The 576,716-nt window shown below is 36.3% G+C and overlaps 2 protein-coding genes and 2 pseudogenes across 4 annotated transcripts; 1 reads left to right on the top strand and 3 right to left on the bottom strand.

Moving 5' to 3' along the window:
• Positions 1 to 34,523: 34,523 nt before the first annotated feature.
• On the bottom strand, positions 34,524 to 258,512 carry LOC150007800 (uncharacterized). Its single transcript, XM_090280661.1, has 4 exons — positions 258,459 to 258,512; positions 185,358 to 185,660; positions 74,846 to 74,948; positions 34,524 to 34,923 (listed from the first exon to the last, which is right to left on the bottom strand). Exons 2-3 carry the CDS (start codon positions 185,628 to 185,630, stop codon positions 74,889 to 74,891), a joined length of 333 nt encoding a protein of 110 aa, XP_090136787.1. The 5' UTR covers positions 185,631 to 185,660; positions 258,459 to 258,512; the 3' UTR covers positions 34,524 to 34,923; positions 74,846 to 74,888.
• Positions 258,513 to 331,235: 72,723 nt separating this feature from the next.
• On the top strand, positions 331,236 to 556,905 carry EYA4 (EYA transcriptional coactivator and phosphatase 4). Of its 3 annotated transcripts, XM_090279868.1 has the most exons (19): positions 331,236 to 331,329; positions 434,927 to 434,976; positions 494,564 to 494,688; positions 496,068 to 496,136; positions 504,159 to 504,251; positions 508,611 to 508,677; positions 509,777 to 509,919; positions 510,064 to 510,207; positions 511,880 to 511,959; positions 514,727 to 514,910; positions 521,916 to 522,052; positions 523,442 to 523,525; positions 536,424 to 536,513; positions 541,947 to 542,005; positions 542,113 to 542,273; positions 544,574 to 544,688; positions 548,647 to 548,768; positions 550,773 to 550,873; positions 554,223 to 556,905. In XM_090279868.1, the coding sequence occupies exons 1-19, from the start codon at positions 331,297 to 331,299 to the stop codon at positions 554,301 to 554,303; spliced, it is 1,938 nt and encodes a 645-aa protein (XP_090135994.1). In that variant the 5' UTR covers positions 331,236 to 331,296; the 3' UTR covers positions 554,304 to 556,905. The 3 variants fall into 3 exon arrangements, with proteins under 3 accessions (XP_090135994.1, XP_090135992.1, XP_090135993.1); XM_090279866.1 differs by lacking the exon at positions 496,068 to 496,136; XM_090279867.1 differs by lacking the exon at positions 496,068 to 496,136 and having other exon boundaries at positions 514,727 to 514,892.
• Positions 476,098 to 476,302, bottom strand: LOC150007802 (guanine nucleotide-binding protein G(I)/G(S)/G(O) subunit gamma-5 pseudogene; annotated as a pseudogene).
• LOC150007803 (10 kDa heat shock protein, mitochondrial pseudogene) lies at positions 540,027 to 540,366 on the bottom strand (annotated as a pseudogene).
• Positions 556,906 to 576,716: the final 19,811 nt, after the last annotated feature.

A 576,716-nucleotide genomic window follows, 5' to 3' on the forward strand; every position in this document is an offset into this window, starting at 1 on the left:
TTCCTCTCCTGGGTGTGAGAGAACAGCTAGGATTCTCCTTTTCTGAGTCACCTACAGTGGGAGGGAGAGGAAAAGTCTCCACTTTCAAACAATATAAGGGATTTTTCTCTTCAACCTGGTTACACCTTCGAATCCCTAAGAATGGTCCAGAGAATGCCATGTAGTGATTGACTCTCACTAGTCACTATTCAGCCTAGGAGCTGGGCATAGATTCGTCTCCCGTTTTGTTTTTGGAAGTATTGAAATACTATTTGTTTGATTCCAATTGTGGGTCTGCTGCATGGGCAACAACAGACCCTCCATATCACCCTGCCCAGGCTCTGTAGCTTCAGCGTCATCACAAGATGTCAATTCAACACGGGAGGAGACAGATACCGTGTCACTCCCGAGTCGGACTGCACAGCCATTCTCGGCGGTGCAGATAGACTCTTGAGAAGCTACACCATCGTCTCTCGAGACGGACGGCTGCCAACGACGACGACGACGACGATTCCAATTGTGGAAAACATTTTTATGTACTACAATATAAATTTTATTCTTACTGGAGATAATGAAGTTAGTGCCTGGAAGTTTGTAACTTTGCAGTGTAGGATCGGGAACATGGAACAAAGAATGAATGCAATAGGTCTATGTGATATACAAAATTGATTTTGGAGACCATTTGGAATCATAATCTCCTTTAAAAGCACTGCTTATATGGAAAAATGCATTCTAAATTTTAAACAAATCGACTTTCAATTAAGTAGGCTATGTTTATTGCCAACATTTAGAACAGAGTCTGACATGGAATAGGTGATTGATAAATAAATATATGTTAAAAACATGTGTGACTTAGGAAATAAAAATGATTTGTAAGTTGAAAATGCCTGTCTGCAAGTCAACCCCTCATCCAAGAAACTTTCAGTGGTAGATATGACATAGATTAGAAAATATTAGTGATCAATAGAAAAAAGTATATAATAATATGCTAAATCAAATTTTGCCAAGAACTCCAAATACAAAGTGTAGCAATTAAGATTTAAAGGCGACTAGGGGAAAAGACAACAATTATTGTCAGAGTGTGTGTTTTTAGAGAGTTCAATGAAAATTGGATCTTAAAAAAATAAAAGGAACAACAATAGGCAATAGTCTTTAAAAAATATAACTTAATAAACTGTAAAATTTAGAATTCTCACTATAGTGCTAAGTTATTTAGGTTCCATAGATACAGGTGTATGTTAAAACTGTTAATAATCATTTCTTAACTCAAACTGGTATTCTTAATATGTGGTTAAAATTTTTTTTGGCCATATAATTGCGACATGTGTTAGAATTTCATTAGCTATAACTTTAAGAAAAATATTTTTCAGTTTGAATATTTTACATAGCCAAAGACAATGTCCGAGATGCAACTTTAATTCTTCAGAGACATGCAGGACCTGGTCATATTGAAGTGGGCCATTACATCTGAGTGATAAAGTGAGGAACCTAGGAAGCCTCTCTTGCCTCAGAATTTCTTTCCTATGCTTATATATCCTAGGTGCCAGGTGAAATCACACCACCAGATACTCATTCCTTTGAGACAGTGTGCTCTCTTAAAAATCTAGCCATTCACTTCTTCATATAAAAAGCAGCTCTAATTCATTCTTCCTTTTCTAAAATTAAAACTTTTCACTGAGAGAATTTATTACATGTAATGACTTATTGACATCTGCCATGAACTAGATGTTATGTAAATGTCTGGGTTACTAAGATTAATGATAAACAGTCTCCTTTTTAGAGGTCCTGAATGTGGTTGAAAGACAAGCTTAAACTCTGTGATTTGATGGTAAGTGTTCCAGGGATGACAACCCTGATTCACATGTTAGGTGGGAAGGAGTGAATATTTTGTAAGGACATGGAACTCCAGCACAGGGCAGACAGCAAAAAGAGGACTCTGAGTTTTGGTGAGATGAAATTTCTCAGATAGGAATAGGAATAGGGAAAGATATGGCAAGACAAAGTAAAGATAGCACAGGTCATATTTTAATTATTTAAAAATAATTTTTACAAATAAAACCTTTTGTAAAATAATCTCTTAAATTGAGATATTCATGTTACATTTGTTTTAAATTTAGAATCAAGATTGTAGTCAATTAATAATCCTTGACAACAGAATGTGTAAGACAAATGTTACAAGATACTTTGAATATTGTGGTGATGTCACTCTTGTTCTCCTTCGTCTCCCAAATACATAACAGATGAAGGTAAAGTGACAGCCATGTACACAAATGATGGTAATAATTGTAGGATTTGAAGTTACTCATGACTGACAAAAACGTCACAACATTCTTTGCTTATTTCCAAATACTCCTCCTCATGTCGGCAGCAATTTCCTGTGCAAAATCGCAGAAAATTTCTCTCAAGACTCAGTCTCACAGTCATCATCCAGACATTATTTCTGTATTATTTTCAATATTAACTTTGGCTATAGTCCTGATGGTAGGATTCATGAATTTATACTTTGATTGGTCAACAGACCCAGTTCACAGAACCAACTTCAATCTTAGATTACACCGATGTGCTTGCTGATCTGTAAGAAACCACTCTTCATGTCTGAAGCCTGAGCTGTTGGACTTCGGTGTCAAAGCAGTCAGAAGGTTCCCAGTTCTCATATTAAGTATGGATTACACTATCCTGGGGCTGCATGTTTTTGCAATCTTGCAATTTATTAATGTTTGGGGCAGATAACTTTTTTGTGTGGGAGAGAGAGCTTCCATTAGCAATGGAAGCATCTGGACCTAGTAGATGAGAGAAACATCACCCCACACACCCAATTTGTGACAATCAAAAATATCTCTAGACATTGCCAAATAACCTTTGAGGGACAGAATCCCCCCCCCCCGCACAGATTAAACCCAATGGTTCTCATGACAATATCATGTCATCTGTAAAATAATGACAGTTTTACTTCTTCCTTCCCAATGTGGATGCTCTTTATGCCTTCTTGTCTAATGTCGTGGCTTGGACTTCCAGTAGTATGTTGAATAAGAATGGTGAAAGTAGACATCTCTGCCTTGTTCTTGGTCTTAAGGGAAATGCTTTTAGTTTTTTCCCATTAAATATGATGCTAGGTGTGGGTTTGTCACATATGGCCTTTATTATGTTAAGATATGTTCCCTTTATTCCCACTTTGCTAAAAGTTTTTATCATAAATGGCTGCTGGATTTTGTTAAATGCTTTTTCTACACCTATTGATATGATCATATGATGTTTCTCATTCATTTTCTTTGTGGTGTATTATGTTAATTAATTTGCAGATATTGTGCCAACCTTGCATCCCAGGAATAAATCCCAGTTGGTCATGGTGTGTGATTTTCTCAATGTATTGCTGGATTTGATTTGCTAATATTTTGTTGAGGATTTTACACCTACGTTCATCAGGAATATTGGCCTATGATTTTTTTTTCTTTGTAGTGTCTCTATCTGGTTTTGAAATTAGAATAATATTGGTCTCATATTGGGAGTCTTCCCAACTTTTGAATTTTTTGGAATAGTTTGAGAAGAATAGGTGTCAGTTCTTTGAATGTTTGGTAAAGTTCATCTGTGAAGGCATCTGGACCAGGACTTTTGTTTTTTGGAAGTTTTTGATTATTGCTTTGGTTTTATTAGTTGTAATTGGTCTTTTCAGGTTTTGTTTCTTCTTGATTCAGTTTTGGCAGGTTGTATGTTTCTAGAAATGTATTCATTTCTTCCAGATTGTCCAATTTGTTGGCATACAGTTTGTAATATTTTAAAATAATCCTTTGTATTTCTGTGGTGGCAATTGTTACTTCTCTTTCATTTCTGATTTTATTTATTATTTCTCTTTTTTGCTTGATAAATCTGGTTAAAGATTTGTTAGTCTTATTCATAATTTCAAAGAACCAGACCTTGGTGTCATTAATCTCTTGTATTGTATTTTAACTCTGTTTTGTTTATTTCTGCTCTGTCCTTTATTATTTTCTTTCTTCTACTCACTTTGAGCTTTGTTTGTTATTCTTTTTCTAGTTCCTTTAAGTTTAAGATTAGATTGTTTATTTGAGACTTTTCTTGTTTCCTGAGGTGGACCTGTAATGCTATAAATTTCCTTCTTAAGACTGCTATTGCTGTGTCCCACAGATTTTTGATTGTTTTGTTCTCATTTACCTTTGTCTCAAGGTATCTTTTGATTTCTTCCTTGAACTCACTATTAACCCATTCATTTTTTGGTTATGTGTTATTTAGCCTCCATGTGTTTTTGTGTTTTTCAATTTTTTCCTAGTTGCATACCATTACTGTCAGAGAAGGTGCTTGTTATGATTTCTGTCCTCTTCAATTTATTGAGACTTCTTTTTTGGTCTAATGTGGTTCATCCTAAGAAATGTTTTGTGTGAACTTGAAAAGAATGCATATGCTGCCACTTTGGGGGACAATATTCTGAAGGTACCGATTAAATCCATCTGATCTAGTATGTCATTTAAGGCTGCTGTTTCTTTGTTGATTTTTTGTCTGGAAGATCTATTGATTGATGTCAACAAGGTGTCAAAATTTGCTACTATGACTATATTACTGTTATCTCTTCCTTTATATCCATCAAGATTTGCTTTATATATTTAGGTGTTCCTATGTTGGGTGCATAAATATTTGCAAAAGTTATATCTTCTTGTTGGATTAGTCTATCATTATATAGTGTCTTTCTTTGTCTTTACTATAGCTTTTGTTTTAAAGTCTATTTTGGCAGATATAAGTATTGTTACCTCACCTTTTTTCTCCTCTATTTGCATAAAATATCTTTTTCCATCCTTTTACTTTTAGTCTATGTGCACCTTTTGTTCTGAGGCGGGTCTCTTGTAGACAGCATATATATATATATATATATATGGGTCTTGTTTTCTTATCCATTCAGCTACCCTATGTCTTTTGATTGGAACATTTAAGTCATTTATATTTAAAGTGATTATTGATAGGTGCATATTTATTGCCATTTTATTATTTTAACTGTGTTCCTTTTTTATTCTTTTTCTTCTTGAAGAAGACCATTTAACATTTTTTATAATACTAGCTTGGTGGTAATGAACTCCTTTATCTTTTTCTTGTCTAGGAAGCTCTATTTCTCCTTTGATTTTAAATGATAGCTTTCTGGGTAAAATAGTCTTTATTGTAGGTCCTTGCTTTTCATCACTTTTAATATTTTATGCCAGTCCCTTCTGGCCTTAAATATTTCTGTTAAAAGATCAGCTGACAGTTTTATGGGAGCTCCCTTGTGAGTAATTGTCTTTGTCTTGCTGCTTTTAACACTCTCTTTTTATCTTTAACTTTTGTCATTTTAATTATGATGTACCTTTTTGTGGGCCTCTTTGGTTTCATCTTGTTTGGGACTCCCTGTGCTTCTTGGACTTGTGTTTTTTTTTTTCTTCACCAGGTTAGAAAGGTTTTCAATCATTATTTCTTCAACTAGGTTCTCAATTCCTTGCTCTCTTTCTCCTCCTTCTGGTATCCCTATAATATGGTTGTTATTACACTTCATGTTGTTCCAAATGTCCCTTAAACTATCTTCATTTTTAAATTCTTTTTTTTAATTGATCTTCTGATTGGGTGTTTTCTGCTACCTTATCTTCCAAATCACTGATTCAGTCTTCTGCTTCATCTAATCTAATGTTTATTCCTTACATTGTATTCTTCATTTCAGATATTGTATTCTTCATTTATGACTGTTCCTTTTTTATGGTTTCTGTGTCCTTTTTTATGCTTGCTATCTCTTTGTTGGAGTTCTCACTAAATTCCTTGAGCATACTTATAACCATTGTTTTGAACTCTGTGTCTGGTAGCTTGCTTGCCTCCATTTTATTTAGTGCCCTTCTCCCTGGTATTTCTCCTGTTCTTTCATTTGGGGCATGTTTCTTTTGTCTCCTTATTTTGACCACTTCTCTGTATTTATTTCTGTATATTAGGTAGATCTGCTATGTCTCCCAGTCTTAGCTGGGTGACTTTATGTAGCTGGTGTCCTGAAGGACCCAGTGTAGTGCAGTTTCCTTGATCATATGACCTGGGTGTTCCAGAAATATCTTTTGTGGGGGTTATATGAGCCTTCCTGTTGTAGCTGAGTCTTGATTGCTGTTGGCTTGTCCATGCATTGAGTCAATCTTCAGGCAGGCTGACTATGAGTATTGACCCAACCACAGTATATGAGCTGCTCAGTGGGGGATGACCACACAAAGTGAAATTTGCCTCAATAGTGTCTGATGCCTGATGAGATCTCCCTTTGGATGTGTCACTTGTGGAGCTGATTGGATCTTGCTATGATATTGTCTGAAGCTTGCTGCTAGGTGTATTAATTCTGGGGCCTCTTGAGAGGGACTCCGATTCAGTCAATGTCTAATACTACCTGTGACTGGCCCTAGGCAATCTTCTTGGAGCTACAAAGTGATTCAGTTTGTGGCTGCCTCTGCTGCACCTGAGTGTGCATGGGAGAGGCCCCAATGTGAGCATCATGGCTGAATTTCAACAGCACCAAGCCCAGGGGCAGAACACCAAAGGTCCAAGTCACCCTGAGATCCACCTCCACTTGCTTCCAACTGCCTCTGTCAGCTGGCTGCTTGTTAGATTTAGTAACTTAAAGAGTTTCTGTTAGTATGCGTGTTATATAAGGTAGGCTCTCAGTGAGTTACCAGGTAAGAGTGAGTGGTGTTCACCAGATTGATACAGATTCAAACTTGGTGCCAGTGCTGGGTTTGAGGCCACTCAGCAAAAGTTTCTGGGTACACCAAAGCTAGCTCCCACCTGATGAGTGCTTACAGACCTTTTTTGGTGGAGCAAGGTCTCAGGGATCTGTCAGGGTGAGGCCAGCAGAGTTTATCAGGCCCAAACAGATCAAGATTTGGCTGTGTGAAGAGAGGGCTCTGCACCTGAACCAGCTGGGCATCCAAGGTGTTAATGGCCCTTCTGTCCTGGAGCCACACAAGTCTGTCCCAGATTCTTCCCTAACTTCCTGGAGAATCTGAGCTCAGCAGGGTGGGGCTGCCAGGGTTTGGGAGGGTGGAACTAATGGATCTCCTATGATGTGATGACACTGTTAGGCTTGTGGGAAGGCAGGAGGAATGGCCCCTATCCTAGAGCCACACAACTCAGTCTCTCATATCACCTGAATCTACCTAGACCTGTACACCTGAGTTGTGGCAGCTGATTCCACAGGGTGTGAGATCTGCAGGGTGAGACCACAGGGAGTCCCAAGGGTGGGGTTATTGCATTTTCCTAGGTTGATGCCATATGGAGGCAAGAGCTTGACCCAAGAAAAATGGTATCTGTACTATGGGAGGCGAACTCAGCACAGGAACTCTGGAAGCTGTCTTTTCTATTCTCTTCCCTGAGCCACATAACCCAGTCTGTCCTTACAGGATTCTATTTCACTTCAAGCCACCCTCCTTCTGCTGGATCCCAAGATGAGTGGCTGCAAACAAGATTTTGTGCATTGACCCTTCAAGAGGACACCTGGGTTTTTTAGCAGACCCCAGTTTCTTTCTGGGGGACAGAATTCCTGCTGGTTTTTATGGGCAGATATTATGTGGGCTCCTTTTCCTGGTTGTGGTGTTCTGGGCCCCATGCTCTTCAGAGGGGATATTTGCAGCTGAGATATGCCTCTGGGTTTTCAGCCACCATACATTTGTGCGAGCCAGCCTTTTCATGTCTTTACTCTTCCTACCACTCTTGATTTAGCTTCTCCTGTAAACCATTGGTTATAAGATTTCTGTTCAACTAGTCTTTGGTAATTGGTTATTCAGGTTGATTGCTCTATATTTTAGTTGTAATTCCAGTTTGTTCTTGGGAGGAGGTGAACATAACTTTCACCTACTCCCCTGCCATTTTGGGTCTTCTCATATTTTATTTTCAAATAACATTCTTACACAGAAATCTTTGTGCGCATCTCTGATTATTTTCTTATTTTCTTAGGCTAAGGGAAGGAAGGGAAATTGCTGGTTAAAGAAGATGAACATTTGTAAGGATTTTAGTAGAAATGGCAAAGTTGTTCATGATAATTGTCACACTCATAGACTCCCTCCAGGGTGGATCAAGGTGTTATTTCTTCTCACACTCATCAATGTTGGAGAGTGACATTAGGTGTAAAAAGAACTTTGGAAAATGTCGTAGAGTAAAATACTATCTTTTTCAGTTTCTTTTCCTAGCTTGCTAGTAAAATTATTGTTTTTCATGTTATTTTAAGTTCTCTGACCCTTATTTTCAAAGTCAACACTAAGTTGGTGTATGAACCCTGATTTTCCTACTTAAGTTGAATGCTGAACATGGGTGGGACCAGAGATCCAAATCAATAATCCAAGAATGAGCCCCAAGTAATTTCTAGTAAAAAAAAATACACTAAAAAATATTACGGAAAAATGTATGTAAGGATGATTTCAAGTAGATTTGAAAAGTCAGAGAAGCAATGGTATATGTCACTTACTTATCCATCAATTAATTCAAAAACTAAGTAGCTAGAAAGAGCCAGACATTGTGTAGATGTTGAGGATACAGTGTTGTTGCACAAGGTAAACATTCTTCCTGTCTGCACAGAGCTTGCAGCCTAATGGCTAAAGACAGGCAATTACACAAGCCACTGCCATTTAATTTGTGGTGTCCTGATAGCATAAAGTCACAGCCAGGTGATTTCATGGCAGGAGTTCCAAACAACATCAGGCACTCTGTTCCAAACATTCCTGTGACGGAACATGTCATTGAGCAAGTGGCAATTTTAAGATATGAATCCATATTTTCTTGATGCTCCAAGTCTGTGCAAAATATTTATATAATTAATATAAGAGGGCAGTATATTACAAATGCAGAAAGAGAACATATCTATAAAACAATATCACCTTCTATTTCAGGTCTATATATGTGACTCTAGAAAGAAGTAGAATGTGTTGAGTGTATCTTAGCTCTTAGCTAATATTGCTTTGTTAATATTTCTCTGTGATGGTTCTATGATTATTATTACTTCCTCGACAATTATCTGTATACTACCCTGAAAAGCTGAATTCTTTAGCGAAAATTATAATTACCATATATTTATGTGTACAAATATATTTATTTTTTCTTCATGTTAGTTACTGAAACAGAAATAAGTTTTTAGAAACAGAAATGGCTGTTTGGGTTTGTAAAACAAGTTAAAGCTGACAATAAAGCATGTGCTTTAAATTTCCTTGGTTTGCGGCACTGTTTACTCTGGCTGCAATGCTGTGCTTAAGTCAAGCTTTCTTGCTCTCCCCCATAAACTGCTGCATGGTAGACTGATGTCGGCCAACCCTGAAGGAAATAGCTGAAAACAGCACATTTATTTTCAATCTAATACTGACCAGTCATGCTTCCAAGTTCCTCATTAGACCGTGTGAAAAATCTTTCAAAGTTTGGGAGAACATCTTGAGTCAAAAAAATTTAAATATTTTATGTAGAGACTGTCATTTTAAGTGTGACGTTGCAAAGGAAGCTGTTGTTTATCTAGCTCAAGATCTTAACATCTTCACTAACTTATTATAACTGTATCTTAAAACAATAGTTTACCAGATGATAAAAAGTACATTTTTTACTGAGTTTGTCACATTTTGCATTTTAGTTGATGATGTGGACTTGTATTTAAAAAATTCTTACCCAAGTATATGTTCACTGATTTTAGAAAGAGAAGAGGGGAGAGAGAAATATCGATGTAAGAGAAACATCAATCTGTTGCCTCGACAGAGGATCAAGCCCACAATCTAGGTATGTGCCTTGACCAGGGATTGAACCTGCAATCTTTTGGCGTATGAGATGATGCTCCAACCATCTGAGTCACATGACCAGGGCTTTATTTGTCTTGATGTTTGATTTTTAGCTAAGCAGAAAAGGCATGTCTTATATGTATGTATTTGTTACCTTTATTTGATGTGTGGATGTATGAGATAGCTCCTCAGTTAAATCAGAACTTAGACAAAAAGGATCTTCGAAAACTCAGATAATTTCTTGAACAAAATGAAGGTTTAATAGTTATTCAAAGTGTTAGATAACTTTTTTTAATTTAAAAAAGTATGTCTTTTATTTGAATACTGAAAGCTTTCTGTTTATTACATAGAGTGTGTTGAGAATTTTTTAAAGGAAATAGTAATGGCAGCAATACAATTAAAATGGAAAATTATAATTTCTAATATAATACAAATGACAGCTGTTTTAGCATTCTGTGAAGTCCACTGAGGTCATTTTATTATTTGTTAAGCTGTAATTTATGTCAGATGAATATTTAGAATTATGTATTTGGAATATTTTTAAAGTATATTTTATTGATTATGTTGTTACAGTAGTTCTAATATTTTTTCCCCCTTTGCTCCCCTCTGCCCAGTACCCTCCTTCTCTCCAGCAATCCCACCCCCCCTTAGTTCACATCCATGGGTCATGCATATAAGTTCTATGGCTTCACCTTTTCCTATATTATTCTTAACTTCCCCCTGTCTATTTTGTACCAACCAATTATGCTTCTTAATCCCTGCACCATATCCCCATTTCTCCCCCTCCCCGCTCCCAGCTGATAACCCTCCAAATGATCCCCATACCTATGATTCTGTTCCTATTCTGGTTTGCTTAGTTGGATTTTGTTTTTATTTTTTAGATCCAGTTGTTGATAGTTGTGAGTTTGTTGTCACTTTAGTGTTCATAGTTTTAATCTTCTTTTTCTTAACTAAGTCCTTTTGAAATTTCATATAATAATGGCTTGGTGATGATGAACTCCTTTAGCTTCACCTTGTCTGGGAAGCACTTCATCTGCCCTTCCATTCCAAATTATAGCTTTGCTGGATAGAGTAATCCTGGTTGCAGGTTGCCTTTCATCACATTGAATACTGCTTGCCAGTCCCTTCCTGCCTGCAAAGTGTCCTCTGAGAAATCATCTGATAGTCCTATAGGCACCCCCCTGTAGGCAACACTCCGTCTCTCTCTTGCTTCTGCCAGGACTCTGTCTTTATCTTTTACCTTTGGCATCTCAGTCATGATGCATCCTAGTGTGGTCCCCTCTGGGTCCAGCTCACCCAGGACCCTCCGTGCTTCCCGGACCTGTATGTCCATCTCTTTCACAAAATTTGGGAAGTTTTCCTCATTTTTTTCAATTCTCGCTTCCTCATTCTGCACTGGTTGACTGTTTTTCTTCCTTGTGTTCCAAATAATTGATTTGAACCCTGGTTTCCTTCCCTTCACCATTGGTTTTGTGTGGATTTTCCTTCGTTTCACTTAGCATAGCCTTCACTTCTTCTCTTATGCATTTGCTGTACTCAATCATACCTGTCAAGCCTGTGAGCATCTTTATCACCAGTGTTTTGAATTCTGCATCTGTTAGGTTGTCTATCTCCTCATTTACTAGGTTGGCTATCTCCTTGTCACTTAGTTCTCCCACTGGAACCTTGATCCATTCCCCATTTTGGGCCATACTTCTCTGTCTCCTCATTCTGACAGGCTCCTATGTTTGTTTGCCTCTGCATCACAGGAAGAGCTGTCGCTCCTGTTATGTTGTAAGGGGCGGAGCCTTAGGGATTTGTCAGTAAAGGGCGACCTGTTTCACCACGTTGTGGTGCTCTATGTTGGGGAGGGGTCTGAGAGGGAACAATGCCACCTGCCCAGCACTCTCCCCTTTTCCAGGCACTTCTCCCACTTCCATATGGGACTGGTGCTCCTCTAGCTTTACCCTGGCTGTCGTTCCCAGAGTGGGTGGGTCTGCAGACAGTCTAGGACTGTGGAGGCCCTTTAAACAAGCAGACTCTGCTGAGAGGCTGGCAGTTTCTGTCTTCACCTCAACCCTCACTGTTCTGCACAGTCAGAAGCAATGAGGCTTGATTTTCCCTGGTGCTGGGACTGTGAGCTGCAAGGTCCGGTGAGGAGCTTGGATTGCTCCCCAGGAGTCCCTCCTGACTTTTTAAAACATGTAACTGCACCCTCCGTTGGCCTGCTGCTGCCGCCACTGCTGCCACCACCACACTGCATCCTCTCCACCCCAGCTCCACCCCTCCTACCTGTCTGGATGAGTATTTCTTCTTTATATCTTTGTTTGCTGGACTTCCATGCAGTTTGATTTTCTGAAACTTGTGGTTGTTTCTAGTTTTGAGATAGTTGTATTCCTTCTTAGTTGTGGAGGGAGATGCAGCGTGTCTATTAGATAAATTTATGAGGAGGATTTCTGCATGTTACTATGGAAGAATGATTTTTTTTTGCTTATATTTTCTAGACACTGTTCTGTTCTTTAGCACCACTCTAGCTGGTGCTTCTACTCCCTTCCAGCCAGAGCCTCCTAAAACCAAGCATTTTCATTAATGTATTTGTTTATTCATTTACTGTTTGTCCAACAAATGTTTGTTTTTGTTTCTTGTGTTGTATTAGGGCTAGATAAGAACTAAAAAAAGTCCACAATATTTACAACTGTGTGATGCATTGTGACTTACAGAAATATTCACTTGCATTATGTCATTTGATTTTTCCCATCCCTATGAGGTAGAAAAAAGAGATATTGTTTGTATTTTATAAATTAAATAGCTGATTTTTGTGTTTTTGAGTAAAATTTTGTCTGTCTACTGAATATTAATCTAGCATCATGAGTTGAAATTTTTTCTCTATGGTACCTACAAATGTTGACCTAGACAATAGCAGTGGCAGTGGAGTGGTGGGGAGAGAAGCATGATAGGTTGAGAAGACAGGGATGTGATTAAGTAGAAACAATGACATTCTGGGACTTCTTTTGAGGAAGTGGGGGCATAGGGTGACAAGTAAGGGAGGACATGAGGTCCAGGGAGATATTTTTCATGCTGATTCGAATTAGCCAGCAACAAGGAGAGTATTAATGATGCAAGATAGAGAAGTTAAGAAAAAAGTCTCTGAAGAAGTTAGAAGTTAAAAACGATGATAAAAATTTCTTAGAAGAGAGGAGAAAGAGTTGATTCAGCTTAACAGAGGGAAGACAAAAAGCATAGACATGGATAAGTAGGTTGGTAGATTTGGTGGAGGAAAATGAGATGATTCTCTCCTAATTGGTCCTAATTTCTCAGTGAAATAAGTGAATAGTTAATTAAGAGGGAGAAGTTGATACATGGTGTTTGAGTTTGAAGGAAATAAAAGGTATAAGACAGTTATTATATATTGCATTTTATATTTTTTTCATTTTTAATGTAATAATTTTCCTTTAATTTCCTATATGAAAATGAAAAGCACTAACCAGTAGAAATTTACATAATTTTAAAAGTCTTCACTATTGTCATTATTATTTATTCTCCTTACATATGTCCATAAGAATTTTTTTAAACTTAATGTAAGATCATGTAGATGACTTTGAACATTCTACCTTATGGAACAAATATACATTATGCCACATGCAAAGCAATGCTTAATATATCAAATTTCATTGATGATAATGTTATTTGCTAGTTTTGAGGGTTAAAATATTTGCTGAATTAGTGGGGGTTATGTTTGTTGCTAAACTCTACAATAATGTTTTACAAAGTTGAGTGTTAGTTCTCATAAAATTTCAATAAAATATTTATATTTCTAAAAACTTTATCAAGGGATGGATATTGTTTGAACCAATTTTCCATAGCATTTGTACAGTTCTTATAAGAGCTTTTGTTCCACAGTATCTTTTCAAAGCTATTTTCTGTGTACATGGCATAGTACTTGACAAAGATCTTTCTGAAATAGAAGGCAGATTTCTTTCCTCTGGTAAAGGTTGGGCAGATATTTTAGCATCTTCTTACAAGACTAGGGTTTTCCTAAGCTTGGAATTCCACAGTTGTGATACAGACCCATTATATGTGCAGCTTCCACCTAGACCCAATTATATCACTCACATGGGACTTGAGGAGCAATAGAAACTACCACAAATACAAAACTCATGCTGCCTGCTGTGCTGTGAGTAATAAGGTCTATTGTCTTTGATCCAGCAGTCTCTTGTCTTCAGAGAGGATTCATAAAACTGTGTCCAGTTAAGCTGTTAACTTAAAAGTAAACATCTCAGACTTTTCCTTGTTCCTGACATTCCAAAAGACTGAATTAGCACAGCCAATTAATATTCTTTAAGAATGCAAAGCACTCTTCATTCATTCTTTAGCATTCTACTTTTGCCACTAATCTTGTCCTTTCTTTTCTTTTATTTCTTTTATTATTTTTAATTTACAAGATTGAATTCAAACATCTAATTATCTCATTCAATATTTAGGACACATAATATGTTTTAAAGTCTTTTAGTATTAATGTTTAAATGTTTGACTTTTAAAAATGACAACTTTTCCTAAATTTTTTTTGTTTTGTTTTTTTAAAGAATAGTTATTTCAGAAGCATTTTCTTCTGGGTGGGAATAGTAATTGCTTTTGAGTCACAGAAAGCAATAAATTAAGTTTTAAACTTTGAAGATCACATTCCAACCAAACTATTTTCCAAGAAACAGAAGCCCATGTACCTCCCTAAATATTAAGCGAATGACAGCAATAATTGGTAAGGGACTGCTTTGAACTGATGATAGAGGCCAGTTCACTGTGGCTTGCCAAATTTAGACTTGGTAAAATGAAACCTAGTAGGTACAGGCAGAGTAGACACCAGGGTCAGTCAACAGGGAGGCCAAGGAAGGCCCAGCTGGCTTCTTTCAAAGAATACAACCAAAGAGAGGGTCTTGGAAGTCATCAAAGTATGAGAGACACAGGCAGCATAAAATGCTCTGGAGATGGCAAGGGAAAATTACATCCTGTGCTTTTAGGACGGCAGGATGTGGGTTGACAGAATCAAGCATGAAACTTACTCAAAATGAGTCAGGGGACAAGGCTGGTGATCAAAGGCATGAAATAAATAAAGATCCCAATGCAGCTCAGACCCATGATGGATACTGCACAGTGAAACCCAATTGAATTGTTTTCCAACTGGTGAAGAAAAGTCATGAAACAAATTACAGCATTTTTAATTCTGGAAAACTAGGTGGGTTTTAGTTGGGCCCCCTGAATTGCCCTGATTAAAACTTCACTAAGTATAACTATTTAAATATGTAAACATTATCTATGTTAATGAGTTTAATGTAAATATAAGGGATTAAAGTTATAATCCATTAAAACATTGTGAAGTGTACTATGCAGTAGTCATTGTATTATATTTTTTCTAAATGCATTAAAGTACCATAACTTTTTTTGTAAAAATGATAAGCTTCATAAGTATTATCTTTTTTAGAAGAGATAAAATGTTGTCAAATAAAGTCATTCTTTTGGGCTACTTCTACCTGTGTATAAAAGCACTTGGCCTTTGAGATATATTTTGGGTAATGCTAGATGCTTAGTTTCTTAAGAAAGAAATTAGAGTAGTTCATTAGTGTTTAGCTGGTTTTCCTTAATGCCAGATGAAATGAGTGACCAAGAGAATCTTTTATTTTAAAGTTTTTATTTATTTTTAGAGAGAGGGGAAGGGAGGGAGTAAGAGTGGGTGAGAAACATCAATGAGAGAGAATCATTGATCAGTTGCCTCACCTACACCCAACCGGGGACCAAACCCACAACCCAGGCACGTGCCCTGTCAGGGAATCAAACTGGTGACCTTTTGCTTTGTAGGACAACGCCCAACCAACTGAGCCACACTGATCAAGGCCCAAAATAATCTTGATTAAACTTTTCATCCTCATGTTTATAGGATGTTGCCTATCCCACTAAACTAGGCTACCCCCATACCCTCAAAAGAAAGGGCAACCAAGTAAATGGGTGAGTTTGAAGGTACAAAGTTGTATGAAAAAAAAAAAAAAGAAAAAGTTGTATGAAGCTTGCTTCATATGCCATTTATTTAATGAATATATAATGCAAGACAGGTGCTTATCTATCTGTCCTTATGGAGCTTATATTCTGACAAGGGGAGACTGACAACCAACAAGTCAAATAATATGTTAGGTAGTGATAAATGCCGTGGAGGAAAATAGAGCAGGAGAAGAGGAATAAAGAATGCTGAGAGTCAGATGGGGCTGTGTCAGTCAGAGATTTTGAAAACACGTATCTTATTCTGATGTTTCCTTGTGCAAACCCTTTAAAGCCACCTCCTTACCTTCAGCACCAAGGTCAGACTTCCCAGCCTCAAGACCCCACTCTACATGATTCGACTCTTGACAGAAGCTCCATTCTCAGCTCCATTCACTGCGCTTCCTGACACGCTCTTCATTTGGCAATATCTAGTTCCAAAAGTTCCCAGTGAGGCCATGCTATCTTGTGCTTCCATGTGTTTACTTGTGTATGCACCTGGAAATACCTGTCCCTTGCTTTCTAATGCTGTCTACCTAGTAAGCTTCCTCTTACCCTTTAAGACCCAAATCTAGTGTCATATCTTCTTAGACTGCTTTCTGATCCATCTTGTCAATTTCAAGCCTCTCTTCCTTTCAGGACCGTGTGAATGGCTGCCCCAGTTATGGAAACTGCTCATAATTCCACAACACTGTACTCCGTGCTACCCTCTGTTCTAGCAGCTTTCACATTGTGTTATATACAGAGGTTTGGAACTACATGGGCAAAAATAAATAATGTCCTCACTCACTTCTAATCAGTTCTTCTCACTGCAATGTGAATTACTTGAAGATAGGTTTTTATGTTTGCATTTATGCTCTCTGTGATCATTATGATCATTATGATCACAGTCCCTGACATATGGTATGCATCTCACAAATGTTTGTTTAATCAATAAATTTCATATGTCAACATTCTAATCAAGCTTTAGATTTTAACTAAATTAGTGACAAAGATCCATTTAGTACTTTTCTACACACTAGTATTAAGATACAGCAGCATGAATATATACACCTCAATTTATTTATTTTTCTATTTGCTATTGTAGATTCCATGTCATATTCTTAAGCCTTAATAATACCTAATGTTCATTGAACTCATGTATGTGTCAAGTACTATTTTAAGCATTTTACATATAACAACTTATTTATTCCTCACGACAACCCTAGAGATGGGTATTATCAATTTCCCCACCTTGCATGGACATAGACTACTTGAATAGTTTGTCCAAGGTCAGTCACATAACTGGGTTTCAAATCCAGGTAGTTAAACTCTAATTCTTGTGTTTTAAGCCACAATACTATATTGTCTAATTTTTATTAAGCTTCAGAATGTTAACTTATTTATTCCTTAAGAGAAGGAAAAAGAAGCAGCTGAGAAATACTGGCAGAGAATCTGAACTACTAAAAATTTTAAGGGTTGTTTGGTATGGTGTGGAGGGTGCAAAGCGTCTTAGGAATCATGCCAAAGCTTTGAACTTAAGCCTCTAGGTACAGTAAATTAGACACATGATATTCTTGTCATCTGCTGTCTTCAATAATAATTCATTTAATCCAGTGAAGGATGGTAAATGCTTTGGAATAAATACAACATGCTGTGGTTTCCATGGGGTGAGGTAAAAAGATATAAAACGAAAACCAACTCCATAGCCTGCAAGTAGTTTTTCCACTATATATTATAAGTCTTGTTGGAATAATAACAACAAACATTTGAAGAGTATGCTCACATGCACTCTTTCATTTGATCCCTTCCACAGCTCCGGAAGGTAAGCAGTGCATGTATGAGCCACATCTTACAAATGCAAAGACTTGAAATGTAAGAAGTTTGACTGAAGCGTGTGAATTACATCATTACTCCCTTTTCTACTCATCTTCCTTTTTATAATTACATCAGACATGAGAACTTAATTGCAATTGATGCTATTTAATATAAAATGATATCAAATTTAGTACAGTTTTTTTTTATTAATGCTAACATAATGATTTGAAACCATCCCTCAAGTAATAACAATTCATATACAGGCCATCTCTACATGGCTTCTCTGCTCTTTGAGGGGTTGGGGTGGGGAATTTTACTGTTGATCTTACCCACCAATGTTCTAGCTCTTCTATGCCCATCCTTGGATGCTCCACTTCCCACATTTCTATCTGAGGAGAGCTGAGAAAAATTGAGAGTGGTGGTTCCCAGGTATCTAAAGCTTTTAATGGTATTTTAGTGCTAGTGACCCATGGTTCTCTAGAGAAAGCAAAAGATTTTGTATATTTTACCACAACCCTCTGAAGTATGTGTGGTAGATATGAATGTTCCTGGTTTGTAGATGAAGAATTGACATGTTTTTTTAGTTTTCTCATTGACCTCTCTATGTATGCTTCCGCTGTGAAACATGAGAAAAGGTTTCTCTTTGCAAACATTCTCCTTTTCACCTTTCCCTATCTAAATAAACAACACCATCATCTACCAGTTGCTTGAGTAACCAGCTTAGGTTTCCTGATTTCTCTCTTTCTTTTCCCCACATCAAGTCCATTGGCAAGTCCTGATGGCTTTATTAAAAAATCATAAACAGAATATGTTGATTTATTTGCAGTATAGATATTTTGTCTATTTAATATAGACTAACATTCCCAGAACCTAAAACAGTATGTATATATGTTATAGGTGCTCATTAAGTATTTATAAAATGACTGTTTCCATCCCTATACAAGCAATGATATTAAAATATTAAAAACTATGCATGGCAGGGGCTTAGGCAGTCCTCAGGAATACTGGTGTCCTGTAAGTTCCCAGCTATGCCAGTCTTAACCCCTCAGTTACTGCATTATGAGGCAGGTTTGTGGCCCTAAGGGAAAGAATGAGATGGCTGGGACAGGAAGGTGGATAGTGGTTCAGTATTTTGACAACTGAACATTATATTATGATTTTATCTGTGTGTAATAGCCAATTAGCAGCTACTACGTATCAAAGTTACTATGGTTGCTCCCAGAGTTTCTTTTTTAAAAATTTTAATCTTTATTGTATTTCTTTTTCCATTACCAGTAAGTCCCCTTACATCTCCCACCCCCCAGCAATCACCACACTGTTATCCATGTCCATGAGTCCTTTCTCTTTTTTTGCTCAATCCCTCCACCTTCTAACTTCAACCCCACCCTGAGCTTTCATCTGCTCTCAGACTATTTGTCTGACTCTGTTTTGCTTGTTATATCAGTTTGTTCATTAGATTCCACATATGAGTGAAATCATATGGTATTTGTCTTTCTGACTGGCTTATTTCATGTAGAATGATGTTCTCCATGTCCATCCAAACTGTTGCAAAGGGTAAAATTTTCTTCTTTTTTACAGCTGAGTAGAATTTCATTGTGTCAATGTCCCATAGTTGTTTATCCACCCATCTATTGAGGACACTTGGGCTGCTTTCATATCTTGGTGACTGTAAATAACATTGCAATGAACATAGGGTTCCTTATGTTCTTTTGAATTAGTGTTTCGGGTTTCTTCTGTTATATTCCCAGAAGTGGGACTGTTGGGTCAAAAGGCAGATCCCTTTTTAATTTTTTGAGCTATCTCCACATTTCTTTGCACAGTAGCTGCACCAGTCTGCATTCCCACCAATAATGCAAGCACTTGTTGTTTGTTGATTTATTGATGACAGCCATTCTGACAGGTGTGAGATGGTAACTTATTGTGGTTTGAATTTTCATTTCTCTGAATATTAGTGATATTGAGCAACTTTTCATATGTCTATTGGCCACCTGTATGTCCTCTTTGAAAAAGTGTCAATTGAGGTCCTTTGCCCATGTTTAATTGAGTTTTTTGTTTCCTTGCTGTTGAGTTTGTAAATAGTTTATAAATTTTGGATATTAATGCCTTATCAGATGTATCAGCAAATATGTTCTCCCATTCTGTGGATTGTCTTTTTATTTTGTTGATGATTTCTATTGCTGTGCAAAAACTTATTAGTTTATTGTAGTCCCATTTGTTTATTTTTCTTTTGTTTTCCTTGCTTGGGGAGATATATCCTATAAAATATTTCTTGAGAAATGTCCAAGATTTTGATGCCTGTTTTCTTCTAGAAGTTTTATGGTTTCTGTTCTAACATTTAAGTCTTTGATCTATTTGAATTTATTCTTGTGTGTGGCATAAGAAGGTGGTCTAGTTTCATTTTTCTGCACACATCTGTCCAATTTTCCCAACACCATTCATTCAATAGACTGTCTTTATCCCATTGTATGTGCTTGCTTCCTCTGTTGAATACTAATTGACTATAAAAGTGTGGGTTTATTTCTGGGCTCCCTATTTTGTTCTATTGATCTGTGTGTCTGTTTTTATGGCAGTACCATGTCGTTTTGATTACTATGGCCTTGAAGTATAGTTTCATATTAGGTAGCATGATTCCTCCAACTTTGTTCTTCTTCCTCAGGATCGCTGTTGCTATGAAGGGCCTTCTGTGGTTCTGTATGCATTTTTGAAATATTTGTTCAAGTTCTGTAAAATATGTCATTGGAATTGCATTGAATCTATACATGGCTTTGGGTAGCATGGGGATTTCAATGTTAACTCTTCCTATTCATGAACACTGCATGTACTTCTACTTATTTGTATCTTCTATTTCTTATAATTTCCCATGTACAGATCTTTTACATCCTTGGTTAGGTTTATTCCTAGACATTTTATTTTTGAAGAAATTGTGAATGAGATTGTTTTCTTAATTTCCCTTTCTGTTAGTTCATTATTGGTATATATAAATGCAAATAATATCTGGATATTAATTTAGTACCTGCTACTTTGTTCAATTCATTTATCAGTTGTAGCAGTTTCTTGGTGGAATCTTTGGGGTTCTCTATGTACATTATCTTGTCATCTTCAAATGAAGACATTTTTTACTTCTTCTTTTCCATTTTGGATGCCTTTTATTTCTATTTTTTGCCTGGTTTCTGTGGCTAGAACTTCCAGTACTATATTGAATAAGAAAGGTAAAAACAGATATCCCTGTCTTGTTCTTGATCTTAAGGAGAACACTTTTAGTTTTTGCCCAGTGAGTATGAAGCTGGCAGTGGGTTTATGGCCTTTATTATGTTTAGGTGTGCTCCCTCTATTCCCACTTTGCTGAGAGTTTTAATCATAAATGGGCGTTAAATTTTATAAAAAACTTTCTCTGCATCTATTGATATGATCATGTGGTTTTTAGACTTCATTTTGTTTATGTGGTGAATCATGTTTATTGATTTGAGAATGTTGTACCAGCCTTGTATTCCCAGAATAAATCCCACTTGATCATGGTGTATGATATTTTTGATGTATTGCTGTATTTGGCTTGCTATTATTTTGTTGAGGATTTTAGCATCTGTGTTAATCAGGGGTATTGACCTATAATTTTCATTCTTTGTAATGTCTTTATCTGGTTTTGGAATTAGGGTGTTAGCCTTATAAAATGAGTTTGGAAACCTTCCCTTCTCTTGAATTTTATAAATTAGTTTGAGCAGGAGAGGTGTTAGTTCTTCTCGAAATGTTTGGGAAAATTTACCTGTGAAGCCATTTGGTCCATGGCATTTGTTTGTTGGGAGTTTTCTGATTACTGCTTCAATTTTATTAGATGTGATCTGTCTATTCAGATTCTCTGATTCTTTGTGACTTATTTTTGGAAGATTGTGTGTTTCTGGGAATTTATCCATTCCATCAAGGTTGTCTGGTTTGTTGGCCTGTAATTGTTCAAAATATTGTCTTAAAATCCTTTGTATTTCTCTAGTGTCAATTGTTATTTCTCCTCCTTCAGTTCTGATTTTATTTATTTGGGTCCTTTCTCTTTTTTTCTTGATGAGTCTGGTTAATGGTTTGCCAATCTTGTTTTTCTTTTCAAAGAACTATTTCTTGAATTCATTAATTTTTTTGTATTATGTTTTTAGACTCTATTCATTTATTTCTACTCTAATCTTTATTATTTCCTTCCTTGTACTCACTTTGGGCTTTGTTGTTCTCTTTCAAGTTCCTTTAAGTGTGAAGTTAGTTTAATTGAGCTTTTTCTTGTTTTTTAAGGTAGGCCTGTAATGCTATGAATTTCCCTCTTAGGATTGCTTTCCCAGTGTGCCACAGATTTTGGATAGTTGTGTCCTCATTTTCTTTTGTTTCAAGGTATCTTTTGATTTCTTCTTCCTGATCTTGTTGTTGACCCATTCATTGTTTAATAACATATTATTTAGCTTCCATGTCTTTGTGTGTTTTTCAATGTTCTTCTTGTGATTGATTTCTAGTTTGATAGTGTTGTGGTCAGAGACGATACTTAAGATTATTTCAATCTTCTTAAATTTATTGAGACTTGTGCACTGTCCTAACACGTGCTCTGTCTTAGAAAACATTCCATGTGCACTTGAAAAGTATACATATTCTGTGGCTTTGGGGTGAAAAGCTCTGAAGATATCAATTAAAGCCATTTGATCTCGCATGTCATTTAAGGCCTCTGTCTTCTTATTGATTTTCTTTCTGGAAGATCTATCCATTGACGTCAATGGGGTGTTAAAACCTCCAATCATGACTATATCTGTTGATCTCTCCCGTTACGTCCATCAGATTTGCTTTACACATTTAGGTGCTTCTATGTTGAGTGCTTAAATGTTTACTGGGGTTATATCCTCTTGTTGGATTGTTCCCTTTATCATTATGTAGTGTCCTTCTTTGTCTCTTACTATTGCCTTAGTTATAAAGTATATTTTGTCAGATATAAGTATTGCTATCCCAGCTTTTTTTCCTTTTCCATTTGCATGAAATATCTTTTTTCTACCATTTCCTTTTAGTCTGTGTGTACCTTCTGATCAGAGATGGGTCTCTTGGAGGCAGCATCTTTTGGATGGAGCATTTAAGCCATTTACATTTAAGATAATTATTGATAGATATGTATGTAGTTCCATTTTATTGCTAGACTGTTTTCCTCTGTTTTATTTTTCTTTATTTTTTTCTTCTTCTTAAAGCAAACTCTTTAACATTTGTTACTGGACTGCTTTGGTGTTAAAAACTCATTTAGATTCTTTTCCTCTGGGAAACTCCTTATTTCTCCAATTTTAAAGGATAGCCTTGCTGCATAAAATAGCCTTGGTTGTAGATCTTTGCTTTTCACCACCTTGAATATTTGACACCACTCCCTTCTGGTCTGAAATGTTTCTGTTGAGTAATCAGTGCTAGTCTTCTTGGTGCTCGCTTGTAAGTAACTACTTGTTTTTCTCTTGTGGCTTTTAGAATTCTCTCCTTGTCTTTAAGTCTTGTCATTTTAATCATGATGTGTCTTGATGTAGGCCTCTTTGGGTCTACAGATAGTGTCTTAAAGGGCCAACACACAAAATTTTGTATGCAGCCACTTACTCTGCTCTGGCAAAGGGAAGTCAGAGTGGACTAGAAATGCTTGACAAGACTCAGAGGCTGGTGGGTCTAGAGGAAGAACTGAAGGAACAGCTGGGACTCTCTGAGCTTCCTGGACTTGTGTGACCTTTTCTCTTCACCATATTAGGGAAGTTTTTGGTCATTATTTCTTCAAATAGGTTCTCAATTCCTTGCTCACTCTCTTCTCTTTTTGGTAGTCCCATGATTCAGATGTTGGCATACTTCATATTGTCCAAAATGTTTCTTAAGCTCTTCTCAGTTTTTTAATTTTTATTTTTAAATTCTTTCTTCTTTTTGATGCTCTGCTTGGGTGTTTTTCTCTATTGTGTCTTCCAAAAACACTAATTCTATCATTTGCTTCATCTAACATACTGTTTATTCCCTTCAGTGTGTTATTTATTTCATGTAGTGCATTCTTTATTTCTGACTGCTTCTTTTGTATGGTTTCTATGTCATCTTTCATGCTGATGAGTATCCTTATAATCATTACTCTAAACTCCTTATCTGATAAATTACTTGCCTCTATCTCATCTAGTTCTTCTGAAGAATTCACTTGTTCTTTCATTTGAGGTCTGTTTCTTTGTCTTCCCATTTTGGCTGTTTCTTTGTGTTTTCTGCTTTAGTTGTTAAACTAATCAAGCTGTAATCAGCAGCTGGGATAAGAACTATAGCAGGTGGCAGAGTAATTCCTGGGGGCTGGGATATTGCTTCCCCTCAGGCTGATCCATTTGGAGAGGGGTGCCCTGCCTGAGAAAGATGGCTTCTGCAGTATGGGGAATGATTCAGCACGGGGATCCTGGCAGCCGTTCTTTCAGTTCTTTCTCCAGAACCACCAGCCTCTGAGTCTCCTCGAGTATCTCTAGTCCACTCTGACTTCCCTTTGCCAGAGCCCAGGGTAAGTGGCTGCATACAAAATTTTGTATGTTGGCCCTTTACGATGCTCTCTGAGTCTCCAGCTATCTCTCCTGGCAGATAGAAACCCTACTGCTTTTCACAGCTGGGTGTTTTATAGGTTTCTTTCTAGCTCTGGTGCTGTAAGCTGGGGAGCCCAGCTTGGGGGTAAGGCCCCACATTTCTCAAGGGGAGCATCCTGGCTGCTGAAATATCCCTTTGGAACTTCAGCTGCTGCTGAAGTCCTCTCGTGTCTCCTTTGCACTCCCTGCTAGTCACATTGTGGTAAAGTGGTTTTTTCCATCTGTCTGTGGTTATAAGACTTCTCTACAGTTACTATTCTATTGGTTATTCTGGGTGATTTTTCTACAATTTAGTTGTAATTTCAGATTGGTCCTGGGAGGAGGTTAGTATAGCTTCTACTTACTCTTCTGTCACCTTGGATCCTCCCAAGTCCCTCTCTGCTCCCATGGTTTCTTAGTTCCCACTCTGCACCTAATTTCTAGAGTGATGTTTTAATATAATGGTTAAATCATTTTATTTCTTTGTCTGAAATTTTCTCATTACCCTTAAAATAAAACCCACACATTTTCAGCTGGACAAGTCTTTGTTTTGATTCCTTGACTGAAGCAATATCTCTGGAGTAGCCATTTCTCCCCAAATCCTCAATGGTTGACTTCTTATTGTGGGGGAGAATTGAGCTGAAATCCAGCTCCTTCAAGGGGAACTTTACTGACCCCAACCCTCAACATTAAGAAACTTTACCAGTCATTCTTTATCTCATTACCCTATTTTAATTCTTTGCATGAAATTACTTGCTAAATATTGTTTGTATTTTTATTCTTTGTCTCACTCTCCCCACTTAAATTAAACAAAGCCTGGAACTTTACCTTTCAGTATACCCAGCACAACCTAGAACATTATTGGGCACATAGTAGGCTTTTAATAAATGTTTATCTTTTGATTGAGTGAAAGAACCAAATACGCATCATGGGCCAGACTGTTCATAACTCTTCGCTTTGTTAGCACTATTTTTCAAGTGATAGGAGATATTTAATTTCTATCAATATACTTATGAACTGAATGTCACAACAGAGGAAATGTTGGAGATGATCCCATTGATAATTCACTAAAATTGGAGGATTAAATAAAAAGATTATGAATATATTAGAGAAGACAGTAACACTTCTCTTATTGTAGAGGTAATTATTTTTACCTGAACCACGCAGCTTGCGGAATGCTTCTGAAAATGTATCCTTACTCCAAAAGGAATAAGTTGAGTACATATCTTATTTTGTAGAAAATATTTGGCAGCCAATATAATCAATTTGCAGCAATAATAAATAAATTTACTCACTTAAATATTAACCAATCATTCTGAATATTCCCTAGATTACAAAAAATATATCGAGGCACAAAGATTAGGAATATAAATTGCTTTATTAAAGTAAAGCAGAAAAGAAAAAATTTGATAAATTTTAATTCTATATTACTCTTTTTCTTTCATAAGTGCTAAGTAGTATCAGACAAGAGTGCATTATTGCTTCCTAATCCAGCAGCCCCATGATTTGCAGACTGTTTATTTACTACATTAAAAATAAGGTAGACAAGCAGAAAGCCCTGTGAATCTTGAATTCTTATATGAATGTAAAAATATTCCTACTCTGTTAGACTTGATTTGTCCTCAATTCTTCAGAAATAATCAGTTTGAGAGGGTCCAGGGAGAGGCTTTCCTGTTGTGGATTTTCTTTGTTTCCGTAAGCTGTATCAGGACTTAGGTTAGAAGTGAAACGTGACATTCTGACAGTGAACCCAGCAGACAGATTCTTGGCAGCATTCTCAGCTACACTTGAACTTCTGCTAAGCATGTGATGAAAGAGTGTTTTCAACTGTACCAGCTGTGGAGAGGTTAATAAAACAAAAGAAGAGAAACAAAAGCGCTCAGAGCAGAAAGCTTATGGCTTTGCTGATTTTCTGGTTACAAACAATATGTCAGAGAGCTGTAACAGCCATATTGTTTCTCCCTTAAAATCATATTAAACAAGTTGAACTTCTGAAATAAAAAGTTTCAGGATAATAAATAAGTCACACATCAAACGCAAAAGTTACATATTTTGGTTTAGAAAAATGAAAGTTCTTAGTTTGCCATAGAGAACCGGAAATCAAGCAAATTGTATTTATTTTATTGGCAACCTTGATAGTTCCTTTGTAAAGTGAAAACCACACAGGCTTTCTGATTCCCAAGATATGCAGAAGTCTAGGTGGTCTTGCCATTGTGGGCTGGGAGTAACAATTTGTGTTTTCTGTCCCTCTTCCTGGGTCCCACTGGTCTAGGAAAGGACCAAGGAGTGGAGAGCCTTGCCCAGCCTGTGGCTTAGGAGGGGATTTCTCAATCCTGTCTTGTGCAGAGAAGGTGAGTTGCTTACCATGAAACAGAACCACTTAAACTGGGAGGGAGAATTAAGTAACAGCCCTGGAGAACAACTGCATAGGCCTTTCCTTAAAAGTTAGTATACAGAGTGCAGGAGAGGAGGGCCATTCGGCAACTTTTCCATCTTCTCCACCAGCCCTCTACCTCCCCAGGTGTAAGGTCCAATGCTCAACATACAAAAGTCATCTGGGCTATATCATACTTTTCCATAAGCTGAAAGAGAATAAGATAAGGAGTACAATCACCTCACACAGCCTTCCATCAGGAGGAGAGAAATAAAACCAGCATTGTACTGTCAACTTTACTATTCACTATTAAATTAGACACCTATTATATAAGTGTTTGGGGGAGCGGTTATGAATATAATTTACATGTGCCATCAGAGGAATATGGTGTTTATGTTCGTTGAGTTGAATTGGGACAGAAACAAGTTACGGATACCTAAAATTTGCAATGATTGAGAGAAACTTTAAAACATATTTCTCACCCTAATTTATCTACTATCTATCTTCACCATTTCATTCATCAGTGATTTAGGAAATTCAGAGATTCAGAAATTTATGGAGACAAAATTGACTGTTTTTGAGACCACATCTCAAGAGTTGCAGGACTCCCTACAAGTCCTAACTCTGGACTCCTTCCCCTTTTCCTCCTGACACTCAAGACTCCAGCTGCTCAAGCTCATCCATCCTCTCTGTCTTAGAGTCATTTCTTCAACTGTGCAGTTGCATAGGGAGCCTTCTCAATGACCTTTGGTCTTATTCTCTTGAGCACTGAAGCACCATAGTAGTATAACACAGGAAGCAAATACACCTGTGCTCTGCACCAGAGACAATCAGCTGTACCGACATCTGGATTTATTAGCTTGGTAAATTATGGAATGATTAATTACAGTGGTGAGAAATCTGTCCTTTGAAACTCTATTTGCTGCAGGAGAATGAATGTCATTTGTTTTACAAAAATGTGATCTGCAGAGAGCTCTGTTTGAGAGTACTCTAAGTCACAAACTGAGGTAGACCTCAGGTAAACTGTTAGAAGAGGTAAAGAAAGCAGCGGGGCAAAAGTGGGGAAGGTGTTGAGTTGGTTGAAAGAATATATGAGAAGCTAAGTTTTCTCTCAATTGTACACAATATAAGCCTAATATTGTCAAATACAGCTCTGCATATCACAGTAATGGCAATTTTCACTTCTCTTTTTCTACTCTGCAGCTAGCTTACGAAGAAGGAAGTAACACATAGTATTTTTCCACTCCCCCCATCTTTCCCTTGAGAACTCAATAATCTGAGCAACATGACCTTTACCTGTGTATCACTTATGAGAAATCACTGGCATTTAAGAAAAAGAAAACAAAAACAGAAACCAAGTTTCAGAGTGAGACATCTTCAAATATCACATTTAAAACATCATTCTTAGCATCAAAGCAAAACTGCATTGTTATCATGAGTAATATTTTTCTGGACCTCAGTTTTTATCTCTGAAATAAGACTAAACATGCTTGACTAAATACAAAGAAGAGAATTCAAGATACCTAGCAGAAAATATGCAGGTAAATTTAAGGTTCTGCATTCTTCCAATATAAGAAATATAGTAGCACTTCCTGAGTTTTATAACAGAGGTGAACATAAATTAATTCCTATAATATGTCTTAAAAACACATGTAATAAACTGGTAAAATTATCTTTGAGGAGATATTTGACTTCTAATTCAGAGACAACTTCATTTTTGCATTTTCTTTAGAATTTTGGAACGTGTGAATATGCTCAGTGGGCAATAAGCAAACAGAAACCTCAAATCTTCATCTTGGTTTGGAAGAAGCAGAAATAACATAAGTATTGGCCACTGAGACTCTGTGGCTTTCCCAGGAGACAAGATGTGCTGGGCGTGGAGCCTTAGATTGTGGAGGAACAGATTACAGGGCTTGGAACAAAATATTATTCTACATGGCCTGACAAGGCATGTTATCAGATACTTAGTACTGGCTGCCTACCTGGGCAGTGCACCAGAAAGGAGAAGAGTGTGGGACAGAGGAAATAATTATTTGGAGGCTGTTATTCAACACTTAAGAGCCTTGTGAGGGAGCTATGGTACCAAGTCTCTTTTACTGCAGTCTGTATTAAAAGGTTCGTTTCTTCTGCTTTTAGGAATGCTAGTTGATTCAAATAATTATTTTAAAGTTAAAAAATAAAAACAAAGGGAGTAATAGGAATAAAGGAATTAGATTTAGCAAAAAGAAATTGTTGTTTACTATTCTTTTTACTAACAGTCCCTGGGAGAGACCCACTCAGAGCCGAATCAGTGAGAGGCACAAGAGGGACTCCACCGACCAGCCATGGCTCCCTTTCCAAAAGGTCTTTCTCCCTTGGAAATCGAGGGAAACATTGAAGTCTTAGAGAGATGACTAGCTGCTGGCAGGTCACTTCTGGCTTGGAGCTAAACAAAATAAACAAACTAAGGACCCACTGTATCTTTTGAGAGCTTTGCTTCGATAACCAAACACTTGAAAAGGTTTTGCCAGATAGATTCACCAGTTTTCTCTCCCACAAAAGTTTGCTATCCTGTTTACTTTCTTCTTATTTTTGTTTATTCTAAAACTGTTTATAAGTGTAAGTACTTCTGTGTATGGATCATATCACATACTGTATATGCATGCCCAGGGGGTCATGAAAGATGCTCCCTGAAGCACCTGCTGTTTAAAATCACAAAACAAATACAACATTGTAGAATGTAACAAATAACTTTCTAAAAACTGCATCTGGAAGCATGCTTCTTTATTCTGGGCTGTCTGCTTCTTTCTCCTTTATTTCCAGTGGTGAATTTTCAAGAGACTTTTATGTTTTCTTAATCAGGTACTGCAAAACCAAAGACTGGCAAAACCAATTTTAATGTATGAAAAGTTTTCTGTGAAATTCTATAGAATTGCTTTTAAAAACTATTTATTATATCAGAGCCAAATATAAATATTTATATATTTGTCAGATTTGTTCTTTTCTAAGAAGACTTAAAAGAAGATCCAGTCTTATTAAAACGGTATAGTTGTTTTTTTCTGGAGAATTTTTTTATTGAATGACAAATATAATTGGTAAATGTTACCCTTTAAAATTTTCACAAAGTTTTTGGTATAAATTATCTGGTATCAGTGATCTGCTTTTAGCACTTACCCCAAAGCTTGGTTTTTACCTCCTTCTCCTTTAATCATTGTGAGAGCTTGGCAACATCATCATCACCACAGATCACTCATTGGGACCCCATTAGGTACCAGCACTTTGTTGTAATTGTCATAACAACCATGCAGAATTTATAGGTGAGGCTCAGAAAGTTAAATAATGCTCCAAGGACCCAAGGGTAGTGTATAATGTCTCTAGAATTTGAACTCAAGTTAGTTTTTTTCAAAATTTCTCACTGTCCCTAATTCTGAGATATGTAAAACCATCAAAATCTAAAACACTGGCTGAGCATGTTAAAAGTAATTTATAAGCATTACATATCCAGTGGGGCAAATCCTTAAAGTGTGTTGTGTTTGTTCCAGAACCTCTGAGGATCTGGGGCTCCACCACACCATAAACTCAGTTGGTATTTGTTCTGTTGTCAAAGCACTTAATTCTCTGCCAGAGAATAGTTCAAACATGTTGAAAGAATCAAGCTTCCTGAATTGAGCAATGCATATTTGGTTTAAAACTGATATAACAATCGGAAATTCTACTTATCCACTGAATCATGTTGATTACACACCAGAGTCTTGTTCTTTAACCACACTCATCCTTTTCTCTTTTTTTTTCATCTACAGCATTCTCACAGCCTATGAAGCAAACATCAAAACAGATATTAAAAAGGATGATAGACTTAGGTAACTTGATAAAAATTATACAGGAGAAATCAATTTCTATGTAAGTAGAATCCAAGTTCTTGATAATGAAGTCCTGCTATTTGATATTTTCAGAGAATAGAAAATAGAAAAAAATAACAATATAAATAGAGATAAAGCCTAAAAATTGAAAGCAGTTATGGAGATAACATGAAAGACAAACAGCAATGTTTAGAAAAAATCAGATAACAGTGATCCAAAAGAGACAACCCTCAGGACAGAGAAACTTAAAAAGATAAATGCTGATGTAAAATAATCAGGGCACAGGGTTACCATTCAAAGTAAATTTTCCAAATTGCACATCCTGTTTAAAATGTGTGTTTTGGAGTTTTACATGAGCTCGCTGAAGTGGTAAAACACATTGGAACTGGAACCAGAGGCCCCGGTGTGGGATCTGGCTCAGCCATTTGTTATTTAGGTTTCCTTGGGCAAGTTACTTAGAGCTCTGTTTTCTGACGTATAGATCAAAAAGATTCTGTTAAATGCCTTCCAGTGTGAAAGAACTCAATCTAGCAATAAGAACAATTTAGAATGGCACCTTATTATATGCCAAGATGACATTTTATTAACAGTCACTGACACGGTAGCATGGTAGGATCCAATAGTCTTGAGAATCTGTTCTTTTAAATAGAAGCTTTACTCTGTCACTGTAACAGCCATATTTTGCTAACATTCTGCCAACATCTCCTTAGATGTTATTGTATACAGGGTGTATTTGGTCGTTTTACTGATTAGAAACTGACTAGGCAAATAAAAGGTTGATATTTTAAGGTCTATTGTTGTTCTTTTGAGGTCTAGATTAAATCAGTGTACAACTGATCACTACTGTAATTTGGTTTCTCTGTAAAATATACTTTAGTTTTTTGCTTAAATTCTCCCTATAATTGCCAAAGCAGTAAACCCTGTCATTTCAAATACACAATAATGCAAAAAGTAAAGTGTGGTAGTTAGAATAAATTTTAAGATGGTCTAATGAAATGCATGTTAGAAAAAAAGTAAAGGTGAGTTTGACATTGTAATGTTTATGTAAGTTTTCAGATAACAATGATAATATTTTCTTCTAGCAATAAATTAAATATTTTTCATTTCTTTTTGTGCTTTTTTAATGCAAATAATCATCTCTGCCAAAACCCTTGAGGAATATGAAAACAAGTCCTCTCTCTCCCTCCCTGACTCTTCTTCCCACCCCAGCCCACCACACAAGCATTTCTCATGTAGAGTATGATGACCGTAAGCACTATAGAAAGGAAGATGTTAAATATGAACCCATTATGGAGTTTGAGAAACTGTTTTGAGGGAAGGAGGCATAGACGGAAAGCAGTATTACTTTGAGCAGAACTGTCCTTTCTCTCCTCGTGCTGTAACTTTTAGTTATGAGACTTTGAGAAAATTATTTAAACCATATGAAGTGTAATAACCTATTCTGTAATGTTAGTATGGCTGGTTTGGCTCAGTGGATTGAGCGTCGGCCTGCGAGCTAAGTGTCGCTGGTTCGATCTTCCAGTCAGGGCACATCAGAGAAGGAAAACTCTGACTCCAAAAAACCTCCGCTGCCTTGCAGCATACCTCTTCAGGGGAAAGGCTAAGGGAGTAAACCCCGACAGAAAATCCGGAGCCGGAGTCCCTAAGGCGGTTCGACGTTGTAGTCAACACCGGCAACTCCTGCGGCGCACCTGAAGCCAAGCTGTATTGACTCCGTCTTTCCCTTGGGCCCTTCAGCTGCGAAGAGAGGGGGGGTCTGCTGCATGGGCAACAGCAGACCCTCCATATCACCCTGCCCAGGCTCTGTAGCTTCAGCTTCACTGGAGAGGACACTCCAGCGTCATCGCAAGATGTCGATTCAACACGGGAGGAGACAGATACCGTGTCACTCCCAAGTCGGACTGCACAACCATTCTCGGCGGTGCAGATAGACTCTTAAGAAGCTACACCATCGTCTCTCGAGACGGACGGCTGCCGACGACGACGAATGTTAGTATAAAAATAGTATTCATGTTATAGTATTGTTGTCAGTAAAAAATGAGAGGATCCAGTTTTGTGCTCTGTAAGCTCTAAAAAATGTAACCTGTTTATTCTATTTTCCAGAGGTGCATAGGTAGATTTTTTAATCAAATGAAAATAAGGGACTATTCAAGTGAATAAAAGTTTTAAAAAAGTAAATGTGAAACATTTATACAGATTATAAAAGAGATATTTAAATCTAGAATAACATGCATAGAATATAGGAATTAGTAAAAATCAGGTCATGAACAGATTCTCTTATCTTCATAAAGAAAAATGTAAATAATTAATTTTTTAGAAAATATTTTTAGATATGTAGAATTATGAATATGAGTCAAAAAGATTAACTTATCAATGAGGCTGAAACAGATTTAGAGCAGAAGTAAAGCTAACAAAGGTTGGTACCACTGTTTCCTCAAACAGGTTTATAAAAGCAAATGACCCCATAGTGCAATGATATCAACTGAAAACTTTTTTTGGTGGGGTCAGATGTTTTAACTTGGAAGAATTTTTTCTTAATTGGTTTTCTTAGCCATCATTGTATAGGTAGATATTAAAATTATCTAGTGTCAGCTAACATTAAAATAATCGATAACCAAAGTCATAAAAAAAAATAACCAAAAAACAATAGTAGCTCTAGCTGGGTGGCTCTGTTGGCTGGAGTGTCATCCTGTACACCAAAAGATTGTGGGTTTGATCCCCAGTCATGTCAGGGCACATATCTAGGTTTTGGTTTAATCCCTGGTCCAGTGCTTATGGGAGACAACTAACTGATTGATGTTTCACTTTTTTCATGCTCTCACATTCTCTCTCTCTCTCCCCATCCCCCGTTCCTCTCTCTCTAAAATCCGTAAACATATCCTTGGGTAAAGATTAAAAAAAATTAGTAAGTGAACACAGAAACCAATGTAGTAGAAGGGACCCATGTACTTTATCTCCCAGGTGGCCCAGAAGGCGGTCATCATGGAGGGGAAAGACTTGGGTCAACAAAGACTCTGGTTCTCCATTCAGTCCTGTTTACAGGATGTCTTAGTAACTACAGGACTCCAGATGGGTGAACAAGTTTCATGGGCTTCTAGTCACAGGGGGAAGCCCAGCCAGTCTGAAACTATAGAGGTGCACAGAGAACAGGTACATGGCTTATTTCAGGAGATTCCACCATGGCACTGATAATATGGAACCATGAAATAATAAAGAGCCCTTTCTACCCTATCTCTCAGCTCTGGGGCTCCTAAAAAATATCATGTTCCTGTGTTTTTACTAATCATTAACATTATTGTGTCATACCCAAAGGTGTGCATGCATGTCTATGTATGTTTCTCATAAGCTGACTAAGAAGTCACTTTCATGAATTTAAATGTTGCATAATTAGAATTTTTTTCATATAAAATTATTTTTCAGATGAAAAATATGAATGAGTAGAAAATCAGACAGTCTCATAGAAATCAGGTTTTTGAGTGCCTTCAAACAGCAGAAAAATATAAGAAATTGTTAGAGATGTAAAATTTACATCTGTTTTTGGATATATAAATATCTTCTATGCTCTCAAGTTGCTTCTAGGGTCCTGACTAAATTAATTTCACTATATAATTTGAGATTTTTTTAGAGGTTTAAAGTTTATAAATATAAAATCTATTTCTTCTATATTACAAATTCTATTTTCTAGAACATGAACTTTATCTTTGTCTTTCTCCACATATATAGGCAATTAGAGAATACAGACAAGAAGAGACTGTACATGACCTTATAAACCCTTAGTTATTTGGACTTATTTAATACATATCAGAAGCATACATTATAAAAATGATGTATGTACTTTGTATATAAATATAAAATAAAAGTAGATATACTGAAGGAACAAATAATAAAAAGAGTTAAAGCAGTTATCAGATTTCAGGATTATTTTGTTGTTGCTTTGATAATATTTTTAATATTTTTCAAACTATATAGTATTAAACTTTGTGATATTGCACTGAAGGGAATTTGCTTCAAATAAATGCTTAAGATACAAATGCTTAAAGAAGCAGCAAACATCCTATAATTTGTTGTCATGTCACAATAAAAATACTCAGTTATTTACCTAAAGCATAAGTGAGTAATTCTTATTAACACTCATTTTGGATTTCCATTTTACTGACACAGATACTATAGAACACTGTTTATTGAAATAAAATGCAGAAGCTTTTAACTTACACTCTGAATTCTTCACTAGTTCTTGCTTGTATTTATTATAATAGTGGTGATGGCAAAGCAGGAACAAATGGCGACACATCTTGGAGGGAACTCTGAGGACGAGAAGTAGAAAAGACTCCTGACTGCCACTCAGGAACTGGGCCACCGGGAGAGCAGTGTGGTTTTCTCAAGGGTAAAGAAGTTGGGTGCGTCTTTATTTCCGTCTTCCGGTTGCTCTCCTTCCTTTATAGGAATTCTGTTTTTCCGTGTTCTGTTTTTATTTTAAACAATTCTTTATAAGTTATGGTTAAGAGAGAGGGAATTGGTTCCTGCCAGAGGAAGGATAATAATGGCTAATACCTTCTGAGTGCTGGCTGTCAGGTACTTCATGGAATTCTTCATCTGCTAAGGCACTTGTTCTTTTCTCTGCTGCTCATTGCCTTGGATAAAAAACAAATGCAAACGCCACAAAATTAGGAGAGGAGAATTCAGCTAAAGAAATGAGTGGGGAAATAAAAATAATTTGCTGAAAGTATTTTATAAACTAGAAAGATTGGTAGGAACAAAGCAGTTGAAATTCAACAGTATAAACGAAAAGAAAAGTCTTACATTTAGATTCAAACAATCAGTTTCTGTGTGGAGAATAGTGAAAAACTGATTTGGTAGTAAATGTAAAAAATATTTTAGGTTTTAGTGCAAGTGTCATCTAAGAACATGGATCTGCTGCTGAACGCTTAACTCAATCATTTACTCCATTAATTGCAACAGAGCATCCAATCAAGGACATTACTAGTCTAACCTCATTCACTGTGGGTCAAATAGAAAGTGCACTATTAAGTCCTAGGCACCACTTTTTAAGAGAGAAGTTGACAGCAAATTGTAACATGTTCAAAGAGAGGATGCTGAATGGCCTGGGAACCATATCATATAAGGAATAACTGGGGGAATGTGTTAAAATAATGGGTTGTGTTAAAAATTTCAAAGGTTGTTCTATGAAAGAGGATGTAGATTTTTCAGCATAGAAATAGGACTAAAGACAAATGACAGTGGTCACAAAATGCTAAATTTGGACTCACAGGAGCAAATAGTTTTCTAAATATTAAAATGATCATGAACAGGCTGACTTAATGGTGAGTGGCCAGTCACTGGGATTTCTGGGCAGGGTCTGTGTGTCCACCCATCAAGTGGTAGGAAAAAGAAGCCAGAGCTGCAAAGTCCTTGTTAGTCTGAGGTAGAATCTATGACAGTACTTTTGTTTATTTCGTATAGAAAGCATGGTCAGGGCTTCAGACAAAATTTTCTCCTTCCTAACTAAGGCCCTTCTTCATTTCTATGATAACCTGCTCAGGATATTTTTATGCCCTCACTCCCTACAACTGAGGCTTCCCCCAACAGACAGACAGACAGACAGACACACACACACACACACACACACACACGCTCCTACTCTGTTCTTATAGTTTACAACTTTCTTCCTTTTGCCATCTCTTAAGTTTTTTAAAAAAGGGACAAGTTCAGTAGATGAGTAACAGTAGAATACATTTAAATCATACTACCAGCAACTGCTGCAGAAATGTTTTCCCCAAGTTTATTCCTGACTCTAACTGCAATAGTTCATGACCCAGTTTGGCATACATCAGCCAAGCTGCTGCCTTGTACCATGTGTGGGAAAAGGTATACTGGGGACAGAGCAAGAGGCAAACATTAATGGTGTTTGTTCTGTAATGAAAATCATGAAAGTGTTGCGTTAAATTACCAAAAAATAAAGTTGCAGATATGTTTGTATTTTGGGGGGGATTATAGAGTAGAAACAGTAGGAAAAGAAAAGACTAAAATGTACTATTGTCAGCATCCATCTTTATACAGGTTTTTAAAGCGTTTTTGTGAGTGTATTAATGACTGTTGTATTGTTCAGTGTGGCTCCTTCATTCATAATGAGTGGGAAGACCAGGTCATAGATTTGTAAACTGAGATATGGACACCGTGGAGATGAGACTTTCTTCTCTTTGATTCCTCCCTCTCTTTTCCTCATCCTTCTTTCTCTCTTCTTTATCCTCTTTTTCTTCTAACAGAGGAGCACAATTCTTTTAGCGCCCCCTCCCCCCAGGCCCAGCCTTCAGTCTAGAGATTAAGAATGTATTTTTGGTTTAGGTCTGGCATTTTAGCTTCTTTCTGTGCATCGCTCTGTACTGACTCCACAACTTTGTAATGTCTTTTTTTTTTTCTTTCTTTTTGTAAAGCAGGACGGCATAAGCTATAGCGAAGTGATTAATAAAATTTCAAAAAGTCAATTCAGCAGGTATTGAATCATGAATGCAGAAAGTTTTCTCTGTTGTTATGTGGTTCTGGCCAGGCTGTCCTGGCCGGGTGGCTCAGCCTGGCTTGTCCTGGGTGGCTTGGGGCCCTTTAACTCAGGGAAGGCCATTAACCGGCTAGTGAAGCAGCAGTGCATTGTTCTGTTATTTTCAAACCACAACAGCCTCTGTGGATTCCAAGAGCCATAAAGACATAGTTCTGATGCTGCCTGACAGCGGCATAATTCATGAACTCTATAATTTAAAGGGATTTCAATGTAATTGTAAAACTAATAAAAATGAATTGCTTTGGGGGAACATTGGTACCTTTTTTTTAACCAATTGATTCTACTAATTTAAAAGTACCATCATCCTGGTAGCTCTCTGTGTGTGTGTGTGTGAAGATAGGTAAGTTCCAATCTGATGCCAGCACTTCCAAGTAAACTCATAACATTGCTGACAGACCCAAGAGAAAAAGAAAAGAAAAGAAAGAAAGAAAGTCCCAGAACAGTTTATGGCCTATAGCCAATAACAAAGTGTTTCTCCCTGTACCTTTTTATCATTGCTCCCCCCAACCCCCAAATGTTGATTATGCCCAAGTTTAAAAAAAAAAAAAAGTTTTGGTAACTTTCTAGAAGGTTTAGATTTCAGTCTGGATTTTTTTTTAAAGCCTCAAATGAAAGGCTCTCTTTAATCAGATAATTGACCAGTCAGTAATTTTAGCCCACCTGTGACACACCAGTTGGCAGGTACAGAGGTACACAGCTCTGAGCCTTCGCCTCCGTCCCCCTTTCCTGCCTCCTGGGACTGTCACTGAACTTCCCTGTCTTACTGATGGTCCCCAGAGATGGTTCCCAAACATTTTGGAGATCAGAAAAGGAGAGTGAGCTGTCAGAGTGACTGTGCAGAAGGCACAAAAGGGGTCCCTCCCTCCATCGCCCACCTGGGGAAAATGGTAGGGCCCCATGAAACAGCTGTCTTATATCCAGGGCACCCACTTTTCAAACTGATCCCTGGTTTCCTGAAATCCTGGCTCTGAAGTTGTTTGGGAGGCTTTGGTGGGGCTTTAAATACAAACACATTAACTCCTCTATTTTAACTCCCCCAACATGAGTAATGGCAGTTCAAAAATGCCCTCTATAATGTCACGTCACAAAAGGCTTGGGAAATTATCCCTTACCTCCATTGTCTGCCTGTTTTCTTTTATTCCTCCTCTACTCATCACGTTCCCTGGCAGCTATGAATGAAATGTAACATGCTAAATGACTGACATCCATTAAAGCTCCTCGACAAACCTTGGACTGAGTTTTGAAAGGCCCTTGGAAGAAAAAGGATTGTGTGCTCTTTGAATCTTGGTCTGCTGAACGGCTGCCAGGCGAGGGCTGCTCCATTCAAAGGCTGAGTGAATAAATGAGAATAACATCCTTGGGGACCTGCAGGATCGGTTTACTCTGAAAATGCTCAGCTTCACAAAGGGTCAGAGTCACAAGGTAAATGAAAATGGCTAGGAGGGGACTTTGATGGCTGAAACACGGTAACAGTAGAGGACTTGAAAGAAAATTTTATTTAAAAAAATAAAAAAGAGGAAAAAAAGAAGCAGGGTGGGGGAACCTCAGAACTGCAAAGTCAATTGATAAGAACAAAACATTTCGACAGTGACAGCCATAAAGATTTGTTTGTAAATGATTCACAGGAAGTATACAAATATTGTATATGTGCTTATGAAAATGAACAAACTCTACATCTATACACATCTGTAAACATCATGTAGTAATTTTATTTTACACATGAATAAAACCTGGGTCAAGCCTGTTAGCTCATTTTCTTGGTGGGCCATAACCTAAGTACCCTAATTTTCATCTTAGTTGCAAGCGATAAAACCTAGTGAGCCATCAAACATGTTTTTTTTTTTTTTTCTTTCTGGATCAATTTTTTTCTTTTGTTTCCACATACTATTTTTCAATTAGAATTATTTCTAGTTGACCACTTAACGGGGGTACATTAGAAGCAATTTCTAGACAAGGAAGTCAGAAGAACCATGGGAATTCTTGATACATTTCCAGAGAGACCCTGCTTGGTTCCAATCACAGGGTTACTCCCAAGTAGACCCTCTTGCTCCTTCTCACTTTTTCAGACCATTTTTAGACAGTAAACTGTGGTCATTTAAAGAAACTACAGAATTAGTTCCATTAGATTGTGTCCAGTGAAGATGTAAATGAAGTTTTGGTCCTTTCTTTTATTGACAGGGCAGTAGCAGAAGTGGATGAAGACTTGTGGCAAAGAACTGTCCTGCCCCACCTCCCAAAAAAGATATATCCACCCAGAATCTGAGAATGTGAACTTATTTAGAAGAAGGAACTTTGAAGATGTAATTAAGAAATTTGAGATGAGGTCATCACAGATTAGGGTGTGCCCTAGATCCCATGACAAGTGTCCTTAGAAGAGAAGAGAGGGGAGAAGGAAATGTGAAGACACAGGCTGAGGTTGGAGTCACGTTCTTACAAGACAAGAGCTGCCAGGAGCCACGTGCAGCTAGGGGGAAGGTGTAGAATGTTGTGTCTTGCGGAGGCTCGGAAGGAACCACCCACTGCACCTTGATTTTGGATCACTGGCCTCCAAAACTGTGAGAAAATAAAGTTCTGTTTTTTTAAGCTACCAGGTTTGTGGTAATCCGTTATGACAGCTCCAGGGAACTAATACAGATGACAATGGCTGTGTGCTGTGGCCATCATGAAGTCATCCAGGTTGGGCTTGCTGTTCTCCAGTAGGAGGGAAATCCATTGCTCCTGGGCAGCCCACTGAATGATGGGATCCCATTCACCATGTTGGTGCCCTCTGCCAAAGGCCTCCCTGGCTATCACTTTCCTAGGAGAATGCTTCCTGGTTTCAATAACAAAGCATGCTTATCACTTCAGTACACCATTGTTTAGTCAACAGTCCCCCAACCTTTTTGGAACCAGGCACTGGTTTTGTGGAAGACAATTTTTCCACGGACTGGGGTGAGGTGGGGAGTGGGAGATGGTGTCAGAATGATTCAAACACATTACATTCAAACTCACCCGTTGCTGTATGGCCCAGGTCCTAACAAGCCACAGACCGGTACTGGTCCATGGCCTGTGGGTTGGGGACCCCTGGTTTAGATGATGTTTGTAAAGGGGAAAAATATTGTTCGTCTAAACTCATCACCGTATGGGAAAAGACCTGTGTTATATTCCCACTGCAATGGGTATATCAGTATCATGTGTAAAGGCTGCTGGTGTTCAGGAGGGCATGTTACTCCACACAAAGCAACTGTGTGTTAGCAGCAAAGTTAATTGTCCAGGAACCAGCAATTAATGTTTTCTGCATTTTGTAGTCTAACTTACTCGTTTTTTACTTAATATATAGAGATCATCATGTGTTAACAAGATGGTCGGTGTTTTGGGTTATTATGAGGCACATTTGAATTTTTCCAATTAAAATAATGAGAGATTAAGCAAAAAACAAAACAACTCAGTATGGTGGTTACCAGAGAGAAAGGGGAGTTGGGGGAGGAAGGAGAGAGTACAGGGGGATAAGGGGTGATGGAAGGAGACTTGACTTGGGGTGGTGAACACAACACAATATACAGATGATGCATTCTGGAATTTTGTACCTGAAACCTATAAAATTTTACTAACCGATGTCACCACAATAAATTCAATGAAAAGGAAAAAATAAAGTAAAATAATGGAAAATTGACTTTCAATGATTGTTTTCTTTCAGAATGTCTGAGTCTCAAAAATGGACAATGCATACTGGGCAGGAGAGATCTGCACTTCCTTCTATTTGTATATGTACATATTTTAAAGGAGCATAATTGTGACCTTGGAGGAAATCTTTTGGTGAAAGATGTGACTTACTATATTTACTTAATTATCTGAATTAGAAACTTTACGGAGTGGCCAACTTAATGTAGATTTAGGATCCTTCAGTGTTTTCAAATCTTGGTAGATTGTTCTTCAGTTTTCATTCATGGTACTGGCTAAAACAGACTTTTGAATAAAGATAATTTATTTAAAAGAGACTGTTTTTAGGACAAACTGTTAAAAGAACACATTCATTAAGCTTGAGTTGTGGGGAATCAGGTTGATAGCACAAAATGCTTTATGTTTAACTACTATAAAATTTTAAGGAATGCAACATTTGAGGAAGAGTTTCAAGTATGTCTAATTATCAAACAAATGTTTTAGGTGTCAGTGGTCTAAAAAAAGTTAATCTGTCTTCCTGCTTCAATAATTTCCAAGGAGCAATATACTGGAAATGTGGCTGAAAGTATGAATTTATAAAGCAGGAGTCATAGCCAACAACTCATATGTAAATATATCCATTTGATTGTTTAAAACATATATGTGGACGAAATCCTAGTTAAAAAAGAAAAAACATAAATTATCTAGTGTGAATGTATCACAATTATGTATTCCAAAAATCTTATCTTAAAAAATATACCAAATAAGACTGACACATGGAATTCATTACATTCTAGCTAATGGTTTCAATCAAGTTTATAACAGAGCTGAGTAGGCAGCAAACATTTCTGGACCTGTGTTTCCAAACACAGAGAACGCAGAGACACAGGCATTCACACACAGAGGAAATCAGTGCCCAGACTACTGAAGGCTAATGCCTCTGCCACCCACACTTTTTTGCTTCAGGGATAATTTTATTTTTTTTAGATTTAGGCTTTCTGAAAGGCCAAGACAAAGGATCGGTAGGATAAATTATATTGAATATTTTAAAGCTTAATACCATGAGAAGTTCATAGTAGACTTGGATGTAATGGAAGGAAAATGTTTTCTTTCTTCCTTTCTTTCTATTTTTATTTTTTTGTGGCAGTGTATGATAACATTTTCAAAACTTAGTTGTTTGCACATGGAGAAAATAAGAAAGAACAATTTATTGACACGGGGAGTACACATTTGTGTTTACTCTTTCTTTTTTTCTTGCATTCAAATGTGATTTAAAGTTGACATTTATCCAGATAATCTTTAAATTCTAATTTTTATTTGGAGTATTTTGTTAGTTCTTCATATTCTATTTAATAATTTTGTTGAACTATCCTTTTGTTTCCTTTGGGGTGTAGGGATTAGTGAAAAAGAAAACTCTCTGTGGGTATTTTATTTCATTTATTAATTTATTTTCCCAAGAATGCTCTGAAAATAATCAGAGTTTGAAACTTGTTTTAAGCTACGAGTTCTCTTGAAGTGTAATGGGGGGAATTCTTTGCTTGTGTGTGCAGTTCTGACCTTTGGGGGGCAGCCAAGTGCAGCAAAGTTAAATGAGTGGGCACGCACAGCCCTGTTTTCACGCTACTGAGTAACCCTAGTTCAGAAAAATGCAATAAAAGCCAAAGTAAGCACTTCTTCACTATCTGTCACTGTGTGGAAGAGAGCTGAGGCAGCCATATTTAATCAACACTGAAGTCTCCCCATGGGTGATGTTCGTGCCCTTCTGTAATATTTTATTCTAAGCCATTTCCCAGACAGCATTATTGATTCCTGTCATTATTCTCCTGCAAGCTCCAGGAGCTTGTGCAATGTGATACCTCCTGCTGCAGTTCTCCTCGTGAACATAACCTCGAAACCGAAAAGTAAGGTGACTGACCGCCTGCAACACTCAGACGTACCCAGATGGCATATTATGCCGTGTATCGTAGGCATTGGAACTCTTACAACCAGACATCAACTGGTTACAATGCACTTGCAAAAATAGAAAATTACCAAAAAAAGAAAGGAAAGCGAAAAAGGAGTTTGGCATTTGTTTCTTACTTCTGCTTTTTTACTTCTTCACTAGTATACTTGTGTGTTCATAGTGAACAGATATTGTACTTTAGGTATTTTGTGTAGGTGGCTTGGATGAGAACCTCCCCTCCCCTGGTAGACTCATTAACAACAATCATGCACTTGATTTTTATCTTGACTAGAGTTCTGAAATTCTTTCTTTTCCCTTCTCTCAGATGTAAGGAAGAACAGTAAACATTTTCTTTCCTCTTAATGACAGGTATTGAGTTGCAACAGGAGTCCTGTTGTTGAATGGGTAAGTGAGGCAATGAAGGAAGGATTGAAAGATGAAGGAAGGAAAGAAGGAAAGATGGAGGGAAAGAAGGAAGGAGGGAAAGAAGGAAGCAAAGAAGACCCAGTAATTTTCATTATTCATCAGAGGTCTTCTTACTTTCAGGAAATGGCCCCTTTATCCATCTTCTCAAAGCCATTTCAAATGAGTCCATTAGCATACTTAGAAGTGTGCACACTTCTATTCACCTTTGGATATAGTATCCTAAAAAGTAACAAATGTTCTCCACATTATACCTCATCTATACCCTTACACACATATCCTTGGGTAACGGAACCCAGATACTTGCAAATTTAGCACCAGGTTTTTACTTTGTCTTGGGCCCAGTGCAGTAATGGAAGCTGAAGTGCCTGGTCCTTTCCTCTAATGTTTTTCTAATTATTATATAAAAGACAAACCCTGTAGTACTAACTAAAACCTACATTGGTAGTTGTGTGCACTACAGAAATCTGTCTAGTTCAGTTTAAGTTTACCATTGGCATTTATCATTGTCCAATAATCATTATCAATCCAGAATGCTGCTTGCCATCTTTTAAGAGATAAAGTTATTATGTTAATAATTTGCCTGAATACTGTAATAAAGAATAAATCAAGATAAGAATAAACACAATGCTACCAATTATTGAACATCTTCTGTGCTTTCAGTACCGTATCAGGCAATTGACATCAATATCCAATTCTCACAAAACTGTAAAAAGCAGGAATTATACTAAATTCAAATTAAAGATTAGAGAGATTACTACTGTTTTATTTATAACACTCAGGTCATTTCAAAGGAAGTAACTGTTTTCTAAAGAATAATTATATAGTCCTGGCTGGTGTAACTCCGTGGATTGAGCACCTGCCTGTGAACCAAAGGGCCGCAGGTTTGATTCCCAGTCAGGGCACGTGCCTGGGTTGTGGGCCAGGTTCTCAGTCGGGGGCGTGCAAGAGGCAACCACACATTGATGTCTCCCTCTCTCCCTTCCTTTTCCCCTCTCTCTCTAAAGAATAATTATATAATGAAGCGAGAATAATTCTAAGAAAAAATTAACGCAAGATACTTGCCTTATTATATATCATTAAAAAGGCATAATCATTACAAGAAAACTATTGGCACAGGAATGAGCAGCTTGATATGAAAAGAAAATTCAGTAATAAGCCCAAGTACAGCTCATAACTAATTTTACTGAAATTTTTTATAAATGATAAATGCCTGGCTATGTGTTCTGTATATGTTTTCTCTCTTAATGTTCACATGATCCTATGAGGCATTATTATGTCCAAATTTTAGAAAAAGAAACTGAGCTCAGACAGATAGATTTAATAACTTGTCTGAAGTTACCCAGTTAGTCATTGTGAACATCCTCCTAATTCTAGCATGAAACTGCTTTACCAATAAATATATCATGGAATTCAGTACATGAGAAAAGTAGCTTTTTAAATCAGTCAGCAGAAAAACAATATGCTATTCAATAAGTGGTGCTGGGGTAACTATAAATTGAGGAAAAATTAAATTGAATATTAAGTTTAATCATACCAATATAAATTCTAGATTGATCAGATATATAAATATAAACATCTTAAAAGAAAATTAGGATGAATATTTTTATATTCTTGGGAAGTCCATTTTAAGTATAACAGAAAAACTAGGAATCATAAAGAGAAGGTTAATAACTTTGAGAAGTGCTTTAAACTTTTACTACAAAGATATATTAAACAATTTAAAAGGTAAGCAACATACTAGGAAAATATTCACAACATATATGTTAGACAAAGTACTAAATATCTTGATATATAAAGAACTCTTTAAATCAATAAGAAACTAATTATAATCAGTACTTCAGTAGAGAGGTGAGCAAAGTATATGAATAAGTAGTTTACAAAAAGAGAAAAAGACATGGCCAAAAATATCAGTAATAATCAAAGAAAAGCAAACTAAAACAAATAATGCAACATTTTTTAACTATATGATTGGAAAAGATCAACGTTTTGTGTTAACAAGTAGTTTGGGAAAAATGGGTTTATATATTATTATTACTGAGTCAAAAATGAAAAAAAGTCAATATTTGTTCTAAGAATGCCAAAAATCTCAAGTTAAAAATAGTTATACAATTAAATAAAAACATAATACAAGATATTTAAAATGTTCAAGTAGATTTATTGCTGCATTACTTATTATAGAGTGAAATTGGAAACAATATAAATGTCTATCATGAAAGTATTTCTGTTAGGCTTTGTAGTATGTGGACACAATAGAATTTTATAAACCATTAAAAGTAATGGAGATGTGTTAATGATGATATTTAAGTTAAAGTATGCAAATAAAAAACCAGCCACAAGAAATCACATGTGAATACTAATATATGTCTAAAGAGAAATCTAATGAATAGTCAATATAACATTATTAGAATTACAGTATATTTTTAAAAAGTCTTTATTGTATTTAATTATTATTATTATTTTTTTATGATGTCCTATGTTTACTATCAGGAAAACAGCAAAGCTACTTCCCTTTTGAGATAAGTCAGAAAGATATGCATGTTCCTGCTTGGCAACTACTGTCTTCTCCTTTTTTTTAATGCTAATATATTCTGCTCTGCCATTATTTTGGTTTGCAAACAGCTTTGGCTAGCCATGATCCGTGCTTTCATGTTGCCATTTCTGCATATACCTAACTGGACTTACTGATCTCTGGGTATGTTTTACTTAAAATCACAGAGAAAAGGAATCTGATTGACACAGCCAGCTTTCTTTCTTTTTTTCCTCCAATCTAGAAATATAGATCATGTCAAATGTTATTGGTAGGCTTGTGACTCAGTTATCCTTGAGTCAGATGCTCACTCAATACAATTATTGGGTCTGATTAGGGTATTTCATGATACCAAGGCCACCCATGCCAGTCTCTCAAGAAGCAGTTCTAAGCAAAGCTATTTCCTTTACAATGACATTCCAGTGGGCAGGCAGGAATTACCCACTAGGCAAGGAAAACTATCATGTAGTGACTATCCTATTTACTTCCTATGACTAGTTAACAATTTAAAGAGCCGATGGGGACAAACATATCAGAAAATTTTCCATGTAACCTTGGAAATCCAAAAATAAGAGGCAACAAAACCATATTCAGGAAGTCAACTGATTTTGCTCAGAATTGAAAAGTTTGGCATTTAAATAATGACATGTCATTATCAAATTTGACCTCCTGGTGCCAAATACCCAGATCACTGAGCACTCTGGTGTACGCTTTTAGGAGCTATTCTAAATTCTTCGTACTATGTATAACATGATATTTTTTTGCTTTAAGAAATGTAATATATCTTTACATAATTAAAAATAAAAAAAGGTAGAAAATTGGCATTTAAGATTGCAATTGAAATAGTTTAGTGTACATTTCTTTAATAAAAGTTTATAGCAATATTAATTTGTCCATGTTGTCCCAACTTAAACTTTGAATTTCTTATAAATTCTACATGTCAATGATTTACACTGACCAGTTACTATGATTTACTGTTTCTAAATATCTTATTACAAATCACAGATCTTACTGATTCATAAACTGAGATAAGAAATTTAGGTAATGACTTTGTCCAAATTCAAATATTTATTTATTTACTTGAACAAAGCAAAAGCAAATCTTGTATAATTATCCAGGGGGTTAATTTGCCTGGCCAATGTCAATAATACTATAAAAATTCCCTGAGCAAATAGAATAAATGTTGATATTACCTTACAAGGCCAGTGTTTTAGCCCCACACTGAGGATTAGATCCCATGATATTGCTCCTTTCCAATTATATTTATGAAAGGCTTTAATGCACTTAAACATAATACTCTTGTTTTATCGTTTCGTTATTTCAAAACCATGATTAAAATTCCCAATGTGTCTTGGAGTATGCTGGCACCAGAGATAAAGATTAAAAGATACAACCCCCTAATTTGAAGGCATTTGAAGTTTAGTAGAGGAGACAGACAAGTAAATAGATTACAGCATGCACTTTTCTAGAAAAGTGTTCAAGATGTTATGGGAGGCCTGGATATCATTCCCTTTTTATTCCTGTTGGGAGTCATCCATCTACTAATATTCTCATGAACATTCAAGTGTTTCAATATCCTGGTTTTGAGCGTCTTCTCAGGATAGGGCCATAACACATTTCTGGAGTTAATACATAGTCTACACATACACATATGAACCCTTAGGCATAATTTCTAAAGATATGAAACATGACTTTAAATTCTTGCCAAACAATACTTCTGTAGTGTTTCTTGTTCGATGAGAACTGTTGTATTGAGTTCTGACAGCAATAAAGGTGTTTCATCAATCCATCTCATGAAGTAGTGGTACCCATCTAATGCAAGCAACCAAACACTTTATAAAGTTTAATATTCTCATTTCATTTCCAAACACTCACTAAATACATGAAATATACTTTTTAACACGCACATTGTTGATTTTCTATAGAGTAAAATGAATGTGCCTTATTCAAGTAATTTGTATTCAATCTCCTACACTCATCTTGTTTAAAATTCCTTCTTTTTCCTACTTTCTAATATCAACTTACAAGTCATTTTGCAGTTCCCTGGGTGTCTTGTTTTGTAGATAAAAATCACGTAATACAAAAAGGAAAAAAAAAAAAGGAAGAAGTGAGTTGATATATGAGCTAAACATTTCCTTGATGGGCAATGAAAAAGACCTAAGGAATTCTCTTGATGATCCGTTTCATTTCCTAGTTATACAACTTAGAAAAAGATAACCTTCCAAAGAATCCATTGAGAAAGTGCTCTTCTAACCTAATTGTGGGATTTCAATTTCAATTAAAATAGGACTTTTCTCCACACAGTCTGAAATTGAGAATAAGACTGAAATCTTTCTTTCTCAGCCAGGCTGTGAGCCAGCAGACTCAGAGTGAAGGATAGAAAAATGGGTCAAATAAAAACCCCGAATCTTCAGAAAATGTGTCACTACACTTTAAGACAAATATCAATGTGAGAAACAAAAAAGATACTATGTCTTCTAGCTATATAAAACACAATTTAAAGCCACTTGCTTTAGTTCAGCTAATAAAAATAAAGTTAAGCTATATAAGTAAATAGGAAAAAAAATAGGTTTCTTTCAGAGAACAAAATGTTAAAAAATATGTGAGTTATTAGAGAATTAAAGGTGAAACAATTACTTGTGCAGTAGTAAAAAAACATAGAAAACTGCCAAATAAAGATGCCAAATGTGTAGAAAATAGAATGAAAATTAAAATATGTTCTTGGTAAAACATAATATAATGTAGAAATCAAAATGCAAGATAAAAAAGTAGAATACTAAACAGAATCAAGGGTAAACTTTTGAGAAAGATAGTTAGCAAGCAATTGCCTAAGTTAAAAGACAAATGAATAATATGTTACATTTTGCTTAAGATTTTCATGACTTACCTTGAAAAAAATATTATGAGTTTGTCTAGAAAAGGACTAGCATTATGTTTTGATCCCTTGTATGACATTTGATGGGGAAAAGCTAAATGGTGAATATTAATATCGATGTTTTGAATTGGATAGTAGTTAAAATGCTCCTGATTTGAGTGCAGTCTCTTTTCTTCTCTTTCTTATTCCTCCTGCCTGCTCTTATTCCTTCTATTATTTTGATGAGAGAATGGAGAATAGATGTGCATATTTTCAATTGTGTCCTATGTCTGGCCCTATTTCAGTTCAAAGCCTGGGACAATACCTACTTACCCACCTGGAGGCTGGATTCTGAACTAAAATAGTCTCTTTGCTGAAGTTTCCTTTAAGAGAATTAGAGTAGTTAGCTGTCACCTTTGAGGTTAATTATTTGTTAAGTATGCTGATTGAAGACCAACTAAGATAGAATAAAGATATCTTTGACCTACATGTTCCTCTTAAACATTTTCCATTGAATTGAGAGAAAATGCAGTAATAAATAAAATAGATAAAGACATTTTCTCTTAAGGAATTTTTAAAAGTTTGCTAAACCCTTGAGAGGACCCCTAGCTTGTTTTTCTCAGACCCATGGCTGCCTCTTCCAGTGCTCTACTCCTGATCTTGATACCTGCAGGCTACATTTCCCAGGCTCCAAGGTCTTCCAGCCTCTAGCTGCTCTTGACTAATGGGAGGCTCTGGTGATTGGTGGGTGGGAGAAGAGTGAAGCCAGGGTATTTCTTAGCCTATCTCTCTGCCTCTGGTGGCATCTTCAGCAATGACTGCTTCTCTTCCATGGCTCCAGTCTCACCTGCTTTGCTTGCCATTATTTCAGCTCCTTCTGAGTTTTCTTGAACCCTGCCTTACACAGAACATCTTTTCAAATCCTCATGCACTGTTGTGGAAATGCAGATTGGTGCAGCCACTCTGGAAAACAGTATGAAGGCTCTTCAAAAAATTGAAAATGAAACTGCTATATGACCCAGCTCTTCTACTCCAAGGTATATATCTAAAGAAAGTCCAAACACTAGTTTGAAAGAATATATGCACCCTTATGTTCATTGCTGCATTATTTACAATAGCCCAGATATGGAAGCAGCCCAAATGTCCATCAGTGGATGAGTGGATAAAAAATGGTGGTTGGTACACATATATACAATGGAATATTACTTGGTCATAAAAATAAGAGTGAAATCTTACCATCTGCAACAACATGATGAACCAAGAGGGTATTATGCTATGTGAAATAAGTCAGTCAGAGAAAGACAAATACCATGTAATTTCACTTATATGTGGAATCTAAAGAACAAAATAAGTGAACAAAATAGAAACAGACTCATAGAAAAGATCGTTGGTAGCCAGATGTGAGGGGGTTTGGGGGAGTGGATGGAAAAGGTGAAGGAATTAAGAAGTACTAATTGGTAGTTACAAAACAGTCAAGGGGATGTAAAGTACAGCATAAAAAATAAAGCCAATAATATTTTAATAATTATATATAGTGCCAGGTGTATATTGGAAGTATCAGGGGAATGCTTTGTAACGTATATGGTCCACCACTATGCTGTATACCTGAAACTAATACAAAATAATGTTTAATGTAAACTGTCATGGAAAAATAAAATAAAATAAATAGCCCTTTCTCACGTTCTCTAACCATTCTAATGGTGACAATAACTTCCTTTTTGTTGCTAATCTCTGGGTTTCCACACTATCACTAGTTTGGTTTCTCAGGTTCTCTATCATTTGTGGTGTAACAATTTTTCTGCATTAAAGTCACTTGAAGTAATTTCTTTCTTCCTGGTAAGAAATTCCTGATCTACCTTATATTTGTAAGTCATTACTTAGTGAATTTTCCAAAGATTGCATATATTTTTGGGGGGGAGGGGCTGGGTTATATCAACAATATTGGCTGAATGTTAGAAAAGTTAAAAAGTAAATCAATGTTAGTTTTATTCTACATGATATCAAATAGTCAGTTTAATAGAATTCTTTTTTTTCATAATTGAGTACTTTTTTTTGGATTGTATTTGTTCATAATTGCTGTCTCCCCTATAGTTACTTACTTCAAGTCTACTCAAAACACAGAATTTGGAATTGAATGCATACCTGGCTGTCAACAGCTTCCTGAGGACATTTTAGCCTCAACCATACCATTGGACGTATCACATCAAAATTGGGTTGTTTTGGCTGTGTGAAAAAAATTGAAATGGTCCAATTTACTGTGAACTTGGTTAAGAAAATAAAGTAGAGAAGAAGAGAGGAGAAGAAAGAAAGAAAAAGGAAAAAAAAAGTCTCAAACACATAGGTTTTGTGAAGGCTGGCTCTTCACAAATTGATACTTGGCAAATCATTTAACTGCTCTGAGCCTCAATTTAATCTTAAGGATGTGCATGAGTTCAGATGCAGTGAATTCGTCGTCGTCGTCGGCAGCCGTCCGTCTCGAGAGACGATGGTGTAGCTTCTTAAGAGCCTATCTGCACCGCCGAGAATGGTTGTGCAGTCCGACTCGGGAGTGAATTAATAAAACAGTAAACTCATCCAGTTTTTTTGTTATCACAAAAGACAAAAGTCCCTCTGTGGAGCTGCTCCAAATTGTCCAGGTTTGGTAATGCAGGACTTTGTAGCATCCCTAAGGCTAAGTTGTTTTCATTGTTTTTTTTTTTTTTTTTTTTTTTTTGCTGTCCTGGATGCCTCTGGGGTCAGAAAGTTCAAGGCAGCTGCTAAATTCAGACTCAGAGGCAGAAGGTAAGGGGTGTGGGCTGACAAGCTCCCAGATTGGGTGGCTGCTGCTGAACTGAGGACCACAGCAAGAGTGAAAAAGTATTTAATGACAGTTTACGTATTGGTGGTGGTAGACTCGCAATGTGCTGGAGCTAACTTTTACTGGCTTGTGAGAGCCAACTGTTAAGTCTTCAGGAATACTGGGAGCAGGTTGGTCAGCACAGTCACTATTAAGAATTAAATTATGTAAATGCAATCAAATTGTAAACAAAGGTAATAAATACTCATAGCTCATAACTCACTAATTACTTTACTGTTTTTCTCAATTACTGATGCTCTTGACTTTTTTATGTCTAGTGTGGGAATACTCCATAATGACGTGCTACCACTCATCTCTTTCCATCTCTGCATTCAGTGATGTCATTTTTAAAGCTTGAAATTGACCATGGTGGGAATATTTACACCGTGGAAACTGGAAAAAACTACAAATCAGGACTTTTCCCTTGGCGAGATTATTGTTGTTGTTGAAACATTTACCAGAATACCACTCTGGTAAACCTATATTGCATTTACACTTCATGCTTTAGTGATTGAAAAAAATCTGGTTGTCATTCTGAACATAAAACTAGCTTACAGGGAGCCATCCTTGCTTAATTTTACAGAGTGGGTGGGAGTGTGAGGGAGGGTCTTTTAGTTTCAGTTTGTGAATTACATATCTGTGTTCTTATTTTGAGGTGGGTTAGGCTTGGTGCTCACTTGGTTCCTGCTAGTTATTCGTAAGAGGGAGGAGAATATAAGAAGAGTGAAGCTAGATGTGTCCAGTCTACTCTCACACATAAGTGGCTACATATACGAAATGTCAGCTTGCTCTATTGTTTGGTCTTGAGCATCCCTTCATTACAGTCATTTGTTCTGCATGGTCTGGGCACAGTTTCATATTTTGTTTTTGACAGCTGAGAGCTATTATTGGGCCCCACAACATCTGTTTCAACAACAGTGGGTCCTGGTCAGAAGAAGTAATTACAAAAGAAGTAAAAAACAAAATGTCATAACTTATGTTGTGCATGTACAGTAAACAAGGTTACCGGTAAAAGAAAGAAAACCCTTTCATATGGTTGGAGTTATTTACAAAACTATGACAAGTGATGAAAGGCCTGAGCCGTATTTTGAGTTTGAGTCTGCAAGAGAGGATGCTAACTAGCCAACTTTCCTGATGTGGGATGCTTTGCCAAGATTGTGCTAATTGGCAAGATGATTCTCCAGCATGATCAACTGTATGAATAACAAAATATAATCGGTCCCAAAACATTCACTCAGTCCTGCTGGTTCATTCTTCCATCAAATTTTCACTCATCAAGATATATAAGTACAAAGTGCTGGTGATTTCCTGGAAGGCTAAATAGTTTTTCCTAAACTAGCAGAGGCAAGAGCAGTGATATTTACATTGGGTTGATGAAATGCAAGCAATAGACAAAACAGAGAGATGTGGGACCAGGAGCCTGTAAAAATTATATCACTTTTTATTTTAGTTTGCTGCCTAAGTAAGAGATAATGGAGTAAAACTGAAAATCTCTTTTTCCTTCCTTCATATCTATAGAGACATGATTTCTACTTTTTTTTTTCTTTAAATTATGAACCAAACCTCAAAGATGATTGAAAATGCTTTGTGTGTGCATAGTTTTGAGAAGCACAACTGTTTTCCTCTTAGGACTGAGCATTTAGAAGCAAATCAATGACTAATGCTAAATCTACAGTTTTTAAAAACAAATCAATACATGTCCTTTCTATAAACATTTTCTTTCCTAGAGGGGCTATGGCAGGGTTGGGTCATGAAGGCCACTGTGTTCAGTTTTATTTTTAAGCCCCACAGAACAGCTGCAGGAATGCTGGGACCCCTAGGGAATACAACCCACCTGGTTTCGTTCTTTTTTTCCCCACTCAGATGAAATTTTTAGGGTTTTTTTTTTTTTTTTAGTTTCTGAAAAGGCAACTATCCATTTCCATGGTGGACTACTTCTACCCAAGATAGTTTTAAAACTGGTTATGTCTTAACTTAGTGGTTGCCTCTCATACTCATTTTGTGTTTAATGATGTTAAACAGCATTACTCCAATGCAGTGGTGCATACAAGCTAGGGGTGTATACTAGATCTAAACTCCATCGGTTGGAATCCCAGTTCTGCCACTTACTAGCTGTGACGTTGGCTAAAATACAAATTTGTTTGTTGTTTTTAAACAATGTTTATATGGAACTTGCTATATGTCAGGCAATAATAAATATGAATTTATTTAATATTTATTACCTGAGGGGAATACTTTTATTATTCTCCACTTTTCAGGTGGGGCTACTGAGATACATAAAGCTAGTGGGGTACTTTGATTAAGAGTGTGGACTCTGGAGTGGCACTGCTTGAATTTGTATTCCAGATTTGCTATTTTCTAGCTGTGTGACCTCAGGCAACAAAACAACCTATCTTACCTACCTTTTTATCACCTTTCTATGACAGAGAGATTAAACAAAATACAAACAGAATAGGAATCACATATCAGAATAAATAGCCGACTATTAATAGAATAAATTTTGTTCTTTAAGAAAACCATTATATTTTCCTTGCTTTTCTGATTTTGTAATATACTGGTAAACATTTGACATGGTCTTGTTCCAGTCTAGATGTATTTGGGAACCAGAATCTCACTAATATACCTTTAAAATATCATTGTTATTTTAATTAATACTACAGTAGGCAGAGAGATAGTCATTGCATTTTAATGACTTTTGGCTCAGTATATTAAAAACAGGAAGAAAAGAATGGCAATATCCTTCAGACAAAGAAACTTAAACACCCACTTCCTCTTATTTGGAGAGTAGTAATACATGCTACATAACTTGCATAATATATATGGAAAATTATAAATTTAGTCATTCCTGAAAGCACATAGTTATACCACAAATTTTATCTCCCTTAATTTCTGGACTCCGTAGAACACGTCGGTGAGCAAACAGTGTATCTGGGATTTGCGGTAGTTCTGCTCTGTCCGTGTGTGCCAATCTGTAATGATCCATGGCTATGCACACTGCACGGTAACACCGCAGCTGTCAGCCAACCAGAAAGCCCCTGAGACTTCTGGACATTTGAAAACACTGCCATGAGATGAGGCTCTGCCTGGCTCTTATCCTCTCTTCCTGGAAAATATGGCCAGTTTATGACTGTCCTATCCCAAGGCAGCAGAAATGTGGTAATCTAGTCTTTTCCTAATAGACTTTCCATAATGTTTTCCACCCAGAATTACTAAGTGCTCTTGACTTGCATCAAACAGAGGTAAGACTGCCCTCTTTTCCTTCTGTTATCTTTCACAATTGGAGAACATGTCAAGATAAGGTGGAGAAGGAAAGCTTTGGTTTTTCTCATAGGAACTGACTGGGATGCAGAAAATATGTCCTGGGAAAGCTCTTTTACCACTGGAACTGTTTTTATAGATGTTGCATGTTAAGTAAGTGACATTTTTGTCTCATTTGAAAATTTTGAAAAACAGCAGATTTGTTTTTTGTTTTTACTCCCCCATGTTTTAGTTTTAGTTTTCTTTTTAGTTCACCTTTAAAAAAAATTTCTTGGATTGTACATTTATTCAGAGCCCCTTTTAACATATACATTAGAAGGAAGTGAGTGGGTTGCTCTTAATTTCCCACTGTGGACATTTGACTGACATTAAAGAAAATTTCATTTGTGCCTTAAGATTAATGGAAACGTCAGTGCTTTAAAAATCTATTTTATTTCTAAGATATTTGCCTGCCAAAACTGAATGTGATTTAGTGTAGGTAACTTAATGTTATGTGGAGAAGGCCTAGGGGTAAATGGTTTATTGGACTCACACTTTTGTTGTCTTGTATGTTGAGGAAATGGGTTGGCAAACAGTGTGATCAGTAACCATGCTACGCTTCCCTCATGAAGTGGTATAGGGCGCAATTCATATTTTCATTTCTCATGTTGAGGGTAGAATTTTGAGAGCCTAAGAATATAACCACTCTTCTTAGACTATGTAGTTGACCCTTGAACAACATTGGTTTCAATTGCATGGGTCCACGCATATATGCTTTTTAAAAATAAATACCGTAAAGGTATTCTTTCTTGCTTATGATTTTCATAACATTTTTCTAGCTTATTTTATTGTAAGAATACATTAGTTAATACAGTTAACATACACAAATTCATGTTGACTGTTTATGTTATCTGTAAGGCTTCCGGTCAACAGTAGCTTTGTTAGTAGTTAAATTTGGGAGGAGTTCAAAGTTATACATGGATTTTTGAGTGGGGAAAGGGTTGGTGTCTCCCACCTTGTTCAAGAGTCGATTGTAGTTTTGAACTATTCCCACTTTTGAGTAACACTTTTGTTTCATTTTTTTTATACTAACTCAATGAAATCAAGCAGAAGGAAGAAAAAGACAAAAACTTTTCTTCTAATACAATTTTTTTTCAGTTGATAGCTTTACTATGGTAGACTTCTGTAGCATCTTTAGTAAACCTTTGCTCAAAGAGTGACTTGTTCTTACTTTGAGACTCTTTTACAACCAGTTCAGCTGCACCTCTCAGCTAGAAGTAGGTGATAGCCTGGACCTGTTCCTTAAAGAACTTGCTTATATTGAACCAAAATCTCTCTCCTTGAAGCTTTGACCTTTGGATTCCACAGAGAAAGTCTAATCCCGTTCTTACATAACAAAACTTATTTGAAAGCAGTAATGACATCCTACTGAAGTCCACTCTTAAGGTTAAGAGTCACCAATTCTTTTACATTTCTTCAGAAAGTATAATTTTGAGCACTGTCTCTATTCCTAATGCAGTCCTCTATCCTCTGAATTTAGTCTTTTTAACAACCTGGCTCCCAGAAGTGATTATGACTCCCAGAAATGTCTGCTCAGGGTAGAACAGTGACATGTCTCCCTCACGGGAGAACTCAAATTTTGTGAATGGGACATGAACTTCTTTTGGGGAGTGTTGAACTTACCAGCCACTTAAACCAATTAAATCATTTAGATATTTTTATGTATATATATATATATATATATATATAAAATTCTCTGCCTCTTGACATGCTATGTAGCAAATGAAAATTTGCTACCTTCATCCTTTCATCTTTCAATAAAAAATGTGGAAAATGACAGAATAGAGCCTTGTAAAATGTCTCTGGACCCCCCCCCCCATGATGTTATTGATTAGCATTGATTTTCACCTGATTAATAATCCATGTAACTGTAGAATACGCAGGCCAGTCCATCCATTTTGTTCATAAGAATATTTCCTTTGTCTGTGGGTTATTTCCCTAAGTAAAAAAGAACTCTAACAGGCGTGATTTCTTTCTCCTCTAAACACATCTGTTTTCTAACCATTTCTCCTCATTGTACTTAAATGCTCATCACTTCTCAGCTATTCCCACTAGCTGGACAGCAAAATCTTTTGCTTGTCCTCTTATCACATGTCACCAGGGCCTAGAACTCATTTAGAGAGACTAGGTGGTATTTCTGTCATGTTCAACTTCAATTCTTTTTCAACTAGTTCTATTCTTTCTTTTAGATCCAAGATCACTGTTGTTTTCAGAAAAAAATGCCCAAACACTAAACAAGTAGCCAAGTGACTGTGTTCTAAGCATAGTTCAGTCATGAACCCACTGTGTGACCTAGGACACATACTTGGCCTCCCTGTGCCTCAATTTTCTTCCCCATAAAATGCAGCAATTGGGCAAGATTACTCCACCTCATTAATCCTACAAACTTTAAAAATTAAGCTTGAAGAGGACCTCTTGGTTCTGGACCTTCCTTTAGGATCCTGGGCTATACTTGTTCCTGAACTTAAGGTTTCTAAAATTCTGTACATTTTACTTCTATTATTCTTAGTAGGCAAAAATTTTAATCAAGGATAAAATTGGAAAACGAGAAATCATTTTGATGAAATAATTTGAATGAAACACAAGGTGGTAAATTAATGCAAGTTCATATTTCCTTCTCAGAAATTTTTGGCACCAGGAATGTTTTAAATTAAGAATTACATGACCATCCTGAGGAAGTTTTGAAACCAAACATTTCTGCACCAGAATAAACATTCATAGAGAGCGAGATAAATAAAGACTAATAGGATATTAGACTAATATGAATATGCATATAAAGTGGGATAAGAGTATAATTAGTTAAGAGAAGGCTTACTATCCATACTTATGAAAAAGCTTCCTCTTTTCAGATTTTTCTTTTGGATTTAAGAATCATAAATAAGAGATTATGAGCCTATGCATTAGGAAATGATTGAGGCATAGATAGTGGAGATCAAACCTAGACTTATTTTACTCATTTTTATTTTTACCAGAAGAAAAGATGGAAAACTGAGTGTGATAAGTATTCACTTGATTTTATGAAATTCATTCTAAGTCTTCAAATGAATAAGACATAGATAGTATCCACTGACTACTTCTCCAAGTAGAATTGATTATTGTCTCATTTGTGTTCCCACTGTATGCTAAACAACTGTTTTCATTCAATGGATAGTTATTGAACTTGTACTAGATGCCAGAGCAGCATAAACCACTCTACCTCGCCTTTATTGACCTCACGAAGGCGTTTGATCTGGTCAGTCGAAGCGGACTCTTCAGCTTGCTACGGAAGATTGGCTGTCCACCACATCTGCTTGCTGTGGTCATGTCCTTTCACGACAACATGCACAGCACGGTGTCCTACAACGGCGCAACCTCTGAGGCCTTCCCAGTCAGCAGCGGAGTAAAGCAGGGCTGCGTCCTCGCGCCTACGCTGTTCGGAATCTTCTTCTCCATGCTCCTCCAATACGCCTTTAAGGACTGCAGCGAGGGTGTCTTCATTCACACCAGATCCGATGGCAAGCTCTACAACCTGGCCCATCTACGAGCCAAGACCAAAGTCAAAGAGGTGCTCATCCGTGAGATGCTCTTCGCCGACGACGCAGCTTTGACATCACACTCCGAAGAGGGACTCCAGCAGCTAGTCACTTGCCTTTCCCACGCATGCAAGGAGTTCGGACTAGCCATCAGCCTGACGAAGACGAATGTTATGGCTCAAGGCACGGGGACTCCCCCATGCATCACCATCGACGGATACACCCTGGAGGTTGTCAACGACTTCACTTACCTCGGGTCCACCATCTCGAGCTCTCTGTCAGTCGACTTGGAGGTCAACCGGAGAATCGCCAGGGCAGCCACAGTTATGGCCAGACTGAACCGGCGAGCGTGGAACAATTCCAGCCTCACTGAGAAAACCAGACTGCGCATCTACCAAGCCTGCGTACTCAGCACTCTCCTCTGTGGCAGCGAGACGTGGACCACCTACGCAAGGCACGAAAGGAAACTCAACAGCTTCCACATGAGGTGCCTGCGACGCGTCCTGCATGTCGCCTGGCAGGATAAGGTCCCCAACACCGAGGTGCTGAAGCGAGCCAATATGAGCAGTTTGCATGCAGTTCTTAGCGAGAGACGCCTCAGGTGGCTCGGCCATGTCAAAAGAATGGATGCAGGCCGTATCCCCAAAGACCTCCTCTACGGCGAGCTAGCAGAAGGCAAGAGGATGACAGGGCGCCCAAAACTGCGGTTCAAAGACATCTGCAAAAAGGACATGACACAATGCTCCATCAATCTCAACACATGGGAAGTTCAAGCAGACGACCGCCTAGCCTGGAGGCTCGCGGTCAGGCAAGGTACGTCACGCGCGGAGGCTGCGCGCAATGAGGAGGCGGTCCAGAAAAGATCGAGGCGGAAGCAGCGTCAGCAGCAGCAACAACAGCCATCTGCCTTCACCTGTACCAAGTGCGGCAGGGATTGTCACTCCCGAATCGGACTGTACAGCCATTCTCGGCGGTGCAGATAGACTCTCAAGAAGCTACGCCATCGTCTCTCGAGACGGACGGCTGCCGACGACGACTAGATGCCACATCCTGAAATAGGTAGATTGGAATGTAAGAATGAACGTCACTTGCTTAGCACTGACCTTATTAAACTCACCACTAAAGAAAGGAAGAGGGACATTATGCAAGTGTTTGCAAATTAATCTAGTCACGTGGTTCAAGGAAGAACTCTCTGAGAACGTGCATTTAGATGGAAACCTGAAGGATGGCAGACTGCCAGTCAAATGAGGAGGGTAGAAGAGAGGCAATGCTCCAGGAAGTGGGCATTATGTGATGAGACCTATGAAAGGGAGGAACACATTCAGTGAGTCCAAAGAGCCTAGTAAGGGTGGAGTACAGAGAAAAAGAGAAACAGAGTAGCTGGAGAGGTAGGTTAGGAGGGAGACAGTAGAGTACCATGTAAGCCATTCTCATTTGGACCTGTTGGTTACCGTGTCAGTCTTCTCTACTGAGTTGTTCTTTGTGTAATTAACCATATTCTATTCTTTGTATTCAAGAGCACATGCCAGTGTCTGGCATGTAGTAAATAAATGGTTATCAAAGGAAGAAACAAAAGAAGGAAGAAAGGAAAAATAAAAAGGAAAGAAAGAAAGGAATGAGAGACAAGAGTGAATTTAAGAATGGATGACTAGACTTCCAGCCAAGATGAAGGCATAAACAGATATGCTGTGTCTCCCTCCATAACTAAGAAGGAATAAACTACCTAAAAACTAGAAACAACCAGAAGTTCCAGTAAACCAAACTACATGGAAGTCCAGAAAACAAAGATATAAAGAAGAAATACTCATCAGAAATACTCATACAGGTAGGAGGGGCAGAGTCAGGGCAGAGAGGACTCAGTGTGGTGGTGGCAGCAGTGGCAACAGCAGCAGGCTGGCAGACAGCTCAGTTACACATTTTAAAAAGTCAGGAGGGATACCTGGGGAGTGTTCCCAGCCCCTCACCAAACCATGCAGCTCGCTGTCCCAGCACCAGAGAAAATCAAGCCTCATTGCTTTTGACTCTGCAAACCAGTGGAAGTTGGGGCAGAGGCAGAAATTGCTGGTCTTTCAGCAGAGTCCACTTGTTTAAAGGGCCCCCACAAACCTAGAACATCCGCAGACCCACCCACTGTGGGAACCACGGCCAGGGCAACAGCTAGAACGGTGCCAGTCCAGTGAGGAAGTGGGAGAAGTGCCTGGAAAAGGGGCGAGTGCTGGGCAAGTGGCATTGTTCCTTCTCAGACCCCTCCCCTGCATACAGCGCCACAACGTGATGAAACAGCCTGTTACTGATGAATATCTAAGACTCCGCCCCTTACAACGTAGTAGGAGTGACAGCTCTCCCTGGGACATGGAAGCAAACAAACACAGGAGACTTCCGGCCAAGATGGAGGCCTAGACTGACATGCTCCATTTCCCTCCACAACTAAGAACGAGTACAACTACCACAAAACCAGAAATAACCAGAAGTTCCAGAAAGTAAATGGAAGTCCAACATATGAAGTTATAAAGTGGTGCTCGTCTGGACAGGTAGGAGGGGCAAAGCCGGGGAGAAGAGGTCAAGCTGTGCTGTCCGCAGCAGCAGCAGTGATGGAGGCAGGACGGGTAAGCACAGACACCCATATTTAGGGGGAGGTGAGAAGCGCCTGGGGAGCACCCTTGGCTGCAGACCAGACCCGTCAGCTTGCAGTTCCAAAGCTGGGGAAGGCAGACCTCCATTGCCTTGGACTGTGAGGCCTGGAGAGGGTGGGGACAGAGGAGGAGGCTTGTGGTCTAGCAGCAGAGATCGAACGGCAGGAAACCATCTTGGACCGCACCCCCGACCCCGCAGAAAACGCCACAGCGTGGAGAGACGGGTCACCCAGCTGTCATGAGTGCATGGGGCTCTGTCCCCTTTAGCGTAGGAGGTATGACAGTCCTTCCCAGGAAGCAAAGGTAAACACAAAATGGTCAGGATGGCACAGATCATGATAGAGATCCCGGTGATGCAGCTGACCAGACAGCAAATATCTAATGTAATGAAGCAGCAGATAGGAAAGCTTTCTGAGGCTCAGTTCAGAGCTTTGCTTATAAAAATGCTCACAGACCTAACACAGATCTTAAACAAGATAGGGAAGGAATGAAGGCTAGTCCTGCTGAAATGAACAAAAACACATACGAAACTAGTGATGAGGACAAGAAAATCAGGGATCAAATCAATAAATTGGAACATAGGGAAGGAACAAACAGTCAACCAGTGCAGAAAGAGGAAATGAGAAGTGAGGAAAATGAGGAGAGGCTCAGAAACTTATCGGACAACTATAAGCGGGCCAACATCCAAATCATAGGGCTGCCAGAAGGTGAAGAAGAAGAATTAGAAATTGAAAAATTATGTGAAAAGACAATGAAGCAGAACTTCCCTAGCTTGGGGAAGGAAATAGACCTACAGGTCGAGGAAGCACTGAGAGTTCCAAAAAAACTGGGCCCAGGGAGAACCACACCAAGACACATTATAATCAAAATGTCAAAAATTAAGGCTAAAGAGAGAATCTTAAAAGCAGCAAGAGAGAAGAAGAGAATTACATACAAAGGGGTCCCAATGAGACTATCAGCTGATTTCTCCAAAGAAACTCTGCAGGCAAGAAGGGACTGGAAAGAAATATTCAAAGTAATGAAAAGCAAAAACCTACAACCATGATTACTCTATCCAGTGAAGCTGTCATGCAGAATAGAAGGGCAGAGAAAGTGCTTCCAGGCAAAAGTAAAACTCAAGGAGTTCATCAGATCCAAACCACTGTTATATGAAATGTTAAAGGGACTTATTTAGGAGAAGGAGGATCAAAATTATGAACATTAAAATAAAAACTGTATCACAACAACCAACAACAGAAGCTAGGGAATTGAAACAAAGGCAGACTAAGTAGGCAACGAGAGTGGAAAAAGAATTATAGGTATGGGGAACATTTTGAGGGGGAGGTCAGCGGGGAGGTGGAAGGGGGGAAATGGAGGGAGATGGTACAGGAATTAAGAAGCATAGTAGGAGAGAGTGGAGTAGATAGGAAGATGTTGAGAAGATCTATATGCACAACCAATGGGCATGGACTAAGGGGTGGGACAACTGAAGAGAGCGGGGATCACTGGGTGGAGGGGAACAAAGGGAAAAGAAATTGGGACAACTGTAATAGCATAAACAATAAAGAATATTAAAAAAAAGAATGGATGACTAAATGTAAACATTGAGGAGAACTTGAGTATGAAGCATAGTGCTATTTTTTTTTAAAGCAGGGAGGTGATTTCACAACTAAGCATTCAGAATGTGGGTTTTTAAATAAACCCTTAACATACTCTATAACTTTCAGCAAGTAGTTTTGCTCTCATGACCTGTTTCCTCTTCTGCAAAAATAAGATAGCTAGGTGTCATCTCTAGCTTTGAAATTCAATAATTCTATAAAAAGAGCTTTCAGATGAGTGTAGGGCTGACTTCTATCATTAAGGACACAATTGGTTGTAAATTGCAGTGTTTTCCTTGTGGATGCCACATCATGAGGAAAGGGTCATGGGAAGAGAAAGATATGTGCCCTCATACATACTCTAAACTTTCTGATTCATCTTTGATTGAATATTCATCCTACTTCTAACAATATAGTTTGAAGGAGCTATTTTTCTTCAAATTTATATTCAGTAACGCCCTCAACATTTCTCAAATTACTAGTGTGTGTTAAGACAAGAACAAAACAAGAATGTTAAAAATACATTGTGTCTCTATGCCATTGCCACAAAAACTGAACAGCCAACTTGCCAGGGAAGGCTTTCTTTTCAAGGGAGATAATTTGCATGTGGGGCTCCATTCAAGTACTTTGAAAGTGTGTCCAAGGAAACATAGCAGTTGAAATGATTATCAGAAACTGGCTCTATTTTATTCTAAATCACATTTGTTTCCAAGACATTTGGTAAGCTAGAGAAGAATCAAGAAAGAGTATTTGAGTCTCACTCTTAGTCCTCAAACATATAGAAAACTTTTGATTATTGTCTGGTTTGGTCTATGGTTACTTGATCTATTTCCCTGTTTTATTCCTCCAATGTTTGCAGGTAAAATGTATATTATTAGACTTAGAACTTTGAAGATCTTTTGTGGGTGTCTATGAGTAAGACAATTTTAGTAATTAGTAGAAATTGCGGTTGGCAGTTTGGAGAACAGGCTTGGGAGTCTATGAAACCAGGGGCCTAGATTATCATATTTTCAAATTAAGTTTTCATAAGGAAGATGCAAGAGAACAGATATATATAGGGGCAGACAAATATCAATATCTTAGTGTTTACAACATAGTGAAATAATGAGCTGCTGAGGCAAGAATGGAGAGGTTAAAGGCCAATGCCATCTGTAAGGTCTTGACTCATGCTACATGACCTTGGAGAGTTCATTTGATATCTCTGGGCCTCGTCTTTTCTGTCATGAATGAGTCAGACCACAAGAAGTGCAGGAATTTCAGTTCTAAAATTCTAAAGTCTTATTTTCTGCAAACTTAGGAAGACAAATTGCTTTATATACAAAAATGTTACAATTACATATTTTGCTTCTGAGCTAAAATATCCTAGAGATGCAAATTTACTCTTATAAAAATGTTTATACCTTTTATTTAAAGAAATAAAAACTGCCAATTTCAGTCAAAAGAAATATAATGGCTTATAAATTGTAATTAAGCCTGAAACATCGCTGGACACAAAACTGACACAACTGAAACTGTCCTACTTTAGGCACATCGTGAGAAGGCAGAGTTCTTTGGAAAAGACAATGATGATGGGAAAAATAGAAGGAGCAGGAAAAGAGGAGGGCCAACTATGACTTGGATAAACTCCATAAAAGCAGCTGTAGACAGGAGTCTGCAGAGCTGAGCAAAGCTGTTGAGGACAGGACATGGTGGACATCACTCATTCATAGTGGTGCCAGGAGTCAGAGTCAACTCAGCAGCACATAACACACATACAAATTCTTACTTGTCTTACTTCTCACTTTGAGAGATGCTTTGTTTGCTTTCCCCAATGAGTGTGCTTTAAATCCCAGAGATCAAATGTGAAGAATCACTCTAAATGAAAACATAGTTGACTGTTTACCTTCACACACACACACACACTCACAGACTATATATATATATATATTTACATTAAAAAAATTTTCACTATGATTATGCTGCTTTATGGTTTAAGGCATAAGGTTTTTTTTTTTTTCAGGTACTAGCATGCATGAAATGCTATTAGTTTATGGGAAATTGATATAATCTGGAGTTTCTAGGAAACTTACTCTAGGAAGTCAACATTACCTACAGTAAATGTCTGTCTATATTAACACTTTACCTGAAACACATTGCCCAAATCTGCTAGACTTAAGAATAGAAGCTTCTACATATTATGAAATGATTTGTGGCCATGAGTGATCTTTTTGATTTTGTTTTCTTGCTTGTTTCTACCCTTTTTTACTGGTATGATCTGCTGCTTAGTATTGTCTTACTCCATAGAGGGTGTCTAGATTCCTCTTCTGTAAAATGAGGAGAAAATGGGGCCCTGCCTACAAAAGACAGAGGCTATAACAAAAACACTTTAGAAGTATTCTTAGCTCTCAGAGGAAGGCAAATAAGTACATACATATATAACTTGTGCTTTAAAAAAATTGTCCCCACTGATGACCCAAAGGATTTGATGTGGTTTACAATGTAATACATAGTGAAATAAATTTTTAAAAAATCATTAGTTAAAAAGTAAGAAGAACCAATCTACAAAGTGTAAGAGAGCAAGAGCTGGCTTTTATTTTTTTAAGGAACTGCAGATCCTCAATCACTGAATTATTACCCTAGGAAATTTGCTTCATTGTCTGACAAGGCTGTTCGGTGGAATTGCTTTGGGATGTTAAAGTCTCTGCCTTGGAGGCTGCTGAGCTGGAGGAGCAGTAACTATCAGCAGTTACCATCTGACAGTTATTCTGTGGCTTAAGGAAAATGGCTTGTGGTCACAGTCCTGTCTCTGCTGGACAGGTATCCACATCATAAGAAACCACCACTAAATTTGGCACTGAGACAACTCTCATTGGCAGCAAAGAGAGAAGGCCTGAATCAGCACTCAGACTTGAGAGTCCCGACCATCTAACCTGGTCACTCCAGGTCAGGGCTCAGAGAGGCGTGTTTGCAGGGTAAGATGGGAACATGGAACAGGTTGTTGCCTGACAGCAACAGTCTATGGACAAAATGATCATTTTGATTTCCAGGATTTCCCACCTGGAACATTTTTATGTACTTAATTTCGTGAAGAAAGGGAACTCCCTTTTTATATTGAGTATGATCTTTTACCAGGCAATGAAAAGATATAAGATACTGCAGCCACTAATTATTACATAACAGTGTATCTAAGCACTCAAGGTTGTTTGAAGCACAGTCCTTGTGCTGAGAGAGCCCACATTTTTTACAGAAAGGTAAAGTAATGGTGAGGCAAAGCAAAGAAACCCATGCCAAAAGGTCATTCAGCAGTGAAAGCATGCCTTTCAGGGAGCTGGCAGGTTCATGGGCAGTTTACTGCTGACCACCTCAAGGGCAACAGTGACCCTATGCTGGTTCTATCCAGAGAATGGCATTCTTAAGGCCTTATTTTCCTTAAACTTGATGGTATCTACTGCAGAGAAGTATAAATGGCTTATTCTTCCAGTAGAAGTTCACTTTGTTTCTTTCCCTTCTGCATATCTGGTTATTTTTATTCAGCACACAGTAAAATACATCTCTGAATGGAGAGGGCACACTAATGGATCAAAGGTGTTCTGAGGGCATTGCCACCAATATGTCAACAGTGGAATTTACCTGGCCCACGGGACCCAACAGTCATTAAACAAGGTAGCAGTCTGGGGCCCAATGAGCTCTACAGTATTATAGTTAACCTTGACCTTGGTAGGGTGGGTGCACCTCCCACTGGTCAATAAATGAGGAAAATTTAATGGCAGCATTTGAGGTGAACCAATGTTTTATTCCTTTGCCAGGGCTGAAAATGTGGCTGGCCATAAGGAGCAGAGGGTGATATTTAGGAGTGTGGAGAGGCAGGCAAAATGCTCGTAAAAAGCTTGGAAAAATGCTTATAAACGTGGTTGAAAAGAGACAGGGCATTGGAAACAAAAGCAGATTTTCCAAACCAAGTCTCTGAGATGCAATTATATCTATATTTTTTTCCTAGAGACAAGCTCTGGTGGAACGGTGTGGTACAACTGCTAACAGCCTTTGCCAGAAGGAGTCAAGTAAACACGGCAGAGAAATGTTTTGTCCTTTAGGGAATATTGACTTTTCTCTTTCCTGTGACTGGTGTTTTCTTTTTTTTTTTCTTAAACCCTACCTGGGAACAGTTATAGTTGTTATAATCATATCGAACTAAATGCAAGGGAAATGAATTAGCTTCAAATGTACTTAGCGTTATCACATGGTGTTGTGGATGTAGTCAACAGAACTCAGAAAAATTAATTTTGTGAAGTTTTCCCTTTTATTTGACATTATATTTTCTTAATTTCTTCGGATAGTCATAATTTTTGGCATTTGAATTTAAAATGTTGTACCTGCTTTTTACACCAAATTGAACACAATTCTTAACTAAGTTTCAACACCGTTTCAAAGTGAAAGGAACTGAGTATAATTGTAAACAAAAGGAGTAGGATTGATGTGGTTAGGGCAAATATAATCTAATTGCTATCTTAAATGTAAATTATCAGGATTAAGGAACAATTTGATTTCTAATGACTCACAATACTTAAAATATATTTATCTGTTATTCCATAAGAAAAATCATTTTCTTAACTTTTTCACCTCAAATGACTTTTTACTTACAGAGTATTCTCTGTAAATGATTTTAAATTGAAGGAAGGGTATGGGAAAGGCTCAGTAAACTTCTAATGTTTTCTTATCACCGCTGTATATATTTAGGAAACAGCAGGGTATACATTATCTAATATTTTGGTAATTTAAATTATCCATGTGCAAAAGAAACACATAGCTTCTACCAAATGCACAAGTACTTCCCATTTTATTAGTCTACTTGCCCACAAGTGAAAGTAGAACTCCTTGACATTTTGTAAATCCTTCAACTTGAAGCAGGAGTTTATAGTGTTTATGCCAATAAAGCATCTGATTAATGACGCTTATTTTAAAAATCAGAATGCTCACTCAAGCCTCTAAAGAGCAGTGTGTTAAAAGCTAAAATGATACAACCAAGTGCGTTTGGTTAATTTCTCCCTTGGTCAACAGCCCTATTATGGGCTGGACCTCACAGGTTCCCACAGTTAACATTCTTTTCTTCAAGGGCTGTGTGGTAGCAGCTGTAGACACCACCAGGGGGTGCCAAAGGACAGCACCTGTCTGCATAATAGGCTACAGGGCACTACAAAAAGAGTAGAAGAGTAACCCAAAGCAAGAAAATTAATACCTGCTTCCACCTTGGGTCATGGTGGAGCATCTTCTTATGTTAATGGACTGTGTAAAGAGGCTTCAATCACCAGAGACAGAAAGGATGATTTCAACCATTTAGCAAGCTTCCTTATTTTATACACAAGTTTTAGGAGACCTAGAGAGATCAAAGGACCTGTCCAAAGCCCCCACTGGCGGCTTGTAACAGAGCCTGGACCAGAACTGAGGTCTCCAGATTTGTCCTTCAGAGCTTCTTCAGCTCCACCATGCTATCTCCTCCCAGTGCACATGCTGAAAGGGAGGGTCACACGTTGCTTTTGGCCCCATTGTCCTTTTCGACACTTGGGTGGTTGGAAAACCATCTCCTTCCCTGCACCTCCAGGTTTTAATGACTAGATATTGACAATTTTCCCTGCTTGTTCCCTCCTTATAGATTCTTAGGGAAGAGAACAGAATTCACTCTGAGGACTCCGTGTTCTATATATGGAAACCACACACTCCTATTGGAGTGTGTTCTAATTCTTCTTTCACTTTTTATCTCTACTTTTCCAGGGAGCACCAGCTGCAGGAGCTTTCTTATTTCTATAGTCAGAATGCTGCTGGCTTCTTGTCAAAACTAACAAAATCCCTCATGCCAAAAAATACATCAGGAACTAATATTTTAAAATATATTAAAATGTATGTGTTATACTGCATGCTAAAAACCCATTTTCAACTGATACAGATCCAAAGTCTTCAAGTAAAACCTACATTCCGGCTTTGTGATAGAGCCTCTGCTTTCTCCAGAAACAACCAACTTCCGGCTCATGTTAAATATCTGGGTGAAAAGCATAACATAAATTAGAATTAGAATCACAACTGAAACCTTTTAGAGGGCCTATCAATTCTAACATGCCTGGTCCATAGCGGCGGCTTCCGTGTGTCCACTTCCTCCTACTTGACAGCTGCTTTGTTATGGCCAGTGCCTGGACTAACGAGGTTCCAGCTGTCAGGGTTGATCAACAGACCCAAATATGACCGAGGAATTAGGTAGCTGGTTTCAGTAAGTTTGCACAAATGTACAGATTGGGTGGGCAATATTTGCACGGGTGACTCAAAACAAACTTTCAGGAGCTGAGCCAAGTCTGATCTCACCAGTGCTCAGTGCTCAGCTCCACTCTGGGGAGATAAGACACAAATTACAGAAACAGGAGATGAAATGCAAAAGCAGTCAGAACTCTGAACTATCCATGAAAAGTCCACTCATAGCCAGCATATTTCCCTCTTAAGCAACTATCTAATTTAATTTCCAGTACTTGAGTCTGGTCATTCCTCAGAAAAGTGCTCAAACTGTCCTGATGATTCAGCTTGGGATTTGCGTGTCTTTTACCCTTTGCCATGGGACTTTATGTAAGAGTCCCCCTCCCTCTGATCTGTGCACTTCTGACAGCATCCAGAGTGAGTGCCACGGCGGCTGCACATCCATTTTGTTATGAAAACATCATTCTATTAATATAAATACAGACTGCATTTGCCAGGGCTAACTAGAACAGGTGCAAAGTCTTTAGATGCTTGCTTGTCCTGAGAAATGAAAAGAGCGGACAAACAGTTTTCTGTGGGGTGCTGTTGGTGTCAATGTAACATTCATCTGTGTTGCATTCCTTGATGGTCATGGAAGGTGGCCCAGGAAACTCAATATGACTAGCTTGTAGGGTCGAGAGGGAGGAACAAGGAAGAGAACGATGGTGATGACACGGTCTCTAGGCTTCTGTTTATGCAAATACTCTCCTCTTGATCTGGGGCTCACATGAGTTATGTCCAGAGTGCATTCTGTCAGATCTCCTGCTGGGAGTTAGGGGATGCTGCCAGCATAAATATTCTGCTGATTCTGGCTTTAGAAAACAGCTTAAAGATTTCTGATGTTTCTGTTCTTTTCTTTTATTTATTTTTTAAAACCTTATCCTTGTGAGTACCACTGTGTTGCTGGTAGTTTCAAATTCACTTTGTAGTTTTCCAGGCAAAAGAAACTCATTGATGAAAGGCATATCTGGGTTCTTGTCCTTATCCTCAGAGCTATCTCAAGATTTCACTTTGTCTTACGGAGTGAAAACAGTAAATGCATGTGCTCTTTGTACAATAGTTTTAATAAATAAGCAAAAAGTACTCTGTGATAGTTGTGGACCTTTATGCTTTAGGGGAGCCCATCCTCAGAAATGAGATCCGAAGGGCAGGAGTGTGTCACACACCCAAACACACATACTCATGCATTCATATTTAGTAGTTTGGGATGAGTTATTGCCAGTTCTATAATGATGGCCTCTCCCACTGTGACAATCAGAATTCTAAGATGGTCCCTAGGACTCCCATCTCCTGGGGCACACACCCTGTATAATCTTCACTCACTGAGTGTGGGTAAAACTTGTGAACGTGATGGGATGTTCTTCCCGAGATTACCTGGTGTCATATGGCAGAGCTGAAGGTATTTTGAGATGTCATTTTTAAGGTCCTTAATCAGTTGACTTCGAGCTAATTAAAAGGGAAATTTTTCTGAGATTAGGTCTGACCTAATTACGTGAGACCTTTCAAAGAGGGACTAGGGCCCTCCCTGAGGTCAGAGAGAATTTTCCTGCTGGCTTTGAAGAAGTCCACTGCCATATTGTACTAGGGCCCATGAAAGGACACATGACAAAAACTGCAGGAACCTCTAGGTGTTGGGATAGTCTCTGAGCTGACATCCATAAAAAAAAGTAGGGACCATGGTCCTACAGCAGCAAGAAACTGAATTTAGTCACAACCATGTGAGCCTAGAAGAAGACCTGAGTCCTAGATGGGATCACAAGTCTGGCTGAAACCTTGATGTCAATCTGGTGAGACCTTGAGCAGGGAACCAGGTTAAGCTGTGAAATGATAAATGGGTATCACTTATGCCACTAAGTTTGCAGTAAATTTTTCCTCACCAATAGAAAACTAATATACTATGTTCAGTACAATTTGTATGTAGGCTTTGAACATCAACAGGACTAACATTCTCAAGAAAGGGAAAAGTGTACCCATACTGTGCATACCACAAATTACCTGTTATAAAGAACATCAAATTATAAATGGTGGCAGTGGTTGTTACAGTGTTCTTGTCAAACATCTCATTTTCTTCTCTGCCTTAGTTACTCTTTCATTTCTCAAAAGGGATAGGAGTGTGTTTGAATTCTGATTTAAGGCTTCAAAACACAACGTCATAATCAAGGTACATTGTATTTTTGTTATGGGATTAAATAATTATTCATGAGGTTTCCTAGGTTTTTCTCTGTGCTGCCTTCTAAAGAAGAGTCTGGCTTGTCACAAGAGTAATCTTTGGGCTTTATAATGAAGAATCAGAAGAAAAGGGAATGGAAAGGATGGCAGGGGGCACAAATGCAGGGCTGGGTATTTTGTTTGGGGAAACTTGTTATGGCAGGGACCTCCCTGATGATGAAAGGAGGGACCTTGTAGTGCTAAGTGCATTGTTTGGCATCTAGTGGATATTAATAAATATTTTAAAAAATAAACTACATTAAACAAAGATGGAGATGCCAGGCAAAGTGGAATATTAAAGAGGCATTCTCTGTACTACAACTCCCCACTATGATATTAAAAATAGAAATGAATGATTAAGGTTTTTTTGAAATGACTTTTGTGAATTGGACTCTGTTCTTTCAACCATGATAGCACTCATAAAGTCTAAGCCACAGGAGTCAAAAATTTGTAAACATGAAGTGGTCACAAATCTTGAGTGCTTATGACAATCCTGACACTGGGTCCTACAGCAATCATGATGTAGGAGACACAGGTTCTGCCTTAAGGTTTCTGATACTGTGGGAGGTCATCCCGGGAGATCCACCTTCCACTCCTGTTCGTGAGGTCAGCAAGAGAAGGGCCAAATCAGAAACACCCAATCGGCTTCCATAGAGGCTCCTCCTGCCAGGCCATGGGTTGCAAGGTACAGTAGGCCCACAGCTTATTCACTCCCAACTTTAGTACTGAGCAGAAGTGAAACGTAAGAACCATTCCACTTTCTTTTTACTACAGTGAATTATTGATGTCCTCATCCTTGATTTCATCTCACAATCTACAAATCCAATTTAATTACTATTATTCTGAATCATGTACAGAAATGTAATGCTTTAAGGAAAAAGGGTAAGACATGGTTTATATCTAAAGTGGTTATTTGAATAAAGTACCAAAATGTAATTCTTTGATAGTGATATATGAAAATAAAATAAAATAAAATGTTAGCAAACTACAGCTTGTGGGCCAAACCCAGCCATCCCTTTTTTTTTGTAAATAAAGTTTTGTTGAAATGCAGCCATGTTCATTGCGTAACATAGTGCTGATGGCTGTCTTCATGCTACAGTGGCAGAGGTGGGTAGTTGAGACAGGTGCTCTGGTAAAGCTGAAAGTATTGCTCCATATCCCTTTATAGCAAATGTGTGCTAACCCCTATTTTGGAAATATTTCCCTTATTTATTGTTACGGGAAGAAAACTCTCTGTGTCAGGAGAGTTTGGTCATTTAGGAAGATTTAGGAAAAGAAAATGTATATATGAATCAATTTGGAAAATGTCTAACTCTAAAAACAGTAATTAACAGTAACTGTGCTGCTATTATCAAGCTAAGTCTTTGTAGGTGTTACCTTATTCAGTCCTCTAATGGCTCTATAGGTTTTATTCCTATTTTACAGGTGAAAAAACTGAAGCTTAGTTGAGACAAGAAAATGGCAAAAGACTGCCCCTCGTTGCATGTGGTATTCAAGCCTATGAATCCATGTCTGTCTGGATCCAGAGCCTGGGGTCTAAATATTACATTAAAATAATGTACCAAGATGATACATACTGGCACCTCCTACACAAGGCAACCAAGAGAGAAGGAAATAATTCACTCACTGAACATGAACTCAAGAATACAACAATTCTTCAGTATGTTTTACCTGAAACCTTTTATTTTTATATCTTGTTTCTGAGGAACAAGAGCCATTCATTAATCCAACAAATATTTACTGAGTATTTATTTACTCAGGCTAGGGACCCCACAGCCATGGAAGACCACTCTTTCTTCCAGATGGAGAGATGTTTTATTCACATAAAGCTTTGTTTTTACCCTCAGAATAAGGAGGAGATGATGCCTGCCAAACTGATACATTTTGTAGTCAAGGATTTCTGGTTACAGTGAGAGGTACCTTTCTGAGGCTACTTTAGTAAGATTCATGTGCCAATGAGTCTTCAGCTTAACCAAGGTTGTCAGTTAGACATCCTCAGTAAGTGCTAGTAGAATAGGATAGACTTGCCTTTAAATAAAGTCAGACTGTCATTACTAAGGTTTGGAGAAAGTCTCTGGAGGCCATGAAAATTGGGGATTAGGGAATATCAATTATAGTTATCAACCGCGGAATGATGTTGCCTCCTAGGAAATAGTTGAAAATGTCTGTAGACATTGTCACAACCCCAGGGGAAAGTGCCACTGTTGTCTAGTGAGCGGAGGCAAGAACTGCCATTCAATATCCTACAATGTACAGGACAGCTCACAACAAAGAGTTATCCTACCTAAAATATCAACAGCTCAAAGGTTAAGAAATTCTGGCATAGAAGCTTTACTAGCTTTTGAGGGTAAGAGAGCACTGATCCAGTATAGATAGTCGAATTAAGTAGAAGGAGAAAACAGGTCCTATTGTGTCAAGAATAAGCTTATAAAACAGATAAATATAGCTCATATCTTGTATGTTTATAACTACTACTGACTATTGGTGGGCATAGAATGAATTTTTAGGTCCACCTAAATTTTTTAACAGCCTGAAATTTGCCATTAGAATTTATACTAGTTTGTTAGGGCTGCCTTAACAAAGCACTGCAAACTGGGTGGCTTAAACAACAGACATTCATTGTCTCTCTGTTCTAGACTCTAAAAGCCCAAGATCAGGGTGTCAGTGGGTTGGTTCTTTCTAAGGGTCACATGGGAGAATCTGTTTCATGTCTCTCTCCTGGCTCCTGGTGGTTTGCTGGCAACCCTTGGCTTCTGCAGCATCAGCCTGATCTCTGCTTTTACCTTCACATGGTGTTTTCCCTGTGCCTCTGTGCCTAATTTCCCCTTTATATGAAGACACCAATCATGCTGGATCAGAGTTCACGTTAATGACCTCCTTTTAACTCAATTACCTCTTGATGAGACTCTATCTCCAAATAAAGTCACATTCTCAGGCACTGGGTGCTAGGACTTCAACATTTATTGGGTGGTGGGGGGTATGGTACACAGTTCAACTTGTACAGGACCATGGGCCAATACTATTTTAGAAATGGCCTGTACAGTGGTTATGAATTTCCACAGTTTACTGAGCGTCCAATTTCTTTTTAAGAATCTAGAAAGGCAGGTGTTTCAAAGAGACTCAGTGGGAAAGATTTAAGTGAACTTTCATTGTAAAATGATAAAATTGATATAAAAAGGATTTAGCTTTCAGTTCATTCATGGCCTCGTTCTCTGCCACAATAAGTGATCTTTAAACTCCCTGTAAGCATTTAGCAATGTCTAGTACCTAAGCAATAAAGAGGATAAGTTTGCTTGCAGAAAAGCTGCATCTGTCTTGAAACTGAATATGAGCAACTTAATTTGTGCTTGAAGGGAGACCGTGTTGGGCTGACTTGCTTACGTTATTGCCTGTTCGTGTTTCTAAATGGTCCCCCCCGTCGTCAGTGGTCACCTTTGGCGGTCAGTGGGATGCTTAAACAAAAGAGCCCAATGTGCTCGCTGCAATTCTGCCACCCTCAAGTGACCAGCCAAAATTACCTGTGACCTTTCCCAGGAGTGTGAGCAGAAAATCCTTTTCAAAAGAGGGAGCGATAAAGAAATTTGGACTTCACTCTTTCATGGGTTTGCTCATAGGAATGTTTATTGGCGAGACACTAAGAATAAACCCAGTTATTGAAGAGGGAGCTGGGAAGTTGACAGGCATGGCTAAACCCAGCAGAGAAATTTGATGAGGAAATTAGATGCTGTGTAGATGGTGTGTAGTGATTAGTCTTCTGAAAGCCAGGATTATTATATAAGTAAGTGGGGGGAAGGGTAGCTTATTGTGTCCAACAGACTCCATTTATACAGGTATTCTTCCAGCTGATTTGAACCATAATGCTGCATTTGTTTATAAGTTTCTAACAAACCCTTTTCCTTTAATGAGATGAAACACCAAAGTAGCAGCTTTTTTTCCTTTAAAACTAGATCTCAGCAAAAGGAATTAGGGTTAATAGAAATGTGCAGTTAAAACCTCTTCCTGAGGTTTCCTTAATTAAGGCAAATAATATACACTTTATATATTCATGAGTATTTGGGTTTGAGCACACCTATAGCAATAAAGAATCCTAACCCTATAATCACATAACACAAGAAAAGAAAGTCACCAAAAACTCTCCATAAATGAGCTTTTAAAAATCTTATTCAGTGACTTCTATCATATTTGGTCAAAATAGTCCTACTTTGTAACCTCCAATCTTACATAATCCTTCATTCTTTGATTTTCTGACTTAGCTTTCAGTCAGTTAATCAAATGAAATAATATGTAATGAGCTTACCTAGCACAGTATCTGGCCCACAGTAAGTGCTCAGTAAAGTTGATTATCCTCTCCTCATTTTAATTCCCATCTTCGCCCTGGAGAGCACTTCCATAGTCCTGTGCTGAAAGCAAAGATGCAGTGTGTTGGCAAGAAACTGTAAAAACACGAAACTCAGCTGTCCGCACAGTGTGACTGCTGGTGCACCCTCCACCTCTTCACATGTACCCAGACAAGTTGCAGATTAAATGGCTTGTTTAAGCTGTAGTAAACAAATTTTATATGTAAATTTCTTTGACAGCCAGTATGACCCTTTTGTGGGAAAAATTCAACCTTATCAAGCTAAAAATTCATTTGACTTCAAGTGTGGTCCATGTTTCAGCTTGTATTGACCAATTTTTCTGTCTGATTTGCAAGGTGGAGGGGAAACACATTTTTTTTCTGCCTAATGTCAAGCATGAAACTAGCAAAACTACATCTTGGGGTAGCTCCTAAAACCTAAAACCGTTTCATCCTCGATTTTTTAAAACTCATGCACTTTATCTGGCCTATAGTCATTGCTTTAAATGAATTTTTTGCAGGTTGTTGTTTAATATTATATTTACCATGTCACTCAAAAAAGAAGAAATACAGATTAGTAATGAATTAATTTTCTGGTACTTAATTAACTAATAAGGACAATCAATCCTTGTCATAAACAAGACATGCAACAGAGACTTCTCCAAGTCTCTCTGTGTTGAAATTGAGTAGGATTGACTAAAACCTTCAATGGGTGAAAGATGTCATCAATTTCATAAGTAGATTTTCCTTCTCTTTCTTAAATACAACCCAATATTTTGTATGTACAGTGAGGAAGGGGACACACACACACAAAATCAGAAGGGATTGTTTAGTAATGCTGATGTGTTATATAAATTAAGTTAATGTATTTAATGTAAAGTGTACTTGATATATGCACTCTGCTTGAAATGAAGTAGCAGTCAAATTGTATATATTGCAAAGAACTTTTAAATTCTTCACATGTCTTTACTCACCTATTCCTTGCAACAATCTAATGGGCATCCTATTTAACAAATCAGGAAATTGAGGCCCAGAGCGCTTAAGTAATTTTTTCAAGATCACACAGCTAGTAAGTGGAGAGCTCAGATACAAACCCAGGCATTTTGATTTCAGTTCTCATGCCCTTAAACACCATATTACCTCTTAATGGAAAAGAGGTGGGGGGAGAGACAGAGAGAGAGAGAGAGATTCATGATGGATGAAAGTTCTCAGAAGAGCAATTTCAAACCAAGTATCTAAGCTTTCACTTTAAGAAACTAGAAATGAAAGAGTAAATATACCCAAGAATAAGAAAATAATTAAAAATAAAGATTAGAAATCAATGAACTTGGAAACAAAAAAAACAACAGAGAAAAATCAACAAATCAGATTTGACATGAAACTAGACAAAACAAAGTTTGGGTCTATTTATGCATTGTACTCAAATCATTTTATTTTTTGATTAATAAATTGGAAAACTCATTTAAGATCTCAATGTAATATTAGCTTATTACTAAACCATTAATCATATCTAGTCACTGTATTTATAAACTATGTAGAAGTTTATATTATAAGCTTGAGAGTGTTTCTTGTGTAGCCCATCAATTTTATATTTAAATAAAAATCATGTGCTTTGAATATATATAAACATCTTGTGCAGTCCCATTCTTCATTTTATGGTGGTTTCACATATTGCTGAATTAATTGTTTTAGGCATAAAAATCATCAGTTTTTTCTGAAGTGAACATCCTGCCTCATAAAAGGTGCAGAAGAAGAGCAGTGCCATTAAATTAGTCACGAACACTTGCTTTGTTTTTCTTGCAAACTCTGCCAAACCAAAAGTGTTTCAAGGGTTTATTTTACCTTTAAATGGAAGGACCAATTCCTTGGAGGGAAATTCTATTTTGCACATTACAGTTTAAAATTATGTTTATTTTATTTTATTTTTGCAGCAGAGATATTGTGACCAAACAGTTTTCTCTTTACAGTTACTATTTGCCAAGAGAGCCTTGAAAATATTGCTCATTTTTCTTTGTGAAGACTCTGTTATTCCAACTACGTTTTCTCTCTCAATTTTTTTTTGCCAGCTGTGCAAATTTTTATAAAACAGCTTCAATATGAATCTTTTATGACTGTTCTTCAGTTGTCTGAGTTATACTAAGCACGAAAGGCATAAGAGATATCCACTTTGGATACTGGCGCAGAGAGGGAGCAGTATGCAAGCCACACAAAAGAAACTCGATCCCCTAACAGCTAATTAAAAAAGCATTACTTTCCACCAGGGCTGACCTCCAGCCATATAAAGGATAAAGATGGCTGTCTGTCAATCATGTTTACCTAACAAATTCTGGCACGGGATCATGATGAATGGACAGATCTAAAAAGGGACGATATTGCTCAGAACTCCTTGGTACTCTTAATACCACCTTTAAAGAGGCAGAAGACCTCATCAGTAATTTGAAACCCCTGCCTCAGTGCTAGGGATACTGGAGGGCTGCATTTGCCCAGGACTGCAGATACTCCAGACAAGAAGGCAGGAAGGACATATTTTCACATCCGCAAGGATTTTGATGTAAGCGCATTTAAGATATCATAATGAGTTCATGTACTCTAATGTTTTTATTCAGACATTTTAAAACCTATTTCATTACCTGAGGGTAAACCAAAGACATAACAGTAGTCTGTTTTTGTTCGTCCTTGGAGTCATCCCAAAATCAACTGGCAGGAAGACATCCTTGAAGTCATTTAGTCCATCTGCCTGTTTCCAGGCAGGCCGGCAATATGCTTCTCTCCCTCAGTCACAAAAATACTAGAAGAAGCTGAGTCCATAAACTGTGCTGCTATGCTATTGTCATGACTATAGGTCTTCACAGCCAAGAAATTTCTCCTGAGTTTAATCTAAATTCTACCATTTAAAAATCAGCATTTTGTTAAAAAAAAAAAAAAAAAAAAAAAAAAAGGAAAACAAGTCTTTACTATCAGCTATAAAATATCTCCTCACAACATTCCACAATGGGGACTACTTGGTAAAGGTATGGTTTTGGTCATCTTTGCAGGCTTTCTGATGTATATTTTTAAACTCAGTCCTTATTACCTACGGCCTGTTCTTGTCTTTCTTGCCAAGTTTACTTTATCTGCTTTAATACTGATTTTGGACCACAACAAGGAAAATGTTGATTTTTTTGTTATTAATTAATAGTAACAATGAAAATAACAATATTACTACTGATAAAGCACAGTGCCTGGAGAAAAGAAAATATAAATTGACTGGCTATTTGAATGTTTTTTTCCTAAGTTTTTTGAGCTTCAGATGCTCCATCCTGAAATAGCTCAACAGCAAAGAATAATCTGACCACGTGTGTTGTTAGGACATCTTCACGATTACCTCTTTGAGTTCTAGGTATGATTTCTGGGTTTATTCTAATTAATTTGCTAACTCAGTCTGAGACTGTGTGGTTTATCATACGTATTTGTGTTATTAAAAAAATTTTTTTCCTTGAATCAGATGAAAATGTGGAAGTATCTTACTTTGAATTTATTACAATTAAATGTTATTTATTGTATTAAAATAAATCTATAATTTTTTGACCATGTTTCTTCTGTAATACGTGCATATTTGTTCTCCACATTTCCTTGGTTGCACATATATATTTTGTAATACAGTTATCATTTTTTTCTAATTATTTAATGTAAGTTATTCTAGTCTTTTCAAAGGTAGGAGGTAGCAGAGAGTTGTTGACTCTGGGTCAATAATTCCTTGGGGAAAGTTATCGTACCCCTCGGTGCCTCAGTTTATCTCAAGTAAAGCCAGGCATAATAATAGCACTTTCTCATATGATTGTTATGAAGATTACAAGGATTAGTGCTTAGACAATTTCTAATACATCACAAGCTCTGTATATGTAGCTTTTAATCAAGAGCTAACCATCCATTTAATGTTCTAACAATATCATTCAAAAGTCCAAGCAATCAATAAAAGTATATAGAATTCTTTGAAGATAATCTTAGTTGCATTTGCCCCTTCTGGCTGATATTTTACATTAAGCGGTTTTCCTTGGTCAAGCATGCTTTCAGGTGTTTGATTCTTCATCATTTATAAAACTATATTATCTCAAGTATGTCAATGCATTTATAGGACATGCCTAGATAATTGCTTTGCAGAGTCAACTTGTACTTATTTCATTCTTCCAATATGTTAGATTTGAGTTCTATGAAAAACATTATCAAGGTTAATTTGGTTTATTGGTCTCACTCATCACATTAAAATTTTACTTAATTGAATGATTTTGATCCTCATAAATAGATTTTGGGTGGTGAGTTTTAATGTATTTCCAGCCTTTTAACTATAATTTTAATGGTCATGATCTGTTTCATGTCCATTCTCCTTCAGCTGGAGATATATCAGTGCCAATCTTTCATCTTTTTTTTTTCAGTTGTTATTAAGATATTAAGTTGTAATTATCTAATTATTCTAGTTGGTGAGATTATACCTTTTAAAGTTTTGCATGTCCACAATCCATTATTTTAGTGTGCAAGAAAATGAAATGAAGAAATGAAGGACTTCTACTTAGTGATATAAATTCAATGTTATCTTGGGACTGTGTGTGTTTGACATTTTCTTGCCGTTCCTAAGAAAGGAAAGAGACTTCAGATAATTTATGACATATTAATGATGCCTAGTTGAAATACATCTGTAACTTGTAATGTTTAATAGTGGTGGGAAAATTTAATTTGCCCTCTCTTTTACCTATGTTATAAACAAGGGAAATATTTGAGTTTAGAGAAAGTGAAACACTAAGCAGGGAATATTATGTGGCTCCTTCTTTTTATTTGCTTTCCATGAGCTTTATCCTAAGATTCTTCTAAATGTCTGTCTTTATAATGGTTTTTGGCACTATAATTTTTGGGTGACCTAATAAAGAATGCAACACAAGGAATAAGTATAAAAGCTTTGGGCCCTGTGGACAAATATCTGCAATCAATCATAAAATTTACAACAGATACTAAAAGGGGAAGTGATTTTACAGAGAAAGGCTCTAGAATGGCATAATGTCATCATAGGAAAAGATTCTAAATGACTTTTAATTCCAGTTGTACTCTAGAGATGCAGCTGATATTTCATAAATCATCTACATTAACATATTATGTTAAAGGGTTATAAAAATTGAGGCATCAATGCATGTAATTTAAAGTGCTTGGCTTCAAAATGAAGTCATTCTCTTAAGACTGAAAAGAAACATTGCTGTCTCCTTCACAAAACTTTGTGATACAAATGTTTAATCTCAGAATTACCATAGCAGAAGAAATTGTGAAGTGTTCTATTAGTAAATTGTACACTTAAAAATCCAATGAATTGCTTCCCATACCACATCACTCCTGCATGATATGATCATCCTACATCATTCTGAAGGGACTGGAGAAAGAGCCAACCAAGTGTCCAGGTTGAACTTTGAAGGTGGGATATACAGTATGGTGAAAAGTGAGCTGGATATCAGACAACCCATTAATTGGCCATATTGTCATCTGCAATGTTTTATATAGAAAATGTTCAGTGAATATTTCAGTTGAGGCATCAAAACAATCAATGTCAGAATTCAAAGAGAGCTGTAAGATCATAAAGCAGCATTTTCCTCTTTAGTTCTTTGGAAAATTATAAACATATACAGAAGTAGACAGAATTGCATAATGAACCCCTAGTATTGAACACTTGGCTTCAACATATGGCCAGTCTTGTCCTTGTCTTATCTCTTTCATTTGTTCCTCCATTAGTGCATTATTTTAAAATGAATTCCTGATATATCACTTCATCTATAAACATCTTAGTATGTATCATCAACAGATAAGGATTCTGTGATATTTAACATAGCCACAATACTACTCTCCCTCTGAAAAATCTGTATTTTCTTATTATCATCAAATATCCAGCCAGTGTTTACATTTGCCTGATTGCCTTATAACTTTTTTTATTTATATAACATGTTTGAATTAAAATCCACACAAGGTCCATAAATCATATTTGGTTGATGAGTCTCTTCAATCTCTTGATTTATAGGATTTTTTTCGTTGTCCTTATTTTCCCCATGTAAGTATTTGTTGAAAAAACCCAGATATTTGTTCTCTCATAGTTTTCCTCATTCTGGATTTCATTGATTGCATTCCTGTTTAATACACTCCTTTGTTCTCCTCATAAACTGACAATAAGTTTTAAAGGTTTGAATAACACCACATTTTGAAAGAAGATGGCCAAAAAACTAATTCTCTTTACTTTTCACTGTCAAAGACTGTAGAAAGTAAGAGTTAGCAACGGGAGCAGATGTTTGAAAAAGGAGTTGTTTCGCTATGAGTCCCTTTTCATCTTAAATCAAGAGAAATGAGCTTTAATGAGACCACTCTGAGAGCTTGATGTAAGACCCTTGCATTTAGTCTGTGTTTGGATCCTGCCTAAGAAATCAAAAAGGTCAGAAAAGGATGGACTATTTATTTTGATGTGGGGCCAAGGAGAACTGGTTGTATTGAGATCTGTGTCCCTGAAGTTTGTCAGACTAGGGGATATATGAGGCCAACTTGTGGACCTTAAGTGTGAAAGAGTGGCATGGGATTAGTGTCAATTCTAACAAGAATGCTGCCAGAGAGAAGGCAGTAGATACAGAGAGGAAGAACAAGGAATAAAGAGACTGGCCATAATACAGATAGATTTCCCTTGGATAACAGAAGTTGAAGGAGAGATCTGAAAACATTGATGTGCTGTGGTTTTTTAGAGATAGTTCTCCCAAGGACTGATGAAAGCCTCTGGCAGTGGGAGTCAGATCTGGCTTCCTGTCTCTTTCACTGTTCAGTTGAAAGGAGCACCTTGATTGGAGAGGCAGAGTTGATGCCTTGTGATTAAAGCACATGGTAAGAAAGTAAAAAGTTACAAGAAATGGGCTCAATTATTGCCTAACTGATTTCAATACAATCCAAAGTCATGATATCTGAACTTAATGTTTATCCTTTGGTTTACTTGACCCTAATTCTAGAATATAAATTTTACTAGGGATAAGAACTCATGCTTATATCCAGTAGCTATTATAAGAGTGCCTGGAGCGAATAGTTGCTCAAGAAATATTTGTTAACTAACTTATTACTACTTTTGCATATCTGTTTTTCTTTTCTTATTGTTGTTCTATTACAACTGTCCCCCATTTTTCCCCATTGCTCACCCCTGCCCCTTTCCCACTGTCAATCCCACCCTGTTGTCCACGTCCATGGGTCATTTACACTAGTTCCTTGACTAGATCTTTCCTTTTCTTTCCCCCCTTTTCCTCCACCCCCTCCCCTCTGGTCACTGTCATTCTGTTCCTTGTTTCCAAACAAACAAGCAAAATACTTTAGTACATATTTATGTCTGATTTAAATCTTAAATATTGGAAGCACTTCACCAGTGCTTTGCAATATTTATTTAAATGACTACCAGATCTGTGTTTTTTCAATCTTTGGTAGGAAAGATTATCCATGTTTCTTAAGTCATTTTTTTTTCTTTTATTTGATCTTTTCTACTCTAAGACATAGATCTTATAATTTCAGAAATCAAAAGAAAAAAATCAAAAGAATTGAAAAAAAATAAAACATCTCAGAGAGATAAGTGTCTTATTCAAAGGTGTAGAAAATTCAGTAGAATATACATTTTCCATTAAATGAGCTATTTGTTGCTTCTTCCATTTGTATTAAATTTGCTCTGTTAATTAGATTGTAAGCTTGTTGTTGATGCACTGATTTATACTTCTATCTAAATTTCCACTGCATGTAGCCTCATGTTGGGTACATACGTCATTTTCAAAAACACATTCTTTTTGAGTTGTTGAAATATCAGAATGACATAAAAACAATATCAAGCAAAATACATTTAAAAATGTGCTATTACTTGAGTCCCTCTTTCCAAAATTTAAGTAGTATAATAATAATTATTATTTTAATGGAAATAATATTTTATATTCAGAACTGTCTTTATGTGAGTATGTAAAGAGAAGTTATTTGAGGAAACATTTGCCTACAGTTTTGTTTGCTCTTTGAACCATGGTTTGCTCATTTGAAAAAACAAGGGAAACTCAAGAACAACTAATTTTGAAAAATATTAAAAAGTCTAAATAATTCTCTTCACAAAGGACAAATTTAATATAATGGAAAAAGCATCAGTCCCAGAATTGTTTTGTAGACCTAGTCAATCATGAAGTATAGTAGTAGTAGGCAGCCGTCCATCTCGAGAGACGATGGTGTAGCTTCTTAAGAGTCTATCTGCACCGCCGAGAATGGCTGTGCAGTCCGACTCGGGAGTGACACGGTATCTGTCTCCTCCCGTGTTAAATCGACATCTTGCGATGACGCTGGAGTGTCCTCTCCAGTGGAGCTGAAGCTACAGAGCCTGAGCAGGGTGATATGGAGGGTCTGCTGTTGCCCATGCAGCAGACCCCCCCTCTCTTCGCAGCTGAAGGATCCAAGGGAAAGACGGAGTCAATACAGCTTGGCTTCAGGTGCGCCGCAGGAGTTGCCGGTGTTGACTACAACGTCAAACCGCCTTAGGGACTCCGGCTCCGGATTTTCTGTCGGGGTTTACTCCCTTAGCCTTTCCCCTGAAGAGGTATGCCGCAAGGCAGCGGAGGTTTTTTGGAATCAGAGTTTTCCTTCTCTGACAATCATGAAGTAGGTGTGTGATATTAGTCTTAATACAATTTTATGTGCTTTTATTTCCTCATTTTTACTATTTGTTTGCAGAGTTCAATGTGTAAAGTAAGATAATAAAAGTAAAAGCACTTTTGAAGTGCTACAAGTATATGGATACAGATGGTTCTGTTGACAATGTGGACTTCTCTGTGCTTAACAGCAGAAAAGAAAATGTCGTGCTTTGACAACTATTCACTATCTAGGATCATAAATATTAGGAAAGGGGGCATTAAAGGTCCTTCTCTACACTCAAGGGTCTTCTATACAGATTTCCTAAAATTAAAATTTATCCCACTGGTGGTACCTGCAGTGACTTTAAGTGGTACACATGTGAACGTTTTTAAGGTATGGGCTTAGTTTAAAGTATTTTAGGAAAGAGTAAAATAAGACTGACACCCCAAAGCAAAGCTCATAGACCATCAGGGACCTCTTATAACCATTGACCTCCTGTAAGTTTTTCCAATAGAAGTGAGTTTCTCCTCTGAGAATATTACTTAAAACACAATCTTACTAACTTATGATCACCCCATTAGTGGGGTGAACTTCTACTGCATTCCAGAATCCCAATGACAGTCTGGTTGGGATGGAAAATTAGCTGAGGTTAAAAAGGGATAATGGAGGAAGGGAGCTGAGAAATTGCCTTGCCTGAAAGGACTGGATCTTCAAAGTGAGAAGCAAACACTTAAACGTACAGAGTATGAAAAAATATTAATGAACTTAGCTAACTTAATGCATTGGGCCCATCAAAGAAATGGGCAACATACATATGATGTCAGTCTAGCAAACCTAGGAGTGAACAACCCATTTATAGTGCACCCTTACACACTTGATCTGATTTGTCCTCTTGGCTTAATCCACTCCAGCCTTACTGTTTCTTTGGTGTTCCCTGAACATGCCGAGCATGCTCCCAACTCAGGGCCTTTGCACTGGCTGTTCTCAGGATCACTATTAGCCTAAAGATTGCCTTTGCATGGATAGGAAAAGGTGCCCCCTTCTCTAGGCACACTCCTGCATGGCTGCCCCGAGCACCTTTGCTTTACCTGGTACACTCTTCTCAGATCTATGCAATGCTGTTCTTGCTGCTTCGTCAGGTCTTTGTATCTACTATCATTTGAGTGATGATTTCCCTTATTTTTAACTTGTACTTTTTTCTAGTGTTCAGCACACATTCCTTCTATTCTTGGCTTTATTTTTCCCCATAGCATATATCACCTTCTCATATGTTATGTATTTTTACTTATTTATTGTATTGGTCTTTTCACACTAAAATGTAATCCTTCCATGAGGGCAGATGTGTGTGTGTGTGTGTGTGTGTGTGGGTATGTGTGCGCATGGTCTGTTTCGATCATTGCTATATTCCCAGAAAAGTGCCTGAAACATGGTAAGTGCTCAAATATTTTTTAAATTGTCATTTAAATATTCTTTATCTGTATGCTTTTGTTTAAAGATCATTTCTCTTCCTCTCAGCTTTCTGTTATCTTAAAATTGAGGTTAATCCATAACTGCAGTTTGTATATGGAGTCTACTCTTTCTAGAAACTTTCTCTAGGCTTTATTTTTTATTTGCTTCTGCTTCTTATAGCCCGAATCCCTTCATATCTCATAGCTCTAATTACTGAAACAGGACATTCTAAATTAATTTTTACTGCAGCACTTTTAAATTTAAAAATTTCTTTCATACCATGCCACTGGCAGCTTATAACTTCCTTTGGATTTCGCACTTAGACCCCTCAGCTATGGCTCAGGATTCAGATGATGATTACCCAGGGATCTGTCTTCTCTCTCTTGAGTGAGGCAGACACCTAATATATCCAGGTGTTGAAATTATTCATTTAGTTTTGTTAAATGGAAATGTGATTTTAGTTGCATAGCAAAAGTTTTCAAAATGTGTTTATCTGCATTATTCTTTCTCAACCCACTTCTAGTTAATTCTCTTTCTTTGTAAATTGTCCTCTATCTCATGTAATGGTTAGCCACCTTGGCTAGAGACCCCAGTCCTATAAATGACCACCATCCCTCATCAATTCTATTTCTAAAAGATCTCTATGCTTCCTTAGTTAGATTTCTCTAGACCTAACTTCTCACTTTAATAATATAATATACCCTATACCAGAATATTTTTAAAAAATATTAATGCAACCAGGTTATTCTTCTCTCAAAAGCTCTTCATGAGCCTAGCTAGTTCAGAAAGACAAGAAAAAGAAATGAAAAGTTAAAATATTTGAAAGAAGGGAAAAGTAGATTACATGATTTTGCAAAAAGAATCTAGAAGTATCTGCAAATAATCTAATAAATTGAATAAATTTAACAAAGTTACTAGATACAAGGTAAATATCTAAAAATTGTTTTAATCTACTAGCAACAGACAATGGGAAAAATTACAAAATAAAACAATAAACCTCTACACTAAAATTTATAAGACATTAGTGGATGTTAAACAAATGCTTATTAAATTAACACCAAATAGTTCTGTATAGAAAATATTTTCCAGTCACTTAAGGAGATGTTATATATACTTCAACCAAAGTAGAAACAAAAAAAGTGTTGTCATTTTACTTAGAAATATAATGTGCTTTGCTCATTCTCAGCAAAGTAGATTCTTATACTCTTAGCAGGATTGCAAATAATTTAAAATATATCTTAGTGACAGTTCACATGCTAATTGTTTAAACATTTGTCTTCATGACTATTAAATGCATAGAGAAATAGAACTAAGGGCTGGGAACATTGCTATATGAGTACATGTGTTGTGAAAAAAACAAGTATCAAATTCAAAGTTATTTATATTTCTGGTAGCATGCTTGCTTTTTCAATAACTGTGATTTGAATACCTGAATGACTGCAGGTCTGTCACATAATTTTGTAAAATGATAAAGTTGTTAAGTTTAAATACAATTTTTAAAAGATCTGTGAAGCAACTTCTATTTGTTTGCACTTTCCTTGAATGGGGCCTTGTCAAGCACTTGGTTAAGTTCAGCATTGCTGAAAGTTTGCCCTTAATTGTGACTGCCCTCTACAAATGTGGGAGAGAAGCAAGTCTCAACACATGATTCTCAGGGTTCATTTGGGGTTTTGATGGCAGCGTGCAAAACATAGATATTTCTTGTTGTTTGTTGAACATCTTAATTGATATTAATGAATATTAAGTCATTGGTACATATATTTATTTTGAAGAAACTAGGTTAAAATGACTAATTTCCAATTGCAGAGTCATGAACACAAATTATGTATGATTCATGGAAGTAGGCATGACTTCATATCCAGGACATGGTAACGCTTTATTTGTGTGCATTTAAGAAAGACAGGGGCAGAAGTTCATTTGCTGCACCTGTTATAAAAAGTTGTGAAAGCAAGTAATAGTCTGGAATGGTCTGCACATCATGCCCAGTGGCACTTCAAGAATGAATGCATATGCCAGCCAGATGCTGGCAACCCTGTTTCTTCAGTCTTACCATGACTCACATGCAGTTAGTACAGAGCATGAAGACACTAAGGGAAAGGACTCAAAACTTCCACGGGGATCAGAGTTACAAAAGGAAGCTGTCAAGGTGGAGGTTTTATAATAAATAATACCTTTGTGTTTGTTGATTGAAGAATATTTACAAAAGGCATCCATTATTCTCATTAGTTACGCTCCTGAATTTGACTCAGGAGTTATCTGCGTGCCACACATATTGTTTAAAAAGCATTGGCATTTTCTGAGAAATTCAACGCCTACAGTTTTAAACAGATCCTCAGTCCCTAGTGTTTTGGAACTTTCATCTGCTCTTCCAGATAAGAAAGGAAACATAGGGCAGACTAGCACTGATTGCCCAGTGAGATCCACTTGGTCAGTGCACACTTATGGAAGCATAGAGGTTACAGGTTATATGCCATTCCCAGGATGCAGTAGATATTGGCTTCTAACTCAAATCTACACACTTCTTTGATATGGTTTTTAAAGAACCTAAATAAAGATCTTATTTCCCTATAGATCATGTTTAGAAAATACAGAAGATTTCAGTAGTTTCATTGTATTCAGTTTAGATAAGTAGCCAAAAAATTCAGAAGCCAAATCCAAAATTATTCTTAGTTTTACTTGCTAAAAGAACAGATTAAATATCGCATAAGAACAGGCTTTCTTGAAAGATTTCTGGTTCAGGGCTTCCTGACTTTTTGGCATGAAGCAAAGACACCACAATACGACAAGTCTTGGTTGACTCAGATTGGCATATGAGCTGTACCTAGAAGTCTAAACTAGAAATATTATTTGTGTCTTGTATCTGAATAACTCGTAAGGATTTATTTTTGTCTATCTCTATAGAAACATCAGATTTAAATGACATTTTTCTTCCCAATAATTTTAGTTTAATAGTAACAACAAATACTTAATGGCTTAAATATAATTTTACTTGAAGTTTGTCAAAATGCCATTTTACAAGAAACAATTCTTTGTCCTTAAGTAGAATACATACCCTTTAACCGCTTGATCATTACATTTCTTTTCATGCTTCTGTGTGGTATAATTTTTGCACTTTAAATAGTACACTATTAAGACATGTGGGGGATATTTTTGGCTCTATCATACCTATGAGTGTTTGGTTTTTAAACATATTATGGTTTCTTGAAAGGTCTGGTATTGCAAAAACAAATTTAGAATAAAATTACTCTCTTAACCATATCCCTGAAACGGTTTGATTTCTAGCTGTGGATAAATCCTAGTTCCTTTAGAGGTTACCTCTCCCCCTTAGAGCAGCTATCCCCAGTAATTAGACTTCCAGTACTCTCGTGCTGACAGTTCCTGCACTGATTTACAGGGTTTGGAATTAAGAATTTTTTTCTTAAAGAATGATTCTAAGTGGTTCCTAAGGCCTCCAAGTGCTACAAAAATTGTGTATTTTAAAGTTGATGTTTGTAAATTTTAATTCCTACTGGGTATTTATGTTTCTTTTTTATATTTTAAATCAATTATATTCTAATTACTTGCCTTAAAATTTTCTTCTAAATGAAATAAACCAGCCTGAAAAGGCTATATATCACATGATTTCAACTATATGACATTCTGACAAAGGAAATACTTTAGAGACAGTAGAATTGATCACTGGCTGACAAAAGTTTAAGGGTAGGGAATGGGATGAATAGGTGATACAAAGGGAATTTTTAGGGCAGTAAAACTATTGTGTACGAGACTGTAATGGTAGATATGTGACATTATGCATTTGACAAAACCCATTACACTTCACAGCACAAAGTGTGAACCTTAATGTATACAAATTTAAAACAATATTTAGGAAGTTGGTGGATCTCAGGAGGGAATGCAGACTGCATCAAGGGAATATGTCTATATTACAAATGCGTGAAACAGCCTCACAGAAGGGCATGGGGGCAAACGATGTTGAAATAAATAATTTCGGAAATGAGTAGAGTATGTAAGACTGGAGATAAAAGGAACTGTACATAAGCACTGTACTCCAGTCACTCTATTCAAAGTTGCTTCCCAGGGGAGCACAGGTAAACAATTCTGATACCAATACATATACTGGAATTGAAAACTTAAGTAAATGTGTGGCAGATGGTCAAATTCGAATTTCTCCCTGTTGGAGTGGAATCTACAGATACACCGGGGAAGGAGGCTGGTGTGATCCATGTGGTTATAGCTTAAAATTTGACACAATCAGTATGAACTCATATCTAGCTTTATATAGATACAGGTGGCAATGCCTAGAAATAGTTCTAGATATTTGTGTTTTACAGGGGTTAGCACATATACACACATTTCTTTGCTTTGTTAGCTAAGAGGGCTTAGAAGCAACATCACAGTTTCAAACAGCATCATAATACCCAGGTGTTGGTTTCTAACATCACTCTCTAATGAAAGGAGCTAGGGATCCTTGGGAAAATGGCTGACTGTAGGACTGGGGAAGAAAACAGACCAGGTAAGCCTGGAGCATCTCGTAGGGCCTAACAGTAAGGAACTACTCAAAAACAAAACAAGATGAAACACACTGAGGGAGGCATGTCAAAGAAGTACAGGAACCAAATGTAAGAGCTTCCAGTGGCAAAAGTGGAACAATTTGAGTAATAAAAAAATATTAAGTGGTACCGGTTATAACTCAAGGTAGGCAAATAGATATCCACGAGTCTATACCTATATAAATAATCAGCTAAATTAATAAATGTGGGAGAAGAAAAAATCTTCTGTGTAGGAAAATCCCAAATAGTTTATGTAGCTACTTTACCCTTGAGGAGGGAAGCACAAGCTTCAGGCTTCAAGTGCGGTCTGTGCATAGTGACTGCCTTCCAGAGACTACAGTGTGAATGAGAGGATGGCTGGGGAGAATAACTTTATAGGGGAGAAACCTGACAAATGCTGCATCAGCCAGGTGATGAAAAGTCAAAATCAACAAGTTAAAAATATCTTTGATAATGTCTACTTTTGACATGATGAGATGAAAATTACACTTAACCTTTGTGATCTTCCTGCCCCAAATCCAAAACCCCAATCTTATCAGGAGAAAATATCAAATTCCAATAGAAAAGCATCCTACAAACACCTAGCCAGTACTCCCTCAAGACTGTCAAGGTCGTCAAGAACAAAGTGAGTCGGAGAAACTGTCACAGCCAAGGAGACATGGTAATTTAAGGTAATATGACATTCTGGATAGGACCTAAGTGGGACCTTGAAATAGAAAAAGGACATAAAACTAAAAGAATCTGAATAAACTGCATACTTTATTTAAAATAACATATCAATATTAGTTTATTAATGGGAGCAAATATGCCATACTAGTGAGTGTAAGGAGTAACTGGGTATACTGTCATGGGAACTGTGTGCCATCTTACAATTTTTCTGTAAATCTAAAAGAATTCTAAAAAAAAAATAAAGTGTATTTAAAGGAAATTACACAAATACACATGACTGTATTAAAAACACATTAAAGCAATGAAAAATTATGAAATGAATAAAATGAAAGCTCCTTAACCTCTATTTCATTTTAATCACAAAGGATAAGAATATTAACATTTGGATTAATATCTAATTTTCTAAAAATGTTCTAGGCATATATAAGTGTGTGTGTTACTTTTCTTACAGAAATGGGATCATATCAGGGCATATTTTGTAATTTGCTGTTTTATTTGGCACCATAACATAAATATTATTCTATGAGGTATATGGACACCTACTTCACTCTTAACAACAACATGTTATTATATAAGATTGATGTCTTCTTTAAATATATTATTTCTAATTTTTGCCTGATAGAACTAATGATGTAGTGTACACCTTAAGACTATATCCTTACCTAAATCTGACACATCAACCTGTTATTTTTAAAAAAAGTTTAAATAATTTTGAAATTCTCTCATTTCTTTGCACTAATTTTAGAATTTTAGGTCTTGATAGGGACACAATAGAAACAGTTTACTATACTATTATTTTCTGTTATATATTACTTTTTTTTTTTAATCTAAGGGTTGTTTTTATTTTAAAATGAATTTTTATGGTTTGTTATGGCCTATTTACTTAATGATAGACATGATTAAGCCAATTATTTGAAAAGTAGTTTTGCACTTATTCTTTGCCTATTAAAGTTGGATTGTTTTTATTAGTAGTCACAAAAGAGGATAATAACTATAACAACAGCAATTGCAATTAATCAAGGATGAAAATACGTTACACTTATAGAAATTACTACCAAACTATTTCATTTAAAACTAATTTATACAGTAAAGATGGTGATTACAAGAAGTTACAAAATTTTCCAAGACCTGAATCTCACAGTGATAGAATACACAAATGATGTAGGTTTTTTTTCTCTCTTTTTTGTGTCTGTCAACATTTTTAAAAAATTTCCAAAAGTTTGTGAAAATAGAGTAGGTGGCCCAAGATTGTCACTTCTGCCCCTTCTTTTTTTTTTAAGTATATTTTATTAATTATGTTGTTACAGTAACCCCAATTATTTCCCCTTTGCTCCCCTCTGCCCAGTACCCCCCTTCCCTCCAGCAATCTCAATACCCCTTAGTTCATGTTCATGGGTCGTGCATATAAGTTCTTTGGCTTCACCCTTTCCTATATTGTTCTTAACTTCCTCCTGTCTATTTTGTACCAACCAACTATGCTTAATCTTGCACCAATTCCCCATGTACTCCCCTTCCTCCTCCCAGCTAATAACCCTCCAAATGATCCCCATACCTATGATCCTATTACTATTCTGGTTTCCTTAGTTGAATTTTGGGTTTTTTTTTTTTTTTTTTAGATTCAGTTGTTGATAGTTGTTAATTTGTTGTCATTTTAGTGTTCATAATTTTGATATTTTTTTCTTAATTAAGTCCTTTTGACATTTCATATAATAATAACTTGGTGATGATGAACTCCTTTAACTTTACCTTGTCTGAAAAGACTTTATCTGCCCTTCCATTCTAAATGATAGCTTTGCTGTATAGACTAATTTTGGTTGTAAGTCTTTGCTTTTCATCACCATGAATACTTCTTGCCAGTCCCTTCTTGCCTGCAAAGTTTCTTTTGAGGCCTCAGCTGTGAGTCTTATTGGCATCTCTTTGTAGGTAACTCTCTGTTTTTTCCTTGCTGCTTTTAAGATTCTCTCTTTATCATGAACCTTTGGAATTTTAATTATGCTGTGTCTTATTGTGTGGTCCTTTTTGGTTCTAGCTTGCTTGGGACTCTCTGTACTTGTATGTCTATTTCCTTCACGAAATTTGGGGAGTTTTTCTTCATTATTTTCTCACATAAGTTTTCAATTTTTTGTTCTTCCACTCCTCCTTCTGGCACCCCTATGGTTTGGATGTTGGCACGTTCAAAGTTGTCCCAGAGGTTGCTAAGCCTCTCCTCATTTTTTTTTTTCAATTCTTGTTTCCTCATTCTATACTGGTTGATTGTTGATTTCTTTCTTATGTTCCAAATCACCCGGTTTCCTTCTCTTCACCATTGGTTTTGTGTGGACTTTCCTTTGTTTCAGTTAGCATAGGCTTCACTTCTTCCCTTATGCATTTGCCATACTTAAGCATATCTGTCAAGCCTGTGAGATCTTTATCACCAGTGTTTTGAACTCTATATCTGTTAAGTTGGCTATCTCCTTGTTTGTTAGGTTGGCTATCTCCTCGTCGCTTAGTTCTCCCACTGGAACCTTGACCCATTCCCCCTTTTGGCCCATACTTCTCTGTCTCCTCATTTTGACAGGTTCCTGTTATTTTTTGCCTCTGTGTCTTAGGTAAAGTTGTCGCTCCTATTACATTGTAAGGGGCGAAGCCTTAGGTATTCATCAGTAATGGGTGACCTGTTTCACCATGTTGTGGCACTGTGTGTGGGGGAGGTGTCTGAGAGGGAACAATACCACTTGCTCAGCACTCGCCCCTTTTCCAGGCACTTCTGCTTCTGTATGGGGCTGGTGCCTCTCTAGCTGTTGCCTTGGCTGTCGTTCCCGGAGTGGGTGGGTCTGTGGATGTTCTAGGACTGTGGGGGCCCTTTAAACAAGCAGAATCTGCCTAGAGACTGGCAGTTTCTTCCTCTGCCCCAACCTCCACTGGTTTGCACAGGCAGAAGCAATGAGGCTTTATTTTCCCCAGAGCTGAAACCGTGAGCTGCGGCGCAGTCTGGTTTAGTGCTGGGAGCGCTCCCCAGGTGTCCCTCCTGACTTTTTAAAATGTGTGACTGCACTTTCCTCTGGCCTGCTGATGCCACCACCACACCGCATCCTCTCTGTCCCGGCTGCACCCCTCCTACCTGTCTGGAAGAGTATTTCTTCTTTATATCTTTGTTTGTTGGACTTCCATGCAGCATGATTTTCTGGTTGTCTCTAGTTTTGAGGTAGCCGTATTCCTTCTTAGTTATGGAGAGAGATGCAGCATGTCTGTCTAGGCCTCCATCTTGGCCATAAGTCTATGTTATATATTACTTTTAATATTTATGTTAGCATGTTTATCCATCTGGAAAGTGTTCTTTTTCTCCTAAATGGAGAATTTTTTTAATAACATTATTTATTGAATAGTTCATTTCCCCCTGGTATATGAAGTGTCACCTTTTTAATATACTGAACTCTTATATAAGTATGAGGTTGACTATTGTCTTCACTGTATTGTATTACTTATCTATTTCTGTAGCATCCGTTTTAATTAATGTAAACTTATAGTATGTTTTGAAAGCTGGTAAGTTGATATCCTCTTATTAATCCTCCTTTTGTAAAATTTCTTACTTATTATTGCACGAGTCTTAATTTTTGTTGTTAAATTTTGCCTGAAAGGTTTTTAAAGTTGTTTGCTTCATTTTCTAATTTTCATGGCTGACATTCTGAACAAGATCTTACTGTAAACCTTTTTTTTTTTCAAATTGACTATTTCTATGAAACATTTAACTGACTATCTTACTGAATGCTATTTTATTCTAGTTTTTCTGCTGTTACTCTTAGATTTTCTACTTGGAAAATGATACTCAATTCAAATAAAGACAACAATTAACTCTACTCACAGAGTTAATCTCATGGCAATAAGTTTATCCATGAGAAAGAAGGGTGCTACACCAACATATTTCATTTACATATTTCTTTGGAAGTTGTTATTTTTATCCATGAATTGATTTATCTTAGTAAAACATGTTACATTAAAATAATAATGTTAATTTATGTTTGTAATTATGATTTTTTCTGAAAGTGGCACAAAACCACTTACTGGGCCAGTGGGTGACTGTTTTACATAGAAACTACATTCTGTTCAAGTCTAAATATTTACAAATGTTGGGCCAGAATTATGTAAATTATTTTATGCTTGTATCAGTCTGTCCTGAGACAAGAATCTCATTGATATAGGAAAGCCTAGTTAAATTAAACTGTTAGATTACATTGATTAGAGTATAAGCACATTGACTAATAAGATCTTATTTAATCTTCATGATGACCTTTTTTTAGTTTGATATAATGATTCTCTACTCTCTATAATTTCCAAGCAATCAAGTTAAGATGGAGAGGAAATCAAATATCTTTTGGTACACATAGAACTTTAATTCATATGAATCTGGAATTTTTTTTTTTTTTTGCTCTGAATAAAGATAATAAATCTTCACTTGGTTAAGTCTTTAAAGCAAGGAATCTACTTATATTTTAAAAGCCAAATGTCTTTGGCCCTTTCTCTGCCAACCATGAGAAATAAGATTTTCAGTAGGGGGCTGGTGGGAGATGGTAGCATAAGAACCTGAGATAGAGAGAGAGAGAGAATTGAAGGCAGGGCAAAACAGAAAGAGTTGAACAGGAATGAATAAGAAGAGGTTTATGAGAAATGGGGATTCAAGAGCTGTTCAAGAGAGGAAAAGCCTTGGTGAAACACGATAAGTTGGTCTCAATAAACAAGTATAGATGGGTGAAAAAATATGTATAGGTGATTTGGTAATGGTGGGTAACATTAATTCAGAGAAATTATGGGTTAAATTGTAATGTAACATGTATCAAATTTACTGCTAAATGATGCTGAAAGTCAGATACAGCTATAGGTTGTGAAACTCTATTGCTGCTCATATTAATCAAGTCACATATAGAATTTCACATGCTTCCCCTCCAAATGATACTGTAATATTTCAAACAGAAACATTGCCTTGTATGTACCAACACTAATCCTCTGACATCCCTCAATTACCCTAAACCATTTTTGTTGATTTTGTTTATTTAATAAGAGATTCTTGGTGTCATTATTTATATTAAAATGCAATGTTCTATTATCTGAAGACAGATGCTACTGACATTATTTGATACATATTCAAATGTATCTGTGTATATGCATATTGAATAAACATGGTTGCTCTAATCATTTTCTATCAACTGCCTTACTGTTCTTAAAGTATTTTGGTTTTAACAGTGAGGCCAGGATGGGTGTCAAGATTTGCCTCGAAACTTTATCCAGAAAGGTTTTCTCCTGAGAACTGAGAATAAACATACAAGAAAAAGAGATTTTATAGTGAAAAACACTTGACTAGACATCATTATCAAGTATGAGTGGGTTCCAGAACAGCAGTGCCAGGACAGAAACTGACACATACTTTCCAAGTCCTTGGACAAGCATTCATCAAATGTCACTGGGTGCAAGAAACTGCCTTATATACTCTAAAACCATGCGATTCTACCCAGTTAGGAAATTATAAATTAATTTCTATCTAGTCTCCTGGGTTTGTGCCTGTCTATGTGTTTATCTCTGTGTGTCTCTCCAGGTGAAACTTGACTTATAGATAATAGTGTCACATGAGAGTTCTTTTTAGCATGTGGGAACATATATCAAAATTAGTGGTTAAGAGCAAGGAAATAATATACAAGCATGATTTGATATTTTCAGGTACTTCTTTGTTAAGGGTAGTCAAGGGGACTCAGATGTGGAAGGACAATACCAGAACAAAAACTGCTCCTCTCAGAGGCTGCCCAGCCCAACAGAGTGAAGATAGTGGCCTCTCTGACATCAACCTATCCAGCAAAGTCAGCATCCAAGTGTCTTACCTGGAAGGTGAGTTAGAGGCCATCAACCTCAGCATTACTGTCAGTAGTTATGGGACCTTAGCTATGAAAAGGGGCTCAGGGCAGAACTCTTTTCCATAGGATGGATGCTGGCCAGAGCTGGTCAGATTAGCAAACAAGAGGTTTAGGCACAAGAAACAGCCAAAACTGAGAACCAGGACAAAACACTGGACCACACTAGTGACATGATGTTGAGTCTTTAAAAATGGCTTCTTTTTGATGTTCGAAGCCAGAACTGGCCTTAGAGATTTGATGTTGCCCAAGCATGAAGGATGAGATTCAGCTGAGTAAAGGAGAGGAATAGTCAGATCCAGGCAGAGCAAAGTTTAAATTGAAGGTCATTTGTTGTTTATTTGTTTGTTTTACATAGCGATATGCAATGGGTGGTGAATGTCACTTACAGATATGTAATTCAATTATACATTCAATTTATAGGAATGCGTTCTATGAGGTTTGGCAATAAAATTTTTCCTATCTTTATAAAACAAATTGGAGAGATTTCTATTTTACTCTGTGTCTGGGATAGCTTAACAATAATGGAATAATTTTAAAAGATGGCCTTTTTATTTTAATGGCAGGTTACCTTTTAAAATATTTTGTGTTTATTGCATTTATTTCTCAATTCTTGGCAATTTGAAGTACTTTACAGAATTCGCTTTCTTACATAGGAGGCATAGACTGGAATGTTGGAGACTGGAAAAACAACATTAAAGACTCAACAGAAAAGAGTGATGAAGTCAAGGCCAGAAGAGCCTCTTGAGGGCTGTTCTATAAATACTTTGGGGCCTTTCAAAGAGACATTTCTTCAAGGGCCATATTTCTGTCTTTTATTTTGATTTTGACCTAAGCTCTCTTTATCTAAATTACATGATAAATATAATTTATTTATATTTATGTAAATAATATGATGTTTTCTGAGTAACTAAATATTTTTAATCCTAGAAAAGCAAGGCTTTGGTAACCACAATGACCTTAGCAATAGTGCAGTTTAGAGCCACTAAAAGAAGGTGCAAGTTTCTGCAGTTTTTAAGTGATTTGTGAGTCATGTCTCCTTCTTATAAGGGGATGACTTTGGCCAACTACATACATGTAAAAACAGGAAATGACAATAAGTTGTTTTTACAAACTTCTAACAATGTTTTTTTTCTGTTTCTTACACATACACACATACATACACAGAAAGTTTCTGATGTTCAGGAATAAAAGCAATACATATGTATATTAACACAATGTTATTTATTTTTAATACAACAATTTAATACAGGAAAAATTCTTCACTGCCTATTGTGTGTTATATTTATTATTGTTCATTTAAAAATGCTTTTTATATAGGCTCCTAGATTGAACATAAAAAATATGGTTAGTGTCTCCTCTGCTTCAATATAGGTAGGAAAGTTTAACTCTAAAATTATTTTAAAAGAGAGGCTGAATTTATTAAACTAAATTTCACAACAGAGACTGTATTTCACTTTAAGTTTAATTTTTATTGATAAAAATTTAAAGCACACTTTAATTAAACAAAATGAGAATATTCTAAATTTAAGTAATGAGCCCGTGTAGAAAATAAAGACGCTTTAACATGTCTTCTATGTTTCTAACTTGTTTGTTACCCATAATATGAGATTTCCTATGTGGGGAAAGGCATAAAGCTATGGTCTTTGGGGAATGGGCTCAAGCTGGATCTGCCCTGCCGACTCAGGCACACAATGAAACACAATAAATGTTTTCTTTTTTGTGTGCTTTAAGGCAGTTTCAATTTAGAAAGGAGTTGTATATATTGCTTACTTTGTCTTTATATTACTCATATTGCCAAATTTGGGTTATTTCCTTGAGGAAGCCAGAAAAATGAAATATACAATTTAATTGCATTTTCTAAACAAGGTATATAAACTGATTTTTGTATGTTATATGTATTCTTTACATGAGAAACAAAAGGCTGAAGCCACTTAACAATATAGCTATGCCTATTTCAATTCCTTGACTACAAATTCCACAATTTAGGAATTGCACATATTTCTAAGCATAGATATTTTATTAATAATATTCTCAAACACACTATGTTTAACCCATCAAAATGTATTTTTAAGTGGCCACAACTTCCTTTGGATTTGGACAATGTTTAGCATGTGGACATGGCTGGATCTGTTATTCAGATAAACTATGTGCTAAAGTGTGATTTATGGTTAGGAGCGAGGCTTAAACTCAGTTTGGATTCCACCAAAAAAAATATACAACAAAAAGGTATACTCTATATAATTATGTATATAACATAGTTAAAAAATACTTATGAAAAACAATTAAACAAACATAATTGAAAGACAGTTATGCTATTCTTCAGCAGAATGGAAACTGCTAGTTATTTTCTCAGCAACCATTGTCCCATTTCTCATTCCTAAAAATGCCTGGTTTTCCTGTATCTGTCTACCTCTGTTCTGAGAAGTTCAGAAGCTTAAAAGAAAGCTTGCAAGTCCTGGCTTCTGTGGATCAATGGATTGAGCCTCGACCTGAGAACCAAGTGTCGCTGGTTCGATTCCCAGGGAGGGTACATTACTAGGTTGCACGTCAGGTCCCCAGTGCGGGACGCGTGAGAGGCAACCACACAGTGATGTTTCTCTCCCTCTTTCTCCTTTCCCCTCTCTCTAAAAATAAATAAGTAAACAAACAAATAAATAAATTATTTAAAAAAAAAAAGAAATCTTGCATCTACTGTAAGGCATTGCCATTATTCTTCCCACAGAAACTGGTTTAGAAACTCAGGACTAATCCAATAAAGCTACAGCAATTATTTCACATGTGACATGTGACTCAATTTGGTCTCAAGAGACATAAAGAAAGATTGCTGAGGTCTCCTGAGAAAGAAATCTTTTCTCTCCCAGATATGTTGTGGTGTAAAAACATGAGGCCTAAAACTGCTATCTAGCCATTTAGCGGCCAATTTGTAGTTGTAGTCGCACACCTGGCACAGCTAAAGGCATAGCAGAAAAATGCAGTTGCTGGATGAAGCCAATTCTATCACTTGCTCCCCTTCTGTACATCATTATGGAAATTTTTTCCATGATGGTTTAAGTTAGTTTGCATTTTCTCATCAAAAACATGTGGGTGTAAGGGAATGGGTGAAGTGAGAGGATTAAGAAGTACAAATAGGTAGTTACCTAATAGCCATGGGGGTGTAAAGTATAGTATAGAAAATGATGTAACCAAAGAACTTATACACATGACCCATGGACATGAACAATGATGTTGGGATTGCCAGAAGGAATGGGGATTGCTGGGTGGAGGGGGCTAAAGGGGAAAAATTGGGACAACTGTAATAGCATAATCAATAAAATATAATTTTAAAATATCTTAAATTGATACACTTACAAATGCAGAAACCACACATTTCAGATTTTCAGCATAGTTCTATTCCTAAGAAATTTAATTATTTTAGGGAAAGCAATTCACTAAGTGTTAAAATAAATAGGATTTACTTTAAACATTTTAAGTATTAACAGATTTACAAATTATAAAAGTAATTTGTAAGGCCATTATGCTGATTGGGGTTTGAAAAGTATGGCTTCCAATTTTGGAGCTAATTTTATTGGTATGGTATTCTCAGATTTTGGCAAGATACTAGAAGTGCATCATCAGAAAATTATTAAACATTTTCTATCTGTTAATGGTTTATGGTATCCTTGCTTTAGTCAATCATGAAACACCTACTTATATATCTTACTGTCTCAACATTCTTCCATTCAGAGTTTCATAACAATAGCTACTCTTAACAGTGGTGTAGCTTTTTGTAACTCACATTTAGCTATAAACCTTTTCATTCAATCGACATTCAATTTTTTTTTCTTTTTTTTTAGTAGGGTACCAGGTCTGTGCCAGCAAGATGCTGGCTGTTGATATTTGCCGTGTTGCAATTACAGCCCTTGACTTCTAAAGGTCTATTGCCTTGAAGCTTAGCCAGAAAAGGAAATGAGTGATTAATTCAAAGTGATAAGAATGCTGTGGGGCTAAGTATCGACTTATGAAAATTCCTGGTGGCTGGCAGATAATCCATACTTGGGTATTTAGAGGAGACTCACAAAACATACGTGATGTCTAAGCTGAGGCTGAAGCACCAAGAATGGAATAGTCATTGTAACCATGTAAGGTTCTCAGAGGGGAAAGGCGTAGAAGCGGGGTTTGGGTGGAGAAAGAGTGCACAGGCACAGTCAAAGAAGGGAACATGGCTCATCCTGGGTGACTATGAGTAATTCAAGATGCTGGAGCATAGAGCGTCTTCACATCCTAAGATGCCTGATTCTGAAGGATCTTGGAAGTCTGCTTATGAATTTGAACTTTATTCTGAGAAAAGTGGGAAACTTCAGAAGGAAGAAACTTTTTAAACAATCACTTGAAAGGGATGTAGATTAGAGGCAGGGAGACAATAAGAAAACATTTGCAGTAATCTGAACAAGAAATGAGTTATTTCAGGAAGAACAATTAACAGGATTTAGTGATTGAGTATTGCGGAAGGTTGAGGTGTTAATTAAAACATCACTTAATATATTAAATAATTGGCAGAGACTTACTTTCATAGAATTTCTTTTGACTTGAACAGAAGTCTTATTCATAAAGTCATCAAGACATCTATACTCTGGGAAAGGGAGCATACATAGAACTGCCTCACCAATATAATAAACAAGCTCCAACTTCAGACGAACTGAGAAAACAGCTTTGTGTTTGAGCAAAGTGGACTGAGCAGAAGACATGCATGGAATTGTAGGATTCTCCTCCCCAGAGGTTTCCAATGATCAATGACCACAATTTCATTAGTGCTCTTGAGCTCCCAGGACAGGAATGACACTTGGCACAAACTCACGATGGATTAGTAGCTGTGTATGTTGTTTTGGACTTCAGAATAGTAGTGAGGTCATCATTGTTGGGAAATTTTAAAGTACTAGAAAATGGGGAAACATGCATTTCAACTTATAATTAAAGGCATTTGAATTAAGGTTGTTGGGGGTACTTGTAATTTGAGGAAACTGTGAAGAGAAGAGGAGAAACTAAAGACAGAAGGTATTAATTCAAAAACAGTTTGCTTGAATGAACTAAAAATCAACAAAAGAAAAGGGAGAGGTCAATACATTCTTACACTGAATTTCAGTTATTTTTGTATGACAATGTACCCTTTGTAGTAGTCTGTTTTTGCTTCAGTTTTTCCCTTTATTTTGCATTCTCTAAGAATAAAAAGAAATGGAAATCTATAGCCTTCATCATGAAAACTTTTCTGATCACAACATATTTCTACTCAACCTCTTAATGAACTGTTAAAAACGAAGACAAAACAACAAGCATGTGAACTTCTGTTACATCCACACAGTATAAAACCCTTTTTATTTCAAAATGAAATATGCTTCACTTCATATGTTACTTCCTCCTATTCAGAGTGTGAAAAGAAAAATAACAAAAAGTAATCTCTATAAAAATCTGACTCTCAAGCTAAAATTTTCGTATTTATTTTAGATGTTTAAAAAAATTTTATTGTGAATATAAACACACATACAGAAACATTGTACTAAAATTTAAGTTCAATGATTCATTACATAGTGAACATCTTGTGATCATAATCTAAGAAGAAATAAAAAACTGCCTGGACCCAGAAGCACTCTATGTGGATGCATCACTATTTCTTACTTCTTCCACAAATTTCCACTACTATTATTTTTATGGTAATCCCATTCATGTGTATTTTTATAGTTTTACCACAAGCATATGTATTCCTTAACACTATAGTTTACAGCCAGATTTTTTGAAATTTATACAAATGGAAAACTGTAGTGTTCATTCTTTTCATCTGGGATCTTTCATTCCACATTATGTTTGCAAGATTCATCCAAGTATTGTTTGCCACTGTATATTAATACAGTTCATAAGAATTGAATGGTTATGCTAATATATACTTATCTATTCTAATTTTGATGGACGTTTGGATTGTTTCCAGTCTAGAGAAAGGAAGAATGCTGCTATAACATTTTTGTGCATGTCTTCGGAATCAAACACACAGGCTTTCAGTCTGTGGGATGATGCTCTGACCAACTGAACCATACCAGCCAGGGCATGACTCATTGTTTTAAATGAACATTATCATTGTTCTATAATATACAGTCAATACTTATTCAGATTTACCCACTTATTTCCCCTTTATATAGCTCTCTATCATTTGACTTAAGTTCATTTTCTTCTGCCTACATTCCAAACTTCCATCTGAACTTATTATTTTTTTAATAGTCAAAATGATGACTATATTTTAGTACAGGTCCTCTGGAGGAAACTTCTCTCAATTTCTGTTTTTCTGAAAAAATATTTACTTCTTTTTATTCTTGAAGTATATTTTTGTTGGGTATAAAATTCTGGGATAGCAGTTATTATTCTCATTCCCATAAATATATTATTCCACTCTCTTGTTTTTATTTTTTGTCTATTGAAAATATGACTCTATCCAATAGTTGCTCTTTTGTAGAGAATCTGTCTTACTTTGCTTACTTTTTTTTCAGGGTCAGTGGGTGAATGGGTTTATTGAATTTGCTATGATACACCTATGTATAAATTTATTTTATCGTGATTAGGTTTGGTAAGAATTCTAAAATCTGCAGTTTAATATTTTTCATCAGTTTTCTAAAGTTCTCAACAATCACCTCTTCAAATATTTCTTTTGCCTACATTTGCTCTTTCCTCTATGTATGATGTTTCAAAAACTTATATATTATAACTCTTGATGTTTTCTTTAATTCTTGTATTTACTTCTATATTCTTATTATGTCTTTAATTATATTTTATAATGTTATTTTCTAGCCAATAGTAATGAAATTTTCTTTGTATATTGGGCTTGTATCTAGCTACTTTGCTACAGTTCTTAAATTTTCCAATATTTTGTCTATATATTGTTTTCTAAGAAGACAATCATGTCATATGTAAATAATATAAATATTTCTTTCTTTCAGATACTTAGGACATTGAGCTTGGCCACATGACTTGTTTTACCTATTGAGATAATATTAAAGAGGATTCGAATGGAGGCTTAAAATATGGGGTACAATTTGGCTGGTCTTTTGAACTCCTATCTTTAGCCATGATAATACCATGCCTTAAATGATAATTGGTCCAAAAAAAAAAAAAAAAAAAAAAAAAAGAAAAGAAAGAAAGAAAGAAAGACACAAGCTAAAGATCTGGATTCAACCCATGGCTTAGAGAGAGCATAGCCAGACCCAGACCATATAGGCCAAACCTCAGTAAAGTGAGAAATAAATATTTATTATGGAATGTCACTGAGATTATATGGTTTTTTGGCAATAGCAGACTGATACAATGATAAACCCTTAGTCATAGGAGTGCTCCCATTTCAATAAATGTCTCCAACCAACCTTACAATCTACTCCCCTTTACATTCTACCCTTTATAGTCCTTTAACTGTAAAAACAACTCTCATACATACTCTCTTGGTTTCTGCCTTTATATTTTTGCCAGGTTTAGTACTTTTTTCTTTTTTTCTTTTTTTTTTTTTTTGCTATGTAAGCTATTTTCTCTCAAAGTGGGGGTTTTAAGAAAAAAAAAAATACTGCCATTAGAAGCTGGCTAGGTTAACAGAGCCAGACTTTTGAGAGCTATAACACAAGTGGACAGGCATAGTCATTCACATGGTAAGAAATTAAGATGAACAGCTATTGAGTTTCAGAAACTATTCTAGGTGCTTTCATCTACATTTCCTTATTTAGTCTTGCCAATGTTTTATTGTTCTAGCATTTTTCAGAGCTAGAGTAAGTCATGACTCAGCTCTGACCTCAGTGCCTATGTTCTCTCTACTAAACCCACAGTGATGGAAGCGTAGTCCAAGGACTAAACACCATCAGCACCATGTAACGGCTGTTAGGGATGCAGTGTTAGCAGGCCCAACCCAGACCTTCTGAATCAGAATCTTCGTTTTACCAAGCTCTCTAGGTGAGTCCCATGCACATTAAACTTTGAGAGGCAATGCACCATTTTATAATCTTCTCATCACATGTGTCTTGGGAGGACTAGAGACATTTAACAATTAGCCTAAGAATATTGCTCTTAAAAGAAGCTTATTAAATAGCACTAGCTTAAATCGTCCAGTAGCCTTAAAAAAGATGCAAATTGGGCCTCAGTTTATGGAAATTCTGGCTAATTTTGTGACTACCTATTTCCCTCATCCATACTAGTAAACCTTAAGTTATTTGAATAAGTTATTGTGAAAGATTTTTTATCAAGGAGCCCCTGCAGGCTAAACATAGTTTTAGGCCAGACTAAACAATAAGACATGTTTTATATCCTTAAATAACTTTCAATATAAGTGGGTAAAAGAGATGATACTAAAAGAAAAGAACATAGAATAAAAAATAATGAAAGAGCACATAAACAAAGATCTATAACTGAAGTAAGCATATTACAGAGATACATGTTTTATGGCAGCTGCTGGAGTTTTCAGTGACCAGAGATACATGAGTTTATATCATAAGGCTTCCTACAAAGGTGATTAAAATCACCATTTTAAGGGAAATCTGTGGTTCATAAGCCAGTAAGTACTGAGGCATTTCATGAAGTGGAAATGGCAAAAATGTTTATTTAGAGATGGGGCCAAGAAAATCATGATTTATATATAGAAGTATAGATATTTGTCTAGAGACAAATAAGTGAGGTAAGACTTAGTTAAGGGTCCATGTTTGATTAAACATAGTAAAAAAAGGTAAGGAATAGCAGAGAAGGAAGGGAAGAGGAGAAGAATGCTGTATGCACATGTGTTCATCTGGTTTCTCCAGAGGAATAAAACCAGCAAGTGAGAGAGAGAGAGAGAGAAATAGAGGGATATATATATATGAAATAATTGGCTCAAGCAATTTTGGGGTTGGCAAGTCCAAAAATCTGTAAGGCAAGGTAACAGACTGGAAATATGGGAATTCTGGCAAAAGTTGATGTCCTAGTCTTGAGCATGAAAGCAGTGGGGGCAGAATTAATTCCTCTTGTAAACACCTCAGTCTTTTCTTAATGTTTTGAACTGATTGAGTGAAGTTTGCTCACATTATGGAGGGTAAGTGCTTTAAATATTAAACATATATAATGTCCGGACTGCTGTTTGACAAAAACAAATGGGCGCCATAACTTAGTCAAGTTGACACGTAAAATTAACCATCACAGCATATGTAGAGGCACTAAAATTGTTTAAAGTGTCCCCTCAGGGCTGGTGGAATAGAGTGATTATAGCCAATGCTGCTGCCAACATCTGCAGGGTAGGGCATGGTCAGTGAGGTTGCATCAATTATTATTACATTTAGGAAATATATTTTAACTGCATTTTGACTATTAGGTTGATATAAATAAATATTCAGTATCAATATCACAAAAGTTGACAAAATATTCTCCATGTTACTCAGCAAAATTAAAGTTGTTATTTAGTTCTGGATACCAAGATTTAATCAAGGTAGAGTTCATCCAGAATAGAATGTCCAGAATAATTTTCTCTTGAGTTAAGAAGCTTTAGGAGGATTCAATAGTTGATTGTTAAGATAACACAAAAAAAGTTAAAGTTACTCTATATTGCTCCAGAGCACTGATTAAGACACATGAGTTAGAAGTACATAAGGTAGGCAGAACTTCTGAGCAAACAGAACTTCACACAACCAAGCCAACTATCTTGAAAATCATTCCTGAAAGCATTGAGCTTAATCTGGCTTACACTTTTGCAGCGGTAGTATAAAGGATTTTCCTGGGTAGGATTTTGGGTTGTCTATTCTGCTTCTAAGATGCTGTGATTCAAAGGCAGTGTTTTTGCTTAGTCATTCTGCTGCTGGTTCCTCAGCTAAATAAATATTTGGAAATGAACTATGTAAAAAAGAACCAGAAAACTTTGGGACATTTAGCTGCTTTTTTGATTTCTGTGTTGCTTTTATCTCAGCAGTTAAGAAAGTGAGTAGAGCGGAGGACCTATGGGTAATTTTCATTTTCTTTATGTTTTTCTGTATTTTCCTAATTTTCTACAATGAATGTGCATTAATGTTATTTTTAACAAAGCAAAGGGAGTGGGTACAAGGCTACAGTCTACTTTATGTTGACCACAAATGAGCCTGTGTATGGAAGCCTTTCCGGCCCTTAGAATAGTGCAGGGGTCTATGAGACAGCAGCTGGGAGGCAAGAGGAGCCAGAACTTTGCGTAACCTCTTATTTTTTTAAAAAAGTCTCATCGTGGTTTTGACCAGTATTTTTTAGCATACAGCTATTCCAGGCCCCCTATTTTCTAGCAGATTCATAACACTAAAATTAACATGTGATTTTGCTTTCTTTTCTAAGTTGGAAATGTCCAAAACTCAATGTCCCAGAAAGTGTCAAGGAGTAAAACCCAGACAGTGGGAGAGACTTTGACAATGCTCCCTTTTTTGTTATATGATAGATCAAGGAACTAGGAAGGGCTGAGCTCCTGCAGTTTTGGCAAAATGTGGTTGGGACATGGAGTGAAGCTGAGTGGAAACCGAGGGGAAAGAGATCTTCCACTTGTGGGTGTTCATTTCAGGTTGGAGAGACTACCAGCCAGATATGGAAGCACACTGGCAAGAAGGCAGCTGGCTAAACTCTTAGATCAGGGCCTTTGTGTCTCACTCTTCTGCAGCGTGGCTCTGCAAACTCTTCCCCTAAGCGAGGGCAACACAAGTCACTATTAGCCACTGTTTTCCTTTTGAAAAAGACCTTGTCTTTGAAAGAGACCTGTTGCAGTTAATGAACTCAGTAACCTTGAATACTAATATTTGGTAGAGTTTTTAGCTACCTAAAGTCCTAAGGAAGACTTCCAGCAACAGACTGCCTCAGAACTTGAGAGAACTATTGACAACTAGAACCTTAAAACTCTTCTTAGAAAAAGGCTTTACTTCTATAAAAGTTCCCCAATTGCTCAACTAAAAGTTGGCTGTGACTTTTCAAGCTCCTGCTTCAGCATCAAATAAAACTAAATAACATGATACTTGGCCAGTCATCTCAACCTTGTTCTTTTGATTCACCAGAAAGAAAAAAGCCAAGCTAAAGGTTTTATTTATTCCTTATGTAGTATATTAAGAACATATTCAAATTTTGAAAAATAAATTCAAAAATTTTCTTATGATGCTCATAAGGTATTAAAAGGAAAAATCAGATTAGAAAGGTTCATAGAGTCGCCAAGATCAGTTTCAATACGTTCTCTGGCATAAGGATGGACTGATGGCTTTCATGCTGAGATTGGCATTTCTATGCCAATCAGAGGATAAGCTTTAATGGCAGGTGGAGGTATAGCAGCGTAATGAAATAATTGAAGCTCTCTCTTTGTCTTATTTCTAATGTAGCTTGAAGCTAGAATCTTTGTCAGGTTATTATTGCTCTTGTTGCCTAGTTGAAAGCATTCTTAAGTGGTATGCTACTATAAATGAGCAAAATGCTATGTATTGTATAAGAATAGTCTTTTTTGGTCTGTTTTTATTATTCTTTAAATTTTTTTCTTGTTTATTCTATTACAGTTGTCCAAATTTTTCCCTCTTTGCCCTCCTCCATCCTGCTCCATCCCCTACTCCCCTTTGTCCATGTCCATAGGCCATTCATACATGTTCTTTGACTAGTCCCTTCCCCTTCTTTCCACCATTCCCCTCCCCACTTTCCTCTGTCAGCTGTCAGTCTGTTCCCTGTTTCCATGTCTCTGGTTCTGTTTTGCCCATTAGTTTATTTTGTTCATTAGAGTCTTCTTATAAGTGCTATCACTTCGTATTTGTCTTTCAGTGGCTGGCTTATTTCACATAGCATAACACTCTCCAGTTCCACCCATGCTGTCGCAGGGTAGAAATTCCTTCTTCTTTCTTTCTGCTGCATAGTATTCCATTGTGTAGATGAACCACAGTTTTCGAATTCATTCATTTACTGATAGAAACTTAGGCTGTTTCTAACACTTGGATTGTAAATAGTGCTGATATAAACATTGAGGTGCATAAGTTCTTTTGAATTGTTGTTTCAGTATTCTTAGGGTATAGTCCCAGCAGTGGGATCACTGGGATCAAAAGGCAGTTCGATTTTTAATTTTTTGAGAAAATTCCATATTGTTTTCCACAGTGGCTGCACCAGTCTGCATTCCCACCAACAGTGCACTAGGGTTTTCCTTTCTCCACATCCTCACCAGCGTTTGTTGTTTGTTGATTTGTTAACGATAGCCATCATGACAGGTATAAGGTGATATCTCATTGGATTTTAATTTACACCTCTCTGATGGATAGTGATGTTGAGCATTTTTTCCTACGCCTATGGGCCATGTATAAGAATAGTCTTTAGTGTTACTTTAAGCAACTTAAATGTTCCTCAATAGAATGCTAGTTGTCATTTATCATCCATTCTTACAATGATCAACAATGCGGCTCTGGAAAAGATTGACAGAGGTCTACACATAGTGGGATGGAACAGTCACCAAGACACCATAAGTGGAGAAAGCAAGGGGCAGAATAACATATACATATTTCAATCTCTCAAATTAAAGATGACAAATGTTGATGAAAAGATAAAAAATTAAAAATGCACTGCTCAAAACTTAAAGACTAAATAAATTATAATTAAAATTCAAGCAATTAACATTTAAATTTTTTGTGGAAATTTGTAGCATTTATACTTCTAAAATTGCTAAAGCTTAAAATTGCACCAAGACTTTTGGGACAAGGCAGAGAATACTTTGCTATATTCAGAAACAAAAAGATAGATATATAGATAGCTAGATAGATATATACACACATAAATACAGAAATTCTCACATATCTATTGGCTTATATATGTGTATGAGATTCCTAATATATAGTGACAATTTAAACTGGTTGTCTGGTTGTCCCAAGGGACAGCCAGGAGTACAGGTAGGGAAGATTGTGGGACTGAGGTAAAGGGGATGGGTAAACTTTGCACCCCATTCTATTGTTTGAATTTTTTTACTTTGCATTTAAAATACCATAGGACTACTAGGATTTTTTAAAAAGAACAATATGGAAACAATAATAAAGTTCTCTGCAAAGAAATAATATGAGTGGAAATTTCTTGTCTAGAACAGATGTCATTTAATATAGTTTCACACTTCACCAGCAGGTAGAAAATGCAAAATACTGCTTGTGAGATGGACATATGAATGAGCTATACTGAATGTCCCTCAGCTAAAAAAGTCTGCCTTGGTAGGAGGAATTTACTGTCCTGGCAAGGAGAAAGAGGCAAGCAAATAGTTTCCTATTCCTGGAAATAAAATCTAGTTATCATCTCAAATGGGTATATCGTCGTCGGCAGCCGTCCGTCTCGAGAGACGATGGCGTAGCTTCTTGAGAGTCTATCTGCACCGCCGAGAATGGCTGTGCAGTCCGATTCGGGAGTGACAATCCCTGCCACACTTGTTACAGGTGAAGGCAGATGGCTGTTGTTGCTGCTGCTGACGCTGCTTCCGCCTTGATCTTTTCTGGACCGCCTCCTCGTTGCGCGCAGCCTCCGCGCGTGACGTACCTTGCCTGACCGCGAGCCTCCAGGCTAGGCGGTCGTCTGCTTGAACTTCCCATGTGTTGAGATTGATGGAGCATTGTGTCATGTCCTTTTTGCAGATGTCTTTGAACCGCAGTTTTGGGCGCCCTGTCATCCTCTTGCCTTCTGCTAGCTCGCCGTAGAGGAGGTCTTTGGGGATACGGCCTGCATCCATTCTTTTGACATGGCCGAGCCACCTGAGGCGTCTCTCGCTAAGAACTGCATGCAAACTGCACATATTGGCTCGCTTCAGCACCTCGGTGTTGGGGACCTTATCCTGCCAGGCGACATGCAGGACGCGTCGCAGGCACCTCATGTGGAAGCTGTTGAGTTTCCTTTCGTGCCTTGCGTAGGTGGTCCACGTCTCGCTGCCATAGAGGAGAGTGCTGAGTACGCAGGCTTGGTAGATGTGCAGTCTGGTTTTCTCAGTGAGGCTGGAATTGTTCCACGCTCGCCGGTTCAGTCTGGCCATAACTGTGGCTGCCCTGGCGATTCTCCGGTTGACCTCCAAGTCGACTGACAGAGAGCTCGAGATGGTGGACCCGAGGTAAGTGAAGTCGTTGACAACCTCCAGGGTGTATCCGTCGATGGTGATGCATGGGGGAGTCCCTGTGCCTTGAGCCATAACATTCGTCTTCGTCAGGCTGATGGCTAGTCCGAACTCCTTGCATGCGTGGGAAAGGCAAGTGACTAGCTGTTGGAGTCCCTCTTCGGAGTGTGATGTCAAAGCTGCGTCGTCGGCGAAGAGCATCTCACGGATGAGCACCTCTTTGACTTTGGTCTTGGCTCGTAGACGGGCCAGGTTGTAGAGCTTGCCATCGGATCTGGTGTGAATGAAGACACCCTCGCTGCAGTCCTTAAAGGGATTCCTGTATATTTCTATATTTGCTACTTCTTTATTCTCTGTTTTCTCCCCTAGTCAAAAGCAACAAACCACGTGAAAGAGATCATGTCCTTGTTGACAATATGAAAAAAAAAAAATGCTCAGAGGATCTTATTTACTCTGTAGCAAGTTTTGGGTGAAGGTGGTGATGTGGAGAACATGCAAGGAGATAATGTGGATTGAGCTGGGGAAAGGAGAGCAAGTTAGGGTCCTGTGGCTTGTTAAGGAGGAAAATTCAGCCCTGGGATAGGGAAGTGCTCCTTGGGTTTAATCGTCTCTTGTTTGCCCTTTATTCATGAGGCCTGGGTGATAAATCTTCACATTTTAGACTTGTCAGGCTTCTGCTCTTTGGCCTCCTTTTGTGGGTAAGAATTACCACAACTTCAGTTGCTTTCTGCGGTGATCTCTCTCTGCTCAATACCCCTGCTCCAGTCAAGTTCTTCCTCCACGTGAAGCATTATAGACTAACCAGAGGGCCCCCAGAGCTCTCTGGACCACACTTGGGACAAACTCTGGCTCAAATGATGCATGACTAGGAAATAAAATACAGTATATCAAATAGTTGTCCCCACTTATCATATCCAAATTGTGACAGTTGCAAGGAAAAAATACAGAAAACTCAGTAACAATATACTTGCCTTCAATATTACATCATCTTTCAGTAAAGGCAGCCACATTTTTGTGATGTATGGGATGTATCTTAGTTAAGTGAGCTGTTTGCCCTTGGGTTTTGAGCTGTGGTATGTATGCCATGACTAAAAAATGAAAGTATAATAGGCATTTCACTGTACCAAAAACTGTGTGACACTTTTCTCATATTTTGTGGGGGCAATTTTTGTACAATTTTCTTCTCTGTTGGTTAAGAGAAAAGGCATAAAATCATTTAGTACAATTACTATAGGCTGTTTTGTAAACAATAGTCTTATTTTTAGAGAGAGTGAATCAACATTTTTGTTCTATAACATCAGATTTTGGTTAAAACATGAGTGGAATTATTTGTTAAATTGGTCATTTTTTCATCAACAACAGAACTTAAACATTAAATATTCTAATGAAACATATAAGAATTCCACACTGTAATACACAAATGCACAGATTAATTTCCAAGAATGTAGTTTATTTCTGCTGATACATGTGTGTTTATTTACAGGAAAAGGCATATATGGATTTTTGAGTTCATAGTGGAAAAGATTACTTTTATTTGGCTGGTAGGTAAGCCATATAAAGATCTGAGATCTTGTTAATAGGCTGTTGTGGACTGAATTCCACCCCCCCCCCCCCCCGCCCACATCTCAGTATACAAGCTGTAACCCCCGATGTGACTATACTTAGAGATAGAGCCTGTATGAAAGGTGGTAATTAGGGTTAATTGAGGTCATAAGGGTTGGTCCTGATATAATAGGATTAGTATCCTTATACAATAAGCACCAGAGACCTCACTCTTTCTTTACCTCTTCACCTGTGAACAGAGGGATGGCCATGTGAACACACAGCTGTTTACAAGCTAAAGAGAGAGCTCTCACCAGAAATGGACCCTCTGGACATTAATCTGCAACTTCTAGCTTCCAGAATTGTGAGAAAATACATTTCTGCTGTTTAAGCCACCAAGTCTGTGGTCTTTTGTTACAACATACCAAGCAGAGCAACACATAGGCCAAATAAGTATTCTGCGAATAACAAAATCTTTTACAGAATTTAACTTTAGGGGCACCTGAAAATCTGTGCATTTTAAACTTTTGACAACATGGAATATTATAATCATTTATTTTTATATTAAAATTTTCCTTCTTAAAAGTTCAATGTGTTTAAATATAGTCTCTTCTAGATACTCTTCACTCAAGAACTAGTAAATTCACTACATATTTCATCACATCTCTTAGCTTTTTATTAGGAAAGACAGATTATGGGAGAATTGTAACTGAGGCTTTAAAAGGTCAGAGGTGAATGTAGTGTGCAATATTTTTAGTAATGCTTTGGCTATATCTCCATCAAGTAGCAAAACTAAAGAGGCTGCACATCATTTCCTCCACCTTTAAGGATTTAATATAGGGAGGTGGGACACTGAGAGCTCAGAGAGCAGCTGCAACCATTCCCAACTCTTGACTGCATGATTTATTTCTCTGAGCTTTAATAATACTCTTCAATCTTAGTGCAATTGTTTATTTTATTTGTTAGCTATTTTTTCTTTGTCCCAATTCCTTAAGTGTAACTTGATGCATCTATCTCTATCTTCATCTCAACTTCTACCTCTCCCCCTACATCTGTACCTACCTTGACCTCTCTACTTGTGTGACACAGGAGGCTGTTCCTTAAATACATGCCCTGGGAGATTCTGGTGCCTAGCTTTGAAGCACACCACAGCCCCTCTCCTGCCCCATGCTGCACTAAATCTGTTTTCTACTTGATCAAGAGGAAATTGAAATCCTAATAAAATGCAGGTTGGTGACTTGCCACCTATTCCCAAAAGTTTAATAAAAGAGAGAGAAATTGAAGGAATGGCAAACCTTGTTTGATATCGTCTCAGAATATTCTTTTACAGCTGAGCAGCTTGCAGTTGGGACAGTTGTTTGACTCTAAAACCCCTTATAAGTCTTAAACATAAAGTCTATTTTCCAGTCTAGGTTTATGCCTGTACCTTGCTGATCTGCAAATGCACCAATATCTCTAGTTGTGTTGGATGCAGTGAAGATCTGGAATCCTTCTCTCCTCTTTGAGGGAAGGGGAGGACGCCTCATGCACTGGCTGTGACCAATCAAGTTTTGCTTGATGCCAAAAAATTAAACACAGTAAGGCCAGACCTTGTCAGCAACGAGTTGATTGCTTTAAATAAGGGAGATTTCCTGAATGTTTAAATTGAAACTTCGACTTTGATTAAAGCAAAGAGAAGTACCAGGATGGCTTCCTAACTCTTTAGTTCCTAAAATTCCTGTGAGGTCTGGAGATGACAAATTCAATTCTGATGTGCTGTGTTTTACACTCTGCAGGCTGTAGTAAAAGGGAAAACTAATCAAGCTTGGGTTTCCCATGGGCTGAGCTTTAAGATGTTTTCCTATTTAAAGCCATGGAAATATGTTAAAACCCACATAGGCAAGATGAAGTTTACACAAGGCAAAGTCTATGTGACCATGTTTTTGCACAGTGTGCATATTTTGACTTTTCATTACTTTTGGTTTGCTTTATTTTTTTATTCTACTTAAAATTATAGTCATACTATATTTTTTATTATAAAGATGAAACAATGGTTTAACTACATATATAAAATATGTATACTATATATTAACAAACAGTTTTGTTGTCAAGTTGAACACATTAGCTTGAATTTAAAATGTGTAGTGAAAACAAAAAATAGAAAACTGATGAATGGCCAGCATATAAATAGATAGCTGTATATCCAGGCATGGCAAGATAAAAATTTAAGAATTTATTTTTAGAGCCAGTGCTATTATTATGTAATTAAAATATTAATTACTATGTAAAAATCATCAAATGAGAAGAAATGAGAAAGGGGAACCAGTGGGTCCATATGCCATTTAAACAGGCTACATATTTTATATACAAATGAGAGATTTAATGTTACATAAACCATTATTTGTAAACAAATTATAATTAAAGGTAGCACTTTCCATTAGAAAATGAAGGAAGGGACTTCCATTTATGTCTCTGCTCCATTTCAACCTGGTCATTAGGCCCGTTTCTCGTTAAGTCTTATGTCTATTAAATTATAGACAGAGCCAAAATCTTACAATGAAGTTAAAATGTTTTATGTGTATGTATTTATATACACTCTATTTATTTATCTAACCATACATCCTCAATCATCTCTCTATCTATTTACCTACTTCTCTGTCATTTTGGGAGGGTGGTTGTTTTTAAAATATTAGAAGCAGAATGACTATCCACATTGAAATTTCATGTCACAGGAGAATGGAAATTTCTCAATAAATATACACAGAAGTTATTAATCTTTGACTATTTTCTCAAATAACAAACAAGTAAGCACAATTTAAAAATAATGTCTTTTCAATCTTTGCAATTGACAAAACTTAATTTTATGTTTCAGCAAGGTGTATACTACTCCACTTTTGGAGATATGTTAACTCTCTCAAATGATATAATCTCAACAATTTACCCCTGTTTCCTGAGAGGGTGTAGCTAACATATATGTCCTCTAATAACACTTGTGGCTATGTCTATGTTAGGTGACAAAATAGACATATTAAACAACAAACAACAGCTTACTGATTTAAATAATCCATTTTGGTGTTCTTCCTTTTTGTGTGTTATCTTTGGAAGAGGAGAGATGAGATGGAGTTAAAATTGAGTTCATTAGATGCTTAATGGAAGTGACAGGATCAGGCAGTTGTTGACCTCTGGATAGACAAAGCTGATTAGATGAAAACTTGACCAGGGTTACTTTTCCACAGTTAGACCCTTTGAAAAATCAAAGCTTCTTTCCTCTGTGTAAAAATTCACTAATCTTTTAAAATTTACCGTGTTTTCCCTAGGAATTTACAGATTTTAAGAAACTTTGGGGTTGATTTATTCTCATTTCCAGATTTTATAGAGGAGTAAATTGAGACCCAAGACCTTGAAGCACATTTTGGTCTTTCCGCTGGTCAGTGCAAGCCTGGGACAGTCCCTGAAACACGTTCTCAGCTTTCTGCACTATGATCTGTCACTGTCCACTGTCTCCCTTTCAATGATTGCTTAGTAGTTGTCATTAAAACCAGGAAGGGCAAGATAAAATGGTGCCTTAAAACATGAAATTCATGATGGGAAAATTAAAAAATGTTTTGGAAGGAATTCTATTTTTCAAAAAAAAAAAAGCCTTTATTAACAGTTTACATAAGGGGTAAATGAACAGTTAATACAGGGTTGCCTGTATAATCATTTTCCATTTTTATTAAAAGTATAAGAGTTTTTAAACAAATGAAAATAAAAGTTCAGTAATAGAAAAATATCATTTTGACAAACCTATCCACTATAGTTAAGTATAAACTTGGCTCTTGTGGTCTTTGAGGAATTCATACTTGTGTTAGAAGGGAAGTTAAGGACATATTTATGTGAATACCAAATTAGCTGTTTGAGAAACAAATAAACTCTATCTTTTCAAAATGAGAATGTTTGAACACACGATTATAGATCTGGTTGGTTTTGATCTTTGGAAGTCCGTGGTGAATTGCATTGCACGTTGTCCTCCTGCCAAAGTACACTAGGAACTGTTGTTATTGCTGATGAGAAGTTTGACTTTACCACAATAATATAAATGTTAGTTTAAAGTTCCTTATTTTCTTTATGAACATGTTCATTTGGATTGATAGAAATGACTGCATTTCACTGCAGAACTGGCTGGTGGAACTTTGGGGTTTTGTGCAGTGGCAAATATTATCTGATATTGAAAATACTTTTATAATAAAATCATATTAGATTATTAGGTAATTGGTAGGGAAATACTGTTTAACATTAAAATTATTTAATTATTTATCAAGTTTAACTGAAGTTTCTTCTCAGATCAGTATAGTACAAGACTTAAATTGGATTACTTTATCTCATCTCAAAAAGTGGGTTTTTGACTCTTTTTCACTATGTGAAGCTTATTTAAACGATGTAAAATTTCTTACTATCAATTATTTCTTTGACCCAGAATGTCAACACTAATACTCTTATTGTATAATAGTTTTTGGTAGTATCCCTTGCTGTGTTAAGAATTCTGTAGCTCTATGCTGCCTAATAATAACCATTACCCATATATGATTAGTGAAAATTTGAAATGGGCCAGTCCAAATTGATATGCGCTATAAGTGAAAAATCCACACAGGATTTCAAAGGCTTAATAGAAAAAAGAACATAAAATAGCCCATTAATTTTTTAATGTTGATTACATTTTGAAATAATAATTTTTTGAAATAATTTATTAAATAAAATAAATGTTAAACTAATCTGTTTCTTTTTATTTTTTATAATGTGACAATTAGAAAATTTAAAAGTACATGTGTAGTGCACATGGTATGTCTATTGTATAATAGCACCTAGAGAATTACATGTTATTTGCATTATATTTTTATTAGATAGTGCTGCTGCATATAGTCATTCCCAAACATAGAATCTTTGTCACTTTTCCCTTACCATAGTCTCAGAAAAATAAAGTTAGAAATTATTCATCTAAACTCCATCATTAGGCATGCACAGTTATCACATAGAAGTCAGTGACGACTCTCCATGCTTGAAAGTTGAATCTCCTCAGCAAGTTCTGTTAATAACAGGAGAATCATTGTGTTAATTTAGAAGTTGTGTAGTTAGTCTTACCTTACATTTAAAAAAAAATCAATCCATGAGAATTTATTTTTGGTTAAATTAGATAAATTTTCCTTTCTATTTTTCCAAGAATAGAACTGGTATAAGAGACTAGTAAAGGTCAAGATAAATTCTTCTGTCCTTATGAAAATTAGAATAATAATTGCCATACTTGAAATGGCTGAAAAAGGTCACTGTAGGGGTTATTTAGCTGAAGTTTTGATGCTCTATAGATAGTCCTTTCTTTTTTCACAAGGTAGAGAAGCAGAATCACTATGTGTATGCCAATGTATTATTAGTGGAAAACAAACAAATCAAGATAAACCTAGAACTAGATAAAAAGAGCATCCCTTCCCCATTTTGGTCACCCATTAAACTTGTTTATCCTGAAAAATTAAAGCAACTATAAAATTGAACATGAATGAGATGCAGGTTCTTATGGGATCATGGACAGTGTCTTGTTCATTTTTCTCTCTCCAGTACACTTAGCACCATACCAAGTATGCACTAGGAGTTTAGGAAATTTTTGTTGAACAGAACTGAATCATTCAGAAATATAAATTATCTTAATGAGAAATATGGTTTAGGGAGATTACTTATAATAAAACAAAGAAAAAGCTCTAAGAGAGAATAGGCAGCAAAATGTGAACTTATTCTTGAAGTGTCTCTTTTAACTTTTATGGATATAATGTCTTTAATTCAACTAACTTTAGTTTGGGAGGAAGAAGGAAGTTTCTGTGCTTTTTGAAGCTTGTATTGCTGTTTAACCAGAATGCAAGAGCCAGTGTCAGTCAATAGCACATGCAAAATTTATCAAGTGTATTACTTGACATAGAGGTTCCTCTGTCATTACTAACTAAGTTGAGTCTGCCAGAGAAATTTTTTATGGAAGTGTGTGCTGCCAAAAAAGAAGTGTCTCTTGATTGATTGCCACAGCTGACCTAAACGCACAAGGATCGCTGTGTAATAACCCCTTTATCGTATATTAACCACAAAACCCAAGTCCAAATAGCAGTAAGGGTCTTGTTCAAACCCACAAAACCTCGGAAAGCCAGAGAGTGGGAGGATTTTCATCCTTTTTGCAGCCCACAGACATCCGTTGCACAGCCTCCGCATGAGGCTGGGTGTCTGATTTGCAAGCCCTGAGAACAGATACAATGAAAAACCTTTTGAATTGAAGGTTGACCCATAATCCCAATATTTCCTTCTTTTCCTTTGACTTATCCTATTTTTAAAAATATTTTATTTTAAAAACGAGAGGTATTATAATATTTTAAGCCATAAAACTGAATATACCTATAGATTACTGAGAATGTAAGCCAGACCAACAATATTTCATGAAAGTGGTTTATATCATTTCATTTCCTCTTTTATTTTGGTAAATGCCAGTTTGAAAAGGGGTAGAGGAGTGAGGGAAAATTTCCATGCTTTTGAAGCACATGAGAGTCTATATGATTGACTGTAATGGCTACGCAAACCTATTTGGTCTGCCATGATTATTCTAATTTCCTTTGTGGTCTAAAGTACAAGCTGCATTGGAAGTACCTAAGAAGTATGAAGAAGGTTCAAATCAGCAAGACCTCTATTTTCTGCCTCTGTGAATTTGACTACTCTTGGTACTTCATGTGGGTGGAAAGATACAGTGTTTGCCTTCTTTTATTTGGCACGGTATTCTCTAGGTTCATCCATGTTGTAGCATGGGTCAGAATTTCTTTTGTAGGGCTGCATGGTGTTCATTGTATGTATGTAGCACATTTTGTTTATTTATTCTCCTGTTGGACACTTGTGTCCCTTCCACCTTTTGGCTGTTGTGAATAGTGCTGCTATGAATGCAGGTGTACAAATATACTTTTATATTAACGTATAATTTACATAAAATACATTGCGCAAATTCTAAGTGAACTGTTTGATGAGTTTTGACAAATATAGTGATCAGTGTAACTGCCACTCTAATCAAAATATAGAACATTTTTATTACCTTAGAAAGTTCCCTTGTGCCATCTTTCAATGTCTCCTCCTCAAATCCATTGTTCTGATTTTTATCATGGTAGGTTAGTTTTGCCAATTCTACAACTTAATATAAACAGGACTATACAGTTTGTACTCTTTTGTACCTGGCATCTTTTGCTCAATAAAATGTTTTTGAGATTAAGCTTCATTGTAATTCATTCTTCTTTATTGTTCAGTGTTATGTCATTGTATGGATATATAGTTGATTGTGTTGGGTTTGAATTGTGTGGGTTCATTTATATGCAGACTTAAAAAAATACTCATAGCACATTTAATTAATTTCCCTTTCTTTTGATTTTATTAATAACATTCTCTTTTCTCTAGCTTACTTTATTGTAAGAATCCAGTATATAACACATATAACATGCAAAATATGTGCTAATTGATTGTTAATGTTATTGGTAAGGCTTACAGTCAACAGTAGGGTATTAGTAGTTAAGTTTTGGAGGAGTCAAAAGTTACACAGGTTTTATGAGAAGAAAACATAGAGTGAATTCAAAAGCCAAAAACTAACCATAAAATAAAGCTATTAGTTATTAAGTACAAAATTATCAAAATATGAGTACAGGTATATAACAAATTCTTGTCCAAATTGAACAAAATAATCACTAATATTAACAGTTCTCAATTACTTTTACTTATGTCCCTCAAACCTTGAACTACCCTCAAGAATGAGAAACATTTCAAAGCAGTGTATTTTCTTGAATTAGTTGACTAAGAAACAACATACAGTGCAAATTTAACAGCTATTGAGTAAAATTCAGTTTTATTATTTTCAAAAAAAAGTTATACATGGTTTTGACTGTGGGGGGGTATTGATACCCCTACTCCCTTTGTTGTTCAAGGGCCAACTGTATACAATTTATTTATTCATTCTCATTTGAGTTACCTCCGGTTTGGGACCATCATAAATAAAACTGCTATGAACATTCTTTAAAAACAAATCAGTAGAACCTCAGATTTGGTTCTCATGTGTTTAGGAGAGAAGAGGCTGATAACTGGATCCTCTGTCAGTATGAGCATTAATAGATTTAATATATTAATATATTTTATACTTTATATAATAAATATCATACATTATAACTTATAATTTATTTACTATTTTACTATATACAATTGTTAATTAATATACTTATATAATATAAAATTATAATGTATAATATTTATATTATATGCACATATATATATCTGGTGACTAATTTGACTTCTGTGTCTGTTATACTTAGTAATTAAGTGTAAGGATGGCCTATTAGTGCTGGTCTTATAATTGTCAGGTAGAGAGCTAGATATATATTTGTGTTAGGGCAGATGAATAAATTATAGAAGCCTCCAAAGACTATTTTTCCCTTGCCTGCATGCTACTTAGTATTTTTTGTTGTTATTGTTGTTGTTTGTAGTTTTTGTCACTTGGTAGGAAAATGATTCTTTTGGAGGTAAGACAAGGTCAGTAGCTCTCATTGAGAAAGGGCCATCACAGTGTGGGGTAATTTCAACAGTATTAGAAAAGGCTCCTCAGTATGGCTGAATTCTTTTCTTACTTGTTGACAAGTGATGGAAATTTTTCCACTACTGCTTCTTTCTAGGACTAAAGACATCTCTTTCTTTTGGTTAACAAATAATGTCTTCACTTCCCTTGTGGGGGGGACATGTGTAGAAACCTCCTTTGTTATTTATATGTTAAGGCTTAATGCTGAGAGAGAAGGTCTTCATAGTGTGGAAGTGAAAGAAAGAGAAAAGTCACAGCCTGGGAAGGCAGGAGAAAGATAAAGTCATGAAGGGGAGATTGGCTCTGATTTTGTGACGCTAAATAAGGTTGATCCTAAGAAGAGGTATCTACGAAGATCTCTTCATAAGCAGGGTGCTGGGGTTAACTACAACCAGGAGACTTGATCCCTAAAGGATACAAAGTGAATAAATTTTTCTTGGAATGGCATCACGTTTTAAAACAAACACAAAGAGATACAAGTTCCAGCCTGAAAGACAAAGGAATTGAGAGGAGAGGAGATAAAAGGAGAAGAGAAGAAAGGGAAAGGAGGAGGGAAAAGGAGAAGGAGAGAGAGAAAGAGACCATCACAACCTGGATCAAACTTGAGAGAAGCAAAATTAGGTTAGTTGATGAAAATATACAGAGAATTTTAAATACATGCACTTCGTTTATGTGCTCAGATATCTTCGGGAGTAAAGCCTACATTTTGGCCTTACTCAATTTTTATTTCAAATGGATAATGAAGTGTTTATAACCATGTATATTTGGCATCACAGCTTTAGTGTGTCACTAAGTGTCACTAAGATGGCACTAAGTGGTGCTTACGCTCTCAAATACCACCAAACACTCTGTTATTATCTTTCATCCCCTCTAGCCATGGAGCCAACATTTTGACATATTTACATACTAAATAAAACTTTTTTAGAAAGTAATAATTAGTACATCCATTTTAGAAGGTTAACTAAAGATATTTATAGCTATTTGTTAGAGCTAGTCCATTAAAAGAAAGGTCTGCAAGATATTAAGATATTTCTTATATTTAAAGTACTCCAGGTAGAGTGCTTGTTGATTTATGTAATTATGTAGCAGTTTGTTGATTATCTTGTAGAGTTTCTTTTCTCCTATTGGCTATCTCCGTTTTTCTCCTTGTCATCAGTGGACTGCAAATGGCCAGTTATGTGGCCCTTGTTTCTGCTGACTTGCTCCTTTGTTGTGGCCACTTATTCCCAGTGAGTTGCATGGCTTGACAACACCTGGCCCCTGGTCAGGGGTCAGGCAAATAGCTTCATACCTGGTTGTTGTAGTTCAATGAAATCCTATTCTTAATTTGCCATCTGATATACAATTCTCAACCTCAATAACTGCTTAAGTATACTCAGTCGGCTTTAACAAGAAGCTGGCCATGTGATCTCAAAATCTTTCTTGAAGTTCAACTAGATCATGGGAAAAAAGCAAAAAACACTCTACAATCTATTCCATTAGAGGTTAAAAGAAAGAACACTGAGTTTTGTTTGGCAAGTAATCTCTTGGTAGGAATTGCTTCATTGCCAATTTTTCTCTGAACAATCAAGCATTTTATTTCCAGTGATTGATTCAGATGACCTATTGGGAACAAATGCTAATTAGATGAGCTATAATTACCAGTTAGTTTCCCACCCATTATATTTCTAAAAATAGACCTTCCACGGTCTTGCCTAGTAATATTATAAACAATAAGATTTCAAAGATTGTCTTCTTACAGTACTTAGTGTCTATATTCGAACTTGGGCACTTAATTATACTATTTTCTATTACTTTTATTAGTTTATGCTTGTAAGCCTTGTTTTCCCAGTTATGATTACAAATCAATGCAGGCAGGGGCCCATATTTTATTTCTTTTTCTTTTCTTAATATTCACAGAAAATCAACATAAGTGCTAAGGGTAGAAATAAGCTCTAGATACATACTTGTTCAATGGAATTGAATGGCTCCTCTAGTTTTTATACCTGGAACTGCTCTCCATGAACAGGTTTTACTGTGGTATGGACGACTTTGTCGTCATTTTGAAATGTTTGTTCTCCTACTCATTTATCAAGATCAACTTACAAATCACCTCCTCTGGGGAGCTTTCTCTGACCTTTCGTCGTCGGCAGCCGTCCATCTCGAGAGACGATGGTGTAGCTTCTCAAGAGTCTATCTGCACCGCTGAGAATGGCTGTGCAGTTCGACTCGGGAGTGACATGGTATCTGTCTCCTCCCGTGTTGAATCGACATCTTGTGATGACGCTGAAGCTACAGAGCCTGGGCAGGGTAATATGGAGGGTCTGCTGTTGCCCATGCAGCAGACCCCCCCTCTCTTCGCAGCTGAAGGGTCCAAGGGAAAGACGGAGTCAATACAGCTTGGCTTCAGGTGCGCCGCAGGAGTTGCCGGTGTTGACTACAACGTCAAACCGCCTTAGGGACTCCGGCTCTGGATTTTCTGTCGGGGTTTACTCCCTTAGCCTTTCCCCTGAAGAGGTATGCCGCAAGGCAGCGGAGGTTTTTTGGAGTCAGAGTTTTCCTTCTCTGATGTACCCTGACTGGAAGATCGAACCAGCGACACTTAGCTCGCAGGCTGACGCTCAATCCACTGAGCTAAACCAGCCAGGGCCTTTCTCTGACCACCCTCCAGATAATTAGCTATTCCCTTCTCTGTGTCCCACTGTGCTTTGTGTGCGCTTTGATTATTGTGTATTCTACCTCTTCTGTAAACTCCCTATTGTTTATTTAAGCATTTGTTCTTCCTTTTGGAATGTGAAGAGGGTCTTTATTATTAGTCTTTCAATTGGCTTGGCATATTATAAGCTGAATATGTTCAATTGGTGAATAAATGTGATTCATGAGGGCTATCCCATCCCTAATAAATTGTGGGTTATGCTTATTGATCTACTTTTAGTGAGAACTGCAGTAGACTTTAAAGGAAATTCCATATGTCTTTTGATAACTGAAAGTCTGTGCTGAACTTCTTGGTCTTTATTTTACATTGTGCCTTGGCACTTGTCTCTGTCTACATGTACTTCTTTTTTCTAATCTCCCCATGAAACTTGAGTTTCTCAAATTTCCCCTGCCTTTGCCTTCCAGCTCCTGCTTTCTTCACTTGCTCTTTGGGTTTAAACATTCTCTTTATATATTTTTATACTTGATATGTTTGAGAGAATATTTATTTCAAATTCCACTTTACTTTTTGTGCTACCTAGGAGAAGTAGGAGAGACCACTCAAGAGGAGAAGACAATTTAAAATTCTGGAAGTTGTATGAGCATCTTAGCTTTCTAGTCTGTTTGGAACAGAAGTGCTCTGTTGTGAACAAAGAAAATGATGAATCAAAACAGAACTTAGAAACAAAAGAAGCAGGGGTCGTAGTCCATGTATCAAAAAGTACCTCCTCCTCCAAAACTGTTCTCAGTAGTCTCCTTTTATAGCTAGTTCATGGAGGTCAATTGATATATAATTAAATTTTCCAAAAATACCTTCATATAAGACCTCTCAGGAAGACAACATAATAAGATTTAGTCCCAAAGCAGTGCCTGCAATCCTGAGAAATCATGCAGAGTTTGGGATTTCCCACAAGCTGCCTTTCTCAAAGTAGGTGAATACCTATGTACCAAGAGCTAAAGCCATACCTGTGAAAAGGACAGTGTTTGTATCTCCATGTGCTGTAAGCTGCTGTATCCTTCATTAATGGCACGAGGTAGAAACTTACATTATTCTTAATAGGTTTAAAACAAGAATGACAGGAAAAACTTAAAGCATCTCCATGTTGGCAGAAGGAAGAAATAATAATGCATAATCTAGACTTGTAACTCCCCAGGCATGGTTCCATTGTTGTGTTTGAGGCTCTCTGTATTTATTTGGCTTCTTTAATTTTTTTTAAAGCTTTCCATAGGCACTGTCTCTTGAGATCCCATTTTTTAGATATTTCTTTTTATTTTCTTACATATGTGCTACCTCTTGGGGCAAGATACTTTCTTCTTAAGTCTAAAAAGCCTTCCCACCTGCTCCTGGGCACACCAAAATACTGCGTATGATTTAATATTTTTGTCCAGCCTAATGTAGGCTTAAATTTCCCTTCCAGGTTAAGCGTATGTACCTTGGGCCCCTCCTGTTGGCTTTGGCAGAACTAGACAGAGTGTAGCATCAGCTCCCACCATACTTGTGAGTGGAGTTTGCCAACCAGTAGTGGTTTTTCTCTGTGCATCTTGCTGGGCAGGAAGCCTGAATGACGCTGTCACAGAAGGCATGCCTGGAGGAGCAGTGCTGAAGCAGCAGCAGACCCAAGGGCTCATTCTGTTCCAAAGGCTACCATCTCGTTTTTAAAAGTGTGCATTGAAAAATACTTCCACATGCAATCACAGTTTCCCAGTGACTCTGAATGCCACTCCACTCCCACAAAAATGTGATAGAGGAGAAAATCCAGTGTCTTTTTGAAGTAAAAGAGACTGATCTAGGTTAAACATACATTATGTTTTCCATTTCCTTAATGATCTGCAAGGCACCTGTAAGTATGGTGAAGACAAGGACTTCCAAGAAGAGGAAAAATGTGGTCAATGGCTACCAAGCTTAAAACTGGAAAATAAGAGAAATTGCAGAGCCCTGTATGGCTGCATGTGGGATGTTTATTTCTAGAGGATGTAGGGAGAAAGGAGGCAAGAGGTAAAAACAGAGGCCAGGTCATGAGAGGGTCATGTGCCTCTCTCAACAGTTTGGACCTCGCACTGTGTAGGTAATGAGGAGCCTTTGAACAATTACAAATGGAAGGAGGCATGTCATAGTGGAAAGATTGGGAACTTTGTGGGAACAGATGGACTGACACTCAGATATTCTACTTATTGGCTGTGTGAACTTAAACAAAAAAGATGTTCCCATCTCCTGTGTCTTTATCTGAAAAATTAGTATAAGGATAGTGGTGAAAATCAAATAAATGTATACATATAAAGCACCTTGCCCAGAACATAGCATCAAAAAATAAGCTAGGTAAATTGTTTGTCTAAAACAAATGCACACAAATGGTGCTTATTCTCTTTTAATTAGAAATTTGATTGGTTTAGTTAAGGGAAGCGCATGGTTGGCTAATTTGTCAAACATGAGTCAGAAAAATGATAATCAAGAATAATTAATATACTTACCCTCCTACATATCTGAAAGGACCAGAGAAAGATCAATGTGTATATCAAGGAAAAGATCCTAAAACTTACATTGGAAAACAGAACAACACATTTTAAAATTCTCTTTTGTTTCGCCTAATTTTCTGGAGATTCCAAATAAAATGGTCTAAGTAGGCTGGCCAGCCAGCTCATTTGTTTCACAGACCTCAGCATCTAACACTTTACCATTTCTCACCTTCTGGCCTTAGAGCTGGCACTTGAAAATGACCTGGACGCAGAGGTGTGATGATCAATCCTACCTACCTACCTATAGCAGGTGTAGAAATTCCTGTGCTATGAAGACTTATTTGTTTACCATGTTATGTTTTTAGTCAAAACCTTTGAAAATAAATTAATCAGCCTTGTACTGAAAATAGAGATGCTCAAAAGTACTATTCAAATAAATTGATAAAGTGGAAAAACACAGCTTGGGACTTTGAGGAGCTGATTTTCAGCTAGCTTGACCTCTGTCGCGATATTACTATGTGAGCTTGCATTGATTAAGTTACCTCTGACTCTCAGTTTCCTGATCTGTAAAATGGTGGAGTTGATCCAGGTTGTTAAAATCCCTTTATGGTCTAACTGTGAATTATCGTGGATTTTAATTCATATTTCTAAGCTCAATATAGCATCATCGCCCTGACCCCAAGGCCTGTCTCTCTTCCCAGCATCTGTTCAATCACAAAATCCTGTTCAGCATTTCTGTTAAAAATCTGAGCTTTGGAATCAGAAAAACTTTGATGTAAATCCTGGCACAGTCATGCATTAACATGGGGAAGTTCTTTATTTTTCTTTACACTTCAATTTCCTCTTCTGCAATGTGGGGCAACAATAGCATTTATATCATGGGATTGTGGTGTGGATTGGATGAGATAATGCATATAAAGTGCTTAGCACAATGTTAGTGTTTAATAAATTATAGTTACAGTAAAAATCTCTCTCCAAATAGCTCTTGAATTTATGTACAATAGCGTAACAAAATTCACTGGACTTTCATTTGGGAGAAGAGTCTCTCCTGCGTGAACAATACTATGACTCTTCTGCCAATAAAAATAAATAAATAAATAAATAAAAGTTTAAATTCCATAACTGATCTGCTAACACTCTAGTTACCACAAAAAAAGGAAAGAAAGAAAGAAAAAAAAGTGAGCAGCGCACAGCTATTTCAGAAGTCAGGGAGCAGAGAGAGTTAGCATAACCCCCAGGAGAACAGTGGGCTTTTAAGCCCCTTTTCAATTTCAGGCCAATGGTAGCAACAGGGTCCAGGAGTGGGGAAGGGCAAGGGGGCCCACCGGAGGCTGATGGCGGCATCACATTACAGGGCCGGAGGGACTGGAGAAAGGGAACATTTGGCTCTCATTACAGAACAAAGGGACAGGGTGCTAGAAAACAGAGCGAATCTGGGTCAGAGGTACCTGACTCTCCCACAGGTGCTGTAGTCAATTTGCACATCTCCACTCTGGAGAGAACCTCCCCAAGCTGTCTCCCTACCGTCTGCATTTGCCAACAATAACATTTTACCAAGAACACAGCTTGTCAAAACCAGCATTTTAGGTAGAGCAATGGCGTGATGAAAATAGTGTTTTCTCAGGGGCAAAGCTCATTGCTCTTGAGAAGTTAGAGCTGTTAGCGTGTGATTGTCATGAAATCTCCTTCAAACATTCGCAATATTTAGATAACATTGCTCTTTACAAAGCTTTTTCTCTAATAGCTTACTGTCTCTTCGAGAGAACTGATGAGGAGGAGAGAAGACAGAAAATCTCTGATTCTTATGAAAAATAGGTATTGGTCATAAGTCAAGATCTAAACTTTACATTTTCCTTAGTTTTAGCAGCGTTGCTCAAAATTTGAGTGAGAGAACACTACTTTTTTCCTCTCAATTTTTTCTTTCTAATCAGTTACTCATTGTTTCCCTCTTTTCCAATCTGCCTTCTGATGAAAGATTATTTTTAAAATATGAATTCTTTGTCAAGTAATTGGTGAAAGTTCTTGCTTATTTCTCTCTTTCCATCTGTCTTCTCCTCCCTTCTCTTCCGAAATCATCTCCAGGCCTTAGAAGGGAGAGGGATCATCTTGGATGTCCAGTGCCTGCAAGTCCGCCAGCTGACCACCTGAACCTTGTAACTGTATTTTAAGTCATTAACAATGAAGCCCCAGAAATGTTGTCATAGGGTACGTTTCATCTGAAACAATATAAAGTGTACAATGAGAGGAAAGCAGGCCTCAGGTAATTGTAGGGGTCTTGTTATGTAGTGGTTGTGATGAAAATAGGCTTAGTGACTTTAACAGCTGGCAATTTATTAGCAAACCTGGTTCTACTAAAAAAAAAATGGAAAATCAGAATTGATGTGGAATGTTAATCCCAAATCGTTTCTATTAGCAAGACTTCTGTATTATGTTAACTTTTACTATCATGGGGAGCAGACGGACATCTTTGGACCAGAGGGCTGGGCCAATGAACATCCTTTGTCATTCACAACTCTGGAGGGATCCAAGCCTTGTCTGCCTGTGTCATTCAGCCTAGACAACAAATAATTTTCCTTTATGGGATTTGGCAAAACCAAGGGGAGAGTCTTTAGTCTTTGCTAGTGTCACTTTTGAGAATCCTCTCTTAAGATTTAATTTTGGAGTTGTCATTTTTGGTCTACATTTGTGGTAACTCCTTCTCTAGGCACATCATCCTGAAAAGTTACTTTCCCTTTGGCTGAGCTTTTATACACAGTAATTGAAAACAACAGAGTTTCTGCTGCCAACTGGAGACACCAGAGCGATCACTCTCTCTTTCTACTTTAGATTTAACAATGTGGCAGTGGATGAGATGGGAGACATGCTCTAAGTATTCAAAATGAAAAACACCAGAACACAACCGTTATTTTATGAAAGAGGCTGGAAAATGGTTAGTAAAGAAATCACAGATGTGTTTCACAGATGAGGGGGAAGTGAGGGGAGTACCACATTCTGCAAATAGCATGATAAGCACAATCTACTCCTAATTTTGCTCAACATATTACTTTTGGGGTTTTCTATTCTTGGTTTGGGCGTTTATTTTCACTTTCAAAAATATCTATGGGGAGGGGGGAATGTGTCTGTGTATGTATTTTCACCTTCTAGGAAAACATAACAATATTTTAGAGAATATTGATCATAGTTATTTATTTATTTACCTGTAGCCACACTAAATAAAGAAAGCTTGATGAAACATGGAGATAACTACCTTCCCAATTAGAAATTACATTTCTGAATTATTGTGCAGGAAAAGAAACTAAAAATCATGAGAACATTTTAAATTATAAATCACTCAAAATGGACTTTCAGTTTCGTAAAAAGAAAATCTACAATTACAAATTTTTCACTTTTGTCTTAATTTTGATTCTACAGATGATAGAAGTTTTTTGAGCATAGAGATTACATCTTGTTTTACAGGGCCATGCACACAGCAGGCATTGAATGAATGCATGCACAATGAAGTAAAATATTAAAGGAGCATGCAATTTTATAGATAATAATATTTATCCATTCTTTCCTCTGTCTAGGTAAATTTTTAAAAGAATCTTTATTTACACTTTATTTTTTTGACTAAGCTTTTACATGTATTTTAGCAACTGTGTTTCAGATAGTTTATATGTCTAAGTGACACAATTGTTTATTGCAGTGAAATAGAGATATACTATTATTTAAATCTCTTAAATGGTTGCAGCTGATCATCATCCACAAGTGATATTGAAGGAGAATTGTTCTGTCCTCTGACAGTTCCAACAATCCTGGAAGAGAGAGGAGCACACCACAACAACAAGAGCAGTATATATCTGGACTTTTGTTCGCCTTTTGCATGGAGTTTAAACATATATTTCAAGGCAGTACTAAGCTTCTGTAAGAATGTTTATTTAGGCTCATCTGTTGTGAGCATCCCCTTTTGTGGGACTTAATTTTAAAAGTCTAGATATTCTAATTCTTCATCTATTACAGACATTCAGTTTAGAATGTTAGATTAATTGGCATAAGCCTACTATCATTGAGCGTGCATTGGAAACATGTAGATCTAAGTCTTCTAAAAGGAATAATTTGCTTTGATTTTTAATTTACAAGTGCATATATAATGTTTTCTTTATGCTAGGCACTATTGTAAGCACTTTAAAACTATCAATGCATTTAATCCTCATAACATTATGAAGTAGTTACTTGTACTATCATACCAATTTTATAAATGAGAAAACCAGGGTGTGCACAAGCTGAGTAATTGCCTACAGCCAAGCCGGCAGTAGGTAGAGGACTAGGCTTTGATTCCATGCATTCTGACACGAGGACCTTTACCCTACTCTATAACAACACTGTCCAGTAGAAATATAATGTTGGCCATATATGTAATTTTAATTTCCTTGTAGTCACACTAACAAAGTCAAGAATATAATTTAACCCAAATACTATTTGACATGATGCAAAAGCTAAAGTGACACGTAGTACTTACCAAAACAATACAAAAGTGGACAAAAGTAGGTTTACCATTTTAATACCAATAAGTAATAAACAATAATACAAAAATAAATTCTGTGTTTTGTGTACTCACAACTACAAACCTACTTTTGCCCACCGTTGCATATGTGTGTTTAACTGAAATGTTTTACACTGCTTCCATTTAAAAATTTTTAATTAAGTAAAATAAAAAACTTAGCTCCTCATTAGCAGTAGCCAAATTTCAAGTGGTTAATAGCCACCTGCAGCTTGTAGCTACCAGATTGGACAGCCCAGCTATGAAAAGTTAACTTTTCATAGGCATATATTCCTTGTAGATAACACCAGAGAATAAAATTAAGGAGAATCAGGTGCATGAAATTTTGCTGCCCTTATTACTACAGGCACATGACCATGGCAGAAGGAAAATTAAACATTGACTCTAAACTTCTGATTTACCAGTGGGCTGAATACCATTGTTTTTCATGAGAATATCCTCTGATGGGGCTTTCTGATGGATTTACATTCTCAATGGGGTCATTTCTACCAGTGCCCAGACTATGATTTCTCAAGGGGGCATCCATGTGCCTTACCCAGAGCCATTTTCTGCTCAAGAAAGAACCATCAACACCACCAACCACAGGTGAAGAGAGGGAGAAGAGATGAGGTGCCTCACCTTCATCAGACTTGTACTGATGTTTCCACCATTCACACTAAAACAAAAAATTTAAAATCTTATTATGGTTTTTTAAATTTTCTTTTTAAACATAGACATAACCAATAGCACAAAATATATTTGGAAGTTGGGAATGTTGAGTAGGCTGAGAGAAGATGGAAGAAAAAAATTTTATTGTCTCTTGATTACTAAGAATTAAGAAAAAAACCAAGAGAAGATATATTCTACATTAGGTATGATAAATCTACATGCCTTTTATATTTATGCTATGGGCCTAATATATATTTAATTTTTAATGAAGATAAACTTCCCACTCAGATCATTTACTATTAACAAAGGAAAGTTTTTATTATGACATAAAAAATATTTTTAAATTGTTAGCGTTATTTTTTTATGTATTTGTTTATTTACTTATTTATTTTTAGAGAGAGGGGAAAGGAGAAAGAGAGGGAGAGAAACATCACTGTGTGGTTGCCTCTCACCCGTGCCCCCAACTGGGGACCTGACGTGCAACCTAGTCATGTGCCCTGACTGGGAATTAAACCAGCGACACTTGGCTCACAGGCTGACGCTCAATCCACTGAGCCACAGCAGCCAGGGTTGAAAAATATTTTTTAATAAACTGATGTCAATATGAACTAATTATATTATTCTTTTTATTTATTCATTTTAAACTTTTAAAAAATTGTTGTTCTATTATAGTATCACAGTTGTCCCAATTTTTCTCCCATTGCTCTCCACTGCCCCTCCTCCCTGCTCTCACAGACAGTCCCCACCCTGTTGTCCACGTCCATGGGTCATTTACACTAGTTCCTTGACTAGACTCTTCCCCTTCTCTCCCCACTTTTCCCTCTACACCCTCCCTTCTGGTCACTGTCAGTCTGTTATTCTTTTAGTTTTTTATTTCTGTTACTGAGCCAAAGTATATTTAAATAGTGTTTTTCACTTTTTCAATATTTCATTAAGTGGGAGAGCCTGTGGGATGTAATAGAAATAGAAAGAGTTCTGAGGTCAGAAGACCTAGGTTTCAATACAGGAGAGCTGAATATCAATTCAGGTTCTGCCACTTAAAAGTAGTTTCTCTCTAAACTTGAATACTTTACTTAATCTTTGTGAGTTTCCAGTTTCCGTCCTGTAGATTGGAGACAGTAATGCATACTTCTTCAGGCTACTAAAGAGAATGAGAAAATGTGTAAAATGCTCAGCATATTGCTTGACACATATTAGGAAGCTAATAAATATTAATTCCTTTTCCACAGTTATACGTACTTTCTTTTATATGAATGGATCTTAATTCTCTAATGCCTCAAAAAAATTTTTTAGCGAAACATACTATTAAAATTGGTTTACATTTTCAATGCTTACAATCTCTAAACATACTTATGTCTTTTTTTCCTTTAAAGGTTTCTAAATTATGCCTAAGTTAATTATTTTAGTGATCAAATTGATTCAAATGGCAAATAATTCAGTCTAAATTCTGGAAGACAGAAAGTGAACAAAAGAAGGAGAGAAAGAATAAATATTGAATAACAGAGTAATTATACTAGTGGTTAATATACTAGTGGTAATTATTTTAGTTATAATTGAATATTAAAGTATTTACTTTGGGATTAAAACCTTTTGAGTCTTTTTCCCTTGTACCCTGTCAGTACTAACTGGAGACCCACTGAAATAATATCATAATATCCATAGGCTATTTAAAGGCTGCCATTTCATTTCCAGATTTCACTCCTTCTGACATCTCTTGCACTGTTCACTTGGCACCCTTGGCTGCACTTCAGCAGGTAATTTGTATACCACAGAAGCATTTAAGAAACCCAGAGTTAAACCGCGGGTGAGAGTCATCAGTAACTCTGATAGTTCCCGAGTTCTTCACTATGTGTCACAGCATGGGTCAGAGGGTGCATCTTTTAAGAGAAAAAGAACATTCTTTACTGTGATTTCTACTTTGACAATGATTCTACAGCGAAATTCATTTGTCCAATGATTTTATCAATAGATTTTATTTCTAGATGTTGATAGTTATTCTTTTTTTAAAATCAGAAGGTCAGGATTTAAATTATGTTTGATCAAAGCTAACTTTTTTAAAATGCAAGAATCATCTTTCCTTGAGAAGGAGCCCATAAGAGGAAAATTTAGATAAATGTATTGAATGCACAGATTGCAATGACCCTCTTTAGTTTAATAGATAAAAGAGCATTGTGGGTTTTTTTTTTTTTTTTTTTTTCTTTGCAGTGTTGGAATATGTGCTTTGCTCATGGAAACCAGCTGTCATGCCACTTCCCAGCACTCGGAGGAAACAGAAACTTGCTTCTTCTCTACTATTAATGCATGAGGCTTTGCCTAAGGCAAAGATTAGAGTGACTATGGAGGTGCAGTTGGTTTTATGTATTTTGGGAAAGAGTCAAGGAAACATCTTTCTCTGTACTTCTTTTCTCCAAATTGGGCATTGCCTGAAATTGACACATTCAGCAGCTCTGTGTGATGAGGCATGTGTAGGGCACTGTGACCCTCTAAGGCAAATACCTTCACTGCTGGCAAACCCTTAGAATTTGCAAGCTCAGCCAGCACCTTTGACCCGACCACGCAGCTGACTGCACAGTTGGCAGTTGGTAGCTTCCATTTATTCTAGGTCAGCTCCTGAGGCATCAACATAAAATGAAATAAAGATTTGGAAAGTAACTCCAGAAATAAAAATGAATATCCAATAGTGTGCTTCAGTCTGCTCAAGCTGAGAACTATTTATTAAGCTAGTTGCAGTAGGCAAGTCAAAGAGAAGATCAACAGCTCAGGAGAAAGAGATGGGTGGGTGATCAGCCACATTATTTGAAGATCCAAGTGGGGAACATAATGCTTTAAAATAGTAAACCAGCTGATTGCTTAAGCTATGGTTGGGAATGCTACATATCTAAGTGAGCAGAGATTGTCATCTTCACATCCTTAGTAACGAGCACTGTGACAGTCAGTGAATATTTGGGCAATTAAGGAATGAAGACTGTGACTGCAGGCTGAAATTAGTGGCAGAGTGCTCATTAATCTTGTAGTTGTGACAGGCTGTGTGACTCTAATGTGACCTAATTAACTTTGAAAATATAGTCACTGGTATTTTATGAATAAAGTAAAACTATTGATTATAAAGTACATACATGCAAAAATGTGCATTGTCACCAACTAATTAGACTAGGAGAAAATTTATTTAAATAAACAATACAAATGCATTTAAGGGCTGTGTTCATGTACATTTCATTTTTTTCTTGCATATATATCTAAAGGATGAAATTTTCAAGTCATATTTTCTACAAGGAATGGGATGAGGAGGAAGGAGCTAATATTTTTCCTCCGTTCTTATTGTATGCTAGAGTTGAGCTTTGGCTTTACAAAATTTTCACTTCATTTCAGATCGACCATATCAAGGGAAAAATCAATTCTATTTTATAGGTGAGAATGCTGAGGTGCAGAGAATATATAACTTGTCCAATTTTACACAGTGAGGAAGTGATGGAGCCAACAAATATCAGTTGCAGGTATCTTTGATGCTCAAGTCTGTGAGTTTTTCTCTTTACCTAAAATTTAAAATGTCAGCACCTGTAAAGCATTTGGAGAAGACACTATATAAAACACATTCTTCAAGGATTTCACAATAAAATAAATATAAAAATTATTTACTTTTATATATAACAAAAAGATAAGTTAGTAAAATATAATGGATTAAATAGATCCATCCCAGGAGATACAATATAAATGCTAATTTGGAATAAGCTTAATAAGAAAAATACAAAAACATATGAAAACAAAGCTACAAAGCTTTACTGAAAAGGAAAAGATAAAACAATAAGTGAAGAGATATATCTTGTTCTAAGATGGGACTTTTCAATATTGTAAAGTTGTCACTTCTTCCACATATTAATGTATTCACTTAATGAAATTCTGATCCAATGTCCACAAGTTTTTAGAAACTTGACCATTAATTCTAAAATTTATCTGGAAAAATAACTGGAAGAAGACATCTTTAAAAGAAGAATAATGAAGTCCACTTACATTTTCAGATATTAAAATATTGTATAAATCATATTATGTAGGACAGTGTCATACTATTAATAGAATTTACAGTAGATCCCTGGAAACAGAGATTAAATAGATAATAAATACATAAATAAATAGATATGTATAAAAAGAGAAAAAGGTAAAGGAGGAATAAAGGTGGTAAAAGGAGACTTGACTTGAGGTGGTGAACACACAATATGATATACAGATGATGTATTATAGAATTGTACACCTGAAGCCTATATGATTTTATTAACCAATGTTACCCCAATAAATTCAATTAAAATGAATATGATAAAGATGGAATTTCAAATCAGTGAGAAAATAATGGCTTATTCAAGTAACAGTAATAAGCTAATTGACTGAAAATGCAAAAATGAGTTAGCTATTCTATTAGAAAATTTTATTCATGTAGTTTTTGGGTTAAATACAATAGCTTATAGATTACTGTCTAACTATTTTTGGACTGAAGGGCACAGGCTGAAAATATAAAATAAAATACAGACAGACTTGAGTGAAAACATCATAAATAAAATCTATAAAAACGTACAACCTATAAAAAATAAGTGCAACATATTACAGAAAGATTGTTAACTAAGCTTCATATTTACAAATATTTCATTTTAAATAAAAAGAATGAACATTGCCCCAGAGAAAGTGACATGGACAGGCAAGTCACAAGAACTATAAGACCAACAAACTTATAAATTAATTTTTTAATTCTCTAGTAATTGAAGACATGCTAATTTAAAAAAGACATGATTTCTTGCCAATCACATTCATATGATGGGGGCTGTCTTTCTTGTATTTCCTAGTTTGTTCTAGAACTCACCTCCCTGCTGCTGCTGGCCTAGGCCAGGCAGGGCAGCGCTTCCTCTCACCCAGGATTTTCTAGGAACAATTTTCTCCCTCCAGCAGAGACACTGAGAACCTCCAGATACCAGATACTGCTTCAATCTTCTTAGATGTAAGGGAGATGCAGCTTGTTTCCCTTTGGTAATACCTCCTGTTGGAGGAATACCAGCACCATCTTTTTTACTCACCAGGAGCTTACTAACTTTTATTGAGACAGCTTTTCATGGATCTTCAGCTCTCTGTTAGACTAAGGTATGATTTTAATAAAAACCTGTCCTGAGAGACAAATCCTGGCATCAGACACCATATGGCACTCAGAATATGGAATAGCAACTCCTTTTCAACAGCTAAGTCTTTCTTAGCTGTTAATCTCACTTTTCTGGAATTTTATCTCTGACTTCTTGAAATAAACTGAGATGAATCCCAAAGGCTACAGCTTGTATAATTTGCTCTCACAGTTAAGTTAACAACCCTCCCTTTTTTGTATCAAGACCCATAAAGTTGACTTTTTTATTCTGTTTTAAAAGTTCCCTCGTGAATTGATATTACTTCTATAATTTTATAATGTATATTAAGTGTAAATATGTGTATTGAAAATATAAGTTTTATTTATGAATTCATAGTCGAGGATGTTGAGTCCTTAGCCAAGACCATCTCCTTGAGCCAAAGATCAAGGTCTACAATTTACTTTATCCCAGGAAGGATATACAACATTTACAAGTATTTTAAATTTAATTAGAGAAAACTGAAATTTAGTACTTAGTTCATTTTAAATACCTCTAGTTTTGTTAGATCATCCTAAATGTTTGCACTTAAATTGTAACTAAGGCTGTTGAGCACAAATTCTCAGCTTGACCCTGGCATCAAATAAATTCCCTTGAGGATTTCTTTCAAAATAAAAGAGAATATTTTCCATACCCACTACCATTATGCTTCCCACAAAACACATAAAGGATATTTTAAAAAATGTTTCTAATTTTCAGAATGTCTCCTAAAAGTTGGTTTGGAGAGGAAAAGAGCTAAAGCTGTATATTTTTTAAAGGTGTTTCTGGGTAACTACTAATTTGTTCTAAGCTTACATTTCATATATTGAAACCCTATCATGACAAACTTCTTTATGTACACTATAATATTTATACTTTAAAATATTTCTTATGTTAGTTAGTATTTATTAACCTGTATAATCTGATTCTAAAATTTTCTAAGAGCAAAGATTATGGACCTCTTTTTTTGTTTGTTTTTAAAACATCCTTCCTGGTGATCAGCTCTGCATTTGGTATTAGAAGTTATAAATAAATCAACCAACACATATTGACTTCTGCTTATTGTATAATATTCAATAATAAATGAAAGTAATTTAAGAGAAAAACAAGTTTAGTGCATTGTACTTGCCCCTTAATCTTCCTGGGGAAATAATACATGCACACACATAAAAAATTATAAGGCAACACTTGAGGTCAAACAAGTGACACAGCTGATAATGACTTAAATCAATATGTATTCATTGTGAGCAACAAAAATAATGATGACGCCTGCCACACATTAGGCTCTTAAAATTGTTTGAATGAACATTTTTAAAAATTATTTATCGAATAAGCACCTGCTCCATGTCCCTTAACCTCTTAATAGTCCTACAAGAAAGCATCATTAGCATCACTTTTGATATTGACAATCTGGGAGGCACAGCTGATATGTTTTCTAAGTAGTAGAATAGAGAGTTTTAAAGATGATTTTTTTAACAAGGTTATTTTATCTAATTTAATTTTAATTTAATTTTATTTATCTTTTTAGAGAGAGGGGAAAGGAGAAAGAGAGGGAGAAAAACATCAATGTGCAGTTGCCTCTCACACGCCCCCAACTGGGGACCTGACGTGCAACCTAGTCATGTGCCCTGACTGGGAATCTAACCAGAGACACTTGGTTCACAGGCCAGTGCTCAATCCACTGAGCCACAGCAGTCAGGTAGAATAGAGAGTTTTATATTCACATCTGTATGACTCCAAGATCTCTTCCCCTTCCTCACTACCCTGCTTCTTGCAGAGAGAACACTTTCACTATGGCCACTTTGAAAAGGTCGATCTTTCATTGTAGACATGTTCACTCAATGAGTTATTGCAATAAATACTATGAACCACTCACTATGTGCCACACACTGAGAAGACTTGGACAATGTCCTCATTTAGTTTAATGTCTATTCACAAACTAGCATTAAAAATACCACAAAATTAATATAAAATTAAAATCCTAACAGTACCAGAAAGGAGATATACATGGTGTTAGAGAGCTTATAATAGACATACTCAATCTAGTCAGGATGTCAGGATCCTAAAATCTGAAAGCCAAGTGGGTTTAAACTTTGCAAATTGGAAAAATAAAGACTATTCAAGATCCAAAGAATCAAGAAGGAAAAATGATGACTGAGAAGAACTAATCATGGCTAGTAAGGCTTAATCTGAGAGGGAAAAGGAATCAGAGTGTAAGATGAAGCTGAGAAAGCAGATAGACAAATGACCATTCAGGGTATCTTAAACCACAATGAGCATTCTATCTTTATTCTGAGAGCAATTGCAACCCAATGAGGAGTTTTAATTGGGAAGTAGTTAGGGTGGGGGAAATTGGAGAGAACATCTGAAAAGAATGTGGAGTTGGATTGGAGGGAGCCAAAGCAAATTTGGGTAGACTAGATAAAAAGCTTTTGTAGGCCAGCCAAGAGATGGTGGTAGCTTAGACTATAGAGTGGTAATAAAGATACAGAAAGAGGAGTAAATTTTGAGCTTATTTAGGAGATAAATTCACATAATTTGGTGATAGGTCAGGTGTGGCAAGGAGATTGTTGAAGGAAAGGTAGATTTCAAAGATGAATTCAGCTTTTTGGTTTACATAACTTACTAAGTAGTAATGCTATTCACTGTGATAGGAAACAAAATTTAGATGAGAAAACCATAGTATTGGTATTGATATATTGAATATGCAGTACATTTGAGACTTGTTGGTGAACATGTGAAATCAGCTGTTGGATATATATACCTATAACTCAAGGAAAGGTCTCAGCTAGAAAGATAAATTTGTGGGTCATCTGAGTTTAGGTGATGATTGAAGTTGTGAGTATAAACGAGATTACCTATGGAGAGATTAGAAAGAAAAGAGAAAAGGACCAATGACTGAGCTCTAAGTAGAAATAACATTTATTTGCCATGTTGAAGGAGATGTACATCTTAAGGAGACAGGGAAGAGACAAGAAGTAGGAGAGTAATATATCTGGAAACCAAGCAAAATTAAATTACAAAAAAGGAGTGGCCCAATAATATTGAATGCTTTTTCAAAGTCATCTGAAATACTTCATACTGAACCAGAGAAGAAAGGAAAAGAATTTCTGAGAGAGAGAGAGAGAGAGAGAGAGAGAGAGAGAGAGAGAGAACCTAACTTGTTTTTGAATAATTGTTACCCAAGGAGACCTTAATAAGAGCTAGTGTATCTATTTTTTCCACCACTAGTTTTAATTTTATCATCACTGGTTTGTCATACAGAGGTAGCTCTTATATTAGTAATTCAATGGCTAATATATTTATCCAAGTATCACTTATGCTACCTAAAATAACTTATTGTTAATTACATTTGCAGAAATGACTTAAAAACCTACTGTTGTTATTTATCAAACACACTGACATTTCAAGATGAGAACTTTCAGGCACAGGAAGCTTAAAAAAATTTTTTTTATTTTCAGTTACAATTGACATTCAATATTATATTAGTTTCAGGTATAAGTATAATGCTTAGACATTCATGTAACTTACAAAGTAATCCCATCAATAAGTCTTACACCCACCTGACACCATATATACTTATTAAAATATAATTGACTATATTTCCTAAACTGTACTTTACATTCCCATGAGTATTTTGTAACTACCAATCTGTACTTCTTAATCCCTTCACCTTCATCACTCAGTCCCTCAACTCACCTCCCATCTGGCAGTCATCAATATGTTTTCTCTATCTATGAGTTTGCTTCTGTCTTGCTTGTTCATTTATTTTAGATTACACATAGAAGTGAAATCATATGATGTTTGTCTTTCCCTGTCCAATCTATTTAACTTAACTTTCTAGGTCCATCTATATTGTCACAAATAGCAAGGCATCATTCAGGCAAAGAAAATTTTTATAAGACTTAAAAATTTGATTCAGTTGGAAAGTCAGTTTATATTCTCAAAGTATTTAAGAACTCTTTACAAACTTGGTTTTAACAAAACACATATCTTTGACCCATTAAAACTGGCATAAATGTTTTATAGTTTAAGAAAAACTTTAAATATATGCATACATCTGGAATTAAACTGATCTGAGCAAGAGAATGACTAGATCATGAAAATCTCATAGAGAGATGGTCTAGAAAGGGGAGAACCTGGAAAGTGAGATACTAGATTAGAGGCTATTGCAATAATCTGCATAGGAAGTATTTCCTGTTCCAGGCATCTAGAATGGGAGAGGGGAAAATGATAATTTCTGGAAATAGGTAGAAAAATTGAAATGATGCTATGGCTGAGTCAATAGAGAAGCATAGATATGAGGTTCAGCTACTATTTATTTAACGCTGTTTCACCTGTAGAGCTTCCTCAATTTTGTAGAAGAGGAAACACAGAGAAATGGAATAATCTGCCCCCAAACACTTAAGTGGTTTACCTGGAATTTCTACTTAAAATTTCTGACTTCAAATGAAGGCTTTTTTTAAAATATAGAGCCATAATAAATATCCAGCAAAAGAGCTAAAATAAATAATAAAAAACTTTACGAAATTACAACACCCTAAATACATTTGATTGAGAACTCTATTTTAGATGGAAAAGTAGCTTCCTCTAGTGGTGCCCTTCCTAGAGAGGACTAGCCTTTAATAGCAAATGAAGAGAGTGAAGAAGGTCCATCCCCTGCCTCTGCTGTGGTCCTGGGTGACCACACTGACTCTCAGCTGAGTCAGTATAGGTCACTGTGTTCACACTTGCTCACTCATGGTTTCTCCAGTGAACTACCACACTGACCAAATGGGTTAGTGACTACAGATCAAATCATGCCTAAGGCCTCAAAGTTTTTTGCCAAAGGAGTACAGGAGGAGAAAAATAAAAATAGTTTCTCATTTGCTCTTTTTTTTTAAGCTGAGGAAAAAAGGTCGTCAAGGAGAAGGATGGACATCTTGCAGAGAAATAGAAAATGAGGCCTTTAAAGACATTGTTTATATATCCCAAAGAAGTTAGCTCTGAATTCAGCCAGGATCACAGAAGGCTTGGGTATATTTTATATTTTCTTTTCCAAAGTGTAAAAAATACTTAAAAGTGCATATATAGACTGAACATAGATTTATTGCCAATGACTTTTGTAAGGCGGGTGGACTCAGGCTGCTAATGTAAGTTTATGAGTACAGCTGGTCCATTTAACGGCAGGTTTATAGGCACACCTCAAGAACTGCCCCATGTCTGTGTAAGGTATGATATCAAACAAACTCTTTTGGACATATGGGCCCATCTATGGGCACGTACTATAAACCAACCCATAACTACTGCAGCTGTGATCATAAACCTTTTTAGAAAACAACTAGAAAACTCTGACTTAGAAATGTTTGCTGTGTTTCAAAATGGGAAAGTGGAACATACAAAGTGAGTGCCAGTGCAATGGCTTGGGTGAAAATACCACAGGCTCAGGTTAAACCAACAAAACTGATTTCACTCTCACTCTGCATTGTTTTCATAAATCTCAGCTGAAGGATCAATGGCAATTAATATTCTGCTTTTAAAATTCTAAGTGCCTGAGACCACTGGTATTCCACTAAACACCCGGTGTTCCTCAAATAAGTCACCAGGATGTTGGTACTTACCTATAATGTTGATATAGTGTTTTATTACACAGGCATACCTTGAAAGATTTGTCTCCCATGTAATGAAGATCCATTTCCAAGCTGAGACCTTTCATCTATTAAGAGGGCATTTTGCCTTTCCTTTGACATTTTGAAATATTTATTTTCAAAACCACTTTATGGAAAGGACCACCAGTGGACTAGCTAAGTGCATTATAAAATCTTATAGAAATACTATAATAGTATTTTTTTACTAAATATTGGCACACGGCTACAAGACTTTCTCTGTCCTGAGACCTGTCCCTGGACCACATGAGGTAGTAAGAAAGTAAAGATTGCATTTAATTTATAGTAAATATAGCTGCCAACTAAATCTCCTTGAAGGCTAAAACCACCTTATCCATTTTTGTACTTCCACGGCGACTAAAGTTAGGACTTGCAGAGTAGGTATTGTTGGTTGGTCAGCAGGGTACACAGTGAATTCAAATTAATAGCGGGCACAAGCAGAGGGTTGTTTTACTTGTGCAATACCAACAAAATGTCACACTCCTTTCCCTTCTGAATTATGTTGACTAGTACTAGTAGGTGGTGTTGATATTTTTTTCTATTCCCTATAAAAGAATATTCTAAAAAATGTTTATAAAGCCACTTTGACTTTATCTACTATTATTTGAGGAAAAGAAATACTAGCAGGAAATAGTTTATGTATGTGCTCATATGTATATGTGTCTGTCTCTGTGTTTATATGTGTGTGTAGTCTTATTCTAAGACTGACTTGGTTTCTATTTCTTTCTGACAAGTTAGTAAATCTATTCACTTTACTTCAGCACATTTTGAGTTACATTGAAAACATTTGTGGTTAGTAATATCACTTTAGTTAAAGGAATCTGTCATTGACTTTACAGTGTACTGGAGTTAGTAGTGGAAATCATTCCTTTTTAAAAGGAGGAACATTTCTTACATTAGACCCAAACTCTTTATACTTACCTCTCTACTTGGTTTCCTTCATAGACTTGCTAAATAGCTAATAAAAAGACTTTTAACTTTTTAATCATCATATATTTAGACAGTTTGTAGAATATTTCTGAAAGCTGATTTCTTATCCTTGTCATAAAAACGACATTACTAGCTCTTGAACACAATAAATAGGTAAAGCTAATTTTCCCATTTTCTTTAGATGACATTTTTTTATTTTTTGTATTTTGGCCTTCTTGAACCTGGGTGAGTAAAATTCATGGAGTACATTGATATGTATTATTTGGCAGTAAATAAATTTCTCAGTGAGAAATACCTAATTTCAAGATGACTTTCAAAAGCACTTGAAGAAAATGTAGATAACTGTTTACTTATGTATTTTGAAAGGAATACCTACTTTAAAATATTCAGAGTCCAAGCAGTCACCATATTAAAAACTGTATCTAGTAAAATCAACCATTAGAGTAAGATTTTAAAAATATAACTTATAGAGATTTACACATTTCAAATTACTTTGACAGATTTTATCTCATTGGTATTTACAATAGTCCCTTGAGATTGGCAGTTTAGGTACTGTTTTCTTATTTTATAAAGAAACTAAGGCTCAACAGGATTTCGTTGTTTCCCATATGTTTCACCTCTAGTTAGAGATTTACTTTGAACTTGAACACACACCTGAGATTCCATGATAAGGCTATAATTAAAACTCACATGTTATATAAGAGGGTCAAAGAAGCCTAATTCTACTAATACTTTTGATGGTAATGCTAAAAAGAGAGAGTGCCAGGTGGAACAGAACACAGGACAGGTACATTTATTGTAAGAGGGCAATTACAAATTTTTGCCATTTATAGTACTGGCTTGGGAGGGCAGAGTGAAGTCACCCACTGGGCAGCTGAAGGGAGGGTCTGACTGAGCACATGCGTGACTGGGTATGGGATGTCAGGATAAAAGGGATCAAAATACAAACATTTCCATTTGACTGGAATCAATCCTGTGCAGGTATCTAAATGAACTAGAGGCAACCATGAAGAATAGCACTAATGTATCTTTTATTTTTTTAGTTTCTTATAAGTTGTAGATACCACATTAGAAAAAACTATTTTTCTCAGCCACCACATCTGTTCAAGTACAACTGGGCATTCCAAAAATCTTGTTTAACATTCCAGATATTCACCATTAGAAAATAGGTCAGCAAATGATCTCATGAAATATTATAGAATTATCTGAGAGCCTAATCCATCTTTAATTTTAATTTTTTAATAGTTTAGTGATAATAATATTAATTTATTTAATATTACAAGTTCATAATTTAATCTTAGCTAAATTAGTTGAAATAAAATAATACAAATTGGTTCTTCTCCATTTGATAATACCTTGAGAAAATAATGTTAAATAGTCTCATATATATTTTTCCTACTCAATAATAAGGATTTTAAACTAAATTCTTGGAAACAGGGAGCCATGAAAAATCTTTTACTCAACCTACTTTTCTCTGTTTTTTCCTTGCCTGCCTTCTATTACATTCATCAAGTTTTCTTTATTCCTTTTTTCTTTTGTTCGAATTCCAAGTATTTCTTTCTTTCTTTTTTCTATTGCAGTTGTCCCATTTTTTCCCTCATTGCTCACTCTTGCTCCACCCACCCTATCTCCTTTCCGACAGTCAAACCCCACCCTGTTGTCCACGTCCATGGGTCATTTACACCAGTTCCTTGACTAGGCCCTTCCTCTTCTTTCCCCCCTGCTCCCCTGCCCTCCTCCCCTCTGGTCACCGTCAGTCTGTTCCTTGTTTCCAAACAAACAAGCAAAATACTTTAATATATCTTTATGTCTGATTTAAATCTTAGATATTGGAACCACTTCACTAGTGCTTTGCAATATTTATTTAAATGACTACCAGATCTGTGTTTTTTTCAATCTTTGGTAGGAAAGAATATCCATGTTTCTTACGTGATTTTTTCTTTTTATTTTATCTACTCTCTAAGACATAGATCTTATAATTTCAGAAATTGAAAAGAAAAAAAATCAAGCTTCTTGTTTTACAAATGAAACATCTCAGAGAGATGTGTCATATCCAAAGGTGTAGAAAATTCAGTAGAATATAGTTTTTCCGTTAAATGAGCTATTTGCTGTTTCTTCACTGTCATTCTGTTCCTTGTTTACATGCCTCTGGTTTTATTTTGCTTGTTTGTTTTGTTCATTCATTTCGTGTATTAGGTAAGATTACATGGTATTTTTCTTTCGCTGTCTGGCTTATTTCACTAAGCATATTCCTTTTTTTCTTTATTATAGTTTGGAACTCCTATAGTTTATTTCTACTTTATTGAAGATAAACCTTAAAATTTAACATGCACAGTGTTCTTAGTACAATCTGAGGTTCTTAGAAATTTTCACTTCTCTCCTTGCCAATAAAGAATCATTGAAACACCTTTACTCAAGTGTGTCTCCTACAGTAAGAGTAACAGTATTTTATTTATACCTCATTTTTATACTTCAAAATTAATCATTTAAAAAATATACAGCCAAATATTATTTCCTTCTTAAAATACATTTTAACGAGTTTTATATAGTGACATTCTTTTAAATGATAATCTGCCTTAGTGTTTCTACATGCCTCTTTAACAGCAGTTTATTCTGTTTTTGGTTGTAGTTATTTTCACTCAGTACCATGAACTTGTTGTCTTCATTTTCTTTTGACTTTACTGTTGCTCCAGGAATCCACTGTTAAACTAATTATAATAACTTTGTAGGTGATGAATTTTTTCCTTTGTGTGCATGTGTGTGTTGGCTGTTGTCATGTTTTTTCTTACTTTTTTACTTGTATTTTTTCCATTACCATTTATCCCCCTTAAACTACCCCACCCCTGCGATCACCACTCTGTTGTCCATGTTCTTGAGTTCTTTTTGCTCATTCCCTTTACCTCCTAACCACACCTAAGCTATCCATCTGGTCTCTGCCTATGAGTCTCTCTCTATTTTGCTTGTAATTTCAGTTTGTTCATTAGATTCCACATACGAGTAAAATCATATGGTGTTTGTCTTTCTCTGACTGGCTTATTTTACTTCGCATAACGTTCTCCAGGTCCGTCCAAGCTGTCCAAAGGGTAAAATTTTCTTACTTTTTATGGCTGAGTAGTCTATTTTATAAATGTTACATAGTTGTTTTATCTATTCATTTACTGATGGACACTTGGCTGCTTCCATAACTTGGCTATTGTAAATAACACTGCAACGAACATAAGGATGCTTATGTTCTTTCAAATTAATCTTTAGGGTTTCTTCTGATATATTCCAAAAAGTAGAATCACTGGGTCATAAGGCAGTTCCATTTTAAATTTTTTGATGTATCTCCATACTGTTCTCCCCAGTGACTGCACCAATCTGCATTCCTATCAGCAGTGCAAAAGGGTTTCCCTCTCTCCACATCCTAAACAGCACCTTTTTGTTGATAGCCACTCTGAGCAATGAGAGGTGATATCTCATTGGCTTTAATTTGCATTTCTCTGATGATTAGTGACATTGAGTATCTTTTCATATGTCTATGGGCCCTCTGTACATCCTCTTTGGAACAGTGCCTATTCAGGTCCTTTGCCAATTTTTTAATTGGGGTGTCTGTTTTTTGTTTTTGTTTTTAGGTGCTAAATTTTTTAAGTGCTTTATAAATTGTAGCTATTAAACTTTTACTGGATGTAACAGCAAATATGTTTTCCCATTCAGTGGGATGTATTTTTATTTTGTTGATGGCTTCCTTTGCTAGGCAAAAACTTTTTAGTTTGATGTAGTCCCATTTGTTTATTTTTTCTTTTGTTTCCCCTGCCTGAGGAGATATATCAGAAAAAATATTCCTATGAGCAATGTCCAAGATTTTACTGCCTATTTTTTTCTAGGAATTTTGTAGTTTCAGGTCTAACATTTAAGTCTTTAACCCACTTTGAATTGATTCTTGTGTGTGGTGTAAGAAGGTGGTCTAATTTCATTTTTCTACACATATCCATCCAATTTTCCCAATACCATTTATTGAATAAACAATCTTTAACCAATTGTATGTTCTTACTTCCTCTGTCAAATATTAATTGATTATAAAGGTGTGAGTTTATTTCTGAGTTTTCTTTCTGTTCCATTGATTTGTGTGTCTGTTTTCATGACAGTACCTTGCTGTTTGATTACTATAGCCTTGTAGTATAGTTTCATATTAGGTAGCATAATTCCTCCAACTTTGTTCTTTCTCAGGATCTCTGCTGCTATGTAGGGCCCTTTGTAGTTTCATATACATTTTTAAAATATTTGTTATAGTTCTGTGAAATATGTCATCGGAATCTTGATGGGAATTGCATTGAATTGATAGAGTGCTTTGGGTAGTATGAGCATTTTAATGATGTTAATTCTTCCTATTCATGAATACAGTATGTGTTTTCACTTATTTGTGTCTTTTTCAATTTCTTTCTGCAGTGTCTGATAATTTTCCTCTTTTTTTTCTTTTTCTTTTTAAGTATATTTTATTGATTATGTTGTTACAGTAGTTTCAATTCTTTTCCCCTTTTGCTCCCCACTGCCCAGTACTCCCCTTCCCTCCAGCAATCACACCCCCTTTAGTTGATGTCCATGGGTCATGCATATAAGTTATTTGGCTTCACCCTTTCCTATATTATTCTTAACTTCCTCCTGTCTATTTTGTACCAGCCAATTATATTTCTTAATTCCTGCACCATATCTCCATTTCTCCCTCTTCCCCCTCCCAGCTGATAACCCTCCAAATGATCCCCATACCTATGATTCTGTTCCTATTCAGGTTTGCTTAGTTGGATTTTGTTATTTTTTAGATTCAGTTGCTGATAGTTGTGAGTTTGTTGTCATTTTAATGTTCATAGTTTTGATCTTCTTTTCTTAAGTAAGTCACTTTGAAATTTCATATAATAACTTGGTGATGATGAACTCCTTTAGCTTTACCTTGTCTGGGAAGCACTTCATCTGCCCTTCCATTCCAAATGATAGCTTTGCTGGATAGAGTAATCCTGGTTGCAGGTTGCCTTTCATCACATTGAATACTGCTTGCCAGTCCCTTCCTGCCTGCAAAGTGTCCTCTGAGAAATCAGCTGACAGTCCTATAGATACCCTCCTGTAGGCAACACTCTGCCTCTCTCTTGCTGGCCCCAGGACTCTCTCTTTATCTTTCACCTTTGGCATCTCAATCCTGATACATCCTGGGGTGGTTCCCTCTGGGTCCAGCTCACCTGGGACCCTCTGTGCTTCCCAGACCTGTATGTCCATCTCCTTCTCAAAATTTGCGAAGTTTTTCTCATTTTTTCCAATTCTTGCTTCCTTATTCTGCACTGGTTGACTTTTTTTCCTTCCTTATGTTCCAAATCATTGATTTGAACCCCAGTTTCCTTCCCTTCACCATTGGTTTTGTGTGGATTTTTCTTTGTTTTGCTTAGTATAGCCTTCACTTCTTCCCTTATGCGTTTGTCTTACTAAAGCATATCTACTAAGCCCGTGAGCATCTTTATCACCAGTGTTTTGAATTCTGCTTCTGTTAGGTTGTCTATTTCCTCATTTGTGAGTTTGGATATCTTCTCATTGCTTAGTTCTCCCATTGGAACCTTGATCCATTTCCTCTTTTGGGCCATACTTCTCTGTCTCCTCATTCTGACAAGCTCCTGTGTTTGTTTGCCTCCACATCACAGGTAGAAATGTCGCTCCTGTCTGGATAAGTATTTCTTCTTTATATCTTTGTTGGCTGGACTTCCATGAAGTTTGATTTTCTGGAACTTCTGGTTGTTTCTAGTTTTGAAGTAGTTGTATTCCTTCTCAGTTGTGGAGGGAGATGCAGCATGCCTATTTACACCTCCACCTTGGCCAGAAGTCCCTCTTTTTTTTTCTTAAAGATATTTTCTTTATCTGTGATGTTCTATAAATTTGCTATTCTTTGTTTAGCTACATAATTATTCTTACTTATTATGCTTGGAGCTCACACTTCTTCAATTTGAAAATTCAAATCTTTATAAATTTAAGAATGTTATCTTTCAATATTATCTTTCTCCTATTCTCTCTTTCTTCTTTATCTATGAATTTACGATTATGTTGTAACTTCTCATTCTGTGTTACATGCTTCCTGATCTCATTCAATTTTCCAATTCTTAATCCTTATGTCTGCTATCTTTGGGTCAATTTCTCATTTCTCTCTCTTTAAAAGTAATATAATGTGTAGTTTATAAAATTTAATTTATTGGTGTCTATTATTTGATTCTTTTTCAAGTCTGCCAACTTTTCTTTCACTATGCTTTTTGGTTCTTATAGTTTAAATTTTCTTTTTATGTTTTTAATCATTTAAAAAAATACTTAATTTATATGCTCTGTCAGCTTACCTCTTCTTTTATTAGTGTCTAAGTCTGCTGTTTACTATGCTTTACAAATCTTGCTCAAGGGGAATTATATCTCTGTATATTTTATAATCTTGAATTCTATATCTTACACTATAGCTCATGAGCTAAATACTTTGGCATTCAGTTATCTTTTTTTTTTAATTTTTTATTTTGGTTTTTCAATTACAGTTGTCCCCTTTTCCCCTAATTTCTCTCCCCCACCCAACCCACCCCCTCTCCCACAATCATATCCCTCCTCGTTGTCCATGTCCATGAGTCTTTTATACGGGTTCTTTGACTAATCCCTTCCCTTACTTATCCCCCTTCTCTCCCTCTCCCCTCCCCCCTATTGACTGCTATTCTGCTCTTTGTTCTATTTAGTTCCTTTGTTTGTGTTGTTCTCAGTTATCTTTTTATTCCCTTAGGAAAACATCTGTGTGTGTGTGTGTGTGTGTGCATTTCAGCTATGTATTTAAAGAAAAGGTTTTATTTTACCTTCAATTTCTAGGTGCTGGAGTCAGGAGTGTTTACAGGCTGTTTTTATACTTTGTTACACATGGATAAGAGGCATAAGTTTGCTTCTGGTAAGACCTTTAGCAAAATGTATAAAACTAGAAAGAATTGAATGTCATGTTCTTGTATAATTTTCTGTTTGGTCCTTGACTACTGGATTCTAGAGATTATTATAGTCATTATTAAATCTCTATGACAAAAAAAAAATAGAAGAATTACCTCTAACATAAGAATTTTCTCACAATTTAATAAAGCTTAGTCTTCCTCATAAAAGAAATAAACTAATATAGGTATTCAGTGTAATTGAAAAAGTTGTCTCAATACAAAAGTTTCAATGCCATCCATATGTTTGTTCATTGTATTAATATAAATATTCCATTGGGTTTCACTTAAAATGCTGAACTAGGTCAACTTTCATATTACTACTAAATGCTTATCCAGATTTAGTTTTGTTTTGTTTCCTTTCTCATATAAACCATAATCATTCTAAATCACTTGAGTTATTTCTTTAGAAGAATAAAACATGTAAGATTCATTGTTCCTTTTAATTTTCTCTTTCATGATTTATCAATTTTCCCTTCCTCTGTGGTATATTTGAAATAAGACTATGAAACTACAAAGTTGACCCAGATATGGGAAATTTAATTATTTCCTGCGTCTTTACATAAAAAAAAATTATTTCAAAGGGAAAAAGTTTAGAAGGTTTTCTATAGTAGAACGATTAATTTAATATACTCCTGGGTAGCAGTATTACTCATGCCAAGAAATTATGAAAATTTTATAATCTATGGTCTTTGCTCTGGTGGCCCTTCATTAAATAGCAACATAAGGTTGAAATCACTTGAAACTTATGGTCTATGAATCATTGTAAGAGTGTGTATAGTATGAAAACATGTAGTAGGTATATATATGTGAATGCACATATATGAATAGCTACTAATAATACGATTATTTAAACTATCAGTGTAAATAACAGAAATGTTCATGAAACAAATACTCATATAATTTAGATTTGTATATGAAGTGATTTTATACATAAATGGCTATGTAGAGGAAAATTATTTATTTTTGTATATACTAATAAACCTAAGTATTCCAACTTCATTTGTACTTTAAATACAAAATAAACTTGGTGAAAATTAAATTTTAGAGGGCTATTATTACTGCATTTGTCTTACTTTTTTTAAAATTTAAATTGAGTATTTCTATCAATTTTGTTAAGCTCTTAGAGGGCTATTTTGATTTAAAAATAAATGAACAGCAACAACAACAAAACAAGTAGAGATTTAACTTTCTATTGCTGCCAAACAAGGAACAAAAATTGATAGCCTTTTGATTTTTAAAACAAGCAACTGAGTGACAGAATACATTTTTCAGGTCTCAAGAGTCTGGCATTAAAGACTAGGAAACAGTCCATTCTCTTAGCCTTAGACTTGATAAGGATTTCTAGGATTGGGAAGAGTAGAGATATCTAACCAGTAGAATGTAGTTGGAGTGATGTTTCCCACGTCCAGGTCTGGTGCATAAAAACATTCTACTTGATCCTCCATTCTCTTGCTTCTCTGTTCTGCTGGCCAGATGAAAAATGATCAACCAAGGATCCATGAAATGGAAAAATGCACAATACTTGCAGAACTACACAGAGAGTTTCCCACTTACCAAGGTACACTTGCAGACTTACATGTCAGCAATAGTTCAATGCATTTAAACCACTGAGATTTGAGTTTGTTATATTGGCTAAAATTACGTAACAAAAAGAGGTTAAAATAAATATCCCAAACATATACATATATATTAAACCGAGGAAGTTATTTGAAAGATAGCAATTTATAAGTTGCATATAAAAATAATTTATTTTAATGACTTTTTAGCTCTTGTTAATAGCTAAGATAAAACATATACATTAAACATCTTAGCTTTGAAGAATAGCTTCTTAGAAAAAAATTTTAAGGTAGAAAATCTGAACAAGTTAACCTAGGAAATAGCAGATGCTCAATAACTACTCATTGAATAAGTTTTCCAGTAACTGGATCTGATACTGTTATGGGTTATCAGTCAGGGAATGACTCTGTACATTGTATTAGTTATCTACTGCTGTATTACAAATTATCCCCAAACTAAGCAGTTTAAAACAACCAACATTTATTATTTCAACAGTTTCTGAGCTTTGCTCATGGTTCTGACTCAGGTGGCTTTTTCATGAGCTTGCAGTCAACATGTGGCCTTAGTTCACAGCCATCTAAATGTTCAACTGGGACTGGAGGATCTACTGTCAAGTTTCATGGTGGCCGACAGCTTTTAATTCCTCAACATGTGAATCTCTGTCTCTGCACAGGGCTGCCTTAGTGTCTAAGTGTCCTCATGATATGGCAGCTAGATTCCCTTACAGCAAGTAATAAGAGAGAGAGGCAGATACTGAGAAGGAAGCCTCAGTCTTTCATACCCTAATAACAGAAATGACATATTTTCTTTCCTACCATATTATCTTGGCCATATAGACCAGCCCTGATTCAAGGATAATAATATGACAAGGGGACAGAGATCATTGGGGGCTCTTTTGAAGACTGAGTAAAATGTACATGTTGTAACTTCTATGACATTTATGGATGTAGATTAATTATTGTTAGTGTTATAAAACTATTGAGATGAAAAGAAATGTTTATTATTTTATTAAAAAGAAATACATGCTCACTTTTCAACAAAGTTTTTGAGTAACATAGTTGTGTATAAAAACTGTGGAATTCTCCCTGCGATGCCCTGCTTTATTATACCTGCCCTCATCTATTTTATTTTCTTTCATTTAGTGGTATATTACCCTAAAGGAGTCTTGAACTGAGAGAACATCTCAGAGAAAGATCTTTTTTGAGAGCACTTAAAACTCAATTCTAGGTTACTTGTAATCCTAGAATTTAAGCTCTGATGCTCTTCCAGATCACTTAACACAGGGTTTACAAATGGTAAGGATTCAGTCAATATTTGTTGATTTGAAATGAATTTAATTCACAGCAAAACATGTATGTTCAGTATAGAAAAAACATTGGCCTTTTTAATAAGATTTAAAACATAAAACTGGTTTTCAATAAATCCATTAAATAATTGAAAATAAAGAAATCCAGACCCTAAGATATAGCGCATGGCCCTATTTAAGTGATGCTAAATTAGCTGAAACATAGGTACTGTAGCTCCCTAAGGACTTTCAAAGAGTTTTGGCTTGAATACAAGGCTCACAAATACTATCAGCTGGGGACCTAGGGCATGTTTTCGGAAGGGTTGCCTGGTTCTTTATTATTGTAAAACTTTGTTTACCCAAAAGCTTCAAATGTATATTACCCTACTTTATTCACTTTTCTAGCATCTCATAACAGAGCAACCTACCAAGAATTTAGTGTTAATTAACACAATTCAAATAACCTCTTAAACAGCCGTCTAAATATTAATAAACCGTATTTTTACCTTAACCAAACACAGTCTATGATATCGCATTTTATATATGGAACATCTTTCTGGTAAAAACTTGAACTGAACTGTGCCATTTATGTCTAGTTGTTGGTGTAACTGTAACTAATAAGTGCACACACTGCAAAAATGTTTTTCTTAGCAACAGACATTTGTAAGCTTTTATTCTATAATAGAGACAAATCTATTGATTTATTTTAATATTTACCCTGAAGAAACAAATGTAAAACAAAGGCACTTTTACATATATTCTGGTTTTCAGAGACATTTGACAGAAGAGTAATTTGTTGTTTTGAACTGGATCTCTTGTTTCCTGAAAATCTTTCATACCATTCAGATAAAGGTGCACATAGCATGGATTCACCAGGTAATCAAATCCAGCATGGAATACTTTGGTAGAACATTTGCTGAGAAATAGTCTTAGCAGTTTAAAATTTTTTCTTATGTCACAGAGTTTCTTTTACTTTTATTTTGTGTCACAAAGTGATTCTTATTGGTATGTAATTTATGTTTTTTTAAAATTAACATTATTATTCTTTCATACAAAGCTTGGCCATTTTTCTCATCTTGCTTCCCAATGCAACCCTGATTTTTTCCCTAGATATTTGGCAATGCTGCACTTAGGGCATAGGGGTCCCTTGTCCAGTTCAGGGGATAAATATGACCACTCAAAGCCAATTCTTGCAATTCATTCTCCATTGTCAGAGAATACTTACAGGTGAACATGTGATCCATTTCTGGAGAAAGGGATACAAGGGTAAATATGTCACAGAGTTTCCAAGTTTCCTCCCTGATAAGAAGAGAAATGTGCAAGAAATAACTTCCTTTTTATCCTTGCTTTTGGATGTTATACTAAGAAGTTATGATTGAAGCTGCTGCAGCCAACTTATGATGATGAGAGGAAACGGAACTCTCCCCCAGCACTCTCATTTTGTTAAGCTGCTGAATTAACCAACCATGAAACCATCTACTTCTTGACTTCTTGTTTTTTGAAATGTACAAAAACCTTTATTTGCCTATTTCATTATGTACATCCCAAAACATCTGTATGTATTATTTAAGAGACTAGTATTTATGCAGGTGATTTATTAATTTATACCCTTACTGGTGGTATTTTGTGTCCATAAATGTTAGTAATGGCAACTGTAAATAATGCTTGATATTATCTTAAAACTTTTCTGTGTTTATATTTTTATAAAATAGGCTATATCATCTCCATATTATTGAGGACAAAAGAGAGGCTTACAGAGTAGTTACATCAGGTTACACAGCTGGTAAATACAGGGAGATTGGATTCTCCCTGTAAATATTTAACATCAAAGACTGTGCTCTAGGCTACTGTGCTATACTGCTTCTCTAGGGGCCATGACACTGCACTGTAGCATCTCACCATTCCAAGTCTTTATGTTGTTAACTCATTTCTCTTAGTCAGAACTTTTAATGTCTTCCTAAATTTTATTTACCAGTGTTAAGAAAAATTCAAACATACAGCAAAGTTGAAATAATTTTATATGAACTGCTATATACCCACCATCTATGTTCTAGTATTAATATACTTGCTTGATCACATATGTTTTATCACCACTAAAAGTTTTTTTTTTTGCTTTCTTAAAGTTTTTGTAGTTTTTTGATTACTAAATTGTGCATTTCATTAACAATGGATTTGACTGTCCTTTGAACACTAATTTAGTTTTCTGTGATCTGGGTGTTTCAAGTAGTTACTTGAGTAAGTGATAACTTTCCTTTAATATCATTTTGTTGCATGTAACTCTTGTTTAATACTATTTTGTTGCGTGATAAAATATCAGAATTGTGCACTACTAGAATTATCACTAATAAATCAAAATATCATTATGATAACAGTTCAGCTCTGAATCTATTTGGTTTAGTATAAAGAGGTGGTATGTGATGTTGTTCTACTTGACTAGGATTGTCTTTCCTTTCCGATTGTATTTACACGTGGTAAATAATGGTGCCATTAAGTAATCATTGAAATAGACACGTGGCTTATTTATTCTTATACTGATATTGACATATTTCTGATTCAGAGTGCTCCTGCATGTCTTTTATTAGTTTAAAAGCCTGCAGAGGTTGCTCTCTTTATTCACCAGTGAGAAGGCTGTCTGCCTGTTTCTGTGTGAGACTGCATGGGTGCTTGTGAGTGAAGCCACAGTCCTCTGTTTGAGATTCCCCTGTGCCCTCTGACATGTGTTTCTGTTTCAGAACCTCTGGCCAGACTCACTTAGGCCAACAGAATAATTCAGCAAAGTTCTTTAATTCAGTTCTAATAGTCCAACTGGGAAATATAAAAGAAACCAGGTTTGTAGTGTAGGTCTCTAGCCTTTCCTTTCGGTATTTCCATAACTTCTAATTCTTCAGCTACTTATAGCTTAAAGCCTTGGGTAAGCAAGTAGTGATATTTTAAAAACTTATTTTTAACTCCCACTATCTTCATATAGGCAAAAGTGATGGGGTTCTTTGGGAAGGAGAATTAAATACATATTTCATATTTAAAAAATAGACATATATTACAACTATTGATGCACAAAATGTTATTATATGGCTTTTTAAAATTTTAGTATTTGCTATCTTTTCTCCTAAGAAAAACCAAAGCCATTTGTTTTGTGGTTCCTTTATTTGATATTAGTGCATTTCTTCGTGTAATTTCTGTCCACATAATAGAAATATTTTACTGTCATTTTCTTTCCTTAGAATACATTTGTTGGCCAATTTCTTGGTTATTACTCATTTTTCAATGTTTTCAAATGAATACTTGTATTTGTTCAAATCTTCCTTTCTGCAAGACACAGCATGGGAAACAGATGAAATGGTCACAGATCTTGTCTTCAGGCAGCTTTTACCTAATAATGTGCATAACTTTTTTTATTGTGCATCTTTTATTTTATCTAATTTGATATAGAATTAGTAAAATATACTTGGTAGTAGTATATTTTTTCTACAGTTGTTTTTTTTCCCTATCCTCTCCCCACCCCTATAACTACGTAAGCTTTATTTCCTCTCAACTATTTGATCCATGTGTGGAAATGGGATTTATATATTTTGTGCTACTTTAAATACCAAACATTTAATTAATACTTTTAAAAAATGAGACATAATTTACAATAAGTCCTGCAAACATAAAGTGGAACAAGACATTTGGGTAAAGAATGTTCTTAAGGGAATGTCACCAAGGTCCTTCCCAGTCTTTCTGAGCAGTAGGTTGTGAGATGATTGCACATTTTCAAGGCCGAATAAAAATGCTAACATTGCTAAGAAGTGAAATAAGTAAATTATTATGAATGTCCACAACATCATTCAAGTTGCCTTGACTCCAAGGAAGTGAATCTCCCTTGGAGCATGGGAAGCACATACTTGTAGCTGGTCAGAAACAGGTGTGACTACCACCTCCTCTGCTTTCTTGGGTCACTTCTTGGGGCATCTGCACTTACCCTGGAGAAATTCATCTTCTTCTGTTGTATCCAGGGATGATTCTTTCTCCTCTTTCAGATGTCTGTTCAAATGTCTCTCCTTTAATCAGATCTCTTCCGTCTACAGTAGTCCTTGCTCCGCCTCTCAGCCCCCTACCCACCCCCAACAGTTGCCATCTCACAGACAAATAGCATGAGGGAGAGGAGCAGAGTGACCTAAGAGTAACGGGAAGGGGAATCACTAGGCTTATTATTTGTCATCTGTCTCTGCCACTGGAATGTGACCTCCATGAAAGAAGAGGCCTTTATTTTTTTCATTCAGTGCAGTATCCACCTACAACAGTGCCTGGCACATAAAAATCGTGCTATTATTACTGTTGTTATTTTTAACTTCATGCTCAGGGATACACCCTGCTCTCCTACTTTACAAAACAGTACAGTACACGGGCTTCTCATATTTTATCACAGCGTGGACTCAAAGCCATGTGGTAATATATACTGCCTTCGGGTTTAGACAATTGTGTTGTAAGGTTTAGTCGATTATTTCACTGGGATGAGGCCAATGAGCATAATAGTGCTGGCAGGTATTTATTAGTATTACAGCCTGATTTCCTTTTGCTGTTCGGGATTGCCAGCTTCTAAACAGGGAGACACCTGAGCCTTTTGTGTGCCACATGACAGTCTTGTGTTTTTTTTTTTTTTTGCAGGTGTTAAAACAAAACAGGGATAAGCAGATTTTGTAATCTTCTGTGCTCTGAGCCAAGCAGAGCTGCACAACTTGTTTTTTATGGCACAGTTCATAGTGGCTGGCCAGGAATAAGGAACATCACTAAGGACACAGCACATTCCCATTTATTTAATTAGACCTGTGGCAAAAGTCTGTTTAAAGTGAGGGGTGGCCCTGACCAGGTAGCTCAGTTGGTTAAAGTGTCAGCCCAATATGCCAAGGTTGTGGGTTCAATCTTCAGTCAGGGCACATACTAGAAGCAACCAATGACTGCATAAATAAGTGGAACAACAAGTCAATGTTTCTCTCTCTCTCTAAAATCAACCAACAACAAAAAAATAAAATAAAATAAAGTGAGCGGTGGAGTGATGGATAATAATATTTTGAATTCTTCTAGATCTTCAACTTTACAACAGTGGCAACAGAGCCAGTTCAGGATTTATAATAATGATACTCTGCGATAGTCCACATAATTTGTTAATGGAACCAAATTACAGGTATAAAAACCCTAGAGCCAAACAATCCTTTAGTGGTTTCATTTGTAATGTTAGCTTAAAAATTTATCTTTTAGACTACTCCCTTTATAAGTTAATACTTTCCAATTGGCAGAAAATTCACATTTATGTATTTGCTTTAGTTTCATTGCCTTATTTCTTTTAGATTGAGAGACACACTACTATACATAGTTGGTTTTTTAAATTATTTTTTTAATTCTCACCCAAAGATATGCTTATTGATTTGAGAGAGAGAGAGAGAGAGAGAGAGAGAGAGAGAGAGAGAGAGAGAGAGAGAGGGAGAGAGAGAGAGAGTCAGATGCTTCCCATTGCACATGGACCAGGGATCAAACCTGCAACTTAGGTATGTGTGTGCCCTGACTGGGTACTGAAACTGCAACAAGTAAGCCATTGAGCCAGGAAACAAAGTTAGTTTTTAAATGTTAAAAATAACTTCTAAAAATTATCTTTATAATTTTGTAGCACTTCTTACAAAACTTGAAAGCTTTATGCAGCATTTGACATCATATACGATCAGAAATACTGATTTATAGAACCCTCATTGTCTTTTACATATTATTTCAGGTGCTGTTTCTTATATGTATATATACAAAATATATAAAATGCATGAGAAATATATGTTAAATATGTATTAATTATGTGTATGTGAATACATACAATTATATTTTTACCATAATCTGGTACAATACATTGCAAATGAGTAAACTGAATCTCAGAGAAGTATAATAATTCTCTCAGAGTCACACAGCTAATAAATTGCAGCATCAAAAAACAAACATTTTGTCTGACTCTTAGATACTTGCTATTTTCACCATTCCATGTATAAGATTAAAACCCTCAAAATTCTCTTAAACAGAGCACTTAAATAGAGTTGCTAAGACAAATGACAGCAAGTCAAATTTATGTAATAATGTGAAGTTCAAAATGGAATGCTGAGTAGTGTTTAAGGGAATGTTGTATAAAACCAAAGTGAGACTTTTCAATGAGTACAGACAGACAAGGCCAAGACAACTTGGTGCCTAATGATGAGGGTTGTATTACTGGCAATTTTGTAAAATTTTCTTTGGAGCTGCATCAAATTACAATTTGAGAACAAAGTCCAAGCTTTGATCTATTTTCTTGAATCTAGAAAATTCCGGATGCACAAAAGGAAGCTCTGGGCTGGAGACCTCACAGAGGAGACCCTACAAGGGGAAGAATCCACTGCCCCCGTCCCCATTTCCCATCAGTATCCCAGCGTTCTGGGAGCACAGGACCTGGGATAGAACAAATCAACTAATTTTAGTAATAGCAATGTGGAGTTTATTCATTTCCCTGCTGTTAGTCTCTTGGGCGACCATTCTTTTTCTCCCTTATTCTTACAAGTTAAAACAAACCCACTTCAGTCCCTCAGAGTCTCTTCATCTTAATCTCACTATTATTCTAACCATACCCCAACATTGCTGCCACCAAAGCATGCACACACATACACACACAGTTAGAACAAAATTACTTTCTTTCTACTTTTTATAATTATTTATCATAGTAGAACTCTGTATTTTATTTTTTTTAACCAAAAAGCAAATTTATTCTCTTAATTAATATTAATTAATGTTACGGTATGTGAATGCATAGATTGCTTGTTTGCAAGGAGAGAATTTTGATAGTAAAGAAATAAAACTGGTCATTCAATTTCAGTGGAAGGGGGAGTGAATGACGCCTTCAGACATTTCTTCTGAAGTTATTCATTTATGCCTGGCCAGTTTCAGCTATGATAACTTTGTTTGATATATGCTCCATACACAAATAATTTCCAAATCCAGAAAACAATCTTTGGGAAGTTATGACTACAGTTGAAACAATGCCAATTCTAAAGTTTTGTAAATTGGGCTCTAAGTGTGAAATCCTTCCAGCTGTTAAATGCATCTCATGTCAAATTATATTCACAGTTTTTTAGAATATTTTCTTCTGTTTAAAGATTACTAAAAAATATATATCTACCTAGAAGCTAAAATATAAACATTCTTTTAAATTCTTAAAGATTATGAGAAAAGCATATATACCAATTATATATATATAGGTCATAGTTTGGTATGGTTTTATGAAATCTTTTTCTGTATGGCTTTTAAAATTTTCAGAATAGTTCTTCGAAAACAGAATGAACTATAACTTATAACCTGCTGACTTCATTATTTTAGAAGTTCCAAGTAATTGCACCTAAGGAAGTGAATTACACTCTTTCTTCAAAGGCTGTGACTTTCAGAGCCTGACACTTTTCCTTGCTGATACAGCTGTGCAGAGCTGATGAGTCATTGGAAGGAGGCAATGCTCTCTCACCCTCCTTTTCAGCTTCAGGTAATTTATTCTGAAGAGAGCCTGGTCACATGCTCTAACCTATAGAATGTAAATGATTCACAGTCCACATACTCAAAGTCTTTTTACTCTTGAAGAATGTAAACTTTAATCTGTATTAGTAAGAAATACAAACTTTATTCTTCATTGATTTCCTGTAGAATATTTGATTTTTGATAATTACTTTCTATTCATTCAGACTTCCATAGTTAGTGGAATACCCCAAGATAAAGTATCCCCCTAGAAGTATGATATGTAATTTTTTTCCCCCTTTACCAAACACAAGGGAGGGAAAGCATAGTGAATGGAATTTCGCCAGTCTTCTGCCTTTTGGATGTCTTCCTGGCTTGTTTTGAAGGAATCTGTCAAGATTACAGAATTTAAGACATGCAAGTCTTTAAAATCATTAACCAATTACTTCTATCTTGTCCTTATTTTCATCCAGTTTACAACTGTTGTGAATTCTGAAAGTCAGTAAAGGGAAGCTCACTGAATGGAGTCACGAGACTGGAAGGGGGTGCTCTCAGGCCCTACCACTCATATTCAACTGCCCCAAACAGGAAGAGGTTGCATCCTGCATCCCCAATAGAAAGATGTTCTCTCTTTATTACCCCAGCAAGAGAAAGGAAGATTTTTTCTTTGCCTGGCAATGGGTCAGCCAATGGGAAACTGTCACAACTCAGCCAATAAAAAAACCACTACACTTTGAACTCCTAGTTTCTTCCAAAGTACTCTTTGCTTGCAACACCTCCCAGCTGCCCCCTTTCCTTTATGAAAGAACAATTCCTCTCTTTTATATTTCAGACTTGCCTATGGTTTTGCCATAGTTTGCAAGTCCCGAATTGCATTTTTTTTCTTGTTCCCAAATAAATCTATTGTTGCTGGTAAAATAACTGACTGATTTTTTAGTTCAACAGAATATGTAAAATACTAACAAAGAAGTAATATGAAAAAATATGACAGCTATTATATCTTCTACTGATACGTCAAATCTTGATTTATTTCTTTTTATACTTTACATCTCAGTTCTGTGATATCTGTGAAATTGTCTTTTTGCCTCTTGTATCACCTTAATGGCCATTAGGAAATAGTGCCAATGGGGACAAGTGAAGTTCCAAGACTAGATTTTGCTCCTTTATGGAACATAGAGTGTATTGGCTATAAAAGTTAAATGTGCTCCTGTGCTCCTACTTCTTATTCATAATTATAAACAAAAATAATCATCCGTGGTCTTATCATCATTAATATTTTAGCATTTCACTATTATCTTTTTGATGCATTTTTAAAGACATATTGTTACATTTAACATTTAAGGGAAACAGCTTTATAAATATGGAGATACAAAATAACACAATAAAATATTGGTATTATGTGTAAGGGTAGGTTTTGAGTTCTGCCATTTATCTTGTCAGCACATATAGTTCAGACTGGGCATTATCAAATGCTCTTTCATTCACGCACTTAGACAATTCAGTTTACACTATAACCATGGGGGTTTTCAAATTATAAAAATAGATTTATAATGAGCATTGATTAACAAAACTATGTGGAGGTCTCCATTAAAGTTGTCGCCTTATTTGTATTTATTTTGACATCAGATCATCAGCTTCTTTACAAATACAGAAAAGCAAAATTATAGCAGATTGTCAAAACTAGATTAATTTACATGTGCTAATAACACATTTTTCATTTATTTATCATTCACTCATTTAACAAATATTGTCTGAAAGCTTACCCTGTGCCAGGGACTATGCTAAAAGCTTAAAATAAATAGGGAATAAATTCCTCCATTTTTGTCCTTGGGGAACTTCCCTGCTAGTGAATTCTTTATTTCTATTCCCCAAGCTACTTTAAATAATAGAAATTTTTATTAGCTTTTCAGTAACTCTGAGTCCAAGAGTCACAAAGCACAAAAGATCTAATCCAAATGGCACTGTTTGAACCAATGTTGTATAGTAAGCTAACAATTCTGCCTGGATAGCTGCCAACTTTTATTTTACTTTAAAAGTTATCAATTAAAAATCTATTTTAGGAAGACAATTTCACATCATTGTGGGCATCAAAGACAGAGATTGGAATATTGAGCTTTAAATAATAACAGTGAGGTGTTTCAGAAACTAAAAACTGAAAAATCCACTAAGTTAGTACATTCACTGTTTGGTCTTATGAGTGTTTGGAAGGTCCTGATCTCTGATATGTCCACTGGGAACAAAGAGACCACAGGGGCTACAGAACTCTGCTCTCAACTGAAAAGTGATTTGTAGATGAGGGTTCTATTGGAGACCCCATATAATGAATTTCCTCCTCAAGTGTGATTTTTCTTCCTAGGCATGCCAAAAAGTGGATAAACACAAACCAGATCCAATGGGATGACTATTCCCTTGTAATTTACCTTCTGTGGTCAGCTGAATGAGCTCCAAAGATGCCCGCACCATAATGCTTGGAACCTGTGAGTACGTGATGTTAAATAGCAAACAGGATTTTCCAATGCAAGTAAGGGGAGAGGTCATCCTAGATTATCCATGTGGGGCCAACTTAATCACACAAGATCTTAAAAGCAGAGAACTTTCTCCAACTAGACAGGGCAGATGAAGCAGAAGGGGAGGTCAAAGAAATGTGAAGGGTAAATAAACTCCCTCAGTTGCTGGCTGTGAAGGTGAAGGAGGTCATAAACAAAGAAATATGGGCAGCCTCTGTAAACTGAGACTGACCCAAAACAGCCAGCAAGAAAATGAGGACTTCAACTTCATAGCTGCAGGCAACTAAATTCTGACAACAAACTGAGTAAGTTTGGAGGAGGTTTCCACAGAATCTACAGGTAAGAGCCAGTCTGGCACACCTTGATTTTGACCTTATGAAACCCAGAGCAGAAAGTCAAGGTGATAAGTTTGAGTTTTAAGCCATTAACTTTGTGGTAATTTGTTATAGGAGCAGTAGAAAATGAGTACACCTTCCAATGCAATTTAATCAGTCAACACTAGGTCTCAGTCATGTTTTTGTTAGCAATAAATATATATATTATGATATCCTGGGGGTTTTTGTGTTAACATTTACATTTTGTTAGTAAGTTGTCTTTCTGATAATTTGGCATTTAGGTATTCTCCTGTATTTCCTAAATGCTTCATTTTACATTTTTTATTTATTGAATTAAGCCTTTACCCAATATGGAAATAACGAGTGCTGAAAGATGTTGCTGAGTGTTTGTTCTGTGCCAGACTCCTCCCATCTATAGCATGCAGGATTGTTTATAATGGTGAGAGCTGCTTGGGGCTATCCATGGTGTCACAAAAGTCCTGGCCTATAGGGGCCCAAATGCGCTGTCTGAAAAGTTTGTACACAAAGAGGCTGGGTGGGGAGTCGACAGTTACTGAGCAGCCCTAGTACCTCAGGTTGGATTCCATCTTCCTCACCTAGAGCTTCAGTAAGTGGATGACTGGTGTAGTTTAAACCAGAAAACCTAGTCATCAAGAAAGTTGAGTTGACTAACAACTCAGAGCAAGTGAGGCAAACCAGAAAAGAATGTTATTTTTATCTATCTTCCTTCTGACAGTAAACCCAAGAACGGCAAGTATGCCATTTCATCTGTATGATTTTACCATAAACTCTAAACCATCTTTTGAAAGATGGCTAAACGCAGTGTCAAGGCCATACTTTGTGCTTAACTCCCAACTTTCTGCTCATTTGAGAGCCATATGATTCTAGAAATCTGACTTTAAAACAATTACCTTGGCTTCCAGGGAATAATTACTTTAATGATCTTTTAAATATTTTCCCCATAAGATTTGACCTTGCTGTAAATTCTTTACTGCCTCTTTACATGGTGATAGGGGATTAGGCAGACCCTGTTCTTGAGTCTTTACTAAGCTAAAGTAAAGTGGCCAATAGATGGCCTAAAAATTATGGGGAAATATTTAAGGGGGAAATGAAAATTTAATATTTTCAGAACCTACAAAAACAACCAAAGTGAATGGTAAAAAACAAATGTATTATATCAAGTTAACAGTAGAGGGAACCAGAAAACATCAATTTTTGCATTAGGACTTAGATTGGGGAGCTGTTGTCATTTAGTAATTACATATATTTTAAAATAATTTTTATATGTATAAGTTGGAAACCACATTAACAAATTCATAAATTAAAAGAAATAGTGAAACTATATGAATTTCTGAGCAAACATTGCTTGTGTTACTCTTAGAAATAATTTTTTTCTGTACTACAAAATCATGATTTGTATTGACCAGAGTTCTATCTGGAAGGGAAGGAAAGGGAAAGGAAGAAAAGAAAGAAAGGAAGGAAGGAAAGAAAGAAAGAAAGGCAAAGTAAGTACATGAACTGATACATCACAGAAAGGGAAACTCAGTGACTAATAAGATTTTACATCCATCAATTAGATGAACTAGAAAGTTATATAATACTCAATTTTGGTAAGAATATAGGGAAGTAGAAACTCTCATGCATTGCTGTTTGGAACGTAAGCTAGCCAGTCCAGAGAGCAAACTGACAGCACTCAGTAAAACCAATATATTCCCTGTGACCCATCAATACCACTCTTGTGTATTTCTCTAACACATGTTTATATGCAGGCATATATGAAGATATTTGTCACAGTATTGTGGCTGAGAAAAAAGGAGTTGGGATCTACCTGAAGGTCCAAAAACTACGGAAATAGATAAGTGGTAGATATAGCTGTAGCAATGTTCAGCAGTAATAAGAAACAATAGATTAATAGTACCAATGTGACTATATCTTAAAATCATAGACTCGAGATAATAAAATTAGAAATAGATTGAGAACTATTATGTAATACCATTTATATAACATAAGGCCACACGCATGCAATAGCTCAATAATACTGTATTTTATGAGAATCTTTACATAGTCAAAGACATATATCAAATCATTAAAGAAGGTGCCAGGGAGGGAAATAGCATTGGGGAAATGGGACAAAGAGCAAAAAAACAAAACAAGAGGGAAACTTGCACAGAGCAATGACAATGGCTGCCATGTACTAGGGCATGAGAGTAACTGAATTACCAGCATGTGGCATCCAAAGAAGAGTTGGGGGTAAGACAAATAGGAACAGATTTTCAATAAGCAGGTTTTATTACAATTATATCACTCTCAGCCCATTGCCGTGTCTTCTGTCTTCATGTTTCCAATCACCGTAGTGTGCAAACTCTAGGAATTCATCAGGACTAAAACTCTGTTAAACTAGAGAGCCCTGGATTCGTGTCCCTTTTCCACAACCAGTTATGACAAATTTAGCAGCTAAACAGTACACATTTATTATTACACAGTTTTCATGAGTTAGGAGACTGGCCATAGGCTTAGTTGGATCTCACCAGGCTAAAATCAAGGTGTCGCTCATGGCTATAATTTTGTCTGTGGCTCAGGATTCTCTTCCAAAATCACTGGTTGGTTGTTGGCAGAATTCAGTTCCTTGTGGCATAGGACTGAAGCCCTCAGCTCCTAGGGGCCACCTGCCATTTCTTATCATGTGATCCTCTGCACATAATGACAGTTTACTCTTTCAAGGCCAACACAAACTTGTCTGCTGCTGTTTATGTCTCTTTTAAAGGGCTCACCTAATAACTCAGGCCCATTTTGATTGACTCAAAGACAGATAATTAAGGACCTTAATTCACCTGCAAAATCCTTTCACCTTTGCATCATAACGTTACCTAATCACATGGATTATATCCCTTTAAATCGTCATTCATATATGTGACAAATACTAATGGCATATCTACTCTGTGCCAGGATCCACAAAATACTTGAGGATAAGGAAGATAAAAGATTAATAAAATATAATACACTACCATAAGGAGCTCTCATTCCAGTGGTGAAGAGAGATATATGCCCATTTAATTAAAATAAAATAAAATAAAATAAAAATAAGGTGGAAAACAGTGTTAGAATTTGGATTCTGGTGTGTAGTTACTTAAGTTTAAATCCCAGAGCCATTTTTGAGTAACTGTATGACTTTGAAAAAGGGCATATATTTGTTATGGAAAGAAGAAAGGAAAAGAAGGGAGAGGGAAAGAAGAGAGGAGGAAATGGGAAAAAGAGGTTTTGTGAAGATGAGATGAGTTAATAGTTGTAAAATGTTTACAACAGTCCCAGACACATCTCAGTTCTGATAACAGATTTAACTATAAGATTGATGGGAGCACAGAACAGACAAGGGTAATATTTTATAAATTAAAGAAATGAGACTCAGCAAGTTAAGTGTCTTTTTTGTATTCGTACAATTAGTGAGTTATAGAATCAGGAACAGCAAGGAGATAACCATGATCTCAGTGACTGAAGGCATTGTACTCAGTGAACAATGGCCCAAGTTGTAATAGGGTTGAGAAGTTTGAGGGTAGAACCATGTTACTTCTTTGTTATGTTTGTACAATGTCCTCTGCAGAACTCCTTTGCCATGTGACTTTTTACCTTTAAGTATTAGAATATACTTAATGACTCGTCGTCGTCGGCAGCCATCCGTCTCAAGAGACGATGGTGTAGCTTCTTAAGAGTCTATCTGCACCGCCGAGAATGGCTGTGCAGTCCAACTCGGGAGTGACACGGTATCTGTCTCCTCCCGTGTTGAATCGACATCTTGTGATGACGCTGGAGTGTCCTCTCCAGTGAAGCTGAAGCTACAGAGCCTGGGCAGGGTGATATGGAGGATCTGCTGTTGCCCATGCAGCAGACCCCCCCTCTCTTCGCAGCTGAAGGGTCCAAGGGAAAGACGGAGTCAATACAGCTTGGCTTCAGGTGCGCCGCAGGAGTTGCCGGTGTTGACTACAACGTCAAACCGCCTTAGGGACTCCGGCTCCGGATTTTCTGTCGGGGTTTACTCCCTTAGCCTTTCCCCTGAAGAGGTATGCCGCAAGGCAGCGGAGGTTTTTTGGAGTCAGAGTTTTCCTTCTCTGATGTGCCCTGACTGGAAGATCGAACCAGCGACACTTAGCTCGCAGGCCGACGCTCAATCCACTGAGCCAAACCAGCCAGGGGAACTTAATGACTATGACAATAATAATAATGATAATTATTATAATTTGTCAAACAAAACAATTTGCAAAAATATGACCTTATTTAATTCTTAAAATAACTAATAAATGACTTTCATTATGAGCTCTCAAATTCTTTTCAAGGGAAATAGTTGGATAATAATCTTATCAGCTCAATATGTATTTTTATGTAAACAAAAATAAAGAGAAAATTCAGAATGTAAAAAAAAAGCAATACATATTTTTAAATGTTCTCTGTGTGCTACCCTATATAAATTTTGTTATATTGCATAAAAGACTTGCTACACAAAACTGAAAACAATGCTAAATAGTTTTCCATTTGTCATTATTCAGTGTTTAATAATGAGCAACTACCATGTACCAGGTCATATAACTACAAAATGAGTTGAACAACTTTGTCACATCTCCGGGCAAGGAAAAATTCCAGCTATTCACCAAGCTGGGGCATCTGCTGCAGTCATGACAAGCTTCTAGAGAGATTGCTGGCTGCTTTGAGCAACAGAACAGCCTGCAACTGCTTAACACTGCTCACCTGTGCCTGTCATGGCCTGCACTAAAATGAAAAGTTATTATGTGGCATTTTCTGGGATTAGTTTGAGCATCTGTTTATCCTGAACAGTAACTAAAGAGAATTGCTACAAGATAATGAAGTTTAATCAGCTTAATAAAATCAGCAGTGCAATTCAATTCTGCCCAGCAGGCAAACTTTTAAATTCACATCCAAATTAATAATAGAAATGTACACTTAAAAGATACTTTGATCCAAAGGATTCCAAAGGCTTTGCAAATTTAGGCGGTTGATGTTCAAGAACGGAGTTTACACACAGCTGTCTGAAGTAGCAGAATCATGTGGCCATGCTTTCCATTAAAAAGCAGAGTTAGGCTCCTAATAATTCCATTGTATCATGGGCAAAATAGGATTTGGGGAAATAAAGTCAGGAATTTATAATCAATTTTATATTCTTGAAATAAAACAATGGTGATAGTCATTAGCCAAATGAAGACATCATCAATAAAGTAGAACATATTAAAATTCTATTAACAATTGCTTTGTTATGCTAATTTACATGTATTATATTTTACCTACCATAAACCTTCATTCTAAATGAAATACATATAAAGTTGTATCATTAGTTGTATTATTTTAGTATATATACTTGTATATGTGTAATTTTTCTTTGTCGGATGTTCCACTCAAATATCTAGTTAAGGTGTTCATGTTATTTATCGCACAAACTGAGACACTGGGAAATAAAATGGGGGACTTTCAGCAATTACACTAGAGTACACAATGCTTTAAAAATAATTTCATCTAGTTTTTCAGAATGTGCATTTTTACCTGAATACTTTCTATTGTCTAAATATGTTATGTAAAGTTTGCTATTTTTAATAATGACTTAAAAGCCTTTACAACAAAAAAAATAGAGTGTGAGTATATTTTAAATGCCACCTTTTAAAATGCTTTAATCAATTACAATTCTCCCTCCAATCTACCTTGGGCCCCAAACTGTAGAAAACCTTCCAATCAAAGCACAGAGTAGGATTATAGAATTCCATAACTCACTTCCTCCAAGAAATAATTTAATTGCACTGGATTCATTTTCACTTTGACAATCTTGACTTGATCCTGTATCACTCATAGAAGATTTCAACAGAATTCATGTATTACATATACAGTGTGAGCTTTATGATGTTCTTAATTTATTAAAATTACAAATATACACATATGGTAATGTCAGAATCCCTGCTGATAGCAATTACCTCTAAGATGCTCTAAAATTTTTAATCTACATTTGAAGGAGACGTTAGTGATATTATACACCACTTTTTTTCAAAATTAACAATTCTCAATATAGAGTATTTGATAGGCAGACATAGAGATTATATGTTATAATCACAAAGCATGAGGCAATAATTTATTAGATTGAAAGCTGAATTATTATACTATTCCAAAAGTAGAGGGAAATGTTATTATTTAATATAATTTTAATCCTACTTGATAAAGAATTCTGTTTTTCTGAAATATTCCAGTATTCATTTCCATGAAGCATTTCCTAGTATTTATTTATTCCTCTGTTAGGGGCTGGAAAGCAATTTTTTCTAAGTGAGAAGGAAGTTAGTTATAAGAAATCCATACTTTGAGAATAGTACTATTTAAAACACCCCTATTATCATCAGATACCAAAATTTTCCTGATTTCCACGTTCTGTGCTTTGTTCATATATTTCCATAACATTTAATGAAAAAAGAAAGAAATGGAAAACTCAGAGCCTGGAGTCCAATCCTTTATAAATAATCAAAACAACAATCAAATATTTATGCTAGCACTTCAGCAGAATGGCCAGAGCAGAAGTTCATAGAAAAAAAATCTATTAATTTAAGAACTGTAGTTGTTCCATACAATCATAAGTAAAAATAATAACCATAAACTTTAGGGAAAAGAATTACTCAAGATCTTTTTGAAAAAAATAGTGTTTTATAATCAAATTTAAAGATTAAAAAAACTCTTTTTTCTCTTTGTGATGGATGGTTATATATAGTTGTGTGTGACTGGTGAAAGACGTCTAGAGGGATTGCTCAAGGTTACAGGAAAACTCTAAGGAATTCTTGCAGCAACATCCTGAAATAAGAGCTCTCACATAATAGATTCACTGTGGTTTTCTTTGAGAGGCAAAGGTTGAGGAACACACAACCGTTAAGTATCCAGGATGAGGAGGAGAGTTGACTTATGCATCTGAATGCTTTTAGCTGTAGTTTACCCCTCTGTTTAAAGAAGAGAGTTATGTGATTAGCTTCATTTGATCATTTTCCTTTTCCCGTTAGTAATCTTCCTCCTGTATTATAAGATATACAATGTTTCTTCTTCCTTGACTCTTCAATGAAAGCTAAGATGAATTTTCCAGGCACACTATGTTATGGATGCAAAGTCAAAAATTTACATAAGTGATCTGAATCTACAGCATGTACCACTAGGGGTTGAAAGCAAGACAAAAAATCTTTTTCATTGCTAAGATTATGCATGCTGTAAGAAAGTGAATGTTCAGTTATACAGGGGTGGGCAATGGAGAGACTGGCATTTTGGCCTTGGACCCAGAAATCAGGCATATACCTAAAATTTCTTTTGTCATCTTGACCTAATCATCCTTCTCTTTTAAACTCTTTATGATGATTTTTAATTTTAATAAAAATAGTTATTTTCCTATGTTGATAGATAAGCACCTGAATGTTGTAAAGATGACAATATTTCTTAAATTAGGTTTGTAGAGGTAGTATTAATAATAATAGAAAATCTTGTAAAATTTTCTTGAAATCATAAGCATCAGGAAAATAAAAATGAAAGAAATTTTTGAGAAAGAAGAATGCTGGGGGATTTTCTCCGCTACTTATTAACAACATAGAATAATGTCAGGGTAAAGTGGCCTAGGCTTGAAAATCAAAAGGCAGATCAAAGAAGTAAAAGAGGAAATCTAGAAACACATCTTAGTAATTGTAATAAGCATGATCTATATGGCAAAGTTAACATCACAAATAAAAAATAAGCAAAAAATCATTTGAAAATCTAACAAACCAAGGAAAATTATTTAATGAAACTAAAATTTTAAAATCTAATATATTGCACAGAAAGAAATTTAATCAATGGTCCTGTGACAGTGGATTAAATGAACTAGATTTTTAATATTAAAACCAAGTAAGTTTCATATATATTAAAAATTAATGTCAAAAATAAATCTATGAAAAAGAAATTATTTAAATAGCAATCTGAGCCCAGATTTCAGAAAAAGGAGATGTAATCACCAAGGGAGAAAAACACCAGTATATTCGAAAGCATAGAATAGAACCAGAGACATGTAAACAAAGAACAGATTGACAGTGACTAGAGGAGAGGGAGGAGAGGGAAAAAGAGGGGAAAGAAGGGAAAGGATCTAGTCAAGGAACTAATATAAATGACCATGGACATGGACAACTAAATGGGGATGGACTGCAGAAGAGGGGGACTGTGGGGGGTACAGGGGAGAGCAAAAGGGGAAAAATGGAACGACTGTAACAGAAAAACAATAAACAATAAGTTAAAAAATAAAGACAAAAAAAAAATAAAACTGCAATATATCAAACCTATCAAAAGTAAGATTAAGTGATTGGAAATAAACTTGGAAAAGTATTTTCAGAAAAAATAATAAAGATTATGTTATTAAATAATATGTTTGCTCATAGGAAAATGGCCTGAGTACTTGTAAATAGAGTGTACTGACAAAGAATATATATGTGATGAATAAATATAATCAAACATGTTTGCTCTCACTAACATAAGAATATATCAACTTAAAATAAGATAGCATCTTGGCACTCAGATTAGTGGAGTGGAGTCAAGGGAAGGAAAGGCATAATGGAATTTCACACAGGCCCTACCCCAGACACTAGTCCATCCCCTACTAGAATGATAGAAGGATTGGAAGCCACTTTGGAAAACAAAGAGGCAGTTTATTACAAAACTAAACATACTCTTACCATATTATTCAGTAATTTCAATTTTTGGTGTTTATGAAAACTTATGCTCACACAAAAACCTGCACACATGTTTCTAGCAGTTTTATTCATAATTGCCCAAATCTTGGAAGCAACCAAGAAGTCCTTGAGTAAGTGAATGGCTAAACTGTAGTAATCCAGACAATGGAATGTGATTCAGAACAAAAAAGAAATGTGCTATGAAACCATGAAAAAAAGGTGAAAGAAAATTAAATGCATATTACTATGTTAAAGAAGCTAATTTGAAAGCCTACATTCTGTATGATTCCAACTATATGACATTCTAAAAGAGGCAAAATTATGGGGATAGTAAAAAGATCAGAGGTTAAGTTAAGGATGAGGGAGAACAAATAGATGGAACATCAAGCAATTTTTAGGGCAGTAAATCTACTCTGAATGATACTATCCTGGTGGCTAGAAGTCATAATACATTTGTCCAAATCAATAGAATGTACAAAACCAAGAGTGAACTCCAATATAAAGTATGGACTCTGGGTGATTATAATGTGTTAATGGAGGTTCATCTATTATAACAAATGTACCACTCTGGTGGGGGATGTTGATGCCTGCATAGGGGCAGGGCATACACGAAAAAATCTTTGTACCTCCCGCTCACTTTTGTTGTGAATCTAAAACTATTCTTCAAAAATTTTTATATTTTAAAAAGTAGGAGAAACAGTCTTATTTCAAAATGGAAGTAAAAAGATTAGATTTATTACTGATAAAATTAAAATATGTAATATAAGCTATAAAAATTACATCTAGCCATTGATCACTTTGTTTTTTTTTACCTAAAAGGCCTGCAGTTATGTAAGTATGCTATTTTTTATTTTGTTTTCCCATTATTGAAATAATACATAATTTTATAGACAAAGAGAAAATACAAAATAATAAAGGGAAATAACATCACGTATTAGTGGATATTTTGTTTTACTGATCTTACTTTAAAGAGAGTTAACTAAAATTCACAATTTGTGTTATACCTCTATCTTTTCATTATAAAAATTTTGTATTATTAGTCGCTTAACAGTGCATTTTTGCCAGAGTTCAAAAAAGGTTCACTACTTTATATGGTTTTACATCTTGTGATATGATCTGTAATGTTGAGCCTGTGATACTGCTGCAGTCTCGTGTTTCATTGGAATTTTTCATTTTCACTTTCATGCCATAAACTGCAATATTTACATATATCACAGCTGTTAAAATGACAGTAGTGGAATACACTTAGGGGATAGTTACTAGGGCAAATGAACACACACACACACACACACACACATACACACACACACGATTTCATTTAAGTTACTTATTTATTATAAAGTTGAGCTTTTTCCTCCTTGTGTAAAAAGGGCATATGTGTTGATACTAATGTAATAAAGTTACCCAATTCACTCCCTCTAGTCATGCATTTCTTTATTCATATGAACATTTAGTGAAAAGTTTATGGATAACCTACTACGTGCCAGGCACTGAGCCAAACAAAGCACAGTCAGGGAGAAGCACACATCATGAGAAAAATAACATTGCCATATGGCAAGAACTGCTGAAAGGGGGTATAATCAAAATACCCTGGAATCACCCAGGGGAATGGGAGAAGGTGACCTTTGAGCTGGGTGTGAGAGGATGAATGAGCATTTGCCAGACAGAGGGAATAGCATTTACACCTGCATGGAGCTAAGAAAAGAGGAAGAATAATTGAGGCAGGAAATAAAACTTGAAAAGGAGGCTTGGATCAGTTTGTGATGAGTCTCGTGTGCCAAGCTAAGGAATTTGGACCACATATTTCAGGTTATGGGGAGTCAACTGAGGTTTCTTTGCATCAAAGACTGTCATGATCAGTTTGGACTGGAAAGAACAGTCTGCAGCCGCCTAAGGACAAATTAGATTAGGAAGAAACTGGTGGGAGGAGCACCAGTGACAGGCCATGTTAATGTAAAAGATGAGGACCAAAACTAGGACAGTGTCAAAGGATGGAGAGCAGTAAGGATATTTTCTTTTAGCAAAAATAATAGTATTGAATGATTAGTTAAAGGGAGAACTGAGTGAGGAGGAAAGAAGGTAGGCAATACATTTTTTAAAAAACCATTGGGTGTGAAAATCAGAAAACCAGGAAGGAATTTGTAGAGGGGTATAGTCCAACAAATTTTTTTAAGTGTTAATGAGATTTGAGCAGAAAGATAAAGTGGGAAGTACTGGGGAAGGCAGAGTAATACTTTTCTTTTTTAATAATTTTTTATCCTCCCCCAAGGACATTTTTTCATTGCTTTTAGAGAGAGAGGAAGAGAGAGAAAGAAACATCCATGTGAGAAAGAAGCATTGATTGGTTGCTTCCTGCATTTTCCTGGACCAGGGATCATAGGCACCTGAACCAGAGATCATGGGTCAGGGGTCAAACCTGCAACTTAGCTACAAGTTTGTGCCCAGACCAGGAATCAAACCCACAACCTTTAGGTTATGGGACAAGGCTCCAACCAACTGAGTCACACTGGCCAGGGCAAGAATAATAAACTTTTCTAAACTGAGACTAATGTGTTTGAAATATTTAATGTTTTCATTGTTCCTATGTGGGAGGAGAAAAAAGCTGACAAACAGATATTCTGGAAGAAAGGGTGAGGGAAATCTAAAGATGATCAGAAGGGAGGTGCCTGACCCAAGGAGATTAAGAACTCTGGCTCCTCTAACCTTTCAGATAAGTAGGAGGATTTCTAGGTGAGCATAAAACTCAACCTGAAGTAGACGAATGGGTTTACGTACCTGGACTTTGCAATGGAATGATACTCAACATTCCCGAAGGAGACAGGTGCACTTTCCAATAGTGTCATTACTTCAAAATGACATGCAGACCACACATGGAACCACTGAGCTCAGAATAAAGTCCGGTTATAGCCCTGCCTTTGCCATTTTCTATAAATTTGATTTCCAAAAATCACCTCAATCTCATCATGTATCAAATGATATTGCTAACATGCTCCCTGCCTACTCCATTCAGTTTTGTGAGGGATAAATGATAATGCTACGAAAAGGGCATTAAATACAAGGCATTTATGTGGTTATTGTCATTATTATTGCTCTGTTCACTCAGCTAAAACCAAAGACCCAAAAATACCTGAGAGAACGTACTATCATTAGATGTCTAATTTGATTTATGACTCAAGAAAATCTTCAAATTGTATAATGATTTTCACCAATCCCAAGTCATACATTGAGAATCATGATAAAAATCAGGAACATGAGATTTTAAGCATAATTCTTTTTCACTACCCTGTAGTTCTTTGCCACTAGTACCAAGTTGCAAAGTAGGAGATTTCAGGGAAGCATTTGGCAGATCATGTCATCTGTTCTGCTTTTTGGACAGTGAAAGAGAAAGAGAGAAAAAAGAGGGACCTCACATTCATATCCAACTGCCTCCCCAACAATTTTCTTAGCACAGCTTTGGAGGCCCCATTTGACCTAAAACTCCTTTCACTTTCTCAGCTCTGTGGCCTTCAGGCCAAGCTCATACCTGCCTCAATACAGCTTATATCTTTCCTAACCACAGCATATGAAAGAATAAAACATGCCCAATCTCTAATTTCCTCGCCCTGCTTTACAAAGATCAGCAAATGTACAATATACTCATTTTTTTCTTATCTGCCTCCCTCATACAAAGGAAGCTCCACAACAAAAAGACTTTTTGCCATTGTAACCCCTGTGTTTGGTACCTGGAGGGTATCCAATAAGTAATTGTTGATTAAGTGAATGAATGCTTCTGTAAAATGGATACACCCATTTCTCATGTCTTGTATTTTTAGAAGAATTTTAAAAATTAAAAATATGAAGTAGTATGAGGGCTATTGCTCAGAATTCAAAGAAAGAAATAAAGAATGCAAAACTCAGGCAATGAATGGGCTGTGAGTTAAGAAAGCACGAGGGGCAGGGCACAATTAGGTAAGGGCTTACCACAGGAGGTAAAATTCTATTTGGACGAGCAACTTATCTTCAGTGATCTAGGAATTGTCCACTTTTAGAACCCGAAATCCTTCATCCCATGCAACCCTCAATCTTTGGCAAACTGGAGTAATCGGTCACCTTGGCTTTTAGAGTCAGATGCCCACATGAATTTTAATTCCCCATTCACAGTTATTATAACAGGACTTGGGGCAAGACATACTCTCTTTGGTTTTAGTTTCTCATTTGTAATTAAAGCTGGAAATATCTGAATCAAAGGTTTGTAGGGATTTCTTAGAAAGGACTATATATATAAAAACACAACACATTGCCTGGTGCATAATGAGTGCTGGATAAATAGTAAATGGTATTATTAAGATCCCTGGTTTATAATTGGCATTCAATAAATGTCATTTTAAAGATGAGGGAAAATGCTAATCCTGAGTGCTGTGTGTGTGTGTGACTTGGATGATGACTTTTCATAATAGAATTATATTATCTCAAAAGGTAAAATAAAGAATCCTTCAATTTTAATATTAAATCTGGTGCTCTGTTTATAGAGCTTTATCACAATGTCTTCCTCTAGAAAAAAAAAGCAGTTTTGTATTCATTGTCTTCATTATTATCAAGAAACTATGTAGTGCAGGGGAAAAAATAAAAAGTCTGAAATATTATACATTTTAAAACATTAGTTAAATATTATTTTTATCTGTAAGTACATTTAAAGTCCTTCAAATAAAGCTGGAAATACCATAGTATAGGAAAGTGTAATTTTCTCATCAACAAAAACAAATGTTCCAACTAGTTTTGTGAAATAAAAGCCTTTCAAATAGTCACTTGGAGTTGATTTTTTAAAAAAGTCCTCCTGTCTGTTTCTGTTAATGCCCACATGAATTTTACTAGTTGCAACTGAAATCACAAAAACCAGGGCTTGATGCTTTGCTGGCATGTGGCCAGAATAATGAAATTAATAACATATGCTGAAGAACCCATTTGTAACAATTTTTCCATTTAAAAAAATGAGGCAGCTCAAAGCTACTGACAGGGCTTTCTCCCCTACACCCACCCTTATGTTTTCTTTTGCCTTCAATATGTCTGAATGTTGAAGCCGAAGGGTCTTAGTTACTTTCACAATTCATGGGCCTTCGACATTTAAGCAATGCTGTGACTGTTTGACAGTTTATTTTTGTTGTTGTTTTTCTAAGTTTTTTGTTGGGTCAGAGGTGAGTTTTTCAAGTCTCTGCCAACCAGAGACACCCTCTAATCTGGAGGCAAACCCAATGCTAGTAGGGACACTTATTGAGACACAGTCTTTGTTATATGGGCCGGCCTCACCTGTCAGCAGCCTGCCACAAAACTCTTCTGCAGGTGATTCTCAGATCTCAGAGCCCATGACCAAATGTAAACATGACTCATTTCAAGAAGACCCTCTGAAGCCCTGTCTTAGAACCTCTTCAGCCTCACTTGATACACATCGCTGGCACGCCTAGTAATTTGGAGGGAAGAAATAAGCAGACTAACAGCAGCAGAAAGCAATAGCTGAGAGCTAAGCAGGAGTTAGAGACACACTAAAAGCACACATAGGAAAAATAGGAAAAATACAGTGCTTTCTGTCCTTACTAGAAGAACCTTTTTCCAGCTCAGCAGCTGGGAGGGCATCATAGGATTTCAGGGAGTATGGGCTCTGAATTATTGGTGTCGGTGTTCATGTAGATAAACCTGAGTCATAAGAAAATGTCAAGTTCAATATTTGTCATTGAAATGTGGGTAAGACAGTCATGCATTCTTCACCGTTGTCAAAATAAAGATATATGTATATTTTTATCATTAAGCAACACATGTAAATATGTTCGTGTGATTGTATATACATAGAACATATCTCTAGGCAGTGTGCAAGAGAGTAAAAAGAGGACCTCTACTCCATATAATTCTGCTTTGCTAAGGTTTTCAAAATAAACATGATTACTTTCAAAATAAAAATATTTAAATCTGCTCAAAGAAGTCTAAAGCATTGGTGCATTTTTACCCCTGACTTTATAGGTCAGCCTATATGCTAGCAAGATCTTAAGGGATGGGGTCAATATTCATTTTTCCCACACACATACATTGAACATTTGTTCTGTGCTGTGTTCCTGTATGATATCTCTGTCCCTTGTGCTGGGAAGATAATATGTATCAGATCTAGTTCTGTCTCTCAAGGAGCTAGTCATTGAGAAGAAAGCTAAGAGGATAGGAAAAGTGTGATGCATGAAGTGGGGGGAAGTGAAGAATAAAGCCTTAGAGCATGTGGCCTTGAAGATCAGTCAGGACAGATACAGTCAAGGGGCTGCTGGGAGGCCAGTGGAAGCAGGGCCGCATCGGGAAATGATGAGACAGAGGGCAAACGGGCTTTGCCAAAGGGGAGATGGGGCGACATTTGAAAACACACTGCAGTGATGTTAAAATGTTACAGAGGTCAGAGTCACCTGCACAGTGGCCCCTTGTTTGGGGCTTAGTTTGTTCCATTTAAGGTGCATGATAAACACAGATCACACACACACACACACACACACACACCCCTTCCACTGTGTACCTGTGGATTTACCCATACCCAGCTACTATTCTTCTTTGTGGCCAAACTCCCTCTGCTACTATTAGATACTAGGGCCCCTAAAGGCAGCACCACACCAGTACAGAAGGAGATACAGTTAACAAATATATATTTTTAAATATTTATTGTATTTTTTACATTACCTTTTAGTCCCCTTATACTCCTCTCACCGCAGCAATCACCGCACTGTTGTCCATGTTTTTTTCCTGTTTGCTCAATCCCTCCACCACCTAACCTCCCTACCCTACCGGCTGTCACCTGCTTTTCATCTATGAGTCTGTTTCTGTTCTGCTTGTTAGTCCAGTTTGTTCATTAGATTCTACATATGAGTGAAATCATATGGTATTTGTCTTTCTCTGACTGGCTTATCTCATTTAGCATAATGTTCTCCAGGTCCATCCATACTGTTTCCAAGGGTAAAATTTTCTTCTTTTTTACGGCTGAGCAGTATTACATTGTGTAAATGTCCCATAGTTGTTTTATTTATTCATTATTGATGGACACCTGGGTTGCTTCCATATCTTGGTGATGGTAAACAGCACTGCAATGAACATAGGGGTGCTTATGTTCTTTTGAATTAGTGTTTTGGGTTCCTTTGAAAATATTCTTGGAAGGGGGATTGCTGGGTCAAAAGGCAGATCAATTTTTTTTATTTTTTGAGGTATCCCCGTACTGCTTTCCATAGTGGCTGCACCAGTCTGCATTCCCACCAACAGTGCACTAGGGTTCCCTTTTCTCCACATCCTCACCAGCGCTTGTTGTTTGTTGATTTATTGAGGGTAGCCATTCTGACCGGTGTGAGATGTTATCTCACTGAGGTTTTAACTTGCATTTCTCTGATGATTGGTGACATTGAACCCCTGGCTGGTTTGGCTCAGTGGATTGAGCGTCGGCCTGCGAGCTAAGTGTCGCTGGTTCGATCTTCCAGTCAGGGCACATCAGAGAAGGAAAACTCTGACACCAAAAAACCTCCGCTGCCTTGCGGCATACCTCTTCAGGGGAAAGGCTAAGGGAGTAAACCCCGACAGAAAATCCGGAGCCGGAGTCCCTAAGGCGGTTTGATGTTGTAGTCAACACCGGCAACTCCTGCGGCGCACCTGAACCCAAGCTGTATCGACTCCGTCTTTCCCTTGGACCCTTCAGCTGCGAAGAGAGGGGGGGTCTGCTGCATGGGCAACAGCAGACCCTCCGTATTACCCTGCCCAGGCTCTGTAGCTTCAGCTTCACTGGAGAGGACACTCCAGCGTCATCGCAAGATGTCGATTCAACACGGGAGGAGACAGATACCGTGTCACTCCCGAGTTGGACTGCACAGCCATTCTCGGAGGTGCAGATAGACTCTTAAGAAGCTACACCATCGTCTCTCGAGACGAACGGCTGCCGACGACGACGACGGTGACATTGAACATCTTTTCATATGTCTATTGACCACCTGTGTGTCCTCCTTGGAGAAGTATCTATTCAGGTCATTTGCCCATTTTTTAATCAGTTGTTTGTCTTTTGATGTTGAGTTTTGTAAGTACTTTATAAGTTTTGCATATTAATATTTTATCAGATGTATTGGCAAATATGTTCTCCCATTTGTGGGTTGTCTTTTAGTTTGTTGATAATTTCTTTTGCTGTGCAAAACCTTTTAGTTTGATGTAGTCCCATTCGTTTATTTTTTCTTTTGTTTCCCTTGCCTGGGGAGATATATCCAATAAAATATTGCTATGAGCAATGTCTGAGATTTTGCTGCTTATGTTTTGTTCTAGAATTTTATGGTTTCAGATCTAACATTTAAGTCTTTGATCCATTTTTGAATTTATTCTTGTGTGTGGGGTAAGAATGTGGTCTAGTTCTATTTTGCTGCATGTATCTGCCCAATTTTCCTAAAACCATTGGTTAAATAAACTATCTTTATCCCATTGTATGTGCTTGCTTCCTCTGTCAAATATTAATAGACTATAAAGGTGTGGGTTTATTTCTGGGCTCTCTATTCTGTTCTATTGATAAATATGTCTGTTTTTGCCAGTACCTTGCTGTTTTGATTACTATGGAGTTATGGCACAGTTTGATATTAAGTACCATGATTCCTACAACTTTGTCCTTCTCTTTCAGAATCCCTGTTGCTATGCACAACCTTTTGCGGTTCCATATAAATTTTTCAGATATGTGTTCTAATTCTGTGAAATATCTCATTGGAATCTTGATAGGAGTTGTATTGAATCTATAGATTGCTTTGGGTAGTATGGACATCTAATGATGTTAATTCTTCCTACCCATGAACACAGTATGTGCTTCCACTTGTATCTTCTTCAGTTTCTTTCTTCAGTGTCTTATAATTTTTTGAGTGCAGCTATTTTGCATCCTTGGTTAAGTTTATTCCTAGGTATTTTGTTTTTTGAATCAATTGTGAATGAGATTGTTTTTCTTCATTTCCCTTTCTGTTAGTTCATTATTTATTGGCATGAAAATGCAACTTTATTTCTGGATATAAATTTTATGCCCCACTACTTTACTGAATTAATTTATAAGTTCTAGTAGTTTATTGGAATTCTAGTAGTCTTTGGGGTTCTCTATGTACAGAATCATGTCATCTGCAAATAAAGACATTTTCACTACTTCCTTTACAATTTTGATGTCTTTTATTTCTTCTTACTTGATTGCTGTGGCTAGGACTTCTAGTATTATGTTGACTAAAAGAGGTGAAAACAGAGATTTTTGTCTTTTTGCCCAACTTAAGGGGAATGCTTGTAGTTTTTGTCATTTCAGTATGGTACTGGCAGTGGGTTTGTCATGTATAGCCTTAATTATATTTAGGAATGTTCCCTCTATTCCTACTTTGCTGAGAGTTTTGATCATAAATAGGTGCTGGATTTTATCAAAAGCTTTTTCTGCATCTATTGATATAATCATGTGGTTTCTATCCTTCATTTTGTTTATGCAGTGAATCACATTTCTTGATTTGCAAATGTTGTACCTATCATGCATTCCCAGAATAAATCCCACTTCATCATGGTGTATGATCTTTTTGATGAATTGCTGTATTTGGTTTACTAATATTTTGTTGAGGATTTTAGTATTTATGTTCATCAGAGATATTGGCCTACAATTTTCTTTCTTTGTAGTGTCTTTATCTAATTTTGGAGTCAGAATAATGCTGGCCTCATATAATGAGTTGGAGCCTTACCTCCTCTTGAATTTTATGAAATAATGAGAAGCAGAGGTGTTAGTTCTTCTCAGAATGTTTGTTAAAATTCCCTGTGAAGCCATCTGGTCCAGGGTTTTTGTTTGTTGGGTTTTTGATTACTGCTTCAATTTAACTAGGTATAACCTATTTATTCAGGTGATCTGATTCTTCCTGATTTATTTTTGGAAGATTGAATGTTTTTAGGAATTTATCCTTTTCATCCAAGTTATCCACTTTGTTGGCATACAGTTGTTCACAATATTTTCTTACAACATTTTGTATTTCTTTGATGTCAGTTATTTTGCCTCTTTCATTTCTGATTTTATTTATTTGTGCCTTTTCTCTTTTTTTCTTGATGAGTCTGATTAAGGTTTGTCAATCTTAATTATCTTTTCAAAGAATCAGGTCTTGGATTAATTGATCTTTTGCATTTTTTTATACTCTATTTTGTTTATTTCTTTCTTCCTCCTTTTGTTTATTATTTTCTTCCTTCTTCTCACTTTGGGCTTTGTTTTTTGTTCTTTTACAAGTTTCTTACATGTTTTCAAGTTCTTCGCATGTTTTTCAGTTTTCTTCTTGTGATTGATTTCTAGTTTCATAGTGCTGTCATCAGAGAAGATGCTTGATATGATTTCAGTCTTAAATTTACTGAGACTTGTTTTGTTTTCTAATGTCATTCTAAAAAATATTCCATGTGCACCTGAAAAGTATGTATATATTCAGCTGTTCTGGGGTGAATTGCTCTGATGATATCAGTTAAATCCATTTGGTCTAAAATGTCATTTAAGGCTGTTGTCTCCTTGTTGATTTTTTGCCTACCAGATCTATCCAATGAAGTGAATGGGGTGTTAAATTCCCTGACTATGACTGTATTACTGTCAATCTCTCCCTTTATGTCCAACAAGGTTTGCTTTATACATTTAGGTGCTCCTATGTTGGTTGAGTAAATATTTCTAGGGTTATATCCTCTTGTTGGATTGTTCCCCTTATCATTATGTAGTGGCATTCTTTGTCTCTTACTATAGCTTTTGTTTTACATTCTATTTTGTTGGATATAAGTACTGCTACCTTAGCTTTTTTAAAAAAGATTTTATTTATTTACTTTCAGAGAGAAGGGAAGGGAGAGGAATGGGAGAAAAACAGCAGTGTGTAAGAGATACATTGATCAACTTCCTCTCACATGCTTCCAACCAGGGACCTAGCCCACAACCCAGGCACATGCACTGACCAGGAATCAATCCCGTGACCTTTTGGTTCATAGGCTGGCATTCAATCTACTGAGCCACACCAGCCAGGGCCCCAGCACTTTTTTCTTTACCATTTGCATGAAATATCTTTTTCCATCCATTTACTTTTAGTCTGTGTGTATCTTTCAATCTTAAATGGGTCTCTTGGAAGCAGCATATATATGGGTCTTGTTTTCTAGTCCATTCAGCTACCCTGTGTCTTTTGGTTAAAGCATTTAAGTCGTTTACATTTGAGCTGATTATTGATAGATATGTATGTAGTGCCATTTTACTGTTAGACTATTTTGCTCTTTTTTCTTTCTTTCTTTCTCTTCTTCTTCTTCTTCTTCTTCTTAAAGCAAGCTCTTTAACATTTATTTCAATACTGGTTTGGTGTTAACAAACTTGTTTAGCTTTTTCTTATCTGAAAAGCTCCTTATTTCTCCTTCAATTTTAAATGATAGTCGTGATGGGTAAAGTAGCCTTGGTTGTAGGTCCTTGCTTTTCATTACCTTGAATTTTTCATGTCAGTCCTTCTGGCCTGAAATGTTTCCATTGAGTAATCTGATGCCAGTCTAATTGGTGCTCCCTTGTAGGTAACTATGTGCTTTTCTCTTGTGGGTTTTAGGATTCTTTCCTTCTCTTTAAGCCTTGTCATTTTAATTATGATGTGTCTCAGTGTAAGCCTCTTTGGGTCCAACTTGTTTGGGACTCTCTGAGGTTCCTGGACTTGGCATATTTTTCCTTCATCAGATTAGGGAAGTTTATGGTCATTATTTCTTCAAATAGGTTCTCCATCTCTTGCTTGCTCTCTTCTCCTTCTGGTAGTCCCATGATATGGATGTTATTCTTCATGTTGTCCAAAATGTTTCTTAAGCTCTCCTCAGTTTTAATTTTTTTTCTTTTTGCTGCTCTTCTTGGATTTTTTTTTCTACTTTGTCTTCCAAATCACTGATGCAATTCTCTGCTTCATCTAACCTACTCTGTACTTCTTCCAGCGTATTATTTATTTCAGATATTGCATTCTTTATTTCTGACCAGTCCTTTTTTATGGTTTCTATGACTTTTTATAATCTGGAGTATCCTTATAATCATTACTCTAAACTCCCTATCTGATAAATTGCTTGCCTCCATTTCACCTATTTCTTCTTCTGGAGAAGTCTCTTGTTCTTTTATTTGGGGTCTGTTTCATTGTCTTCCCATTTTTGCTGCTTCTTTGTATTTTCCACTTAGTTGTTAAACTAATCAGTCAATAAACTAATCAAGCTATAAGCAGCTTGGCTTAAGATCCCCTCAGGCTGATGCCATTCAGACAGAAGTGTTCTGCTTAAAAAAAGATGGCTTCTGCAGTTTGGGGAATGGCTCAACACAGGGATTCTGGAGGCTTTTTCTTCAGTTCTCTCCCCGGAGCCACCAACCCCAGACTCTCCTCAAGTATCTCTAGTCCACTCTGCCCTCCCTGTGCTTAACCTCAGAGTCAGTGGCTGCAAACGAAATTTGTGCATTGGCCCTTTTAGAGGTTCTCTGAGTCTCCAGCTGTCTCTCCCTAGCTGACAGAAACCTTTCTCTTTTTCATAGCTGGTTGTTATCTGTGTTACTTCCTGGTTCTGGTACTGTAGCATGAGGAGCCCAGCTTGGGGTTTAGACCCCACACTTCTCAGGGGAACCCCAGTCACTGACATAACCCTCTGGATCTTCAACTGACACCAGTGGGAGCCCAGCTAGCCCTCTCACGTCTCTGCACGTCCTACCAGTCATGTTGTGCTGAAGTGGTTTCTTCTCTCTTTCTATGGTTATAAGGCTTCTCTCCAGCTGCTGTTTAGTTTTTTATTCAAGATGCTTTCTCTACAATTTAGTTGTAATTCGAGATTGGTCCTGGGAAAAGGTTATGTTGCTTCTATTTACTCCTCTACCACCTTGGATCTCAACAAATGTTCTTTTAGTAAATAATTTTTAGACAGTATTGGTGACTTGTATATGGTCTACTTTGTAGCTCTGCCAAGTATCTGACATATAGGACACTGAGTATCAGTATCCTCATCATGACCTATTCTTTCTTCCTCTTTTAAATTCAGGGATAAACAATGATAATATTCTAACAGAGATCCTTCCCAATCAAAGAAGAAAGTTATACATGGCTTAAGGGGCTTATGTATGTGCCAATCACTCTATCTGAAAAATAAGGATGAAAACAAACTGATGTCAAAGGCATTCCATTTTCTTAAAGGTTGACTGGGGCATTAGTATAGTAAGAATGATAAGCCTGAGATAATAAAGCAATATGGGAACAAGACAAGCACTTTTGCAAATTAGAATAAATACAGAAACAGTAAAGATGAGAAAAAAGCCCCAATTATTTTATTATGAATTCTCTTTAAAGCGAAAGCAGTTAAAGTACAATCAACATAGGAGGAAGGGGTATTGAAAAATCAAGATGGCTTTGTTGCCAAAAGCATAAAAGGCTAAGATATTTTTCAATGTTTTATACTCAGTACTAACAAATACAAGATTATGTACTGGACACAGTTTATGGAACCCTGTAAATGTGAAATCATGGAATCCGTGCAATAATGCTGTACCATAGTGACACTGTGATTATTGTATGCAGATGAAACAGATGGACCAAGAAATGAAAACACTGAAAGTTTAAGTATCTTTTTCAAGACAACCAGCTAGTAAGTGGCAGAGTAGGTTTGAACCCAGCATCCATGTTTCTCATCTCTATTTTATATTAAACTATTTTTGCCTGCAGCCATAACATCACTACAGTCTGGAAGGCTAGTACATTTTTTCTCATTCAAAGACATGTGAGATGATGATCTCAACTCTATACGAGTGCTAATCTCCTCTAGTGATCACCCAATTATTAAATTAGCCTCAGTTAATTGCATTTATCTTCATGTCTCTTTTCCTTCGATCATAAAGCAAACATTGTTGACTGTCTAGTCTCTCCATAGATACATGTTTGACTCCATGGGAAAAAACAGTTGTGGAATATAGTTACTGGCTTCATTTGGCTGGTCAGTGGGAAAAGGAAGAAGAATCACCTGCGAGACATTCTTAAGGGTCACACTGGAGGGGTGTAACTGGTTGATGCTCCCATTCCATTGGCTACCTCTCAGGTGAAAGTCCACACCTTACAGGAAAGTGGTGCCCAAGAAGAGCCTGGAAATGTCTGCCACTGCCCAAAGTCAGTAAGAAACTATCCTGGCTTTTATTTTTGGTACCACTCTTAGATCAGTGAGACTTTAGAGGGAAAAATAAAAACTGCTCTAGGATGGTCAAGTGGGAAGGAATTTACTACTGGGGAGGAGAGACTTACAAAACCATCAGAAGAGCAGATCACCCCAAGGTCAAGGAAGCTGAAGGATGGGATTCTCAAGGAGTCACTGCTGACGATTTCAGCCCATAGCTCTCGAGTACTGGTTTCCAGTAATGCTAGCAGAATCATCACATTGTCTTCTGGCCTCTGCTGAAGTCCACATGTCTTCTTGCCACTACAGGAGTGTTGGCCCTTCGTCTCTTCCACTAAGCTAATCTCACACAGGGGCCTCTGATTCTCAGACTTTAAGCTGGAACCTGGTGGCAAAGACATCTGGAAAATGTGGTTTTCAGTCTTCAGCTCCTGCAATAGGAAAGAGCAAAGACAAGTTTGAAGATGGTTTCAAGATGGCAACAGACAACCAGACTTCGGGGGAGGGGCATTTTTCTTTTCTTTGTACAAATTTTATGTTGGCAGTTATAAGGAAGAGAAAACTCTCTGTATTAGGATCCTATGTTTTACAGCTTTATTCAGTCCTTCATTCATAGCTGTTAAACTCACTTTTATGTTTGGAACCAGTCTTTAAAGTATAATATTAGAAAAATTAACGTCACATTTGTGTTTCATAAATTGTGCTAGTTTGAGAGTTTAGAATATTTTTTCCTAAGAGGTTCTGATGAGACAAATAAATATAAGTCATTAGATTAGGCACAGATGCCATTTATCTAGAATTAAATTGATGGATGGTAACCAATCAAATAAATCAATCAATAGTAATCTGTAATCCTTACCATTACCAGCAACAGTGGCCTCAATGTTGTTTCTAATTTTAGCTTTAGCCTCCCAGGGAAATGTTAGTGATATCATAAACTCAACGTTATTTGGGATTTTGGGGGGTGGTGGGGTGGGGTCTACAACAGACCTTGCTCAGCACAATGAGAGGTTTTTTTACTTTGCCTGAATTCTCTGATTTTTATTGTTTAAAACCATAGTTTCCATTCAGTTTTTATAGTTCTTGGGGAGTTTGTTGCTTTATTACTTACTGTGGTGAAGTAATACCACAGCTCAGGCGTTTACTCTATAGAGAGGATTGCAGTGAAGCAAGTTCAATGGCAGATCACTAGGTGTAAATATGACAATCAAGAGTCTAAGGAAATTCATAGATGCAAGCCTCAGCTTATGCCTGCATAGAGAAATGTTGTGCAAAGCCACTGGTGCAAATGTCACTTTCTGCTTCATGATTGGTGCCAAACGGATCTGCAAGGTCGAATCAAGTTTGATAGCTCTAGGCAGCAGTGTGAGCAAACTCTGAGCATTCCCCCCTCAACTATGTCTTCCCTGGGCCAGAAAGCAGAATATAAGCATTTTGATTTATTATGCATGATGAGTGCATATTTACTAATATTTACTAAAAAGAGCAATAATAATAATAATGAATACACATAGTGTTCCTCATCAGGCACTGGGGAGGAACTGTTATTATTTACATTTTATGGGTACACTCATTTGTGAGGCAAATCAATTAGTAACTCGCCCAAAGTCACAGGCAGTACTCTGGTTTCAAAGTCCGCGTTCTTACCCAATGTGGTGATACATGGCACACAACTGTGATTATTCTGATTGCCTCCGTGCACATAAAACATCTGCCTCTGTATCCAGGAATAGCGTACTCACTGAAGAAGTTTTTATAGCAAGAGATGAAACTAGGCGCCCTATCTATTTTCACAACCCTGAAATACAGGAGTAAGTCTAGTCCTTCCCTCGAGTAAGTTTCATCTTTGTTGGAAATGATTGGTTTCCTGTTACAATTACAGTGCAAGTGGGGAGAGGAAAGATGAGAGAATGGTCTTTAATGATACTTTTCTCGGGAACACATCATGAATTAGAACATAAGTAAGAAAAATTACCTTAAAGGATTGAGGTAGTTCTAGGCTATCAATCTATAATTTTATTATAAATGAATCTCTCTATCTATGTATCTATTTACCTACTTTTATATCTATGTATAATTTTAATGCAAATCTGTATCTATCTAATGTATCAATTGGAAAGCACTATTTGTAGTAGCAAAAGATTGGAATTATCATGAATGTCTATTCACAGTGTACTGGTTAAATAAATGAAAGCATATCCTTATAATAAAATGTGCAGTTTAAAAATTAAGAAATCCTTTATATATTACTGGAAAGATATTTAAAATATATTGTTAAGGTATAAAACAAGGTTTAGAAAAATGGATATATTACCATTTATAAAAAAAGGGTACAACAAAAGTTATAACTATTGACTTGCACAGAAATAGATATTTTCTGGAAATATTAACAAGAAAATAACAGTAGGTAAGGTGACAGGAACTAAGAAGATAAGGAATAAGATGGGAGAAAGGCTCTTCACTATATGTCATTATAACTTTTTAAACATTTGAACCATGAAAGTATGTTCTCTATATGAAAATCTAATGAAACTTAAAAGAAGCATTGATTGCATACCTTGGTATAGACTATTTCAGCTAGATATGGTGGGTGGGGAAGATAGAAAAGACAAGATTCTCAATACCCTTATTGGGGCAAACAAAACATAGACCACTCAACACTTAAAAACACAATGTATCAAGAAATACAAATTAGGACAAGACAAACTGCTGCCTCGAGGGCATGCAGAGTCATGGCATGCATGAATGTGCAGAGTATAATCAGATATGTCCTTCTGAGGAAATTGAATTTCGGGTTTTGTTTTGAGAGAACAGAGAGATGGTGTCAACCAGTGTGGCCTTGTATATGCAGCATTATGGTAACTTGGTAACTACACACAAAACTAAAGTTTTTTAAATCATTGAATAAGATTGAGGGGCTGGTGCCTTAAGAGGGTGGAACATTGGTAGCTTCAGTCTCTCATCATAACAGGGTCACATGCATCTCATTTATGTAGATTAGCTTGGTCTTGGTTTAATAGATATTTGCTGAACAAATTCATGTATCACTTTTTTATATTATATTTATCTTCTACCCTTTTAACTAACTGGAGTCCATTGTCACTGTTAGATTCTCTTACTTGTTCCAGGTACATATTTATACCATTTATAAAAGGTAATAATTTTACTCCTTTATTTCTCATTTTTATGTCTCAATAGTTTTTATTTCTGTATTTTAATTGCATTGGCTGGTACTCCAATAAAATTTTTAACAATGGTAGTGATACTGGTTATTTTTTTTTTTTGTTCCTACTTTAGAAAGAATCATGTAGCTGGCTATTGAAATAAGATATATTTTATTATGTTAAGTAGTCATTTTATTACATGATAATTAAGTACTTAAGTGTGTTTTAAAATAAGAATGGATATTGAATTGTGTTAAATGCCTATTCAGCATCTATGGTAATGATAATTTTTTTTCTTTTAGACCTATGAATACAATGAATTATAATAATAGATTTACAATATTGAACTAACCTTCATTTCCAGAGTTATCTGCACTAGATTATAACATTCTATTTTTTAAAGTGTTGCTATATTCTTTTTGCCAATATTTTATTCAAAAGTTTTATATTGATATTCATAAATGAGAGGTCCATATAGTTTTCTGTGAGGGGCTGTGGCAGAGAGATTTCAAGGTGGCTTTGTAGTGTTTATTCCCTTGAAAAAAATAAACTTCCCTTGAGTGTGGATGGAATCCATAACCTGCTTCTAAAGGAATACGAAAAAGGTGATAGGATAAAACTCCCATATTTACCTTACATTATATAAATCTCCATTTGGCTAGCTTTCTCTAGAGTCTTTCAGTTCATTGGTGGCTTTGAAAAATTAAACTGCCATGAAATCTACAGCCACAAAGAAATGAATTCTGCTAACAACCTAAGTGAGCTCAGAAACAGATTTTTCTCTAATCAGGCAGCCACTTGGACTCCTGACCCATGGAAAATATGAGATCATAAATGTGTGTTGTTTTAGGCTGCAACTTTGTGGTAACTTATTATATAGCACAGAAACTAATACAGGGGCAATCCTTATTAGCCTTTGGAATCGAGGTATCTTATGTTGTCTGGAAAAGGTTTGGAGGCTTTTTGTTTGTTTACTTGTACTCTGAAACTGAATAAATAATGTCACTTTGCAAAAGTTTGGTAGAAACCCTCTGTTAACTATTTTCATTTGGTGCTTTTTAGAAAGGAAGTTCTTTGAAAGTTTTCTCTATTTCTTCTAGGTCATTAATTTTTTCTATTTCTTCTGGAGTCAGTTTTGGTAAACTACATTTTTCAATAAAAAATGTTTTTTATCCAGGTTTTTTCTTAATTGGTACAGAGTTGACAAAACACTCATATAATTCTATTAATTTCCTTTATTCCGAACTTAAAAAATATTAAGTCAGTAAGTGTCTTAATCTATTTTTTCTAACAAAAACAGTTTTGGATTTATTTGTTGCTTTATTTATTTATTCATTGGTTTATGGATTTTTCAATGAGTTCCATCTTTATTAATTCATTTTTAATATTTACTTTTATTCCTATTCTTACATTTTAGATATATGCATATTTCATTTGTTTTTGTTTTTATTTTATTTTTTGGTTTTTCAATTCATTTGTTTTTAATATTTGCTGTTTATTGATAAAATATGACTACAATTTTTCTCTGAATACTGTGTTAGCTATATATCACAAGTTCTAATATAAAGTGTTTGGATTATCATTTTTATACATTTTATAATTTGAGATTAAATTTTCTCTTTGGGCAAGAAGTTAGAACTTTCTAACTTCTAAGAAGTAGAGCATTTTGTTGCTTTGTTAATTTCTAGTCTCATTGCATTGTGATGAAAGGATATCTTCTGTATTAATTTTACTCTTTGTAATATACTGAGATTTTCCATCTTGCCCAGTATGATTTGGTATCTATGAAAAGTTTATGGACACTTGTAAATAAAATATATTCTCTGATTTCATGGCTCAGTACTTTATATGTATCACTTGACTTCTTTAAAAAAAAATTGAATCTATTGTGGTGACAGTGGTAAATAAAATTATATAGGTTTCAGGAGTAAAATTCTATAATATATATCATCTGTGTGTTTACTACCCTAAGTCATCTCCTTCTATCACCATTTATTCCCTCTACCCTCTTCTACCTCCCCCCACACTTGACTTCTGATATTAAATATTGTTGTAAAGACGTATGAGGGAAGACTGATTGTTTTCTCCTGTATAAGTGATATATTTCCCAGCTTCTCAAAGAATTTTTTTAGTTTTTAAGTCTAGTAACAGCACTAAAATTTTTTAAGCATTACATATCTGTAACGTGACCTGCCCTTTCTATTTAGACTCAAGTGCTTTTTATTTTTGAATTTTTTCTTGAACTGCATCTTTAAATATTTTATCTAATCTATTTTCCCTCTTTAACAGATCCCAGTTATGCATATGGTGTGTCTCCATTTCCCGTTTTCTATTACCAATGTTTTCTATCTAATGTTTAAACTATTTATCTCAGTTGTATTTTGTTTATTTTTGTCATTTCTCTCATCTGTATCTATTATTGTATTTCCCCAGAGTTTATTCACTTTTGAGTTTCTTCTGATTCCTTCCTCATTTTTTGATACATTTATTTTTGAGGCTTTTATTTTTTCTACTTTCTTATTGAGTTATGCTAGTTTACTGACTCCAAGAGTCTCTCCATCTTCCCCTAAGTTCTTGCTCTTTTGTTTTGTGGTTTTTATTTTCAGAGGCAATTGTACTTTTTACTTTAGAAAAATTTGCATAGCAAAGTATTTGTTCAAATTTACTTCGTTTCATGGCAACTTTTTTTAACCCAGTAAATAAATTTTGTAAATAAATTTTACCACTTGTTCCCTCACTTATTCTTATGTCTTCTCTGCATACATATGTGTTCATTTCTTCTTATTGTTTATTATTGTATGACTTGAGTATCTGTGGACTTATTAGAATAAGTTTTCTATAAGTAGGAATAGGACAAGGTAGTGTTCTAGAGTAGCTGATTTTTGTTTTTGTTTTTGTTTTCTTGGTACAGAACCTGTCTGTCCTCAGCTACCACAAACCTAGGCAGCTTCAGGCAAATATAGCTTTCTGTATAATTTTTCTCTTTTAAAAAAGTTTCCCTTTCTCTGAGTTAATCATTTTTTGATTAGGGGTGAGGGATGGTGTCTTCTGCTCACTCTTATTTCTACACCTCCTTTTGAAGATGTAGACAAACATATTGACTCTCAGGTGTAACTCTCCCTTTTACAAAGGCTATTTTGATTATACCTTTGGAAATAGCCACCACCATGTTCTTTTTCTCCACACTACTCCACTTCCTTCTACACAGTTTCTGCATGACCTCTACTACTTTTGGCAACCTTTAGAAACTTTTTGACTCCAGGTATTAAAAATAGAATTTATACTTCTGTGTTTAATTTTGCTTATCTTCCTTTTAATAGTACCCAAGAATAAAAGAGGAGCATTCTGAGTATAAACTGGTATGCCCATATCAGAAGACAATAAATGCTCCTTGAGCAACTCTGATCAGCAACCCCTAGTAAAGTTATATCCCTTCTCCAGGGTAACTATATATTTAGTGCATTGTGGCAAACATCTGGTTTTATTTTTTTATTTTTTCTGTTCTGCTTCCTCTCCCTCATACTGTGATTATGATGGGGCCATCAATTTCATTACCATACTTCCTGAATACAAGGGTAGGCACATGATTTTATCCCTTAAGGCAAAGTACTTAGCCCAGATTAGGCGCTTGACCCAAGCTGCATCAATCAGATCTCTATGGGGAGATTATTACAGAGTGAGGGGATATGATTTTACTTCTTTCCAGATTTCAAGCTATACAAATCCTGTAAGCTTGGTGCTCCTTATGGTTATCTTTCCCTTCATATAGGAAAAGGCTTGCCTGAGAGTGTAGAATGAAGGGAGAAGGTACAATTCTTGATGTCACCTGTGTGCCTGTATCCAATCATGCCTGAAACCAGTCTGGGATGGTTATGTGACCCAATAAACTCTCTCTTTTGCTTGAATTAATTTGAATTGGGGATTTTGTTTCTTGAAACCCATATCGTCATGACTGATTCTAGAATTTTTAAGTTTTCTGGGTTAATTATTGACTCAGAGATTTTCTTTTTCCAAAAATATTCAAAATATTTATCCATTATTTTGACCCATGAATGTGATATCTAAGAGATTTTAGTGTTTAATTAAATTATATTTTAATAAGTATACAACTTTATTTTTAAATTTATCTTCTCTCATTGCATCATAGAAAGTCATTTATGCAATGGAATACTATGCAGTAGAAAGATAGAAGGGATTCCTACCTTTCATGACAAGGTGGATGGAAATGAAGAGTTCAATGCTTAATGAAATAAGCCAAGTGGTAAAAGATAAATACCATATGATCTCACCTAATACAGGAATCTAAACAAAACAAACAAATGAGCAAAATAGAACCAGAGGCATGGAAACAAGAAACAGACTGACAGTGACCAGAGGGGAAGGGGAGAAGGGGGAAAAGAAGGGGGGGGGGGTCTAGTCAAGGAACATATATAAATGTTCCATGGACCTGGACAACAGGGTGGGGATTGACCGTGGGAGAGGGGCAGATAGATGAAAAAGGGGACAACTATAATAGAAAAACAGTTAAAGAAAAGAAAAAAATCATCTTAGATTTCTACGTATTAATTATAACTCTTTAAGGGAAACTTTACTATGTTAAGACTACAAATATTTATGAGATTTTCTTAAGAATGTCAGATAACCTGCCATTATCCTGATAATCAGACATTCTGATATTCAAATAATAAGATATTCTGAATTCCTTTAATGTGTTCCCTCAAATGTAGCTCTGGTTTTCAAAATGTGCACCCAATAGTTTGTTATTAATTAAAATATACCTAGGTGACATCATTACTTTCAGAAAGAACAACATTGTACAGCCTTGAATTCCTAAGAGGTAAACTTGCCTTTGGTATATGTGTAATGCCAGACCAGTGGTTATTTTCCTGTGATGCGAGAGCCAAATGGAAATACTTGCAATTATCTGTGCCATAAAGGCCTCTGCAATTACAGATGCTGAAGGTCATTCCACCTCCAATGTCTACTGGGTGGGAAGTGTGGTTTTTTGGAGTCTAAGAATGAAAAGAAACTTGTGTAAAAGCAGTCAGTGTTTTTTACTGAAAAGCAAGACTTACAATTTATACAACTGGCTTTTGGTCATTAAGTAAAGACTTTTCTGTGGCCAATGCAAACAAAGTTATACTTCAAAATCAGATAGGTCTTAGATCAATATGTTCCAATAAGGAATTCCACCAGTAAAGAACTGTCCTTTTATTTAAAAATGATTCCCCGATAAGCACACTGCCTTTTGCATAATTTCTACATACTTTAATAAAAAATTATGTGTGAAATAAAACAGAATTTGCTCAATAAATTAATATAAAAATTATTTGGTATTGACTATATGCCTAAATTCTCTACTATATTAGACAAAAATCCTTAGATAAAAAATATTTAAAAGCATTTAATAATATAGTATGCATATATATAAAGGTGATTTTTAATCTTTAGAAACTTACATGCTAAAATAAATTATTGTGGAAACAGATAACTTATATGTTATTCATGAAGAAATCCTATTTTTCACAAATATAAGTAAAAATTAATAATTACAAATTTACACTACACTTTACCTAAAACAAAAGACTGGGACCTTGTGGCGATGCTAAATTCTGTGAAGTTCAGCTCTCCCAAGGGTTTATCAAATGAGTCATTGTCCTGTGCCCTACAGCTTAATGGGCCAGAGCTGCAGGGCCTGGGCTATGTCTCAGAAGGAACTCATTTAGGGGAAAAGGTGGTCCCCCAAGACAGCAATAAGGGGAGCCCAAGGTTCCCAGCCATAATGTTTGTCTGAATCTACTCTCTTTCTCACCCTCATGATAAATAGTTATACATGTCCCTCCCATTACTCCGGGCACACCTATTGTGACTAGTTTTCCTCTCCCAAGCTGTCCACAGTGTTGCTTTTAACCTGATTTGAACCAAAAAGCACATTGGAGCAGAGGAGCATAGGCCAAAAATGGGAGCTCTAGTGTGACACAAGGTTTGTCTTGTGTAACACTTTTTAATAATGATATGCATAACTCTAGATCTGGAAGGAGGAATTATAAGAAGAGCAAATGTTTGCCCAACTTCACACAGCTAGTAAGTAGTTGACTAGGAATTCAAACCCAGGTAGTTTGGCTTCAGAGTCCAGGCTTTGTACCACTACATGCTACTTTCTCTAATATGGTGTTTGATTCTCATATGTTTTAAGGGTTTTTGAGGAGAAAACAAAATGAAGCAACAATTGAAGGAGACAAAGGAAGGCTGGCCCCTAAAAATAAATAAAACAAGCTACCAAGGAGTTACTAAGAAGGAGCTGGAAAGAAATCAACTAAAAAGTCTTTTCTCTCTCTCTCTCTCTCTCTCTCTCTCTCTCTCTCTCTCTCTCTTTCTCTCTCTCTCTCTCTCTCTCTCTCCTGAATGCATTAACACAGAGACAGACTCAGAGGAAGCAGATGGGTCAGAGAAGATGCAAAATATCAAAACATTACCTTTTGCACCCTTAATTGAGTGTGAATTTCAAATATAAATGATTCTAAGTTCATCAAAACAAACTGGGAAATTGATTTTCAGGAACCACACTGTGCAATATATTACCAAACAGGTCAAATTCATGGCTACTCAAAGCTTTGGTTTGAACCCAGTACAAAATAGCTTTCATGGTAAATTGAAAAACATTTTACAGCATCATGCAAAGTGTTTAACTAACAAATACCTAACCAGATTCATATAATTTAGGGAAAGAGAGTTTTAACATAGAAATAAAAAGTGTACTAAACATAACCTGCTTTATATAATATAAACTTCTAATTTTTAACAAAAACTTTTCAAAAGTATTTTATTGATTGTGTTGTTACAGTAGTTCCCATTTTTCCCCTTTGCTACCCTCCACCCAGTACCCCCTTCCCTCCAGCAATCCCACCCCGCTTAGTTCATATCCATGGTTCGTGCATATAAGTTCTTTGGCTTCACCCTTTCCTATATTATTCTTCAATTCCCCGTCTATTTTGTACCAACCAATTATACTTCTTAATCCCTGCACCATTTCCCCATTTCTCCCTCTCCCCCTCCCAGTTGATAACCCTCCAAATGATCCCCATACCTATGATTCTGTTCCTATTCTTGTTTACTTAGTTGGATTTTGTTTTTATTTTTTAGATTGAGTTGTTGATAGTTGTGAGTTTGTTGTCACTTTAGTGTTCATAGTTTTGATCTTTTTCTTAAGTAAGTCCCTTTGACATTTTATATAATAATGGCTTGGTGATGACGAACTCCTTTAGCTTCACCTTGTCTGGAAAGCACTTCATCTGCCCCTCCATTCCAAATGATAGCCTTGATGGATAGAGTAATCCTGGTTGCAGGTTGCTTTTCATCACATTGAATACTGCTTGCCAGTCCCTTCCTGCCTGCAAAGTATCCTCAGAGAAAGAAGCCGATAGTCCTACAGGCACCCCCCTGTAGGCAACTCTCCGCCTCTCTCTTTCTGCCCCCAGGACTCTCTCTTTATCTTTAACCTTTGGCATCTCAATCATGATGCATCCTGCTGTGGTCCCTTCTGGGTCCAGCTCATCCAGAACCCTCCATACTTCCCAGAACTGTATGTCCATCTCCTTCGCAAAATTTGGGAAGTTTGTCTCATTTTTTTCAATTCTCGCTTCCTCATTCTGCACTGGTTGGCTGTTTCTTTCTTCCTTATGTTCCAAATCACTGACTTGAACCCTGGCTTCTTTCCCTTCATCATTGTTTTTTTTTTGTGGATTTTCCTTTGTTTCACTTAGCATAGCCTTCACTTCTTCTCTTATGCATTTTCCATACTAAAGCATATCTGTCAAGCCTGTGAGCATCTTTATCACCAGTTTTGAATTCTGCATCTGTTAGGTTGTCTATCTCCTCATATGTTAGGATGGCTATTACCTTGTCACTTAGTTCTCCCATTGGAACCTTGGTCTTTCCCCTGTTTTCGGCCATACTTCTCTGTCTCCTCATTCTGAGGGGCTCCTGTGTTTGTTTGCCTCTGCATTCCAGGTAGAGCTGTCGCTCCTGTTATGTTGTAAGGGGCAGAGCCTTAAGGATTCGTCAGTACAGGACGACCTGTTCCACCATGTTGTGGCGCTGTCTGTGGGGGAGTGTCTGAGAGGGAACAATGCCACCTGTCCAGCACTTGCGCCTTTTTCAGGCACCTCTCCCACTTCTGCACCGGACTGGCGCCCCTCTAGCTGCTGCCCTGGCTGTTGTTTCCAGAGTGGGTGGGTCTGCGGACGTTCTAGGACTGTGGGGGCCCATAAAATAAGTGGACTCTGCTGAGACCGGCAGTTTCTGCTTCCACCTCAACCCCCACTGCTCTGCACAGTCAGAAGCAATGAGGCTTGATTTTCTCTGGTGCTGGGACCGTGAGCTTCGAGGTTCAGTGATGAACTGGGAGTGCTCCCCAGGTGTCCCTCCTGACTTTTTAAAATGTATGATTGCACTTTCTGCTGGCCTGCTGCTGCTGCTGCCACCACACTGCATCCTCTCCACCCTGGCTCTGCCTTTCCTACCTGTCTGGATGAGTATTTCTTCTTTATATCTTTGTTTGCTGGACTTCCAAGCAGTTTGATTTTCTGGAACTTCTGGTTGTTTCTAGTTTTGAGGTAGTTGTATTTCTTCTTAGTTGTGGAGGGAGACACAGTGTGTCTGTCCTTTAACAAAAAGCTTTTAAAAAATGTTTTGCACTGTTCTGTGGTTTATTTGTATTTTAATCATCAGTATGTCATTGGTCATTTGAACACTTAAAGGATTAAGTGCAAGCAAGATAAAAATTATATCATTGCCTTAAATGTATTTTTAGATAGAGTTTTTCCTTTGTTCTGGCTAAAAAAAAAAATCTTTTGATGTCATTAATAGTATTTCAGGCACTTTTGGCAAGTCTAAATGTTGGGAATGATAAATGGAGTATTGTGAGGAGATGATATTAATATTGTGGTAGGCATGAAATGTAGGAATGTCTGAATCCTCCACCAGACCAATAACCCCTCTGTGGGAGGTCATCAGGAGACATGCTGGACAAGACAATGACTAGCAAAAGAAAGAATTAGTGTTTTTTATTACTAGCTTGCCTAACAGTCTAATGCAAAACATGAGTGAGTTAGAAAGGGTAATACACAGGAGTCCTTTTCTTCTTCTCACAGGTAGGCCTAAGTTGCTTAAAACCAAAGCAGACCATATGTGAGCTTTGTCTATGTCAACCATAAAGTCCAAATGCAAGACTCAGATCTTATCACGGCTATGCAAGAAGAGATTAATCCAAGGCATAGCCATCAAAATCAGAAGAAAAGGGAAAATGGGTAACCAAGAAAGAAATTCTTGGACAAGGGTAACAAGCCTGGGCTCAATCATCTGGTACAAGAATACACATTTCCAAGAGAATGGAATGAGATGACCAGAGCTGCTCTGAGCAGCCTGGATTTCTTATCGGTCTGGTTGAATAAATGAAATGGATGGCTGCTCAGAGCTATGAAGAAAATAAAACAGGCTAAGGTGACAGGAAGGGACAGGGTGGCAGTGGATATTTTAGATATTGAAAACATTTAAATACATGTAACATTTAAGTAGATACCTATCTCATATGAAGGAATAAGTCGAGCAAAGATATAGAGAAGAGTGTCCCAGGAAGTGGGACTACTGAGCCCTTAATATGGAAGCACACAGTAGTGTTTCAGGAAAAGCAAGGAGTCCTGTGGGGCTGGGTGGACTGAGGGATGAACCTGGGCAGGAAGGCAGCGACCAGCTTTCGTAGGGTCTTGTAGGTCATGCCAAAGAGCTTGGATTTTATTCTTACAATGATGGGAGGTTACCAGCAGACTTTTAAGCAGAGTGTGATAGGAACTTACTTGTTTTCAAAAGATAGCTCTGATTGTTCTGCTGAGAACAGATTCCAGGAGGGCAAGAAGACAATTTGGGCAACAACTAAGGAGGAAAGTTCCTGGATTTGTTTAAAAGATGATGGGGGTGTGGACTAACAGTCCAGCATTCAACTAGAGATGGGACTGTCTCCCTTGAGAGACAAATTTAGCTAAGTGTGAGAGATGTCTCTCAAACTTAATTTGGAAACTGTTTCCCTAGTCGTTGGCTACTAAGTAGCTTCAGAGAACCAATGACACAGTCAATTTAGTCCCCAAAAAGCCTTTTATGAATGCCTGTTTAAATGTTATCTCTAGAAGCTTCTGATAAGGGTCAATATAGGATATGATAGTCCCCCAAGTGTAATATTGTACAGTATCTCCAACTGTTACCTTTCATTCTATTTCCCATCCTGGTTTATGCTCTGTTCTAATGTTACCTGAATTCACCAGAAAGGGTTAAACAATAAGTACTAGATTACAACAGAGCCCAAGCAACGCAATGCCAATATCAAATGTCTGACATTTTCTGCTATCCTATAAAATTTAACAATATAACTCCCTCATTATCAAACTCTCACAAAGTCCTGACAATGATTCAGTGCCCCCTTTTCTCACAAATAAATTTCATTCCTTCCAAATGATTTTTCCTTCCCTTGATCCCACTGAGAAATGAAGGTCTATAGTACTAAAATCTTCACACCAAGGCCATCTTCCTGTCTGCTCTTATTCTGTCACTGGAGCCTGTACAGCAACTTCAGCCAATTCCAACTCTGTCATATTTTTCACTTTTTCAAAATTCCCATAAGAATATTGTTAATCTTATATCCATTAAATACTAAATACTAAATAATTCAAATGTCAATTCCATTCTGCAATAGGAAACTTTTTCCAGAATAAGAGCCTAAGATCTACAGATATACTACAAAACCTCTTGTCAAACTCAGAATAAAAGAGGCCTGGTTGATGTGGCTCTGTGGGTAGAGTGCCAGCCTGAGACCCTAAAGGTCACAGGTTCAAGTAACAGTCAGGGCACATGCCTGGTTTGCAGGCCCGGTCCCCAGTGGAGGTGTGTGAGAGGAAACCAATCGATGTATCTCTCACACATCAATGTTTCTCCCCCTTTCTTTAAAGAAAAAACAAATAAACAAACAAACAAAAAACTTGTAATAAAAGAACTCTAAACCATGGACCTAGGATCCCAAGTGATCTTGTCCCTATCTAACTTTCCAAACTCATATTCTATCACAACCTCTCCTTTGATGTGTCCAGGAACACATAGGATGGACCACTTTTCCCAGTCTGCCAAGGCCTTTCTTAAATCAGCATTGAAAGTCCTGTGTCCTAGGAACCCCTAAGTTCTGGACAAACTGGATGGATGAGCACCCTACCACAGGCTTACTTTCTTTCTCTCACACCTGCAGGTTGGTTTTCTCTACACGGAACTTTTTTCTCTCGGATGCTTCTTTGGCTCACTCTTTCTCATCATTCAGTTTTCCATTCAAATAAACTTTTTTTCAGAAAACTGCCTTTAGCCACCTGTATTATTAATACTAACATTTATTTTCTGGTATTATCTTTTATTTTTCCATTTAATTATTTATTGCATATCTCTTCCTCTAGCATGTACACTCGAAGAAGTACTTTATCTTCTCCTCTGATATATCCCAGCCTCGACAAACAGTGCCCAACACATGTCAGGCTCTTCAAAACTGTTTGTTGAGTGAATTATTTTTCTATTTTGTTCTAGTCTTCATGTCCTAAACCATAGGGATCATAATCATCAGTACCAACAAAAACAGAAATTTTATTCACTCAACAATTTAAAATTTCAGAACTAGTAAAATTTTATGAACTTTGGCATGCTAGTAAGTGGGGAAAGTCACTAAATTCTATCAGTCCTTAGAGAAAGACTTAACCAAGTGCACAAACTATCTAACAATATCTAACAAAGAAATTGCTTCTTTCATGTTCTTTTGGAACTGTTATTAATCACCTGTCCCGTTGTAACATGAATCAGTTCTTCAAACTGGGGATATTTCTGTCCATAAAGTTTGCCTGTAGTCCTACACTGGGAAAGTCTTGTCACATCTTTGAACTTTTATTCTAATCATAACTACTACTAGATGCGTAGAACATGTTCTGGAAGCTTCTTCAAATTCCAGGTTCTTTGTTGTTATTTCTAATTCCACGATCTTCCAAAAACAGAATTGGTCCTTGACCCACAGCTTTGTTCAGCTCAAATGACCACACCAGGCCTTTTAGAACCCTTCCCTTCTTCCCTCCAATGTTCCTACATAGATTCTTAGACTCTTGAACTATTACTAGAAAGCCCTATGCAGCATAGCAGCGGCAGATGATTGTCCAGCCCCCAAACAATATTATGCATGAGAAGGTGGGATACAGAGATGTCTTCTTTTACCTTAAATTTCATTCTTCTGTTGCTAGGTACAAGACTCAATAACTTAAAAGTCCCTCCGAGCAGTGAACAATTGAGTTCATCTTAAAAACTAATTCAAATAAACCTTACCCAAACCAGCCTCTCTTTAACTCTATGAATGGTTAGGGGGGTGAAGAGGTGGGAAAATAGGGTGGCTACATTACTACACCTCCAGAGGGTTCTCTAATGACTCCACCAGGAAGGTTGATGGACCCCTGTTGATAAGTAGATTGAGACAGCCAGCTTTAAAACAAGCACCAGGAACCTAGCTACAGAATGTTTACTGGGTTGCCTCTTGGAGGTGATTCAGTGCACAGGCATCTCCAGGAGGCCCGCCAGGAGAGCCCTGCCTAGGAGTGGCACTTCCCCGCCTCCCACATTTGGCCTGCCTTCCTGCCGCTGAGTGTGCGACCAAGCAGGGGACACAGCAGGTCTACCAGAGGTGCTATCAAAACCATCAGTGAGGATGACCAAAGGCTAACAGCAGAGAAGAACACGATTTAATTTCAAATTCTTTCAAAGACGTGTTCTTCCCTAAAAAGCATGTTCCTCATTGGAGGAGAATTGTGATACTGGTTTGCCTGCTCCCAGAAAAATGCTGAGGCCCATCCCTGTGCGGGGCGCAGCCTTGCAGAGACCAGGGAGTCCGTTGTGTAGGAGGAGGGGGCCATCCACCTGGCAAACCGCTGGAATTTCAAAGGTAGAGCACAGCCCCCCTCCCTGGGTTCCCTCTCAACAGACCTCAATCCTCCTCAACCTCGGGGACTTTGGTCTGTGCTGTAAGAAATGAAACATATTTCCCAATGTGTTTTCTTTCTTTTTTAATAAAAATATCAAAGGCATACTTATCAGTGGCTGAGGAGGGAAAGCTGCGGCAAAGGCTATTTTTTAACTGGAACATGCCCCGTGCTGTGACACTCTCATCCCGGGGCGGCAGAAGATTGATGGCTGGACATGTGGACGGAACTGCCACTGATTGAAATCAGACAACTGCAAACTGTGAGGGAAGCCGGGGAAACCATTTTAACCGCAGCCATCCAGTCTTAGCACATTTGGACAGGGCTTTTCCTCGGCCCGCCGTCTGCAGCTCGGAGCTCAGAGGGGCCTGGCAGCGTGAGGTCAAGGTGGAAGGAGGGTCTGTGACAGCATTAAGACGATACACCCGTCTATGTCTCTATCTCACCTGCACCTTTTTAACAAGCCCACGGCGGAACAATTACCCATCCCAGGGCTCAGGATTGCATATGAAAGACAAGCAGTCCACTGTCAGAAGCAGAGAAGAGAGATAAAAATGATAAACCCCACTGCTCCCCTGGCCTAAATCCCTGACGTTCCCGCCCTTTAATTTTGTGCAGGATTCTTTTATTTGCTTTTCAATGGGCAGAGGCTAAGAGGAAGGAAGTCATGGGAAATTGTCAGTGCATTACTTAGTACCCATCACCAGGATCGCAGCCAGAGCTCAGGGTTGTTAACAATAGTGCAGCTATGCACTTGAACTGAGACATTTTTATTTCATTAGGGGTGTCGCTTTACAGCCATTAGCTAAGCAGATTGGCCAGGACGAAAGGCCTTTTTTTTGTTTCTTATCACCAAATCTCTCTTCCATTATTCAGGTCTTTAAAAAAAGAGAAAAAGGGAGGGAGAGCTGCTTTAAACACATTCTGTTTTGTGACTTGTTTCCATCCTCAGCCTGGAACAGTCGAAAACAGGTTTTATTAGAAATCATTATTTAAATTCCTGCCCAGGAGCATATCGATCTCCCATGTTTAATGGTTCCCAGATCACGGAAAGTAGCAGAGAAGGTCTCCAATGGGCCGACATAATGTCAGTGACAATTCATTTTTTTGCCAGTTAGGATGCTGGTTTAATATCCTGAAAAAGGCACTTAACACCACCCCTTCATAACATCTGTCAGGGCCCATCCAGTGGCTTGTTTCTCACACTGTGGGCTCCCAGGCAGTTTGGGGCCTTTCTCAGAAACAAACTTCTTTCTCTCAGAGGTCGCAGAATTCCTCAGACATTCAACTACCCCCAGCCCCGGGGCTGAACACTCGCAGACCAGCTGTTACAACTTTCCAGGGCACTCCTAAATTTTCTAAATGTGTGCCATATAAAAATAAAATTTAGGACAGTGAGTGTTCGGGAGCTTTGTACGTCAGGATATAACTCACTCTGTGTCTGCGGCCTATTATTCCCACATTCTTCTCCAGCCCCCACAGTTTCATCTGCATCCTCAGAACTGTTCAGCAGGAATCTCAAGACTTTAAATTTGAGTCGAGGGGTCATTTTTTTCCTCTTACCTTTTTAAAAAGTTGCATTTTTATTTGGAAAAAGAATGTTTAAATACAAAAATGTCAAAAGGAAATTATACTGTGCACTGGGATTTTGTTATTGTTAAAATTTCATTTCATTTGCTGTTATTTGTTCACTCGCACTATTACATGTACGTTTACACATTATCACACATACTCTCTCACACTCTCACACATATACACATGGACACACTCATATAGTTGTTGTTGTTTTTAAATGATTTGAAAGTAAGTTGCAGACACCCTGACATTCTATCTCTTAAGTACATCAGTGAACATTTCCTAGGAACCATATAACAGCAATACCCTTGTCACACCTAAAAAATAATGATATGTTCATGATATAATCTACTACTCATTCTATATCACGTACCTCCAATTGTCGTTTTATAGCTATTTCTCTCTAATCCAAGATCCAGTCAAGATTCACACAGTATATCTGGTTGTTTTTGTTTTGGTTTGGTTTGATTCCTATGTCTTTTTAAAGAATTCAGGTTGGTTGTCTTTTAGACTCCAGAGTGTCCCGTCATACCTTCAGTAAACTTTGTGACTGAAGTATATCATACAGAAGGGTAGACAAGTCTTAAGTAAATTGTCCCAATACTTTTTAGAAAATGGACACACCTATGTTACTTGTACCCAGATCAAATTATGCCACATTGCTTGGACTCATAGGCCTCACTCAAGCTTCATTCCAGTCATTGTCATCAGCAAAAAGTAACCACTATTCTGACTTTTTCACTGTAGGTTAATTTTCCTCCTCTTCATCCCTCAAACTACCTCCAGTTAGTGCTGCAGATGGCACAGGGTGTCTACTGCAGTTGGAGTCCTGATGAGATCTCTTTTAAGTACTGTACCCATTATACCAACATTGGTTTCTCATTTATTTCCAGAGCCCTGATATAAACCAGTCTTTAAAAATAATTATGCAAATGATTTTTAATCTGCACTAACAAGTGAAATAAAATTAAAAATTTAAGAGATTTTTTTTCTTCTTTCATGCTGCAATTCTGTCGTGCTGTTCTTTGTAAAAATTTTAAGAACCCGTAATATTGTTCATTCTAATATTATTTGTCACTTGGATAATAGCTTATAAAAATATTATGTTGGTTGCATTGAATTCTTTGAAAGTTTAGCAGTTTTTAAAAAGAAAAATGAGAATAAAGCCTTAAGAAACTTAGACCTTCGGATGCCTTCTAAATGCTCCTCACCTTTAGGGACTTAGACTGCAAAACCAAAGAATATCACTGAATGGAATATATCATTATGTTCTAACTAAAAAGTTATTACTTAGAGCAATTGAAAACAGGTTCTTCATGAATAAGCAATGAAAAGAACACTTCATCTGTCCATGGCCTTCCTTTAAAACCATGGCTTCTCTTTAATGATTTATTTTTGCCAAGAAGTAAAGAATTACATATGTTTCTTAAAAGCTATATTCTACAATCATTATAGTTGTTGAATCTCTCCACTCATAATATTTTGGTAGTTATGAAGGGATTTTTATACTAAAATTTTAAGTTTCAGGATATAAGTGATGATTTTTTTAACATCTATTTTATATTTATACTACATGTGTAATCAACTTCCATCTGACTGAATTTGACCACAGAGGGATAGTATAGTTGCCTGTTTATTGCAGTTCTTTAATTCTCTGACAAATTTTATCAGTGTCTTTTTTACTAAATACAATATCATTTTCGAAGCTTTCTTGTAACACAAAGAGAAAAAGTTCAGGGTTGGCTCAGACTGACTCAGTCTTTGTTCAAATGCCAAAAATTGCAGTATTTATAAACTGGATCAGAGTCATCATTGTGAAGGAAATAATGATGACAGAATTCGCATAAAATTGGAGCAGATATTAGAATTTGATGTTGTATTCTTACAGAAAGAATCCTGAAGTCTTTGTGGCAATAGGAGGTTAGAAAAGAAGGTTTGTAATCTCATTTAAGTTATGGCATCTACCACATTAGGGACTTTATCCCATTTCCCAGTACTACAAACTGTCAAATAATCATCACATTCTCAACATTATCCATCACAAATTTATTTGACATTTGTAGAAATCCCAATGTGGCTGTACTGAGATTACTCAATTCCTCTCTTTTAAGTCATCATTCTCTTTTCTCTCCATAATCTGTTAACTGGTTTCTCTAAATGGGTAGGATGGAATTATTAACCTTCCATACAAAAGCTTTGAAGTACAATTTTCAGTTTTAACTTTGGTTAGGTAATAACACAAAAATTAAACCTATTTTTAGCATTGTAGTGTAATTAATTTTCCATTATATAAGCAAAAAAGAGAAATAAAGTACGACATAATAAAAACTATTCAACTGTTCCAACCTAGAAGTCAAATGCTACTGATAGGCAGCTGATATTTCTGCAGCTCAAATAATAGTCACATGTTGCAATATATTTAAAACACTTGCAGAAAACAATAATCTATAGTTTTAAGTACACAATAAAGCAGTAAGATCTCTATAGTGATTTAATATTTAAAGGTCCTCTTTTCAGTCATTTAATGATAAATATCTTGTATTTTTAAAGATATAAAAATTTTGTTAAAAACTATTGCTATAATAGTTATTATAGTCAAACTATTTCCTTAAAATATTATGTTCATTACTGTTATTGTGGATAATCTGCTGTAAAATGGTGCTGCTCAATGAAACAATGAGAAAAAGAAAATGACAAAATAGAAACACACAAGACAGAGGCAAACAAACACAGGAGCCTGTCAAGATGAGGAGACAGAGAAGAATGGCCCAAAAGAGGAAATTTATCACGGTTCCAGTGGGTAAACTAAGTGATGAGAAGGTAGCCAACCTAACAAACAAGGAGATAGCCAACCTAACAGACTCAGAGTTCAAAACACTGGTGATAAAGATGCTTACAGGCTTGACAGATATGCTTAAGTATGGTAAACGCATAAGGGAAGAAGTGAAGGCTATGCTAAATAAAACAAAGAAAAATCCACACAAAACCAATGGTGAAGGGAAGGAAACCAAGGTTCAAATCAATGATTTGGAATATAGGGAAGAAAAAGCAGTCAACCGGTACAGAATGAGGAAACAAGAATTGAAAAAAATGAGGAGAGGCTTAGGAACCTCTGGGATACCTTTAAACGTACCAACATCCAAACTGTAGGGGTGCCAGAAGGAGAAGAGGAAGAACAAGAAATTGAAAACTTATGTGAGAAAATAATGAAGGAAAACTCCCTGAATTTGGTGAAGGAAATAGATGCACAAGCCCAGGAAGCACAGAGTCCCAAACAAGCTAGACCCAAAGAGAACCACACCAAGACACATCATTAAAATGCCAAAGGTTCAAGATAAAGAGAGAATCTTAAAAGCAGCAAGAGAAAAGCAGAGAGTTGCCTACAAAAGGGTGCCTAGAAGACTCACAGCTGATTTCTCAAAAGAAACTTTGCAGGCAAGAAGGGACTGGCAAGAAATATTCAAGGTGATGAAAAGCAAAGACTTACAACCAAGGTTACCCTAGCCAGAAAAGATATCATTTAGAATGAAAAGGCAGTTAAAGTGCTTCCCAGACAAGGTAAAGCTAAAGGAGTTCATCATCATCAAGCTATTATTATATGAAATGTCAAAGGGACTTACTTAAGAAAAAGAAGATCAAAATTATGAACATTAAAATGACAACAAATTCATAACTATCAACAACTGAATCTAAAAAATAAAAACAAAACCAACTAAGTAAACCAGAATAGGAACAAAATCATAGGTATGGGGATCATTTGGAGGGTTACTAGCTGGGAAGGGAAGGGGCAGAAAACAGAGTAATGGTTCAGGGATTAAGAAGGATAATTGGCTGGTACAAAATAGACAGGGGGAAGTTAAGAATAATATAGGAAAGAGTGAAGCCAAACAACTTATATGCACAACCAAAGGACATGAACTGAGGTGGGTGGGATTGCTTGAGGGAAGTGGGATATTGGGCAGAGGGGAGCAAAGGGAAAAAATGGGGGCTACTGTAGCAACATAACCTATAAAATATACTTTAAAAAGCATGCAAAATATAGTCTTTCCAATATAAAATTGTTAGTAATAATAGGTAATTGTCATCTCTATAGAAAAGATATTGTTATTTTTAGTGGAAAGTGATCTTAGAAAATGTTCATTAACATTTGATTTTACAATAAGAGGCATTAAAATGATAAAATTTGCCCAATTTTACAGAGGTAAAAAAATGAAGTATTTAAATATCTATTCATTTAGCTAATATTTCCTGATTGTGTACGATGTAATACAGACTGCACTTGGTCTCTGGACTCCTAATTCATTTATTTTTCTTCTGTTATAGAAGAATACTTTGGTTGCAAATATATAAATTTCCACTTAGACTGGCCTAAAAAATAGAGGATATTTGTTTGTTCATTGACTAAAGCAATTCTAGATGAAGCATGGCTGTTTTATCTTCTTATCTCATATATGTCCACTTCCTACTTTGGCTGGCTCCCATAATTCCAAGGCTAAGTGATTTTTCACCTACACTTGGGGAAAGTAAGGGAGTGATAAAGAAAGACAAAGTAATTGGGTTATATGCCTATTCCTGGCTCTACTGGGTGGCCGTAAAGGCTAAAAAGATGATCTGGAAAGAGATATTTATATTTAATGAGTTTAAAATATAACTAACTTAAAAATATAGTTTTGAGTGAGATTATATTGATATTTTTCTTACTGCTGTCTGTTGATGCTGCTTTTCTTGTTGTTGTTGTAATTGTGGTAAGAACATTTAATATGAACTCTTATAACAAATTTTAAGTGTACAAAACAGCATTATTGATTATAGGTACAATGCTTTATAGGACATCTCTAGAATTTATTCATCTTGTAACTAAAACTTTATTCCTGTTGAACAACTCCCTATTCCCCCCTCCCTCCAGCCCCTGGCAACCATTTTACTCTCTTTCTCTATGAGTTTAACTATTTTAGATACCTCATTCAATGGAATTATGTAACATTTGTCTTTCTTTCACTGGCTTACTTCACTTGGCGTAATAATGTCCTCTAGGGTCATCTATGTTGTTGCTCCTTTTGTAAGGTTGATATATTCCACATTTTCTTCATCCATCCATCCATCAATGGACACTTGGGTTATTTCCATATCTTGTCTATCATGAATACTGCTGAAATGAATACGAGACTGAACATATCTCTTTGAGATCCTGATGTCAATTCCCTCGGATATATACCCAAAAATGTAATTTTTGGATCATACAGTAGTTCAATTTTTAACTGTTTGACAAATAACTCAAAAAAATATGGGCACAATACTTGGAGAGGAATTTCTCCAAAGAAGACATACAAATGGCCAATAGATATATAAAAAGATGCTGAACATCACTAATCATTAGTATAGTGCAAATTAAAACCACAATGAGGTTATTACCTCAGACCTGTTAGGATGGCTACTATAAAATAATAAGTGCTGGAGAGCATGTGGAGAAGTTGGAATTTTGTATACAGTTGGTGAACATGTAAAATGGTACAGCCATTATGGAAAATGGTATGGAGGTTTCTAATAATAATAATAATAATAAAGTTGTATTTTATGTGTCTCCTTAATCCCTCTACTTCTAATACTCATCACTGAATGGTAAAACAGAAGCAATAGTTGAGGCTGAAAGATATGTGTGGGGTTTGGGTGGAAGAAGGCAGAAAGTTAAGAGGGAGAAGTAGGAGGAGGAGAAGAGGGAGAGAAGTGGGGGAGAAATAAAAGAAAAGAAAAATTATCTGGGCAAACCAGGAGAAAGAAAGCAGTTTAAAGTAAATTTAGAATTTATGATTGTTAAATTTATGGTTCATCAACAGTTGTGAAGCTTCCATAGATATAATCAAGGATATACTTTCACTAAAATTAAAGAATTATTATTTTTCTGACTTATATTGGTTTTAAATCTATGCATAAAAGAACAGAACAAAAAACATATGTAGACATTACTCTAGTATGCTAAGATATGCTTGGAAACCAAACTTCAATATACATCTTATTCAGATCGTCGGCAGTCGTCCGTCTCGAGAGAGGATGGTGTAGCTTCTTAAGAGTCTATCTGCACCGCCGAGAATGGCTGTGCAGTCCGACTCGGGAGTGACACGGTATCTGTCTCCTCCCGTGTTAAATCGACATCTTGCGATGACGCTGGAGTGTCCTCTCCAGTGAAGCTGAAGCTACAGAGCCTGGGCAGGGTGATATGGAGGGTCTGCTGTTGCCCATGCAGCAGACCCCCCTCTCTTCGCAGCTGAAGGGTCCAAGGGAAAGACGGAGTCAATACAGCTTGGCTTCAGGTGCGCCGCAGGAGTTGCCGGTGTTGACTACAACGTCAAACCGCCTTAGGGACTCCGGCTCCGGATTTTCTGTCGGGGTTTACTCCCTTAGCCTTTCCCCTGAAGAGGTATGCCGCAAGGCAGCGGAGGTTTTTTGGAGTCAGAGTTTTCCTTCTCTGATGTGCCCTGACTGGAAGATTGAACCAACGACACTTAGCTCGCAGGCCGACGCTCAATCCACTGAGCCAAACCAGCCAGGGACATTATTCAGATACTTACCAGAAAAAGATACATTTTAATGTCATCCTCTTTTTCCCATTAAGATAAAAATTTCCTTGGAAAAACAAACATCTGATCCAATCAAGCACAAAATTAGTGGTAGGAAATATTTCAAATTAAATTATTTCTCAGTCTAAGATTCTCCAGTTTACTAGAAAATTTTGCTTTCTGTGTAAGAGAGACACAAGGCAATAAAGCAAGAAAATGGAAAGAAGAAAAGGTTTTATATAGAAGGGAGAAAGTGGGGAGTTGCCATGGAACATTTTGAAATCATTTTCGCCTAAAGGCATTCCCAAAATTTGACATATTATCCGAAGTTCCTTGCCATGACCCCTGTAATAATTAGGGTCACAGAAATTAAGTGCATCATGGACTTGTCTGTTGTTTTTTCAATGCTATCATTTGAATATATCTATTTTTTCTAAAAGTAATTTGAGGAAGTATAAAAATTCACCTAGTTTCCAAATTTTTTAAAGCAGCATGGTGTAATCAGAGTTTTTTCTTCACTACCTTTAATTTTTTTTAAACTTCTTTGCTATTTGACTTCTTACCCCAAATGTTAATTGAAACTATTCTCTGAAAAACCACTAGTGGGCTTCTAATTACCAAATTTCAAGGGCTTTTTTTTTATTTCCATCATTTTCAACTTCTCTGTACTTGGTGGTATTCAAACATGACCACACACCAAGTGATTTAAATGTGAAGCTAACACTGAAAATTAATATTAGGGCTAGTCATAATGCTAACCAACTGAATTCTCCCAAAGCTCTTTCTTACCTAGGTTACCCTTTAGTTCTTTTGCTATAATTCTGAACATTTTCATGCTTGTTGCTCCTCCTACTTTCTTAAGTGATGATTGCATCTTTCACCTCATCCATGCTCAAAGTTTGAAAAATCCCTGTCCAAAGTCAACATCTCCTGCTTCAGCTCCTTTCCAGAACTCCAACTTGCATTTCCTATAAACAGTTAGAACTAGTCATCTGAATATTCTAATAACCCCTCAAATTAAAGCCCATCTTCACTCACCAGACCTATCTCTCTCCCCTTGTCAAACAGCTCATCTTCTCAGTTTTTCTTTTAAAAATAATTTAAATAACATTAATAATAACAATACAATTTAATAATTTTTAAAGAAAATGTATGTTAAAGCCCTGCAAGAGCCAAATGAAATTAAAACATGACTTCTCCAAATGTCAACTATGGAGGTACTGCGTATTCTCCAAAGGTCTATTTCAAACACTTCTTTGTTAGATATTTTCAGATTCTTATTGGAATAGTTTTCTCCCTTTAGAAATCTAAACGGCATTTCCTAACTCTTCCATTATAGAAATTAAATTATGCTGTATACTATAGTAGCTTCTTAATTTGTTTGGTTGCTTCATTCATTGATAGTTCAAGAGCAGTGGTTCTAAAATGTTAGAATGCATAAAAAACTGATGGGAAGAAGGTTAGACTATATATTTCTAGGCCAAACCATCCAAAATTCTTATTCAATATCCTGGATGGTGCCCAAATTATTACATACACATAAGGCAGCTCTTTTATAGAATCACACTTTGAGAAATATTCTCTCAGACCAAAAATCTGTGACTCTCTCATTCCCCTCTATATCTCTAGCAGCACCCTACATATAACAGATGCTCAATGAATTACTGGGTCACATTGATGCTTAATTAATGAGTCACCTCTCCTTACTCTAATGAACTTTGAGGGTTTATCCCCTACTGGTAGGTTATAATTCCTCAAGACCTCTTCAAAGCTCTTGGTGAAACTCTGAGAAACTACCAGAAAGATAATGTTTTTTCTAGTCCCTTCCTTCCATGTGTCACTCCCTAAAGCTATTCCCATAGAAGCATGTACTTCCAGATCTGTCCAATCTTATCCATGAAATAAGTTAAGGATTTCTCACAGTGAGAAACACTTAACTTAACATGCCAAGCTCTCTGAATTAATCACACTGTCCACAGTTTGGAATAGTTCCACTGGTCTGGATTTCATAGTTATTTAAAGCTGAGCTATGAATTGCACAGCTATGGAAAAGGAACTCACAGACTCTCTGAGGCACAATCAATTGGATTAGGATTCTCTTCTGAAGCTGGTTTTGTAATATTGTCCCTTCTAAATTTTTCCAGCCACCAGTCATTTAGCCTTTCAAGTTAAATTAAAGAGAAGGTGCATTGCTCACCATGATTCAATAAGTGCAAATAATTATAATACAATTAACAGCAAACTTAAATGTAAGAACCATGTTTCTGTGCCAAGTCCAACGTTAAAAATTATAGACTTATCTTGCTTTCAGATTCCTTAGAGAGCAACAAAATTGTTTTCTTTGATTTACACTCTAATGCTAAATGCAATGCTCCGTTGTTCTTTATATCACCATGGCTTAGTGTGAGAATGTTTTCATTAAGGTAGAAAGCAATAAAAAAGGAAATTTGAAAAAGTTTAGCCTGATTGTATTACTACCCCTTTATCCTCCAACAGCCTTTTTAATTAAGAAAGAGCAACCATTATACAAAATCAAAGCGGAAAATCCAGGAAGCAGGAAATATTTTTAAAGCATTGTGTTGTTTTAAGATTACCTAAAGAAAATATGACAAAATGAATTAAAATTTAATTATACTATTATTGCAAGAGTAAAAAGGTAGTTTTAAGTCAGTTGTACTTTCTTATTAACAGTTTTATAGATTTTTTTTCTATTTAACACTAGCAATGTTTATAATTAAATAGCTTTGTTTTAACTTCAGTAGTGTGAGACCTATGATACTTGAGATGTATGAACATCAAGATCTTACTAGGCTCAGAGAGAGATATAAATCTAGATGATGGAGTATGTGGAATAATTTATTGATGGAAAGTATGATGTAAACCTGTTTCTTCTTCTGAGAGATGCTTGGATGGTTTCTGGAGTAATTTTTACCTTCAGGACATATTTAGAATAGTAACCATAGTTGGCTATTGTATGCCATTATTTTTTATGTGAGCAATATATGTTTTTACCTTATTGGTCTGAGGTCATATATTTATTTAACAAAAATTTATTGAACTCTGCTACCTGCTTGTTGGAAAGTCAAATAAAACAGATTCTCTGGCCTCTGCAGCTCACAATCTAATGGAAAAAGTGATTTAAAAATAAACAAATAATTTCGGTCCATTAAGAGTGCAATCTTAGCAATTTGACAGGGTGCTATGGTATTACAAAGAGACAGGGCTTAATTCCTTAATGAACTGGACTTGAGTCAAAATTTGGCAAAAGTGATTTAAACTGTTTCCAAGCAGGTGTCTGTCTAACCTGTTAGAGAGGTAGGGACTTTAAACTAAGAAAAAACAGTATTTGACCAAAGAAGGGGTTCAAAAATTTATGGTTTCTTGGGAGAACTCTAAGTTGTTCAACATGGTAGGAACAAAAGATATGTGTGGAGGAGTTCAGAAGGCCACATCATCAAAAACAGTATAGGTCAGGGAGTTGGCTTCTTCCTGAGGTTACAGAGGCTCCAAAGAATTTAACCAGGAAAGTGACATAGTCCCAAGTGTTCCGTTTTTTTTTAACTTTATTGAGATTTGATTGACATACATTAAACTATTTTTTACATGGAATTATATATATATATATATATATATATATATATATATATATATATCCATATCTCCAATCAAGGTAGTGAACATATCCATCACTATGAAAACTTTCCTTGGGCCCTTTGGTGATGTTCTCTCTCTCCCACAACCAAACCCAAGAAACCATGGAAACACTGCTCTTCTTTCTGTCATTATGTATTAACATTTTCTAGAACTTACATGAGAGAAATCAAATAGTATGGGCTCACTTTGTCTGGCTTTTGTCACTCAACACAATTATTTTGAGATTTGACAATGTTGCATGTATCCATGTCGTCGTCGTCGGCAGCCGTTCGTCTCGAGAGACGATGGTGTAGCTTCTTAAGAGTCCATCTGCACAGCCGAGAATGGCTGTGCAGTCCGACTCGGGAGTGACACGGTATCTGTCTCCTCCCGTGTTGAATCGACATCTTGCGATGACGCTGAAGCTACAGAGCCTGGGCAGGGTAATATGGAGGGTCTGCTGTTGCCCATGCAGCAGACCCCCCCCATCTTCGCAGCTGAAGGGTCCAAGGGAAAGACGGAGTCGATACAGCTTGGGTTCAGGTGCGCCGCAGGAGTTGCCGGTGTTGATCACAACATCAAACCGCCTTAGGGACTCCGGCTCCGGATTTTCTGTCGGGGTTTACTCCCTTAGCCTTTCCCCTGAAGAGGTATGCCGCAAGGCAGCGGAGGTTTTTTGGAGTCAGAGTTTTCCTTCTCTGATGTACCCTGACTGGAAGATCGAACCAGCGACACTTAGCTCGCAGGCCGACGCTCAATCCACTGAGCTAAACCAGCCAGGGCGTGTATCCATGTATTACTCCCTTTTATTGCTGAGTAGTATTCCTTTATATGGACATACCACAACTTGTTAACCTATTTGCCTTTGATAAACATGTTGGTTGTTTCCAGTTTCTGACCCTTACAAATAAAGCTGGTGTGGATATTCATGCATAAGCCTTCATATGGACATATGCTTTTATTGCCTTAGATAAATACTTAGAAGTTTCATGAATGGATCATATGATAGGTCTAGTTTAACTTTTTAAAAGATTGCTGAAAAGTTTTCAAAGTGATTTCACCATTTTACATTTGCATCAAATGGTATGAGAGTTCCAGTACATTCAGATCCTCTCTAACAGTCGGTGTGGTCAGACTTGTAAATATTAATAGGTGTGTAGTGTTATTTATTGTGGTTAAGTATGCATTTTCATAAGGACTACTGATATTGAGCAACTTTTTGTGTGCTTATTTGCTATCTGTATGTATTCTCTGATGAAGTGTCTACTCAAATCTTCTGTTCATTTTTGTTTTGGGTTTTTAAGTTTCCTTATATTATTACCTTTTAAGAGTTTGTTACATATCCTGGATACAGATTCTTAACAGATATGTTATGTGCAAATATTTTCTCCAGTGATGTGGTTTGTTTTGTGAAGAGTAGATGTTTTTAATTTTCATAAAGTCTAATTTATTAAGTTATTATTTTATGAATCATGCTTTTGGTGTCATTTCTTAAAAAACCTTTGCCTAACTCAAAGTCACAAAAATTTTCTTCTACTTTTTTCCCTAGAAGTTTATAACTTTAGGTTTCACATTTTCTGTATGACCCATTTTGAACTAATTTTTGTATGTTGTGCTGAGTGTGAATAGAGGTCCCTTCCTTCCTTTCTCCCTTCCTTCCTTCTTTTCTCTCTCTTTTTTTTCTTTCCTTCCTTCCTTCCTTCCTTCCTTCCTTCATTCCTCCCTTCCTTCCTTCCTTCCTTTTTCTTTGGCATATAGATGGCCAGTTGATTCAGTACTATTTGTTGAAATTATTTTTACTTCTCTACTGAATTGCTTTTGTACTTTTATAAAAAATCAATATCCAACCTAACAGATACCTATAGAACACTCAACATCATGATACACATTTTTTTTCTCAAATGTACATGGAACATTCTTCATGATAGACCATACATTAGGCCAGAAAACATGTCCCAATACATTCATAGAGATTTAAACCATATAAAGTATCTTCTCTGATCACAATAAAATAAAATTAAACATGAATAAGAGAAATTTATCAAGAAATTTACAAACAAGTGAAAATTAAAGAACCAATGGGTCAAATAAGAAAGCACAATGGAAATTAGAAAAATGCTTTGAGATAAATGTAAACAAGAACACAATATACCAAAACTTAAGTAATGCAGTAAAAGCAGTGATCAGAGGGAAATTGATAGCTGTAAATGCCTACATTAAAGAATGAAAAAGATTTCAAACCAACATCTAACTTTACACCTTATAGAATGAGAAAAGGAAGAGCAAACTATACCAAAAATAAGCAAAATGAAGAAAATAATTCTCCACAAATTGTTGAAAAAGAAAGCAAAAAAAGCAGCCTGTTCTTTGACCCTCAGCATACTGTATATATTATGCACGGAAAATAATGGCATTGTCATAAGGAACTTCTATTATAGCTTCAAAATAATAAAAGATGTATAGTTTTAGGTACATAATAAAGTTGACATTTGTATGTCATTTATTATGAAAGAGACTATGACTTTGGAGAACACAGATTTAGCATAACATGACCTCAGAATTCTATACCTGTTGTTTCCATAGGACAGATGTTCACTCTGAGGCTACAGCTTATTACATAATGTACCAATGGGAAAAATATTCATTTCAACAGTACGTGGTCAATGTTATTTGCCATAAAATTCTGTCAGAGCAACACATCCTTGAAATATTCCTTATTTGTGCATTAAATGATAGACTGAAAATTTTTAGGGGAAATTTTAAGTTTGGATTGAAGTAAATTTTTAAAAAATTATGCACAGAAATCAGTTGACTTTCACCCTCATGAATTTAAGAAAGCATGATCTTATGTGAAGTACTTTTAATTAACATAAAAATAAAAAATTCTCCACATATGTGGAATATGGGGAATATTGAATAAAACTCAGTTTTATATGTATAGAGAATGCTTTGTTACCATTTGGTTTCTGGAATGAAAGATACAACTTTCTGTCCTGGCTGACATACTGAAGAAGTGAAATGAATATTCTATGTGAGACTGCCAAGAAAACTGCTGTGAGTTATTGTCATGTGCTATATAAGCTGTGGATAAATTTGAAACCTACAAAGACATGAAAAAAAGGGGTTGAGTTACATAGCAAGTAAACAAAAATCACTTCTTTTAATTTTTCCGTGTACAGTCTCATTCATATAGCAGACAATGCCTGCTTATAAGCACAGCAGACTATTACCTCTGCCCTCCACACCACATTCAAAACACAAACCAATCTGAGCTTCAATGTGGTAAATCATGTCATAATGCTAGCCTGAGGTCACGTACCCACAGAACATCTAATATGAACAACACAAAAGAACCTAGGATCAGATATAACCAGAGGGTTAGAACATTTCATTTCTAGTCTGAAGGAAAATGGTCTCAATTGTAAAGAATTGGTCTTTAAGGCCATCAGGCACTCTAGACTTAGGTACAGTTTCCATACCATCAAAAACTTCTTCCCCCTTATATGGATAATCATTTTTCTCCATGAGTCGAGAAGTAATTTTATAGTGTGTGAATTCATAAATAAACAAACAAAAGAAATCAAAACACAAAATCACCCATTGTAGAAATTCAAAAAACTCAGGAAGATACGAAGTTAGTTAGAACTGGAGTAGGAATACCATGCACTTTAGCTATTATTGCACCCATTCTTTTATTCAATATCTAATTGTTAAACACTGCTAGTATGTGAAATAAAAAAACAGTTGTTCAAATATTTCCCATGTGAACAGAGAGGTTGAGATTTCTGGTCTTGTCTGCATGAAGTATCTAAGTCTAAGTATAAAATGACTGAACTGGTGGTTGGCTTTGGAGCATTCAAAACCACAGTGCTATCAGAAGCATCACTTCTTAAGAGGGGATGGGCATTACAGGCAAAAAGTCAAGACTTAACAGAGATAGGTTTGCAGCAACACTGTGCAGGCAGGACCACAAACAGGAGACAGAATCAAAAGAGATGATTTTCAGGAATAATCATGGAGACAGGAGGAAAGGCTTTTTTTTTTTTTTTTTTTAAAAAAAAGAATCATCACATGCAATAATGCTATTAAGACACTAGAAGTTCCTGTTTTCCCCAATTCTTTTATTTTTTTTACTCTAATTCTTATTTTATGGAAACCATAAACTTCTTAAATAAAATAAAAATATTTTAATAAATATTAAATAAAAATATGATATCTTTTGGTCCTGGCCAGTGTGGCTCAGTTAGTTGGAGCATCATTCTGTAACCCAAAGGTTGAGGTTTGATTCCCAGTCAAGGCACATACCTAGATTGCAGGTTTGATCCCCATCCAGTTGGACACAGGCACATACAACACCTGGTCTGGATACATATAATCCTCAGGTTCCACTGCTGATCCCTCATCATGTTGCATAGGGAGGCAACCAATTGATGCTTCTGACTCTTATCAATGCTACTCTCTCTACCTTCCTCTCTCTCTCTCTCTCTCTCTCTCTCTCTCTCTCTCTCTCTCTGTCTGTCTCAAAAAGGAAATGGAAAAAAAGTAGTATCTCTTGGAAGTGGGCTTATATATTTAATTTTGTATCCCAGCTACTCATCCAAGTATTTTATAAGCAGTAAGGGCTTGGTAGTTCTTTGGTGACTTCCAACTTAGATTTGTTATGAAAATATTGTAGCAGTCCAATATAAAATCATGACTACCTGTTACTATGTATAAGGAATTGCTGAAGGGTCCCTGGGTTTTAGCTAGCTCTTTCTCATGAACACTGCACTGTTGAGACTTGATTAGGCAATTAGTGCACCGATTGGCTTTTCTGATACCAGCACTTTCTGGAGCACATATTTCAATGCTCTGCTGAACCCACTGGACACATATTTCTGCTTGCATGATATGGAAATATGCATTTGAAAAGAAAGCTGCCTGCTTAAAATTTTGTGATATGAAAAGTGTACTTTAAATAATCCTGCAACAGCCACCATAAGCTTTTCTGCCTAGGGAGACAAAGCTAACAATAAATCATCTTATTGCATATTGTTGGCCACATTGGTTTTCCTAAGAGCACCATATTTCTGTTCAGGATTCCCAGTCTTATTTCTCTTTGATATATATTCTATGTTATTACACATGAAGCTGAAATGTTTAGATCCTCTAGAAAATATAACCAAGTAACTGCAATAGATTTCTATTACATTAAAAGTACTTTAGACCCCTTAGTTATATTCTTAACACAACTCATTTCCCTTTTCCAGACACACTTCCCCTTACATATCCACAATCACACGCTAGAAAATATATTCAAAATATGAATAACAAACTAATGATAGGAGCGTGTCCTAACTTGTGGTGGATGCATGTGCATTCAAGTTAGAACGACAGTAGACACATACTATAGAAGAGTTTAAAATTGTGACATTTAAGCAATTAAATTGTTTACCTGTGTTTGAGTTTAAATCTCTCTTAAAGAAAATCACTCTACTTTTTCTCTTCCATTCTTTATTTCTCATCTTTCCCTCCCAAAACAAAAGACTCAACCCTGGCAGAATAGCTAAATTGGATTAGTTATTATTTTGTTTTGTTTTGATTTTCTGGCTATGTACCAGAGCTGATTACAGATATACAAATGCAAATGCAAAACCAACTCAAGAAAATTATTTTCAATTAGAGTTAATCTATAAATAAATCTAATAAGCCTATGTACTTATAGATTTTCTGAGTTACTCAAGCTCAGATAGAAGATCACTAAATCAACATAAATCTAAAACCTAAGCCTATGTATTCTCCAAAGATATAAGAACACTAATTACCATAGAAAATTCATCAGTGGCAAGCCATACTTGACTTTAGAATATTTTTCTTTTGCTCCTATGTTCCATGAAGGAAGTGTTTGCTTAAGTAATAACAATAGTTCACACTTACATGGTATTTTACACATTTGATAGCCCATATAAAAACAAAATCTGCATCTATAAACTGTCTTTTTATACTGGAATATACATAGCAGAGAAAGCACATGAAGGTGTGTCATGCCCGTCTAATGCCACGGAGTTGAACAAAAGGTATAATAAACTATGTCAAGACTTCATTGCTTTTCAGAATGTTAAAATGCAACATGTTTCATCCAGAATCAGACATTTTCAGAAAGGCTAGCCTATGACATGGCTTTAATGGAAAAGCTCACCTTTTTCTATGTATGAAAATTTTATTCATTGTCTGCTTCAGATATTTTAGTATTATAAAATTATTGTTACAGGTTTCAGAAGTCCACCTCCTAAGTGGCACTTGAATTAATTAATAAGAATACGGGGAAAGTTGATGAACCCCACAACTTGAAGGGTAAATATTTATGGATTTAGGATGTGTCCTGTGATGTGATATAGATGTGTCATCTAGATGGCTTTTAGACTAGAAATAAAAGCATATCGGGATGTCTTTCAAGAGTAACAAAGGTAGGTAGCAGTTAGATATGGTCAGAGAGAGAAAACAGTCATAGAGGAAAGTGTGCATTGGGATGACAGTGCCCAGGCTGGATCCAGACAGGATCTAGAGTGAAAAATGCAGATATTGCCTCCTCTTCTTGATATTAGCATGAATATGTATCTGGTTCATACCTATTAACTCATAGCATCTACAGCTGATAAACTGTAAATAAAATCTTTGAAGAATGGTTTTTATGCTTTGCTTTTCAGAACCTTACATTCTTTGTAATTGCTTCAGCAACCATTGAAGAGCAAAAGAAAGGCTGAACTGAAGGAACTTTGAATCCCCACCTCCATTTTAATCAGAAACTTTGTCTTCATATATATTGAGATGTATAATAACATTTTATTTGAAGGAGGGTCTCTACTGCTAAGAAAAGTTTATAAATATGTATTAGAATTACCTAACAGTGAACTGCTTTTATAAAAGCTTTCAATGGACATGACAATTGCTTTAGGAAAAAAAAAAAATCTTGTTTTAAAGCCTAAGGATTTGCTCTGGCAAGAATCAAATTATTTCTTGAAAATAATCTATGCCAGATTCTAATGGTCAGTTGATCTCACCTGTTTTGTTCTATTCAACAAGAGACCATTTTACTACTTAGGAAGAGACATATCTTTGAAAAACTAAGACAAATGCTCTACTGGATCCCAAGAGCAGTACACGGGCTTGTGCACTGGCTGTAGTCACAGTATTGGCTGGAAAGTGGTCAAGGAATGAGGTGGCACCACAGGCAACGACAGAGGACCAGGATACCCATGCAGATGCTGTGTGCATCCAGGCTGCTCAAATACATCTTAACTGCAGTGGCCTTTTCTACAATGGGCGAATCACAGGGGCAGGAAAACTAAGCTTCCTTTCTCTGTGTGATCTGGTACCATCGTCTTAACTGAAACTTCCAAAGCATCTTGGAGAGAACTTTATTATACTTTCATCTATTGAATCTAAAAGATTAGCTCAAAATATTACATTCTGGAGAAATGACCTCCAGCAACCAGTTATGTGAGTGTTTCTGTCCCTTTTCCAGTTTTTCTGAGGTTTGGTGAGAAATACTAAATAGGAAAAAAAAATGGCTGATGTATTTTGAGGCAAACTTTTGCTTCACCAAAAGCTAAAACTATTAACTTTTGAACAAAGACCAAGTTGGACAAGAGCCTGTTTAATTTTGGAAATTTTTGTGGGAAGGTCTGGAAATAAAAAATGACAAGTGAATGAGTTGGAAATTACTACAATAATTACACAACTTTGAACTTAGCATCATAAATTGTAGATACTTGTTAGAATGCATACTAAAGTTTCAACAAAGCAATACTAATGGGCATAATAAATCTTAAACTGGAGCACTCAAGTATTTAAAACAAGCACTAGACCAACCAAAGAAAACATTTTAAATGAGCAGTGCTAAATGAATCAAGTCCTTTTCAGGTAGCACAGGTCTCCTGGATCTCATGGTCTGGAGCATACCAGATGTTTTTTGCATATGTTAAAATCTTATTTGTGAGCATTAGTAATGGGGCAAAAAAAGTAATAATGAGATAGGGCATTAAGGATGTAATAGAAGTTCTGGAACTCTTCCTGCCAGTGATAGAAGGTAGAAAATTATTAGGATGTTCTCAATGGCACAGTACATAGAGAAAAGAAAGGAATCACAGGACACAGACTCTTTATTACAAGTCATCTCTACAACAGTTGTCATTTCTTTTTTCTAAAACTTATTGTAGAAATGAATCTAAAAGTTTTCAAATATATAATGGCAAGATCACAAAGTATTTAAAAGTAATAAAATAAATCTATAGTATCTAGGTTATATATAAGTGCTTGAGCCAACAAATAAGAGTCAAACACATGACAAATATAGTGTCTTCACTCATTCCTTTGGAAAGATACTTTCTTTGGGGGCGCCTTTGTATCCATCACTAGCAAGAAGGGATATAGAGCAAGTGTTTTGAAACTATGAAAGTGGAAAAATAAAAACTAGAGTCTGCATAAGTTGTCACCATCATTTTAATAAATACAAATAAAGAATAATTAATTGCTTTGTTTGCATTTCCCATTTTCCTTCTTCACCAATACAATGGAATGTCTATTTTAAAACATTTAAACCAATTTCAGCTGTTCCCCCTATTTATGTTATGTATTTGTAATGACGAAATACATAGTTGGCAAACTTAGATGTTCTCTTTGAGGTGGGTGGGGGTAATATGCATGGGTGAAATTCATGATGCTGAAAATTTTAGAATAAAAAAGAGAAATGCCTTTGCTAGCTCAATCTCTCTGCTAACAGTAGCCGAGCCTCAGGGGGAGAGAATGCATTTCTGTGATTCTTTTTTCTATTAACCTTTAGGCTGATTTAAATGTGGATTTTTCTTTTTTACTAGGCAGGGTACAATGAGCCTGATTTCCCCTTTTCTTTTGGAGGATCTTGGCTCTTCCCACTGCTGATGAATCTCTGCAAAATAGCCCTGCAGAATAGCAAAACTCCCAGAACTTCCCGCATCGGGTCTTATTTTAAAATGCCAAAAACGGAGAACAAATAGTCTATTTGTACTTTATATTTTCCCCCTGCTGTGGTAAAAGTCTCGGGGACCAGACCTAAAATTCTAATTATTTATATTTCTACACACCAGAAATTGTGAAGTGCATCTTAATGACATGACAGTGATTGGAATTCATCAATGTTCTCCCTCTGTCTTTTGAGTATTTTATTTTTAAGAGACTGTTTTTAGAGAAGTTTTAGGCTCATAACAAAACTGAGAGAAAGGTACAGAGATTTCACGCATACCTCCTACTCCCACACATGCATAGCCTCCCCTAATTTCAACAACTCCCCCATTACCAACATTTGTTACAATCAATGAACTTATATTGACACACCATAATCACCCAAAGTCTGTAGTTTACTCTCAGTGCTGTACATTATATGGGTTTGGACAAATGCATAATGATATGGATTCATACAGAGTATTCACTCCCCCTCTTTCTTGCTCCTCTTGGGCCTTTTTTATCTCCAGCTCAACCTATATATGTCATGAATTCTTGAATGTTAGAACCCTTAATAAATACATGTTGAATTATTAAATGAGTCGCTAAAAGACCATAACAACATGCAGGTAAACTCAAGAAAAACCAATTAGGATAAAACCTTTTGGTTCTGACCCCCTTTGGACAAATGGATCTAAACACTTTCTGAAACACATGAACTAGTAAGGGTCTTTTCGCTTCAGTATGAAACGTTGGGAGAAAATAAGTGATTACAAAGCACTTCCATGTGATAGCACCTCTGGCTATAGTCAATTTGTCAGAAATAAGGTAGGATGTGCTCAAGAAGTATTTCTTGTGATTAATGACTTGTTTTTCAAAATATTTTATTGTATTTATTTTTAGAAAGAGGGGAAAAGAAGGAAAGAGAGAGGGAGAGAAACATTGATCAGTTGCCTCTTGCTCGCCTCTAACTGGGGGCCTGGCTTGCAACCCAGTCATGTGCCCTGAACAGAAATTTAACCAGCAACTTTTTGGTTTGCAGGCCAGTGCCCAGTCCACTGAACCACGCCAGCCAGGGCGTGACTAAGGATTTGTCATTTACAGAAAATGAGCAAGGGTTTCTAATAAACAGTTTGTTTACACATGCTACTGATTTTAGTTCTAACCCTTTACTACTGGAGAGATGAATTCTCAGGAGAATATCAAAGAAGTCACTGGTGCCCTGTGGGCACCAGGTAACTACAGAAGTTAAAAGAATTCTTTTAAACAGTCTTTTATGTTCATTATTGGAGTGCAAGGGAGAGGCCTGTGAAGATGCTAGTGGAACATAGGCAAATCAGTTGTCCACTGAAGTTGTACTGTTATCTGTAAAGTTCTTACCATGTGTCATGTATAAAAATACAAATCATTTTGTTAGGGAATAACATGTAAGTGACTTTGTTGTCCCATATTAAGTCAAACTAGCCACTGAATTTAATGATGCTATGATTTTTAAAAAGTGAAAGCTATTATGTAATGATATTCATCTTCTTTTCCTAAGAGAATATGCATGAACAGCAACAAATATTACTTTTGAAAGATATCTTATTAAAGAGATAAATGAAAAATTGACTCATAGTTAAAACTTACAGTTTTCACATGAATGTCACATTTCACACTTATTAATGTACTAAGTTAAAAGGAAAAAAAAAAAACTGATTTAAGGCCTAGTGTCCTAAACTTTTGTTATAGGAAGATCTTATTTTTTATGTCAAAAATTCCATAAATTTCCACATAATATAATCTATGAAACTCTTAGTACCCCTTGATTGGGAATGTCGTTGGCAGCCGTCCGTCTCGAGAGACGATGGTGTAGCCTCTTAAGAGTCTATCTGCACCGCCGAGAATGGCTGTGCAGTCCAACTCGGGAGTGACACGGTATCTGTCTCCTCCCGTGTTGAATCGACATCTTGTGATGACGCTGGAGTGTCCTCTCCAGTGAAGCTGAAGCTACAGAGCCTGGGCAGGGTAATATGGAGGGTCTGCTGTTGCCCATGCAGCAGACCCCCCCTCTCTTCGCAGCTGAAGGGTCCAAGGGAAAGACGGAGTCAATACAGCTTGGCTTCAGGTGCGCCGCAGGAGTTGCCGGTGTTGACTACAGCGTCAAACCGCCTTAGGGACTCCGGCTCCGGATTTTCTGTCGGGGTTTACTCCCTTAGCCTTTCCCCTGAAGAGGTATGCCGCAAGGCAGCGGAGGTTTTTTGGAGTCAGAGTTTTCCTTCTCTGATGTGCCCTGACTGGAAGATCGAACCAGCGACACTTAGCTCGCAGGCCGACGCTCAATCCACTGAGCCAAACCAGCCAGGGGTGATTGGGAATGTACATAAGGGGCAAGATATAAATGTATTCAGTAGTGTTTTCAATTGTTAATATCTTGTTAATCACAACAGAAATTCATTATATGTGAAACAGAAATAGCTTAAATGTGAGAAATAGATTGTTCATTCATTCAATAGTCAATTTCATTGGAAAATGCATTTGTGGACTCTCCTTGTAATAATTCGCTGGATGATCAGATTTTGTGGCCACAGCTAGGGATTTACTAATCTAGAGAATAAACCAGCTTATGCAAGAAAGATTTTATTGGTGTTTCAGGAGGCCATTAGGCAGCCTCCTGAGGGAGAAACAGGAAATGCTCTTTCCGAATAAGCCTCTGTGCAGATACAGAGCATTCTGCAGAATGGGAGCAATGAGGGGATGACGTTCTGTGAGGACATCTGAAAGCATCAGTCATGGACTTTTCACTTCATCCATATAAAGCCACATAAACCTCTGTCATTTAAATCAATCCAAAAATGTTGGGGTTCAGTTCATAGTTTGGATAACTTGATTGGAAACATTCTTCACAATAATAATTTTTAAAGGACTGACACACCAGGATTTTGGGGTGATTCTAACCTATTTGTGAAAGTAATTAAATTTTACCTCATAAGCTCTATAACAAAATAAATGTTGAAAGGGCAAATTTATAACCAGTGACACTTTTTTTCATAGATTTAGAACATATATTATCCAAGAATGATGATACACAAAGGTAATTTTATTGATATTCAAAAAATGCATTAAAGAAAATTATTAAAATGTAGAATCTCACTGAGACATTTTAGAAATGTCAGATATTCAAAAGCTGAAAACATGCCCCCTATCACATTAGTGACCAAAAATCTTTAGCTTGAAAAAATCTTTAGAATAAGTGGTATATATTTATATGAGTTTCTAGGAATAGGAAAAGATATAGAATAGAGTTTTAAAAATTCAGAATGCCATTTATGAAAATAAGTAAAATGTAGGCTTGCAAAAAATAAATACAACAAGTCTAAAAACCACAGTTGCATTAGTTCAATTATCATTAAGGTAGAAACTTTTACTAAGCTATTAGCCTGAGAAAGTGAAAAGTAAACAGAATTACAAAATATAATATTGCCAATTAATCTTCTTTTGCAATGACCATGATCTTCAATCATAGCAAACTACCTTATTTGGGAAATTGTTCTGACAAAGGCATCTAGCATTTATATAAAGTCTCTAAGATTTTAGAGAGCATATTAAACACAATTTTATAGCTAGCTATATTAAGAAGTTAACTAAGTTAATATAATTCTTCATGTATTTATAATAGGTATATATCACTATATATTATATAGTAGATTCACATGATACTTTACATTTGATATATAGTAAACCTTCAAGTGTATGTTATAGCTACATTTACTTAGTTTTAGTTATAAGTAATCTTTAGTTATTCTACAAAATCTGTTTTTTAATTTTCATGTTTTTTCCATTTTTAAGTAACTTGTGTTTATTTTATGTACATTCTAGAATAATACATTATTCTTGACAATGGTGAAAAGATTCTTGTTTTACAGGTACGATTTTAAAACACAAGTAAGAAGAAATTAAGTTATAAGACATTTTATAAATAGTGTGTTTAATATTAATTTATTGAGACTTTCACTAGCTAACTCAACAAATACTTATTAAATTTCTACCATAGTCTAGTAAAAGCACTAGACAACTCAATATAGAGCAATGTACAGTAAGGTAAGTTCTGACACATGCATGCAGCCTGCACCAGACTAAAATGGGCTTTTTTCATATTGACAAATTTTCCACAGGTGCTCAGAGTTCTAGAAGTATGTTGAAAATGTTCACATCTATGAATGTGATCCAAAATGCTTTTAAAACAAAAAAGTGAATTGCTGCTGGGCCAGAGTGAGAGTGGTGGAGGGAAGTCTTCCTAACAACATAAAGAATACTTGCTAGCCACAATTTTCTTTGGAGTAACAACACTCAAGGCTTCTGGAAAGGGGATCAAAATCTCCAAGTCATTCTTGTTAATACAATATGGGTAAATTAAGAATATGTGAGCAGAGGAATGGACACACAAGGATGGTCTTCTTAGTCCTTAAAACACCAGGGAGTCACTATGGAGCTGCTCAAGGCTTTGGAATGTTGTAAGAACAGAATCATTAATAAGTCTACCGTAGTGGAATTTGTCCCTCTCCATAAATGGGTGAGCGGGAGTGTTGACTACTACTGGAGGATTGTAGTATAAGCTATATTCCCAGGAGAATTGAATTGGGAAGTAATCCCCTATGACCTCCACAAAATGGGACTTCTTTTGTTTTGATTTACCAAGGGTGGCAGAGCACTGCTGCTGTCTCTTTCCGTCCATCACTGCGTCCTTAGGGACACTGGTCCTGCTTGGTGCCCACATTTTGCCCCTAAGTCTTCAATCCGCCCTAATATGCTAGAGCACCAATTTCTACAGTTTTGTCTTTTTCCTTTTTTTCAGTCTTGGGAGAATGGTGGGTGCCAATATGCTAATAAGGTTAAAGGAAAACAAAAAAATTGAACATGGGGAAAGAGAAAGGCGCTAAGCCAGTCAGAGAAAGGCAAGCACCAGAGCACGTCACTCATATGTGGAATCTAATGAACAAACACTTAACTAACAAGCAAAACAGAGACAGACTCATAGAGAGCAGGCCATGAATCTTGTCAGAGACACACTCAGAAGACTGGTCTGAACCATTTTTTAAGAAATAACTTATCAATGTGATATATATAATTATTAGAATTATACTTCTATTCCTGCCTTGGATCTTTTGTTTGTTTTTTGTTTGTTTGTTTGTTTGTTTTAGTCAATTTTGGTAGTCCAAGTTAAAATGATGATGTTTATAGATTGAGCTTATAAGAAGTTTTGAATCCAAAAATCTAATTTATAAAAGGTCACTCCCGTTTAAATGAATCCATTTATTCAGCAAATATTTGAAGAGAATCAAGCGCCAGGTATTCATGATATATCACTGCACAGCAGACTAAAGTCCATGGCTTCTCAGATTTCATTCTAGTGAGGAGAGACAGACAACAAAAAATAGTAAATAAGAAAATTATGTGCGGGGGTTTAGCAAAGCCGAGTTTGAAGCTGAACTTTAAACATTTGTTGAAAACCATATCTCCTCACTGTTCATATTTCTCCTATATCCTGAGGCCTGAAACTGGATTTGTAAAAGAAAGTTAGTTACTGGAGCTATAAAAGAAAAGAATTGAGGTAGTATTGATGTAACTGACAATAAAGTTGAGAAAGAATTGTTAAAGGGGGTTAACCAAGACTAATCTTATAAAGTTCACAAATACTTGTGAATGGATAGCTGCATCAGAATCCTTGGGGGTGAAAGGGGCTTTTCAGTAAGTTCCTGGGTCCTATCATCAGAGATTTTATGCAGTCAGGTATGGAAACGCTGGTATAGCCTATTATGGACACAGTGGGTTGAAGATGGCACTGGCCATGCTTAGAACATCACTCTTAACTCATCTGAGTGGGACAGAAAATATGGAGCTTCTCTGAAAGATGCCAAGTTCTACAATACAATGTCACAAGTGAGTGACTTTTCAATTAGGTCGAATACTTCATAGGAAAGATTTGGTCTTAGGGAAGTTTTATAGTAGCATTGTAAGTGTAATGTAAAATGAATCAACAGCACTGGTACTGCTGTTCATATAATTGTTCATGCTTTATAGTGTTCTCCCTAAAAGAAATCTGGTTTTTACTTCTTTATAAATCAGTCTCTATTACAGAAGTGCGAAAGTTACAAACATGTAAGACGCATGCTGTTGTTTTATTATAAGCAAATAAATGCTAAGAAACAATGATTGAGTGGAGTTTCATATTTGAAAATTTAGTAGCTATCTTATTTTTGGAGGTAGAAGCTTCATTTAATATTGCCAGCTAAAGAAGAATTAAAAAGAGAAAGGAAGAGGAGTTAGGCCACAGTACTGTTAATGGGACATGGAATATTTGATTTGAACCCAGAGAATTACCTTAAAAAATGTGTTTTTATTCATGCATTGGATTGAATTATATTATGAACATCCTTAATTGGAAGCATTATCAGACTTCAGAGAGTTTCATTTTGAGAAAGACCTGTCTTAGGCAAAATTGTTAAACCATTAAAAAATGGCTCCTAGCTGAAATTCAATTCAGAAAATTGGTCAATGCATTTATAGGTGGATAGATTCCCACCTCTTTGCCCTATTTCTGGTGTGACTCCTTATTCTATAGCTCTGATCTCCAGACAGTCACTGGTCTTGACGGGAAATGAAATAAAAGATGTACACTCACTGGGTTTCCTTATTCCCAGTTAACATTGTCTTTCCTGTGGCAAAAAAGGCTGCATGCCCACCTGTAAAGCTTTGCTTCCTAAACTGTCTGCCATGAGTTCTGTTAGCCAAAGGGTTTCTGGGAAGACAAATCACAGAAGACATATGAGAAGTTCATGGGTCCTGGAAATGGTCTGAGAAACTTTCTGGGAGTCCCCAAAGTGGTCAGAGAGCTTATATCATGGAAAAAGCACCACATGCCTGGATTTTAGCCCACACATGGGCTGATGCAAGTGAAGAGAAATATTTCGAGGCTTCTTGTTGCAAGGCTGAGGAGGTTAGGATGAAAGTATGTGCAGCTGTATAAAAGAACAAGGCCATCTCCCAAAGGAATTAAAAGTCAGTGTGGTGTAATGGGATAAGTACGGAGTTTGCAGGCCTTCCACTATGTTACTGCTGCTGACTATCCCCACCATGCCTCTTCTATCAAATCATTGTAACTCTTTTATAGCATTGATATAATGTATATGGAAGGGGGTCAACACAATGTGTTACACATGTACTCCTTTTCTTTTAAGATTTTTAACACGTGTCAATAATTATAGGTAGGATGGTTGTGACAAGTATTGCTTATTGCATTTTTGAGATAGAAGGACAATTTAAATGGCTCTTATTTAAATTATACTATCTGTCAGGGGTAATTTGAAATGGCACAAAAATTCTAAGGGGACATGGTTTTTCAATCTATAGTTTAAACACTTAGTAGTTACCTCTTGATATTGCCTTTCTCTGAAAAACAGTGTCTTTTTCAGGAAGACCAGCTGCTTTTAGTCACACTGTGTAAAACGAAATCTAAGTATCTTGCAAAGGCTATTGCCTTTCACCATTATCACTGAATCCTTTATTCCTATGCGGATGAAGCCAAGAAGAATCAATGAAGCGCCACCAGGCAAGGATCCAAAGATTCACCACCCATGTTGGCTAACCTACAGACTTTATTCTCTCTTGGCATGAATGGCCTAGATCTATAACAAATAAACTTGCATGATCTAACTCTTTCAGATGTTTAGAATTACTCTCAGGTTTAAGCTAAATACAAAGTCATGGCTCTATATTAGTTTTAAAAATTCACCCTAGACAAACTATTGCAAAAAAATTGCAACTCTGGGGAGTTATAGGGTAAGGGTTGCCAGTCAAAATACAGGATGCTAAAATAAAAATAAACAAATAATGTTTTTAATATTAGTATGTCCCAAATATTTCATACTAAAAATATATTTGTTGTTTATCTGGAATTCAAATTTAACTGGGTTTGCAGTATTTTTATTTGGTAGATCTGGCAACCCCAAATAGGAAGAAACAGAGTCTGTATGTATTTTTCTTTCAGCTGAAACAAAACTAAAATCTGGCTTAATTTCTGTGTTTGGAAATGAGCAAACTATTCTGAGCTGAGGCTGCTTATGATGTATCATCATACTTCGTCCCAACTTTAAGTGTGTGGACAGCTTTCCATCAGATTCTAAACTGATATCGATACCATCTGATGTCTTGTATAAGGCCCTCGTTAGTCATCAGGTATGAATGACTTCCAGCTCCAACTTGTCTAGAATAAAATCAGTTACTGTCCTCCGAGTTGAAAGAATGCATTTTCCTTTATTATTACCCAATCTCTTGAAGCATCCAGTCCCCACTTCCTACTCTTTATAACAGTGAGCATACAGTACTTTTTGTTCTAACAGGTGTGTAATGATGTATCTGATTAATTATCACAAGGCATTTTGCCTTTCAAGACATTAACAGAATACCAGTGTAAGGACACTTGGTCCTACTTCAACCTATACTAAGAGTTTTTGAACCCTTAAACAGAGGTTTTTTGCCACATGTGTTTGTGTATTGGAGATTCTAGGTATCAGGCATACTCTCCCTTGTTGGTTGTCTTTATTAACAACAAAACTGGCTTAGTTGACTGCCTGAGAGTCCCTGTTTAAGCTTGACTATCAGCTTTCCATCTATTTGATTAAACAAAATAGTTGTACTTATACTTCACTGCGTTTAAGTGAAAAATCAATTACTTCATGATATCATTCCTGTAGCTTTAAAAAAAGCCTTAACAGAATTTCCAAGTAATAGTGGTAGAAACATTTCATTATGACAATGCAGTTTTCACAGCTGATGTGTAGACTTTCAGTAAAATAAATACCTTTAGAAACACAAAATCAACATATGAATAAAATAGCATATAAATGGGATAATCCAAACACCTGTCTCCGGAGGCAGGATGCAATGCCTGATGCCTGATGACGGACTTTATATTAATAATCAGACAAATCCACAGTGTGGTTCATCATCATTAGAATGATGTAGTGACTTCTTCCAAATCTCCTATAGTGCATGCACAATTAAATTTGCACAATTTTATTTGATCCTTTGTAAAGAATAGGGAAATTTATTCATCCATTAATACTTTTATGAAAAATGGCAAGTATAAATTCTTTAGAATTATAAATAGTCATAAAGTAGGATGGACTCCACTTTACAAAATGTCAGATATGTTATTATTGAAAGCACAGGTTTCCTCTGCTAGGGAGAAGTAGAAGGCTCCGTGAAAACTTTTGTAAGCCAAGATGGCGTAACACAACGAAGAGTATTTCCAACCATCTAAAAGTTCACGTTTTGCTGCTTAGCTTTTATGAAAGACCTGCCGTGGTATCTGTTCCAGCTAAACAAAAGAATTCCAAAGATCTTCACTTTTATGAAAAAAGCCATTTCCTTCCTAATGTAGAGATAGAATGCAAACTTTTTGAAAGCGGGGGGTACCTGTATTTACTTAGCCATCCTCCCACATCTCAATCAGTTACTACCAATATCGCATTTGCTTTTGGATAGAATGTATTGCTACTCATTGTGAAACCAAGCAAATGCTCAGAAACTTTTGACAAAAAATATATTAATTATAAAATTTCTACACAGGAAAATTACATATCAACCATGTGTGCATTAACATCTGCCACCTTTTTGATGTAGGATATTACCAACATTTTGAAGTCCATGTGCAGTCCCGGAAGATTTTGTTGTTCATCTCCTGAATTTTAAATGTATCACTCTGTGTTCCTTTATGGCTTTGCCACATATGTATACAACCCCACACACAAATGTTTCCTAAAAATAATTATTTGTCTCATCTTTCTTTTAGTAGAATTTAGGTGGGTTTCAGTTTTTATAACTATGAGCAATGTTGCTAAGAATTTTGTGTACACAATTTCTGTGTACATGTCTAGGACTAAAAATACTCCCAGAGTATTCATCTTTTAAATCTGTTAGAAAATGTCCAACTATTTCCAAAGTTGGTACATTTATTTACCTACCAGAAGTTTATGAGCACTGTCATTGCTTCACTAACCCTTGACATTGTCAGATACTTCAAAATAATTGCCATTATGGTGGGTGTGAATTTATCTCAATTCGATTTCTTGAGTACTAATGAGTGAGTATCTCTTCTTATTTATCAATATTCTAAGTTTCTTTTCCTATGAAATGTTGACTCAAATCCTTTCCCTTTTTTCTTCTTGGTTATTTGTCTTTTAAAAAATCAACTTGTAGTAATTCTTTATATAGTTTGGATACTGTTCCCTTGGCAAATAAAGATATTGCAAATATTTTCTACCAGTTTGTGCCTTGTCTGTTCACTTCTAAATGATGTCTTTTAATAATAAAATTCTTAGTTTTAATATTGTTGAATCTATAAATCTTTTCCTTTTTAGTTTGGGCCTTATGTGTCTGATTTAAGAAATTCTTCCCTGTGTCAAGTTTACAAAGATATTTACTAATATTGTCTCCTAAGAATCTTAAAAGCTTTGCTTTTCACATATGTTCATAATCCATCTGAAACGTGTTTTTATTTATGGCATAAGTTAAGGATTTTATTTAGTTTTTATTAATATATGAATAACCAGCTGCACTTGTTCCATTTGTTGGATCCTTTCCCCAGTGATCTATGGTTCATCTCAGTCATATATAAAGCTACCGTGTATGCATGAGTCCATTGAGGTCTCTGCTGTGTGCCATTTGGCATTTGTTTATTCTTGCATCATATCAAATTTATTAAATTACAGTTACTTTATTATAAGTCATAATAGCTGTTCATTCTTCTGGAGTACAATCTTGACTGTACTTGCTGCCTTTTGCTCTTTCATATATATTTTGAAAGTAAGCTTGGGATTTTAATTGGAATTAAATATCTTGATTATTTGGAGAGAATTGATAGCTTCCAAATATTAAGTCTTCCTACTCATAAATATGGTATGTTTCTCTTTCAACCTTTTCTTTAATATCTCATATTAAAGCATGCCCTGGCTGGTTTAGCTCAGTGGATTGAGCGTCGGCCTGCGAGCTAAGTGTCGCTGGTTCGATCTTCCAGTCAGGGCACATCAGAGAAGGAAAACTCTGATTCCAAAAAACCTCCGCTGCCTTGCGGCATACCTCTTCAGGGGAAAGGCTAAGGGAGTAAACCCCGACAGAAAATCCGGAGCCGGAGTCCCTAAGGCGGTTTGACGTTGTAGTCAACACTGGCAACTCCTGCGGCGCACCTGAACCCAAGCTGTATCGACTCCGTCTTTCCCTTGGACCCTTCAGCTGCGAAGAGAGGGGGGGTCTGCTGCATGGGCAACAGCAGACCCTCCATATCACCCTGCCCAGGCTCTGTAGCTTCATCGCAAGATGTCGATTCAACACGGGAGGAGACAGATACCGTGTCACTCCCGAGTCGGACTGCACAGCCATTCTCGGCGGTGCAGATAGACTCTTAAGAAGCTACACCATCGTCTCTCGAGACGGACGGCTGCCGACCGACCGACCGACCATATTAAAGCTTATAATTTTCTCCATAATGGTCTTATATATCATTTGTTAGATTTATTCTTAAATACATTATTTGTTATTGTAAGTAATACTTCTTTAAAAAATGCATTCTGGCCCTCACCGGTGTGACTCAGATGATTGGATGTTTTTCCAAAAAGAAAAAGTTGCAGGTTTGATTTCCAGTCAGGGGACTTACCTGGGTTGCTGGTTCAGTCCCCAGTCGGGGCTTGTGCAAGAGGCAACCAATGGATGTCTCTCTCCCTCCTCTCTCTCTCTCTCTCTCTCTCTTTCTCTCTCTCTCTGATGTTCTCTCCCTCTCTTTCTCCCTCCCTTACATCTCTCTAAAAATAAATAAATAAAATCTTTTAAAAATGCATTCTGTATTTTCTTCCTGGTATATGGAAATGAAATCAAATTTGATTATTGATCTTATATCAGCAAAAGGACTAAGTTATTGCTTCTGCATAACTGTGTAAATTATGTAGGAATTTCAAGGTAGATGATCATATTATATGAGAGTAATGACAGTTTAGTATTTACTTTCTAATCTTCAGCATCTCACTTATGTTTCCCACATTATTATATTGGTGAGGTCTTACAATTCAATGTTGAATAAAACTGATCATAGCAGCCATTCTTGTTTTGTTTCTTTAGAGAATGTTTAGCACTTTACCATTACAAATGTCTACTGCAGGATGTTTTTAGATGTTATATTTACTAATTTGAGAAAGGTTGCCATGAGATTTTAGTTTGTTTTATCTTTTTCTTTAAAGTATAAATAAATATTGAATTTTATTTAATATTGCTTCTAATGTGAGAAAAGCTTGTTTTTCTTTTAATCTATTGAGGTGGTAAATTACATTAAATAATTTCCTAACATATTAATACTGCTTTCCTGAGGTAAATCCAATTGGTCATAATATAGAATCCTTTTATACAGTGCTAACTTCATATGCTAATATTTTGTTTTTAGTTTTCCATCTATGTTAATAAGTGAGAATATCCTATAGTTTTGTCATACTTCCTTTTCTGATTATTTTGTAACATGGTAATTCCTTACGAAACAAGTTAGGGAGTAGTCTTTCATTTGTTTGGTTTTTGGAGAGTGATTGGAAATAAGAATTCTCTTTTCCTTGAGTATTTTATAGAACTCATGATTAAAAGCACCTAGTTCTATAGTTTTTGTGAAAAGATTTTAAATGACTAATTAGTTTTCTAATATAATAGGATTCTTCACATCTTTTTGTAGTCAGTTTTAGTTATTTATCTTATCCTAGAAATTTCAATTCATTTAAGTGTTCAAACTTATTTGCATAATAATATCACTTTGTAGTCAGTGCTGCAGTTAAATCCTTTTTTATTTACTAACTTTGCTCATTTGTTCTTCTCTAGTTTATTTATTAATGTATTTATGTGTGCATGTATGCATATATGTATCTTCAGTCTCATAGTTTAAATCTACTCTCTACATCTAGTTTATTAATATTTACTCAAGAAATTTTAAAATTAATATTTATTTTAATAAAGTCTATATTTAATCCATTTATTTACTTCTCTGAAGCAATTCTAAAAATTTAGAATGTACTGTAAAAACACTTTTCTCCAGTTTATGTCATTCTTACACATTGTTTTAGTTCTGCTTTGTTGATTTCATAGATTAGACAATTATCAGTATATATGATCAAAATCTATAATAATTACCCCCACATTTCTTATAATTTTCTATGCTCATCATTCCTATTTACACATCAGACTTTTGGGAACATTTTGTTCTTCATGGAGTCTGTTCTTCAGATAATCCTTTAGAGATGGTCATTTGGTAGTAAACTTTCTCAGTTTCAGTATAAAATATTTTTATAGACCCTTTCATATAATTCTAGATTTTCAGGTAATATTTTCTCAGGTCTATAAAAATATATCATGCTTTCTTCTAGATACTTTTCTTCTTATTGCAAAATCAGTCTAGTTTTCATTCCTTTATAAATATCTTTGTCATCAGTTCTTTTTGTCTTGAAGTTTTATTTTACTACAGTTTGTCAAGTGTGGATACCTTTTCGTATCTTGTCTGAACTTCAGTGAGTTGTCTCACTCTGAATTTTTTCATCTATTATGGAAAGTTCTTGGACATTACCTCTTCACATACTGCCTTTCCCACATTTTTCTACTCTCTTATTCTAGAATGCCAAATAGTTATATGTTTCACTTTCTTATTCCACCTTAAATGTCTCTTAACCTAATTTTAATACTTTTGATCTCTGTATCTCTCTGTTCTACAAACTGGGTAATTTCTTCTATGTCATCTGATCTACTACATCTTTCTTCAGTTGTGTCAAATCTTTTATTTAGTCTATCCATTGAGTTCTCATGATAATTATTTTATATATTTTTATTTATAGAGGTTCTTAGTGGTTTTTCCCCAAAAATATTCCTGAAAATTTGCAATAGTTTTGTTATTCCTTTGTCATATACTTTCTGCCATGTTTTTTTCAAATGCATTAAGCGTATATATTTTATGATAAGTAAATCTGTAGTCTTTTCTAATTTTTGAATTGAGACCTCATATTTGAAACACTTTATAAGGGTTTTTTATGGCCCTGATTTAACATGTATTCCCCTACAGAAGATAAATGTTGCTTCTGCCAGGTGGCCAGATGCACTAGCAAACCAGGATCAATTTAAACTAAATCTTCATCTTGGGGTTTTAGACCACACAGATAGCATGAATTCTGGTCCAGAACCTGAGTAATGCCTTGCTTGTGGTTACAAATTCTCAGGGAAGGCATTTTTTTTTTTCTCCTTCCATCCACAGCCAAATTTTTTAGCTTTTCCATTTGGTGTGGTGTTTTTTCTAGTTTATTCTCTATTAAAGATGCTGCCTTTTGAAGGTTCTGGCATCAAAAGACATTTATAATTAAACATCCTCTCTTGGTTAGTCTATAAGCTTTATTACCTATAGTCCACTCACTTGGTCCATTTGGACCACCATGGCCTGGCAGATGTCTCTCTGGGCATCTGTCCAATTAAATGCTGTAACAGATTTCTGGGTTTATACTTGCTTGTTCTTTTTGGGCTCCATACGCCCCCTTTATTTCTGCCCCCTTGTTTTTGCCTGAATAGTTAAGCATTTAAAAAGATGATTTCAAATGAATTTTAAATAGCATTTTTAATATTTTTGTACAAGGAGGGTTTTTTTTTAAAGAATATATAATATGCATATTGTAATAAATGAAAGTTCAGAAATTATCTAGACAAATAATTTATAAGATTCGATTTCTTCTTAAAAACATTTAAGGGTATTTTTATATTATAATTTCAAGAAATAAGAAAATGGTTGCTAAGTTAGGTTTCACTTGTGCTATGTTACTTAAATCATTAATTTGAAGGTTCATTCGTCCCATGTCCAAAATTAATTTTAATGTAAATGTTTTTGCTTATGTTCCACTACAAATTTGATTTTTCAGACATACATTCAGAACTCAAAATGAAATATATTACATCTTCTGAGTCCCATGTAATTAACTATGTTATAAAAATATACCATCTTATAATAAAAACCAACTTATTTTATCACCTGCTTATGAGAATTTTTATCTTGCAGTCTCAACTTTTGTCTATGTGGGTGGTGGGCAATTTGGTGGAAGGACGGTGATGTTGGGAGTGATGGCAGCAATTAAGGCCGACAGCATTCAAATTACTCAAAGGACATCATTCCCAAACTTTTGCTTAGGAATGAAACATTTACTCTTTTTTTTGGGGGGGGGGAGGATAAAATTTATTATTTCCATTGAGACTCTAACTTGGTTAATTCTCTTTCAAAGGACTTTCCAAACTCAAACTATGCATGTATTACAATTGTATACCCCGACTCTATATAGTGAATCAGAATTGACTGTGCTGCCTAAGCAATAAATAAATACAGTATTTAGCCAAAAGTATATATGTGCTGAATGACAATGAAAATATCAATTTTGACTGGTATAATTACTAATATTTTCACCAAAAAGAAAAATTGAGAAATACATTTTATAATATTTTGTGACTTATTTTAAAAACAAGTTTACCATTTTGCACAATTGCACACATCTTATCATTTAAGAAGGGAGTCATGTAAAAATATATAAAGACCATACTAATGTATGTGTACTAGTTAACTTACAGAAACTATATATCACAAAAAGTGAGTAATAGTTCATTTAAGGACCATGAATGTCTCCATATCATCCAGAATTTCAAAGCCTTATATTTATGAAAAACCTATTTTTAGATTACAAAGGAACAAAGGATTTGGGGCCAAAAACATAACAGAACACACTGTCAGAGTAAAAATAGCAGAGAGATGGAGCATATAACTGGAATTTCACTTCTAAAGCAGTAATTTCCTGTGTGATCTATAAAGGCCCCTTAGCTTCTTGGGTCTCCTCAACTGGAGCAAGCTGGAGAAAGATCTTAGGGTTTCCCCCATCCCATCCCACCTGGAATTACATAACCTGCTGGACATCCTGCTACAGTGCAGAGAAAATCGGACTCCAAGACAAAGACTCTGGGTTCCAATTCCAACTCTGCTGTAAATTTATTTTGTGAGAGCAAATGTTATCAGGTCAAAGATTATTTTTATTATCCCTTAAACTTTTGAAATTGTATCTCGATTATGAATATTTGGAAGTATATTTCAGGGTACACTCTGCATTATTGTGAATCAATAGGGGGAGCTCTCACATTGCTTTTTTTTTTTTTTTTAATGTGTCCCATAAATAACACACTTTACATGACCTTAATTACAAAGATTGGATTGAATTATTTCAGTACAATCAGGCATTTATAAGACAGAGGAATCTCATTATCCACTCCAACAATATTAAGGTAGCCCATTTACTGTGCCCCTTTAACTTTGAGAGCTTTTTAATCAGCCATCAAAGCACACGTATGTTAGTCTGTTTAAACCATTTCAGAAGTTGTTTTGTTTTCTGTTTGTCTTCTGGACTTCAGCTCCAAATGAAGTTAAAATCTACCTTTGATTTGTATTCAAACCAATAAGAGCTAAAAGCAGCAGGAAGGGTTTATAGAGATTAAAAAGCAGGAAACCATTTCGCTAGGTCTGCGCTTCCGTAGGTTGAACTTGCTATGCACACAACCTGACATGTGTACTTAAGTTATTATTATTCAATTATATATTTCAGGGTTTGGATTCCTTGTTCTTTATTGTTTTTTTCCTCAATGTGTCATATGTAATTTACTGCCCTAACTCACAAAATATAAAAGCATTTCATCATTGAATCTTTAGGAGGTTTGCTTTCTTTAATTCAAACAGATCTCTTTTATGTTAATTAGAATATGAAACATGGGTTGTGAACTGTTAGCTTTCAAATGAAACCCATACATTAATGTTCAGGTAAAATGAAAATGATACAACACAATTTTAATAGATATTTCTCCAATAAAGTTGTGGTTTATTTTTAGGATGGAATTTTATTGCTTCCTGTGATTTATGCCTACTTTATCTAAAGGTTCATGGTGGCCAACAAATAACGGCTCATATTTTTTGGACATTTTTCCCAGAAAACATAACTACATTTTAAAATATGGAAAAGTAATTTATAAGCGAAATGAAAAAAGCTTACATGGAAGATTACATAAAATACATCTGTCTTTTCAAGGCATTGAGATATATAAACAACTCGTTAAAACCTTAAAATGCCAAGAGGAAAGACAAAGATTCTTTTATTGCAATGAACTTTTGAAAATGTCTTTTCTTTTTACTTTAAAGACTAAAATTTTACCTTACATATTAGTAAAGGTCTTGATTAAAATATGTGTGTACACATATCTTTAAATAATATCACTTCAAGATCTTTCTTCAAAGGACTCAGTGATAGAGCAAAAACACAGGAAAAATAAATAAGTTTGGCAGCCAAGAATTTTTTTTCAGTGAAAGTACAGCCTTTTGTTTTTGACTGCAAAGTTTTTTTCTTTTTATGTCAAATGAAATTTTAAGATCACCTATGAGTTTGGAACTGAATCCTTGACTGCCAAATCTGATTCCAATCCTTAAAATCTGTTTTTGTAATAGTGCCAGCAATGCACTAACTTTAAATAAGTAGCCAGACATATTGGCAAAAATATCCGTGGTTAATCAAATAAAACTATGTAGCAGTTTGGGAACAATCAATCAACTTTCAGAATCTTTTAAGTATGAAGCTGCTGTGAAGACATCATGACTTGCAGTGAAATAATGCAATCAAACTGCATAAGCAGCTGCTTTGGAATTCACCTTCCCCTTTGTTTTTAAGTTTTCATAGACCTGCCTCTTAACTATGAATTTTATAAGCTTTTGAAAGGAAAAAGCTGGCAGGCCTACCACTTCAACTAACAAAGAGAGAAGAGCTGGTAATACAGCTGGAAGCTGAACACACTTCCAGAACTGCTGACTTGAACTTATCTCATTAACTCTTATTGTATGGATGGCACTTGAAATGCCTCATGATGACTGACATTGATTCACTGAAAAGGAGCACATGTATGTGAAGAGACAAACACTTTTTATTTGGTTATGGTTATTTTCAAATAGAAGATAGCATTACCTAAAAACAAATTTTGATACCCTAACAATAACATGTTTTATTCTTCACAAACTACATTTCTGTTATGTGAAAAATTATTACTATTTTTTAATACATGCCAATATCAGTCCCATAAGGACTCCACTTACTTAAAAAAAAAGTAAATTTTGTTTTAAATCAGAAATCAAAATTGCATTTTACAAATAAATTATTTGTGAAACAATTCTAGGCCCTGTAGTTAAATTAGAATGTTGTATTTTTATTTTGCTATTTATTCTTTTTTGTGATCATAAGTGTAATCAATTGGAATTTTAAGACCTGAAATGCTAATGCACAATTTGTGTCTGTGAAACCAAAATATAGGACCTGACCAAATTTAAAACTCAATTTTCAAACTCTTGACAATATTACTTCTCTCTTTTCAATGTCTGAAGTTAACTTTGCTTAATCTTAATAGTGGCTATTAACATTAGTTCCTAACACATTATGTTTCTTTATAAGGTTTCTTTGCCAGGGAGGGGTGGGTGTTTTTCATTTTACCAAACAGCTGGAGTATGTTTTGTCAAATATCCCTAGATTTCATCCTAGATTAAAAAGCCAGAGGATTATTTCTTTTTCTTTTCTTTTTTTTTTTTTAATATATTTTTTTATTTTGGTTTTTCAATTACAGTTGTCCCCTTTTCCCCCAATTTCTCTCCCCCACCCAACCCACCCCCTCTCCCGCAATCATATCCCTCCCCGTTGTCCATGTCCATGAGTCTTTCATACAGGCTCTTTAATTAAACCCTTCCCTTACTTATCCCCCTTCTCTCCCTCTCCCCTCCCCCCTGAAGTGGGAATGAATATATATTTGGAAAATACATGAGTTGCAGAGGTCAAGTTAGTTTTTGAACAATGTTCATAAAAGCATTGCAATGGATGGAGTGCTGAATTCAGAGCTGGAGAAAGAAAACTTTTGGTGAAATTGCTGATATATATTGAGTACTATTATGTTCTCTTTATTAAAAGTATCATCCTTATAGAAGTCAAAGAGTAGTTTATCATAAATAAACCCAAGACAAAACAACAAAAAGACTAAATCCCTGGCTCACCCGACCCTGTTCCCCATCCTTACCTCCACCCTTGGTTGCCCTAACTCTCTCTTAATCTCTAAGGCCCAGGAGAGAAGGCTTCTCTGCGGAGATCTTAATTTCCCCCTCTCTCCCCTGAACCCTGCCATGCCTTCCACAGCCTGCGTAGGTCAGTGAACTCTTCTAATTCCCTTACCAATACCTTTGTCATTGCACTTGGGAGTTTTGTGGTTGTGTTTAATGTGTTTCTCTTTGTTTTCAACTAAATTAAAATCTTAGAGGTAGAATTGCCTTATCATTTTTACAGCCCTAGTGTTTCATAAAATGTTTGCTTAAGAGTCAAGGCCTGAAAGAATGCACATTTTAAACTACACTTCCCACCTACAGGCCCAAGTACTTAAAAGGGTGGACTTTAAAGCAGTTATGGCATGTCTGACTAGTAAAAAGCTGACCATATGAAGAGATAGGAGGGCCAATGAAGAAATGACAATTCGGTTATTCTAGGATTGCACACTGGAGGTTTGGGCAGGAACTCAGTTGAGGCATGCACAAGCCAGTTCTGCGACAAGCCAGCTCTCAGCCCTGTCAGGTTCTATTTGTTTGCTTGCTTGTTTGTTTGTTTGTTTGTTTTGCTATGAGGGACTTAAGACTTTTCAACTATTTGAGTAATTCATACTTTTAAATGTAAAATATTTTAGCCTTTAAATTATAACTCAATACTTTTAAAAAACATTCTGTGAGCCCAGAAATTATGTGAACAAGTTATAGGTGTCACATGGGCCATCCATGTGATCTCTGAGTGGCAAGAAGTTGCCATGAACATCTTCCTTGAATTAAAACAGTGAATAAAGTAAAAAACTTCCCTACCAAACTGGAAAATATATTTATATGCATGCTTTTATCTACACTTTAAATATTATATTCAAATTTATATATTATGTATTATACATAATACTTTATATTTATACTTTTATTTAAGTGAATACACATGTTTGTATTTGTGTTTATATTTTTATGGCCCTATTTGGCAGGTTGGGGCTCAGAATGAAGAAACTTAAGGTCAAGGTAAACCTGGATGGCAACAAGAAGAGCACAGTTGTAAAAATGCCGACCTTATTACTTGGGTTTGAATCCAAGTTTTCAGGCAGCTTGTTTTTTTGACCTTTAATACCACCTCTGAATCTCTGATAAACACAGAACTAAGCTGAGAAGAAAAGGTATTTACAGCACCACCTTTGGATAACTTTAAAGCTGCTCAAGTATTTTTGCAGTGACTGGAGGGGATGGAATGCTGGGAAAATAACAGCACTGGAAACAAAGCTGACTGGTTTTATCTCAACTTTTTATATTCAACTGAAGCACACTTCACCTGTGAATAGTGATTATTAAGTTTCTTTCAAGGGAATGGGGCCTGTAAGTCATGAATACTGCAGGTGTGAACCCCTACAAACCTTTTCTCTGAGTGAAAAAACGTTAATCATTATTCATGGGTGAGATAGTCCATTTATCCCAAAACAGAGAAGGAATTCCTTTTTTTATCTTCTTAAAACATGAGACCTTTAATTTTGTAAGCTTCACAACAATAAAAGATTCTTTCATAGAATTATGTTTATTAGAATTGTTCTTATCTCATACTTGTATTTTTTTATAATACTTGAATATGTAGTTCCTAAAATGTCTGTACAAATATGAGGTTAAAATTAGCAATTAATGACTTATTCAATTAAATGTTCAAAAATATTGGTTATTCTAGAGCAATATTTATATTTATGAATAGAAAATAAATCCTGTCACAATGAAATTCAAGAGAGTGGTTGTACTAGATTCTGTTTGTACCAAATGTTGCTTGAAACAAGTGAGTCATTGGCTAGAGTTTAGACATCTTTTGATTGTGTAGAGATTTTAATTTGACATGAAAATCAATTGACAGTACACATTCCTGAATATATTACTTGACAAGCTTTTAACATTCTTATTTAATTCCTCACTTCATACATTTTACCTCCTTTCTAGCCATTTTTAAAGTATTGAAGATAACTTGAAATATACTTATATATATATACTCCTTTACATAGGTACGGCTAGTCTTTTGTTTTTGTTTTTAAGCAACAAAGCGCACGTAATATAAATCTTACAGTTCATGTGGGCATCAGATTGATGCTGAAGACAAATCAAGTACATTAATGGTTTAAAATCATTTTTCATTTGCTTTTAGCGTGTTTTATCATGTCAGATTAAAAAAAAAAAAAAAAAACTTTACTGCCTAACCAGATTGTGTTCAGAATATATGCTGAGTAACCAAAGAGATTAGTTGATTAATTCTTCCCTACTGAGGTAAAGGTTTTATGTGTATGTGACATAACAGAAAAATTCAGTCATGTTGAACAGCCAATAGTTGTGTAAAAGTATAAAATATGTTGGAAGAGAAACATAAATGTTAAATCAACAAATATAGTAACTAAATGGCTGTCTTATTCAAATTTAATCAGATTATCAAATTATATTGCGAACCAAAACTTAACTTGAAGACCAAAACCATGTTCACTTCTCACTAATGTTTTACTCTTAAAAAGAGACCACACTCCTACATTTGGTCAGAGAGAAGAAAATGAGGTTACAGTCTGTGTTTCTCCTGAAAAAGTTAGACAGTATTTGTTCTGCAGTTCAAATCTATAGAGATTTTATCTTGGGAACTAGCCTGAACAAGTAGAAAGCTCATCTAGATTTGTTTTTCCTTGTTATTTATTTTTTACTTTATTTGTGAAATTTTCCCAAATATTAGCCAATACACAATAGTAAGAAGATTATAAGTTATTTTGGGGTGAGGATAAGAAATTTAACCTCCCAATTTCAGAAAAACATTCATTTCTCTATTATTGGAAAGACCTGACCCTCAGCCTATTCTACCATGTGCTGGGGTGAGACATTCATTTACTCTCATGGGGGGAAATTGCCTCCCACATTTTATCAGTCATCTGGGTAAACAATTATAAGGTAGTCCTTATGGCCTTGCCTATGGACAACTGACAAATAATAACCCATCAGCCAGTCATTCCACAGTGTATTTCTGTTTGCTAAGAAAATTTATCTATTAAAATTTATAGAGGATTGAACCATCTTCTCCAAAGGCAAAGATAAATTAAACTCTGCAGATCTACATATTCATCAGCTGTGTCATAAATATAACAGCTTCAAAAGCAATCTTAGCTGACCCTCTGACTTTTCATATCCAAGTGGCTTCTTGTTGCCCTTACTGGATTGTGATGGTGTCTTCCCTAGCTATGTGGTGCAGCTTCTTCAATCCATCCTTGGTGACATGATTATTGCCTCTCTCTTGCTTGCTCTCCTTGGTGGTGTGAATTGAGTCTATGTTTTTAGACCCTTTCTATTAGATTGTCTCAGTCTTGGCCTGTGAAAAGACCGCTGTTCAATTCAGAGCTGTCAGAGCCCCCCACAAGGGTAGCTGAGGTACACTTTTCCACTCAATGAGAAACCTACTTCCCATTAAAAAGCAAATTCTAGAAGGGAAGACGTATTTCATTGTTAAATGTTTCTACGCTTTATTGAATCCCAACACAAATGAACTGTATTGTTGAATTTAAACACTTGGGTCTGTCTTTCTCCAGAACCACACCAGGAACGGTGCCGGACGCCTTCCCCAACAACTTTCTCAGAGTGAAGCAGAAATTGCTCTCAAATGCTAGTTATAAACGTGTAATCTGAACTCCAGCCACTCCACAGGGCTGCAGAAGAATTTACGATGTGCTAAATATTTCCTTTGTTCTTCCCAGTGGTAGCCTGCTGTAGCAATTAGGAAGCCACTGGCTCCACATGGAAACTGCTAGGATTTTCTAAAGAATTGTTGATAACTGTTCAACAGGCTCAATGGACAGAATTTTCTTATTGTGCCGAATTCTGATTTTTTAATTTCCTTTCAAGGTTGGAGTTTTTGAAATTTTTGCTAAAGTTTTCTTCCTTCTTTCCTGGTGCCTTTCCATTGCCCCTTCACAAGGAGGGAGGAGAGGTCAGGATGATGGCTGTAAACCAATGAAGCCCAGGTTCTCAGACTCCTAACACTGCAATCCTTTTTAAAGCCGTATAAAGGTCCTTTGTGTTGCTATCAAAAACACCTCTGACCTCCTCTTTCTCATTTTCATAGAAAGTGACAGCTCAGTCCCATCCTTCATAAAAGGGCCAAAAGATCTGCCAATACCGTACTTCTTCAGAAACCAGACACTATTAATCATCAGCAGGAGGCAGTATGGCTTCAATTAGCTATATAGTATACAATAAATTCTCAGTTATTCTGTGTGTGTGTGAGAGAGAGAGAGAGAGAGAGAAAGAGAGAGGAAGGGAGAAGGGCTTACTCAGTGCTGGGCACCCTTATAAAGGCTTTACATGTATCAATTCTGTGAGGATGGTACTATCATTTCCATTTCAGAACTGAAAAAAATAGAGAAGTTTAATATCTTGCTCAAAATCATGTAATTACTTAGTGGCTGTGCTAGAAAGAGTTTCAATATAAAGGACTCTGGTTGAGAGAGCAAATGTTTTTGAGAAGCATTTTGGTGAAGCGGTTAAGGACTAGATTGCAGCATCTGCCACTCAGTTTCTATGTACTCTTAGGCACATTGCTGAGCCTCTCTGTGCCTCGGATTCATCATCTTTAAAGTGAGACAATAGTACACAACTCATCAGGTTTTTGTGAAGATTAAATAAGTTAGTACATATTACACACTTAGAACACTGCCATGTATACAGCAAGCACACTGTAGTTGTTACTTTTTGTAATGCATACTAATTTTTCACAAATAAGCCTTAAGGAATAAGGGGAAATTAGCTATATCCTTACCTCTGGGCTGGTTGCAAGAGATCCAACCTGATGTGTGTTATAGTTTCATGGAGAAAAAGTAATGTACACAAATTATTAAAAATTATAATACATGTGATAACACACGGATGTTATTTTTTTTTTTTTAAAGGCAGGGTCATGACAGCAGAATTGTGAACTCCACCATTCTGAAGCCAAGTAGCATATTAAGGGAAAACTTTGTAAAATGTGCTAGACATTATCCTATGCATTATGAATGTGATTGAAACACATGAATAGATAAGCATTAAAGAATAGGAATTATTTATAAGTGAGGTAGTAAAATCCCAGGTGTGTCAACGACATAGGCCAACAAAGGCAAAGAGGGGAAAAGGTGTGGTGGGTCTAGGGAGCTGCTTGGTTACAGTGTGTATGTGCATTTGGATATACGGCAAAGTGGGGAGGACATGGCTGGAGACCCTCAGAGGTTGATTCACGCACAACTGCCAGATTATCCTTCCAAAAGGACAATTCTGATCAAGACCCTCCCCTACTACAAAGCTGCCAACATTTTTCTACTATGAAGGGTGGAATTGTGTTTCTCTAAAATTCATATGTTGAACTCCTATCCCACAATACCTCAGAATGTGACCTTCTCTGGAAATAGGACCATTGTTGATTATAATTGGCGAGTTAATCCTAGCATGAGGTCATACTGTATTAGGAAGGACCTCTAATCTAATATGACTGGGTCCTTACAAAAGGGGAAAATTTGAACACATAGACAAACACACCCAGGGAGTGCACTGTATGAATATGAAGGAAAAGACTGGTAATGCATTTACAAGCTAAGGAAAGTCAAGATTGTCAGCAAACCATAGAAGCATGGAGAGATGTATGGAATAGGCTCCCCCCTACAGTCTTCAAAAGACTTTGGATTTCCAGTCTCTAGAACTGTGAGGCGACATGTGTCTGTTATTTAAGCCACCCAGATTATGGCACTTTGGAATGGCAGTGCTAACAAGTCAATAAACCCATAAGTACAGCATAAAGACTGCATTTATAAATTAAATTTTTCCCCCTGAATTTCTTAAAATAATTGGTAATAGACAATGGGACTTACAGGAAGGTAATGGGATTGCACCTATACCAGCTCCCTTTCTGACATTCTGAACTGATATGCCTCATCCTCTTACTACATCCACTTACTACTCTTAAAAAATGTTCCTCATGTTCTTGCATTCTTGCCTTTATCCTTCATAATTTCTTACACTAGACTATATTTTCTATGACTCATATTGTGACTCAGATTTCTACTCATTCTCAAATATCCAGTGGAAGTGTCCCCTCCTCCACAAAGCATTTCTCTGAGCCTCGCTCTTAAATTTTATTTTTCTTTATGGTGCTTTAAATATTCATATATTCTGCCTTGTACCAGACAAATAGTAAACCTTCTAACTGCCTTCTTCCACTGAGAAGAATGTAAAATCTCTAGAGCAGGGGTAGTAGTTAATGTAGCACTCATTTTTTATGTAAATTATTATATCTGACATATGGTAAGTGATCATTTGCATATTAATTGCCCTTTAAACTATATTCAACATAATTTGTAATCAATAGACAGTTTTTCATCATTGTAATTGAACTCCAATTACACATATGTTATTCCACTTGTCGTTGTTCTTTATTCATTTACACTTTGTTCCTTTAATTTTATATCAAGTGTTTCAATATTCTTATATATTAATTCTATCATCTCTAATTGCTGGGTCTGTTTCTATTGGTTGACTTTTGTCCTCATTATGGGTTGTATTATGTTGCTTCTTTGTTTGCTTGGTAAATTTTGGTAGGATGCCAGACATTGTGAATTCTATGATTTTTGGCACTAGGTAGTTGTTTTGGGGGGTTTGGAGTTTTGGGGTTTTTTTTTTTTTTTTGCATTTTTGTATTTTTGTTCTAGAATGCAGATAAACTTCTTGGAATCAATTTAGGATTTGTTTTTAAGCTTTGTTAGGGTGCGTGCAGAACAGGCTTCCATCTAGGGCTAATTTATCTTCACTACTGATGCAATGTCTTCTAAGGATTCTATGCCCTATGTATGAGATACTTGAATTTTTGCTGAGAACACAACCTATTCCTAGTCCTGTATGAGTTTTGAGGAGGTTTTTCCAGATATTTCTCACTGTGGTTCTTTCCCTGAATTCAAGTATTTTCTTTTCAGATATCCATATCATTCAGCCAGAGTTTGTTTGTTTGTTAATTGTTGTTCTATGACAGTTGTCCAGCCAGAGTTTTAAAGGAGCTCCTCTGTAGATCTCTGGAGTTCTCTTTCTGTGCAGATCCATTTTCCCTGATTCTACCACTAAAATCCCAACTCTGTCTCTTCGACTCAACAACATCACTAAGCTCTGTTTGGGCTTATTCTTCCTACACTGTGGCATGGCACCTCTCTGTTAGCAGGTACCTGGAGCTCACTTTATTTGTTACCCTTTTCTCAGGAATCACTGACCTGTGCTACCTGCTGTCTAGTGCTTGAGAAGCCACAGTTTTAGAGACTTATTCCTATTTTCTAGCAGTTTAAGGTAGGAGGATATGTTTAATCTTGGCTACTCTACAAAAGCCTGTAAAGTACTCATGCTATTGTACTTGTGATATTGATTAGAAAGTGCTGTAAAAAGTATAGTGACTGTTTTAAATAAATTTGCTCTTGTTAGTAAGTATCTGACATTATTTACTGCCCTTGAATATTTCACTTTATGTGCGTGTATGTGTGTGTGTATGTGTGTTTTCCTCATGGAAAGATCATTTAAAACTAAGTTTGGGTGAAAGATCTACAAGAACTGGATAACTTCAGAGCTTTGGAGTTATGCAAATCTATGTTCTATTCCTGATTTTGCCACGTCAAATGACATCATAACTTAAGTCTACTGACTTAAGTCCTTTGAGCCTCCCTTCTTTGATTGTAAACCAGAAGCTAACATAATAATACCATTCCCTCATGGTTTTTGTGGGGATTATATGTCCACAATTCTCTGCACCTTTTTAAATGAAGCTTTATTCTGAGATCCATGCAACAGGATGGAGCAAGAATTACATGTGAAGTTTTTAGTAGAGTCTACCCAAAACAGGCACCCAAGAAGTATCCTTTCATGTTCTCTTCCCCTCCAAACAACAGAAAACTTATTGTAATGGGAAGGCAAGAGAAATGAAGGTCTAATCTCTGCTCTACTAAAATTTGGGGCATTTTCCCAGGCACTTCTTTGTTCAAATGAATAGGCAGATAAGCCTGGTTCAACTATTTTACCATTACGTCTTCAATGTGAGAGTTGAAAGTGTAATGATGAATTAGTTCATTTTTCATTTTGATACACTTTCTTCACATTTTTTTTATCTTCAAGGAATCTAGCATATGATTTTGCTTATACATAAATCAATATTTCTCATATGTTTTATTCTGTGTTTCACTGTTTCCTCTTGTTCTTGTACCCTCCACTGGGATCCTCCAAAGGTTAATTTATTATCCTTGTACACTGTGCTAATAACTCCCAAATATTCATTTTAGTTCTGCCTTTGAACTTTCCACTAACATCATGTAATTGTTCTTTATCCCAGTGTTACTTTCGATGCATCATTGCTCTGACCAATAACTACACTATCATTCCAGTCACCAAGACTCATGTATCTTTCTCTAATGGTCTCTAATTTATAGTCTCACATTACGAAGTCCTGCTAATTATTCTGCAATCATAGGAAATACTTTCTCTCAAGAAGTAGTTTGTGGTATTTTATGAGCAGGAAATATTCATCCTGAACAAGGTTGTTGACGATCCAATTAGATGTAAAAATTGTTATGCATTTATATCAGTTACAATGTATCTTACTATAAGTAAAACTATTCAAGCTTACACAACAACAACAAAAAAGAATTAGTTTACCTAAGGAAAAAAGAAACAGAGATAGTGAAGACTTGTGGATGGTAGCATCAGCAGATTCTTTCAATAGCTCTTTTTCTCTAATGACAGTGTTGGTTTCATCCAAAGGTAGATCTCCTCATGTCAAAAAATTGAGGCCATGTTTTTTCTTCCTTCTCATCTGATAAGAAAGGGAAACTGGTTACCCGTATCTTCATTAGCCTTCAGCAAACATTCACTTTTATCTCATTATCCAGAATTTTGTAATAAGCGCCTTTCCTCAAGCAAGCATTAGCAAGAGATAATAGGGTTAACCTCTAGCCAGGTTGGCCTACCCCTTGAAAGAAAGAAAATTTCTCTCACTGTATTGCTGCTACTCAGTGACGGAAAGGTAGAAATGACGCTGGAGGTTCACCTCAATGTTTACTGTCTATCTTATAGGGTAAGACCTTGTTTTGTCTGTTTTCTTCACTGCCAAATTCCTTGTGCCTAAAAGAGTTACAGGCATGTATAGCTATTAAAAAATAATTATCAAGTAAACATTAACTATTGTCACTGCATGAATTCATATTTCTTGGAAATATAGTGCTGCTCATTTCAGATCTCATAAATGATTGTTGGATGGATGGCCTATCAAAGTAATTTAATTGTGTGCTTCTAACCCTTGTAATGATTAAGGCTCACTTTCTTCTCTATGGGTACCTTCTCTTTTCCCATCACAGACTAAGATGAACTCTTCACTTGATCAGGGTTCATGAATCTTCAACATTTGGCTTTTGTGAATTTCCAAAAGTTGGAATCATTTTATCCTCAAAACAGACCATCTCCCTGAAGGCTTCCAAGATCAAGCATTTCCAGCTCTGGACACTGAACCCCAGCAAAACCTCAGCATTCTGGCACATTTCCTTTATCTTTTGGAATATTTATAGGTATGTTTCAGCTTGCCTTGTTTGCTCAGTAATAAGCCCTGGAGAACTATGTCTATTCTGGGTAATATATACCCTATGCAAGATACACAGTACAGTAAGAATGATAAGATATTTTTGAATGGCATAGAGATGATTGAGATAAAAGATCATATTATTAATATTATAAATAAGGCAAATGTTGCCTTTAACATCAAATACATGGTATATTTAACAGACATGAATAACTCACTTAACATCCATATTCTTATGTCTTATTTCCAAAGATTCTGATATAAGGTAGTCCTGAAAAATATGCATTTTAATCAAATGTTTCAAATGAGAATTAGGTAAGATTTGACTGAATGGATATTATTCAAACCAACCTCTTTCCTTATATTAACACAAAAATAATAAGGTAAGGCTTAACATCCAACACTAGATAAACTAGTAAATAAATATTGCTGATCCCATGAGTAAGAGCTAACTACAACTACTAGAAACTTAAACATATATTTAAGGAAGGGTCAAGGATGGACAGGCAAGAGGAGAGTCAGGGAGAGGGTACCAGATAGGAAGACTGAGTTCTGATTGTGAAACGCTTTGACTGCTATGCTATGGGGTCGGGATTCTTCTGAAACCAGTGGGGAGTCTTGGAAGGTTTCTGAACAGAGAATAACACAATATAATATGTGTTGTAGAAGGCTGACTTTGTCTGTGTGTGATGGATTGACCAGCAAAGGGAAACTGGAAGCAAAGGAGAATCACATGTGATCAAAACCACAAATGGTTTCTTCGGGCCACAGGGACAGGTAAGGCCCTGCTGTACCATGAATCAACATAAGGCAGATACTGTGAGTGTCTATGATCTCCATTCAGAGTCAAAGTGATTCATCTCCTTGAGATGACTGACTACTATTGGCTCCTCAGTCCAGAAAATAATGTTTTCAAACCTCAAACACTCTATGCTGAGGTGCAAAACACAGAGGTAGCCCAAGAAAACTTTTTATTTTTCACTTATTAATAATGATGGAAAGTACAGCTTAAAGCTAGCAATTTAGAAGCAGCAGCAACTATTTTATATCAGCAATATATCATTAACCTAATTTTTTAAAGAGAAAAATGTCAATATATTGAAAGAATAACTGTGACATATTGCTTACATAGAGCTTAAGTTGGAGTAGTGACAATCTCCCAGAACTGGCATCCTTGGGGTCAGGTGTGAGGACAACCCTGTTTTCCACACTCAGAGTGGAGGAAATAGGCCACTGAGGGCAGCCAGGGAGACAGGCATCTTTCCCCTTTTTATGGAAATGTTCTCTGGCTTTGTCACATATCTCCATCCACATCTCTCTTTTATCATCTCTCCAAGGAGTCCATTTGCTGGACAAAATGATAAATGGTAAAACTGGAGACACTTGAGTTAGTTGTTTCCTTTGGAGAGGGACCAAGAAATAAGGGAAATTGAGTCTGTGCCCAGAAAGAAGTCAACTTGAAGAGCCAAAAGTTATCAGGAAGACAGAGAATATTAAATGAGATATTAGCTAATTTTTCTATTTTCTTAAATGCTTAAGACAATCTTTTAAAAAATACCTGCATTACTCACACTGATCATTCCCTAACCCCTTTCTTGAAGCTTTCTCCCACCCTGCCACCCCATTCCAATGTTTACCCCAACCTTAGCCTTCTTTACTTATGCTAATCCACTCCCATCAAAACATTAGCAAGAAACTGGAGATTTCATTTTAAGATGAAAGCAAGGAGAAAATTTTATTATAAAACCATTTGGAAGATCACATTTAGACATTTCTACAATGTCTAGCTACTAACCTGCTGGGGAAGTCTCCCTTTTCCCATTCCCTCCTATAGCAGCTCAGTTTCCCATCCCTTCTCCCCTGCTCCCCTCCCTTCCTTTCCCTCCTCTCTTGGCTTTTCTCCCCTCCCCCCTCCCCTCTCTTCAATTAGGCAGAACAATTCTGCCTAAGTCCCCAATTTGCCGATCACTCCTGGCCCTTAGCAAATCAAAAAGTCCCAAATTTAGAAAGAGAGGATAGTTTTTTCCCCTTATTATTATTCATACATGCAAAACTTTCTCTTTTTTTTTAACCTGCTTTTTATTTATTTTTACTATCAGTGAAAAAAATTAGAGGATAGCTAAGAGGGCATTGTTCTCAAAGTTATATCTGCCACAGATTGTGCAACCAAGGGAAACCTCAGGATTTCTCTCTCCAGTCTTCCTCAGTGACTTTACTCCATGGTGGCCATCATGTGCTGGGTGCCGCATCTCTGCACTCCAGAAAATGCCCAGACAGAAATGATGCCCAGCCCCATATCCACATAGCTCATATTCTGAACATTGATATTTCAACTGACTATTTCACAGGGGGTCCTCAAGCAACTATTCCCCATCATCCTAACAACTATAATGCAAATATGTTACCTTTAAAATTGTTGAAAAGATGATAAATTCAAAGAATTATTCTCAGGGGTTGAACCACTCTTTTGGCTCCCCCAGCTAGGGAGGACACATTTAGTCCATACCTAGAGCTAATTTGTCAAGCCACAGGTAGAAAACATCTTCCAAATAGTCCTTTAATAGAGGGTTGAGTAATAAACTCAAAATTGGACCTAACAGAGTGGCAGGGCCAGGTACATAATTTGTGGGGCCAGTGCAAATGCAGCGTCCTTGTTCAAAAGTCAAGGAAAAGTGTTGTTAAAGAACTTAAAATATAAAAATTATATAAAGCTTTTTTCCTTATTTCTGTGGCCCCTCTCTCAACTTACTATGATTTTTAAAATTTGCTTTTCATGTTCTAAGTAAATCAAAATTAAGTTTTTCAGTTAACACACATTTTCCCATTCATCTTTATGTGGTGCAGCCCATTTTAAATGAAAATATAAGAGCATTTATCTCATATGTGACCTCACCAAAATCACACAATTCATATTTTCTTAGCTCATACATGCATATGTATTTCATTCTTACTAGAACAACAAAACAGCTACACAAAACACAAATATCTTTATTACATTTGTCGATATGCACACATTTTTACCAACACTCTCTACCGCTGGCTTAATAACGCATAAGGAAAGACTAAAAGGAAAAGGGCCTAGAGGATACGTCATTTTTCCCTTTGCTTCTATGTCATCAGTTGTAGCCTACGTGGTTGACTAATCTAGGAAAGTAACAGAAGAAAGAAAGGATATGAGGGGGTTCTTTGGGCATAGTGTTCCCACTCCATTGTAGACATAACAGGCTCAACTTGTACTCAGGGCCTCAATGAACTCCCACACACCAAGTCCACCAGAATTCTCTGCTCACGGGCAGGCCAGAAACAGTGGACACATATCCTGAGCATATCTCCACTCTCGAATGCTCAGTTGTCTCGTTAGATTTCACTTGTAAAGCTCAAGTTCAAAAATAAAATTATTAAGACTTTCAAGAGGGTGATAGAAGAACATTAAACCAAGTGTGAGGCCTTCTGAGTGTGGGGCCCTGTTCAGCTGCACCGCAGGGCCTCTGAAGTGGCCAAATTGCTTTACCCTTTCCACCCTGCCCCTCAGTTATTCTCACTGGTATTAGGCACCTAGTAGTCCATCTCCTAAGAATTGGCAGAGAAATCCTGCCTTCTCCTTTTTTCTGCATTTCCACATTCTTCCCTCTTTTTTGCCATATAGCATGTACTTAAGTTGGAGAAATCTGGAATACATCATGAAGACTAGTAAAAAGGAAACCGTTCTCACAGCCTCTTGTAAAATGATAGTTGTCCAAGACTCTAGTACTGAATGACACTATGATCCCTTGATTTCACTTATGTGGCAGGGGTCAAGGAGTCAGGAATTATTTGGTGGGCACCTTCAGAGGAGAAAATATCTCTCAACTAGAAGTGGCAGAAAGGAGACATAAGGCAGGTGAAGGGTTGCAGGCACTCTTCCAGGAGCTTCAGAGAAGAGAGGTCTTAACGCATAGCTTGGTCTTCACAGTCAGCTGGCACCTGTGGTCCTTCAGGAAGTTACACAAGCTTACGGGTGGCATTGGAGACTGTTGTACTGAAAAACACTAGGAATCCCTTGGGATATGAGTTTTGCAAGTCCAGCCCCTCTCTGCCCCATTTGAGGATTGAGCTCTCCTACAGGGCTTTCATAGATCTCCAGAGTGGCTCAGTCAGAAATGCAGGAAAGTAAGAAGAGGGACTCATTATCCTTCCCTACAAAAGCTGCACATAGAGTACTCATTAGTCCTGTGGGCCTACATTTTGACCCAGACAACTGAATTAACTGAATTCTTTGTTCCAGCCTATTAGAACAGAAGGAATACTGTACTTATTCTAGGTGAATTCTGATTTTGGCTGGCTGTTTTGGTTTGGGTTTTGGGTGCTCTGGGTTTTGTTTTTGTCCTAACTTTTTTTCAATGATACAGGCAATTCACGGGGGTTTCTTGGGATAGTTACCTTTACTTTTCGTGTGAACCTGCTTCTTATTTGAATTAAAGTCACATGTGGAAGACTGAGGGTACTGTTGGGTTCTTACACAAAACTTTTGGACTTTAAGGAAGTTTAGGTAGTTTGTCTTAAATAACAATGTCAGGATAAATGGAATCAAAACTGAATGATTAATATTTTTCTATGTCAATCTTTTTCAGTTATTGTTAGCTTTGTATAAAATCTTCTACAGTAATATCATATGCTTGCTACCTCATCTGGAATTTCCCATGTGCAAATTCCAAGTTAACATTTTCAAATAAATAAATGAGTCAAGCCCTGAAAGGTAATATGGTTTTTAATTCTACTTTTAAATGTATAAATGAGTCCAAATCTCTCCTCAAAGTTTGATGATCTAAGAACACACTTATATGTGGAATCTAATGAACAAAGTAAACTGAAGGACAAAATAAAAACATGTATACATGAAACAATCTGACAGCTGTTGGACACGGGGGACTAAATGAAAGAAGGTAAAGGGATTAGCCAAAATCATATATACATAACATACAGACACACACAACAGTGTGGTGATAGCCAGAGGAAAGGGATACAGAGACAAGGTGGAGGTGGCAAAGCTGTGGAAGGGTAAAATGGGGATGTCTGTAATAGTGTCAATAATAAAACTAAAGTTAAAAAATAAAATAAAAACATTTAAAAAATTATATTAAAGAAGTAATGTAGTTAGATCCAGAACATTCTTTCCTTTGGAGGTTGGTATTCTCCAATCTAGCAATAAAATTAAAATTTCAGAAAAATGAACTTTTATTATATTACTATTGTCAATTTCATGAAGTACTTTTGTGAAAGTTTTCCCAAACCATGCCCCAACTTTAGATTTGTATTAGAGATTGGCTAGTAGTTACAATTATTCCAGAGCCAATTCTATTCAAGTATTTCAAAATCCTTTAAAAATGTTTTAAGATAAAACTAACTTAAAGATATTACTTTTACTCTAATATATTTATGTCAATGTATTTTTAAAATCCTAGGTATAGTTATTTGACAAGAAACACAGCATTCAAAGGTTCTCCCTTGTACCACCTAGGAACTAGTGACTTGGGACACCAGACTCTGATCATTTTTATATTTGTTTGTCAGACATTTGTGAAAATCTCTTATTATTTTATATCATCAGCACAGCCCCTAGCAAATTTCCTCAAAAATCTTTAAAGACCACTACACTGATAGGCATTTATTCACCCCATCTCTTTGAGAATCATGAGATCTAATAGACCAAAAAAAAAAAAAGACAAAAAAAAACAACTCTCTTCTCTCTGTCTCTCCTCTCATTTTCTCTCTCTTAATGAAGTGGCTGCCCTCTTAACTTGATCCCATATTGTTCTGTTTGAGAAAGGAAGGGGTAAAAATTAAAATCAGTTCTCACTAATTAGAGGAAAATTGCATATAAATAATTGAAAGGTCTTTTCATAATTAGGGCTGACATTTCTACCAAAGCCTTAACCGACTGCTGGGTCTAAAGGGTTATGTGGGTTTTTTTTTTTTTTTTTTTTTCTTTCTTGAGACGTGCTCCCGTCCAAGTACTCGCTGGGACATGCTGTGAGTAGTTTTAGGTCACCAGAAGCTCTTTCTATTTTAGTCCATGTCCCTACTTGAAGTTGTAATTAATTTGGATGATTCTAAAAATCATAATTATGACAGTTCTGATATTTGATAAGAGTAACTTACATTCAGCCTTGCCCAGAAAGGTCATGGTGCATTTAGCAGAAGGGCAAAAAAATCTATACAGTGACAAGGAATATCTCATATAGAAGCGGATCGCAGAAGCCTTGATAGGGCTTAACTTGCCTTAGTAAGTAATTTGTGGAATATTCCATGCTTGCTAATGAACTGTTATGCATTTTAACTGTATTTTCTATCAGTAATAATGTGCGTTGTATTTCTTTTGTTTTTAACCTAAAATTTCATTTATGGACAGTATTTATTTCTAATGCTAATTTTAAGTCATTCTTTTATATATAACTGCTTTGTGCACCCACAAAGCACAGTATTTTATTTATTTTCTCAACTTAAATTATCATGATTTAAGAAAATAAAAAACCCTAGTATCATTCTTAGATTCCTCCCTCTTACGCTCTCCCTCCTTATCTCTTTTCTTCATTTAATTCAGTTTGAATTATAATAGCTAATATTCTAATAGGTTTTCTCATTCTTCAAAATATAAAAATAAAAATATTGTATAAAGGAAATGTTTAAGGAATTAATAGTGACTGTCTAAAATGTTGAAGTATAATATTCTTTCTCTGATTTATCAAATCATTCAAAATATAAACATTGAAAAATGTATTTATATGTGTAACCAATGATTTTTGGAGAATTGATACATTTTTATAAAATTTTTCTCAAAATTACTCAAGAATTACACTTTTATAATATGTTTCTAACACATCGGGTTGATAACAAGTTTTGTAATGAGTTATTTTTAGAAAAACATTTATTTAAATGCTTAGAGTTATAGGTACATAATTAAAGAAAATGAAATGTAATTTAGAGTCAGAAGTTCTGTATTTAAATATTGACTAGTTTGTATCAGAAGTTTGCTTTTTAATAAATATTTTTTGAACTACAGGTTCATCTATAAAATTAGGATAATAAGAATAATAATCAACTCTACAGAGTTTTAATGAGGATCAAATAAGTGCAAGAATAGTAAAGTATACATTTACAGTTTGTATAAACAATTAGTCAAGAATTGGTACTATTCTAGTCTGCAAAAACAGTTTCTTGCTTAATTGTGTTAAGTAGGAAATGACTAAATAAATAAGTAAAGGGGGGAATTTATAAACTAATTTGATTTTGTTTTCTTACTGGTTTTTCATTGTTAAAATTTTAATATTTATTTTAGGAAAGTTGATACACAGAAATGCTATACTTTGTTATGCCTTTAATATTAAACAGCGGTTGTGAGAGGCAAAGAGTGCTGATTTAAAGGCCTGTGTTCTGTTCTCATCCATTGCTAATTTGGCATAGTCAGAAGCCCCTGGCAGCTTCATGATAACTATGGTTGTCCATCTATAAATTGGGAGCAATAAGCGTGGAAATTCAACTCACCCACACATACTGTTCCCGGCTCTTCTGAACCACAGATGCACGCTCCTCTAAGTGGTCAAAACTCCTCTCGGTGAACACTGGCAGAGGCGTGAGCAACCTGATCACTTGTCTGATGAGTCCAGAGGGAGTAGGGGTAGGCTCTGTGGAGTTAGGGCCAAGTCTCAGACTGGGTCGTGGGCACCCAGAGGGCCCATCTCAGGTAAAGCCACGATTCACTTTCTCAAGGCTGCAGGGTTTGGAGAGGAAGTTACTCACTGGCAGCACTGCTCTGTGGCGTGAGAGATCCACTATCCAAAATGTTTCAAGGCGCAAGGATATCAGTATCTGTTCTTTAGACTTCGCTGGATGTCATGAGGTTGTTTGACCTGATGATCCCAGGGAAGTGTTTGCAGCTCCTCTTTGGAGAGAAGTCACTATCATACAATAGAGGTGTCTTGTTAGGTATCCTTCTTGTTTCTCTCTCTCTCTCTTTTTTTGTCCTCTGGGAGAAATTGTTGTTTACTTCTTGTTCATCTTTTGTTTTGTTTTGTTTTTTTTTCCCTGGTAACGTGAGTAGCTTTCTGCTCCAAGGAAGTTAAGAAAGAAAAAAAAGAGTTGCACCAATATAATATGTACACGATAGGCTCCAAATGAGAGGGACATTTTGTGTTTGTTTTATGAATTCATGACATATTTTAGATTTTGATGTTTCTTTCTCCAAAGTAAAGTTCTGTCATTTAACTTCAATTAAATTAAGAAAAGACACCTACCTGAAAGGACATGTTTTTAGGTAGATGGATCCATTACCTTTTGTTTCTGCTTTAGGAACTGATAAACCCCTCTTAATTAGAATTTGATATATTTAGTAGTAAAATATTATAAACTATACCTTTAAATTAGTAATTCTCTAGACTACTCTGGACAATATAAGCAGCACATAACAACAGTAAAAAAAAAAAAAAAAAAAAAAGCTAAAATGGATTTTAGGTTTAGGTTTTTAGTTGACATTTTGGTTCTTACTTCCCAAACCCCATTACTTTAATTTTTTTCTAAGAACTTAATTTAGATTTGTAATATGAGTTAGTATGGGTTTGCTAGATAGTAACCGATAGATATTAGTTATGGTCTATTTTGGTTTTGTGGCATGTTACACATAAATGAATGTCTTGAATATTCTTAGGTAAAAATTTTAAAAATACACCCTATCATTAAATATATATCAGCTAAATTTTTTAATAATTTCCTTTTCTTAGGAGTACAATTCGTCTCCTAAGTTCAATTTCACTTTCTGTACATGTTCCATTTTTATTTCACTTAAATCACTTTACTTTGTATGCTTTCTTTCAAGCATACCTACAATAAAGCCATCTGTTGTCCAAAGAGTCGTTTTTACATGAATCATGCTCTGTCAAAATTTTGAGGTTATAAATGTTCAGCTAATTGAGCAGTCTGACTAGCTGAATACTTGTAAGTGCTTTATAATATCTTTCAACACTTCAAAACTCTGGCCCACTTAAAACTCCAGAATCCCAGAGCAAATGGGACAAGTCATTCACATGGATTCTTGCTGATAAAACTAAAAATATGTTTATGAATTTCTCAGAATTTGGAATGAAGTGAATGTGGTTATACTCTTACTTATTTTTGAGCTATGTCTATATTATGCCAAAGCAAGTGGTTGAGAAGTGAAAAAACTTACCCAATCAACCAGTCATGTGCCTACTCTGTATGAAACAGGTAACTTAACTTTTTCTTTTTCTCACAAATGTTTTGGCATCATGGATGCTTATAGTCTCTAAGGAAGGAGTCAGCACCACACCCTCTCTCTCTCTCCTTCCCTCCTTCCTCCAATTACTTTCTTTTTCTTTAAGAGACTTCATAGTGATGAAATATTGAAAAAAAATACACAGATATACACCTATGTGCCAACGTAAGTCACTCACCTCATGTCCTTGCTAATATTTGTATGCATTCCTGTGGGTCACATATTTTCATGGTCACTTCTGGCCTTAATTTCCAGGTGTCACAGGATTCTTAGGCTCCTATGTTCATTCCATCCTTTCTGTTTTGCATCCATTCAAAAATGTAACTCAGGTCTTTTCCTCGATGCCCTCAAAAAAGCAAATCTTCTTACAAAAAAAAAAAAATAGTATCTTTCAGTGTTGATGATGACTTTACTAAAAGTTTGGTGAGAATAAAGCAGTTTACAGAGCAATTGCACATAATTTTGAATGTTGGTCATTTCTTTACAGAGAAGTATGTTGGCCCCCAGCTATATATCACCTTAACTAAACACCCTTTTCTTTATAAGATAATTTTACTTTCTCTAACCAACCCTAAATTCAGCTCTGAGTTTCCAAGGCACATTCAAGGACTAAGTAATCATACTTCTAAACATCTACTTTAGGTGTAACACATTCTCTGTCCCTCACCAGTATCTACAAGGGGAAGTGAGGAGTACAGAAAAGTTTTACTCTGCTTGAAAAAAGTCATGCCCAAACCACACACCTACACCCATACCAACACATAGTCACATGCTCTAGTGCACACCACCCTCCTTACATTCCCACTCTATAGAAGGCAGGAGTATCTACAATTTGGGTTTTAAATCAAGATTTTCCTTGAATAAATACATTTATATTAATGCTTAAAGGCTCCCAGGTATTGTTGCTGCATAATATTTCAATAAAAACTCCTAACTTATTCTTCAGACTTCCACAGACCTCATCCCTTATCATGCCACACAGGCCTTCTTTATGTTCCTTGAAGGGCAAGCTATATGCCTTTTGAACCTCGCTATCTCTGTGCCTTTCAGGTTAACTGATTTATTCTCATGCCGTGTGCCTCAGGCAAGTTTTTCTCTCTTCAAAGTTACTATCCAGTTTGTAGCAACATCTTCCCACCCACAGTCATATTACCCAATATTTTCTGTAAAAATCAGTTCTATTTCTTTAAAAAATTATCACATTCTGAGATTATCTTTGTTTTTATTTAAATCTTATCAGCTCTTTATACCTGAGGACAGGGTTATTTTCTATACCGCTTACAGCTGTATTTCCAGAACCCAAAAATGTTGGTGAAATAAGTGCTTAATATATTTTTAAAAATAAATTGTGTCTGTTGTCAAAAGAATGAAAAATAAAATTTGCTCAATAATTTTAAAAAGTATGATTTAAATTTAATACATTTTTAAAGGGCAGATTGATCATGTTATTGGTCCCATTAGAGTTAATATTAATTGAGTAATAATTATTATTATAACTAGGACTTCCTGATATCAACATAATGGTAAAGACCACCATTTACTTTGCTCATATTTCAGAATGCAAATTGTCAGAAGAAACAGTATTAGCCTGGGAATGAAAACAGTCTAGTTAAAGATTAGCATCATGAAATTCTAATCCACCCTTTCATTAATATTTGTGGCAACTGAGACACAGGAAAACTATCTTGCCCAATATTAATGAGAAGTTTAAGTCTGGAATTCAGGTAATTTGAATCCCAAATGATTAATTTCCCCCCTTAAATCATGTCTCCATCCTAACCTAAGCATAATTAGTTACTGCATGTTTTCATTTATAAATTAAACAGGTGAAATAAGATGATCTCCCAGCATTTGCAGCTCTGTCACTCTTTTCCTCCTTCCCCTCAGTCCCTCAATTATTCCACAACTTGACTGGAAGCAACGCCCTTAGTTTCTCATCCATATTGCCAGGCTACTACTCAATGATACCCTGAGTCTCTAATGTTTCTAAATATTTTTCTCAGGGGTGTTGGTGTCATCTGACTAGTTGCTGATGATATACAGAACAACAGAACTTAAACTACACAAGTGGATAAGTAGGGAGCTTTGATCATTTGTGTGCCCTTCTTTGCAGGATGTCCCGAGTATTGGAAAATAAAGCATATGCAATCTGGTATAATGTAACAGGGTCAATTATGATCAAACCAAAGTTCAAGTTGCATTTTTTTTTTTCATAGACCAAAGTTCAAATTAAGCACCTTAGGATGCTATTGTTAAGGCTTTTTGGTAATCTATGTATTTGATTTAGAATTAAGTTGTCTTGTTCATGATGGAGGGAAATTTTGTCCTTTATGTTTTATCTGTTCTCAATGGTTTTAGCTTTTGCTTCTGAGTGGAGTGGATTTATCCGTAAGCATATATATGAGGGGGAAACTCTCCCCAAAATTGGAATTTATTTATAGAAATTGTGTCTTTATACTTACATATTTAAACTTCAGCCACTTTCCAAGTATTCTACATTTGATATATGCAATATACCTGAGACATATTTTTACTGCTCAAAACAATTTTTGTATTAATTTTGATTTCTTTTAGTGCTTCTGCCTTTTTTGTTTGTTTGTTTGTGTTTTGTTTTTGTTTTACTTCTTCCACATAAGCAGAGCATTTCCCTTTGAGGACTTTTTTCATATAGGGAAACAAACAAAAAAAAAGTACTCAGGGCAAGAGCAGGTGAAAAGGGAAGGTGGGGCACAGGGATCACGCTGTATTTTGGTGAAAAACTGATGAATACTCAGCACAGAGTGGGAAGGTGCTCGAGCTTGTAAATCGCCCACCATGAAATGGGCAAATGTGTTGAAAGAGTCTTCAAAAAATTCACTGAAGTAAAATGAGCCTCTCACAACAACACACTTGGTATACTGATACAACGGGTTCCTAGAACACTCACTCAGTGGGGGGAAGTCTCTACTACAGTGGCCCTGCCCTCCAGAAGATAATTCCATATTTTTGAAGGGGTCCCCCCTCCTATTATAATATTGCACACTAGAAAGAAATCTAATTTACTAATGTAAAAATCCTTGGATGAATGAAATTTAGTCTACCTGAGTTAGACTATCCAATTTATCTTAATACCTCACAAAATTTTTCAAAACCTACTAGGTTAGTTCAAAGTTTTCTGTGGTCTTGTGAAAATATTTTTAGAAGGAAACTGGATTGAAGCACATTTTCTAAGCCATTACATGAATTCAGAACCTTTAATTTCTCTATGCTTTAGAAATTTTAAATATGGAAGGAATTAAACATTTTCTTAAGTGTGTTATTTTTGTACCTGATGAGTAATTTCCTAACACTTGTTATATAAGTGTGAGGAAAGAGAGACAAAGGTTTATCCTATAGACAGATAAAGTTTGCTGCCATATTCCCCCAGTTGCTCTCTGCAGCATCTAGAACATTTGGCTAAACCAGTCTTGATCTAACCACTGGAAAACAATAAAGAGATACTAGAATGGTATAAAATGAACAAGAAGGTAGTAGAATGGTATAAAATATTGGTTAAAAGAAAGAAAAACCTGAAGTGTATTTCAGAGGAAAATAAAACAATTGAGATTTACTATGTTTATATTACACAATACTCTTTAATCTAGGATATATGGACTCTCCTGAAACATTCAGAGGAAGTCCATACATTGCCAGAATTTTATTGTAAAATAGTGACGGTACCTTTTGGGGGAGGAAAGAGACAATCTATACTTTTGATCATATTTGCAAAGGAGTCTGTGACCCAAAAAAGGCTAAAAAGAACATAATACTGTGTCACCAGGTGACCAGTGAACAAGCATCATAAAGATAGAAAAAAGTTCATTAATGTTAACAACCTCTTCCCATCCCTAATTGTATTTGATATTTTGCACTCTCAGACTTGTAAATCACTCCTAGCTTTGGACAGTACAACTGAAAATATTTAGGGAAGAGCACTTAGAATGAATAAAAGGAGAAAGTAAGATTTATTAGAAGATAAAACAAAAACAAGGTTCAGCTAAATGGTAACATAATAAAGACTTGCATGTAGAAAATTTTAACAAAAAGATATAAAACAATAATTTTCATTCCGTATTAAATTTTGATTTCACTGGTAGCAAAAATGAATATTTATTGAGAACTTACCATATGCCTTAGATACTACTTTAGCATATCTTTTTACAACCAGTTATCACAACAAACTAAAGAAGGAAGGAAATTTTCCCTCCATTTTTTAGGTAAGAGAATTGTAACTATATGCCATGTCATAAAGAACTTCTAAGAAGAGATGACATTTAGCACTGAATTTTCAAAAATCAGTGCACAGTTTTGGGAATGATGTAGCATTCAGAATGAAAAGGAGGGACTGGCAAAGGAGGAGAGTAGAAAGAGTAACAGCAAAGCTAGATTTCACTCGGTATAAAGAATCATCTCTTGAGAGAGGCTTGTACACAGAAAGAGATTGATGAGGAAGTCTTGGAAATTTTGTCGTGTAGAGAGTTGCAATACAAGAGAGTTACATTAAATCAGAATGATGCTCTGTGTGAAGGCTGGGGAATAATAAACAGCATGTTTTGTTTTGTTTTCCAAGTTTTGTTGTCCAGCTTTGATTCTTCAAAAGCTTAAACTTAAGTCTCCTTAAACAAAATGAATATTCATAATTTATAAATAGGTCAAAATGGTAGACTATCTTAAGAGAACTCTTTCGTCATTTTGTAAGAAATCTTATCAACTCTTCCAGAGCAGGGAGACACGGAAAGAAAATGTGTTGATCATAAAGATTCTAGGGGAGGATATGGTAACACTGTGTCCCTCAAAACAGCAACAACCACCTTTAAATTATAAGATAAGTCCATTGATATATCAATGACTTATTAAAATGTATTGCAAAAAATTCATAAATTTTACTCCTGGATATATAGCCAAAAGAATTGAAAATGAGGACTTGAATGGATATTTGTAAGCCCGTGTTCATAGCAGCATTATTCCCAATAGCCAAAAGGTAGAAGCCACACAAGGCCATTGATGAATGAACAAAATGTGGTTATATGTATCACTCAGCCTTGAAATGGGGGACATTATCCGGCCTTAAAAAGGAAGAAGGCTATGACATACTATAATATGGATGAACCTTGAAGATGTTATTCTAAGTGAAATAAGCCAGTCACAAAAGGACAAATGTTGTCTAATTTTTTTATGTAAGGTATCTAGGTAAGCCAAATTCGTAGAGACAGAAAATAGGATATATTTTTGGTACTGCCGAGAACAGGTAATGAGGAGTTATTAATTAACAGAGGCAGAGTTTCAGTTTAAGAAGATAAAAAAGGTTTTGGAGATGGATGATGATAATTCACAACCATGTGAATGTACTTAATGCCAATGAACTGTACACTTAAAATGATTAAAATGGTAAATTTTATGTTGTGCATATTTTCTCTATTTATCAAAGAGAACAGAGCTTGTTAATTTATTTGATATTTTTAAAGCACATTTCTGTTTTCAGTTTTTAAATACCTACACACAATTTAATTCCATTCTTAATAAGACTGAGTTAAAAATTCTGCATTTGCAAAGCATAGTTATTAGATTTATGTATATGAAATAAATATAAATGTTTTGCCTTAAATTCCTGTCTGTTATATAGCTTGATTTAAATATGCTTAAAATATTATATGGTTAACATTATATATCTCTTGGTTATTTATTAAGTATAGTCAAAGTGGAATTTCATTATCCAAATTGAAAATGTTGTTTGACATGGTTGATGACTAGTGGCTTATGTGTTAGGAAAATATTTTACCAGGAAATCTTGGCTAGTGGGAAGGCCAATAAGATATATTATCAACACTTTAAAATGGTGGTATATTCACAGAGTGCACAGTCTAGTAGATGGCTAACAATTTGACAAATATCATTTTTAAAAAAATTAAATACACTGGAATGTTTCTATAATGTTTTCCAGGGATCTGGGATTTTTTTCAGTGTTACATGATCCTCTTTGGGCCCTTAGCCAGTCCTTTAAAAAATGAACATTAGCTGCAGGAAAATGTTAAATGGAGGCATATTGTGATTAATTTCACTGTCTTGTATTTATTTTAAAGGGTTTAACCTAATATACAACACAGTGAAACTTTGCTTTCTCATACATAATGTATTAAAAAATTTAGTTCTTTAGAAAACATTACAAATGAGTTACAGTGAATAACAAATCCATATATACTTAGACCTAGAATTTTTTCAGTACAGTTTATTTTTTCATAGCTGTCTTGAATGGATATTTTAAACTTATATGGGTTCAATTTCTCCTAAAATAAAGCATCTTTAGAGGAGAAATTTTTAAGGGAACAGATGAAATTTCATTACCATGCATGTGGTCACACCTTGTCAGAACTTAGGTCCTGAATTTCACTGTAGTATTGATATTTGCACACATTTAAAGTGACATTATTTGGCAAAAGAACAAGTATCTAGTTTGACTTAGTGGTGCACATGGTGATGACTAACCACGTACTACAAGGTTAAAACCATTTTTAAAATCACTTGTTAATGTGATAAGACCAGGCTTATGTTTTTTCCTGACCTCATTTTCAATTGACCTTTTTGTTCAGCCAATAGGTGAATAAATGTTTGAAATTGACAGCTGTAGTCTTTACTCAAATGGAAAGGGCACAAGGTGAGATATTAACTGCTTGATTCACACCTTCATGGACATGAATCCCTTATTCTAAAATTGAGTAGTGCTTTTAGTGTAACTGTACCTAGTTTGACTCTAGACCAAATTTCACCTAGGTGAATGGACTAATAAGATATTGTTGGAAAAATATATTTCTGGAAGAATTCTGTTCTAGAGAATAATTCACTGAGTATAAATTATCACAGAATTTCTCTTTCTCCCGCCCCCCCATTGCTTCTCTTCTTTCACCCCTTCACAATAAAATAATTTGCTAAGATAAATAAATTTCATCAAGTGCTTAGTTTCTACCTCCCTTATTATTTTCATTCTATAGCAGTTTTCCTCGTAGTTAATGAGTCTTTGGGATATGAAATTCAGTAGGTATTTAACAGCTTTTATTTATTTATTTAATTTTATAATGGATTGGCATGGTCAATAACCTAATAATTATTTAAGACATTTTTGGTTTTGTTTGATCACTTGAAAAATTAAAACTTCTCATGATTATGGCCAATATTGCTATGCAGTATATCCAATTGTATCTGATATTCACCACATTTTTCTTCTCCCTCTTTCTTCTTTCCTCCCACCTTCTAAACACAAAGTAAACTGTGAAATCTTTATTTATTGCTCTGCCTCACAAGAACTCTGCTCTGCTGGGCCTCATGGATTCCTATCCTGCATGTGCAGAGTTCAGACCATGGCCAAGGAAGCCATGCAATCCCCACCCTTCTGAATATTTTCCTCAATACCGGGAAGCTTCCTCTCAAATTTCACCTTCTTCTGCACTTTTGAAATCAGATAAATGCCTACTTAGTTAAATAAAATCATGGTATTCTGGTTGGACTCTATGTTCATATGCTCAAGTACAGAAAAGATGAGGCTCAACCCATACTTTTCTACTCTGTCAAAAATGACAGTTCTTTAGCACCTGTTGCCCGATGCTTCAAAAGTCTCTATCACAAATTTTATCCATGTTTATAGTGATTAACAGTGGGAAGACAATTCTCTTAGCAATTACTGTATCATGATCCAAATTAGAAATCCTACAGATTAAAAAAAATTTAAGATTTAATTCACATACCGTAAAATTCACCCTTGTAAGTGTACAATTCAGTGGTTTTTGGAATATTCACAAAGTTATGAAACTATCACCACTATCTAATTCTAAAGTATTTTCATCACCTGAAAAAGAAACCCCATACACATTAGCAGTCACTGCCCAAAATCCTGTCCCCTTAGCCCTGAAAACCACTAATGTATTTTCTGTCTCTACAGATTTTTCTATTCTAGACATTTTATGTATATGGAACCACACAATATGCAGTCCTTTGTGACTGGCTTCTTTGATTTAGCATTATGTTGTCAAAGTTCATCTATGTCAAAGCATTTATCAGTTCTTCATTACTTTTTTATTGTTATAGTATTTCACTGCGTGGATATGTCACATTATTTATCTATTCATCAGTTGATAGTCATTTGGGCTGCTTCCACTTTTTGACCATCGTGAATAATGGTGCTATCAACATTCATGTAGAAGTTTTGTGTAGGCATATGGTTTCATTTCTCTTGGGTATCTACCTAAGAGTGGACGTGTTTGGTCACATAGTAACATTTTGTTTAACTTTTTGTGAAAATATATTGTTTTCCAAAGATACTATAACATTTTATACTCTCACTGAAGTGTGAGGGTTCCAATTTCTCCACAGCCTTGCCAACACTTGTTATTATCTGACTTTTGATTATAGCTACCTCAGTGTGTATGAAGTGGAATCTCATTATAGTTTTGATTTGCATTTTTCTGATGGCATCTTTTTGTGTGCTATTTGTATATCTTCTTTGGAGAACTGTCCACTCAGATCCTTTGTCTCTTTTTAATTGGGTTAGTTGTCTTTTTATTATTGAGTTGTAATAGTTCTTTATACATTCTATATACAAGTCCACGATCACAGGGTTCCCCAACCTCCAGGCCTCTGGTTGGTACTTGTCCAGGCCTGCTAGAAACAAGGCCTCACAGCAGGAGGCAAGCTTGAATGTAATGTAGTTAAATCATTCTGAAACAATCTTGCTCACCCACCCTGGTCCATGGAAAAATTGTCTTCCATGAAACCAGTCCCTGACGTCAAAAAAGTTGGGGACTGCTGCTTTATCATATATGTAATTTGCAAATTTTCTCCCATTCTGTGTGTAGTCTTTTCACCTTCTTTGCTGTGTTCTTTGAAACATATAATTTTAGTTTTAATGAAGCTTTGTTTATCTTTTGTTGTTGCTGTTGCTCAAGCTCTTGGTACTATATCTAAGAAACCATTGAAAAATGCGAGGGTCTATTTCTGGACTCTCAATTCCATTATATTGGTCTTTATGTCTATATTTATGTCAATATCACATTGTCTTAACTTCATAGTAAGTTTTAAAACCATAATAAGTTTTCAAAACAGTAGCTTCATAGTAAGTCCTCTAACTTTGTTCTAATTCAAGATTGTCTTAGCTATTCTGGGTCAGATGTTTTTCATATGAATTTTAGCATCAGCTTGTCAATTTCTGCAACAACAACCAGAACAAAAAACAGTTGCAGTTTTCATAGGGATTATGTCAAATCTGTAGATCAATGGTGGGACTATTGTATATTAACATTATTATGTCTTTCAGTCCATGAATAAAATTGTTTTTCTATTTATTTAAGCCTTTACTTTCTTTCAACAATGTTTTGTAGTTTTCAAAGTATAACTTTTGTGATTTTTTGTTAAATGTATATAAATATTTTATTTTTGTATTCTATTATAAATATAATTGCTTTCTTAATTTTATTTTTATTGTGTTTATTGCTACTGTATAGAAATACAATTGGTTTTTGGATGTTGTTCTTGTGTCCTGATACCTTGCTGAAATTTATTATTACTTCTAATAGTTTTGAGTAGAATCTTTAGGAATTTCTATATATACTCATAAGATTATGTTGTTTTCAAATAGAGATGATTTTTTACCTCTTCTTTTCCAATATGAATGCCTTTTTTTGCCTAGTTGCCCTAGCAAGAACTTCCAGTACAATGTTGAATAGAGGTAGCAGCTTAAAGTTTCCCTACCTCCAGCCTGCCTCTGACACCAACAAAACTAATCTCTATACTGCACTAAATAATTCAGTAAATACAGAATTCATTCAGTGAATATTAAGTGTACATGGTGGAGATAAGGCACCATTTTAGAGGGTACTTATTGTAGATGTTCTTTTCCTAAAACACTTTTCTAAATATGGTATTCTTCCATTTAAAACTCTTTAGTGATAGTGTTTCATAATTGGAAAAGGACTGATTTCTTAATAGGACTTATCAGATCCTTTCTTGGCATGAGAGAAAATCTCTAATTTATTTTCCGGTTGCTTGCCTTATGAACACTTTTGTCTTGATAAACTGAATTTATTTTAGTTTTTCAAAAGCTCAATACAGTTGATTCTCATTACTTATAGATTCTGTATTTGTAAATTCACCTTCTGGCTAACATTTATTTGTAATCTCAAAATCAATGCTCACTAGACTTTTGTAGTCATTATCAGACACATACGAGCACAGACCAGCAAAAAATTTGAGTCACCTGAAATACATGTGCCCAGCTGAGATTGAAAAAGTATCCTTCCTGTGGGCTATTTAGTGTGATGTTTTTTGCATTTTTGTGCTTTTTGTAGACGATTTTGTTGTTTAACATGACCCCCAGCTGTCACGCTAAAGTAGTCTAGTGTTCCAAAGTGCAAGGAGGCTATGTGGTCTACATAAACTTTATTTAGACATAAATTATAGTGCTTTTAGTTTAGTTCAATGTTACTAAATCACCAATATATATACTAAATAAGGTGCATTTTTAAAAAACACATGAAACAAGGTTATGTATTATTTCGTCGTCGTCGGCAGCCGTCCGTCTCGAGAGACGATGGCGTAGCTTCTTGAGAGTCTATCTGCACCGCCGAGAATGGCTGTGCAGTCCGATTCGGGAGTGACAATCCCTGCCGCACTTGGTACAGGTGAAGGCAGATGGCTGTTGTTGCTGCTGCTGACGCTGCTTCCGCCTCGATCTTTTCTGGACCGCCTCCTCGTTGCGCGCAGCCTCCGTGCGTGATGTACCTTGCCTGACCGCGAGCCTCCAGGCTAGGCGGTCGTCTGCTTGAACTTCCCATGTGTTGAGATTGATGGAGCATTGTGTCATGTCCTTTTTGCAGATGTCTTTGAACCGCAGTTTTGGGCGCCCTGTCATCCTCTTGCCTTCTGCTAGCTCGCCGTAGAGGAGGTCTTTGGGGATACGGCCTGCATCCATTCTTTTGACATGGCCGAGCCACCTGAGGCGTCTCTCGCTAAGAACTGCATGCAAACTGCTCATATTGGCTCGCTTCAGCACCTCTGTGTTGGGGACCTTATCCTGCCAGGCGACATGCAGGACGCGTCGCAGGCACCTCATGTGGAAGCTGTTGAGTTTCCTTTCGTGCCTTGCGTAGGTGGTCCACGTCTCGCTGCCATAGAGGAGAGTGCTGAGTACGCAGGCTTGGTAGATGCGCAGTCTGGTTTTCTCAGTGAGGCTGGAATTGTTCCACGCTCGCCGGTTCAGTCTGGCCATAACTGTGGCTGCCCTGGCGATTCTCCGGTTGACCTCCAAGTCGACTGACAGAGAGCTCGAGATGGTGGACCCGAGGTAAGTGAAGTCATTGACAACCTCCAGGGTGTATCCGTCGATGGTGATGCATGGGGGAGTCCCTGTGCCTTGAGCCATAACATTCGTCTTCGTCAGGCTGATGGCTAGTCCGAACTCCTTGCATGCGTGGGAAAGGCAAGTGACTAGCTGCTGGAGTCCCTCTTCGGAGTGTGATGTCAAGGCTGCGTCGTCGGCGAAGAGCATCTCACGGATGAGCACCTGTTTGACTTTGGTCTTGGCTCGTAGACGGGCCAGGTTGTAGAGCTTGCCATCGGATCTGGTGTGAATGAAGACACCCTCGCTGCAGTCCTTAAAGGCGTATTGGAGGAGCATGGAGAAGAAGATTCCAAACAGCGTAGGCGCGAGGACGCAGCCCTGCTTTACTCCGCTGCTGACTGGGAAGGCCTCAGAGGTTGCGCCGTTGTAGGACACCGTGCTGTGCATGTTGTCGTGAAAGGACATGACCACAGCAAGCAGATGTGGTGGACAGCCAATCTTCCGTAGCAAGCTGAAGAGTCCGCTTCGACTGACCAGATCAAACGCCTTCGTGAGGTCAATAAAGGCGAGGTAGAGTGGTTTATGCTGCTCGTGACACTTCTCCTGCAGCTGGCGTAGGGAGAAGATCATGTCCACTGTTGAACGGCCAGCTCTGAAGCCACACTGGGACTCTGGGTAGACGCGGGAAGCAAGGGTCTGCAGGCGGGCAAGAGCGACCCGGGCGAATACTTTGCCGACGACGCTGAGGAGAGAGATGCCCCGGTAGTTGTTGCAGTCGCTGCGGTCTCCTTTGTTCTTGTACATGGTGATAATGTTGGCGTCTCTCATATCCTGGGGGATGTAACCCTCCTTCCAGCAGAGACAGAGTAGATGGTGGAGCGGCTGTAGCAGGACTGGTTTCCCGCTCTTTAGGATTTCTGGAGGGATTCCGTCGCTTCCTGGTGCTTTCCCGCAAGCAAGGCGGTCGATGGCTTTGCCGAGCTCTGCCGCAGTAGGTGGGGTGTCTAGCTCCTCCATGACTGGTAGGTCTGGGATGGCTTTAAGAGCAGTGTCTGTTACGGTGTTCCTCGTTGCGTACAGCTCGAGGTAGTGCTCGGTCCACCGCCGCATTTGCTGTTCCTGGTCAGTGATGACCTCACCTGTCTTGGACTTAAGGGGGGCGATCTTGGAGGGGATTGGGCCTGTTGCCTTCTTGATACCCTCATACATTCCTCGTGCGTTGCCTATATCGGCGGCTTCCTGAATGCTTCTGCACAGGTTTAGCCAATAGGTGTTGGCACAGTGGCGGGCGGTCTTCTGGACTTTGTTCCTGGCAGCCCGTAGAGCTTGAAGTGTACTGGGAGTGGGCGTGGCCTTGTAAGCCAGTAGGGCCTTCCTCTTAGCCTCGATCACGGGTTCCATTTCTTCCCAGTGAGCCTCGTACCAGTCAGCGTTCTTCCGTTCTTTCTTCCCGTAAGCAATAATGGCGGAGTTGTATATGGCGTCGCGGAGACGTGGCCAATTGGATTCGATAATGTCATCTGCCGCCACTCCCTCGCCGAGTGCATCTTCCATCTTGTTGATGAATTGCTGGGTCTTAACTGGGTTGCTGGCACAACTGGTGTTGATGCGTGGGCGACCCTTCATCTTGGAGTGGTGCAACCTCTTCGGCATTATGCGCACCTTGCTTACCACGAGGGCATGGTCCGTGTCGCAGTCTGCACTGTGGTAGCTGCGGGTGAGGAGGGTGCTGCCAATATCCGTTCTTCTGGTGATGACGAGGTCAAGCTGGTGCCAGTGGCGGGAGCGGGGGTGCCTCCATGACACCTGGTGGATCTCTTTGCACTTGAAGAATGTGTTTGTCACGCACAGGCCGTGGTGACACAAAAGCTCAAGCAGTCGCTGACCATTCTCATTGATCTTTCCTCTCCCAAAGTTTCCAAGGCAGGTGGGCCAGGCCATGTGGTCGGCTCCTACTCTTGCGTTGAAGTCTCCAAGGAGATAGAGAGCGTTACTTCTGGGAATCTTGGATAACGCTTCGTCCAGTGCATGGTAGAACTGTTCTTTCTCTTCGGTGGTGGCACAGAGGGTTGGGGCATACGCGCTAAGAATGCTGACTGGGCCGAAAGTTGTTGACAATCGGAGGGTAAGTAATCTCTCTGTGCCTCCTGTGGGTGGCTCTATGGAGTTAACAAGCGTGTTCTTCATAGCGAACCCAACACCGTGCTGTCTTGGTTGGTCCGGAGACTTCCCTTGCCAGTAGAAGGTGTAGTTGGTTTCTCTGATAGTTCCGTTGTCGGCCAACCGGGTCTCCTGTAGAGCCGCAATGTCAATGTTTAGTCGTGCCAGTTCCCTATCGATGACAGTGGTTTTCCTGGCACCCTTGATCCACGGAAGGTCTGCAGTAAGTCCGGGGCACATGGTCCTGATGTTCCAGCTAGCGAGGCGAAGAGCCGGAGGCTTCTTTCTTGTTGTTTGCTTGGAATTAACTGGTGCGGGTGTTTTGTGGCCCACTTTTCGAGAGGCGCCTCTCTGATCCCCACGCACCCAGTGGGGCAGGCGAGCCATGGCGAGATGGTAGCTGTCCAGTGAGGTGCGATGACCTCTCCCACCGTCAGAGGAGACCCCTGGCGCTTGTTTCCTTCGCCAATCGGATGAGCTTATAACCGGTATCTGTCTCCTCCCGTGTTGAGTCGACATCTTGCGATGACGCTGGAGTGTCCTCTCAAGTGAAACTGAAGCTACAGAGCCTGGGCAGGGTGATATGGAGGGTCTGCTGTTGCCCATGCAGCAGACCCCCCCTCTCTTCGCAGCTGAAGGGTCCAAGGGAAAGACAAAGTCAATACAGCTTGGCTTCAGGTGCGCCGCAGGAGTTGCCGGTGTTGACTACAATGTCAAACCGCCTTAGGGACTCCGGCTCCGGATTTTCTGTCGGGGTTTACTCCCTTAGCCTTTCCCCTGAAGAGGTATGCCGCAAGGCAGCGGAGGTTTTTCATCTATGTATTATTTAGTAGATGAAAATACTGTGACTGTAGGCTTGAAGGAGCCTAATCCTGTATTTCCCTTAACAGCAATGATTCAGTCTTTGTTATTCAATATTTGAAGGGACTTTTTAGAACATTACTATGGTGAATAAGCAGGTCCTCTCTATATAAAGTGATAATAATTGCAATAGAGAAAATAGCTAAAATTTACTGAGTGTCAACTATGTACCAGATGTTGTGCTAAATAATTTACAGGCATTAACTTGTTTCATTACCATTATCTTATTTAAATCATGAGTAGGGATCATTATTAACCCACCTTTTAGATGCTATAACTGAGTCTTTAAGGATATTAACAGCTCTCTCCATGAGGCTGTGATTTTTTTTCCTAGTAGGCTGAATTTAGTCTGGGTTGTTAACAATTTTTCTTAAAGATGAATTACTTTTATTGTGTTGCATTCCATTTTATTTAAATTTATGTGTTCAATCTTAAATGTATTTCTTGGTTATTTTCATTTTGTTCTTTAATAATAAAAATGATGATAATAATAATAAGTTGTAATATTATAACCATAGCTGATCCATTTAATCAATGGCATATTTCACAATTTCTGTGTTTAATTTGTACCATTTCAGAAATCTTCAATTGTTTTTCATTCTATAGTGTACAAAGAAAAACTCTTTGCAGGGAACAATGATTATTAATTATCTGATTGACTTCCTGGTAACATTGAAAGTGGCAGATTGCCTCAAAAGTTATTTCTCCATCTATAAATTAGAACAATTTTAAGATCCTTAATGAAGGTTTATTTTAATTTAATTGATGAGGAGAACATGGAGATTAAGTAACCTCCTCAAAGCATTGGCTATAGACATAAATAAAACTAAGTTCTCTTCATGGGTTGAGATTTGAGCAACATTAGTTTCATACAGTATTTAATGTAACATCATACAAGGTAGCATTAGACAGAATTATAGTATTTGATTAACACTGGAATTAGTCATTATCTATTAGCCCTTTCTGATTTCTCATGAGGAAGAGAACGGTTAGAGAAGGAGGAGCATTATGACAAGCCTCAAAAGGAAAATACCTTGATGGCTAAATGAAAAATAGGACCAAAATAATGTGCAGGTTTCAAAGCATAATTTTATATATACTTAGAACTCTTTCAAAGAATAATTTTATATATACTTAGAACTCTGTCTCAGAACTTTGTTTATTGCAAGTGCAGATATCTATATAAAGTCTCCTGTGGGAGAGTAGAGTGTCTCAGAAGAATACTTTTAAGACTCAGGGCCAGGTTAGCCCAGGACAGGTTGGCCAGCCCTTTTCTAAGAAATATGAAGTCCTCAGACAAACATCAATTGATCAGGCTTCACTTCCTAAGTTCAAAACAGCTTTTTATTTTAAGGATATACGTTTCTCTTTCAAACTATGAAGAGCCTAGTAAGTTCTTTTAAAAATGGGGAAATTGGCTATAAGAAGGAGAAAGAAATCACAGGATTGAAACCCTGTAGAGATTAAGCAACATTTTTGTTGAAAGGTAAAAGACAAAAGGAAAGTCTTGCCAAGAGGAACTGATTACTCAGAGGGGAAAGAAGTTGAATGTCTCTAGTTTACTCAACTTTGCAGATCTTGGTTTGAAGCCGTCTTTGCTATTCTTGACCAAAAGAAGGAAGGGAATCCATTAAGATTAAAACCTACCATGGAAACTGTGGTCTTCGTTGAAACCCAAAAGAGTAATGGGTCCCAGAAAAATGAGATGAATACAAGTGACTACTCCGCTGTGTGTTCGGCCTGTACAAATAGTGCCATTTCAACACATAGACAAAAATAAACACCGTAAGAGTTTCATTACAAGGACTCAATATTCACATGGTAATAACAGTTAAACATACAGGAAAAAGTAAACATTTTTAACTGGTATTAGAAACATATTCAACAAAATTTAGAGTGCAGGATATTTTATACTATTTTATTTATTTCTCAACTCTCTGCCATATTTTTTAACTCATCAGAAGGATCTGAAAGAACATATTCTATTTTGGGTGCATGCCACTTTTATTTAAACATTTTTATAATTTATATTGTAGTCATAATTTCAAACTCTTTGAGACATTTATGTTTGGGACTGTTTACATAGTTTAGGGTTCTTATAGGTTTGAAAAGCAGTGTCTAACAGTGGCATATGACAAGAACTCATCAAGTATTTAAAAAATAAGTAATGCATAAGTACATAAACTACACATTTGGGTAGTTTCTTGTGTAGGGTATTATTAACAGTGTTGTGAATATTTTGTTTATTCATTTTTTTTCTCTTTGGTGAACATAACTTTGTATTTCTGATGTATATATACCTAAGATGGGAATTGCTGGATCATAGATACACATATATCCTCAGCTTTAGTAGAGATTTTCAAAAAGTTTTCCAAAATAATAAACTAACACGTATTCCTCATAGCCGAGTATGAAAGTCTGGCTTTCTCCAAATCCTCCCCAATACTTGTTATTGATTCCTTTTTGTTTTAGTTATTTTGTGAGTATATAATAACATCTCACCATAATTAAAATTTGCACTATGTTGATGCCAATGAAATTGAGCATCTTTTCATGTGTTTATAGGTTTCCTATGTCTTCTTTGATTAATTATATATTAATGACTTCTGTCTGGTTTTCTATGTCTTTTTCTTGCTAATTTATAGACATAATTATATTTGAAAGAGAAACTTCAATCATGGCAGCATGGTAGTAAGCAAAGTAAAGAAAGCGTAGGAAAGATGTCTAGATATGTTGCTTTTATTTGTCTCAGCCCTCAAATGTACTTCTAGGTAACATGGAAACACAACTCCTGTCCTTAGCCACATAGATCCCTCAAACCCTACCTTAGAAAATGAATATCCAAGTAAATATCCAAGTTACACATTTCTGTTATTTTTTTTATCTTAAATTGAGGTTAAGAAAAATCTGGTATGAAGTCCAGATTCTGCTGACTTGACATCAAATTTCAAAACCCCAATGGAAAAAAAAAATGCAGAGAACTAGAACAAGTGAGGGCGAAATGAAATAAACATCCTTGCCTTAGCTGTTGTGTCTCGACCATGGATGCCACTATGGTAATGTTATCCTACACGTGTGGTCATAATAACCAAAAGCATAACCTCACTGAAAGGCGCCCGGAATGAATTAGCCCACAGCATCTAAACCAGCCAGAGGAATTTTCCCATCAGTGCTCCTCCTAAAAGAATGAGAGCAGCAATGCAGAGCATAACAACAATGCTAAAATAGTAATGCTGTCAGTTGTAATTTCCATTTTTTTCTGAAATATCTTACTTAGTCACAGGCCAACTATAAGTTCCTACATTTGGCAATGACTTATTACTTCAATTTGTCTAAGATGAGCCCATCAGTCTGCTTGAAAAGGTGATGCAGGAATGTTTGTTAGTGACAATTTTAAGTTCAGCCTGATCCAGTTTAACCCCAGATGCTGAGTCTATAAACTTATGTATTTTTACACAATTCCATAATTTCTACAACAAATAATTATCTTTTGCTTTGGCTTTTGTATGTTTGTATTCTTTTTTCCAATGGTATGAGCCAGCAACACTTGACAACCTTACTGCGCTGTCTCCCAGAGCTGTTTAACGTTTCGTCGCCAGGGTCTTGGGACCTGGATTTGAATCTCTGTTCCATTTCCTACATAGCAGAGTGATCTTGACTAAGTGACTTGACATGTCTAAGCCCTCACTTTCTTATCTGTAAATAAGCTAAAAATACTACCTACTTGTCAGAGTTGTCAGGATAAAAGGAGATTATCCATGTAATATTTTAGATGACACACAATGAAGTTGGCTAATATTGCTATATACTTTATAAAGATTACTGCATAGATCTTTAACATATAACACTTACTGTACTATTTTAAACTTTGCTAGTATTTTGGTAATGATTTCTTTTACCTATTTTTCCTTTAACCATTGAGTTTTCTAGAACCAGAAATTAGGAAAAGTGATGTTTTATCTCTACATTAGATTTAAAGAAATAAATCAACCAACCTGTGGTTATCTTTAATTTATAAGTGAACAGAATTAACAGGAAAACATTGCCTTATCCAAGATCTCAAGTGGTATAAATATAAATGAAATGTTTTAAGACTCAGATAAAAGAATCAGAATCAACATATTATCAAAAAAAAAAAAAAAGCAAAAAAATAAAAAACCATGCAAGAGTTAAACATAAGCCAGCAACAGGTTCTAAATAGAGCAGGAAGTTGACTCAGTGCATATTTTCCTGTCTTTTCTTTTTGTCCACTTTTTACTCCTGGGGTCTGAGGCTCCGCTTCTGAACCTTTCTGGTTCCCATTTATCTTCACTGTGACATTTCTCCCAGGCCTATGCTTCCCCAGCCACACAAATTCTGCATCTCACTCGCACATATCAAAAAATCTTAATTGTATGATACAGTCTTAAAGTGTGGTTCACTTTGCTATCACACTGAAAAAAAGTCCTACTGAGATAACTTAAAAGCATTATGGGATTATCTCTCCAAAGCTATGCCCATATGAGATAGATCTAGAGGATGTTATGCTAAATGAAATAAGTCAAACTGAGGAAGACAAATACCATGTGATTTCACTTATAGTATGTGGAGTCTATAAAAACAAAATTACCAAACACAAGAGAAAAAAACTCATAGATACGGAGAACAAACTGATGATTGTCAGATAGGAAGGGATTTGGAGGCTGAGTGAAAAAGGAGAAGGGATTAAGAAGTACAAATAGACAATTACAAAATAATCATGGGGATGTAAGGTAAAGAGTAGGGAATATAGTCAATAACATTGTAATAACTATGTATGATGTCAGGAGGCATGCTAGACTAATAAAATAGATCACTTCATAAGTTATACAAATGTCTAACCACTGTGCTGTACACCTGAAACTAATATAATATTTAATCTCAACTATAATTGAAAAATTAAAAAATTTAAAAAGAATGCACATATAATACAAATGAACATACATATAGTTTATATTTTAAAGACTTTGCTTATTTATTTTTAGAGAGAGGGGGAGGGAGGGAAACAGAGAGGGAGAGAAACATCAGTGAGTCAGAGAAACATTGATAGGTTGCTTCTTGCATGCCCCCAACCCAGGACTTGGCCTGAGACCCAGGCATGCTCCCTGAATGGGAATCGATCCAGCAACCTTTGGGTTCTCAGTCTGGCTCTCAATCCACTGAGCCACACCAGCCAGGGCAACATACACATAGTTTAAAAAATAGGATCTATGTTGTTTTATAACCTGCTTTGGTTAACACAAAATATGTTCCATATAGGAAAAATACACATCTTTAAAAAAAAAACCAACGAAGATATGTTCATGTAAACAATTCAATCTTAATTTAACTAAAAGAAATCAATTCTTAATGCTGGAATGTTGAGAATCTTTTACTGAGCTGTGGGTGAGTCATTTGGGGAGAAATATATTTTCTTATTAGATCTAATCAGTCAACCTATTAATGATTCTATAGCCTTGTGGGCAATCCCAGTCCTGATTAAATACATCCACTGTGTTATAATTTGGATGGATTTAATTGAACTTACCTAATATTTTTTTTACTACATGTAATTATGCCTACTCATATGACTCACATCTTGCCCTCCTCCCATCACCTGAACGTTGTTACAGGACACCATCTGAATAACAGCCATATTCACACACCCATGGTAAACTGGACCTGAAAAATAATTATCCTGGATTAGCACAGGTCCTCTGATACTAACTTAGCAGCCAGACCCATGCACACAGTTGCTCCCTGACCCTCTGTTACTCTTCACAGAAAGCCCGAAGAAATCTGAGTAGAGCAGTCCTTATGCTATTGGTTTAATTTACTTACCATTTATAGACCTGGCCTCAGTTAAGAAAGAGATTTATTTAGTCACTAAGAAATTCATCCAGCCTAGATACATATTGGCAACAATTAAATGCTTATTCATTGGCTGGCAAATAAGCACCTTAAGGGGGGAGGGAGGCAGAATCAACGTTAATGCTGGTGCAGGCGTTAGAGATCATCACTGAGCTCGATCTTCTTTTTCTGCAGATTAGGAAACTGAACACAGAGAGGCTAGATGACAACATGTGGTGGCAGAAATGGACCTGATACCTAAGGTTTTGGATCCTTAATGTAGTGCTTCTTCCACTGTGATCTCTGGTCTATGCATCAAATGGAAGAAACCAGGAACATAAAGCAGCATGATGCTGAAGCTCTAAAATTTGATCACCAATCGTTAGGAAGAGCTGCATATTCCACGGTAGATATACACCATAAAACACATTCCTTGTGACTACAGAGTGTTTATGATAGCTCCCACTCTTACAGAATTTCCATTTATATATTTAATCATTGTATCTCTAATTCTGAAAGGAATTCAAAGTTCATTTGTTTGCAGCTGGCTCAACAAGAAATGGTCAGAAAAACCTAAATATTCCTGGTGGCAGATATTCCTGTAAAAGTGCTCACCTCCAGAGGCACTCTGCTCTATGTGTCTACCAGGAACAATACAACCCGTGAAGTGTCCAGAACAGAAGTTTCTCCAGTGATTCCAGTAAAGGATAGAAGAAGCTCTCTGATGATTTAGGGAATGCCAGGAGTAAGAAAATTGAGGGAATAAAGTATAAAGTGATTAGTCTGGTGTTAATACTAGGTTAATTGTACTGAAGTTGGAATTAAACAAGAACTAGAAAACCTGAAAACATGGTGAAAATAACTTTGGATAAAACACTGAAGTCAATCCATTTATATACCACATATCATTTCTTTTGTTTTCTTTATTTCACTTTTATGTAAAGTAGTAATGTGTCGCCTAATGCAAGTACAAAGAGCTTAGTTTAACACTTCTTGACTTCTGTCTGCTCACTAATTTGGAATGCATGGACTTTAACAGTATGTGACTTTTCATTTTGATTCAAGGATGTTAAAAATTCTGCTATAAATCATGAATCAGTTAAAATCTGATTTATGTAAACCTCCTAGTAGAAAAATGAACTGGAGCATTCTAATCCTTAGGAGAAAAGACTCTCATTGTGCTCTTGCACCCATTAGGGAGTAGTCAGGCCTAAGCCCTTCTCTGTGTAAACCAACTTCCGAGGACCAGGAGGCATTGGCATTGCAGCCTCTAGGGAAGCTCACGTTCTCCACTGAAACATGAGGGATTCGTCTCAGCCAGACACAGATGAAATTCCTACAGTGCTCCCTGCTATACCTAACCATCACACCATTTTCCCTTGTCCTGTGTGTGCCACCATTTCTGTGACTTTTTCAAACAACTATTTCAAAATGGAAGAGACTCAGAAATGAAGTGGAAAGGGTTAAAGTGAGCTTCATGCTAATAAGAACAACCCAACGCATGGAAATTATGAGTTTGGGAAAAATGTTTTCTTGGTTTATTTGATTAACACTTTGCCACTGAGGCGAATTTTCCTTTGAGGTTTCTTATTCTGGATAGTTTTTAATGTAATTGGTTTAAGTGATACTTTACTTAAGTATATCTTAAAAAGAAATCTGCCACTAACTATAAAATTTTCATGTTCAGTCCAATTGACTTCAAAGTAATCCAAAATGCTTTTTCCCAAGTGACACCTATCAGTCTCCAGCTGTGTTCCTGATGGAGACTGACATCTGAAACCAACAATTAAAGTTACCTAATGCCAGGAGTCTTTAAAGACTAAAGGGCTTTACAGTACCCTATCAAAGCAGCTCATAACCAACTCATACTATTATTGTTTCTATAAGTGTGCTGGGAGGATTACTTTCTTGACACTCATTTAATATTACAGGAAAAATAATTTTCAGAGCCAAAAGGTCATTCTTTGCCAAATCAACACATTCAAAATAGCGTGTTTTAATGAAAAACCAAAAATGTCATTAAGGTTTTGACTATTTTGTGTGTGTTCTGTAGTCATTCTGACATTTCTCCCATTATCTATGTGACATCGATTAAAGGATATTATTTAAACTTGAAGCTTGCCTTCAAGTAATAAAAGCAAAAAAGAGAAAGAGAGGGGACCCTAGAATATATTACCATTCCGATTGAGGTATAACAGAGCAAATATTTTTTTTCTTAATATTAAAAATGTATTTACTTTATTATTTCACAAGCCTTTTCATTGACCTTCAGAGGGGGCTATTTGGGCAATGACTGAGCTGAAATTAAAAGGTAAAGAAACAGAGCAATTTTCTTGTTCCGTTTCATGTAGAAGTCTCAACACTTATGCAGCCATCATGCCTGCCCAAATATCTCAGGAAAAAATGGTTTTAGGGAAACATAGGGAAATGTCATTAATTACAGACTTACTACATACCAGGTCCTGAGAGGATGCTGAAAGACCATGGGTTATGAATGATATCAGAGGAATTCTTTTTTTTTTTAAAGTATATTTTATTGATTATATTGTTACAATAGTTCCAATTTTTTCCCCTTTGCTCCCCTCCGCCCAGCACCCCCCTTCCCCAACAATCCCCTCTCCAAGTCCATGCCCATGGGTCGTACATACAAGCTCTCCTGCCTCACCCTTTCATGTATTCTTCTTCTTCTTTTTTAAAAATAATTAATTAGTTAACTATTTTAACAATAAAAAATAACAATCCCTCCCTCTCAGACTTAAGACCCTTTACAATCTTATAAAGGACAATGGACGAAGGTCTCGAGCTCCTCTAGCTGCTTCAAGCTGGACATGGTCGTCGTCCTACCTACCCGTGGGTCAAGAAATCCCTAATAAGAGTGGGGGTGTGGAGGGGAGGGTGGCCTTCCCACAAGGGGAAGGATCGTGCAGACTCCAGGTTGGTTGGCTGTCTCTGGACAATGGCATGCTTGGTTTAACAGGCTGGCATCCTTGTTGTATTCTGGGGGCAACAGGGTTAAAGGACATCATTCAATCTGTAACCACTAGATGACAAAAGGCAGGGATTAATTTTTCAATGTCCCACATTAGGGAAAAGAAGGGCTTCTTTGGAGGAAGGTGTGCCAGGTACATCTCACCTGTCCAAAACCCTTTTGCCCATTATACTTATTTTGGACTGAGGGAAATATTTTAGGTTTCCCCCCTCTCAGGCCTCTGGGCTCTTTCTGTCCAAGCCATTAGGATAGAAAAGAGAAACCAGTTTTAAAGTGAAGCCCACAGACCACCCCGTTCTTCACCGACCCAGCCACTTAGTTCAGCGAAACCATTGAGTCTCAGGAGGCAGCAATGCAGACAGGATTAAGTGATGCCTATACGTACAGACGATCACTCAGGTAATGAGATCGTAGGCTTATGCCCTTTGAAAACAGAGAACACATGTTAATTTATGTAACAGAACCCACATACAAGTCTCTAAATCTGTAGGACTGTCTTATCAGAAAGACATCCAGTTGCAAGGCATTTGACATTCTTCTTGCCTGTAAATTAAACATCTTTGATAATGCCACAGACATAGTTTAACTTTCAAATGAAAACAAATTTTAAATGAAAATAAACTTTAAAAATGGTTAGCTGCACTACTTTATAGTCTACCACTGAGCATTGTGATTCTCCTTGAATCGCAATTTTTCTCCCTAAGATTACCCTCCTTGTCATTAAAGGGACTGCATTAAGTCCATTTTTAATTTATCCTGTTCATTTGCATAAACACAATAAGAGCAGAAAATGATCACTTATGATCTTTAGTTCTGCTTTGCTGGAACTTATGCAAGGAACATTTAGGGTGACCTTCAGTCTGCCCTTCAAGGCACAGAAGCAGAACCACATAGCTTTGGCATCAAAGATATATTTTAAATTATAGGTTTTGTTTTGACATAGATAAAGCTGACTTTCAGCTTTAAAACAGAATAAGATAAGCGGCACTTTCAAGGTTTAGTATCAAACTGGGTACTTAATAGGGAATAGACATATAATATTTATGAAGGTGATCTAGAGGGGCAAATGTTCAGTTAAATATCTAGTCTTTTAGGTGATATTAAGCTACTCCACTTTGTAAAATGTCAAATAAACATTCAGAAGAATGTTTTAAGTCTAGGTGTATGAACAGCTTTCTGGAGGTGAATTCATGATACGGATTGTAAGGCAATCAATTTAGCAGTACCACAAACTGTACTTTGAGATAATTACTTCTAAATTATAAATTACAATCCTGAAGAGATAATTGTTATAATTAGATTATTTTGTGCAGAAAGTGGCCCAAGTACTTGTGAGATTATTACAAAGTGTATTGTTTCATTCTTGATATTGTCTAGAAATATATTAGAAACATAAGAGAAACAGTTGTTCTACATTTTCCCAGAATTATGGTTCATCTGCACCTGGGATTACCATTTTGGTCACTATATTCCATGAAAAATCTGATGGGATTTAGGAAAGTCCAAGAAAAAGGCAATTGCAGTTGAGTTTTCTATGTGATGATTGGAGATCTTCAGTTTTCTCATAAAAAAATTCTAGAGGCCTTTTAATAGAAGTCCATCAAGTCATGAAGTCATATATATTTTTAATATTTAAAAATATTAAAACAAGGGAAGAATCTTTGCAAGAAAATATTTTTAAATGTAGATTAAACTCATATTAATAATGGGCTGTTAACAAAAACTGGAATTTGGGAGTCAATTTAATGGGCAGAAATGACTATTTTATTTGTTAAGCCATCTCATATCTGAGACTGTACTTAATTTTTGTTAAACCACACACACTAATTTTCAAACTGATGTACAGTCCTCAGAAGTACAAAATTCCATAAGTACTGAGTTAAGTAATCCTCTATGAGTTTTAATACGAATAATTATTTATCACCATTACTTTAAGAGAAACATTAATGACACTAAAACAACAGATTTTCTGTTCAATGATTTCAGAGTTCTAAGTGAAATTCAGATAGAAAAAAACAAAGAGACAAAACATTGTTCTTTTATGTTTGATCAAGAATGGCACCAACATACAATATGTAGACTCCATCACAAGCAGTCAAATTAAGCTAGGAGTCATCTAGCTAGTTACTCATGGTATACACACCAGTGAGGTCCAAGAGAAGCTGTTTCATATAAGCACACACTTCAAAGTTACAACAAAATGAGAAGAAACTAAAGCAAGATTTTTGTTGCTGTTATTTTGAAATACAACCCTCCAGGAGGCATTGTTTGCATATTGAACTAAATGCATAAACAATGCATTGTGGGTTTAATTTGTGAAATGAGTATAAGCCTTGATGAACTGTGATGTCTGCTATTTGGAAACAGAAAACTACTTTTAATTTTACATATTCATCTGAAGATTGACACAAACTTAAAGTATGCAGACTCCCCAAATTAGCTTAAAACTTGAAATTTTTCTCAGCATGAATTTCAATAACAGCAGGGAAATGATTGTTTAAAAAGTTATGTCATATATTATTAAATTTTATAACAAAATAATAAATATAGTTTAAAATGCTGTGATATTAAAGGTACAAATGAAATACTTTCAGTTGTTGGAAATGAGTACTTAAATCCATGCACAATTGTGTCCTCAGCTTATGTGGCAAGTCCTTGTGTGTTGTGTATGCATCATCACACTTTGTTTTTAGTTTGATAGTCTTTTTAAGTATTACAGTGATGTGTTCAAAATGGTTAGAATCTTTTCGCAAAAAATAATTTAATATTAATATTGATAAAGCATTTACCTAATTAAACACAAATATCTTTATTTTCTTTTATTTTTAAAGTATATTTTATTGGTTATGTTGTAACAGTAGCCCCAATTTTCCCCCTTTGCTCCCCTCTGCCCAGTACCCCTCTTCCCTCCACCAATCCCACCCCCCCCTTAGTTCATGTCCATGGGTCATGCATATAAGTTCTTTGCCTTCACCCTTTCCTATATTATTCTTAACTTCCCCCTGTCTATTTTGTACCAACCAATTATACTTCTTAATCCCTGCACCATTTCCTCATTTCTCCCCCTTCCCCCTGCCAGCTGAGAACTCTCCAAAAGATCCTCATACCTATGACTCTGTTCTTATTCTTGTTTGCTTAGTTGGATTCTGTTTTTATATTTTATATTTAGTTGTTGATAGTTGTGAGTTTGTTGTCATTTTGATGTTCATAGTTTTGATCTTCTTTTTATTAAATAAGTCCCTTTGACATTTTATATAATAATGGCTTGGTGATGATGAACTCCTTTAGCTTTCACTTGTCTGGGAAGCACTTCATCTGCCCTTCCATTCTAAATGATAGCTTTGCTAGATAGAGTAGTCTTGGTTGTAGGTCCTTGCTTTTCATCATCTTGAATACTTCTTGCCAGCCCCTTCTTGCCTGCAAAGTTTCTTTTAAGAAGTCAGCTGATAGTTTTATAGGCACCCCTTGTAGGTAACTCTCTGCTTTTCTCTTGCTGCTTTTAAGGTTCTCTCTTTATCTTTTACCTTTGGCATTTCAATTATGATGTGTCTTGGTGTGGTCCTTTTTGGGTCTAGCTTGTTTGGGACTCTCAATGCTTCCTGTACTTGTATGAATATGTCTTTTGCCAAATTTGGGAAGTTTTCCTTCATTATTTATTCACATAAGCTTTCAATTTCTTGCTTTTCCCTCTTCTCCTTTTGGCACCCCTATGATTCAGATGTTGGCATGTTTAAAGTTGTCCCAGAGGTTCCTAAGCCTCTTCTCATTTTTTTAAATTCTTGTTTCCTCATTCTATACTGGTTGACTGTTTTTTTTTTTTTTCTTCTGTATGTTCCAAATCATTGATTTGAACCCTCGTTTCCTTTCTTCACCATTGGTTTTGTGTGGATTTTCCTTCATTTCATTTAGTATAGCCTTCACTTCTTCCCTTATGTGTTTGTCATGCTTAAGTATATCTGTCAAGCCTGTAAGCATCTTTAGTACCAGTGTTTTGAACTCTACGTCTGTTAGGTTGTTTATCTCCTCACCTGTGAGGTTGGCTCTCTCCTTGTTGCTTAGTTCTCCCACTGGAACCTTGATTCGTTTCCCCTTTTGGGCCATACTTCTCTGTCTCCTTATCTTGACAGGCTCCTGTGTTTGTTTGTCTCTGTGTCTTAGGTAGAGCTGTCACACCTGTTAGGTTGTGGGTGGAGCCTTAGGTATTCATCAGTACAGGGCAACCTGCTTCACCATGTTGTGCCACTGTATGTGGGGGAGGCATCCGAGAGGGAACAATACCGCTTGCTCACCACTCACCCATTTTCCAGGCACTTCACCCACTTCTGTATGGGACTGGTGCCTTTTTATCTTTTGCCCTGGCCATCATTTCCAGAGTGGGTGGGTCTGTCGATGTTCTAGAACTATGGGGGCCCTTTAAACAAGCAGAATCTGCTGAGAGACTGGCAGTTTCTTCCTCCACCCTGACCCCCACTGTTTTGCACAGTCAGAAGCAATGAGGCTTTATTTTCCCTGGTGCTGGGAAGATGAGCTGCTCAGTCTGGTCAGGAGCTGGGAACACTCCCCAGGTGTCCCTTTTGACTTTTTAAAATGTGTGACTGTGCTTTCCACTGGCCTGCCACTGCTACTGCTGCTGCCACCACCACACCACGTCCTTTCCACCCCAGCTCTGCCCCTCCCACCTGTCTGGATGAGTATTTCTTCTTTATATCTTTGTTTGCTGAACTTCCATGCAGTTTGATTTTCTGGAACTTCTGGTTGTCTCTAGTTTTGAGGTAATTGTATTCTTTCTTGGTTGTGGAGGGAGATACAGCATGTCTGTCTCGGCCTCCATCTTGGCCAGAAGTACTAAACACAAATATCTTTAAATTGTGTTTTGATGCTAAAAATAAAACTGTGGCCCTGACTGGTGTAGTTTAGGGGTTGGGCATTGCCCCGCAAACTTAAGTGTCGCTGGTTTGATTCTTGGTCTGGGTGCATGCCTGTGTGGCAGGCCAGGTCCCCCCACTGATGTTTCTGTCCATCTTTCTCCTTCCCGTCACCCTCTCCCTAAAAAGATAAACAAAAAAATAAAAAAAAAAACCTGTAAATTCAAGTTTAGCTCATCTCTAGAAATAGTTAATATAAATTTTAAATTAAAAAACAATGTTAAACACACACGATACTTATTCTTGTTTGTCAGTTATAACTTGCCACTGAATTCATATCCAACTTCTATATGTAGTATTTGTAAAAAGGGTAGGTCATGTTCTCTTGATTCCTGAAATCTGATAACCATGGTAATGGACTTAATTCATTCCATCTTTGTAATAATATTCTGAATTATAAACAGCAGGAAACCTACACTAAGGAATTGTTTTATGAGTTTCCTATTTTAACCAGAAAATACAAGGTGCTACAAAGAATCAACCTGAAAACCAGAAAATAAGGGTGGATTTTGCCAATTATTTTACTGCTCAATTAGTTGCATATTTTTATAAAAATAATACTATATTTAAGAGAGTAACTTTTAAAAATTTGTCATTTATAGTAACAATAACACACACACGTGATGTGCTCAGCAACTTCAACCAGCATGGGAAGAGTTGAAACCCCTATATTCTACTTCCATTTCCCTAACAACTAATGAGCAAATCACTGAAATTCTCTGCAGCTAGAGTTTGTACCTAGAGAATGAGAATTTTGCACCAGATCAGAACCCAACACATTTATAGACTTATAAAATCAGTTATTTTGTGACAATTATTATCATGTTACTATTAAAAAATAAATAACTAAATTCTCTGAAACTTTGTGATGGGTTGCTGACAAGGGTAGAATAAACAAGTTACAGAAACAGTGGAAGGAATTACTTCATAAAAAAAATGGTATATTTTTTTTAAATGAAAGATTCCTAAAACTCTAGCCCTGAATATACTTTGATGACCTTTGCTCTATTTTTTTGTTACATAATCATTCAAAATAGTGTGAACACTTTTAAAAGCTACTTATTTATAGGCAGCTTATATGGATAAAATATCATTAGAATACAAATGAAAAGCACATGAGAAAGAAGAAAAGATGGGGCCTTAAATGGTGTAGGGTCAAGGCTAATATGAAAAGACAAACCACAGCAGCTTTTCTGTGGATGAGTCCCAAATGTGATTCTAAACTTTTGAGTAATAAGTCAAAATAAAAAAAAAGAAACTTGATTAGTTACACAATTGTCAGTGCCATAAAAATATAAGCAACCTATAATTCTGATACTAAACTTTTTTGTCTTCACAAAAAAGAGAATGTATAATAGCATAAACTACGTCTCAACAACAGCCTATGAAGTAGATGCAATAAGTCTTTCCACTGGCTTATTATCACTATTAGGATATATTGTGTCATTTTTTTTTTTTTAATGTAGCTATATCAATTAATACAAACATATATCTCAATGAGGCCCAGGCAAAGCAAGGAGGCTCAGACAGTATGTATGCAGAATTACTAGTTTATTCAACATGCTGATATAGAGTGCCTACTACATGCAAGATTTTACATTAAGCACTTTAGAGGATTCAAAGACAAAATGTAGTCTGCCCGCAATGTACTATCAGTAATTATCATACTAAGTAGATTTTTATCCACACATAAGACACATACAACTATAGAGAGCATGCATAAGAAAAACCAAAGATCTTTCATGTCTGGGTGGCTAAGAGTGAAGGAGACAGTGTTGGAGAGAGTGGGACCAGAGACTGGAGACTCTGGAAAGTTCCTTGCCCTCCTCCCCCAAATAAAGAAGTGACATGAACAAAGCTGTGTTGTAAAGTGAATAATCTAATGGGAAAAGCGGGGAAAGGCATTAGAAGTCAATTATGCAGCAACTTACATAGTCTGTACGAGAGTACATGAGGCCTAGATTAAGTTAACGTTAAAAAAATACAAAGGCAGGGGAAAGCAAAACTTATAGCAAAATGGGAACTATAGGACCCAACAACTGATGGGATGAACAGGGCTAAGGAAGGAAAGGACTAATGTGCGCCTCCATGTGGCTGGGAGGGCACTGGTGCCATTCATAGGTTAGGGAACATGTGGAGAGGAGTATCTTGTTTTGGGGGGAAGCTAAAAGAAAGAGACCAGGGCTTCTGTTTTTGTTGTATTGAATTACACATGTTCCTAGGCATAAACCTAGTCCAGGTCCAAATGCTACCTCCTTCCTTCTCTTAGCTGGAAGCAAACACTCTGCTCTGAACTAAAATAGCCTGTTTGTCAATGTTTCTTTTAAAGAGCTTGACACTTTCTCTCTCATGTAATAACTATTTTTAAATGCCCTATTTTCTGCTCTGGACTGAAATTTTCTGGAGGAAAGGACTGTGCCTGGTCCATCTCTGCACCTCCTTAATGCTGAGTAAGCATGCTTGAATGCTGAGAGCATATGCTAAGAAGCATCCACCTGTAAGTGGCCAGAGTGGATTCAAGGAGAGGATAATGAAGGCATGTTCAGAGAGGTTGAGGGGACAGAAGCCAGCACAGACCACAGAAGCCAAGGGAGATGAAAGTTCCAGCAAGAAGTTTGTCAGTGGGGCCATTCACCAAAGATCAGGTCTGCAAATAGAAGGACTAATAAAAGAATTTGCCATCTGAAGAAAAGGGTAAAGAATTTGATATCCTGAAACCCAGGATGAAAACGAGGTAATGTCACCAGCACCTTGAGTTCCTTTGGATTGATGTCCTAGGTGTCTTTAGTCCTGGCAGTTAACAATTTGGGGGCAATAGGGCCGATTTGGGAAAAAATAGTGTTTATGTGTTTCTTTCTTCTTCTTTTTTTCATTCAGAATTAAAATAGCTTCTTTATTAGCTCCCTGGGGACAAAGAATCAGTTCTCATAATTGAGACTGCCTTTGATTTGAAGGGTAATGAAAAGAATGCTACAGCGTTTTAACCACTCAAATATTCAAATGAGACAGAATTGGGAGCCAAGAACACAAAGGCCTCCCTAAGGTGTATCACAGGTGCACTAACTAATTTCATCTCAAAATAAAGCTCTGCAGGCTCATACCTCTGCTTCAGATGGAGTATTTATGGCTCACTTTAAATTAAAATTAAGTGAGCAGAAAAACTGCAGCCAGATTAGTTCATTTAGTTCAGGGCAATAATGTGCTTATTATATCCCCAGCACTACATGACATGAGGCATTGCAAATAGAGGATTCAGAGGCAGTTATCCTAAACACTTCTCCTTCTGACTTTTTCTAACCCAGTCTTCCCTCTCCAATGGATATAGTTTCCTGTTTCAAGGGGTTGCTCAGCCTCCCATTTTGAGCCTCCCCTCCCCAGTCTCTCTGCTTTTTTGAACTCACAGACTGCTTTGGAAAGTGTCATGAAGCTGGATGGTTCATTGGAGATCCCAATCTATAGGATGCATTGAGAACTCTGTGTCTTTACTAGTGTGGAATAGTAAAAAGTAAAATTTCAAAGAAGAAAGCTACTTTGGACTTTGAGGGTAAATCAAATTGCCCAGCGGGGATCCTTTGTGTGTTGGTGTTCCCCAATTTTAAGCAAATTAAACACACAAGAGGAGGGACCTCATCAGGGTATCAACTGCAGTACTTGCTAATCCTTCATTTGAGCCTTTTTAAAAAGTAAATATTTATCAAGTGTTGGATACAAAATGCTATGCATGGGAAGAAAAAGAAGATGCAATGTTCTGCTTTGCTACATCTACTCTGGCAGTTGTGGCTACTGGAATAAGGCATTTGCACTTTATTAAATAGACATTAGGAACCTACTGGGGATTTTAATTGAGAGAAGATCTCTACTTTAGAGGAAAAAAACTTGTATCTCTGTCTAATGAATTGACAGAAAAGAGCCTAGAGGAGAGGGATGCCAGTTAAGATGTGGAACTCCGTCTGGGGAGGCAGAAATGATTCAAAAAATGGAAAGATAGATGAGGAGACACTGCCAACGCAAAACAAGCTTGTCCTGTCGACTTACTGCATATGAAAGGTGAGGGAAAGAAGTGAAGATGAACTCAAAGTGCTGTGCCTGGATGAGGGTGGTGTCATTACCAAAATTAAGTCAAGAAAAGGAGCTGGTGGGAGGGGTGGAGAAGATGGGATGATGTGGGAAGCCTTGAGTATGTTGAGATGCCAACAGAACATGCAGCTGAGGATGCCCAGCCCTCTGAGAAGGAGATTTATGTCCTTGGATCATCCATTTAGAGGTAACAGGAGAGTTTAGAGAAGTGAATGAAATTGCAAAAGGGGAGCATATAGTGAAGAAAGAGAAGAGAACCTATGTCTAATTTTATTTTTGAGTAAAATTAAGAGAAAAGAGGAAGCTCTATAGGAACTAGAGAAGTAGCAATCAGAGGATAAATACAAACTCATGGAAGTTGAAAGTATTAGTTCTTAGAAGGCTGCTGTCAGTAACACGAAATGCTCCCTCCAAGTCAAGAATGAGGAAGACTAAGAAATGATCATTAGGAGACCATTGATGATCTTAAAGAGAGCAGTCTCAGCAAAGGAATGAGAGCTGAAGTAAAATGTCTAGTTTTCAGTAGAATCTAGAAGTAGGTGCACTGAATGCTGACCACTGTTTGAGTGGTTGGTAGCAGAATAAATAAATCAGGTGAACAGGAAAGTCACTGTAATGCATGTTGAAGAGGACGCTGAGGATACATACTTACAACTGAAAAACAGTGTATAAAGAAATTGTTTCTAAACGTGCTCTAAAATATAATGGAAGCAATGGGCAGAACAAAGCTTTCATTACAGTTTTCCTGATAGTATAATATTTTCTTATAAAAATATTCAGTCTAAATAAATCATTATAATTCAGCAATCTTCCTAACGTTGAGAGCTTAAAAAAATAAGTGGATACTGATGTAAATGCACTGCTATAAAGCTGTCGAATCAATTTATTTACCACCCCTAAACTAAAATTCCTCCTTCCACCAATCATGGAATTGTGTATTTGGGGACTTTTGAATTATAATCAGTAAACATTTTTCATAAGCAGATAAACATCACAAGGATATACAATAAAGAGTTGTATAAAAAGAGAGATTAATTGGATTTTTTTCTCTATTGAAATGATTTCTTTGGTTTACAAAAAAAAAGTGATATTGTTCATATTTTAACTACAATTATCATTTAAAACTTTGCATATGAAGCACATAAGAAATCAAGATCATTACAGTATGCCAAAAGAAATATTATGTAAGCTGAAAATAGAGAAAAGATTATTATAAGTATGTTTGTTAAAATATGAAAGTGATATGAGTTAGTGGGAATTTGCAGCGAAGCCAAAACCTAATGCCACAGAAGAAAAAAGGTAATCATTCTAGTATGCTAATGAGACCACACCTGGTACAATGCATCCAATGTGGGATACCACTAAACAAAAATGAACATCTAGGAAGCGAAATAATTCAGAGACAAGCAATAAGAATGATTAAGGCCTTGGAGAAACTGAACTGAAACAAGATTAAAAGGCTTTACATTTGTTTAACGTGGCCAACAGATGACTAAAAGTGGGCAGGATATCTGTTTATAAACATCTAAATATTGGGTGTAAACATGAAAGCTGGAGTAGAATTGCGTAATATGGTACCAAAAGGATTTAACTTGTGGGTGTGGAGGGATGAAGAGAGAACTTGAAAGTAAATACAATGAAGTTGTCTTCCAGAAGTGTGCATTTTCTTTTCTTTAGAGTCTGTAAAGAATGAGGAAGTGTAGCAGAGAGCTCAGCAGAAGAGAATGACCCGAAGGTCCCCTGCAGGTCTGATTTCTTCACTTTCACAAATCAGTAGAAACCTTTGTAAGCTTGATCTGTTTGCACAAAATTACTCAGAAAGTGAGTTTGTTTATAAGTTTTAGAAAACCAGCAGCACAGCATTTTAGATTCCGGGGCGATCATGTATCCTCATTAGTTCTGTCATTGGTAGAGTCGACCAGCAAAACAGTCTTAAATCTAGTTCATATTAATGCTGGCCTCTACATGTCCATTCTCCTGAAGCTCAAAGGGTTTGGCTTAGAATTTACTAAGAATGATTTTATTTTTTAAGAGTTATGTATACTTCCAGCTGGAGTTCAACAGGGAGTAACTGAAGAGATCTGTTTGGGGATGATTTCTACAATCATCCAGTCCTGTTTTTCTTTTGTGTGTGTGTGTGTGAATATAATGTCTGATTCCATTTTTTTAAAGCCTAAACTTTGTTCTTACTAAAGTGATAAAATTGGTTTTTATTCAGGTTACTTTAAATTTAAATTATGTTTTAGATTAAGAGCTCCTAGAGGGCTTTCTTTGTTTAATTCGACTTGTGTAAAACCCAATGCCAAATCAGTGCCATGGACACTTGGAAAAAATTAGTAGATGGTAACTTCAGAAGCTTCCACCCTGGAGGGGTTGGTTAAGGCAAATGTTAATAAGTGAATCTTATTTTTCCATTGACTTTCACTATAAAGTTATATTTTATCTCTTCCCAGAATAAATGTGTTTTCTCAGATGAAGTTGAATATTTATGGATATTCTGATGGCCTGATTCATGTCATGTAGGACCTGCTAATGTTTCTAAATCACTTCCAGAATTTTCTAGAAGATTTCAGACTCCAGAATTTTCCTACTTGTCCTTTCAGGATCTTCGAGCTTCTCCTATTGATCTCCTTTTGCCTCTCCTCTTCAGTGCCTTGTAGAACTTTGTTGTAGTACCAGACTGGGCCAATAGATGCTGCCACTTCATGATGCTAACAGTTGGAAAGTTTCTTTTTCAGTGGTTAAGGCCTAGGAACGAGTGTGTGGTGAGGGGGAAGTGGAAAGTGGGGGAAAGTAATGGGTAACTGGTATAGTCTTTCAGGAGAGTAATTGGTTTTTAATCATGTGCTTATGAATCATGTAAATTTTACACAAGTAAAACAGTAAGCAAGACAATAAGATATAAATTAAAAAGACACTTCAATGTCAGGTGCTTAAAGTATATTTTAAGCAAGAAAATCAATAATTGAATAACGATTTAAAAGGTAATACCTAAAAGCATCATGGACTCAACATTTCTCTAGAGTAATGGGAAGAGAAGGTTTGAAAATATGTTTTGGAGAGCCTGAGGGAATAAGAAGAAATCTAATTCTTTAAACTAGTGTTTCCCAAACTGGTGTGTGAGATAAATTATTTTTATTTCCATAACACAGATTCATTTGCAAGGTCACATTGTATTCATGGCTAGTTATATAGGTTTTCCATTTAAGGCAATGAAAAAAGTTTCCTTTATCAGACAAACATATTTAATAACTTATTTTAAAATATATATTAAATCAGTATTATTACAGGTGATATGGCAATGATTATAAAAGTGGTATTCAACAGAAATCCTGAAAATAATGTTTTGTTTAAGCAAACAATACACTTTCACCTATATAAGCTTACAATTTTTTTTTTTACTACACTCAACTTATTTCAATGTGGACTGAAAATGTAATGTTTTATATCACTCCTAGTAGTATCCATGTAGTATATGTATGTCTAAAACTAAATGGATTAGGAAGTAGTAATAATACGTTGAATAAATTCCCTGGGCAGTGTGACTTAGTTGGTTGGAAAGTTATCCTGAAACTGAAAGGTTTCGGGTTCCATTCCTGGTCAGGGCGTGTGCCTGGGTTTCAGCTTCAATCCCGAAGTCTGGGGGTGAAGGAGAGGCAGCCAATCAGTGCTTCTCTCTCTCACATGGACTTTTTATGTTTCTCTCCCTCCTTACCTCTCTCTCTAAAAGCAATGGGGGGAAAAATTCTCAGGTGAGGATTAAAAAATTAAAGAACTCGAATAACTAATATTGTACTATAATTCTGGGTTTTTGATAACTTCTATAAACGTATTCTTATCTAGATATAGAAAAAATTATGTGGGAGCACAGTAAATTGAAAGCAAGGTTGATATTGCTGAAAATCTGATCATAGAAGGGTGTAAAGAAACATGCTAAACAACTACAGTTGTGTGACCAATATGCTGTGCCAAAGTATGAATTTTTATTTTATCCAAATTATGTATCTCCCAACCTTTATTTAGAGATTAAACTAACACTTACCGTTCTATACCACAATGAAATTCAAATTGTTGTGTCCTGAGGAGAGTATTAAGTTCAGCATTGTACTTAATTTTAACATGATATTTGCTATAGCCACTGAGAGTTTCTAGACTCAGAATGAATCACAAAACATTTAAATCGTATATTTTGTCTGTAACATATACACTGTTCTGAACGTTACTAATTTTCTGACTACTACTACAACATCACAGTGGTCTTTAGGAGTATACACAGGTTGGTTTGAATTTTAGGTCTGCCATTTATTAGAAAGTTGCTAAAAATTATGAGCTCTTCATTTTCTCTCCAGTAAAATGGGGGTAAGTAATCTGCAAAGTTATTTAAACCTGCCCATTGATATTTCTCTCAAGTGTATATTAACTGGCATCCTCTTCAGGACAGAATGTTGTCCTTTGTGCCAAGAACTCTTTTCTTGAGAACCAGGAAAGGGGACTGTATTCCTAGAAAGTGCCTAAGCTCCCCCACCCCCAATTAATCTGTATGGAAGAACACTCAATGAGTAGTGAAAGCAGCAATAAATGCTTTTATTAGTTTAAATTACAAAGTTACCTTTTCCATTGCCTGTTACTACTTGTAGATAATGCCCCCCAATTAAAAAATTATAACTACAAGTATATAATACAGTTTTTTGCTTTTGAACTTAACAGTATTCATATTAGCTGAATATGTAGTAGAGGGGGAAATCTTTTCCTGAAGTTTTTACAGCTTATAACTTAGTTGACATTGTATCACACCTAAATATTCTTTAAATGGGAGCAATTTATACCAGTTAACTTGTAATCTCTCAGGCCACATCTAAGGCAGTGTTGTGGGGGAGGGGCTGTGTGTTGAATCACAAGCTTTGTGGTTAGAGACCACTGGGTTTGTCTTTGGGAAAGTTGCTTAGGTTTCTTTGCGCCTCTGTTTGCTTAGCTCTTATAGGGGCTTAAATAATCATCGAAGAGTTGCTGTGAAATTAAAGGAACTCATAGGTACCATAAGTGGACAGTATAAAGACTGATGCTCAATAAATTCTCAATACATTAAAATACTTATAATTGACGTGACAAAGAAGATGCTTCTGAAATAGACAATAGATGTTGTTAGGAAGAGGTGATTAAATGGATGTAAAATTTATGTATTGTTTATTGTCCACTTTGCTTCAGCCTCTGGTTGTGATATACACGTGTGCAATGCCATGTGGGTGCATAATACTTGCGCAGGAGGCTTAGGCATGAAATGTCACTTCAGCAATGTGCCTGGGGAAGCTCTGACGCTGCCTTGGAAATCAGTCGAGGCCGCTTGACCTTTGGGCGTCTGGGAGGGATGCCTATACCTGCGCCCAGCCCTGGAAGGGGCCCAGGCCCTTCCCTGAACAGCCTATCTCTACACTGCTCACTTGTTCCTAGCATACATCTTCACGGAAAAGGGTATTTTCTCCCTTCTGTAAAAGTTTCCCCAGTCTGGCGTGGGTTGGGTTTTATTTTACGTTGTTGCAAGGAAGCGAAGTCCCTCCTGTCTCCTCCCTTGGGGTAGGTGGAAAGGAGTCCATCAGGTCGTCCACAGTGGCTTACACCCGGGGATAGGGTAGTGGCAAAATTAGAGACAGCTCGGCGACTGCCCCACAACAGCAGGTGGGGACAGACAGTGGTTCCCTGGTCCCGGCAGAAGAGTGCTGCCTCGGGTCCCTCCCCTCAACCGGGAGGTCCCTGCGGCAGGCGCCTGGATGGTGGGGGGCGGGGTAGGGACAGCGCTGAGAGCGCTGAGATTACCGCGGCGCCACCGGGGACGCCTTGGGTCCCAAGCGGTTCCTCACGCAGGACCGCAAACGATGACAACAGACAGTCGTCACCCGAGGTCGAATAGAAAAGAGACAGCTCTCCGCGCCCCGCCACCCTTTGCTGCCTGCCTCCAGGCCTCGGGCAGCCTCCAGTGGCCGAGGACGCCGGCGGCGGCGTCCCCCGCCCCCAACCCCGCGCGCAAGTGCGAGGCTGCCCGCGGTGCGGCGCACGCTTCTCTGCTTTCGGCTTCCGCGCAAAACTTAGAGCCTATCCACGTGAAGTTGTCGCTCCCCGTTCAGAGGGGGATAGGACTTTGGGAAACGCTGGGGAGTGGCGACTGTGGTGGCTGGGCGAGCTCTCTCTTTTTCTTTTCTTCTCCCCCTCAACCCTTGTCGTCAGTCCAGAGTTTTGGCTCCTCTCCTTTCCTCCTCCCCCTCGGAGCCGGCTTGTCCCCCCGCCCAGTTTCTCCCCCACTTGTGTATGTTATTTGTTGGTGGGGGGGTGACCGAAGGGGATGTCCTGTGTTCGCCAGAGGCACAGCGCGGAGGGGAAACTTCGACACTGGAAAGAACGAGAATAAATACCTAAATACGGACGCACGGATCCGCTGCTGGGACAGAGCACTTGAACTTCAAGATCCGGAGGCGGCTGGAGCGGCAAGAAGTGAGTGCCCCTTCTTCCGACCACTGTCCTGGGGTTGGCCCATGGGCGGTTAGGTTTAAGGGGCCTGTAAACGCTACCTGCGAAAGTGATCGGGGTGCTGGAGAGGGAAGGTGCGCCTCGGGGCAGTGTGAGCGCCCGGGTGTCCGCGGACGTTAAGAGACAGAGTACCGCACCCCAGAGGGCCGGAGCCGCTCGGACTGCAGCGGTGCGTTTGCGCTAGAGTTTGCCCCGGCGCTCCGAAGGTCCCCGCTGACCCTACTGCTTTCGGGGCTGCGTTGGAGCCAGCGCTGCGCTGCTCCCTACTTGCACTTCGCCCCGGCATCACAGAGACGCGCGTCCCAGGGTCTCACCTCCATCCTTCCTGTGACATTTATTACTTTGTGATGAAGCCCTAGATAAGCCTGGCGCAAGGATGCTGATCCGGGTCCCGGGGAAGGCCCAAGGCGCCTGGCGTTTTCACGGTGCTGCAGGGTTCGTGTGTATGCTCAGTGCTTGTGCTCTAATCTCCAGGCACCAACCGGGTTTTTAAACTCCGACCATCCCACTTTAACAGTTTTTATGTGGCGTGGTCTGAACGTCTCCTGCAGTTTTGCCAGGGTCCTTGAAATTAGAGGCTCCTTGTCAGAGGAGCTGCGTTCATTGGCTCGGGACACGAATGCCATGGAGGGATTATAACTTCTCCAAACGAAGGGACCTGGCTGGGGGAGCAGGTTTTCTCTGGTTTCCAAGACTTCTGGTGTAGGGGTGGTTGTGGGATCTAAACGGCTCGCTGTTTTAGTATCGTTAAGCGGGATTGGGAAGTAGACCGTGTGCGTGCTTGTTTTACTTTGCGCCACACAGCAGCCAGAACTTTCGTTTAGTAGCACTTTAAAGACGTTTCTTTCTTTGTATACGTTCGTTATTCGGAACAGCTTGGAGCTATTAGGAAATTTTCCGACCGAGTCTCTTGGCAGAGCGGTGGCGAAACTGGAGAGCGCAGTTTAATTTTTGTCATCTCTTCCCTAGTTAGGGTGTCGGTGTCTCCCCTCACCACCACCTCTGCCCCCTACCCTTGAAGGGTAGAGGGGGCTGTGCTTTGGGGGAGTGTGTGTGTGGGTTGGGGACGGAGAGTGTGTCGTTTGGAGATGATCTTACCTCCCCTCTCTGCTGCGCTACCGAGCGGGCAGTCATTCTTGTGTCTTAATCTCAGGGTGGTGGGGAAAGGTGCAGGTCCCTCGGCCCCTTCTGCCCAAGTGCAGAAGAGCGACGGGGCGTGTGTTTTGGTTTCAGAGCAGTTCCACGTGGAGCACCTCCGTGTGTGTGTTGTGTACTTGATCTGTGAGGAGGTAACAGGAGTCTCGTGTTCAAACCCAGTGGGCTGTTGGCCATTAATTTGCTTTCCTGGCTGTCATTACAGACACTTCCAAAATCTGATACCTAAGAGAACCAACAGGTTAGGTTTCACATTAAGAGCTCATACTTAACAGTTTTCTTTCTCCCTTACCCCTTTTGGCTTGGCACCCTGGGATCAACCTAACTGATGGAGCGAAACATAGCTTCTCGAATATGGCATTTTGTTCCTCTTCTCATCAGCAGCCACTTTTTGCACCCTCAGGCGTTTGTCAGTTTCAGTGCGGGGCTCCTGCGGGGCTTAGGTGGGGAGTCATAGGAGCTTTTAAGAACCACCGGCTCCCCTTCAACAGTTTCTGAAGTTTCATTTACACATACATGATTTACAGTATTGCAAGTTGACGATGGTTATTTTTCTTTGTTAGGCTGTCTTTGTTATTTCTTAAAACCTCCTCGGGACAAGGATTGTACTTGATAAACTTTTCGGCATAGAACTTCTTAAAGAGACCCCCCCCCCTTTTATTTTTCTTTTACAGTATTTCTGGCTAGCCTATATAGCTCAAGAACCAAAAACTAGGAAGGGTAACCGGAAGAGAGTCCTAAAACAAAATGCTTAATACATGGTATGGTGGGTTTTAGGAGACTGCATTCAAAGGCATTTATGTATTTTTAAAAATAACAGTATCACAAGAAGTAAGTAGCAGTAGTAACAAGAGAACTATTCTGTGTGGAGCTAGACTGCCAGAGTCTAATTTTTATAACCACGATACCAAATGCAGATATAACTGCATCCATTTTTGTTGTTATTATAAACCATAAAAATAGTTTGTTCTACCTGATTAAAAGTTGTAAGTCATTCAGAGTTAAACCAATTTTCAGAAATGACTGTACAAAAAAGTTAAAAACTTGTAAGTTATAGTCTTAAAAGTTACATTAGTAGATTATCTAGAAACTGTTCCCCCCCCCCCTTTTTTTTCTGATTATTAGGGCTTTAGCTTTATCTTTCATAACAAGTGAGGTCTAAAATCAGTGTGGTTTTCAAAAGCCTGTTTTCCTTTGTCAATTTCCTGAAAATAGTGTGCTTCAACATTTTAAGGCCATCATAATTAGGGGCTGTTTCACAACTAACTAAAATAAAAAATTATTTATTTTTATTAATTAGTATTTTATTGGATATTAGAAACAACTTGTTCTTTACAAAATGAAGTTTTATGTATATGTATATATTCATAGTTAATATTTATTTTAAATAATATGTTCAATTTAAAAAGTTAAAAAAACAAGGTTTATATAAAAGGAAACTTGTTCAAGAACAATTATTACTCTAATTTTAAAATACAGATAATGCATTCTAGAGAATTTGTAGAAGTTAGTTGAAACAAAATTGGCTGCATGAAAGTTTCTTTTTTGAGGGGAGACTGGCAGATGAGTAATTTGTCATTTTGCTATAATTTCTTGTCTTTTAAAACACATCTCTGAGTTAAAAAAATACACAGGTTCTTAATTTCTAAGAGTTTTCATTTTATTTATATTGTGATTTGGGGTGCAAATCAATTTTATATAACTACAGAAATAGAATGTCCAGTTTCATGTTTTCAATCTCTGTTGCAGGCTCTAAATGACTGATGCCATGTCTAAAAATATATTTGTGTGGCTTGGTATTTCATTTTTTATAAACTCGTGTACTGGAATTGAATTATCCAGAATTTTTAGAAAAGTAGAATGGTAGAAAAAATGTAATTATTACTATGAAAAATTAAGAGGTTGAAAAGTTCACATCCTAACTCTCAAATACTAAAACTTAACATATTTTGCCCAGTGGAACTTTGTAGGCAGAATTCAAAAATAGGAGAGATAATCCTTTTCATGACTTAGTGAAGTGTTAAGTAATTCAAGAGTGCAAGTATTTATTATGTTTTTCATTATCTTTTTTTTTCTATTAGGTAAATGTAGGAACACTGAACATTCAGTAAAAACAGGCCCCCTTTTATAAGGAGTTTATTCACCATAGTTCTGTATTGCAGCTGCTGATCATATTTCATGGAGCTGTTAAAGCACTTAAAACCTAAAATTAGGTACTGTCTGGTTGTAATATTTCAGATCACTCATTTAAGAAACAAACAGAAAACATGCTATCAAATGTAGAAGACGTTTTGAATCCTTTCATTGAAGAGCTGAACAAACCTCTATCAAACACCTTGTTATTTTTTCACTGAGAATATAATCGTGACAGCTTCTTCTACAAATGTAAATTATTCTTACATATTCTAAACTCTTATAATGTGTTTCTCTGTAGAGTATCTTAAATTAACTGTATTCAGAAATACAGTTGGAGGATTTTATTACAATGGTTACTAGGTGAATGAAATCAACACCAAGGAAGAATGGGATGAGGTTGCTGTGTACCTGCTTCTCATGAGTTTTCCCCGGTAAACTAAGAAATAACATGCTCTTTCAGGTATTTGTTCTAGAAGTGGGTGAGATGCAATGTGTATTTAATTGCAGTATGAGTAATATTGCATTTTGCAGTTAGATGTGTTTTAATGTGGATGACACTGAATATTCATTAAATTGTCTGTGGAGCCAAAGTTAGTGTCATTTAACTTGAACTTGAGTGGAAGAAAATAAATAAGAATTACATATTCAAATGCAGTACAAGCAACTTCGATTGCTTTTGAGTTTGAAGACTTTGTAAACATTACTGTCACCTAATATTACTTGTGGAACTGCACATTAATATATCCCTTCGTGAAACACTACATTGCTCTTTAAAGTTTGTGGTTCTTATCATGTCCCCATCCATGTTTTCACCAGTAGAGAGGTAATGAAATAATCACCACTATTCTTATTTCCTTAACTCCTTTTTCTTTTTTCAGAAAAAGAGATGAAACAGATTAATTTAAAACTAGAAACCATTTTAACTTATCAAAACTACATTTATATGGGGCTTTAAAACAGTTTCAGAGACGCTGAGTCTCACTGTAACCTTTTCTGTCATTGAAAGGTGCTAATTGATCTTAGGGCACTGATACAATAGTATAGTTTGATATTTGAAACCTTTCAGCATTGATCTGGCCCTTTCCTCATCCAGAGATTTCAGTACATGGCTGATGAAGAAAAAGACCATATTAAAATACCAGGAGTTCTAAATTTTTCCCCGCATGAAATATTTTAATACAACATAGTCATATTTTAGAGCTTTTGTTTATGTACAGTGGTAAAAATGCATTTTAATGCATTTGTGGGCCATGAGAAAAAAATACTATTTTTCACAGGTACATTAGGTTGAACTTTTTAGATAAACCCTAAATTGCTATGATTAGAATACTTTCAAAGTGAAGTTTTATTAAACAAATAAAGAATGGTCATCTTGAAATTTCATATCTGACGTATGTTTTCTTACTTATATTTATATCTTAAAGTGTATTTTAAAATAAAAATTGCCAGTTTGAGTTTTGTATAGATGTAACTTTTCTGTCTCTTTAAATAATCATCATTGTCATCATCAATCATTATAATCATCAGGATATCACAGCTGACTCTTACTGAGAATCTACTTTATGCAAAACACTTTATTTACATGGGTTAGCTATTTTTAATCTTCTTCACTATACCAAAAGGAGGTACTCTTATTATTCCCACTTTACAGCTGAGGAAACTGAGCCCAGGCAGGCAGTGGAATGGAGCCAGGGTCCCAACTCCAGTCTGACCTCAGATCTCTTACCCCTCAGCAATGTGCAAGACAGTTGCTCTTACCAGTCATATAGGAGTTCATTTTAGGTGGTACTCAAACAAACATTTTATTTTTATATTATTAGTTATATATTTATATATAAGAATATTAGAAAAATGTGTTAAATTTCACTTTAAGCCTATATTTTTATGGATAATATTGTTTAAGACAAAGCCAAAAAAAGTATTGAAGTAACAATTATTTTAAAAACTACCTATTTAAGGAAGCATATTAAATAACAGTGAACAAGTGCTTGGCTAAAATAGCCAAAACCATGAAAGTTGGTGGTAAATGACTAATTTGGAGAAAACTGTTACTCTGCAATGTTCCCAAATGTCAAGAACTTATGACTGGATCTTTTTAATATTTAACTTACATGGAGAATTTTCCTTTGCTTTCAAGCCTTATTCATTGGTTAGAAGTTATCACTTTTACAGGGTAGTTTCTGTTTGCTTGTTTCTTGTTTTAAGCCTGAATGCTGTTTGTAATTGTCAAATCTACACATTTCTGTTGAACCAATTAATAAGGACTGCATCATGAATTACTAGAGGCAAGTTTAAGTTATAATGGTATAATCCATATTTTAGAAATATTTTCAACTTGCACGGATATCAGACTTTGCATTTTTAAGGTTTTCTCTAGGGGAACACTACTGTATCACTGTCATTAATCTGTTTTATCACTTTAATGTCTCTTTTTCCTGAAGCTGTGGTCTTCATTTTCTAAGTTTATTTAGCTACAGACCCTTTTAGTTAAGTGAAAACTGACTCTATGCCCACTAGAGAAATATCCACTGCTCTGGATATATCTACTGGAAACAGCCACTGCTCGGGATGGGGGTGGCCTGCAAATCACTCACCAACACTGCCTTCTCATTGTTGCTTCCCAGAGTCTCTGTGAGGGTCTTCCAGTGTGTGAAAATCACAGGCAGCATGAAGAAGTCTTCTGATAAAAGGGGACAAATCAGAGTACCTGCTCTGGTATGTTAGTGTGTCATCCACTAAAACAAAAACTAAACAGAAAGAAATGAAAACAACAACAACAACAAAAAATAACTCAAATGCCACAAAATATCTTTGGCATAATTACATGGGCAAAAGCTGTGTCTGTCCATCTGATTATAACTTGAATATTCTTATTAACCAATCTGTAATTTCATTTTAGTTTAGTACTGAGAAAATAAAAATAGTTAAAATGTTTTCTACATAGAGTCCTAGGTCTGATTGAGGCATATAGAACTTGTACATGCAAAGATTTGTGTTATCAGAACATCTTTATTCCTTAAAGACTTTATGAAGAAACATCAGCAGTGGCATAGATTGAACCGACCTTAAATTGTCATGTAAATTATTGATACTTTTACTGCTATTCTTTCCCTCTTTCCTTTTAAAATGAAAGTGATGTTTCTTGTGAAAGACCACAGTTAAATCATAAAAATTTATATTTGTATGCCATTAAGTTTGATTCTATTCACAAAACTAATAGCATTAAATTTGAAATCCTATCCTTAATCAAGTAGGTATACCACATACTGGGAAAGCTTATTTTCTGTAAGGTCTTATACACAATTCACAGACCTCTGCATATACCCAGTGGAGTGATCTATTTATTACATTTCACCTCTGACTCTGAACTCCCTAAAGTTAAAGGATTTGAAAACACCTGAATGTTCTAGGAGGCTGAATATTTTTACCTTAATGTGTCCATTATGTTGTAGTGATGGTGTCTTGGGGAGTCAACAGGTCTCTGAATTTGCTAATTCTTTGTATTTAAAAATCTGTATTTTAATGCGAATGTATATTCATGTATGATTATAACTCTAGTAATTCTAGCCAAATTTAATTACAAGGTGGGTGAGCCATGTTCAAATTTCCTTTTGCAGGTTTTCAGTAGCCTCAAAGTATGCTTCTCGTGGGTCATTTAAGAATGCAAACCTCAATGAGTATGTGAAGAACAGCAACACTTCCAAAATGTTTTACATGTACTTTCAGGTGTTAAGATGAGTCTATTGTTTTATTTTTCTTAGTTGACCCAAGAAGATTTTAAATTTAGATCTTTTTTCTCCCTTAATTGTTGACTTTAGTTTTCAAAGGCTGCACTCAGGAAAATACCTAGCAAGGTTCTGTAAATGCTTTAAAAATGCCTTTTCATGATCAGTGTTGCTGACAACATGCAAATGTTAGAGTGAGATGAATTGGGTTTCCACTCTGTATAATTTTGAAGACTTTGGGGTTTTTTAGTCTCCTATTACAATAAGTTTTAGTTTTTCTTGGCATATGCCATTTACAAGGAGTGGTTAGCACAGTGAGTTAACTCTGGTAACCAGGGTCACAGGTTTAATCCCCAGATTATCATGCTAGCTCAGGTGAACAATTGTTCCATACCCACTTGGTCATATTGTCTTTGTCATAAAAAGTATAGTTACAATATCTTGACTGCATCTTTTGGGGGACCATTCTGAATTACGCTGGATTTGTCTCTAAGACTCTCCTTCCCATCCCTAGGTTGTTCAGCCACACTTGTTCACAGTTTTAGTCATGTCCCTCCTTGATTTGAAATTCTTTAAAGACTTTCCTATGTCTGTAGGAAAAATTCCAAAATTCTTGGTGGAAGTAAAGGGATCTTCATGCTGAGAACCTTGTTCAGGTGGGTGTTCTCTTCTCTCACCACTTACTCACCAGAAACTTACTGTCTAGCTGAATGGAATACTGCATTTCTCAAATACATCCTGGTCATTTCCATTTCATTTCTTTGTGCATGTTACTCTTTCTTTCTGGAAGACATCTCTCCTGTGCCCCTGAAACATCCTTTCCTACCTTTTTTTGTTTTTCCCAAGACTCAAGATGCAAAATGTTACCTCCTCTGGTAAGTTCTTCTGGACTCCAGAGGCTGAATTGGATGTTTCTTTTCCGTTTACTGCCAAAGCTCATAGTTTCTACCTTTAGCGTAGCACTTGCCACATTTACATGTAACAAGTTACATGAGTTTAAATCTTGCTCTAGACTGAGAATTTACTGAAGTGATTAACAACATTTGTCATCTCAGTATCTCCAGTAAGTAGGGGTCAGTAAATTCCTGTTGAGTGAATGCCGTTGACCCTGAGAAAGAAGATACTTACTAAGAAGGGCTCCTGTGGCTAACTGGGATCAAATTTAAATGCAGAGCCTAGAAGCCCTTTCTAAACAGGGGCCTCTCACACAAGCCGCTCTTCAGAGAGAAGCCTGCACTAAGCTGCCTGCCTCCTGCGCTGAACTGCGTGCCTGCATTGTGTTTTTGCCCTCTGTGCCAGCCCTAATAAAGGCGTTAGTTCCTGAAATTGTATTTCAAGTAATAGGACTGAGACTTCCCCTGCCCAATCAGAGCCAAATAACTACTCTCGTATATCCTCATTAGCATCTTTATTGACCAATCAGAGTGCTTCATTATGACCAGTCAGGACAGTGCTTTTTGGACAAATCAGACATGGAGGATTGGGGTTTCTTATTTGTATGAGGATGGACCGATCAGGGACTAAGGTCAGGGACTTCTGTATAAGTCAGCTCCCCTCTGGTTCTCAGAGAACACTTTCCCTTTCCACCAAAGACTGAAGACTGATTCCTTTCCCCACCCCTCCATCCTGGAAACTGTAACACACTGAAGATGCCTCACTGGAGCAGAGCAGTGCTTTCTGATTCAGAGAGAGAACTTGTTCCATGGACGCCTCGCAGCCGGGCTGTTTGACAGCCATGTTGTTTCTTGATTGAGCTGCTCCACAGCTGTGCTGTATCATGTTTGAGCTGTTTGCACTGAATAAAGTTTCCTCCTTTACTGCACCCCAAATTGAGGATTCCTGTTGCTTAAATTGGCACCAATGACCTCGGCTAACAATGCATGAAGGAAACGGGGATCAGAGCAATGGTGGTGACACTGGACATTCGTTGCCGTGAGCTTGGGAACAGTGGGAATAGCTGCTGATACAAGGCAGGATAGCCTTTGAAACAACCTCAGGTGTTTTTGTATCAAAACAGTAAAATTACAGCTCTGAAAGCAGACCTGACTTATCCATACATGTACATCGATGTAGAAAAGTATTTATTTCCCGCATGACCATTAGGAAGTTACTGATCTAGTAGATAAAGCAAGGTCCCTGACAATTTCTGGAGATACGGGTATTTTATAGCACTTGAAATCTGAAGATCCCATTTCTTTTCATAGCATAGTGGTTAAGTACAAAGAATATGGAGCCAGACTGCTTGGGTTGGAACTCCGGCTCTGGCACTAACAACTCTGTAATGATAAGCATGTTATTTAAACTGATTTTGCTTCAGTTTTCTTATTTATAATAGAAGATACTCATGGGGTTGTTATGAGACTTCAAAACATAATTGAATATATGTGAGCATTTAGAATAGTATCTGAGTTTCAACTATTATGATTGTATACCCTCTACTAGATTACCCAAAATATTCCAGAGATTTTTAGAACTGAACATCCTTTTGGGGACAAAGACTGGGGACCATAAGTCGAGTCCCCAGTGTTCCAAGTACATGTTTGGTATTCTGCGGTAATCATGGCAACCCTGAGGCTGCATTTGGAGCCCTAAGAGAAGACGTAAGAGGTGCACCAAGCTTAGCTTTGGCCATTGATGTTGCACCATGTTTCTTTTAACAAATACTTCCACATACAATAATCTAGAATTTTTAAGATTTTGATCTTTGTGGTTCATTAACGATGCTAAACAATTGTAAAAACATTCTATAATGGTACTGTTATTTTATAGCCAACACTTGAAGTTCCTCAGTTGCTTTTGTTCAGGCTGAAGACACCCACGATAAGAATTTATATAATTTTTCAGTGGACAGTGGGATTGATGAACTAAGTATAAACCTTTAAAAGATAACTTTAAATATTGCTGTGATTTTTATGTGTGCGGAGATAATAAGAGGTTATTAGCAGCTCTGTTTCTAGAACTTGTCACTGGTCCTTGAATTCAGATGTAATGTCTATTTGGTAGAGTGTGGCTGAAGGAGGCAGGGGGGTTAAAATGTTAATTATCAAGGTCCCATTTTTACTGCTTACCTGGAATTTCTGCCAGGTGCATCTGTGAAAAATACAGGCTACTAATATTGATGCTTTGCTTGTACCCTCAATATATTTAGATGAGTGTTTCTCAAGCTCTGGTTTTTGACACTTGAGCTAGATAAGTCTTACTTGGGTGTGTGTGGCTGTCCTGTGCATCACAGGGTGTTTAGTAGCATCCCTAGTCTATGCCCACTAGATGCCAGTAGCACCCTCCCCCAAGTAATGACACTGTCTCCAGACATTGCCAGATGCCCCGTGGAAACAAAACTGCCCCCAGCTGAGAACCCATAACCAAACTAGACCTTAAGAGCACTTGATATCATCAAAAGATTCCCAGGAATCTGCATGAGAGGACTGTTCTATTTTCAGTCAAGTGTAGAGAATCATACCTTTGTCCCAAGTATAAATGCAGGGTCGCACAACTCTCATTGGTGTGTGTTGGTAGATTAACTCTATGCAGAGGGAATTTACAGAAAGATTTTACACAGAGAACTATCTTCAGCATATTTTCCTTTTCAGGACATAGTATGCAAGTAGGGGAGCAGAATATCTGGGAAAGTATGTAAGAAGTACACTTGAATCAATCATATGTCTATTCTTTCTATTAATTTTACTGTTACTTATTAGTAGATACTTTTGGATCATTTTTAATAATAACAATTATTTGTCCTTTTCAACAGATAAGTATTTGATAATAAGAAACTGATATTTGATTCAGTTTGTAGTGTCAGAAAGAGTAAGTTACCTACAGTCCCAACTCCCTAGGAGTAAAATACTTAATGAATTAAATCATTTCTTCATTTAATATAATGAGAAATTTTCAAATGAAGTATGGCTTAGCTTTCGGTTCATATAACAATTTCAGAATCTTGTGTTTAATAACATTGATACAATCTGGAGAATATAAAAATGAAAAATTCTTGGTGAACTATCAGATCCAAACTTGTGTTCTAATTCTATATGTTTAATCTAGAAATACACATTTTATCCACGAATCAGTGTGCAGTTGACTGTAAGTAAATGTGGCTCTAGTCTGAGTACTACCTCGGACCTCTGCCTTGTGTAGGTATATATGACAGATGTTTCAAAAATTACTTGAACAATATCGGAACATATAATGTTAACATAAAATGAGAGAGGATAACTTTGCCTACATGAATTTTGGGTTTAACGTGAAAATTATTTTGAAATAAGAAACAATATTATAAATATATGATTAGACTAATATCCATATAAGGTCTAAACAACACAGCATTTCTTTTTAAATCCCACTAGTAACTGCAAAGATATTGAAATTCCACACATATGTATTGTCTATTTTAGTGGTTTTAGTTTAATTGTATTAAGCAGCTAATCATGTTACCTGGAAGCAGTCAGATTGACCTGGAGATTTTACATCATTTACTAATTGATCCTGAAGCAAGCAGGGCAGATGTACTTGAAAACACTGTCTGTCTGTCTCTCTTTCCTATCTGTCCTTTGATTTATACTTTAGTTTTTGAAATGTACTCTTCAGGGGCAGAGTGGTTGCAAATATTGCATACTGTATGTGACCAAAATGTCTTTCTGCTTTTTAAGAGAAGGATCTAGCACAGCTACCTGTTAGCAGAAAGATGAAGTGGGTGCTGGGCAACTCAATGACAGATAGGGGCCATTCTAGGGAATTTGGGGAGGGGCTTGGAAGTCAGGGGCTTAAATCATGAGTTTTTAGACAATGGGGGAGAGTTCTGTTCCACGTATTGACAGGAAGTACAGAGAAGGCCTAGCAAACCTCAAGTCCATCCAGGCACTTTATGCTTGACATTGAACAGGAAATCTGGTAGCCCTTTCGTCATTGGAGAATAGCCAGCGAACCAGAGGTTCTGTTTTTGCAAATGAACACCTCTTGGGTTCATAAATCAGAAACCCCCTCTTTCCCCAAGAGAATTCAAGTCACATATCTACTTTCTCAAGTTGATTCTTTGCACAGTGGATCCTAACGTAAGACTTACCTATTGTTTTTAATGAGTGCTCTATAGCATAAGATACAATTAGACATTTCCTTTCCTCTCCCTGAGACAGTCTCACCAAGTCCTGCACGGCCCTAACATTCTTAATCTACTTGCCTCTTATTCTTTTGCTACCTACCTGGACCAAAAAAAAAAAAAATCTACTCATCTTTCAAGGCTTAGCTCAAATGTCACCTCCTCTGGGAAGCCTTCTCTAAGGCTCAGGCAGAAATTATTCTTTCCTCTTTGTAATACCATAGCACCTTATTTTGGCTATTAATATAACAGCACATTGTTCTGGGGCTAATTATATGTGAATCTGACTTCTAGACACAGTCTGAACTCATTGAGGGGAGGGCTCATTTCTTCCCCACTCTGTAGCCCTAGTGCCTGCACATATCGATGGAATTCAGTAACTGTACTTAATCCATGCGTGTCTTCAAAGGACACACATCCAAATACAGATAACTATGAAAAAGGGATCCTGTTTACATTTTGTAAACTGATTCTCTTTGCTTACAGTCACGGAAGGAAATTTATTAGTTTTTGTTCTAACTTATTTATGGCTTCATTTGTACCAGTGTCAGTGACTTTTTTAGCAGAAGAAAAGATATGTCCAACACGAATGGGTATTTTGAATAAGCTGAAACTGAGACACATTCTAGTTGAGGTTTGTGCTTTTGCTGCTTCCAGTGTTCTCCAGAAACAAATTTTGACCCATTCCATTGCTTTCTGCTGAGATAAATTTCATGTTATTTTGAAGAAGTTTTAAGCCTCAGAATTAAGGATTTCATCTAGGAAGATGCATGTTCTGTATTTTTTTCTATCAATGTTTCAAGATGTGAGGACCAAAAATCTTAGATGTGTACATTAAAAGTATATGTGGCCTTTTCGTGAGAGAAATTAGGTCTTTTTCCAGGCACCATTGAGGAAGGAAAATGTTTTGTTTAGTTTCTAGTGGTTTGTTTTTAGGCATTTTCCACAAAAAGATGAGCAAAGCCCTTCAAAACCACGAACTTGCATATTTAGGGGGAAAGAAATCCCTCCTATGTCCAAAAATAACATTAAATTAAAATTATTGTTTCCAATAGTTTCAAAACCTGTGGTTTTATTTCCTTGTGTGAGTCATTTCTGAATGCAGTACATGATTTCATACATGATGAAGCATATTTGCTCTGTATTTAATAGGTCACATTATTTATCAGAGAATCAGATCAGAAGAGGAACCGAGGCAGTGATACTGACATGGAGACATTAGGTGACTCATTTGAAAGGAAGCTAGAAGGAGAACCACTGCTGGAGGCACTCGGAATGCTCGCAACTCTCCATCTTGCCCTTATTTTTCTTTGTTCACGTCGGACAAGGAGTTGCACATCCAGGGATCAGACTACTTTTGTGGGTGTCCAGGCCCTGCTAAACTCATCACAGTAGCATGTAACCTTGGAGAAGTTATTTGCTGACCTGCTGAAAGTCGTCGTTGCAGAGTGTATAAACTGGGGGGATAATAATAGTAATGATATTAGCCGCCTTGTGCAATTGTTACAAGGAGCCACTGCGTTCACACAGGAAAGTCACTGAAGTCACTGAAAAAGCTTGGTGTATATTTTGAATTGGTTTCTTTGAGTAAACTGCTCAGTGTACTTGATATTCAAAAAAGAATGTGCATGCTGCTGAAGCACAGGTTTTAAAAATCATTTTTTTAAAACAAAGCAATCCATAAATCGTAGAGCATACTAAAACAAGCACGATGGGGATTACTGTGGATGAGGGAGAGAGACTGGACAAGGGAAGGAGAGAGGCTTCTTTCGGAATGCTGATAATGCCCTTCATCTTGATCTGATTGCTGGTGACATGAGGGTGTTTATTTAATAAAAATCTATCAGCTGTCTACTTGTGATTTGCACATTTTACTATGTGTATGTAGTACTTTACTAAAAGGTAAAGAAAAACACAGATATATGTAAAGAAAAAAAGTGGATTTCCCCCTTTATTCATCTTTTCCACATTCCACATGTTGGGGTAAACTGCTGTTCTTCAGTACGTTTTCTCTCAGACCTTTCTTTGCTATAAGTGTGTAAATGTAAAAACTGTAGAAAGATTTACTTTATTATTATTATTATTATTATTTTACATTTTTCACCTTAAATGGTTCACCAGTTGTCTTAAAACTCTATTTTGGTTTGCTGTATTTTCAATACTTTTCCATATTAGTACACAGTTTTGGGTACTTCTATTTAAGATACTTAAGTGTTAAAATTTAACTGTTCTCTTCTGGTATTTATTGAGGTTGCTTCCAGGTTTTTCTATTACAAAGAGCATTGCAGCGATGATTTTTATATATCTCTTTGTATATCTTCCTAAAATTCCTATAGAGAAAATTCTAGATGTAGGGTTAATAAGACAAAGAGTATATGCATATTTTACAGATGGATGGTGCCAAAACCCTTTCAGAAAGGTTATAATACCTTATATCTCTATAATGATGCTTACATTTGTCTCATAAAAGCCAAAGGCAAATTTTTCTGCTTAATTGAACATTGCAGGTATTTGTGCTCTGATTTATAAGAAGGTGTCATAGTGGTCAATTTCTTGAGACTCATACACTAATAGGGTTAGTTCACTGATAAACACGAATAATTCTATTAATCACATTTATAACAAATCTGTTACATGTAGTTAATATCTCACTTAAGAATTGTTGGTACTGTATTCAGTTATATGAATGATTATTATATATAGTCATAGTTTTTTAACCTACCTGGTAGGAAGAAAAAATTAGTGTATATCATATTTATCACATTTTTACTTAGTACCATAAAATATAAGAATTATTAGGAGAGCCCTGGCTGGTATGGCTCAGTGGATTGAGCACTGGCCTGGAGATCGAAAGGTTGATGGTTCAGTTCCCAGTCAGGGCACATGTCTGGGTTGCAGGCCACATCCCCCGCTGGGGGCGTGAAAGAGGCAACCGATCAATGTTTCTCATACCCATTGATGTTTCTCTCTCTCTCTTTTTCCCTCCTTTCTCCTCTATCTAAAAATAAATAAATAAAACCTTAAGAAAAAAAAGAATTATTAGGAGAAATGCCTCTTAACTCTGATGATGTTGGTGAGAATTTGTATAGAGTTCTTTATTATTACTTATTAAGGGCCAACTCCGTGCCCAACACAGTTCTGGCCAAGCAGTTTACATATATTAGTATAGCTTTTAAACATATAGATGAAAGGTATACACATCATATTGTTATAAATATGATTACTAAATTTGGAATATGTTGATAAATACTATATATCAAATTATCCAGTGCATATTATTAATATAATAATTTATAAATCTGTTAAGTGTTTATAAATCTGTTAAGTGTTTATAAATCTGTGAAAATTAAAATTAATGTATCAAAATCCAGAAAATTACTACTCAAGTCCTGGCTAAAGTAACATGATACATAAAGTTTAAAATTAAGTATATTAATTAGATGGCTTTATTGTTAGAGTCTTATGTGTAGAGAATTCTGTCTTCAGAATACTTAGCTCTTATAGTTTTTGGTTAATTGTGATTCTGTTTAACCTGTAATGGTATTCTAGTGCCTGAAAAGAATGGTCCAACTCAAAATAGCTAACTTATTTCTTCAACATTGGATAAATATGGCTATCAATTTTTGTGAGCTTTTTTTTTCCTGCAGAATTTCCTGTTATTCTAAGGGATTCTATAGGACTTATGCACATAAAACTGAAAATTATATCACTATGGGGAAACGGCTTTGTGCCTTTGAGAAGGAACTCTCTTGCTAACTTAAGTACTCTATGTGTGTAGACTAGCTAACATATTCCTCCCAAGAAATTTCATGTATGCAGTTAAAACACTCTTAAATTGATTAAGGGTTTGTTATATATTTCCAGAAGCACTCAAGAGTACTTTTATGGTTATAAGAGTAGAGTGCATTAGAATGCCAGAAACCAACGAATACGCTAGAGGCCTTCAAAACTGTGCCCAACATTCCTGACTTCACCATATAAACATGTGGGGCAGCCTGGAAAAACAAAACAACTCTCCTCCCCCAAACGTAGGTAAGCCTCTGATGATAACACTTCAACTGGCTTGAATATTAATTTACTACTTTTTCTGTTACAAGTAATTTTTATCACTTAGCAAATGGAATGAAGAAGTAATAAATATGACTGGTATTTATTTCTCAAATAAAGTATTATTTTACATCAGATTTGATCAGTTACCTTTATACTTTTTGGAAAGTATATTATTCTGCAACAACTGCAGTATTTTGCCTATTAATTGGGGAAGCTAAAAAGCGTTTTATAAATGTTGAATCAAAACTCTTACTGCTGTGAGGGAATTAAATTTCAAGCCATATACTCCTTTTATAGAGTGAGAAACTGAAGTATGGAGAAATTACAAGGTTTTCCCAAAGCCATACACTAAGCCATGGCAGACATGGAAATCTACCATTCTGTTTGCTTGATTCAGTCTTAAACCTCATGGAGTTAAAGTTATCTATTTCCTAACATGTGTCTTAGTAGTGTTTCCTCATTTACTTATTCATTCCTTCACTCAATCTTTTGTTCATACATGTAAAGGAATCAATGTTTTTATAAGACACAGTGTCCTTAGAGGGACTGGGAATAAGATTTCAAATTTATATATCTTAGATATTTTCTTTAAAGAAGCTCATTTTATTTTTTATGATCAGGAAGAAGGAAATTAAACCATTAAGAAACAAGCTGGATTGGCCAGGTGGGGGGAATAGCACTGTCTTTGAGTAGGATCTGAAGCTTCTTTGCGAGCCAATAAAATTTATTCAAGTGCTTGAACAAGAAGTTGGTTTAAGCCATAAATAGGCTTGAAGCATAGAAAGGTGACCAGGAGAAACAACAGCACTTATCAAGAGTATGGAAAAGACTGATGTCTGCATCTCTGCAACCAGGTGTCTTTATATTTCGTTTAACCAAGAGGGAGGAAATTATTCTGCTTCTCTGTCATCTTTGTGGATTTTCAGTTCTCACATTTTTAATTCTTATTCATTGTGATCTTTTTCTTACTAGTGTGACCTTTCTTTACCTTCTTCATTTTTTCCTCCAAGCTTTTAGAGTCATATTTAAAGCAAATAGTATTTTGGGGGTCAGAACTCACTTCTTGATTCAATAGCTGGTGACCCAAGTAACTTCAAATGAGGAAAGTATCTCATACGTTGCCCCAGTCAACACCCTGTAACAGAGAATCCAGAGTGCAGGGATGCCATCAACCTCTTCACCACAGAGTCCCATGAACAACTGTTGTCTGTTTGTTCCTTTCTTGCAGCCCTGAGACTTAGGATTCAGACTGAGCTCTGGTTCTATGGCTGACCAGCTCTCCCCTTGGAAGGTTCTGCTCTGGGAGGCTTCTTAGTCTCAAGAGCACATGGATCCCTGGGAGCCCAACCCTTAGGTTCTGCAAACAAGCCCAGACACATCCAAGTCCTAGGCAAACCAAACCTTCCTGTAGTTTAAACATTAGTCTTTTGTTCTTTAATTTTCCTAAAGAATAATTCAGTCTTCAGCACACCAGGAAACAAATAAAACCCTAGGGTCTTTCTTAGAGGAACATTCTTACTGCTTTGAAAATTTATTGTCATTAATTTCCATTTCAGCTAATTGGGTCTCCTTTCTATGTTTTGTCTGGGAATAAATGTGATATTTAGTATATATTAATGCTGATCTATTATACTTTAATGCTAATTTACAGTTGAGTGGTTTTAAAATAATGATGCACTATGACCTAGTTCACATCTACCTTTCCATTTAATGCATTTCCTAGGTAATTATGCTTTTGTGGCTGACTGAATTTCCACATAATCTTTGTTGGGAAACAAAGACTATTTTATTAAAGATGTAGTATTATTAACTAGAGGTATTTAACTTGAGTGAAAAAGATTTAAGGATGACATGAATGATAGCACTCTCTTAATATCTAATAGCCTGCCATATATATGAAAAAAGGATTCAGATTATATTTTGTGGCTCTGGTGGGCAGACCAGAGTGGAAGTTCTGAAAGGTAAAGGTTAAAACTAATATATAAGGAAGAATTGAAAGAAGGAAAGAGGAGAGGGAGGTGGTTCTATTCACTGAAGCTGAGAAAGTTCAAGTAGTATATCTACAGACTCATATGATAGGTCTGTAAATAAACCAAATTTATATTTTTAACATATATTTTATTGATTATGCTATTACAGCTGTCCCAATTTTCCCCCCTTTATTGACTATGCTATTACAGCTGTCCCAATTTACCCCCATCCTTCCACCAATCCCCCCCTCAGTTCATGTTCATGGGTCATGTGTGTAGGTTTTTTGGCTTCTCTATTTCCTGTGCTATTCTTAACTTCCCCCTATCTGTTTTATCCCTAACAATTATGCTTCTTAATCCCTGCACCATTTCCCCATTCTCCTCCTTTCCCCTCACAGCTGATAACCCTCCAAATAATTTCCATGTCTATGACTCTGTTCCTTTTCTGGTGGTTTGCTTAGTTATATTTATTTATTTATTTATTTATTTGATTAAGTTGTTGACAGTTGTGAATTTGTTGCCTTTTTAATGTTTGTGGTTTTGATCTTTTTTTAAAAAAATAAGTCCCTCTAACATTTCCTGTAATAATGGCTTGGTGGTGATGAACTCCTTTAGCTTTACCTTGTTTGGGAAGCCCTTTTTTATGCCCTTTTATTTTAAATGATACCTTTGCTGGACAGGGTATTCTAGGTTTTAGGTCCCTGCTTTTCATTACTTTGAATACTTCTTGTCAGTCTCTTCTTGCCTGCAAAGTTTCTTTTGAGAAATCAGATGATAGTCTTATGGGAACTCCTTTGTAGACAATTCTCTTCTTTTCTCTTGCTGCTTTTAAGATTCTCTCCTTCACCTTTGGCATTTTAATGATGATGTGTCTTGGTGTGGTCCTCTTTGGTTCCAACTTGTTTGGGACTTCCACTGCTTCCTTGGCTTGTATGACTATTCACCAAATTAGGGAAGTTTTCTTTCATTATTTTTTCAGATAAGTTTTCAGTTTCTTGCTCTTCCTTTTCTCCTTCTGGCATCCCTGTGATTCAGATATTGGAATGTTTGGATATGTCCCAGAGGTTCCTATGCCTATCATTGTTTGTTTGAATTCATGTTTCTTCTTTTTGTTCTGGTTGAATGATTATTTTTTTCCTTATGTTCCAAATCATTAGTTTGATTCTCAGCTTCCTTCCCTTCTCTTTCGGTTTCCTATGTATTATTTTTTTATTTCACTTAGTGTAACCTTCACTTATTTCTTTATTTTATTGTTATTTTTTGCCATACTCAAGAAGTTCTCTGAGCATCTTGATAACCAGTGTTTTGAACTCTGCATCTGATAGTTTGGCTATCTCCATTTCACTTAGTTCTTTTTCTGTGTTTTTTTTCTGTTCTTTCATTTTTGCCATATTTTTGTCTCCTCAATTTAACAGCCTCCCTGTGTTTGTTTCTGAGTATTAGGTAGATCTTTTACTCCCTGTCTTAGTATCATGGCTTACTATGAGTTGTGTGGGGTGGAGCCTTAGGTAATTATCAGGGTGGGACAACCCACTTCACCACTTCGTGGCTGTGTGGAGAGGGCTCAGTGAGGGGACAGTTCTGCCACCTGGCTTCAGTTTTTCCAGCATTTGCCCCATTTCCTGTCACTTCATCCCTTCCGATGTGCAACTGACACCCTTCCAGCTGCTGCCTGAATGGCAAATAACAAAGTGGGTGAATTTGAGTGCATTCTAAGACCATGCTGGCCCTTTATGTGGTGAAAATTTAGCAGTCTTTTTCCACCACTCCAGCCCCCACTGGTTTTTATAGCCAGAGATAATGAGGCTTTGTCTCCCCAGTGCTGGAACCCTAGGCTATGCAGTCTGCCTGGGGTTGGGATCTCTCACTTCCGGGGGATCCTTCCTGTCAGTTCAGCCTCTGCCACTTCTGCTCCACCTTGCACCACATTTCCGCTCATCTCTGCAACTCCACTCCTCCTATTCATCTGGATGAATGTGACTTCTTTAAAGCCATGGTTGTTGGACTTCCATACAACTCAATTTTCTGATGGTTTTGGGTGTTAGTAGTTCTGAGATCTGGTTGTAATTCTTTCTACTGTGGTATGACGAGGCAAAGAATGTCTATCTATGCCTTCATCTTGACCAGAAGTTTCCCATTTATTTCTATACTCCTCAAGCTTCCAAGACAAAGAAATAAGACTCCATAGATTCCATTTATACTCTCACTCTTTCTGTCACTCTAAGTTTATCCTTAAGTCAAAACATGCAGCATGGAAGCGCAATATGACATTGAGCCACACACCAGATTGATTTGATAGTATTTTTTGAATTCTTACACCTTTAGCCCTTAGAAAGTTCTTTGGATTTTAGAAGTTATAATGGCAAGTTTCTTGTTTGTTTTTTTATAAATGTGGTCTTATTCTGAATATACGTACAAAGTCAGTAGAATTTTTTAATACTCTGATGCTATATAAACTTTATAGAGAGAACAGAATGTATTCAAGCTTTCCTGTATGCCTCAATTAAAAATCTGGACAAATAAAATTCTCAAGTTTTCCCAATTTTAGGAAGGCAAATAACATCATATTTAATTATATCCTTAATTAATATTCACTTTGGACACAATTCAAGCAAGTAACATAGCTTTAGGTAAGTCAAATTTACTGCTGTGTTTTATCTCTCTAATATTTACTTTGTTATGTATTACCCCCCCGTCCTCAATAATAAAAGATATGACTTTCAGTTGTCCCACCTTGATTCCTGAGAAATTAGTGATATCGATAATTTGAGAGGAAAGGTATGTTTGTGTTTTTGTTATCAATAATTTAATTTACAGGGATGCATACTTCCTGAGTCTTGTACTTCACAAATTGTTTCTTTTGGCTAAATATAATGTGCTGTTTAATTCATTTATTTATTTTTTTGTAATTTCAGTGCATATATTTTTAAAATACTTTTTATGGTTCTTTCTCAGATGTGAGCATTTATTTTTCATACTGTGTGTTTCCTTCTATCTTATTTCTATTTTTTTATCTCTTTTAATTGTTTTAAGCATATGTATCATTTGGTATTTTTCAGACTGTCTTATAAACTCAAATTTTTGGATTCCATATCCCCAACCATTGAATCTGCTGTCTGTACAAGTGTTTTACTTCCTTATGTAGATTATCATTGTTGCTGAATTTCTTTCTCAGAATCCTTTGTGTTCTAGTGAACAAATTTTCAATTTGCTTCCCTTTGAGTCTAGGGATTTCAAGCCTGGATCAGTTTTGATTCTAAATTTTTGGCTTGAGGTTTTGATGCCACAGATATTGTAATACTTTATAATTTATTTTTGTGCAAGGCTGAGGCTTTGATTTATGTCAAGTAATTATTTTCTATTATTCTTTTTCCAAAGACTCAAAAAAATGACCAGTTTCTTACCAAGTCATATGGTGGGCTCAGTTTTTCTAGCCCTCCTTTGTTAAAAGGGACACATTTTCTTAACTCCCTTCTTTATGCTTTGCCCCTTGCTTTTGTTTTTTGCCCATCCCACAAATAAAGATAACGACAACAAAAACAATAACTTTTTTTTGTTTCCTCTCAACTTTTCTATATAACCAGTTTCTCAAGAATCAAGGTGTGATGCTTGAAAGTCATATTTACCTTTTCAGCTTTATTCATATATTTTCTGTGTCCTATTGAGTTTTCTTTTATATTATTACTCATGTCCACCTCTTCTCCATGCTCTTGTGAGCCACCACATCAGTCCAGGTTCTCTTGACTTCTCACTTGGTCATCACAACAGCCTTCAACTTGCTCCTTAGCTACAGTTATGGTTCATCTTGTTTTTCAGAAATCTGAAGTACATGTGTTACTGCAGTGATATCACATATGCCATTTTTATTTGCATTTTAAAGCTATCAACATATAGTAATAACCAATTCAAAACTTCTTAGCATCAAATGAACACTGAATACTCATCCTCTCTCAGCTTTCTTTTTCAAAAACATGTTCCCTTCCCTTTCACATTCCCATCTATAATTCTGTTATTAGCAGTATCTCAACATTAATGAAACCAATAACAACTTTGATGTTATGTAGGATGGCAAACTAAGAGAGGTAAATGGTAATGACAATCAAGATACTGTTCATCTGTATAAACTTATGTGCATTCGGAGAATTGGTAAAGACTGGTGAAATTTGGCTACTATCTAAATATAGATAGGTAATTCAGCTCCTAGAAATCACAGAGTATAATATTCTTAGTTGAGCAGAGTTCAAAATAATTATAGTTTCACAAGAAATTGCATAGATACCACTCTTCTGTATAGTTAAAAATGTTTTCATTTAGTATACGGAGAGCTGAATATAAAAGCAGAGATTTTCTACACTTTGTCACTAGTAATCACATGGCATATATTTTTGTAACACATGATTTTATTTAATTTTAATAAAATATAACATAAGTATTATTACTGTCTCTTTATTATGGATGAAGAGAATGATATTTGGAGGTACTAATTAGTTATGCCAAGACCATTACAGTTATCCATGGTAAAAGCAAGGGCTTGGAATTATTATATATATATTCCCTCTAGAAACACTCTTTTGGACTTCTAGAGTTTCAAGAGTTGAATACTAAACTTAGGACATGTATTGTTCAATTGTTTCAAAGTGCAACAAATTTTTCTCAGAGGAGTATAAAGTCATCAGATGTGTGTTAAGTAATGCATATAGTTAATTTATCTATCAGAAAAGGTTTCTAAGTGTGGAAGAGAGGTTTATGGCTGAGAAAAAAAGCAGACTGCTTATAAGAAAGAGCTGAAAGACAGCAATTCTCTTCTGCCAGGCTACAGGGGAGTCAGTTAGATGAACCGTTACGGTGTATACAGAAAACTCAGCAACTCAACACCAAAAACAAACAATCCAATTAAAAAATGGGCAAAGAACCTGAATAGACATGTCTCCAAAATAGAACTACATTATGACCCAGTGGTTCCACTTCTGGGAATATATCCTAGGAAACCCAAAACACCAATTTTAAAGAATATATGCACCCCTGTATTCATTGCAGCATTATTTACGGTAGCCAAGATTTGAAGGCAGCCCAAGTGCCCATCAGTACATGAGTGGAATAAAAAATCTGTGGTACATTTATACAATGGGATACTAAAGGGCCATAAAAAAGAAAGAAATCTTACCTTTTGGGACAGTATGGATGGACCTGTAGAGTATTATTCTACATAATATAACCATTCAGAGAAAGACAAATACCATATGATTTCACCTACATGTGGATCTAATGAACAAACTAAATTAACAAACAAAATAGAAACAGACTCATAGATACAGACTGCAGACGGACAGCTGCCAGAGGGGAGGGGGGCTGGGTGAAAAAGGTGAAGGGATTAAGCAAAGAAAAAAAACTCATAGACAACAGTATGGGGCTTACCAGAGGGAAAGGAGGTGAAGTGGGAATAAATGATGGTGGAAGGAGACTTGCTAAACATGCAATATATAGATGATGTATTACAGAATTGTACATCTGAAGCCTATATAGTTTTATAATCAATGTCACCCCAATACATTCAATAAAAATTAAGAAAAAGTATAGCATAATGCTCATATAAAGCTTGGTAGAGAGTGTTGAATACTTGAATATAGATTTGGACATAAAGATGATCCCCATTCTGTAATATTATTAAAATACTGTATTCAAAATAGGTTTATTGTCATGAGAAAATGTGAAATGTTTAGTATAAGAGAGAGGGCACATGACTTCATATTTAGCAGGATCCATTTTGTTGTGAAAAATATAAAGTGGTAGCCCTGGCTGGTGTGGCTCAGTGGATTGAGTGCCAGCCTGCTTACCAAAAGGTCACCTGTTCAATTCCCAGTCAGGGCACATGTCTGGGTTACAGGCCGGGTCCCCAGTTGGGGGCATGCAAGAAGCAGCCAATTGATGTTTCTCTCACACATCAATGTTTCTCTCCTTCTCTTTCCCCCTCCCTTCCTCTCTCTAAAAAAATAAATAAACAAAAATCTTTTTAAAAAGGTAATCATATGAATTTTAACTGTAAAAGAAAATTCAGCAGAGTAATTGTGAAGCATAGGTTGGAAGGAGCGACAGGGGCAGCAGATGAGCAGGGAGGTTGGTCTGCAGGGTCTGCCTGAGTAAGGAAAGTTGTTCAAGTTCAGAATTCTTTCAGATGTTTCTCTGGGATGGTCCAGTTATAACTGTGTCTGTGCTTTCTAGGATAACTAGCTAACCATCAACAACTAGCAAATATTTTACAAACGAAACAGAAAACCTTGGCTGATCCTGCTTGTCAAAATCAAGGGGTCATATTTATAACTCCGGAAAGATTTTTGCCATCAAATGAAGCTGTCACTAGTGACTAAAATGATTATCATGAAATTGAGCTTGTTATAATTTTTTAGTATGAGAAATTAACCCCATTATCATTAAACACTTTGTATTCAATGGACCATTTTGCAAAAGTCCATGCTCTATCATTATAAACAGTTCAAAAATAGTTCAGCATCTAGTTTATAGCTTGGCTCCATTTAAGGGAATTGAAGTCAGGCAAAATGCTTATTACTGTTCACGCAGCTCTGTTTCTTGGACACCTATACTATTTTCCTATTTTACAAGGAAGAAAGAGAGTCGTGTGTGGTCAAGGAATGCCCATGTCCACCTCTGAACAGTTGGCCATAGAATTGGAGCTAGGTGTTCTTTGTGCTTTTGGCTTTCCTCTCTGGCATACCATCTGGGCAGTTGAAACCAGCCAGTGTCTGATCCAGCTTCACAGACCCCCTAATGAAATTTGGAGGGCTGTGAAGTTAACTTGGTGCACAGCTCATGAAAGCAGTGCCCTTCTTGACAGCTGATCCCAGATATAATTTCTCAATAATGCAATGAGGATATAAGTTGTTAGACTTCCCATACAGTTACAGTTTTATGTTAGACAATATGCTTAATAAAGGAAAGAATTAATTGAAGACTTTGAGGATAGTGCATGGAATCCAAGGAAGAATTGAACAACCAAGCAGCAGAAAGAGCATATAAACAGTGAGACTTCAGGAGTAACAGGATCCAAGTCCTTAAATTCTGCCAGGACTTTCTTGCCATCCTTGCTTTTACTCTTTTTTCTGGGTCAGCTCCCTTATGTCCATCCCTGGCACACCAGCTATTTCCACATGGCTGTATAAAGGTCCCAAGTTTTATATCGTAGGCATTTGCCACTTGATGAAGACTAGCCTGATACATTCCGAGGCCGCATTTTAAGTAATAGGAAGGGATTGTGATGAGTCATTAGAAGTAATTTGGTGTGACTGGAAAAGATCTGGGGAATCTCACAGGTTATGCAATGACTGTGGATCAGTGTACTAGATGTGTGTTTGTGTGTATACAATCTACCCCCATACAAGCAACCTTAATTTTGTATACACTGTTTCTAAAAATTTACTTGTGGTTTGTAAACCTTAAAGTCAAACAACAGATTAACTGTTCCGAATTATAGATTATAATAGAAGGACACGATCCCCTGTCCCAGAAAAATTTGCATGTGTATGTAGATTCCTCAAAGCCTCTGACTAGGTTAAAAGGGGGCTGTGCTAGAGTATGGGGTAGGATGATTTATTTACCTTCCACTCTGCACAGCAGCTGGAGCAGAAGTTTGGGCAGCCTGCAATCTTCACACCATTCCCTAAGGGGACACTAGACATTTGGAACATGGATGGGGAATGTATTCTCCCCCCTCTTTTTCTTTGCACTGAGTAAGGAGCAAGCACAGCCTGTACTGAGCACGTGCCCTCAGAGGGAACTCCTGTCCAGTCCCCAGGCTTTGGCTACAAGGCTCTCTGATGGAGGGGAAGGGAGAGGAATGGCAGGGACACTGGAAAGGGGCTGGGAAAGAAGGGAGGTAGAGCTCTCCCTCAGAAGTCCCACTTTAGACAGTGGCCGCAGGCAGCAAAGCACCTCACCCCTGAGTGTCCTTGATAGGTCATTTTGGCAAAGGGGTACCCTGCTAAACACTGCCTCAGCTGCAGGTAGAACTGATTAAGAATTTCCAGTTTATCCTAAGGATGCACTAAAGCTTTGAATTATTTTGAGAGAATACAATCCATCTGTATTTTTAAACTATCACTCTGGCCTCACTTTGAAAACAGGTCCAGGGAGCAGGACTGGAGGAAAGGTGATCCTTAAGAGATTGTCACTCCAGTCTAGTCAGGGGATGGGCGATTGCTTGAATGGCTGTAGTAGCTGTGCGGAGGGAAACATGTAGAGGTGCCAGCGATCTCTATGAAATATTGATATGACTTGGTTATTTACCAATCATGGAGGGGGGTGGCCGAGGAGTCGGTGATAAAGCCCAGATGTCTGGCTTTAACGACGAGTGGAAGGCTGTGCCGTTTGTCTACACAATCCAGAGAGAGGTGCAGCATTCCATGTGCAGCTTCCATCCTCGTCGCCTGCCAGCCCTGGCACAGAGAGCCTCCCGCTTCGCAGTCACATTTATTCAGCCGGTGAAGCACGTCTGGGCAATCTTTTTATTGAAGGTTTGACTAGAAAGAGGATTAGGCTGCATCGCACAAACTTTACACATTTCTTCTTTGCTCTCTGTACCACCTGGGTCAGGCCTGAGTACCTCATTCCATTTCTGAGAATTGCTTTTAAATTTTGATATATCAATCTTATTATATCTGTAAATTAGAAGAATTATTGAGTTTTTAATTCTAATTTTCTAAGAGACAGGAGCTTACAGTTTACTTCTAGAGCAGAGTTATAGAAAAGGATTCAATCAGTTTCCTATATATTGAAAACATAACTGTGGAAGAAATCATCTAACATGGAATGTGTGAGGTTGCTATTATTCCTGTTTTAAATCCACCTCTTACGTAGGAATGGCCTTGAAATAGAGCTGGGAACTAGATTATTGCTCCATAAAACAGCATGAGGCTACTATTACTCCTTAATTTTATATCTTATTATGAGGTAATACTTCTCTTACTTGATTCTTAAGAGTGTTCTCATCTTTTTCTCATATATTTGTGAAAACTAAATGTTAAAGGATTTAGCATAACAACCATTGCTAAATTATGATGTAAAATAATACTGTGTCTGCAATTAGCCTAGGTAGTTTTACTTGGTTCAATAATATAAAATCACCGGACTCATAATATTTTAGTACCTTAGTGTGTTTGGCAAAGAAAGAAATTCATGTTACCATAATAATGTTAAACTAAGTAACAATTAATCTCAATTTTAAGGAAATATAAAGCAAAGTATTATGTTGTAACATGGAACATTGATGCAAATAACTCCCCAACTGGAACATTAAATAGATCCTGAACTGGTGGTTAACCAAAAGAGGCTAGGTTTTGATTCATTCCCTAATGCTCCAATACCTCTCCTGGAGTCTTAATTTTAATTTCACTTGAGTTATCACGAGTGCCCTGGTGGCCCCTCTAGAAAATGATGACTTATTTCCCAAAGATCCATATTCTTATTTTAATTCTTGTGTATCCTTTCTGGCAATATTACATTGAAACATTGATTGCATCTTAAAAATGAATTTAATATGGTAACTGTATGTGTTATGGGTTAAATCGTGTCCCCTAAACAATATGCTCCAGTTTGAACCTTCTCACCTTTGAATGTGACCTTATTTTGAAATAGGGTCTTTGCAGATATAGTCAAGATGAGGTCTTACTGGATTAGGGTGGGCCTAAACCAATGGCTGGTGTACTTATATGAGGAGGGAACTTTGGACATTGAGACACCCACACACAGAAGAGGTCATGTGAAGAGGCGGGCAGGGAGAATACCATGCAACAATAGAGTCAGAAATTGGAGTGATGCACTCACAAGCCAAGGGATGCAAGGATTGTCAGCCAACACCAGACACTAGAAGAAACACAAAAGCATTCCTTTCTAGACCCTCCAGCAGAAGCGTGGACCTGCCAACATTTTAATTTAGTATTTGCCTTCAGAACTGTGAGAGAATACATTTCTGCTGTTCTAAGCCATCCAGTTTATTATTTCTTTTATAGCAGTCCTAGGAAACTTAATCAACATCCTCTGTTGTAAGTAAACAATTGATTAGAATGGTATCAATAGTAATTTTATTATATTTTATTATTAGGTCAGGTGAGTAGGAAAATATCTGGTAGAGTAATTCTCAATATTGAATTTTCTGAAAAGTTAAAGTAAGCTCATTTCCCCCCAAGTTTTTTTTCTTACTGCCCTTATACAAAGTGGAAAGTAAAATGAAGTCAGTTATATACCTGAAAACTGTGGAACAAAAGAGAATTTTTCTTAAAATAGGCACATATTTGAGACAGAATTTTCAAAAGTTAAATTATCCAGTTAACTTCTCTCCTTCATATTGTCTGATACATTATGTATGATTTCATCCACCAATAATTATGTAACTCATTCAATTGATATTTTTTATTAAACTTTTAATGCTTGCCAGGCGCTGAGCTAAGTGCTATAGATAACACTAATAAATAAGATCAAGAGTGCCAGCCCTGAAAGAGATTACTCTGGCTTTGAGATTTAATCCATATAGAAGAAGTCACAGAGGCCACCTGGAGATGCCACCTAGAAAGTTCATCTTCACTATAATATTTATAGCTTTAAGTGATTTTGTAAAGCCATTTTAGCTTCATTTGGTTTTATTTACTATATGTCTCCTGTATTATAGTGGAAAAATTAATTTTATGCATTACACAAACAACATAAAATCAATAATAAGTATGTGAAAACAAAAGTATCATTCCTAATTTTATCACTTTTATTTTTATTTTGCCTTTTAAGCCATATCCAAATTTATGTATATTAGTGTTAGCATAGCAAAAATTTTGTGTTCCTATTTTTTTCACTTAACACACAATAATTTTCACTTTTTATTTTTATTAATTATTCTTTTGGTCATTAAATAACATTATATTAAATTGGTTGACCATAATTTGTTTAATCAATTCACTGAAAAGGTGAGACTATTTCTAGTTTTTATTATCATGAATGAAACTGTAGTGAATACTTTGTGATTATTTTTGGGGGTGGGGTGAGGTGGGGTGTAATTTACTTCCTAAGACAGTTAATGTTGGACAAAGGAGTTTAAACATATTTATAGCATTTAAAACACAGCGACAGCCCTGGCTGGGTAATTCGGTTGGAGCATCCTCCCATATACCAAAAGGTTGTGGGTTCAATTCCTGGTCAGGGCACATACCTAGGTTGTGGGTTTGATATAGGAGGCAACTGATAGGCATTTCTCTTTATCTCTCTCTCCCATCCTCTCTCTTTAAAATCGATAAATATATCCTAAAGTGAGGACTAAATATATATATATATATATATATATATATAGTCCCTGGCTTGCCCTGGCTGGTTTAGCTCAGTGGATTGAGCGTCGGCCTGCGAGCTAAGTGTCGCTGGTTCGATCTTCCAGTCAGGGTACATCAGAGAAGGAAAACTCTGACTCCAAAAAACCTCCGCTGCCTTGCGGCATACCTCTTCAGGGGAAAGGCTAAGGGAGTAAACCCTGACAGAAAATCCGGAGCCGGAGTCCCTAAGGCGGTTTGACGTTGTAGTCAACACCGGCAACTCCTGCGGCGCACCTGAAGCCAAGCTGTATTGACTCCGTCTTTCCCTTGGACCCTTCAGCTGCGAAGAGAGGGGGGGTCTGCTGCATGGGCAACAGCAGACCCTCCATATTACCCTGCCCAGGCTCTGTAGCTTCAGCGTCATCACAAGATGTCGATTCAACACGGGAGGAGACAGATACCATGTCACTCCCGAGTCGGACTGCACAGCCATTCTCGGCGGTGCAGATAGACTCTTAAGAAGCTACACCATCGTCTCTCGAGACGGACGGCTGCCGACGACGACGATAGTCCCTGGCTGGTTTGGCTCAGTGGATTGAGCGTCGGCCTGCGAGCTAAGTGTCGCTGGTTCGATCTTCCAGTCAGGGCACATCAGAGAAGGAAAACTCTGACTCCAAAAAACCTCCGCTGCCTTGCGGCATACCTCTTCAGGGGAAAGGCTAAGGGAGTAAACCCCGACAGAAAATCCGGAGCCGGAGTCCCTAAGGCGGTTTGACGTTGTAGTCAACACCGGCAACTCCTGCGGCGCACCTGAAGCCAAGCTGTATTGACTCCGTCTTTCCCTTGGATCCTTCAGCTGCGAAGAGAGGGTGGGTCTGCTGCATGGGCAACAGCAGACCCTCCATATCACCCTGCCCAGGCTCTGTAGCTTCAGCTTCACTGGAGAGGACACTCCAGCGTCATCGCAAGATGTCGATTCAACACGGGAGGAGACAGATACCATGTCACTCCCGAGTCGGACTGCACAGCCATTCTCGGCGGTGCAGATAGACTCTTAAGAAGCTACACCATCATCTCTCGAGACGGACGGCTGCCGACTGACTGACTGACTGATATGTATACATATATATATAGATATATCTATATATATCTATATATATATCTATATATATAAAGTGTAGTGACAGATTGCTTTCTAAAAGTATTATAGAACTTGACATTATTGCTAGTAATTGAATGACACAATTTTTTTTACTGTATCCATTATGGAAATAAGAATTGTATTTATTGAATATGTATACAATAATCTAAAATACACAATTGTTGCTTAAGTTTACATATTTTGGCAACTGTGAGAGTAACAATTTTTCCATATGTTTGTTTATTGTTTACATTTTCTTATAATGATTTGTGTTCTCATGTACTTGTTTAGTTATTGAATAGGCCCATAAACTTTTTCTTGCCAATTTATTTATGCTCAGTGTCACATTTATAATACTTACTGATTCTCTGTAACCTGTTGTGTCCTCTTACTTTTTAGGCCATTAATATTTTTCTCTATTCAGAAATGCCAAGTTTTTGTGTTCCTTCTGTGTAGGTGAATCTGTTGTCCTTTGCCTTTGTAATCCGGTACATTGTTTTTAGCATTCTTCTTTACCATTTATCTGTTAGAATGAAAAAGAGCATCAGATTCTCTGTTTCAAGAGAGTACCTAGCTAGTTTGTTATCCAGATAGTGAGGAGAAAATATTTTAAAGATGATCAGCCACAATTCCTTCTGGGAAGATGGAGGAAGGGCTTGAGAAGCAGGAAGGTGAGGAGTCTTAGCAGATCAGCACCAGTTGGACTAGTGGCCTGTACCAGTAGCACTATATCCAGGTGAGCCTGGGCTGGAGTGGTCCTGGTCACCAGGGGATAGTTTTGTGCATCTTTTTGTTATTATTATTATTATTATTATTATTATTATTATTATTATTATTATTATGTGTATTCAAGAGCATGGTTTGCCTCTTTTGTGTTATATCCCATTGCTTCTATAATAAAATCCTTCTCTATTTGGGAATCTAAAAATTTATGACTTTTTTTTTAGAATTTTTAAAAACTTTAATTTTGCTGGGAAAAGTTTTAAAGCAATGGTATGGAGTAAAGACTAACTATTTTTGAATAGTAGACTGATTGTTTTACCATAGTTACTCAACCAGTTGTCCTTTGCATACATAGGGGGAAAAAGTAGGTTTACATGTGTGAGTATGCAAAACAGAATTTATTCTCATATTATTATTTATTAATTATTGTATTTTTCTGTGTGAACAACTGTAAACCTACTGTTTCCCAACCCTGTATATTTGTGATACTTTTTTTATCGTAGTAATCTTATTTTAATTTTTAAAATTGAGAATGTATTTTATAACATTCTTCAGAAATGAATAGTGATCATCTGTTATCTCAGACAAATATTCCTGTAACAGAAAGCCATCGTATTAAAACACACACTATATATTTTTTAGTTTTATGTACTTTATAAACAGTTAATGCAGATTTTTAATTTTTAATCCATCAGCTGTTCAATTACAGACTTTCTCTCAGCAAAATAGTGCACTGTTTATTCAGACCGTGTTTCCAAAATTGTCCTTAGATATTTTTGTTTATTGGTATGACTCCTAAGTAGCTGTTTACATATCCCAATTTAACCATGATGTCATTTTCAAGATCATTATTTCTATCATATATGGGGAAAATATTAATGAATTTTGTTCTTTAAAAATAATTCTACAGATGACCAACTATCACATAAGTCAGAGTGTATTTTGATAATTTTACAATTAAATGAAAATGATAACTTTTTCATTTTTCTCTTTTGTTTCTATCCTTTCATTTTAGATAGTCCATTCTTAATTGAAGAAGCTGCTTCTACTTGGGAGTGGCAGGAAAAGTGATAAAACCACATGGAAGACTCCCAGGATTTAAATGAACAATCAGTAAGTCTTAATTTAATCTTAATTTGCTGAAAAAACTTATGGTACAACTACTCAAAATAATACTAAAAGGACTATACTGTAAAAAGCAAGTTTTTTTAAAAACATGGTTTTTTGTTGTTGTTGTTGATTTGGGAAATCTCTCTTAAGATCATAAAACAGATCTTTGGAAATTTATGGTGTTCCATCTTATGATTATGATTTTCCTTGGTTGTCTACCTATAAAGCCACTGGTAGAAAGACTAGGGAATTGAAATCATGCTAAGTGTTTTAGACAGCATAAACAATTTTACACACCTCCTTTTTTAGTTTTATTCCAAATATGCTTAGATAGCGCATCTATTGTTGAATGTCAGAAGCATAAACACAAAAATATTTTACTAGCATGCCTATTGCTCATTTCAAGGATGTCAAACACAATCCTCAGGGGTGTTCCTTATTTTGCTAAGCTCTTTGCAGAGTGAAGAATGCTCAAGATTTGTGGCAATTGTTCTAAGAATCTGATTTCTCAAAAGGAAAGAATTTATATGGTCTTTCCTTCTAAATCATTAGTAGTGTCTCCCTGGGACTATTTCTTTACTGTGCGGAACTGGAGTCAATGGGAGGTCTTCCCTCAGACTCCCACACTACCACCAACTTTCACCCAAGTTATTCTGTTCACAGACAACTAGTGATGTCACAAGTAAGGAGACTTGTGTATCTCCCAGGTGTGTGTTATACTGACTGGTGCTATGTTTTATGAGCTTATGTGATCATGATTTGATCTTAGAGTCTAATGTTTCTATCAGGTAATAGAGGGCAGTGTGATTGTATATAATAATGTGGCTCTAGAAAAGACTTCTTGGATGAGTTCAGTTTTAAAATACAGAGGTATAAGTGTTCTGGTGTATATACACCATTCCAAGTTAACTTAATTTTTTTCTATTATTCCATTTAAAAGAAATAATGGAGTCTTTACATACACACTTGACCATTGTTTGATTTCATTATATATTATATTATTTTCTAAGTTCACATAAAATCAAAATGTAAGAAAAATTATAAAACTGTAAAACAAGTCTGTCAAATGGTAGAGATAATATTCTTCAAGAATTGCCTGAGCCTTTTGGAAGTAGACAAATGGCATTTGGGAGGCTAGGGTTTCAGAGTAGTTTATTTGTTAATGCTTGTTATTGAACTTAAATATTCATAGTGTGGACTCTAGAAAAATGGATGGTAGTAGGATGTTATGTCACCCATGTTCTTGCATGGTTGTGGATCCCAGTGATGTCAGAGGTCTGCAGGTGTGACTATGTACCTGAGTGAATGATGATGTCTTCTTAATGGTGATGCTTCAAGAGAGGTTACTGTTGATTTGTACTTTGTTCTAACACACTGAGGGATATTTAAGCATTTTGTGTGCACATATGTGTGCAAATGTATATGTGTGTGTGCCTGTGTGTGCACAGGTGTGTGCATGCATGTGTGTGTTGTTAAATTGACCCAGGGGCTTCCCAGGACATGAAACTTTCAGAGCTAAAGCTGACAGGGTCTAGGATGGTTGATGGAGTTATTCACCCTAGGATATGTGTATGCTCAAGAACAAATTTTTGTTTTGAATGCGGTGGAGATTAAAGATAATATGTTTTCCTATTCAACATTAGAGTGAGGTTATTACTCGAGGTACTTCATACCACCTTTTGCAAAATGAAACTCAGCAATTGTAGATCAAATATAATTTCCTCTCTGTGATATTATAGAGTTGTGGAGCTCAGTATTTAATTTTTTTTAACTTTCTGGTGTTGTTAACATGCAGTCAGGTTTGAGAACCAGAAATCTAGGGTGATCCTCTGGCCTCTCAACCAGAACTCAGCTGCTGAATTTGTGGTGAGAATGGAAGAGATTTTGAGAGAAGGAAAGGATGCTCTTCACTGTCTCTTTCTCTTTCCCCTTTCCCACATTGAACTCTTCACCTGAAAGGAGTTACTATCTAGTCAGCCAAACTGGAAGCTGCTCATCTGTGGAGTGGCTGGTTAGGCATCAATAGTGGGTGCTTCTGGTTTAAACCACAGGAAGCTTGAAGTTTGTGTCAAGTGTTAATGGGCTAATGGCTCTAATTTCATTAATATAAACATTGAAAATCCTTTCTATTTCTTCAACATTCTTAGGCATAGAAGACCATATAGGCCAATCTCTTGATCTTGTACATGTGCAAAGGGATGCTTGGGACTCTTAAGTATTTGAGTTGCCCACGTTGCCATGGCTGGTAAGCATCAGAGTTGGGACTTCACGCAGGTCTTCTGACTCCAAGTCCAAAGCTCTCTTCATAACACCAACGTGACATACTGTACCACTTTTGAGTTTTCTTATTTTGACATTCATGACCATAGAAATGCCAGAAAAGTCAGAATTGCCCCCTTTACATTGAAATGATTTCTTTCTGAATGAAATCTTTAAATAACTTTAAATCTTGCAGAGCATAGTAATGTCTCAAAATTGTTTGAAAAAAGATCCATAGCATTTATTAAGATGCAGAACAATTAGGGTGGGATTGAAAGGAAGAGCATAATAAGATGAGAAGGAATTCACTTAGATTGCAGTTATTTTACTTAAATAATTTTTTTTCTGTAGGCTTAGGCCTAACGATTTGTGCCATTGGTTGCACATACACAATCCATCTAGCATTTACCTGCATTCTCTCCAATCCTGATGATGTCCTCACGATGTAATAGTTATATTCACCGTTTTACAGAAAAAGAAACTGCGGCTTAGAGAGTAGCCAGCTCAAACAACAGTTAAGTAGCAGAGATCAGAATTGAACCCACTTTTATCTGGTCCAAAAATCTGTAATGGATTTTGCATGACACAACATAATGTAGTGGGCAAGGGATCGAACTCTAAAATTAGACATCCCTGACACTTCAACACTTGGTAATCTTTGGGAAATTACTTAAATTCTTCCTCAACTGTAGAGTGGGGAGGATACTAAAACGAAATTATGTGAGAAATGTAGCCCATGCCTCGCTTAGGTGAATAACTTGATAAATGCTAGCTACTAATACAATTACCTGACAAATTCAGCTCGTCTTTAATAGGTATGCATTTATCCTTGCAACAACTACCTTCTGGTGACATCCCTGTCTGGAAGTGCATAGTCTACAAGCTCAGTAGATGAAAACTGAACTCACCAGCTCTCCTCTCTTTCTGTTTTTCTCCCTTTCTCCTCTATTGTGCTTCTTCCCATCACAGGGGATAACATCATCAGCTACTGAGTAGGTTAAGTCAGAAAACAGGTAGTCCTCCTTCTCTCTCAAAGTCCTGCATATTCTTAATTTTTAATATCTCTCAGAGCTGTTGTCTTCGCTTCAGCTTCTTATTTTTGATCTTTATTTTACCTCTTGGCTGTCTTTTTCTGCTTTAAGTTAGTTCTAGTTGTTTTTCTAAAATGCATGCCTGATCACATCACTGTTCTATTTAATATCCTTCCCAGACCTTTTTTTGTCCTGAAGAGAAGGTCCCAAGTGTGCTGTGAAGCACACAGACTTAATTGCTTACCTATGACTCGCCAGTCTTATTTCTGGCTTCGTTTGGTTCCCTGAATCTCACAGGTTCTCTGAGGTTTTTATACTTTTGCTAATGTTATATATAGCCTCTTCCCAGATGGGCCCCTTTCCCAACAGGATAACTTGTAAATCTTGAAGACTCACTATAGGTTTCACTCCATCTGAACAAGCCTCTCAGACTGCCTCCTTCTCCCCACACTGTTAGCCACGCTGGGTTGGGGCCTCTGCAATGTGCTTTCATACCTTTGGACATTTACCTCTATCCCAGGACTTACCTCATGGAACGGAAGTCTTGCCTGTTTATTTGCCTCTATACTAAATTATAAATTATAATGATAAATTATACTAAATTATTAGGAGTAATAATGAATCTTGTTCATTTTGTATCCTTCTTAGCACAATTCTCGCAAATATTCAATAAATGTTTTCTTCAAAAGCTTTTATATGTTGTCAGTGAGGTATGTTAACGAACAGCCTGACAATTTTAGAAAGCCAAAATGTTATTGTTAGAATTGGTTAATGAGCGATGAATTTATGTTTTACTTACATTTTTAAAAAATTGCATAGAACATGTAATATTAGTTTAACAGCATGTGATCAAAACAAAGTTTGGTCCTTTAACATTGCTTTTTGCAAATATATTTGTATCTACTTTTGCAATCTGGATTAGAGGGTCTAGGGAATTTTAAGAGGAAAGCAATTAAAGTAAGATTTAACTTTCATGTTTGCCTGAAATTCTGTATTAGGACTTAATTATGTACTAAGAAGCAGTTTCAGTTATATCCAATTATAACTTATACAGTTTTTAACTAAATGTTGCTCATGTTAATGGAGATAAATATGAATCTAAATGATACATAGCAGTCTATATTAATAATCAGAAGTTCCTTTGATACTATGAAATATGTTATAATCCCTGTATTTAAATAAGGGCTGAGTAATATTTGTTGTTTTTAAGAATTCATGCACATCAAGATATTTTAAAGTCCTATTATGGTGGTATTGAATATTTCCAAAGGTTTTTTTCAGACCTGATTAATTCATATAAGTGTGAGAGAATAATTCTGGCCTAAATTTATCATCAAGCTGGAAGGTTTGAAAGAAGTAGATATTTTGTTAATTTTAAGTACTATATGTTATCCAATAAAACATTTGTGGTTACTAAGTAAAATGAGGTAAAATGAATAAGTTGCAGTTTACAATAGGATTGCTTTACCTAATATTAAATATTAAGAACCTGAATATTCCTATATATGTCAATATTGTTACTGAATCAGTTAACATATTATTGATGACATATTTTAGTTAATGAGGTTTAAATTAATTCATATCTGTTAGATTCATGTTATATGTTTCAAAAGCACATTTAGAAATTCATATGTATTTGTAGATATTAATAGTATTTATATTGTTACATAAAACCTAATAACAATAATGTGTGTTAAAATTCTAGTTAGTTTCATAAATTAATGTTTTTACCTCTGTTTTCCTCCATCAGAATTCCAAATGACTTTAGATTGTTACTTAATAGCAGTGGTTCTCAACCTTCCTAATGCCGTGATCCTTTAATACAGTTCCTCATGTTGGGGTGACCCCCAATCGTAAAATTATTTTTGTTGCTCCTTTATAACTGTAATTTTGCTACTGTTATGAATCGTAATGTAAATATCTGATATGCAGGATGTATTTTCATTGTTACAAATTGAACGTAATTAAAGCATAGTGATTAATCACAAAAACAATATGTAATTATATATGTGTTTTCTGATGGTCTTAGGCAACCCATGTGAAAGGGTCATTCGACCCCCAAAGGGGTCGTGACCCACAGGTTGAGAACCGCTGCTCTATAGTATATACAGTGCTATATATGGTATATAGAGAGCTTCTATAATAACATCTTTGACTGTAGCCACTAACCCATCTTTAAAATTTGTGCTGCTACCTGAGCCATTTGGACAGGTTCCTACTTGTTGCATGGAACTGAGTATACGATCCAACTTATAATCTAGATGTAAAGCTTCAGAATCACCAATGTCTGTCATTGTTTAAACACTATGCTAGGAAATAATTATTTGATTAGTTTTAGTTTAAATAATTTTTTTCATTTTTGATAATGCAGCATTAGCAAAATTCTGAAGTATTATTCTTCTATTGTTTTTTCCTTAGGTACTACAAATCAAATTGAACAACATGCATACTCTTATTTTTAAATTGTATTTTATTCAAATCTAATCAAAATCACATTTTTAAAAATTGAGGTTACAAATCTGTTTGGAAGAAATTGATCTTTAAACTAGTCAAAAGAATTATGTTTGCAACATGTATTTTTTACACTATCCAAATGGACAACATATTTCAGAATTCAATGGAATTCTGCTTAAAGCTAAATTATTTTCAGAACTGTAACTGCCAATGGCCTATTATAGTTTTAATTTGCAGTTATATAATAGAGTACTTATGCTTTGAAATTACAAAGTAGATACATTAAGATTTATTCTTTTATTTTAAACAAGTTTTAACTGAGTTTTTATATTTTTCATGAGTTTTTAAGTATTCCTGAGAAGATTCCATGAAATATTATGTTCTATGGTTTTCTCAAATTATAATTTATTAAAACTTTTTCACAAATGTTGGAACACATGTATTTAGAGAGAAGCCAGTATTGTAAAGAATACGGAATGTGATTGTGTTGCATTTTCTAGTATTGGAATGTAAATATTAGGCTTTTGTTCTGTCTCTTGTAATCAGTTGGTAGCAGCTGCCTATGTTAAGAAGGAATGTAAAGCCACTTTCTGGTTCATTGGAAAAGTAACGTTTATCTATTTGGTGCAGTCTGCCATGGACTTGGCAAGGAGGGAGAGTGGTACCAGAACCTCCTACCTGCTGATCCTGGCATTTGTCAGCAGCTTTGAGCACTTTGTTTGAGTCGTGTAGATGCAAATAAAAGCTATGATATCTGTGAGTATGAAAAGTCTCTGATCTGATTTTACATTAAAATGAAAACAAGTGTTTATGGTAGAAATATAATGTGTTTATTTCATGCTTTTATATTTTTGTATTATAATTCACTTTTTATTTTAATTTTTCAATTACAGTTCATATTCAGTATTATTTTGTATTAGTTTCAGATTCACAGCATAGTGGTTAGGCAACACTATACAAAGTGTTCACCTTTATATTTACAGTACCCACCTGGCACCAAAGCCAGTTATCACAATATTATTGACTATATTTTCTATGTTGTACTTTACATCCCCATGACTATTTTGTAACTACCAATATATGTCTCAATCCCTTCACGTTTTTCACCCTGTCTCCCTATCCACCTTATAATCTTAAAAAATGGGAAAAATGAAAAGTAATATAACTTTTGTTATAACATATACAGCAAATGGAAAATGTTCACTGATAAAAAGAGTAACATTTATTTTACCTCAGTACTTAGTAGCCACCAATGCTTTATTATATGACATATAATACTTAAAATTGCATTCACTGACAGACAGCATGCTAAGTGCTTTATGTGATTCACCTCATGCCACCTTACAGCAGTCCTGTGTGGTGGGCTCTGTCTTACCCCAGGCCAAAGAAGAGCACCCTGAGCTGCCCTTATGTAAGGCTGTGACAGCTGGAAGGCTGTGCTGACGGAAGGTGAGCTCATGTAGATGTATTCCAGCATCCACACTGCTAACCACAACATTTTACCTGCTTTGATCAACTTAAATGGTTTTCAGACCCTTCAATACATTTGGTGTTTTAAAAGTATCCATTAATCCTCAACTTGATTTCAACGTATTTAAACAAAGAGCAAAGGTTTTAAATAGCATGGATCTTGGTGAGAAATGTCAGTTATTCCCTCATGCATATGAATCTACTGCCCAATCTTCATCAGTAAATATTTTGAACAGGCAGCCATAAAACAGCACAATGTATGCAAGTTGAGTGATAATTCAACAAATTTGATTAAACAAATATTTAAAGCTTCCTCACTCTCTGTAAGGAACTCTGCTAAACTAAGGATTAAAAAATAAATATAACACAATTCCTGTCCTCTGCAAATTTTTAGTTTTATATAACATTGTAAGATGTCATGACAAGTTCTAAAGTTATTTTAAAATGATATTTGGACCGTGGCTACTAATTTATTCATCGAATGTTTGTGGCAGACAACTATATCTGCAGCACAGTTTCAGGTATTGGAAATACTTGATGGGCACAATGAACACATGGTTATTTTCACAGAGCTTCTATTGTAGTGGGGGGAGACAAACAGTAAATAAGTACAGCATGCTAGAAAGTAGTAAGTGCAAGGAGAAAAATCAAATAAAGCAGCCAGGAAAATAAACTCTGCAGACAAGCTGAGTGGGTGGGGAAAGCTACAGTTTTTGGAGTGTAGTCAGGAGACTCTTACTGAGAAGATGCCATTTGTGCAAAGATTTGAAGGAAATGACGGAGCGAGTTGTGTGAATATTGAGGCAAGAAGTGGATTTTGGTTTAGACGGCAGAGCAACTGCAGAAACTGAGGGGGCACATGCCTGGCATGTTCAGGAGTTAAAAGGAGGCCAGTGTTGGTGGCAGTGGTGGAGAAAACAAGGTTGAGATAAGGAAGTAATCACGATGTTGATGTGGAGGTGTATGGATTGTGTAGGGTTTTTAGGCATATTAAGAGCTTAAGCTTCTCTCGGAGTGGCATGTGAAGCAATTGGAGGAGCTCAGGGATGACATGATGTGACTTAAGTTTTGAAAAGATCCCTCTATCTGCAATACGTAAGAGTCGGTATGATGACAAGAGTAGAAACCAGGTTATTGTAAGTATCCAGACGTGCGAAGGACAGATAGCAATGGAGGTGGTGAGGATACATTCTGGACGTGGATAGTGAGAAAAACAAGGTAGTCAAAGATGACTTCAAGGTCTTTGTCCTGAGCAATGGGAAGGATGCAATTGGCTTTTACTGAGTTGGGATGACTTTGAAGGAACAGATTGAGGGCAGGGAGGAGGAGTTCAGCTGTAGACATGATGGCAGAGACACTCCTGTCTTTTCACCAATTCTGTTTCAAACACCTTTTTTTCTGCTACACTCCCTGGCCCCCTTCATTCAGACAGGACCATATGACTAGTTTAGGCCCATGAAATGCAAGAGGGAGTGATGTGCATATCATTTCCAGGCTGAGGTAATGAGGAGCCTCCCCACAATTCTTTGGTCTCCATGTTTCCCAGCATGAAGAATGAGGAATAAGCCCCAGATTAAGATGGAAGAGCCCCAAGACTAACGAAGGCTGGGTTCCTGAAGCAGTTCACGGTGGACAGATTCCCAGGAGGGTATTAAGCAACAGAGTTAATGGAGACATATTAAGTTTTACCTGATATGAGATGTATGCGTGGACATGCTGGGCAGTTAGATATAACCATTTGGAACTCAGGAGAGAAGGTTGGGCTTGAAATATTAATTTGAGAGGCTTTGGGTTATCAATGGACCTTTTTTTTTTTTACAAGGTTACTTATTTTATTTTATTAATTTTAATTTAATTTTATTTATCTGTTTTTAGAGAAAGGAGAAAGAGAGGGAGAGAAACATCAATGTGCAGTTGCCTCTCATGCGCCCCCAACTGGGGACCTGGCGTGCAACCTAGTCATGTGCCCTGACTGGGAATCGAACCAGCGACACTTGGTTCTCAGGCCGACGGCTCAATCCACTGAGCCATAGTAGCCAGGCTCAATGGACTTTAAATAAGTGTTATTGGTTAAGATCACTAAGAGAATAAATCTAGATAGATATCAATTAAAGGCCTGACCATAGCCAGTGAATTCTCCTTTGATGTGCTTTCTTCCAAATTTTCCAACAATCGCATTATATATGGGTTACTGGTTACTGAGTTCACCTCTCTCAGGGGAGCAGGAGCCAGCATACAGCTGATTAGGTATTGAAACATCATCAGCTTTGCTTTTTTCATCAAAGTTACAAGAAGCCATAAACATTTAGAAGAAAATAGTCAGCAAGTATTTATTAATTTCTCATTGTTGAGTTGGTAAATATGACGTTTCTAGCATTCCAACTTAACAAAGAATTGACCTACACCAGGTTTCTCAACTGCAGCATTATTGACATTTCGGGCTGGATAATTCTTTATAGTGGAAGGCTGTCCTGTGCATTATATGATATTTAGAATCATTTCTGGTATCCGCCCACTAGATGTCAGTAGCTCCTCCTCACCTCCTCAACTCTCATTACTGACAATCGAAAATGTCTTCTGGGGGGTAGGTAAGAATCACTGATGTATATTATATCTGCTTCCAATAAGTTATTTGTTGGTATATTCTCTGCAAAATATCTGAGGAGGTTTACCTGAACATTTAATATAATATGCTTTATTAAATTATTGAGGAAACTGGGAGGAAAAGATAAACATATGGTAACACAGAATTTAAGCAAAAAAACAACATAGCATTGCCAAGTTAACTGTATAGAATAATAAGCACTATGCTATCAATGGGGAAACTCTATTCAAGGAAGGTCAGGAAAGGGATAGGCTAGGTCATTACTTAACTAGGTCTTGAAAGAAAGAATGAGACTATATGGACATGACAGGACCTAACCTGGCCTGGTGAACAGGAAGAATAAAGACTCAAAGTGCACAAAATATAAGGCAGCAAGGCTGCCCAGGACCTTTGGATGGATCCGAATTACTGAATCAGAAGCTCTGTGGGGATGAAAAAATAGAGTGGTGGGAAATATTGCTGAGAAGTTCTCAAACCAGACTAGAAGGAGCTTTTAAGTGGATGGAGGAAGGTGGATCAGGAGAGACAGAGAAGAAAGAGTGAGGGAAGCAAAGGGGAGATCAAGATAATATTTTCAGAGCCAATGGACAAAATAATTGTCAGGAGGAATTGGTCAGGAGGAATTGGTCATCACTGTGTGACATTTCAAGAGGACAAACAGAATGGGGACTGAGAAAAAGGCTGTCTCGTTTGTTGATCAGAAGGTCATTGGTGGCCCTTCAGTATACATCCCCATTGGAGTTGTGGCAAGAAGAGACATCTCAGAGCTCAAAACAGAGAAGATGATGAAGTAAGAGGCAGCCAGTGCATTTCAAAGAAGAGAAACAGAAAGTCATTGAAGGGGGGAGCTTTTTCAAACAAGAGGAGGCTCGGGTGTGGTTGATGAGGAGAGAAGATTCATTGGAGAACAGAACCAACTTGTTGCAGAAGGGCTATTGGGGCTCAGGAAGGTTGGGAAAAAGAAAATAACATTGAGGAGGAATAACCTCCTCTAATCCTGAAAATATTAGAGAATGAATGTATCCTTGAATATTCCCTTGATGTCTCTTGATGGCATTCTCTTCTGTTGTTGTTTTGATTTTGGTAAGATAGGAAGGAAGTACATTTGTTCATGCAAGGTCAGGAGGTGGATTGAAGCATGCTAGAATTAAGGATTTAAGTAGGTTAAAGAAGATTAACAATGGCCATTATTTTTAAAAATGGTAGGTGAGCTCCTAGAACTCAATACATAGGTTATTAAGTGATGTCTTGTATTTTCCTTTAGCAAAGCAACTCACACTGAATAAGGTTTAAGACTCTGTGTTAGTATTGAAAGGTTTTTTGTTTGTGTGTTTGTTTGTTTGTTTTTGCATTGAAACCATTAAGAAAAGACAAGAGAAAAACAAACACTTGCCTCTCATCTTTGGAAGAAACTGCTTGCTCTGTGTTCTTTGAATATCAGTATATCCAACATAATGAAGAGCATATTTATTTAGATGTGATTGGGTCTAATTTAAAAACAGAGTCAGACTGAAAAAAGTACTTGTCTCAAAGTACATAATATTCTATCATTTCATATCTTCTTGGATGATTTTTTAGGACACAAATATCCTTGTAAGGGTTAATATGTTAAGTAGTTCATGTTAACTCACTTGGCAGGAGCCCCTAGGAAAGGGTGAAAAAAGGTTTGCAAAAAGAAAAAGAAAAAAGAAAGCAACAGAGAGTTAAAAAAGAAAGGCAAACATTGCCTGCTTCTTTGCTTACCTTTCATTATTTTGGCCAAAGTGCTGTGGATGATACATGTGAACAGTGGATTACAACTGGATTGTGAATGCCAGCTGCTCTAGCTAACACATAGTCCTCACTTGGGCTTTCTAAGCGCTTTCTGTATACGGACCCATTTAATTCTCACAACAGTTTGACGAGGTGGACACTTTCATTATCCTTCAATTTGTAGGTGAGGGGTCACTCAGCTAGTGGGTGGGTTAGCAGTATTTTAATCCAGGCGCTCTGGCTCCTGGGCTGACAATATTATATGATAGGGGAATCTGCTGGGAAAATGCCCTATTTATTTTTCATTCCTGACTCATGCCTTCAACCAAAAGCTTGAGAAGTTTTGAATTTTTTATACATATGAAGAACACAAATTTGATTTGTGTTCATGTTTTATATTATAATTTCCTCTAATTTGCAGATCTGTCACACCAGAAATAGTGTGAAAGGGGTAGGCTGAGGACTATAAAATAGATGGTATTTGTTTTTCAATCTACTGATAAGAAAAGGAGGCTTAGATAGAAATTGGAGTCTATACTGGTTTTTCCACGCCAGGATTTTTAGAAAGGCAAAGGTACACTCACATTTCTTTTACATTAAGTGTCTTGTCCAATTTATCGCCTCTTCATGTAGTCATGCTTGATCCCAAGGCCTAGAAGACTTGTTTTATAGGTGGTTGGGATGTTTAAAGATTACATGATCAAGTTCTTTATTTTACAGATGCAAAAAATGGAGGCTGAGAGAGTTTAGGCACCTTACCAGGCTAAGACCAGCACAATGGCAGGCAGGGTGTTTTGAAATAAGACTTTCTGATGCATTTTAACCTCAACACTAAAATTTGAATATTTTTGTATACAGATTTTTAATATCTGGACATTAAACTCAGCTGCTGTAAAACTGTATTAAATTATTGCTTTATTTGGAAATTGATGAAATGATTTTATTTTAGCTTGTACTAATGTTGTTGGTAGATGAGGGTCATTTAAGAAAGCTCAAGCGAAGGTGTGAAACACTTTATTTTGCATGTTTGTTTTTCTCCTAGTTATTATTAATGCTCAATTTGCATTAAAAGAAGAAAAATAATTTGGCTGCTAAGTTACTCTAGTATAAGATTTCAAAGTACCTTATTAGAGAGGGATGTAATTTCATCCTCTGGGCCTTTTACATAACAGAGTGCATATTTGGGTTACTTTATTTTGACCCAGAATTAAACAATAGCTTAAAGTTGTGTGCAGGAAGTTCAGTTTTTATTCAACAAAGATTGAAAAGAATATTATGGTTGCTTTTCAAATTGCTCAGGCTGTCTTTATACTTTATAACTTTATATTTTCGCTAACACTTGGGTGACTAGCCTCTGCCTCACAGTTTTCTGTTTATTTCGTAAATATTATAAAATGTAGGTATTTGATAACTACTGAGTACAATCAGTGGTTTTTAAATGCGTAACTTTGACAAACTGATACACATTAGTGCTTTTGCATATTGCTCAACTACGTATGACCATAGTTTAGTTACGGGGTTGAGTAATGAAAAATAGAGTAGACATCACAGAACATAAAAATGCTTCACATTAAATATTAAGGGAAGTAAGCTTGAAGCCTTGTGAATTCCAAGTAAAAAGCCTTTACAACTTGAGATTTTAGAACATTTTCCTAAGATGAAAGAGACAAATAATGTCAGGGTGCTGGTAACTCTAACTGTCTAACAGTGCATGTAGCCTCATGAGACTCTTATAAATGTGTTCCTCTGCTTTCTCACCGCAAGGCTGATGGCTCTCCCTTTCTTCCGTACTCTGTGATTTGCATGATAATATCCACACTGATTCATGTTTGGGTGATTGTTTCCATCCTCGCTGTGAGATTGTGGAATTCTTATTTTGTTTCCAGGAAGTAAAGTTTGCATTGGCTGGGGTCCCAGCTAGGCTGATGCTTTTTTTCTCATTTTGTTTGTTTGTTTAATATCTTAGATTTTGAAAGTCATTCAAAATTAAAGGACTTGCACATTATCCTAGGAAGGTAATTTGTGATTGAAGCTCTGTGAAAAATCACAAGAGGCGTTTAAATGTTTAAGCAACTTGTTATCGATGGACAGATAAGAGGCTATTCTGTATGTTCTTCCAGTGAACATTTATATGGCACTTACTGAAATAGTGTCTGCTTACTTTCTAGATCATTCAGACAGATTCCATTGTGCATGAGTTACTCCGCAGAAGTAAATCAGGAATCATTGACGATAATTATAGGTTATGCATAATTATATTTTAGAATGTTGAATGAATGTGCGAATCTACAAGTGAGTAAATTTTACATTGAATGTTTCTAATTTAAGTTTTAAACTTTAATGCTAGACTAATTTTCCCTCTTAGTTTGTTGTAGTTTCTCATGCTGTAAGTGGAAATGTATGTACAGTATTTTAATTTTTGAGCCATTAATGTCAAGTTTGAGATTTAAGGGAATTTATTGAAGGCCTTCAGGATATTGGTGTTTATTACATGGATTGAAGGTTGATGTTGAGATCTTAAGCTCAAAGTTGCTTTGCTGTTTGATTCTATTAGACTGAGTACACAAGGAATTGGGGGGCTGTGTACTCCCACTGCCAGCTTTTCTCTAACTTTGACACAAGTAACAAATTTACAAATTGGTTGAAAAGGAAATTTTTTGTTTTATTATAATTTTTTCAGACTTTATTAAACAATATATTTTGACATCTGCATGTACATGCAAACGTCCTCAGAAATTTGTGTATGTCTATTTAAAAAGTTTTGTTCTTTTCCTAAATGTTCCTTTGTCAAAGCCTTGGTGTGTTTAAGCTTAGAGGTAGCAGAGACCAAGCAGTCCGGATTTTATCATTTCATAGATGTAAGCAGAGTAAACTAAAGACCAGGAAGATTGAAGAGGTTGATGAGGATCGCATGGCCAGTGGGCGGTGGACTTAGGCTTCAAGCTTGAGCTTTTGAATCCCTGGCTGAGTTCTTTATAATCTCAGCATACTTAGTTTTGTTCAGCTAGAACATCTGTTGAAGTTTTGAGTCTGAAAGCACTGTCATTGTTGGATTTTTTGCAGTCAAACAGGGTATAAACCTTTACTGAAAACTTCAAATTGATTGGAATCCCCATGAAACTGTGCCATACCCAATTCCCAGCATTCCATAACACATTGAAAACACTTAGCCAGGGTGTCTCATCCTTGATAGGATAATCAGAGGTCTCTTACACTGAACCCAACCACAGTGCCATCTGGTACAGAGGCTGTCAACTAATTTTAATTGTTTGTGATGAAAATGTCATTAGTAAAAGTGAAATGATCTTAAGAAATGACATAAACATTTCAGAGGAAGTTACTGTTTCGAATTCTGTACTGTTCACGTCAAGAGCTGTTTTATTAGTCATGTTTACCTTTCTGTTTTTGTTTTTCTGAAGCCAGAAGTCATTTTGTGCTCAGTGACAGCAGTGCGCTTCAAACCCTGTGTGCTGGTACACTTCACAGCTGCCAATGCCCGTGCTCTACCTTCTTTCTCTCTTTCTTTTAGGTTGACTTCAACTGTTTAACTCATTTTGGAGCAGATTATGTTATAAGCCACCACTATAAATGTTTTTTGTTTTTGTTTTTAGAAACTAGGGAGACAATGGAAATTAAACATTCATAATCATACTTCTTTTCTAGGATATGGAAGAGAGGGAATTGAGCACATGCAAAGCACTGTTCAGAGCTTCTATTTAAATCACGAGCCAACAATTATAGACATTTTCACTTGCCTGGTAGTCATTTACCCCTTTTCTTCTTTGTTAACTAAATCCTGATTTTGTTGAGGGCCATCAAACTACCCTAGATGTTGAACTGGTTGAAGCCAGATTTATGGTAATCTCAGTCTTTTTTTGGAAGTGCTTGGTCTAGTCTTGGATAAGTGACCCAAGGGGCTTCTGGGAAAGATCTTATTGCATCTTAATACAGTGCTGCAGGAAGGAGGATCCTTTCTTTCATCCCTTCATTTCTTACTGCTTAGGAGGCTCTTGCAGGAGAATGTGATGCGTTAGCCATTCTCTGACAATGAGGTGATAAGCCTAAGCATGAAAAGCCAACATGCTGAGGATGGTCAAGTAGTAGGACAGAGAGAAGAAATCGCATAGCTGATGAAATTATTGAGCTGCCAACCCTGGCACATCCTCCTTCAAGACTTCTTGCTTGGGAGAGAATTGTATTTCTTAACTGAGATATTCTGTTATATTTGTTAAGATTTGCGTGGGTGTTTTCACTCCTTGGTGGAAAAGAGAAAAAAAAAAATAGAATTTACTTTGCCTGTCCTTAGGATCACAAAACTGAATTTTTAAAAAGAATTTTATTCATTTATGTTTAGACAGAGGGGAAAAGTGGATGAAAGAGAGGGAGAGAAACATCGATCAGTTGCCTCTCATACACATGCCAACCAGGGACTGAACCCACAACCCAGAAATGTGCCCTGACTTGGACTCAAATTGGTGACCTTTTGTTTTACAGGATGGGGCCCAGCCAACTGAGCCACACTGGTCAGGGCACAAAACTGACTTTTAAAATGAGATAAGAATCCTTCTAAAACCAGGGATCAATCACCGTGTTTAATTTGGTTTAATTCTTAATTTTTACTGAAATATTATCTATATACAAAAAACTACATGCATTCATGTGCGCATGCTTGCATGTGAGTATATTCTAGATACAAATCCTTTTGCAAATATATATACTTTGCGGATATTTTCTCACATTCTGTCTTGCTTTTTCCTGGTTTTAGTAGCTTGTTAATTACAAAAAGCAAAGCAAATAAAAGAGAAACAAACCTACTAGCATTTAAAGGAAAGATTTTATTTATTTATTTTTAGAAAGAGAGGAAGGGAGAGAGAAAGAGAGGGAGAGGAACATCAAGGTGTGGTTGCTTCTTGTGCATGCCCAACTGGGGACCTGGCCCACAACCCAGGCATGTGCCCTGACTAGGAATCAAACCTGTGAACCTTTGGTTCACAGGCTGTTGTTTAATCCACGGAGCCACACCAGCCAGAGCTGGAATTCTGACTGACATTGCATTGAATCTGTAGATTAAGGGGAAACTTGACTTCTTAACAATGAACATTGAGTCTTCTGACCCATTTATCTGTGTCTTCTTTAATTGCACTCAGAAATATTTTATAGTTTTCAGCATATAGGTCTTGCACAGCTTGTCAGAGTCATATCTTAGTCTTTCATATTTTTTGATGCTATTGCAAAAGTTTTTTATTTCAATTCATTACTTTTATTGAACATATCGAAATAAGTTGATAATGGTATATTGATCTTTTATTATGCAACCTTGCCAAATAATTATTAGTTCTACTATATTTAATTTTCGATATAGATAATTTTATATATTGTCTGTAAATAAAGACAATTTTAGTTTTTCATTCCTTAGTCCAAATGCCTTTTATTTCTCTGTATTGCTGTGTCTCAGTGTCTAGAAATTCCAGGCCAATGTTGAATAGCAGTTGAGAGAACATCCTTTATACCTCTTCACATGAATTCGAGGATGGAATTTATAAATGAAACTCCTTAGAAGGTTCATGGTTGATTTTGAAAAAAAAAACATTTTGCATTATTCTCCATATCTTTAAATTTTAAAATATAAAATAAAATTTAATAACTTAATAAATTATCTTACTCAGGAACTGTCTCTTCCCCATCTCCAAATATTGAAGAAAGTGATGGTTCAGGAATATGTGTTGTATTTAATTTTGTCGTTTTTATAGCATGGTTTTGAAAACCTAATTTGAGAAACAAGGTAAATAATAAAATATGGGTAATGTAAAGTATATTAAAAATACAAAGTAATGTAAAAACAAGTGCAAGTTGTAGAACACTATACTCAGTTATATCATAGGCTATATTATTAATTTATCTCAGGCCTCTACAACCAGACTGCAAGTTTCTTCAAGGTGAACTGTGTCTTATTCTTTATTTTATCTGCTATAGCCTGTAGGAAAGCCTTATATAAATGTTGTGGAATTACTTTCACAAGTACTTACTCAATTTACATATGTAGAGATCACTGGAAATAAGAGCATCATTATAATTAGAAAGCAGGTTAGAAGAAATGGAAGTGTGTGTGAGTTTGGGGCTGGATTGGAAGAAAGGATAGGATGCCTATGAAATAGAAGTAGATTATATATCTATTCTGATTGAGAAGTTATACAGAACAATGTTTCTCATATTGGGATATGTATACTCAGAGGTCTATAGATATATTTCTTGAGGAGGCAGGTTTCAAATTGTTTATAAAAGCTTCTAGAATGTTGTGTGTTTGAAGGAACAAAATTACCATGTACATTTTTGGGGTATGTGAATAATCATGAACTTATACACAATACTTCTATGAAATTTTAGTATTGTTTTCATTTTTGATTATATTATATTGACTCAAACTGATCACACAGTGTCAACTTTTATTTAGTTAATCTAATTTCTGAGTATTTATCAAATTAGATTTTACAGATCATATTCTTAAAGTCTGAGGAACAGTGAACTAGAACAGTCTGGGGGAGACAACACTGTGGCACCCCAGATGCTTCTGGTCTCTGTGTCTTCTGTGCCCAGCTTTCTGGGATCAGCAGGTAAAAGTTCTTGTTCTCTTGAGTGGCCAGTCCATTCTGTCCCTGATTCTCTGCTCTCCCCTGGATCTGTTCATGGCTAGGAGGGCACTGTCTACTCTCCACACTGCTTAGCTCACAACTTTCTTGGGTTACTGCTGCCCTGTTCTGGGAACACGAGGCAGTTACTGTTGCTGACTCGAACTTCTGGGGAAAGCTGTGGAATGAATACAATGAAATATAAGAAATAACTTGAAACTCACCATCATATATCACAGTTTATAGAAATTCATTATTCATTCATTGCTCACTGATCATCTATCCCCAGAGGTCTCTTCGCTCTTCCATTGGACTCCCCTGGTCTCTCTTCCTTTATCCCTTTTGCATTCCCCCATCTTCTCTGGCCATTCTGAACTTCTCTCTTGTCTTCAATATACTCAATTTCTCTCACTTCACTAAGCAGAAATTTAGTTCTGTCTTTTTCATGGACGCACCATCCAATCTATCAAAAATCCACTGAAAGTTATCAAAGTTTTAACTTTTTAAAGATTTTATTTATTTTTTTAGAGAAAGAGAGTTGGAGGGTGGGAGAAAGAGAAGGAGGGAAACATCAGTCGGCTGGTTCTCGCATGCCCACAAACAAGGACCTGGCCCGCAGCCCAGGCTTGTGCTCTCACTGGGAATTGAACCAGTGACCTTTTGGTTTGCAGGTCGGCACTCAACCCACTGTCACAGCAGCCAGGATCGAAGCTTTACTTTAAAAATATATATATGCGCCCTGGAAGGGGGTCATAACATTTTTGATGAGACCTTATCACCTGTAATACTGGTAATTTTTTTCTGTCACAACTGACACATTGATATGCATATTGACACATAAATATGCATATTGAGTTAATATGCAAACACACACATATATACACATATATTTATATATTTCATGAAATTTATTTTCATTTTTATATGTAAAAATACATGAGAAATAAGTGAATTCTTTGTTTTCAAGAATCAGAAATGCTTGATGATAAAATACTATAGTTACAGTTTATAAAAGAAGAAAAGGCAACACAGTATTCTGCAAGGGATACTATAGTTGGGATCAGGAAAAATGGTTTCTAACTCCACCTCAGTCATTCAGTTATCCTGACACTTTGCCTGCAGCAACTTAACTCCTCTGAGCCTCTTTCCACACTTGTGACTTCTGTCTCTGCCTGCCCTCATAGGGTCAGGCTGATACTGTGCTTTATAACCCATAGACTTATTTAAAGATATAACTGTTACATCATTGTTATGATGATCATCTTCATCATCTAAACTAAAATGTTCCTTTTCTGATATGCATCATAGGTAGGCTGTTCACAGGCTTATCCTTGCAAGTGACTTATATGTACTTGAATGGACTATGTAGGATCCGGACTATACATACATTAGTCCACTAAAGAAAGATAATAAAAAAGATATTCTCGGTCTTTTGTTTTTATGTTGTCATTTAACATGCAAATAAACTGCCTAATATTAAAAAATACAGGTCAGTCCTTCCATTTCTAAAGGACTTATCAACATTGCATTGGGTAAATATTTTAAAACTTTTCCCCTTATGTGAATACCAGAGTAAATTTCTTCTGCTCTAGTGTAATAAGCCACAGTATGAACCAATATCAGTAAACATTTATCCTCCTCAAGATAGTAAGTATAATTCTAAATATATTTAATGGCTTTAATGTTAATATTTTTACTTATTTATTTTAACACTGGTTTTTAGAGCTGTGGTTTAGGCTCACAACACAATTGAGGGGAAGGTATAGAGGTTTCCCATATATGTACCCCCTACCTCGGCCATGCATAGCCTCCCACATTATCAACTTCCTGCATTAAAGTGGTACATTTGCTACAATTGTCAACTCCAGGCTGACACATCAAAGTTACCCAAAGTCCATAATTTTGAGTCATTACATTTCATCCTTGCTGTTGGACTTTATATAAGTTTGGATAAATGTATAAGTGGGATATATCCATTATTATAATATCATACAGAGTATTTTCACTGTCCTGAAAATTCTCTGTGCTCCACATATTTGTCCATTTCCTCCTCCCATCCACAGCCCCTGGCAACCACTGATCTTTTTACTGTCGCTATAGTTTTGCATTTTCCAGAATTTATGCAGTTGAAATCATAAGATATGTAGCCCTTCAAATTGGCTTCTTTCACTGAGTCATATGCACTTAAGATTCCTCTGTATCTTTTCATAGCATGATAATTCATTTCCTTTAGCACTAAATAATATTCCGTTGTCTGGAGATACCACAGTATATTTATATGTTCACCTACTGATGGACATTGTAGTTGCTTCTGTGATTTGGCAATTATGAGTCAAGCTGCTATAAACATCCATGTGCAAGTTTTTGTATGGATATGCGAAGTCTGTCTGGAAAAAGTTTGGCCATTGTTAATACAATGAAAACAGTTTGTGTGACATCGATGTAACCTGGCAGCCAAGGAGAGTGGACCGGAATACACGTGCATGAACAATGACAACTTCACTGTACTAGTCAGCAGGGGTAGTAGACGCCCTTGAGTGAGCACGTGTACTGTGTGGCCATTGCATTCAAAATGACTGAGTAGAGCAACAAATCTGCATTAAATTTTGCATTAAGCTTAAATATTCCTGGGTGGAAACTATTAGGATTGTGCAGAAGGCCACAGCTGTGGGCAACTGGTGATCGGCAGCTTCATCATGACAATGTGCCCACTCATGCATCACATCTTGTGCAGAGTTGTTTTGGCAACACTTCAGATCACCCAGGTCAGGCCAGATTTGGCACCCTGTGACTTCTGGCTTTTCCCAAAAATGAAATTCACCTTTGAAAGGGAAGAGATTTCAGGCCACTGATGAGATTCAGGACAATACAAGGGGTAGCTGATAGCAATTGAAAGAACCGTGTGAGGTCCCAAGGTGCCTACTCTGAAGGGGACTGAGGCATCATTGTCCTACGTACAGTGTTTCTTGTATTTTGTATCTTCTTCAATAAGTGTCTCTATTTTTCATATTACATGGTTGGGTACCTTCTGGACAGACCTCATGTTTTTCAATTCCTTTGGAAAGTATGGTAAGAATATGTTTAGTTTGGTAAGAAACTGCCAAACTATTTTCCACAGAGGCTGTACCATTTTGCATTCTCACCAGGAATGAGTGGAAAAGTTCCTGTCACTCCACACCCTTGTCAGGATTTGGTGGTGCCAGTGTTTCTGATTTTGGCCATTCTAATAGGTGTTTAGGGATAACTCATTGTTGTTTGAATTTCAATTTTCCTGATGATGTTTGCTTATTTGCCATCTGTTTACCTTCTTTGGTAAGGTGTCTATTAAAGTTTATGTCTCATTTTTTAACCTAATTGCTTTTTTTCTTATTGTTAAGTCAAAGTTAATATTTTGAGCTGTGAAATGCTGTTCAGGGAAATCTTGTTTGTGATCGTTTTTTCCCAAGTTATGCAAAATTAATGTTTCAAGTGATGTGACACCTGAGTTTCAAAAGGACTCTTTAAAGGGTCAGCTCTATAAATATGTTCTTCATCTGATTATATATGCAGCTGCTCCCTTACATGGTGATAGTGGAATCATTGATTCATGCTAGGACTCTGAACTCACCTAGAAAAAACACTGTGAAGCTGTACTCAAAGAATTTCATCCAGGCTCGCCAGGGCAGCTCTCTTTCTTATGCAATATTTTAGGGCCTTGCATCAAGATTGGGCTTGATCATTTTAGAGAGAGATAGAGTAGGAAGGTGTCTCAAAAAATAAAAAATAATGACACATTACTTATCAAGCACACACTAATTATAAATCACAGTGATTTATGTATGATATATAGTTTTTAAAACATATTAAAGGTACTGATATACATGAAATTTTACCATTACTAAAACTACAGTTCCAATTTGGGTATTTAAATTTCCTCTGTTATTTTTTTTTTTATTGTTGACACTATTACAGATGTCCTTCATTTCCCCCTCTTTGCCCCCTCCACCCTGTTCCCACTACATTTCCTTTTTAAAGGTGAGACAATGTAATCTTAGTGAGGTTAAGATTTTGCCCAGATTTACATATCAAGTGACATATATGGGATCCAAATCCAGGTCTGTCTGTCCTTATTTACTCTGCTATGTTTTATTTATTATTTATTGATGAATTTGTTAAATGAAGATTAATTGAGTACTTACTATGTGTCAGACACTGGTGCTGAAAATACTGCAGTGGAAGAAAGACATCAAGTTCTTGCTTTCAAATATTTTTATATTCTAGTGAAAGAAATAAAGAAGCAAAATACACACATACTTCCTGTGGTGATAAGTGCTATGGAAAAAGAGCAAAGATGTGTAATAGGATAAAAGTGTGATGGAAGAGGTGTGTAAGTGATGGACTATGGAAATGTATGCAGGAATAGCCTCAAGGAAGAGGGAACAGAACATACAGTGCTCTGAAGATAGGGACTTGGTTGGTATGATCATGGAACAAAAATGAGGCCCATGTACCTGAAGAACATTGAGGGCAGGTGAGAAGTAGGATATGTGATCAGAGAGGTGTTGTGGGGTTAAAACCTGTAGGCCTTGGTCAAGACTTTGACTTCTGTTTTGAGGGAGATGGAAAGTCATTGTAAAGATTTTAGCATATGTTTCTGACATGGCATAACTTATATTTTAAATGGAGAACAGACCATAGGACAACAGAAAAGGATATGAGAGACCAGTTAAAGACTATTGAAAGTAGTTCAGGCTTGGGCTTGGGTAGTAACCATAGAAGTGATGAGATTTGAGATCTGTTTCAAAGGTATAGCCAACAAGATAAGCTAAGGAATTCTAAGTGGGGTGGAAGGAAAAGAAAGGGTTGATAATGACCCTAAGTACTACAATGAGAAAATTCTTCAGGACAGAGGGAAATCAAGAATTAATGTGAGGTAGGTTTTTTCCTCCTCTAAATGGCTTGTTATTCCCAGCCCATTTATTGGTCTTTCTACTTTTTCTTTTATCTCCTATTTTTCATTTATCATTTATCAGATATCCATTTATGTCCATTGAGGTACATATAATTGTGTTACTCAAAGCTTTAATTTTATCATTTTTATTACTTATCTTATCAATTTTTTGGAGGGGTGGAGTCACTGAATTTATTAATTACCAAGGTAGGGGTGTTAAAATCTCTCATTGTGATGGTGCACTTATCATTTCATCTTACAATGCTATTTTGGCTTTGTATATGTTAAACTTATGTTACTAGATTCATGCACATTTAAAATTGTTAATTCTTCCTGGTGAATTAACTTTTATTATTACGTTTTAATATCGTTACCAAATACTCTTTGCTCTAAGATCTTGTAGTGATATCTACATTGCTCTTTTGGTAGGTTTTTGTGTTCTTGTTTTTGGAGCTCATGTTGTTGTGAACTTTAGCTGTGGGAATCCTTTGGGATATGGATATAAATTATGTTCCTCCTTGTATTTGCTCCTGACAGATGCCTGGAAGTCCTATCAACTATGGCTCATTTAAAGCAAAGTTTGGTTTAGGTTTTTTCAGCAGTCCATGTAGCATGAATGTTGAATACCAAATTGAGTGATTGTGGGCTTGTGGTTAGGAACTTTCAGGAAGGTGTTCTCTTATTTTTCCATCCAAACCAAGGTCAGGACCAGTGAGTGGCTGGCCCCATCATTGCCCTCTGCAAGATGGGGCTTCTTCTTTTTCATCACTGAGGGTGAAGCCATTCGTTGATCCCACGTTGGCATGAACATCCCAGATCTAATATCCATTCATTTACAGAAATTTGGATTCCTGGCTTTGCCTCATTAACACCCAACCTTGAGTCCACTGAGGACTGAGACCAAGTAAAACACAGCCTGTACTAACTAACCCTGAAGAATTTTCCAGTCTTTTCATTTCTGTTCTCTGAGGAATTCCCTTACTTTCCTGCCATCTCAGCTATGTTTAAAAGATACTTAATTTTTATGCAGCATGTTTACATCTGCCTGACCAGGTAGGATTTCTCTGAGCATGTAGTCCATGACCAAAAGGAGTTGAGAGATCTCTCAAGGATAGATCTATCAATAAGGTTTCTCAACAGTGCTCTTTATGTAGTGGGATAGTAAGGCAGGGCTCTTCTTAGATTATCATGAGTCAGTTGGAAGAAGGAAACAAAGTCTGGAAGGTGGGAACTCCCATGGGATCTCCCCAGGGAGTGAATTAGAAAAACTGACCACATGTGTGCAGTACTAGGTATAGTTTTGCATACAAAAGTTCTAATAATCATGAACCTATCTCTATAATATGACAAAAATTAACATATGTATTAGAACCCTAATTATTCCTTAATTGACTCTTTTAAAATTATTTTCTTTTGGTCTTTCACGGGTGTCACAAACTGAATCCCACAGTTCTATTTTTGCCATTGACATGGTGCCATGAAACACTTAACATCAAACTTCCATGTGGTTATTTTTCTTAATAGAGCTGCAAATAGATTTATGTGATGTATGTTAAGAGTTTATTCTCTGATTCTCTCATGATCTCTTACTAAGTATTAGTGAGTGAGAATAACATGGGATTAGCACAAATATGTGGCTGAAGATAGCTGATCTTTCTTTAAAAACCAGTATCTGTTATTGTCCGATGTTTAATCTCAATATTAACCACAGATAATTGTACAAAATGTATTGTAACTTGGTTTCTTTTAAAAGTGATGCATTCTTATACTGGATTTTATCCTTTTGAGAGGAGCTTGAATTTCTGGAAGGGTCAGAATGGAGAAGCATTATGAGCATCTTCTCACAAAGTAGCCTTTTCAAACTTCTCGTAGGCACAATAGCTAGATCATTACCACATTGCTCTATTTGCCTTCTATTTTGTTTGTCCAATTATTTCTGTAGTGCTCATAAAATTAAAAGCAATTTTAAAAATAAAATTCTAAGAAACTTCATTTTGCTGAAGGCCGACTCTAGCTGGGACTTGAATTTTCATACCATGTGTTTTATATTTTATACACTTTTGGCTATAATGAGATGGGCATATCCCTGTGAGTCATGCGTGTGAATAGGATGTGTGTGTTTGTGTTTATGCTCGTAGGAGGGTTCTAGAACATGTGTGATTATTATAGTCATAAAAAGTCTATTAAAACATCTCGATAAGAAACTTTACATATGTAAACTATTCATTTAAAAAACCCTTTAAAGAGAAATTCCTTAAAGAAAACATGATGAATGGATGTTTATCTTTTAAACATTACATTATTGGATTAATAACACATGATGAAAATGCTAAGTAACCACCGTTGTCTTTGGCTGGTGAGTTTTTCCTTTGTGTACATTCTGAATTTCCAGGTTTTCCCTTGATGAAGCAATAGGACTTTTATGATTATCAAGATTTTAATGTATTTCTGGGTGCCTTTTTTATTTTATGAAAAAAAGCAATATCCTAATACAGAGTGAATGAAAATAGCTGTACAAATTAGGAACTGAGCTCAACTGTATATGCATTATTTTATTTAATCTTTATACAATCATATAAAGTAGGTGCTGTTTTTATCTCTGTTTTATAAATGAGGAAAACTGGAACTCAGAGATGTTTACTAACTTGCATAATGTAAAGCCAGTAAGTGATGGATCTGGGATCTGGACCTGCCTTCAGGAATTGAAGTTCTTACCTACTGCGTTATACTTGATTTATTGTGTTGCTGATCATTGATACAGTCATTCCTGCATGGTCACTCTGCACTTCGGATGAGGGAACATGTTGGACTACAGAAGCAGAAAGGTGATGATGACAGGACATGCCTGTTGCACTGAAGGAGTGCACATCTACCAGGTCACATAGTCCTTGAGCTCTGAGTACAAGGAACTGTGAGAAGATAAAAGGGCCTGACTACATCTGCCTGGGATGAAGACAGGGAAGCATCATGCTGACATCTTGGAGGAGTTAGGGTTAGGCTTTGCTGGCATAGAAGAGGAAGAGTGGGTTCCAGGGAGTGAGGACAAAGAAATGGTGGTTTTGCAGATGATTCAGGTGTCAGATTTTAAAAGAACTTGAATGCCTATTGAAGGAATTTTGGACTGTGGAGAACCATTACAAGAGTTTAATTAGTAGTAGAATTAGATCTGCTTTTGTAGAGGCCTCCCCAGCAGTCATGTGGAAGTTGTGTTACATTAAGGGAGACCAGACTGAGGCTGTCAGGACTCCATCGCCCAAGTCCTTTTGGGAGTAGGGCAGAGATAAGAACGTCTGAGTGCCTGAGATTTCTATTTAGTATTAGAGTTCTAGCGCATTGAGTTGGTTTTGGGAGTAATGTATCAAAATTAGTAACAGTTTCTATAGCCTATTCATTAAATGATTGCTTCAAAACTAAATGAATGTGGAATTTATTCAACCAGAAACTTTAATATTGTAGAAACAAATTAGTTCTGGAATGAACAGATTTGTTGCAACGAAAGAAAATACATACACACTGCATGCAAATACATACACATTTACACAGCAATTTACTATTTATTTATAGTAAATTCTAAGTAACTATAGATTTTATGAATTGAGATTTTTAAATCTTTATGAACAGATGACATTCTCACCATAGGAGGATGATAAACTTATACTCATTAAATGTAAAGCTTTGTGAAAAGTTGGTAAAAGTTTTTTTATAGTTAAAACTATTGTACCAGCTATTCCAGTCACAAATAGAAGGTTTCTGTTATTAGCTTACTCCAGGAATTTGTAGACTTTTTCTGCAAAGGCCCAGTTAGTATTTCTGACACTGTGGGCCATACAGTCCATATTGCAATAACTTCACTCTGCCGTTGTTTGGTAGAAGAAGCTCTAGCCAATATCTAAATTAATGAATGTAGCTGTGCTCCAATAAAACTTAATTTTACTAAAACAAGTGGTGGGACAGATTTGGGCCATAAGCCATAGTTTTCTGACTCCTTCTTTATCATTCTGTTTGTTTGCTTTGCTTGTTTTTGTCTCTTGATTTTATTATAAGATGCAGGCTTACCCTGAACAATATTGTAGTTTGTTCTAGTGTAAGCTTGGTGTAAGCATATTGGTATTCTCTCTCTCTCTTTATATATATATATATATATATATATATATATATATATATATATATATGTATGTAATTTTTTGTTTGGTTTTCATATTCTCTTCTCTTTGAAGCCAGTGAAGCAGCTTTTCATGGTGTTTTCACTATGGTTTGCTCATTTTAATTATTTCAGATATTTACTTAAATAGAGAGACAGTCCCATCAAAAGTCCAGTTGGAAGCAGGTGCCAGAGCTAGAGCATTGTTTTCTAGCCAGTGTTGTGCAAGTGGAGAGGCCAGTGGATACCGGCTCCTTTCCTAGCATCTCCCAGGTGGTGACTGTGACTGGGATCTCCTGTTTCAGTCCGTTCTGCTTCCCCCAATTCTGGGATTCAGTGGAAGAGATTTTGAATACTTTACCAGAATACAGTAAAAGTTTTGCTTTGAAACACTAAATTTTTTGAGTCCCTATAATCGAATGTAAAAGAAGATATTTTACTTTATTTTGTATTTTAAGATTTGTTCTAAGAAAAATACTCTTTTCCTTTAATATTAAATATGAATGTTACATTGCAATCAGTTCTTTTAATTTAAACCAAATTTCACTTCCTTCATATTATCTTTTCGTACACTCTGTTCTGGGAGTGATATCTCATATGTCACAATTCTGCTAGTACTTTGTTCATATCACTCACGTAAAATTTATGGGGCACTAAATTTAATATGAGATTGTTTGCTCTCAGTCAGAGGTGAGGGTGAAGTAGGTATAGGGCTCAGGTAGGGCAAGACTTACCTCCTTCACCTTCATGGTGTCCATGGAATTAATGCAGTAGGGTCATTCTTTGGTATTCATGGGGGATTGGTTCCAGGATCTACTTGGTTACCAAAATTCACAGACACTCTAGTCACTTATATAAATTAGCATAGTATTTGCATATAGCTTCTGGATATCCTCCCGTATGCTTTAAGTCATCTAATATAAGTAATGACATAAGATTACTAATAATACCCAGTACAGTGCAAATTCTATGTAAATAGTTGTTATACTATATTGTTTAGGGAAAAAAATTCTGTACTTGTTCAATATAAATGCCACCATTTAGCCACCAGAGGCCTGACTGCATAGTGTATGTCAGCAACAACATAACATGTTTTACAGAAGGTACAAATCATTGTGTTGGCTTAAGGAATGTATAAATGGATATTGTCTCTGAAGGAACCGGAATTGTATATATGGTATAGTTTAGAGCAGTCATTCCCACCCACACCCTAAACACATAAGCTTCTAGTGGGCTTCTGGGTCATCATTCATTTGAGCATTGCTCCTGCATACATTTAATTTTAGATTATTGGTATACACACAAGGTATTAGTTTATTATTTAGTGAATTATCTAGTGTGAAAGACAAACATTAATAAATTATTTTAATAAAATGTGGGATGTGCATCTCAGGGAGCATGTGCTGGGTTCCCTGGTAGTCCAGAGGAGGGTGCCCCGTCCAATTTCCGTCAGGAAGCTGGACATTCCTTTCTTTTCTTACATCCCCTGCCAGATCCTGAAATGTGACTGACTACTGGAAAACTAGAATAATAGCAGGAGGAGGAAAGGAAGAACACTTGCAGGGAAGACAGAGGTGGGTGAGACATTGTGGCGTGCGCTGGGAACTGCAGGTAGCTCTGTGTGGCTGGGGTGCTGGGAGATGAGTCTGGAAAAATAAGCCAGGCCAGATTATGGAGGGTTATGTGCATCATGGTTAGGGACCATGAACTTTATCTGGGGAGACAGATTAGCACAGCGATCAAGTGTGTGTTCTAGAGTGTGAGTTTTAATCCTGCCTCTGCATCTTCTTGCAAGCTCAGAGACCCTCTTCATTTTTCTCACAGGTTAAATCATATATATTCTAGAGTTTGCTCATTAATTCATGAGTTTATTGATGAATAATGTGTTCTAGGACTTTCTAGGTACTTGGAAGACATCAGTAAACAAATTAAAAAAAAATAAATTCTATCCTGAGGAGCTCATATTCTGGATAGAATGAAATGGGAAGATGTACAATGAACAATATAAGTTAAATGTATAATGTGTTAAATGGTAGGAGGATAGGAAAATCCTGGGACCAAGTTGGGAAGGGAGAAGAGGGGAAGTTACAATTTCACATAAACTTGTCAGGGAAGACCTCTTTGAGAAGATGACAGGTGAGTAAAGCTCTGAAGAAAGTAGGGGTCCAATCAGTGAGGGTGTGTGGGGCAACAGCATTTCTGGCAGAGGGAACAGTGACTTTCAGGCCCCTAGATGAAATTTGCTTGACATGTTTTAGGAACAGAAGGAGTCAGTATGGCTGGAGCAGGGTGAGTGAGCAGTATGAGATGGAGTCAAGGTGGCCAGGGTTTGTAGATCTTTGTTGGTCATTGTGATGACACAGAGTGGGATGGAGCATTGGAGGGGTGTGGGCAAGCAGTAATATGATCTGGCTGTTTTAACATGAACAGTTTGGCTGCTATTTTGAGAATAGACTATGTAGGGTAAGGTCAGAAAGAAGACCTGCTAAGAGGCCAGGGTGATAAGGAAAGTGGTGAGAAGGGGTCTTTGTGAGGATTAAGCAACTTGCAAATCACTTCCAATCGTGCCTGGCACATGATAAGCAAACAATAAATCTTGGCTATTAGTTGGCTGTTAAAAGTTCTTATGACATTCAGCACAGAGGGTTCTACACATACTCTCATTTGACTTTTCATAGCTGAGCACAGTGCCTTCCATGAACTGATGAACATAATGAACATGTGTTCTCTTTGAAGTTGAGTGAGAAAATGTATATTCTGTTACCAACTAAGAAATGACAACCTTATCTGCAAACAGCTGCCATGAGGTGTTAAGCAGAGAGACCTAGACAACAAGAAGATAATTGCAACCGTTTAGTGAGCACTCGCGGTGAACCCATGCCATGCAGGCTCTGTAACATTATTTTCTCCATGACCAGCTGGGTATCCAGCATGGTAGCTATTGTTACACAGTATCCGTGCTTCCCCTGAGTTCACTGAGGAAGTTGAGTGTCCTGTTTATGACCATAGAATTGGTAAATAGCAGACTTGTGTTCAAAAACCGTATCTGTCCTTTTCAATTAGATTAGATTGCCTTCTACCTATTCAAAATTCCAAGTAGATTATATAAAAGAATAAAATATGTGTATAAACAAACATGTGAAAGACATATCTATGCTGTATTTCTGTCATTATTCACAATACCTGAGTAATAGTGATGACATATATGCTTAACAAATGTTATTTTCTGTGTGTGTGTATTTATTCAGATGGTATGTCTGATACATCACAGTAAAATATTGGGTCAAATGTAGCCTTTTCCCCAGAATTTTTAATGATGTTGCAAAATTTTTTGATGTTCCTAGGTCTTTTCCTCTGCCAGGTAGACAGTGCAGTTACAATATATTGCATGATTATTATCACAAACTATAAAAGCAAGAAGACTAGGGCAAAGAGAGGTTAAATGCTGTGGTGAAGACATTTGCCTAGGAAAGTAGAAGAATTTAGATTAAATCTGAACACATTGGCTCCAGACCCTGTATTCTTACAGAATAGAGCACAAGAAGGCATATTCATGGTCATATGGGATGAGAAGGGACCTCATAAGCAGAGGTCCTTGTTTTGCATGTGAAGAAAGTGGGGTTCTGGTAGCAGAATGACTTTCTGTAGCCAGTAACTGGTAGAGCCAGTACTGTAACCCATGCCTCTGACTTCCCTTACCCTTCTCAGCTTTAATTTGATCAGCTGTTTTTCCAGGTGAAAAGTACATTCTCCAAGAGGAAAAACAAATACTCCTTTTATTCTGTCAATGTTTCTGAGCAACTTAGTTTTATTGTGGAGCTGTATTTAAAATGGAATCTTTAATCTGAAAACCAGACTTGTATCCTTCAGTTATGTTGTATGTTAAATTATATTGAAAAATTATCATATCCAGAATCTCTCTTATTTCTTAAGTATTAGTTTATAATACTTAACATTAAAAAAAAAAACAGATACCATAGCCCTGTTTAAGTAGTTATTTCTGTAAATCAAATATAAAGATGAACTATATATTCTTAGAATCAATATATTAAAAGATATAAATACTGATAGTTACTGAGCCCTTACTGTGCACCAAGCATGAGTCTAAGGATGTATAAGGATATAAAATAATAAAATAAAAAATGAGGATAAAATAACCCACATAAATTTAGATAATAAAATAACTGAACTGGTCAGAAGTCCTCAGTAGGAACTTTTAAAACAGTATAATGTATTTAATCCACACTTTACAGTCACTGCAACAAAGCAGGGAATGATTTATGTACAAGAAAAACATTTTTTATTATTTTTGTAGTGAGGCATTTATTGCACACACAGTAAGTGTTATAACCAAAACAGATATACAATTGGGACATTGTGTTTAAATTATCTTCTGTCATGTACTATATAAACCAACAATAGTTTGAAATGTATTTAAACTACCATCTGGGACAAAGCAAAAGCAGTTCCAGGATCCAGCATGTGATGAATGGGAGCTGAGTTTCATTAGGAGCCTTCCTAGCATGTCTGTGCGTCCTGGATCATTTGTTCCATGGTTTGAAAGAATTCCAACATCCGTCTCAGCTCCCAGAGTTTTTGAGTGTTTTTAATAGATCATGACATTTTTTTTCTGGCTTCATCAGGAACTAAATCGATGAAGTTAAATGTTATTTGTTTAGATCTCCTTTTAGTCTTGAGAGATAAAGTTCAGGCTTCTGTCTTTTAAAAGCTTCAATATAAAGTCCCACCTGATGAGAAAAAATCTTCCTGGGACTTGACAGTTTGAAAGGAGCAGTCTTCAGTTCAGTTAACCCACCTGAATTGAGGACCTGCTGACATAATAGCAGGTAAGTGTTTAATCAAGTACCCATGAAGTGGTATGCACTGGAGGCATTTCAGACCTTAAAAATAATCTTGCACCCCAATCCAGCTCTGACTGGCTCTAAAGCCTGAGTGTTTTCCTTTTAGGATACTGTGTTTGTTTCATTTTCTCTAAATAATGGCAACAATACAAATAGTGATAGTTACTGAGCTGTTACTATGTACCATGCATAATTCTAAACACTTTATACAAAACATCTCAATTATTTGTAACAACAATCTTATGAGAAAGATACATTTATAATCACTATTATTTTACCTATTAGGTGATGACATTGCAATAATAAGTACTCTTAAAATATTCACATTTTAACTTGTTAAATAATCATGTCTTTATGTATATCTGTATACATGTGATAGGAAAACATCCTTTTTTCCATATTTTTTTTTTCTGTTTTAAAGCCCTGTAGACATTTTCAAACAAATCTTTGTTCTCTATTCTGATTCAGGTAGTACTACTCCAAAATACTTAATGGTGGTTTGCATTAATTTGCTATTGCTCTTACTATTCTGACTTTTTAAAGTATTTACCACAATATGTATGTTTATTTGCTTTGAAAGAAGATCTCTTTTCCTGGACTTGGAGTCTTAGGTTCAAGTGTTGGTGGTACTGCTTACTTGGTGTGTGTGTGTGTGTGTGTGTGTGTGTGTGTGTGTGTGTGTGTGTGTGTTTGTGTGTGTGTGTGAGAGAGAGAGACCAACCTACCTTAGGCAAATAACTTAATCTTCTGAATTAGAGTCCTCATCTTACATATAAAATAGACATAATAAAAATACTTGTGGTGAAAGTCAAATGAAAAACTGTAAGTACTTTCCGAACTATAAATTGGTATATACTACATAGATTAATATTATTACTGTATCTCAGGTATTTCCCTGCATTTGTCAATAGTAGTTTCTGGCTGTTACCCAGCTGGACTGTCATGTATTCTTCCTCACCATAATGGTGGAATCTGCTTAAACTTTCATCCTGACTCAAAGCAAATTTTTCACTACAACCTATTCCCTTTAATAACTTCTTTGCTTCCATCCCCTTTTTCTGACTCTATTAAATTTATCTTCCTTTCTTGATTCTTTCATATCATCCTGCTCATTCTTTTCCTTTTTCTATTCCTTCCATCTTGGGCTGTGTGTCACTTTCAGAGCATGACTTTCTTGCATTTTCTTTAGCACTGAGCCCAAGACTATGCCCTGTTACCTTTGCTTCATAGTTCTTTAAGCGAAAGAGGGCATCAGTGTACAGCTACTCAGTCTTTTAAGAGCATTTATACTATTTTACACTCATTTCCATTTTCTTTTATAAACTAGACTTTCTCGCTCTAAAACCTCTCTTAAAGCTCATGTCTATAACGTTTATTATATTTTTAAGGATAGAAGTTACATTTTGAATTTATAGTATGTATAAGTATGTGCAGTATGTATAAATATGTGTAGTATGTATTAATGTGTATGTATGGGTGTGCATGGGTGTGGGAGAATTCTATTTGATACATTTTGATTCAGGGAAAAGGAAATGCTTTATTTCTTTTAAAATGGGAGGATATTGTCCCTCTGTCTCTGGAGAAGGAACTTTGCCCCAAGCCAAGTATATATCCTTCCTGAGAAATGGCCCTCTGCCTGTGTTTACTCTCCAGATTGCCCAAGAAAAGTTATCCACTAGATGTGGAGATTGAGGATCTATGCACATTATGTGCTGCTTACCCCAATTTACACTTAATGTTTATTGCCTTCCTACCCCAGTTGATCTGTTACAAGTTCTAGGGTAAAACAGATGTACATACTGATTAGGATAATTTAATGAAATATAAACTCTATATTGGGTTCATTGTTGCTATTCCAATTTAAAAAAAAATCAAACCAGATTTATTTAGTAAGAAAATATGGTAACCAAAATCCAGCTATTTAGATAAATATGTATCTACATAATTTATTTTTATTTTATTTTTATAAACCCTCTTTTTCATTCTTTGTTACAGAAATGCCTGCAATATGCTCAGGTTTCTTTTCCTTATATAATTGTTAGATTGGGACTTAGTTTTCTGCTATCTTAATTCATTTTTTGTTGGAATTAAGCCAACTACAGAGAAATTATGTTAGAGAGTGTGTGAATTATTTCTTCCTTTCCACAAGAATCTTTCTGATGCCTTTTTTATTTTTTTATTTTTTGAAGGAGGTTTTGTGTTGACTTTGGTAGACTGTTAATTTTCAACATTTCAAAATTCTCTTCATAGAATTGAAAATGGCTAATCCCTAATATGAAGCTACATTTAAAACTAATTCTGTATTCTAAAAACTTATTTTAAGTTGTAGGAAGTTTGTAGGTTCTATATTAGTATCTGAGTAAAGCTATCAATGAAGGTGTCTGTGGTTATGAGAAACATGAAATTATAAATATGGCCCAATCATTCACCTGATACAAATGAGTTGTGACTTCTTACTTGTACTTCAAAAAAAGATAAGTTGAGCATTATTGATTAAGTGTTACTCTAGGAGAAAATATAAATGAGAACACAATAAATATCACAGTATGCACCTGTGTGTGACTGTTGTTTACAGAAACATGTACGTTATACACAAAACTTGTTAACTTCTGAAAAACTTAACATTAATTTACTATATTCAGTTTACACCACTAATTTGCATTTTCTTAATTTAGAAATACTAAATATATACCTAAATGAAACCTAGTGATAAATTTTAATTTTTAGAAAAAAATCTACCTTTTTTTTTTTATTATTCTACTTTATCCAATGGATTAATTATCTCATGTGGTAATAAAGTCCTGTTTTTCTTCCAGGAACTGCGATATAACTTTAACTTGCCTTTTGCATGAAAATATTTCTGGTTCTCAAACCAAATTTTTAAGTAATATTTAGCTAACAGAGCAATATTGCTATCATATTCATGAAAAGCTAATATTATACATGATTTTTTTGACAATACCTTCATCATCCTTAACTGTGAAAATACTTCTAGCCCCTTAAAACAATGTATATGGCAAAATAAAGTAATCTATAACACTATCCTTTTAGTAGTTGGTTATGGGAACTCCAACTGAAATTTCTAGCTGATACTGAATTTGTTATAAACCAATGTCAGGTGTTTTCTCCACGCATCTAATAGTAGGGGTCTGTAATTTTGGGTGGTGGCTGATTTTCTAATAGAACTTTGAAAGAATATTCTGTTAAAATGTTGCTTCTCCCCAGCTCCCCTCAGTGGAAGAGACATGTCTAAGCCTAGGGGAGTCCACCTGCCTGGAAAGGAGCCAGGCTCCTAGGATCTGGTTAGTGGAGCCCCTGGACAAGAAAGGCCTGTGATTACTGAAGCCACACAGAAATTCAGTGTTCAGGCCTGTGCAGCTGTAGAGTCAGGGGAGGCTGCAGATATTATTCAGGATAGCAACCACAACGTCTGTTTTTTATAGAACATTTTCCAAGTGCTTTTGGAAAACCATCAAGTGTTAAAATTTCGGAGGGAGGGAGTTGAAGATTTTTCTCTCCTTTTATGGTGATTTCAACCTTAAGGTGAAATATTTCTTTAACATGGAAAAATGCATTTTTTAAATAGAGAAAATTACAATTAAAATAATTTTGTGGGACAAGATTGAGCAAGAAGGAAACAAATCTGCTTTTATTTGAGATTTGGTTATCAAACACTCTTAAACTCAGAAAATTTGCCACAAGCTCTAAGAAAAAAATGGTATAAGAAGATTGATAAAAGTCCAGTACTACTGATAGAAAAGAGAAAAGATACTAGATAAATTTTAGGAACAGAGGTGATTCAGATGACTAAAGCAAATTCATAGAGCCTTTAAATAGAAATAAAAATTGAAACTATGTCAACACAAACAGAAACTTTGTGGAATTGAATTATGGTGAGAAATGTATTCTACAGTAATGGTCAGCAAATATAATATATTGATTCTTATATTAATTCATTTTAAAATCACTTGTTTCCACTGCTAAGATTTGTATTATTGAAAAAAATGTTTTACATCTCCTAATAAAAATTCATATGGGAATACAGTGGCAGCCACACTGTGATGATTTCTAAAAAGGGAGAGATGCAAAATCAACAGAAACAGGGTGTTATTTGAAGTGTCAGCGGAAAGATCTGGTGAACTGGAGCAAGCTCTGAGACTATGCAGCACACACTCCAGAAGGCACCTCTGCGTTCCCATAGGGCGTCCTGCAAGCCAGGCAGGCTCCAACAAGGCCTTTCAGCTGGTCACTGTGTAGGTGAGTTCGTAATGTGTGTTTCTGTTGAATAGGCTTTTGCTAGTTCTCACTTGAAGAAACTGAAAACTCCCTAATTCTCTCAGAAGCCTGGCAGCTTTACTTTTTTCTCAGCAAATTGTTAACATTGGTGAAGGCTTATATAGAGATTTCTTCAATATGATAAATTGTGTAGATAAACATATAAAAACAAGTAAGCTGGACTTATTTGTTTCCTTAAAGTGTAGATAAAGTCCTTTTACCATGCATGATTACTATAGGTCTCAAGGTAGACACATTACAGCCTTAAGCACAAGACCATAACCAGTAGAATTCTATAATGAGCCACTTAAATAGTTTTCAGCCTGGGTATTAGGGGAGTGAAATTTTTTGATAGATTTTGGTAGATGACCTCTCTTGGATAATTTGATGGTTTAGAAAATTATTATTGAAGTGATTGTTAATTTAAATGTTACTTTAGTCCCCACTATCTTTTTATTTGTTTAAAGTTACTTTCCATAGGTTTTCTACTTTACCCCTTTTGTCCTTCTTACTTACATATGGCTATTCATTGATACTATGTTTTGTCTTTCACTGATCACACACTGACAGATACATGCAACCTCCATCTCATTATTTTCCTCTGAAATCGCTATTTTAATCCGGCTGGCATAACCTTTCTTTGCCTTGTACATGTTAGATCAAAGTACCAGCCATCAGCAGCTAGACTTTGTTACTGCCTGTTGATGACTTTGCTGTCCATGAACCATTCTGGCCCTCGGGTGATGTTCCTATGTCTGAGTGGCTCACAGCATTTTCTTCTTTTTGGCCTGCATAGATGCTTAGGCTTACTTTATTCATATTGGATCATTGGAGCCTTGTCTAAATTCTTTGTTCATTTTGGAACAAGAAAGATAATGACAAAGAGAGACAAAATGTGGGGTTTGAGGGACAGAGTCTATACTAAGCGATTTTATCACCATCAAGCATCTCTCAAACCTGTAACTTCACTCATTGCCTCCATTACATCAAAAGGTCAAAAGGTGCTGGGACATTAAAAAGTAGATACTTCTAGGCAGGTCATTTCAATAGCTCATAATATACACCTATAACTACCAAATAACTGATGTCTTCAGATCTCCATGATGCACCAAAGAATCTCAACTTCATTTGAGGAATGCTATTATAATCACCCACATAGGTAGAGGGCTAAACGTTCATTTATGTGCCAGGGAAGCAGTGTCCAGATTAAATGTGCTGTAACAAATCTAGTCATTAGTTCTGGGCAAACATTATGACCCAAAGTAATTATGAGTTTATTATTAACAATTTATATATGTACTAATAAGAATATATTTCCCTCTGACTTCATATTAGAATTATTCTAATTTAACAGAATTCTAAATTTATATTTATTATTGCTATATCACTATTTAGAATGAATGTGCTTATATTAATAAAATTTTAAAAAATATTATAAAATTATTCATGTCCAATGTGCTGGAGCAAAACTGTTCTTAAGTACATGAAATGAAAGAATAGTATCATTTCATCATGTCACTCCTGTTCCCTAGTTAGTAACAACAGAATAGTCTGGTGTGTAGCCATCTGAATTTTTATATAACTATTCTCAGTTTTACTCTCATCCTTCCATCCACCCATCGATCATCTATCTATTTACTTTGCAATGAAACTTGCTTTTTTGGTGAAGTTTTGAAGATATATTCTTTGGTAGAACATACCTGTTTTTGTTTGTTGGTCTATAATTCAGAAGGTTGAGGTACCAGTGCTTTATTTCTTAGCGTATGGTTACTGAATTAGAATTATTTTTCTGAAGCATGACAATTTGTGAGCAATTTCAGTCTCTGATTTGTGGTAGGTGTTGGATCCTTCCATGGGTGTGACTGGTTAGTCTGTGTTGACTCCGCTGAGGATAGAACCAAAAGGGAAAAAGGTAACAGGATTTATCATGAATTTAGAATCAGCATTTTAGAGCTGAATGGGCATTGGATACTGTTTTGAATTTAATGTAAAGCTTTTTCTGACAGTGCATAAATGAAGGAAAACTGTTTATCTGTGCAGATAAGCAAAAATTAATGACTTCTCTTTGCTTTTCCTAGTTATTTTCACATTGTAGTTACTGTGAAGCTTATATGTTTGTCTTCACATCTTCTCTTCACATCTCACTAGACTTGCACATGGCTTATTCTGTTTCCAGATGCTCTTTTTATTATGCTGTCCATATGTTTCTGGTTCAAAAAGTAAATAATTTTTTTTTTTACCATCCAGAGTCTCTTGAACTAATTTGGTTACTTCAGCAGCTTTAACAACTCTTTTAAACACCAGCACACCTGAACATCTTCTGTACCATTGTAGGTGCCCTGGTGCTTATTTTAATCTACTACTCCCCTGTGTTCCTAAGTGTTTCTAATTTGGGGTTTTCCTCTAAGTCCTGGACTCTGCTGTTTTCTTTTTCACTTCATTTGGCACCATCCCCCCACCGCCTATTTTTTTAATGTAGTCAACATTGTACTAATTTAATCATCTGAGCACAAAATACTAGATTATTGAAAACTCATCCAAATCTGTGAATTGTGTCCAAGCAGTGAATCTACTTACAGGAGGCCATATTCACAGCATTTTCAATGAATCATACTTGCTGCAGGCAGCTCAAAGACTATGCCTTCAAGCCAGCCCTCCTTCTGATGGGAGCCAATGCACACTAAAACTCCATCTCCTCCTGCCCTCTCCCACCCTCACTACCAGATTTTAGGCCCCAGAAAGCCTCTCTTCACCGATGTATGGGAGAGTCAAGGATTCATCATCCTACATCTGCTTAAATCTATGTAGCAATGTATTCTATGAAACGGAGGATTTTAGGACTAAACACAAGCCTCTCCACTTAGATTCAGCAGTCAGAATTTAGATATAATCAATTGCCATCAAACTCGATAAGTAAGAATTTCCCTGTAAGATTGCACATTTGTTATTTATTTTCACTTTATATATTTTGCATGTTATGCTTTGTGTGAATAGAAGTTTGTAATATTTATATTTTATATCTTTGGTACTGGACAATGTCCCTTTTTACTCCTATTAACACTTTTAAATTTTAACTTTATATCTTTTTGTAGCAACATTGCTGTATCAGCTTTCTCTTGGTTAGTATTTGTTAAATATTCCCTTTTCCATTGCAACAATCTCATTTTAAAAGCAATTATTTAGCATGGTTTTGTTTTATAGCTATCTCTTCCAAAGCAGAATTAAGTTTGATTTCTTCTTTTTAAAAAAGATTTTATGTATTTATTTTTAGAGAGAGAGGAGGGGAGGGAGAAAGGGAGAGAAACATCGCTGTGCAAGAGTTATATAGATTGATTGTCTCTCGCATGTCCCAAACTGGGGACCTGGCCTGCAATGTAGGCATGTGCCCTGACTGGGCACTTGATCCACTGAGCCACACCAGCCAGGGCTAAGTTTGATTTCTTTATTTTTTAAATACATGGTAATACCAAATAGGGAGTTTATTGTTTACATTTTGCGTGTTTGCAGGTATATTCATATTTATTTTTATTATCTTCTTTTGAGTTTTTTTACTATTCTTCTGTCTTGTTATTTTTTACCCCTTCCTGCTCTTTATGGATTATTAAAGCTTTCTTTATTTTGTTTTATTTTTTCTGTTTATTTGAAAGCTATACATTGTAATTCTGTTTCTTCAGGGACCACTTTTATTTTTTAAGTATAGGTATTAAGTTATTATACATTTTAAAGTCTAAAGTTAATTTGTGTATATATCCTCTTTCTGAACATACCTTAGCATGTTATAATACAAATATTCAGTGAATAATTCTCATTGTTAATAATGGTTGAAGTTTTGGTTTTATTTTTTCTTTACTGCAATATAACTAGTTTTTAAAATAGTAAACAGTTAATTAAATTTTAAAGAATTTATCTTTCTTTTTTTCTTTTATACTGTTGCATCTGTATGTATTCATTTTTCTACATACTGAAATAGATCCTTAAATACAAGGTGGAGCTAAGGTAGGTTTACAGTTGTTCATATGGAAAATAATACAATAATTCATAAATAATGCAGGAATAAACTGTTCCTCATACTCATGATTGTACATGAATAAGACTATATCTTTACTATTATATTATACTTGCAATGGGTATTGTAAATAGACATGTAGAAGAGAAATTCAGAAGCAGCATGTTTTGCAGTATGCAGAACTTTAATTAAAACTAGTAGCATAGAGGATATCTTACAAACACATTTAGACTTTGTACACATCACAAAATTTAAATGTGTACACTGCACATGCTTGCTGCTAGTGAGATATGACAAAATGATATCCAGTCACCCTACCTTTGAGGGCCTCTGATTCTAGTCATTGTTTCTAAATGTAAGTATTATCAGTTTCTTAGAACCAGCTCTTCGTTATTTTATATATCTGTATCTACATATATCAATACAGAATCTGTGTGTGTGTGTAAGGATCAGAACCCCATGATGAATACAGGCTTTACATTTGTCTCCTCATTACCATATCTCCCAAGCCAATATAATTCTTGTTTTTCTCTTTTTTGAATACGCCCATGCCATCATGTTGGGCAGATAGGAGAACCATCTCATCTTTTGTTTATAAGAGAGTTTCAATTATTTAATAAGTGCAAGTAATTAAGACATTAAGAATTAAAGTGACTCCAAGAAGAGCTCCGAGACTGTGAATTGCAGAGTGTTGCCTAGGTTTCTGAGTTTGAATTTCAACCAAAGTGAAAAATGTCCTGCTACAGGTTTTCTCAACATTGTTATAAGCTACAGTGTGTTGATGTCTTAGTATGATTTAGAGATTGTAAAATTATGTAAACTTAGGTTAATAGGAACAATGCTTCCATCCGTTACTGAATTGGAATGACTGTAATCACCAAGTGGCTCAGTACAGATGTGTATTTTTGTGCCTGTATGTAATAACTTAATAGTTGATAATGTGATTTTAGTGAAAGCAAGGCTTATTACATGCATAAGCATGCAGGTATGTTGGGGTGTGTGTGGGGGGGGAGTAGGGAGAGAAAGAGGAATAGGAGTGAATATATCAAGGGTCGATACTTTCAAAAATATGTTTTCCAGTGACTGTGTTTCATGTGCTTATTTGGACATGAGTAATAAAGAATTGCCACAAGTACTTCTGTAAGCTTACAAATGCTTTACAGTCTCCCTGAGGTTATAAGGCACATATCAGGGAGAGGTGGTACAAATGCTAAGTCCTTAACACAGATCCAGGAGAAGCTTTGTAAAGTGGTATCTGGATATCAGGGTGATCACTTTTATTTCTCAGATAATAAAAGAACTGTTTGGGGTTAAAACTCATTCTCCATCAATTAAAGAAAAAATTTCCACCTCTATTTTAACAAGTTCAAATATTATTGATTTATTCTTTTTCTTTTGAAATATCAACCCCTCAACTTTTCAAAGACAACTTGAATATTGGATACCAGTTCATATATAATGCATATAAGCTTTCCACTGCTGTCAAAACAATCTTTCTGTAGCTTCATGCTAGAAACATAACATTCTCAAATTCAGAAGAGTACGTTAATTATTATTATACAGTGCATCTCTTTATGTGACAGAGAATGTATAACGTATTCTGTCCCCTCAAAACAGTGTCTGTAATAAGTTTTACTTATTATAAAATTTTAGCTTCTGAAATGGAAAATGTAATTTTGAAAGAAACAAAACATTTAAAATCTGTTTTGTGGGTGTGTGAGAGTCATATAATACTTGATTCACCAATTTTTTGTTTTGAAGTCTTTGATTTTAGAAGTTTCTTTTTTATCAACTATATAATGGTAGTTTGGCTTTATGAATTTTTTTCTTTTTATGTAAAATAAATGCCTAAAATCATTTCACAGTATTCTGAGGTGCTGGAAAAATAGAGGATCCCTATGAAAGTTTAAAAAATATAAAACTAATACCAGATTATTTCTCTTGTCCAAAATGATTCTCACCTCAATGCACATAGTAGGTCCCCAGTAAAATATGTTGAGTGAAATATGGCATGAACTTTCTTGAATGTGGGTCTTAATAATAATAATAATAATAATAATAATAATAATAATAAATTAAAAGAAAGTTTTTCATTAGAAAATAAGCCACTATCTCAAAATAAACAAATTAATAGATCTAGTCCCTTCTTTCAAGTTTTGTTAGTTTTTCCTGGAAACTTACAGAGCTTTCTTCAATAATTATTTTGACAGAGGCAGTCTTATCTCCGAAAGCCAGCTAGCACATTTCAAGGATGCCAGGTTAGCTCATCAAGTAAAGTATTAATTGTGGCAACCAAGAATCCATTCATAAAATGATCAAGGCAGCATGTACATTTAGGCAAGTGAGAGTGGGAGTTGTACAGGAATATGATTGTGATTCCAAGAAGAAAGAAATCATATGATCTTGTGGAAGGTAAACCTGTTGGTTAGAGTGAGGAAAAAGCAGAGAGAAAGAGAGAGAGAGAGAGAGAGAGAACTGAAATATATATATAATTATTAGTGTGGACCATTTTGTTAGTATCAAAATTAATCAAAATTACTATTATTTTTACACACATCTGTGTGATCCATCTGTTTAGTGTGGGTTAGCTGTGGATACAGACTTTATGATAGTTTTATGGTCTGTCCTTTCAAATCTTACAGTTCTAAATTTTCATTATTTGCACTTATTGCCAGGTATCAATTTGAATCTAGAAAGACTGATACTTTTCCAAGGTAGAGGTCAAGAAACTTTTGTACAAAAGGTAGATAGTAAATGTTCTAGGCTTTGTGGCCATATGGTCCTGGTTGCGATTACTCAGCTCTGCTATTGTAGCAGGAAAGCAGCCACAGGCAATGGGTAAAGGAATGGATGGGCTGGCCACGTTTGTTAGCTTAGCTCTAGGGAAACAGGCTTCAGTCTGCTGTCCTCAACCCTGCCCCCTGCCCCTCCCAGTCATTAACTTGTCACAGGTGATACATTGGACTTTTTCTGTCATTACCCACCTGTCTTATGGTTGCCTCTGTTGTAATGCTGTATCTACAAGTTCCTGTTTGATGGTCTTCCTCTTCACCTCTTCTGCTTCACAGACCCTCCCCTAGGAAGACCACAAGGGGTCATACATACTATTTGTAGGTTCCTACTTGAGAAGAGGGTACAGCCTCACATGGAGGCAGTGATGCCCAGAGAAGCCTAGTTCCAGAGCCAGTCTTGACTAGTGCTTCACCTGTGCTGGGGGTGCTGGCGACCTCAGCCTCATATGCTGGCAGGTATGGAATGACTTCTACTGTGACCAATGCCTGGGCAAAGCCTGGGCAGGGCTATGTGGCTGTGGAACTGGGACCCCTCTTCCCTGTTCACATGACTCAGTTGCCCTGTTGGGGAGGGGATCTAGCTTGCTTAAGGAGAGGGAAATTCACTCTTCTCCTAAACTCTGAATTATCCACCTCATACCTTTGTTGTGGCTCAAGTGCTACTCCTAATAGGCAGCTGGTCCTCAGATAATGCCCTCTGTTCTTTAAGTTCCGATGGCATCTTGTTCTCCTGTGGTTGTGCCCGGTTCTACCACTTGCCCTTTCTCAGCTCTCAGGGCCTGCCTGAATCAAGCCTCACTGTGCTTGCTTGTTGGCGCTCATCCTCCCTGGGCCTGCTCCTTGACCTCTGAACAGCACCTTTTCCTGAAGACACATACCTCACCATTGGCCCAGCAAGGTGTATGTCAAAATAGAGATCATCCGCTTTTCAATGTAGTGATATATAATTTGATCTTTGGTTCATATTGAAACATTTTATGGTTATTATTTAGTTAAACACAAATAAAATCTACACTAATATTGAATTCAAGAGATAATTTTCAAGGAGCCTTAAAAATCAGGGCTCAGAGACATTAAACACGAATTAAAACCAGACAAAAGATCAGTGAGATTTCATATTGGTCATGGTACATAGGGAGCAGCATAGGCAGTGATTTGAGATTCACAGGAGATAAAAACAAGACTACGTATTGCTTTTTTTCAGTGATAACAGCCTATTACAAGATTTTCTGCTTCTAAATTGTATTTTATAATTCTAGAGTCAGAATTCTTGATATGATTCAGTAAGTGGACATATACCAGAGACTAATGACTCTTTACCTTTTATATCAAAACATTTCTAGAAATGATGTTGAGTAATGGTAATTCTTGTATTACAAAGTCAGTCCATAGAGACTATTTCTTATGTATGTGGACTAGAAAGAGGAAAAGCAAGACTTCACATCTGGTTAGGAGGCCACTGCAGATCTCTAGATGGCAGGTTGGGTGATGTGGGAAATGGGAAATGGAAAAGTTTCCTAGAGACTGCAGACTCTTTAGTGTCACTTTCCATATAGGTCAAGAGGGTAGACTTTAAAAAATGTCAGAATCATTATGTAATCAATGTAGTCTCTTGTATAGAGGCCCAGTAAGTTAGTGGCTTCGGGAAGGCAATATTACAGTGGAGGTTAAGAGCAATACCAAGGAGTTGCACTGCCTGTTGTTATAGCTCAGTTATATACCTTAGCAGTGGGGAGATTATTTTACCTCTCTTTGCTTGGTTTTCTTATGCTTAAAATAGTGATATTAAGAATAACTGGTTTCATAGGATTGGGTATGTAAGGAATTAATGAGATAATGTGTATAAGACACTTCAAACATTAAAAATATATGTTATTATTATTATATGGAGTCAATGGACATGGATTTTAATCCCTGCTCTACCATTTACTAGCTATGAGATGATGGGCAAATTAATTAAATTATCTTGGTTTAAGTATCCTTATCTTTATTAAGGTGCAAATAATATTACCTCTTTCATAAAGTTGTAGGAATTTATCCCAATGAATATAGATAATTTTAAAGTACATAGTAAGTGCTCAATAAATGATAGCCTCATGAGAATTCTTTAAAGAGATAAAATACTTGGTTTTAATAATGTGACTGTTGTGGGGGAGAAAATGAAATATATGTAGAAATAAAATCTATCTCCTCTTTGTCATTTATTTAAAGTTAGTTTATAATTTTCCTCCACTGACAAACGTTTTCAAAATATAGTCACAAATTAAATCCAGATTAGTATTCTGTATGTATAGAAAAATAGCTATGAAATACCAGACATACGTACATAGAGAGCAGTCCCTCAAGACCCAATATTGATGAATTTGAAGATCTTAAAGATGGGTGGTTTTGATAAATTCACAGGTTTTCAGGAGACACTGGACCATTACAGGAAAACATTTGGCTTATAAAAATGGTACTGGATGTTTATATAGGAAAGTCTCATATCAACTTTAAAAACTTGGAGATTTAATTCAATTCCACAAATAGAGAGCTGCTCAAATACATGGAAATTTCTTTATTCAGCCTGCTTTTGAAGTATCTCACATTTATTTGTCTAAATCTTCTAAAAATATTTTTTAGTTCTTGGAGTGGTGACTATTGACTTTAGTATATTGTGACCCGATGATTAAGTCTGAGTTTATACCAACTAAACTTTTCAAGGTTTTAAAACTTCTTTGAATTTGTTTTTGTGTGTGTGTGTGTCTATTTTCCCAGTATAAATTATATTCACCCTAAGTGTCTTAAGTGCTAGCAAGTCCATTCCCAGTCTAGAGCCCACACATATTGGGTGACTACTTCAAAATATTTATAGACACTAAAGAGAAATTTTTTTAAATGACAATTTAACCCCTCATGAAAGACCTAAATTTTTAGCTGGGGGATTTGAAATCAAATAGTAAGTTTTTTTCCAAATTCACAGGAAAAAAAATTCTGTTAATAGTTTTGGGAAATCTTAGCCTGTCTACTATGAAGTTACAAACTTCAATTAATAGAAATATCTAAGAACTATCCAGTCATGGTTGAGCTGTTAATTATTTCTGTAAGAACTGTGTATGCTCATGGCTGGTTTTACATTGCATATACAGTCATAATGTCTTTTTGTAATACTGATTCTAGTTAACATTGTTAGAACTAAATACTTGATATTTCTCAAAATGCTTGGTGTTTTCCCACAAATTGTGTTTTATTTGCTTGAAACCTGCCTTTGTAGTACAGTCTATGATTGCACATAAATCCATACAATACAAATCACATAAGGGATAATAAGGATTTTTTGTGAAATTTAACGACATGATATAAACGAATTCTGAAGTGGTATTTTGAGATCAACTCTAAAGAAGAAAAGACATGATTTAGCAGAAAAGTGGCCATGAATGCAAAGGAATGAACAAGAGCTATCCAAAGAAGATGGATCAATTTGGCCAGAGTTGGGAATTTGCTCACTTAATTAAAAAAAAAAAATGTACAGTAGGCATGAGAAAATAAAGGGTAAAAGGAGACTAGAAAGTTTCAAGTGATTCAGAAAGTACCCATTTAAGAATGTTCTAATCCTATCAGCTGACAGAAAAAGAAACAGGCTGCCTAGAAAAGTTGTGTCCAACTGGTGGAGATAATGACATCATGTCTCCTTGTTAGATGTTTAAGGAATCCATACATTAGCCAGAAGGTAGACTAGGTGCCTTCTGAGATACCGTTCCACCTCTGGGTTGCTGTGATTCTATGACTTATATTGCTCATTAGCCAACAAATATATGGTAGTATGTGAACAATAGAACAACACAGTTGACTGTTCTGTTATAATAAATTACCTAAGTTACCCTATTAATTAACTACAATGAATTAAAAAAAATACTACTGAAGCAGTACATTTCTTTAATGGAAGATTATATTACATTTTCTAACTTGATTTTCTAAAATTTATTTCAGAAAAATCTGCCTTCTGCTAGTAGGAATAACAAAAGTCAAAACTACAGTCTTAGACTGAGAATGTAATATATAAATATCTTGTTTTTTAATCAGGATCCTTAAAATAAACAAAGTAGAGTAATTAAAACCTGTTTATTTGACTGATAATTTTTGGAATGCCTAGATTTTGTTATATAGTGTGGTTTTCAGAAAAGCCCTGATTTTCCCAAGTAAACAAAGAAATATCTCTTAAATGTTTTCACCCTAGAAGTCTGGTTTAGTCAGTTTCATTTTTTCTTATGTTAATTTATCAGTCCACATATCTTGAGCAAAGTGGAGTGAGAGCAGTATGTTTATAACAGTGAAGTATGTGGTAACTAGAACACTTATGAATTGTGATTTATGTTGGTTCATGGCAAATAAAATAAAATAAAATACATTGACTTTATAAGGTTATTTTACTGGTTACTTCATATAACAAAATCAAACCAAATTCCTAAGTCTCATTCGCAGTTACACCTGAACTCTTTTTTGCACCAAAAGTGTAAAAATTAATGACTAATACATCCTCTCCATTGTTAAATTTGAAATTTCAGATTTTTAATTCTGAGACTCTTTGTGTACTTACCCAATAAAATGAGTAGATTCTGTGAATTAAATTTTTCAGCAAATGGATACTTTTTTATGACTGACAAAATAACGGCCCTGAATTTCCAGTGGACCTTGAACAACTTTGTGAAAATATCAGAAATCTTAAGAAAATGTGACTTTGGAGAAGGATAATGCATACGTGTGATCGGTATCATTTATTGTTGGCAGAATGGCAGAACCCTATAAATAATTCACTTTCTTAAGGCCCCAGTGATACCTAGTGAATCCCTGTGTCATCATCAGCATTACTTAAAAGATGGCACAGAAGGTAACATCTGGGAGCCAATTCATCATTTAATTAAATTATCCTGTAATGAAATCTTCAGTAATGAGATTAATTTTAATTATTAATCAGGAGTTGACATGGGCACAAGGCACCATGAATAATAAATGAATGGCTTTGTCTGTTCCATTTCTAAGAAAGGACCTACTTTACTGCAACAGTGCTTTTTTATAGAGCACTGCTGAGTCCTCGCAATGTGATCATCCAAGAAGCTGGCTTGATTTTTATTTCAGAACCTAGAGGGAGGATAACTGATCAATACTTTCAGATTTGGATTCCAAATCTATGTACTTTTTGTGTACACATTGATTTTTTAGTTGAAACAACTTTCAGTTTTTAAAGTATTTTGAAGATATCAAAGTAGAAAATACTTCAAAAAATAATGTGAGTTAAATTCCTAATACGGGTTGAAAATCACTTTTTTTTCAGAACTGTAGAGATATAATTGACATACTTTGAGTAAAGTTAAGGTGTACAGTGTTATAATTTGATATATATTATAGTGAAGTGATTACCATACTAAAGTTAGTTAACACATCCATCACCTTACATAATTACTTTTTGTTGTCGTAGTGGTGGTGGCGAGAACATTTAAGATCTACTCTCTTAGCAACTTTCAAGTATATAATACAATATTGTTAACTACAGCCACCATGCTGTATATTATATTCCAGAACTTACTCATTTCATAATTGGAACTTTGTGCCCTTTGAAAAGCGCCACCTTTAATGGCTACAAAGTTATTGCAGTCACACTTTGGTATCAACTGTAGGTATGTAATTGTGCTCTTCTATGAATGGTTTGTCTGTCTGTTCTTGACAAATCTGTCTATGAGTGGTCATTGGCCTCCAACCAGGCTTAACACTCATCCTAACAAGACAGTGTGTGGATCAGGAAACTGTACCACAATTCAGTGGGAACTACACAGTGCCCAGGACTACTGGGCAACCCAATGGTCACCATGCAAACCTTCCCCAAGACCTTGACTGTATTTGCTTTGCTTTTCCTTGACTGTGAATAAAGGACAAAAAAAATGACAGCTATTCTTTGTAGCCCTAAAAATCAAGATGAGGGGTAAATTTACAGGAAAGCAGACTAAAAAGTCTTTAAAAAACAACTGATCATCTTATTCCCCTTGATTAAAACTCTTCGGTAGATTTCTAATTTCATTTAGACTAAAATCTACAAGGCTTCTGTAACTTCTTCAACTTTCTTCCAATCACCTATACCTGCTACCCCCCCCCAACACACAAACACACTCATTTTGCTACAGTCTCAGTAATATTATTTTTAGAACTAGAAGATGCCATGACATTTTCTACCTCAAGGCTTTCATAATTCAGTTCCTGTTGCTTTCTCCTGGATCTGTTCTATATGTTCTCCCAGTCACCCTTCAGGTCTTAGCTTTTAATATCAATTCTCCTGAGAAGCCTTTTCACATCTCTCACTCTACACCATTGCTGCCCATCTGTTACAGTCTCCATTGATTCATTCATATTGGGTTAAATTATTTTGGACTGACTGTGTGCCAACCAGTTTTTGATTTCCTTCAGATAACGTATCAAAGTGTGTAACTATAGAGTCATTTTTATGCTTATTTATATATCTCTCCTACTATTCTGTAAGCCTCAAAAAGTTGGGGGGCATGCTGAAATGCTGACCCAGTGCCTGGTACATAGGATCCCTTAATGAATGCTTGATAAATGAGAGCAAAAAAGAGGAGAACTTACCAGTTTAATCTACCAGACACTACAATGAGCTTCCTTAAAAGGCAATGCATTTTCCATTGATAGAAATGTTTTTAAAAAGGCTAGATAATTCTGAGTTTGCCTCCAGAATGGGGATTTAAGCAATAGAAAGGAAATTAAAATAAATGACAGTAAAATTTTACTGTATTTCTATGTGGGGGTGGTTTTAATATTGAAGAAATAATCAAATAGTTCTTACTAATTGACTAAGACATTATTACTTCTTGGGGATAGTCTCAATACAGTATTTTCTTCATAGAAGAAATCAACTATTTTTCTAATCTATTCCTTAAGCATTTGTTAAGACTATTGTATAAAAACTGAGACTACTGGCTTAATATTTCACCCTTATTAGTTTCTAACACCAAATAATCTCCTGTGATTCTACTTTCCCTTTGTTTTCTAATAATTGTGCTAGGCATATCTTAATATCCTGTCTTACTATATTAGAATAGTAATGAATGCATGAAAAAAGAAAAGTAACATGATAATAGTAGTGAGAAATATCACAGTCTCTAATACAATTAAGTTTTACGATACATTTTGAGTGATTACTATGTAATGACAACAGTTTTGAGGGTAATAAAATTATCTGGCCTTCTGAAAAAATTCCTTCATGGTTAGAAATTTACTGGTGAGCTCTATATATACACACTAAAGAACTCTTTCTTTTTACTTGGTAAAATTCCACTGCTCTATGCTATCTCTCAATCTGGACCACTTAGTGTAATTAAAAAGACAGAGCAGAAATGTCGAGCCTCAATACAGTTCTTGAGCCCAGTTTGCTGTTTTACTCAATGACAATGAATCAGTCAGTCAGTCTTTGGGCAGGATATTTCCTACCCACGTAACAGCTTTCAACTTACAACATAAGAGAAACGGCAATGAGCAGATGTATATGTTAAAAACAAAGCAACTTTTTTTTTTTTTAATTTCAGTTTTACAAGCCTAGATTTTGCATGATATGCCCCACAGGCACATAGGACAGAATTCAGGTAACTGGTTCCTTACACTACTTGTATATAAAAGAAGAGATTCAAGCCGTCAGTGTTTTGCAACCAGGACTTTAAAATAGTCCAGTCCAGAAAGGAGCATTTCTGTCAACATCATCTGTTTGTTTGCAGGTTGGTAGTAATAGTAAGACTCAGAGCAGGATTTTTATTTTTCTTAAGTGGTGTCTGAAAATTTGTATTAGTAATTAGCAGACTCTGCCTAAATATATTATTCTGCTACCATGTATCTAGTTGGCATATGTCACCAGGGCTGAGCATTTTAGCACCAGTTAGAAGTTGTATTGGGTTTCAGTACTTTTCCTACATGAGTGTGCATTTGCCAATCTATCTAGCTGATCACTCTTAGCAAGGAAAAAAACAACCCAGTGACTTCCACCAAATTCTTTATAAAATAGTCTGTTTTATTAAGCTCCTATTATCTACTGTGAAGGTTATAGGTATTAACGTAAGTACTGAAAAGAGCACCTATATAAACAATATTTTAGCATTGATTTATCTTTTGTTGAGAATTTCTTTCATTGCTGAATTTCAAAACCCACCCAGTAACTGAGCTACATATAGATCTAGACAATAAAAAACACTCTTCAGCTAATTTTAGAAATAAGAATATCATCAAAGCTCTAAACCGACAATTTTATATCTCTTTTCCTATGACACAGTATGTTTTATTAAAAGAGAATTCTATATTCTAAAAAAGAAAGGAAAGTTGTTTTAGACATAACTAATGACCTGGTAGAGGCCTTTCTGCGTTTCTGATTTTTACAAGGCAGTTTGTTGATATAGATCACTATAAAAATAAAAACAAATTTAAAAAGGAAGAAGTACAGCAGAGGTACAGCAATGTGCCTTTATATTCTTAGGACTTGGCTCTTTTTTTGAGCTAATTATAGATAGACTCAATAAGTTCTGGAGACTTTGGTTGCTAGTTTGTAAATTTTTACAGGCATGTCCATTTTGTCTCTAAATAGTTCTAAAGGTAAATATAAATAATAACACCATGTATCAGGTTCATTTATTGATTTATTCAACAGGAATTTATTGAGCTTCTATGTTTCAAGCACTGTGCCTGGTTGAAAAAAAGAAGATTCTATTCTTGTCCTCATATTGCATGCAGTCAAGTTGGTACAAGAGGGCTAAAGCAAATAAATATAAAATCCAACTGGTTTAAGTACTGCAAAGTTAGGTAAATAGTTAAAAGTTTTCTGAGGAGGGATTTGTTGAAGACTAAAACTGATGACTAGAGTTAAGTCGGAAGAGGTGTTTGGGGAGAACATTCTAGGAGGAAGAATAGCAAGTACACTCTTCAGGAGGATGGAGCATGATTCTTTGTACATGGGACCTTGAGAGCCAGGTGAGCTTTAAGTGCAGTAAAGCTGTGCAGTTGAGTAGGGGGCAGGGCACAGGCACTTGTCCAAGTAACGGTTGTTGTTTTGTTTTGCTTTGTTTTTCTTTTTTGTCTTTATGCTAAGAGCAATGAAAGCCCTTAAAGTGTGTGTGTGTGTGTGTGTGTGTGTGTGTGTGTGTGTGTGAGAGAGAGAGAGAGAGAGAGAGAGAGAGAGGAGGAGGAGGAGGAGGAGGAGGAGGAAAATATTTTCTTCTAGAAAAGATGATTTTGGCTACACTGTGGAACATGGATTATAATCATTAAGAAAGGAATAGATAGTAATGATTTAATTCACAAATTAAAAGCTATGAATCCATAGTAATATTTGGCAGTAAAGCAAAGTGGGGGAAAAACTCTGCTTTACAGAACTATGCTATCTCTTGTAAGTAGAAGGAATAATATAAAGTCACCATTTTTGCAGTTCCTAATACAATAACTGATTGGAGATTTATTAACAGATGCTAAAAACCACCAGATGAAAGCCTGTGGGAAAACAGCATATTCATTTGGTACCAAAATACCATCCTAGAGAATGAGGATTAATTACAGAAGAAAAATTGTAACTTCCCAGTGGAGGGTCACCACTTTAACCAAGGGTTAAACTTAGCTTCACAAATGCGGGGAGATAGCCTGATATTATAGGCTTTGTGATACGATGTGATAGGAAGTTCCCAGCCTCGCATATGAAGTATTTATGCCAAAGGAAAAAAAGGTTTAACCTGACTATAATCAAGCCTCTACATCTTACTCCGAGTTTGTGGAGAACGTAAGAAAGAAAGATCAATTATAATTGACACCATAAAGTGGGATATTCTACATTATTCCTGGCTTAGATGTTTCAGAAACTTGGCATCATGGGTTAAAAAGGATGCTGAGCCCGTTTAAGATTAAAGAGATTAAACAGATGTACAGTGAAACAACTTGTAAATATCCTGATTTTATTTTGGTTTTCAAAGTGATTAAAAAAATACTTTCTTGAGACAACTGGAGATATAAAAGGACTTTATGGAATTGTTAGTTTTTATAGCAGTGATAACGAACCTATTTTTAAGAAATTACATGTGTAACACTGAAATGTATGCTACTTTCAAATGATTTAACAGAAATTATAACATAGAAATAAAGGTAACTAAATAGGGAAAGTGTTAAGAATTACAGAATCCAGGAAGAGACTGTCTAAGTGTTCGTTCATTGCACCATTCTTTCAATATTTGTGTCTATATGAAAAAAATTTATGGTAAAAATTAGAAGGGAGAGAGTGATGGTAAGGTGGGTAAGTTACTTGACTCAGTCTATGCACCTGTCACAGTGTTTCTGGTACATGATGAACTACAGCTGGTGGGCTGATCCTTTACCAACTCAGGGTTAGTCACCTTACTCTGTACAATCCCAAAGCAGCTCTAAGTCCTCCAGGTCCTGAACACCGGCAGTGTAAATACATGTTTCGTAGTATGAGTCTCAAACTCTGCATATGTCCACTGAGAGTCTGGGACCCAGGGTTGACTATTAATGCCTGCAACAAATAGAGTGATTGTGCTTGACTTACCACAGAAAGAATGACCGTGGAATACCAATGAGGAGGCTCTGGTAGTATCCTGGATAGAAGATGATGTGATAGCTGTGTGCCAGGATGGTGGTGACAAGAGAGAGAAGAATAGATGTGAGAAATGAATAAATTTTAGGAGGTATAAAGTGCCTACACATAATATTATATTGTGAATGGGGAGTAAGACAGAGCAGGGTATAATGGACGACCCCTGGGTGTCTGACTTGTGTAACTGGAACAACATTGGTATCAGACATTGAGGGTCAAAACTCTGAAACTGGACAAGTTTGCGGAGAAAGGTCCAAGGTTTGGTTTTAGACATAATGGGTTTCAGATATTTTGAGAAATTAAAGTAGAAGTATATCATTTGGTAGTGAGATATAGTTTGGCTGGAAAAGTAGACCTTTAGAAAACAGCCTGTAGTATATTTCTTTTCCATGAAACAGCACTAATTTGGTATACTTCCCTAATTGCTCTCACTTAAGACAGTTTCTAGACAATTACATGGTAAATTTTTTCTAATAGTAGAATTTTTAAAATCACTTTCCTGTACTTTTTATTCTCTATGAAGCCATATTATGTAAAAATATTATATAAGCTCTTACTTTTTCAGATTTTTTCCAAATATAAAAGTTAATATTAAATCTCTGTAGGGATTAGAAAAAACCAAATGCTTACTTTAGTGCTGACTTTATTGGCTAAACATATAATCATTAGCAAAAAAAATATTACTACCACAGTAATGGATACTCATTTTAGAAACATTAGCAAAATTCTAATAAAGTAGAAGAAAATATGTCATTTATAATCTCACTAGCATTTGATATTGATAATTTATGCTCACTTCAAACTTAAATTATATTGTGCCTTTTGTATAGTGAGTGAATTTATTACTTTTGTACTAACCATGTGTATTTTGCCATATTTATTCAACAAGAGGTAACTGGATATTTTGTTTAATTTTACTTGAATATTTATATTTCAATATGGTTCTTTCCAAAAGGTCCCTACTTAATTTACATTGACAGAAATTTATAGAAAGCAAGCCTTTTATTTTACCTCTATAAGTCAGATGTCATAACCATAGCCTTGATTAAAACTGTATCTATAAACAAATGATAGATAGTGTAACATAAGGCCGTAGCCCCTGATACAATACTTTCCATTGTACTTTCACTCACTGCTACCTTGGGGCCTTCAAATAATTTCTTAGGGAAGATTATAGTAGTCACACACTGGGTAGTGCTTAATTTAGCTACGCCATGATGATAATAGGAGAAGTACCAACTTTCGTTCTTGCTGAAACCATGCAATATTATATGTGTGTCCATACACACACACACACACACACACATACACACACACAATAAAATTTGGGAAATGCTCACTAATCACTTCTTTTTTTTTTGTTATCTCAGAAATTGGCAGCTGCATTATATACTAAAAATATACATTCTTAAGAATCATGTTTATCCTGTGAAGAAGATGATGTCTTCTGGGCATCCTTTGTCTTTTTTGTGAATTGTCACAGTCAATTTTATTGTCATCAGAAACCCTTATTAGGTGCTGAAATCAGAGCTGGGAGTGCAGGTGTGGTAAGCAAAGCATTGTGCTGGGGATCAGGAGGCCTGGCTTCTGGGCAAACTGGACCAGAGACTTTTCGAACATCTTTGCACAAGTCATTGTTGATGAAATCATCATTTATTGAGTCTGAGTAGACTGTTTAGGAAACTAGCTAAGTGGCCACAAGTAAGGACTGTTTTTGGACTTCTGCTGAAGCAAGCAGCACAAGGTAGTGAGATTCATCAGGATAGGCCCAGTTCAGTTTTCTCAGTTCGCTGAAGGAGTGGGCCTGGACCTTCAGAGAGTCTGGGCAGTTGCGCTGAACACCAGTATGCAGCTGTGTGATAGTTGCAGTTAGGTCAGACAGGTTTAAGTGCCCAGGTGTGGTCATGAGGGGAAGAACATCAGACATTTTTTGTTTTTGTTTTTAGAATTAGGGAAATATGATTGTGCTTGTCTGCAAAGAAGTCATCCCTGGAGAGGAAATGAAAATATGCAACGGAAATGCTTATTGATAAGATTATCCTTTGAAAGGAAGATCATGGATTCTTGGCTGCCTAATGAAACAGGACAACCAGAAAGGACATATAGACTGTGGTTAGGGCAGAATTTCAGTGGAAATGTAGTTTCTGAAGTGATGAGAGAAGAGCTTGTATTTAGAGAGGGTCTACTAAGATCTCAAGCTTTGATAAGTTTATATAAGTTATAGCAAGTTCTAGTAGGTGTTTGTAGGTAGCTAAGTGGAAAAGAACTGGGAAGTCACTGAATTTGAGGCAGTGAAGGACGGTGCATCCAAATCCAGAAAAAAAGTTGGTAACATGATGTTGAATCATCAGGGATGATGGCCAAGAATGGATCACAGAGGGGTGTAAAATAGTTGTTGAAACCAACGGGCAAGTTTGGCAGACTGATCATGGGATTGGTAAAATTTAGCAACCAGTTAGAGGTTAATATAAGGTGGTGGAAAAGACTTAAAAGACAACGGGATGTTAGGTCACAATATCAGAATTTGTCATGTCCATTGAAGTGGGTTAAAAAAATTGTCACCAATGTTAAGAATGTTCCTCGGCTTAATGTGTTAATGCATGGTCAAGTTTATTCCACACACTCTCTGTTTACTGGAGGGATTGTGGTTATAGATGAAAACAGAATAAACATGATGCAGCAGTTTTTATAATTTCATATCCCATTCTTCTCCAAATTGGCTTTGGACCACTCCTCCATATACAAGAATGGTTCTTCTGCCTTTACCCCTCTGAACATGTATATATCTCTCTCAGAACTTGTGCCATTCAAAAGGGCCTGGACATGTTTGACCTGGAGTGACGTCAAGGTCACCCTAATACCGTTCTTCACATTTCCATAATGTGGGTCCTTCAGGTCACGTAGGCATCTGCTTGCTATGTTTATCCAGTGCTTTATTTTGCAAAACCTTCTTTGGAAGATAGAATGACTTTCTCTTTAAAATGTGTATCAGGGTGCTGAAGTCCAGAGTTCATGTCCAGGGTCTAAACCACAGCAAGAGTAAATGTAAGAGGAGTTATACGTTATTATTTTTTTAATTTTGGGCTTCATGATAAGTAACTGCCACTTAAAATCCAGTCCACTGGCAAGTCATGCTGGCCAAATCATCAGAATGCATCCATATTTTAACCGCTCCTCACCACCCCATCTAATTTCATGCCAACTTGTGACACAGACTTCAAGTTAACTTCCTGTGTGTTCCCTTACCCCTCTGCATTTCTTTCTTCACATAGCAGCCTGAGCAGTTCTTTTGAAAACTTACCTCATCCTGCCCCTCTTCTGCTCTACCCTCCAGTGGCTTCCTACTTCCCACCTGACTTACAGTGAAAGCCCAGTTCTCCATTGGCCTCCAGAGCTCAACAATCATCAGTTTCACCACTTCCCCTGACCTCGGCTGCGAGCCCCTTTCCTCTTTCTCGCTCCTCTGCAGCCACGTGGCCTCCTTGTCGTTTTCAGGCACTGAGATCACAGTTCTGCTTTGGGGACTCATACACATCCATCCCGTGAAATGTTTGTCTTCCATTTACAGTTAAGAGTTCCTTCTCTCATGTCCATTAGGTCTCTGTACAAGTCTGACCTCGTCAGTGGGACTTGCTTCCCTCACCCCAGTCCTCTTCAATCTCCTTTCTAGCTCCGTTTTCCTCATAGCCCTTATCACCATCGGAGGTGCCATGTATTTACTTGTTCATTTATTTATTGTCTGTTTGACGGCCCTAAAATGTAAGTACCCAAAAAAGCAGAGGTTTTTGTCTCTTTTGTTCATGCTTTGTCCCTGAGTGCTACAAAGTGCCTGAAACATGGGAGGTTTTCATTACATGTTAGTTGAACAAATAGTTGCTTGGATGGACACATGGATGAGTTTAAATATATGGTAATTTAAATTATAAAGATTAAGTGGTAAAGCCAGAATTGACACTCAGGTAACCTTTCGGTCAACGCCACTGTTCCTCCTACTTTACCATGTGAACTAATCTACATCCTTTTCTGAGATATATGGATAAAACATTGACAGGGGAGTCCTTTGCAGAATCCACTATAGTATTGAAATTTATATTTAAGCTGCATTTAGCTTTATGGACTTTCAAATAAAAACAGTCTTAATACATTAATTGGAGGTGTAGCATTGAATAGAATTTAGGAAATTCTTTTCTATCCTTGAAACAAAGAACTTTTGCGATCGTTGAATTAGAAAAAAAAAGAAAAAACATTGACTCACAAATGACTAGCTAAGAGAGAGCAGGATTTCTAGATAAGCAGGACAAAAAATTTCCACTGTTTCTCACCAAGTATGTAGCTAATGGGGATGGTGGCTTTATGCCAACTACCACTTAAGGGGGGAAAAAAAAGCATATCATTCAACAAGTGAAATAGTTAGTGTGGAACGGATAGCGTCTAGTGAAATTTGATTTTCAGCAGTCTCCCCAAGTGACTGAATAAAAATTTTTAACCTGTTTACTTTTGTAACATGTCTTCTCATAGCTAAATTTCAGATTAATTATATGATAGTATGTGGTCTAATGCTACTGAATTTTCTTCATAATATCTTGAGAGTTCATTTGAAACATGCAGGACCCTAAGTGGGCTCACTAACATAGGATCATTAACCCACAGTGATCAGTGTTTAGGGGTAATTTACCATCAGACTGAGCCCTAAATCCAGATAATAAAATCTCAGAAAGTGAGTTGAAATTGAGACTAGTTTAGATTGGAACCAACACCTGTGGGGTTCTTCTGTGGAAGGGTAGAGTCAGGTGGGTGGTATCATGAAGCCATTTTGGATCTGGGCTGATATAAATCTAAGAATGAATTCTAGCCAATAGGTAAACAGGGTACACAGGCAGGTCAAATCCCCAGAATGGCTTCACAGAGCCTGGACACATTTTCAGGGTCCAGACAAATGGGCTGAATTCCAAGACAGTTGTATGAGTTCATATGAGAGAAAGTGAGAGCAATACAAGTCAGCAGGCAAACCAAGGGCATGAGGATGCTGTTTTATAGTAAGCATTTAAATTTAGGTCCAATATTACCCAGACTAACCTAATAACAGGGTATATTGCTCCTGTCTAATTTAAGGCACCCACTGTAAAACACATGGCTTCTAATATTTTTATGAACTTAACTGAACTTGGCTTAAGGCATATGTTAAATTTAGCCTGCATACTGTAAGCCTTTAGCATCTTTATATCTGGGTCCAGCTAAGGTACGCAGGTATTGACAAGAGACTTTAGGATTTCTAAAATATTTACTCAGTATACCTATATCAAGTGGGCTTAATATAAACTAAACAGCACTGGTTTATTTTAATGATGAAAATTTCCTTATACTGTGATGCTAATATTTTAAAACTATCCAATGATAGTAGAGGCTTGATTCCTGGTTGTACACTTTATTTGTAGTTTTGTATTCTGAACACTATTATTTATTTGAACTTAGTGATCTTTGTGATTTTGATAGAATGAATTTGTGTTTATTTTATAAGTTAAATAAAATTATGGAAAAGTCATAAATATGAAAATGTAGATTAATGACTATTTTGTGTTATTTGATTTATTAGTTTTAAAGGTTTCATCTCAGGAAGTAGAGAGTAAATTGATCTTCTTTAAAATGTTTTATGGACTGTTCTAAAATATGTGCAGTTATCCTAAGAAATGAAGAAGTAGACTTCCTCAGGAAGAGCTTGACCTTAGGCCACCCTCACAGAAGCTCGATCGTGATGAGATCCATCAGAACAAAACTGTACGCATTAGCAGATAGAGTTCCTACATGTGACTCTTATCCGAATTTACTGTGATAGGTCTTGACATGTCTTTTACTTTAGATCTACCATCGGTTTTCATTTCCTACCTACTTATGCACTCTTCTACTCTGTCTCTACTGTGCCATCCTTAGTATCAGCATTGTTTTTCCATTTTGTCCTTCTTGGCATAGACCTTGATCATACACTCGGACTGTTTCAGCTAGTGTCCTATGACAATAATGGTCTTCTTTCCTAGCAAGTAGCCCCACCCTAGCCCAAGAATCTCTCCACCTCCACCACCATCAACTGCACCCCCCCCTCCACATATACACAACTGTAAATTGTATTCTGATCCTTTTACTTTAATAGACTTGGCAAAGACTAATGATAACAAATAACACACTACTTTATGACCTAAAAGTGTTTAGACATTCATTTTTCTTATTTAAAATTGTGGTTGCTGTTTCAAAATAGAGGAGGAAGATTATGAATTAAAGGGGAATTGTATTTTTCATAAATATTTATTTATTCACAATTAAGTATTAAAGGGTTCACATGTTATTTATGAATATTTTCTTGTTATTGGGTGGGAAATAAAAATTTATAGACTCTTATATGTGCAAGATTTTATTTGCTCATCAGAAAAATATTGCCACAAAAGTCTCACAATTTGATAGCCATTATTTATCAATAAATTTTATTTTTTATTAAAGAAATAATTACTTTGGTTTTTATACTCATATAAAATATTGTCTTGTTCTTGAAGTGAGAAGAGAGAGCAGGAGATTCTTTATTTAGTGTGTGTACAGATGAAGGTAGTGAAGCTGAGCGTTATACAATAGAACAAGGGGTGAGCATGCATTGTATATTTGCTAAATGTCAGGCTACGGGCATTTTACTGGCAGGAGATCCAGGCCCTTGATGACATGGCATATCTGACTTATCTAAGCTCTTCCATTTCTACATATGAAATATACTGGTTTGGATCTAGGATTCTGTGGTTTTAATATATGGCAGAGGGATATCCATGCCCCTTTTCCTTTTCAAATAATTACTGGTGTTCTTTGATTTTTCAAAAATATAATTTTGTTTTGGAATAGTATCTATTCAGGTCCTTTGCCCATTTCTTAATTGAGTTGTTTGTCTTCCTGGGGAACAACTGTAATTGCATAAACAATAAAAAATACAATTTTGCAAATTTAATAATTCAAAACTGTGTTTCAGTTTTTTGAGAATTTTGTTTTTGCATATGATTATAAAACTTTTTTATTTTTAAAATATATTTTGTTGATTATGCTATCACAGTTGTCCCAATTTTTCCCCCTTTGCTCCCCTCCACATGGTACCCCCATTTCCTCCACAATCCATTCCCCCCTACACTTAATTCATATCCATGGGTCATGCATATAAGTTCTTCGGCTACTCCATTACCTATACTGTTCTGAACATCCCCCTGTTTTGTACCTACCAATTATGCTTCTTAATCCCTGTAAAATTCTCCTCTTTGCCCCTCCCAACTGGTAACCTTTCAAATGATCTCCGTACCTATGATTCTGTTCCCGTTCTGCTTGTTTGCTTAGTTTGTTATTTGGATTCAATTATTGATAGTTTTGAATTTGTTGACATTTTAATGTTCATCATTTTGATCTTTTTCTTATGTAATTCTGTTTAGCATTTCATATAATAACGGCTTGGTAATGATGAACTCCTTTAGCTTTACCTTGTCTAAAAAGCACTTTATCTATCTTTCCATTCTAAATGATAGCTTTGCTGGATAAAGTAATCTAAGTGTAGGTCCTTGCTTTTCATCACTTCGAATGCTTCTTGCCAATCTCTTCTTGCCTGCGGTTTCTTTTGTGAAATCAGCTGATAGTCTTATGGAAACTCCTTTGTAAATAACTCTCTTCTTTCCTCTTGCTGCTTTAAGATTCTCTCTTTATCTTTAGCTTTTGGCATTTCAATTATCATGAGTCTTGGTGTGGTCCTCTTTGGGTCCAACTTGTTTGGGACTCTCTGTGCTTCCTGGATTTGTATGTCCATTTTCTTCACCAAATTAGGGAAGTTTTCTTTCATTTTTTTTTCAAATAAGTTTTCAATTTCTTGCTCTTCCTTTTTTCCTTCCAGCATTCCTATGATTCAGATGTTGGTATGTTTAAAGATGTCCTGAGTTTCCTAAGCCTAGGCTCTTTTCTTTCTTTCTTTCTTTTTTTTTTTAAATTATATTTCTTCCTGCTGTTCTTATTGAATGCTTTTTTTCCTTCCAAAGAGTTGGTTTGATTCTTGGCTTCATCCCCTCCACTGTTGGTTTCCTGTAGATTTTCCTTAATTTCACTTAATGCAGTCTTAACTTCTGCCTGTTTTTTTTTTTTTTTATGCTGTTGAAGTACCCAATGCGTTCCTGGAGCATCCTAATAACCAGTATTTTGCACTGTGCATCTGATAGGTTGCTTATCTCCATTTCGTTTAGTTCTTTTTCTGGAGTTTTGTTCTGTTCTTTTGGGGGCCATATTTCTTTGTCTCTCAATTTGGCAGCCTCCCTGTGGTTATTTCTGTATATTAGCTAGAGCTGCTTTGATTCCCTGTCTTAGAAGTGTGGCCTATTGTAGAAAAATGCACCTGTTAAGTTGTATGGGGAAAAGTCTTAGGTATTTGCCAGGGTGGGGTAACCCATGTTACTGCACTGTTGCTTTGTGTGGGGGAACACTTGGAGAGGGGACAACATTGATGCCTGACTTCTGGAGTTTTGCCTGGGAGGAAGCTGTCTCCTGGCATTTGCCCTGATGCCAATCACTTCCTTTTTCCCTGTATGGCACTTCTGCCCTTTCGGCAGTTGCCCTGGTGCTGAATCCCAGAGGCGGTGGGTCTACATGAGTCCTAGCTTCATTGTGGGCCCTTTGAGAGGAGTCTCTTGAGAGTCCCACTGTTTCTTCCACTGCCCTAAGCTCCACTGGTTTTACAGAGAGAAGTTATGGGAACTTATCCTCCTGGTGCTGGTACCCTGGGTTAAGTGGTCTGGTCTGGAACTGGGATTCCTTGTCCCAAGTATCCCCCCCTCCCCGCCCTCCAGGTTTTATCCACCACACGTGGATGTGGTTCTGCTCATTCTGATTGCAGCTACCTCTCTGTGACTCTCCGTGGTCTGCATCTCTTAGCTCCTCCTACCTGTCTGGATGAACATGGCTTCTTTAAATCCTTGTTGTTGGACTTCTATACAGCTCGATTTTCTGACAGTTCTGGGTGGTATTTGTTTTGTAATCTAGTATTTTTTTTTTTTGCTATATTTGTGCGAGGAAGCAAGGCATGTTTGCCTGCACCTCCATCTTGACCAGAAGTTGATTATAAGGCTTTATTAAATTATTTCCATCTTACCTGATCAGTTAATGTGTTAGGTCAATTTTATAGTCTGTTTGATTTGGTTTTATTTATACTTCAAACATATCAATTTTGGGTTAATAAACCAATTAGGTAAGAAAAATGCCATTAGACAAAGTTAGTATTTTTAAATGAAATGACATTTGAAATGATCCCTTTGATGCAAATATTATATATTTTTATATATTATGCATTTTTAGATTATATAAGTGGAACATTCTAATATAATATTGCATACAAATGTGTATATACATAACCCAAATTGTGATTCTGATAACTATTTCTTTAATAATATCAAAGTTGCATCTCTTTGTTTACTCATTCTATTTTCAATTGTTTGATGACAACATGAATTATATAAAATTTTTGTGGTATTTATATAATGTTACTTCATATATCAATATCATCAGAATTGAGAAAATCACTGGCTGATGTTCTACAAATGCCTTTAATGCCATGAGTTTTTTCTCCTTTCTACTTAATCCGTAAATAGATGGCTTCCAGTTTAGAAAGAAACAGTCTCATTTCTGCAAAGACTGGATAATCCTTCATGTTTCTTTAATTAGGTAAAAATGTTAGCTCTTGACATGCTATTTTTATAACCATGTGTATATATGGAACTATGATCTTATCTAGTTTTTAAAAATAAATAATGGAGTTAAGCAATTTAAAAGAAAAAAATGTATAATGTTACTCCATGGAAGAAAGAAAATCATGCTCTTTCTATATAGTTTGCTAATTGGTTCTGCAGCTCTTACATGGAAGTGAAGCAGCAGAAATGATGAGATGTGGGCTCTGCCACTTTTGTCTCATGAAGAGTGATATTTTGTGGCATGGCTTATTTGGCCAAGCTCTCTTAAAAACTAAACTTTCTCATTATGTGATGAGGAATATGGATACTAAATATTATGGATATATCTTTGCATAGACACACACATATTACTGAAGATTTACTAGAGTATTTAAATTTAAAAAACGTAACTTCAAAACCTGCATACTCAACTTTTAACTTCCAAAGGTCTGTTACCGACATTGTCAATTATTAGTCTTATTCTCCACTAGTGACATTTATAGGAGATAAACCAGTAAGTGTCTCAGTTCTGATGATGTTGATATATATAGAAATATTATAGAAACACCATAACAATTTTATACCATTCCAGTTGTTATAAAATGGAATGAGAACAACATATTTAAAAGGGATAACCAGCCAAGCATTTCTCTTCTTTGGGTTTTAGTAATATATAACAGTGCATGTGCACATTTTAAAATCTTTTTTGGTTTTATATTAACAATTTAATATAACGAATTGTGACTTTGTCTGTTAATTCAGTTAACTATAAGAAAATTGATTCTGTGCAAAGGGCACAAATAATAAAAAGTTTATTCTTTGGATTATCCCTCAATTTTCTAGACATTGGGAAACATTTCATTATTTACTTCTGCACAGTATATAAAATGTGAGCAAAGATAAGTAAATCTTTAGAGAAAGAGAGTGTTTTTCATTCAGAATTACTCCAACACCCGTTTCCTCGAATGGAAGACTTGCTATGATGGCATATATACCTGCAATTAGAGAGCATGAAGGTGTAGATTGCACGGGTGACAGACACTTCACCTTCCTCAGTTAAGTGCACTCATCGAGCCCATGTGTGGGGGCTGAGTCAGGCTTAGTAGTTCTCCGAGAAAACTGCTCTGGGGCAATGATTGCTTGATATATTTGTAGTGAATGGTTTTCCCATTAGCCTTTTGAGCTTTCTAGATTATGTATCCACTGTGCTCCAAAAATAAAAAAAGTTCTTTTTTTTTTCAAATTGCAGGTGTAAATAATTTTAATTTTCATCAAACTTTGGGCTAAAATCTGATATAGATATCAAGCTTCTTCTTGGGGAAATACTTGCATAATCTTTATCGACATGTACTTAGAATGTACAGTTTCATGGGCTTGAAAAAGTAGACAAATAAATAGCATTAAAGTAGTTAGAGAAAGGCTTATCCAGATCAATAGTTCACCTTTCATGTGGTCTACAATTTTTAGATAGGATTAATAATAATCAAAAATCTTTTTTCTCAGGGTATAGTTTGTTTTATTTAAAAATTTTATGTTTAGAAACTTTGGGGACTCAAAATTACTGTCTTAGGGTATTCTAGAATTATTCTCTTTTCTGTTGATTTGTGAGGTCCCTTAGTTATTCTTTTTACAACATAATGGTGTATTTATTGGGTGTTTCCTGTGGCACTGGAAACAAAATGGTTTTCCTAATTTACTGCTTCATTCTATCTTCTCGCAGCTTTATCTGGCAGGCACGGCTGTTTTGCAGTGGTAGAGCAGTAATTTGTCCTGGGCCACACAGAGTGGCTGGGTGGGGCTTTCCATCCAGGCAGGCTGATGTCATGCTCTGAGTCTTAGTCCCCACACTACACTGCACCCAGGACATGCGCTTCATACATGGCACAGAAGGGCTTTCCCTGTGGCTACCACGCTGTATCTTAGGGAAATAGAAGCATTGTTTTAGTGATGATGTGTGACCAAGTTACACTTAAAAAGTCTTTGGTAATCTGGTATTGTAAAGACGAAGATCCACTCCCTTCTCTAAGGAGCTCATGATTACTGGAGAGGTAGACAGTTTACTGTAGTATTATTACAAGGGTCAAAGGAGAGAGTGGGGGAGTAAGGGTGAAGGGACTGAACAGAAAAGAAAAAGAACTCATGGACATGGCCAACAGGGTAGTGATCGTCGCAGGAGGAGGATGAATGGAGGTGGAAGAGGGTATAAGGGGGATAAATGGTAATGGAAAAAATACACTAAAAAACAAACTAAAAATACTTTTAAATAAATAAGTAAAGTGAAAAGAAAAGAAAAAAGTGGCAACAATTCCATGAGGAGGACTTTGGAAAAGGCTGGGTGCTCGAGATTAAGTGGGAACAAACTACTCCTTCTTTTGTATGACTTTCTCCTGACAACTTTTTCAATATTTCATGTTATCCTTTTCATATTTCAGTTTACATGAATTTCTAATCATGATCCTTATTCCAAATGTATGTTTCTCTAGTTTTGTTGCCATTGGTTTTTATATGGTTTTCAGCTTCTCTTTATGAGTATTTAAAATGTATATTTTATTTGAAAAGGTTCTTGAAGAAAGAGTGATTATTTTAGTTTTTTAATTGTTTTCTGCAAAATATAATTATATTCAACTTCTTTTTACTTTAGTGTGTCATGTGAAATGATGATATGCATGCCTCCCTATAAACTCCCCTATCATTTTATAGCTGTCATATCTAATAATAAATACTGAAAAGGGCAAGGTAATTACCCAGATTTAGCACAGTGTGGAGAAATAATAACTGCTAACCTTTATCATGAATTACTCAATGCCAAGCATTGTTGTCAACATTTTTCATAGATTACTTAATTCCCACAACTCTACACATAGGTAACTATCGTTATTCCCAGTTTAGAGATGGTGAAACTGAGACAATGGTTAAATAACTTGTTCAGGGTCCCATGCCTAGTGGCAGAGGAAAAATATTAATCAAAGACATCTGACTCTAGAGCCTGTATCCTCCACATCACTGGGGCTTCTCAGTTTTAAGAGAAATCTGTAATTTATGAACTGATCATAACTTTCCATTCATTCAGTAGTACAGATTAGAGAATTCTTTTTGTATGTGATGATAGTGTTGTTTAAATGTTATCAAGAGAGGCAGATTATGTAGGTCAAAGAACTCTCACATAATCAGGTGTGCCCTTTTCAAGTCTGGGCTCCACTGTAATGAGTTGTGTGACTTTTGCAAAACTTCACCTGAACCCTCAGTTTTCTCATTTGACAAATGATATTTAAAGTATCTTATACCTTTAACAATCCATGATACAAGGTTGTTCTAACATCATTCTTGCTTAAACATGATGTAAATTAAAACCTTCAGACACATATAATGGGTACTCCTCTCATCTCTTGTTTTCTTCATGGTGGATATTCCCTTCATGGTCTCATCAAGTTTCTGAGTTTTAAATACTATTTTTATAATGAAGAGTCACACATTTTTAAATCCAGCCTAGACCTTTCCCATGTTCTGCAGACATCTTACCCATTAGCAATCCTGTCTCTACCCTTAAAATATAAGCAGAACTTGGTCAGTTTCCAGCACCTTTACTTCTACTGCGACTAGCCAGGAAACTCCCTCTTCATCTGGATGACTGCAGTTGCCTCTTAATTTGTCATCCTAGGGGATGTTCTCTGCACAGCCCAAAGTGAGCCTTTTAAAAACAGAAGCCAGATCACATTACTCAAACCTTCCACCAGCAGCCAGTGTTACTCCAAGCAGGAGTCACAACCTTTTTTTTTTTTTAACGATTTTATTTATTTATTTACAGATAGAGGGCAAGGGAGGGGAAAAGAGGAGAGAAGCATCAGATGGTTGTTTCTCACATGCCCCCAACTAGGGGCCTGGCCCACATCCCAGGCATGTGTCCTAACAGGGAATCAAACCAGTGACCTCTTGATTTGCAGGCTGGTGCTCAATCCCACTGAGCCACACCAGCCAGCACAGGAGTCATCGTCTCTACAATGACCAACAAGACTGTACAGGATTAGGTCCTCCGTTGCACCTTTTGATATTCTTATTTTCCTCCTCCTCAGTAATCTACTCTAGCTAAATCTGCATATTGTGGTCTTCGAATACCCCAGGCATTCACCTGCCTCAGCGCCTTTGAACTCCATCCCCTCTCTTCCTAAAGTACACATTGAGCAAATGTCTCCATGACTTACTTGCTTACTCCCTTTTGGTCTTTGCTAAAATATGTTTTGAATGAGGCTTTCCTTGATGGCCTATTTTATAAATGCTTTCACTGCCCCCCCCATTCCTTATTTGATTTATTTTGCTGATTGATGGTAATGAACATCATCTAGCATGGTAAATTCTGCTTTCCTGTTTTCATTTGTTTGTTTGTTTGTTTTTACTTTTTTCTCTCTTCATGATTGATATGTAATCTTTGTGATAATACAGACTTTGAATGCTTTTATTTCAAAACTATGTACTCACCACCTAGAACAGTACTTGACACATATTAGCAGGTTAGTATAAATGAGTTAAAGAATGCATGAATGAGATGAGTATGGGAGTGACTGAATGCATCCAAGTTTTATTTAGAACTCACATCTTCATTTGAAAATAGTAAGTTAGTGCTGGTCTCTTAGTCTGGTAACTAGGACCTGCAAGTATATGCTAGGCTGAAAAGAAATGCCTTGAGGCCCAGGCAGATTATGTATACATGTGAGATGCTTTGGGATAAATCAGTACAGGGGTGTGGGGGCTGTGTCAGACTAGAGGGCCAAACATTCTGTCTGGGAGCTACACCTCACTGCTGTTATGGGAAAAGAGTGCATCACCATCTGACTTGGAAAAAGCAGCTGGAAATACAGATTTTTATGTGAGATTTAACAACTCATAAATGTTGACTTCAAATTCAAAATTTTATGCAGGTGAGACAAAACATATTTTGTAGCCAGATTCAACCTGTGGGCTGCCAATTTAGGAGCTCTGGTAAGAGAAACATAAGTATCAGAGATCTACCAATTTTAGCAAACCATATCTTTATAAAAAGCTTGTAAAGTAACATAAATGGAAAATAGGTAAGATATTAAATAACAATCCAATCAAGAATATTTGATGAAAAATAATTCATAGGATTTTTTGAAGTGTTTCTAATTTCCCTGTTGATTGCTACCCATGATGACAGGGGCCTGCCTGGTCTGTGATGTTGACAGTATATTTGAAGAGAGAAACAAGCAAGCAATTTATTGAGAAGGTCCTGTAATAGACCACACATTGTTTTAAGTGCTGAGTTACAGGGGTGAATACATAAAGGTATATCTTTGAATAAAACTTCCAGTTCATTTGTGGGGAAGAGTGTGACAGACAGTCATCAGATTAACTAACGAAGAAGCGAATTTTACAAAGATATAAAACAGAATGTCCTGATAGACAGTGCTGGGGTTGGGTGGTGGCTAATTTACAGATTAGTTAATGAAAGTGTCTTTGATTTGGTGACATTTGAGCAGAGAACAAACCCACAAAAAAAGCAACCATTCAAAGATCTGGGGCAGAGCTTCCAGACAATGGGAATATTAAGTGAAGAAGCAGGAAAGCAGAAAGTAGCTTACTGTCCCTGAGGAACAGCAGACAGGACAGACAGAGGGGCTGGAGTACAGTGAGCAAAGGAAAGAGCGAAGCTAGGTGAGATTGGGGAAGTAGGCAGGGACCATCTTATAACTTAATTATAAAGATAACCTTAGGGATCAGGATGTGGAGCATGGATTTTATATGAAGTGCAATCAATGGGAAGGCATTAGATAGTTTAAAGGATACTCTATTTTATATCTGAAGCAGAGGCCTTCATACTTTTTGGTGTAGACTCATATAAATATTTTACATAGCTGCCCAATCCACGCACACACACTCTAAATTTTATGAAAATACACCTAATTTTATTATGCAGAAGACATGCTGATATTTTCTTTTTTATTCCATTGTGTTAAAAAATTCTGGCTTCAACTTTACTAACCAGTTAAGAGTCGTACTCTGCAGTTTGAAGAACAGTGTGCTGAAGGCATTTTCACTGGTAAACAGATGAACTGTGGTAGGTCAAAAATAGAGACAGGGCGATCCCCAGGAAGGCTTCTGTAACAGCAGAAAAGAGAAATAATTCTGCCTCAGACTAGGATTGTCTTAGTCCAAACACAGAGAAGTGTAATGGAGAAGCAGGGCTGAATCTGATGGAGGTTTTTAAAAAATAATTTATTGAAATACCAGTTATCTACAATAAAATGCACCCATTTTAAATATAATGTTTTATGTTTTCAATAAATGTATGCATCCATGTAACTTCCATTTTAATCAGGATATAAAATATTTCTTCTACTCTAAAAAGTTCCTCACTCCTCTTTGCAATCAGTAATACCCTGTCCCTAGGTCTGGGTGAACACTGATCTTTTTGTAACTATAGATTAGTTGTGCCTTTTCTAACATTTCATCTGAATGCTTTCATATGGTGTGGTATCTAGTTGGCATCCTTCTCTTAACATGATGCTTCGGAACTTCACTGAATTATGTGGGCCTCAGTAGTATATATATTTTATCGCTGCATGTTATGGCAATAAATGCAGTGTTGCTGTATTGTGACTATACCAAACTTGTTTATCCACTCAGCAGTTGGTGAACATTTTGGGTTGTTTTCAGATTTGGGTGGCTATTATGGATCGGCTATGAACATTCATATACATATTCTCTCTTTGTGAGAATTTATGGTTTCAGTTTTTATTGGGTAAATACTTAAGAGTAGAATTTCTGGGTTATATGATAAATGTTTAAATTTATAAGAGTCTACCAAACAATTTTCCAAAATCGTTTTACCATTTTACATTCACACCAACAATGTCTAAGAGTTCCAGATATTTTACACTCTGACTTCTGGCTTCTAATCTAAGGTGTCACAATCCTCCCTGCAACATAATTCAGAAATTGGACCTAGACACAAATCTGTTACGTTTGTAGTGCACGCCTTTATTTCCCTTCTTTCATGGATTACTCTGCTGACTTTGTCTACTGTTTAAAACCAAGTTCCACATATTTTACCTGGATGTCTTGTGTTATTATGAGAGGAGAAAGTCTAACATGAGTTCTTAAACATAGCTCATGAGAGAGATGTTTTTAAATAATATTTTATTATGGAAAATTTCAAATACAGAAGTAGAGAAATGACCTTAATGAGGTCGTATACCCATGGTTCATCTGTAATAATGAACATTAATGAGGTTGGATACCCATGGTTCATCTGTAATAATGAACAACAAAGTATGAAACTTGTTCACCTAAACCCTCCTCCCAGTCCCTCACCCATTTTAGATTATTTTGAAGCAAATTTTGAGGAAGAATTTAAAGCAAAAAATGGGGGCCTTTATGCTATGTTGAAGATAAAATTAACATAAAAGAAATAGTTTATTTAATCTCTACTTTTCTATTTTGTACTTATGTAGACCTAAATTGGTTTTTCTTTTTTTTTTTTTTTTTTTTTTTAAAGTATATTTTATTGATTATGTTGTTACAGTAGTTCCAATTTTTTCCCCTTTACTCCCCTCCACCCAGTATCTCCCTCCCCCAGCATCCCCCCCCAAGTCCGTACCCATGGTTCGTAAAAAATAACTATCCCTCCCTCTCAGATATTAAGACCCTTTGTAATCTTGTAAAGGACAATGGGCGAAGGTCTCAAGCTCCTCTAGCTGCTTCAAGCTGGACATGGTCGTCGTCCTACCTACCCTTGGGTCCAGAAATCCCTAATAATAGTGGGGGTGTGGAGGGGAGGGTGGCCTTCCCACATGGGGAAGGATTGTGCAGACTCCAGGTCAGTTGGCTGTCTCCGGACAACGGCGTGCTTGGTTTAGCAGGTTGGCATCCTTGTTGTGTTCTGGGGGGAACAGATTTGGCAAAAAGGGTTAAAAAGCATCATTCAATCCATAACTACTAGGTGACAAAAGGCAGGGATTAATTTTTCAATGTTCCACATTAGGAGAAAAAAAAAAAGGGGGGGGGGGCTTCTTTGGAGGAAGGTGTGCTAGGCACATCTCGCCTATCCAAAACCCTTTTGCCCATTATATTTAGTTTGGGCTGAGGGAAATAGTTTATGTTTCCCCCTTCTCAGACCTCTGGACCCTTTCTGTCCAAGCCATTAGGATAGAAAAGAGAATTCAGTTTTAAAGTGAAGCCCACAGACCACCCTATTCTTCATCAACCCAGCCATTTAGTTCAGCCAAACCGTTGAGTCTCAGGAGGCAGCGCTGCAGAGAGGATTAAGTGAGCCTTTTGCGTACAGACAATCACTGAGGTAATGCGGTCATAGGCTTATGCCCTTTGAAAACAGAAAACACATGTTAATTTATGTAACATAGCCAACAAACAAGTCTCTAAATCTGTAAGACTGTCTTATTGGGAAGACATCCAGTTGCAAGGCACTTGACATTCTACTTGCCTGCAACTTGAATCTCTTTGGTGATATCACAGATATGGTTTAATTTTCAAGTGAAACCATTTTTTAAGTGAGAAGAAACTTTTAAGACGGTTAGCTGCCCTACTTTACAGTCTGCCACTGATCATTGTGATTTTCCTTGAATAATGATTTTTCTCCCTAAGATTACTCTCCTTGTCTTTAAAGGGGCTACATTAAGTCCATTTTTAATTTATCCTGTTCGTTTGCATAAACATAACAAGAGCAGCAAATGATCACTTATGATCTTTAGTTCTGTTTTGCTGGAACTTACCCAAGGAACATTTAGGGTGGCCCTCAGTCTGCTCTTCAGGGCACAGAAGCTGGGCCACATACCTGGCATTCATCCTTGCCTGTACACACCTGTCCTTTCCAAGTCTTTCTGGTTTTCCATTGTGCCTTAAGGTCCCTTCTAGCCATCTTTCAGGAAAACAACCTTCATTCTTTCCCTGGAGAGATTGCTGTGGACCGCACAACCAACCATGGCAGCAGGCCTTTTATTTCGCGGGCTTTTATTACCTTTGAAAGTCATTCCCAGTCATTCCCATGCCCATTTGCTTGAAATACTTTTTTCCATCCCTTTACTTTCAGTCTGTGTAGATCTTTTGTTCTAAGGTGGGTCTCTTGTAGACAGCATATATGTGGGTCATTCTTTCTAATCCATTCAGCTACCCTATGTCTTTTAATTGGAGCATTTAATGCATTTACATTTAAGGTTATTACCGATAAGTACTTATTCACTGTCATTTTTCCCCTTTGTACTTGTGTTCTTCTCTGTCTCTCTCTGTTTCTTTATCTTCTTAGAGCAGACCCTTTAGCATCTCTTGCATTGCTGGTTTGGTGGAGATGTATTCTTTTAGCCTTCTTTTGTCTTGGAAGCTCCTTATTTCACCCTCCATTTTGAATGAGAGTTTTGCTGGGTATAGTATTCTAGGTTGTAGACCTTTGTTTTTCATTGCTTGGAATATTTTTTGCCATTCCCTTCTGGCTTGTAGTGTTTCTGCTGAGAAATCTGATGATAGCCTTATTGGAGTACCCTTGTATGTTATTAGTTGTTTTTCTCTTGCTGCTTTTAGGATCCTCTCTTTGTCTTTGAATGTTGCCATTTTAATTATGATGTGTCTTGAGGTGGGCCTGTTGGGGTTCATCTTCACTGGGACCCTCTGTGCTTCCTGGACTTGCGTGACTCTTTCTCTCGTCATGTTAGGGAAGTTTTCTGTCATTAGTTTTTCAAAGAGGTTTTCTATCCCTTGCTCTTCTTCTTCTCCTTCTGGAATTCCTATGATACGGATATTATTACGTTTCATGTTGTCCTGCAGCTGTCTTAGAACCTCTTCAGTCTTGTTCAGTCTTTTTTCATTTTGTTGCATTGTCTGGGAGTTTTTGTGTAGGTTGTCCTCCAGCTCGCTGATCCGATCTTCTGCTTCCTCTAGCCTGCTTTTAATTCCTTCTACTGTGTTCTTCAATTCAGAGATCGTATTCTTCATTTCCTCCTGGCTCTTATTGATAGCTTCTATGTCCTTTTTCATGCTCACGTAATTTTCTGTGAGTTCCTTGTAGTTTTTCTGGAGTTCTTTGAAGTTTCCGCTGAGCTCATTCAGCTTCTCCATAATCCATGTTTTGAATTCCATATCTGATAGTTCGCTCCCCTCTATTTCATTTAGCACTCTTTCTGGGGATTCTACCTTTCCTTTTGATGGGAGGTTGTTTCTCTGTCTCCCCATTTTTTTGACTCCTATTGTTTGTTGGTGCTTCCTAGAATGATCTGCACTTCCTGGATCTGCCTCTGGTGGCGTCAGATCATGTACCAGTCTGGCCCTAGGCAGCCTGTTGGAGACTTCCAGGGATCTACTGCTGTTGTCTGTCTTCTTTGATTGTTAATCTGCTCAATCTGTGATTAGCTGTCAGGCTTAAGGACTGTGGGTGTGGCAGCTTAATTCCCGTCGGCAGGGCTTTTGCTTCCCCTCAGGCTGACGCCACTTGGAGGGGAATGGTCTACCCGCAGTACTGGGGATGAGTCAGCACTGGGACCCAGTCGGCTGCTCCTCCAGTTCTTCCCTCAAAGCCACCGTGCCAAACTCTCCCCAAGTGTCTCCAGTCCTCTCTGCCTTCCCTCTGCTTGAGCCCAGGGTAAGTGGTGGCCAAAATATTTTCGTATGTGATCCACTTAAGAGCTCTTTTTCTCCTGCTGTTTCTCTCCGGCTAGCAAGAAACCCTGTGGCTTTTCGCTTTTCACAGCTGATACTGTTTTACTTTCCACTCTGTTGCTGTAGGCTGGGAAGCCCAGCTGGGGGTTTAGACCCTGCCCTTCTCAGGGGGAATCCCCGGCTGCTGAGCTGTTTCTCAGTCCCTTCAGCTGCCACCCATGTGAGCCCAGCCAGCCCTTCCGCGTCTCCGCACTCCCTACCGGTCACGTTGTGATGTAGCGGCCTTTTCTGTCTCTCCGTGGTTATAAGACTTCTTTCCAGCTAGTGTTCGTTGGTTGTTCCAGATGATTTCTCCAAAATTAAGTTGTAAATCCAGACTGGTCCTGGGAGGAGGTTAGTGTAGCTTCCATTTACTCCTCCGCCATCTTGGATCTCCTAAATTGGTTTTTCATAATCTCAGAAACCTGATAGCTTAATTTAATCATTTTGAAGGCTGCCAGATGTGTTTTTTAATTAATAAACTTTTATCTTTTAGAGTGGTTTATGTTTTTAGAGAAGATTCACAGCAAAATTGAGTGGAAGGTACAGAAAGTTTCTATATTCTTGCTGTCCCCACAAATATACAGCCTCTCACATTATCCACACCACAGTGGTACCTTTGTTAAATATTGATGAACATGAATTGATACATCATTATCATCCAAAGCCAGATTCTTTTACATGTACATTTGATTTTTTTGTCTATATTTTTGTTGCTAAATGCATTGCAATTAGGCCATAATTCAGTCATTTATATACCTCCTTTAACATTGTTTTGTGTATAAAATATCTAATTCAGTTAAAATTGATAAAATACAATAATCTTACAACTTAATGGCTGCCATGTGAATGATGTTATCTCCTGTTCTTAAGGCAGTTTGTATTGGGATTTTTATTGTAATGAATATACTGGAGTTTTAAAAGATAATCAAAGAAACAACATGGAAAATTTTTAATATAATACATAAGGTGTGAAAGAAACTATGCAATATGTACATATACATTATAATTTGTAGTATTTATTCCACATCTTTTACATCAGTGGTTTAAAATGTCATATAAAAGTAACATATAATGTGGTGGATATCTTAAAAGGAATCTAGAAAAATAAATAGTGTGAATAATTTTTCTGATGGATTAGTGGAACTATTCTTTTAAAATTTTCTTTAGTACTGTTTCATCAATACAAATTTAAATAAATGGAAAACGAAATAATTGGAGGTGTATAATTAATGAACATAACCATTGACTTATTTCCAGAACATGATAAGCCCTGGCCAAGTAGCTCAGTTGGTTAGAGTGTTGTCCCAGATGCCAAGGTTACGGGTTTGCTCTCCAGTCAGGGCACATACAAGAATCAACCAATGACTGCATAAATAAGTGGAACAACAAATTAATGTTTCTCTCTCTTCCTCTATCCTTCTAAATCCAATCAAATCTTTTTTAAAAAAGCAATGATAATGAAGTCAGAATTGTAGCTTCACTGAAAGGAGAAAGAAACAAACATAGAGTTGAAGCCAAGTTTAATCAAAGGAAGAGTCTTGCAAGACAGAATGAAAGTTTGGAAATAATCACCTATAGCTAAACCAATACATTTAATATAACTAATGAAGTTCTTCATGTCTTAGCTCAAAATATTATGGTTGGCAATTGTGGAAAGTTGATAATCTTGCTGTCCCAACACTAAAGATATTTTGGACAGGTATGTAGAAGTTCAGATGATTATAAGTTCATAACTTTTATCTATTAAAAGCAAGCTTTTATTGAAATGAAAATTTCACTGTGGGTAGTATTTTCTCTACTTTGGTATAAATTTTACATGCATTTTTTTTTTAAAGTCATGATTTTACATCGTGTTGAGAATTTTTGTTTCTCTAATGATGTAGAGCATTTTCTTGAACTATGTATCATGATGGTTATTGAGTCATTCTTCTATTTCAGGTTCACAGAAACTGTGCTCAATGATCTGTTCATCAATACTCCATTTCTAACACCTTGTCAATGAGTAGAACTGATGTGTGTGCTTGTGCTTCTTTGTGCTTGTGTGTTATAAAATGACAGTTCTTTAATTCTGTTAGTTAATGTTGAGATGAGTAAAGGTTAGTCACCTTCCCTTCTAAACCTTGCACCTAGGTAAAAATGAAAGAAGTCTCAACCAAATTCTGCCTTCTGTATAAAAATCTATTAAACACTTATTAGCGAGCCAAATACACAAGAAAAGTCCCTATAGTTTGTTTTGTAGGCTCAAGGAAATTCTAGCTCTATGTCCTTTTAGGTATTGTGACCCTGACTTTGCGTAAAAGCTTTCATTTAGCCCTGGTGGGGGGGGCTCAGTTGGCTGGCACATCTTCTCTTACACCAAAAAGTTGCAGGTTGGATTCCCAGTCTGGGCGTGTATGGGAGGCAACTGATTGGTGTTTCTTTTTCACATCGATGTTTCTCTCTGTCTCTTCTCTCTTCTCTCTCTCCTTAAAAATCAGTGAACATGTTCTCATGTAAGGATTTTAAAATAAAAATAAAAAGCTTTAGTTGCTACAAATGTCAAAATACCAAGTGCAAGATTCTCTCATCAGAGTCTTCTATAGTTCATGACTCAACTATTTTTGCAGTTTTATAAAAAATAGAATGTTTGCAACCCCTAAATTGTAGCTTAATCTAAGTAACCCACATATAACAATACATTGTATTGCCATAGTATTTTAAGGAAGATTGCAGATATCATAATAGCACATATGTCTGTAATATTAAGGACAATAGTATATATGCTTTAAAAATCCTTGTTTATAGTTTCTGTGACAAAATGTCACCTGACTCCTTGAATGAACCTTTATAACTATGAATTCCCTAGAGAAATTGTAATCTTATCTATCAAGACTGAATATACCACTAGTAGTAATAATAGGTACTTCTATTGTTATGGGTAGTGGTAGTGATGGATTGAAAAATCATAGCAATAGTAATAGCTCTCCACCTTACTTATTCACCACAATAACTCAGCTACTGCTATTTTATCTTAATTTTTCCTATGAAGAATTTCATTAACATAATTGGTAAGCAACAGATATGGAACACAAATTCCCTACTTTCTGATTCTAAAACATGTACTCATTTCCATGGCCTTATACTGCTTCTTTTTCTGTCTGATGTTTTATAAGCATTTCTTTAAAATTTTGTAGATACATTTCTTTGAGGGCTTCCAGAAGAATACTTTATAGAGAATAAAGCATTTACAGGGGAAAAAAAGAATCTAAGGTCCTTTGGTTTATTAAAAGTTGTGCCAAGGGATGAAATGTGAAAAACTTCATTTTTATTTATGAAGACATTCAGATTCTATATAAAGATATGACTCAGATAGGGGGGAGGGGAGAGGGAGAGAAGGGGGATAAGTAAGGGAAGGGTTTAATTAAAGAGCCTGCATGAAAGACTCATGGACATGGACAACGGGGAGGGATATGATTGTGGGAGAGGGGGTGGGTTGGGTGGGGGAGAGAAATTGGGGGAAAAGGGGACAACTGTAATTGAAAAACCAAAATAAAAAAATTAAAAAAAAAAAAAGATATGACTCAGATCCATTGAAAATAGGTGGAGATGTAGTTTATTGTTGTTTTTTTCACACGAAATTTTATTGAGAATCACAGAAACAGGGCCTTCTCATTAAAACTACTGTCAAAGCTTTTAGACAATAGAATACCAAATGTAGCTTTTGGGTCCATAGACATCATAATAAAGGTTCATATAAATGGTTTTGAAAAATAGTTCTTTAATGAGTACAGTTTCCTGGGGATGAACCTCAGTCCTAAGCATACTCACAATGGCTTTTTCTCAGTGATTATTATATAATATCTTTGGTAAAGTCTCTAAATAGATTTGTATTATTATTATTTATGTTCAGAGATTTTTTATATTGAAAATATTTTTTAAATATTATGTACTTTAAGAATTCAATATTTTGAATGTAAAAACCAAAACATAAAGGACATGCTTTTGTTAAAAAAAATATCAATAGGGTTACATTAAACAGTTGCATATTTTTTTAACTCAAGCTGTATAATGAAGTACCATAAACTGGGTTGCTTAAAACACATAAATTTATTTCTCATAGTTCTAGGCTCTGGGAAGTCCAACATCAAGATGTCAGCATTGGTGGCTGCTGGTGAATGCTGTCTTCATGGTTTACAGACAGCTACCTTCTCCCTGTGTCCTCACATGGTAGAGAGACAGAGAGAGACAGCAAGCCTCTGGCATCTCTTTTTGTATGGGTGTTAATCTCATCATGAGATCCTCAGGACAGAATCTAACCCTGATTACCCCCCAAAGCCCCATCTCCAGATACTATCACATTGGAAGTTAGGTCTTTGGCATATGTATTTTGGAGGGGTACAAAATTCAGTCCATAACATACATTATCATCTTTAAAGTCCTGAGTTATACCATTTATTTACGGTTTTTCACTCATGGGATAATGTAAATTATTTCAATTGGCATATTTTACTCATGCTGTATTAATACATATTTTGATTGTTGTGATCACGATGTTAGGGAAAACAGTTCTTGACCAGAACTCTCTGTGGTACTTGTCCTAAAACTTTTTGATTTCTGAAGTCATTGTTTATTATTTATGGTTGTTACTATGAAAGTTATGCAGAAGATAGCAGAAGTTAACTGCTACTGAGGTGATAGTGATATCTACTCAGTTTTAGACTTAGAAATGATAGCTATTACTAGGAAGCCAGCCATTTCGATGTTATCAGGAGCAGTGGTATAATGAATGTAAAAGTTTTGAGAATGAGCTTACTAAAGATTAGTCTACTATCTGTTAGCATTCAAAGTGTTAAAACATTATATAGTATATTTTCAAAAGGGAGTGAAGAACATCGGTTAATCAAGTGTTTTTTTAAATGCAAGAGCTTCTATCATATTACATCATGATAATTGCCCTGGCTGGTTTGGCTCAGTGGATTGAGCGTCGGCCTGCGAGCTAAGTGTCGCTGGTTTGATCTTCCAGTCAGGGCACATCAGAGAAGGAAAACTCTGACTCCAAAAAACCTCCATTGCCTTGCGGCATACCTCTTCAGGGGAAAGGCTAAGGGAGTAAACCCCGACAGAAAATCCGGAGCCGGAGTCCCTAAGGCGGTTTGACGTTGTAGTCAACACCGGCAACTCCTGCGGCGCACCTGAAGCCAAGCTGTATTGACTCCGTCTTTCCCTTGGGCCCTTCAGCTGCGAAGAGAGGGGGGGTCTGCTGCATGGGCAACAGCAGACCCTCCATATCACCCTGCCCAGGCTCTGTAGCTTCAGCTTCACTGGAGAGGACACTCCAGCGTCATCGCAAGATGTCGATTCAACACGGGAGGAGACAGATACCGTGTCACTCCCGAGTTGGACTGCACAGCCATTCTCGGCGGTGCAGATAGACTCTTAAGAAGCTACACCATCGTCTCTCGAGACGGACGGCTGCCGACGACGATGACATCATGATAATTAATAGGAAAACATATTCTAAGAATATAGTAAACACTTACATAGCAATGACCTTAAATATCTATATAACTAATGTGGGGTGAAGTATTTAGGAAAAATTAATTTCAAACTTTTAATTAGACTCAAGCAATTCTTCTGTCAGTCAAACTCAGTTGTTTATTTAAGCTACAAATTGGGCTCATATTCCTATTTTCATTCATGATAAACTTGATTTAGAATAGTTATATATATTTAAAGTTAAATTGGTAATCTTTCCTATATATTTACAATTACAGTATATTTAATGGTTTTTGTTTACTAGCTCTTAAACAATCTTTTATTCCTCTTTTTATTTTCCCTCTTTTGGTTAAACTGAACCTTTTTGAGCTGCGGTTCATTTTCTAGCAAAGAAAAGGGAGGATCTTTTTATTCTCACGAAATCTATTATGTGTAAATATCTGAATTTGTTAAAGTAACAATGAATTCTATATAGAGAGGTAAGTATTATTTTCACTAATTACATGATAGAACCAGATCTAATTATAAGATGATTTTTGAACTAAAGAACTCATTTGGAAAAATTTCTAAAATATCTTTCTACTCTTGCATCACACATTTCAGAATTTCACATAAATCTAAACACCTTCATTTCCAGATCATGTCAAAAAATCTGAACTGTTTGTTTTGTGGTAGTTTCCAAAGACACAGAAGCCTGTTATCCAGAAGCAGCTCTTTTCTTATTAAAATGCAGTCATGCAAAATGAGGCTCTCCATCACTCTCTTATTTGTTTTGTAATTAGGGGGAAGGTAGAGAGGGTTTTTTTATATTTGTGCTTAGGGCACAGACTTCATATCATGGTAATACTTATTGCCATTTTGGGGACAATAATTATATATTTATATAAATATATTAAAATATTATATATTGGTTTATATATGTATATATTATATTTAGGAACAATACTCATATATGTGAGATATATATACACACACACACACACAATGATATATATGATTTACCTGAAGTAGTGGTAAGTCTTGTTACTACATATTTTCCTTTCAATGTGGTTTGTAATAAAGCGAATATTGAAGTAAAACAAACCCTAAAGTGAACCCTACTGTTAACATCATAGCTTTTGTTGACTTACTGTTAATTTGATTGAAGTTCTTGCTTTAACACAGCAAAACTCACCGCTCTGAAGCTCATCTGAAAATAAGAAACCAGAATGTTCTTAGTCAAGCTTCTGATCAGAGCTTTCTCTAAAGCAGAGGTAGTATAGTGTACTGGAGGCCACTGGACTTGTATCAAAGGACATGAATTTGAATCTTGACTATTGATTATTATTTTTTGTGTCCATGAGAAAGTTCCTAAGTATCTGAAACTTCAGTTATTTTCCTCTGTGAAATTGAGATAATAACTTTCTCACAGGATAAAATGAGAAAAAAACTATTTTTGACCCTGACCAGTGTGACTAGATTGTGCATCCCACAAAGTGAATGGTCTCTGGTTTGATTCCCAGTCAGGGCACATGCCTGGCTTATGGCTTTGGTCCCTGGACGGGGCACTTACGAGAGGCAACCCATAGATATTTCTCTCTCACATTGATGTTTCTTTCCCTCTCTCTCCTCCTCTCTTCTCCTCTCTCTAAAGTTAAAAAAAATATTTTTTAAAAACTATTTTTGAACTGAAAATGCATCTATAATCATACTTCTGCTATGTAAAACTCACAAATTAAAGGAGTCAGGCATTTTTATTGTTTTTTTGTTTTTTTGTGTTTTTTTTTTTTTTAGCTATCCTAGGTTTTACCCACTTAAAGCACCAAAATATTTTCTAATTGAACTATTTTGGTGGAGAATTTTTCTAAAAATTATGTCACGTATGTTTGCTTCTTAAAATGCATGGATAGTATTGCCTTATTTTTATATATTTATTCATTCAATCATTAACAAAAATTTGTTGAGAACAGTTCTGTGCCATGCACTCTGCTAGCATCTGCATGTAAACTCATGGGAAAATAGACATAGGTCCAGTTTTCACAAAGTGTGTGAGAACTAGTAGAGGTACAGGCATTCAACAGGTAAAAAAACAATCAAATAAATGCATAAAAATTGTGATAAGTGCTCATAAGGAAAACAAGAGAGTACTATAAGAAAGGACATGGAAGCACTACTTTAGATTGAGTGATCAAGGAAGATCTGTCTGAGAAAGTGAAATTTAAGCTGAGATCTAAAGGGTCAGAGATAGCCAGTCTTACAGAACATGAGGGAGAGCATTTTCCAGCACTGGAAACACGAATGAGAAGCCACGTAGAAAAAGGGCCCGCCCTTTTTGTTTTCAAGAAAACTGACGGAAATGCATGGTGGCAGAACACAGTGACATGAGAATTGTCCGATGCAGATTTATCCTATACAGATTATAAAGCACATTACAGAAAACAGCTTAAGGCAACCAGTTGAGATACTTAAGGTATTGGTTTTTGTTTGTCAAAACAAAAGGTAAAGGGGGAGGACTTGACCAAGATTACCTTGCCAGTGGCTTAGATTAGAGCTCCAGTCTCTGATACCTAGTCCTGGGCTCCTTCTCCTGTGAAAATCTCTTGGCTGAACATTTTCCTACCTTCCTAAGTCCTAAGGTCACCATCATGCAATCAGTTAATGAACTGAAACCCTAAGGGACAGTTGGAGTGTGAAAGCCCAGTTGCCCTTTCGTGTAGGTCTTTTGGATTCTTGCATTTGAATCATACTTCTCTACTTTTGGGTAATTGTCACATGATGCCAGCTATGCCCCCTTTTTTATTTTTGAGGAGCTGCAATATGGTAATTAGCATATTTACTTTTTTTAGGTATGTGTAAAGTAATAGTAAATAGCCTCTGAGTGAGAATCCATTGAACTGTTCTGTAATATAGTCAGTGAACTCAGGTTGTAGAATTTGATATATTTTCTGACCAGAAGCAAAGTTCTTTTGGTTCTTATTACGTATTTTCCTGATAGATGAAATTGTGAGAGTTTAGTATGCAACAGCTGAGGCATTACTGGTGTTTGGGAAGGAAGCTGTATATCTCCCATTATTTTTTTTGTCTCAATAGACCAGGCAGTGATGTATAATTATCCCTAATTATAAAATTGATTTTACATTAGAAATCTTTACGTATAAAATACAAAATATTCCTCTATAACAAAGGGCAGCACATTTACTGCCCATTATAAAAGGTTTGGGTTCCCTAAACTCAGGGTTGTCTTGCTGAAATGCATGGGCAGATATCATGTCCCCTTGTGGAATGATGAAGACTTTGTGAGTAATTAATGGGATATGAGAGAACTTCGTGGACATCATTAGTGAACATGTTGACCAACTTGTTTGGTGAGTCAGGGAATAAATGGTCCTCCATTTTTTTGCCAGTTAATGAAGAGGAATTGGGGAGGTGGCCATAACCTAAGTACCCAGAAGTAAGTTCAAATTCAGCTGCTGGGAAGGTACCCTTGTGGCTAAATCTGATCTAGGCATGGGGACATCCTTGCCAATCTCTGGGTTATCTTTAGATCCACCCCATTGTGACACATACTGCAATGACTCATCTGGTCTGGAGAAAGGTTCTCACCCTCTCCAGACAACAGTTATAAGTTTATGTGCTAAGCATGAAAAGAGGGGAATTTGAAACCATTACAGGTAGGAGTCAGTCAAATAGCTAGAGCTGTGACTAGTTCACTTGCAAGATGAAGGTATGGGATGTGTAATAGTTGTTAAAGGAAAATGACGATAACTAGCCCATTATCTAGTTCAGTCTGTCACACCAACCTTAGGTTGATTAGAAGACAGTAAAAGGTTGTAGAATTATTGCGGTGGGTCTGAGCTGCTATAAAGGAGCTCTGGCCTTCCTGGGAAGATTGCCTTGAGAAAAAAAGCTCCTATGGAAACCATAGATGAGATGTCTTGTATTTGGGCTTTTACTGCCCTGTAATGCTAATGAAGATGATCTGTTAGAAAATGAGAAATTGACCCAAAGAAATGTAGACAAATTCTAGAGTCATCCCATTTTCCTTGGAACAGTCCCATAATTCTTATGTTGAAACAAGGATATAACTTTGGAGATGTTATCATAATAATTGGGCGGTAAATACCCTCGATTAAAACAGACTCCTTAAAATAATCACTGCTGTGCAGATCAAGCTTGGGTCTTCTAAAAGGAATGAATACCATAGCCACAACTGGAGTGGTTATGGCTATTATGTCTAGGGGTTGCCCAAGTTGAAATAGATGTCAGTGATGATGATCTTGCTGCCCAATACAAAGCATTCATTGCATGGACTGAAAACTGTAGACGTTCATATGCCTGTGCCCTGAGCCAGTTGTCAATCAAAAGAAAGTAAATGCACCTTGTTTACTAATAAGGAGCAGTTTTCTTCCTTTGTGGCCCTAGATTTCACCCTCTCTACCTCACCTTCAGCTTCTTTAAGGAAAAAGATATGAGGAATAAGGCTGAGGTTTCCCTGTCCTGATGAAGGACCAAAATTCTTATGCACTGCCCTGGCTAGATGACTCAGTTGGTTAGATTGTCATCCTATGTGCAAACAAGTTTCAGGTTCAATCCCCAGTCATGGCACATACCTAGGCTGCATGTTCAGTCGCCTGTTGGGGCACATACAGGAGACAAACAATCGATGTTTCTCTCTCTCACATCTCTGTCTCTCTCTCCCATCCCTCACTCCCCACTCCCTTCCTCCCTGCCTCTGTCCTTCTCTCTCTCCCTCTTCCCCTCCTGAATCTCTCTGTCCCTTCTTCTCTCTCTAAAATCAATAGGCACATTCTCGGGTGAGTCTTAAAATTTTTTATATACTCATCCAAATGTTATGTAAGAAATGTTATATGTTTGGGAACTCTGAGGAGAGAAGGGACATAAACTTCCAAACTGCCCAATTCACAATCCTACCCATCCCATGGAGGGAGGAGAGGCCTAAATTCATTGATTCAGTGCATGTGACTTGCAGGATTTGCAGTAGGGACCACAAAACTAACAGGCCTTGTGGGTAAGACCCATTGGGCCAGTTCAGTATAGCACTGTTGTAGCTTTCACTACTGAATTTTTCATGATTAATTACATTGTAAATATTCATAAAATCCAGCAGGGATTCTCTTGATCCAGAGGAGCTGCAAATAGAGAAGTGCTAATACCTTTGGAGTCCCACAATCCTAGTGACCTCTACTGAGCTTCAAGTCACTATGACTTTTCTGATTTCAACCTCCAGTAAAAGGAGGCAGCCTTCACCTTAGAGGTAGCACTTGGAGTCCTGGACTCATCCCATCTCTGACATGAACACTCCTTTTGAGTTAAACTAAACACCTGGCCCATGGAGGCTTGAACCTCTTCAGCCTGACATTCTCACTTTGGAGTGGTACAGCTCATACTCAATGAGTAACAAGGTGGAAAGGGCCCAAGAAGCCTTGATGGTCAGATGGAAATGACATGGTCAGGAACGCAGCTGGGCTGACACCAGCAGCATCTTCACTGGAGGTTCCGTTAAGTGCCTGGTCCTGCTTCTCTGATGGATTGGCTAAATTGAAAACTACTGGTATCCACTGGGCTGCTGCTGCTGTTCAGCCTCGCCCTCAGCTATGCGGAATGGATATTGTCTCTGCTCAGTGTGCAGAATTCAAGGCAGTTCTCAGCGCTGGCCAATACTTCCCTTAATGAATTTTGTTATATATTTACTGTCTCTGGGAATGTTGCCAGTGACCTAGTTGTTTGGTCGGCCACTTGAAAAACTACCAACTGGCAGATTAAAAACATCCCTCTTGGGGGCCACAAGCTGTGGAAATGGTTAAGCTGTCAGGGTCATTCATGAAGACACTTACGGTGAGTACCTATTCTCTGACGAGAACCAACTGAAATCAAGTTGCTGGTTCAGCTGCACCAACCACATTGCTGCCGTTGCTGCCTAGATTCATTTTTGTGCTGGACTCACAGCACCCCCATCATCGCAGACACAAAGTAAAGCACTCTGTATTGCAGACATAGGAGTGACAAGTGTAGAAGCTTGGTAACCCCTGCTAGCAGTGGACCTATTTGTCTCAGTGAGGGAAGATATTTTACAGGTGTTTACCTTTGCCATCTCTGAGAGATTGACAGCATTGGACCCTCTCTAGGGACTGTAGTTTGTGCCTCACCGTGACTGACACTTTCTCCGGTTATGGTTTTGCTGGTCCATTTCCATCAGCCAGCTTCAGCCACACCACTGTGGCCCTTGAAATTGATCTATGAATATACACATGACATTGGTACACCTTTTATCACAGAAGCCAGGGCTGATAGGCAAAATATTCAGGGCCCTACCCTGCTTCCTGTCACCCACAAGCATTTCATATTGCTGAGTTTTAGAACAGTTTCCTTAATATCAGCTCAGAGATTAATAATGCTGCCTCACTGACCACATTGTGGTCCACATTCGTTAGTAAGACAATTTGGTTACTGAATCCAACTGGCCCCAGTTACAGATCATCTCTCAGCCACTTCCTGGATTATAATCAGGATGACAGGAGTGAGAGGTTAGATGAAATTTTATATTTTGAAAATTAGAGGTATCATCTTGATCATTTCTAGAGATGACGAGTCTTTCTTTCCCCTAATAGCTACTCTAGAACAGCCTGTGTAGTACACCCTCTGGGTGGGTGGCAGCCTAGTCAAAGGGTTGCAACAAAGGATTCAAACTTATTCTAATTCAGCCACTTGGATTTTCTTGTAGGATTGAATCATCCTAGATTGAATGATATTGATCATTTGATCAAGTAAACTGCTCTCTGGGTCTTCCCAGAGTGGACCTTGTAGGCAAAGTGGAGAACATATGGGCCTGTATAAGTTTAATAAAAATGTCCTTGGCCCTCTTGCTTATGACATTACTGATAAAAGGTTCGTGTGCAAGTAGGGGATGATAGGAAAGAGAAGACGTTGTAACAGCTGAAACAAGACACACGATTTTGAGGTTATGGGGCAGAGCAACAAGATAGAAAGCCTTAGACCTAGGAGGGGCAGTGGTTGGAACACATTCACATTTTTTTCTTCCAGAGCTACTCTTACAACCTTCCTTTTGAAGGAAAATGCCCTTCCATACTGTTAAAACCACTTTAAATTTAACTGACTTCTCGCTCTGCTACTCCAACAGCTCTGACATGACTAGAATACCATTTTTTTAACCTTACCAAGTCTATTAGCCACAGCAGAAAGTGACCCACCTCCTTTACCTCTCAAGCCAAGGGCCATGAACACCATTAGATGTCTTCCCCATCATTCTCAGAGTTGTTATTAATTCGTTCCATGGGTCAGATAAATGCAGCTGGTTAGTGGTGTGGACAAACAGAGATTGAGTTTATGGTCCCCAAAACAAGTTTTTGGAGCTGAACTGAGAATCTTAAGGTCCATCAACTGACCTAGAAGCCACACTGGAGGTACCATCCACCTGTGCCTTCCCAACTGATGTCAATTCCACTTGTAGGACCCCAACAATTATAAAAATCACTTTTTTTCTGGAGGTTCTGTGTGCATCTTGGAACTGTACTTACTGTATAGAAAATATTTATGTTAGATATGTCATAAGAGACTTTACATGTTTAAGGATTATAGATCATATACTCATCAAATGTGGAGCTCTGTCCAAAATAAAGCTACCCTTGGTCACTCAGGGGATTTTCATGGAGGGGTACTGCCTCATAATTTATGTGTGCACTGTGAGTCATTATCTCTTTCTCCAATTAGAAAAGATGGTACCAAATTTGATCTGATTTTAGTTGAAGTAATTAATGACAGTACTTTGACCCTGGAATGCATTTAGCCCAGGCTCAACTCATTACCCATGGTTGTTATAGTTGACAGAATTGTCCTGGAGTTCCTCTTATGGGACACATTGGTGTCTGCAGACCATGTGGAAAGGTCAATACAGAAACTTATGAATAAAACCACCTGGCTCTCTAAAGGCTGACTTTGATGGTTTATGAGCTGATTTGGTCTAGTACTCTGGTGCACATGGTTGAGGTCAGTTCTTCAAGTTGGTCTAATCCTGCCATTCAGATGAATTTAGATATAGAGTTGGAGACAAGGAAGGGCCCAGTGACTCTGGTTTCTGGCTTTATTTAGAAGGAAAATATCAAGCAGTAAGGATAGGATTAGTAGAGAAGTAATAGAGCCTAGCATTAAGACATGTCAAAGTTTGATATGGTTGTGAAATATTTGTATAGAGATATAAATTAGTGGTGTCTGAGTATTTGGAACTTAGAGGATGGCTCTTGGGAGGTGATAACAATTTGGGAAACTACAGCAGATAGATGGTATTTAAGACATTAGAATCACATGAATTATCTAGGGAGGAACTATGGAATTTGATTGGCTTGGGGCAGGTTATGCATTTTGCCAATAACCCCACCTCCATCTGACCAGATTCACTCCTTCAGATTACCACTTGGCTCTTGAATGTACTTGGGTTTGTCAGCCTTAAATGAAAAAGAAGGAAGAAGGTTAAACAAATAGCAAATATAATTACTTCATTGATTACTATATGGTATTTGTTACACAATGGCATAGGTATAATTTGTTAAATGTTTATTTAAAAATAGGCAATTAGGTTTTGAATTTTATATTCTAATATAAATACCACATCAGTAACTTGCTAAGGAGGTTGTTAAAAATTTGTGATGGCTGTTTAGTTTTGGTTCCATATGGTTTTTTTCAAACCAACAATTTGAGAACTTATTGTACATACAGAAATTTTAACTTATTTTTCTCTCCATTCCCTATGGTTTTAAGTTGTTGTCAGAATTACATGAATGTACTTTTGGTTTTCTTTTGTTCACCCATGTTGACTCTGTTTTATCTCTAGATTTCTTATATCTTTCTTTGGGATTCTTCACAAAGCTGTCCTATAATTATTTAGCCAATAATGAATAGTAGCAGGAAATGCTATACATAAGAGCCTAGGGGCATTTTATGAGTTTGGAGAAGGAGGGTGCTTGATAGATTACTAGACAATATACAAAAGTGATGCAGGAAAAAATGAAGGGTTACGAAAGCATCAACCTTGTGCTGTTTATGGAGAATGAGTAAGTTGAGGCAAATGTGAAAGATGCACCTTGTGAAACTGCAGTAACTAACTTACTTTCTCAAATAAAAGAAACTTTATATGATTTCTACCAATCCTAAGGGTTGTCATGATTGATTAAATTAATCTTGTTTTGCATTTTACTTTGAAGAATGTTAGTGCACTTAACCAATACTAGTGTTGCATTGACACAGTGCAAGTCACTACTATAATATACCAGCTGTCAGCAGTCCATAATAGCTTCACTTTTATCAGAGTGTGGGCAGGCCTCATTGATTGCACTTAAGTCACTGAAAGGTAGACTTGAAGGAAATAGATAGAGTTTTTTAGAGGTCAAAGTGCCATTTTCAGTTTTTTCAAATGTAAGAGAAAACAAGCATTTACCCATAATAAGGTTCTACTAGCTTTGTAAAACATCTAGCTCCTTTGATTTTGGCAATATTATTAACTCATTTGTACCTACAGGGTATGTCATAATAATTAATAGCATTGATTGACAGCTATATACTTGATTTTAAGCATAAGTTATGGAAACAATTATTGTTAGATGAAATACATTTGGTAGTTGGCATCTTTAAAAATATGTAGTTCACGTTGAAAAATAAATACTATACCATTGACATTTTGAGATTCAACTTTATTTCACAGGAAGAGAAATGAATGTTTAGAAAGAATTGTTGATCTATTTGTTCCAGGTCACGTAATTACTGGGTAGTGGTACTTTGGGACTAGAAAGGCATCCCTACCATATCTGTTCATAAAATGATATTAAAAAACCATTGATGTAATTTTCCTCCTTAGCTTAATAGTCTAAAGTAAAGATATGACATTTTACTTTTATGATTCTAGGAACACTTTGATGTCCTGATATAAGCTGAGATAAAGATTATATTTCTCATCAGAAAAATTGTAGTTATTTGTACTCTTTTAGAGTTGAAACTCCAAATAACATTCGTTTTCATGTTTCCATTTCCCTTATTTACAAAATTTTCATCACACGTTGCTCGTTTCCCCTGCCACTACCCCCACCCCTCCTCAAGATTGGGAAAGGAAATTACCATCCAGTCAGCCCTCTTTTCTTCATGAAGAATTTATTTTCTACTCTTCAGGGTATTAGGTAAGGTTTGCTGGTCTCTATTGGAACAGGAACAGGCATAGATGTTGCTTCAATAAATGTTTCTTGAGCTCTTAAGAGTTTAGAAAATATTGAATAACTTATGATCCCTTAAGAAAGTAGCCATTTCAGAAGCAATTCTGCTGCATTTAAGAATTCGAATTTATACCACAAGAAGCTGTAACCACTTGAGATTTGGCTGCAAAGAAGTCATTACTCTTAGTGATCCTAACCATGCTAGGAACAAAGAACTGAACTGTCCAAATGGTGTCTCTAAAATAATTAATTGACACATCTTATTAACTCTGATAGAGCCAGACAGCTGTCAAGTAAGTATTGTAGCGGCATCAAAACCGGGGCTGAACATGTACTGCAGGTGGAATGTTTGAGCTGATCCAGTTCGCAGCAGCAGCAGCAGCCTGTACTGCGGGGAGACAGCGCCGTCTTCAGTTCTTAAGGGCGCTGAGTTTCCTGCAGTGCTGCCCAAACCCGAAATAGGTAGTGGCTTTTCGCTCAGTTTCTCTCTTGAAAATGAAAACGACTTCAAGAAACACTTGTGCTGCAAATGTCAAGAATGAGGTATTTTTACTCCTTGGCTCTGTGGGTCTTTATTTTGAACTCTTTGCCTCACTGCATCATTTAGAGCCACACTTATAAAGATCAAGGGAAAAAAAGAAAAAAGAAAAAGAAATCATCCCAGAATTATGTAGGCAATTTGGAGGCAGTAATTCCCATAATGCTTGTAAATGCTAAATTGCAATGCTGTAGGAGGAACTTATGAAATGAGTTTAATCTTTCTTTTGACATCTCTGAGACACATTTTTAAAGTGATGCATTGGAAAAGTTGCAGAGTATTGTTTTCTCTAAAGAAGACAATTCTTTTTTTTAGTTATTAGATAAGAGGGAACCTCAAAGCCAGAGAATAGACTTGTTTGCATTATCCTTTTCTTGAATTTAGCTCTTGTTTACTTCTCATTTCATTAGAACTCTACATATCTCTTCTTCTATAAACATAAAAGCTTTTTTTAGGAAATATTTTACATAAAATGATAACAGTACTGTGTGAGCATTTCTAATTGTATGTTCATCCCTTCCTCTACCTCAAATAAAATACATAAAAATGAAATCAAATAAAAATGCCTGGAATCATCTCCCTACTTTGTCAGCATACATGTGTGTGTCTTTAGGAGAAGAAGAAAATGTTTATCATTAATGGAGAGATAAAATAATGAAAGTGAACTCTTACAGCCCTTCTCCTTCCCCATCCCACTCCAAAAAAAAAAAAAAAAACAAACCAAAATGAACAAACTAAAAATGTAAAAATATTGGTAGGGGACTCTAAATGAGTACCAAAGATTATTTAATCCTTGTTTAAATCAGTACCATTCCTTAACTTGCCATGAGGTATTTTTTCTACAGAAATGTTTTGCTTTAAAAGAAATTAAAGTAAAATTTGCTTTTAGAAAATTCAATGCAGGGATTTAGCTCTTAGAGTAGCTACACCAGTGGTTTGTGAATGTGTTGCCATGACAGCAGGTTGACAGCCTAGGAATCAGGATAAATGCTGTACCTTAGATTCCACATAAAGACAGGAGCTGTTGATGGGGGTGACCTCTGACGGCAAGTCATCTTACTATAAGGTTGTGGAAAGCCATTGGTCCAAGCCACGAGTGTTTACTCTCCAGGTCTCCTCCTCGTTAACCTAAATAACTGCACTGCTTCTGGAGCCCGGAGGCTCATGCCAGAGCAAGGTGTTTTTAAGGCTATCTGGATGTTGGTTAGAGACAATAAACCTCTCAGAGTGTTCCGTAATCCTCTAACCGGGTTTCATTCTACTCACACTGGAGAGTGGAATTTATTGGCCGTTGAACTTCATACATACACGCACACACACAACTTACTTCCAAATAAAACTGGAATTAGTTTCAGGTTTTTTGGACTTTCAATGAGGTAAGTTGTATTTAGCTTTTGATTGAAGCGTTATAATTATTATTATGTTATGTGGTAAATCATACCTCTAAGTATAGGCAGTTCTAGCTCAGAGAAAAGTATTAGTTAAAATAAGTTGTGTGGATTTTTCTCAATTTTGGGACAAGGATGATAGAAGAAATATGTACCTAGAAATTGAGCAAGTAGATTAATGTAGAGAAAATCCCTAATTCTGCCTATGCTGAAACTCGTAAATACATTTGTCTTTACTTTATTAAATTGGACTACTATAATTGCATTATGTTAATGCTCAAAGCAATGTTGGTGATTCAATAACTGATAATTAATAGATTACACTTTATTAGAAAACATTACTAGTTGACTTTGAGGAGTTTTCCTTTATGGGTACATGCTGCAGGATTTTAAAAAGTAATACCAGCTATTTAAATGAAAGGCATTATTTGATCATTTTCATTTGGAAATTTTGGGCTGAATTTTGATTTTTCATTAGATTTCAAATATAGTCATCTCAATGATAAATGTTTTATATTTTTAAGAGAGCAAATATTTCTATTTCTGGAACTTTATTATTTTTTTCTAAAAGTTAATATAAGATCAAGTTTACTTTTAATTAAAAAATGTTTCAAGTTGGTTTTACCTTCATTTAGATGTGCAGTTGTGCATGTGCTTTGATTTAAAAAACTTTATATGGAAGCCTTTGGTAGCTCTGGCTTAAATTGTTTAAACACATTTTTGTATCTTTGAATCTCATGAAGAAAGATTGTGAATTGCTGTTTTGCTGCATGCAGGGGCTAAGATGTAGGTGAATTGTCGCAATAGTTACAGTACCTTAAAGATTTCTTTCATCCAAGACATCCGAGCAGAGCTTTGCTCTGTTGGTACTATTACATTATTCTTGTGAGGAAAACACAATTTGGGAGGAGAAAATATCCTCTAATGCTAAGTGTCTGTGAAAACTGATTTACTGCCAGAGTTAGATTGTTTAGGGAACCTATTTGAAGAAAGGGAGGATGAATTATCACAGCCAATAAGTTTTCCAGTTTGGTTTCCAGGGTCTACTGAGCATCAGTCAGCACTATCCAGTTTCCTGCCCCTTTTCTTAGTTGCAGTTACTGTTTTCTGAATCCTGCCTAATTGAATAATGATGTTGCACTACCTTATTTTGCTTTTTGAGTGTTCATTTTCTGTCAGAAGTTTTCTAAGCTACTAAAATATCACTTATCAAAAATGGCAACAAAAGTAAATACCAGTAACCATATAATGCTTTGTGTTTTAACTTCTTAAAGAGAGACAGGGAAGAAGAGAGGGAGGATGGAAGAGAGGGAGAGAGAGAAAGGCCAATTTTTTTAAATCTTTACTTTGATTTTTCTCTTTCTTCCTCCTAATTCTGTATAAATGACTGTTGTTAGAATTTTTGAAATTGTTTGATCTGACTTTTTGAGCTCGTAGCCGCCAGCAGAAGGAAGGTGGTTGTGTGTGTCTGGGGGCAGTCTCACATTTTGCTTTGGGGAAATGGTGCAAGCCAATTTTGAAGGTATCGCAGCTGTTAAAGAAATACAAAAGCCAGATGACTTCATAAGGGTGTATTGAGGAAACCAGGATAAATTGTCCTTAGAACCCGCTCTCAGAAAGCCATTTTAATTGAGGTCAAAGAGGAAAAAATCGTAAGTATGTCTCAATTATTTATTAGGTTTATCTAGAATGAGACCTTCACTGCAGATAGACCTAATCTATAATTTCTTTTCTGTTTAACCCTTGAATTTAACCACTGTGTGGATCCATTTTACATTGAGACCACAGAGGATACTTACTGCATTCTTGATGACAGATAAACATTTACAACCACAAAAATTGTGAAATTATCTAAGTGTCTTTTCCAGCTAATGAATCATTTTTTTTTGCATTTAAAAAGGCTTATAATACATTGCTTAGATTTTACTTTAATTGGCACAATTAATGATACTCTTCTTTCTTACCACATATGTATGAATATGCTTCATATGAAGCTGTTTTGTCATAGGCTCTTAGCCTGTAGGTGACTCAAAATGTTACTTTAGTTTGACAGAAAATCTGCTCAGATAGAAACCCCATGATCTGTATTTTTTAGTGTGTAAGTTTGCCACAATTTAATTTTACTAACTCTGCTAATGAAGAATTTCATTTTAGGATTAAAACCTGAGGAAAAGTGATTTATAAGCTTTTTATAACAAAAGCTAAACAAAATAGAATTAATGTATAAAGTACTTTAGATTTTTAAACTAAAAAATATGCTAAAATATTGTTAAAATATCAGATGAAAAGGCAGCATGCTAGAGATCCTTCTTTTTCTTATTGTTACACTTTAATTTAAAAATAGAAGACTTGATGCAAACAACCCATAATCTTCTTCTTATAAAAGTTGCTATTTTAATGGAAGATCAAGATTATAAAATTCATAAAATTTTTAACATGTAGATGTTTTTATATACTTCTTTTAGCTACATGTTGTGCCAGAAATATTTACATTGCATAAAAGTTAATTTTTAGATTAGGTTATAAATACATACTGTTCAATTTAAAATTGCCCTTAACATTCTATTGTTTACATTTTACCCCTCAATTTGCTTTTAAAGTTAAAGAATTTCTCAAATTTACTTAAGAGTAATTGTGATACCATTGGTCACATGGAAAGTTTTATATATTTTTTGAAAATATGTTTTAAAGTTTATATATCAGTATTCAAACCTAAGAGAGATTTTAACAGAAACTTTTACTAAAACTATTGCAGATAAATTCAGTTATATATTAACAAACCAGACTATCTCTACATTAATTATTGTTGAAATTGAAAAGGTTAGTTACCAATTATACCTAACAACAATGGTATTAGGTGCACTAAAGTATGTTACATAATGATTGATATTTATGCTTTAAAACAAATGATAGCTAATCTATGCCTGTGGCCAAAGTCTTTTGAAGTTTCATGACTAAGATGAGCTGAATTTGTTAAGTGGTAGAGGGCTGTGTTTTCTGGGGGCCTGTTGTGCTTGGCAGGTCATGATAAATGTGAAAGCTTTTCTTAACCTTGTGGTCAAAGAATTCCAATATATAAAAAAGGGAAAAAAAGAACCAGAAAGATATAGAAAACAGTGCCAGAAACCTTCTCTATTTAGGGAATAAGATCAATTTTTAAAATTATTTTTAAAGCATTATTTGTATGAATGCATAAATCTTCATTTGAATGGAGGGAAATCCAAAGCTGAAGATTTTGATATTTAATACTAGTGAAATTATTCCTTCCTGGTTCAGTGAGAAATGTAGTGGAGTTAGCAATTTGAATTTAATTGCAGTACATTTACCAAATTAACACTATGTTCAATAAGTTTTAAATCGTGGTTTAGAACTGAATGTTCCACTTTGCTTTTTTGTTGTTCCAATACTACTGTGTATCCTGTGACACCCAAGACTATAAAGAAGCATGTAAGCAAAAGGTAGAAAGGAAATGAAGCTCTCTGGGTAAATATCTCTTAGCTGTTCCTAGTACACATTTGTGAGAAAAAATTCTTTTAACATTTATCTATCAAATATATGCAGAATATTACAGCTGAACAATCTAGTCCTGTTCCAAACCTGGGGGAGTGGAGAACTTTCATATGAGCTGTAACATGATATGTTAAGGCGTCTTATGGTTCCCTTTGGCATTTTAAGTACTGCGTTACCTTTGATATAGTCCCATCTGAGTGATAATGAAAAATGTGCCATTAGAAGGGGTTTTGAACATTTCCTGAATATTTCATATAGTATATTTGGAGTTTATGGCAGATGACAAAGGACTATGACATAATTAAGGAGAAAACATGCATCAGAATTTTAAAAGCTTGTGTGGTTTGACATTTGATTTAATAGGTATATACCATATATAAATAACGATGCTTTGTTTCCGAGTCATTGTTATATGTTGCTTTTAAAATATGTCCAACCTTGCGATGAACTCTCAAATAATCTGAATACTGTTCTGACAGTCATAGTCGATTAACAGTTACAGCATAGAGGGTCTTTCACATTTAAAAACATGATTTCTCCCCAGTGTGTGATTTTATGTAACATCCCTCTCCTAAGCGTGGGTCCTGGAAATCAAGATCTTGCCCATGGCAGTCCAATACTAGAGGGGTAAAACAATTTGTAGTTTAGGTTTATTTATTAAACTTCTGCCCTGCTACTCACAGTGTATGTATTTATTTTATTACTCTTGCAGTTAAAGACGGAGTACTCAATTGTATCTTTGTACTTTATGTGTAGCAGTTAAAGAATGGTTATGGCAATTTTTGAACTAAAGTAGATGCAGGCTTCCTGTGATGCAGTAGCATTAACTCACTGTTATAATAAATAAGTGGTAGCTTGGGCCTTTCGAAACTGATACTCTGTGTGGCGGGGAGAGAATCTGGGTAAGCAGTGATAAAGAGGTTGAAAAGGAATATACTAAGGAAAAGGAGGAGTGCAGAAACTTTCCTAACTGCGTGAAAAGGATTTCAGAAATGTATGAATTTTAGAGCTGCAAAATTTTTGTTTCTAAGAAGGAATCACACTTTATAAAAATAGTTTTAGACTATTTAGTCATTAGATTTTTACAAAGTCCATCTCCAGGCTTCAGTGTTTTGACCACCATTTAGCAAAATAGCATTTTTTTCTTTTTTTTTTTTTTGAAAAGCTTCTCAAATTTGTATGGGCATACTAAAACAGATACATGTTTAAAACTCTAACTGACCATCTTTTTGTTCCGGAGTTTTTTTGTAATGCTTCAAGTTTTTAGAAGTCAAAAACTGAGTTGAAACATATATAAAAATTATAAAACAAGTCTTGCTGAGAAGTGTGTAGACGTGTTAGTTGAGGCCAGTTTAGATCGTGTCTCCCTATGTTTGTATCACTTTGGGACTAGCAGCATAGCAATTCTGTGCTAATCAACGTAAATTATATTTACTTGGCTGCACATCTAATCATAGGTTATATCACTAAAGTATGTGTATTTTATGCTAAGTTTTAGTAATGTAAATTTAGAAAATGAACATATATTTTTATCACTCTTCTAAGTAAATAAACATTAGAATACCTTTTGACAAAAGCCTCGATTTTAAAAATTATATATTTTGTTAAATAGAATTATTTTGACTCAAATTTTAAATTGAATCATATATCTACTTTTATATTTCCTTAGTTATGTTACTATATGCATTCTGAAATAAAATAGAAAATAGATATTTATTTAATTCTACTGACTAGAGAACAGGATAATCTGGGGAAACCCATGAAACTCTATCAGTCAGTTCAAATAATTTTTAAAAAGTAAATGTGTTAAAAAGGATCATCTAATCAAAATGTATTAAATTAGAGCATAATTGACATTCTTAGAATAAAGCTGGAATAATTATAAGAAAATACTTTATAATTTAATTATGTAACTTAAAATTTAAATATGGCTAACTTCTAAGTATTAAAAAATATGAAAAATGCCACATAGCAATTGATACTAAAAGGAGTCTCTTATTCTCACTTAATTGGAACCTAAAGATAACCCATTCTGCTCTATCAGGCAATTATTTACAATTATTTTTCCTTAGTTAGTCATAAAGTATGTTTTATAAAATATACATTAATACAAAAATTAGGCATTGGTATGCTACAGTATTTGTGTAACTGTTACTTATTCAGTCAGATTCACATTTCAGAGTATTCACATTTGAAGTCAACCAAAGCTGACAATCTAACTTACACTATATTTTCTACACAGTTCAGTGAAGAAATAAAGATTTTATTAAATACCACCTATAAAATATGTATCATAAGTCACTCATTACATTAGAAAACTGTCCATTTTTCAAAAATCTTGCAAGGATAGTTGCAGAATTGGTATTTTAAAAATTTTCAGTGTACCATATGTTCTAAGACAATCATTAAAGTTCATTTCAAAACAAAATAAAGCTACAAAAGAGGTCTTCTAAAAATGTCTTTTTCCATTATTCAATCCTTTACATTTTTTATTGTCGTAATGTTTCAGGATTATAAATAGCAAGATTAAATAGAAAATAATTGGGATAATTAGTTCCAGCTTTTTTAAAAGATGGAGGAGGATAAGATAAAAGAAACTTGCTCTTTTTGCAGGTTTTTTATGAGTTAATTATGTTTTTAGTTCTTACAAAAGTTAATTCATATGAAAGATTATAAACTTCTCAAAGCACCTCATGGTTAAGAAAATGAAAAAAATTAAGGTAATCTTTATACTTAAATATAATAGTTGTAATGCAAAATATTCTAGATATTATATTTTCTACATTTATTTTCCAGACAGTGAAAGTTTTTATTATTCCCAACACCAAATCCCACATATTTATAACTTATTTTAAAAGTACAATTTTTTCAATTACAGTTTACATTCAATATTATTTTGTATTAGTTTCAGATGAAAAAGTACAATTTTTGTTATTCATGTACATGCAGCCTAAAAAACATAAAGCTTGGGTGGTATTGTCAAATAAGAACAAGAATTTTTCTATAAGTGTCTACTAATGTAATAACATTGACCAATCTTCTCTATTTTTTTCTACTGTATTTTATCTTGAGACGTAGCACTGCCAACACTGTATTTATTGTTTACCTGTTTACTTATTTACTGTGTGCCTCCTTCACTAGAATGTATGATTCATGCAGGCAGGTTTTTATTGGTCTAGGTTAGTGCTATTCAGCAGAAATATGGTGCAAGCCACATATGTGTTTTAAACTTTCTAGTAGCTATCTGCATTAGACAGGCAAAAGAAATGGGGAATTTAGTTTATTTAACCCAGTAGATCTAAAATATCATTTCATTTCTCAATATTAAAAAAATCGAGATGTTTGACATTCTTTTTCACACAAATTCGTTGAAATCCCATGTGCCTTTTGCACTTACAGTATATCTCAGTTTGGACTACCCACATTTCAAGGACTAATAGCCATGTATGGCTAGTGGTTATTCTGTTGGACTGCTCAGGTCTAGTTCATGTTCATTTCTAGAATGGTCTCTAGTATACCCAAGGCATTCAGTAAAGCTTAGTTGAATGAGTGGCTCTTGCTATTTCAGATATGAAACAAAAAAAAAAAAAATGGAAGTTGTTTTTCACATCAGATTTTTTTTTTTTTTTTTTTTTTTTTTTGCATTTGTTTGGGTGGTAGATGCTAGAGGTGTTTGGTTGTTTTCTTTAGAACCTTTCACTCTGTTTACATGGATTTTAAATGTTATTGATGCTTGGTAAAAACTGGTTTCTTCAGTAACCCAATTTAAAAGACTTGCTTAATAGTTTCTATAAGAGGTAACTGGTAGGTTCTTCTTTAAAAAGTGTTCTATGGAATGTTAGTTTCAACTCTTAGTTTCACAAAATACATATTTAATAAGAGCAATGAACAAATCTATCATAGGTGAGAAAGATAGATTTGATGTATAGCATTCAGTTCTAATTTCACCCCTGTTAGTGCTATAGCTGTGAGACTTTGGACCAGTATTTTAACCTTAGTCTTCTTGAGTCTGAGTTTTCTCTTTTGTAAATGAAGAGTGTCATCCATCATACCTGTCTTCATAGATTAAATGAGATTACCTATATACATAGTCCGGCACAGTGGATGGAAAAAAGTAATTGCTTAACAAATAGCAATAATTATTATTGTAATGCAATGAAAATTGAACTTCTAAACATTAAGACTTTTTAATCTTCATTTTAAACATTTTAATTTATATGTTTATGAATTATAGGTTCCTAAGATATATTGGTTAAAATGCCTTTATAAATCTTGATTTGAAGTTTACTATAGAAATTGGTTGCTGATTAATTTTTCTGGTTTTCAGTATTGTCATCTGTAAATTGAGGGAAAAAAAAGTATTTACCTAAGTAAGCATTGTGCTTCCCATATAATAAACCCTAAAAAATCAGATATTATTCATTTGGGTATTATTTATTCATTCATGTATTTTTTTTAAATCAGTGTTTTGATACATTTATATGTTTACTATATACTAAATTTTTTAAATTCTTTTTCATCCTGCTTTGATGTTGTTTGTACTTTAATAACATTAAATGGGGTTAAAATTCACAAATGCATTTAACACAATTCATCTTTTCCCTGTTGGCATTTTTTGCCCACCTCCTGTGTGTCTTATGAAAACTAAGATTTTGATTTAAATTGTGGGCATGAAATTCCGTTTCATTTCTTGGCCTGCTTGTTTGAACTTTGTTCAAAAGAAGTCTAAAACTAAATCAGTGGTCATTGAAGACAGAAGGTTCTATATATTTTGTAATAATACTCTTTCTTCAATAGCGTATATGTTTCAACAGTCACCATTTAATGAAGTGTTGCTGATCTCTCAAATGGGAGGGTGTGTTCAAATTTAGGTAAAACTTTCCATTTGGCATCTAATTTCGTGTTCAAGACACTATAAACATATAACTTTCTTAATGATTCATTTAACTTTCCTCCATCAATTTGGAAATAAGGTAGGGTTTTGAAGTATTTTAAAGTTATAGGTTACCTTTTTTTTTTTTTGGTTTTTGGTATTACTAAAATTTTTTTCAAGGATAGATTAAAACATCAGATCATATTCTACTTTATACTTTGCCTCAATCAATAACTGTATTTTGTCAATTCTTTCTCAGAAATATCTGTCAACATCCTCTCAATTCTTTCCTCACAGCTCCTGTCTTAATTCAGGTCTTCACCATCACTCACTAATGGATCGAATTATTCACTTAGTATACTAGTATTTGGGGATGTTTTCAGTACATTTGGGGGGCAGTAACAAAATGCCATCGACTAAGTAGTTTGTAAACAACAGAAATTTTCTCTCATAGTTCTGGAGTTTGGAAAGTCCAAGATCAAGGCACCAGCATGGATGTCTCTGGTGAGAGCCCACTTTCTGGTTCATAGCCAGCTCCTTCTTGCTGTGTCTTCAATGGTAGAAGGGCTAGGGAGCTCTGTAGGGTCTCTTCTATAAGAGCATTAATCCCAGTCATAAAAGCTCCATCTTCATAATCTAAGCACCTCTCAAAGGCCCAACTTTCTTATCTTTGAATGTTAGAATTTCAGCATAGGAATTCTAGGAGGACACTAACATTTAGTGCATAGCAGGGAGCATCTACTTAAGTTTAGGGATGTAGTGATGCATAAAATCAATGCCATCTCTGCATTTGTGGAACTTGTACTTTCTCTCCTGTTGCATTAGGCTTGCATGTGTCTTCCAGCCCTCACCTTGTCCTCCTTCCACACTGGCTTCTATACCATCTCGATTCAGTCTGTTTCTTAAAACCCCTAAGTAGTCTTCATTGGCCCGAGATTATACAGAGGTACCTCAGTACTCGTAGTTAATTTGTTCTGGAACTCGTGATGAGTACCAAGCCCAACAAGTACCAAACGATGAAGTGTTTTCTCTTGCAAGGCATTATTGTGACTCATACAAATTCTAGCAAGTGCAACAAATCCCAAGCAAGCACCGAGAGCTAAAACTTTGTTTTTTCTCATCAAAATGTGATGAGTACAAAGTCTGATGAGTCCTGAAGCTGATAAGTACTGAGGTATGACTGTATTCTAAATTCTTTACCATTTATGAGGTCTACATAATATCGTTCCTCTGGAAAACCTCATGATTTTGAAATACCTGCTTTTCTTTGAGGACTATATACTTTAAGATTGGGTGCAGCAGTGATTTCCTTTGTTGTCATCCCCATCTTCCTTTGCCTGGGGTAGATTGTCCTCTGAACATCCACAACACTCTATGGATCTCTCTTACAGTCGTCATGGTATCCTAAATATCATTCTTCCCTCATGTGACCATGAACAAATGAATGAAATCCCTATAAAGAGTCACTTTGAATAATGCATAAGTCTTACAATATCTAAAAGAATAACTATACCTCAATATTTATCACATATTTATTCGCTCTGGATCTGGGACTCTGTGAATATGAGATAGTAAGTAATTAATAGATGTGTCCTCTGCCATTACAATTACTACTTTGAGAGAAAACTAAAATAATCTGAAGTTTCTGATAATTATTTGGGGAACGATGTTTTATAAAGCCATGGGTATTAAAAAAAGATTTTCTTTGTCTTTTGAACCATAGGAATCTTGTCTGGTTCTGACTGTTGCTTGGGAGTATATGTCTAGCTTGTCTATGTGGTATGCAGCTTCTTTAGTCCCAAAGTCAAGTCATCATAGTCTTGAGGCAGGTGACATTCACTTTGAGATGATTTCTGTGTATTCATTGGGCAGTACATGTAGTTTCTAGTGATGAATTATAGTAATGAACCAGTGGGAAAGAAGGGTTTTATTCTGGTATCCTTCCTTTTTAGTTTTTCTATTTCATGGAAACATTTTAATGTACATAAGACTTTTATGGGTTTTGTAGTAAATTCTATGTTGACGTTTTAGGAAAAGTATTTCCTTTTCTCTCTCTCTCTCTCTCTTTTTTTTTTAACTAATTACTCTTGGAAGCATTTCTTCACCCTTCCATCTCATGATGCTCAATTCCATGACAAGAGCATAGAAAATGTTACAAATAGGATATTCTCTTTGCTAATCAGTTTTATTTTTATATTGTGTAAATATATACAAAGGATATAAAAGAGAGTACAGTCAATGAAGCAAATAATTTGTTTTCCAGATTATAAAAATGTCTTGGCTTAGAACTGATAGCAAAAGACAGATTTTTTTTAAGTGCAGGGGTTTTCTGTGTGTTTGTTTTTAAGCAATCTTCTGAGTCAGAGGAGGAAAGAATTACTTGTGTGCTAGAAAGACAATGCTGTATCTTTGAAATTCAAAACACATTCTTTAGTGATGTCACCTGTACTGCAGTTCGTACCCATGGAGTATATTCAGTAGCTTATCTAACACTTCTAAGCTACACATTAGAATTTAAAATACCTTGGATTCTTTAGGTTGCATGGTTAAACCATGGTAATATACACACCCAGAGTACATGACAGTGGACTTGAAAATAGATATTGCTAATGCTTCATATTAACTAAGGGGTTTTTGAAATTGGGTCTTTGCATATAATATACCATTAAGACCACAATTAACATAAGTATCTGTGCTTGCAGTTAAATTGTGAAAAATGACTTTGTGCTCTACCTTATTTTAGAGAATGTATTGCACACTATTGTGCAGACGGATAGCATGTCCTTAAAGTAAACGTTATTTTCACTCTTTACCTTTTGTGGGTTAAAAACCACGAAGTTGAAATATAGTCTGCAAAATATACTGTAAATATATGTGAGAAGCCCCTGAGCAATGCCGAAACTTAATTAATATGCTGAGAACTATATAAAACATGCAGCCACTGGATTGAGAAAATGAAAATTAATATGTGAATGTTTTAGGTAACACTGTGCTTTGCCCCCAGAACTTGGTGTTTATTATTGTGTGCTTTAGTGGGAGACAGAAGCAGTATCAATTGAAAAAACATTTCCTAGTGAACTGAGAACAGTATGGCTTTCTAGTTTCTAAGTGGGAAACCTGGCTCTTTGGTTTCTTTGTTCCTGGTTAAGCTAGTCCTGAGCTATTTTAACTGAACATTTTATATACTAATGGAGTCTAGGGAAGTGCCTTTGGCAGCTGTTCATGGGAAAATAATGAAATACCCTATTTAGTAGTGCATGCTGCCACTGTGAAACGTGGAGAGTATTTTATAGAGATCTTGGTGAACGGAGCTGTATCCACTTTAAGTTTAACAAGTGTGTGAACCTGAGTGAGGAAGTTGTATTTTCATATGAGAATAACTAGTCCTCTTTTCTTACAGGTAAAGAAAACGTGCCCAGAATCAGATGTTTCAGAAGCTCAGAATTCCAGGTACAGTAAAATGGAGGCCAAGACTTTCTAGGAAAAATTGCAATTTTAGAGTACTAGTAAGACATTATATTCCAGATAAAACTGTGATTTGAAATACTGAGTTTCTTTAAGAACTTAGTCTGTATGGAAATTGTGTATTATACTGGGTAAGGTACTACTAATCATAATATTAATAAAGAGGATAATGATTAAAGTCAGCTTTAAAGACTAATAGTAGGAACATCTCTAGAAGTACTGGAGAACATCTTCCCTTAGCATTCATTATTTTACATTCACCTTCATTGTTCTTACTAATCTTTTCTCCTGTATTCACATTTGAAATTTTGCCACAAACTGAATAACTTCCAAATCTATGTTTACCAAAATAACTATAATATTTCTTCTTTTTTTTCAATTAACCGTTGCTAGATTTTGTAAATGCTGTAAAATTGGAAAGATCAAAATTAACTTGACATTCTCATTTTGCTTATTTGGAGCCTGTAGAAATGAATTAAAGTCAGGCCACCACATACAGGAATTTTTAGTTGTTTGGTGTTGGATCAGATGCCCAAAAGAGTTTTCAGACCTACACATTTTCATTCCAGGGTCCAGGGCCTCAATTTTAAATATAAATGTGAAAGTAATAAACATGTATCCTTAATATTATATTAATGATATACTTTATTGCATTAAGAAATATTTATTTAGTGGTGAGATGGGTCTTAGTTTATTTTATCCTACTTGCTCCAGCATATGATGCACATAGTGATTTTCTTGGTGCAATAAAACAATATGGCTCTAGGTCAAGTGTTAATAAACACCATGTATTCTTTTTGGACAGCAAGTACATATTTGCCTAGTTTATTTGCAGTTTGAGCAAACTTTCCTTTGTGTTATACAGTATGATAGTTCTATAATTAATTCCTATACATCTTATATTAAAATGATTGTATATGGCCTTTTTTGCTGGATCATCAGGAGTATATAATCTCCTATAAAATTTTTGACATTTGATCTTTTTTTCTTTACAGTTAGGTATCAGAGTAGAACCAAATAGTTTCAGCTTATTGGAGCAGTAGGAAAAGAATGAACCATTTTACATATTTTTTCTTACAGACAGAGTAATTTCAGGATTCATGGAGAGGAGGAAATGCCCAACCTCTACTTCTGGTGGACATTTTCTTTCTAATCATTTTACTGACCTCTATGAGTGACCTACCTCTGACTTGTTATTTAAATAACTAGATAATTTTTGCAAGCCACTGGTCTTAAGGGTTACTAAGGAAAACAGAACAATATCATCATTCTTATTTTTAATATTTCATATCAAAATTTTTTACCCTTCCAACCACTCAAGATTTTTTGACAGATAATATTATGCTTAAATAAATTAAACAAGCAGGAAGCCACCAAGCTGATTGTGTTCACAATTGATATCAATAAGTCAGAGAAGTTCAGAGTTCAGTGTATTTAAACCTAGAATTAGAGCAGCAAATCCTAGGTTATATGGCTTTGAAAGTACAATTTTATTTTTAAGACAAACAATGACTATTTTAATATGACTACTCATCATTTTATAATATTTGTAACATATTTAACATATTAATATATATTATATGATTTATAGTAATTGAAAAATAGCTTGGCTTCCTAAAAACCAGCAGTTGGTTGCTGTGATTAGCTTCCTAATCTGTAATAAAAGCAGGTAAAATCAGACAAATTAACTTCTGAGGACTCTAAAACTTTGTGATGTCAAAAACAAACAAAACAATTCTTATTGAAATCCAAGCTGGGAATACCTTCAAGGTTGCCCCGAGATTTTGGTAGTAGCCATTCTCTCCTAACTTCTGGAGCAAGAGACAATCTCCACACCCTAATAGTGTCTGTAACATAAAGATGTGACTATTCTTGGATTCTCTGTTTATTCACAAGTGTTAGGTATTGAAGTGCCAAGACTAGCACTTAATTAATGCAATGATTGAATACCAAGAAGAGACTAAAAATATACTAAAGAACATTCTGCACAAAAAGCATACAATAACTTACTGACTAGTCAGTGAATCAAGGAATGATAAAAACAGTATTTCGCATGTATTGCATGTATTGAGGTTCAGTTCTTATAACCCATCAAAAAAATACCCCAAACCAAATGCCTTTATTATAGACACTACGCAGCATTAGTATATACAATACATATATGGCTACATTTCTTTTGGTTATTAAAAACCACAAACAAACAGCAATAAAAAATAAATAATAAAAAGATTACATGTAAAAAAAAAAAAACGCAAACATTCAGAGAGTCTCTCTCTCCCTCTCTCCCAGCGTCCCATGCATGTATGTATGTACAAATGGAAGGGAGGGAGGGAGAGAAAGACAGAGATTGAACCAGATAGAGATTTAAAAGCCTAGACTAGATCATTCTACTCTAAGCAAATACAAAGTAAAGAACTGAGCTCCAGATGGACTACTGTGTCAACATAAAATGCATGCAAGCTGGAAACCTACTGCCTTATAAAATGCTGCCTCACTTGGAACCTAAAACTAATGTCACTCACTCACTTAACTAGCTTTATAGTATGTTGGTCTTGGATGTGAAAAGATTAGAATGAATACAGATGGAAAGTGTTTTTATAGTAGGGAAGTAATTAAATTGGGTGTGGAGTATTTGTCAGGAAAATTCTTGGAGTGACATGTGTGTATCAGCAAATTCTTTGTCTTGTTTGGCCTTAATTCTTCCTGTGGAAAAAGAATGCTTGAACTGCAGATGTGAATGGTAAACGGGGAAAAGGGAATTTACAAACCCATGCAATGGGAGTAAGGTAAAAATAACTTCTTCAAAATAACATTGTGTATATATATACTGAAAATCAAACGTAAGGGACAGTATTTTCTCTGGTTCACAAAACTGTATTGAACTTGATGTCATATGAAAAAGCATATAATGTACTTCATAGAAAAGTTGACAATACTCATTTTTTTACTTTTCTCTGTGTGGCTTACCAAGTCCAGAGTATAGTATTGTTGGTTTTTGTTTCTAAAACTAATGTTAACCATAGAATGTGTACATGAGAAAACTAAATTTATATTTTCTCATACTTAACCATACCCTAAAATTATTTATTACTTGGATAGACCATCTTCAAAAACTGAACTATTTTATGCTGATTTTGTCTATATTCATGGTGAATTTATTCATGTAGATTTGTGTCTCATCTGAGTCATCACTGAAAACACATTGCTCTTCTTGAATTTTACTATGATAGCTCCTGGACAAGTGATATTTAGAGCAAAAGTTTGTTTGAGTGTCACATTTTTTGAACTCTTTTGCTTTCAGTCCTTTTTATTTCTGATAACAAGTAAGGAAATAATTTATTTTATTCTTGAATTGCATTCTTGGCAAATAATCGGAGAGCGCCTATATGTTAAAATAGCCCCTATAATATCTGAATGATTTCTTTGGTGAAGTTGGGTTACTCTTCACTTTTTCCTTTTGAGGCCACTAATTAGTGGAGCATTCCACCAAAATGAGATGAAGAATACAGAAATAAAATAAAGCTCAAATCAGGCAATTTTGTTTAAAATTTGTTCTGCTAATTAAGAAGTGAATGGAAATAATAATTTGGTGAAACTGGGTTGTGAAGTGACTTCTAGGAAACACATCAGTTCCTTTGTTATTGCTACATGTCATCATGGCCAGAGTATCAATAAGGGAGAGCATTAAAATGTAGGAAGTACAAACAGTGCGTATGAGCTAAGCTGATAGTTTTGCATTAGAGTAAAAGATAATTCTGTAGGTAATGGTGAAGGTGGACTCTTCCCCACTTTAAAGGTTAAAGAAATTGGGTTTGCTGAGAACTTAACAGTTTCCTGAAATCAGCAAAGCCTTGGCCACGTGCTGTGTGTTCTTGCCCTAGTCTATCCTAATTTTACAATTATCAAGAGAAAGGCAGAATACTCCCCAGCTTTTAAAGCATCATTGGAATACATCTCTGTTTGATATCTAATAGTTCAGTGAGCCTCAGAAAGCTTATTCAGTGCTATGTGTGAAAACTTTAAAAATGCAACTTATTCATTTTATATAAATAGGTATGATATATCAATGTTATATGTACATTAAGTTGTACATGTTTATTTGCTAGTAAAATAATTATTCCAATGCTTCTAGAATTCAGAAATGTTTACCTGCACATAAATTTCTGTCAAAAATTAAATGCTGCATTTTTTCATGCCAATAAAAGCTGAGGACCCCTTTGTGAAGACGCACACAGTATTTCACTGTGTCAAATCAGAGATTCAGATAACTCAATATTAGGTCCCTAAATAGCCTCAAAAATGATTACTACCAGGTTACATGTTCTCAATCTTGAAGATTTTATGACATAGTACCAATAAAATTAGGTATTCACAGTAACGCAGTCTAGCTGTACATTCCATAGGATTACATAAACATTTCTTGGACTTCGTTATCTTACTAGTACATACTATCTTTTGGATTGAAGAACCCAGAAAATTACTAATCATAATATAAAATAATAATTGATTTCTTGTAGTTTATTTAAAACTACCTCTTTCAAGTTATATCCTTCTCCTGAAAATGACAGATGATTAATAGATATTCTAAGAGTGCAATCTAATTCTCCTGTTTCAGGATTTTAAGAGAAAGACCATGGTAACTCAATCTCTATATAAGATGGTTTAGTTAACCTGGGTTTTATTATAACTTTTTTTTTCTTTCTAATTTTTAGAGCATTTTGTTTCATTTCAAAGCCTGGCTTCATGTGGATGCCTCTTTAGTCTCTCTATCATTTTGGCTAGCCTTCATTGGAGGTTTTCTGAATCTATTTTGCCTTCCCTGGTGCATGTTGACAGATTCCTACAGGTGTGGAAGCAGCTGGGATTCTGAGTATGAGAGAATTATGTGTTCTGCTGTTGCTGTTAATTACGTCCTCATTATTTGGGATATCTTGACCTTTTTGGTCATGCTAGCATATTCAGTTGATATCCTTAGATAATTGTTTACAGTGTCTGCTCAATCCTGATATCAGTTATAATTGGAGATTTATAGAACAGTTTCAAAATTTAGATTATTGTTTCCTAAATGCCTTATTATGTATGTCCCTGGTTAGCCTTTTCCTGTAGATCACAGACACTGTTCTCCTCCTTCCACAGAGGCTAGACTGCTCCTTCCCTTTCTGTGCCACCTTTTCCCTCCCATCTTTGCTCTCCTACTTTATTTTCACTCATCCTTCAGATCTTTGCTCTTCCCTGGCTGGCCCACTAGTCAGTCTCACGGCCAGATGACTGCATGGCACCATGTGCTTCTCCTGCAGACATGCCTCATTTGAGTAATGTGCTCCACTATAAACTCCACAAAGTGAGAGATTATATCTGCCCTCTTTTCCCCTGTTATATCATTATTATACAGCTCAGGGCCTGCCTAGCAGGTAACAGGTCCTCACTATAAGTGACTAAGTAACTTTCAAATTCACAAATCCAGCTTGCAATCTCTCTTGGAATATCTCTTGTTACTACAAATCCCTGATACACTTTTATTAGGGATTTCTCTTTACTCTCTCAAACTCCTCTTGTAAAAAAATGATGATTATTACAATCCCTACTCCAGCATCGTTCTTTCTAGTGGTAATTTTCTTAGTAGTCCTGCCTCATAACTTTAAAGTAATCTTTGATGTATTCCTTTCTTTCCTTTTCTAAATCCTGTTGGTCAAAGTTGCACTTAATTTTTCTTTGCTATATTTTGAATCTCCTCATCCTACCCCTTCTCATTGCCACTCATTACCTCTCCTCTGAATTAATATAACAAATCCCCAGGTAGCTTCCTTGGGTATTGACTTTCCCATTCTATTCTGCCAGTCTGTCAGATGAGCCTGTCTTAGTGGCACTTTCTATGTGAGGTTGCCCTGTTCATTGATCAGACACAACAGTATTTAGTAGACATATAGTGTATTCACAGAAAACATGAACAAATAACTTACAGTGTCTGTAAGAGGTTACAATGAGGACAGAAACTGGTTGAACCTGATTGCTGTCCAGAAGAGGTCAGGGGTTATGTGGGCTACCTATAATCTACTCTCCTATTGCCCTTATTCTAATCTGTTAGATATCCATTTAGTCCCATTTCTTATTCTTCCTTTAGTTCTAATCTGATATTAAAGTACATGAATCTAATGGGTCCCAGAAAGAACATTACACAAAAAATACATAACAGTTACAAAGGTACTTTAATTTTTATTCTTTCTTCTCCTCTCCCCATTTCCTACACAGACCTTGGAGTAAAATAGGGTATTTGTGTATTGAGAGCATCTATTTTATTTAGGTAGTTCTACAGATGAGCACATTTCACCAGAGGAATGGAGGAGAATAGGACCCGCAGAGCACAGTTTGAGCCCCAAGCATTGTAGGCCAGAGTGGTCAGGAAGATTTAGGGCCACATGTCAAAGAATAGATAAGATTTGAAAAATGGGGGAGAACTCACAGTGGGATACAGAAAGGAGTAGCAGCTGAAATTGGAAGGTATGTTTTATGGAAGGTAAATAGGACCACTTGATCCATATGGAGAAATAGATTAGATTTGAAAATAGGTGAATTTGCACAGATTGTGGCTGGCTTTTGTTCCTAGTTATTTTAGTTAGGACCCTTTTGGCTGTAGCTTCCAATGTTAGCTAGGGAAGTTTTTGTTTGTTTTTACTTTGTTGTTTTGATTTCAAACCATGGTAATGTCTTGGATAGTGAGAAGAGAGGGCTTGCTGGGCCTCATAAGGTCTGGGGTTTACTTATGTCCTGGCTGCTACACAAGTTCAGTGCCTTTCTCTCTCTTTATGGAGACTGACTGATCAGTCTTACTTTTTTCTCTAGGTCCCACAATAGGAAGAAAATGCTCATGTAACATTGCTCATGTTTTTTATGATTTTTACCTCTTTAAGCACCCAGGCAACAGGATCCCTATGTTTTTCTTTATCTTGTTCCAAACTTACCAGGGAAGATAATGGTATCAGAAAGACAGGGTCGCAAAACAGAAGCATGACTTTCAGGAGCCAACCCCTGGAATCATATGAAGCAGGAGTGAAAAGAGTTTGCAAAAAAGGAGGCTGAGCAGATAACCCCCAAAATGCCATCTATGGTACTTTCTACCTCTGCCCAGAATGTATAATGGGCTGTTTTATTGAAAACCCCTTCTCAGGTCTTTCATTGTATATAATCCAGCATACATCACTCTCCTGTTCCCTGATTAGATATGACTCAATTGTTATCCACTTCAGTAGCACGGAGACTTGGAGCTTGGTTTCATAAGTCAAACATCTACAAACTATGATCTGCAAAGTAAGGATTGCTTGAGAGAGCTTTAAGTGGCATGGCATCCAAACTTCAAAGAGAGAGAAACTCCATTCACCTCTTTCTGTAAACCCCCCTGTTAATTTTTGACCTTCCTCTCCCCATCCTCAGGCTGACCAGTTACTGTTCAATGAATCCAGACTTCTCTTCTGCTCCCAGTTACCAATTCAAATGTAATTTGCTTTCTCCATTTCTTGTGATTAATCCAGTTGTTAAATGATTGTCTGATAAATGCACTTCATACTGCAGTTTATAGTACTTACTTTTTTAAAGACAATTTTGCCTAAATAAGCATCTAGACTTGGATTTTATTTTCTTAATTTTTTTATTTATTGATTTGAAAGAGAGAAAGTAAAATGAGAGACAGAGACAGAGAGAGGAAAAGAGAGGGAGACATTAATTTGTTGTTTGACTGATGATTGAACTTGCAACCTTGGTGTAGTGGAATGATGCTCTAAACAAGCTTCGACAGCCAGGGCCTGGAATTTCTTTTTTAGAAAACCAAACTCTCAAACACATCCAAAGAAATGCAATCAATAACTTGGAGTTCAAACTCTAAATTTTGACAACTTGTCTTAACAGGCAATGGGAGATCACCAATGGGTTTCTGATCAGGTAATAACATAATTAAAACTGTGCTTGTGATGACAGATCAGCCATGACACAAGGGCCTAGAGGCAGAGAAGCCAGCTATGAAATGCATTGGGCTGGCCAAAGAGTTTGTTTAGTTTTTTCTGTAAGAGGGCTCCAAAAGCACTTAGTTGTCTTTAACTTCATTTGAAACAATTTTGTTGTTGTATCAGTGTGCATAAAAAAAAAATATCAAAATTGGTGAAATTTTGTGTAGCCATTTTAATATTGAAGATGGAAGAAAATACACAACAATCTTGGCATATTATGCTTTATTATTTCAAGGAAGGTAAAAATTAACTGAAACGAAAAAAAAGAAAAAGATTTGTGCCGTGTATGGAGAAGGTGCTGTGACTGATCAAATTTGTCAAAAGTGGTTTGCAGAGTATTATGCTAGATATTTCTTGATGGATGATGCTCTACAGTCGGGCAGACCGGTTGAAGTTGATAGCGATCAAATCGAGACATTGAGAACAATCAACGTTATACCACATAGGAGAGAGCTGACATACTCAAAATATCCAAATCAATCAAGTTATTGGTGAGAATGAAAAATGTGCTTTAAAAGGCCTGCGAGGCTGTGCAAATTGTGGTTATTTGGGGAGGCATTATACACTACATTTTCTTGGTTTAAACACATTTCCCCAATTTTCTACATTGTGCTCTTATTTATTTATTTTTGTATTAAAAACAAATGTACATACAGCATGAAATAGGCATGGTGGCAATGGAAGGGACCTGGCCTCCTCTTTCTGACAGCTTGCATTATTCTCTAAATAGGAGAAAATGCTTGATTTCTCCACATGTATTAGTGATGAATTCCAGAGAACAGCTATGTTTCTGGTTGGCCTCTTGTAAATTGAGTTCCTCTGAAGTCTTTATGGTTAATAATATGAAACAGTCTTTCTGGAGACTTTTAGCTGCTTTGAATTAATTTGGCCAGAGTAACACATCCCGTAAAGTAGCATCTGTTTAGTGACTTTTATCCAGAGGACCTGAGGAACTAACACAAGACTTTACTTTGCATCATAGTGATAATTAAAATTGTTATGGATGGGGGCAGTGAAGCTCTCTATGTATATACCTTGTTGGATGATAGTCATCTTAGGAGTTACTGAGGTGCACCTACCCTTATGGTTATGCTGGACATGGGTTATGTTTAGCGCAAACTTTGACTCTGTGTGACTAGAAACACAGACGCTTTGGGAGGCCCACTTCATGTTGCATCAGCTTAAGGTGAAAAGAAACAAGAGGACCTTACAGTTTTCCTTCCACCAGTTCAATGATAGGAACACTTATTCATGCCTTTATAGCTGCTATTGATTGGACATCTACTATGGTCAAGCATTGGTCTGAGTGCCTGAGATACTTTAGTGAACAAAACAGGAGCATACATGATGATGAAGTATGTTAGGAATGGTGAATACCAGGGAATAAAACTGAGGATGTGGTGTATTGGGGAGAAGTTGGTTGATATTTAAGAAAAGACTTGAAGGGAAAGAAGGAGTAAGCCAAGAAGAGGGCTGGGGAAGTGCATTCTGTCAGGAATGAGTCAATGCATAGGCTCTTTAACAGAAGCCTGCCTGCCATGTTCAAGCAATAGCAGGGAGAACAGTGTGGCTAAAATGGAATGAACCCAGAGTTTCAAATTTGAAATAGTAATATTATAGCTACTATTTCAGTTGCCAATAATTTTTTGGACATATTGGTAACAGTCTTTGATGGGCCTCACATCCATCACTGCTACAAGATGGGGCTGATCTGACCAGAAACACCTCTCTTTGCCACACCGCACACAACCTCCAAGACCAGCACTCTCTCCTGAGCAGAAGGCTTCAATCCTTTTTACCAGCAGCACTCAAACACCTGAAAACTGTTTTTTGTTTTTTTTTTCAAGTAATGCTCTTAAAGTTTTAGTTATAAATGCAGATGAGGGCTTAGTAAGGTTTCCAAAAATTTTATTTGTATAGGTACAACGATTCTGCTCATTATCTCACATTTAAATCATCACATCTCAGTTGCCTTAGCAACCTACACAATGTTCTCATTTGCTTTTCAATAAGCCAATGGATGAATGGAGTTTTTGTTCATGTGTTTATGAATTTCTATCACCTGATACTTGATGTCTTTCTGGCATGCTTACTGTGCCAAATAACTGTCTTTATATTCTTAAAATTCATGTAACTAAAATTAAACTTCAATTTTCTTAAAAATATAAATTTTGAGAAAATATCCAACTCAAGAATAGTTGGAAAATCCATATAAGCTTGTAATGTAAAAATGCTTTTATCTTAATTATAATTAATTTCCAGGGCTCCGGAAACTTGGCAAACCGACTTATCTATCAAAGTTCACCCACACAGGCGTATTTGTGAACTACGGAGAAAGAAAAAGGCCTGATGACAAACTAGGTTTCATAGAGTTCATTGCCTCAAACTCACATGCTTGCTTCTCCCAGATGCTGTCTCAGAGCTTATTTTCTCTTACTTTACATGTAATTCTAAAGGTTCATAGCTCATAAAGGTGGATGTGGGCATGCTTACACAACATAGTGGGGAAACACGGTAGACGACTGAGTTCAACCCCCAGCTGTCTAACCTCGAGCAGACCACTTCTCTGTGCCTCAGATTTCATCATCTGTAAAATGGAAATAATACCACATTATCTCGTGAAGGTAGTTTAAGGACTAAATGGAAGAATATATGGAAAACACTTAGAAAACACATATTAGGTGAATTTATATGACTTCTTTTTTACAAATAGGATTAGCAATATTATTGACAAGTGACAGTCTAAGAATAAAAAAGGAAATAAAATAAACATAAATATAAGAGTGCAAAATGCTTAGTCACATGCGATGTTTTGGCACTAATGCCAGAAGCCCTCTGTGCTTTGTTAATCCCTGAGTGCATTGCTTAGTTCAGTATGACAATTCTCATTATTGTTGATCACCTTGATTGTCTAAGTCAAAAATAAATTATGTTTAGCATGATAACACATTTTGGAATTATATTTATACAAAATGATTTCATTTTAAAGGTGCTATTGTTTATAATGTTGCACATCTCAGCCAACCAGAAAATCTGACTAAATCTTAATGATCAGTCCTTGAAGATTCTGGATAGGCTTTGTAGAATTATTTCTTTTATGTCATTAATAGGAGCAAGTCACTGTCTGGTCCATCTAGAGATTTTTTAAATCTAGTTTAGGTGCCTGGCACAGAGTGAATGAATGAATGAGCAGCCAGTATTTACATTTTTGTGTGTAATAGGTTTTTCATGTCTTTACCTAAAGTATTCTCACTGAATTATGCCATAGAATAACTAGTAAGGCTTAAATGTTATTTGGAAACAAGGTCAAATCTAAGAGACTTCTAAGTTTGCTATTGCAAGTAGGTGACTCTACATTCCAGCTTACCCCAAGTACAGTCCCAGTTTACACTTGCTGTCCCAGTGTCCCCTCTTCTTAAAGATACTTTACTTTCAACAAAGAGCCAGTAAATTTTATGGCACTCTAATTGAAATTATTATGCTCTTAACGAACTTTTTGAGATAGCAAATAAACAATCAATCAATCTCCTTCGATTCCTCCCTCTTTTTCCCTTTCTCTTTGTGTTCCTTCTTTCTTGGGATGACTTTATCTTTCCATCAACATAGTCTGTGAAAATGCTGCTTGAAACAAAAGTTCATTTAGGAAATAATTGTTTTGCTTTTATAGGCTTGATTATTACATTCTGTCATATGATTAATTTGTAGAAATTTCGTACCTCTCAAAAATAGCATCATCTTTTTAAGAACACACACAGTCTTCTTACATGAAGTTGTGTGATTCTTTATAATTTATGTCCCCATGTTAGCCATATTCTCATTTTTTATTATTTTTCAGTTGGAACCTCTAAAGTCTCAACTAATAGGGATGCTACATATCATGGTGGTGCCTGGAGAAAAGATGATTAATGGGGTTTGGCTGAATTCCAAGGCAGATGCAGCACACCCTGCAGTCGGCAGCTGTTGTGGTGATGACCGCAGGCTTTAGAAGGGAGCATCACGTCTGACATCGAGTGGGAGACAAAACAGGCTGCTGTAGCTCAGACACAGAGTTCCACGTATTATTTAACATAATGTTGCATGGGTGCACTTAGGGTAGTAATTACCCTAGATCTTCTTGTTATTTATTTATTTATTTTTTTGCTTTAAAAAGAAGCAATGATGATCACTATGGTATAAAAATGAAAGAGGTGTGTGTGTACAATGTCCCTGGGAGTGTAGATGTCCCACCAGTGTCTCTCCAGGGGAACAGGGAAGAGTCAATTTTAGAAACTCCCCAGGTACCCAATAAATGCCTAATTATGGTCAGGGGAGACATATCCTAAAAGTTTTTACATGTCTCATACACTAGAAAAACTTTGATAAATAGAGGCTTAGAAATGATGCTAGTAAACCTGACCTTCTCAGAGTCCAGAATGAGTCACTCAACTTTGCTGGGAAAAGTAACAATTAATCCCAATCATGGCTCTCACAGACACTTGACATTGGAGCAAGGACATCCGTGTAAGAATGTAGACAGCAAAGCACAGCCCATCAATACCTTAAATAAACAATTCAAGGTTAGTGTCCCAATAACATCATTTGACTGTAGGCACTGCTTAAACAGAGTCAATATACTCCACAGCCAGAATTCAAGGCCTTTTCCTGACAATGGAAGAAGAACAATGGGAGGATTCAAAATTATCTCCCAAATTCCTACATGTTTCATGCTTTTATTCCTTCCATTTTATTTACAGTCTACCTTACATTCTGTCTAACAAACTCTTGGTCTTAGGGCATATGACGTTTTATCAAATTGAATTTTACTTCCTGAAAAAGCCTTTGTCTTCATGCCATAGGAATTAGTGATTTCTGAGGAATATTGGAAATAGTTGGCTTTTAAATATGAATAACATCTTCTTGATTTATCATCTGTCAGTGTACTAAACAGGCTGGAAAGTCTTTGAGACTGATTTCCTTCTCTTGCATATGTGACGTACTCCTGACTTTCTCACATTGCATTCTTCTGTGTGTCCTTTCTCCTGTGGTCATGCATTGAGGATCCATTTAATTAAAGTAGTGAAGTGCTGCTAAAAAATGAAAAAAAGGGTACGGTGCAAAATGTGGGCCTTGTCTTCAGGGTAGGAGTCAAATGAATAGCAAAGGAATGCTTGTTTTCCATCTCTGCGATTCCTGGAGTGACCAAACTGGTTTTACAAACCATGTGAATTGATTCTGTGTGTATGGTAAGGCTGTGTGAAGAGGTTGCTGAGACTAGTTGATTTCTGATTTTTTTTTCTCTAAATAATCTTACCCCTTTTCTTAGGGGAAAGGAGATTTTATGCAATAGATTTTCATTAAATTAAAATTTTACAACCATGCTGAAGCTGCATCAGTTGGTTGAACTCTCCCTAACCAAGTGACTATCCGCACAGGTTTCTATTTCTTCTTCTTTAGTGAGTCTGATTTACTCAGTGGCTACTTTTTTCTTCACATTTTCTTGTTGCTGTTACCCAGCTGGCTTTTCTGTTGATATTATCAGTAGTAGGAGTTAGAACTTCTCAGTCCGACATGTATTTCTCTGCTAAAATTCCAACGTTCTCTCCTAAAATTATTCCTTTTGCATGTATGCTATACGTTTGTTTGAAAACTTTGGGAAGACTCTAAATTACAGAGTCCAGAATGTAGACATTTTCTTTGCTAAATTTTTCACTATCGAATGGGAAAGCCTAGTTTCCTAAAGAAAGTCCTGACATGGCTTTTTCAAAAAAGCCATTTTGCCATTTGCTGGTTCAAATTATATTAGTAGCAACTTGTCCCCAGTTGCAACTGTTGAAATGTGCACATAGATGAGAAACCTGCACAGGGTTGTCATAGCTGATGTAATTGGTATAGGAGGCAGGACTGGATTCATTTAGAGAAATGTGAATTAAAACCACAATGAGATACCACCTCACAGTTGTCAGATAGGCTACCATCAATAAATCAACAAACAAGTGTTCGTGAGGATGTGCAGAAAGGGGAGCCCCAGTGCACTGTTGGTGGGGGTGCAGACTGGTGCAGCCACAGTGGAAAGCAGCGTGGAACTGTCCTATGACCCAGGGATGGCACTTCTGGGAATTTATCCACAGAAACTCAAAACACTAACTTGAAAGAATATATGCCCTTTTATGTTCATTGCAGTGTTATTTATAATAGCCAAGGTTTGGAAGCAACCTAAGTGTCCATCTGTAGCTGAGTGGATACACAATGGAATAGTACTCAGCTATAAAAAGGAAGGAAATCTTACCCTTTGGGACAGCATGAATGGACCTGGAGAGCATTATGCTGAGTAAAATAAGCCAGTCAGAGAAAGCCAAATACCATATGATTTCACTGATATGTGGAATCTAATGAACAGTATGATCTAACAAGCAAAATAGAGACTCATAGGTAAAGAGCAGGCTGACAGCTGGGGGGGGGGGGATGTGGAAGGATTGAACAAAAAAGAAAATAAAGAGAACGAACTCATGGGCATAAACAACAGCATGGTGATTGCCAAGGGGAGACTGGGGTGAGAGTAGGTGGAAGAGGATATAAGAGGGATAACCTGCAATGGAAGGAGCCTTGACTTGGGGTAGTAAGCACACAGTACAGTGTACAGATGATGTGTCATGAAACTGTGCACCTGAAACCTATATAATTTTCTTAACTAGTGTGACCCCAATAAATTCAATAAAAATTAAGAAAAACAGTTATCGGGTGGGGGGAGAGAAGGGGTAAACATGGGAGGGATCTAGTAAAGAAACTAGTATAAATAACTCATAGACATGGACAACGGGGTGGGGAATGACTGTGGGAGAAGGGGTGGTGGGGGGAAATAGGAGGAAAATGGGACAACTGTAATAAGAAAACAAAAAAATTAAATTAAATTAAAAAAAATTAAAACACAATAAATAAAATTTAATCATAAAACATATGAATAAAAGCTAATTCAGTACATCTAAGGTATAACATCACTACATGGTATTTATCTTTTGGCTAAAGGTGAGCCTTCCAAGTTCTGCAGTCTTGCGCTGCCCTGTTTAGAGCAGCGCCAGCTCAGGTCAGCTCCTGCCCTCACCAGGTCCTGCTAAATCCAGGTCAGTGTCCAGGGGAATCAGCTTGCTCTACTGGCGGATTTTCTGGCCATAATTTACACATGCTCATTTTTTTTTCAGTGTCAGACCAAGCATATTTATGTTACAATTTATTCTTTAAGATTGCAATGCCTTTAATTTGGAGTGAATATAAATTATTCCTAATGGACGTGCCTAAGGACAGAAGGAAATTACTTTTGTTTAACTAGTACTTTAGTATATTTTTTCCCTCTTTCAAGTAGAAGATTACTACCAGAAACTGATATTCAATATTATTCATTATCTGGGCTAGTTCAGTAGATCAGGATGTTGCTATGTAGTGTAGAAAGGTGGGAAAAGTTAGGGAGCTAAAAACAGGTTGATACAAGCTGCTGAGAAAAAAATCAAATGAGGCCACTTATGTTTTAAATCATGAATATGTTTTCAGTAAAAATATTTTCTAATGAGTCACAGGAGAATGTTGTCAACTTTGACTACATCTGCTGAAAATCAAAATGTAAGTAGTTATATAGCATTGGATTCTGGCAGGCGTCTATGCTGTGTGACAGGAAACTAAGTTCCCATTAAATGACGATACTTTTGTATTTTTCTAGCTTTAAAAGCAGTTTCCTGACTTTTAAAAATGTCAGCAGCATTTGTTCTCCTCCACATTACATGGATAAATTGGCAACATACCTAATATGATTTCCAGAATAAGTTTCTTAAATAATTTTGATGGGATGATAATTGTTTAATGTCAGTATATGAATTCCTGCCATAGTTTAAACAAAATTAAACAAGAGCAAATACAAAGAGGGGGTTTTGTATAATTACTGGAAAAACATAGATGGAAGGAATATTTAGGTAGTTAGATCTGAAAAACGGGCAACTAAGGTTTCCATATTTTATAATATAATCATAAGGACTCCAATGTTGCTTGATTTTTATGTTTATGAATTTACATAGCAGAATAGTAGCATATTTACCTACTCATATCTAGGGTTTTTGTGTGCTTATATATTCTCTACTTAAAAGAGCTTATATAAAAATGAAACCCACCTAATGAATATCATGTGCAAAACAACATCATCACTGAAATACATATTGATCCAGATACAAGGTACAAAATTTCATGCAAGCTCCCTTGCCTAAACAATCTGCTAATATAAGGACTTTTACTTCGCAAAATTCATGAAAATAGTCTTAGTGTGTATTTGTGCCCTGGATATCCTGTTGAAGGTGATCACACCTAAGTCAAGGATAATAATATAGTATACTAAGTATTATTAGTTACCTTCTCTTTAACAGTGTTATTTTTAAAATACCTTAGAGGTGTTCTAAACTCTGAATTGGATGCCAACCTACTTCAGTGCGCATTTGCCCCTTTTATGTTAAATTGTAGACTTTTTTTCTGGCTTGATTAGCATAAATTCTAATAAGTTCTCACCTCTCTCAGTAAGAATGGAGAGAGTTAGAAACGGTTCATATGGACAACTTTCATTCTGGAATTAAACTGAGAGATAGAGCCCACATTCTCCTTCTTTGTTCTAGCACTTCCTTCTTAAAAAATAAAGACCTGAGTTCAAATATAATTCCCCTATTTGCTAGCATCAAAGTTTCATATCCTCTTGTATCCCTGAGAACTGGTACCTTCCTTCTCTATTTTCATGAAAACGAAATTGGCATTACATTTAATATTTGACACACAGTGAACACTCAATGAAAAGTTATTACTTTTGCAGCACTCAGCCTGAGGACTTATGACTGATCTAGATGAAATGTGGCAGAATCTAGGGCTCAGCTTTCCTAGCAATAAGAAGCCTTGGATTGGGGGTCTTTTCCTGCATACCTGTCTCCAATATCAGAAACCCAGTATTTCTGCAAGCCCAGGGAAAAGGTGACAGGAACCAACAGTGCCACAGGTGAACTGTACTGCCTTTTCCATCCTTTGAGCAGTAACCACAATGGACTACGGGGAAATGAGGGGAGAGCTGGAGAGTTGCCCACCACCTCACTGTGGCAGCCATCTTCACTGGCTATGGGAGGACTTGCCTTTACCATTTTGTTTCAAAAATTCCAACCAAAACATTTTTTTCCCAAAATTACTATATGACTCCTGGGAAAAGGGGAATATATTCTTGAGAGGGGACATTTATAGATGTGTATGTATACACAAACACACATCTTGTGTATACCATTGTAGGTTGTGACTCAGCATGCATACCTAACACAGATTGCATAATGACACCAAAGGATGTCTAACAGCAATTCTTAAAACTTCCCCAAAATACTGTGTTAGGGAGAAGTATTTGGTACATCTGTTAAGTTATAGAGTGGCAAGCTCTTATCATATTATGTATATTATGTAGTTATTTGCTCATTATTTAGAAATTAGCTCTCCAAATAAACCTGGCATTTTTATTCCAGTCAGATTTTTTAAAAGGGCAGCATTTATAAAATAGCACAGTATTATAAAAACCATTCCAAAGTGAGAATCTAGTTAAGTATCCAGAATCTTAAATTCAAGCTACTTAGTTATCAACACAAATATTGAGGGGAGAAGGAGGTTTAAGGGCACTCAATGGTAATAGAAAAAAATACAATAAAGATTAAATTTTAAAAAGAAATATGTGCAATTTAGTCAATTTTTCCCTGAGAAACTTCATTTTGATGAAACACTATGGGAATTTTTGCTGTAAGTGGGAATTACATGTTTGCCTCTTTGTCTAGTCCAGTGATTCAGGGAGCAGAGCAATGTAGATGGCATCAGGCATGATAAGGAGATGTTGCTCTCTATTAATCCCATGCGTAAAAATCTTAAGCCATCACTAAGTCTGGCTTTTATATGTTAGCTTAGTCAGCAATAATTAGGATTATGTTAGCTATTTATTAAGCAAGAAGGATTAGAGTTTAAAGCCCAAAGGGTAATAGAGTAAATTCTTTTTCAAATATAATAAAATCTCATGTCTATAATGAAGTAAAACAGAGGGCAACAGGGGATAGGACAGTAAAAATTATGGAGGAGCATGGGTTACAGAACTGTTAACTTATTTCCACTAACTGTGAAAATATTAGTATAGAAGGTGAGAGCACAGGAAATGGCACTCCAATGGTGAAGGATAGGCCCCTGCAGAGAGACGGTGTCGGGCGGAATCCCAGCTCATCGGCATTTGCTCTTCCTCCCAGGATGCTTCTCTTAATCTCTCAGTTTCTTCACTTTTAATCATAGGGATAAAACAATGCCTACCGTCTAGCGTTGTTGTGAGGATTAATTAGGCAAACTGACTTAACATTTAGAATAGCATCAAATGCTATTTTTATTACTTTTGTTATTACTGTTGTGTTTTATGCATTTAGGTAAAAAACATTAATATTGTGCAGATCAAATAACAAAAAAAATGTTTTGCTAAATAGAATTTATGTGGTTTTAGTTTACCCGAAGGTAAACAGGATTCTGGAATTCTAAAAATAGAAAAAAGTTTAAAATATCAAGAGTCTTTCAGACTATTTTAATTTATTGATATAGAAAAATTGAAATCGATTTGATAGAGGAGGAAAACTATGAAATAACTAGCACCTTGCTTTCTTGATATTTTTATAAGCTCTATTTAACTCTTAAAGACTTAGCCTAAACAATAGTATTTTAGAGGGCATTAAATAAATAAAAATATGAATACATACATACATACATATGTATGTCATTTTTCTGTTTTCTTTTAAATGCCTTCTTTAAATGAAGGGGAAAAAAATAAGACTTTGCTCTGGTATGTTTAGGTTAAGGGTAGTGCATATAATGTACAATGTTAGTTCCATATTAAAATGACAGTTTGATGAAAGTGTTTAAGAAAGATTACACTTAACTTTAAGGATTTTCCTTTATATCAAGCAACATTTGTTTTCATGACTGAGGTTATTTTTAAAAAGTAATATATTCAGATCTCAGTGAATTATAGTCCTATGTTTGCACATTTATAATTTAAACTGTCTTTTATAAAAGAAAGGAAGCTACTTCAGAACTGGTAGATATCTTTTTTTATCATATGTATATTTTCTTAAAATACCTAGGGAATTTAAACTCTTGTTCTCTTTGGACTGCTTCCTCTGTTCTCTTTTTAAAATTCAAAGTGCGTGTTGCCACCAAGAGATAGATTAGATGAAAAATACAAAGCACATTGTCTCTTTTCTAATTCTGATGTTACTCGGTGATGCAAGGAGAGCAATAAGATCCTTAGTTACTGAAGCAATGAATAACTTCATTCCATTAATTCATTCACATCCATTCAGCCAGTATTTATTGAAGACCTTTGATTGTCCCAGTCACTGTGCTCCTTCTAAAACAGACAGCACAAGGCATACTTCATTTCATTGCTCTTAGCATTATTGTACCTTACAGCTGCTGTATTTTTTACAAAGTGTAGGTTTGTGGCAACCCTGCCTGGAACAAGTCTATGGACATCATTTTTCTAATAGCATTTGCTCGCTTTGTGTCTGTGTAACATGTTTGTAATTCTTACAACACTTTAAACCTTTTTTTATTATTATGTTTGTACAGTGATCTGTGTTTATTATTTTTGATGTGACTATTGTAATTGTTTGGGGGCATCAGGAACCACATTCATATAAGACAGGGAATGTAATTGGTAAATGAGTGTGTTCTGACAGCTCTGCCAAAACCCACTGTTCCCCATGTCTCTTCCTCTCTGTGGGCTTCCCTATTTCCTGAGACACAACAATTTTGAAATTAGGCCAATTCATAACTCTACATTGGCCTCTTAAGTGTTCAAGTGAAAGAAAGAGTGTCACATCTCTCACTTTAAATCAAAAACTAGAAATGATTCAGCTTAGTGAGGAAAGTAGTCAAAAGCTGCAATAGTTAAGTTGTGAATGCAAAGGAAAAGTTCTCAAAATAAATTATAAGTGCTCCTCCAGTGAACAAATGAATGATAAGAAAGTGGAAAGGCCTTATTGCTGATATGGAAAAAGTTGTAATGATTTGGATAGAAGGTCAAACCAGTCACAATATTGCCTTTAAGCCAAAGCTGAATCTAGAGCAAGGCTTTAACTCTCTTCAATGCCATGAAGTCTGAAAGAGGTGAAGAAACGGCAGAAGAAAAATTTGAAGCTAGCAGAGGTAGGTTCATGAGATTTAAGGGAAGAAGGTGTCTCCATAACATAAATGTGAAAGATGAAGCAGCGAATGTTCATGTAGAAGCTACAGCAAGTTATCCAGAAGATCTAGCTAAGATAATTCAAGAAGGTGGCAACATTAAATAACAGATTTTCAGTATAGATGGAAAAGTGTTATATTGGAAGAAAATGCCATCTAGGACTTCCATAGCTAGAGAGAAGTCAATGACTGCTTCAAAACTTCAAAGGACAGCCTGATTTTCTTATTAGATCCTATTGCTACTGGCGACTTTAAATTGAAGCCAATGCTCTTTTATCATTTTAAAAATTCTAGGACCTTCAAGAATTATGCTGAATCTACCTCTACCTGTGCTTGGTAAATGGAACAACAGAGCCTGAATGACAGCACATATTATATGTTTATAACATGGTTTGCTGAATAATTGAGGCCCACCTTTGAGATCTACTGATTAGAAAAAGAGACTCCTTTCAAAACATTATTGCTCATTGACAATGGTCACCCAAAGGCTCTGATAGAGAGGTAGAATGAGATTAACGCTCTTCTCATGCCTGCTAGTACCACGCTCATTCTTTTGCCCAAGGATCAAGGGTAATTTCAGCTATCAAGACTTATTATTTAAAAGATACATCTTGTATGGCTATAGCTGATACAGATCGTGATTTCTCTAATGGATCTGGGCAAAGTAAATTGAAAATCTTCTGGAAAGGATTCATTATTCTAGATATGATTAAGAACATTTATGACTCATGGAAAGAGGTTAAAATGTCAACATTTTGAAGTTTGGAAGATGTTTATTCCAACACTGATGAATGACTTTGAAGAGTTCAAGACTTCATTGGAAGAAGTAACTGAGAATATGACAGAAATAGCAAGAGATCTAAAATTAGAAGTGGAACCTGAAGGTGTGCCTGAATTGCTGAAATCTCAAAAAACTTTAATGAACCAGAGTTGCTTCTTATGGGTGACTCAAGAAAGTGGTTTCTTAAGATGGAATCTTCTCCTGGTGAAGATGCTGTGAAGATTGTTGAAATGACAAGAAAGAATTTAGAACATTACATAAACTTAGTTGATAAAGTAGCAGCAGGGTTTGAGAGGATAGACTCCAATTTTGAAAGAAGTTATACTCTGGGTAAACCACTATCAAACATTACTTGCTACAGAGAAGCCTTTCATGAAAGGTAGAGTCAATTTAAGTGGCAAACCTCATTGTTTTCTTAAGAAATTGCCACAGCCACCTCAGCCTTCAGCAATGACCACCTGGATCAGTCAGCAGCCATCAAGATAAGACCCTTCAACAGCAAAAACAATTGTGACTTTATAAAGTCTCAGGTAATGGTTAGCATTTTTGGTAGTAAGTAATTTATTAATTAAGCTATGCATGGTACATTGTTTTTTTAAGACATGGACTATAATACATACTTAACTTTTATATGCACTAGGAAACAAAGAATTCATGTGACTAACTTTATTTGGTTTGGGGATCCAAGCCGCAATATTGCTAGTATGCCTATATACTTTCTTAACTGGTTTTGACAAATACTGATTCCTTATTCAGTATTTTTCCCAAAACATTCAGAGCTTACTTTTTTCATATTATGAATGTAATACATTGTAGAGCCTTTAGATAGGAAATACCTACAATTATACTAGATTTTTAAAAAGATCACCTGTAGCTCCAGCTCTCAGCCTTCTGGTGAAAAGAAACAATTCTAGTTTTTGGAGGCTTTTCTTAATATAAAATAATTGAAACTATTATTAATTTTCTATGCATTTAATTGTCTGTAAATATAAGTGTATAAGTAATATAAAGGATTTTCATTTCATATGTGGCCCTGCTTCATTAGACACCTCAAAGTGGTTTGCTTCCATCCAGCTTCTAGTTCTCTGGGCACTCCATGTAGGGAGGGAGAAATGGGAGGCCCTAATTTCCTGTTCTCTTGATTCTCCATCTGCTATTGCATTCTACCTTAAGTATTTCCCCTAATGGTACCTGCTCACTCATTCTAAGCTGCCTTTAAATGTGCTGCTTTCTGCTTGAATACATTCCCTTGGTTCTTCTCAAGGATAACTCTTACTTTTTCTTTCTCTCTTAAGAACCCACTTCCTGAAAATTATTTCCTAGTGCCATGAGTTCAAGGTGCTTTTCTTATTCACTCGTTAGCTCCCCGTGCTTGTCAGTGCCAGATCCAGCCTTAGCACACTGTGCTGCAATGTTGTCCAGCTTCTTGCCACCCTAACTAGACTTTGAGTTGGTGGGGACCATGCATTTTATCTCTGTTCCAAGGACCTTAGCCGTCTGCTGGTGCATGGAAGTGGGTGTCATAAAATATCTATTAGATATGTGATTGAGTGAATGAATCCGCATCATTTTAGCAAGCTCTGTCCTCCAATAAAAACTAGAATGTAATATACTTCTTACAGTCCAAATGGTTCTGACTGAAAATAATGGTTATCTTAGTGGCAGAAAGCACAATTTTTCTGAACAGCTCAAGCCTTTCTAGTAACTTACTTTATTTATTCTTGCATTTGTCACAGTGCAGTGGTTAATTTTCACAAGTCTCATAGAAATTATTCTTAGTACTTTATAATCTACTACCTAGCTGTAGCATGTAAATATTCTTGATTCATTAATTCAATAAGTATTTATTGGATGCCAGTAATGTGCCAGGGATTATTTTAGGGGGTTTATCAGGGTATATAATGGACAAAAATTTTCCCTTTGGAGTTTACATTCTAATGAATGGAAACACAAAATAAGCTAGATTACTGTATAGAATATGGTATATGAAATGATGACAAGTGGTGTGAAGAGAAACAAAGCAGGAAAAAAAGAGAGCGACTATGTGGTGACAAAGAAGTGACAATTTTACACTGATGGCCAGGGAAGGTGTTAGTGAGAGAAGAATTCCAGGCAGAGATAACTGCATGTTTTAGGAATACTGTAGCCAGCTGAAGAGCAGTGAGATGCAAGAGACTAGTAGGTGACATGGTGGGGGTAGGGTGGTGTAAATAGGCAGTTCATCTGTGGTCACTATTAGGGTTTTACCTTTTACTCTTGAGTAAGCTGGAAAGCCATTGGAGGGCAGGGAGCTGAGGTTGAACAATTTGACTTTGTTTTTGATAGGATCATATTGATTTCTCTGTAGAGCAGTGCTGTGCAGTGTAATTCTCTGTAATGGAAATGTCCTATTATCTGTGCTGTCCCGTGTAATAGCCACTAGTTACATATGGCTATTGAATGCTTGAAATGTGGGGAATGCAATCAACAATTGAATTTTGAATATTAATTTATATTTAAACAGCCACATGTGGCTAGTGTTTAAACAGCACAAATTTAATGTTGCTATCTATATCAAATATCTATATATGTTTGTGTGTGTATGCACACACACGCACACACACACACACACACACACAAAAAAGGTCTGTCCAGAAAGTATCCAGCCATGTGATGTGAAAAATGGAGACATTTATTGAAGAAGATACAAGAAACCTTGTACATAGGACAATGGCGCCTCAGTTCCCTTCAAAGTTGGCACCTTGGGTTCTCCCAATTGCCATCAGCTGCCCCATCATATTTTCCTGAGTCTCACTGATAGTCTGAAATCTCTTCCCTTTCAAAGGTGATTTTAGTTTTAGGAAAAGCCAGAAGTCACAGGGTGTCAAATCCGGGCTGTAGCGGGGCCAAGTCACCTGACCTGGGTGATTTGAAGTGTTGCCAGAAAACTCTGCACAAGATGTGACGCATGAGTGGGCATGTTGTCATGATGAAGCTTCCAATCACCAGTTGCCCATAGCTGCAGCCTTCTGAATTATCTAAATAGTTTCCATGGAGGAATGTTCAAGCTTAACAAAAACATTGATGCAGATTCATTGTTCTACTCTCTCAGTCATTTTGAATGTGATGACCATACAGTACACATGGTCACTCACCACCCCTAACTAGTACAGTGAAGTCATCATTGTTCACACATGGACATTCCAGTCCACACTCCTTGGCTGCCAGGTTACATCAATGTCATGCAAACCATTTTCTTGTTATATTAACAATGGTTGGACCTTTTCCAGACAGACCTTGTATTTCATTAACACTTCTTTTCATTGATTTAACAGGCAGTTATTCAGCACTTATTATAAGCCAGGTTCTGTCCTGGGTATTGAAGGGAGTTTAAAACCTATTATATGTAGTTCTTGCCCTAAAGAGATTTACAGGATAATAGAAGAGACAGCATATACACAAGAAGTGACACAAGAAAGACTACAGACTATTAAAAATGACTACTAATTGGTGAAAAGAGAGAGAGAGAGAATAGGGTCAAAGCTTCCTGGAAGAAATGGCATCTAGCTGCACCTTGGCAGGCTTTCCTTGCAAAAAGAATATCATGTATAGTGGCATAACTGTGATTATGTCTGCTGAGTGATCACAGACCAAGACCTGTGAAAGCAGAAGGAGAAGGCAAGGCTGAAAAGGAAAGCCTTTAAACCAGTATGTATTTTATGAATTATCTTTATTTAAAATATCCTAAGATATCTTACAGTGTTGAATGCCTTGGTCTTCAAAATCCTATTTTGTCTTCAGCTAGACGCCAGTACATATTAAAAAGGTTGCATAGCTCATATACATCAATCAGTTAGACTGCATAGCCTTTATACATTTTCAAGCTGAAAGCTGTTAACAAGTTTTATACCTGTTTTTATACTTTAACAAAATATGTAACTTCCAGATACACTACTATGATGTTCAATTCTATAAGTTTTTTCATCAAAATTAAAGTGAAATGTAAAATTTATTTATCATTTCAGTCATAATTTTCTGAGTAAAGTAAATTAGGAAGAAATGCAGAAGACTTTTTTAATTAAGCTTACTTACAATTATAAAGAAAAGGTGACTAGAGAAATAACATCTACAGTGTTGGTTTTTCCATAAGTTGAAAGATAAATCACTTGTTTGACTTTTAACTTTCAGATGTATTGTCTGTTTCTCTTCAGTAGGTATTGCCTATAGCTGTTGGCATAATCCCAGTAGATACACTATGTCTTTGAATTTAGAAAGAAAGAAAAATAAACTTTGCTACCACTTTTTTTTATTAAGGAAAGGATTAATGAAAAACCTTAAACTGAGGTAGTTAAATTAATTGTTTAAATGCTGGTTCAGTTTTAACAACTACATGCTCTTACATGATTTTGTCAACCTATACTTCTAACTCACCAAGTCTCTGCATCTTTTAATTGAAGGAAAGGCATTCATCACATGAGGCTTATTTAGATCATTTTATTTAGTGTTGCTGGGAATTTGTTAGTGTTTCTTAATTTGGAAAAAGATTGGACTAGATGTTGAATAGGGGTGAGGAGGGTGGAAGGATGCAGACCCCCCAAACCCCAGTCTCTCCCACATTATGGGACTTTTATCCTTGCTCACTGCTTTTCTTGCTCTAAGCGTCTTCACCCCTCACCCCTCACCCCTCCCCCAGGGGCATCACATTACAGCAAGCTTAACAGAAGCAGTTCATGGGTGCCAGCTCCCTTGACTCTTGAATAATCCAAAGACCCCCTGAGCCACAGATAAAATGCCATAATAAATCTTCCCAGCTCTAGTGATTTTAGTCTCCTAAATTCAATTAAGTTGAGCCTCATAGGAATTTGTAAATCAAACAGTGAACTCTATGTAGATTCAAATCCAACTTAGAGCTCGTATGTTTGTTATTGATTTTCTTTTTTCAGGAAAAAAAGAAAAACTCTGCTGCTGTTTTCCATTTTTCAGCTTCCTTGTAGAGATATTTCTTATTGAAACCAAACTCATACTTCTTAAATTCCTAGACCACTATCTATCATGCAGTTCAAGTCAATTTTCCAAATGGTAGAATGCCAGAAAATCAGAAGCTGCTTGTTTTGGTTGCCTGATTTTCTCTAGCATTCTTTGGAGGATTTGAAGCAGGAGGGAAAAAAAGCCCCCAAAATAAAAACCTGACCTGTATTAAGAAATAAACATGAAAAGGGGATTAAGAAAGGCTTTAATTTATTTAATTATAGAAACATTCCCAGAACTATAATGCCATCCCTTTATAGAGTTTCTCTTATTGTTGGTGCTATAGTTTGGATTTTGCCAAAAAACATTTATTACTAAAGATTCAAGGGTCCTTGCTAAAAACATCATGCATTTTACATTAGGACCTTTTGCATAATAAACAGACCATCCCTCCTCTGTTTTTTCTTAGTGAATGCGCAGCCGAAGGACTGGGTGAGGAGCTAGGGAAGATATTCCTCCTCCAAGGACTACATATGGCTCTTTGGCAACCCCACAATACACTTTGTTCATGGGTTCAAATTTGCAGGGAAGTCTTTTACAGCGTTACATTGCAGATAGACTGTCTGCATAGTCTTATACTCCTGATTGATCTGTGTGGAGGTTTAAAAAAAAATTCTTTGTCCAGTTTCTAGAATCTACTCATAAGAGCGAATAAATCTCATCAGAAAAAAATTAAGTTGTTCCTACAGAGGCAGTCTAGAATAATGGTAGAGACTGTAGAATCTGGAGCCAATCTGACTTGATTTGAAACTCACAAATGTGCTAGTTGTGGGGCCTTGGCTACGTTACTTAATCTCGTGGTGCTTCAGTTTTTCCACCCAAACATAAGATGATTATAACAGTACCTACCTCATATATTTCTGTGAGGGTTAAATGAGTTTATACCCCCAAAGCTTTTAGGACAGTGCCTGGCATAAACCGAGCCCTTGGTGAAGGTTAGCTATGATGTAATGTCTGTGGTATTCATCAAACTAGAATATGTTCTCATTTGTATGGGATTTAAGATTAAACTCAACTTGAACTGTCCAGTGTTTTAGGGCTCTTTTTGATGGGGTTCATGGAGATGTGTGGTCATTTTGAGTGGAGAGTAACATCAGTTCCTTTTTAAGTACTGAAGAAAGAATTCACCTTTCACCAACTAGACTTTGATCTTGCAGCACTCCTGTGCTAGTCTGGATTTTATTATAAGTGAAAACAAGTCAGTAGTCCTTAGCTTCTGGGTCCATACCTGCCATATTACATGGAAAAGGCTCAGATACTGACTGGCAAAGGTGCTTGAGGCTGCATTGGCAGGACCATTTGGAAGCATCTACTGCTCCCAACCAAAATGAAAGCATCAAAATTTGTATTTACTTATTTCATGGTCATTTGAATGAACTTTAAAAAAAACAGCAAAGGGGCTGTTAGGCTTTTAAAACACTTCAAATACAACCACAACCAGTACGTGTCTATTAAAAGTTTAACGTAGCAAATCTGCTAATATTTGCAATACCACTTTGGATATGGATATGAAATTATAGCATTCTGTGTATTACCAGCATCTGTTGATTACATCTATTTCATTACTTTGATTAGATGATAGTGAAGTATCACTTGGATAGTGGACTTGCCAAAGTAAATGGAAAAGTTAGCATCCTAGAAAGCTTCCTATTGAATATTATATGAGTAAAATGAACTCATGTAAATTATATATACTTTTAAATAGGGAGGTATTACTGGATTTCTTAAATATGCATTACTTGCTGCTTTTTCTCCAATTTTTATTTAAGCTCTACAGTGAACAACACACTATGAAGATGAGGAGAGAGAAAAGACACATTATTTTGAAAAAATATTATTTAACTTAGTGTAAATCCAGCTTAATTAAAGACATTGAGTAATTACTATTCAGGTCACAAATTTCCAGAAAATTAACATCTAACATAAAAAAATAGCAACTTTGTTCAAAAGAAAACATGATTTGACTATGAAGGAGCTCCTTCTAGAAAAAAAAATATGCTCCATATATTTTCGTTGGACTAAAATCTTAATTTCTTCTATCAGTCATGTGTTTCCCGCATTCCCCTTGAAAGCTCCCTACTCACTCAGGCAGCCGAAGTACCTCCTGTTGACCTGGCTTTCCTTTCCTCTGTGGGCTCCCCGCAGTCTACTTCAAACAGGGCTCTGGTTCCCCAGTGGGCCAGCTAAATGATTACCCCCAGGTGTTGGTTCACCCTTAGCATCCTTGGGTTTTACCTCCTTCGGCCCTGAGTCATGGGGGAAGGGGAAGGGAGTTGGAAGGAGATCAAAGCAGCAGTGCTCTAGTTGGAGCATTAGTGGCAGGGTAGAGCCAACAGCCCTGCCTTCCCCCCTCCCTCCCCAACGCTCCCACCCTTCCACCCTCCTGAGTCTAATCAGAAGACAGAGTGGGGTGTGTGGCTAAACCATATACTGTGCAGTTACAACTATTTTATTTTTGAATACAAACAGCATACTTAACGATATAGAATATTTACTTAATTGTATAGAATGATTATATAAGTAGACGATAACAGATGAGGTCTTGATATTTTTGAGCATATACTCTGTTCCCTGCAAGGTACTATGGGTGAAAGTTAAGATGAGTAAAATACACCTTCCCTCAGGCAGCTCAGAGTCAAATAGTTAATACAATTCTTATGGAGCAGAATACAGTTGCTACTTGTGTTATATAAATATGAAACTACATGAGAAGAGTAAATAAAAGTGCAACACCAATACATATTTTTATCTGTAATCAACAAAATATTGCATGCTGTTTTTGGAAAATCTAGAAAATAAAAAGCTTATTTAAAAAAACAAAATTATTCTACTCAGAGATAACCACACTTTAGTATATTTTTTTAAACTATATATTTGGAATAATACTGTGTATTCACTTTTCTATCTTGATGTTTTTAAACTCTATATTATGAACATTTCACTACATAATTGAAAATTGTTTGCATAATTATCACATCACAGGATATTGAAGCTTATGTAATGATTTCTCTATTTGGGGATACTTTATTTCTTTCAAAGTTTCCCTTCTTATAAATAATTCATTGAATATATTTTTGCATAAATCCCCTCATATTTTGAATTTTCTTATAATGAACTCCTAGAAGTGGAATTCTAGGTCAAAGACCATGTGTATTTTAAAGTTCTTGAAACATTTTGCCAGACAGCTTTCCACTAAGCTTATGCCACATTAAAGTTATCCCAGCAGGGCATATGAGTTCATGTCTTATGTTTGCCAGCATTGAGCATTGCTACTTTTTTTAACTCTAAATTTTTTCTATTTTCATAAGTAAAAATGGTATGTATATTTTTCAGTTGGGTAGTTTTTAAATTTAGTTTTTGAAGTTATACATATACATACATATATATATATATATATATATATATATATATATATATTCACAAAATATGAATAGTATAAATGTTCTATTATGTGAATTTCCACAGAACTAGACACAGCTCAGTAGTCAGCAGAACTAGGAACATGACCAGCTTCCAGCAGCTTTCCTCGTGTTCCTTTCCAAGTCATAACCCTCTTTTCTGACTTTAACATCTTAGGTTGTTACTGGGTTTGGGCTTTGTCTTAGTGGAATTATATGTTGTGTATGTACTTTTTTGTGCGTGGCATCTTTTGATTAACTTCATGTTTGTAAAATTCACCTATATTGTTATATGTGGTTAGTATATTTGATTTAGTCTTTATTGATTTCTAAGTATCAATAGCATTGCCTGAGACATCATTAAAACACCCAGTGTGTCACCTTTGAATGACCTTCACTTCCTTCCTGGCTTACATGTCATGGCTCACCTTTGCAGCTACTAACCTGTCTATAGTCCTAGTTTCCTTTCCCTTTTTCCCTTTTTCATACCCTTTAACAAAATCAAAACTACCTTCTCTGCTTATACACTCAAGACTTTTGAATGCTTTAAGAATTAATGTATGTATCAGTTAGACTACTGGCTAATAAAGGAATCTTAAAACATGCAAATTGAACAAAATAGATGTTCTTCTTTTACATAAAACTCCAGAGGTTGGTAGGTGATATAGGCTGATGGTTGGTTTTGCTCTTTGCTTTGTCTAAGCTCCATTGTGAACCCAAAGTTCTCACCATCTGCCTGCAGCTGGAAGGCTGAAGGACAGGGAAGACAAACTCAGGTGGAAATGGTACATGTCTTATGCTCACTCCTATTAGAGAGAAAACACTGTGTGCAAATCACCGTGGAGGAGATTGTGGAATGCATAATTGTGGTCGGGTGGCCATGAAAACAACCATTTATTATGAAGGATGAGGTAATCACAAAATATTGGTGGATAACCAGAAGTATGCCAGAAAAATCTACCAATCTATTCTTCATTCACAACTAGGTCCTTAATCCTGGCTGGCAATTATTCTGTGTCACAAACAACTCTCTCATTTCTGATAGTATTTATTTAAAATCTTCTCCATTCTCCTTTAGCTTATTCTACGTCATCTGCCCTTCATATTCTCACATGTGAAAATCTTGCCTTATACTTCACAGATAAAATAAAAATTGCAGGCTGGGAATTTTCTTTGCTTCCTTTCTTATCTGTATCTGCAAATATCTTTCTTTGTGTCTCATACCCTTGTTAGACTGAAGCCAATTTTCTCCACATATATTCTGGGGGCCCTACCACTTGGGTGGTTACCAATAACTTCTGGTGTTAATCCAATGAATTGCCTTTAACTATTCTAAAATCATACCTTCATGGCTTTCCTGTCCTTTCTTGATTCTTTATTTTCTGATGTCTCTTTTGTATTTTTCTTTTATGTCCATCCCAGTGCTTCCAAGGATCCTATCACTTGTATCTTCTCGTGACCATTTTATTGAATGACCTCTTATATATGCAGAGCTTGAACACTCAGTATGTACTGATGAATCTCAAATCTGTTTCCAGCACATATATCTCCCTCAGGCTTCCTGTTGACTACTGGGCACGTCAATCTCAACATGTCCAAAATTGAACTCAGTTGTATCTCCAAAATGTCTCCTTTTCTTTTTCTTTGCTTCTCCTCTTTCCTTATATAGTGACTTCTTAATCACAGAAATCTGGGTGTCCATCTTTTTTAAAGTATAGTTTATTGATTATGCTATTACAGTTGTCCCAATTTTCCCCTTTGCCCACCTCCACCCAGTACCCTCCTTTTCTCCAGCAATCCCCCCCTTAGTTCAGGTCCATAGGTTGTGTATATAAGTTCTTCAGCTACTCCATTACCTATACTGTTCTTAACATCCCCCTGTCTATTTTGTACCTCATGCTCTCCACTCATACTAATCAATAATAATTTATTAGAAAAACACAGCTCCCTAGAATATCTAAAATCTATTGACTTTATCTCTACTGTTACTATCCTAGTTTGTACTTATCATCTATCACCGAAATAGCAGAGTCTCCTAATAACATCCTGCATCTGGTATTCTCCTCCAATCCGTTTTCCATATGTTCACCAGGATGCTTTATACAAAATACAACCATAATTAAGTAATCTCCCTGCTTAAACCATTGTTGGCTCTTCATTGCCTGCAATACTAATCCAGTTTTCTTAATCAGACAGGTAGAGCCCTGCATGATCTGGTGCCCACTGACCTTTCCACCACCTTTTCTTTCTTCGCCCCTTGTATTCTGCAAACTCTTTACGCTCATTCCCATGTCTGGGCCGTTACATGTGTTCTTGACTCTGCCTGAATGGCCTGACCTTCCTTTGTTTAGCTCCTATTTAGTGTTTAGAGCATATGTTATGATTTTCTCTGCTAAGAACTGTTACTGGACTAAAGGGGCCCACTTGCCTGCATGTATCAAAGCCCAATACAATGCGAACAGGAGCTTATAGTCAAGAAAGTAAGGGTTTATTAATAGGAAGTGGCACCATGCCCAGAGTCACAGGTGAGTTAGTGCTCAAAGACATGGCTCCCCAGTGGTTCCCAGGGGTTGGGTTATACAGGGATAATATCATTAATCATGGTGACTAACAGAGTTAAGGTCATGGTCAGGGTCATGGTCTCTACTGATTGGTTGGTGCTAGGATAGAAAGTTGTTAGTCGTTGCATCTGGTCCTGCTGTCAGCCATTGCATTGAGTCATCTGATTTCACTGCTTTTCTGGGTCTGAAGCTGAAACACAACTGAGGCCTGGATGTTATCTTTAGTTCAATTGAAACTCTATCTCTGTGGTCAATAGACCTGAAGTTTTGCTCCTAAGATTATTTGATGCTGACCAGAACCTCATTGTCCTGGAGGCTTAGTGATTAAGGGAGTGGACATGTAAAGGAGAAGGAGGCAGGTGAGTCAGAGTGCTGGATAAGGCCCTCTTGAATCAGAAGGGAAGAAAGCAGAAAATGTCATATTAAATAAATAAAGTTTCTGCATGGTTACAGAAACTCTCAAAACTGTCCTCTCCAAGGATTGATGAAGAAACCCTCTTATATATTCCAAGGTGGTTGTATGTTTGCCCTTATTGTAGAGAACTTTAAAAGGCTACATTGTAATTTTCTGTTTATCTCTGTCAGTCTATTATATTTTTATCTCTCTTTCCACTTTGCTCTGTAAGCTATGAATGGAAGAAAAACCATCTTTTAAGAAGGTAGATCTATTGGTAGGTCAGGAATGAAAGTCAAAGCAAGAAAGTCTGGACAGTATTTTAATGATTCAGACTTCAGACAGAGAGAGGGCCTGGAATAAGGTATCGTAAATGGGACTAAGAAATAAAAGGTCTATATGGGGCCCATTTCCAAGAGAAATTTGGAGGACTTATGATGGTTGGTTAATGCACTGTATTTTTACATGGTAAATAATAAGAATATATATATATAGTAGAGGGTTGCATAAATAAGGACTTATGTATATATGCATGTGTGTCTGTACACAGCCCTCATACACAGCACAGATACTCTCTATATTAGATATTCATAACCAGGCATATTACTTTAAAAAAAAAAACAACAATCAAAAAAATGATTTGTCATTTTATTTAAAAACATTTTTATTGTTGTTCTATTATAATTGTCCCAATTTTCCCCCCATTGTGTCATTTTAATATTTATAATAACATAGTGAGATATTGTTTCTAATATACAGATAGAAATAAGGCTTTCAAGAGGTTAAATGTTTGCCCAAAATCACAAATTAGTGTGAGTAACTGAACTGGGACTTGAAGACAAGTTTCTGAAATTAAAGTCTGGCTTTTTCTACAGACTTTTAATGACCTAAAATATAAATAGAATAAGTATATTTATTTATTTAGCCATGGCTGATTTTTTAACCTGGTACGTGCTTCTATCCCTTTATTGTACGCAGTGCATAGTATTCTTGCTCAGAAAACGTATACCCTATGCCTCTTCTCCAATTTTCCTAATTTGTTTTGGTTTTACTGTTTTTCCCCATGTTTGATGGCTAACCCCATGATAGTGGCATTAGTTTTGCTGTGGTCTTTGGTTTTTCTACTTTAGCTTTTCATCATTCAGCAATTGAGGGAAAGCCATATACATTCTGAATGTGTGTACTACCTAGCAAAAATCTGTAATGTTTATGTCATGATTGACCACATTCTGGAAGTTTGTTTGCAAGAGCCAGACTCTGCTTGAGTAACAGGTCAAATTTTTCTCGCAGAGGATGTGACAGCTGTGGGCTTTGTTATGTATATGCCAGACTCTTAGACGTCTTACAAATCTCTTCTCCCTACAGTGCACAGCAAACACCTAGCGTGTAGTAATTGCTTAAGAATATTTGTGGAATGCATGATTAATGAAAGTTACTATGTCATTATACAGTTGGCTTTTTTTTCTATGACATTTAACATTGAAATATATGAATACTTGATAAAACAGTACACAGATAAATTATATGAAGTCTGAAACATGAATTCAAGGTTTTGTTCAACATGAGTACTTTTAACTTAGAGAGATTAGCTTATGTAAAGAATAGTAAAATAACAGATAGCTCTATAAGTAGATTAACCAAATTTATAATAATCAGAGGTCTAATGATAGGTTATGATTTTATAAAGTTTATAATTTTGGCATTTTTATGTTAGAATGTTGTATACTTTGTTCTTTGATATATGAGTGATAATTTCTAAACTGCTAAGGACTTACTGCCATGGCATTCTGTTCCTTGTGTTGATAGGTGTAAATGAGTGATATAATTCCCTGCTTTCTCTCATCTTCGTGCCACTGTTAGGCTACCTATCCACTCACATGCCATGGGATGGGCTTTTCCTCTTGTTATAGAGGATGTATTTATGTTACAAAGGTGAAATTATGCAATAATATTTCAATATTTCTTTCAGAAATTCCTCAGATTCTTTACTTCCTGATATGATTTCAGTAGGTGCAGTCCTTACACAGTTTTACAAATGAAGGAAAAGGCGTAGAGACTGGGAGAAGTGTTCAGCAGCATGATTCTCATTTACATAAACTCATGAACCAGTCTGCCAGCTAGTATGCGCTTCCCTAAATGTTGTTTGTCCTGTATCGAGATGGAAATATTCTGCTTGCAGTTGGTTAATTTCCCATTGCAAGTCATTTGTGACTTATCGAAGTTTCCCCTTGGGGATACATTCCTATCCTTAGCAAGATGTCAGTGGTCATCTTAGAAACCCCTCTCTTCCGCGGACACACATTATCTGTGTGTCTTTGCTGTGCCTTTATGATACATTGCCTGGCGTTGTCTTTTTATGTGTGATTGTTATGCTGTGCCTTTCTAACTAAACTGTAAACTCTTGAAGGAAATGAATACTAGCTCACACAACTTGCCACCCCCTAACTGTGCCTCAGATGAAAAAGATTTCAGATAAATATTTGTGAGTGAATGGGATAATTTCATCCCATACAAAAATAATTCTGAAATGGAAGACAACCTGCAGTTACGCCACAAACACTGTTTCCTGTGGGAGTACTCTTCTCCATGGGAAGGGAAGACTCAAACAAACCTAAATGTCTTCCTGCCCAAAGCAAAAGGATTTCTGTGCATTAAAAAGGAGCACAGTATAGTGCAACAGTATCTCAGCCATGACAGTGAGTAGGTGGGATCTCATTATGCAGGACAAACACCAGCTCTTCTTCATCTGGGTTATAGAGCACTCAGCCCAGTGCTTAGCTCACAGTGGGCAGCAAAGAAAGACTTTTATGAATGAATGAGTGAAATTCCTCACATCTGAAAAATGACAAGAGATATTTCATATCATTATTCCTGTTTGGGGTCCTGTTTAGTGTGTCAGTTGGAGAAACAGTGCAAATGTAAACATGGGGAGCACATTTCTGAGGGGACCTGCCAGAGCAGAGAAGCTGTGGGGTTGTATCTGAGCAGGTAACTGCAAAGTTAAACTCTGATAAGATCTGTAGTTCTTGTCCCTAAAATTTCACCAAAAAAAAAATGTCACCCATAACTTAGTATGTAGGAATTTTCCATCATTTAAGAAACATTCTTTGGGGCAGAAATCATATATTCACACATGCATTCATATTCATTATGAAGTCCATGAACTTTCCACAGCATCCCTCATGGGCAGAGCTGATAGTATATTGATAAAAATCTCAGTGTTAGGTAAAGTTTGTAGAAAAAAAAGGGTACTTTGTGAATATAAAGTCTCTATCCTGATGATTCTTTTTGCCATTATTACAAAAAAACACTACTGCGTACTATCATCTTTACTTCAGCTTCCTTGGTAGCCAAGCAAAGCTACAATACCTTTCTGATTCTGTACATGAGGAAATGGAAGTGCAGTCAGGTCTCCATCTTGTCCATCGCCTGGGCAAGAGAGGGGCTAGGACTAGAGCTCAGGCCTTCCCGACATGCCATTCTTCCCGCCAGGCCAATCGGACTTTTAAAATAGACCTCTAAAAGCAAGTTCTTGAGTTGACCATTTGTTAAAACAATGTCTGAAGGAGGGATGATCTTGGCGACTTTGAGAACTTTAACACTTGCACAAGCCCGAGCAGAAGCAACTCTGCCAAACTCATGGTGTCCCCGCAGGTGACTGTAAGTGGAAAACTGTAAGCGGAAAAGCTAACCCTGCTGCGTGCCTGCACTTTGAGTTATGTGTAATCTGCTAGAGTTACTGTTAGTGATGGCCTGAGCCTGTGGAATCTGACAAGCAGTTCTCTAAAGTCTGACACTCAGGTCAGTGCAAAACAAGTAGGCCCTGCAGTCTGGTCAAGGGAGAGCTGCGCACTTGATACAGAATGGGCCGCTATTTAACAGCCCTTTTTATCTGGCTCCCTGTTGTTCTCACTTACTACCGTGACTGCAGCCTGGCTTCCAAGTCATGTGTCTCTGCAGAAAGGAGATGGAGACTCCTAAAACAAGAAAGAAAGAAAAAAGAAAAAAGCCCTTCCTTCCTTTCCCCCTCCATTTGACTCCTTCTTAGACTGGACCTCCTCTCCAGAGAAGACAAGACTAGACACAGCCCAGCAAGCAAAAGGCAGGTCAGAGTGAGCCCTCTGCCTTTCCCCCAGGCAGATGTGTGCAGCAGAAAGAACTGCTGTTCCTGCCACATGCTGATTATCAGTGTACCTGGAGTCATATTCCAATGTAAATGTCATCCAAATGAGTTTAGCTCTTCTCTCCAAGAATTCTCATGAAGAAGAGCTGTTCAGACTGCCAACACATTAATCCAAACATGCCAAGGAATCTAAATAAATCAAGTAACATCTCATTTCGGATTAGGCTTAATACTATGAGCTTGTGGCAAGCCATGTTTTGAATTTATTCCACAGGCCTAAAATTTGGTTACAATAGGTTTTATTTACAATAGGTTCTTAAGAGTGGTCTAGAGAATTAGGCGATCTTTCTGTGGGTGTCCCAGAGCTCCATTTCACTTTGAGTTGACACTGAGAGTAATTGAATTGCAGAGTCCAGAGTTTATTGAATTTGGGCAGCAAATTATGGGAAGGGATTGAAACCATGTTTGTTGTTTTGCTTAAAGCTCAATGCAAATAAGAACAGCTCAGCTTTATATGTTTCCCTGTAAGAATGTTCATATTATCAAAAGCTGAACCATTTACATGATTAGCTTAACCAGGATGCTTTCCTAGTGTTCATACATTCATAGATGGGGTGTGAATTTGGAAGGGAAGCTTGTCAGCTTTAATTACCTCTCTTGCAACAAGCAGTTCACTATTTTTTATTGTAACAACTTTTTAAAGGTATCATATGTCTACAAGGCTAACTTTTTTTGTCTTCATACTTTTTTAGTAGAAAATATTAAATAGCTTTGGTACTAATCCATTTGATCTGAAAAGAAGCAAAGCTAATTTTTATTTTTTATTCACTTGTAAACATTAGTACCTGCCTCCTATCTATATGAAAATTTTTTTTAATATTTTGTTTTATTTTTTATATTTTTAGAGAGACAAGAAGGGAGGGAGAAAGAGAGGGAGAGAAACATTGATGTGTGAGAGATACATCAACTGGTTGCCTCTCTCACATCCCCAACTGAGAACCCGGCCCACAACCCAGGCATGTTTTCTGACTGGGAATTGAACCTGCAACCCTTTGGTTTGCAGGCCAGTGTTCAATCCACTGAGCCACAACAGCCAGGGCTGAAATCTTTTTTTTCAAATATGAGATCTTAACATCAGTTTATATCACTTCCGATCATAAAAATACACACTACAGACACTTCTGAAGTTTCTTGTGTACTCCTTGGAGAAACCTGTCTCCTCTCTGCTTGAGAGAAGTACTATCTTGAATTTAGAAGTTATCACTCCCATGAGTGCACTATACTTTACTATGTATCTATGAATTCAGAAAAATATAATATCTGTTGGCCAATTTTTAAACTCCATGTAAATATAAAATAATATGCATAGTTCCAAGGCTTTTATCCTCTGAGGTTGTATTCTTTGTTCTTATCCATATTAATACATGTAGCTCTAGCTCACTGATTATAAAATTGTATAAAATTCTATTGTGTTTATATATAATTTATATATATATATATATATCAAATAATCATGCATTTTTATAGGTGGATATTTAAATTTTGTCTAGTTGTTTACTCTTACAAACAATGCTACAGACAAATGTTTCTAAAGTTGAGATGGAAGAGAGGAAGGTGGGGCTTAGTGCATCGTGTTTGCTGTACCAGAACAAATGACAACATCAGCACATCAGCATTCACCCTGCAACACAAGTGTCAATAACAGTATTTTTAAATATCAGGATGTGCATGTTCAATAAAAACATTTTGTGACGCTGAATAAATATCTAAAACATCTCAATAGAAACAATAAGTAGCTATAAATCATAAGGTTATCAACTATTTCTCTTAGTACTATTGGCTTTGCTGCTTTCTGGGTGTTCAGTTACGTCCAGCAAGAACGCCCTTGGGCTCTCCACCTCTGGCCCCACTGGCCCTGTAAAGGGCTTTGGACCTTCCCGCTGTGCTGACTTGATAGAGGGGCCCTTCCCTACCCACCTTGCCCACTATTAGACTGTCCCATGCCAGAGGAGAGATGTGTCTTCTTTAAATGGCCTTCCTTTTTTTTTGAGGGGGGGGTGCATAGATGGGTGTGGGGTAGGGAGGTTGGGATGGGGAAGAGAAAGTGAGACGTTAAGAGGCAGCGAGTTTGCAGAAGTTTGCCGGAGGGTTTGCGGTGAGGCTGGCAGAGAGGAGACAGGAGGAAAGGGAATGGAGAGTGGGGCTGGGGAGGAATCTAGGAGAGACAGACTAAGCTGTGGAAGTCTGCATCTCAATATTAACACAAAATATGCCCAAATGTGTGCCCGGACTTTACGATGGTACCAATAAGGGAAAATCAAAAACTGGTTCTATAATCGTAATATAAACACATTTTTAACTTTATTAGATAGTGCATTATTTTTTTTCCTCATGAGCTGTACCAATTTACATTACCAACAGCAATATGGGGATTATACATTTTACCACATTTAGCTCATATTTGACTTTATCTGATTTTGTAACATTTGCTAGATGGGTTTGAGACAGTATTTCAGCGTCCTTTAAAGTTGCAGTTCCATGATTGAGTAGTTGAGTACCTGGCCAGGACACTTTTTATAATTTTTACAATTTTTAAAATGAATTTTATTAAAAATAGAAAATAGTTTATAGCATCATATTTAAAATGTATAAAAAGCAAAAGAAATTAAAATTAACCCATAACCTACCACATAAAGATACCTATTATTTTTATTTTGGAAACTAACTTTATTGAGGTATATTTAACATGCAGATTTCAGATGTTCAATTTTGTTTTGACCTCTATACACACACACCAGTGAAGTGTCACCATGATCAAGAGTGTCAACTTATCCACCCCCCAACAAAGTTTACTTCTGCCTCTTAGTAAATTCGTCCTCCTCTCCACTCTTCCTCTGGAAACCATGGATCTCCTCTTCCAACTATTTTCAGATTCCTCCGTGTCGTAAGCATCTTTCAGTGGGTCATTCCTTTGTATTGCTGAGCAGTATTCTATTGGGCGGCAGTACCAGAATTTGTCCATTTACCTCTTAATGGACAGTTACTGAATTGTGTCCAGTTACTCAACTGATGGGTCATTTAACTTTTTAGAGGGTAAAATATATATACAGGTGGGGCATATGGTTCATATGGAAAATTATACAATAATCAATAAATAATACAAGAATAATCTCTGTGTTTCACATACTCACAACTGTAAACTTATTTTGCCCAAGCTGTATATCTGTAACTTTTCTCCCTCTTTTCCAAACGATACTAATGCAAATTAGCTAATCTCCTACAATGACTGCTTTAACTGCATTACTCCCCTGTGAGATTCCAAAAGCTCAAGCTATTCCAGCAATCAAACTATTTTCTATTCCTCAACACACATTCTCCTTTCTGGCCAGCCTGTTCTTCCCACTTCCCCATGCCAAGCTATGTTCATTCCATCTTGAGTTCCAGGACTCAAGTTATCCTCTCACCAGAATACCCTGTTCTCTCACCCTCATCTGTCTAAATTCTGCTAATAATTTATGGCTGGCAGAAGTTGCACCTGTGTGACTGAGCCACCTCCCCTATGGATTCTGTTGGTGGTTTTCATCTATAGAACCCAGAATCTAATTGCATTGTACACAGTCTTATAAATGGGTAAGATAATCCATTACAAAATATTTCAAACTTAGTAGTGGTTGAAATATAAGGGAATGTATATTTTTCTCCCATATCCCACACCAGAATGTAAGTTCCACAAAAGCAGAGAATTTGTATTCGTTTTGTTCATAAAGGTGAACTAAGAGCTTAGGAACCCAAAGATTTGTCAAATAAATAAATAAACACTACTACATAGTGGGATTCACATATTCATTTCTTCAGAAAAAGACTTTGAAAGAAATATGAACAAATTTAAGTGATTTATGAATTTTAAACAATGTGATATTTTAGAGGTAATTTCTTAAGTGGAACCATGACTAGCAAATCACTGTGTGCATTTGTCTAAATGTAATACTTTAATTTTGAATTTAAAGCAGCTTCTGGAAAGTAAGTCTGCCTGGAACTGTCAAGTAGTGCATCATGTGTTCCTGGAACTTTTATGCATTAATATAAGTTCATATTAACTTAAGATAGTTCCACTACAAGTCTAGATGAAAGGAATATAAAAATGGTATGAGCATATTATAGCTCAGAATAAAAATACATGCAGGTTCTTGGATTTCTGAGAAGTTTGATGATACCTATTGTTTGCCATGGCTCTGGTCATTTACCAACTCTTTCCCAAATTACATGCCTTTTAAAAGAAGAAAATCAATAAGTCACTCTTTCAAAGCCCTTAGCCCAGAATCCCAGAATATGACGTGTAGTAAATGTTTGTTAAATATTGAACTTTTTTTTATACTAAGTATTTATTCATATGCTGCTGCCAGTGTATATAAAATAATTATTCTTGTGAAATAGAAATTCATGAAAATTCAGAGGTAGATGTTAAGGACTGAAAAAAGCAGAAGTTTGTATGGTGTGGCACGTGTTACATGGATCAGCTTGTTGTACAGGCTCCAAATTTAGCTCTCTTTGAATATATACTGGTTCATGAGAAGTGGTTTAGAACACCTTCAAAAATTCATTTCACTACAGAAAGGAACAGACTTTCTGAGGTCTGAAGGGACTGGTACTAGAAGATACTCCAGTCAGTAAGGGGTCATGTTGAGCATTCCGCAGACAGAACTGTTTCAAATCTGCAGCTGCCTGGGAAATCTTCACTTGGTTGAGCCGGCCTCCAGCCGAGCTGTTGAATCACTTTCTTCATAGCAGTGACACTGGAGGAACCAGACATGGTGCAAGCGAAAGCTGGGCCGATTTATCAGTAGTGGGTTGGTCGGTTGGTCGTAGGTCCGCTAAATATTGAACTTTTTAACAACTGCATCATTCTTTTCCCCATGGATATGAGGTGACTTAAGAAAGAAAGTGAACTAGTTATGTTACATTTGAGAAAAATAATTCTGATGATTGCCTGGGGAAGGATTTGCAGAAAAGACAAAAGAAAAACCAGAAAGCTATTTGTCCATTCACTGAGGTATAGTTATAGAGCATCTACTTGTTGGTATGCACTTAGAAGAGAATGAGTTGCTAAGATTTTGTGATATGAATATAGCAGGTAGGAAAAGTTTAGGTGAAGAATTCTGAAGACTTAATTTAGATAGTGGTGAGGATAAAAAGGAATGAATATTTTGAGACTTATTTAGGCAGAAGCACTAAGATCAAGCAAGGGCTTGAGAATATCACCTAGAGTCCTGATTTAAGTGACCAACTTAATGGTCTAGTTAGACATAAAATATGAATGGACTTGGAAGGAAAGATGATGAGTTTTGCTATGGACTTACAATATTAGAAGAGTCTGTGAAAAAAATTTGTGGATCTGAGTAATACAGAATTGTAGATAAGATCTGCTAATTAAAAGAGACATGAGGGTTGAGGAGGGATGGAGTTTGAATTGATCGACAATAAACAGTTGTTGAGGGCATAGCTTCGTGTGGAAATTTCCCAGAAGGGTGCTTACCAGAGTGAAATGAGATGAGGGTTGGGGCTGCAGATCACGGACATCAAAAGGTTAAGAGGACAAGAATGACACACAAAGGAGACTGAAAATTAATGGCCAGATGTGACGTCAAGAAACCAGGAAAGAGTAGTTGTATCAGTCAAAATGGTTTCAAGTGCAAGTAATAGAGACGCTGACTCACTTGGCTTTAAACAATAAGGTAATTTATTGGTTCACATAACTGAAATTCCAGAGCTAGAATGACCAGGGGAGTGGTTGATCCTGGAGCTCAATAACTTCATCAAGAAACCAGTCTCCTTTGTCTCCTTTTGCTCTGCCATACAGTTTTGGATTTGCCCAAAGTCTATTTCTTCTCTGGTAATAGAATGACTGCTTGTAGAAATCAGGACTACGTTGTCTCTCATTCGCATCCAGCTGAAGAAGCAGTTTGGATCTGGAATCTCTTGTAAAATAGTGAAGAAGAACTTACCACTGGCCTCCAGCCAAGTTCTTCTTGTGTCCCATTGGCACAAATATGATTACCTAATGATTCCTGAAACTGTCATTGACTTGGTGAGAGGAATTAGGCCTCCATCTCCCAGAGCTAAAGGTGGCTTTAGCTTTCCCTGAGATGCTGAACTTTGTTGGCAAGAGATGAATACCTCGATAAAAATCAAGATTCTTTAGGTAAAAGGAAATAGAAATGGGGAATGCATAACCAGGTAGCAAGGGTCACTACAGAAATATTAAGTAAGTCCAGGAGGAAGAAAATTTGAGAAGTCATTACGATTGTCAAATGCTAGAGTAGGTCAGAGTAAAAGTTACAGAAAAACAAAAAACAAATGAAAAAAGCCAATTAGATTAGTAATTAGAAGGTGACTATAGACTTCATGGATATTGATTGAAGTACAGATAAGATTCTGTGAGGTAAGAAAAGGGATATGAAGCTTTAATGTAAGTTTAAAAATTCTGGATTTTGAAAAGAAGAATGATGATAAGAACAGCTAGGAGGGAAAAATAGTAAGAATGGATTTTTTTTTTTTTACAATAATCAATTAAATGTTTTAAAGTCCAGTCACTGTTTCCTAATCAGATTCTGATGAAAACGCGTCTGGTGACCAGTTCTATGAACTTGGTCAACTTCTCAAGCTCTGTTAAAGAAAGCTATCTATGTAGTATATAATCCACAAAGAAGGTAGATCTCAGAAATATTTTAAAGACGAGAATAACCTTATTTATAATTTAGATGTGTGTGTTTAGAAGAGATCTTAACATTAGATCCCACTGAAGCATCAAAAATCATTGATTTTTGTAATTATTTGCACAGTAGCTGTTCACAGAGATAATCCAGTTAATGCTACTCAACCATACTGCATGAAACCTTCCTTTTGTATTGAGTGAATCTTGCTTTATAGCAGGTAAAACATGAAGCACACCATCCCCCTTTGGCGCCGACAAATTACAACAGATTAAGATTGGTGTCCTTAAAAATGACATTATACAATTCTATTGTAAAGAAAGAATTACATTGTAGGTATTTTTGTCAAGCTTTTAGGAACTGTTCAAGTGCTTTAAATTCAGACCATTGTGTGTTCCACTTAAATGGTAATGGTTATAACACTTCTTAAGTTTTTGCAATATTTAAATCAATGAGTTTCATGTGACAGTGATCTCAAAACTTCTTTTACCCTACATTTTATAAGCTAAACAGCCAGTTATTTCAGAACCTATGGGCTGTCAATCACATTTTCCAGGCAGAGGTTACAGAATGATTTTACTTGGGAAAACAAGAGAAAACTAAAGATGGCATGTGGGCCTAGCAAAATATTCAAATTGCTTGATATTTTTTGCCAAGGCTTTTGTCATGAGGGCCAACCATAGTGCCGTATTCCACACCCCCAGCCAACATTTGCAAACCACCAATCATTTCCTAAGGGACCTTAACAGACGGAAGCATTGAATTCTCTGCAATCAGTTGCCTCCCACCTGGGAAAAAGACAGTCCTGTAATTGAATCCCAGCATATGCATTGTCATCCCTCCTGCCTGCCCCTCTGGTGCGACAGCAAATTAAAAGACTTCTAAGGCTCAGCCTGCCTTCCAGCTGCCAGCCCCTTGTAGACATGAGGGAGCCAGAAGGGACCAGGTGGAGCAGTTTTGAGTTGCACTAAACACACAGTGCAAGGAGGTTGGCCGTAACTTCCCAATGAATATTTATACCAGCCCCATTTCTCATGTTGCGCTTTGGCACGGATCAGAGCGGCGAGCTCCTGCTGATTTCAAGGGCCCTGCATTGTTTGGACCTGCTCCGTGAAGTATTACGCCAGACGAGAAGTGGGCCCCAGGTTCCTATCACTAAGATGGCTGGTTGACTTTTTTTTTTTAATGGAGACTATCATGTTATAGTGTCATAAGGATGGGGCAATGGGGGAGTTCCCTGATGTCTTCTGGCATTGCTGTCCGTGAATCGCACGCAGCCTCAACCACAGCTTCCTGTGGCATGGAACTTTAATTGCTTATATTAAGAGCCACACTATACTCTATGTTGTAGATCACTGCATTTTTTCATCTTATTCTTGGAGGGTTTATTTTTGTTTGCTAAGGTCAGGCACTTATCACAGGGCTCTCTCATCACATTTCACATTCTGATCCCTCGTGGCAGTTGCTAACTTCCTTGCGCTGAAAGTGAATGGGTTGAGTAACCTCATAAAGATACAGAATGTCTTGGCATAGAAAGGAAGGGAGTAAAGAATGCCTGTCTATGGAAGACTCTCAGTGTTATTTAGTGAGCCCTGTAAACTGAGAAGATATTTGGAAAACCATCTACACACAAACCCATTAACTTTTTCTAGGTAGTAGATCATGGACTTTTATTCATGTTTGTGACTCCCAATCCATATTGTTACCTAATAAAGCACACAATTTATTATGAAATGTGTTTAAAAATATTTTTTATTGTTCTTTAAATTTTTTTAAATTAAAGCATAGTTGTCATGCAGTGTTCGGTTAGTTTCAGGTGTACAACATAGTGATTCAACATTTATATGCCTTATGATGTGAACACCACAGTAAGTCTATTAACCATCTATCTACATGCAAAGTTACTATTATATTACTGACTATATTCTTTCTGCTGTACACTACATGTCTGTGGCTTGTTTAATCTATAACTAGAACTTGTTCCCTCTTAGCCCCTTTCACATTTTTCACCCCCACCCCACCCTGCACCCCTTTGGCAACCATCAGTTCATTTTCTGCATCACTGAGTCTGTTTCTGTTTTGTTTTCTTTTTTTTTAGATTCCACAATCCTATGGTATTTATCTTTCTTTGTCTGACTTATTTCCCTCAGCACAATGCCCCCTAGGTGCATCCACATTGTTGCAGGTGGTGAGATTTCATTCTTTTTATTTAATGACTGAGTTGTATTCCATTGTACATATGCACCACTTCTCCTTATCCATTCATCTATGGATGGACACCTAGGTTGCTTGCATAGCTTGCCTATTGTAAATAATGCTGCAGTGAAGATAGGGGTGCGTATGTCTCTCTTTTTTTTTTTTTTCCTTCTTTTTGAGTGAAAAGCAGAGAGGGGGTGGAGGAACTCCCGGACCAACTCAAGGGCCTGTAAGGAGCAAGGGAATGGGGGAAGTGGGAAGGGGGAGGGGGAGAGGGGAAATGGAGACTCCCAGTCACCCACACAGGCCTATAGGAGTCCCCTCCATATGGGTTTTTGAAGTAGTGTTTTTGTTTTCTTCTGATAGCCAGAAGTGGAATTTCTGGGTGATACAATAGTCCTGTTTTTAAATATTTGATGAACTTCCACACTGTCTTCCATAGTGACTGCGCCAATTTACAGTCACACCAACAGTGCACAAGGGTTCCCTTTTCTCCACATTCTAACCAGCACTTGTTTGTTGACTTTTTGATAATAGCCACTATGACGTATCTCACTGTGGTTTTGATTTGCATTTCCTTAATGATTAATGATGTTGAGCATATTTTCATATGATGTTTAAGGCCATTGTTTCCTTACTGAGTTTTTGTCTGGATTTTCTATCTGTTATTGTATGTGTGTATTAGTCTCCTACTATTGTAATAATGTCAATTCCTCTCTGTATGGTTGTTAATGTTAATATTCGCTTTATATATTTAGGCCCTCCTATGTTGTTGGGTGCATAAATAATTATGAATATTATATCTTTTGATCCTTTGATTATTATTTAATGTCTTTCTTTGTCTCTTTTTACAGTCTTTGTTTTAAAGTCCTTTTTGTTGGATATGAGTATTGCTGCCCCAGCTTTCTGTTCATTTTTATTTGTGAGGAATACCTTTTCCATATCTTCATTATATCCATTTCATCACCCCATGTCTTTTGGTTGGAGCATTTAGTCAACATGTATTTAAAGTAATCACTGAAGGATATGTTTCTATTTTTTAGTGAATTACTTTTTTGAAGATTTTTATAGTTCTTTTCTGTTGTTGTTTTTTCCTTTTAATCTCTTCACTTTCAGTTTGCTGGTTTTCTTCAGTGTTTTGTTCATATTTGTTTATCTTGATTTTTGTGTGTTTTCTGTAGGTTTTTGGTTTTGGGTTACCATGAGGTTTATATACATTTATTTATATCTCTAGCAGTACATTTTAAGCTGTTAAGCATTTGAAATTCAAACACATTCATTTTAAAGCACTACATTTTTGCTCCTGCTACACACTTTTTGACATCATACTTTAGATCTTTTTGTTTTCTATATTCCCTAACTACTTATTGTAGTTATAGTTGATTTTGCTGCTTTTGTCTTTTAACCTTTATATTAGCTTTTTATGTGTCTGATTCACTGTTTATTATATATTTGCCTTTTCCAGTGAGATTTTTTTCTTTTATGTATTTTATTATTTCTGGTCATGAGCTTTTCTTTTCTGCTTAAAAAGATGTTTCTTGTAAAGTAAGTTTAATGATGATGAACTTCATCAGTTTTTACTTGACTGGGAGAAACTTTATCTCCCCTTCAATTCTGAATAGCATCCTTGCTGCGTAGAGTATTATAAGTTTTATGTTCCTTTCTTTTAGCACTTGAAATATATTCAGCCACTCCCTTCTAACCAATAAATTTTCTACTGAGAAATCAGCTGATAGCCTGTTGGGGTTTCCCTTAAATGTGACTAGTTGTTTACCTACTGCCACCTTCAAGATTCTCTCTTTATCTTTAAATTATGCCACTTTAATTACAATATGTCTTGGTGTGAGTCTCTTTGGGTTCACCTTGTTTGGAACTCTTTGTGCTCCCTGGACCTGGATGTCTGTTTCCTTTCCAGGTTACAAAGTTTTTAGCCATTATTTTTTCAAATAACATTCTGGCCTTAGTTTCTCTCCTCTCCTGTTGGGATCCCTCTAATAGGAATATTAGTATGGTTGATGTTATGTCAGGGATCCCTTAAACTATTCTAATTTTTTATAAGATTTTATTCATTTATTTTTAGAGAGAGAGGAAGGGAGGTAGAGAGAAAGGGAGAGAAACATCAATGTGAGAGCAACATTAATTGTTGACTCTTAAGCACACCCAACCAGGAACCAAACCTGCAACCCAGGCATATGCCCTAACTGATAATCAAACCAGCGACCTTTTGCTATATGAAATGATGCCCAACCAACTGAGCCACACTAGTGAGGGTCTGTCCTCATTTTTTTAAATCCCTTTTTATTTTTACTGTTTTGATTGGGTGATTTCTGCTACTCTGTCTTTCTTTTAGGTAGCTAATTTATTCTTCTGTGTGATCTAATTACCAAGTGTTCGTTGGTGTTATTGATTCTCTCTAGTGTACTATTTATTTTTTTGTATTTTTGAGTTATGATTTCTTATTTATTATATTTTCTAACTCTTCATTGACATTCTGCCTGACTTCCTCTATTCTACTATCATGTTTGGCAAGCATTTTTATGACTGTTACCTTGTATCCTTTTTGTCATGCAAATTATCTGTTTCATTGGGGGTTTGGGGTATGTTTTTCTTGTTCCTTCATTTGGAACATACACATCTTCCTCTTTCTCCTTATTTTTTTGACTTTCTGTGTTTCTATCTACAATTTAAATTAAACAGCTACCTCTCCTAGTCATGCAAAAGTGGCCTTGAATAGAAACATCCTCTGTGTAGACTGTGTGTGCCAGCTGGTTTTGGCATGCCAAACTGGAGCCAGAGCAAGCCTCTGGAGTGCCTGGGATGCCCTGAGGGGCTGGATGGTTGGAACTTCAGCAAGCACAGTCTCAGGCAGCCTGGGACACGGAGCTCCAGGGTGCCCTGGCAGTTCTGCAATCTGAGACTGGAACGGGCCTTGAGTGGGACGGCCCCGTGTGCACGTTTACTGCTGCCCTGGCAGTTTTGCTGTTTGGGACCAAAACAAGCTCAAGGGGGTGAGGCAGAGAACACATTGCAAGTTTGTAGAGCCCCTGGACAGAGCTCCAGCCTACACAGTCTATATGGAAAAGGAACTTAAAACCATGGCAGTCAACTGAACTTTCAATTTTAGAAAGTTCTCACTATTTTCAAAGAACTCACATAGTTCTCCAACCTATGTGGTCCTTCTCTCTTACTTGTTGTGCAGAAGATATTCAATCAGCCCTCAGTTGTCTCTCAGGAGGAGTTGATTTATATGTATGTATATATTAGGTATGCTCAAGGGAAGGAAAGCATTCAGAATCCTCTTGGGTTGTCATTCGGACTGGATTTTCCCTTACAAATACCTTTGTTTTTATGATATAATAAACCACAGAGCAGTTAACTTCTTTAAGATTGCTGATTTTAAAATTATATTCTTAAGTAATTAAATGCAACTAACTGGAAAAAGGCTCTGATCTCGAGAATTCAGCATAAATTCTCTAAGCAGAAGAAATATCTTCAGAGTCTTTTGTGATAGCAATACTAGAAACGAGAAAAAAGGTATGCATTATACTTAGTACCTATGGAATTTAACAAGGTGCATGTCACAGGCTTTTGATGTATTCACAAGGAAAAGAGAAAAATAGAGACTAAATGATAGTACCACTATCAGCTCAATAACTATTCCCAAGTAGCTGATGGAAAGATTGAGATATATTTCTAGTACTCTCTTCAAGACTTGTCCTTAATATCAGCCTATTCACCATGTCTATTACAAATTGGCTTTGATTGCACACTAAAAAAATTTATGGGTGTCGTGACTCAGGGAAAGAGTACATTGAAAAACAGAACAAGAATCTTAACAGGACAAGCTGGAATAATGGAATTAGTTCAACAAAATGGTATTTAGGAAAAACACATAAAAAACTGTTCACTTGGGTTCCATATACCAATTGCAGTGTATAGTAGCTGTAAGGACACAGGACTCTAAAGCTTCACATGGAACAGACACTTAGGAGTTCGGCTGACTGGGTTTCAGCATGAGTTAGTACTCTAGTGTATCTGCTAGCAAAGCTAATGTACTCTTCGGTCTGCAATGATGTGTCCATACTAAGAGTTATAATACCCCTGCCATAGTTTGCACTGTAACTGTAAGACTATGGGTCTCACAATTTCAGTAGAAGCCTGGAATTCCTCAGAAGAGAACACTAGGAAGATAAAGTAGTTTTAAATGGCCTAAGTGAACCGAAGAAACCGGAGATGCTTAACTGGGGAGAGAAAGGTTCTTTGATGTTTGAAGAGCAGTTATGTGAAAGTAGGTTTAGACTTGACCTGTGTCAATACATTACATTGCTTATAGGACTAAATTACTTTGGAACCAATGTACAGAAAACTTCTTAATAATGCATGATATGAAAGTGAAATGGGCTGCCTCTTAAGAAAATGACTTTCTTGAAACTACAGGTTTTCAAACAGACAAATCAGATATTTATTGACAGTGTTGTGGAAGTGATTATATTAATAGCTAATATTTATTTAGATATACTATATGCCAAATTCTGTGCAATTTGTGTGCTATCTTATTTAATTATATAGTAGCTGCCCCTCCCCCTCAGTATATATTATTATCTCTTCTTTTGAGCCTAAGGTCCATTGATTGATAAATGGTAGAGGTGAACTTTAAAGCCCCAGTTTGAGTCTATAGAGCCTACAGAATGGGCTCTTAAGACTGCATTCACAGCCTGAAGCATAAATTAGTACTTATGCATTTGAGGACATTGAATAGCCCTTTTGATCCTGAAGTTTCATCACCAGAATAAGGAACCATCTTTATTTTTCCCCATTATGTCAATGCTTTGCCCTTTTTAGTTCAACATTCTAGTATTTAAAAATCCTCATGCATTCTTCCAGTAAAATGTCTAATCCTTATTGATAGAGTTTTTCTTAGAAGAAGAGTCACTATGTTTCTTGGCGTAATTGATGATATTAGATGTTTTGATTGTGGCTGTATCCTTACTCTACTACTTTCTAGAGGGAAATAACTTCTGCTTCGTTAAACATGGTGTAACTAATGAAACAGAATCTTGAGACCTGTATCATTCAAATAATGCTTGCATAATTTATTTAATTTTTTCTTTGTTTTCAAATTAAGAGGTGCTTCCACAACCTAAATTTAAAGAAATGCATCTTTCAAAAATACTTTCTCATGTTTCTTGGGTGGGAAGATCATGTTTTATCTGAATAATTTGTTTGAATTACAGAGAATAAAAGGCTGGAATTGCAGGTCTCAAGTCTGAAGTCATCAGCCCTGGAACAGAATGATGGTAAAAGTATCCAAAGAACAGTGTGTTCATGGCTTTATTTGTCATTACTCCAGGGCCTGAGGTCACCCTGGCAAACGGGTCACTTGCACTGCAAGCATTCATGCTAGCCTCAGGGACAGGCATGATGTCACTGGCAAATTGCAAGAACAGCTCCATTTATGCACAGTCCACTTCCCTGATCCTTATTGTTAGGGGTCTTGCTTCTCCTACATTTCCTTTTGTCTGTGGCAGAACCCAGTTCTGACCATGTTTGGTGAAATGGGCTAGTGAGGGCCTCTTTCTGAGACTGTCTGTCTACCTGCCACCTAGACACTGTGCAGTAGAGAAGATCCACCTCTCTCAGCTTTATTGCCAGAGGAGAAACTGGCTCGGGTCTGCAGCGATGACAAGGGTTTCTTGAATCCTGTTCAGAAATGTGTTGGACTAAGATGGCCTGGCATTGCTACCTGATGTTTTCAAAAGGCCACTGCTTTTTCCAGAGAGTGAGAACTGGTGGTACTCAGCAGTGCCATGCTCATGACTTGCATCTGATTGAAGTTAAGTCATTTTATTGTTATTTTTTTCTTCCAGAATGTCTTTCTGTACCCATACAGAACATCTTCCTTTCATCCCCTCACTGCCCCCACCCCCACATTTCCCATAGCACACTTACCTACCTCACTCATTTGGGAGATCTGACATTACAAATTCAGATATGGAAAGTTCCACACATGTTTGTATCAGAGAACTAATCCTTGTCTCTCTCCACCCATTCCCTGTTCTCCCACTAGCCTGAAAGTTCTCTGAAGGTATTTTATGCATTCCTAGAACTCCCTCAATGCAAAAATGTAAAGTTTTCTCTTCCTTGGGTTTCAAGAGGATATTTCAATTTTTTAGAAATGATTGCACCTGTGCTACAGAAGCAGCATTAGACTACCTTTAATACCAAGTGACTCCAAGCACTTTATCTATATTTCCCTATTCCTGTTTTATTATTTATTTATTAGTACCCAGTAAAGTACCCTGCATAATTCCAGGTATAGAGGAAAAAAATCAATAAACAAAATTGAAAATGATCCCCTGCCATATTGGTGCTTATGCCCTAATTAAGTAGAAGCTGATGTTGTTATTCCTACTTTTCAGCTAAGGAGAATGAAGGCTTATATTGCATAGAAAAGGAAGTTACGAGCAAAGCAAATACCTGAACTTTTGCCCTTCAACTCATTCTGATGGTCAAATTGAAAGCTGGCTGATTACATCAGACAGGCTCTGAGAATGAGTGGCACAGAGGCATGCATGCATGCCATCCACTTTATGCAAGAGGAAAAGGTGGCATGAGAGCAAGTGTATTTGACAGTCTAAGATGCTTTTGCATTTCGTGGGTCATGAAGAATTGATGGCATCTCAGCCTGTAAATACACAGCCAGTGACTCATTATCAGCATTTGTGCAGAAGGAATCTTTGTTTCTAAGTTAGAGAGGTCTCTAAAATGCACAAATGTAACGTCTGCTCTTCCCTGGGTTTGAAGAGAATATTTCAGTTTGTTAGAAATACATTCCATCTGTGCTACAGAAGAATTGCAGAAAAGAACAAAGAAAGTAGTTGCGTGTGACTTGCAATTCTTCCTTATTTTCTTTATTTTAATAAGCTTTGTGTTTATGGATAAGTTCACTTTTTGTATTGTTCAGATAGATGCTAGTATTCATATGCCTTCATGACATAAGGACCTCTTTAAGGCAGTGATTTCCAACCTTATCCATCTCAGGCACATAGGAACTACTAAAATTCTGTGGCACACCAAAAAAAAAAAGTATTTGTTTTTGCTGATCTGACAAAAAATAGGTATAATTTTGCTTCATTCACAACAGACAACTATTTTGTATTGGCTGTTGTCAATTTTTTACTTGACAACCTAAAGGAAAAGAGGTCAGTGTGCCTGACTCAACAGTCAGGCATTGTATGTTTTAAAAATTCTTGTGGCACACTGGTTGAAAATTAGTATTGTAAGGGTGCTGAAATAGAAATCTTGGGAGGAGAAGAGGGTAACCTTTAAATATGGTAACAACCAGTATAGATTTGGAAGAGTAAATGCTTATATTGAATTTAGTAATTTTTGAAAATCATTCAGAATTTTATATTGTAGGATATGCATTCCTGATTGTGGTTTCACAGGGTGAAAGAATTCAAGCCACCTTTTAAAAGTTTTTTTTTATTTTTTTTATTAATTGATCTTAGAGATAAAGGAAGGGAGAGAGGGAGGGAGGTTGGGAGATAGAGGAGAGAGAGAAACATCAATTTGTTGTTCCACTTATTTATGCATTCACTGGTTGATTCTTGCATGTGCCTTGACTGGGAGTCAAAACCACAATCTTGGCATATCAGGACAACACTCTAAGCATCTGAGCTACCAGACCAGGGCCTAAAGTCATTTTTTAAAAAATGAGAAACATACAGTGTGTTACAGAAAAAAATCTGAGCTCAGGCATCAGCTAGATCCTGAGATCAAATCTGGTGCTGGTCTTTTTATTTATATGATTTATGTATCCTCTTTGAGCTTCACTTTCTTCATCTATAAAATATGGAAAATAATATGCATATCAATGTGTCATTGTAAAGACTAAAAGAGATAACATTAACACTATGATATAATCTTAATATAGACTGTGTCATACAATACATATTTACTGGTAAAACCAATACCCATTAATCATTTTCTGCTCTAGAACTCTAAGGTAAATTTTATAGTTTATGTATCATATTTTGTATAAACTAGACTTAAAAAGAATCTGAAATTTCAGAAATAATTACAAAATAAAAGAAAGTGCAGGAATATTCTTGCTGTATAGTTCATAGCAATAATGAATGTCTATATTCTAAAGGTTCTTTTTAATTGCAAGAAATATCTACTCATTAAGCCAGAGTGGGACTATGAATAGCCCAACCTCCAGACTCCAGAACAAACACTGCTCTAGATATTTCAGTACTTGAACTGGTGAGACACTGACTGAAATTTTCAGGTATTTTTGGTTCGTGTTTTTAATTAGTATTGGCAAGGCTCTTATACCTGTAACTGATAAATTCACTCACTGGTTTTATTATTTTTTAAATAGCTTTCTCATAATTTTTTACATAATTGTGTTATCTATAAATTAACAAGTTTTTTTCTTTTTCCTAACCTTTACCTCTTTTATTCACTTATGTTCTTTTTGTGCTGGCTAAGATTTGCCAGTAAAATGTGCTGAGGTAGGAAAAATAGATATCCTTGTCTTGGTTCTAATCTTAGAGAGAAGTAATCAGTATTTCATCATCAAATATGATGTAAACTAGATATTTTAAGAATGGTCTTTATCATATAGGGGAATGATACTTAATTTCCTAGTTTGCTGAGAGTTTGTGTCATGAATGGATGATGAATATTGTCAAATGATTTTTTATACCCATTGAAATAATATTCTATTAATTACACTGACTGATTTTCAATGTTAAGTCAAACTTGCATTCTTGAGGTAAAGCACACTTGGTCATGATATATTATCCTTTCTATTACTGGATTTAATTTGATAATATTTTGTTAAATTTTTTCATTTATGTTTATGGGAAATATAGGTCCATAATGTTCTTTTCTCTATATTGTCTTTGGCAAGTTTTGGATCAGGGTAATTCTGGTTTTGTACAAATGGAATGAAAAAAATTCCCTGTTATTTTTCTGAAAGAATTTATCAATGATTATTATTATTTTTCCTTAAGTGTTTGCTAACCTTCACTAATGAAACCATATAGCTGTGGAGGGCTTTGATTTTTTTTTTTTTTTTTTTAGTGTTTAATTATGAATTCAATTTCTTTAATTGATGTAGGACTAGATTTTTTTTTTATTTGGTCAATTTTTATAAATTGCTTCTTTCAAGAAATTCACTGATTTCATCTAACTTGTATTATTTGGCATAATATTGTTCATAATGTTACCTTGTTATGAAGAGGACCCAAAAAATGGAATATATTTATTAAAATTGTGTATTTACTCGTGTTTAAACTTCAGTCACTTTCAAAGTACTATTTGATGCAATACACCAATCCACACATTTTTTCCACTGCTTAAAAGTTTTTGAACTTGACTTTGATGCCTTTTAAGTGCGACTGCTGTTTTTTGTTTCAGTTCTTCCAAATCAGCAAAACATTTCCCTTTGAGGACGTTTTTCATCCTGCGAAACAAACAAAAACAAAACAAACAAAAACAAAGTCTTTCAGGGTGAGATCAGGTGAATCGGAAGGGTGAGACATGGGTGTCATGCTGTTTTTGGTCAAAAACTGCTAACACTCAGCGCAGAGTGGACAGGTGTGCTCATAAATAAATTGCCCATCATGAAAAGGGCAAACGTGTTGAAATAGTTTTCAAAAAAAATTTCACTGAAGCCAAACGCAGCCTCTCACAACAATGCCAGATAGAACACATCAGTCAAACTATCTTACAAAGTAATTATACCATTTTACATTCCCATCAGCAATGAATGAGAATTTCTGTTCCATATCCTTACCAACATTTGATGTTGCCAGTATGTCAACTTTTGGCCATTGTAATAGGTGGTGAAGTGGTCTCTCGTTGTTTTAATTTGCATTTTCCTGATGACGTGTGATGTGGAACATCTCTTTATGTGGTTATTTACCATCTGCATATCTTCTTTGGCAAAGTGTCTGTTGAGGTTTTTGGCCCATTTTTTAATTGGGTTGTTTCCATATTGTTCAGTTTTAAAAGTTCTTTGTATACTTTGGACAGCAGCCCTTTATCAGGTATGCCTTTTGCGAATAGTTTATTGTAGTCTGTGGTTTGTCATCTAATTCCCTGTGGTTTGTCTTCCATAGAGCAAATATCTTTCATTTTAATTAAGCCTAGCCTATCAGTGATTTATTTCATGAATCTCATCTTTGGTGTTGTAAAAAAAAACCAAAGTCATATCCCAGGTTATCAAGGTTTTCTCCTGTTATCTTCTAGGACTTTTTGTAGTTTTGCATTTGACATTTAGGTCTAATGATCAATTTGTAATTAATTTTTTAAAGGTTATAAGGATTGTATCTAGATGTATTATTGTGGGTGTCCAGTTGTTCCAGCACCATTTGTTGGAGAGACACTCTTTGTTCGTTTTATTGCTTTTGCTTCTTTGTTGATGATCAGTTGACTATATGGGAGAGGGGAAGTGTTTGATATGTTATTATTGTTATTTTGTCCTTAATATTTTCTACATTAATTTCAATGTCTTCTTTGACTCACAGCTTATTTATAAGTGTGGTATTTAATTTTTTAAATTTTTCTATTGTTGTTCTATTATATTTGTCCCAATTTACCCCCAGTATTCAATTTTAAATATTAGGGGTATCTTATATATCTTACCATTGTTTTCTAATTTAAGTCATTTGATCAGATATCACACTCTGTAAGATATACTTTAAAGTCTAATGATACTTGTCCTGGCTGTCAGTGGAAGAAGTGCTGGCCTGTGAACCGAAAGGTCACTGGTCTAATTCCCAGTCAGGGCACATGCCTGGGTTATGGACCAGGTCCCCAGCTGGAAACATGAGAGAAGCAACCAATAGATGTATCTCTCGCACATTGATGTCTCCCTTCCCCTCTTTCTCCTTCCCTTCCCCTCTTTCTAAAAGTAAGTAAATAAAATCTATAAAAACATTATTTTTAAACCTAATGATACTCATTTTATGACCCACCATATAGTCCTTGTGTTAGACATTCATGTACCCGTGAAAATAATGCTTACTTTTTTTTTTAAGTATATTTTATTGATTATATTGTTACAATAGTTCCAAGTTTTTCCCCTTTGCTCCCCTCCACCCAGCACCCCCCTTCCCCGGTATAATGTTTACTTTTAATTACTGGGTATTAGTGTTCTGTAACTGTCGATTATGTCAAATTGGTGATAATGTTCAAATCTTATGTATATACATATTATTAAATATATATAATTAAATTTACTGGGTGGCATTGATTAATATATACAATTATATAGGTTTCAAGTGTACAGTTCTATAATACATCATCTGTAAACTGCATTGCCTATTCACCACCCTAAGTCAAATCTCCCTCCATCACCATATATTTGACCCCCTTTATCCTTTACTACACCCGTGTCCCCTTTTCCTTCTGGTGATCACCATTCTATTTCTGTGTCTATATGAATTTTTCTTTGTTTATCTCATTTGTTCATTTGTTGCTTTCAGTTTTATATCCCACGTGTTAGTGAAATCATATGGTTCTTGACTTTTTCTGTCTGGCTTATTTTGCTTAGCATGATATTGTTGTCAAGGTCCATCTATGCTGTCACAAATGGCAGTATTTCATATTTTCTTATGGCTGAGTAGTGTTCTGTTGTATACCTGTAGCACATCATCTTTAACCAGTCATCTGTTGAAGAACACTTTGTTTGTTTTTGTGTATTTGCCACCATGAATAATGCTGCAATGAACGTAGGAGTGCATATATCTTTTTAAACAAATGTTTTCAAATTTATCAAGTAGATACCCAGAAAAAGGGTTGCTGGGTCATATGGCAACTCTATTTTTAATTTTTTGAGGAACCCCCATACTGTTTTCCATAGTGGCTGTACCAGTTCACATTTCCACCAGCAGCAAATGAGGGTTCCTTCTTCTCCACAACCTTTCCAACACTTAGTATTATTTGTCTCGATAGTAGGCATTCTAACAGGTGTGAGAGGGTATTTGGTTATTGTTTTGATTTGCATTTCCCTAATAGCTAGCGAAGTTGAGCATCTTTTTATGCAACTTTTGACCACTTGTATGTCTTCTTGGGAGAGGTGTCGGTTCAGGTCCTCTGCCGATTTCTTAATTGGTTTGTTTTGTTGTTGTCGTTGAGCTGTATGAGTTCTTTATATATCTTGGATATTCCTTGTCAGAAGTGCTGTTTGCAAAATATCTTCTCTCATAGGTTGGTTCCTCTTTTGTCTTGTAGATGGTTTCTTTTCCTCTACAGAAGCTTTTTCTGTTTCAATGAATTTTGCTGGGAAAATTGGAAAGCCACATGCAAAAGAATGAAACTAGACTGCTCTTTGTCATCAGATACAAAAATTAACTCAAACTGGATCAAAACCTAAATATAAGACCTAAAATAATAATTTTCATAGAAGAGAACTTAGGTACTAAACTTATGGACCTTGGTCTTAGAGAAAATTTTATGAATCTGACTTCAAAGGCAAGGGAAATAAAAGCAAAAATAAATGTATAGGAGTATATCAAACTGTATATATATTTTTTTAAATTTATTTTTTGTCTGCTTTTGTTTTGTTTTTGGTTATTATGAAATGCATGTTATAAAAGTTCCAACTATTATCATGGCTTTGTGAATTTCTTCCTTTAATTCTTTTAGATTCACTTTATGTATTTTGAAACTCTGCTATTAGGTTCATGTATGTTTGGGATTTTTATTTCTTCTGAAGAACTGCTTATTATTTTCATCTTCTTATTTCTCTCTTTATATCTGCTAAAATTCTTCCTCCTGAGGACTATTTATTTTGTGTGATATGATTATGGCCCAAACATTTATTTTGTTTATTGTTTACATATTATATTCCTTTTTCTTCGTTACCCTGAACCTACTTAGGTCTTATCGCTGATCATGTTCCCAATAAGCAGACTCTGAGATGGAGAAGTGTCAGTAGGTTATTGGGTTGTGCTGTCAGGAGTAATAATTTTCGAGAAGATGAGGGAAGCGTGGTTGGACTGAGAGACGTCGATCTTCAGTGCAGATGCAACAAAGATCTCAGCTGATCTTAGAGGGGCTCTGGACTCATGTGACCCTGAGAGTAGGGGGAGTAGTCTTTATAGCCTTTCATTGAGTAGTCAGTAGTTGAAAGCTACTTTCTGAAAAGATGTGATCCTGGATAAAGTGAATCTCTTCAATTGAGGCAAGTCCTGGAAAGGATTCAGTTGAGAGCTGCCAGTTGGTAACATCCCACAGCTATAGGAATGATTTTTTTAACTGTAGAACTGGGGGGCGGGGGGGTCTGGGCGGCACACCATAGAATCACAGTGTGCTTATGTTTAAAATCCTTCTCTTATAGATCCCCAAAAGGTGGGTCTTGGCTACTTAAGCCCATATGACAATCTTTGGCTTTTTATTGGAGTGTTTAGTCTATTGATATTTATTATAATCATTGATTCATTGTGTTTGGGTGTACTATCTTATGTGTTTTCTATTTTTCATATGTGTTCTTTCTTTTCCCCTGGTTTCTTTGGGATTGATGACATTTTTAAAAGTGTTTCAGTTTTGTTATACTTGTTCGTATTTGTTATTCATATTTAATTGCAGGTATAACTTAATGTATTAATAAACTTGCTTCTTATCTAAGTTTGTTATAACACATCAAGCCAAATGAAAGAACCTTAAAAGAATATAATTTTTGTGCTGTTGTCATGTATATTATTACTATAACATGTTATAAATTATACAATACAATGTCGGTGGTTTTTGTTTGGGTTTGTTTTTTTTGTTTTGTTTTGTTTTGTTTTTTTTTTTTTTGCTTCATTTGGCTGTATTTCATGAAGTAAGAGAAAAAAATAAAAGATAGTCTTTCGTAGAAAGAAAATGTGGCCAATATTTACATTTCTGCCAATCTTTATTCCCTCTTGTAGATCTGAGTTTTTATCCGGTTACCAAATAAAAAATAATGGGGCTTAAGTACTGTGAAAGCTTTATTTATTAATGTTTAATGGACTGGCCTATTCTCCAGATTAACCAAATAGTCTTGGCTATTGGTTTCAATTCTTATCATTGTGAGATCACATCCATGCTCAGTAGAGTATATATGTAGTTTATGAAGAAATCTGCTGTAATTTCAACTTTGGCTCTTTTGCTTCTGGCTCTAACAGGTCTATGGAAATGCAGGACCTAGCAAGTCCTCATCCTCTTGTTGGAGGTGGTGATACTCCTGGTAGCTCCAAACTGGAGAAAGCTAATCTGAGCAGCACATCAGTCACCACAAATGGGACAGGAGGCAAGTGCACAACCTTGAAGACACCCAGAATCACATTTTAATGTTTGTTGCAATTTCCTATGTTAGGGATCTGCTAATAAATAAATATCTCATTAGCAATAACACAATCAACATTATATGCAAGGAATGTATGGTTAATGGATTATTTATTGTTCCACTCATTTTCTTGAAAAAATTGGCCCACCTCTAAAACTGGAAACATTCAGGAAGAATAGACAGCTCTGGGCAACATTTTGAAGGACTTTGCTGAGGATTCCTTTTTCATTTGCCCTTGTAACTATTTTTTAAAATGTAGAAAGTGTAGCCAAAGGATTTGTTGTGAACCTAACAAAAAACGAAGATGAAGAAGAAAAGAAATGATCTGTTTCTCAGTTTTATTTTTAATTGTGTGAGAGAAAAACTACCCCAAATTTTTTCTTAAAATATGTTTTTTCTTAAAAATAATTTTGGAAGTAGAAAAATCCATATCTGCTGCAATTTCTTTTCAAAGAGAATAATAACATATATTTAAAATAGCAATTGAATTTTTTCCAGATAACTTCTTATTTGATTAGCCCATAATTATTCCACAGCATATGGAAACAGTAAGTTATTTTAAATATCCTGCCCTATTGTTTTTATAAAATGCATTCAACTTGCCAGAAAATATTATCTTATTTTAGCATCAGAATATATAGACTACACATATATACACATATATGTATAAGCTGCATTTTAAATTATTCACAATCATTTTGAAGTCTTGTAGATATAATTGTTTTATTCAGTAAGTGAGAAATTATATGAAATTTGTTTTAATTTATAAACTTCATATTATTAGATATAAGCATTTGCCACATCATATTTTCTTTTAAATTTTCAATAAATATATATAAAATTGATCACCTCTTTTCATTTATTTTAGAATAACTGTGCAATCTAAAATTTCCTTTGTAAAGTTGTGTGCATTGCAACTTGCCTGTATTTAATAATGTTTTACACCAAACCCTTTGTAGATTAACATTTTTTTGTTTATAATGTTTATTTGTCTCTAAACATGCATCTATAGTTTCAGCTAATTAATTATAAGATTGCAAATCTATAAGATTGTTTAGTGATGACTTCTGAAGTAAAAACATTAATATTTAAACCTTAGCTTGGTACAAATAAGATTTTTAAAGAACACATGCATTCTGGAATCAGACCTTGGAGTTCACTAATCATCATGTGTACTTATTTAACTGAACTAAAACAGACCTGATGAACTAAAATGTAAAAGTCATACCATGCAGTTATAATTTTTGGCCAAAAGGTCAGAAACCAGTGCAAGCATTGAAGACGATTTGTGTACACTGAGCAGGCATTCAGACAATGAACCCTTATACTGTTCCTGTTCTCAGGGGACAACATGACTGTTTTAAACACTGCAGACTGGTTGCTGAGTTGCAACACCCCCTCTTCTGCAACAAGTATGAGAGATGCTGGTACACTGCATGTGTTTGGGTGTGTGGATTTGCCCTTCTGGTTTGCTTTCTGTTGCTCTTTCTATGTTTGCACCCCCTTTTTCTGTGTCCAGTACTTGTAAAGAAAGTGGAGAAATGAACATGTCTTTTAGCTGTTTTTTGGTTAACAGTTGGCTGTGGTTTTCATATCAACTGGTATTCTCATCTTAGATTCTTTAGTAGTATTCTTTTCTTAGATTTCTCATAATTTTCCAAAAATGGGGGTATTTATTCTTTTTCTAACTATGTAGCAGTTTACTAAGTGGTTAATTGAGCACAATAGTCATGTTAATCAGAGCATTTGAAGCAGATTGTGCACACATACATACATACTCAATCATCTTTATAGCCTATAAATTTTCATAATTTAAATTGACTTTTTTACATGGCAAAAGATATTTGCTATTTTAGAGACTATTAAATATGCCAGTTAAAGTACTTAAAGTAACATTAATATTTAAAACCCTATCATTTAAAAATCATCAGTGATGAGAGCTATATATTTAAAGTTATAAATTAATATTGTCTCAAAATGTTTTGAACTATGGTATTTACTACATTCATATACAATATATATTAAAGTATAAACAAACTTTTCTTAAAAGTTAATATATTAACAAAATTAAAAAATAACAAAACCATAACACTATGGTAGAACCACCCAATTTTAAGATAAAAAGAAGAGCTCACCATCTATCAGAAATGTGCATTATAAGCAAGCAGTTTGAGTAAGCAGTTCACATGGACCTTGCCGTATCTCAGGTTATATTAGAATACATGACCAGTGAATGAAGAACACTCCATTATGCCCATTACTTACGTATTTATAGTTTTAGTTTCAAAATGTTTACAATTCCACACTTAAAATATACATTGCCAGAATTTAGTTCTACTTAATTTGAATTCATGTGTCTTTTTCTCTAAAGAGCCAGATAGTAAACATTTTAGGTTTTACAGGTCCTACTGCCTCTGTCTCTACTCCTCAGTGATGCCACCATAGCTCAAAAGCAGCCACAAACAATGCATAAATGAGTTAATGGGTTAATTTCCAGTAAAACTTTACTTAGAGACCATGAAATTTCAATTTTATATAATTTTTCAATCATACAAAATATTCCAAATATGATCATTTTTAAAAACCTTTAAGATGTAAAAAGTATTTCCAGCTCAATGGCTATTGTTCTGTTCTACAATGGTATTAATGTCACAAAGACAACTTTACAATAGTAAGTATATATATTGAATATTTAGTAATTTATATCTAGTCTTAACCAGAAACATTTTTCTGAGTGTTATGCACCATGTTTTTCTGGTTCTTATTGGTCATGTGGGAAGAACAAGGACTGGTGTGTCAGAAAGACCCTGGATCTGAATCTCGGCACTACACTTACTAGCTGTGTCACGTGGGACAAGCTACTGAACCTTTCTGAGCTTTGATTTCTGTCTATAAAAGAAGCTTAATAGCACTTCCCTGGCAAGGGTTTTTGTCTTAAATTAGATAATGTATGTAAGTTGCTTGGTAATAAATACCAGAATATTTCCTTCTTTAATTAATAATTTAATAATAGGCAACAAATTCTTGAGGAAAATGAAAACATGCATTACGTTAAAATACTCTGCAATATTTGGTCAGAAAGTAAATTCTTCTGCTTTAGAATATGTAAACTGGCCACAGAAGGCAAACTTTTAGTAAGAAAATGTTATATACTTTGACTATTTTTAGTTGACTATTTTTTAGTCCTCACTCAAAGACATTTTTTATTGCCGTTTGTTTTTTTGTTTGTTTTTTGTTTTTTTGAGAAGGAAGAAGGGGAAGAGAGAAACGTTGATGTGAGGGGAAACTGATCAGTTGCATCTCATAGACTTCCTGCCTGGGGATCAAACCCACAGCACAGGCATGTGCCCTGATTGGGAATTGAACTCGAAAACTTATGGTGTATGGGACAATTCTCCAATCAACTGAGCAACACCAACCAGGGCTATCCTTTGATTACTAATGATGTAGTCTCGGTAGCATATTGATATAAAATTTTTAATGAATTTTTATGCCAAGTGTTTATAACACAAACTAAGCATTTGGTGCAGAATATCTCCAGTTTAGAGTAAACCATTTTATTTTTAATCCTGGGTTTTATTGTTGGTATTGGATCATTACATAAAATTATAATAAAAAAGCAAAAATTAATGTAGTGTCTTTTCAAGAACTTTACACTAACTTTGAGATTTTCAAGAAAGTAATTTTAATTATATAGTTTATGCTGACATGAATGAGCTGATAGAATTACCTTAATAACCTATCATACTACATTGGTGCTGTTTAAATATATTACATTATTACTTGAATTTAAAATGTTTTATCACCTTAATCCTAATTATTTAATTACATCTGCAGATTTATATTGGTATCTAGATTTTCTTTTCAAATGTTTATGACTTATAAAATTGTTAAAATGTAGAACTTTTAATAAGAATAGAATAAATGCAGTCCTACCTTAGTATATAGATCAGTGAACAACAAACTTTTTCTCTAAAGGATCAGATGGTAAATATTTTAGGCTTTGCAGGCCATATGGTCTCTGTTGTAACTATTCAGCTTGGCTATTGTTGTGTAATAGCAGCATAGACAGTATGTGAATGATTGAACTTGGCTGTGTTCAAATAAAACTTGATGTATCAACACTGAAATTTGAATTTTATAAAATTTTTACATCACAAAAGTATTGTTATTCTTTAGATATTCTCAGCTATTTTAAAATGTAAGTCATTCTTAGCTCACAGGCTATTCAAAAACAGGCCATGAGGCAGATGTGGCACATGGGCTATAGTTTTCCAACAACTGATGTAGATATATATATGTGCTAATAGGTGAAGTATACATAGTTCATATATATGCATATTCATGAATGTAAATGCATGCCAGTTATATGAAAGTTACTTCCAGGTATAGGAAAGACTCTAATTGGCTTAATGGTATCATACTTATGATTAGCTATACTCTATAAACAAAAATACTTAGATCTATTGGGAGTACTTTGGATAGGGCTAAAAATGAATTTTCACTTTCTCAATTAAAATGTTGCAAGTTCCTATTATATGCCATTCTCTGTGCTAGGAAATGAAACCCAGTGACCTACAGAATATAGTACTGGCCGTCAAGGGACCAGAAGTCTAGCAGAGGAAAAGAGACAAGAAAATAATGAGTGCATACTGTTTTCAATGTACAGTAGTGGGAGGGAATATTTGATTCTACATGAAAATTAAGAAAATACTTAAAAGTGATTTGGGAAAACCATAATCAGATATTCCAATCAGGTTTATGGTGTTTTCCATACAGGGGTGGGTGAAAGCAGGTTAACAGTAATAATGATAAATACAAGAAATAAATAATAATAATAGAAAAATAAACTGTATTTTGCATACTCACAACTGTAAACCTGCTTTTGCCCACCCCTGTAGTTAAAATTTATATATCATAAGAAAGAATCTTCCAGAATACATACTATATCGATGATTAGCTCACATGTGATGAATTTGTTTCTGAATGTTATATACAGTATAGTAGAGCCACTTGCTATGGTGGCTCTATACTTTTTAGATTTGCTTTTTGAAATGAGAGCCATAAATTGCTTCATCAAATCATTTTACAAAATTAAATACTTTATGGCTATTTTGTAACAAAAGATACTTGGAGCTCATAGGTTATTGAGTGAATATATTGATTTAAACAAACATAAATGAGGCTGTAGCAACTATTAAAACTGACAGGCAATACTAATTGTATTCTCCCTTATCTAACTCCTTCTGAAATTCTTTGTAGAACCTAAACTGTTAAAATTAAACCAATGTTTAATTTTGTGTTTCAGAAAGGAATGTATTTGGAATTACATATGTATACTCTTAAGTGGACACCAGTTTAAATGCAGATTTCTGAATATGAAATATAAAATGTAAATTACTTGGATCACCTCTTTCAAGGATTAAGTCTGCTATTGCAACAAATGAGCATGAACATTGTTATGACAATAAAACAGACTTTCTCCAAAAACTATGCATGAGGTTATACTTTAGTTCTAAAGATAAACTGAAGAGACAAGATTGAGTTTGCTTTGAAAATATTTGTATGAGGATATGGATGAAGGTTGGGATGTGAAGAGAGGATATCAGTGATTTAGTTGCCATAGCTGACTCCTCATAATAATCACATAAATCTTAATTTAGTCTGTAAATTATTTTTAAAGGTAAAAAATCCAATATGTTAATTTAGCACTTTAAAAAACTATTTGACTCTGATAGAAACATCCAAAATGCAATTGGATTACTAGTTGGGAGGAAGACCAGAGAATTTGTTGCTTTTGAAATCAAAACACTTGTTTTTTAAGTTTGTTGAAAATATGACACTTTTCTCCTATAGAAGTTCTTGTTACCATTTTATAGTATGTAATGATGTCCAACACTTTTTTCAAAATAAGTTTAAAGTCCCATTTAACTTCTATGTTATATTAAAGAAAATAAAATACAGTTAGAAAAAAATTCATTGGAACGTGATGCAGATATACACTGCTAACCATTTGGAATGATGATTTTTACAAATTTTAGGAAATAATAAGATGCATAAAACTGATGAACATCTTTCCAATCGTGTCTTGCACTTAATTAAAAATTTTTCCTGCCCCTAGAAAAGTATATAATAGATATCACTTAAAAGCAACAGAAAGAGAAAATGGAATACATTTCAAATATATTTGAACCTTAAATGCAATTAACTTCCATTTTACAAACTTTAGCTGTAATTATTATAATGTTTATATTAGTTACTTGTTTTATAAATATTAAGATACCTTTTTTGTATTCTAACACCTTTTTAATAAATCCGTTAATCAGATAATGCCCACATCAAATTTCTACCTGAGTGTTCTGTTCCCAAAGAAAGCAAAGTATTATTAATAAATATTATTTTTTTCTTTATAAAATCAAACCAAAATAACCTTGCATCTTACCTGGGGCTTAAGAAATGTTTATTGATGCTCACCTAATCTGAAAATAATTTATTTTCTGTAGCAGCATAATTAATTTCCCCTTGTTCCCTCTTGTTTTACTTTTACCTGCATATGAAAAATAAAGTTGCATTAATGTGTAGCTTTTTTCTCCATATGTTGAATTATTCATTTGCTTAATTATTACTTTAAAATCCACACATTTGAGTACACTGAATACATCTTGATATTTATGGTTTTCTTCATGTATTTTCTAGGGATGCTTGTTCTGAGTAAAGTGAATCTTCTTTGTCTTTGCTTAAATGCAGATCTTTAAAATTTTAATGAGCTTTTTCCAGTAAATTGAATACAACTTGAAACTCTTACTCTTCCTTTTCTTCCTTCTGTTTTTGACCACCTGAAACTTTCAAATTGACTACATTATAATCAACATCAATACTACGTTTCTAAAATCAATTCTCAAAGTTGCTATTCAAAGTATATAACAAAACTAATCTTGATGTCTGGCTTCTAGACCATTTTTTCAGGCACAGGTCCCATTGTGTTCCCCTCCGGCCAATGCACAAGTGACCCATATATTACTATTAGCATTAATAAATGTATTTTATAATAATGTTCCTAGATTTAGGTAAGTTTAAGTAGGAATTTGGCCACAATTAGAATTTGGAAGTTCTGAGAACCTTTCCCTTGTCTTGGTTTTGCTGAAGGCTTTGAACTATGTCTTTTTGTCATAAATGTCAGGAGTAAAATGTGGTCATTGCATCACAGAGAGCCTTTCTGCCCATCTAGAACACACTCTAGATCATCTTCATACAGGTACAGATGAAAGGAATTCTTGGTTAGTTAGTGCTGCCTGCAAAGGTGGTTTAGTTTGGATTCTGAAGCTGCACCACTGGCTCTCAAATTCTAGCGCTTACAAGCTCTGTGACTATAGACAAGGCATTTAACCTCTTTGTGCCTCTTTGTTTCCTCATCTGAAAATAAAGATGATAGTATTACCTACCTCATATGATTGTAGTGATGATTAAATGAGTTAATACAATATCTTTTAACACAGAAAGAGCACCTAGAATGTATTAAGTACCTTTTAAGAGTGTGTTGTTATTATCTGCTTTCAAACTTGCTATGGTTTGTTGTCTTTTAAAATATTTAATGAGGAAGAAATGAAAAACATACTTAATACCCTATTTCCAGATTTTGCGATTTTATTTTAACAGAATGTGCCTAATTACTTTGTCTAAAAAATAACCCCTTTCTTATCATTCTCCGAGCCATTGTAAAGAGTCACTGTCATGAATATAAACCATTTCCCTACCTAAAGAGGGCATGGATTTAGAGCTAAATCATGGTGGAGAGCTCATGTATTTAGAGCTTAAGACCTATGTTTGGATCTTAGCTCTCTCGTCTGCTACAGTGAAAAAGTCACTCAGCCTACACAAACGTTAGTTTCCTCGTGTATGAAATAGAGTGGTTCACATCAATCAAGGTTGTTTTAAGGATTAGTTAAATATAAATAGTCTAGCAAATAGTATACTCTCCATAAATAATTATGTTTTAGTAAATAAGTTTATAGTGGTAAATTTAATTAATGATCAGCTATAAGCATAATATGGACTACTGTACAAATTACTACTAAAAAGTAATAACCACAACTTATTATTTCTCATTACACAAATAAGTAAACACTGCTCCTCAGAGTATTGTTGCTATTGAAAAAAAGGGTCAACCTTAAATTTCCCTTTTGCTAGAGGTAATCCAAATTTCTTCACTCCCTCTTTCCAACGTGTTATAGTTCTTGGAATCTTCCAGCAAATCTTCATGACATTATTGAATCATGGATATTAAAGTAACCCCAGCACACACGAAGGGAGGGTCCAGAAAATTTTGTTCATGTGGAAAGAGAGCGTAATCATTACTGCACGTTTCTCCACTAATTAATTGCTTTTCTAACAGAGTAACCTTGCTGACTCGTTTGGTTGAGGGAGATACTGTGACCCACCCCTCACTCTTTTTGTCATATTTGTTCATGGTTGGCTGGTCTTCAGCTTTCTTCTTTATAGTTTTCTGCTTGCTTCTAAGTTACTTAACTATATCATTCCAGGAAACATAAGAGGTGTTAAGTAGAAAATAATTCAGTTTATTCCCTCGCTGCTGTAATATATGTAGCAGAGCTTTGCCCACAAAGGGAAAATATGGTGTGACAAAATGAGCAGAGGCTTTTTCATTGGTCCCCTCCGCCCACTCACATTTCATAATGACAATAATGTGTGCCAGGCTACATCACTGCCAAGTGAGGACTGTGCTGAAATATACCACCTCAAAGTAGAAAAAAAAATCATATTAAAGAGTTTCCAAAAAATATATTTATTGCCATAGAAATCATCCCTTATTCTATGCTTCTCTCTATAATTCATTAAAAAATGTTATGCCATTAAAATAAAAAGCCCAACACCTTATATATAGCTCTTTAGTCTCTTCTAAAAGCAAAATATTTGAGTGCCTAATTTTTCACCCACCACATAATATGCCCATGGTTTCTATATTTGAATATGCCTCCATTGTACTCTTATGCAATTTTTTTAATATCTTCTTGAAGAATAAACTATAAGCTAGTACATCTCTTTGTCATATTATGTCTTGGATAAAACATCCTGAAGACTGACTGATGGCTCCTTTTTTTTTTTTTTTTTACTATAAAGTCGAATGTGCTTTAGATGAGTTAAAAAAGCAAATTGTATAGTGCTCTTTCAACATTTCTAGGTTGACTGCCTGTGAAAACCAGGTTCAAGAGAACTAGCTTAGCCAGGGGGGTTTTAGATTAAATTCTCTACAAATGCATGTCCATTTAGAAGCTAAATTAACAAAATTCTCCTCATCAACTTCTCAAGTTCTCTCTTGCATGCCCATGGTAGCTAGAAAATCCACTAGTAGAACAGTCAGCATCTTTGATATCAATTTAGAAATAAAACTCACATGTACTTATTCTTCTACGTAGTGTCTCTCCTTGCAGTCAAAACAGAGCCTTTGAACAGCAGTGAAACCACAACCACGACTGGAGATGGAGCGCTTGACACTTTTACTGGGTCAGGTAAAGCCTTAAGCTCGTGTGTTGTTACGTACACATCATTCTCCTAGCGAGTAAGCAGTGTAAACACCAGAGCTGTTAGAACTTGGGTTTTTATAAATTTAGCAATAAATTTATTATTTTTTTTAGAATTGATTGTCATAAAACTATGCATTTTTAGAAATTATATTTGGAATCATTTTGCTAAATTTTTTAGTTGACAGCAAAACAATCCCTCTGGCTTTCTTATTAGAAGTAAGCAGAGCTGGCTTCCTTCGTAATCATTTTATGCAGTGTTTAATTTAATAATTAGGTTGTAATGGCTGACTTTATTCCATCAACTTGCTCATTTAAGTGACACAAAAACGGCCTTTTTTCCAACATTAGAGATGTAAAACTATCCGTTTGATTCCTTCTAAATAACCTTGTTTCCTCTCTGGGTTTAAAAAAATCCTCCTGTGTAAGCAGCTGAGTGACAAGTCCTAAAGGTTAACAGGCTGCAGGAGAGCACATGCCGGTTGCATTAGAACCCAGACTCTGAGAGCACTACTTTCAGTCAAATGTTTCAAAGAGAATGATAGCACGTCTTTAAACATCAATCCTTTTTAAATACAAATACCTGATAACTCCCAGGTGGGCGCAGAGGACACGAATTAAGTTGACTTAAAGTTACAATATTTTATTTGGTTTATTATCTGGTGAAAGGATTTTTTTTTAATGTGAGGAGGAATGTATATAGCAAATAAAATAAACATTAAACCTAGGGAAGTATTTGTGGTAATTAAACCTTGGTTCTGTTATTCTATTTGATTTTACATTTATCCATGTTCTCATGTACAAGGATTTTATGTGGGTAAGCTTTATGTAAAGAGTTGAGGTACTACAATAAAACATTCATTGATTTAAAAAAAAAGTTGAGGTATATCCTTGAAGATAATGTCATTATAGCATATATTGGATTTTTATAGATACAGATGGTCCCATTTCATGATCAGAAGTATTTGTCATGTACTCGCAAAAATATTAGTACTCCAAACAGAAAGAAATAGTATTTCATATAGTCTACACAGAGATTCATATGTATGAATGTATATTTTTTCTAGCAATTCACTTTCCTCCCAAGGGATAAATAGGTACCAACTAACTCCTGTATTCTTTATTACTTACCATAAGCCTTGTAAACTTTCAACAAAGTAAATGCATATGAATGAATGTATTTTTTAAGGAAAGGAATGGAATTAGTAATTGCTGACATACTTAAGCAGTATATCACAAGCTAATTGAAAGCTTAATGACAGAATTATAAAATGTTAGCTCCAGAAGGAATTTTAGAGATCTCTGATTCATTTTAAAGGCAAGAATACTGAGGCACTGTGAAGTTAAAGGGGGTAGAGGCCATACAGTCAAAGCTTCACAGTTGGTCACTGGTATAAATAGTCTAGAACAGTATTCTGGTCTATTCAGGAGTCCTTCCTGTAATATGGAAATGTAAAGATGGAAAAGAAATAGCTGTGAACAGTCATCGTATCTGAAATTCACTTATAAATTTTCACAAATAGTTTCTCTATTTCCTTTTAAGAATTATCTAGGACTATACTGTCCCATAAAGTAACCACTAACTGTAGGTGGCTATTTAAGTCTAAATTAATTAATATTTGGTACAAGTAAAAAAAATTTCTAGTCACACTTAGTTCTATTTCATGTGTTTAATAGCTGCATATGTTTTTTTTACTGGCTTTGATACTGGACAAATCAGTTACAGAACATTTCAAATACCATGAACTGGGCTCTTTAGGAAAACAGTGATTTAGATCAGCAATTCTCAACAACAGCACTATTTAAAAACTGGCTTATTTCTTGTTTTGGGGTAGTTGTTCTCTACATTGCAACATGTTTAGCAGCATCCTTATCATATGTATCAAGATGAGAGTAGCATCCTCCAGTTATGACAAGCAAAAATGTCTCCAGACATTTTAAATGTCCCCTGGCAAGCAATTCCTACTAATTCCTCAACCTCACCCCCCACCTCTCACCCTACTGAGAGTCACTGATCTAAGGTGCCATAATAATGAGAATAAAACATTAAAATCATTTGACATCACCCTCTGAAAATTTGATTGTATTCTTTAAAATTTTGTGTTTATTAATTTTCAGGAAATTTTGAAGACAAACAATTTTGCTTACTTTGAAAGGCAGAAATGATGGAGTATAATGAGTTCAGTGCCTTGGGTAATATCTCAAAATTAATTAAAGGACACTGGGGAATAAAGGGAAGGTCTTGATGGTTTCCCAGAAATCATACTGGACATTAGGCTGCCTGTGTAGTAAACTATCTTTACTTTGTTCAGCATAATCTCAACTCACTTTAGTTAAATTTTATTGTTATCAGTTATGTGCCTATTTATGCTAGAATAAAATATAAACATTTTAGTTAAGAAGCATAAACTCTCCAAGCTTTATGTGAACATTCTAGTTTTCTGAGCCAAAGGCTTTATATTCTATTTAGAAAATGAACATATAGACATTAATATGAAAGTTTAAAGGTTGAGCCTTCATACTGTTATGGGTGCATTGTTCTAATGTTTTCTAGATTCATTCATTAGAGGGAAGAAGCAGTCTATACACTCAGATTTGTGTCTCATATAGTGATTTTTTGAAATAATTTTTCTCTTTGGCTTTTTTAATAAAAGTTGCTATAGTGAATGTGTCTTTTCTTTTTATTTGATGGGTCTTGGAAAATCCTTGTGTTTTACAATCTTGAAAATAACTGATTAGTATAGTCCAAGTCTTGAGTATACCAAAGCAAAGTTTTATAAATAAGAGACAAAAATGTGGAATATAGCCTCATTCAACTATAGTTTGGATAAATAGAGTATTCACTATTGTGATATTAATAAATCAGACTGACTTTCCTGTGGAATAACACTATTGATATTATATAATGTACATTGAGTGCCCACGGTGTAATAAAAGCAAGTCTGTTCTCAATGAGTTGATTTGCAAGTTTTAAACATTCTTTAAGTTTTTAATACATAAGTAGAAAATTAGTGGTTCATTGGTCAATTTTCAAATATATATAGCAAGCTCACTTAATGGCTGCTGAAAATATTTAGAACGTAACACCTTAGTCATATTTAATGATTTTCAAACTTAATTCATAATATTCTTGAAAACATACTTTCTGAACTGTTGCTATGAAAACTATAATATACTTTCATACCCAGGGTTTAGAGGCCAAATAGCCTTTTAAATACATTAAATTCTACCTGTTTATGAAGCAATAGATCACGAGTTACTTAATAGCATTTTGATATAGAAAAATATCATGTTTCATAAAATACTTTGCAACCTCAACCTATTTGTCACTTCTACAATTCGAAAAGTTTAGCTCCAGAATTATTATGAACAACTTAGAAAGGACATATACTTTGAAGTATAACTATGATTGATTAGACTAAACTAATTCCAGCGCTGCGTTGTGTACTACTTTAATCTTTTTGAAAAGTGAATGAACAGCAGATGGCCTAATAAAGACACTCTGTGTGCTTGCCCAGTATGGATTGGCTCTGAAGGGACTGCCTCAACACTGTAGTGCCCATGTATTTGCAACACATCCATCTTAGTGAAGGCAGATGGTTAAAGGAAAGAGTCACTTCCAAACTTTTGGATATATTCCAGTTAGGTGCTGCCTGTTTGGATGAAATATTAATAGGACCGAACTTTCACCTTTAGTTCTTCTCAAAAAAGTTCTATCTCTGATAGTTCAAAATATTTTTTGTAAATAAGATTGCTACTGCATTTTGCAGTTATGTTATGCTTTCAATTATTACTAGAATATTTGGGGCTCTGCATTGTTAATTACTCATTCAATTGGTAAAAGAAAAAAAATAGAAAATGATAGCATTTGATAATTTGAGTATGAAGGTTGAAAGATCACATTTTACTTCATTTTTGTTCTAATTCTATTAGAATAAATAAGGAGGAAGGGCAAGGCAATATATTGCCATCATATTTGGAGTTTAAAACTTAAAGTTTGTAAATTTTAAAAACGTGTCTTTAAATCATAAAAGATTAATCAAAGATATTTATTCATAGATATTAATACATAAGAGCATGGTACTGATTTGAAAAAATGGAAGAATTGCGGAGAGGAATGATTTTTAAGAATTTATTTCATGCTCTTAGAATAAACTTGAAGTGGTTCAATTAGAATAAAGTGTTTGGGTGTCTGTTTCTGTTTAGAAGCTGAATTCTTTTTTTGAAAATCAATGAATTTTTAGAAACATTTTTAACATAGTAATTTTTTTAAATTGGTGTTGTATACTCTAGTGAAATATATTTATGAAGCAACCTTTTTGCACTTTTTTTGTGTGTGTCTTACAGTAATAACAAGTAGTGGCTACAGTCCCAGATCAGCACATCAATATTCCCCACAGCTCTATCCTTCCAAGTAAGTGGTCAGTAGATTCCTTCAGAGTTGTTGGAATAATTTCCAGGATTATCTTTATTGATCTGTACTCACATAACTTTAAATTGGGATACCTTTATGTATATAAATATGTTGTAGGGCGATACTTGGATAGATTAGTTGGGTATATACATATCCTGTACAAATCTAGAAATACAGATACACTTACTTTTATCTGGACAATTCCATTAATTTTGGATATTTATACATTGAGGAAAGCAGCAAATTCAAAACAGAACACACTAATTTTTTTTTAGTGAACATTCTAAAATGTTGACCCACTTATAGCAAATCTAAAAGGATTACATTTTTTTCAAACATCACTTCATAATTTGTTCCATCATTATAGTATTTTATTGGATTTCAAGTCCTAATAAACATATTTTTGGAGACTGTGCTCTGTTGTTTTTAAAACTTATTGAGGACAGCGGTAGACATTTCAAGTTTATCTGTATTGGTTGTATATCTGAATATGGTTGCAATCAGCCAGATGTGTCAAGATTTTGGATCCCTGATTCATACACATTTAAATGTTATTTTCTGTAGCAGCTACAGTGTCTGTCCTTAAGAATAGACAGGGAATTGGATATCCATTAGGGAACATTCTCTACAATGTGGCAAAATAAAGGGAATGGCATTCTATTTCTTTTCAGGAACCTGCCTATTTTTTTTTAAGGTTTTTTAGTTCTTGATAAAAAAAAAATGTTGGTAGGGTTTTTAGTGACTTTTGTAGTCATTGCATAACATTATGCAATGTTAACTGGAAATATGCTCATGAGCACATCAATTAATTGACCTGTTCTCCATTTCCCTCATTTACATATTAATTATAATGCTATGTCTAGTGTAAACAAGAATTATAGACCTGGAAAATACTTCAGATATAATATCTAAACCAAACTTCTCATTTTATAGGGAGATATAGACTTAGGGTTTAAATTGTTCCCTATATTGTTAAAATTATATTGTGGATAAAGAAGAGGATTACTTCCTGGCTATTATAAGCTTTCACTGAATCTAAGCTGTCTGAATTAATATGCAGTCTTTGTTGCCACAGTAATGCTATTTTTCTGATATTTAGGCCCTATCCACACATTCTTTCTACACCAGCAGCTCAAACAATGTCTGCCTATGCAGGCCAGACTCAATATTCGGGAATGCAGCAGCCAGCGGTCTACACAGCGTACTCACAGACAGGACAGCCCTACAGCCTGCCCACTTACGGTATTTCACACCTTCTCTCTTCTCCTTCTTTGGTTATTAGCAGGCAACCCTGCTGGCTTGTAGTTGTATATTCTAATGTAAGTTACAGCTCAGAAGTGAGACCATTTAGTAATTAAATGGTTTGCCCATGCATTTTCCAAACAGACTTGGGTGTGATGTTGCCAGGCATCAAGACAGAGAGCGGACTTCCACAAACTCAGTCTCCGTTACAGAGCGGGTGCCTCAGCTACAGCCCAGGGTTCTCCACCCCACAGCCGGGCCAGACACCTTATTCTTACCAGATGCCAGGTAAGTAGCTGTACAGGAGACATGCTATATGAGAACAAATTCTTTGAATGAGACCCCCTGGCTTCAGACTAGAATCATACAATCATGAAGACAGCTTTAAACATCAATCCTCTACTTACACGATTCCATCAGAACAGAAACAGGATGAGAAAAGTTGAATATACATCAAGATATATGACCCATGTCCAATTTAAATACTTAAATTGCATAAAATTGACAGTAAACGTGTCCCAGCAAAGCAACCGCTAAGCCCGTCACCATGCCAGCTGTCACATGTTAAGCATCTACCTAAGTGATTTCAAAGGTTCATGAAAAAAAACCACTATTTTCTTGTTAGAATTTCTTAAGTAGATAATGCTGTTTTGATTCCATTTAAAATTGAGTTAGTATTTTCTTAAATCCCATTTATCACTGAATGAGGAATTTTTTATCCATTTCTAAAATATCCCTCCCCTATTGATATGTGTTTCTTAATAAGAATATTTATATAATTTGTACCACCTCCCAAATCCTCGATATATAATCTTTTTTTTTAAAGTTTTTCCTCTTGTTTTTGACTTCAATTAAAGTTCTTTTAAATCATTGTGTACTACTTGCAGAAAAAAACTAGTGACATACTGAAAAACATTAAAAGCTTGTTCTTATCTGTCATTTTGTCTGTATTGTATAGTCACAAATTTGGGGTTATATTGGCGGATTTGAAGGAACTCATATTGATATTTGAATCAATTGACTAAAATGAAATAATTACTCAGACCTTTTTAGCTGGAACAGCAGGTCTCCCCTTACCTAGAATGTAGGTAGAAATGTGTTTACATACATGCTACAGTCACAGTTAGCCACATAGCTGCAGTAAGTATGTGAGAGACCATAAGGACATTATTATTTATTTCCCCAAATACTTTCATAGTGGAATCCTTTCATTCCAGATCAGGTCAATTTGCATTGATTACATAATACTATTCAGCCATTGATAAAATAATCAGCTGCCTCAGTAATTTTTCATTTTACTCCTTAACAAGTACATTCCAAAAGAAGATATTTTAAAAGAAAATCTGCAAATTAATAGTTCACTTGTTTTTACCCTAATTTAAAAAAAATCATTGAATAAATTTCAGACCTAATAGTACATTTTAGAAGGCCCTCAAATCTTAGATTACTGAAGTATAAACTCTGGTGAGTCTGAGCCCTACCTCCTGGCACTTTTTGTCCTAAGGAAAAGACAGAGGAATGAAAAGACAGTGAGTTGCAAGCATCAATTACTTCTAAGTGGGTTCTGTATGTTCATCTCTTAAGCTACCACTGTCCAAATGTTTAGCTCAGGTGATTTTTAGTGCAAATGCAGCTGATAGGACCACATGAAAGTTCAGTGGTCTGGAAGTTCCAGTACTCTGGAAGTAGCCTGCCTGTATAATATTTCATTCTCTGCCTGCTTCTGCATGTCTAGACACTTAACCCTTCAAGAGTAGCTGCAATCCTTGTTAAGACTGTTACAGATGTTATCTGTTGTTACAAGAATAGTTAAACATGTTTTCCTTAGAAATCTCTCAGTGTCAAATTTCACCGTCTTAACAAAATTAAAAATATATTTATCTCATTGATTTCTGAAAAGTGAAATATTTTTATTTTACAGGAAGTACTTTAAAATGCATTTTTTTTTATTTACCTGTAGGTTCTAGTTTTGCACCATCATCTACTATTTATGCAAACAACTCAGTTTCCAATTCAACGAATTTCAGCGGTTCACAACAGGTATAGTAGTTTTTTATGTACTGATGCTTTTTATGTCTACTTCAGATTTTGGAAGAACAGTTTCAGGTTGCCAGTAAGTGCATTATCTCCCAGAATTTTTGAGATATGTGTAACTATATATTTTAGGTTTCTTGTTTGCTAGAGTTTTGCCCTTTAAACATTTAAGCTGTGATTATTTTAATCATTTGGCATGGAATTATAAAATGTATTGCTTACTTTCCTATATTCTTAAATTAGACATAATTTCATTTCAGACTAAACAAAATAACTAAACATAATTTTATTGTTCTTGATAAAACAGTTTATGAACATTAATTGATTGAACTGTAATTCAATAATTAGACTGTGCTGTCATTTAGTCCAAAATGTCATTCGTTAGTAAACAAAATTCCTCTTGGACTACTGTTGTTTTTATTGTTTTTATTTTTTAGTTGACTATGTAGAGTGATAGTATAAGGGAAAGACTTACTCTGTTCTACGGGAGAGGATAAAAGATTCATAAAGGAGAGGAAAGATTTATATCATAAAACAGATCCAGTGCTCCCTGAATATTTAAATAGCGTAGCTCCAATATAAAATCTAGCTTATATTTTGGACTATGGACTGAATACCAATTTATTATTTTAGCAAATACTTATTGAATACTTACTCTGTATTAGGAACTGGTCTGTATTCAGGGAAATGAAGATGGGGGTGGGGTGGATCAGCCCTGACTCCTACTTCTTGAAGCTTACAGCCTACTGAGAGAAGCAGACAATAAACCAGGAAACACATGCATAAAAATATAAGTAGAAAGCATAAGGGGAAAGAACAGGGTCCAGTTAAAGATATTATTAGAAATCTAATTTAACAGGGGCGATTTTGTGGAAGGCCTCTCAATGGAATCGACACTTAGGCCAAATCATGTCAGGGCTGGGTGAAGAATGAGGACAAGGTTGTCTCGGGCATAGAAGGCAGCATGTACCAGACCCCTGAGCGCTGCAGAACTTGGGTGTGTCAGTGAACCGAAAGCAGGCTGGAGCTGAGTTTGTACATGAGAGTGTGGCGGGGAAACACATCTGTGGAGATGGGCGAGGGCCTGCACCTGTAGGGCTCTGTGCTGTATAGGAAGGAATTTTGAATCGATTCCAAGCCTAATGGAAAGCTATGAAAGAATTTTGAGCAGGAGAATAGCACCATGTCACTTTATGTTTGGAAAAGATAACTCTGGCTTCAGGGACTTCGGAGAAAGCCAAAAATGGAAACAAGGAGATAAACTAGAAAACCTGTCCACTGGCTACAATAGGAAGTGTGACAATAGAGGAAATGAAGAGAAACAAAGATCTTTGAGATATGTTTGAAAACAAAAAGACATTATATTCACTGAAAGCTGGTAGTCTGGACCTTTCCCATAAGGAAATTCATCTTCCTTAGGGCCTTAGCAGAGAGCTTCAGCCCACAGGTGCTAGTCTGGTTCTCTGGCTTCCAGTTTCAGCTCTGAAACTTGCTAGGTCTCTGACCTTGGGCAAATCACTGAAGCACTCTGTGCCTTTGTCCCCTTCAATGTAAAATGGAAATAATGATAATACTGAACAGGGGGTTGTGAGGATTAAATCACTAAATCCATTTAAGGCTTTAAAACAGTACTGACACAAAGTAATCACTATGTAAATGTTTGTTTTTACTACTTTCCTCAGAAAAAATATCTGTTGCTAGGAACTTTGTCCAAATATTGCTAAGGGCTTTTTTTTTTTTAATTGCCTCACAGGTAGTTATGGGGAACATCAAATTTAGAAATTAACAGATAACTAGGACTTTAGTTTTCCCCCATACTACTTACACCTTTCCGATAAGATTTGTTTACTCACACAGAGACTTATACACGTATTTCTTATACAGAATTTCCTTTTTTGGAAGTCACATCAAATGTGGATCTTTATCCTGTTAGGAACATGTATTAGGGAATCTTGATCCTGACCAAGGCTGTGTCATCAATAACACTTTGGGCTAAAACACGCTAGTTGTATTAAACACCAATTACAAAAACAAATCTTTGTTTATTATCTTAATATGTAAAAGTATTTTGAAGGATTATTTAGATCATTTTAAGGATCTTAAATATTTTTTTCATAAAAAAGCAGATCAGAGGAGTTAAGCCCATGTTTTCTTTTTTCTCTGTAACAAAGGAGGCAAATTAAATGTACAAAAATCTCACTAATAACTTTAAGTCAAGGCTTCAGGTGACATCTATCCTGTCAGATACTAGGCAGGAAAGTTATTCATCTTCTTTCATTTATTCTTTACCTCCTACCAAGAAAACAAAATAATTTCAGCCTAGAAGAGGAATAAAATTCACAATAATGCAGACCAAGGAGCGCATGGAAACTGGGAGGGGCAGCCATACCTCCTCCTTGCAGGTGATGTTAGAAGCTGTATGAAAACAGATGCTGGGACAATGAACTGATTCCATCTTTTTATTGACTCTTCAAGTGCATAAGACCTGATGATGTAAATCTTTAGACAATTAATTACAGGGGCAAAGTGAAGCGTAACATACCCTGTAGACAGGCTGAAATATGTGTGTTGGATCTGGTTTGCAAATCCAGCAGCATAGCACATGGCAATGTGCATGCAGAAGGTGCCCACAAAATAGTCTCCACCCATTGGGCTCACCTCAAAGCTCTGGACTCCAAAACACACAGAGCCACAAACTAACCTTACCATTTACCATAGTGATAGCTTTTCTTTCAAGCTTTCAAACACACACATATCTCAATTATTGTTCCAGGATTATCCATCTTACACAGCCTTCGGCCAAAACCAGTATGCACAGTATTACTCAGCATCGACGTATGGAGCATATATGACATCAAATAACACAGCTGATGGCACATCGTCCTCCACCTCAACCTATCAGTTGCAGGAATCTCTCCCAGGACTGACTAGCCAACCAGGTACAGATCTTCATCCAGGTGAAATGCTTTCATATGTTCTGCTGTGTCTAACAATATGGAGAAAATGGCCTTGGCCAGTGTGTCTTAGTTGGTTGGAGCGTCGTCCCATAACTGAAAGGTTGGGGGTTTGATTACCAGTCAAGGCACATGCCTGGGTGGCAGGTTCAGTCCCCAGTTGGGAGGCAACCAACTGACACTACTTTCTCACATCAGTGTTTCTCTCTCTCCCTTCCTCTCTCCCTAAAAAGCAATGAAAAAATGTTCTCAGGTGAGGATAAAAAATAAATAAATAAACACATATGGAGAAAACGGGCATTTACAAATAAAGCCAAAAGCTCCCAGACAATTATGCTGCTGTTTAATCTATGCTGGTGCTACTGTGTAAGATGACCTTCTTCTGTCATTTCAGAAACCACTTCTTTTAGATGTGGTGCAGTTAGCAGATTTTAATCTTAAACGTCAGTGTACATATGAATATAGTCAGCAGCCATCCGTCTCGAGAGACGATGGTGTAGCTTCTTAAGAGTCTATCTGCACCGCCGAGAATGGCTGTGCAGTCCGACTCGGGAGTGACACGGTATCTGTCTCCTCCCGTGTTGAATCGACATCTTGCGATGACGCTGGAGTGTCCTCTCCAGTGAAGCTGAAGCTACAGAGCCTGGGCAGGGTAATATGGAGGGTCTGCTGTTGCCCATGCAGCAGACCCCCCCTCTCTTTGCAGCTGAAGGGTCCAAGGGAAAGACGGAGTCAATACAGCTTGGCTTCAGGTGCGCCGCAGGAGTTGCCGGTGTTGACTACAACGTCAAACCGCCTTAGGGACTCCGGCTCCGGATTTTCTGTCGGGGTTTACTCCCTTAGCCTTTCCCCTGAAGAGGTATGCCACAAGGCAGCGGAGGTTTTTTGGAGTCAGAGTTTTCCTTCTCTGATGTGCCCTGACTGGAAGATCGAACCAGCGACACTTAGCTCGCAGGCCGACGCTCAATCCACTGAGCCAAACCAGCCAGGGACATATTTATATAATGAATATTAAAAAGTCAGTGGATCTTTTGCCAGACTAATTATTTTGTGAAGATCTTGACCGCATAGAAAAGTTGTAACATTATCTTCTTTGGCTCTCACTAACCATATTTCCTTTATGCTTGAGAGACTGTGTAGTCCCTTCACCTGTGTGAGTCATCCATACGTCCAGTCAGTGAATGTTCCCTGCAGTCCTAGGATTTGTAGGACCATTGCTAGGTAGTCTGATGTCTTTGTCTGATCAGGACATATTTAAAATCCATTGCATTTTTTGTTGTCTGAAACTTACCTGACTTCTTATTGAAATTGTATTTGCTGACACATATTTAACTCAGATGAAGTATTTAAAGTTAAAAACAAGTTTAATGGAGAGTCATCATAATCCCAGTCAAATTTCCAACAGGACTTTTAGGAGAAATTATCAAGATGATTCTAAAATTAAAGGCACAAAAACTAGAATAGCCAAAATATTTTTGCAAAATAAGAACAAAATTTGAGGGGTCACATTGCCTGATTTCAAGACTTATAAAGTACAGTAATCAAGAATGTGTGGTATTGGCAATGGAATAGAACAGAGGATCCAGAAATAGACTGATATACATATGCTGGAAAGTGGATTTTGGCAAAGATGCAAAGGCAATTGGAGAATGAATGGTTTTTTATTTTTTTTAAATGGCACTAGAACAGTTGGACATGCATATACCAAAACAAAAATACAAAGAAAACAAGAAACCTGGAATTTTGATTCGTAACTTATACTATATATAATACATGTGAAAGCTAGAACTGTAAAACTTACAGTTTTGTGGTCTTGGGGTATGTAAAGATTTTTTAGATATGATCATTTTTATATCTTATCAAGTTTTCTGTGGAATTTAAAGAAGAATTTTTACTTGTAGCTATATTATTCTCTCAACCAAAATTATAACAATACACATGTCTGAATTTTTAAGATATTCTGTGATCTCAGAATTTAGTCAAAGAACTTTTAAGTTCGATATTGCCTTTTCAGGTCTGACATGCATACAAAAATAAACAAATTTATAACTATGATATTTTTCTTTATTATTGTTGAAATCTGAGTATTTAGTTAAAGAGTATGAATATTATTTCCCATTCACCTGCATTCTGGAATTAAAGCAGAGGCCTAACAATGAAAAACACAATTTTTCATAACTCTTTCACTGTTGACTTCTCCCATTTTAAAAATAGAAACATACTTCATATTTTATAAGAGACAGCTGGTTGTTCTGATTTAAAGATAAATCTTAATGAAATAAAGTTGGATCTAAATATCTAAAGCATGAAGGTACAGTTATTAATTACTGTACTGATTAAAGGATAATTATTCATTCATGTATAGTGTTGGCCCAAGAACATGCCTAAGGCAGTTGGTAATGACTGATGTTATTTGGAAATTGCAAATAGCATTCAGTTATTACTTTACCTTATTAGGTAGTTTGACAGTGTTTTTAAAAGAAACATTACCAGGCAGATTAAGAACAGATATTTTAGTTCATTATCTTCATGAAGATCTCTCTTTGCCTTTAACATAAAGATTATTTTAGGTATATATTATACTCTTGATTTGCACTCAAAAAGTTTGATGATTGATTAGTACATTAAAATTAGAGATATTTAAAAAATATTTAAACATTTTTAAAATTTGATATGATATAATTAGTAACTTATAACAATATTTTCCTTTACTCTGAGACATTGGCAAACATTACAATACATTAGCTAATTAAACTTTACAAGTGCTTCAGAAAAGTAAGGGATACAGTATAGTAAGATCATTTCGCTCTTTGAAAAGAAGCCAATTTGGGGGGGGGGCAGAACTCAGTAAACTTTCCATAGCTTCATGGCATTTCACTTAAGGATAGGAAGGAAAGCAAAGTGCTAATTCATTTAATTGAGGATCATAAGAAGATTTTGATAGAAAGAACTGACCACCATTGCCTAGTCTGCCAATCTCTGTTTTCCCTACCTGCAGCATTAATGTGCTCTAATGCAACTTACTTGAGTGAAATTTGGCAAAGTCACTGAATTCACAGCTTTCTCCTTGCGGGGGAAAAAAAAGTGTCAACAAGTGTTTAATGACCAGTTGAGATGAAGTTACTCGTTTTACCCTTTATCAGAAAAAAAGGATAACATCTTCAAAAGATACAGAGGTCAGAACATTCCCACCTGGATGGTTGCTATAGGAGCCCAGATACAGCCTGGGCCTCTTCAGGGTCTGCTCTTCTACAGTGAAGTTCGTTCAATGAATTTGTTGTCTCTCACTTGCACAAATTGTATAAAGTATGTGTAACTCTTGACTAGTAGAAATGTATATAAGTTTGCTATTACTATTTGAGGAGGAAGTATAGTCTAGTGGTTAAAGCAGAAGTTCTGGAGTCATACCAGAATTCCACATAAAAGCTATTTCATGTTGGTAGGGTTAGTCCCACAATGTCTTCAGTTCTCTGGTTTTTAAAGGAAAATAATGAAAGACCAAATTCACTGGGTCAAAGTGAGGTTTATATCATAAAGATAGAGATAGGGATTAGGGTAGGGGTAGATACAGGGATAGGGATAGGGAAATGGCAGGAGAGGGGAGAGAGAGGGAGAGGGCGAAGTAGAGATAAATAAAGAATGTTTATAACAGAGTGCTGATAAATCAATAAGAAAAAAGATAACCCAATTCTTTTAATGGGCAACAGTTATATCACAAAAAGAAGATACCAGATGGGAAATAAAAATACCAAAAAAAGTGTTTCACATCATTACTCATCAAGAAAATGCTAATTAAATCTGCAAGGAGATAGCACCATAACTGCACAATGACTAATGGAAAAGAGATTAGCAATATCAAGTATTGGCAAGGATGTGGAGCAGCTGGAATTCTCGTTGCTAGTAGGTGAATGAATTAATACCACCACTTTAGAAGAAGGTGATCAGAGTCTACATATGCCTTTCCTCTGACCCAGCAGCCCCACTGCTGGTACATATAAGTTAGAGGAATGAGTGCTTATGCCCACAAACACAAGAACATGAATATTTGTAGCAGCTTATTCTTTTGAATGCCTAAAATTATGAATAATCCAAATGTCCATCAACAGAATGGATAAATAAAGTATAGTATACATATATAATGAAGTTCTAGCCAGATTAAGGAACGAACAGGTCTTCTAGGCTACAAATGTGAATCAATCATGCCGACATGATGAGCGGTGAATGAAGCCATACTTATTTCAATAAGCGGTTTTTAAAAAGAAGACAGATGACAAATACTAAAGGTTTAATAAATGTGGAGGCACTCTTCTTAGTTCTTTAAAAAGCTGTGCCTTTACCTCCATCAAAACACTTCCATCCGTATTTTGTTCACATTCTTAGAGCCCTTTTAAGATCTTTCAGTAACTTGGAAAGACTCAGTGGTATCAAGTCCTACTTTTATTGAAACCCAGACACGTCCTATGAATAGTCTTTTCCCTTTCTCCTCCTGCTCTTTTCACTTCCTTTGCCATGAGAGCTTTTGGCTCCAGGTTCCTTGGAATAGCTGAGTTGTTCCTGCCAAACTCCTTCTTTATGGATCCAGTCAGCCATCAACCACCCATCGCATTACAATGGCTTTGGAATTTTGCAAGTTTCTGTTCTTTAAGCTCTTGCATTGTTGCAAGAACAAAGCTACCTTATGATAGCTAACACCTGAAAAATGATCTACAATTAATAGAAAAACAGGTTGTATGGAATGTCATCCCCCCAAATTATAAGCTTATTCAATAAGTGAGGGCTAATTTGAATCAGTATTTTATTTGAAAAAGAACATTTGATTTGCAGGACATAATAACTTTAGGAAAATTCTGTTTAAAAAATATAAAAATAGAAAAAAATTTGTGTGATATATTTTAGAACTTGGTAAGTGTTTAAATACCAAAAGCCTAATTAATACCTAATCAATGCAAGTAAGCTGAAACATTATTTGATAAAGAACTTTTATTTTGCTGTTGACTCTCACACAGAGATAACAGAGATGGTTGCAATGAACTGTGCTAGCAGTGTTGTGAGAGCAAATAGTATCTGGAGCACAGACATATTTTGTTGATGCTGTCTTGACATGTACAATGTTTCCCAAGAAAATGTTATAACCATTATAAATGGTTACAAGTTAGCTATGTAAAATTTGCTATTTATTTAGAACATCTCAGAGAAAAATAGTACCTAAATGTTCTCTAGTTAGTTCAGATTTCATTATTTACATAAATAACTGCTGAGCTGTCATCATAATTCTTTTACTTTAATTTTATGATAAAACATGATAGTCACAACATCATTGTTTAAAACTCGCATAACCTAAATGTAATATAGCTTGCTCTCAGACTCTCATAGAGTTTTTACTTCATGCATATGATTTAAATCCAATTAGATATAAATCAGATCTATCTCAATAATTCGAAAAGGTAGCTTTTATTACCCATGCTTTAATAGACAAAATCTGAGATTCAGAGAGATTGAGTAAAATACTTGTTGTCATAGGGTAAATCTGACTTTAGTTACTTCTGCGGTTTTGCTCCCTAGTTCCCCCACCCCTCGTGCACACAGAGTTGCCACTGCTCAGGGCTCCCTGCCTGGTAAGATGCTTCACCGTTAGTTTCAGACATGTCAAACTTTCAGGCATCTGTGGGACATGCAGAAATCAATTAGATACAAAGTCTGAAACGTAACATGTAGTCTGTGTATGGGTCATCACATAGAAGGTGATTAACCTGTGAGAGGCTTAGATCAGCTGGATGGTGTGGATGAGAAGGACAATGATCAAGGGATGATGATTAATTATCAGACTATAAGTAATGGGAGAAGGGAAAAGGAGTCCACATTTCCTAGGCAGAGAACGACTGGTGAGAGAGAGTCTTGAACTAGGAAAGTGCAGGGTGCTAGCTGCCAAATAATGGTCCTGAGGAGGTGCTGTTTAAGAGGATCCAACCCAGCATGGAGATCCAGGAAGATAAGGACTGAATCTATTGCATTTGTCAAGAAGGTAATTATTGGGGACTTTGCATAAGAGTGGTTTTAGAGTTTGGGTGAACCAAAGCTGGGGGGTGACAAACCGGATGTCAGGAAGTGGAGAGAGATGTGCCGCCCAGTCCTGTGCTGCTGGCCACGTGGAGCTGCCGCGCACTTGTAGTGTGGCTGGTACACACTGAGGTCTGCTGTTAGTGGGAACTCCACACAGCCTAAGTGTGAAAAAGAGATTATGTAAACCAAGGCATTAATCATTTTTATATTGAATACATGTTGGAATGAATATACTAGATAAATTAAGTCAATTAGCATATACAAATAAAGTTAATTTTATGTGTTTCTTTATACATTTTTTAATGAGGCTTCCAGAAATTTTTATGTTATATATATGATTACATTTGTGACTTGCATTATATTTCTGTTGGCTAGCACTGGCATGCATTATTCTTTTAAAAAGTGTCATTTAAAAAAAGAAGATAGCAAGCAGATAGCTTCTAGATGGAAATGCAAGGTCAAAAGGCCAGGACTTTCAAACTTAGCTGTGGCCCCAGAAAAGGAAGAGGTTGGAAGGAAGATGAGCAAGGGTTTGATTAATAGATAATAGAGCAAAATTCCATACAAGGTGAGGTTGAGGAGTCAAGTTTGCAGGTGGAGGCATGGGATTGATCCAGCAGACATTCCATCCTCTGAACTCTGATGTGAGGAGGTGAGAACAGATCTAAATTTAGATAAATATGTAGGTGGGAGTAGAAACAGGAAGCTGAAGGCATATGGTGTATAAAAGGTGTTCCGGTGTAATAGATCACAGAGATTGGAACTAGGATGGATTTGTCTGACCTACAACAATTTTGACTACCTTAGGATTTGGGTATTTGTGAATATAAATCTTTACTTGTTTTGTCCTAAGATTTCTGTTGTATAAAGAATTTGTTAAGATAATTAATAATAAATACTAATTCCTGATCCAAAAATGAAGTGCTCTTCTTGATACGTTATTTACAGGAGAGTTTGACACCGTGCAGAGCCCCTCCACGCCCATTAAAGATCTTGATGAGAGAACATGTAGGAGTTCTGGGTCAAAGTCCCGAGGAAGAGGCCGGAAAAATAATCCCTCCCCACCTCCTGACAGTGACCTGGAGGTATGTTGATTCATCCTCAAAGAGTGTAATGTGATGTTTTGTTTTTATTGAATACATATTTTATACTTACAGTATCATGAAGTTTCAAACTATATGCGTGCACACACACACACACACACACACACACATATGGCCATCATAATGGCCAAATTAAAAACAATAATAATTTAAATGATAATGATTTAAACTCTAGGTCTGAGATAATTGCATCCTTTGATCCACACTGGCACAAACAGACATTTTAAAAATAATGCTGTTGCTTGTGGGGTAATTTTCTGAGAAACACTTCCTTTGATAGTGCTAGGGTAATGAAAGATATTTATATGGGTCAATTAATTTTGAAAGGTAAAATTAATCTGTGAAACAGAAACATTGTCTTATGAAAATAGGAAAAATTTCCGTCATTTGATACAAGTTAAAATTTTTATATCTGCAAAATTTTCCTTGTGCCATTTTTTTTTTCTGGTTGAAAGTTCTCTTGAGGTATATGAAGCAGGTTGATTTTTTTTATTACAAAAGATCAGAAGGAACTTTTCTTAACTATAGTATGTTACTTCTTAAATAACTGCATACTTCAATGAAGAAAGAACATTAAATTTCCAGATTTAGTAAAGTTAAGTAATAGTCATTGCACCTCTTCATAAAAGATCATTTCCTTCACCTGAACAAAAATATCAGATTCAAATGCACTCAAGAACTTGGCAGGTGACAATCAATGGGTGCACTGGGCTAGGAAGCCAGCCTACTGTGGGGAGCAGGGAGCTCTGGCCAATCCAAAGAGCCCCACCCATCACTGCCATGGGCAACATCAGCCAGCATCACCACAACTTCCAGTTTCTCTGCTGCTCTCAGAACCCTGAAGTTTGTTTCAAATATCCTAATCTTGAAAAGTTGATCAATAATTTGAGATCTTTCAAACACTGGACAGGCCAAACAGCCGACGATGGCCTAAGCTGACTCAAGAGTCCATATTTTGCAATATCTATTTAGGGATTACTTACTGAGTCTTTTAAATACTTTAAATTTTTTAATTGTTTGCATGTATTGCAATATTTCATGAATCCATGAAGCATAAGAACTTTAAAAAAACACTTTCAAGTTCACTTCTATTATAAAGCCCAAATGTGTCCTTTGAAGTAAATATTTGGGTGAATTTATTCACATTAGGATATCTGATTTTCAAGCTTATTACTTGTATCACTCTAGCTCCACAGGTATTACAGGGGTTAGATCTGGAAAGTCTGGAAAAAAAATTAATGAAGTAGCATAGGTTTCTCTAAAATTGTATTAGTATTATATCCGACAACAAAATGAGATGTTTTCTGCATGTGAAGAGATTTATTCTTCCTTAGAATTTGATTATTCTTTGATATTTATCTTTTCCTTCAGCGTGTGTTTGTCTGGGACTTGGATGAAACCATCATTGTTTTTCACTCACTACTCACAGGTTCTTACGCCCAGAAGTATGGCAAGGTAAGGAATCAGGAAATGTCACCCCAGAAAACCTTTTCAGAATTTTATTTTGTTCAAAAATCAAGAGCCGTTTAAAAATACACTTGAGTGTTTGTATTGCAGTCTGTCCAATCTGCTCTCACTTATGTCTTTCCATTGGCCCATTGTTTTTTTCATGTGAATTGGCAAATTTTAAAAAAGTAATAAGAAATTTCATTCTGTTTTTCTTCTGCATGACTTTGAGTTTTCTACATTGAAACCAAACTTCTTATAATTATTTTTAAAAATTTTGTATATTAAAATGGACTTTAAACATTATAAGATTATATATCATCCTCTAATAAGGGAACTTTAATAAGAAATCACTTGAATTTACTTATTATGCCAAATGTTGCTATAGAATGTCATTTGGAATAAGGAAGTAATCTTTTGTCTGATCCTTCGGATTTATGAATACAAGTATATTTTTGTAACATTGAGTAAGAACATGAACAGCGACCCCCTCGCCCACATAAATTTAGAGTCAGGTGGTCTCATTACTGCTACTCCTTTCTCTCTTGCTATTGTTTTCATAGTGAGCTAGCTTCTTATAACTGTGCTGTTACTCACCTGTGTGAATGCTGTTCCAAAGGTCGGTGCACCTGCAACAGGTTCTTCAGCTGGACACACAGTTGTTCAGGTCATTACTTTTGCGTTTTGGACTCTGTGGGGCTCAGAATCTAATCACAGTCCATTCAAAACATCTTGGCTGTCTTTCAGTTACTGGATTCAAAATTGTATCTGACTTTGGTTACTTTACATATGAAACCTGCAGAAGTGTCTTCCTATGTATTTATAATGTCATATTATTTAATAGTCTCCTGTCAGCTCAACATGCAGCGTTTAGCAAGTTCATTAAGCTTTGTCTACGAAGCTAGTGATGATGAGTTGCGCTCAGGTATTTCCTCCTAAATGGCACTCTTAGTGAATGTGCATTACATTTGAGTTTTGCTGTAGGCAATGAATATTACTAAACTGATGTGAAGGGTAGCAGTTTTGCTTAATGACCATTTAGACATGATCATCATTATCTGAAACAGTGGTCTTCAAAGCAGTTTGCATGTTTATGTGCCAGAAATGCAGAAGATGCTCCAAGATAAGGAAAGAAAATATTAGTGTGCATACACACGCACGCACGCACATCCTTGAATCTTGCAGTTTCTCTTGTGTGTGTTTCCGAATGCATATACTTTATGAATACATGCATATTGAAAGAATATGTATATAATTCATAAGTAAATTATGCATAAATTTGAAGTGCATGCCAAAATTCTATTATTATAGAGTGTACCATCTAAAATGTTTCCAGACCATAATCTAAAGCACTTTTCTGAAATAATTTCGACTTATAAGGAATACACAGTAAATCCTGTTGAACTAATTGTAATATTTTTGTGCAGCTAAGTTCCTATTAGGTAAATGTTTTAAATAAATAAGCTAGCTTGAACACTTGAATCCAAAATAAAGTTCCCTTCAAAATAGTCATGATTAGAGTCTGTAACTAAAAATCTGTGTCACTTTCCTTATGCCAAATCAGTAAGGGAACTAATATTTTTGCAATTACCTTTAGATTTTTAAATCATTTCTGGACCTGAAATCTTCATTCTTTTGTGATAATTTGGATTGTTTGAAATAGTAAGATCATTTGAACCCAAGGTAATGAATAGAGTTTATAGTTAAAATATCACTTTTTTTTTCTTTTTTTTTTTTTGTCAAAAATACCATAAAGTTGCTTCCATTCCAGTGCATGGACTTCCAGTTGGGATAAGCAGGTGTGCCAATAAATGAAGCTACATCCCTTGAGTGACTCATAAACTGTCTGTGGGAGTAATTCCAAAAGCAAAGTTCTTATACTTCCCTCACCAGCAATCCATCACTGAAACAAACCTGTCAGTTCCCCACATGGTGACCTGGACACACAGCATGCATTTCACATGCAAATTTCATTATTTTGAGGTATTGTCAGAAGCTTTATTTGAATATGAAATAGACACATTTTCTATGCTTGCAAGTACTTAACTTGTAAGCCACCAAAAGGGTGGGGCAAAGTGAGGGGAGGAAGAGAACTGATGTCTGTTTGATGCCCACGATGTGCCAGGCAATAAGCATCACAACTTGAAAGGTTAGGTTGTTCTCCCTAATCCATAGATGAAGAAATGTGCTCAGAGAAGAAGTAAAACATATGAAAGGCACACAGCTAGTCAGTGGCAGAGACAAGTCCTGGGTTTTTGGACTATTTGACCCCAAATCTAGTGTTGCTTCTGCTACAGCACATCACACAGCACAGACAGTTAATCTGCTACGGACACAATATATAAGTGACTTTTCCTAAAAAGGAGTAAGGACAATTAATAAGATATTGTGTAGACAGTTATGTGAGTTCTTTAAGTTGGAATAATTCTAATTCTCTTCTCTCAGATGATTGGGATATGTTTCCATCAACAGGTAGAACTTAAGAACTATTTGGTGAAATAAGGTGTGGGAGACAGATTTCAGTACCTCATGAGCATGTGGAATAGAAAAGCAATCAGGGTTACTACTGAAAGATGTGGGAAAGATAAACTTACACGTACAGAACCCCTACCACATGACAGAGCCTGTATGTGGCATTTCATAAGCAGTAGGGATGGTGGTTAAGAAACAGAGCCTTTGAGTCTTCGAACCTTTGAGACAAACCTAACTGAAAACCCAGCGCCAGTGCATACAGCTTTCTGACATTCAACAAATTACTTAATCTGTCAGGTCCCAATTTCTGTAAACGGGGAACAGTACTATCTATAGTGAATAAGAGTTCCAGAGAAAATATGTTTAAAGGGCTTAGAAGAACCCTTGGTGTGAATTAACACTCAAAAAATTGTGACTGTTTTTAGTCACTTCCACAAATATTACCCCACTTAATTCTCATAATTACTGTGCTACAAGTTTATGGTGATCTTAATTCCATGGATGAGGAAGCCTGGATTATGACGGTTTAAGAAACTTGACCATGGTCACAAAAAGATAAATGCTCATACACATATTGGAAACCATATCAGTCTCATAACAAGTCCTATCCTTTAAACGATTCTATGGTACTCTAAGGAGCCTGTTAGAACTTTCGGCTTAAGAAATGTCCAAACCTGTAGAGAATTTTTGTAAGAATTTACCTGAGACAAACTAATGACCATTGCTGGGAAGCAAGATCTCAAGCGCTCTGGAGAATAACAGTTTGCAGTTTCTTTATGCAGTTGAGATTGAGGAGGGGCTGTGAGGAAGACTTCATGAAGGTGGGAGAAGGCAAGGTTGAGGATTGGATTGCAGGATCGTTTGGGTTATGTGCTCTGTGGAGAGTGGTCCACTTCAGAATGAGGGACCTGAAAGGGGACACTTCAAAGATGTGTTAACCTAGATACACAGAAAGGCTTGCTTAGGGTAAAGATAAGCCTCTTAGCAAAAAAGCTATAGGCCTGGGGCACAACCACTGTGACCTGCTCACTGAGGAATTTCGGATCAGATCACTCTGTGAGGTTACTTTCTGTAGAACCCCTTTTTTCATCCACAGAATGGACCATGTTGAATAATACTTTACTCAGGGCAATTTAAGAAAAAGTAAGAATGTTTTTTAGGTTTATATTTTCACATCGAAATGAGAACACCCTTACTGAATTCCTTGAAAAACAACTTAGATGACTTTATCAAATCATTATTTAGATTTTTCTAAAAGTCATTTGATCATTGACATTTTCTTGATGTCAGTAAGGAAATTGGCATTGCCTTTTCGCTGGTAAGACATTCACATCTTGGCGTAATAAGAAATAGCTAAATAAGGGATGTTATATCAAGCCCATCTTGTGAAGCTGGGGACCACATGCTGCCCAGGGATCTTGTGCTGGGGAACTTGAACTTCACCACAAACCATATATTAAAATGGTGAAACTGGAGCTCTACAGACAGACTGTATTCATCTAACAAATATTTACCTAACACAAGGCAGACAGGCTTCCTGCTCTCATGGAGCTTAGAAGTGAACGAAATCTTTTCAGATAGCCATAACTGCTGTAAAGATGATAAAAGTAGGTTCTATGGAGAGGAACTTGGGGGTGTGACTGTGGAGGTGTTATTAATACTGAGCCCTGAATTGTGAAATAGAGATAATCATGCAGATTAGGAGAAAGTGGGAAGGAGTGTCCAGGTGCAAGGCACAGAAGGGCCCTGAGGCATGAACAGTCTTAGTTCCAGGAATATAAAGAGTAGTACGGCTGGAAGGCTGTGAACAAGGAAGAGAGTAACACAAGGTGAGAACAGAGAACAGACAGGGGTCTGCATCATGTAGGGTATGGAAAGGCCTTATTCCAGGTGCAGTGGAAGCTGTTGAAGGGTTTTAGGCTCAGTTGTGACATGATGGTTTATAATTGGCCACGATGTGGAGAAGGAAGGTTAGAAGAACGAGGATGGACACAAGTAGACCATTTAGGAGGCTGCTGTGCAATAAGAAGTGGAAGCGGCTTAGACTGAAACAGGGATTCTCGAACTTGAGTGTGCATCACAGTAACCCACGGGGCTTGTTAAACACAGATGTCTGAGTCCTACTCCCATATTTCTGACTCTATAGGTTTGGATAGGGACAAGATTTTGCATTTGGAATAAATCCCCAATAGAGTGGATGGACCATGCTTTGAGAACCACTAGAAGAGAGTATTCCCCTGTCTTTCCTCTTGGGAAAAATGAGTTCTGAGATATGTTCATAGACAGTTTTTGTGGAAAGGTCCATGGTCAAAGAAACTTGAGGAACTCTTGCATTTTATGGCTGTTCAGTGTATGTTATCATATTGAAGGTCCTGAGATGTTTTACAGTTAAGAATCCTTTGTGACCACGTTTAATTCCTCAGCTCCCTAACGTCTTCAGCAATGACCTTGAGAACTGACAGAGATGAGGTTGTTCCGGTGATTAGTTGACAGTTCAGATGGGCTTTGCATTGCTAGTAGCAAAAGTAACGAGGGCCATTATTTCTGCGGGAAAAACAAACAACCCTTATACAACTTTAAGGTCCTCTAAGCTTAAGATTACTGTCTTGTTTCCACAATGGGCATTTTTGAAGCATAACATTCTTGCATAACAGTGATCTTTTTCAGTTCTTTTAGCCAGTTCTTTATGCACATACTCTATTACATCAAGCATCCTACTTCCATTTATAAATAAATAATTTTGTGAATTTTCCAGGGAACTTCCTAATATGTTATCACTCTTGACTCTGTTCAGTTGTCTGCGCAACATGGTCTTTTCCAAAACAGAACTGTTCCTGACGTTCTCCGTGAGGGGTGGCAGTGTCTGAGTTCTGCCACCTGCAAAGCTGATGGTGGGCTTTGCAGCGAGCTGGGCATGGTTGGCATGGGCAGTTTCAGCGCTGCAGGACTCTGAAGTGGGAGTTTGTAAATTTGGCAGGACAGAGACCAGGAAGCATCCATCATCTGTTGGATTTTATGAAGATTGTTCCAATTCCCTGATTAAATTTCTATGTATTATTTTAGTTGATAAGCCATAGTAATTTCTCTTCTTTGGAGGGAAGGGTGAAGAGAGTTAAATAAGTTGTACTTTAGGGATTTGACTTATTTTGGTCCATTAAAGTGTCATGTGCTATGAAGCCATGATTTTTTTTTTTTGTATAATTTCTTTTATTTTTTGGTTTTTCAATTACAGTTGTCCCATTTTTCCCCCATTGCTCCGCCCACCCAGCCCATCCCTTCTCCCACAATCATATCCCTCCCCGTTTTCCATGTCCATGAGTCATTCATACACGTTCCTTGACTAGACCCTTCCCTTACTTATCCCCCTTTTCTCCCTCCCCCCTCCCCCCTACTGACTACTATTCTACTCTTTGTTCTATTTAGTTCGTTTGTTTGTGTTGCTCTTTAATTTCCTGTATTAGGTGATATCATATGGCATTTTGCTTTCTTTGCCTGGCTTATTTCACTAAGCATAATTCTCTCTAGTTCCATCCATGTTGCCGCAAATGGCAGGAGTTCCTTCTTTCTCTCTGCTACATAGTACTCCATTGTGTAAATGTACCACAGTTTTTTGATCCACTCATCTACAGATGGGCACTTAGGCTGTTTTCAGCACTTAGCTATTGTAAACAGGGCTGTTTTAAAGTCACTCCACAGTAAGGATGCAAAGGAAGTAGTCCAAGTCAGGGGAAAGACTGGAGGAAAAGTGAAGAATGGCCTTATACTCTCAAATTAAAATTCAAACTCCCAACACTACTTGCTCATTTTACACAACAGCTTACATAAAAGCAGCATGGGGGAAATATATTCCTCAGGATAAATCAATTGGCTGCTTTTATATTAAACAATCTATATGTAGTTATACAGAAAGACTTCCGAAAGCACCAGCTGGATTTTAAATTATAGAATAGTCATGAAGATAAATACTGACAGCATGTCAACTAAGGCAGAGCAACACGAATTAGGGAGTGATTAGAATTAACCAAATGTTGGGACCATGGATTGGAAGGTGCCCTTATGGCACTGTTGACACCATGCAGGTTACCATCTGTCTGGGCATGGTGGTTAGTGTTCTGGCTTTGAAGTGGACCTAAGTTCAAAACCTAGCTCCACCTCTCTTATTACACTCGTGCCTTTGGGTAGTTTATTCAGTCCTTGTGAGACACAGTTATCTTTTTTTCTAAAGTGAGCAGAATAATAAAAGTACTAATTTGTTTAGGAGGGTTAAATGAGTTCATGAACTAAAACTCAGAACGTTGCCTATCATGTAATCGTCGGCAGCCGTCCGTCTCGAGAGACGATGGTGTAGCTTCCCAAGAGTCTATCTGCACCGCCGAGAATGGCTGTGCAGTCCGACTCGGGAGTGACACGGTATCTGTCTCCTCCCGTGTTGAATCGACATCTTGCGATGACGCTGGAGTGTCCTCTCCAGTGAAGCTGAAGCTACAGAGCCTGGGCAGGGTGATATGGAGGGTCTGCTGTTGCCCATGCAGCAGACCCCCCCTCTCTTCGCAGCTGAAGGGTCCAAGGGAAAGACGGAGTCAATACAGCTTGGCTTCAGGTGCGCCGCAGGAGTTGCCGGTGTTGACTACAACGTCAAACCGCCTTAGGGACTCCGGCTCCGGGTTTTCTGTCGGGGTTTACTCCCTTAGCCTTTCCCCTGAAGAGGTATGCCGCAAGGCAGCGGAGGTTTTTTGGAGTCAGAGTTTTCCTTCTCTGATGTGCCCTGACTGGACGATCGAACCAGCGACACTTAGCTCCCAGGCCGACGCTCAATCCACTGAGCCAAACCAGCCAGATCATGTAATGAACATTTAATATATTAACCTATTTTATTTGGTTTCAAGGAAATTTGAATGTTGGGGAAACTGGATGTTTTCTAAAGACATTTGTGTCTATTTGCATTTGTTGTTTTATTTCATAATGTAAGATATTCACTGAGCTCAGTGTTTAGAGAAGTAAAGTGTATCTGAAGAGTGATCGCGGGACATATAAAATAATGAATGCAAAATTTGAAAGCCTCAAAAACTTTTGCAGTGAGCTTTCATGGTTGAACTTCCTGCCTGAACCGCAACAGCTGAGTATGGCCCACACAGCTCACATGGGTCCCCGCAGTCCTTGGTTAATTAACTCTTCCAGCTATTTGAAACCTTCACTCCCCTCAAACCTTCAAAGCCTCCTGTCAATTCTGCACAAAGCTCCTCTTCTATCACTAAAAAAAAGCAACTGAGATAATTACTTCATCTTCACACCATCACTGTATCTCCTGCCTTTTCTTTACTCCTTAACTCCTGTTTTGGAACCAGACACTCTCCATTTTTCAAGGAACCTACTCCTGAAACGACCTCTTTCACTCGCGAGTGCCCAGCGTCCCACCTCTTGGGCTTAGTCTTTTGCCCACAGTCCAGGCTACAATAGTCGCATCACCAGAAAACCCTCTGGAGCCTGTTCTCCAGTTGCTGCCCCCTCTCTGTTCTTCCTTAACTTTTGAGTGAAATGACTCCACATCCAAAGTATGACCTTCTCTTGCCAAATTCATGGTTTATCTTCCTGGGTGCTCTCACTTGCATTTGACCCAATTGAGTATTCTCTCTTCTTTTTAATACTGGCTTCACTTCGCTTCCCTGACCTGGGTCACTCTCGCCCACACTGGTCCACGCTCGCCAGACTCATTTTCACTTCTGCTTATGTCCTCTGCCGCCACTAGTGTCTGTGCATGGTTAGTCCCCTCACCTAATTCAGGTCTCTTCAGCTGCCATCTCCAGAGAAATGTCTTCCCTGTACTTTCTTTAAATGAGCCATCACCACCCATGCTGATAACCTTCTGTACCTGTTAACTCTGATTTCTTTTCACCATCTGAAATACTATATATTTGTTGTTTTTATTTGTTTGTATATTTATCAGGTAGCTCATCCAGTGATAATATAAGCCCCTTAAGGGCAGAGACTTTGCTTATTTGCTTCTCTGCTCTTGGCCCAGTATTTGAATATTTCTGACACATAGCAGACACTCAATAAATATATGCTAAATAATGAATGTTCCTGAAGCCATTCTCCAGTTCTTCCTAAGAACTCTTAAGCCCACTGCCTATCCATCATAGACAAACATTTTAAATGTTAAATTTCCCTTCTGATTCGTGGCTGAACTTCATCTCTTGTCACTGATTAAAAGAGTTTATTTCCTAACAAGCCCACTCACTATTTCCACCTCAGTTCACAGAGCATTTGTCCTCCTTCTTCTGTAATGAATTACCACATCTCTGCGTCTGTGTGTAAAACTCTACATGTGCTTCAGGTCCCAAAGGAATAACTATTCTAAGGACTGGAGTTCTTAAAAAGAAAACAAACACATAATTGCTTTCTCTCCTGAGATATTTTTATATGGTGTCCCTAGAGGAGGAATACCAGCTGATGGTCCAGTACAGGGCAAAGGCCCATAGACAGACAGTCTGGCTCCAGTTTATGCTCTGTGCTAATATGGCTCATAAGCGTTAATATTTTGATATAGAGAAGTGCCGTACTTGAACCTGACTTGCTTATATGCTGGTAACATCCAGCTTAGAATCATACATTTAAAGGCCAGATTTATTCATTTTTTCATCTTTCTTCTCTCTCTCTCTCTCTTTCTTTTTCTCTCATGCACACACCACCCCCAAAATGTCTTGGGAGTAGTTTCAGTATTTTCATAGAGCAGCACACAGAGTAAATTGGCAGAAGTTCAGATTGCCCCATATTAAACTCTGCTGTAGACACATCAGACCTATTGGAACTGTTATATATGTAAAATATGCATCAGAGCTTTCACAAAACCCTATTGGTGACTTTATTATCCCACTTTTTCCTCTGTCCAAGTTTTCACTATCACTTTATTTCAGACCCTAAACTCAACACTCCCTATAGGTAAACTGAAAAAGGTCAGTAATTCTTGATTCATAAGATGCCCATAATTCTACAAACATCTAATGAAAACGAGCAAACATCTCTGTATAAAACTTGGGTTCAATCCAGAAGTATATTAACTCTCAAATGCCTGATAAAACCATGGAATTGCAGGCGCCGGCAGCTCCTTCACAGGAGTCTGGCAAGGAAAGGGGAGCCCAATGCTACAGAGACCTTGCTAAGGCCATGCCCACCAAATTCCTGGTCATCTTCTTGGATTCTTACATCTGTGGGTCTTTAGCTGAAAAACTGTGATACTGTAATCTGCTTACTTAGAATCAACTGTTCCAATGACTTAATAAGATGGTGGGGGGGGGCACATAAAATTAGATATTTGAAAGCAAGCCCTCAATAGACATTCTCTTAGGAACTAGATCACCACCTCTTGCAGGCAGTTTTCCTTGGCTTGTAGCATGACTATCCCTAACCAGTCTGTGCCCAGCCTTTGGCATGGCAGACGAAACACCTCCCTTTCAATAAGCCTTGCTCTTTGGAAACCTTAGTAAAATACAGCTAGTTCACACTCCAGCAAACCTCAAACCTAAGCTTTCCCAGTTCACAAATGACATTTTGCCAAAGTGCTTACAAAGTCCTGGCTCTAGCAGAGTGTGTGATGTGGAATCGCCACAGCCTAAAAAACAAACGCACTGCCCCTTCCAGCGCTGTGGGGTTGCATTCCAGGGTAGCGCTCAAGTACAGTTTCATCATACCATGCACTGGGCTTGCTTGTTTGAGAATTCTTGTTGGTTTTCTAAAAATTATATTTGTTTCCATGCTTATCAGATGCACAAAATGCATTCTTCATGGACTTTCCTATCGCTGATGGGTAACATAGAGAGTGACGAACTTCAGAAGCATGGTATCAATGGAAGTAACAATAAAAGAGGAACAGTATGTTTTCTTCCATCCCCGTAAATCTGATCTGTAAATGCAAAGAATGTGAGGCATGGACAGAAGAAAGTCAATAATTTTATTTAAAACTTAAAAAAGAAAAACTGGCAAACCTTAGGATACGTATGTCACCAACCTAGTCTCAAGAAGGAAAACCTTTCAAATAAGACATTCTGAACCCTTCTCTGAAATATTTATCTTCAGGGCAGTAATCATCAGAAACATACGGAGTAGTGTGGAGCTCAGTTGTATTGTCTTGCATCAGTGAACATTCCTCAAAAGCATAGAGCGTCACTAATGGAATTATATGTTTCCATGCTATAATTACATTTGATTTTTCCTGATATTTGTGTAGACATTTTATTCATGACTAGACAGAATGCCTACAAGTTTTCTATGTCTTCGGTCCATCCAATCCCACCCCCCAAGAGAAAAAAAAGAAATTATTTTACAGAAAAAAGATAAATGTACATTTAAAAAATTTTTATTCAATGTTTAGAGATTTTCTTTCAACAACAAAAACATGAACAACAACAGAAAGAAATAAGGAAAGAGAAAGAAGGATACAGAACAAGAGATTCCTCTGAATTCTCAAAATTCTTGAGACAGAATGGATGCTTCATATTTCTGTTCTTGTTCTTCAGTGACTAAGTGTTGGATTCAATGGAATTGCTTTGATCTTTGGGTATGTTGCTCAAGACAGATGATAGTACAAAGTAGAGTCCTCTTCACTGAAGGACTTGAGACCAGAATACCATCAAGTATATGAACAATGAACATCTGTTTTTGAGAAGGCAGAATCTTGACTATGAAATCCACAGAAGTCTCTGAGGAAGAAGAGATGTGAACAACTAGAAAATTATATTGACACCTAACATATTATTGTCCTGTCTCTTTCCCATATCAAGTCTTAGCTTTGCTCAACACACCTCAGTGACTTCTTTATTTTCTTGGTTTAGCAATTGATTCTTGTTCTCTATGTTTTAATCACTACAGAATAAGAGGTGAACACTAGCTTTAAATATGTTTACACTCTAGGGTGTCCCCCTGAAAGCCTTATGGAAGGAAGTATAGGGAAGGAACTTCGTTGGTGCAGCATAGGGGTGGAGTGAGGAGGGGCTTCTACTTGCTAGGTGAACTGAATTCAGGGGTGCATATGAATTCTGCTGGGCCTGACCTGGGTTGCATGTTCTTATCATAAATTAATGTCAAGTTAGCATTACATATTCCAAGCTGAAATACATTTCTTGAAATGCCATTTATTAGGACATTGAAAACACAAGTCCGGTCCTCTCTCCTTAAATCCTTAGAATCTGGCTCCTGGCCCAGCCACTCAACCCAAATCACTCTCTGAGGTCTTCCAAAATAACCTCTCAGCCAAAACCAATAATACCCTTCTAGAATTGTCAGCTTTATTCAAAAGCATATTTTCCCTGCTAACATTAGGCTCATTCTGGTCTCAAATTCTAAGGATTTGTTTCTTCTAGGTTTTCTGTTTTCTGTATCTTCAACATCACAGCTGTAGAAGTTCTCTATAGAGATCGTTCCAGCTTTGATTATTGTAAACACAATGTTTGAGCATGAATCACTTCCCTAGCCCAGTCTCTAAACTTTCCGCACTTTTAAAAGTCTTACACCTCGTGTTGCCAGGCTTTCAGCTGTAGTCAGTCATGGTCAAGCACCAATCCTGGTCTTGATTCTCATCCCCTCACTGCTGTTTATTATTTTGATTTCTATAAACAAAAAATAAGTCACTTTGACTCCTTTCTAATCCCCTTCCTTTCATTAAACTTCTAAATGTGTGTATTTTCTACTTAGACTACATATGCTTAATTAATAATGCTCTTTTTGTTGTTCTTGACCCTTCTCTCTTTATCCTCAGTCAAATGCAGGTTAGACCAAACTACACATTAATGCTGATGAATATTGCCTGTTGATCATAATCAAGTGGCAGTTTGCCATGTTCTGCCAGCTCTTCTTATCCCAACTCCAGATCACATTGTCTGCTCAAGTGCTGCAAACATCCACTAGACCTACCTGCCTCCCAATCCTAATTCTCATTTGTCACCATTCTTAAAAGGACATCATTTCTTCTTTTTAAGATGTCTGTTTCATTCTTCAATATCCCATCTAATACATTTCTCCGAAGGACTTTCCATGGAGTGTATGTAAACTGGATCCTATGAACCTACAGCTTCTTGTGAACATGTATGCTAGGTCATTTTTATGTGCGTACAAATTCCTATAAATTCACGGATGCATCTGTATATTTATTAAGTCCTAGATAAACCCTTTGGAAAGGCACTTCTTTTATATAGTAGGGAAGCGTTTCAAATCTTAGGAAAAAAGCCCTATGTCTCCCCATTCTCACACCATATGCACTTAAAATATTTTAAAATAATCTTTATTGTATTTTTTCAACTACAATTTAGTTCCCTTATACCCCCCAACCCCAGCGATCACCACACTGTTGCCCATGTCCCTGAGTCCTTTTATTATTAAAAATGTTTTTAGTAATAACTGTATTTACTGAAACTTCACCTCATTGTGTGCATTTTCTTTTCAGGACCCCCCCATGGCTGTAACCCTTGGACTCCGAATGGAGGAAATGATTTTTAATCTTGCAGATACACATTTATTTTTTAATGATTTAGAGGTAAGAATTCTAAAGGGTAAGAATAGTTCTTTCCAACTAATTAAACTCTTAGATGATTTCTATAAAACCAGATAACCTCAAGAAAACTGAAAGAAATTTAGCTTCAGCGAACAGTAAAGCTCCTGTCAAGGGGAAACATTGTGTATGAAAATACAAACAAAAGCTAAATTTGGTTAATGAATTACACATCTGTACTGGCACATAATTAGAACAAAAATATCTCAGAAGATCTGCTCTGTTGTCCATGCCATGCACATCTCTCCACTGCTCCTTGTCCCTCTAATATCTCCACCACAACCCATTGGCACCTTGGAATTAGCATTAGCTTCTCCGGGATATAAACAGGAACATCTTTAGGTTAGTCACTGGACAGTACAGTAGTCACAGGTTCTATTCATGGCACTAGCATGGGTTATTAAATTGTGCAGATACCCTGAGACCTAATTTTAGACAACATGATCATTCCTCTTTTCCTCCCCTTTCAGATAAAACAGTGCTGGAGCTCTTTATATTGCACAGCTGACTGGTTTGATTGCATTTATTTTCTCTTTTGTTTCTAATTTTTCTTTCCACTTCCAACCTGAAATGAAGAGAAAGTAAAACAACAACAAAATGAAAGGACCCAAGAAAAAACGCTTCAGGATAGCTTACTAGTACTGTAATAAGGTATATAATCTGGGTGCTAATGACCTGAGTCATTAGGCATTCAGGCAATAAAATTTGCAATAACTGAGTAGCTTGGGCACTAGGCAGGGGTACTTCCCAGTTAAATGCCACTATGCTGAAAGAGATTTCTCTTTCTCTTTTTAAATGTCATATTTATAATTTATTTTTTATCTCATGGTTTCACAGTGGAATAAAAGTGTTTATAATATTATGAATGAAGAGAGAGACTTGTATTACTGAACCCTCGCCTTGTGTTCAGCATTTTATGTCAGACTCGCCATTAACTAATGAACAACCTTTTGAAATTAATAAGTTTACCACATTATTTTGTAGCAGCAGAACTGTTGGGTTCACAAGCATAAAAATCATGTGTAAGGGTACCTACAAGCTAAGTGGTAGAACTGGGATTTGAAACTCTGAAGTCCGTCTTATTTATTTCTGCCCCCATCCCATGCTGAAAGTAATACTAGTGCATGAGAAAGAAAAGCCAAGTTAGTCGTCAGTGATTTTTTTTCTTTTTAATTGACAAGGTCTTAAATCCAGTTTTAGTTACAGGTGAGACCTAGGAGCAAAAATTGTATTGTTCAGTATACCCCGTAAATGTATGTGCTGGAAATCTGTGTCATAGCATTTTGTTGTTTTCTCTTCAATGAGTCACTGTTTTTACTGGATAATAAAATCACTGTCTCTTTAAAGAGGTTTTATTTTTTTTTCTTTAATGGACACATGAAAGATTAGTATTTCTAGGCAAGTCTTCCAGTTTCGTAACAAGGAATAATAATCACCTCTCTAAGACTTGATTTAAAGTAATTTTGCTACTGATCCCTGTCTAGTGTACAGAATGATTTTATATATACACAATAATAGGAAACACATTTTAACCTTTTTGGAACTTGAATTTTTCTGTTGGTTAAAATGAATTAACCTCATTCTAAAGAGAATTCTAAGATTATTAGTCCTTTCAAACCTGTAAAAGACAAAAAAAAGGAAGTTTTATGTGGCTTTATCCAAATTTTATAGTTTTATTTCATTTCATTAATTATTTTTACTAGAAATAAGTGGAATAAATTACCCATTAGCTATTTTACTGGCACATTGAAAGACAGATGGAATAAATCTGCCACCCAACTTTTAACAGAACACTAGTGAGAAAGTGAAAGTAGCATATAACGAATTTGCAAATACCTTCATCAAGTTTGACATGAACATTTGCAGCTCAGGAACACGCTCAGCTATGGTGCTTTAAGCATTTTAAATTGGGTTAGATATTATACAAAATATATTTTTAAAATACGTGGCAGGATCTTTGGTAGAAATATTAACTGAGAATACATTGGTATTGATTTTCTTTCTTTGATTATAACTTTTTAGTTATGTTTTAGAATGTGATAAAAATGTTATGCGACTCAAACACTAAAACTTAGTATCCAACATTACTGTACTTAATAAAAAAATGACTGGGTCTCTTGCGTATAAATTGCTTGAGCTCTCATACGTGCACATACACACGCATGCCACACACAGCCATGCACATTCAGATGAAGTGTCCAAGGAGACTCAGAAGCTTATTACTAACTTAAAGTGAGATAAACATCGAAGTGAATAAACTCTAAACAATAGCTTTCAAGATCATTCAGTACAGTTACATACATATCCAGTCTCCTTCTGCATCTGATTTGGAAAGTCAACTTTACTTTCACCCAAGTTTTATTTCAGCAGCCCTCTTCTAAGCAAAGATTGGCATGGGCTTCATAACTGATATTAAGCTACTTTTGTTTCTGACCAGGAGGAGAATTCCTCAAGAGAGTAACTTCATCGTTAGCATAGTATGTTTTTTTTTTCCTTGTGTATTTAATCTCTCAAGGTTTCTTTTCTTAACCTAAAAATCTAATTTCAGACTCAAATCCTTCCATAGATACTGCAACATATGTAGTAGCAGCTGCTTTCGCATAATTCCTTCGAAGATACAAATTTAAATCCCCCTAATAGACACTTGACTGCATCCTGCCCAACTGCAGCGCAGGCAAATGCTCACACTACTCCCCCAAAGAAGAGTGGGCTCTGTTTAAATAAAATGTTATTTCAGTTAAAATAACTTCCAGAAAAGAAGGCCCCAGGGAATTCTGGCTCACAAAAGTGAGAGAGGACTGCTGTGCATTGCAATTGATAAAGATCAGTGACAACTTGGCGGTCGCCTTATAGAACAAAATTGAAGAATTTAAGATTAGTACCAGCATTATCCCAAATGTGTGAGTTCTTATACTGAACTTTGTTAAAGCCAAAGCATTACACTGTTTTTAGTATTTCAGGTTCTGGTCAAAAGGATTCCTGCAAAGTTCCCCTGAGTGAAAACTAATTGAAGAACAATTATTTAGATTTTTCTGAAAAATGTAAGTGATTGAAGTTCAGGTTTCTTTCACTGGACTGTAATTCTCGGGCAAGAGTCCAGAATCAACAAGCATAGCTAACTAGGCATAAATTTAAAGAGAAGTTCCATTTGGAAAAACCTCAGGCATAACTTCAGATATAAAGCTCATGGTCCAATAAGTTTGATATACTGATGTCCTCACAAGTAAAAAAATAAGTTTGGGGGCAAAACGTATAAATTAATCATGTGAGTTAATACTTGAAATGTCAGAGGAATTTCTCTAAGAATTAGGATGAGAGGATATTAAATATAGAAATAACATCTAATTACCAGGGTAAGTCATAAAAATTTCCTCCAAACTTTTTTGGGGATATTATTAGTTTGTTTAAAAGAGGGATGTGGAAATTATTTGCATGATGAAAGATTTTAGAACTTAGGTGGAAATGAGCAGCTTCACGTGATGCCATTTGAATAGTGATTTAATTCAGTCTTTCATACTTACCAGGAATGCCACCATCTCTAAGTCAGAAATAATCCTTGTCATCTAGAACTACTTGCTGCCTCCATATTTTGGGAGGAGATATTTATTTCCAACTTTCATGCTAACTGGTTAAATATTTTCACTCTTTCCTTTAGAGCCCAAACAGCTACTACTGTTGCTTGCAGTACTTTTCCCTGAGAGTTTTCTGGAAGCACAATGCCTTCTTTGGTTCAAGTTTGGGCTGTACTCCTTTCAAAGAATACCCAGTCAAAACTGGGAGGAAGCTTTCTAAATGCCTGTCCTGCCCTGACTCCTGTGGCCTCGGCTCTTTTTACCATCTCCACCCTTGATATGTGTCTTCTTACAGTTCTTACCATCTAGAATATTATTTTATATCATTGTAGCTTTGTGTTAGAAAATTTAAATAACTGTGGTCATTCTGTCAAGGACTATAATTTGTCTGGACTTCTGCCATTGACTCAACAAAGAATTGTTGAGTGATTTCACTGTGAGAGATTGGGCCTTAAGTGCGTGTGGGGTGTAATTGGGCGACCCAAACACCCCCCTCAGGGAACTTCCCGTCACATTAGCTTTATTGGGCCCTTTTTCACCTGTAAATATAGGTAGAGATTTATTCAAAAGGTACCAAACCCTTAATTTATGTGAATCATATAAATATTTAAAATTAATTGACCTGTATTTTCAACTTATGTACTAAAATTGTATTGATTGGACTAGTCATTAAGGTTTTTATATTTTAAAAGAAGCTAGAGTAGAAAGCTGGAGGTGAGATATTAAATATTTTACTACCAGATATTTTCAGATCCTATAATGAGTATAAATAGTTGACAGACAGCCTTTTTATTTTTTTAGGATGGCACCCTATTTTCAGTTTATACAAGTTTTAATTATCTTTGAATGGTAAGCACTATGCCTACAGTCAGAATCTGAGAGAATGACTGATAAAACTTGAGGGAGAAAAAAGAAGCCCAAAAGGCTAAAACACATTTAATCTGAGGTTAGTAAGTACTAGGTATTTTAAATGCCTTAGCCAAATTCCTCCCTTAGGTCATGCACAATAGTAAAGAAGAACAGTACAGAAAAACTGGGTTTTTATGCAGAACAGTTACCATTTGTTCTGAGCACACTGTAATTTAAATCAGGGCAATTGTTGAGTATCCATACCTAAAGTTCATTTTCCCCTGAATTTGTACTGCATTGGATGTGGTAAATCTTCATAATTTCCCTTTTACTTTTAAGTTCTGTTTTTGTTTTTTGTTTTTTGGGGTTTTTTTTAGTTAAAGATTTTAAACCATGAACAAAAGAAAAAAAGAGACAACATCGGCTTCTATGGTTATTAGCTTTTTTTTTTCTTTCCCAGACTTAAAATAACACCAGAATGGTTCTTTTGTGGTATCTCTGGCCCAGGACAGTGCAGGAAGGCATAGAAATCTCACAGAGCACCATAATCATCAGGATTCTCAACAAATAACAAATAATAATAACCACCTGAGGTACTCAGGCCAGACAATTCAGTGTGTCCTCAGATTAGCTTTGCTTTAGTACTTCAGCCTGCACGACAGAAACGGAGACATGCCTGAAAGGGAACACCAGGATGATGACAAAGATTCAAAAGAGAATTTCTTATCAACAATCTTAAGACTAAAATTATTTTTTAAATTGCTCTAAGGAAACCCACATGCCAGATGTTTTCAGGCCGCTTTTTCTGGCACTCTTCTGGATTTAGATTTTACAGAGTAGAAACGGTGTCCTTTCTCAGCAAGAGATGATGGCATTCGTGGGCAAATGCTGCCCTCTACTGGCCATAGCCTGATAAAAATGGAAAGGTGGCAGAACCTTCAAACATGGTGACAGGCATCATTTGAAAAACAAGTAATTTTTCTAATGTTTTCAACAGGAGTGTGATCAAGTTCACATAGATGATGTTTCCTCTGATGATAATGGGCAAGACTTAAGGTAAGCCATGCCTTTTAGTATGCTATTTCCTACAGAAATTCAGCTGTGGAGTTTTGCACTTGTAATTATTTCTTTTATCTCTTTTTAATATATTTTGGGTGTTGCAGTACCTACAGTTTTGCAACTGATGGCTTCCATGCAGCTGCAAGTAGTGCAAACCTTTGTTTGCCAACAGGTGTAAGAGGAGGGGTTGACTGGATGAGGAAGTTGGCTTTTCGTTACAGAAGAGTAAAAGAATTATACAACACCTACAAGAACAATGTTGGAGGTACGTGTGGCTCTTTAAATCTAATAAAGGCACTAGAGATAGAGGCAGAATTGGAACTGTTGTTCCATATACCATATCAGAGTCTATCCTACTGTGAAATAAGTTATCAAGAGCTCATGCTGACCTACATTGATTGAGAATTTTAAGTTTAATCTTAGAGTGGGTGGGGAAAATATAACTGCCAGATAAAATGTGAAGCTTTGTCAAAAGCATTAGGAATGTATTATTCCCAGATATTTGGTCAAGATTACCAGAAGGACCTTTAGTTTACCTTCATCAGCTAGGACGCTGTCAGTGAAAACCAGACAGGCTGTCTAACTGATTGAGGCAGTAGGAAGACCTGCACAGACAAGAGCTCCAGTCTTGGAACTAGAGTCATTAGCAATCATTGTCTTTCTAGAATCCCCTCAGAAATATATATGCACAAGTGCTTTTTGTCATTTCAAAGACTTCAAGAAGTCTATTTTTATCCTTTTAAAAATGTCATGTTACCTGACAGTATATCTTTCCACATATAGTGTGTATGATTATCATGGGTTTTAAAAGTTCAAATATTTTGCAGGTATTATCTAAATCATTTTATACTTATCCATGCCTCACAGGTGATAGAAAAACCTGTGGCATCAAAACTGAGATCTGGAATGTGCTTCTTGATATAATGAATCTTGATGATCTCTATTATTAGGATTAATTTTAGGTCAACATCCTAAGGTTAACCATGTGGTCACATAAGAGTTTTCTCCTAGGGTATTTTTGTTTCTTTCTTTAAAATTTTTATAAAAAAGAGGAATTAATGAGCAGCATAAACCAGAATTAAAATTAATACAGCTAAATACACTTGTGCATACTATACATATATACTCATACATCCACATGTATGTCATAATGTACAATACAGGAAATAAAATGTTTATCTATAGTTCCTATATTACACACACCCATAGTCATCAGGAAGGTGGGGCTATGTGTCCATTCTCCTTGTCCCCAGTGCCTTGCTAGCCTTGAGGTACATAACAGATGCTCAACAGATACTCGATAACTACAAGAAAAGGAAAAATGTAGAACCATAGACAACAATAATGTTAGAACCAAAAGGGAGCTTACATATGGAAAACCCTCATTTCTAAAAGAGAAATAGGCCCCTGCAGGCTACTGACTTGCTTGGGGTTCTAGGGAGACAACTCAGGTTTCCTACTTCATCCTAATGCTCTATTCAAAACATGTTTATAAAATCACATAAATAGGTATCATATTTTAAATCAATTGTGGGTGATAGGTTTAAAATAAATATCCTTCTGGAAAATCTGAATTTTTAACATTCAGGTATGTTATTATTTCCTTTTCGAAGGGTATTACTAAAATTAGTTCATAGTTAACAAGATTACTACTAAATAATCTTATATCTTGAAAAGTTTAAACAGTAACATGAGAGTCCATTATCTGTGACATGTTAGCATCTCTATATTGGGATAAGGACAATCGAGACTTCCTAGAAACTATAAATTTTCATTTAAAAAAATTATCCACCTATATACGTGTGTCCAGTATTCTGAAATGCAATTAAAGTAAGAAACTTTCTTTTGTAATGGTTTTGCATATCTTGTTTTACCATAAAAGGAAGGGCTTAAATAAAAAAAAAAAAAATTAGCATGCCTACTTCTTTTCTTCTCATAATTTCAATATAGTTTTTAACCATTGTCTAAAACTGTGCCATATACGTCAAGATTTTCAATGCAATTCTTAACTTCTTATAAAACAAAGTATTTGTCCTAGCTTTAGTATCAATATTACAATCATCCTATAAGCCACATGTGATAATGCCCTTATTACAGCTTCAAAGTGGTGATGATTGTGATTATTAAGCTAATTATTGTCAGACATGCATGCTATAACTCTTATGAGAGGCTGATAGCCCCTGACCTCTCTGCTCCAGCCCTGTCGCATCACAGCTGGAGTGAGACCCAGGCGTGGGAGCAGCCAGAGCTCCTCTGGTGACTGGCATCCCCTCTGCCACATCCTGGGTTCAGTGATGGCAGAGACTGTGACCCACTTTTTCACTGTTAACAGCCCAGTTTTCAGCCCAGTACCCAACATCTAGAAGTTGTTCAATAAATATTTGTGGAATGAAGAAATGGATAATCAGGTCTGAAATGCAAGATCAGTATTGATATAAATCAGTCTCTCTCCATTCCCTATGCAGCCTGGAATAAAAAGAGTCTATACTAGACAGAGGGGAGATGAAACTCGGTGTCCTTGAGACATGTTCTCCTCTTGACTCTGCCGTGCTCTCCGTGTTGCAGGACTCCTTGGCCCGGCCAAGAGAGATGCGTGGCTGCAGCTAAGGGCGGAGATAGAAGGTCTGACAGACTCCTGGCTAACAAATGCACTCAAGTCTTTATCAATTATTAGTACTAGGTAAGTGCTATTGTTGCAGTTTCTCTATTTATTGTATTAAAGATTATAGTCCTAGTAGCACAGCATATATAAAAGTGTAAAAGTGTTTTAATTCCTAGACTGTTTTAGCATCTGAAGGGACCTAACAGTTCTCTGAGTCCCATGATTTTCAGTGTGTCTCTGTGTGTGTGTGTGTGTGTGTGTGTGTGTGTGTCTGTCTGTCTGTCTTGGGGTGAAGGATGGGGGTTGCCACTTCTCACAATAACCAGGGGATCCAATCTCTCTACCATTCTTGCCTCATAAGCACGAATAATCCCCACAGGAAGATCATGTGACTTCTCATAAAAAAGGGTATCACTGTTGGTGATGAAGTGCAGAAGATGATTGCAAAAGTAAAACAATACTGTTTATGCCAAGAGTGGACGTTGTTAAGTCTTAATGTCATTAGAGGTAATATGCATGTCCTAAGTGCATCAAAAAGGAAGTGAAAAATCTTGGAAAGCTATAGCCTTTGTGTTGTCTGAGCTTAACAGTGAAGTACTGACTTGTTAGTCTCCATAATGTAATTGAATAGACTTATAACTAGTTGAGCACCATGTGCCAAAATGCCAATGAATAAAATACTGTAAATCTGGAAAGACATAACATGTACAGTGGGGATGAATCTTTGTACTATTCTGTTCCTTCGTTCTATTTCTGAATTAGATGAGTAAATAAAACCATGCTTAGTAAGTTGTGGGTAACACAAAATTCACCAAAAAAGAAGATACTTGGACTGATTGAGTCAGGATACAGAAAAAACCTTGGCAGGGTAAAAGGAGAGTCCAGCATTCAGAGCACAGAAGCAAAAGGGTATGTGTCAAATCCTGCACATGACTTCTATTCGTGGACCAGGCTGGCAACGGCACTGATAACACTAAGTCTAAATGGGGATGGGGAGGGGGGAGTAGCTTCCTGGGTCAGGCTGGGGAAACCTGGACAGAGTACTTTGCTCAGCTCCGGGCACCACATTCCAATGAGCTGTGATGCATTTGAAGCATCTTATGTCCAGAAGGCCAGAAGGTTAAGGCTGTGCAAACCACATGAAAGGAACAGTTAGTTGGAGGGAGAAACCATGGAGAGTAGTCTGAAGAAGAGTCATGTGTGGAACAATACTCCTGATTCAACTCTTTGAGATGTTAGGCTGAAAATGAATTACGTTTCTCTGTGTCCGTGAAGGAGAGAATTAGGATGGCTGAATAACAAAGGACGTTCTTGCTCCATGTGAGGATGGATTGTCCAACAATTACAGAGGCTTTGGTAATGAGACTTGCTGTCTGTGACCTCTGTAACTGGTGATACAGAGACCAAAGGTCGAGAGAACTTGGATGTGAGGACTCCTGAGCCCCTGAAATTGTGTGCAAAGTGTGGTGGTGGAATGTGCATTTCTCTGGGGAGGAGTTCAACAACTTTTATTATTTCTAAAAAGAGGTCTCCTAGATGGTTAAAAACCAAAAGATATCACATTATTATATAGATAATATACATACTATATAAAATCTAATTGTGTAGAGACTATTATTAAACACATGGCCTTAAAAGAACTACATGGGTGTGTGATTTTTAAGAAATAAGGTATGACAAGGGAATGAAGGGTAATACTAGCGATTACACACCGAAGGTTGAAGTACGTTGAAATTTGCTAAGTTACCCACATATCTTACCCTATTGGTAATTTTCACAAAAAGTCTGGATACCAGAAAAACAAATGCTTATACAAAACATTGCTGAATTAGGTATCAGGACCTTTCGCAATTTTTGTACCCTCTTACTCTAAATCTCCTTCTATGAATATAGTCAAAGGACATCATCAAATGTATAGGAAAAATTTATGTGTAAGGTGGCATTATTTATAATATTGAGAAATCAAAAACCATCTAAATGACCAAACTTCACTTTAAAAACTGATGGTGGAGCCCCATGAAAGAGTAGTTTGCACACATTATGTTTTGTTGGGAGAGGGGAAATAATACACAGAATGACAAATGAATAGGCTCATGCTATAAAAGGAATGAAAAAAACGTAGAATGCAAAACTATATGCATGGTATGATCCTAATGGGAAAAATCTATACATAAAACAGAAACTCTGAAAGTAGATGTACGTGGTAAGAACAGTTAACATCTCTGGATGGTTAAATAACTGATGCTTTTCATTTTCCTCTTTATATTTGTCTGGGTTTTACAAATATAGTATGCAATTTATAAATACATCTAATGTTTGTAATTTAAAAAAGAAATGATGTAACTCTGAATATCACAGGATAAGCAGTGAAGCTAGATTTCAAAGCCACCTCTCTGAACTAAGAAGCCTCTGCTTTTTTATTCCACCAATTTTTCATTCTGTAATGTTCATTTATATATGACATTGAATAGCATCTTGTTTTGACAGAATAACATGTAAAACTTCAAGTGTCACAATATAGTAATGTGTTTCTGTATTATTATTCATAATTTGCCATTGTTTGGGAAGTTTCTGTCTGATAATAGGCAAATCAGGTCTTTATTTCCTCATCAGTAAACTTTGGGACACTATTAATGATATTTATTAAATTTCTACTTCTTGGACTCTTGTTTCTTTATCTTCTATGAGTTGATGACTTCATCATTTGCTTTCAGGAGTCAGAGCTCCTATTATCAATAATATCAGATGTCTGTGGAGATAATTTAGAAATGACAATTTTATAAAATGTTATCTTTTCAAAGGTGTTGGAATTGTTTTGAGGTATATTGTAGTTTTTCCTTACAAATGATGTGTCTGAAGAATATAAATGTATAGTAAGTGTACTGAGTTCTACATCATACTTACCCATGACGGGTTAGCACTTGACTTGTCTTCTAAGCTGCCATTGAGCCCCTGTTTCTGAAAATGAATCTAGAGGATTCTCAAGAATGTTTTACAGCCCTCATAAATATGTGCTAAAGGTTTGTGATACGGAATATCTAATAGAGGAAGGTCCATGGCAATATGCCTTCTGAGTCTCGCTTTCCAGGTGTGGTTTGGAGTCCTTCAAAGCAGGATGGCTCCATTTCCCCGCAGTCCCTTCTCCCTGGATCTTGGCCTCACAGCAGTTCCCACTCTCTGGGTGTTGATCTTCCTACACCCCAGTCCTTTCATGAAAGAAACAGCTGTAAATTTTAGCATGGGAGAGCCTTGCTCTCAAAGGGCAGAGTGTTTTTAGAGGATTAAAACTTTGACCATTAAATGCAATTTGTCTTTGTTGTTGCTAAAGTGAAGAGTCAGGGATTCAGCCCCTTCTGTACTAAATGAGAATGCCCTCCATTTTTTCTTCTTCAGCATTTATGATCCTCTGTCAACCCCTTGATTGGGACTCTCTGTTTTGTTACTTATACAAAATCCAGAAACTCCTGTTACCCATCCTATCACTTTCTTTCCACCTATGTCCTCCACTTTCCCAGGGTCTGAAAACTGGGATGCTGAGTTCTATCACCCTAAAAAAACCCTGCTCTGGATTTTTTTATTTATTGTTGCTCTGGATGCTTTTACAAATTAAAGTTAGGCCATCCTCCCTCCGATAACCTTCTCATGGTGGCTAATGGCTGAGGTAAGGTTCTTCTTCTCGGAGGTTCCCCAGGGACATGAGGAGATATTTATAATATTACAGAACACATTTCATATTGCAGGTGTCTATTTACTTGTCTCTCTCCATATCCGTCTTGTGTCCAGAGGGAGAGAAAAACACCTTGCATCCCTGACTTCTTTTTTCCCATTTTCTTCTTTTTTTCCCCATTTTGGGATGTATTCTTAGCACCTGTCATGGTGCCTGCCAGGTGGTAGGCACTCCTTGAATGATAGAAGGTTAGATTATCAGGCACTATTTATTATGGAATTGAGAGACCACAGCGATAATTTAAAATCTGTACTGATAGAATCTATTTAGTATTAGAAAACAAATATGTGTATTTCCTTCCTGTCTTAGGAGTAACTGCGTAAATGTCTTGGTAACGACAACCCAACTGATCCCAGCACTCGCGAAGGTTCTGCTCTATAGCTTAGGAGGTGCTTTCCCCATTGAGAATATTTACAGTGCAACTAAAATAGGTAAGACAATGATTTCTAAAGCTGTATGCAATGTATTCAGTTCTGTGTTTGGGTGACTTTTCTTCATGTGGGTCCTGAATGCTTTCCTGTCTCATCCATTTTGCTGTTAGAATATCAACAAATGCAAATAGCACTCAAATGACAAAGCCCTGCCCCCCACCAACTCACTGTGCATATGCAAATTTTATGAAAACTGTTGTCTGAACTCAGCAATGGGACAGTTCTGACTCATTGTATATCTATCTTCATGCCATATGTTACCTGAATAATACACAGTATCTCTAAACATGGGATTTAATATTTTACTTAATATGGAACATAGTATTTTATCCTTGCACATGTAATCTGAGTCTCACATAAAAACACCATTTTGGCAGGGGAGTGTCAGATGGATTGAATGAGTGTCCTTCATTTATGAAAAAAAAAAAAAAAAAACTTAATTTCATGAATTAGAAAACATAATCAGAACAATCATAACACATGAGTGACTAGAAATCCACATTTCCAGAAATGATCAGTAGCAGTTGAAGGACAACAGCCTCGCTTATTTGGGTAATACCTAGCTGCAGAGCCATCTTTGACTTTTAAGTGCCTTTCGCACACTAAGACTTCTAGTAAACTTGCCAAAACAAAACCTCATCAACTTCTGCCATACTGAAGGAGTTAAAAGAAAACAGCTCATGGATTCCTTGTCTGTCAAGGAAATGTCTGGGGAAATCGATGGGCTGTGTAACTTGCCCTGAAGGTCAACAGATTCAGGCTCTGGCACATTGACAAGAGTTCAAAATCCTAAAATCCCCTCCCAGAAATAACCTGCCCTGGGCCTTGCAGAGTGTTGACACTGACACAGGCAAAAGGAGCCCTTTGTGGCAGCTGTTTCAGGAACACTACAATTAGAGAGACCAAAGCTTTGATACAGTAAGTTCTACGCTGTTACAAGCACTACAGTTCAGAGCCCTGATACCAACCCCATTCATTTTTACATAAATATATATATTTATGCTAGCAGGATTAATATATAGAACTTTGCTTTATGACAAATTAAATAATTTTATACTAGGATAGACATTTGTTCTAGTAAGGACAATATTTTTCTTATTGGCCAAATTAATCCTAATGTTTAATCTGAAAAAAAAATCATGTTTATATTTTCCTTTAAGCTATTATTTTTTGAAACTGTCAGATAAGGAAAAAGTGCAAAAAGTAGCCACAACTACATGAACATTCTGGGAATGAAATTCAGAGAATAATGCCAATGTTACAAAAAGGAAGAGCATGTAGAAATTCCATGGTGTTATTCCCATAGGGCAGTCAGGGGATACTAATGTCACCAATACTATGGCTCAAACAGCACTCTTAGTTCACTTAATCTGACAGGCTAGCACCCAGCCACTTAAAGAAAAAGTTATATATCAAGGTAAATTCACATCTTAGTATTCCCTCTCTCCTTATTGGTGAGCCTTCAGTAGTAGTTACCAGTAATATTTTTAGCTGACTTGTCTATGCTATTTTAAATAAACTAGATAAAATTGATATATACAGAAGGAGACGATAACTGTTAAAACTAAGAGTAGCTTAGAAGGTTGTTCCTATATCCTTTTGGCAGAGTGGAAGATACTAACATTTTCTCTGGGTCAAATGCTTAACCCTACAGGATTTTTTGAAGCATGGAACACATTTGTTCAATAATCCATCCTAAGTAAAGACTCACATTATTCAAACATATTTGTTGACTTCATGAACCCAGAGGTCGCAAGCTAGTATAAGTGATTAATGTTCAAGAAAGATTAATTTAACACTTTATATGACTCTTTAGGTTAATGAATGCTATGGCTGGAAGAATAAGCAGTGCATTGTTTTTCAGGCAAGGAAAGCTGTTTTGAGCGTATAGTGTCCAGATTTGGCACTAACATAACTTATGTTGTGATTGGAGATGGCCGAGATGAGGAGCATGCCGCTAACCAGGTAACTTCACTCTGAACTTGTATCTCATTTATCTTCCAGGAAAAGAAAGTTGCTTTGAACGAATAATGCAAAGGTTTGGCAGAAAAGTAGTATATGTTGTAATTGGGGATGGTGTAGAAGAAGAACAGGCAGCAAAAAAGGTAACCTGTCTCAAACAATGTTGGTGTGATACTTCTAATGCAAGCTTTTTTGTTTGCATTCCTATAGTTTGGCCCAATGGCAGCTTGATAAATGATTTAAATTTATAGATGCAAAGCAGTAAGAGCATGAGAAGGTCAATACTTACATTCAAATAAACCATTTGGAGTCTAGCATTTTTTGCCTGAAATTCTATAGGAAATGCAGGAAAAATTATTTGTTTTTGTGTAATACACACTGATATAATGGTCTGTGAGAAAGATGGGGAAAATATAATCATTTTCAAGTACATGAAATTTCACAATATAAAGATGTTTAATGAACTTTATAAAAAAATTCTGGGATCCAGTGTTTACCCTTCTCCTCATCTGTCCTCTATGCCATACAGCCCTTGTGAGTGGCTAGTAGCAAGTGTGCTCCCTGATGACAAATGCAGAGGGTACATTTAATAGCTGAAGCAGAAACTGATGTGAGACAATTTAATAAGTGCTATTGGAATGGGAGGTACTATTCAGATCCTTTTGTGCCAACTTTTTGTAGAGACTTAGAGGCTACATGCCTCGCATCTTCTAGAAGAGGGTTGTCTATTTTGGTAAGCCATTGGTACATGAACGAAGCCAAGCAGCTGGCTTTGAACATATTCAGAAGATCTCATAGGCCCTAGGTATTTAAATAAGTCTTTTCATCTGGCCCATATTTCTGAAGAAGAAATTAAGGCAGTTAAAAACTATTAAATTGCTGGTCCAAGATCAAAAGAGGAGTGAAATCAGGATTGGCCCAGACACAGGACTATCAGTCAGCACAACAGAGATTTACTGCTTCCTTCTTTGAACGATAGCAAAACTATTATCTGGCCAGGATAAAAGTGATATAATTTATAAAACAAAGCAAAATGATCAATTAATATTTGGAAACAATGACATATCCCCTTATATTGTTTCACATAGGAAGAGTATTGTCCTTTATATCCTGAGGAGATATCAAATCATCATCTAATAAAGTCTTCACTAAACACTTGCATGTGCTGAAGTCTTTACCTGATTTCTGTTTTCAAAACAAAAAAATCAACGTAACTAGTTTCCTCTATAAGTTTAGAGCTTTCATAAAAAAGGAAAGGAAGTGATTTATGTGTGTAGTCAATTCAAATCAAGTAAAATGGAGAAAGAGAAAGAGTTCCCACTTGAGGAGATTTGGTGACATGTTGGAAGCCAGTGACATTAAGAGAGCCTGGCAGGCTCAGCCTCCCACAAAGCACCTCGGTCTTAATCGGTGTCTGTGACCCTGGACAGCACACTGGCCCTGCGGAAGCAGCCTCAAGAAACACAACTTTCTTTGCTGACTACTATTTGAAATCCTTCCAGTTGCACTCAATGCAAATAGCTTCTGGAGTCTGTCAGTGTCCTGAGTCCATGGTGTTTCTATTTTCATGTTGACACCATAATAACACCCAGCAAATAAGAGTCAACGTGGCCGCTACAGTGAACATTTTATTGTACATGTCTTTTATTTAGCTTATGTGAAATTCACATATATTTGGGTCAGGGCTAATAACATTCACTTTTTCAAACCATAAACAGTGTATGCCTTAGAAAATTAAAACTTATACCCCAGTTATCCATGGCGTGTAAAACTAGATTTGGTATACCAATTGTTATAACTTCTGCTTTACACCTAAAACTTCAGGAGAAAAGGCATGACTCCAAGAGGAAAAGAACCTCGGATAGAATGCTATTTCCAAATGGTTGTTTATGTAGGTACAGTCTTGGTGATGGTGAAGGCTCATAATTCCATTTTGAAACACAGGTGGCTGGTTTCTCTAGTATCTGTAATGCATGCTTTTCTTTGAATGTAGCTATAATCGCATGTGCAGAAATATTAAGTACTATTTTGTTATTACAAATAGATCTGAGCTGAATGAAAAAAAATACTTCTGAGTGAATTTCTGTGTTTAATTTGATCTAAAAATATAGAAGTTTCTTTCTTTTTATTTTTATTTTTTGTAAAATGAAGAACTTCTGAAGTTTAGGAAGAGTAATGTATAACTGCACTCCCCTATAGAAATATATAATACAAACTGTATTTGTAATTTTAAATTTTCTAGAAGCCACATTTTTTTAAAAAGTGAAATTGGTCAGAATTAATTTTAGTAATATACCTTAACCCAATATCTCCAAAATATTATTGTCTCAACACCTAACAAATATAAAAAATTATTAATAAGATATTTACATTCTTTTCTTTACATCCTAAGTTTTTGAAATTCAATGTATATTTTGAACTGGGTAGCCACACTTTAGGTGCTCAATAGCCACATGGGACTAGTACTTTTAATGATTAATTTTTGCAGTAAAATTATTTTCCATTTTTATATAAATGTATTTTCATTTTACACACACACACACACACATGCATGCACGCGCTTTAAGATGTCATCAGCCAAAACTTACAAATAATGCTTTGGTTTTGTTAATTGCTCTAGTGCAGTGTTCCTTTGTTTCATTATCGTCCACAGAGGAGTCACATGTTTTCTCTGATCACATCCTTCTGTGAAATTTTACTACCATACATGTGTCAGCTACGGGTTTGTTTTTGTAGGACCACACACCGTTGTAATGAGTAAGACTCCTTGGCCCGCAGGAACCCATTTTTGTCTGTATGTGTCTCCCTCAGTGAGAATGGTTGCTAGAGCGCTTTTTCTCAATCCCACACCAGTGGAATAAGTCAGTCAACTCCACTGACAAATAAGTAAAAGTACGAAAAGTAAGAAAGTTGATTATCCCCAGAAAAGTAAGAAAGTTGATTATCCCCACATTATTTTCTACCTTATACTCATATAGTCCAGCTTTATGATATTACATTTTTGTGTTTTTGTTTTTGTTTTTTTTTACATAGAAAGGGATTCACTCTTTTCCTCTCAGAAGGACAAAAGACCTTGGGCTTAGGACGTTTATCATGTTTAAATTTTATTTTTAACTGAGAGATGGAACTTTAGGAGTGACGCAGTGATTAAAACTTGCTTTCTATCAGCCATATAGGACGTTGATGCCCATATTGCTTTCCCAGTTGCTATTGTGGGTCATGGTTGAATAAATGTTAAACTACCTAAGAAATCCCAATACTTGCTTTTCCTATCATTACAATCCAGTTCAGATCTATTTCTCTATTATTTTGACAATGCCATAATGATGCTACCAAGCCTTCAAATATGATCATCCCTATCTTAAACTCCTTCTCTTGAACTTGGGTGGACTACACATCCTTGTGTATATGGCTGCTACAGTGAGACAATAGTTATGATCTCTCTCCATTCCTTCCCCTTCTCTCTCCCATCCCTCCCTCTTAACCACACAGCACAACATGCCCTTTTGGAGGATATCAAGTCACTCAGACCTCTTGGCTCTACATCAAGCACTGGAATTAGAGTATTTGTAACTGTGTTCTCTAGCTGGAGACCCGTTGTTTTGTTTTGTTTTTTTAAATATTTCAAGTACACTGAATTTTTATGTGTGATTCAATGCCTCTGGCTTTACACATATAAATTGTCTTAAAGGATGAAATCATATTTGGAATGAAAATTCCAGAATGAAGAATTCAGATTGCTGAACGGAATTAAACTTTAGCACTACAGAAAGGAAGCTCTATGGTCTTATATTTACAACACTTTAATGGTTTAACAAAAAAAAAAAAAATCTGTGGAGGTTGCTGGTACACATGGAATGAGTCCTAACTGGAATTAACAGCTGTAGCAAAGAACTCTTACCCTGGCAAAGCACCAACACATGCTCCGTCTGACAAGGTGGTGTTCAACAACATTCCTCAAAATGGGAGATCTTCTCAGCCCTGAGGTTTGAATCTGACTTTAGCCTACCTAGCCCAGAAAATCTGAATTGGAATGCACTCAGACTGTACAAGGACAGTCCTATTTAGACCTGTAATTTGTGTAAATTATTGATGAAAATAATTTACTGTGACTTTATTAGCAGCTGACTTCGAACGTGGATGCAATTTTTCTTTCGTTTGTTGGGGAGGGGAGAGGGATGGGAAATGGGAATCTGATATTGTCTCTTTTTTAAGTTTGGCAAACAGAATGTTCATACTGATGTGTTGTGCCTTAAAGACAAGACAGCATTTGTGTGTTACAATGTAACTTTGGTTAAAAATCTATGTAGATAATGAAAAACAAAAGACTTTGTGATCATACTTAACATGACCAAATTTAAAATTCAAGCTATCAAAGCTTAATACTGCATCAGCAAGAAGCTGAGTATTTGTTGCAATAAGAAAACATAATAATAAAAGAAAGCTTGTGTTTTATTTGGGTTCTTAATAATTCCAGTAATTATATGAGGCAACTAATTGTGCATCCAACCATAAGCATAATGTTTGGGAAAGACTGTGGGACCTTTACTTAGAAATTGAAATGTATGTTGAAGTTCTGAGTACCCTTTCTACAGTTTTATTGGAGAAAACTAAGAGTCATATTCATGACGACTTGCACTGTTTTGAGCTTGACTTTTTGATAAGTGTAAGCTGCATAGAGGAAGATATTCTCATAAAAATGATAAACGAGTATCACCTAAATTTTCTTAGACTATGCCATGAACATGGCTTAAAAGTCACTTGGAGTAAACATGGCTGAAGATAAAGCTAAGTGTATGTTTTTCCAATGCCATTGTAAAAATAAAATGTCACTGGTAGTGGAAGGTGGATGCCCCAGATGGCTTCGAAGTAAGAAAATGAATCAATGAAAATTTTACCTAGAATATCATAATAAAATAAATTAGCATGTGAGCTGGATCTTGACAGCATTGCTGAATTTACAGCAGTGGAATAGTACCTGGTTCTCTGGCTTTACATATCAATCCATTTTCTCTCCATTGCAGACCTGCGTACCTTAGTTTCTACCTGTACTGTTACTGCACAATGGACTGCATACATTGCAAGGAGAACCTGGCATATTTGTGTTTGCATGTTTTTTTCCCCTTGGTGTGTAGCCCATGTTAGGAACATGATACAGGTTCTCCTGTCATTTCGTGTGACATGGTTTCCCTTGTGGAAGTTTAAGACTTCAAGATCTAAGAGTGTTTTAATCATGTCTGCACCTGCAGTTCTATGTTTAAAAAGCCATAATGTAGGACTGGAGTCCAGCTACCACCCAGCGCCCCGAACCAGAGACTGCTGTTGTAGTTCACCCTCTGAGGCTTCAGTCTCTCCCATAAGGTCGGCGCTTTGCGCACTGATCACAACACGCAGTGTGGAAATGTGATTTTATTTTCCAGGCTATAAACCTGTATTCCTTTACTGAAAGTGAAGGCCATGTTTACATTGGACAGAAAGAGACTGAGTTCCAATTTTACATCGATTGTGATTTCATTACACAAACTTTAAACTTATTCTTTAAATTTTGTAGCCTGTGGCTACCTTTGCCCTAAGCACAGTTGCAGACAAACTAAGGTTGGAATGCTAATAATAATAATAGTAATAATAATAATGCTATATTTCTGTTAGCCTTTAGCTTGAAAATAACAGTTAAAAATTAAAGAGCTGCATTATCAATAATTATATTTTGTGCACTAAAACCTTAACTATTTATTACTGTGAATAAAACAAAATTATCTTTACTGTATGGCCAGTTTCTTTAAATGACAGAATTGTGGCATTACATCTAAATTTTTCATTCTTTTTCATATCAAGCAAGCAAGGCTTCTCATGCTGCTAAGCCTGCAGGTGCAGAGGAACACCCCTTCATGGGGCAAAGAAAAGGGTTACTGATTGCCTCACCCAGTGCTGTTTCTCACACACATCTTCTCTTCTGATCATGTGTTCAGAAGAGGCTGCCAGCATAGAACCGGAAGGCTAGGTTGAAGGAGAAGAGCTTGTCTGGCCTAATCATGGAGCAGGCCAATGAGCCAACATCACAGCTTGTCATGTGACTTTGAGCATGCTCAGACCAGAACCCTTCCCTTCCCACCTTAGGGACAGAAGGTCCTCTTCCTTTCTGATCTGAAAAAAAAAAAAAAAAAAAAAAGTTAACCAACAACCAGCCCCTTTGGGAATATCCACATTCTCTTTACCTATAGAATATTGTGCCTTATTGTAAACAAGTTTGAAAAATATTCTGCAACTAAAATGAGTTTTTGGCTACTTGATATACAAATGTGGTATATGACTAGGAAAGGTAACCATTTGTGTTGTATCTGAAATATCAAGATAGGGGGCCTGAGTATAACATTACAGCATATAAGAGTAAGTCACACTATCCCTGCAAAAGTCTGTAAGTCAGATTTAGAGGCAAAATCAAACATTTCGAATCATGCAGTTTGTGCACACAAAGTAGATAATAACTCTCTAAAATATTTTTTTTTCCCTTGGTCTCGGTTGAGCTAAGATGCTAATAGTGTCAACAGCGTTCTCCAGAATGAATTTTTTAAAGCTCATTTGTTTATGACAAGCCTACATTCTCAGTGAATATGGCGTTTAGTGTTTCTTTTAAAAACAAACTTAAGCATCATGAGCCAAAGTTGCATTTTGACTCCCTCCTATGGTAGCATGATGAGGATCTCACAGTCAAAGTCAAGGGTTGCTGTTATGTTTTAGAAAAATATAGATTATGGGGGCCTACATAATTTAAAGAAATGTAAATTAATATTAAAAGCTTGTAAAAATATGTACATCTTTACTACTTCTCAATAAATACCTTTGGAAATGTTTTCATTTTCTTCACCATCCCATGTTGTAGAGTATTTGTTGTGTGTATTTAGCTCGATTCTAAATAATGTGAAATTTGTATTTAGGTTTCTTGATGTGGTCTTCTTTTCCCTTTTTTTTTTTTTTTTTTTGTGTGTGTGTGTGTGTGTGTCTAAATTGCATAATTTGCACTTAAGACAAGAAAGGATGTAACACAGTAAAATGTCACTAAGACTAAAAATGGGCTGGTGTACTGATAAGATGTGAGTTGCATAGTTTTTTACATATAGGTACTACATTCAGGTATAATGCATAATGTAGCCATGGTTTATTAATGATGAACTAATGCCTTTTAGACTATTTAAAGCAAGTTCCCTTGAGATGAATATGGAGATAGTTTAGCCCTGGCCAGGTGGCTCAGTTGGTTAGGGAGTCATCACTGATACACCAAGGTTTCAGATTGAGTCCCTCCCACCCTGGGTCAGATACATACAAGAAGCAACCAATGAATGCATAAATAAGTGGAACAACAAATCAATGTCTCTCTCTTTCTCCCTCTCTCTCCGCCCACTCTCTACCCCCCTTTCTCTCTCTCTCTCTCTCAATCAATAAATAACAAAAAGAATATGAACATAGTTTCCAAGTAGCTTCCAAGATGGTGAAGGAGTGTTTTTCTGAAATATATTCAACAGTTTCTTTATTATGTCGTGTACAGTACTAATTATTTGAAAATCTGTTGCATATGTAAACCAAAGGCAAATTTTAAACCAACCTCCTTTACAACTTTTTAAACTTTAACTTCTGAATTGAGTAGTTTGGGGGAAAAAGTTACATATTAACTAAGAATGATCTGGGGAAAAAATAAGTTCATAATGAACCAAGAACTGCTGCCTCTGCCTCTCTTTTACTTTTTTATTTTTAAAAAATAATGTGCAACATCAATAGGTTTAGTTGATTTAAATTACTTAGAGCCACAAAATAGCACAAAAATGAGATCTGTTTGAAAATTCTTTTGATTTTGAGTTCCAGAAACAAAAAATTAAAAAAGAAGGGAGAGAGGTGTATGATTTCACTTAGCTAGCAGAAGCTAACCAATCTGTATACAATTTTCTTTTTTTAAAAAAATTAGTTATTGGGCATAATGGTATAAAAGTACCATTCACGGGTCACTACTCAAAGCAGTCTCAAATTTGACCAGGCCAAAGTCAATTCAGGAGATGTATGATGGTCAACAAAGATGCTCTCTCAGAGCATCAGGAGGGAAAATGTTCCAAGTTCTAACTTTCAATGCCTTCCCTCATCCAGAGAAACCTCCAAGACTGTGTCAGCATGAAATTTGAAAAATGTCCAAACATAATATGCCAAGGAATCTCTGATATAGCAGGTATCTCTGTACAAGTCAGGTGATTACTTTCCCTCTCTATGAAATACTTTTTGTGGGAACACTCTCTCTGTGGCTCAAGGGCACTGTTATCGGCCTTCGTAGTCATGAAATCTTAGATGTTTTGCTTGGTGGCTGCTATGAAGATGTCAGCCTAGCTCTCTGGTGAATTTTCAGTGAAAATACATGGAATTGATGAGGAAAGGGAGGAGCCACCCAGTAAATCAGTCTCCATAGAAGCACGAAGGGCAGGGCTGACCATGATTTCGTCACACTCCTGACCTGCACCTCAGGTGAGTGGCATGCAGAAGTACCTAACCAGCCCTCAAGGAGAAGATTCCCAAGATGGAATTCCAAGGTCAAAGTGGAGAAGGCCACTTTGAAGGGGGATTGGAGGCACCTTAACAAAGTGGAAAATATATAAGAGAGTATAGATAAGCAAGAGGAGGAGAATGGTGTGGTCAAAGAACAGCAAATAAGTGTTTCTGAAGCACAGAATAAAGAGGGACTAGCAAGAAATAAGATCGGAAAGTAAACGAGGGCCAGAACATGAGTATTTTCAATACAATTAATGAGTGTTGACTTTATCCTGGGATCAGTAGGTGTTAAATGAAAGGTTTGAAAGGTAAACAAAGGACATAAGTGTCTGAATTTGCACTCGATAACAGTTACTTTGGCCACACTGTGGAGATTGAGGAATCTAAGAGGCTGAGAAGGATTCCTGGAGAGTTAGTGACAGATTCCCTATGGTGACGTCCATCATTATGGAAACAAGTGCATAGATTCAAAGAGCTGAATATGCTAATGATTAGGATTTAGCATATGTAAAATGCAGCCCGACCTGTAGGTTTCTGGTTTGGAAAATCTGGTACATGAAGTATGGTTCACAGAGATCAGAAACACCAAAGAGGGGAAAAAAGATTCTAGTTGCTATTTTTATTGCTTTTGGTGGTACTTGTTATTGGAGAGAGATTGAGTCCAATGTTTGGCAAGGTTCATTTGCAGGTGGTGGTGGACCATAAGAGTTGTTCAATGAGAAGATGAATCTGTTAACACCATGCCGTGTCATAACTGGATTGAGAAGAGTTGATAAAATTCTGAATAATTTTACCAGATAATATTAGTCATCTAAAAAGCATTTGCCACTTGTGCAACCTTATGACAGCAGGGGTGAAAGCTATGAATGATGGCAGTAGAGAGTGTATGAACAAGAATACCAGAGAAAGTTCTCTGGAGTTACCATTGAATTAACATCCTGCACTACCCCAATTTCCAAAAATAAAAAATAAATGTATCTGGATTTACATCCCTGCAGAAATTCAAATGCTTCTGTGAACCTTTAGTTGGTGACTTGTGTACAAGTCATCACGAGCTTATGTCTACTTGGAAACAAACATAACGTTTCTACTTTATTTGCCAAAAAAAAAAAGAAAGCAATTAGAGAAAGCTCTACAACAGAATGACAGCTGATTTATTCATTTACTCTGAGACAGATTAATGTATTCCAAAAATTATGACCTTCATTAAACTATATGTGGAATGAGCTGTTTCAGGAGAGTGAGCAGTATAACTTGTACATGAATAGAAATTAAAATTAGTGTCAAACACACACCTATAAAACAATCCTAAATTAAATTACTTCTACATCAGTTATGGAAATAGCAGGGGGATGGGATGGGAGAGACACTAGAGAGACCTCTGGGGAAAAAAGTGGTATAACATCATTTTTTTTAACTTTTATTTACAGCGGTGATTTTCAACCGTTTTCACCTCATGGCACACATAAACTAATTACCAAAATGCTGCAGCACGCCAAGAAATATATTTTTTGGCACTCTAACAAAAAGGTATAATTTTGATCCATTCACACGAAATGGCTATTGTTATATTGGCTGTTGTCATTTTTTTATTTGACAAACAAAGGGAAAAGAGGTCAGTGCCCCTGACTAAATAGTCAGGTAGTGCATGTTTTTAAAATTTTGTGACACACTGGTTGAAAATTGCTGAGTTAGAGTTTTACAAATGACAATGCATTTTTCAAGTTTTGAGGACCCACTGCTCTCCTACACAAAACCTACTACCATAAACAGTTACCACTATTGGCAATATGTGTTGTTACCATGATTGATTCAGGAATTGGTTTGAAAGAAGAGAAAAGGGAACATTTTCCTTTTGTCTGTGCAGATCAGAGTTATTCATTCATATACCTCCTTCCATATCCATGAAGTCCTTATTATTGTTGTAATTTTACTCATCTGACCTAAACAACGTCAACTAGGCAGAAACAGATAGGGAGTGGTCAGTCTTCAATTAATCAGGAGTTTTGGAGCCAGCTCTAGAGTGGGCATGCTGGAAAGATAAAGAGGAAGAAAACTAATATTTGAAGAAACTCATAATAAGCCAGGAGTTTACATATGTTACCTCATTTAATTATCACATTTCTCAGACCTGGTATTATTTGTCCTATTGTACAGTTTAAGTGACCTCCCAAAGCCATAGATTTGTGGGTAGCACAAGGAGAGTTGGAACCTAGGTCTGTTAGATGGCCTATCTAGGATGCAAACATACTCTAGCACTGGATCTCGCTGTCTGTTTCTTACAGTGGAGTTGCTCAGAACTTGTAGAGTTACGATATGAGGAAAAGTGCAATCAAGAGCATGTGAGATTACAAGCAATGAAGTTAACTGTAACTCTTTTCTTGTCCTATGGACATAAATGCTACCCAAATAACATCCTGTGTTATCTATGTGGCGAATGGCCCTCGTGCAGATTAAATGTCACTTTTGCAGATAAATTATAAAAGGGCCCTTAGCTGAAGATTTGGCATAGCAATCACAATTATGTCCAGTTTTATACTTGTATGGAAGTCTACAGAATAATTATCAAGTAAAATCTATTGAATAGATTTTCCCGGTGCTCTTGGCATACCTGACTCAGAGGCTCCTTGGCCCTGAGCAGGGCCCTGGACAGGCATGTGACCAAACTGAGGAATTAGGAAGTTTCTATAGCTACCAAGTATGGGGAAGACTAACAAATCAGGGTGGAAAGCTGAAGAATCCGCATGATTTCGGAGTACCTGGATGGAAGGTGTTCAGAAGAAAATCCCTAAAGGGTAAGTGGAGAAAAAGTTTTGGAAATGACTTAGCCAATATTATGTATTTTCTAAAATTTTATAGTGGACATGACTTCTTTTAAAAATTGTGGTAAAATATACATAAAATTTACCCTCTTAACCTTTTTCGGTGCACAGTCTGTTGTTTTTAGTACATTCACATTGTTGTGCTACTATCACCACCATCCATCCACAGAACTCTTGGCACCTTGCACAACTGAAACTGTGCACCCATTGAACAGTAACTCCTCGTTCCCCATCTCCCCTGCCCCAGGCCACCATATTCCACTTCATGTCTCTGTGAGTGTGACTACCTTATGTAAGTATAACCGTACGGTATTCATCCTTTTGTGGCTGGCTTAGTTCACTTAGCATAATGTCCTCATAGTGTGTGTCAGGATTTTCTTGCTTTTTAAGGCAAGAAATATTCCAATGTATGTATATGACCCACTTTGTTTATCCATTCATCCATTGATGAACACTTGGGGGGGCTTCCACCTTCCAGCTGTTGCAAATAATGGTTCTATGAACAAGAGTGTATGAATATCGGTTTTAGTCCCTACTTTCAATTCTTCTGGGTACTCATCCAGAAGTGAATTGTATGGTAATTCTATTTTTAAATTTTTGAGGAACCACCAGTTTTCCATAGTAGCGACACCATTTTCCATTGCACAAGGAGTCCAGTTTGCCCATGTCCTCGTCCTTGTCATTTTATGGTTTCTGAGTGTGGCCATCCTAATGTGTGCGGTGTGTCTCATTGCAGTTTTATTTGCTTTTTCTTAACGGTTAGTGACGTTGAACATTTCATGTGGTCGCTGGCCATTTGTATGTCTTCTTTGCGAAATGTCTATTCAATCCTTTGCTTATTTTTTAAAATCGGATTCTGTCGCTTTTCTGTTGTTGAATTGTTGAAATTCCTTATATAGAGTGGGACAAAAGTAGGTTTACAGTTGTGAGTACGTGAAACAGTTTATTCTTGTATTATTACTTAGTAATCACTATATTATTTTCCATACAAACAACTGTAAACCTACTGTTGCCCCACCCTGTATATTCTAGGTATTAACCTCTTATCAGATATGTAATGTGCAAATGCTTTCTGCCATTCCATTGGGTTGCCTTTTCTAAAGTAAACAGGAGCTTTTCTATGTACTCAGTATTCCGCTCCTCCTCTCCCTCTGGGCATATGGCTCAGTCCTAGTCAATTAGCATATTTCGTCCTATTTGGCAGAATAATTTATTTGCCCAAAGATAGGTGTAGGAGCCATGCTGGGCCTCTGAAATTCCACCCCTCAACTTTTCTTCAACGCTGTTGAGAGAGATGCAGTGTCTTTCTGGGGTCACGAGCTCTTCTGGCCATGTCAGCCTAGAACACCAGGGCCATCATTCCCATCACACTGAGAGAGGAACTATCATTCACTGCACGCTAAACGTGAACCCAATGCAGGGGAAACAGCTGGGAGATCAGGCCCTGTGATATTGTTTCAGCATGTTGGGAGGCAGAGCTTCAGCTCAACAACCCTGTCTGGGTTTTTAGTTTCATCAGCCAAAAGCCTTTTGTTTTCCTTTTTTTTTTTTTTTTCCTTAAATGGTTTGATTGTAGTTTCTATTACTTGCAGTCAAGAGAGAATGTACTAATACCCAACTGGAAATGGTGATTCCTGGAGTAAACAGCTCAAAGCATGCCCTCCAATCAGTGCTTGGGAGGATAAAGGAGGTTAGAGTTGGTCAATCATATATGGAGTTGTTGGGGACTCCCTGATTCTGTCCCTAGGTCTTCTGCTCTTCCCAGCTACGCCATGGCTGAGAGGTCTAGAGACAGCAGGAGAGTGGAAGGGAGAAGCTGTTTACTTAAAAGAAAGGGGTCTTATAATAGTTTATCTTATGATAGTATAAAGTTGTTACTTTCACATATAGTTGGCTCTCCATATCCATGGGTCTTACATCTGTAGATTCAACAAACAGCAGATCAAAAATATCCAAGGGGAAAATGTGAAGTTGTTGCTGACATATACTGCCTAGTTAGGCCTAATATGGTGTGTCTGCACTGAAAGGTACAGATGTTTTTTGGCATTATTCCCTAAACAATACAGTAAAACAACTACTTGCATAGCTTTTAGATTGTATTATGTGTTAAGATAGAAATGACTTAAAGTATGTAGGGAGATGTGCAGGTTATATGCAAATACTATGACATTTTATGTAAGGGACTTCAGCATCTGTGGATTTGGATATCTGCAAGGCGTCCTGGAACCAACCCCGCACAGATACCAAGGCATGACTGTATTAGTCCCTCTGTATTACAGTGCTCTGTATAAATCCTGGCACCTCACTTTATATCATTCTACAATTTGGCCATACATCCTGAAAACACAGTTCTCTGGGACTGGTATCTCAGTGCCAGAACCTTCCCCACATCATCTCTACCTCCTGACCACATCAGTGAAATGCAGTTTAGAACTAACTTAGTCAATTAAATATCATGTCCTGTGACCACTTCTTAGTTTTTTCCATTGGAAAAATTGTTGGCCTATCATCCTGATTCATTTCAGTTCCACCTATAGACATGCAAGTATTCAGTAAAAAGGGCATCATAGACTCACATAAAATCTCCAACATTCTGTACAATTGGAACTACCCTGGTAGTTAGGAGCATATAGGTTTGTTTTGTTTTTTTTTCTTTCCATTTCTCAAAACACCCATACTGGCACCCATACTGAGAACTTATTTACTTTGCTTTTAGATGGACCAGAACTTTTTTTTAAACAGGTGAGTGATAAGCTCTAAAATAAGGAGTTTCTGTTCAACAACTGATAGAACCTTCATGTTAAAAAGCACATTATGCTAATGAAATAACAAGTGATGAGCTTGACAGTAATGGGAATATGCTAAGACATGTGTCTGTCTTTTTACATGGCAGTAACCTAAGCTTGTAGGTATTTATTTCTTTAATGTTGTGTCTAGGAATAAGTTGCCTTCCCTGAAATTCCCTTCTCTAACTAATAACAAAATTGTATATGATGAATTCTTGCGTGTTTTGTTTAAAAAAAAGTAGTCTATCGGTTTTCTTCTGAACAGTTTTAATCATGTTTATTAACTACAAAACATGTGTGCCAACTCTGTACATAAAGTGTTTTATCCTGAGGCTGCCTCTGTTCTCAGGAGAATAAGAAGTATAATGTTTTTTAAATAACCAATCTCATCCTCAGAAAACTTTCCAGATGCTTTCTCTTCTTGGGATTTTAATTTTAATTTAAAAAGACCAAATCAAAACAAAAGTAAAATTATCTGTAATAGTGTAGGCAAGTGTAATTAAAGTCCATTTTCCATTCAAAACAGTGTCTAAATGAACATCTAAATTCATCAGCCTTTCACTGCCTAATAATGTGACATGTTTACAATGTTGAAGGAAATCAGGTGTTTTCATGCTAAATGAAAATAAAATTTATGTACTGTTATTACCATATTCTTTGCCTGGTGTTTCTCACTCTATTCATCATTAAAGGCTGCTCAATAAATATTGTGCAAACTGCATGTGGGAATGTTATGCAGTAATAACTCAGAATCAGCTATAATTAACCAACTACTGGAGCTCTGGGAAGACCCAAGGGCTTAAGCAGGAATGTTTGCTCCCCAATTGCTAAATTGAGAAACAGAGAAGTATTGGTCTATTTTCTCTTTATATTTGAGACACTAGAAACAAGGCTTGAACATTAACACTCTAACTTAATAAAGGCCTTTATCTATCATCATGTGTGCTGAGTCAGGTAGGAGGCTAATGGTATAATTTTAGAGACTAAAGTTTCCTCTACCCTACTATATTAGAAAAGCTGATGGAGAAGAACTGTATTAGTAAATCTATTGCTGTGTAACAAATTACCCAAAACTTAGCATCTTAAATCATCAGCCATGTATCGCCTCACATAATGTGGATGGTCAGGAATCTAGGAACAGCTTAACTGTGGTTCTTGTTCAAGGCGTCACAAGATTACAGTCAAGCTGTAAACCAGGGCTGTAGTCATCTGAAGCCTGGACCAGCTGGAGCATCTTCTTTCAGGTTCACTTAACTGATCATGGGTAAGAATTAGTGCTTCCCTGGCCCTTGGCTGCACTTCAGTTCTTTGTCACATGACCTCACCACAAGACTAGTCACAATATGGCAGCTTTCTGGATTCATCGTGAGAAATCCAAGACAGAAAGATAGAGCAAGCTCACAAGTGAATGCCCCAAATGGAAGCTGCAGTATTTTATACCTAATCTCAGAAGTGGCATACCTTTTGCCAGGTACTGATCACACATGTTAACCTTGAGACAATATGGGAGGGTACTACATATGGTGTCAATACCTGGAAATAGGAGTCACTTAGGGTTCATCTTGGAGGCTGGCTACCTTACTTTTGGGTGAAGCTGATGCTTAAGAACAGATTAAAAAGTGAAATGATTCAGAGTCAAATTAAAAGAGTACAGTTCAGAGTAAGACATGGGTCCAAATCCTAGAATGATTCTTGATACCTTCGGCTAATTACCTCCCGGAACCTTCAACTTTCCATCTCTAACCTTTAAGAATCCTTTTCGTAATGATTGTTGTGAGCGTTAAATGAAATAGTATTTAAAGAATTTTTCTTCTGAGGATGTTCCTCCAAAGGAAATTGACTACAAAAACAAAAACATCTTTTTTGGTAAGGTAGAAAAAAAAGAATCCAAAAATAGTATGCCACAGCATACTTTGGAGGGCACAGTATCCTCAGGCATGGATTGCCACAGGCGACTTGAGGGTGTTGATAATATTCCAGAAAGAGTAATGCTTCTATTACGGAAAACTAAGGTAATGCTCCTACATCACTGTACTGGCCAGGGTTTCCTGGGAGTGCTGTTGAGTCACTTCCCAAGCATTTATTAAGCACCCCCAGCGCCAGGCACTGGAAGGACTTGGGTTACAAAACCAAGTCAAACTCAGTCCCTGAAGTCAGGTTGCTCCTAGTCACACCTGAGGGTGGAGAGCGGGTTGAGGAAGCAGGCATAAGACAGTTCACAAGACAATGCTAACCTTTGGTGGGAGTTTGAAAAAGGAAGTGTGCATGTTCAGAGGAAGGAGGCCTGATTGTCTGGAAAAGAGGAGAATAATCCTCAACCAGCTCTTGGCATTCAAGCAAAGGAGTGCCAGCTAGAGGGGGTAAGAGCAGCGGACGCAGCATGGGCCGAGAAGGGGAGATTCTAATGCCCACAGGTAAGTACCACTGCCTATTTTCAATTACTTAGATTGTTTAGGCGATGGAAAATGGATGTCCTTTAGATCTTTCAAGTCAAATTGGTGTTCCATTTTCAGGCCTAAAAGGAAGGCCATAAGTCTATTGGTTTCATATCAGCAGCCAAGTGTCTGCCTTTGGCAGTGAGCGAGGTGTTGTGAAGATTTTTATATTTGTACTTTACTTACAAAATATTTATCCCAAGATTCATTAGCAGCAGAAATTTTTTAGCTATTATAAAGTGTGATTTCATTTATAAGCATCTTGGAAAATGCCAAAATATGTATGTGCCATTATATTCTAGCTTATTTCCTTCTTATTAAAGACATTCTCCTCTTTTCTTGCCCCTCCAACAGGAGCATCTCTAGGGTCCAAAGTTGTAAAGTTTGCTCCTGCTCCTGCCTAAGAAGGGTTTTTTGTTGTTGTTGTTTTCTTTTTTTTTTTAAGTATATTTTATTGATTATGTTGTTACAGTAGTTCCAATTTTTTCCCCTTTACTCCCCTCCACCCAGCATCTCCCTCCCCCAGCATCCCCCCCAAGTCCATACCCATGGTTCGTAAAAAATAACTATCCCTCCCTCTCAGATATTAAGACCCTTTGTAATCTTGTAAAGGACAATGGGCGAAGGTCTCAAGCTCCTCTAGCTGCTTCAAGCTGGACATGGTCGTCATCCTACCTACCCTTGGGTCCAGAAATCCCTAATAATAGTGGGGGTGTGGAGGGGAGGGTGGCCTTCCCACATGGGGAAGGATTGTGCAGACTCCAGGTCAGTTGGCTGTCTCCGGACAACGGCGTGCTTGGTTTAGCAGGCTGGCATCCTTGTTGTGTTCTGGGGGCAACAGGTTTGGCAAAAAGGGTTAAAAAGCATCATTCAATCCATAACTACTAGGTGACAAAAGACAGGTATTAATTTTTCAATGTTCCACATTAGGAGAAAAAAAAAAAAGGGGGGGGCTTCTTTGGAGGAAGGTGTGCTAGGCACATCTCGCCTGTCCAAAACCCTTTTGCCCATTATACTTAGTTTGGGCTGAGGGAATGTTGTTGTTTTCATTGAGATGTAATTGACATATTAGTTTCAGGTGAGCAACATAACAATTTGATATTTGTATATCTTGTGAAATGATCACCAAAATAAGCCTAGTGAGCATCCATCACTGCATATGGCTACAAATGTTTTTCTGGGATGAGAATTTTAAGGACTACTCTCCTAGCAGCTTTCAGCATTGTTATCTATGGTCATCATGCTGTGCAGGACATCCCCATGACTTATTTATTTTATAACTGGAAGTTCGTACCTTTGACCACCTTTACTCATTTCACCTCCCACTGACACCCTCACCTCTGGCAACCACCAATCAGTTCACTGTGTCTATGACTCAGCTTTGGTTTTGTTTGTTTTGTTTTGTTTAGATTCTACATCTTAGTGAGGTGTCTTTCTCTGTCTGACTTATTTCACTTAGCATAATACCCTCAAAGACCATCAAAAAAGTTATTTTCCTCTCCACTCTGTTTTTCAGGAATGCTTAGAAAGGAAAATAAGGGAATTAAGAAATGAATGTTTCTAATATTTTTTTTAAAGAAAATCTCTTTATTGAAAGTATCCAAGTCCTTGGGATTCATCCTTAAAGATACATGGAAATGAGAAAGACAACACATGCCAAGACTATGGTTAGTCATTAGAGTAAACTAGTAAATGGCCAGTCTGTTCCAGGGTGCACTGCATCACACATCACAGTACTTAAAGAAAATCCACAGTTTGTGATGAGCCACGAGGCGTTTCAGACCTACTTGACCTTAAAGTGCAACCACATGCCAATCAGACACCTAGATAATATAGCCAGTGAAAAGTTCAGAAGGGATAAGTCCGGGCTTTGATGAGGCTGGCTACACTGCAAAATATAAATGAAACTTGAAAATATAAGGTAACGTCTATTTACAAAAGTTTTTTTTTTTTTCTAGTGAAGTGACTTGAGAAAAGTTAAGTAGTTCCCACACATCCCTTTCCTCCCCTGACAAAAAAATAAAAATAAAATAAAATAAAACAAAACCCTGAAAAGTATCTTGAAAACCAAGTTAAAATGTGTTGAGAAAGAGAATGCTTGTTCCAGGTGAAGGACTTCAAGATAATTTACAGGCAGACTTATTTTTATTTGTAAAAGTCACAAATAGGAAAAGGTTTATTGGCTGACTTCGTGTGTGCTTTTAAAAATGTCTCTTAATATGCTAACAACAAAAGAAAATACCAAGCACATTTTTGTTTCAGGTTTTGAATTTTCCAGCAAGAGTTGGTGAAATTAACAGTATATAAAATAAAACCCAGGAAAACTCAGTCAATTTTTGTGTCTTGTTGCTTTTCAGTTACCCTAGAAACATAGTTGATTGGAACATAGAAATGAGCTTAATAAATTGGCATCTGGCATTAAAAACCTACGAATTCAACCAAAATAATTGAGCACCTATTATAGGTCAAGCCTAGACTCTACTAGGCAGGCCACGGGCCAAATGGCATAGGAAGGAGGCCTGGTCCCCTAGGGTTGTTTGGGGAAGGGGATGGTTAGGAGCACAGACAACTACAATGCATGAAAGAAGTGCTGTAATAAGCACTACATGGCATGGTATTTGGAATTGAGTACTCTTTCCAGTTTCATAATTTTTGAAGTGGAATCCCTTTTAGCCATGTTACAAGAAAAACTAAAACAGCTTTCAAATCTTACATCACAATATAAACAGTGTAGTGGATTCCAAAAACTTCAGGCCTTCTGTTAATCCCACGCAGAGAAGGCATATGTGCTTAGACATCTGTTTAGACATCCACTTAGCAAGCATTCTGTCAGCCTGTCGGGACCAGAACCACAGCTGAAACACACGGAGCTCCAGACATCAGCTGTAAGGGAACCAAATGGTGCCTTATCCAAAATTACCTTAGAATTCAAAGTATCTAAACAGTGTGACAGGCACAACCAATAATTTACAAAGGAAATCCAAGCACGCAGACGCACATAGCCCCTAAATTCATTAAGAAGCCATTCTGAATTTCAGTTGCCTCACTTTAGTACTGAATTTGACATCTCCATTGAGTGGGACAATGCATCAGCACAAAAATAAGCAAAATATAAAGATATGTTAGGTGCTGGCCAAATGATGGTAGGTTGATGGGTGAGAACACGCTCATTCCAAACACTTGGCAATATTAGAAATTTTTTCTTGTTTGTTACTCTGCTATTGTTATGAGAAGTTAAAAAATGGAGATGCTTTTTTATTCTTAGATTTTCAGAGTAGTAATGCACTGAAATGGACTATTTGGCCATTAATGAATTGGTCTCATGTCTGTTAAGAATAATTAAAGAAAAATCTAAAGTCTCCATGCTCCCAGAAAAAGCCTGTGAGGTCTTGAGTTTTGCCAGCCAGTAAAGACTAGAAACTAGTTTTAAACCTAGTTCATCAGTAAATGTCAGTTAAAGGGCTGTGGTAACAAGCCAACACCTGAGCTGATGATGTACTTGCCTCATCAATTAATAAGGACTTGCAACAACTCAAAAACCAACCAATCAGTGGCAGCCTTATATTCCCAAAGCCAGCCATTGGGTGGCACAAACACTCTAGTGAACATGCTTCTAAAATCTAAACCACTCCTGCCTCTGTCACCAACAGAAAACCCCGCTTTCACGACTGTGGCAACCTTCTCTAGCCTCTGCTGCCCGCACCACACAAGACATGTTCTTCCCCAATCCCTCTCTTTGCTCAGTAAGACTAGCTACGTTTTCTCCCTTATTTAAGCAATAAATTCAGCTTTGTATTTTGGAGGTAAAATATGTTGGGTTCTTTCTTTTTCTCTACTATCTACATATTATTTGAAATTATAAGATGAGTCTTTCATTTTTCATCACTTTCTGCAGGCTTTTTTTTTCTACATAATGACCCATTATGTTAAAATACTTTATTTAGGAAATATTCTCTATTAAGTAGAAATTCAGACTCCTATGTAAATTCTGTTTGCTTTTTATAAGTTTATTTTTACTTACAAATTCTGAACTTAGTTTGTCCAAAATTCATCTGGGATTTCCTGTTTTTGTTTATGCCATAAAGCATCCACCTCATTCTGCAAACTGCAAAGCTTGGACTTAGTATTGACCCTTCCTTCTCTCTTCCCTCTCAGGACTGATCAATATTATTTCTAAAATGTTCTTTAAATCTCTGTCTTCACTTCATTCCTTTGGCCCTATCCCTGATTAAGGATTTCAACTCCTTTTTGCCAAGATGATTAACAGTATTAAATTGTTACCTGAAGTTGCTCTCACCCTCTAATGTATATCATGTGAGCCAGCCCATTGAATATCTGTTCATAAGACCATCTTAGGAGAGCAAGTGGAGACTCCTTAGCATGACAGTGTGGCACCAAATATACTGAATTCACTCTCCTCTCTGCCCATTTGGATGCTGGGTTTCACATAAACATCATTTGGTCCTCCATAAACACCTTGTACTCCCCGTTGCTTATGCTAATTAAATCATCTTTCTAAAACTTCTTTTTGTCTTCTGAACACAATTACATCCCTATCTTAGCATGGCAAAATCCCACTTATACCGAAATCATCGCCCTACACTTTGCAATCCATTCTGCTAGTAAAGCGTAGAATTCTGTGCATGAATGCTCCTTGTACAGGACTTTTCTCCCCTACTGGAAGCAGCGTGGGCAAAGGCAACGTCGTATTCCTTTTTGGGGCATTATTGGTTGAAACAAAAGGTAATACAAAGTCAGATTCCAGTAGATGTTAATTAAAAAGGATTTCATTGATATAGGGACTAGTTTCTGCAGCAGACTTCAATGTATTCATAGGACTTGCAGAATTTCTCTACCGACAATTCTTCATCTTACTAATCCACCTGATCTTGAACTCTCAGCACTGCCTATATTAAGGCCTATAAGTTTCTATGAGCAAATGTTAGTCTCTGGTTTCATATTCCTTTCTGCTGGGCTCTCTCTGAGCTATTCTTATGAGAGGATGCCAAGGCATTCCAGAATGAATGTTTGCATGTGTTTCTGGAGGAATGTTTCTTGGACTTTCCTGTCTTTACTGGCATTTTAAAGGAATGACTTCTTGGATGGCAACAGAACTACATGATTGCATTATGTTTGCCTTGGCAGTTGTTAGCCATGCTTTGGCAGATAGATTCCTCACCTCCTGGTTCGAGAAGTGAGAGTTTAAAGAAACATTGATAGAACTATATGGCAGGTACTAGGTGAGAAGATAAGGATACAAGACAAATAAAGCACACATGCTCCCTCAGAACATCTGCGCTCTGATAACGAATGAGCTGGGTAGACAAGCAAGTAATAAAGGCCCTCGAAGAAGCACTTACTCTCGTGCAACAGGAAGGCAGTGCTCCTGAAGCACAGGGAGGACTGAGCAGAGAGGGCTCCCTGGGAGGTGAGGTCTAAACATAAATAAGCATGCATATGAGCATACATCTGTATGCATGTTGCCTAGAAAACACAGCACAGAAGAGGACTGGGAAGTCTAACAAGGCTCTGCAGCTGAGAAATCTTACCAAGCTCTTTCGAGTTAATTAGTTAAATTCCTTTTAAACTTTCTGTCTTTGCAGGTCCTTCAAATGCACAGATTTTTTTGTTTGTTTTGCTTTGCCAGTTCCATTCCTGTAGTGTACTATACTACCTTCATTTTGTTTCGTCTCTTCAAAACAGGATTATGTCCTATAAGAATAAGTATGTTTACAAAAGCAAATGTCACTAACCATTTTGAGGCTGCACTTCTAAGAACCTCCGGGTTCTTAGCCTGGACAAGGGGTGGAGTCCTGCCAACAGGCCAGTAAAACCGGTGAGACTGAATAACTCGCAGAGCATTGTGCAAGTATGCTGCTCATGCTCTGTCATGGCGGCAACACTTGGAGCCCATGCGCGGACAGTGCCTTTGCGTCCGCCTGACTTTTACACGCTCAACTCACAGTATCAGAGCAGGGCGCTCTAATCCCTCCTGCTGAGCTCAGGTCATTAAATACTCAACCGCCCTACATTTTACAGCTTCAGCCCTGTGACAGGGGGCTGACCCCAGCTCGGTGCCAGGCACCCAGCAAAACAGGGATTAATAAACCCCGCCTCAATGTAGCCAAGGGCTCTACAGCTGTTTCTTGCAATTAGACTTGTCATCATTCTCTAAAGAAGCCCCTGTTGATTTTTAAATCCTAATTGGCAGGAGACACCTGTTTCCCATGGGAAGGATGGGAAGGGGTCATCCACTTGCAGCAGGCACAGAAGAAGCTGGCTGAATGCATGCAAATACCTTTGTCTCAAATCTGTTTGCTTCCATTTAGAGTTTCTGTTTTTTCTTTCTTTTTTTTTTTCTTTCTAAATACAGCATGTCCAAAGACAGCCTAGTCCTTGGAATAAGAATTTGCTTCTGCTTATATATAAGAATAAATAAATAAATAAATAAATAAATAAATAAATATGTATATATATATATATATATATATATATATATATATATATATATATTTAGCAAGAACTTACCACTGGTTCCTCCCTAAGGCATCCTCCTTACTATCTAGGAGCCCCATCCCCATCTTGGCATGGGTACTTTCTTCTGGCTACTTTTTCTTTGGCCAGGATCAAGTCTGTCCTTCATTCTGGTATTTAGTATATGTTAACTGTCTGCAAGATGCTTAAACTCTGTAACCTATTTGTGCCTATAAAGAGTTTTAAGTATATTTTTAGTGCCTGTCTTCACCGAGCTTGCATTCTACATAGAGGGGGGCTTTTGAATTGCGTGTAATAATACATGCAAAAAAATTTTTTTCGGTGAACAGATTTGAGATAGTGTCCATAAATAAAAAGAAGAAGTTGTAAAGTCTCTCAGATAGTCTTCCTAGAAGCTTGGGTGTTTTGATTTTCTCTAAAACTTAATTACCTTAGATACCTGCTTAGAAGTTGTCTAAATGGTAGCAAGTAATGTTTGATAGAATTCTCTGTGACCATTTCTATTAATGAATGAATACCACTAGACATTTTTAAATTAAGTATTACTACTGTTTTTTAGGCTCCTATTATTAGGGCAAATATGTAGGATAGTAAGAATAAAGAGCTGGAGAGTAATGTGGAGGAGACTGTGAATCAGTGAAAAAGAGAGAAGCAATTAAATCACAGTTCTCATTTTCATACAACAAAGCATTTATTGAATGCCTAGTACATGCCAGGATCTCTTCCAGCATTTGGACCTCCTTGGGATCAGCCCCAGTTTTCACTCAATCTGTAAGCACTGTCCTCTTAACAGAACTTTGCCAACCGCCAGTTAAGCCCTCTCATCGACCTTGCCATGTCCTTGTGGGCGTCAGTAAATTCAGGCAATCAGGGAAGGCTTATTATTCTGGAGCCCAACTGAATACAAATGGAACATGCCTTCAAATGTAATACAATAAATTAAATTAATTTTTTGGCCTTGTTTTACTTACTCTATGCCTTATTTTATGTCTAGTTTATAAGACTATATGACTTGCTTGCTTATAGTGGCATTGTCATTGTCATTGCAGAAAATGTAAAGAGAGTAAAAGACTTGATCATTGCCCTTGAGAGAATTGTATGTTGGTAGACAATATATGCCTAGTAAGACCAACCACCCACATTTGTGTAATTCTGTATGAGGGTTTAATTGAAAGTATTGGAGCCCAATGAACCCCATGATAATTCTTCAGAGAATTTCATTGTTGTTAGTAATGGAAGTCTCTTAAAATCCTAGGTAAACGATTTGCAAAATTTAGTGTCCAACAAAGATTACCCATGAATCTCTTTGAAATGCAGAACCTGGCCCTGACTGATGTGGCTCAGTGGGGTGAGCATGGTCCCACAAACCAAAAGGTTGCCAGTTTGATTCCTAGTCAAGGCACATGCCTGGGTTCTGGGCCAGTCCCCGGTTGGGGGCAGGCAAGAGGCAACTGATTGATGTTCCTCTCTCAAATTGATGTTTCTATTTTTCTCCCTCCCATCCCCTCTTTCTAAAAATAAGTAAATAAAATCTTTTTTTTTTTAATAAAAATAGTAAAACGCAGATTCCAGGGGCCCCAAACTCTAGTGATTCTGACTCAGTAGATTTGTGGTAGGGGCTAGGAATATACCTTTCATAAGCAGTACAGATGATTTTGATGGAAACTGTCTACACCCTATACTTTAAGAAAGGAGGAGACCCTCTCCCACTCTTTAAATAAGAGAGATTCCCAATGGAAAGATAAAATTACACAAGAACCATTTCTGGCTCCTTAAGGTTCCACTTAGGACCAAGTGGATTTCGATCTTGAGTGTTGAAGTGCTTCTAAGGCTCATGAATTACTCCTGGTGGTCCCATATACATAACTACATTTGAAAGGTGGTTGGCTGTATATTTTCCTTAAATATGTACTTTTTATCAGGTACATAAAAAACCTCCTGTACGTCTTTGACTCTTGATTTTGCCTTTGACTCCATGTTCCTTTCAAAGGGCTCTATACAGGTTCATAGCTCAGTTATTACCATATAAGGAGGGAGATACTTAGGCTAAAAGCTACTTTGAGATGTTTGGAACAAAGTGTACGGCTTTGCAGCCTCCATGTGTTTATGATGTCAGCAGCAGTGAGCAGCACAAAGAACTTAGTTGAGAATCAAATCGGTGATTCATTCAGGAAGAAATAGCTTGCACCTGTGAGAAGGCTGAAGGCGCCACTTGGCATTATTGGGGCGCTGCATCAGCTGGAAGGCAGCCCCTGTCCCCAAACGAACTGACAGCTTGTAGATCTTGAGCAGAACTGGGCCTGTCTCACTGTTCTGTTTTGCTTTTGGAGTGAAAGCGAACTTGTGACTCACATGGGAGCTGAGGTGAGGTATGCGCTTAGTAGCATTCAATCTTGGCAGGAGGGCAGCCACTGTGGGCATGGGATGCAATCGAATAAGCACATGTGTTCTTACAGTAGGCCTCGTGGCCAGGCCACTTTATCTCCAGTAATCCCAATCCATGTACCAGAATCACATTATCTGGCCATGGATCAGACCCCATGTACTCTGGGCTTGGGGAATAATGAAACATGATCTCAAGACAAGATAGGATCGTAATCCAAAGAAGCATCAATGTACTACTCTTCCCCAGCAGCTCAACATGAAATGTAACATGGCATCAGGAAAAATATATTTAACGTGCTGCCAATAGAGAAGTCTAAACATTTGCTGTCCGTACATGGCATCTGCCTCCACGGCTTGTGATGGTTGAAAAGAACAAATTGATGTTAAAGATAAAAGAACATCAGAAAACAAAGCTTCAATAATAGGCAGCAGTAACCCTGACCATATTTGCTGTCCCTAGCAGTAGTCATTTTCCCTGAGAAGGCACGGCATGCTATTTATTATACATGTCATTCAAAGGGCTATTTATCAAGAAAA

The sequence above is a fragment of the Furipterus horrens genome, unplaced genomic scaffold (genome assembly GCF_987537825.1).
Source record: "Furipterus horrens unplaced genomic scaffold, mFurHor1.1.pri manual_scaffold_6, whole genome shotgun sequence".
Lineage (NCBI taxonomy): Eukaryota > Metazoa > Chordata > Mammalia > Chiroptera > Furipteridae > Furipterus > Furipterus horrens.

Excerpts from the sequence above, each read along its gene's own strand:
- LOC150007800 (XM_090280661.1), bottom strand. The coding sequence starts at position 185,630 with ATGTCTTTGCCACCAGGTTCCAGCTTAAAGTCTGAGAATCAGAGGCCC. Across the intron at positions 74,949-185,357 it reads TCTGCTCTTCTGATGGTTTT|CACAGGACTATGGAAGTGCT; the intron begins GTAAGTCTCTCC and ends CTTTGCTTTCAG.
- EYA4 (XM_090279868.1), top strand. The coding sequence starts at position 331,297 with ATGGAAGACTCCCAGGATTTAAATGAACAATCA. Across the intron at positions 331,330-434,926 it reads AGGATTTAAATGAACAATCA|GTAAAGAAAACGTGCCCAGA; the intron begins GTAAGTCTTAAT and ends CTTTTCTTACAG. Across the intron at positions 494,689-496,067 it reads CACCACAAATGGGACAGGAG|GGGACAACATGACTGTTTTA; the intron begins GCAAGTGCACAA and ends TCCTGTTCTCAG.